Here is a 576716-nt window from a genome sequence, read left to right as displayed (position 1 = left end):
AGACTTGTCTTCCTTACTGGACTAATTCAACACAAAACATGACACTCTATCAATAGCAACGATGGTTGTAGTCAAATTCCAACCCAACCACTGCTGTGCGTCCCAAATACACATCTAAACAACAGTATCACTGATAGAATGTGTAAGGCAAAAAACAGAAATCCATCCACCAGTTCACACTAGAACTTCACTCATATGTGGCAAATTGGGTCTAAATTGAGTCTACCTTGACTTAAAGTTATATATACGTATAGGTCTTTCTGCTAGCGACCACCATCATTAAGCAAAACAGACCAGCATAAACTGCCCCGCCTCCCAAGACACTGCATGCCATGGCGAGCAACAGGCCCGCTAAGAAAGCCATCAAGATTCAATTCCAGGTTCCAATGATCACTACAGAACATTAAACAGAAAGGTGAGTGTGCGCCAAGACAAAACTGTTGCTGTGCATGGTCTCTACCTCCTCCTCGCACTCATATCCACAGGCTCATCATTGATGTTTTCCTTTCCCAACGGCCGGCCTGCAGTCCTACAGTCTGTGTGCGGCCTGAGACTGCCATTCAGTTTTTCCTCATGGGTTTTTACAGGGAGCTCATGCTGCACCTCAATGGTGGCCAGGTCTTTCCTCTTGAGCAGTGCTAGCATTTTGAGGCGCTCCATAGCCTCATGTCCTTCCATCTTTAACCGTTTGGCCAGAACATCATCTCGATCATCAGCCTGATCCAGGGTCCTCTTAAGCAAATTCAGGCGCAGGGCATCCTCTGTCATTCGGTCCATCCTGGAAAGGTATAAAGAAAGGGATAAATGTTAGGCATGGAGATTACAAATCGAAAGTCAGTTAGATCTACCAATGCAGAATAGGATGCTCATTCATAAGCATGTTAACTGGGGAGCAAGCATTCTCACACATGGTGTAATTGAAGGTGACTGTTCACAATGTAATGAAGACCAGAATTTACAAACTGGATCAATAATTCGAATTCTAAAAGGAACGACCCGGGACAGGCTTTCTAATGCATCTGTGAAGTGCTCAACTGCCCCACAACAAAAATGGACCCAATTTATCAGTCAACTAGAGGAACATTTTTAGAACATAGAAATAACATTGTGTCTATTTACATGTTGAGTCTCAAAGAGCCCATATCACAATCCACTACTTTTCCATTAATGTAAAGAACTCTAAGGATTGTGCTTTTTAGGCGAAGCCTGGGCAGCTCATGTGCTGCTCTAAGAGGCAAGCTGTATTGGCGTATTGACTTAAAGCTCCGCCCAAATTTTTCATTGGCCTGCGCATTTTCCTTTGTAAATGATGGCTTCTGATTCGTTAATAGGCTGGTTAGTCGCTCCTTAGTACCGCCTTGTCCTCATTGATAACCTTCCATGAGGACTGGACCTTTTACTTCTGTTGTTATATGGTATGCTTTATTTAGTCTGTAAACGATATAAAAAAATGGGGTAGCCCAGTTTAGTTCAGAACCTGGGGATTAATTTTATAAGCAAAAAGTGGTTCTGCCACTCTTAGAAATCAAAAATATCTTTATACACTTGTGTCTCTCCAACCGGATGAGAACAGTCACTAAATGAAAGAGCGAATTACACCTTATGACCAAACCAAAAAAGTGCAAAGCTTGTACTATTATGCACAATATATTTTTATATCAGTATTTAGAAAGGTGAGTGTACATTCTTTAAAGTACATATATTTATATACACACAGACAGTTCTTCCGCAATAACATTTAAGACTTAAGTGAGCACAAACATTTAAATATATACATGTCAAGACACATTACACAGAATACTTGGACATATACTACAAAGAAAAATTATATCTGAACGCAGTGCAAAGTTTTTGGAAAGAGAATAAATATCAGCCCAGTGAGCGAATAATCAAATTATTTCTTTGTTATCCTGAACGATTATCAACACTTGGCAATAAAGCATAGACGTTTCATGGCACAGTAGTCCTTGTCGCCTGCTACTAGTGATCATGTCACTTCAACTCCGTGTCTGTTTGTGAAGTCAAACTGACTTCACAGACACGGAGGACGAGGGTTGCCCGTCACTCCTAATCTAAAGGAATAATCTAAAGGAATACTTCTAATATCCAGCTTCCAAAGGCGATTAACAGGCCTTGGAAGACGTCAGGAGGGTCGTGTGAGGAGGCGAAGGCCCCTTTGAGCCACCCCCCCCCCCTTTTGCTTCAAATTCCCCATGGAGCCCCGTGCGCCAGATGCCGGAGGAATGACTCACAAGATATATCCTTGTTGAAGTGACATGATCACTAGTAAACATGCGACTACGACTACCGTGCCACGAACATTTGACAGGGTGGAAGCCCTACACAGATCTTATAGTTAGTCCTGAGGAAGACCCCACCAAGACGGTTCTAATATTGCTCATTTCACGGGGGTCGAAACGTCGGCGCTTTATTGCCAAGTGTTGATATTCGTCCAGGATAACAAAGAAATAATTTGATTAATCGCTCACTGGGCTGATATTTCTTCTTTTTTCCAAAAACTTTGCACTGTGTTCAGATATAATTTTTCTTTGTAGTATATGTCCATGTATTGTGTGTAATGTGTCGTGACATGTATATATTTAAATGTTTGTGCTCACTTAAGTATTAAATGTTATTGCAGAATAACTGTTCTGTGTGTATATAAATATATGTACTTTAAAGGATTTACACTCACCTTTCTAAATACTGATATAAAAATATATTGTGCATAATAATACAAGCGTTTTACTTTTTTGGTTTGGTCTTAAGGTGTAATTCGTTCTTTCATTAAGTGACTGTTCTCATTCGGTTGGAGAGACACAAGTGTATAAAGATATTTTTGATTTCTAAGAGTGGCAGAACCACTTTTCTGAGACAACCATAGCACCAAGACCGCCCTCATTGCAGCCACCGACGAAATCAGGACCCTGATGGATAACGGGGATACAACCGCTCTCATCCTCCTAGACCTCTCGGCCGCCTTCGATACCGTCTCCCACCGCACCCTAATAACCCGCCTCCACAACAGTGGGATCCAAGGAAAAGCCCTGGACTGGATCACCTTGTCCCGATAAACCAGAGACTGTGCCACATTTTCTTTTTGAATGCCCTGATTACGGCCGACCAAGATCACGTTGGCTTGGTCCTATCTGCAGAGAATTGGGTACTCGCCAGCACTCTGTCGCCCTTCGGATTCTATTAACTAACACAGCCCCCCCGATTGTTTGTGCCGTTGCCAAGTTTTTAAAATGGGCCTGGTTGATTAGACTTAGAAGACTGTCCATATCAATTTAATCTCCTCTTAACTAATTTATGATGTTTTAATGTGTTTTAATGTTTTCTACTTATTGTACAGTCATACTTTTTTCGACATGCTGTTTTAATCTTTTGTATCGCTTTTATGATATATGCATATCGAAATAAAGCAATCAACCAACCAACCAACCAACCACCTTGTTCCTCTCCGACAGAACCCAGAGAGTCCGCCTCCCTCCCTTCCGCTCCACGGCCACCAAGATCATCTGCGGCGTACCCCAAGGCTCCTCGCTCAGCCCAACCCTCTTCAATATAGACATGAGCCCCCTCGCCGCCATCGCTTGCAATCACAACCTCAACATCATCTCCTACGCCGACGACACCCAGCGGATACTCTTCCTCACCAAAGACCCAGCCACCGCCAAAACCAACCTCCAGGAAGGAATGAAAGACGTCGCGGAATGGATGAAGCTTAGCCGTCTGAAACTCAACTCAGACAAGACGGAGGTCCTCATCCTCGGACAATCCCCATTCGCCTGGGACGACTCCTGGTAGCCCACGGCACTGGGCACCGCACCGACACCCACGGACCACGCTCGCAACCTAGGATTCATCCTGGGCTTCTCCCTCACGATGACCAAACAAGTCAACGCCATCTCATCGTCATGCTTCAACAACCTGCGCATGCTCCGAAAGATCTTCAGGTGGATCACCACCGAAACCAGAAAGACAGTCACCCAGGCCCTCGTCACCAGCCGACTGGACTACGGGAACGCCCTGTTTGCAGGAACCACAGATAAACTTCAGAAACTACTTCAGCGCATACAGAACGCCTCCACACCACTCATCCTCGACATCCCTCGCCGCAGCCACATAACACCCCACCTGAGAAACCTGCACTGGCTCCCTGTCAGCAAGAGGATCACGTTCAGGCTCCTCACCCACGCACACAAAGCACAACACGACATGGGCCCGAATACCTCAACAACCGCCTCTCGTTCTACACTCCCACCCGCCAGCTCCGCTCCACCAGCCTCACACCTCAAGACCTGGCTCTTCGAGCTGTAACAGCACCCCCCTCCCTTCAGCCCCTTGAGATCATCCCAGGTGAGTAGCGCGCTCTATAAATGTATTGATTGATTGATTGATTGACAGAATAGAATAGAGTAGAGTGTCAGAGAGGAATAGAGTCTAATTAAGTAGAGCGTCAAGGTGGAGCATCATAGAGTGGACTGTCACAGAGTATAGTAGCAAAGTGTGAAGTGGCATAATGTACAGTGGTGCAGAGTAGACTGACGTAGAGTGCATTGGTTTAGAGTAAAGTGAGGTAGAGTGCAGTGACGTAGAGTGCAGCAGAGTGGAGTGCAGTGGCAGAGTAGATTGTTTCAGAGTAGAGTGGTTCAGGAGAGAGTGGATTGGTTCAGGGTGGAGTGGCAGAGTGCTGTTGAGTAGGGTGGTATAGAGAGCAGTGGCGTAGAATGCTGTGAAGCTTAATAGATTAGAATGGTGTGGAGTGATAGAGTGTAGAAGCTTAGAGTGCATTGGCTTAGAGAGGCACAGAGTTAAGTGGTGCAGAATAGTGTGTACTGGTGCAGTGTGTGGTGGCGCAAAGAGCAGTGGTGCAGAGTAGAACAGAGTGCAGTGACGTAGAGCACAATGGTGTAGAGTGGCATAATGTGCAGTTGCGTAGAGTGTACTGGTGCAGAGTAAAGTGGTGTTGAGTGCAGTGGCGCAGAGTGCAGACTTTCAGAGTGGAGTGACACAGCAGAGTTGGCAAAGAAAGGACAGTGGGGTACAGTATAGTGGTCCTTAGTAATATATAGTGGGGTAGCGCAGTGGCGTACAGTAGAGTGATGCAGAGTGGTGTTGAGTGCAGTTGCATAAAGTAGATGGTTTCAGAATAGAGTGAAGTGGCTTACACTAGAGTTGTGCAGGGTAGAGTATAGTGGGGCAGGGTACAGTGCAGTTGCATAGAGGGAATTGTCAGAGTGGAGTGGTACAGAATGCAATGTTGAAGAGTGGAGTGTTGCAGAGTAGAGTGGAGTGGCTTACACTGGAGTGGTGTAGAGTACAATGGCAAAGAGTGCAGTAGTACATGTGAAGTGGCATAGAGTGCAGTGTCAGAGTGCAGTGGTGCAAGGTATATTTGGCTGGCTTAGAGTGCAGTAGAGGAGCATGGAGTGGTGCAAAGTAGGGTGCAGTGGTGGGGAGTAGAGTGGTGGAAAGGAATGGTGACAAATGCTGAGATGCAGAGTAGACTGTAATGGTGTAGAGTGATGTAGAGTGCACTGGTGTAGAGGGCAGTGGCTAAGAGTGCTACAGAGTAAAGTGCCATACAAAGAAATTGGTATAGAGTAGAGTGGCGTAGTGCAGAATAGATTGCAGTAGAGTGTGTTGGTTTTGAGTAAAGTGGTGTAGACAGCAGTGGTAGAGAGTGCAGCGACGTAGAGTAGAGTGGCGCAGGGTAGATTACAGTGGAATGTCGTAGAGTGAAGTGTCACAGAGTGGATAGAGTGGTGTAGCGTGCAGTGGAGTAATTTAGAGTGGCTTAGAGTAGAATGGCATGCAGTGCAGAGTGCAGTGGAGTAATGCGGAGCAGAACGGCGTAGTTCAGTGACGTACAGTAAAGTGGCGTAGAGTAGCGTGGCGCAGAGTAGAGTGCAATGACATAAAGCGCAGTGTTGCAGAGTACAGTGGCGTAAAGTAGAATAGGGTAGAGTGGAGTGGTGAAGGGTAAAGTGGAATGATGAAGAGTGCAGTGTTGCAGAGTAAACTGTTGGAGTGCAGTGGTGTATAATAAGAGTGGTGTGGAGTGCAGTGGCGCAGAGTGGCATAGAGTACGTTGGTGCAGAGTAGAATACAGTGGTGTGGTTTTACGTGCTGTAATGTAGAGTATAGTAGTGTAGAGTGCAGTGGCGCAAAGTGGGGTGATACGGAGTGGAGTAGAGTAGATTGGAGTTGTTCACAGTAGAGTGGAGTAGACTACAGAGTAGATTAGAGTGGATCGGCAGAGTGCAGCTGAGTAGAGTACAGTGGTACAGAGTGCACTGGTGCAGAGGAGAGTAGCTTGTAGCTTGGGGAAGAGTGTATCGGCACAGGGTGGTGTGGAGTGGTGCAAAGTAGAGTGCAGTGACGCAGTGTAGAGTGGAGTAGTATGGAGTGGTGCAGAGTAGAGTTGAGTGGGGTAAAGTGGAGTATGCATGGTGTGGTAGTGCACTACCAATACAGACAAGACATCTTCGATTGAAATGACCATTACATTAGCACAGACATACTGTTTTATTGATAAAAGTATAACACGCACAAACAATGTTTGGAAATGTCATCAACTAGTGTATTGATTTGATTTGTTTTGATTATATTACATTTTTGTTTCCACCACACTTTAGAATTACAAAACAATTTGATTCATTTGTGCTTTTCTATATCTCATATATTTTGAAATATCTTGACTGCTCATTTACAGACATTTAAATTGTAAATGTAAATGTACAGGAATTTATATAGCGTAAATCACCAACCGGTCTCTAAGCGCAAATTGTGTTGTGTGCTAGCAAACAAAATAACATCGTACAGCCTTCACCAAGACCTCCCCTCGTAGACAGCATGATTGTCACATAAAGCATATTACTTTGAAGTCAGAGAAAGAAAAGTAAACACTAAGCTACAAGGAAGACAGGACTTGAAATGTGTCCTCTGTCCTAAAATGCACAGCAAATGTAAAATAAGAAAAGGATTTAAAGGCCTGTTTACAGAATTCCAATACTGGTGGAAGAACACAGTAAACAGGGTTTGGGCAACGGAAAGGACAAACTCAAGTTTGACAGCCTAAAAGAAATACAGCCTACATATAGAAAGGAAAGCCAATGGTAAGCTATGGGTTGAATGTATTCCCAAGGAAGCTTTCTGAATGTCCCCAAGATGCTGTTAGTAAACCAGACCGCTGCACTGTCTGGTAGGCTTCAACCTAAAAAGTGGGGTGCAATAAATGTTAATCTGCATTCATTTGCCACACTGAACTTTTACATGCCTGTGAGGAATAGCTGCCTGAATAAGGAAAAGCAAGTTGAAGCCCAAAGGTTCTGATAGTGGGTGGCACTTTATCCATGTACTTCTCGACCATTTTGCCTTAAGATCTAGGCCTCGCAAACATCCCTCAAGAATCTGCAAAAAATCTTGGGGCCAGATTTAAGACCCATTTTTGCATGCGCAAACGTGTCGCAAAAATACCAATGGGCCATGTACAATCTCTATTTAGCAAGTTGCAATTTATTTGCGACTAAACAGGATTTGTGACTCGCTATTAGGAAGAGGCGTTCCAAGGGTGTCCCTTCCTAATAGCGACGCACTACCCTATGTAAGACTGTTTTGCGACCCCAAAACACTCGCAATTTACTGCCCATTTCAAGAGGGTGGTACAGCACTCGCAAAAGGAAAGGGGTTCCAGGGACCCCTTTCCCTTTGTGAATGCAGGGGAAAATATTGTTGGGGGGGCAGGCAGTGGTCCACTACCTGCCCTTAAAAAATTAAACGAAAACATTTCATTTTTAGGTCTCAGCTAGCGTAGGCTGCGCATATGCAGTCTCGCTGGCAAGATCTTATGTCTCAGAGTAGCGAGGCTTAAACCCGCCCCTCTTCTCCATTGGCTGGCTCCATAAACGGCGGCTAGTCATTGGAGAAGAGGTTTCTGTGACGCCATTTTCGGAAGCGAAGCCCCGTCCTTTTCGGATTGAGGGGCGTCTGCAAAGGACGGGGCTTACAGACTCCTGCTGCCTGATGCTGGTTTGTATCCCACTTAAAGCACTAAGCATTAATATTTACCGGGTGCGGAATAAATTACGTGCAACCCAGAACGAGTGACCTTGGATATTGGAGAAGGGGAGCCTGGAGGAAAGAAACTATACAATACGAGCATGGCTACAGAATTCAGGAGGAAAGAAGAGTGATGTAAGTAGGGCGGGGGCACTATAATCAATTCAGAACCAAGTTGGGGGGACACTACGGAAACGCTGGCAGCGAGGATGCGCTGCGGAATTTAGGGGAGAGAAAGTGCTGCAATAGCTTGGAGGGATGGACTGTTGGAGGAGCCTCGGGAGCGAGTATACAAAGTGCAGCAACAACAAATGGATTGCTGCAGGCACCTAGTGGGAAGAAGTGCAAACACCAAATGGAAGGAAAGCTGTAGCAATCTGCAAATCTCGGAAGGAATCTGTGACGAGTAGGGTGCGTGGAATCGCAGAAGCACTGAAAGAAAATTGAATGAAAGTGGCGTTCTAGCGGGGAGACGGCCTGTACCATGGTCGGTTACTACAAGGCAATTGTGTTAAAAACGTCACAGTTAGAGAGAGTATTATTTATACTCGCGGCAAGGAAACAACACATAAGCCCGCCGAAATCTTGGCAGACATGCACGTAGTGACTAGTGATTATATATCTTTCTCCATCCCTTTGACCAAGAACTCCTGAGAATTAAAGAATAACCTGATCACTACTTACATACACTGTACAGGAATTCGGCTGATTGTCCATTACTAATCGTTTAAAGGATGCTATTTGTCCATTAGTAATTTCCGTACTTTCGGGAAGTACGACAGCCAATCCCTTGACTGAGCATATTCTGGCCGTCCATTGGAAGTGACTCATGACGTTGCTTACGACTAAACTTGTTGCTGCATCTCAGCCAATCCTATGCGCTTCTGGGAATTCTGATGTGCTTATTGGCTGTAGAGTCCGAACGTGCCTCTGCAGTGTAAACAGCCACTGTCTGAGCAATTATTTGCTGCATACTGATTCACCTTAGGTTCGTAGCCAGCTGAGTTAATCTCGCCTGCTATTAATTGTGCTATTTAGAGCGCGCTGGACTTGGCTGTTGGCAGAAGTCAAGTAATGCAACCATCCAGGGACCGAAGCATTATACCTGAGTCGGACGGTGATATTAGGTTGTGCTAGTTGACTGCGAAGGCCTTTCTATTGCGTTCTGAATGGATGGGTTGCAGGAAAGCAGTGGTTGGACTGGCCGATATAGGCAGGGCCACTGTAATTATGAGGCACGGGTGTGCTAAATAATGCGGCAGGGTTGATTAAAGCATGCAGATGGCAAAGGCAAATTATGCGACATAGTGGGCAATTTATATAGTATTCGTTGCTTTTTAATTTTTTATACATGGAAATGGTGTGGTCCTAGCAAATATATCACCTGATTAGTACCAGTTTAACAACCAAATACAAAAATAACCTACTGAAAGATGACCATTTAACCTCTGCAAAGGGCCTTTTGTCGTCTCCTCCTTAGCCCGGGAGCATGCAAAAGAACATGTCACACATGGAACTCAATAATAGATGTCTTTATTCTAAAGCGTAAAACACGCATACTGCCATCTCATCACGTCATAACCGCTAATAACTACACTTTAACACCTTCCAGCTGATTAAATAATTCTCCTATTGAGTCCGCCCAGAACCGCAAGGTCCTGGCACACATAGTCTAAAGACACAGCATCTTCCCACTTGTTAAATTAAATTGGTGTAAACAAATACCTTCTCGTGACAACCAGGATCGGGTCCGAGGTAGCGACGGACAGAGCGTTGCCTCACGCCCTGAGTTGTTACCAGGAGCGGAGGGTAGTCCTCCCAATTTAATAAGGGTGTATACCACATATCCCTGTAGTTCCTACCAAAAGTATTACACAGGTATAAGTTGGTTGTATTGTTCCAATTGTTTTGAAACTTTTTATGTGACAGTTTTCACTCACTTATTTCTGCAGTAGTAATTATAACTAGGTCCTGAAAAAAGCCATGATCAATTTGTGATCAAGATTGGCTGAAACATTTTTAGGTCTCGGCTAGCATAGGCTACGCTGGCGAGATCTTATGTCTCAGAGTAGCGAGGCTAAAACCTGCCCCTCTTCTCCATTGCCTGGCTCCCTAACCGGCGGCCAGCCATTGGAGAAGAGGTTTCTGTGACCTCATTTTTGGAAGCTAAGCCCCATCCTTTTCGGATTGAGGGGCGTATTTTTTTTCGTTTCTTTCTATCCTCGAAAAACATGCCCCCCAGTCTGCAAAGGATGGGACTTACAGACTCCTGCTGCCCGATGTTTGTTTGTATTAAAAGAAGCGGCGTGACCATGACGGTAGGAGCGCTCTCCAGCTTGCCTTGCGTTTCCGCCAGACGAGCCTGCACGTGCCGCAGCTCTCCCCCACCGTCAGCCTCCTGCCTCCTCGTGGCCAGATGCTCCCGGGGCCGAGCGGGCCCACAGTGCCTGCGAGTCCGCTGTCCCCACTCGGCGTGTGTGTGTGTGTGTGTGTGTCTCTGTGCCTTTGTGTGTGTGTGTGTGGCTCTGTGTGCGTGGCTCTGTGTGTGTAGCTCTGTCTCAGTGTGTGTGTGGCTCTGTCTGTGTGTATGTGTGGCTCGGTCTGTGTGTATGTGTGGCTCTGTCTGTGTGTATGTGTGGCTCTGTCTGTGTGTGTATGGCTCTGTCTGTGTGTGTGTGGCTCTGTCTGTGTGTGTGTGTGGCTCTGTCTGTGTGCGTGTGGCTCTGTCTGTGTGCGTGTGGCTCTGTCGGTCTGCGTGTGGCTCTGTCTGTGTGTGTGTGGCTCTGTCTGTCTGTGTGTGTGGCTCTGTCTGTGTGTGTGTGTGGCTCTGTCTTTGTGTGTGTGTGGCTGTGTGTGTGTGTGTGTGTGTGTGTGTGTGTGTGTGTGTGTGTGTGTGTGTGTGTGTGTGTGTGTGTGTGTGTGTGTGTGTGTGTGTGTGTGTGTGTGTGTGTGTGTGTGTGTGTGTGTGGCTCTGTCTCTGTGGATGTGGCTCTGTCTCTGTGGATATGACTCTGTGTGGGTGAGTGCGTGTGGCTCTGTGTGTGTGTGTGTGGGTGCAAATGCAATAGGTCTCGCATTTGCGAGAGATTAAGCTATTGGCATTGTAAATGACAATGCCATTTATTTATGTTTTAAAAACAAAAATAATGTCATGAGCAATGCCAATAGCTCTAACTTTAACAAAGACGAGACCATTGCATTGTAAATGCTTGCTTTAAATGCCTCCTGTTTTCCTTTAAGGAAAACGGGATGCACTTTTAAAAAACTGCTTTAGTTAAAAGCAGCCCCAGACATGGAGGTCTGCTGAGCCCAGCAGGCCACCATACCTGGATGGGCCAGCTGTAGGAAAGTAGGATCTGCTTCCATGGTTACCCCACTTGTTGCTTGATGTTGCACTGTTTTGACTGGTCTGACTGGGATCCTGCTAATCATGACCCCAGTCTATCTGCTTTCTCCTTTAAATTGTAATGCATGTACTTTGGTACACTCTAGATTGGAGCCTGGGGTACCCTAATAAGTCCCTAGTATATGGTACCCATGTACCCTGGGCATAGGTACCCCAGAGGCCTCCCTTGGGCTGAAGCATGTATTATGCCAACCATGAGAGGCCATGCAAAATGGGACTACAGGTCTCCTACTGCAACCTGTGTAAACTGGTGCTAGCACCACTTATTTTAGATATAGGTTCACTATATCTATAGGTCACTACACTTAAAATGTGTACGTCACCCCTATAGCAGGCCTTATCAATCCTGAAGGCAGGGTGCTGGGTTTTACGTGAGAGGGTGCCCCTGCATGACCAGAGCCCCTCTGCAGCCTCCGGAGACCATTCTCCTGGGTTGTCTGTGACTCAGCCGGACATATAGGTAGAGGTGCATTATAACCTCGCAGTAAATGCTATCTCGAAAACGGATGCATAGAAACATATCCTGTTTGGTATCAAACACCTTGGAATATTACCTCCACGCCGGTAACCGGTGTGGGAGGTATGATTCCATCCTTCTGAAGCCAGCTTCGTGGGGTCACTGGTCTATCCGGTGCCAGCTTTCTCGACCCGGACAGCACAAAACGGATGCCACTAACCAGAGAACCATTTCTGCCCTCCTGCTGCTGAGCCAAGCTCGAGCAGAGGAAGGCAGCACAAAAGGCATCCTGTCACAGGGAGGTGTGACCACCTACCAGACAGGAATTAGTGTATTGGGGCTGGGTGGGTGGACTCCGAGAGTGCCTGAAAGTCTGCACCTGGGGCACATTTGGTGTCCCTGCGCTTAGTCCAGCTCAAACCAGTTCTGGGAGCTGTTGGCTCCTGCTCTGGCGCGAAACTGGACAAAGGACATGGGTGTAACCACCCCTCTGTCCTGACCCTCACCTAGGAGGGTCCCCAAATCTGTCCAACCCCCTCCTGTGGTTAAATAAGGGCTTACCTGAATGTAGCTAGTTAGATTTTACGTGGACAAGATTCTACGAGAAGGAACCACTGACCTTCAACCTTCTGGACACTCTGGGCTTCGCTGGACTTTGACTGGGCCCGACTTGGTCTCCCTCTCCGTCCAAAGCTTTGTCTGTGCCCTTGCTCCATACAGGCTCCGTGCAGGACCTGTGGTGCACTAATGAACACTGAAGAATCTCCCTTGGGGTAAAGGAGTCACTCCCCTGCATTCGTATGCACCTCAACACAACTGACCGATCTGCTGCTCCTGCGAACTCTGAAGACTCCAGCGACACAGGAGGTAGGTTTCGAAGTTCCCTGAGGTTGATCTGCCTTTTCAGCAAGTTTGAGGCCAGTATCCCTTGTGGGGATTGCATAACCTGAACCCCTGTGCACCGCTTCTATTTGCAAGTGCATATGCTTGTTGGTGATTCCTGAGCTTGTGCATTGGACTCCCTGTGGTCCCAACCCTGAGCAGTATTTCCACCAAAGAACTCAAGCCTCCTCGCACCGAGTGCTCGTGAGCTGGTGCTTTGTAATCTTGCTCGAGGTCCCCTTGCGACTCCTGGTCATTCGGCCTGTGGGTTCTCCTGAAGGTCATCTTGAATTTTGTTGGGCTTTCCTGGTTGGTCCAGACGTGCCCCGACTCCCCACTGCTTGGGGAGTCCCCTGGACCTTCCTTGTCCACACCGCACCCTGCTTGACCTTCCTACGTGGTTTGCTTTTGTCAAGGCTCGTTGGTGCTCTAGCCGGACACGACCCCTCAGCAATCAACATCCTTCGTGGGACAGCTCACATCTGGCTCCTGGTCGTCTATGTTTCCAGGTCCTCGCGGCTGCAGAGTTGAGCATTCCTTCTTCGCACCTGAATCACCCAACATCGGTGGGTGTTCGTCTCCCGAGCCCCTGGTCACTCTGAAGTGATCCTGACTCTGTCCTGTCTGCTTTCAGGTTCCTTTCTTATAGAATTCCGGCTGGGATTCCACCGGACCCTTTTCACCTTTGAGGCAGCAGCACTTCTTCGCAGTCCTCCTTTGAGAACGACAGAGGTTTCTAATACCACTACAGACCTATGCACCCGGCTCCTCTGTGATAGGTAACTCAGGTACTATGGTATCCACGGGTGGGGTGGCTCTCCAACCTCTTAAGTTCCAAAAGGTTTCCTCTACGTCCTCCCAGAAGGGTCCTCAAACTGTAAAATTTTACCTGCAACTTCCCCATAAAATTGTACAGAGCCTGCGGTCGTGTTAGCACACTGCACCCGACCTCCGTGGGGTCCCTATCTACTCACTTTGGGTGGTTCCTTGGGGTCCCAACGATTCTACATGTTCCAGACTTTGTCTTGACCAGAGTCGTGGTTGTTATACCACTATTTTAGTATATGGTTTGGTCTACCCCTGGAGCCCATTTTTTATTGTGCTACTTACAACTATTCTATTGATCTCGTATTCTGTGCTTTGTGTTCTATCCTCGGGTAGAGGATCCTGGAGAGTGTTATATTAATGAATACATATTTTTATATAACTACTGTATGGTTCTCCTTTCATTTAATTAATACAGGAGGTGATATTCTGGTAAAACAAGCTGCTTTACATTTCTTCAAGATTAAGCCTGAAGGCTGCTCTCCGCAGCTACCATAAGGGCCGTTTGTACAAGTGCAAGGTGCCCACTTTAATTAGTGGACAGCATATACCAGGCCAACTTCTCACACCAGCCATTCCCAATGGGGTCGCACATTGCGAGTGCCTCATGCATATTCATGAGGCATGCAATTTGCGACCCCACTAGGAATCGCAAACAGTGTCTCTGACACTGTTGTACATTGGCATTAGCGACTCGCAAATTGCGACTTGCAATTTTTCGCAATTTGCGACTAGCTAATGCCAATGGTCATACATCTGGCCCTTGGTGTCTTCCTTGATTCTGCTAAGGCATTATTTATTTATATTTTTTTTAATGCTTCTAGCAGTTATCATTACATGCAGCCGGGCTACAACATTTTGCATTTCTTTACTTTTGACTATGGTCCTGGCCTTCATTCTTTCATGCCCAGACTATGGGAAATCTAGGTTTCTATATACACCATATCAAACAACTTCAAATTATATAAAACACTGCAGCCTTTGTGCTCTTACAGCTCCCTCGATTTTCATCAACTTCACATCTTCTGTCCGAGTTTCACTGGCTCTCTGTTGAAAGGTGTATCATTTTACAAGTGTATTGGTAAAGTAGCCATCAAGCCTTCTAGGTACAGGTCCTTATATTCAACACAAACTCAGAACCTATATGCCATTCAGCTCCCTGCACTCCTCTTCTGTGAGACTCTTTCCAGTCCCATAGATCAGTAAGTCCCTAGTAGGAGGCTGTGCCCCAAACTTTGGAATGATTTACCAGCCAATCTTCGTGAAGAAAGCTGCTTCCTAGGATTCAGCAAAAATATTTTTTTAACTCTTGCATGATAGTTGATAGCAGAGGGGCAATACTGTTGATAGCAGAGGGGCAATAATATCTAAATAAAGAACGAATTACATATTTGATTTGATATATGAGTAACTATTGCGTATCAAAAGACGAAAAATCTTATGTAGCAACCTTGATGAATGAGGGGGAACACATTAATATAGAACAAACGACAAGAGTCACTTTAGAGGGGATGTGACGGATCTCAATGTTAAACCAACAATCAGTGATACGACTCATTACAGCAATGATCCTTGACTGGAAGGCTGAAATAATTGCAGGTAGGAGTAATGAAGGTTGTTAGTACTGATGCAAATCAAAATACACTACCAATGACAGATTTTACATTTGGCGTGATGGAGGGTGTGTACTAACCGATCCTGAAAACCGATTTTGATGAGCCGAAGCAGATCAGAGCAAAGCACAGATCAAAGATATAATCCTTTGATTTAAGGGAAGTTACAGATCTATATGCAGTCCAGTCACATAAATGATCTAGGCCCCTTGATGTGGGAGGGACTCTGCGGGACAGGCTTTAACTGATCGAACTAATCACAAGTATGGCTCTTTATGCTCGAGCTCCTGGAACAGAACTAAAACCAAATGTAGGAGCATAAATGTGATATCGAACAACTAGCTGTTATTCCAAGTTGTGTTGTCAACTTGACTTAATGAGCCACGCAGCTACAAACCCTGACTTTTGCAGTTAGGCGAGTGAGGGTAAAACTTCATGAACTGTTTATTTGTGTAGCTTCTCTTTTGTTTTCGTAAAGGATGACAAACAGCAGATTTCGAAACCGCACCTGTCCTCAGTACTATAAGAATGTACTCATACTTTGATAAGATTCTTGTTAATGTTTTCTTCAGCTGAACGTACATATTTAGTTTGTGCACACGTCTTACTCATCTATTCCATATATGTCAACGATGTTTAAATGGTAAAAAAGGATTACGTCAGCTTTGTTTAGCAGAGTATACTTGGAAGCTGAATGGTTTGTATCTCTCAGGCTAAGCTTAAATAAATATACCTCGACGACTGTGTTTTAATGCTGTCTCTAATTAACAGACAAGTGTAACTCATTTTTGCATTCATAAACGAGAAGCTCGTTCCGGATCCATCGGGTCAATCCAGATGGACCAGAAGGAGCCACTGTCCAGGTGCTGGTTAGTGAAGCAATTGGCTTGGAACTACGTACCCACAAATGGCATTGCGTTTTCTGCAGCTGCAGTCTGAGGGGGATCACTGATACCCGAGATATGAGGATGACTGGACTGGATCAAAAGAACTCAGAGGCAACACAGTCATCGAGACCTGGAATGTGTACCATGGATGTGTGTACCGACGGCTAAGTGACTTATCTTCAGTAACGCCTTATCTGGTAAGAGACATGATCAAGGCGCAGATTCCTTACCTTAGAAACTTCCAGACATCAGGCTAGATCAGGAATATTTTTTATAGCAGTGCCCCTGCGTACCGATCGGTGGAGTGGGTCGACTCTGTATGACATTGAGGTCTGGTTTGTCGTAGCTGTAACGTCCGTGTCGTCTAGGGCACAGAGAATGGCAAACTTTGCTGCATCTCTCCCATTTACAACAGCTTGGAAGAGGGCAGCCAGAGTCTCCTACGGGTCTTGTGGCAGCACCTGTGCAACCGTTTCCCAGAGCAAATGGAAATAACTGCCCAAGAGGCATGCAGTGTTTACTGACCGCAATGCAAGGCTGGTGGAAGAGAAAATCTTCTCACCACAGCTATCCAGCCTTTTGGATTCGTATCCGAGGGTGCGGAAGGGGACTGTGCCGCATGAAGTAGAGGCTTGGACCACCAAACTGTCAGGGTTGGGTGACTATAGAGAAAATCTTGGGTTGCCCAGGCACAGGTTGATGGCAGCAGGTGATAGTTCTGTTCACATTAGCCCCTGTGCTGAGCTTGGACCAGGTGCCCAGTAGGACAACTGTCAAGGCCTCATTAAATGGCAGCAAGGATTCCGATGTGGAGACATCAGACTGCAGGACCTCCAAGAAGACATTGGTTTTGACTGCTACAGTGGGAAGCTGCAGGTCCAAGACCTTCGCAGCCCTTCGTACCACTACTGCAATGAAGCCCCCTCCTCGGTAGCCAGGTTAGGGAGAGACAGCATGTCAGGCTCTGGGGAGGTGTCCAAGCCACTGGCATCACACAAGTGCTCATACCAGTATATTTCCACCATGAAAAGCGGGATTTCTAAAGGAACCTTAGCCCTACAGACTAGGGAACATGATATGGCATGGAGCCCAACGGATCCATCCGCGCCAGTCTCGACATCCGTGGACGCCCAACCAGCTCCGTATCATCTGGAACAAGGAAGGGGAATCGCTGCCGGTGAGGGTTTTGGCGTCGGGGAAGGTCGAGTGAGTACGACCGGTGCCAGTCCGGATCCAGGAACAGATCCAAACGGAGGCCTGGGGGCCTGAGTCGAAAGTGAAGAACTCCACGGAACTACTCCTTCTGCCGAGCCTGTGGGGCCCGAAGGTACACCTTCAGGGTCAGAAATCCCAAAAATGGAACACATAGCATCATAAATAGATTTCAACTAGGAGGGGGTTGCTCCCGGCCCTGGGAAAGGAGGGAAAAGTGGAGCCAACCTAGGCACCCACTCCACGGAGCGGGCCCTTGAACGCCGAGACTCCTCCATCTTGTCAGGAGACTGATAGGGGGAAATCAAAGCATGCTTTGACTTCTTATGGTTTTTATGATGCTTCTTACATGACCTCAACAACTTTGAGTGAGTGGAAGAAGACGTGGATCTTCCAGAGCAGTGCTCGGACATTCCTCTCGATTGAGACTGTGCCCAGGATCGAGATCTTTGGAGGGAGGCGATCTCCAAGGTGCCTAATGCCGGGCTGCAAGCAGCATCAGGGACCACTCCCTCAAAACTTTCAGTGCCATGGCCCGGCAGTTGGAGCACGAGTTGTGGTTGTGCTCTAGGCACCACAGACATACCAGACTGGGGTCCGTAGCCAACATGGCGCAGTGACAGGCACTGCATGGTCTGAACCCCTTACTGGACATATCTACACACCAAAAACATCGAAAAAGTCTGTGGAAAAAAAAAGACAAGGGGTAGCACTCTTTGACGGATCTGCGCTGACTGGCGTGGAAAGAAAAGAACGGAAGTCAGCGCGGCGAGTACACGCCTATATTGACGACGCTGACATCACAACGACTAAGTACCAGACCGATATGATGTTACATGGAACTAACAATGCCACCTATCGGTGCACAGTGGTACTGCTTTTAAAAAATCTTACAGATCCAGCCTGACGCCTGGAAGTTCTAAGGTAGAAATCTGCGGCTAGATGTCTCTACCAGATATGTAATAAGAGAGACAGCTAATGATATATATGGCCATAGGAACAGCACAGTGTGTTGTCATTTGTTATGTGAAAGTCCCACATGATGATTTTTAGTGGCTAGTACCATGAGAGGAAGTATTTGTACCGTGACAAAGACGATTCACCATTATTGCACTAAAATAATTATCTTATAAAAGTATTGAAATAATGGGGAGTTGGTATAGTAAATTGTGTGGTGTAATTAAACATTATGTAGATGAGCTACAGCCACGTCCAGGGCAGTGCTATGCATTTGCTCTTTTCAGATGCAATAAATGAGACATACACTCAAGAATAAATCCGAGACCAATTTGGAAAAATAAATTGTATTTTCACAGAAATTTTAATACCAAGAACTTAGTTATCAATTAAGTACTTTAGAATTTTTATAGGTAAGTAAAAGCTTTGATATCATGCGTCTTTACACAGCAACGCTTACATATTGGAGAAAACACACTTGTTGAATACAGCTACATGCAATTGGTTTTGGGGGGTCTCCTTTAGGACTTAGGGTCGTAGAGGTCTAAGGTTCAAAGAACCACCAGCAGTTGCTGGTTACCAGCCCTAGGGCATTTGGGTGCAGAGGTACTGGTCAGGTTGGTAGCTGTGCCTGCTACGCTTATGGAAGGAAGGGGGGCCTGCCTAAAAAAAAAAGGCTGCAAAGGGGGACTTGAGGACAAGTTGGGGCTCCTGAGGGCTCAGGTCCCAAGGGTCCTCGACACAAGGGGCACAGCCGGCTTGTTGGTACCTGGGCTGGGGTGTTTGGCGCAGAGTGAACAGGTTGGCTGGGCTCTGTGCGTCATAGGGCCTCGTCGTTGTCGGTCTTCGCCGGTTGAGAGTGCAAAATCAGGACAGCTGGGTCACTCTGGAAGTGAGTCTCTGCGATGCGGACGTACCTCGATGGCTGCTTGACCTCAGGAGGAATCCTGATTGGACTCTCACAGGAGCTGTTGGCTGCAAGAGGTCTGGTACCCCGGGTATTGGTTCTGTGCGGCTCCGGTTGGTCCTGATGTCCTCTTACTTGGTGGGGGACAGATCTGCCAGCAGCACAGGATACTCTTACTGCGTGCTGCTGCATCAGGCTGGTTGGGGACTGGCAACTCTGTATTCCGGACTTTGCGTTTCAGTGCCAGCGGGCTGCAGGGGGAATAGCTCCTCAACTCCAAGAGAGATTGCTTGGCAATTTCTAAAGGCTGGCCAGTCTCCTGGGGGAGTCGCCGGTCACAACTGTCAAGACTTGGTGCGGGCAGGCAGAGTTTGGAGCCAAACATTCACAGCAGTCTTCAGTTCTGGGTTTTCTCGCAGCTCTTTGCCCTAGCTTCTTGATCCATTGATTCTAAATTCCTGGTGTCTGTGGTACCATGTAAATACTCAATTTTGGGGCATTACGGGGAGTGATAGGTAATTGCCAATAGGCTACTTACTTGTAGGGTGAATACACACTCTATATGAACACTTCCTGTGGGAAGTGGGCATAACCCTTACCCAGAGAGCTTAATTCCGCCACAACTAAGATGGTGCAATTCCAAAAGTCATGTTCACTTCAGGTGGCCCACCTATGGGGTGGCAGTAGCCTGAGAGGGGAACATGTGTCCTGACTAGCTCATTTCCCAGCCTGTCTTGGTGCCAAATAAGCCTGGGCAGGAAGTTGCATTTCCCCTGTCTGAGAAAGCCTTGGTCGCTTAGCAAAGGCAGCAGATCATTGCCCTGTTCGTTATTACCCTAAAAGGTGTGGTCATCTACTTGTACGATCTATACTTCCCAAAATGATTGGGTTCAAACAACACCCACAACTGCCATTACAAAGTATACCACCAAATCGTTGCCATACAAATGATGAACGTCTATCAGAAGGAAATAAATGTCTCAGATTGTTGGATTTATCTAAAAACATCCTTCTGTAACACAACATCGGATGCCTTTGAGTTTGGCATTCAATGAATCTTGTTATATTTTATTTAAAGGAAGGATCACCTGGTTTTCTGGCCGAAGAGTACCGATGTCAGATGCAAATACACAGATGAAAAACTGGTACCATAGGATTGTTCCATCAGAGGCAAATCCTCACTCTAAAGGAACCTTCAATGATAGTGTAATGAGTAAAATATATAAACAATTCATCCTGTGGATGAATAATTTGATTCCCAACACCTCCCCTTTATTTAACAATCTCCTGACTTTATGGGTAACGAGGACACGGCAGGTATGCCTTGCACCAAATGGGTCACGACAGATGGGGCGGAGTAACTACACACATATATTCAGTCTGTCCAATGCCTCTTGGCCCTTATTATCAGTAGCGGTACAAAAGGGGGTGGTGATGGACGGAGCATCTGAACCAATCAAACACACACCCAGTCACAGATCTGGGTTTAATCCATCACTGTACTTTAGCCCACTCTGCCACCCCAGTTCAGACATGGCCATATGCAAATCAGTCTGACACTATGCCTCATGGGAACAGTCCAGCCTGAACTGCTAAGCCATGCCTTCCCTGGACCGGAATCAAGCTTCCTAGGATCCTTTTCTGGCATTACAGCCGTCTTCAGCCAGGCTTGCTTGAATCCAGTGGCAAAGTGAGCAAGGAACTCACGTCTGAGCATACCCTGCCAACTTATGGCGAACAAAGCGGTACAAAAGGGGGTTCTTGCTTGAATCCAGTGGCAAAGTGAGCAAGGGACTTGTTATCAGTAGCAGCAGGGTAGTGTATTTACTTTGTCTGTAGACAAAAGACATACCCTTGGCTGCCCAAGGGTTGAGGAGGGTCGTGTTATCTGGGTCTACTCCTTACCCGTAATTGACACCATTCGAAGGAGCATATTAATGAATAACTGCAAGCAAACAGAATGTTTGCCGGCAAGCATGTACTCAACTGTGGCACATCAACAATGGCACCGAAGCACACACATTGCAGTTTTTTTAAATCTCCAATCCTTGATCAGAAAATCCAGTTTCAGCGTGAATGGAATAATGTTCTCTTTTTAATTCGTAGATGATTCAGAGTATATTATTTTTCAACAAGAAGCAGCAGACACGTGTTTCGTCCTCCTGGACTTTTTCAAGGCTATGTTAGTTTGAAGTTGCCCATGAGTCCAGTATACCATGTCAAATTCACGATTTTCAATTCCCAAAGCTGTCAAACCGGTAATCGGTAATAGTCAAAAAAGGGCCTCCCGATGGAAACTCCTTTTTTGGGATGCTTGTATATCATTAATATCCCCTAGGGGCAACCATTGTTCCTTCTCTCACAGAGTTCCAATGGTATAGCCTGTGATAGGTTTAGTTTGCAGGACCTTGATACGCCTGCTGTGATCTGTAGGTTTACCCTGGATGTAAACAACGCACAAAAGCCCTGGCGGTTTGTTAATTGTGCATTCCGCAAGAACTACCTTGTGCGTACCTGGACAGAATGCAGTCACTCACGGTTAAGTCATCCTATGGCTGAAGAGGCTAGCGAAATGTCAAATAATTTATGGAGTATTTCTCTTCGCAACAGCACAGATGGGAGGAAGACAGTCATTAACCAACATGGATATTTAGATCTGGCTTGACACTGCAACTGTCGCCTGCTCTTTTAACCTACCTCAATATTATTCTACAGTTATTTTCTTTCACACAAATACATATCAACCTGCATGCTATTTTCTTGTAATGCTTCACATTGGCACCATTCCAGGTCACCTTTCCAAACGTTAAGATGCCACTTCAGTACAGGTTGAACCTACATTTCATGACATTTCATTTCTCCATCCAAGGAAAGGTCGACATACTACCTCTACATAAACTGAAAAGCTACCTTTTTAGAGGCCTAGATACCAACTCTCTATGGGCTGAGTCACTCTAGAGACACATGTCAAGGCTCTATCCCTGGAGAGTCTAAGATGTTACTACACTGCAGAAAAAGCCTCCACCTCTACAAAGTCTTAGGTGTCATCTCAGTACAGCTCGAAGTCCAACCCCCAGAGGCTGTGATGTCACTGATGTACCGCCAAAAGCCTCACCTCCGCAGACGCTCGGGCCACCCCTGCACAGCCCTAATTCCCACCTCCATAGAGGCGTGATACACTGCTGTAAAGGTGGCAGCTTCACTGCTGATGTTGAGGTGCTGCTTCCGTACAAGGGCAAGGCAATGCTATCAGGGGTGGAAAAACAACATCTTTATAGAAAGATATCCATTTTGTGTGTAACCTCAAAAAACAGGACATCAGGCCTTCAATGGAAATAATGAGCAGCAGAGGTGTAATGATTTAAATCACAGGGGACATAAACTGGAATATTACAAATGTGGGTGCATGCAAAGCAGTTCCAACAGACCCTAAGAGAGAACTAACGTTTACCAATGCAACACTTTCAGCCTCCAGGATAAGGGTCCGTGACCTTAACCATTAAAGTGCACCCCTTAGTATGGCGCTTTGAGGTCAAAGGAGCTTCACTGGAGTAGTGTTTGGAGGGTACCACTCCTGTGAAAGAAGATGTGTGAGCCTGGTACCTTCAACAGCATCTCACTGCACATCCCAGATCAGCAACAGCAGAGTATCACCACGTTAAGCAGAGTGTGCGCAAAATAGCTTCAACAGGCCCTGTGAGACAAGCTCCAACTGGACTGTACCACTACACTGCGACTTATTGAATGGTGAACATAGCTTTGAAAGCCCTTGGGGAGAAGACCCTACAAAGTACCACTGCACCGCAATCTCCTGTTACACTGTGCGAGTGCAGCAGCTTCAACAGAGCCAGGGAGGGTGGCCTGGGTCTTTCACTATGACCCAACCTACACCAAGGTATTCATAGGAACGTGCAAGGGATAAAGGCAAAAGGTCTGTACCACTATGGCATCACCCTCATGTACATCAAGGAAACAAAAAAGTAATGGGTTGAAGCTCAAATGAATCTAATCCACTGGTAATTAACTGACTGCACCCCATTCTAACATTGTTTGCTCACCATGCCATCCTCACCTCAGACAGGAACCAGCCATATGCAAGTTGGCATTCGTCCTGCTTCAATAGGAGCAATCCAAGCCGCAGAACTGAGCAGGCCCCTAAAGCACACTAACATCTCAGTGTAAACCACCTCTCTAGAAGGCTCTCTAGCTAGTATAATTGCAGATCCACCTCTGTGCCAAAGTGTGACAACGCACTGTACACAAGAAGATGGTTGCTGGGACATGCATTATGCAGACAAGAAAGTCAATGGGTGGAACGCCAAAGAAAGAGGAACAAAAGACAGGGTGAAGTAGACCTACGTCATTCAGAGAAAAGGGATATTAACTGCCAGTTTCAAAGCCCAAAATCTAAATTTATAAATCCATGGTATGACTTTATAAACGTTTCCATTGGGCACTGCTGTACTCTCTAGTAGAAGAAAAGGTGAAGCATGTGCGATTTTAAAGAGGTACCATCGAAAATGACTAGGATGTGAAAGGAGGGGGAGGGGCCACCTCCTGTTGTGATCTTAAAAAAATAATGACTAGAGAACAGACGCGCTCTGAGCTGGACAAAAGCGTTCATTTTGAACAGAAAATGTGCTTTGGTGGTCGAAGGATAGGAGGCCGCAGACGAGCGCCCGATTCCATGGGCGACTTCCAGCGTCCCCGCCCGGCGGAGGAAGTGCTTTAAGATGGAGTGTGCAAGAAGTCAGGTGGGAGGAGAGCCGGAGACGATCAACAGAAGGAGCATTATGAGCGCAGACATACTTACAAATGCACGGCGCGCGCTAATCCGCTCTTCCCGGGCGCCGGCTGCGCGCGCGCGCCGCTCTCCTCAGGGCGTCCGCGCGAGGCGGCCCGCGGCCGGCCGCTCCGGTGCCCCCTGGAAGGCGCGAGCCACCATCTTACGGCGGCGGCACATGACAGCGGACGGCACCTTGGGCGATCCTCGCTCCCAACCTTCCCAGCGCCTGCCTGTGTGCACAGGAATCTGTCGCCTCACGTGACCTGGCAGCCAGACAAACGCTGCCACAATGCACGCGGGCTGGCACGGGGGAAACCAGAACTGGATCCCGCGCGACCCCGGCGGCCGCCACGAGGGAGGCGCAGCTGCGGCCGCGGCGTCACCCAGGAGCGGTCCCCGGGCGCGGGTGGCCGGCTCTATAGGGGCAGTGCCCGACGGACAGACCATTGACGGGCCGACTTTCTCTTTTTAGCAGTTTTGGGCCGGGTTTCTTTACTATTGTTTCCCCAATGTTGCCAATTTTTCTAGCTAACGTACGCCACTTCGGTTTGTTATACCGCTCTATTGTTTGTCACAGTACGACCTTGACCCCACGCACAATTAGTGCACATTTTACTCAGCCTGACCTTCTGGGTGATAATATAAAAGTCACGGGCTAGGCCTGCCCACCGAAAAGTGAGGGCCTGCCAGCGCAGCAGGAACCTCGCTGAGGCCCCACAGAAAGGTCCCAGGGTGTTACTGGTACTGAGATTCAGATTTCAGTTTCCTAACCGTCGCGGTTTCTTGTGGGAAAATGGTTATTGTTTTCGGGGTGGACAGGCCATGAACCTTGTCAGCGCCATTGATCATTAGATGGTACAAAAACATAACTCGCATTTCACTTCAGTATGAAAAATTAGAGCTAGCAACACACATCTGAGATTAATTCACGGAGAACCGTGTGATATAGCAAGGTGGGCGATACACGTCTGTGCAAACTAATTCACAGGGTCAAGGATCAGGGCATTCTATCCTTACCAGGTCAGTAAACGAATGAAAGCTATGTGGTAATACGTTCATATTTGGTTTACTCTCTAGCAGGGCTACAGGCATGCTGCAGAACATCTAAAAGTAGTATGGCCTGTTGATTGCAAAACAGTAGGAGCCGGCAAAGATTGTGTGATTGAAAAGTCACACCAGTTGGTTTATCTTCAGCGCATCTACGCATTCCGACCCAAAAGTACAGGATCTTGAACTGGATGACACCGCAGACAACAGATACCGCTACGAGACATTATTTAGATCAGACTGGGGAAATTCCAAACGACACGCAGAATAGGAGTGCATTTTAAGGACAAGGAAACCTCTTTCAAGAAAGTTTATGCACCAAAACATCCCGTGAAACCCCCTAAACAACTTAAATAAGTTAGACCATCACTCCAACCACAGAAACCCGTCAGAAATTCCAAGGCGTCAGTATATGGGCAAGATATCCACCCGTGTCACTCCAATAGAAATGCCACAGATGTTCAGCAATGACAGACGCGTTTCACCTGCTTTATGAGTCGAAACCCTGAGAGCTGACCGCCCTTTGCATTTCTGACCTGCTCTATAGGCGGAGAAGCCGGGCCAATATTAAAGGGGCCTGTTATTAAATGGTGGGGATGTGGCAATTTAGCTTACATTTCTAGAGGTACGTCCACAATGCTGACGTGGCAGCTGATTGGTAGAAGATGCTCTTAGTCAGATGTGCTACTGAAGGCGCTAGATGCACGGACTTGGCCCCTTACAGTGCGAGTCAGAATGGAGGTGCTCTAGCAAAGCTATATGTGCGGAGTGAACCTTGCAATGGACGTGCACGGGGTGCTTCCTGCCAGACCAGTTACCCGAAAAGAGTGGCACGTGGCTGTGGAGGAGTTCTGGTCGACAGTGCAAGTCGGTATAATTGAGGTATATCGGCTGAGCTTCCAATGCCAGGAACTGTCTTTGCAGAGTATGGGCAGGTTTTTTAAAGCAGGGTAAAGACGCAATCACAGGTGTTTAAGTGAGGCCATGCACGGAATTCTTAGGGTTAGCCTGGCACAGCTACTCACAGGGCGAGGGCCCCCTGCAGATGGCGCCGAAAGGCAGGATAAAAGCTCTACGAGTGTGGACGGAGGTGCATCTGCTGAGCTGTCTCGCTCCCCAGCAAGAGCAGATGTGATGGGAATACTCGAGGCCGCCACAGACATGCAGTGGGAATACACTGCGTGCTGTTCAGACCTCCGCATCTATGGAGGTAAGAAGAACAAGAGGTCTCCGTTCCCCACCGGGCAAGCTCCGTGCACAGCGATCTTCAATGCACATATAGGCCTGTCCTGCACCAACGCTGCCCCTGCCAAGTCTGCACGCCGCTCCAGGTGCGCCGCGACAGACACCGGGCTCCAGACGTGATGTCTGAGCCCCGACACAAGAAAGATGGGCGAGAGCGGGCAAGGACGGAGCTGGCGGCCGCCGGGGTGGTAATGAGAGTTTACATTCCGGTTAGGAATCGCCGAGTATGTACTTAGCAAGAGCGTAAATTATGAATTTAAAAATTATCCTATTATCAGCAAACTTCACAACCAGCGGCAGCAAACCGCATCCATGGCTGATTGCAAACCCTTCAGCAGGCAGGTAGTCACATGAAGAGAACAGGGCGATCTCCTGGCAGGTAGTCCACAGGAAGAGTACAGGGCGCGTTCATGGCCGGTAGTAGTCACAGGAAGAGTACAGGGAGTTATCCTACCAGATAACCACAGGAAGAGTACATGGCGCTCTCCTAGAAGATAACCACACAAAGAGTACAGGGCGCACTCCTAGCAGGTAGTCACAGGAAGAGTGCAGGGCGCTCTCCTAGCAGTTAACCACAGGAAAAGTACAGAGGGCTCTCCTGCCAGGTAGTCAGAGGTAGAGTACAGGGCACTCTCCTAGCAGGTAGTCAGTCACAGGAAGAGGTCAGGTTGCTCTCCTAGCAGACAACCACAGGAAGAGTACAGGTTGCTCTCCTAGTTGACAACCACAGGAAGAGTACAGGGCGCTCTCCTAGCAGATAACCACAGGAGGAGTACAGGGCGCTCTCCTGGCAGGTAGTCACAGAAAGAGTACAGGGCGCTCTCCTAGCAGATAATCACAGAAAGAGTACAGGGCGCTCTCCTAGCAGATAACCACAGGAAGGGTGCTCTCCTAGGAGGTAGTCACAGGAAGAGTACAGGGCGCTCTCCTGGCCGGTATGGTCACAGGAAGAGAACAGGGCGCTATCCTAGCAGATAACCACAGAAAGAGTACAGGGAGCTCTCCTAGCAATTACCACAGGAGGAGTACAGATCGCTCTCCTAGCAGATAACTACAGGAGGAGTACAGGGCACTCTCCTAGCAGATAATCCCAGGAAGAGTACAGGGCGCTCTCCTAGCAGTTAACCACAGGAAAAGTACAGAGGGCTCTCCTGCCGGGTAGTAAGAGGAAGAGTACAGGGCACTCTCCTAGTAGGTAGTTAGTCACAGGAAGAGTACAGAGCGCTCTCCTAGCAGATAACCACAGGAAGGGTGCTCTTCTAGGAGGTAGTCACAGGAAGAGTCCAGGGCGCTCTCCTGGCAGGTAGTCACAGAAAGAGTACAGGGCGCTCTCCTAGTAGATAATCACAGGAAGAGTACAGGTTGCTCTCCTAGCTGACAACTACAGGAAGAGTACAGGGCGCTCTCCTTGCAAATACCCACAGGTGGAGTACAGAGCGCTCTCCTAGCAGATTACCTCCTAGGAGAGCACCCTTCCTGTGGTTGTCACAGGAAGAGTCCAGGGCGCTCTCCTGGCAGGTAGTCACAGAAAGAGTACAGGGCGCTCTCCAAGCAGATAACCACAGGAGGAGTACAGGGCGCTCTCCTAGCAGATAACCACAGGAGGAGTACAGGGCGCTCTCCTAGCAGATAACCACAGGAGGAGTACAGGGCGCTCTCCTAGCAGATAACCACAGAAAGAGTACAGGGCGCTCTCCTAGCATTGACCACAGGAGGAGTACAGAGCGCTCTCCTAGCAGATAACTACAGGAGGAGTACAGGGCGCTCTCCTAGCAGATAATCACAGGAAGAGTACAGTAACTGTAAATTGATACTTGTATAGCGCACTACTCACCCACAAGGGTCTCAATGCGCTTGTACGAATACCGCTGTGGAACCCATCCTGGCTTTCCCAGTGAGGCGTCCACTCCTGGGCACCCCCAAGGTGGAGGCTAGGCATCCTTGGCACCCCCAAGGAGGAGGCCAGGCATCCTTGGCACCCCCAAGGAGGAGGCCAGGCATCCTTAGTGTTGTGGGGGCCGCTGTGGAGATTAAGCAAGCTATTGCCCAGAGTTGCAGAGTGGGACTCCATGATTGGAATAGGCACCAAGGCGAGAATTATCAGGTCCGTGGAATTTTGTGAGCCAAAGACCCGCCAAGGCGGGGAATTGAACCCTGGTCCCGGGCTAGACCTCTGCATCAGGGTCTGCCGCTCTAATCATTGAGCCACACTTCTCCACAGGGCGCTCTCCTGGCCGGTAGTAGTTACAGGAAGAGTACAGGGTGCTATCCTAGCAGATAACCACAGAAAGAGTACAAGGCGCTCTCCTGGCAGATAACCACAGGAAGGGTACAGGGCGCTCTCCTGGCAGGTAGTCACAGGAAGAGTACAGGGTGCTCTCCTAGCAGGTAGTCACAGGAAGAGCCCGCTGCGCTCTCCTGGCAGGTAGTCACAGAAAAAGTACAGGGCGCTCTCCTAGCAGATGACCACAGGAGGAGTAAAGAGCGCTCTCCTGACCGGTAGTAGTAACAGGAAGAGTACAGGGCGCTCTCCTATCATATAACCACAGGAAGACTACAGGGTGCTCTCCTGGCAGGTAGAAGTCACAGGAAGAGTACAGGGAGCTCTCCTGGCAGGTAGTAGTCATAGGAAGGCTACAGGGTGCTCTCCTGGCAGGTAGAAGTCACAGGAAGAGTACAGGGAGCTATCCTGGCAGGTAGCTGCAGGAAGAGTACAGGGCGTTCTCCTAGCAGGTAGTAGTCACAGGAAGGCAAGAGGGTGCTCTCCTGGCAGGTAGTAGTCACAGGAAAACTACAAGGAGCTCTCATGGCAGGTAGCCACAGAAAGACTAATGTGCTCTCCTAGCAGATAACCAAAGGTAGACTACAGGGCGCTCTCCTGGCAGGTAGCAACAGAAAGATTGTAAGGTGCTCTCCTGGCAGGTAGCCACAGAAAGATTACAAGGCGCTCTCCTTGCAAATAGCCACAGGAAGAATACAGGGCGGCGCTCTCCTGGCAGGAAGTATCCACGGAGAGTACAGGGTGCCCTCCTAGCCGGTAGTAGTCACAGGAAGACTACAGGGCGCTCTCCTATCAGATAACCACAGGAAAACTACAGGGCGCTCTCCTGGCAGGTTGCCACAGGAAGAGTACAGGGCACTCTCCTAGCAAGTAGTAGTCACAGGAAGACTACAGGGCGCTCTCCTGGTAGGTAGCCACAGGAAGAGTCCAGGGCACTCTCCTGGCAGGTAGACACAGAAAGAGTACAAGGCACTCTCCTGGCAGGTAGCCACAGAAAGAGTACAAGGCACTCTCCTGGCAGGTAGACACAGAAAGAGTATAGGGCACTCTCCTGGCAGGAAGCCACAGGAAGAGTACAGGGTGCTCTCCTACCAGGTAACCACAGAAAGAATACAGGGCGCTCTCCTAGCAGGTAGTAGACACAGGAGGAGTACAGGGCGCTCTCCTAGCAGGTAGACCCAGAGGAGTAGTACAGTGCGCTCTCCAGACAGGTAGTAGTCATAGGAAGACTACAGGGCACTCTCCTAGCAGATAACCACAGAAAGGGTGCATGGCACTCTTATTACAGATAGCCACAGAAAGAGTACAGGGCGCTCTCCTAGCAGGTAGTAATCGTAGGAAGAGTACCGGGCGCTCTCCAAGTAGATAACCACAGAAAGAGTACAAGGCGCTCTCCTGGCCGGTAGTAGCCAAAGGAAGAGTACAGGACGCTCTCCTAACAGGTAGTAGTCACAGGAAGACTGTAGGGCGCTCTCCTGGCTGGTAGTTGTAGGAGGAGTACAAAGACCCTCTCCTGGCAGGTAGCCACAGGAGGAGTAAAGAGTGCTCTCCTGGCCGGTAGTATCAACTGTAAGAGTACAGGGCGGTCTCCTGCAGATAACCACAGGCGGAGTACAGGGCACTCTCCTGCTGTTTCTCACGGTGCAGGCAGGTAGCCACAGGAAGAGTAAAAGGGCGCTCTCCTGGCAGGTAGACACAGGAGGAGTACAAGGGTGTTCTCCTGCTATTTCTCACGGTTCAGGCTGGTTGCCACAGGAAGAGTACAGGGTGCTCTCCTGGCAGGTAGCCACAGAAAGAGTACAGGGCACTCTCCTGGCAGGTAGCCACAGAAAGAGTACAAGGCACTCTCCTGGCAGGTAGCCACAGAAAGAGTACAAGGCACTCTCCTGGCAGGTAGCCACAGAAAGAGTACAAGGCACTCTCCTGGCAGGTAGCCACAGGAAGAGTACAGGGCACTCTCCTGGCAGGTAGCCACAGAAAGAGTACAAGGCACTCTCCTGGCAGGTAGCCACAGAAAGAGTACAAGGCACTCTCCTGGCAGGTAGCTACAGAAAGAGTATAGGGCACTCTTCTGGCAGGTAGCCAAAGTAAGAGTAGAGGGCGCTCTCATAGCAGATAACCACAGAAAGAGTACAAGGCGCTCTCCTGGCCGGTAGTAGCCAAAGGAAGAGTACAAGGGCGCTCTCCTGCTGCTTCTCACGGTGCAGGCAGGTAGCCACAGGAAGAGTACAGGGCGCTCTCCTGGCAGGAACTAGCCACAGGAAGAGTACAGGGCGCTCTTCTGGCAGGTAGCAACAAGAGGAGTAGAAGGGCGCTCTCCTGGCAGGCAGCCACAAGAAGAGTACAGGGCGCTCTCCTGCTGCTTCTCAGACGTGCCGTGCTCTCCACACCACTGGAGTCAAGCTATCCTGGCTGATGATGGCTGATAGCCAGAACCCGGTCCTAGGATGCTTGATTCCGGTCCAGGAAAGACATGGCTTAACAGTTCGGGCTGGACTGTTCCCATGAGGCACAGGGTCAAGACTGATTTGCATATGGCCATGTCTGAACTGGGGTGGTGTGGGTGTGGAGTGCAAAAAAAACGACGGATTTAGGCCCAGATCTCTGTACTGGGGTGAATGTATGACATCGTTCTGCATTCTGTCCATCAACTGTTGTTTTTGCATTTGTCACCCCGAGTGGGACGGGTATGCTCAGACGCGAGTCCCGTGCTCTCCACACCACTGGAGTCAAGCTATCCTGGCGGATGACGGCTGATAGCCAGAAACCGGTCCTAGGATGCTTGATTCCGGTCCAGAAAAGACATGGCTTAGCAGTTCGGGCTGGAATGTTCCCATGAGGCACAGGGTCAAGATTGATTTACATATGGCCATGTCTGAACTGGGGTGGTGTGGAGTGCAAAAAAACGATGGATTTAGGCCCAGATCTCTGTACTGGGGTGAATGTATGACATTGTTCTGCATTCTGTCCATCAACTGTTGTTTTTGCACCTCTCATGGTGCAAGCAGGTAGCCATAGGAGGAATGAAGGACGCTGATAGTAGAGACGAGCCCCGACGCCTTTAACATCCTCCTGTTTCCCGTCCTTAGAAAACTGTGAGGTTACAAGCGAGTCATGATAAGCCCCCGTTTGTGATTGCTGCTTCCTGAACATTCGAAACAAAACACTTTATGCGGATTGTTGTAATGAGTACTATGGTGCTTGTCTTTCACCTTTTCAGTTTTTATGCAGTTTTTTCAAAGGGAGATGGTGCCATAAGCTAAAGGATCCAGTGGACATATTCAGATTATTCCAGATTGTCCCATTTACCTCATTAGAGAGTGCCCATCTTTAACTCCCCTCCCCCCCCCCAAACAACAGTTTCCAGCAATTGGGATCTTTCACAGATTGGCGTGTATATTATTACGGCTCAAGACTGGCGCGCCTAATAAAATACTATACATAGCAGCAATAAAACACACAGAGCATGCAATAGTGTTGTAACCTATCCCTCTCGTCGTTTGGTCTGCAATCCAGCCAATGATATGAATACGCTTAGAACTCTACTTTCAATATGACATAAATTGTGGAGAAAGAGGGGGTGTTGCATATGCAAATTTCAGAGGTACTTCCCATCAACCTTTAAACGCCACTCGGTACTGGATGTTCACAGAGTCATACTTTGTACATTTGTGGTACATCTGCCATACTGCTCAGCACATGTCCAACAGAGGAACCAAGCAAACACAAAGGGATGATGCACGAAGCACTGAAACTTTTCAGACACTCACCTCCAGTCACAGATCTGGGCTCAATCAGTCATCGTTCTTTAGCTCACTTCGCCACCCCAGTTCAGACCCAGCCACATGCATATCAGTCCTGACCCTGTTCCTCATGAGAGCAGTCCAGCCCGAACTGCCGAGCCGGGTCTTCCCTGGACCGGGAAAAAGCACCCAGGGACGGGTAGAGCAGAGCCAAACATTTCAATCTCAAATCCAGTCAATTTAAGTGAATTGTCTATTCTTGAGGTGACTCATGTTCTTTTTATTTATTTATTTATTAATTTATAAAGTTTTATATAGCATGGGTAAAACTTGAAGGTGAATGCCTACATATTTAAGAGAGGAGTCTGTTGTGAAAAGAAACCGTAGCTCGGAGAAAAGAAGAAAAGACTGATGCTAAGATTAGGATCAAAAAGCTACTAATAAAAGGGAGATGTCAGAGTCTTAGTTCCTTCTACTTTATAATCTAATTACCTGCTGTCTGCCACTATTGAATGTGGCAAACAGACTAGCTACGTAGGTGAGTGACGCTATTGGATTAATCGACTAAAGACCCAACAACGGATCAGTAAAGCCATATCTATTAACACTTACCAGTATAAACTTATATTTCATATTTGGATTGTCGGAATCGGACCCCTTCGCCTCAATTCTGCTGTAGCGTGTTCCTCAAAATACCACATCATAGAAGGACATCTTTTCGTTTGGATAGCAAGCCTCATAGTGATAGAAATCGTGGCCATTCTTTTTTGCTTTTCATGCTCCCTATAAAGATGGATAATGCTTTCAGCAGCCAGTCATCCAAATAAAGGAAAACAAAGTGCTTTTAGTGCCATGGGTGTGCTGCAATTGGGGTTTCACACATAATATCTAGTACTAGTGTCAATCTGAGGCCAAAGGGAGGGATTCAAAACTTGTGTTCATTCATCGCATGTGTACTTTCGATGCATCCAGAGTAACTGCCTTTTCAGGAACTTACTATGGGGCAGCGGATCTTAGAGGCCTCACGTTATCAGATTTTACTTCAGCTGAAAGTAACTGGAGTAAAACCTCTATTTCCCCGATTGGTTGATACCTTTCCTGTTTACATTTTCGGGAGCCGGTGCAGAATCTCTTCTTCCAGGGACTTGAGGATCTTGTCCTTTTTGGTAGGTTGGTCAACCCTTTTAGTCAATTTGGCAGAGGCATTTGACCGAGCTAGAGTGATTGGCCAAATGTTGGTTTTCTCCATGCATCTAGACGTTGGACTTAAAAGCTAGATGAACAAAAGAATGATTAACAGAGATATTAAGTGTCTCTTGGAGGAACCCTGGCATCTGGTCTTGCCTGTGTCTGGCCACTTTGCTAGTATCTTTGGCAAGAGTAACTTTCCGGAAAGTATGATTTACTGGAAGGTTGCTCAGTTTGGTTTGGCATCATCTCCTAGGTGCTGCGTGTGCTATAACTTTTGCCTCTCAAAAGGAATAATTTCTTCTGGTGTGCAAAGCCCTCAAAGAAGCTGTCCATTCCCGTCATTATAGATTACAACTTGTTCTCGATGTGCTTACAGTAAAAAATATGCCAACTAAAAAGGTATGTTCGGGATGCAGGATTAGCACTTCATACATGAAAGCTTTAGTGGACACCCACCGATGTCTCTGCAGTTCCGCAGCATTAGACACCTGCTTGGAAACATAGTAGGTGATGTTAATGGCCATTTCGAGAATGAACACAAAGCTATATGGCCATTATGCAAGATGACTTTCATGCATAACTTTGGTCTTCTGGTGAGGTGACTAGTGCTTGCCACATTTGCCTGTTGCATCTGCTAAGAATGGCTGAGGAATTCAAAGCATCATTGCAAGCAAAGGACGAATGGAAACACTTGAATCCATGGTTGTTGAATTTTCTGTGTAATTTTGACTTTTCAAAAAGTCATACAACTGCCGGATAATTTGTACATTTAAAAAATGTCAGTTTCTAGCTCAATCAGATCAAAAGTTATTACAAGACTGGGGCATGGAGAGAAATACAGCTCCCAACACCCTGCAAAAGCCAACTTCCACTCGCTCATTTCTGATAGTAAATAGATAAGGATGTTGCCCAAATGCTGATAATACTACCAGCTGAGACTGGGGTAAATACCCTTGCCACAGTACAAAACAAAAGCCCTACATACCCTAATGTAATTCAAAAAGTGTGGCAAATGATTCCCAGTTGGTTGTAAAAATGTTTCACCGTTCATGTAATTCCATACTTATGTCAGGGTTTCAAAAGTAGGAGTCAGCTCAAGAGGGCACTCCGAATTAGGACGAAACTAAAAGACTTCTTATTTTAAGGACTAAAGCTTTGAATCATAAAATGCCTTCTGAGACAAATATATAATGCACAATTCTTTAATGGAGAGTTATTGGTCGAAAGAGGTGCTTCTAGACACCCAGTAGCATAAACGTAGAGTAAACTCGAAACTAAAGGCAAGCTTTAAAATATATATACAAAATGTAAAAAATAAATTAAAAAAAGAGGCACACCTTTTGCTGTAATAACTGTGGACATGTGGGCTTGTTTTTTGCTGAATGTATCACTGGACATGTTTTCACACAAATTATTTTCCTAAGGGCGGTAAAAAGGACAATTTTAATAAAAAAGTGCGTTCCTGAGTGACTATACAAAATAAAATCATTGACTGATGGTGAATAACATTCTAACCGTCTCTGGGGACAGCTGATCTGACAGAGTCCGGCTTGGTCTTTCCGGTATGACAGGGTGATAACATATCTAGAGGTACTTTATACTACTTTTGAATTCTCGGTACTAGTGTTTAGGATGATGCTGTTTTTTCACATAAAGTCCTTTCTTCACATATGCATTCTAATATGGGACGATTCTGACCGTATCGCAGGACTTTCATTAAAATCTACAGCAATAGTTTCTTTCCATTTTCAGGTTTGGGGATGGCAAATTTTGATGGGGCCCTTTCCATGAAATAATGACATGGAAAGCAGGCGGCTGAAGGAGATATGTTTCTGAACACTCCTTTTCACACACCATAGTCTTTCCATTTATTAATTCATAGAAACTTTATTGCGGCCATTTATAGCCATAAAAGCACATTTAAAATTGACATCATTTTATAAATCCAAGCTGAATTATGGTTAATAAATGAGATCATACTTCAGGATATAGGCATACAATAAAAAGTGGTACATTTCCTTAAAAATATAAAATCGTCATTATGGGAATTTTAAAACGAACCGTAAAAATATAAGTTAGATATAAAATAATCATAAAATTCAAAATACAGTCCCAAGGGCAACATCCAAACCCAGAGTGGTACTGCTGAATCTCAATCAACTATACCCCAAACCACTTCATACTTAAAGTAAGGATTCCCGGATTAATCATAAAACCACAGAGAAAGGGGTGTTATAAATTGCTTGTGGTTTGCTCCACTTTTAACAAGTTCCTTCGTATTGACCACATAGCAAACAAAAATGTAGAGTTTACAACCACATGAACCGGGTCGTTATCTGTTTTTAGGATCCTGAAAAAGTCAAAGTAACTCCTAATACCCAGGTTCCTGCAAAGTTGAATAATCCACTTCTGCCTAGGTTGTTTATATGCCCTGCAGAAAAGCATTACATGGACCATAGTTTATTCCTCTGCATGGCAGCCAGGGACGGCTAGATACTCCCGCCCACTTATTTGCGATGGAAAATAGCGGTAGGGTTCCGTATCTAAATTGTAAAAACAACTTCTTTGCTAAAGTCGGTTGGATAGAATCGAACACCCGCTCAAACTCATAGTGGCACTTAAAATCTAGGAACCCATAGATTAAACTCGCGGAATTTGCGGACTGCATGGTTTTGGTCAGTTTAAACTCTTATAGCGCACTAGCTGCAACCAAAGATTCTCCTTACCAATAGCCCTAAAGGAGTCCCTTATAAATGAGAGCCAAGGTATACTAGCAGCACCTAATGCTGACATTACTGCTTTTAATTCTTCCCTAAAGCATTCCAACTCCAAAGTACTCCACAACCACCGCCAATATTGCAACGGACGCAATTCTATAAGGTCCGCAATGGGAAGGATATTCAAGTCCATCCTCAGAGGGACTAATGGTGTGCTTTTTGGTAGTCAGAATTTGTCTAATGAAGTTATTTTCAATTTTTGTGAGGGGATTGGAGGGCCTATGCCCCCACAATTCCACCCCATATAGGGAAGATGACCTAACTTGAACCTTATAAATTTCAAGTGGTGGGCTTATAGTCTTTAAAACACAATTCTTCTGGACTTTTAGAATCCCCCAAGCAGCCTGAATCAGTTTTAGATTAGCCTTATCCATTAGTGGCCCCACCCCATTATATCATTCAGGGTTAGCCCTAGATAATCAAAAATGGGTACCCTTTCACGGGGGCTGCCCTCCATTACAGGGTGCGGGTAGTTAGTGGAATTAGCATTAAAAACCATATACTTGGTTTTGCTAATATTGACCACAAGATTCCTCTTTTTGCAGAACTCACTAAAAACATTTAGCACAAGCTGCATACCCATTGCAGACTTTGAAAGCCGCAGGGTATCGTCCGCAACCATCAATGCGGGAAATCTACGATGGGCCAATTTCGGGGAGTCTATATCCTTAGTGGCAGATAACTCCTGAATTAAGCCGTTTAGGAAGAGGGAGAAGAGAGTCGGCGCAAGCACACAACCCTGCCTCACCCCCTTACTCAAGGGGACGGAGCCGTCAGTTGGCGTTCTTACCATATCTGACTCTTGCAAAAGTCTCTTCGTGGAGTTGTTTAAACTGAAAGCATAGATATGGTGGAGCTCCCATAGCCAACAGAATACTCCATAGCTGGTTGTGATCCACCATATCAAATGCAGATTTCAGATCCACGAAGGTAAGGTATAAACTCCCGCCATCCAATACTACATGCTTCCAGTGAGTACGCTGAAGCCTAAATAGCTGATCTATAGTACAGGTTTTGGCCCTAAACCCTGCTTGCAATGGGGTCAAAATAGTGTGGTCACGAATCCATTCCTGCAGTCTTTCTAACAGCACCCATGCGTATATTTTTTGATTAACATCGATTAGGCTAATAGGCCTATTATTGGAAGGCTCCTTGGGGGAACCCTTTTTATGGATGGGGATAATCTCGGCCCCTGCCCACGAGCTAGGTGCCTGAAGGCCCTGGAGAATTGCGTTAAAGAGTAATTGAAGATAGGGTACCCACACTAGCAGTTCCTTTTTGTAGAGGTCTCCCGGGATCCTATCTAGTCCTGGAGCTTTATTCAATTGGAGCTTATCCAGAGCTAGTTTAACCTCGGCCTGGGTGCAGGGTGGTACAGAGTTTCCATCCACCGCTTTGCTTACTCCTCTAGCCCGATTTGTCATCAGTGTCATTTGTGCTGTTTTTTGTTCCCCCTCTTTCTTTTTTGTGTTTTTGAATATGTATAGAATAATTTCTGAAATCTCAATATGCATGGTATTGACTTTTTAATGATTGATATGTATCTTTTATAAATGAAATTTACAACAAAAATGAAGAAAATATTTAAATAAATCACAAACTAATTTAGAATATAAAAAGCATGGTCTGCTTCTATCAAATTTGTCTACATGTCACTATAATTATCTAAATTGTTTAGTTGTTTCCTTGGGTTTTTTGGCTTAATTATTAAGCTCACTACTGTTTGTTTTTCCATAAAAAATAGTTCGATTTATTCCCTACTAGTAGTGAAGGCATTAGAAGTAGGGGGTCCCTGTCTTTTCCAAATTGCAGGGTGGTATATTCCACGAGGGATCTGCGATTTGGAGGCAGACCGGCGTCTCACTTACTTCAACTGCCGTAATTGAATATAATTCCTTAAAATAGAGCCACAAGGCTTCCTCAGCAATATATGGTTCAATAGCAGTCTTACCCTCGGGCTTCCCTGTATGAACCAAATTCCAAAAAGACCTTGGATCTTTTGCAACTAGGGCAGTCTTAATTGACAATTTTCTTAAAATGTAGCCTAGCATCCTCTATACATAGTCGATCACCCCCCTTAAGGGCTGATAAAAGGGTTAGCTTTGCCATCCTACAACCCTTACTAAACCAGGGTTTTTTTCCCCAAAACTGTTTGTGGCGAGTTAGCTCCTTGGAAAAAAAGTACTCGCCCAGGGATACAACTAATTCCTGGTGAATTTTACCTAGGTCATTACAGTGGCAAATATTAGTATTATTTCCAGAAACAATCCTTACCCTTTCTAAAATGGGAATAATACTATTATACATTCTTTGTATTCTCCGGAGTTTCAATAACTGTGGCCCAACGGATGCGCCTCCCTCCCTCCTTTCCATTTATGTCCAGCAGAATCATCAGCCTCCAACTACTCTTCATAACCTTCGCTATTATAGCCATGTTCCTTATCCTCTTTATCCTTGGTATCTTGGTCCACGGTCCGTTCTTGTTACTTTTTTGTGAGACTGAGCAATAGATGCAAGAGGCAGCCAATCCTTATGCCTTTCAGCAAGCTTCTTTGGGCTAGGCAACTTGAGATTGCAATGACCACAAGTTGAGTCAAGCTTGTTGGCACAAGGAGTGGTGGTTGCCAAAGAATATTCTGGATCGGGCTAGAAACTCTGGCCCAGAAAGTTGTCCTACATCTCATGCAAGCTAGCAAAAACTCTGCTGGATGATCCCTTGTCTGGGAATCACTCGCCTATGAGGTTACACGTGTTGATCTTGATCCTGGTAAGAGTTCAAGAGGAAGACAAGATCACTGTAATGATCTCCAAGCTCCTTGTGCCTCTCAGCAGGCTTTAAAGCACATGTACAGATGGCCGAGGTGAGAAAGTGTCTCAGAAATTGAATCGTTTCTCGATCTTTCGCATATAAAATTTCCTTCACCTTTCTTCTTTATCCCACCATCAACATATGTTCAAAGGTTGTTTAGGCATTTTTATTTTAGGTAGTCATGAAAACTAAGCGGACCATTGATGGATTTAATGCAAGGATATGGCTCAAAGATATCAACGTCATTCTTAACAAGGGGAACATCTAGCTGGTCTAAGTACTTAGATGTCAAAAAAGCATATGGGGATGAGTGCTTTCCTATTGTTCTAGATGAAGTTTGTTCATTCAGGAGAAGTTAAACAGAGTTTTCACTGACAAGGAGTTTACAGTTTACTTTATGGACTAGAAAAACCAACATAGCTCTTATGAATTTTATGGACTAGCAAGACCAACATAGCTCTTATGAATTATGGTGATATGGTTGACAAGGCCACCATGAAAAAGGGTGTCAATAACAAAGTGGCAGGAGTTGATGGGAAAGTATTGTGGCAGGAGTCGATGGGAAAGGATTTACCCTTCATGTCGACAGTGTCGTCATTGAGGAAGTTGTCGATAAGGACCAGAGTTCGGTGCCAAAACACTTTAGTTGCCATTTTCTTCACTGAGGGGAGCAAGCGGGGACTGATTTCATCAAGAAGCCCCAGGTTCATGTGATACCTTTCCCCCTTTCATCCCCAGAGGAACTGTTCCCACTTTTCCATTTTTTGGTCTTTCCATTAATATCAACCCTCCTGATGGGATTTCTCGCCATAGAAGGGTGTTTCCCGAAGGGAAAAAGCAGCCTTCTCTCTCTTTACGTATTGGTCTTGGATGAGGGAGTCTTCAAATGGACTACGGAACTTGAAAAAATGCAGATAGAACAAGAATTCACATAAAGGATTTCTTTAGCACACTGTGCAATAGAAAACCTGAGGTACGATGTCCACGAAGGGTAAGCAGTGTTCTCTCTCATCCAAACTCATTGGCAACAACCCAGACCAAAGAAGAATGAAGTGATGGACTACAACGCTGCTAGTAATAAATGTTTGTGGTTTTAATTATGATGAACAAAACACATGTACTTTGATTCTATAGCCTGATGCCCAAGAAAAATGCAGTCATTCAATCTACGAAAGACCTGATGCTGCAGAATTAAAACTTTGTAACTATATTCTGTAGAAGAGAGATGTCTGTTTAAGATACTGATGTATTACATTCAAAGATGTAGGACCAGCATCACTGATCAAGATGCAACTGGAATGGATTTCTTAAGATTACGCCTTTTTAAAACCTGAAGACTGTTACCTGGCCAGTGCTTCACACATAGTTGCTCTGACCCAATCTAATGGAAAACACACTTTCTAACCAAAGAGGTGAAGGCTACACTATTTCTCATTAACATCAAAGAGATAGCGAGAAGGGTGAAGGCTTGGCCACTTCCCCCATCAGAATTAGGCCAACATTAAGAGAGGGCCTGCTACCTAAATTCTGTTATACCCCTAGCTCAGGTGAATGGGGAATCCTACTAGGTTTTTAAAAGAACCATCACTGACTAAATTAGTGGCATGTTTCATCACAGGGTTCCCTCCTGAGATGCCTAATGCACCTGGGTGTTCTTTCACACCCGAGTTACAGCAGGGTGTTTTTTTCTGTGGTTTTTCAGGGCTCAAGAACCTTAAGGTTTCCCACCAACAAAGGCATATTTAATAATAGGAACCTTAGGTAAGGTTAAGAACAAAATTGGATGTGAAATAAGACTGTCACGTTCTCCAGCATCCCATGGTCTACATGTTTCTGCCATCATCCTAACTGCCACTCAGGGCGAAATGGCTTTCTTCAGGACCAAAAGATCCTTAGTATCACGTGCTTTTCCTATTTCGGTGTACACATGCATACTCTAACTTGTGATTCTGTACAAGATGTTACGTAACTTACAGTCTTCGTTACGCATGCAGAACTTGGAGGATACCACTACGTAGTATGCGGGCAAGACAACTTTGACGAATGTGTGCCTACAGGATCTGCCCACCTCCAAATATCTATGCCGCAAAGGACTAACTCATTTAAAATATATACACTGAACCGTAACGAAGACTGTAAGTTATGTAAATTCTTGGACGGAATCACGTTGATACAGACAAGAAAATACCAAATTTCTGTGGCCTACAAGCTAAGATATGATGTCCTACATGCCACGAATCAATCTTGCAGACCTAAAGACTCCGTAATTCACACATCATTTCTGAATATAAAAGCTAATATTTTGCGGCTCACTTGCCATGATATGATTAAACATGTGCCAAAATGGGTCGCCTACATGCCATGCTCCACAAGATGACAACCACTAATTACAAAAACCTTTTGCTGGGCACAGCTTTGTTTTCTGCCAAAAGGTGCTAGCAAACAACATATCCAGCCAAAATCAAATCAAGAAGACCAGAGGCATACAGTTTCCTGTGCAACGGGAACAAGTGTGGAGGCGGGCTAGTCACCCACGTCTTATCGTGCTGAACACGCATCTCTCTCAGCTCCTCTGCAAACCCCCAATCTGCTCAGATGTCAAAGAAAAAGGAAACAACTGAAAATGGAGCCTACCGCGTGCAATGGCCTCAAGGTGAGTATTAGCGCGGACTTTGGAAGGGTACCCACCCCAGAGGCCATGAAGCATTTTCCCGATAGAACATTAATGCACTTCAGTATACAAAGTGAGCGATAATTCACCCACCCCAAATTCAACACTATTCGTGTCAGTGCAAGAAAAAAAGGAGCCCTCTCAACAGTACTGAGTCATACTTTAAATACGTGGAAATATTAAAAAGGCTTCTAGAACACAGTCCTAGAGAAGAGAGGGGCAAGAGATACTCACATGGGAAGCTTGCTTCATTGCCATACACCAGTCAAATAGCACACTGTAGCCTTATTGTCACAAGTTCACGTTTAAATGCACAATGGACCAGAGCGTCGAACCCCCATAGCTGGGGTGGAAAGGGGGCGGAGGGGTACGCGCATTGATGTACGAGCAGGGAGCCTTGAGCGGAGGTGGAATTTGAACTCCAAGAAGTGGATGACATGGCGCTGGAACAAAATGGCCCTAGCCGTGATGCAGCGTGTAGGCTGACTTGAACTTCACAGCTCATGAAATACTACACCCAGGCAGACAGGCTGCTCTGCGCCAGCTGACGGGGAATGCACAGGGCGGCATGATTTTGCTGCCACGTGCTGCTCGCCTTCGACAGAGTGCGCCCGTGTCCCAGCGTCGCAGACTCACGGCTAAGGGCCTAAGGCCACACCGGGCTAAGGGACAGTGCATGTTTCCAGCCAGGTATCTGCCAGAGTCGACCTGTGGGTGTGGTGGGTCTGGGTGCCTCTTTTCCAAGCCTCCATCGCAGGCAACAATCATTGTTGGCAGCAAGCGACGATGTAGTCAATAAAAGCACGGGCAAGTCCCAGTGGCCATATTTTGCAAAATATAAAGGTGAGGCGAGTTAATACAAAAAACATTGGCAAAAACATTTCAAGCGGGTAAACAAAACGTATATGGCTGGCCACAATGCCCTCCTGGGGAGGAGGGAGTTTTCGTCACACACAGGTCAAGCACATCATTTAGGCACAGCTGGCTCAGTGGTTCGTCATTCCACACCCCACAGGTCCCGGGGTTTGGCTGCCTAAGATCACATTCCTGACAGCGCCATGAGGCAGGCCGCAGCGGCCCTCTTCCCGCCCGCCCCGTGACGCGTGCTCCCTTATGTAAGAGCCGGCGCTGCCCCAGACTCTGGGCCTTGTCTTTGTGCTCCCTGCGTCGTTCCTCCACACACAGCCACTCGGCGCTGCTGGCACCGTGCCAGCGCTCACCCTCGTCAGCTGCTCGGTCCATTCACAGAGCATGCTTGGAGCTGACATGAAAGAGGAGGGGTGAAGGAAGGAGGGGGCGGGCGGGCGATCGAGCTCTTACATCAAGCCATCAGCGCCACAGACAAAAGAGTGGCTTACCCTAAATAAGCCATTTTAACGAGGCAAAAAGCAAGAAGGGGCATTTACAGGGACCCGCCAACGCAGGCAACCCTGGAGGATGGGGAAAGAGGTCGCATCATGCCAGGAGACACCAGGGCGACGATCTCCCCCTACCTCCCTCCCATTCCCAATAATCGCACCTAAATGCACCGTCTTTTATTCACATTCGAGTGCTTGCTGATTCCCTTGGGGGCAGCTCGCTGTGCCCCTTCGGGGAGCTATTCCGTCGAATACTCACTGGCACATGCATCCGCGCCTGTCTCCTCGGGCTGACAAGAAAATTAAAGAGGGGGTGACAGGGCGAGAGGACAACAAAAACAGGAAGAATGCGAATGAAGACAGAACGACGGTGACGGAGAGAGGACGCTATGGGCGGCCACGCCATCCACTCCCCCCCCCCCCCCCCTCCTCCTCCCCGTCCTCCTCCGGGGACCTGCACAAACTCCGTCTCACGACGGGCACTTCCCTGCCAATCACTGTACACTTTACATGAAACAAAAGGGAAAACAGGGAGGGGGGATCATTACTTTTACCCAGCATGCATAGCAAGGGCAGAAGAAAAAAAAACACATAAGAAACCAGTTGCAGCCGGTTTGTAACCTCAGGACATGGAATTATCTCTTAATTTTCTTTTAAGTTATTTGTGATTTGAAAGACAATTTACCGCTGCTCGCTCGACCAGCCCTTGCAGGAGATCACCCCACTTGGACATAGGTCACTCAAGAATCATGAAAACACTGGATTTTACACCAAAAGGGACTAATGTAATCACAAAACCTATTAACTCCTGAACTGCCAGGGTAAAGGCACACGTCGAAGCAGACCATGTATCTGAAAGGATGGGGCCTCTGAACACAGACTCAACAAGGATCAGGTCTTATGTGGGCCCAAGCAACCTGTTCTCGTCTGCAAAACTAATACCGCATACACCACTATCGCCTCATACACCAGCTAAATTTGCACTGAAAATGAGGACATCAGGAAATTATTAGTCAATGGACCACAGCCGAGCACCCACCTCAAATCTTTACCAGTTACCCGAATGGAAGTGATTAAGAACACCTGCTTGAGTTAAGAACTTTCATGCATTCAACTCCTATAAGATCACCAAACCTGTGCAAGTCGAAGATCCACGATAGAACATAGTGTGAAACAAAGTCCCTCAGTACTCCTCATTCACTCTAGCCGTGACTTGTCAGTAAGAGAGGACTCAATAAAAATAGTATACCTTTCTGCAGTGGTGGTACGGTAATCGACCACTGTAAACTCCACTGATGGCTTCACAAAAGCAGCCAAAAAATCCAATGTTGCAATGTCACAGGACTGGGAACTGGACGGAGGGAGTTCAAAAGAATACGCCAGTATCTACCACTTAAAGTTAAACTATCTTAACATGATTTAACCCAGAAAGGAGGCATGTTCGCATGAATCACACAAGTTCAAAAACATACCCAACTTGACACAAGTCACAAACAAAAACTTTCAAAACTAGAAGTCAATTTCAAGCTACCAACACTGTCATAACCTAAAGAAAAAATTATCCAACCTCACGCCATTCTTTTAGCACCCATCAACAAATTAACCAGGTCAACCTTGACCTAACCCCCTCCACAGATATTCATGGCCCAATTGACAAAAACATATTATAATTGGGTTGGTGTGCTTCTCCCAACCTGGCAAGCCAAGACATTAAAAGCATCAAAAGTCAGGGTCTCATGACATCGCAAGCACCAAAGGTAACAATCAAAACTATGCATCAACTTCAAGACTCACCACTGCCACTAAAAAGTACTATACCAGAGTTTAAAAACTGCACAGTCTTCATCGATTTACACCACAGGCTTTCAAAACCTATAGAATGAGCCACTAAAAAAAATAGATGCCTGTGCAGCAACAACATTTTTGCATTAAATCGGAAATGCTGCCTTCACAACATAATCGATCATCTGAGGCATAATTTACAGATCTTTTACCAAAAATATGTCTGGCTCAGAACAAGCAAACAGTTTTCACTACTGTGAAGTTAACAGAGTGCCTTCAGCTGTAGATTGCTTTAATCAGGTTTTTAAAGAGGTGAACATATTGCCCTGATAGTGTAACAATCCCATTTAATGAACTGAGGGAATGGTTTTTGTCTGCAGCAGGAAATCAAGGTCTTAGGTATTTATAATGAATTAAAAACGGATGGCTAGAATGATCCCTTTACTATGATTTTTTGTTTCACTATCAAGGCAGAGTCATGCTGACATCATATAAACGTCATTCTCAGGGCGGCATTTATTTCAACAAGGCACTCGTACTTTAGAAGAATCACAAATATTTTGCAGCTTTAAAGTCTCCTATCTTGAGCCCTAAAGTGCATGACATACAAATAGGACACATGCTACACTGATCCGCTGAGTTGTATTTAATGGGAAGTTTGCAGGACAAATTCTGTATTAAACTGGCTTTCCCTGCTGCATAATGCAGTCAAACCTGCTGCATAATTTGGTCTCCTGGTGCCAAATACTTCCAGTGGCTCTGCTTGTAACATGCTGATCCCCCTCAGGTTGCACAAAGGTAAAAAAAAAAATCAGCATACAATTATTCAAAGAATATTCAGTGTGAGATTTACAAGGTGTGAACAAAGCTAAAAAAGCAAACGTGTTCTGAATAGTTACAGATGGGTGCAGTGCGGTGGGGAAACTGGGCAGGAAAATTAGGGGGTGGGGTGCGATACGAGTACCTGGGATATCACAGGGATTCAGGAGAGCAAAAAAGCCCATTGGTCTTCCTTCAAACTTTACGACCACAGAGACAGACATCACCAAAACCTTATTGACTATAAAACCTAAAGATCACTACAACGACCCCCCACCTGTTGAATTGCTTGTCATCTATAAACCATACTGTTATCCCCATTTGGACCAAGATAATCAATAAATCGCTTTTGCAAGGATCCATCCCGGATTACCTAAAATCGGCCAAGTCATCCTCATCCTAAAAAAAACCAACAGAGAACCCTTCGGACCCAAACAATTTCCGACCGATAACCAACATTCCCATGCTAGCCAAAGTAATAGAAAAATATGTTCAACAACAGCTTAACCAACACATTATGGAATTCAAGCTACTTGACATCTGCCAACTATGTTTCAGACCTGGGCACAGCACCGAAACAGCAATTCTACATATAGTAGATGACACCCTGCTCGCATTAGACCGTAATGAAACATGTTTGCTTGAGCTGCTTGACCTCTCGTCTGCTTTCGAAACTGTTAACCATGGCAAAATACTCAAGACTTGGGAACAGGATGGGTATATCAGGAATGGTCCTAAAATAGTTTAAATCCTTCTTAGACAACAGAACGCAAAGATTTCTGGTGAATCAAAATCTATCCTCACCATCCCCTAACCTATTAAGAGTACTACAAGGCACAGCACTATCCCCATCACTATTTAATCAATTTCAATTTATAAAGCTTTATTCGACATTTGTCATAAAAGCATTCACCTAACCCTAATACAATAAATACTACATATAAAAATACTTCTAAAAATACATATTAAACATTAAATGTCGGATAATACATAGTAAAAAGTACATCGATATTACAACACATTATTACACTTTAAAAAGTAGAGTTTCTATAAGTTAAAAGACAATAATCCATGTCGCAAAAAGCAAAATTGAGGATATGCGTAATTTCATTATGATGCAATAGCTGTTAATGATCGGGTACGAATTAGCCACGACCAAGCCAAAAATTTTGCTACACCAACCACAAGTAATGTTGAACTGTCTGTTTCAAGTATCCTAAGGGCTTCAGATTGGCTTCGGGTTCCCAACTTTAGGCACACCGGTTTTAACCATTTACGTCTGGGGGACAAGTACAGTGGACAACAAAACAAAAAATGGGAGATGTGTTCAGTTTCTTCAATACAATGGTGACAATGATCATCCCATTCCCGGGACCAATGCTTCTTGAACGCATTCAAAGGAAGTGTACCAATGCGAAATTGAAAATAAAGTTTTCTATCATATGGTTTTTCAATTAAGTCCCAGAAAGGTTCATAAGAGGGGTACATTTTTATATTTATGAAGCGAGATGTTAAATTTGCTCTTGTACTGTCACTAAACATTGCAAAGTATACCATTTCCCAATATAGATCTTTTAGCTTTTCCTTAGTAGGGGAGCAGGCCGGATCTTTGTTGTCCCATAAATAGTCCAATTTCAATTTTGTAAGGAGTCCCCGCAACTCCCTTAGCCATGGGATACTATGGAAACGGTCAAATTTGATGACATCCATCAGTGCTGCTGCATAGTGGCCTAATTCTGGGGTCACCATAACTCGTCTCCAATATAGGAGGGGCCGAAGCCTCGCTATGTCCTCAACAGATTTTCTTCCCAGATCCAATTTTAACGGGATTGTTGGTGTGCTTTGGGGGACCATTACGATCCCTCGTAAAAACCTGTTTTCAGCTCGGCCCAATTCTCTCAAGTTTGAGAACCCCCATAGTTCAGAACCATATAAACAAGCCCCCAAGACTTTCATGGAATAAATTTCCATTACACAGTTTACAGGCTTTGTCAGTGAGGTGCGGTGCTTTAGGGAAATGGCACCTGCTAACTGTCTAAACTTTAGTAGGGTTGTGGTTATGTGTTGTTTCCAGCTCATGTTTTCTTGCAGAGTGATACCTAGGTATGAAAAAGAGTCCACTCTTTCTAGGGGTGTGCCTTTATATTTTATTACACCCTTAAAAGTGGACTGTTGATTGAGGCACATGAATTTTGTTTTGGTAGTGTTCAATTCCAGGCCCTTTTCATCACAATATACACCAAAGGCATCAACCACTTTTTGTAGCCCACTGGGGGTGCGGGAAAGTAATAATGTATCATCCGCAAACATGAGGACTGGTACACGAGAACCAGCTATTACAGGGGCGTCACTAGCAATCTTCTCTAGATGTTCAACGATGCCATTTATATAGATAGAGAAGAGGGTTGGCGCTAGGACACACCCGTGTCTCACCCCACGTTCAACGGGAAAGGGATCAGTTACATCTCCTTGTTTGCCCCATCGTATCCTTGCAAAATTGTTTTCGTGTAGGCGAATAAGGAGTGTGAGCAATTCCTGGCTTAGGCCTGCGTCCGCCAAGGTCTGCCAGAGTTTTTCCCTGGGGACCAAGTCGAAAGCGGCTTTTAAATCTACAACAAGCATTTACAATGCAATGGTTTTGCCTTTGTTAAAGTTAGAGCTATTGGCATTGCTTTTGACACTCTGCACTCTGAAGCTCCACTCTGAAGCTCCACTCTGCACTCTGCATCTGCACTCTGCATCTGCACTCTGCATCTGCACTCTGCATCTGCACTCTGCATCTGCACTCTGTATCTGCACTCTGTATCCCCACTTATTTTTTTAGGATTTGTTCCCTGACTATAACCCACCACCAAGCAATGCACATACCAGTCTGCTCCCAGCCTGCCCGCCTCTCTGAGGGACACATTTCTACACACAACCGCATTCACGCCAGTGAATGGGCGAGCCGGACAGGGCACGCGGATCCTGAAAGGTTGGGATTGTGCGATTCAAGTGCATTTAACGTAACATCATATTCGCATGCAGGGTTTCCGGATTTTTAGAGGTACAAGCTGTCTTCATGACTAATGAATGTTATGCCCTGTACGTTTCCTGTTAACCGGTATCTTGGTCCCGTTTTGTTTAATTGAAACTGGCCAAGACTACATCTCCCACAATACAACAGGTTGATACATGAAAGCTCAACACTGAGGCCGTCTTGAAGCCCTATATTTTAACAAGCCATAACGGTAATGTTTCATTTACTATAGAACTCGAGATGCCTCATCGCACCCCCGGGCAGAGCTGTGGGTGGGACCTGCGATCACAGGCTCGAGTCCCGGTTCTTGCTTCGGTCCTCCCAACCCCAAGGCTGGTGACATTTGCAGCGCTTTGAAACTGCCCTTGCGTTGAACAGGCACTTTACAAGTAGCTAAGATATTTGCAAACTTTCCAAATTCATACATTTCTATGTCAAACATTAAGTAGTCCGTCTCTTCGCTAGTTTGCTCGTCAGGACTTTGCCAATGCTGTGCACTTGAAGGTGGCGCGAGTACTTGTACATTCGGTAACTTGCAATGCGCAGCTTGTCGTAGTGAGAACGAGCGAGAGCGAAGATATTGGCTGCCGGCACAATCATTTAATCTGTAACAAGTGGATAAATACATTTTGTGTGTACTACCTAAAAAGGGTAACAAACGAGAAGGGTTACACAAAAGAAAGGATAATGAAGAGGGGATGAACAGTGAAGAATAAGAGCGAGAAAGTAAACATCGAGCGAGATAAGGACGAAGAGCAACAAGGTCAGGAACCACGGGTGCGGAGAGAAAAATAAGAAAATCGAGAAAAAAGTGATAAAGAAAAAAACTCCCGAAAGATAGATTGAAAAGGGGTGTGTCGTGTTTTTTTGTAGTTTTTAAGTCGTGATCAAGGAGATGGAGGGGCTGAGAGGCAGAAAAGGGGATTAAGGAAAGGAGATGGGCCAGCTGGAGAGTAAACCAGGCAGGAGCAAGTATGTCAGAGACTAAAATATACCAGTGGAGGGACGAGAAAGGATCAGAAAAGGGGCAGATAAAGGAAGTATTCGGGAGTCAGAGGGCAGCAGGACAGGGGCGTATATACCTCAGATTGATGGTGCGTGTAAGGGCAGATGGAGAGGCAAGAGAAGGGCGGTTGGAGGAACAGATATGGGGCAGGAGGGACAGAGAATGTAAAGAAATGACGCTTCATGGAGTGGATGAGGGTTGGCCTCGGCAGGGTCAATGGAGGGCTGGGGCAGGTACAGATGCAAGAGAAGGCGCAGCTAGAGGAACAAATGGGACAGAGAGTGGAGAGACCGAGGTTGGGGTTGATGAGGGCAGGCACTGGAGGGGTCAAGGCCAGAGCGGGGGCTGGGGCAGGTACGGATGCAAGAGAAGGCGCAGTTAGAGGGAACAGATGGGGCAGAAAGTGATGGAGCAGAGATAACGGACACGTATATGGGTAGAAACGGGCAGGCACTGGAGGGGTCCAGGGCAGAGCGGTGTTTGGGGCAGGTACTGATGCATGAGAAGGGGCAGTTAGAAGAAACTTAAGGAAGAGATGGGGCAGAAAGTGGTGGGACAGAATAGAAAGAACTGACACTCACTGGGGTAGATGCGGGCAGGCTCTGGCGGGGTCAAGGGCAGAGCGTGGGCTGGGGCAGGTACGGATGCAAGAGAAGGGGCAGTTAGAGGGAACTTTGGGTAGCAGATGGAAGAGACTGGAGGGAGCCGATACTGGGGTAGATGCGGGCAGACACTGGCGGGATCCAGGGGGGGGGGGGGGGGGTGTTGGGGACACGGAGGGGCAGTTAAAGGGACGCTGGAGTGCAGGGGCGGGCCCAGGGATGCGCTGGCCTCCTCCCCCCTCCCTGCTCACCTCGGGGGGGCCGGAGGCTGGGGCGCCCCCAGGGGGATGGCAGGACCGCCTCAGCCCCGCCGGGGGGCGTCTAGAGGGGGCTCCGGGCCTCGGCCATGGCGTGGATCCTGCAGCACAGGCTCTTCCATAGGGCTCCACGGGGGGGGAGGGGAGCGGGGGAGGGAGGGAGCCTGGCCATGTACAGTGGCCCCGCTGGCCCAAGCCGAGGCAGCATGGCTACAGGACCGGGCATTTATTTTCAGGGCACTCCTCAGGAGACTGAGGCACACATTAATTCACAGCCAGGCCTGCCTGTATATTTTCAAAACCACTAGCCTAGTGTAAGTTTTCGTTTCAACTTTTTAACTAACCTGAATTGATTTCAATGTTAATGAGCTGAGCCCTTACCTGCGATCACACCAGGCCAGCATCATGTTGCCTCGTGTTGGCTGGCCCGAGCTGCCGGCGGTCTGAGTGATCATTTAGCTCCTGAGCCTGCCTCCCCTACATCGCGGGCGGCCCAGCAGGGCAGGTCAGTCTGGTGCGAACAGCAGGGTGCAGTGGGGCCGAGCAACACCATGATTCCCCCCGTCGCCCACAAACAAGTGAGTAACACTCGAGAGATGGGCCAGTCCGCAGCAGAGGGAGTTCTCACAACATGAAATACCTCCCTTCTGCACTTTTTGGAAGCAGGACGTGACGTCCTTATGCGACGCTACACTGAACGGTGGGCCGGGCTATGGCGCCTCTCAGGCTATCTAGTGACTCAGAGCCCCGCTGCGCGCCCCGCAGGAATAAAAAAAAGATACAGTGTAGCAGCACTACGGGTCCGATCACGTGGTGTATGTTGTTCTAGGTGAAAAACTAAAAACTAAGGACGGACTAGCGAGATATCTGACTAAGTCTATGAAAACTCTTGTCTATGAAACTCGTGTTGCAGTTAGTTTATAAATGATAGTAACCTGCTGTTTTAATCTATGGTGAGCCTGTGTTGAATGTACAGGAGCAGAAGACGGGTACCTAAACAAGCGGGAGGGGGAGCAAGGGAGGTGCCGGCAATGCCGGACCAGACTCGGGGGCGTTCCCGGCGTCGCGTGACGTCGGCAAAAGCCAAAGAATGTCGGGAACGCCCCCGTGTCTGGTCCGGCATTGACGGACAGGCCCCTCGTCCAATGGCTAGGCTCCATTTACGGAGCCAGCCAATGAATGACGAGGGCCGACCCAAAGCACACTACAGTTCTCATCAGGTTTTCGCCTGCGCGAAAAAGATGCGCAGAGCGCATCTTTTTGGCGAGGCAAAACCTAAAAACTGCATACAGTGTCCCTTTCTTCAAGGTGACATTTCTCCAATAGATTGTTAGAAAATGGAGGACTTGGTCGACGCTGCTAGTTAGGGGCCGAAACCCAGCTTGGTAAGATGACAAGATGTTGTTTTCGTCGATCCATTGCTGCAATTTGTTTTGGACTAATCGGCCCATTAGTTTCTGTGCTGTATCGATCAAACTAATGGGTCTGTAGTTTTTAGCCAGGGATCGGTCGCCTTTCTTATATATGGGAATTATTTCAGCTCCCTTCCATGAAGCAGGCACTTTCCCTCCCATAGCCACCGCATTAGCCAACATTGTGAAGTAGCTACACCAGGACTTCCGGTCCGATAAAAAAATATCAGCCGGAATTCCATCCATGCCTGGGGCTTTCCCCCCTGCTACACAGTCCAATACAATACTCACATCCCTCTCAACAAATATAGGTGCTTTGTAGTAAACTTGCGGAGGAGGACTAACATTATTAAACATGGGGTTACAAGCATACTGTGGTTGAAAGTATTCTATCCAACTGCTTTTTGCGACATTATTAGTAGGCTGGGGTGCTATGCCACCCTTTGCCCATTTTACTGAAGCCCAGAAGCGCTTAGAGTCCTTGGAGGCACACACCTCCTTAAGTTCTCGCCAACAATCCTCATCCCAACGCTTCTTAGCTAATTTTTGAGCCTGTCTGTACTGGTTTCTCGCCAGCCTTACTGCTTCTGGCTTTCCTGATCTTAGTTCCCTGCTAAGATTATCTCGTGCTGCCCTACAGCTCTTATCATACCACCCTCTAGTTTCTTGGGCTTTCTTCGTTTTATTTGGGGCTATTCTTTTAAGGAAAAAACTTTGGATTTTAGAAAAAAGTATCTCATGGGCAGCCATCATATAGTCAGTAAAATCAGTCTGTCCATAATGAGACTTAATCTTAGCAACCTCGCCCACCACTACTTTCTTTAGAGTCTCTAATTTGGCAATGTCTTCTAGGAGCATACTCCACTTCAAATGTCGGGAGTTGTTTGAACTTACAAGGTCCTGCGTAACCATGTGATCCTCTCTAGGATGCTCGGGTTTATCGTGGTAGGTATGTAGTGTCAGGCACAGAGGATTGTGATCACTTTCAATTTTATCCTTCACTTCCATATCTACCAATTTATCCCAAGCCCTTACATCCAGGAGTATATAATCTATCCTGCTGGCTGATCGGCCATTATCAAAGGTATTTTTCCCCATAGAATCTGACAGTGCCCGACCATTGGCTGCTCTAAGTCCTCTAGAAAGACAAAAACTTTTCAGTTGGATTGCTACTGCGCTCCATTTCCTAATTGCTGGGATATCTAGTTGGGGAATTCCCCACTTGGTATCCTCATCTTCGGCCAGGATCTTATCCTCCTCACCCAAGGGTTCAAAGGTAGTGTTAAAATCCCCGCCTATTATTATATGGGAAGGGTCTGGTAGCAATTCAATATGATTCTCAAGGCACGTTAGGGTCTCTGATGGTTTACCCCTGGCAACTCCCCTTGAATAGAGATTAAACAGGGCTAGTTGTTGACCATTTTGCCAGGTAATATCAAGTGCCAAAATGTCGTTAGAGGATATAGACCTTTGTTTAACCGAACAATTCAAGGTTTGGCGTACCCAAATTAACAGGCCCCCAGAGGGACGTCCCACTCGATTTCTTGTAGCCGGGACGTAAAAGTTCAAATACCCTTGCCTGAAGATTGGTGTGAGCGACCAAGTTTCTTGGAACATGACAATGTCGTAATAGTTGATGAAGTCGACCCAGTCTGGAATGTTTAGCTTATTTGTAATTCCAGCTATGTTCCAAGAAATAATTGATAATTGCGGTTTGGCCTTTTGGAGGTATGTCTGGTCAATATCGGGGATATTTAATGTTTCTACAGGATCTATTCCTAGTGTTGCATTTCTAGTAAATGTTGGTGACTTCTCAATTACCTCCAATGTTCTTTCCTGTTCCATCTGAACTCTATTTACTTCCTCTAGGACGGAAGTACAGAATACATCAGAGGGTAATGAAGGTTCATCTAGCGTGGTAGTCTTAGCATATCCTTGGTCCAACTGCATATCTAGAGGGACGGGAGAGGCACATGCGAGTCAATCACACTCGTTTAGATCAGTTAACACAGAGTATTGGTTGTCCAAGTTTAACCCCCACTCGCATACTGGATTGGACCTGGCCCTTCTATTTCCCACAACTGTCCATTTTGTTCTTAGTATGCTAGGTTTAGCTACTAGACCTCTTCTGCTATAGAAGAAATCCAGTGTCAGTGGAACTATTTCAGCTGTCCTACGTTGTGGAGGGAGGATGTTCCGTAGGACGTCAGGCAGCACTTCAGGGCCCTTGAAATTCAAGACCACACAATCCCCTTGGAATTTCTTCGCCTTGGTACCTATCCACCTAACCCTTCTTGCTGTAAGCAGATCGTCAGATAGTTTTTCCTTGCCCCAGGGAGTTATGTGCATATTACTACTGAGCCACTGGAGAGCCTTGTTTCTTAAGGAATCTGGAGACTCGATCTGTCCAGTTTTCAGCAAAGGTGTGTTTGCTAGTACTAAAATCAGGGGCGAGGCTTCAACAATTAGTTCAACTGGGGCAGTTTCTGGGTTTAGGATCTCGGAAATAGTATTGCCCACTGGTTGGGCTGCATCTGAAATTAGGGCCATGTCAGGGGTATTATCGTGCATAGAGCTGGCTTGTTGGATTTGCTCAGAAGGAACTTGTAAGCCAGTATTCATATTCACCCCGAGTGATTTTCCTGCAGTCTCCATTTGTTCGAATTTAGTTGCTACTAGATTTGAAATTTCCCCCACCCCCTCATTAGTTTTCCTTAAGAGGGTCTCTAGCTTGTTGACCTTATTGGCTAGTTGGTCTACTTTTGATATGAGGGGTTTCATTAATCCTAGTAGTTTGGACTCTAATATACCCATAAGCTTATTTAGGAGAGTGTCCTCCCCTTCTACATTTTCATACTCTTCCTCCCTTATCCCGTCTTCCGCCCTTTTCTTTGTTCGTCTGGGTGGGGTTGCGGGTTTGTTTTTACAAGAGCGTAAGCCGCCTCTTCTAGGTGGTGCCTTAGTGATCCCTTTTTTGGCTCTTGGAGCGGGGACCGGTGTGGGAGGGGTATTGGTCTCTATAACTATCTCCTCAATTGTAACAGATTTGTCTTGTTCTTCTAAGTTAATTAAATCTGCAAAGGGGTCAGGTTGTTGGTCAGTAGAGGCCATGGATACATTAATTGTAGAGCGTTCATTAGGGTCCTCAATAGGGTCGGTGACAATGAAATCATCGGCGACAGACTGGAATACCCCTGATTGGTTAATTTGAGCACAGGGTGGATGTTAGAAATGGGATCCTGGCTGGCCAAGACTCGCGTCGAGGTCAGTCAGGGATCACCATTCCTAAGGTCAGGGCAAGGGAGTTACACGCCAAGATAACCCCAGCTCACCCTCTAGGTAACGTGGCGCGAGCAGCAAGGCTAAACTTGGAGGCGATATGAGTTAAGTATTTGCGCACGCACCCCAGCAACAACACCCAAGGCCCACCACAAAGGAAACTCCACACAAGGTTATATAAAAATAGCCTTTATATTACACCAAAACACATTAGATAAAACACACACTTTACAATGTGCCAGAGGCACGGGCAGAATTTACAGGGGATATTTACAAGACAGGGCCACCTGGACCACTGTCAGGAATCAGAAGTAACCCTTTCAGAAATAGCACTTTTTAGATCATAGAATTATTACTGTAGCGCAAAAATAACATACAACCAGTCACTACTGGTACCAGGTGAGCACCCCCTATGCAACCCTCACTATCTTAGGAGATTACACTAGGGAACCTGGGCTCTGCTAGCACCACCTGTACTAGCAAGAAGGAAACAACCACCTACATATTACACTACCTGTAGGGGTGTAAGAACATAACACATGATGCAATGCATAACATTCATTCAGCGGTGTAAGGAGGAAAACACATGATGCATCAACAATACATTCAGAGGTGCAGAAAATGAACAATTGCGCCAAACTCACGTAGGTCACCACCTGTGACTGTCCCTAGGCCCTCTGGCCTTGTTGGGGCTAGGACGCCCTGTGTCCAATGTCAGGGGGCCTAAACGTGGCAGTTGCCCACAAAGTGCTGGGCAACTGGTGCAACAATGGTTGAGCCTTCCAGGGCTCAAGAACGACAATGGGGCCAATGTGGGAGCCTCGCTGGGCTCTAAACAATGGTGGGGCGAACACGATGTGGGAGCCTCACAGGCTCATGGACAAGGTAAAGGGAATGGCACAAAGAGCCTCAGCGCTCTAACCCATGCAAATGCCCCTAGAGCCTCTCTGGACTCTCTAAGCAAAGGTGCAGCCTCACTGGGCTGTGGGGTCCCTCATGGGGGACTCTGCACTTAAAGGAACTGCCCCCAGACTGGTGGAGCCTCGACAGGCTCAAAAACGATCTAGATGCCCCAGGAGCCTTGTGGGCTCTGTTTCTCAAAGGTCCCCCAAGAGCCTCGCAGGCTCTAAAGAAGAATGCAGCCGCCGTCGGAGCCTCTCCGGGCTCAAAGAAGGAATGCCCCCGGGGCCCCACTCACCGGCTTCCTCCTGGCGGGCGGGGCGCACCTCCTCACACGGGAGCCTCGCTCCCTGCAGCACTTCTCCGGCGGTCGCTCTGGGGCCGCGGGCGGGGCTCCTCTCGCTCTCCTGGGCTCTCCTGCCCTGGGGAACCTCGCGCCCAGCCTCACTCTTCTCGCTGCACGTCCTGGTACCGGAGCGCAGGGTGGGCTCCTGTCGACTTCCGGTTGTCCCACCTGTTCCGCCTGACTTCCGGTTCGGGGCCGCCAATGGCAGCGCGGCCCTGAGGGTGTGGAGGCGGGACTTCCGGGTCGCCGTAGGCAGCGCGGCGGCCCGGCCGGGTTCCTGGGCTGCGGCGGTGATTTCCACACGGGGTGAGCTCCCGATAATTTAAATAAGGCGAGGTGGGCTCTCGCTATGGCCACGAAAATAGCGGCACGGTCCCTGGCGAGGTGGGCACTCGCCAGGGGCTTCAAAATCAGCAAATTAGGCGGGCACACGCCGGGTGGGCACCGGCTGTAGCAGGCAAAGCGCTCTCAAGCGCTACAGCCCGAATAAAGCGCTGTTAGGCGCTAGAAGGAAAACGAAGCACTCTCAAGCGCCAAAAGGCAATCCAAAGTGCTCCCAGGCGCTAGGGGCCAACAAGCCCAGCAAAAGTCCTTCTAGGCAGGTAGGGGGGGCAAGGCTGGGCCCAGAGCCAGCTCACTGGGTCTCCAGGCAGGGAGACAGTCCAAGTGACGGTCCTCTGGCCCAGCAACCGCAGCAGCCCCCTCAGGCAGGATCCTGGCAGAGAACAACATCTGTGGGGACACAGCCCCATTTTTATACACCTCATTCCTTTGTCTAAGGTGCAGGGTGGGGGAGAAACCAGTTGCAGCTGGTTCTGGAGCACTCTTGATGGCCCAACCACCCATTTCATTCACTGGGGAGGCTAGGGTCGTTAGACACACCACAGGGGGGCGGAGCCAGCATTGTGTGGGGAAAACCCAGCCCATCCAGGACACAGGTACACTCCTCCCACACATCACTCATGCTAATCTCCCACTCACCACCGGGCAGACCCATCCAGACTTCCTGGAGCCTGGCATGCCAGCCAGCTCCAGCCAATCACGCTCCAGCACCCTCACTGCACACATATCTCAATGTCCAGAAGTAGCACTTCCCTTCTAGACACATACATGCCGCAGACACCATCTCGCAGCATTCACTCTCACGAGTTTATACATACTAAACTCGAGCCTGTACTCCCCACGCATCAGGAACTACCAGGGACACACACATTCCCCATGCATTCCTATGGGAGGGCAGGCCAGCCATACTTCACGCACGCACTTTCACTCTGGGACCCAGGGAAAAGTGCGCAGAGACCCAAAAATCACTAACACAGGGTCACAAATAAGGCAAAAAGTCTAGGGGTGAACCTGCCCTGCGGGCCAAGTCCAACACAACCCCCTTCCAGCCAACACGCAGGGGAGAACAATCACCACCGTGATGGACTTCCCTGCTTGGGGCGATAGAACACGGACGCAGGCCCGCCACTGCCGGGACACCCTCCTGTTCTATGCCACGGTGAACCCCTAGGGTTCCTTCTAAAGCTACTGTAAGGACCAACTGGGCTACCCCACTGGTACTCCTCAGCTGTCCGCGGCCAGGACCAGGCCCTGGGCCACCCAGGTGCCACCGGTCCTTGCCAATTCGCAGAGCGGGGGGTAGTAACCCCTGGCACATAGTATCCATTCTCCACTCTCCCTGTCTGCAAGACAGGACTAGACTGCCACTGGTTCACCAGCCTTTGGTCTACAACCTCAGGCGGACCAGGAGTCTCAGGGAAGGCTCTCCTCCCCCTACCTCTTCTTCTAGGGTTCCTCCTCCTCCTGCGAGGGGTACCCTTACAACGCCACTCCAACCCAGGGTTTAACCCCTCAGGCTGCACCGGGGTCAGAGGTGGGCTCTCCCACCCTCTGCACCCCCTTCCAGAGGTCTGCCCTCTCCCAACTGGAGAAGTTCCTCTGGAAGAAGAACCGGTCAGGACACTGGTTACAGTCGTCCTACCCTTCAGGTCAGGCTGATCCTGAACCTGGCCTTCCAACCTCTGGTCTAAAACCTTCGGTGGAACAATTGCCTGGCACTCCAGGACTTCTGGGGATTCACACACCATCCCCCTGAGGCTAACAAATGACACATATGTTGTGTGACTGTCTGCCTGGCGCAGATCTCCCGCCTCCTGTCCACCTGACAGTGCGCAAAGATCCCCCAGCACAGAAGTGGTGTCACCATGGTCACTACACGGGATCCTAGCCCAACTGGGTAGTCCCTGACCCACTGGTTCTTCCACTGGGGAACTCCCCCAATCACTCCTCACGCTGGACTCCTGTACCCTCCCTACCGGAGCGGTACTGCCAGACTCTAGAACCACAGGAGCTCTGGTTACAGACGCTCCAGGTCCTCTACTCACTAGGAGATCTTCCTCAAATGGACTAACAGGACAGCCTAGGTCCCCAACCTGGTGTTCCCTACAGAAACCATCCAAGTCCTGAGGCAGGGCTTCGGGCGTCTGGGGAACCTCGGTCTCCCCCTCACTCCTGCTCCACTGAGCCAGGCAGTGAGCCCCTACACTCTCCTCGCTATCCTGGGACCTAGCTGGGCTACACTGAGCCTCCTCCACCACGCTGGGCTGGAGGATACCTGAACCACTACTTTTGGAGTCACTCACCAATGACTCTAGAGAACCTCTAGCACTTTCCCAGCGCTCTGCTTCCTCAGCAAGCGCCCAAGGACTAAAGTGCTCAGACTTCAACAGGTGCTGGCGCAACTCTGGACAAACAACACTGAGCAACTGCTCTTTGAGGAACATATTCAGTACTCCGTCCCTCTCCTCATCCGAGCTAGCCTCCAGCCACTCCCACATTGCATCAGAACAGTCATCCACAAAATACTTCCACTCCTGGTGGGGTGGTTTCCTAAGGTTCCTGAACTTCAACCTGTTCTCCTCCTCTTGGGAACAAGGTACCTTACGTTGGGGACGTGGACTGGGACTTCCTGCACTGAAGTCTATATAGCTGCCACCACTGGACTCAACCCTCCCTGGGGAATCCAGACAATCAACACTGCGCGCATGGGATAGTCTACCCTCCAGAGCTACTTTGCCTCTGGTGGAGGCCCTCTCAGCCTCCTCCATCCTTTCCTGCGCTAAGACCCTCTCAGTCTCTAGCTGTTGCTTCTTAAGCTCCAGCTGCGCCATAGCCTGGGCATGCTCTAACCTGAGCTTCTCTAAGGCCAGCTGGTGCTCCCTTTCTCTCCTCCTATCTTCCAGCTCCTCTGGGGACAGGGAAAGGGATGAGGCGCTGCCTCCTGCGCTGGACCCAGCAAGGGACTCCCTATCTATGGGGTCCTCACTATCTGCTGGCGTCCCTGTGCTATCATTTTCTTCCTCCTCTTCTGAATCTTCAGGGCTCCCCACAGACCCACCACCCTCCTGGTGTGAGGCCCGGGCCCTTTCCTCACTGCGCTCAAGATCCCTTTGTTCCTTACACCATCGGACCAGGTAGCTCCTAAGTTCGTACTTAGTATCTGACCCATCCACCCCTATGTCTCTCTCTCTACAGAACCCTTCCAACTCCTGCGTATTATACCAAACTAGATCACTGAGATCAAACACAAGCTCCATCTTGGCAGGACGTTCTAGAGACAAGATCACACAGCGAACCTAAGGGTCTGAGCTTAAGACAGGAGTACAAAATTCACAAAGGTTCAGCAAGTTCCCTCTCCCAGAGAACTCACACTCACTTGCCTAGTGCCACACACCATTCATTCACACACAACCCCCCCCTCGGACTGGTAAGGCAGTTTCTACCACCCCTGATTCCTCAACCTGACCACACGTGACACAGGTACCAAACTCTGGGCGCGGGGCAGGGGAACAAATGTACTGGACACAATTGCACAATGATACCTTCCGGAGAAGAAAATAATGGAACTTCAAAAACAATAATCCCCTAAATGTGGTCATCTAAAATGCAGAGTTTTGTAGTGTGGCCAGTTGCCACTGTGGTACAACGCAAGCACAAATTCTCATCCTCACCGCTTGCCGCCAATGTTAGAAATGGGATCCTGGCTGGCCAAGACTCGCGTCGAGGTCAGTCAGGGATCACCATTCCTAAGGTCAGGGCAAGGGAGTTACACGCCAAGATAACCCCAGCTCACCCTCTAGGTAACGTGGCGCGAGCAGCAAGGCTAAACTTGGAGGCGATATGAGTTAAGTATTTGCGCACGCACCCCAGCAACAACACCCAAGGCCCACCACAAAGGAAACTCCACACAAGGTTATATAAAAATAGCCTTTATATTACACCAAAACACATTAGATAAAACACACACTTTACAATGTGCCAGAGGCACGGGCAGAATTTACAGGGGATATTTACAAGACAGGGCCACCTGGACCACTGTCAGGAATCAGAAGTAACCCTTTCAGAAATAGCACTTTTTAGATCATAGAATTATTACTGTAGCGCAAAAATAACATACAACCAGTCACTACTGGTACCAGGTGAGCACCCCCTATGCAACCCTCACTATCTTAGGAGATTACACTAGGGAACCTGGGCTCTGCTAGCACCACCTGTACTAGCAAGAAGGAAACAACCACCTACATATTACACTACCTGTAGGGGTGTAAGAACATAACACATGATGCAATGCATAACATTCATTCAGCGGTGTAAGGAGGAAAACACATGATGCATCAACAATACATTCAGAGGTGCAGAAAATGAACAATTGCGCCAAACTCACGTAGGTCACCACCTGTGACTGTCCCTAGGCCCTCTGGCCTTGTTGGGGCTAGGACGCCCTGTGTCCAATGTCAGGGGGCCTAAACGTGGCAGTTGCCCACAAAGTGCTGGGCAACTGGTGCAACAATGGTTGAGCCTTCCAGGGCTCAAGAACGACAATGGGGCCAATGTGGGAGCCTCGCTGGGCTCTAAACAATGGTGGGGCGAACACGATGTGGGAGCCTCACAGGCTCATGGACAAGGTAAAGGGAATGGCACAAAGAGCCTCAGCGCTCTAACCCATGCAAATGCCCCTAGAGCCTCTCTGGACTCTCTAAGCAAAGGTGCAGCCTCACTGGGCTGTGGGGTCCCTCACGGGGGACTCTGCACTTAAAGGAACTGCCCCCAGACTGGTGGAGCCTCGACAGGCTCAAAAACGATCTAGATGCCCCAGGAGCCTCGTGGGCTCTGTTTCTCAAAGGTCCCCCAAGAGCCTCGCAGGCTCTAAAGAAGAATGCAGCCGCCGTCGGAGCCTCTCCGGGCTCAAAGAAGGAATGCCCCCGGGGCCCCACTCACCGGCTTCCTCCTGGCGAGCGGGGCGCACCTCCTCACACGGGAGCCTCGCTCCCTGCAGCACTTCTCCGGCGGTCGCTCTGGGGCCGCAGGCGGGGCTCCTCTCGCTTTCCTGGGCTCTCCTGCCCTGGGGAACCTCGCGCCCAGCCTCACTCTTCTCGCTGCACGTCCTGGTACCGGAGCGCAGGGTGGGCTCCTGTCGACTTCCGGTTGTCCCACCTGTTCCGCCTGACTTCCGGTTCGGGGCCGCCAATGGCAGCGCGGCCCTGAGGGTGTGGAGGCGGGACTTCTGGGTCGCCGTAGGCAGCGCGGCGGCCCGGCCGGGTTCCTGGGCTGCGGCGGTGATTTCCACACGGGGTGAGCTCCCGATAATTTAAATAAGGCGAGGTGGGCTCTCGCTATGGCCACGAAAATAGCGGCACGGTCCCTGGCGAGGTGGGCACTCGCCAGGGGCTTCAAAATCAGCAAATTAGGCGGGCACACGCTGGGTGGGCACCGGCTGTAGCAGGCAAAGCGCTCTCAAGCGCTACAGCCCGAATAAAGCGCTGTTAGGCGCTAGAAGGAAAACGAAGCACTCTCAAGCGCCAAAAGGCAATCCAAAGCGCTCCCAGGCGCTAGGGGCCAACAAGCCCAGCAAAAGTCCTTCTAGGCAGGTAGGGGGGGCAAGGCTGGGCCCAGAGCCAGCTCACTGGGTCTCCAGGCAGGGAGACAGTCCAAGTGGCGGTCCTCTGGCCCAGCAACCGCAGCAGCCCCCTCAGGCAGGATCCTGGCAGAGAACAACATCTGTGGGGACACAGCCCCATTTTTATACACCTCATTCCTTTGTCTAAGGTGCAGGGTGGGGGAGAAACCAGTTGCAGCTGGTTCTGGAGCACTCTTGATGGCCCAACCACCCATTTCATTCACTGGGGAGGCTAGGGTCGTTAGACACACCACAGGGGGGCGGAGCCAGCATTGTGTGGGGAAAACCCAGCCCATCCAGGACACAGGTACACTCCTCCCACACATCACTCATGCTAATCTCCCACTCACCACCGGGCAGACCCATCCAGACTTCCTGGAGCCTGGCATGCCAGCCAGCTCCAGCCAATCACGCTCCAGCACCCTCACTGCACACATATCTCAATGTCCAGAAGTAGCACTTCCCTTCTAGACACATACATGCCGCAGACACCATCTCGCAGCATTCACTCTCACGAGTTTATACATACTAAACTCGAGCCTGTACTCCCCACGCATCAGGAACTACCAGGGACACACACATTCCCCATGCATTCCTATGGGAGGGCAGGCTAGCCATACTTCACGCACGCACTTTCACTCTGGGACCCAGGGAAAAGTGCGCAGAGACCCAAAAATCACTAACACAGGGTCACAAATAAGGCAAAAAGTCTAGGGGTGAACCTGCCCTGCGGGCCAAGTCCAACAGTGGAGAGTCCACAATACCCAGGGAGGACCTCCGATTATTATTGATTTTTGTCACTACCTGGACCAGGTAGTTTAATCTCTATATCGAACACTTAACCGCAATATTACAGCAGGCTAACATCTCCTTCCACATGTATGCGAACGGCACTCAGCTATATATTAAGATCACTTCCCCAGAAGAGATTAAGACACTTAATCTCTATATCGAACACTTAACCGCAATATTACAGCAGGCTAACATCTCCTTCCACATGTATGCGAACGGCACTCAGCTATATATTAAGATCACTTCCCCAGAAGAGATTAAGACAATGAACTAAGCATTAAAAAAGACTGTCAGATGGCTAACAGACAATCACCTTAAGATAAACTCTCCAAAAACTGAATTCCTTGTAATCTCCCCCCAAAAAAACTCCACAGTGTGGAAAGATTGAACCAAGCTGATCACTGCACTAAACTGCACTCCGATCCTGGTTGACTCTATCAAGTTGCTAAGAATCACTCTAGACAAGAACCTTAATATGCAATCGCACATCAACTTGATGGCTAAAAATGACTGTTTTCACCTCAGCTATCTTAGAAAAATGGAACCTTACATCGAACCACCAGAGCTCAAAAATGCAGTTCAGTCATTAGTCATCTCAAGGCTTGAATATGGATGTACTACTTTATCAGGACAACCCAAAGTCTCAACAGTCCTGCTTAAAGCCAGTCATAATCCAACTGCAAGACTCTTAACAGGGTAAAAAGAAACATGACCACATCCCCCCACATCTGACAGCTCTCAACTGGCTGCCTTATGAAGCAAGAATCCAACTAAAGATGGCCTGCATCACTCATAAAGCGATCTTTCACAAAACTCCACTGTACCTAGCACAAAAAAATTCTATTTCTGGATGAAGCAGACTCTCACGCAGCGCTGGTACTCTTCTTCTAAAACCTCCACTCTTCTGTATGAAAAGAAAATAGGCCAGAGACTTCTCTGGAGCTGCACCAAGAATATGGACTCGATCCCACCAAGCATCAGAAAAATCTCACCTATTTCTATATTAAAAAAAGAAGCGAAGTCCTTCCTAATGAGCAAATTCCTCCCTTAATCCGCAGCAGCCCGTTCACATGCTTGTATCTTCCCCGTCGTCATGGTGGGAGTCTCACAGTAACAGAATGACCAAAGCAGTATCATAGAGAAGAAAACTGCATAGAAAAGCCCATAGGGACTGTCCTATTTGGTAACCAGACCTCTCATTATTTGGTCCAAATGTCAGCCAATCAGCATTGCTGCCCTGCCCTCACACTCCCCAGCAGAGTCTTCCTGCCTCAGATTTCCGGCCCCAAGTGAGAGACATGGATAAATACCGAGATAACAGGTTCTGCCTGAGAAACGGGGAGGTGGGCGGGCGCATGTGCATCTATGAAAGATAATACTGGAGAACTATAGTGTACAGGTAAGTAACTAATTCCTTCTCCAGTATTACATCTTTCATAGATTCACATGCTTGTATCAGAGTAGTAAGTAGTACCCACAAAGCCTGCAGCGTTTCCAGGATAGAACCCAGAAGGAAGTTCTGCAGCTGAAATATTATTAGAACATGATCTGAAAATACACAGGGCAGATAGGAATAAAAACCCCAATACCCCTTATCTCATACAGTGCAAGTTCTTGAAAGAAATGTATTAAACCATCTATAACAACAGCAGACTTTATATATATATATATATATATATATATACTGTACAGAGTATTAATGGAGAACAAAAGAATACCTTATTGAAATAGACGCCTCAAAACAGCTTGTCCCACTGCCGTGTCCTCTTTCCACGAAGTGTCAAGACAGTAGTGCTTGGTAAATGAATGCACATTCTTCCACGTCGCCGCTCTGCAGATGTCAGGTAGAGACACTCCTGCAAACAAGGCTATTGATGTTGCCATCTTTCTTGTGGAATGGGCATTCACTCTGGAATGAAGCGGTTTTCCAGCTTTTTCATGACATTTAATGATCGCCGATGATATCCATCTGGCGATACTCAGTCTTGACAGCGGGAGCCCTTTCCTCTGTCCTTCAAATGCAATAAATAACTGTTTAGATTTGCGGAATGTTCCTGTTCGTTCAATGTAGAATTTCAAACATCTAGCGATGTCCAAGGAATGCAAAGCTTTTTCTGCTTCAGACGAGGGTTTGCTGAAGAAAGTAAGCAAAATATTTGGCTCATTAAGGTGGAAAGAAGTAGGAACTTTGGGAATAAATGTAGGATTTGTCCGTAGTATAACTCTGTCCTGTCGAAATTGAAGAAAAGGCTCTTCCACTGAAAAGGCTTGAATTTCGCTAACTCTCCTCGCCGAGGTGAGAGCTAGTGTCTTGTGTATAGGCTCGAATGGTGGCCTCATACGTTGCGCCAAAACTGTATTGAGATGCCAGGGTATTGGCGGCCGTTGAATGGGTGGAAAAGCTCTAAAGAGCGCTCTGACAAACTCCTTTATTAGTCTGTGAGACCAGAGGGACGGCTCATCTGGCATCCTCCTAAATTTTGATATTGCCGCCAAATGCACTTTCAACCAGGCATGTGACAGACCTGCTTTTGATAACGACAACAGATAAGGTAGAACACCTTCTGGAGGTACAGTCAACGGATGTAGACTTTGACTGGCACACCAGTGACAGAAGCGTGTCCATTTTGCTGTGTATGTCTTGTTGGTTGACATAGCCCTAGATTGCGATAGCATTTGTCTACAGTCCTGCGGAATGCTCATGGCTTGGAATTCCCGCTCATGAGGTTCCATGCGGATAATTTTAGCGATGCTATGTCTAGATGCAGAATTTGGCCGTTGCTCATTGATATGAGGCTCTGGAATGTCGGGAATTGCACTTTCTTGCCTTTTGACATCTGCAGCAGATCTGAAAATCATGCTTGCCTCAGCCAAGCTGGAGCTATCAGAATGACATGACATGGTTCTGATCTCATCTTGAGAAGCACTCGCGGTATTAAGGGAATTGGTGGGAACGCGTAGGCGAACATTCTCGTCCAGTCTATGTGAAACGCATTTCCTTTGGAATCCCGCTGAGGGTACCTGGACGCAAACTGATCGCATTTCGAATTGTCCCGGGTTGCGAACAAGTCGAACGTTGGTGTGCCCCATCTTTGAAACACTCTGTGAAGCTGAGTGTCGTGCAGTTCCCACTCGTGCAACACACTAGCCGTGCGACTTAGGACATCTGCCCGTGTGTTGAGGATGCCCTGTATATGCTGCACCTGAATAGAAATGTTGTGGCTTAGAAGCCATTTCCAAATCCTTTGCGCCAGCGCAGAAAGTTGTTTGGATCTTGTTCCTCCTTGCTTTAGAAGATAAAACATAGTCATGGTGCTCTCTGTCTGAATGAGCACCGACGAGCTCTGGATTCTGGGCAGGAAAGCTTGAAGTCCCAGAAACACCGCTTTGAGCTCCAACATATTTATGTGAAGCTGTGCTTCCCACTCTGACCAGTGGCCCTGGATCTCCAGCTCCTGAAGGTGGTTGGCGGCGGAGTAGGTGAAGGGGCCGACGGCAAAATGTTATGTTATGTTATGTTATGCGTTTTTTATTTGGCGCACAGATGCTCCAGCTAAGGAGCGTCCTGACGCCCGACAAGGTAGCTGCACAACACAACTAAACAAAAACAAACGTATATACACAAACTAAGGGAATAAAAAAGTTTTCACCGCGCGGCGGAAGGAAAGCAAATCTCTCATAGCGCGAATCGCCGGGGGCAGGGAGTTCCACAGGGCCGCCGCACGCACTCGGAACGAGCGTCCTCCGGCTCTGCTCCGCTTGAAGCGCGGCACAACCGCCAGTTCTAGGTCCGCAGATCTTAAGAGTCGCGCAGGGGTGTAGTAGTCATTCCTGACCTCCCGTAGAATCTTGTATAAGTTCACCTTCCTCAGGTTGCTCATCATCATCAGTGTCCGTCAGATCGTCCCTGATCGTTATCACTGGTGGTGATCTCACAGACTGCTTGTGAGGAGTAGTTTAGGTCCTCGGAGGCTGTGTTGTAGGCGCCGGCGTAGATGACCGAGGCGCATTCGCCTCTGGAAAACGACGATAATAGTCGTTAATCATGAACCTCAGGTCAGAAACCAGAGATACAGGTATGGAGACTGACTCTTCTCGCAATTCTTCTTGTTGCTCATCTTGCTCACTATAGTCACAAGTCTCCTGGAAAGATTCATACCTTGAAGATTGAGGATGAGCCCTCTCCTTAAAGGAAAACACTTCCTCTTCATCTGTGTCCTGGCTTTTTATCCTAAGTTGTGAAGGTCTATAGGCCACTCTGGACGACTCCTCCCCTTCTGAATCCTGCTCCAGCAAAGAAGATGGGGGTAGAGGCGAAATCTGCGTCCACGACGTGAATTCTGCAGATTTGCTTATGGTCGCCGAACCCCTCGACGACTGAAATGAGCGAATGGAGATCAAAGTCTTCGACTGTGGTGATTTAAATGCCTTTGCCGTTGAAATTACACTCTTCGCCGACGGAGCCGTCATCACCAAAGCCATCGTCGACGGAACCGTCGTCGACGGGGTCTCCGTCTACGGGGTCGTCGACGACTTCGTCACTGATCCTGTCGTTGACAATGTCGTCGTCGACGGTTTCCTCATCGGCGGGATGATCAAACTCGTCGACGTAGTCGTCGTCGACACTGCCTTAGTTCCTGTCGTCGACGCACCTGCCGTCGACGGTGAAGTCGTCAACGGGGCTGAAGTCTTTGCCACAGATTTTACACTAGAAACCAGGGAGCTGGTCGACGGAGCAGACCCTGCCCCTTTCTGACCCGACGGCTTCTTGAGGGGAGTATGAGGGAGAGATGACACCTCCTTCCCCTTTGATTTAACCTTCTTAGGCTCCACCCTTTCCTCAGAATGTGAGGCCTTTCTCTTTTTAGGTGTTAAGTTAGTAGACTCCTCACCAGAATCTGAATCTGATGCGGCCTTCTTCTTTTGAAGCCACAACAGCAAAAGAGCCTCTCTGCCCCTCAGAGTTTTAGCAGGGAAGGTTCTACAATATTTACAATCCTTGGCCACATGCTTTGGATGAAGACAATATAAGCAGTCCTTGTGAGGGTCTTCAGAGAAAAGCCTAGCCTTTCCACAGGATCTGCAAGGCCTGAAAAGCCTCTTTTTAGAGCTTTCAGCCATAATGAAAGAAATAGGTACTCACAATACCTTAATCCAGATGATAAGACAGTTGAAAATAAAAGGTCAATAGTTCACACAGGAACAGCAAACTGAGCAGAGCTCAGGGAGACTCCTTTCTCACACAAAGGCGGTTGGAAATCTGAGGCAGGAAGATTCTGCTGGGGAGTGTGAGAGCAGGGCAGCAATGCCGATTGGCTGACTTTTGGACCAAACAATGAGGAGGTCTGGTTACCAAATAGTACAGTCCCTATGGGCTTTTCTATGCAGTTTTCTTTTCTATGATACTGCTTTGGTCATTCTGTTACCGTGAGACTCCCACCATGACGACGGGGAAGATACAAGCATGTGAATCTATGAAAGATGTATTACTGGAGAATGAAGTTTACAAAACAAACAGGTACAAAAAAACAAGAGGATGAGGGGCGCAACAAACATAAGAGAAAGGGTAACAAGGTCTGTGTCCTGCAATCAAAAGAACTGACACTGTTACAAAATGCTCCATCCAATTTTTCAGAACAGATTACATGTAACACCAATGTATCAGTTATTAAGCTGTCTGACTATGAATTGTCACAAGAACAGACGGATGTCCTATAAAAAAGGTATGAATTTTTGCCAAAAGTCAAAGATTGATTTTGCAGAAGTACATGTAGACGTTTACAAATCTGTGAGACTATTAAAAATATTTTGAAGAGCAATTGAACTATGATCCTCCGATAAGTCCAAACTTACCAGAGTGTAACATGACTATCCAGGACATATATACGATGTCAATCTGATCAGCTCACTAGATGATAATGAACAAAATCCTACAACAATGTTAAACATTCTATCTAAACTAGAGATATCGTCCAACCTCAATGTGGACGGTGGGCTCAAACCTAAAACTTTTCTACCAATACTATCTTCAGATAACCTGATAGATACGTTTCACAAGGCAGTCATTTGTAACTTACACAAATTAGAGGACAATATGCATAAAAAACTCAGACCTAACAAGGGAAATCTGGACAGACCAGAATGCTTTGCACTAGACATGCTCAGAAAAATATCCACTATTGTGATAAAAGAAGCTGACAAAGGGGGCAAAGTGGTGGTAATGAACAACATAGATTACAGTACAGAGAACAACAGACAACTTTCTGACACCACAGCCTATTTGTAGCTGACTACAAATCGAACAAAGGAAACCATGAGGAAGATAGAATTGAAATGTAACCATTGGTGGGACCTATGTCTGATTAATGATCTACAGTATAAATATATGTATAACTTATCCCCTCGTGCACCTTGTAGCTATACCCTACCTAAAATTCATAAAGACAAAAATACCCCACCAGGTAGACCTATAATTTCAGGGATTGGATCCCCTACAGCAGGGGTCTCCAAATCGGTCCTGGAGGGCCGGATCCATGCCAGATTTTTGGGATATCCCCATTGAGATACATGTAGTTATTTTAAAAATCTGGCATGGATCTGGCCCTCCAGGACCGGTTTGGAGACCCCTGCCCTACAGAAAGGATCTCAGAACTCATAGACGTTTTTCTACAGCCTCTTGTACATAGACTACCATCATATATCCGTGGCACAGGTGATCTATTGAGTAAATTGGAGGACATTGTATGGCTAGGGACCTTTCACTTTGTAATACTTGATGTAAACTCCCTATAAACTAGCATTCCACTAGAGAATGCTGTATGTTGTCCCTCCTGAGGAGTTAAGCAGGGAGGTTGTGCTGTGTGCCTGCGTGTCTGAACCTTTTTATTTTTCGCTCTCACCTTCCTCTTTTAAAAATCGCCGCATTTTAGATTTACATAATTTGCACTTTACATAGAGGAAAATATTGCACCTTGCCCTCAGACCTCCTGAAAGTTGTTGGCCCCGTGCCCCGCATTTGCTGCTGATTTTCCGGTGCTCGGCCGATTTTGGCGCGGAGTCACACGGACCCGGAGCATAGCGGCCGCCATCTTGGGGGAAGGTTCAACCTGCAGCGCTCTAGTCCACAGCGCATAAAAGAAACGAGCATGCCTCCGCGTAGTGGACGCATGCAGCGGACGTGCCGGACCTGCGCCTGAGTCGCGCCAGAGTCCTGCCCGTCTGCGCCCGTCCGCGCCTGTTTGTCGCCTCTCGCCAGGGCCCCTGGAGAATCTAGGAAAGGTGAACTTATGTATTCTAGGCATGATTTACTAACTTTCAAATGTCTGAAAGATGGCTGTACTAAATTCGACCTTTCACGGAGCAAAACTCGCCTTACCTGCCCTTGTGGCTTCTCCCTGCCAACACCCTCACTGCCACCGCCTCTCTTCAAAGCCACTAGGCAACAAATTAGGCTGGGCCAACTGAATGTAAGGTCCATTGCAGAAACATCACCTGGAAATTCACGATCTACTTTCCAACCACACCCTAGACATTTTATTCCTAACAGAAACTTGGCTGAAGGATGAAATGGATTCAGTTGTTAACCTAGCTACCCCCAAGGGATACACTACGTACACCCTAAATAGACACACCAGGGGCGGCGGGATAGCGATGATGGTAAAATCCCATCTCACCTGCACTTTCACAAGGTTAGAAATTGAAGACTGTGAATGCGCCCGATACAATATTAAAAGTAATTCCCAACTTACCCTTGTGGGTTTTCTGATCTACAGACCCCCCGGGAGCAGACACGAACTTCATATCATCTCTCCTTGAGAACGTGTGCTCTTTGGCTATCGGAACTGCTAATTTCACTATCATCGGGGATTTAAATATCCATTTTGAAACTATCATCGATAATAAGATCAATACTTTGATAGCTGACTTAGCCGCCCTACAGCTTTGCCAACTTGTGAGGGGACCCACTCACAGCGGCGGGCATCTCCTAGACCCGATCTTCTCCAACCTGTCCAATACGACTGTAGAATCACCTATCCCCATGACTTGGGCAGACCACTGTTGAGTGACTATGACACTGTCCACTGGGGGCGACCCGCACATTAATCCCGCCCAGCAGGTTCGGAAAAGACCATGGAAAAAGCTCCGTCTTGAGGAATTCTACGCTCTCCTCACTACTGACCCCCCTATTCTTAGTGAGGACCCTAATTTAGGGTATGACAGTTTTTGCGACTGGATCAACAGGGCCTTAGATACGTTGATCCCAGCGAAGTGGATCAAGGCACGATCTCATGAATCCAGCCCATGGTTTAATGACGAGCTTACCTTACAAAGAAAGGAATTTAAAAAAGCAGAACGTAGATGGAGAAGGGACTATGATCCTACGCTCAAGACCCTGTATGTCCAGTTACAAAAAAGTTATCACCGTAACATATGTAGGATAGGAGCAGCATACTATGCTACTGAGATTAACAATAGCCAGAATGCATCCAAAACTATTTTTAGAATATTGAAAGAGCTCAGTACCAAAAAACCAGTAGACAACCCGAGTACCTCACCAACATTATGCGACAACTTGGCCTCTTTTTTCATAGACAGAAAATGTAGAACTCCTTCCCGACTACTTCTCAATTCACTCCCACAGCAGACCCAAATAGGCCCAAACTTTCCACCATTCCGGCACTTAGCCAAGAAAACTTTCTGACACTATGTAATAAAATTAAATCAGGCTCGCCTGCAGACCCCCTCAAACCTGAACAATTCAGAGAAGCAGGCGAGATAATACTTGGCCCCCTTAGAGACATTATAAACCTGTCTTTTCTTACGGCCAGTATTCCCGCCAGTTGGAAGCAAGCATGGGTCTCCCCTATCATAAAGAAACCCACGCTTGACTCTAACCTACCCAAACATTTCAGGCCCATTTCTCTACTTCCTTGGCCAGCCAAAGTGGCGGAAGCCCATGTTAATTCCACCTTGACCAACTTTCTGGTGTCTAACTCCATTCTAGACAGTTCCCAACATGGCTTCCGGGCCGGGCACAGCACCGAAACAGCCCTCCTGAGTGTCATTGAACATCTTCGGACTATACTTGACTCAGGAGGAACGGCAGCACTGATCCGTTTAGATCTCAGTGCTGCCTTCGATACTGTCTCACACAAAGTGCTGATGTCCAGACTAGAGGAAGCAGGGGTATCTGGCCAGGCCCTTAGCTGGCTCAAGGCTTTTCTGTCAGATAGATCCTTTAGGGTCTCCATCCCGCCATACCTCTCCAAAGAATGTCCCATTGAACAGGGAGTGCCCCAGGGGTCTGCCCTCAGCCCCACCTTGTTTAATGTATACGTTCAACCTCTGGCAGAGGTAGCCAGGAAGCGCGGGCTGTCACTAGTGTCCTACGCCGACGATACCCAGCTGGTGGTAGCCCTGAAAGACGAGAGCGGCCTAAGGGCGCAGAATTTCAAACAGACCTTCGCCGACATCACCAGCTGGATGACATCAAACTACCTTCAACTCAACGCCGGCAAGACGGAGGTCTTGCTGGTAGGTAAAGACACTACGGCTTGGGGGAACAACTGGTGGCCTGAGACTCTGGGACAACCACCGGTGCCCCAAAATGTTGTAAAAAACTTAGGAGTATGGGTGGACTCTGCCTTGAACTTTACCCATCATACGAAAAAAGTGGCGGCCACATGCTTCGGGATTTTACGTAACCTAAGGCCTATCTTAAAATATTTTGATCACCATACCCGCCAATTGGTGGTACAATCAGCCATTCTCTCACGGCTGGACTACGCTAGTTCCCTGCTGCTAGGAACTAACGTAGCAGAGAAAGCCAGAATGCAGCGAGTCCAAAATGCCGCAGCGAGAGCTTTGACGGGCCTCCCCCGCCAAAGTCCGTCACAAATACCCTCAGGAATCTACACTGGCTTCCGGTAGAAAAGAGGATTCATTTTAAAGCTCTATGCCTCGCTTTTAAAATTCTGAAATCTGCCTACCCCCCATGCTGTGCCCACTCCTCTCATCTTATGTCCCTCGACACACTTTACGGTCGGAGGGACAGAACCTGGCCACTGTACCTCGCATCAAATTAGCTCGGATGGGCGGTCGCTCATTTAGATACTTAGCAGCTAAACTTTGGAATGAACTTCCAGCCCGGACTCGTGGGCTGAAGGATCTCTTATCCTTCAGAAAAGCCATCAAACCTCACCTCTTCCGTTAGTTATGTTATTTCACCTGCAGTTCCATCAGCAGCAGCCTCCTCTGGATACGAACAGCTAGCGCCGGGACGCCCCTTGGCTGGGGCAGCCATGCGCTATACAAGCATATATAACATAACAGAAGGGTCTCATGGTACTAGTGTCTACTCTTGCAACAAGAGATACCACACTTTTCGAACATACTGTGATGATTCTGGACTTGACTAGACTTGCTCTTGAAAACAACTTTTTTCTGCATGGCAAAGACTGGTACAAACAAGCACAGGGAGTGGCCATGGGATCTACATTTTCGCCTCCTTATGCAAATTTGTACATGGGACCCTTCGAAAAGGAACTTCTTTGGTCTAAATGCCCGGTATCGATTACAGATAACATTTTTACTGGGGTAGGTATATAGATGACATATTTGTCATCTGGATAGGAGACATGGAACATCTAAATACACTGTCCAACCATCTGAATAAAAATACAAACAACCTCTCCTTCACAAACAATGTGAATGCCAGACAGATAGAGTTTCTAGACGTTATTCTGTATGCAGAAGGCTCAAAAATAGCAAGCAAACTCTATAGAAAACCAACTGCCGGTAATTCGGACTTGTATGCTGAAAGTGCGCACCCATCATCACAGAACTATGCCATACCAATGGGAGAAATGAAACACATTCGTAGAAATTGCAGTGATGATAGGGTCTTCTTGACAGAATTGGACAGTGTGGAGGACAGATTTAAAGACAGGGGTTATTCTGGCCATACATTGCCAAGGGCACGTAAAAAGATCTTAAACACCAAGAGGGAGACACTGCTCGAAATGCACTTGAAGAAACACAAAACTAAACAACGTTTAGCACTTGTAACCAGATACTGTGACCAAAGCCTGAACATTTAAAACATCATGAAAAAACACGGGCATATCTTGGGCCTAGACAGCTTGTTAAACAAACACATATCAAACAAACCGTTGAGAACGTACAGCAGGGGCAAGACACTAAGAAACCTCCTTTGCCCTAGCTACATAACACCATTGACCGGTACTACTGAGGGCTCTTGGCTTCCGAAAACACCCAAGGGTTTTTTCCATTGCACATAACGCAATGTTTGTCAATTTGCATTAGATAGGACCAAATGCTTTCAATACAACACGAAAATACCTTACCATATACAAAATTTAATGAACTGCAATACTAAGTTTGAGATATACTGTATAATCTGTAACTGCAAACTGATATTTATAGGGAGCACGATAAGATATCTGAAAGAACGTATACAGGAGCATATCAGGGCAATCAGAAACAACAACTGCAACTATCCGCTAGCAACACACTAAAACACTGCACATTTTGGATCTGAATTGATAGACATCAAATTTCATGGACTGGCACATGTGGCCGATTACCCAATGGGGGGTAACAGGACACCGACTCTAAGGAGGGAGGAAACCAAGTGGATAACCAGGTTAAGGGCAGTAGAATTGGGGCTCAACACTGATAAAGAGCTACATGTATTTATGAGGGATTAACTATCAAATACTGTATTGTCCACCTGCAAATGTATTGGGATTTCATGTTGCATAGCTGCATATTGTGTATATAACAAGCATCTTTTCTGTGTTGCTGTTTGAATTTGAACTATATGTGGGATATACAGGATTGGTTACAGGGACCCATGTTATAAGAATGTATAACACCAGTCAACAAACTACCAAATATAGGAGGATTGTTTGTGGTAAATTTTATGGAAGATTATAACATTCTATGTTAGCAACAGGTCTACTCACACCGAGATACGAACGTTCAGTTCTGTAGCTGTAACGATCACATGGGATCCAACACCCTTACCACACTTCTATTTGGATCTCCTCTAGCCCATACACCATACCTAATATCCTCCTTGTTTTATATTCACGTGTGTTCAATGACCAATGTGGCTTTATCCACTATGCTGTTTACATGGTGGCGTTTACACTCATCTAATATATCTTACATAGGCTACCAGTGCTTCGATCACCAACTTTTGAGGGCGCCCATTGCTTACTGGCACCGAGAAGCGGACTATAATAATTAACCCTCTTCTATATCATTGCGTCCTTACATTTTAATACACATATTCTGACAGTTTTCAGATGACAGATGTCTGGTACTCAATGCCATGGGCTACTAATGTAGCTCAGATTTCTTGTGTCCTGTTCTCACTTCCACCTACCTAGCTCGTCTAGAATTGTTATTACCGAATACGCACACTGACCTTAATTACCATCTTTGTTATGATGCTGAAATTTCCGTATTTCGGATACCATACATTTTCCTTTATCCGTCATTGTTTGGTTTGTAAGTCTTATCAACTGATGTGTCCCTCATATGAAGACTTAGTGTTTATTCTATTTGCCTACTTCACTGTGACGAATGGTGAGATTATTTATTTATTTACTCTGCACCATGTCTAATCGTGACATGGTGTATTCGTATTTACACAATATGCGGTCGTTACAAGTCATTACTGAAGTGGCAGATTTGAACTGCTTTCCCGAGATTCACTTCTGGTGTATCTACAAAGCCTTAATGAAGGGGTAGATTACAATTGCTTCTCCAAGATTTACTTCTAGGGTATCTACATCAATTTAGACGGCATATCTTACCACCTACAAGATGGCGGCCGTTTTTACTTGAAAATACGGGCTTCCTCAGCTTCACCAGAACTTTTTCGATCTCCATTCACCAATACTTCACTGTGACTAATGGTGAGATCATTTATCTACTCAGTAACATGTCTAAATCGTGACATGGTATATGCACATCTACACAATATGAGATTGTTACACAGCACTAACGAAGGGGCAGATTATAATTGCTTCCCCGAGATTTACTTCTCGTGTATCTACATCAATTTAGACGGCGCATCTTACTACTTTCAAGATGGCGGACGTTTTCACTTGAGAATACGGGCTTCCTTAGCTGCACCAGTCCTCTTTCAATCTCCATTCACAAATACAGCACAGCGTTTAATGCAGTCCATCGTAGACCAGGGAGTCACTTCTCTTTGATACGTGGTATACTGCGAGACAATACACTTCATCTTCGCAGGTAAGAATCAGCTACGTTGGTCAAGGGTTAACAGACATGTGAGGATATCACGTGCCATACATTGATGTGTTCCAGCACTTCTCCCCTTACTTACTTGTTTTTTTAACCATAATTTGAAATGTAAAGCGTTCAACCACCACCCTCCCTAGACTTTTTTAGGTATTTTACTTATATTGACCTCGTAAAGTAACCAATATAGATACTCTTTTGGTGAGTTACTTCCTTACTAGGTTGGACGTGTCTACAGAGTTTTGTAGACGCATGCCTTATTCAGTCTACTACAATATGTGGGGTGATAATTTTTTTGGATGACATCTCGGTTGGATACTGCACCACACTACCTGTGCACACAACACAAGTATTTACCATTTAACTACAATCGTATGGCCGTAACTAGAGGGGGGATTCACATTTTCCTCCATTTCTTACACCGGGCTCACTAGTACTCCTTTTTCCAGTATTTTAGCCTACGTGGAGCACTACTTACCTGCGTGCGTTCTTTGTGGTCGTGTATACGGCTATTTCTCGAGACTTACATGTAGTATTGAGTGATAGAATTTGTTTCTACCGCATAGGGGGCATATCAAGACTCTTTCCAGTACGCACGACGTCCCCTGGACAGACCTGCAGGAGGACGCACTTTTACGTTGGATATTTCTTCACAGTACTTTACCAATACAGGACATTACTGACGGCATTTGCTATACTTGGTGAGTTACCACATAGGTTATGGATTCATGTTAACTCATCACCTCTATACAAGGGTTGGGAAGTTTGCTTTCAAACATCATGATTTGCTTATAGGGCCTCAGGATGACCACCATTGAAGTTCCACATATTTTACGTATTTTCTCTCCCTCTGTTTCATTCTGTGTTCACCCTCTCAATGGTTTTTGATATATTATTTTTTTATGGTGATAGCAAATGCGCAAAGAATAAGCTACATGATATTAATTATTTCACTAACCATATCACTTCGTGCATGATGTGCACTACGAAAAATCAGCTTTATATACTGGCATATTACTTGAAATGGAAAGTATTTTTCTTCCTTGCCAGATTTCACTATTCACAGGGAACACATTACTGAAGATACTGCAGTTAAACTGCAATCATTGTTGAAGAAAATAATTTATTAAATCAGTATTTGTCCTCTGATATATGTTTGTGTGTATATATATATATATATATATATATATATATATATATATATATATATATATTACAACCTTGAAAAAGTCACTGGTGTGACGAAACACTCGTTATCTGAATCAACTGAAAAATACAAACATCAGTGAAAAACATTTGACTTCGTGTTTTGGAATTTTTGGCGCATACTGAATGAATATAGTAAAATTTTCAATAACTAAGTATAGAGTATTGGCAGGAGGGCGATAGTATCTGCTGTTTCATAACTTCAATACAACTATTGATAGGTTTTAATTGTACTGTTTAAAACTACAATGCTATATATACGTCAAGCACTCTGATACCCATTTCTGAGTCATGTTCGCTATATAAAACACGAAACAAATAAATAAATATAAATAAATAGGGCATGGAGACAGCATGGAATTAGTATTTGGGAGCAAGAGGCAGGAGAGCAGGAGTGAGCAAGGTGCAGGAGCTTGAGGAGAGGGGAGGAAGCAGTACTGACATGTCAATTTTTTTCAGTAGCACAGGATGAAGGATGCTTGACACCTCCAAATAGGATTAGGTTCCACACCCTTGGGGTATAGCAGATGCTGCTGGGTGTCTCACTTAACTTGCAAAAGGTCTTAGTCTTGAATTCATGGCTGTGCTATTTCTGACATATTTGTAGGTGATGCAGAAGATATAGGTCTCCAAATGCTGGAGTGATGCAGATGACGTAGGCCTCCATATGCTGGAGTGATGCTGTCACACTTCCGTGGTCCTTGAAAATGGAGAATACCTGTTTTCCAGGGAGTCAGACAGGTGTCTGATATGCCCACAAATAGTATGCGGTCTCCATTGAGAGGAAAGTTGAACAGGGCTTCAACAACAATTGAGAATATTGTTTGGAAGGAATATCGTCTAATAAAGCAGCAACAGTGGTGCAATACATTCTTGGTCTACTCTGCAATGCAAGTCTTAAAACTGAGGTTAATGTCTATGTGAAACCCCATTGATTGGGCACTGCTGGCAAGCTGTGAAGGTGTCCAAGTGCAACTCATCAAGCTCTTCCAGCACCTAGTCTTGCTTGCTGGTGTTGAAGAGAACAAGCTCAGTCTTGGTCAAGTTACTTTTAAGATGAGCTTGAATAGCCACTTTTAGATTGTAGCAAGGAAAGTCTTCAGAGACAATTTAACAACTTGGCCTGGCTTTGTGGTAAAAGCAAGTGTAGGTACATATTGGTGGATGTTGAGGTTTTTGTCAGCTAATAGGAATCATAGTGTTTCTGATTTAAAAAACACTGGAGATACGATGGAACGTTGGGGGCCCGATCTGTTACTAGAATAGATTATGACCTGCGATATTTCATTTACCCTGCTTCAGTGCTTCAAGTATTACTCCCAAAATCTGTCCATCCTAAATATTTGATTCTGCTGGTTTTGTGACATAGCTCCACTCAAAACGCCTGTCCTCAATGGGTATGAAGGGGCGGTTCGCCTCCAGAAGGCCAGGAGAGGACAGGGATCACTAGACATAGCCAGAGCCTGGGAGTCCTTAGTCGCAGAGTTACAGCACCCCGACCCTTCGTCACCAGACAAGATGCCGAGCACCCCCCGAACAAGCATAATTCTGCAGCTGGGCCAGGCTCCTACACTCGAATACCTGAGGAGGGGATTCAGTAACTAGCCATCTCGAGGCTCGAGATAACACACGGACAGCTCCTAAGATATAAGCACATGAATGATATAGCACACACGATTACATGCTAAAATGAGGCACCGCATAGGGAGGTGGGTGGGATATCTTTGGGACCGGAGGGGAGAAGAAACGTTTGAGTTGGGGGATGTTTGCGATCACCAGCCATTGAGGCCGGCGCTGTCCCTATGATATCACAGGTCCATTATGACTGTTTCTTTATTAGTAGATATGTGTGATTTGCACACTCACATGTCAATAATATATGTGTATGCTAACCATGATCATGAACATAAGAACTCGGAAATGTAACGTAATAAGATAGGTATATGGGTGTGTAGATCATTTTGAAAATGTAATAAAAATCGGTTTACAAAAACTGATTGTCCTCAAACTCTCTCGACCTAGAGCTCATTTAGGATTGTAAAAATGGAGAGCAAAAGAAGTTTCTTGACTTTATTTACAACTTTAATATTATGCCATCAAGGAATTTCTGACCCAACTCGCCATGCCTTCTTACTCACTCTGCCCTTCACCAATAGATAAATGATGTCTATTAACTTTGGTGCTACCATACGTCCCTCCTCGAAGATGTTCTGGCTGCCTCCAATGCCTTAGAACCCTTTCCTTAAGGAAATTTGCAATCTATTGCTAAGCTTTGTGACTGTCCCTACAACTTCAAAATAAGCAATAGTGGTTCTACAACCAGTAAACATGCAAATTACCCACTGCTGTGTTTGCCATTTCCACCCGTTCATAGAAAGCAAAGCCCAACATTATCACTCCATGTTCTTGGAGAACAGAATGCTCCAGACTCAATCCAAGCGGTTTTCAGACCTGTGTATGGCAGTGAAATCTTTATGGAAGCCTCACTATGTGAATGTCATATGTCTCTGAATAATGGCTGCAAAGTGGCCCTTATTCTAACTCTCCACCTCTGTGATACAATGTCACACCCATTCCTCAGCAGAATCGAAATTTGCCTAGCATAGTAACGGTAAGTTTTGGTTCTATTAAAGACACGGAGGCGAGGATTATGCTTTTCTCTCTTCGCTTTATTATCAAACCAATTTTTTCAGCAGTGAGAAAAGCATCAAACTTCTATCATTTCACCCCAAAAAAGGGAAAGAAACACACATTTTACAGAAAAATTCGAACAGGACTACAAATCCCATAGTTCCAAGAGGTATTGTTCCATAAGACTATTAATAGTTTTCATGCCATCTACATAGACCCTTCATCTTGGCTGTCCTTCCTCTTTCTTCGCGCGAAGCACGCAACATCATTATTGGCCCTGTTTTGCGCCATCATTTCCTAAAAGAGACAAAGACAACGTAAGGCTCGGCCCTGTTTTGCGCCATCATTTCCTAAAAGAGACAAAGACAACGTAAGGCTCACCATAAACAACCTTTCTGTGCCAGCACTTAAAGTACAACCAAACCACAAGTCTGTAACACTAGCAATACTATCAGGAACTACTACTATTGCAGATTTTTTTTTACTTACGTACAAACAGGCGGGCTTACGCGAGATCGTGCTACAGGTGGGATAATCCTCGCCTCCGTGTCCTTAATAGAATTGAAACTTACTATTACTATGCTAGGCAAATTTCGATTCTATGTCAGGACCGGAGACTCCGATTATGCTAGTTGAAAGCTTACTTACCACCAACTGATCGACCTCCAAGACTGCCTTGAAATAAAACCTCTTGGGGGCGTGGCCAAGATGGCGGGGTGAGCGGACGCTTCCTCCCGCAGCTCCTTCGGCCCGGCTGAGCTCGAGCCCTTTTTTTACGCTTATCTCCCCCCGCTGATGCTCAGCGTGTGAGAGGAGAGTAGCGGAGCACCAGGCGCACAGATTAATGCCACTCTGGCCCTGATCGCCCCGTGGAAAGTATCTTAAAATCCATCCGAGATCGGAGAGCGACGGAGAGCCTGGGAGGCGGAGCGAGGTGTAGCGCTGTCCGGACGCTTCGGCTGGGCCTGGTGCTGAAAGCTGACGACCGGGAAGGAGCCGGACCCATAGCTCGACGAAGAACAGAAGAGCGCTGCGGGCGGGGCCCCGGCGGCACGGTGGACTTTGGTCGTGTGCCTTGGTGCCCGGACTGGTGTCGGCGGTGCCCCACGCCGTGAAGGTCCAGCCCACGTAGACGAAGCTTTGTGGACGTCTTGCTAAGGAAGGACCATTTGGGCCCCTTTATGTGACTGCACGGACACTGGCTGTGGTACGTCTCCGATAGCTGTGACTCAGAGCGAACCCCAGTGGGGTCGCCGGGCCTGGCCGTTCTGCCCTGCCCCACCCTGCCGCCATTTTGTCCCCGAGGGTTCGGTCTTGCCGGCCTCCACCACGACCCCTTGTTGCTGGGGTCTGAGCCCGCAGCTGAGCTCCCTCTCTGTGTGGCGTCTTGGTGGGGGTCCACCTGCTTTGGCTCCCCGCTGCCGTCTCGGCTGAGGCGCCGCGGCTGCCAGTGCCCGGACTGGTCCGCCATTTTGTCGCTTGTGGCGCAGCGACTTTGCCTGCCAGGAGATACCCGTACTGAGCGCTTGTCGGCGGCTGGGCGCCTCCGGAGCAGCTGACCCTGTGCCCGTTCATCGGTTGCAACGACTGCGATGGCTGGTAAAGGTGGTTCGAGGAAGGGGGACCGCACCCTGCCGGACATGCTTGGCAGGGCCCAACAACTGAGGGACAGGGCACAGCCGTCGCCGGGATCCTCCCGGGCCTCGGCGGATGCGACTGGAGGGGAACCGCCGGTCACGAGGTCCTTTATGGAGGAACTGTTTAGCTCCCTCAAGGAGGACTTCCAAACGCTGAAGCGGGAAGTGGCCAGCGAGGTCCGTGAGGTGCGAAGAGAAGTGGAGGGCCTCGGCGAACGAGTCGACACAGTGGAAACGGCGGCCCAGAGACGGGACGAGGAGATAGTCCATTTGCAGCAGGACGTCCTCCGCCTTCGGGAGCAGTGTGTTGAGCTCCAGGCCCACTCCGAGGACCTTGAGAACAGGGCACGGAGGAATAACATTCGGGTACGGGGCGTGCCACCCGCGGATGAGGGGACCGACTTGGTGGGCTAACTACAGGGCCTGTTCCGGGAGATCCTAGGGGAGGCGGCGGACTTCCCCATTCGCATCGACAGGGCACACAGGGTTGGCCGACAGCGCCAGTCATCGGCGCCCCCAACGGACATTTTGGCTTTCCTGCCCGACTTCCCGTTGAAGGAACGCATTATGACTGAGGCCCGCAGGAAGCAGCCCCTGACTTTCCGGGACCGGCCTGTGGCGCTCTATCAGGACCTCTCCGCCATCACGCTGCAGAAACGCAGGTCCTTCCGGATTGCCACTGACTTTCTGCGTGAACACGAAACGCCATATTCTTGGGGACATCCCTTCCGCCTGATCTTCCGGTGGAATGGGGTGCTGCATCAGCTGCGTTCTCTGCAGGACGTCTGTGGGGTCCTGGGGCTTACGGCGGCGGAGGAAGAAGGAGCAACGCCGTCATGGAGGCGCTCAGAGCGACGGAGCCGGCGGCGGTCGGCGAGGAGGCCATCCGCGGCCAGTGCAGGACGCCCGGACTCCCCTACCATCAGGGCGGACATGGCCGATGCTTTGAGGGCAGCTGCTGGGGGCTTGGCCGGCACCCCCGAGGTGGCCTTGACGGCCTAACACTTACTCCGGGGGGAGATACTCTCAGCTTCTTTGATGCTTGGTTCGGGTCGGGGAGGCCGGGAGGGAGAGGATAGAGGTGAGTGGCTGGACGTCCACTTTGCTTTTTCTTTCTACGGACTTGCCCCCTCTGGGGCGAGACTGAGACAATGGGGTGTTTAAGTTTACATTTGGCTAGCTGCCATGATTGTGTTTGGGGTGGGTGTAAGGGTTGTTTTGTTGTTAAGGGGGTCCCGTCTGATGTTGTCTGTGCCCGCGCTGAGTCTGCCTTAGCTTCGCCTGCGCTGCTGCCCCGCGCGCCCCTCCCGCTGGCCCCTTGCCCTGTGCATAGCGTCCCTGATCCCCGAGAAGAATGTCATCTCTAAAAGTAGTGACCCTTAATGTTAAGGGCCTGAATAACCCTGTGAAACGCAGAGCGATCTTGTCTTTACTGGAGGGGACGCAGGCGGACATCTGCCTCCTACAGGAGACCCACTTATTGTCCCGGGATTGTCATAGGCTGCGCTCGGCCAAGTTCCCCACTCAGTTCTTCTCCTCGGCTGCGAACAAGACTGCGGGGGTGGCCATTCTTCTAGCGAGCTCCTTTAGGGGGGAGGTCTTGTATAAGTACGCTGAACAGAAGGGGAGGCTTCTTGCCTATCGCATGCGCCTGGGAGGCATCTCGTTCACTGTTGGCTCTGTTTACAGCCCAAATGATCACCAAGAACGTTTCTTGGACTCCGTGTTGGTGGACATCACTGCCTCGCCCGACCGCCATATCCTCTTGGGGGGTGACCTTAATATTGTCTTCGACTCGGCAATGGACAGGTCGGCGCAGCGTTTTCCGCAGACGGGGGAACTGTCCCAGGCTGGGAGGGCCCGGATTGCGGAGATGGATTTGCACGACCTTTGGCGCTCCATGCATCCCACTGATAAGGACTACTCCTACTTTTCACACGCACACCGCACTTATGCACGACTGGACTATCTATTGGTGAGTGGCCCAATGCACACTGCCGCTACAGCGTCGGACATTGGGGTCTTGTCCCTGTCTGATCATGCACCAGTCGCAGGCGTCTTCAGGTGGCCGGCGGCCGCTCCCTCTCGGGGGGTCTGGCGCCTTCGAGACACCCTTTTGCACAAAAAGTCTGTAGTGAAGCGCATTGGGGAAGTCATTCAGGACTACCTGCTTCACAACGATAACACCGACACCTCCCGGGCGACACAATGGGCGGCATTGAAGGAAGTTCTCCGAGGGGAATTTATTTCCATCTCCTCGGCCGAGAACAGGGAGCGCCAGCGGAAGAGGGACGAATTGACCGTTCAGGTCCGGGAGCTCGAGCAGGTCCACCGCCGCACGGGGGCTCCGAGGGTGTGGAGACAGTTGAAGGCAGCGAGGAAACTCCTGTCGGCACTGGACCTTGATAGGGCGGAGTACGCCGCCTTGCGCCTGAAACATGCCTTCTATACAGGAGGGGATAGGTGTGGTAAGCTCCTGGCACATCGGCTCCGGGTCGCACAACAGCGTAGCGTCGTGCGGGAGCTGGTGGATGCGGACGGGGTGACCGTTTCTGGGGACGCAGAGGTGGCGGACTCTTTCCGCAGCTTCTATGAGGCGCTGTATGCTGAGGAACCCTCCCCCCGCGAGCCGCCGAAGAATATCTGGAGTCGGTGACCCTTCCGGCGCTGGATCCTGCTCAGGCGGACCATCTAGAGCGGCCTATCCACGTGGAGGAGGTGATTTCCGCTATAGCGCGGCTGAAGCATGGTAAGGCCCCGGGCCCGGATGGGTACACGTCTCTGTTTTACAAAACCTTTTGCACGACGGTGGCCCCCGTCCTTACTCGGCTATTTAATTCCTTCTCCGAGCCGGGAGCCAACCCACTGGATCTCCTGAGCGCGACGGTCTCGGTTATCCCGAAACCTGCGAACCCATCTCGCTCCTGAATGTCGACCTCAAGCTGTATACGGGGATTCTAGCGTCTAGGCTGGGCCAACATCTCCCCGGGCTGGTGGAGGCGGACCAGGCTGGCTTTGTGCCCGGCAGACAGACGGTCGACAATACCAAGCGGGTTGCGCATGTTCTGGAGAAGGCCTCGCGGATCCCGGGGGAGCGGATGCTGCTGTCAGTTGATGCGGAGAAGGCCTTCGATAGAGTGCATTGGCCGTACCTCGAACTGGTTCTCAGGAAACTGGGAATCGGCGATAAGTTCCGCACCATGGTATTCAACTGTTATAGGCATCCTTCAGCATCGGTGCGGGTCAATGGGTGTAGCTCCAAGGGATTTGCCATTGAACGGGGCACGAGGCAGGGTTGCCCCCTCTCGCCGCTTCTGTTCGCCCTCTATATGGAGCCGTTTGCTCAGAGGATTCGTACCAACCCTGACGCTATTGGGGTTAAAATGGGCCAATATATCCATACGGTTAGCCTCTATGCAGACGATGTACTGTTGACTCTGGATGACCCTAGGAGGTCGCTACCTGCATGCATTCACGAGCTGGACACCTTTGCACGTGTGGCCGGCTTCAAAATGAATATGGGCAAATCGGTGGCGCTGGATGTGTCCCTGGCTGCGGCTACTAGAAGGGATCTTCAGCAACTATTCCCCATGCAATGGTCCTCGTCCACGGTGCCATACCTGGGGATTCTGCTGGCGCCCACGTTATCAGAGATGGTCGCGGCTAATTACGCCTCCCTTAGCAGGAAGATCAAGGAGGAGCTTGGCCGCTGGAGCAAAAGCCTGCTGTCATGGCTGGGTAGAATCGCTGCGGTTAAGATGACGGTGTTGCCCCAGATACTATATCTTTTCCGCGCCTTGCCTCTCCAACCCCCAGTGGGCTGGATAAGACAAACGCAGGCCGACATCTCCCGCTTTGTCTGGCAGGGCCGCAAGCCGCGGATGAAGAGGGTACTCTCCACACTTGCCCCGGAGGCCGGAGGTCTTGGTATCCCCGACCTCCGTAAATACTTTCAGGCGGCGCAGCTGCGGTATCTAGTGGAGTGGAGCAAGTGGGAGTCCGATAAGCACTGGCTTTTTCAAGACCAGGCGGTGGCGGGCCGCACTTTGCAGGAGGTGCCATTTCTGCGCCGAGCGCATCGCCCTCCCAACCTTTACGCCTCTTTTATAACACGGGTTCCCCTGAGGGTGTGGGACGCAGTATGCGAGGACCGGGGCCTTACCACCTTCCCTTCGCCGTTCACACCTATAGTGGGTAACCCGGACTTCTCCCCTGGGATGGAGCCGGGGACTTTTTCCCATTGGGTGACTGCGGGCTGCAGGGTGCTCTTCCAGATCTATGGGCCGGAGGGCGTGCTGCCTTTTCAGCAACTTCGTCAGGACTTTGGCCTGACAGAGCGGGACAGATTGCGTTACATGCAGGTTCGGCACTGGGCCCTTCAACCCCAGGTGCGTGACGCTGCTCCTCGTCCAATTACGCCGTATGAGAGGTGGTTGGTGACCCGCACCTCCGATGCCAAGCTGATCACCGATTTGTATAAGTACCTGCAACCCCCGCCGTTTCATTACTATAACCCGGGGAGGGAACGCTGGCACCGGGAGTTGGGCAGGGCGCTGAGCCACAAGGAGTGGGACAAGATTGCATACCGGGCGCGGCACTCTGCATACCACACGGGTCTCACGGAGACCTTTACTAAGGTCTCCACTTATTGGTATTACACTCCGGAGCGACTGTATGAGATGCATAGACATACTGACAAGGGGTGCTGGCGGGTTTGCGGGCGGGAGGGTACCCTCTCGCACATTCTCTGGGATTGTCCCGTGCTGACCGCTTACTGGAAGGAGGTTTTGGACGAGGTGGATAAGCATTTTGGGATAGAGCTGCCGCGCTTCCCTGCGTATGTATTGCTGGGCCTCCCCAATGACCTGATGTACCCCCTGAAGTCCCGCAGGGGCAGGCAGATCGCGATAGCGCTGGGGTCTGCGGTCCAGAATATCCTTATCCACTGGCGCACCACCACTGCCCCCTCAGTCACGGGTTGGTTGCATAGGCTCTGGCACGTGTTGGGTATGGAGAAGCTATCGCTAACGGTGGCAGGGGAGGTAGACCAATTTGAAGAGCTGTGGCAACCCTTCCTAGCGCTGCTGTCCACCGAGTTCCGGGAACTCACATGCCAGAGGTACCTTAGGTTGCTTCGTCTGACGCCGCCGGTGACCCCGGAGGACTAGATTGATTAAGGGGCGGGGTCCTGGGGAGGGGGGAGCGGGCTTTTTTGGGGCGGATAGTCTTAGTGCGGAGCCATCGGACGGGGGAGTTGGGGTGTTGTTCTTCTTTCTTTTTCCTTCTTTAGTGGGAACGGGGGATGGGGAGGGCTGGGTTGTACTCTGTGAGATTGCTATTGGGTTTCCTTGCCAAGCTGTGGAGTGCTGGATAAGCACACGGAAGTTACACTGATTGCATTTTTTCTCTGGTCCACTTCTCATTTGCTGTGTTCTTCCCCTAAACCATTGGACTGCTTTCTGCCATCGCTCCTGAGTTGCATCTCTTTCATTACTGCATTGTATGTAATCCTAACCTCCTATCCCCTTTCCCCATGGTTTTTTTGTCTTAATAAAAAATGCTTTAAACCGAAATAAAACCTCTTGATGGTGGAATCCGTGGACCAATACGCGGCACGCATTAGGTCCTCCAAACGGGCTCCCAGAGAAAAAGCCATATAAGTCATTGCACCTCTGGCTGAATGAGCACTGAACAGTTTTGAGTCGATAGCCGCCTCTTGCATGACCCACCGCACCCACCGAGCTATAGTGGGTGAGGAGACTGCTTTGTGCGGTTTCCTTAAGGCAAGAAGTTGGCGTTCGCCCGGAATTCTTGAGTTAAATCCTCATATGCCTCGAGACAATTCACAACACACAATTTATGCGTATCTGAAAAAGCTGGGTATGAAATTGTCTGTGACAACGATTTAGTACGACGGCCCACCGTAAATGTCACCCCGTCCGGAGAGAAAACTATCGCTGAAATGTCCAATGCGCGAACATCCGAAACCCTCCAACAGGAGACCAGGCACAGGAGCATGGCCAACTTGGCGAGTGTTCCTTCAAAGAAAGATATTTACTGGGCTGTCAAGACAGGAAGAGATTTAAAACCAAATTGACGTCCCACAGGAAGGATTAACGCGGTTCCGGGGACATCGAAAGACGGAAGCCCCGCAGGAGCTTACAAACAAAAGGATGCTCCCCTACCGGAGCCCCTTCCACCGGGCAATAAGCCACCGAAATCGCGGAGCGAATAGTATTAATAGAGCGATACGCTAAACCGGCTGTTGCCAACTCTGCCAGAAAATTTAAGATGGGCTTAACCGAGGAAGGAACCAAGGAAACAGGGGAAGTAGGATTGGGAAATCCCAAGAAAGTTCCAGAAGAATCGGAAACCAAACTTGGGACCTCCAATACGGCGTCACCATCACAACCTCCGCTCTCAGAAGGCGGATCTGGGCGGCCGATTGTACGATCATCGAGAAGGGGGGAAACGCTAACTCTTCTCCAGACTCCAACCTTGAAGGAACGTATTCGTGGCTACTGCGAGAGAGTCCGGCCTCCAGCTGAAGAAGCGCGGGAGCTGATGGCCCCGGCAGGACGCAAAAAGGTCTACTGTAAACGGTCCCCAAAGACCCACCAGCCAACGGAAGATCGGAACATCCAATTTCCATTAACTGGAATAACCTAGATGTCTCGAATGCCAATCCGCCACCCGATTGGCCTGACCCGGGAGACACTCCGTCATCACGGAGATATGATGAGCTAGGCAGTATTCCCAAAAATCCTTTAAAGGCAAACAGATTGGTCGTAGGACAACCCTCTCCGAAGGTGATACGCCTTTAGGCATTGCATGGCCCCATAGTGTAAGGGACCCAGGAAGATTGCCTGGATGGAAGAGGACACAAGGCCCACCACCCGGGCAATCTGCCTGAGCAAGGTGTGAGTCCTGGAGATGGTCTGCCGGAGCTCGTGCCGAATTTTGGCCATCTTCCGGGATGGCAGGCTCAAGGAAGCGCTGACCGAATCCACAATGAACCAGAGAAAAACCACACTCTGAGTCGGACTGAGGACAGACTTGTCTATATTGATCAAAAAGCCCAGGTCCTGCAAAAGTGACAGAGTCTGATGCAGCTGCACCAACAACTTTCTGAGACACTGCGCCATAATCCGGATGTCGTCCAGGTAAACAATCATACGGACACCCTAAGCCCTGAGGAACTCCACCACCAGAGGGAGCACCTTTGTGAAGTACCTGGGTGCAGAAGAAAGACCGAATGGAAGGACGGTGAACTTGTAAATCTGATCCCTCCAGCAAAATTGCAGAAACCGCTGATGCGTGGGTGAATGGATACTATCAAGTACGCGTCCTTGAGGTCCAACCGCACCATCCAATCGGGCGGAAGAAGAAAATCCCGGAGGAGGTGAATCCCTTTCATCTTGAAATGCCGGTACACCAACCACCCATTGAACTCCTTGAGGTTGATGACCGGACGGCGGCGCCGTTGGGGTGCAGAGTGGAACGACAAACAGCCCCTTTGCGAAGCAACGCAGAGACCTTTTCGTCGACCAGCTGCGCATCCACGACAGAAAAAGAGATGGGGCGAGGGCGGCACTGTGGCTCGGGGTTTCATAGAACTCTATATGAAACCCTTGGATGGTCTGCAAGACCTAAGCATCCGTTGTGATATTTGCCCAGGCCCCTTGAAAGAGCGACAAATGACCTCCGAGACAAGCGTGCGCCGCCGGCAAGGAACTTACCATTTGAACCTCCGCCACCGGCGTTGTTCGTAAAGTTTTCGCGGCCTCGGAACCGTTGCCATCTTGTGGGTTGAAAGTTAGAGTAATTGGCGTTGGAACTATATTGTCCCTGCCCGGAGCCTTGTGCCCTATTAATAGCGTGTTGCACACCACGGCTGATCGTGCAGCCCCTGCCATGTCCGGCCCCTTGAGAGACCCGGGGCTGGAAAACTCTCTTCAGACTGGACTGAGCCTTGTCCAGCGAAGTAAACATGGCCACAAATTTGCCTAATTCCTTTACAAAGGGATCTCCAAAGAGACCCCCTTGCGCCACTGCTTCGGCCTCTGAAGAGGCCAAGTTCCCTAAGTTAGGTCCAACTTTATTAACAAGGAACTATGGCGTTCCGTTGAAAGGGCACAGTTAGCCTTGCCCAGGAATATTATAGCATGCTGCGCCCAATTGGAAATGATGTCAGGGGAGAAGGCAGAGCCTGACACCTTCGCCATGTCCAATATCTTGGTCGAAGGCCCTATAGCGTCCAACAGCTTGTCTTGGCAGGAACGCCAAGACTGATCAATACCTTTTCAAGGGTCCTTATATACTTGGCCAAGATGGTGGCCATCTTGGAGTCGAGCTCTGGCGTACAGGCGACCTTCCCTTCTAAAGTGGGCCTTGGGCACTCAGACCTTAAACAGCCCTTAGCCTCCTTCTCTTGTTGTTTGCTGAGGTGGCCAGCCACAAACTTAGCCACCTTATCCCCAGGGGTCCAGGCGCGGACCGAGGATAAATTATTTCACCCAGGTCCAGCATACCCGAATCATCCTGGGGCAGAGAGGTGGAAGAGCCAGCCGGGCGCCAAGTCCGGGAGGACCCTGCATCATCGTCCGAATCCCCCGGGGAATCCCCATCCATGTTCGGGGAAACCGGTGCGGAGGGCAGGACGGGTTATGGGACAGGAGGAGGGGCAAGGGGGGTGGGCCTTAGCTAAAAAGACGCTCTTCAAGCGCTCAAACGCACCCTTGTCCACCCCCTGCGCTTCCACAGGGCCACCCTACGGACAACTCTTCTTGGGGGAGGGGGCCCCTCCCCAGGGGTGGGAGTACCGGCAGGGTCCGGGGCTGGGGCTTATAAACGGCCTTGCGCCAACTTGGCCCACTCCTGTACAATCCACTCAGAGAGGCGCTGTTCCATAGGGCCCACAACCTCATTCACACAGTGGTAAATAGAAGAGTCTACCGCGTTAAAGGAAGCATCATCATAGGGGAGGTACTCCTCTTGGCCCTCCTACTCCACATAGACATCTTGCTCATTTGCACCAACAGACAGGGATAACAAACAACCAAGCTGGAAATGAGCCTAAGTGTCACAGAGGCAAAATCTCGATGTATGGTCCTGGGGAACCCAGAGGTGATTTGGGCAGACCAAAGGATTGCAAAGCTTTTTAACACACAGTTCAAAGTACTGCCTTGTGGCTTGCACTGGCCCCAGGCGCGTGCAGGCCCTCAGTTACCTGACCAGGCCGAAGAAACCGCCTCCCAGCGTGCCTGCACAAGAGTGCACACGAACCTGCCCGCAGGCGATTAAACGCGGTATCACCGCTATACGGACCCGTGTCGGGCGTGAGATAATGGTGCTAAATGCGGGCAATACAGACCCCGCTTGGAGCATAACGTGAGGCAGTGAGAGGACAAGGATCCGGCGTCCGACTATCGCTGCGCGTCTCCTCAACTGAGGGGACCCTGCCGCAGGAGCAATGAGAAGCAAGAGCACCCCAGCAGTCCAAGCGAGCACCGCAAGTCAATAGGCAGCGGCCACGTAAGGAGCGCTCAAGCTCCCGTGGCCGATAGGGAATCTAGCAAAGCAAATAAAGCCAACAAACACCATTAAAATATCACGAAATGTGCAGCACAGCCGCCTGGCGCTTCTCGATTCCAGACAAGCGCCCAGGACAACAAAGTATGCAAGAACAGGAAAAGAGCACTTAACTGGCTGCAAAGCAACAAAGAAAGAGGAAGGACAGCCAAGATGGAGGGTCTATGTAGATGGCATGAACAATGTTGATGGACCTATGGGACAATACCTATTGGAACTATGGGATTTGTAGTCTTGTTCTAGTTTTTCTGTAAAATTGAGGTTTCTTTCCCCTTTTTTTGGGAAATGATTGAAGTTTGATACTTTTCTGGCTGCTGAAAAGATTGGTTTGATAATAAAGTGAAGAGAGAAAAGCATAATCGGAGCCTCCAGTTCTGACATAGAATCTTTTCACAGTGGGCGTGACAAGCATAGTTATCATCATTCCACAAGGTTCAGGTCAAACCGTTTCCATGCACATGTCTGCTCCACCTTCAGGATCCTTTTTCTTGCAGGAAGCCTCAAGGTTCGTCACTGAGCCCTAGCATTAATAAAATAAAAGCAATACGAGGCAAACAGCGTTGGCTGCATCATAGCACTTTTTTTAACCCTCCAGTTGACCATGTTGCTTCTTCCTTTACACCTTGATGATGTCCTTGTTCCTTGTTCCCTCCCACTATAAAGTGTGTTGCCTTCACTGCAACTGCCATAAGAAATAAAAGCACAACTGGCCCTTCCAGACTTCCTTCTTTACTATGGTCCCTCAGGGCCTCAGATAAACACTGGCTCCTTATTGATAGGCTGGTGGTGGGGAGAATCATATGGGACCTTCCTTGGAAACCGAAACAGGACCGACCAAGGAATGTCGATCTTAGCATACCTACAGCTACTACTCTTAAAGACTGGAATATTGTCACCAAATCCTTGCCTTTGATGACTTCCCATCCCCCTACACCCCTCTTCATTTTAATCCTGCCTTCCCCCCTACCTTACTGGAGGCCCCCTTTGATAAATGGAGGGAGGGAGGGTGGCTGCCTAATGCTGTCAGATACGTTTGCTCATGGGCAACTGCACTCTTTTGCGAACTGTGTTCCGCTTTTCGTCTCCCTCCCACAGAGGAATTTCATATCTTCCAGTTGGACCACTGGGGGCAACAGCCTAGGATGGGATTGGATGCAACCAGGGACCTGTGTCCTATAGAGAGATTCGTTCAGGCAAGTGGTACGGCTATAGGATGCATCTCATTTTTCAATTCTCTACTACTGTCAGCGGGTGCCTCTCAACCCCCGCCCCATATAGCTTTTTGGGACGGCATCCTACAGACCCCATATACATCTCTAAATACAATCACTCTATGTTTCTAAGGGAATCCCATTACAAGATCATGTATGACTGGTATCTCTACCCCCAAAAGCTACATACCGTTTTCTCCCAACACGTCAGACCGGTATTGGCGGGGTTGTGGGCTGCTGGGGGACTTCCATCACATATGGAAGGACTGCCCTGCAATCCAGCCCCTTTGGAAGGAGCTCCTCTCCCAAATCAGACAGATTTTTGGCTATCCAATCTCGGACTCTATAGCACGTCCTACTTGGGCTACGGGTACCTAACTTGAAGCACCAAACCATGGGAGATCGTTCCATTATGTGGCTATGTTTGGGGCGGCCAAAATGGCAGTGGCTGCTGCCTGGAATTAAGCAGAGGCCCCCTCCTTGACTCAATGGTATGCGCAGCTGTGGCAGGTGCTGGGCCTGGAACGGATGTCTGACATGACGACGAATTCCTGTAAAGGGTTTAACTATATTTGGAGTCCCTTGGTGGGGTATCTCTTGGAGGGTCTGCCACTTTGTGCCTGTGGTCTTAGACTACATCTCTTCCAAACCTAGAGCACCCAACCCCTGTGGCGCCCCCACACCTCCAGGGTGGTTGCGGGTCTCAGGATGCTGGCCCCTTCTCGCTTGTGTGGGTCTCCCCACCCCCCCATCTCCGGATGGGAGATCTCCCGACCTTCTCCCCGGTTAAGCTTTCCCCACTTCACGCTCTCCCAAGATCAATGCAGCTATTAATTACCACGGAAATGTTTGTTTGTTTTCTTTTTCTTGATTTTGTTGGTTCTCGTCAATATATTCAAAGGTGCTTTGTGTGACATGGGGTCAATATGTGACATATGTAAGCTATTAATGGGGGTGAAGTAGCACCGGATTCTAGTAGAGGTTTTGCCGAGAACTTGGGGAGAAGATGTGTTATAACTCGAACTATCTAATGCTCTCGCATGTGGCAAGACTATGTTGAGCCCCACAAGTTGTATAATTGTCTGTGCTTTTTTTGAAAATGCAATAAAAAGACTTTGACAAAGAAATAAAAGCACTATGACACAGCCAGCATTGGGTGCACCACTGTGATTATTTTTGAACATTTAGCCATTCTCCACAGCCACACTGCTGTACAACCTGGCTAAAAGACACGGTCAAAGTGAACAGCTCTTGCATCAGTGAGATCTATTGGCTCTAGTTGCTTTCTTTGTTACAAAACATACAGGAAACTGCACCCTCTTTTTCTTTTAAGCTGCCACAAAACTGTGATACAGATGAGGACTTATCCCATCTCGATTATAGCAATTCTCGGTACTTGGGTCTCTGCAAGCACAAGATATTTAAACTCCAGCTAATGCAAAATTCTGCTGCAAGTCCGATTCTTGGTTTAAATGATTGGCAGCACATTTTCAACCACTTTTTCGAGTTGCCCATAGAATATCCAAATATCTTGCACCTGCTACCAACTATTAATTGCTCTGGCCCCGTCTTTCAACAGTCTAGGTCAGGGTTCTCCAAAGTCGGTCCTGGAAGGCAAGATCCATGCCAGATTTTCAGCATATCCACATATAAATGTAGGTATCTTAAAAATCAGGCATGGATCCGGCCCTCCAGGACTGACTTCGGAGAACTCTGGTCTAGGGTTATTGACCTACTGACCGTGCGTCATCTTTGAGAAGCCTCTGCTAAAGTATTAACTGTATGGGTTATTTTGCATGCATAGTGCAGTGATCATATCATTTCTATCAAACTCTAAAGATCAAACTTCCCCTTACTCAGATGCCAATCAAATCTCGAATTCCTTAAACATCCGAAGACCAAGCTGTTCACTTAATTTAACTCCTTTTAAATCTGCAGTTCGGTCGAATTCTAGCTTCTAGAACCACAATACCCTGGAGGTTCATGGAACGCATTCATTTATTTCAGTCTGCAATCACTGTCAGGACAAATTCGATAATCTGCTGTGCCAAGCAAGGCTTGATGGTCAATAGTATTGAAGGCTGAAGAGAGGAGGAGTAGGAAAGCAGGGATTAACAATACTTTCCTACTCAAAAACTTAAGGGTGCTGTTAATCTCTAATATAGTCAGCACTTCGTGCTACTCCAGGGTAAGAACAGATGACCAACTATATAATCAAAACCAACAGTTTATGGACAGAATGCAGAACAATGTCATACATTCCCCCCAGTACAGAGATCTGGGCATAAATCCATCGTTTTTTTGCACTCCACACCACCCCAGTTCAGACATGCCCATATGCAAATCAGCCTTGACCCTGTGTCTCATGGGAACAGTCCAGCCCGAACTGCCAAGCCAGGTCTTCCCTGGACCGGTATCAAGCATCCTAGGACCGGTTTCTGGCTATCAGCCGTCTTCAGCCAGGATAGCTTGACTCCAGTGGTGTGGAGAGCACGGGACTCACGTCTGAGCATACCCTTCCCACTCAGGGTGACAAATGCAAAACCAACAGTTGATGGACAGAATGCAGAACAATGTCATAGAGTCACCCCAGTACAGAGATCTGGGCCTAAATCCATCGTTTTTTTGACGGCTGATAGCCAGAAACCGGTCCTAGGATGCTTAATTCCGGTCCAGGGAAGACATGGCTTGGCAGTTCGGGCTGGACTGTTCCCATGAGGCACAGGGTCAAGGCTGATTTGCATATGGCCATGTCTGAACTGGGGTGGTGTGGTGAGCAAATAAACAATGGATTTAGGCCCAGATCTCTGTACCGGGGTGAATGTATGACATTGTTCTGCATCATTCTGTCCATCAACTGTTGTTTTTGCAACTATATAATCAGGCATGGGACTTGATCCTGTCACAGAGGGGAAACATCATTTACTACAAAGGCATTTCCACTAATCACGTTTACCACGGGTCACTTACCACGCAAACGTCTTTTCAACGTGGGTGCCTTCGACAACCGTCTTTACCACGCAAGTACGTTCTGCGTGGGCTGGGGGGGAGACGTGGTATTCCTTCCAGTCGTTCAGCGTGGGCTGGGGGAGTCTCCCCCCCCAAAAAAAACAAAGGAGCGTGTTAATTAAATTTAAAAAAACGCACTTCAGTACCACTGAAGTAAAAGGAAAGTGCCTCCCCCAAAGACGTGCCGTGTACGTCAAACTAGCAGTCCTTTTTTAATTTTGGTAGACGTGTTTTGACGCTTGTTTCCATGGTGGATGGAAGTACGGGCTGCTGGTGAAAGACGGGAAGGTGTCAGGTAAGAAAATAATCTTTATTAAAATTATATATATATTTAAGCGCACAGTAAAAAAAAAGAATTTAAAAATCTAAGGTAATTTGTAGTTTTTGAATGTTGAAAAAAACGATCGATTGGGTTGTTAAGCAGTTACTACATACTCTAGACATACTTTTTTTGCCTATCAGTTTCATTATGTTTATTACAGAGTCATTTGTGCTTAATGGACGTTTCAACGAGTGGTATAATCCTTCGTTGTAAATTCCAGCGTGGTAAAGCCACTTGCGGACTAAAATTCGCGTGGTAATGCCATGCGTGGAACTTGTAATCGTGGTAAAATCATATATTCGTCACAGAGATGGATTACAACTTTCAAACCACATACATCCATGCTTTCATTATCAGATTATTAAATCAACAATAAATCAACAAACATTCTGTTCTGTTTAGTGTTATTAGCATTCAGATAAACCACACACTTAGGGACCGATTCCAATATCGGGCGGACAGGAGTCCGTCAGACATCGGTTTGGAATGGGAAAAGAACGACCTAGTGTCGTTGTTTCCAGCCCAAGAAGTACGATGCGACCGAACCCTGTTTGGTTGCATACCTATTCTTTACAATGGGAGCATGCATTCCGAATGGAATGCATTCTCTCATTGCAAAGAGCAGATGTGCAATTCATCACTGCACCCCTTGGCAGGCACCTCAAAGGACGTATAAAATAACAGAAAACTGCCTTACCTCTATTTATATAGTTAAAGAAAATAAAACAAATTTACTTTGTAATCGCTGTCAATTTAGGAACTGTGGTAAATTATTTTCTGATACTGGTAGGTCTTGCTTAGCTAGAAGATTTTATTGATAATGCTTTAGCCTGCTTGAGATAAAAAGTTAACATTGTTCTCCGACTGTATCAAACTCAACTGCACATATTGCGCTATTTTGCAGTTAGAGAGAGTTCTCCTGATAGCGTTTTGCAGCTCTTCATAAAGGTATTTCTGACACTGATCCACCCAATATAGGATGTTACTAATATTACACTGAATGTCTTCGTGAGGGGACTATTAATATTGTCAATCTCACCCAATGGATTCTTAAGGCTTGCTATGTTTATGGTTGATAGCATTTGCGGAGTAATTTCAGAGGATAAGAAATTATGTAAACAGAATTATGTATGTGCTGAGACAGAAGAATGGGACTTTAGAAGGTCTCAACAGCTCAATGGATAGAAGCAGATTGGTGGGTACTCTACCTTGAAGGAGATGAGAGGGAAGGCAAAGGCTTAAAGACTCGAATCGGTCAACTAGTTGACCATTCACAGGGCCCTCCAAGATCTGAGCAAAAGTGACCACGTGTAAGGGGTTTACTTGGAGAAAACTGTTTGGGTCGTGAGGTTGTAACATTTCACTAGTCCTCTTGGGAACAATAAAGCATGTGAAGCAATACCCCACATTTTCTTTGTTCTCTGAAACTGCTTAGATTGCTTCCAAAAGGTCTTAAATCTTCAAGTATTCTGGGGCTCACTTCCGCATTCTTAAGGCATGAAGGAACGCCTAAAAATGGGTTCAAGGTGTACCCATCCTTGACTAAACTGAGAACTCATTTGATCCAAGTAATTACCATCCATTGACATGCCACCAGTCTTAACTCTAAAAGCTTTGGCTTGGTACATACCGTAGGCTTCTTGAATGATGTATAATCTTTCATTTGAGATAAATGCACACATAGATATCTAACCTGAATGCTTTCACAGCTCATGAAGAACAAAAGAAGGCCTGTCTGCTGGCACACAAATCACATTCAAAGACTTGACCTTCATCACAAGAGCTGTACGCCTCTCCAGGGCTTCATAAAGGGAAGATAAAGATGCCCTATCAAAAGGCCAATCCAACACTTACACCAGAATATCCTGATGAGTTCGGGGGGGGGGGGGGGGTGCACCCAGGTGTGCCAATGTACATAGACAATTTAATTTATGGCTCAGCTGTCATCTACACCAGATCCTTAATAAACTGTAGCTGGTTTTAAAGGTAGTCAGCTTGCCTTATGACAAGATAAAAAAAACTCCTAGTCACATCTAGGGGTAGAAAGACTATAACTCTGTAATAACGTTCACAGTTTTTTCAGGTTAAAAACATGCACTCTGAGGCTGTGACAATCCAAAAAAGTCAATATTTCTGGTAAGCTTTCTTTCCTTGGAATGCACACTATTTTGTCACTTGCTGGAATAGAAGATGGAGGTGGAGCCAGACCCTTCCTACTTTCTTTTTGCCTGTCTTTGTGAGTTTGGTACTTTAAATTGAAAGACTTAATTATTTACTAGAGAAGATGGTCTAGTGACTAGTCCAAAGATTAGAGGACTGCTCCACAAGGGCATTGGCCATATCACAAGTTTAATGGCCTATTTATGGGTCTGATACACTTTCCGAAGACTTAGCTACTGAAAACTGTATTTATTTAATTTTCCATTCTTTTGCTCTTTATTCTGCTTTTAGCCCAAGTAAACTTTGCCCATCAGGAAAAAAAACAGAAGAAGCCTGTTTGCAATAGTCATACAACCCTGGTTTGAAAACTGTTTAAAGATAATATAGTCTAATAATGTGTTCAAGCCTCTATTATTAGTAGAATAACTTTATTCGGTTGTTTTGCTTTAAATCATCAAAAGTATACAAAAGAATCCATCATTTTACAGTCTAAAACAAAAGAATAGAGTTCTTAGATTACATATAAAAATGAACTGTAAAAAAAAAACAGGAATAAAACGTTAAAACAGATGAGCTTCTAATTAAATAACATTCCAATCAGAAGCAACGCCACTTAAAAATGTATTAAAATATAATCATATGGACAAACACAGTTCATTTGTTCCAGTGGCCAACATTTTCACGATCACGAATATTCAATTCTGATGGTAACAGCCTTTGCAACCTAGGTTAAAAACTTCTGACGATTAACCAAAAGAAAAATAAGAAGCGACTAACTGCAAAAACTATTGGCCCTTCGGCTCGGGCCTATAATGCTGGAGCAGGCCTTTAATGGCTAATAGAGCCCGCTAGGTCGGGTTCTAAGACTATATTAAAGCGTAATAAATGAAGAAGCAAAATTTAAAAAGCTAAACTTTCAAAACATCCTGTAAATGTATAGGAATTTGAAATTGGAGACTAAAATTAACTTAGTATCTTCAGATTCATTTGTGGGCATAGTGCAAGTACAAAAATATAGTTTGGTGATAAGTTGCAAAAATTGAATTTAGAAAAACTCCAACCTTCCCATTAAAATTCAGATTGTTTTATATTTATGAATTAAAATATATAATCATTTATGCATTTGTTTGATGGTTTCTGTACTTTTTGTGTGTATTGTTTTGTAGGTAAAATCGTCAAAAAGGCATATGCCGGGGTCCCAGGCTTCCAGTAATGACTCAGTGGGAGGTCTATGGATTCCATTAATAGTTTGGGGGGGGGGGGGGACTTAGGTTTCAGTAATGATTATGCGAAGGCACACAGAAGTTTAAAGGTTAAGAACCACTGCACTAAGAAAGTTTTTGGTCTAGCAGTATGCAGTTATTGTTCTGCAAATAGGCTGCTTTTTAGGAATTTTTAAAGATCAGCCTGAATTCCTGAATTCAGAGAATGAAAGTTGGTGGATTCATCCATAATCTGAAATGTGGCAAGTCACAATTCACCCCTTACACTTCAGGATTTTTGGACCGGGTACCTAGTTATGCTAAAGACCGGAGGTTACGTTGGTATGTAAGGGAATACATTTGTAGAATTCAGAACACACAGCAATTATGTCAAGGGATACAAAAAGGATTATAAATGAGGGCCTGCATCAAGGAGTTCTAGCTTAATTTTAATAACATAATATATAGAACCTGCAGCTATATTTTCCTGATACTGCAGGACTGTAAATGCCAATCTCTGATAGGAATGGTGGTTAATTTATTTATCTTTAAAGCATAAAAGGCTGAAAAAGCCTTACTAGGATCAGAACCAATAATTTGGAGGCTGCAAACAAATCTCTGAAATAAGTGGGGGACACACTGAGCTAGCAAGGGTGGGTAAATGTTGACCAGGAACATCACTGACCTAGTCATCACACCTCCCAACCTACAGAAGCACCTATAGATCTTCCACTATTTCTCAAGCTTCCTTCCCCTGGACAGTCAGTATGTCTTATTGCCTTTTTTGAGATAAAGATAAATGTTTCTTCACAGCACTCCACTGTTTGAATCAATAACTACCATTTCTACACCGAGCACGTTATTTCTTATTTATGAAATTTATTAAGCGCCCGACTACCCCCAACGGGGGTGTCCCGGCGCTGAGGACAGCAGCAACGTAGAACCTAGAAGTTAGCAGCTGGAGAACAGCCATGTCTTCAGTTCACATCTGAACTGAGATTCTGATTCGATCAGTCGAAGATTAAGTGGAAGGGAATTCCATAATTTTGAAGTAACCACTGCAAAAGCTCTACCACCTTTTCAAGCTCATTGGAAGCGGGGGGAGCAGGAGACGGAGGTGGTTGGATCTGAGAGCTCGTGATGAGTGGACTAGCTTCAACCTTCGTCTGAGATACCCCGGACCTTTCCCATTCAGAGCCCTGAAGGTAAGAACCAGGGCTTTGAACTGGATTCGGGAGGATATAGGCAGCCAGTGAAGGTTCTTCAGGTGAGGGGAAATAGAATGGCGGTAGGAAACCTTGCAAATCAACCTGGCCGCAGCCTTCTGAACAATCTGTAATCATTGTAGAAGATATGCAGATGCACCCACATATAGGCTATTGGAGTAATCTAAATAGGAGGTAATGAGGGCATGCACTATAGTCTTCAGAGAGTCCATGGGCAGGTAAGGGGAGATTTTTTTTATCATATGCAATTTGCCAAAGCATGTAGAGGTCACTTTATGAATTTGGGTTTTGTAAGATAGTTCATTAACAATTTGAAAGCCTAGATTGCGAGCAACTTTCACAGGGGATGGGGAAGGGTCCAGCCCGGACGGCCACCACTTGGACGGCTGCAAGGGGGATATTTGGTTGAAGAACAACACCTCAGTTTTATCGGTATTTAGCTTCAAGGTGTTATGAGTCATCCAAGATACAATGTTGGAAAGGCAGGCTTTAAAATTCTCATGTCCGTAGTCAGAGTGGTCTCTAAAAGAGAAAATTAGCTGTGTATCGTCAGCATAAGAGATCACTCTGACTCCATATGCCTCTATAACCTTTGCCAGAGGTGACAGATAGACATTAAAAAAAGGGGGGGCTAAGAGCCGACCCCTGAGGAACTCCACAACAAAGGGGTTTTTTGTCTTTGGACAGAAAGGGTCGACACCACACCTGCTGTGTTCTATCCGTTAGGAATGATTTTATCCAGGACAAAGGAGTGTCACGTATTCCTATGTTATGGAGTCTATGTAGCAGTATGGAGTTGGAGACGGTATCGAAAGCCGCGGATAAATCGAGGAGTACCAACATGGCTACCTCGCCTCTGTCCACGCTCTTCCTTATGGTCTCCGTGACCTCCAATAATGCTGTCTCCGTACTATATCCGGATCTAAATCCGGATTGTGAATCATGGAGAAGATTACTGGACTCCAAATAGTCGGCCAGCTGTTCCTGCATGACTTTTTCTAGTATCTTTGCTGGTTTGGGAAGGAGCAATATGGGTCAATAATTACTGTACACTGCGGGATCAGCCTCTGGCTTTTTTAGAAGAGGGATCAATGTGGCTTGTTACCATCCTGCAGGGAAGTGGCCAGAAAGAAGGGAGGCATTCCAAATTGCGATTAGTGGTTGGATGATTACTGGAGCCAAGGAAGTAAACACGTTGATATCACCACTGGCTCCTGCCAAAAGAAGGACCATTTTTGTGCAACATTCTCCATTCAGAGCACTCTTCATCGATCCTGAGCACTGATTAATTCATCTTGGGAAAATGTATGTGGCATTCCTGCTCTAGTACGGCAGGACTCATAATCGTCAAGTTCACAGGTTACCATAATGGGCAGTAAGCAGTCTTAATGGCCTGGGTACATGACCACATCCTAGCCAATCACTGGGTCCCTGTCCAACGTTCTTATTGGCAGACAAGTCCGGCTTACATCTGCACAGATACTTTCTTCTAGCTTTCTTAGGGAAACCGGGTGGGACCACTCGTAAATGCTCAATAACTTTACTTCCCTCTCACCGGGTGTCAGATTTGGATTAGAAAAGGTATTTCTGGTAGAAGAACCATGACATTTTGAAATGATTGTAGAGAAGCCATAACCTAGTATTGCCAACTGATCTTCAGTACGATCTGTAAAGTTAGTGCTTAGGATGGTTCACGATGATGGGGAGTGAGTGTAAAAGAAAAAGTGGCAAACATGTCTTAACAGCAAATATAGAACATTACAGTCAATATAGTTAATCTAGACAAAAAGCATAGCCAAAAAGAAAGCCAGAGGGGGGTCTTCACATGTTTCCAAATGTTAAGAAAGCCCGCCTTGGATGGAGCCACAAAGGAAGGTAGTTCAAAAGAGGAAGAATGGAGAGTGTAAAGACCGCATGCTAATCCATTAGAAACTCGTCTCAGGGGATGAAGGCTAGAAAGCCAAAATTAGCCATCTGGTTGGGAGGTATGCAATACACGATTTTAAAAGCTACCCAGGACCATTGCCATGCACTGCCTTAGGGTTCAAGCGGAGTAGGTGAGAGTAGAGGGGAAAAGAGGACATTGTTCTTTGTCATTTCCTCCCATCTAGTCCACTCCTTGCTGGTGTACTTTTCAGACACTCCTTTTTAGATCAAAGCCTGCCAGACAGCGCAGCAGTCTGGATTGCTAAATACATTTTGGTGCTTCCATAAGTGCTCACTTCCTGCAAGTAGGGCTTTAAATTTTGTACTGGACATATTTGCTGTGGATTTAAAGCCAGGGGTCAAATGTCAGTCTCTGCCTTTCAATGGAGATTGGTATTTACTTTTCTTTCTCGGACTTCAAAGTGAAAGGCTTTATCTGACAATCTGAGGTGTGTGAAAGGAAAATATTTTTTTTCTAGCACACAACAAAAGTTAAATGGCTGTAAAGGGACTGTGCAAGCATTTCAGAATTTAGCAAAATTAGGAAATCCCAAGTGAAGCACATTTGTTGTAAATCTGAAGTGTGCTGAAAACAAATATTTTAATAGGATCAAAACAAATCAATACACTGTGTGATGCCCTTTCAACACATCATTTGTGCACTGCATTGTTTATTCAGTAAAACTGTATGGACCATTCCAATTAAAAATGTGTTTTCTATAATGGCAGTATACTACCACACCATGCATCCACTCTATGCCACTCCTCTTTACTCCACTCTATGTCACTCTATGCCCCTCCACTCTGTGGCGCTCTACTCCATGACACTCCACTCTACAACACTGCACTCTATCCCACTCCAGTCCTCTCCACTCCAAGACACTTTACACTCCGACATTCTATGCATCTCCACTCTACGTTGCTCCACTCTGTCACTCTATTCCATTTTACGTCACTAAACTCTACACCAATCCACCCTACATAACCCTCTATGCACTTTAATCTAATCCATTTTATTCCACTCTACACCACTCCACGCCCGTTTACTCCACTCTACACCCCTCCGCTCTAGTACACTTTACACCCCTCCACTGTACAACACTTTACTCCACTCCACGCCCATCTACAACCCTTGATGCCACTCAAACTACAGATGGCACTCCACGCCCCTCAACGCTCCTACCCACATCTCTACGACCCTCAATCTCTCCGACCCTCCAATCCACGCCACTCTATGTAAATGTATGTATGTAAATGTATTGGCATTTATATAGCGCACTACTTACCCGTAGGGTCCCAAGGCGCTTCGACTGCTGCGAAACCCTTCCTGGCTTCCCTGAGAGATGGTCCCTTAATGGGTATCTCCAGGGTGAGACCAGGCATCCCCGGCGGTCTGGTGGGGCCGTTAGTGAAGATGAGGCAAGCTAATGCCCAGAGTTGCCGAGTGTGATCGCTGATCAGAGTGGGCACCGAGGCGAGAGAATTATCGAGTCCGCTGACCCTGGTCCAGAAACCTGCCGCGCCGGGAATCGAACCCTGGTCCCGGGCCGTCCTCTGCTCTCGGGTCTGCCGCCTCTAACCAGTGAGCCACCCTACTCCACTCCATGACACTCTACGATCCTCCACCCTATGACACTCTATGATTCTCCAATCTGTGCCACTCTAAACCCCTCCACTTTACTCCATGACACTGTTCTTAACTCTACGCCACTGCACAGCACTGTGCGCCACTCTACTCGACTTCACGCCACTCTTCTGTGTGCCACTAAATGTTAGCCATGCTGAACAGTGGCCAGGGTGTTGTATCAAATTGCTAAAATACTTTCACAAAGCCAAGAGCTTTTTCATAGGAGAGATTTATGGGCTTTGCCAATGCTGGTTACCTAAATGCTTTTAGATGAGGTCAGGGTTGCATTAAAGACGTAAGAAACAATCACTCAATACAGCATTTTTTTCTCCAAAGTTGAGCGTATATTTGTCTATTAAATGTCGGCTTCTTCCTCAAGGCGTAAAGGCCTAGCCCATGCACGTGACACGACCCTCCCTTTCATTCAACCAGTGAAGCTGTGAGGTGATGATCCCCTAAGGGTTTTACCTCTATCTGAGGGCAGCCTTGAATCCAGTATGAGGACGGATCGGAAACGTTGCTGTCCCCCTTCCTCCTGCGGCACTTCCAACTCCCGTTTTAGACTTGCCATCGCAGTTACCTCGGTGAATCCGTGTTAGATTTGACACTTTATAAAGTCTTTTGCGCCCCTCCGGTGGGGGCTAAATAATTCAAACAAAACACCATTTTGCATGTAAAAATCACAGCTTAAGAAGGTTGCTAAAATGCGAGGTTGTCATGGCGACTCCTCGTTTGCTTATTCAGGCGGGCGTTTCCTGGCTGGAAGGCCTACACGTAAGCAAATCACAAGTCGCCATTCTTACCTCCATGTCCCAGAGGGATCGAATTTTCCTTCTTCGGAAGGATGAAAAGGAGCAGATCGTTCTCTTTGTGAAGCTCTCCTTCTCAAAATGGGCTCTCGCCTTCACAAAGGTGGCGACCCGAGCCGGCTTCCAGGGCCAGCAGAGAAAAGGCCACGCATCAACTTTCTCATCTGTGATAAAGGAACGGGTGGCAGCCGAGCAAAGGTGATAACGGGGAACATGATGCGGAAATCACGGCTGCTCCTCGCCTGCTTTTTACACCAGATTATTGACACTCGTTAGCGCGTGTAAGCTTCTGTGTCAAAGTCAATTACTGAAATGAACAGCTCGAGTCTACCAGGCAAGTTCAATTTCTCCCCAACGCCTTCCGTACCGGAGGGGGGAGGGGTCACGCACATCTGCTCTGCCCATACAAGCTCCCAGCGACCCGAACACCATACACACTAAACGGGACTGGGGTTCTTCAGATCCCAGGCAGGAAGTGACGCGAGGTCAGGTAGTGACGCGCAGACTGGGGCTGCTGGACCTAACTGCGATGGTTGAGTTTGTTGGTCACTGGTGTCCTTCGGTCTGTCCGACTCTGGCGCTGCTAAATGGACCATGTACCTCCTTTACCGTACTAAACTCTCAGGGTAGTGAGGGCGGGCAGTCACAGGCGTTTCACAATAACTTCTGTCCAGAGCAGTGCTAATATATGGAACAAGAGAATAGTTTCATATGATGGTAGTACGTAATACTAAATAATGTGATGGTTACGTTGTACAGGGATGTTGTATTCTGTTTTCTAAAAGGGAGGCGCTACACCCTCCCCGGTAAGTACTTTCCTTCTCATTATGATGGAGATCCCGCTATTACAATCTCCAACAATCTAGGGATTCAGAGCAAGATTAGGCTCCAGCACAGAGGGCTCAAAAAGTTTTCACAGGCTCCATGAGCAACTCAATCCAATGTTTGAATCATTCTTTTTGCAAACAGTCTCAAGCAGGCATGTCAGACCAACTTGGGCCTCAAGTTTATTTTCCCCTAGTACAGCCTAAGCCCGGTGGTGTATCTGTTGGTTGTTTGCAGTGGTCCAGGCTGTGCGGAAGACACAGGCTGCACTCCAGCCCTCAAACTTGAATCTTATTTGGCAGGGAAACCATAGCGAGAGTCTCACTCATGACAAGGTTTGCTGGGTAGGTGAGACTACAGCAACTCCAAAGCCATCAGCGTGGCCCACCTTGGCGACTGCAGTCGTGCATTCTGCAGTGGCAGTTGTGGCTTCCAGCTCAAGAACCTTGCAGTGATCTCTTTGGGGAAATTGCTGCCTTCTGGCCAATCAGGGTTGATCTCTTCGGCAATAACGTGGTTTTCCTCTCCTTGCCGGCAGCACCAGTGTCTTTTAGGCCCGCAGTGGATTGCCATACTTAACCAGGATACACACACTGGTACAAGCTTGATACAGTACGTAAACTTACCAAGAGATTGGGTGAATCCCTTTGAAGCATGGTTCACATCTTGGACCGCTCTCTGGGCTAGTCCGCTTTCTCTGGCGCTACTCACTCTGGGAACACGCTATGTTTCTTCTCCAGGGCAGTTTATTCTCCAGCATTACTAGGCACACGCTTTCCCTTTCTCACAAGTCACTCAAACTGGCTTCTAGGCAAACCTGCAGCTGCTCACACAAAACGGTTGGACTTAAGGTGATGCTCCTTCCCCTCTGGGAGACTTGCTGCCAGACAAATAGCAGCGCTGGTTGCAAAGATGCTCTACGAGTACTCTGTAGAGCACCATCTTCCTTGGTCAAGAATGTTGGACTAGAACAGGGTGAGGTGGGATGAATCCCAACTTTTTTGTACACATTTTCAATACAGGGAGTATGGATCCACTGTCCGAGGCTTTCGCTTGCTCTCTTTTAAATTTCATTTTCTGGCTGCTCTCCTGCTTCCACCAACTAGTGTATCACGCCCACATGTCTAGACACCTGAAAGTTATTCAAATTGAAAGACTTAACTTCACGAACATCTGGATTAACAATACGTGCTTATAGCGAATAGTATATATCGTACACACAAATAGGCCTCTGAAAATGATTTGAGGTGAATGATTTAGATTTGATTACATATGATCTGATGTTATTGCTTTTGAAACATACCATATAGCAAATAGTTTCTTGGCACGCTACGATACACAACATATTGAATCAAAAACTGGTGAAAGACTAAATTAGCAGAAAAGTCTTAATATCTATACTGCTTGTAATGTACTGGTCAATCTGCCTAATAGGCATTGGAAGTATTTCAAAGTTAAGAACCAAAAAAATGTAGGTTCATGAACATCTGCATTTGCATAAAGCTTCCTGCTACAAACATATTATACACCAGTACCTAGGCACCTGAAAATGAATCTAAATTTATAGATGTACATGCCTTAACATCAGCATGGATGGCATAACCTACCAGACTACCAAATCGCACCGGTCAGGCCATCCGAAAATTATTGCTATGCGAAAGGCTTAATATAAAATGAACATATGAAGACCAAGCGAGTATCCGGCAACTGACATATCAAACACATAGTGATGCATCTCAAAGTGTTTCTAAAGCAAAAGATTCAAAGTTCAAAATACAGTTCATCTACACTCCACTTATGATTACCAAAGAGCCATCGCAAGTCACACCCATGCATTAAGAAAGAGCAGTTTGAGTAAGAAGTACAATGTAAAGGAGAGTACTGAAGCTACCGCACTGGAGAGGGACCTTGGAGACTGGTTGCTGTCATCTGACCCGCTCTCAGAAGAATCCAAACAGTAGAATAAGCAGGTAGGAAGAACTACACCCACTTATGGTATTTTTATTTTTAAATTCGACTTCCAAATTGAAAAGGTACAGAGATCTAAATTCCAAACCGTACTCACATTTGCAGGTTTACCGCAGACAAAAAAGTTAGCTGTGTTGTATTGTAAATGCCAGTATCCTGTTATGGAGGCCACATCACAGATAGAATAAAGTATCAATCCACAGGAGAATGTGCATGATAAAAGTACATAAATATTTATAATTTGGAAGGAAGAGGGTGATTGATTACCTTCTGGAATAGAACGCTTATTCCCCACTAAGCTGCTGAGCAGTCAGTGACTATTTCAAAGAGATCTATCCTTCTACACATTTGCATGAGGAATACAGTTACCCTCTTGTTTATATTCCAATCAAAAATACTTACACACATCTACAAACTCATCAATATCAAATCTCCATCCCCCAAGAAGGCATAAATACTCTTAAAGTAATAAGAGACACAACCCACTGCTTAGAGGCCCCTGAAGAGGCCCGGCTGGACCATGCGGTTGACAGGGGTCTAATTGAAGAAACGGCCTCGATCCACTATGATTGAATTCTCTTCATCCCATATCACTACAGGGTAACAACCAACTGATGAACTGAACAGTAGTGGTTCCACAGGATTTGATTCATAAACCATACGTATGGAAGCTGGGTGGGAGGGTTTGGGTAGGGGGATTACAGTCTCAGACAAGCCTTTGAATTTGGCTTTGTTGTTTGTTCACTGCAATGATTTTTTTCTTCTTTATTCGAACATGCTAGGACACTTTAGAGGGTAGGTCCTTTTCCCGGATTGGTCAAAATGTGATACCAAATTTTGTATGTTTTACTCTCTCATGTATGTCTTCCTGCAAAATACCAATAACAAATATGGAGAAAAAAAACAAGAGCCACAAACAACTGAATAAAATCTAACCACTACTACCAAAAGTGTGCAAAATGTATCCTATCGTACCTGGCCAAAACCATTTCCCAATATGCGGAGGTAAAATGGCTTTTGCTATTAAACAATTTACAAGGAGGCCTTAGACCCAATACAGCACTAGCTATAAAAGTGGGAACTTATTATATGTCGTGTAACGATAACAAGAAAAAAAGACTTCCTAATTTCCCAAAAGTGAACAAATTCACATAAACAATCGCAAAAGGATGATAGGCACACACTTGTTTCCAAGCAAAAGTACATTTATTGAAATTATTATCATGAAGCAAAGTCCAGGAAAGTGTATGTACACTGTGAAGAATAAAATAAAAAGTGAATAAAGGATTATCAAATAAATTCTGGAATACATCTCCATGACATTTCTTGAACTTTGCTTCATGATAATAGTAATTTCAGTAAATTTACTTTTGCTTGGAAACAAGTGTGTGCTGATCATCCTTTTGCGATGGCTTTTGCTATTAACTATTATCAGAAACAGACCTCCATCTTAAAATATTTAAATGGGGCAATATTGTCACTCAACTCTAGATGGGAGCCCCATTAATAACACACTGTTACACCAGCACAGTCTCACGGTCCAGCCACCTTCAAAAACCTTGCTATCACAGAAAACCAAATCTATGAGACATCCCATGGCGCACCCCAGACACAATCTATCTTTTTATCGAATGTAATTTTACAGCACATGATCTTTTTCAAGACACAACCAAGAGTTTAGCAAAAGACACACATTACAGGACGCCGAAATAGCAGCAATTATCAATTTAAAGAGTTCGGCTACCAAATACTGACTTTTTTTTTTTCTCATTCTGCAATAGTGTGCATTTGGAGTTATCAGCGACCCGCTTCTCTGCTTTCTATTCCTTCACAACCCTTGCATTTGGGGAGTCTCACTATGCGTGTTTTCAGAGTAGGGTCCCCTTACGTCCTTAACACTTTCAATAAATCTTACTCAGACTGGGGGATCTGACCACCCTGGCCACTCACACAAGCATTTTGCTTGTATATTTATTGCCATTGCATAATCATTGGAATTATATGGGCATAGCATGATTGTATACAAAGTAACCAGTTTTTAATTTGCAAACTGGGAGTCCTCCCAAATCTCCCAATAGTTATACTTCCTGCTGGGTTTCCCTTTTCTGTCTCACATGTTTATTCTATTTATAGAGGCCACCCATTCCAAGTATGTGGGGGGAACCGGTCTTATCCACTTAATACAAAGTTCCCTACGTGCAAGCACGATCAACATGAACAAGAGATTCTCTTCCTTTTTTGCTAAATTTGTTGCCCCCTCTTGCCTGCTGATCCCAAAAATGACGAGATCCATACTTCGTTTAATTGGTCTTCTCAGTACCGTTTCTATGATTTTACTCACTTCCTGCCAGAAGCCATCGAGCTGGGGGCACTGGCAAAACATGTGCACATCATCTGCCCTCGAGCTATGGCCTCCAAATGGTATCTTATGCCGATGATACGCAGCTGGTCATCTCCCTGTCGCAGGCGCCCTGTCTTGCTGCAGATGGCTTCCGGTTGTGCATGAAAGATCTGGCCGACTGGATGGCTATGAATTGTCTGAAACTGAACGGCAGCAAGATAGAGGTGCTTGTGGTGGGGAGAGACCAGTCTGCTTGGTCGTCGGCCTGGTGACCACCCTGTTTAGGGCCGACCCCCACCCCCTGTCAGGAGGCAAAAAACCTGGGGGTTTGGTTTGATGCGGGCCTTACCTTCGGCCCCCAAATTAACCGGGTGGTGGGCTTGTGCTTCGGAGTTTTGAAAAAACTGAGGAAAGTCCTGGAACTACTGCCCATGGAGGCCCGAAAAACCCTGGTACACGCATTAGTGACCGCAAGACTAGATTATGCGAACTTGCTGTATCTGGGGGCACCTGGGAAGAGTTTTGGTCGCCTTCAAGTGCTGCAGAACGCGGCAGAACGTTTGATTCTCAGGCTGCCCAAAAGGGCGTCTTCGAGGGAGGCCTTGCAGAAGCTGCACTGGTTCCCAGTGAGGAGCAGAGTAGAGTACAAGGCTCTCTGCACCTGCCATCGGATCTTGAATGGCAGGGCACCTCGACCATTGCAGAGCTTGATTGAATCCTACGAACCCACCCGTGTGTTAAGATCTGCGGGTGGGGGACTGCTGAGAATCCCCAAGGTGAAGAAAGCCCGCATGGGAGGCCGATCGTTCAGGCACCTAGCGGCTAAACATTGGAATAAACTTCCGATGGAGTTACGCCTGGAACCAGTAGAAATTAGATTCCGTGCGAAATTAAAAACTTACCTGTTTGTCAGATGACCGTTTGCTCTCCAGCTACACTCTCAGCTTCTGCCTCTCTCATCCTAGCGCGGGGACACGCCGTTGCGCGTAACTCAGCGCTCTACAAATACCCCTATTATTATTATTATCATTATTATTATTATAAACCACATTTGGGGCACGCTTTCCTGTTTGGTCCACCAAATTTAGATAATCGCTTCGAGTCCAGTAGGCTCTGTGGGTGGTAAAGAGATGATTTCTCCTTAGGGTAGCAGATTTCACAATGGACCAGCATTTGTTCATAGATACTTGCCACAGATTTTGGAGATCCAGTGACGGCAGATCTTTCCCCCAGGTCGCTTCTGGAATCAAGAAATCCTCCTCCCCAGCCTCGATAAGTGCCCAGTACCAGAATGCTATTTCTTTTTTCATAGGGGAATTCTTTATCATGGTTGTTTCTATGGTCTTATTTCTGCTGTTTTTCTCCTTCAATGTTTTTGCCCAACTAGTGAGCTGATAGAATTTGAACTTTGAAAGGGATGCGTTTGTATTTGTAGACAGAATTTCCCAGTTTACTATGGTGTTATCAACCATTAATTGACCCCATACTTGAAAGTCTGATGTTTTCAGTGGTTTTGCCAGCTTATCTTTGAGACATTCTGGGCTCCTGGCGAATCCCATATTGGCGCGAACTCACTGTAATATAGTATATTCAGAATACTCCATATCTGATACCAGAGATTTGCTGCTCATCTCAAAGCCTTCAGTTTCACTTTTTTGAAGTACTTTGGGTGACCAAATTTATACAGGAAGTGACCAGTATTTTCAGTCATCGCTTTAAGGTGTTCCGGGTACAGATCATGGTTACTCAGTAGGATCCTCGTATGCTTGAATTGAAAGGCCCTATAATATTCCAATAGATCCGGACTAGAAATTCCTCCTTCTGGTTTTCATCTTCTCAGTTTCCCCCAGGCTATTCGTGTACTTTTTGACGCCCAGAGAAAGCTTGCTAGTTCTCCTTGAATTTTCTTCAGGGATTGCCTCTTGAATTCTAATGGTATTGCACTAAATATAAATGTAAATTTTGGTAGGATAGACATTTTGATTATATCAGATCTACCGAGAAAGGTCAGAGGGAGGCCTCCCCATGCTTTTAACAGTTTTCTCACTTCAGCAGTTATCCTATCCAGGTTTGTCTTGGTTATCTTATCTAGATTTTTAATCAGGTCTATTCCTAAGTATCTAATTTTTTCCCTGGTATAGCTATTATTTACTTGGGTATTCCAGCTCATAATCTCCGCTTTTGATTGATTAGTTTGATAACCGGATACCCTCCCAAATTTGTCTAGGGTGTCTATCGCTTTGATGGATCCTGCATAATTGTCAGTAAAGATCATCAGATCATCTGCATACAAAGCTATTTTTTTCCCATCCATGATACTTAAAAGAAGTTATTTTGGGGTGAGATTTGAGCCTGTTTGCCAGCGGCTCAATATATAAATTAAAAAGAAGTGGGGTTAAGGGGCATCACTGTAGAGTCCCTCTATATATAAATATGTTCTCTGTTAAATGCCCATTTATTAGGACCTTGGCTTACGGAGCTCGATAAAGTTCTTTAATTGCTCCTTGAAAATTTTCTCCCAGATTATATTTTTTTAATGTTTCATTCAGGAATGCCCAATTCACTCTATCAAACGCTTTGGCCGCGTCCAGTGTTATTATAGTCAGAGGTGTTTTTTCACTAACCGCTAGGTCTATTGACCAAATAAGCTCCTGTGTTAGATCTTGCAATTGCCTGCCCCTTACAAACCCTTTCTGATCTTCTTTTATCAAATTTCCTGCAATTTTCCCTAGCCTTTTTGCTAGAATTTGTGTGAAGATTTTATAATCACAATTGAGTAGGCTTATGGGATGATAAGATTCACATTTCGCAGGGTTTTTACCAGGTTTTAACAAGATGCTTATCGTAGCGTCATTCCAGGAGTCAGGAAGTGTCCCCTTCTCTAAGTAGATTTTGTTTAACAGGTTTGTGAGTGGGAGAGCCAAGACCTCACTTAGTTTGATATATAATTCATTAGGAAGAGCGTCCGGCCCTGCTGCTTTACCTCTCTTTAGGCCTTTCAACGCTTCTTCTACCTCATCTTTGGTATTTAAGGAGTTCAGCTCCTCATTTTCCATACTCGTTAACTCTGGGAGTTCCAGATTTTCAAGGTACTCATTTAAATCCTCACTTGAAGGAATAATATCTTCAGTGTAAAGAAATGAGAAGAAATCTACAAATTCTTCCATCATTACAGCTTCTTCTGAAGTTGGATCTGAGCTATCTTGCGGCTGAATGTTGACTATCTTGTTTCTACTGGCGTCATTCTTTGTTTTCCAAGCCAGCAGCTTGCTGCACCCCTCCCCATACTCATAGTGAGCTAATTTGCTTACTTCCCATCTCTCTCTTACCTTGCGCTCTAATACTCCTGTTAACGTTTCCTCTTGAATCCTCTTATCTACTTCCAACTTCCTTTTTTTTCCGGAGTCTGCCGCAGCTTCTCTTAACAACTCCAAATTTTTGATGTTAGTTTCCAGCATCCCTATTTCTTGTTTTGTTGTTTTTGTTTTGTATGCAACCAGACTGAGTATTTTCCCCCTTATTACTGCCTTGTATGCATCCCATGTGACTTGCGGAGAAGTTCCCTCTTTATTATTCTCGAAGTACTCAGCCAAATCTATTTTAAGTTTAGCAATGTTTTGTGCATCATTAAAATTAGTGCGGTCCACTGAAGGAAGGCTTCCCCAGGGAGGGTTGTTTTACTACACAAGAAAGACAAAAACAAAAATAAGCACAAGGGTGGGGAGCAAATTATGGAGAAAAAAAAAGAAAAAATATCCTCAGAATGCAGAAAAAAAGGAGATATCAGGGCCTGTCAAGCACAGCTAAGGGAAAGTAGGAAAAAACAGCGAGTAAGAGAAAGAGGAAACAATGGGAAAAAACGTTAATATGCTATCTTGGAATGTAAATGGGCTTAGAATACCAGGTAGAAGGCAACGAATTTTAGAGTATTTGAGGGTGGCAGATTGCGAGATCATAATCTTACAAGAAACACACTTGTTAAAGAAGGAATGGGAAGAAATCATAACAAAATTGAACTGGGTGGATTGCTACGTATGCACAAATCAGGAATGTGTTGTAAAGGGAATAGCCATACTTTTTAAAAAATCCTTAAAAGCTAAAATCGAGAAAACAGAACTAGATAAAAAAGGCAGATGGGCAATCACCAGGGTAAGAATTCATAATCTCCCATACACTATAGCGGGTTACTATGGGCCCAATTTAGATCCCCCCACCCCGCTACAAAACTTGTATACCAAGCTATTATCATCTACATCCCCAGTGGTACTAGGGGTGGATTTTAATCTGATTCCGGATCCCAAGGTAGATCGTCTGCCTCCCATGAAACACGTAAATCTCCCTAAAATGAGGGATTGGTTGGGAATCTACAAAAGAGATCTGGGATTGGTGGATATCTGGAAGGAGAAATGGGACAAAAACCACCCGTTTACCTTCAAAAATGAAAAACTGTGCCAACAATCCAGAATTGATTTCTTACTGACAGATAAAACACTAGTGGATAAAATATACAAGGTCGAGCATTTGCCTGCCCTGTTGTCGGACCACTCCGCCGTTTTACTAAAAACGCATCTAGGTAAGGAACAATCAGTACCAAATACTGACTTACAGAAATTATTTTTTTAATTAATAGTGAAGTAATTCCATGGCCCATTGGGCCAAGAAGAGGCAGTAGGGAGTAGCAAGCAGTAACAAACAATGTGGAGGCAGGTTAATAAACCCTGGGCTACGCCAGATGCTTTTGCATGGTGGCAGAGTTGCAAAGGAAGGCCATGTTTAGGGCCTTTGGCTTGGCATTCAAGGGTAGTAAATTACGTTTGCATCTATTAATGGGCCATATCAGTTCCTGCGGTAAAAGGTAGGAAAAGCAGGCAGTCATACTTCACGAGGAAAGCGGTAAAAGGACCAGTAGATAGTTACCTATTTTTTCATGAGGTGCAGGACAGAAAGCAAGGCAGGAAGTCAGCATTTGATACGATTGTTGCGTACTGTACCTAGACAAGACCTGTGTATAACTTTTACTCTTTTTGGGATGTTTGGTAATTTTAAGTGTTTGCCACTTTAGGTTCTGTAGTTTGAATAACGTTCTTTAAGTGACGGTGAGCATTTTAAATTGTCTCCTCACTGGGGGAGGAAGAAAGCGCAGTTCTTTTAAGGTATAAGGTAATTAATTGGTCATATATTTCACTGTCTTGAAAAAACACATTGTTCATGTAAGGACAGGGAAGTATCCCATGCCTTTACTGATGTAGCATCACTTCTCTCACGACTTTGGCAAAGATCAGGGCCACTGTTGTCAGGCTCAAAAACAGAATGTCCATTTAATACCATGAAGACGACATCCTGGTATTTATAGAATTTCTTTGGACGGCCTCAAATTCTTAGAACTCGAACGACTCATGAGAGTAAGTCCTAGATGGCGACTAAATTATCTGCAGCTGAGTAGTCGAAAACTGAGAACATTATTTTTGTGCAGTAAGTGAGAGCGGCCCTATCTCTGTTGTACCCCTAATGCAAATGTTCAATCTCGCAATTGAACCAGAGGAAAAAGTTGAGAACCTCGGTTTTATCTTTGATGTACATGTAAACCTTGTGCCCTAGCACAGATCAACAGTAAACCGCTCCAAATATTCCTCCTCTATTGTCTGCATCATGATAAATTCTCACTTGGACCACTGCAAAGGACACATGTTTCTAAAATACTGTTTGCTAGAACAAATGTGTCATTAAGAGTGAATACTGCCCGCATGAGAAAAAAATATGCTCTTTCAGCTTGCAGAGAATTTTGCTCATAACCAGTGGTAGACCACATGCGTCTGCAAGGTGTGCCTTTTCTTATGAATGCCTTAACCATCAGACCCCCAATGCTATCATGCCTCCAGATTAAATCCCTACTTTTGGAGCTGTAGTAATCGCAACAAAGTGCCTGGTTAGTAGTACTTAAATTCTACCTAGCATCTCGTGCTGCTCAAGCCTTTTCAGAGCAGGCCCGACAGTCTGGAACTCACAATCCCTGGAGGAAGGTTTCGACCCTCACAGACCACCTTCAAGAAAAAACTGAAGACTAGTTCAATCGCATGTCTTTGGAGCAATGTTCATAACTCTTCAAGGTGAGAACGTGTCTGGGGGCTGGAACCTCACAGGCGGTCTGCATAGGAAGCAAAGGGAGTAAGGTCACTGAATTATAAAGCCTGATGATATATCGACTATCTGTGCTTCTCAGGGCACTTCTGTTTCAGGGTTATACACCATCAAAAGGCGTGTCAGTATATCCCAAGAATAATTCAGATCTCATCCAGACACACCACCTTCTCTGTACCTGGTCTTATTGTCCCAAAGTCCAACATGAGCATCATGCATGAATGGACACTTCCATAATTATTGAAAGGCCACCTGTCACTGAGGCGACAGAAGGTCTGTGCCCATTCTTCCCCAATGTATGGGAAAACAGGTTATGGATTTTTATTTGCACAGTTACAAAAACGTATACATTATCCCCAAATAATAAATCCTGCAGTATAGATTCATACAGAGGATACAGCCTTCTAAATACACACATTTGAATTATATTAATCAGGCCTTCCAATAAAAACAGAGTTATAATCCAAATGCTTTCTCAGCAGTTGACTTGACACTTAAAACAACAACCTGGCCAAGAATTATACTTTTTTCAAATGTGAGTGGATGTTCACTTGCAGATGAGGACTTTCAGTTTAAAATCCAACAGTTAGAGGAGCAATGACGTCAATGGTCTCCCAGTAAGAGCTACACATACTTAAAACATGCATTTGCAATGCAATCAGTCTCGCCTTTGGGACCTTATATGCCTTTAGCTATGCAGCACATTAGCCTGGGTGCTAAAACATCTACTGTTCTTTAACATGAAGGGAAAGTAAGCACCAAACTGCTTGACACACCAGTTATGGGAACACATGGAGATAAATATTGCCTTTCAGCGGGAAATTGTATAGTCCAAAGCTCTGTTTTTAATATAAAATCGTGGCCTTCGGTCCTCATATCACTAACAATACAAGATTTGAAAAAAATATTATTGTCTACTGGTGCTCGTGGAAGACAATTTCTATGGACTGGAATCTAGTAAATGCTAAAGTGATTCTGGTATTTTACTGACCTCTGCTGTTTGTTTTCTATCAAGAAAGTTAAATAGAGGCAGTTTCCAGAAAAATTAAAAAAAAGAAAGTCCCTCAGCAGAAAGCAATTCTGGTATTTTACTGACCTCTACTGGTCGTTTTCTATCAAGACAGTTAAATAGAAGCAGACAAGTCCTAAGGCTGATCTCCAGAGCCCACAAAGTACATACCAAGACCACCTCTCATTCAGGAAGAAGCTGAAGACCTGGCTGTTCGAGCAGTAGCGGCACCCCCCCCCCCCCAGCGCCTTGAGACCCTACGGGTATGTAGCGCGCTTTATAAGTGTCAATGATTGATTGATTGATTGATACACATATAAGTATATACTAACGTATACACAGGAGGTCTCAAATGCTCGACCTAAAAAACTAGGCTGGGAGTTGTGGCGTGTCGCCTCTTAGACAAGTACTAATGGCATATCTGCATTTCTGGAGTCCTGGAAGGACAAAGCATACGTCTAAAATTATGCCGGGTGTAAAGAATGTGCACCAAGTAAATGTACTTTGTAACAGAACACACAACACTTGTATTCACATATTCCCTCCACTCACCACATAATTCTTTCAAAAGGAACAACTGAAAGTGAAGACGAAACAATGTACAGTTTTGTTCAAATGTCAGAGGTTTTAAGGTATTCATGAAATGCCTCCTTCGCGTAAAAATACTCATTCAGGCAGGAATGTTTCCAGTGTTTAAACGTAGCACCATCTCCCATGTGCAATGTAAACTTTATCCTGTTCCCTTTGGCTTTTCAAAACTAATATATGGAAGTTTGGTATCCACATTTCCCTAAGTTGTAAGTGCAATAATGCTTTCCTCAAGTAATTTGACTGTCGACTGCTTATGTTGCCCTTTTGTTTACATCCTGCTAACATTAAATTCTTTAGTGTTCTAATTCCAGCAAAGTGGCTGAAGATCGGCCCGAAGTAAACAAACTTCATTCAAAAAAGCAAATTCAATGCGGATATGATCTTGTGGAGTAGCATCAGAACGGCGAACAAACAATATATGGGTGCTGTGCTCTAACTGGCCAAAAAACAACCTATCAGGGACTGCCACACATCCATATGTCCTTGTTGGTAAAAGTTTACCTTCATCACTGAATAATAGACTTAATGAAGGCCCAGAAAGTTATTTACTTAGTTCTAAAAACTCAAAATTTAGTGCGGAAGCCTTTCTGACAAAGGACAGAGGTGTAGACTGTGGCCACCTCTCTCTTAAAACCGAATCCTAAAGCAATTTATATGCAGATACGGGTTAGACTTTGGTTTCACTCAATACCCAATCACAAGATTTACGTAACTTAAGGTTGAATATGACACATTTTGTCATTTCAATATTTATGGTTACATTTTGTGTATGGCAGTAAATATCCAAAGTTCCCGATGCCCTCAGTTGCCCGATCAGGTCTAGCAGGACATAAAATAGGTATTGTTTGGTCATTCAGGTTAGAAGAATAAACATAAGAATTTTGACTGGCAAGGCAAAGGTCTGCAATGTACAGATTAAATAGCATGGGAGCCGGCCAACACACAGCCCTGCTTCAGATCTCTGTCAGTGAAAATGCTATCTGAAAAGATGATGGACACCACTAACTTTACTTTGATCCATGCATCTGATTACAATGCAATAATAGCTTCCAGAAGAGAGCCCTCAATTTGCCAGCTCTGACAACAGAAAACAGCAGTCCACACAGTTACAGTAAAAAAAATTATAAATACTGTGTTTTCTGAAGTGCGAGTAGCCCATATATAAGCAAGATAGAGCAGTAAGACGGTCCTCCGTTCCAGTGAGGTTGGAACCTACTCTGAAAGATTGTAAATAGCCCGTTTTTCTCACCGAACTTTCTAATTCCAGCAATAAAATCTTACCATGTTTTCCATCTGCACACAGAGATTCAACGATAGTTGGAGGGAAGTTGATGAGAACCCTTTTTAGGCCTTGCATTAGCCAAGATCTTTAGATGTTAGTAAATTTATATGCATAGTATACTTACTTATGGAGCTTCCAGCTAGCCTTCTTCATACTTTGGTCTGTTGCAACATTCAAGATTTTCTTCCTCCCACTATAGCATACAACATGGGTCATTGGCTGAGCGCACTTCAGCCATTGGCTAAGTTCACTGTGAGTGATGGATTTCTGCTCTTTCACAAACACTATAAGCACACACAAAGTAGTTGCCTGCAGTGCCAGAGACGGCAGTGGCTTTTAGAGACTAAAAACATGTTTGCTTGTAGTTGTTTAGTTTTAGTTAATTAAAGATTGATGAAGGTCCTGCAGCTTCCCCAACAGAAAGGTTTTGCAAAAAAACATACTAAAACAAGCACAGACAAAGCCAAAAGCTTGCCAACCAACTCTAGCCCTAATGGCTATGACAATGCTTGTTATATATTTGAATTTGAATTTAAAAACACTTATAAAGCGCGCATTTACCTAGCGGTTTCTTGGCGCTGGCGGACTTTTAGAACCCGGGTGGTAGTTGTGAGAAAGCTAGGCTGGGAATGCTTGCAGAAAAAGATGGGTTTTTAAGGCCTTGCGAAAGTCAGGGTTAAGTGGGATGGATCGGATTTTGAGAGGACGGGAGTTCCAGAAGATGGGGCCGAGGACCGCAAACTTAATCCCCCCCATCCTCTTCTTCCTGAAACGAGGAACGGAAAGAAGGGACTGGGAGGAGGAGCGGAGCTCTCTGACTGGTGTATAGCTGGAGATTGCCGAGTTTATGAAGGCTGGGACAGTTCCAGCTCGGGCCTGAAACGCAGTACAGCCCAGTTTGAAAAGGGCCCGCTCCCTAATGGGCAACCTATGCAAGTTCTTCAATACAGAGGTTGCATGATGGAATTTAGGGAGACCATAAATGAGGCGGGCCGCTTGGTTCTGAACCAGCTGTAGGCGTCGGAGAGCATAAGCCGGAACGCCATTGTACAGGATGTTACAATAGTCCAGCCGTGATAAAACCATTGCCATCATGATGAGTTTAAGGGCGGGAAGGGAGAAAAATCTAGAGATTTTCCTAATAGTGCGAAGAGTGAAGAAACAGGAAGACACCACCATACTAATCTGAGAGTGCAAGGTAAGGTTTTGGTTTAACGTTATCCCAAGTGTTTTGACAGAATGAGAAGGTGAGGGGGGAGGGGGGGGGGACCAAGTGAAGGGGGCCAAAACATAGGGGTCCAGGGACTGGATGCACCACCAGTCAAAACCAGCTCAGTTTTATCTGGGTTGAGTTTGAGGTGGTTAAAATTCATCCAGTCCCTGATAAAGATCATGATTGATTGGAAATTAGAGATAGATTCAGGAGAATGTGAGAGGTTGAAGATCAACTGGAGGTCATCTGCATAATTGAAGACAGTGACCTCCAGTTGTTGTAGAGCAAAAATAAGGGGGAAGATATAGAGATTGAATAGAAGAGGAGAGAGGGAGGAACCTTGGGGGACACCACACTGCACCTTGCGTGGGGAAGCAGAAAACCCTTCTAGATGGACGGCCTGGGTGCGGTCCCTCAGGAAGGAGGTGAGCCAAGCCAGGGGAGGCCCCCTGATGCCCGCTGCCCCGACACGGGTGAGAAGGATGGAATGATCAACCGTGTCAAAGGCAGCGGACAAATCTAAGAGGACCAGAGCCTGAGGACGGCCCCCGTCCATTCCCTCCCTGAGGCTGTCCAGGACCGAGACCACGACCCTCTCGGTAGAGTGGCGGGGGCGAAATCCAGCCTGGCAGGAGGCCAAGTAGCCACTGTCCTCCACAAAAGAACTGAGGACAGAGGCGACGTGGCATTCCAGAATTTTTCCCAAATAAGGGAGAAGGGAAATAGGGCTGTAGTTAGTGAGGGAAGCAGGGTCAGCACCGGGTTTTTTCAATAAAGGGATGATTATGGCTGATTTATGAAGGTTAGGGACTGTACCATTCCCGAGAGAATCGTTCAGGAATGCCAAGGGAGGAGAAGGGAACAGTATTTAATCCACCAGTTATTAAATATTCTTTACGTTACAGAGTTCTGGATTACCAGCAAGAACGACGTGTTCAGTATAAAGATTATCGCAGGGCATCCGGAGGGTGTGGGGGCCCAAACAGGTCTGCATCACTCTGGTAGAGTTTATTTCCAGAGGCATATCGTCAGTACACCCAACTCCTCAGAAACCCTTTCAAAAACAAAGATTTAATGTACACAATTCATATGATGTGAGCTTTGTAGTTACATGTTGAGGCCCTGCTGACCTTCCGGACGATATTTACTAGGGACCTGCATACCAATTTTAACAAGTCGCTTGGGATGGTCGTGGGTCCAAAAAATTTGAAAAGTACGACTTTCTCTGTGCAGGGTCATGTTGTGAGCAAGGTTGAAAATTGTATCTATCTAGGTATTTTAATAGATTAAAGATTTCGCTGGAAACCCCTTTTAAAAAAAGGACACTGAAAATGTTATGAGAGCATGTGCTGAATAAAGCAAATGCTTTTTTCACCTGTTTGGGTCAGAAGCCACTCAAAATTATACTGGAGGTTTATAAAGTTAAAGGCATCCCTATTTCTACCTTTGGTAGTGAGATTTGGGGTTATGCGAACCTAGACACTCTTGTGGTGGCAGAGAACTAATATTTAAGGGGGTCTTTTGGGATTTGGGCCATATACCCCATCCGAAATCGTACATGAGGAGTTAGGTAGGAGTTATATTGTAGACTCTATTCAGTTGCGAGCCTTTTGTTATGGTGTGCTGTCTGGTTAAATGATCCTCTAATGCTTAACAAATTAGTTATATTGGACTGCATGAAGCTGGACAATATGTCTAACATCCCCTGGGTGGTATACATTAAAGAGAATTTCAGAGCTCTAGGGAGACCAGAGATATACTTAAATCCTCAAGGTATCATAAAACAAAATGATGCTTGGTCAAAACATTTTCGTACATGAATTGGCAGTGGGGACAGAAGATAAACCTTTATTACGGAACTTTGCAATGAATGAAACAGTTCCTGGGATAGAGCCAGATCTTCTCTTTGAAATGTCGATTCAAAAGCCTTGTCTTTCTTTCTATCTTTATTTAATTTAGAGTGTTTTATAAAGCGCGCACATCACCCAGGGGTATCAGAGCGCTATCTATAGGTTTGAATAAAACAAGATGAAAGGTATAGGCACAGATACCTCTAGAGTAAAGAGCCACATTGGGCTGGTAAAACAAAATCATAATTATAAAACCGTCAGTCCATTAAAATTCCGTTAGACTTCATAGCTCTAGCAGCTTCGTGGTGGGTATTTGCTGCTGCTCTGATGCTATTCAGAACCACGTACCCAGAGGATCAATGTGTTCGAGGGTTCTCCAGTAAGAGACGTGCCTCTTACCAATCTAGAGGTTGCTGGCATTGAGACGTCCCTTGTGCCCTGTCTCTCCAAAAAACTATGCCAGGAATCTATTCATTAGGATCTTTTTTTAACTCTTTTTTGAAGAAGTGTATCAATAAATTTGAGCGTACCTAGGGTGGTAAGGAATTCCAGATCCTTGGTGCTGCTACGGAGAAGGATTGTGTGTATGTTTTTTGCTTTCAGAATCTAGGAGGTTCCAGCCTGAGAGAGTTAGCGATTCTTAGGTAGCGGCTGCCTCCGGATATTCAGACCTTTTTTGCCAGGTAACTTGGTTCTTTAAAATGTAATGCTTTGTGGGTGAGGCAGTTAATTTTCAGTTGAGCTTTTGCTTCAAGGGGACGCCAGTTTAGATACCTAAGTGATGGGGTAATGTGGTCAAAGCGTCTAGTTCCTGTTACCAGTCTTGCTGCCGCATTGAGTCGTTTTGAGTGGGGCGGTTCTCATTTTGGGTAGTCCTGAAAGTGTCGCCGCACCGTATTCTAGTCTGGAGACCAGAAGTGCTTGTACTGCTTATTTGAAGTCTGAAGGTGGTAGAAGTGGTTTCAGTTTTTTCAGTATTCTGAGTTGGAAAGTTGCACTGCATGTGGTCGCACTGATGGGAGCTCTCATATTTAGAATTGTGTCCAGTGTTTTTCCCAGGGATTTCATGGAATCAATGATGGTAGGTGTGCAATTGAGTGAGTCTAGGTGCTTCAGCCAATCATGGACGATTGAGGAGCTGTTTGATGGGGAGAAAAGAAGGGAAAAGAAGGAATTCGGTTTTCAGAGAGTTCAGCTTGAGGTTGTTTTGTGAGAGCCAGGACTGGGTTTTGACTAAAGTGTTATTTAGTTGAATGACGTAGTCTAGAGAGGATATCTTTAAGTATAGTTTGTATTGTCTGCGTACATGTGGTATGCAATGTTCGATTGGCTGAGATTTTCAGTTAGTGGTTCCATATATAGGTTAAAGATTGTGGGTGAAATGGTCGACCCTTGGGGAACTCCACTTCTCACTGGTGAGGAGTCAGACAATGAGTTGCAGAGTTTAATGCACTGTGAGCGATTCTGTAGGAAGGAAGCAAACCAAGAAAGCACTTTCCTAGATAACCGCATTCTGTGTTCTAGTACTGTTAGTAGGATGTTGTGATTGACCGTCTTAAATGCTGAAGAGAGATCTAGGAGCATAGGCACGAGTCGTTGACTAGTATCTTAAGTGTGTCGTCCATTATATGCTCGATGGCTGATTCAGTGCTGTGTCCTGTTCTAAATCCTGATTGAAATTTGTTAAGTAGATCGAATTGGTCATTGTGTTGGCTCAGTTAGTTCTGCATACATTTTTCCAGCAATTTTGCGAGAAAGGGGATATTTGACAGCGGCCGAAAGTTGCTCAGCATTGTAGGGTCAGCACTTGCTTTTTTCAAGAGCAGTGTCACTTGACCGATCTTCAGGCATTCTGGGATCCTGCCTTGTTTTAGTGATGAGTCTCCGTTAGTATAGGTGAGAAGATGTGACTTAGTCTCTTTACTGTTGTGGAGGGGATGGGGTTCGTTGAAATGTGAAGTTGGTTTCATAGATATTAAGACCTTGTCTTTAGACTTTCTTCAGCCTGGGACTGTTCCATCAGTTGCTGTATCCTTTGGGAACATGGTATAAGTATTCTGATCCACCCATTTTGTAAAATTTATTTTATTGTAGAGTGTTTTATAAAGCGCGCACATGACCCATGGGTATCAGAGCGCTGTACATAGGGTTGAAAGAGCAAGATGAAAGGTATTGACAGATACATCAAAGTAAAAGTGTCACAATGGGGTGTTGCAACATATAATTATCAAAAGGGGGGGGGGAGTGATCAATGGATCAACGGACACTAATTACCACTTAAGAAGGTGGAAGGTCCAGTCACAGCATGTGCCCGTATCTAGTACAAGTAATTCAACAACAGGGGTGCTGCACTGTTCCTAAAAGAAGGGGAAAGTTAGGTAAAGCTGGCGTGACCGAAGGTGTGAGTATTACACCTTTGGGCATCCATTTTGTTGGATGTATTTGCCTCACACACCCAAAAGGGTGTCATGCTTCATCATTGGCGGTTGCTCCTCGTCGGGGGGCGGTGCAATCCCCGACGGGCTCACCTCAAAGAGGGGCTCTTTAGCGGAGATCTTTTGTATCCAACTGCCCTATGGTGAAGTGCGGGTGTGTGGGCAGGATAGCAGGTAAGCCTAGTGTAGTGATTAAAATGCAGCAGGGGGTGCCGGAAACCACTTTATTCTGGAGGTCCCCCTACTACAATTAAAACCGTGAAAATGGCTCGCAAGGTGTCACCACGTTAGGTAGAGTGACCCTAGAAAAGCCTTGAAGAACAATTGGTCAACATGTTTCTCGCAATTGGGTTAATCACCTGCGATTCATCAGGACCTTATAGGAGTGAAAAAATAAATAAAAGAACTCAACAACATGCCAGTGTCATGTATGTGGTGTAGGTATATTTTACCTTAGTGGAAAGTCCTATGCCTAGACAATGAGAAAGAAAGGAGATAAACATTAATAGTATATTTCTCATCAATAGCAAGGAGGGTCAGCGCCAGAGTATAGACATAGTGTGGCATGCTTGGGGTGGTGTTGGGGAATAAACACAACCTGTACATGCCGAGTGATTTCAGCGTGCAGTGTAAAACACACACACTCACACTATGTTTGTGGGGAAAGTGATAGTAATACACAGTGGATTAAAAACAGTGATTAAAAGCAGCTGACTTATCAATAATACCATTTATGTCACAAAGTGGCAGGTCGAACCATGATTATGTAAGTGACACCATCTACTTCTCTATGTGGTTTGATAAACAAGGTGTAGAAGTTGACAAGCTCCTGACTCACCTAATGATCAGGGTCTAAGAGCCACATGAGTGGTCGGCGGGTCAGTACATCGGGGTTAAGCCTTCAGGTGTAGCTGCACCCCTATAAGGTCCTGATGAATCGCAGGTGATTAACCCAATTGCGAGAAACATGTTGACCAATTGTTCTTCAAGGCTTTTCTAGGGTCACTCTACCTAACGTGGTGACACCTTGCGAGCCATTTTCACGGTTTTAATTGTAGTAGGGGGACCTCCAGAATAAAGTGGTTTCCGGCACCCCCTGCTGCAGTTTAATCACTACACTAGGCTTACCTGCTATCCTGCCCACACACCCGCACTTCACCATAGGGCAGTTGGATACAAAAGATCTCCGCTAAAGAACCCCTCTTTGAGGTGAGCCCGTCGGGGATTGCACCGCCCCCCGACGAGGAGCAACCGCCAATGATGAAGCATGACACCCTTTTGGGTGTGTGAGGCAAATACATCCAACAAAATGGATGCCCAAAGGTGTAATACTCACACCTTCGGTCACGCCAGCTTTACCTAACTTTCCCCTCCTTTTAGGAACAGTGTTGCAACATATAGCACAATTATACAACAATTGGTCTGTTAATATTCCATTAGTCTTCCTTGTTCTAGCCACTCCATGGTGGGTATTTGCTGCTGCTCTGAGACTCTTCAGATCCAGGTACCCCAAGGAGCAGAGCTTTTGAGGGGTCTCCTGTAAACTAAGTGTTTCTGATCCATCTAAAAGTTACTGCCCTCGATACCATCCTTGTGTCCTACGACTTCGAAGATTATGCAAGGAAACTATTCATTAGTATCTTTTTTACCTCTTTTTTTACCAGACGGTCGATGGGTTAGAGCGTAACTTGGGTGGTAAGGAGTTCCAGATCCTTGGTGCTGCCCCACAGAAGGATCGTGTGTATGTTTTTTGTTTTCGGAATCTAGGAGGTTCAAGATTGAGAGTTAGCACTTCTTAGGTAGCGGCTGCCAACTGAGATTCGAATCTTTTCTGCCAGGTAACTTGGTTCTTTGAAGTGTAGTCCATTTACAGAGCAGTGGAGGAGGCAATGGCCCCCCATGGAGTAGCGCCTGGAGCAACAAATTGTGCGGGAATGCGCTAAGTGGGCTCAGAACCCAGCTGTCGAAGCTCACTACCCCCAGTTATGGACCAGCTTCCAGATAATCAGTCTGCCCCAATCAAACACCCACAGGAAGACAGGGTGGATCACAATGCCTTTGCATGTCTGTGTGAGACATTTCTGGCGCAGAAACAGTCTGTCACGGTGCCTTTCCAGCGCCGCTCCCCAGCCCAAGGCATCTCTACCTTTGGTTCCGGACGATCAGCCCGGGGATGACGCTCAGGGGGACACGAATGAGGAAGCTGGCCCCTCAAGGCATTGGCGCCTGTCCCCTACACCCTTGCCTACTGAGCCCCAAGCCGTAAAAGATGGCTCGAACATGCTGGACCCAGAACAGATCCTCCAACCTAGGTCGTTCAAATGGACACCTTTCTCCAAAGATGGCAAATTATGTTGCAAGTAGAATCAGGGCCCCGATGGGGAAGGAGGCCCTCAGTCATCTCAGGACAGAAATGCTCTTGTCCCTTTCTGGACGGTAAGTTAACGCCAATCCCGAAGTTGGACCCCAGGATGGCCACCATTTTAGCCAAATTTATTAAGGGTCCAAAGAAGGGGATAGACAGATCCTGGAGGGCGTGCCAGAAAAAGCCATTGGGCCCTTGGCCCAATGACTATGATACTGGATATAGCAGAACATGCCAAAGCTTCAGGTGCCCTCATTTCCCAGGATCTTTCTAGTTGGGCTCAGCGTTCAGTGGTCTTCCTGGGTAATGCTAACTCCTCACTCTCCACCAAGCAGAGACGCCTATTTCACATAAAGGTTGATCACAAGTTGGAGGATTTAGCAGATTTAGTAGATGGGGCTATGGCTCAAGTGGGACTTGTTTGTGGCGTCCTTAATAAGGAGCTTGGAAAATTTGTAAATACTTTTACATAATTAAATAAGGCCCAGTTGTCTATTAAGCGGGAGTTCTCCTCCCGGGTTTTCTGAGCAACCGGTCAAGGTAGGGACCACTCAACCAGCCAGTCCTTCCAAAATTCTATAGGGGAAGGCTCCAGGCACAGGGAATTCCAGGATCAAACCCGCTATGGAAACTTCTACTCAACCCGCAGGCAGGTGGTCAAGAGGGCGAGTTTTCAGAGGAGCCGAAGCTGCCTCACATTGCAGTAAGGGTCTCCTCCTCTTCCCTCTTAAGAGTGGGGGCATGTTCGACTGGTAAATTTTGTATATGTTTGGGGGACGCTCACGAGCGATGCTTGGGTCTGAAAAACTGTTCAAGGGTTCTACGTAGAGTTCTGTGGACACCCATCGCAGGAGACACGTCCCAAGTCTATTCAGTTTTCAAGCCATGAGGCATACTTGGTGGACGTAGAGGTTACCTGTCTCCTCGAGAAAGGAGCTATTTGTCTTCCCTCCCTTCACCCACAGGGTTTCGTCAGCAATATGTTCTTAGTCGACAAGGCAGACAGGGATCAGCGTCCAGTGTTGAACCTGCTTGGGTTCACCGAGTGGCTGGTTTACCGCCATTGCAAAATGGAGGGGATTAAGCTCCTTCGGGATGTCTTGCGCACAGCAGACTGGATGGGTACATAGCTATTCCAATCTTTCCTCCCCACAGGTGGTTCCAACAATTTGTCTGGTGTCAGCAAATGTTCCAGTTCACAACTCTTCCTTTCCTCCAGTCCGTGGTGCTTCACGAATGTGCTCAGGCCCGTCGTGGAGTACCTGTGAGAGCACTGGGGCGCCTTATTGTGTACCTAGACCATATGCTTCTTTTGGCTCAAGATCCCTAGCAATTGACTCAGCAATTGCAGAAGGCAGTCGACTTGTTGGAAAGTCTCGGGTATGTGATCAACTGGAAAAGTCACTTCTGGTGCCTTCTCAAAGGCCCACTTTCTTGGGTCCACTCCACTGAAGCCACCCGAGCCATTCTTCTTGGAAGCTATAAGATCAGCCATAAGCTGCACAGAACTTTATCCAACCAGATAGAATCTTCAAGGCAGATCGAACGTCTGGTAGGACTGTTGTCTGCCTCCATCCAGGCCATCTACCAGGGACCACTGAATTACCATGAGCTGGAAAGACTGAAGGCTGTGCACTTAAGGAGAGGTCTCTCTTATTCTCAGTAAGTTCTACTGTCCGACGAAACGAAGAATAAATCTGTTGGTGGGTCTCCCACATTGAGTCGTGAAACGGAGGAGCGATTTTCGGATTGTTTTTCTACCTGGTTAAAGAATCCGACGCCAGCAGGTCAGGCAGGAGCGCTCGGTGTGGAGATTTTTCCACCGGCGGGTCATGGTCTCCGCAGGACCAGGCGTTGCACATCAACTATTTGGAGCTTTTGGCGAGGTAGTTTGCGGTCCTGTTTTGGACAAAGGTCAGGGTTCAGTCATGTGTCCTTCCAGAAACTGACAATATGTCAGCCGTCAGGTACATAAATCACCTGGTCCGGACTAGGACCAAGGTTCTATCCGATTTGACGACAAATTTTAGGCAGTTTTGCTTCGACCACCAGATATTGATGATGGTGGAGTATCTGCCTGGTCTGGAGAACCAGGTAACAGATTGGCACTCTTGTCATTTCCGAAATTCCAGCCAATGGAAGCTACATCTGGAGGTTTGCCACGCTTCAAGCCCATTGGGGCCCCCTTTTCAGTGGATCTTTTTGCCTCCAGCATGGATCACCAGTTACCCAGCTCCTACATTTGGTGGCTGGACCCTCTATCAGCGGCTACAAATGCGTTTCTGCAAGATTGGGGGAAGGAGAGGGCATATGCGTGCCTGCAATTTGCTATGATCACGTTGGCTTTAGCTCAGATCAGAAGGTAGCAAGCGGATGTGGTTTTCATGATCACGATTTGGAAGTAGACGGTATAGTTTATAGTTCTTCTGGAACTTTCTTGGGATTTTCCAGAACGTCTCGCAGTAATTCTTCTCAAGCCGGATCAGAGTCTGCATCAGATGGTCCTGGACGCGTCCCTGCGTCTGATGGCATTGAGTTTACAGAAGTAGATGGTCGATCCCCAAACTTTCTGCGCACGCTGAAGCGTCTTGTCCAAGGCCTGGTTTGACGGTACGGTCAAGCGATAAAGGTTTGCTTGGGTGAGATAGTGTCATTGGTGTGTGCATTGGAGTTGTGATCCCGTGGGTGCCAAGGTAGTTTACTTCCTACATTTTCTGGCTGGCCTGGCCCAACCGGGTTTGACCAATCATTCCATCAATACCTTCCGTTCAGCAATTTTGGCAAGACATTTATAGATTGATGTTTCCCCAGTGGGGGTGTGGGCACACCCTTGTGTGTGCTGATTGCGTCGCGGTATCAGGTTATCCGGTCCCCCAGAGCTACGGTACACAGATCTTTGGGATGTTAATAAGGTGCTTAACCTTTTCTGATCTTGCCATCCAAATAGGTTTTTGTCAATAAAGGGATTTGCAGCAAACCTGGCAATTCTTCTCTGTTTGATATCAGGCAGAAGGGTTTCTGATGTTAGAGGCCTGGATATCACGGGACGAGTTTTTACCCTAAGGTGGTGTCTTTTAAAATTAGTAGGCATACTAAATGCCATACTAGTGTTACGGAGTACCCAGCATTTCCTGAGTTTCCTATGCTCTGTATGGTGCAGTGTTTAAAAGTCTATGAGGAAATGTCAGCGGAGTTTAAGCCTCCAGGAGAGAAACAGCTCCTTATTGCTCTAAGGAAACCTCACGAGGCAGTTTTGTCCACCTTTATCGCCCAGTGGGTGTGCTGGGTCACGGAGGAGGCTGGTATAGACCTTGAGAAGTTTGGGGCCCATTCCGCTAGGGGGGCGAGGGCCTCAAAGGCTTTCAGTCTAGGCGCAAGCCTAGAGAATATTATGAATGCCACCGATTGGTCTCAGAGTATCTTCAATAGGTTCTATTTTAAGCCTTTTATAGATGTGGCTCATTTGGTGGTAAGTAAGCTTTAAACTAGCATAATCAACCTCCATTCTGGACGTAAAATGAAAATGTTTCTAGCGAACTTAACAGAAAGTTTTATTTATATTAAGGACTCAGAGGCGAGGATTAACCAACCAGAGAATACATGATCCGGGACATCCTTCCCGTAACTAGTAAGTAACAAGTTTTTTTGTTTCATTAATGCGTTCCTAATTATATGATATTAGTTGTTACAAGTTCTTTTTCTCTTGGCATATGAAGGTCTCATGCATCTTTGGCTGCTGCTCATTTCTTTGAGTCCACGTCTTGTATTGATCTAATTTCTTTTGTTCCAGGCTTGGCAACTGAAAAGCAGGGTGCGAAGGAAAAGATTAATGGCGTGACTAAAGATTATTTCCAGGACAGGTACTGTATGGAAGGTCCTGACTGGTGGATGGGACTGACTGGACGATGTTGTCCATTCTTCATTTTTACCAACTTCCCTGTGGTTTCGGAGGAAAGTGGTTTGTTAATACTTAAAAAAATGGCTGCTGTGAAAAATAAAGTGATGAAAGTATAGCATAAGAAAACAAGTTACTTACCTGAAACTACAGTTATCCAGTATTGGTATCTTTCATAGATTCACATGCCTGAATCATTCCCCATCGCTGAGGCGGGAGTCCCACTGTAATTATATATACAAAAGCAGTGCCTTATAATAATCTGTAGAAGGCTGACAAGTCTATAGGCCCAAAAAGGCACAAAACTTAGCAGCCTATCTACCTCATTATATGAAAAGGACTGAAAAGTAGTCCCAACCAATTAGCTAACAGCACCCTCTAGAACCTTCCCTGCAGAGGCAGTTCTCCTCAGATTTTCCCAGCACAAGTGAGAAGCATGTATCCCTAATAAAGAACTGTTCTGCTGGGGAGGAGGGTGGGTGCATGTGAATCTATGAAAGATGCCAATACCGGATAACTGTAGTTACAGGTAAGTAACTTGTTTTCTTATCCAGTATTGGGGTATCTTTCATAGATTCATATGCCTGAATCAGAATAGCAAGCAGTAAACCCATATCTGTCGTTTGCGGAAGGTGGGAGACAAAGCGCAATTCTACATATCCCCACTCATCCTGAAGGTTATAGAGCACTAGAAATGTAAATATACATAAATGCAGAAAACCTTCTGAAAGAAAGACTTATATTCAGATAACATTTTCCATATTTAAACAGCATTTGATAAGCAAAATATTACAGTGTATTATGCAAATTCTTATGTCATGAATAGAATATAAGAGACCGTTAAAAGTCTAACCTTAATGAAGAAGATGCTGCAGCACCGCTTGTCCCACTGCTGTATCATCTTGTGATGTCGACTGCAAGCAGTAATGCTTTGTAAAGGTATGGACACTCTACCACGTCGCAGCTAGACATATGTCCGCTAGTGTGACTCCAGCAAATAATGCTGTCGATGCTGCCATCATTCTGGTGGAATGTGCTTTTACCCTTCTGGCCAAAGGCTTGTTAGCCTTGTCGTGACAGAATTGCATTACTGAGGATAACCACCTGGATATCGTTGCTTTCGTCACCGCTTGTCCCAGTGCAACTGGGCCCTAAGCAATAAATAACTGGTTAGATTTTCTTATGACCTTCGTTTTTTGCAGATAGAACTTCAGACAACGTTTCACATCCAAAGAGTGCAGAGCCTTTTCTGCCGGTGTGACAAGATCCGGGAAAAAAGTCTTCAACTTTACTGGCTGGTTTAAGTGAAATTGAGATAGTACTTTAGGAATGAATCTCGGGTTTGTTCTCAATGTGACAATCCTTCGAGAAATGGAGGAAAGGTTCTGAAATGGTGAAAGCCTGAATTTCACTAACCCTCCAGGCTGAAGTGAGAGCTAAGAAAATAGCCACTTTGCAGGTTAAGAATTTCAAATCAGCTCTATGAATAGGCTCGAAGGGTCTCCTCATTAATTGGGACAAGACAATATTGAGGTCCCATTCAGGAGGTGGAAGTCGAATTGGAGGAAATGCTCGAAACAATCCTTTCAGAAATTGCTTTACCAGTGAGGAAGAACATAGTGAAGGCTTGTTCGAACTTCTTCTGAATCGGGATATAGCAGCAAGATGTACCTTAATAGAAGAGAATACCAGACCCGCCTTAGCAAGAGAAAGTAAATAAGGTAGGATATCCTCAGGTGGAGCTTGAAGAGGATGAATATTATTTGCTTCGCACCAACAACAGCGTTTCCATTTGAAACGGTACGTTCTGATAGTACTCTGAGCACAGGCTTGAGAAAGAATTGCTCTACAGTCTTCAGAGATTTGAAGATCTTTAAACTCTAAGAAGTCAGGAGCCAGGCGTGCAAGTGCAGCGATTGTGTGTCCGGGTGCAGAATCTGACCTCCTTCTCTTGACAGCATGGAAAGAGTTGGCTGGAGACGAATTGGAGGTTGTTGAGATAGCAGGAGCAGTTCTTGGAACCAGTACTGCCTCGGCCAGCGAGGAGCAATGAGGAGAAGAGTGCAATGTTCCCTCCTTATCTTCTGCAGAATCCTTGGTATGAACGGTATCGGGGGAAAAGCGTATGCATAGATTCCCGACCATCTCCTGGACAGGGCATTCCCTCTTGACCCCCGTTGAGGAAATCTGCTGGCGTAGTACAGGCATTTGCTGTTCTGTTGTGTCGCACACAGATCCAGAGTTGGTGTGCCCCAAACTCGGAAGATCCTGTTCACCTGTTCCTGTTCCAGCTCCCATTCGTGGCAACCTGCGAGGGATCTGCTGAGGTTGTCGGCTACAGAGTTTTGAACCCCTTTTACATGCTCCGCTCTGAGTGATATGCCGTGTTGTATAATCCACTCCCACATCTCTTGAGCTTCCTGCGATAGGGATAGAGATCTCGTTCCCCCTTGCTTGTTTATGTAAAACATGCTGGTGGTGTTGTCCGTACGCACCAGTACTGAAGAATTTGCAATTCTCGGAAGGAACGCTTGCAGAGAAAGGAAAATGGCTCTTAATTCGAGACTGTTGATGTGTTTCTGCCGATACTGATGAGACCATCGGCACTGAATCTGGAGGTCCTGAAGATGGCCTCCCCATCCCTCCATTCATGCATCCGTAGTCAGAATGAACTCCAGGATAGTTTGAAGAAACGTGAGGCCCGGAGACAGGTTGCTTTCTTTTGACCACCATTGGAGAGCTTGCCTCATTCTGGGTGTCACTTTTATGCGATCGTCGAAAGATCCTCCTATTCGTTGCCATTGTTGTTGCAATCCCTCTTGCAGTGGCCTCATCCTGAGTCTTGCAAAGGGAAGTAGGTTGATCGCTGAAGAGCACATCCCTAGAAGAGACGCATATGTCCGGACAGAAAGTGACGTTTTTTGCTGAGATCTGTCTTGCCAGTCTTCGGAGTCTGTCCTGACGTTCCGGAGACAAGAATGCTTTGCACTTTTGAGTGTCCAGTGAGGATCCCAGAAAGGTTAACACCTGTAGGGTACCTTCCCTATGGCATGGAAGAAGGCCATAGTGAAACCTCTTCTTAAAAAGCCCACCTTGGACCCTGGTCTCCTAAAGAACTTCAGACCAATATCTCTTCTGCCGGCACCTGCTAAGATGTTGGAGGCTCATCTGAACTGTCACCTATCCAACTTCCTGGATTCCTCTGGGTTCTTGGACGGGTCCCAACATGGCTTTAGAAAGCTCCACAGCACGGAGTCTGCCTTGACTAAGGTTGCAGATAACATTCGCCGGAAAGTAGATCTGGGCCAAACCACTGTGCTAGTACTGTTGGACCTCACAGCGGCATTCAACACCCTGTCTCCCTCTACTTTAACATCTAGGCTAAGGGAGGCAGGGGTAACAGGGCCGGCCGAGAGCAGCGTGAGAGCAGCGTGTGATGCTTAGAGATTTCCTCTCCCCTGCTAAGTCTCTGCAATGTGGTGTGCCACAGGGGTCGGCATTGAGTCCGACCCTGTTCAATATCTACGTGCCCCCCCTTGCGAGACTAGTAAGATCTCAGGGCATGGAGGTGGTGTCGTACGCCGACGACACGCAGATTATGGTGTCCCTGACCCACTCTGTGAGTACCACCGCCTTCAACTTTAGGTCCTGCATGCAACTCGTTGCAGAGTGGATGATTCTCAACTCCCTAAAGTTGAACGGTGACAAAACAGAGGTCCTGGTCTTTGGTAAAGACCAGGACATGTGGTCAGGCGAGTGGTGGCCTTCATCCTTAGGCATCTGTCCCACTCCCACACAATCTGCCAGGAATCTAGGTGTCATCTTCGACACCTTGCTCTCTATGGAGCTTCAGGTTAACAGGACTGTGGCCACCTGTTGGGGCGTCATCAGGACCCTTAAAAGAATCCTTCACTATCTTTCCCCAAAGGCACGCAAGCAGATTGTGACTGCTCTTGTTGGCTCAAGCCTTGATTATTGCAACTCACTCTATGCCGGGGCCAACAAGGGGCTTCTGCAGCGTCTACAGGTCGTGCAGAATGCGGCGGCGCGATTTGTGTTGGCCCTGCCATGGCTGTCTTCCGCTACCACGGCAAGGAAGAGTCTCCACTGGCTCCCTATCACCTCCAGAGTGTCTTTTAAACTCCTCTGCCTCACTTATAGTGCCCTTATGGCTGGCCCTGCCGACGCTCTTGGATCCCTGCTCACTCGGTATGTTCCGAGCAGATTTTTACGCTCTCTAGAGCTGAACCAACTGGTAGTCCCGCGCTCTAGGAAGGTTAGATGGGGGAGTAAGGCCTTCACTGTAATGGGGCGTCATCACGCCCCCAACAAGTAGGGTCTTCTCCATTTTGGCACCCCAATTATGGAACACACTTCCCCTGGAGATCAAATCACAGCCCTCATTGGATCTCTTTAGGAAAGCGCTCAAAACCTGGTGCTTCATTAAGGCCTATCAGTAAACTTCTGTCACCTGGTGTTATCAGCTTTATATTGAGTTAGGCGCCTTGACGCCCACTGGGCTAAGTTGCGCATGTATAAATCTCACTTCATTCATTCATTCAATTGTGACTTCCTTGTATATAGAGTGAGCCCTAGACTTGAGAATAGACGAAGGGCGCTTCTGACCGCCTGTCTTGTGATCTGTTTCAATGGTCCTTTGAGCAGCCAATCGTCGAGGTATGGGGAGACCTGTATCCCCGGGACCTCAACGCTGCAGAAACTGGGGACAAGCATTTGATGAATATTCTTGGTGCCGACTTCAGCCCGAATGGAAGCACCTTGAATTGAAAGTGGACGCCAGCCACTGTGAATCTAAGGTATTTGCGATGCTTGGGGTGTATAGGGATATGGAAGTAAGCGTCTTCCAAGTCCAGAGAAGCCATAAAATCTCCTTTGTTGAGACAATTGAGCACATCTGCCAATGTCACCATGCGAAAGCTCTGTTTCTTCAAGAATTTGTTGAGCTTGCGCAAATCCAGAATCGGGAGCCACTCTCCCGACTTTTTCTTTATTAGGAAGAAGCGAAAGCAGAATCCTTTTCCTTCCTACAAGATTGGAACCTTCTCTATCACATTTTTGCGAAACATGTTTAAGGCCTCTTTGAACAATAAGTGAAGACGAGGGGGGGGGAACCTTGGGCGGGGTCGTAGGTGGTTTCCTTAAGAACTCCAAAGTGTGTCCTCTTTCCACTACGTCGAGGACCCACCGGTCCGATGTGATGTTCCGCCATGGATGGTAATAGGCAGAGATCTTCGCGCCCACAGGGAGGAGAGGATACTGGACTGGCGTCCGACCTAGCTCATTGACGTTTGTTTGCATCTCGTCCTTGATTGTTTGATCTTCGTCTCCCTCCCTGACGAGAGAAATTACTGGAGGTAGACTGTCGGTATGATGACTGGTAATACGGTTGCTTGTACTGCGATAGGTATTGCCTGTTCTGTTGATTATGGTAACTTCCTCTGGAAGAAAATCCACGACCGCTTGCTCCTCTAAAAGAGCCTCTCTTGTATTGCAGGTTACCGAGCAATTTTGCGGTGTCAGTATCTGTCTTGATGACGAGCAAGGCATCATCTATGTGCTTACCGAAGAGCGAGTCCCCGTCGTAAGCCATATTGAGGATTTTAGTTTGCACCTCAGGTCTGAAGGAGGTGCTCTGAGCCAGCCCTGGCGTCTGAGCACCGCAGCACCCGCTAACTGACTGAAATTAGTATTTGCGATGTCTAGGGCGCAATCTAATATTTCTGAAGCTGCCCTCTCTCCTTCAAGTAGTATCTTACGTGCCTCTTGTTGACGATCCTCTGGTATAAATTCAATGAATTCAGACAGCTCCGACCACATCTGTCGATCGTAGCGGGCAAGAATCGCTAGAGAATTTGCTGCCTTGATAGAGGATGCAGCATTGATGGAAAATGTCTTGCCTATTAAGTCCAATCGTCTGCCCTCTTTGTCCGGTGGCGGCGAGATTTGAGTGGACGGATTTTTGGACCTCTGTTGAGTGGCTTGGGATATCACAGAGTCCGGACGTGGGTGGCCTACCAAACAGGATGGAGTTTCTGGCGGTGCTCTGTACTTTTTCTCAATACGAGGAAGTACTGCAGGGATGGAAGTGGGTGTCTTCATAATTCTAAGACCTTCCTGCCAAATAAAGTCTAGATTGGGTATGGCCCTGGTAATCCTCCTATATCCCTCTTTAAAATTGTGTAAAAAGCAGTCAGACTGTTAAATGGTAACTGGCAGTTCAAACCTTGTAGCAGCCCTTTGCATGATATTATGAAAGCCGCCAATGTCCTCGGGCGGAGAATCAGAGGCTTGTGGCAAAGGAGGCGAAGGCATGGGTATTACTTAATCATCCCACGGATCCGCAGGTGTGTTGTCTTGAGGCAGCTCACCTTTCTTTCTTCCCTCTTCATCCGAAGAGGAAGCATCCCGATCCTCTTGTGGTGCGGGTTCTGCAGTGTGTCTAGATGACACTGGAGACTGCGGTGGAGGAGGGGCAGGTACGTCCGCAAGTACCGGAGGTACAATTGGCATGGACGTTGTCGGTGGGAACTTTTGGCGATAGTCTGCCAACATGGCTTGCAAATCCTGTATCAACGAAGGAGGGAGATGACTGGTCTCCTCCGAAAGTGGAGGTATGTATGGCTGTCTATAGAAAGGTGTAGACAAATCCTCTTAGTAGTAATTTTCTTGAATATCTTCTTCGTCCTCTTCATCCTGGCATTTTATATGCAATTCGGATGGATGGCGTGCAATCCCAAAGGGACCCTCATCATCTCAGTCATCCTCCTCAGAAGCCTCCTCCTCCACATATGTTTCTAAAATCTGCAATGGTAGCAGTGGAGAAATATTGGAGTAGTCTTGCCTATGATAGGTCTTGATCTGAAAATGAGCATAGGCCAGAGGTGAGGCATGAGACACCTGAGGTAAAACAGGCCAGGCTCTTGTTGGCAGAGTCTTGGAGATAACTGGACTCCTTGTGGATTTAGGTGTCTTAACAAGCTGCGCTGAAGGCGGCTGGCTCATTGGTGGAAGTGCCGGCGACGAGCTCGTCGTCGATGGGATCATAGTCTACAGTGGTACTGTAGATGGACTTTGACGACGGGGCCGTCGTCGACGAGGTCTTCTTCGACGGGGCCGTCGTCGACGAGGTTTTCTTCGACGGGGCCGCCGTCGACGAGGTCTTCTTCGACGGGGCCGTCGTCGATGGGGCCTTCTTCGACGGGGCCGTCGTCGACGAGGTCTTCTTCGACGGGGCCGTCGTCGACGAGGTCTTCATCGATGGGGCCGCCGTCGACTAGGTCTTCTTCGACAGGACCGTCATCGATGGGCTCTTCCTCGACGAGGCCGTCGTTGACGGGGCATCGTCGGCGAGGCTGTCGTCGGCGAGGCGGTCTTCGACGGGGGCATCGTCGATGGGTTCTTCTTAGAAGACCCAGTCGTCGACGGGCTCTTCGTCGACGAGATTTTCGTCGTCGACTGGCTCGTCGTCAACAATGATTTTGACGTCGACAGGGCTTTTGTCGTCGATGACTTCATCGACAAAGGAATCATCGTCGATGCTGTGGTCGTCGACGATGATTTTGCGTCCTTAACCCCTGAAGATTTCTTAGAGGAAATCTTAGCTGATACAATAGGTGAGGTAATGGCAGATGTAGATACCGTCAAAGAAGAGCTTGAGATGGCAGAGGTCACAGAGACTGTGTGAGAGGACACCAGAGAGACAGTCTTTGCCTGGGTCTTACTCACAGATTTAGATGAAGATCCTGAAGGTGGAGAAACTGGAGATTCAATAGGAGGAGAGGATGGCCTCCTTGAGGGTTCAGACACTCTGTGAGAGGATTTGTGTTGTTTTTTCCTCTCAGGAGAAGAGCCATCTCTGGATCTGGCTCTTTTGCTGGATGTTGAAGCTTTGTCCTCATCATCTGTGGAAGATGATTTTAGCCAAAGTAGAACCCTTGCCTCCCTGTCCCTGATAGTTTTGGCAGGGAAGGTGCGGCAAATCCTGCAATCCTTCACAATGTGAGAGGGATGCAGGCAGTAGATGCAGTCCTTGTGCTGATCATCTGCATGGACCCTCTTCTTATCACAGGTCCTGCAGGCCTTAAAAAGAGCTTTCTTCACAGACATTCTGAAGAGAAAAGTAAAAAACTGAGTAGGCACTCAGGGAGACTCTCTTCCACATGACGTGCGGAGAAATGCCTCTGCAGGGAAGGTTCTAGAGGGTGCTGTTAGCTGATTGGTTGGGACTACTTTACAGTCCTTTTCCTATAATAAGGTAGATAGGCTGCTACGTTTTGGGCCTTTTTGGGCCTATAGTCTTGTCAGCCTACTACAGATTATTATAAGGCACTGCTATTGTATATATAATTACTGTGGGACTCCCGCCTCGGCGACGGGGAATGATTCAGGCATGTGAATCTATGAAAGATACCCCAATACTGGATAAACCTCACCTACAAGTCCTTAAAAGATTTGAAACTTTTCATTACGTTAGCTAGGAAATATTTCATTCTTGAGCCGACACCTGGACTGTGTTACCTTAGCGCCAAGAAACCGCTTGGTGCATGGGTGCCCTACAAATTCCAGTAACATAACAACCTTGGATTATGGCAACATAGTTTGGATGCCCTTTCCTTCAGTGCTATGGAGTGCAGATAGTGGCAAGCTCAGACCCACAACAAAGTGCAAAACTCAAACATCTACTGTAGTGGTTAGTCAACAATATGTGGCTCCTACATTTCATGTTTGGTCAGGAGATGGACTAAGGCACCAACATCAGACAGAGGATACAAAAAAAAAAAGAAAAGTCTACCAGAAGTCACAGATAAATATAAAGGGAAAGAAATCACCCTGAAAACAAGACAAACTCTGGGCCCTAATGTCAGTGGTGGATGGGAAAAAGCCAGACATAAAAATCAGGTGGCACCTCTACAGAACTATCTTGTCATGTTTGATGATGCCCTGATAATCCGAAGAACGGAGTCACAGAGACACAGCCAGCAAGTATTCCTTGGAAATTGATTCTACACCAAGTAAGCATCTGGTAGTAATTCAGAAGAAATGGAATATGGTTTAGAAAAGTGTTCAGTACAATTATCTATCTGGCAATCTAAATCAGATTATGTACAGTCCAGAGTAACAGAAATGTGTAGCTCTGTATGAAACTGAGGAGTCATTTTAGGCACATGAGCAATTCATAACAGATACTTTGAGTTAGGTGGAGAAGCAGACACCCTAAAAGCAGTGCTTCCCAAACGTTTTAGAACCACAACCCAGTTTACAGTATAACAAACTTTCGTGACCCACCTAGCTATAATGGACATGAGGTGGGTGGCTTCTTTTATGTAATAAAGCAGCATGTGGTAGGACATTGTTATTTGCACTTAGCACGTTTTCCATTTAAATGAACTCTAAATTTGCACAGACCTACAGTTTTATAGGTAAACCTATTTTTCACACAAATATGTGGAAATTGGGTTGTAAATAATATTATCTGTACAATCCTACAACAAACAAGCACTGGCATAGCCAATAGGTCTCGCCTTTGGGACCTTATAAATTTAGCCATGCAGAAGATTATCCCCTATTAGCATAGCAACGGTGACTAGTTGGAGGGGTACTATAGACTGCCCATGACAATCCTGAAGAAAAGGCAGGCTTGGGGCAATGAAAGTTTGTGCCTAGCACCCTCTCAATAGGCCCACAGAGCAACAAGAGCACCTCCCTGACGCAAATTTATAACATAGAATAGAGGGGCACATCAGTGAATTCAATGGGCCTTGGGCCAACGCTGTACCACTGTTGTGCCCTTGGCGAGGTGAAATGGGTCTCAGCGAGAAGTGAGTAACAGGTGGTGATGCTTGAAATCCTTGTCCTCCTCCCAACATGGTGTCCGGAAGGCTGATGGAACACTTTGGAGATACAAAACAATGACTCTGCAGCTCTAGCTACATCCTGCCAGTGGCTCTGAGCCCCATGGACCTCCTTCAGAGATGAAGGCTGCACTGCTTGATAGTGACCTGTTACCCGCCCTTGCCTGAGATACTGGGGCAAAAGGTACATCTGACTGGTTGTATGCCCAAGTAAGAAGGCAAGGAGTTGGTTATGTATTTTAGGCACCGTATTTTAGGTGTACAGGGGTGCATGAGCCAGGGAGGACGGGAGTGGTGGGGGAGATCAAGGGAAGGTAGTTAACAGGTCAGTGACGTTAATAAGGGACAACATACGACTATGTATTTGCCTTGAACGCTGGTGATGTTAAACGGCTGTCAAAAGAAGGAGGGTGCATCCTATCTAAGGGGAAATGAGTGCATCCAAACAGCATTATTTCACCAATCAATTTTCTATTGATGGAGAGACAATTCCAGGCGTGAGACAGCCACAATTAAGCCATTGTTTGCTTTACAATTTCGGTAAACTGTGTCTGCTGGCATGTAGGATATGTCGTAGTCAACGGAGTGGGGCTCACTGGTGTTCCCTAAAAAAGGCAGGGAGGGGTGATCTCGCTTGTCTCCCCATGATTTTTCACTTGCCCTTTAAAAAAATCAAGATCTCGCAATCTTCAATCTTTGTTTAGCTATGCCCCCCCTGAAAAAATGTCCACGGTGCCGAGGGCTGGGTAGCACACGGGTCTCCTGCAGAACCTGCAAGCTGAGACATCCCAAGCAGCCTTCACCAACGACTCGCAGAAAGGTGAGAGGGCACTGACAGAACTCACCATGGCTATATACATACTCCATAAAACGCTTCCAGGGTCAGCGAGAGGCCACACGTGTTCTACATGACTAAATCATGCGCACATCAGACAATACCGGCAGCGAAGCGTACTGACCGTACAATCACAACTGCATCACAGATGTTATTGGATTACGCAGGAACCGCGTTCAAGTAAATCAGATATAGATTGAATGCAGAGGGGCAACAAACAAAAGAGCTTTCTATGACTCCGATTCAAAAGCTGTTCGCCAATAGATAGGTCTGCTGAACGAATAAAAAAAAGAATGTGTGGACCACAAAACAACAGATTTTACCTCGCTTTAGGGCCGTCAGCGGAATGATTCTCTGACCAGTGACTGCTGAGCGGTTGTTCTCCACAACAGCAAAAACCGGAGGAAAACGAGGTCTTCAAAGTATACCCGAAAGAGAAACTGCTCGTTCCACATCGGGTTCAGTGTGTTGCGGTGGGTGGGCTTGGTGCGGAAGTGGCAGCTGTCCAGGGGTGTTCCGAGGGCATCGATTTCAATGAACAGGTTCCCTGTGCTGTTGCTCGGGCACAAGTTTTGCCCTGAAACAACCTGAAACAAACAAGCAGCCGTAAAAGACTCGCACAGCGTTTACCTTGCGGGAATGAGCAGGGTCGCCATCTGTTTCTAAAGCACGCGCGATAATTGCAAACAGAGGGCGCCGCTGCTAGGTCCCACAAGGTAAACGCTGTCCATGCAGGAGTTCCAAGAAAGTAGGGAGTGATTCCAAAAGGAAGCAGCGCTTGCACGCTGCGTAGGCGAGACCTAAAAAATCTTGTTTTACATCACACTTCAGAATTACAAAAAAACCTGCATCATTTTGCTTTCCTAACTGCTGAATGTGTACAGTTAATTTACAGGTATTTACATTTTTTGTGTGTTAGGAAAACATAAGATCCTCCAGCTTTCCTTTTACACTTCGTGTACACCAGCAGGACTGTCACATAATTCACTTTATTTAAATTTCTCTGACTGCAAAGAGAGAGTAGTTCCTAAACACCAGCCTCGGGTTAAAAAATATATATAAGCAGCAGAAGATAGCGCTGACATTTGACATCTACTTTTGGAGATTCAGAAAAGGGGGTGGTGATGGACTGAGTATCTGAATTAAGCAGAACACTCCTACCCAGTCAACAGATCAGGGCTTGATCCATCACCGTTTTTTAGCTCACTGCACCATCCCAGCTCAGAACCTGGCTACATGCAAATTAGTCTGACCCTGACCCAGTGCATCATGGGAACAGGGCAGACCAAACTACCAAGCCAATTCTTATACTGGAAAGGAAACAAGCTTCCGGGGACCGGTTTCTGGCATTACAGCCGTCTTCGGCCCGGCTTGCTTGAATCCTGATGGTGCAGTGAGCAAGGGACTCATGTCTGAGCATACCCTTCCACGCTTATGGTGGACAAAACGATTCAGAAAAGGGGGTGGTGATGGACAGAGTATCTGAATTAAGCAGAACACTCCTACCCAGTCAACAGATCAGGGCTTGATCCATCACCGTTTTTTAGCTCACTGCACCTTCCCAGCTCAGAACCTGGCTACAGCTTTCCTTTTACACTTCGTGTACACCAGCAGGACTGTCACATAATTCACTTTATTTAAATTTCTCTGACTGCAAAGAGAGAATAGTTCCTAAACACCAGCCTCGGGTTAAAAAATATATATAAGCAGCAGAAGATAGCGCTGACATTTGACATCTATTTTTGGAGAGCAGGAAATATTTCACCATAAATACAGAATTTAAATGTAACTTTATTTATTGCCTGGACTTTGGCATCCCACCAAAAATCAACTTGCGACATCCACAGTTTGGGAAACACGGACTAAGAATGAAATTGTGTGGGTTACAATTTTTCCTGAATCTATGCTCTAATGAGAACGAGTAAGTCGCACACTGAGAATCTGAAGCTTCACCTGTGATGTTTCCTGCTGATAGGTGTCTGGAGGATTTTTCCTGGCGACAGTAACCTTGGGGATAAATGCCGGACCATTTCAACTGGTGGCTCCTTGTAGCAAGGTAGAATTATTATGTGGTGTGGCTGGGAGATCTTACCATGTAATATTAACACAGTACCCAAACGTGGATCTCAGATTTGCACTAGTAATCCTTAGCTCAATCCTGGTAGAGTGGCAGAGAGCAGTTAGGCATACTTAAAGGAACATGTGTTAGGCATTTCAGAGTACCAACATGGACAATAAGTAATTGACATGAAATAAACTAAATGAGACACCAATTTATAAAAATGTAAGCTTATTTTTATATAAGTTTAGACGCCAAAACCAAATCAGTACAAGCAGGATAACCGGAGTTATCGATTAAGTGTTTAGAAAATCAGTACTTCACAGAGCTGTCAAACATTGCGGTCAGTCAATGGAGAAAAAATTAGGTGATACTACTGTTCGGGGTGAGTGCAGAGAGAACCATATGGAGTTACGGTCATTCGGATCCTCATACCAAGCATCAATGGTCAGGATAATTGTGAGAAAATTGCGGCAGCACGTCTAGCGACCTATGAATACTTTCCCTACTGATGAAAGAGGAATCTAGAACCACGTGTCTAGGGATACGCTTGAAGAGAATACTGGCACTGGCCAATGAACTACGAGAACTGTGTATTGAGCGAATAACACTGAACCACATCAACCATGATGCAAAGAGGTAATTCAGCTGTGACGTGTCAAGCGATGTGCTCCAACCCCCTTTGTTGACTGTTTAAAATGGCTCTCGTGAGCCGTGAGCCGACGAGCTCAGGGGCACTTGCTTGCTGAGAGTGGCACTATTCCTGAGAAAATTGCGGCAGCACGTCTAGCAACCTATGAATACTTTCTCTACTGATGAAAGAGGAATCTAGAAACACGTGTCTAGGGATACGCTTGAAGAGAATACTGGCACTGGCCAATGAACTACGAGAACTGTGTATTGAGCGAATAACACTGAACCACATCAACCATGATGCAAAGAGGTAATTTAGCTGTGACATGTCAAGCGATGTGCTCCAACCTCTTTTGTTGACCGGTCAGGATAGTTTTACCTTGCCCAGGGGGTCCAGGTGCAGAGGTGACTTGGCTATCCTTGGTGCTAAAGAACGGGAACCGCAGATGCTGAAAAAGCTGTACTTGTGACACTCTGTCACATGCAGGTTAAGTTTAGGGCAGCCCATTGAAGGTTAAACTTGGAGGGGCCCCTGGACAAGGAATCACCAGGCAGAACAGCTCTACTTAGCTCAGGGGTCTCAAGCGCAGAGGTGTTCCTGGCTATCCGTGGTGCTGAACGGGAGCTGCAAGGACTGATTTACCAGGCATGCCAACACAGGCCAAAAGGGGATGAAAATACTAGACAACTGCGCCACAGAGGTGGGAGGTATAACTTGCAGCATACTTCCCTCCTTGTGGGGTGTCAAGTAAAGTAGTTAGCAAGACCACCAACAAACCTTGGCCACTGCAAATAAAGCAGTGAAGCAAACCACCTTCCAAAAGTCTTGGGATTGCTGTAGAGGGCTGAGACTCACTAGGGGTTACAAGACTATGCTTCCCAGAAGGCACCTGTCCAGTTACTTTCAGGTGGATCCTTGACAGAGCCTGGCAGACAGTCCTTCTTTGGATCTTGGAAGGGCAGTTTGTGCCTTCCAACTACAGAGGACTACTACCTCTAGCCATAGGGAGTTCTGGTGAGGTATTTCGATAGCAGAAGGGTTCACCTTCATTTTGGAACCTGTCTCTGGCCCGGGACGAGTGTTGATCTGGCGCTTGCATGGGGGCTACCACAGGTGCAGAACTTATCACCTTATCTTTCTGGACCCCTGGCATTCCAGATATTGGTCTCTTCTTTATCCTTATTCTTTAGAGCAGATCTGGAGTTGTGGTGTCAGGGGTACACCGTAAATCCTAGATTTAGGGGGTGTTTAGAGGTGTGAGGGTTAGTAGCTAATGGGCTACTAATCCTATGGCTAATCCACCCCTGAGGTGACCACAAAAGGGAAGGTGGGGGGGGTCGTTTTTGGTCACTAATCTGACCAGAACCCACTATTTTGGGGACTTTTTAAGATGGCAGGAGCACTCCTCGACTGAACAGGCCAGATAGCCCACCCTACAGGTGTGGCCAGCCTTTGGGGGTTGTACACCTCATATCTAATTTTCCACCTGCTTGCAAACATGAGAGCATGGGAGGAGGTCTTTGTTTCCACTGGGAGATAAGTCGCTTGCATATTAGAGGCGCTGTGGCCTTTGAGGCTCATCGCCCTGATGTGTCATTCACTAGCCAACCTGGGAGGGCGAAGGTGTGACCTCCTTCCTGCCCAGGCCTTTTGTCTCCTTTCTATGGGAGTGACAGCACTTCCCAGCAGACGGGCAGACTTCTATCTAGGTAGCAACTGTCTCAGAAAGCCCGCCAAGCACAGTGACACCGGGGCAACCCCTGAGGATGCCACCGGGTACATGCAAGCTCACCCTCGACACGAGAATCGTGTTAGGGATGAAAAAGCACAGTGTTGCATACCAAACACAGCTAAATTTGGTGGTTCCATAATGGAACTGGCTAACTCTGGGTCGCCCGGTAGCCAGTCCATATTAACTTATTGAAAGCCTTTCATTTACAGTGATCTTTAAATGGAAGGCTCACTATTGGGACATATATGGTTGCACATACATGTCCACGCTATTAATATAATGCAAAGTGTGTAAGTGTGCAGTGAGGTAACCCTGTCATACATGGTGTATGCAGGGTCAATCTTGAGCACACAAGCTGCTCGCTCAGGCTGCTATGGCAGATCTGCTCACTTTACTTTTACTCAGGTGATTCAGGGTGGCACACATAGTGCAGCCCTGGTCACCTCTTTAATTCAATCAATTACCACAGCACCTAGAGTTAAAAGTGTGTGGGGGGGGGCGAGGTGGGGTACCATCCAAAAAGGGCTCTTTCATCCACTCCTCCACAGTGACTGTCTTCTGGTATAAAAGGTTTACTTCAGGACAAGCATTGGTAATGTGAAGCATTACAAGTAAATAGCATGGGAATAGATATGTAGTTGTATGAAAGCAAAGAACTGTAGAATAATACAGGTAGAGCTTAAAAGGTCAGGTGACAGTTGCACGGTCAAGTCATTCCTAAAAAATCCATGTAGGTTAATGACGGTCTTTTGTCAATCTGTGCTGCAGCCAGAGAAAAACAAACTATCTAGTTATCTAAGACACTTTACTAGCATTCCAATATCATGAGTGTGTCCCTGAAAATTCAAGCTTAGGCAGCTGGATAAACAAAACGATCACTGCTGGGAGAGGGCACGCCTTTTTTGTGGAAAAAAAACTTCTGCCCAATCCAAATATGTACTCCTGGCTCCCAACATGTGGGCAAAGCTAAAGCCCCTTTACAGTGATGCTCATAATATTGTGTGGCATATTATGGTGTGGGGACAGCTGTGTTGTCAAGCCGGACCATAACAAGGGAGGTCTCAAGGCATTACTGGTCGAGGGCAGTACAACGATAACCATAACGGGTAACTAAGGAGGTCCAAAATCAAAACTAGTAAGAGAGGAGTCAGCCCTCATTTTCCAGGGGGTGAAGGCTCAGAATTGCTTCCAGTCGCTATTCCAGGTGAAGTGCAGCCATTAAGAGCTGGCAGAACAATCTATACCCGGGGGAAAAGATCAGCATTGTTTCTCTCTCTATAGGAGTTTGGATTTCCAATAAATTGCAATGCTGGCATTTGAGCTAATTATCCTATCAAAACAAGGCTAAAGTGCATTGTAAGAGAATCCTGCAGTACAAGCTCACAAAAGCAAGTAATAAACCTTCCCAAGACCAGGTCACATGAGGCAGAACTCCCTCAGGACGGGATCAACGAAGGAGCTAACGACTTATCCAGTGGTAGATTAAGAAGGAAGGTAAGATCCCTCCAACAATATGATGCAGCTTCCAAAACATGAGCACTCAGAAAGCAATGAAAGGAGGAGGCAAGAACATACCCAACCCCTCATAAGTGATACCAGTAACATCTCCGGTCTGTGCCTGTTGACAAACTGAAGGGAGTGTCCAAAACAATAAAATAAGGTGGAGGCACAACGGAACTAGATACTAAAGGGAAGGCTCTTGAAAATTAGATTAAAAATGAAAGAACAGCCACTAAGGCACTGATCACTCAAGAAGGAAAGAACCAACACACTTGATCAAAGGATGACGTGGTCTCTACACGTTTACTCACAGAGGTAAGAACCCATTCACAGCCTCATTACTGGAAACGAGAATCTGTCCAGACCAGCTACACAAAGCAGAGAAAAACCACTCAGGTCCCCATCACTGCCAGTAAGGATTCACCCAGGACCAGATTGCAAAACATGGCAACATGACTCTGGCCTCATCACAGAGAGGCCTCAATAGAATTCTGGCATTTGACTACAAAATGCACCTCATAAACACCTACCTCCCAAACTATGGAAAGCATGACAGTTTTCATGTACACAAAATCATAATTACCAAATAGGATTTTTCGTATCAATATATAGGTCAACATTGTGAAATTAAACTCTTAAAATAGAAGGCAAATCCATATCATGTGTAGTTTGGAAATGGTAGGAATATATGTAGTATTACATCTTTTTGATGACCGGCAAACTTGGTTTTGGGATAATACAAGCAAAATTTAGCCTGCAAAACTCTTGAGTTCTATAGCCTTTCTAATTAAAAGTCAATGTAACTAAAAAGGGCAGTTAACAAACTCGCTGGACAATTAGGAAGTTTCCTTACAAATCCACAAATTAGGTAATGTAGCCTCAACAATACACTTAAATATAAACTCTTGATTATCAAACCTACTGGGAAAAGAGGAGTGGAACATAGCCCGCTCACCGCTAAAATGTACACTCCATACAGATGCACAAGAGCCTCATATCTGGAGACTTCCCTTTTAAAGTCACGATAAAAGAGAACAAAGCACGATCAAGGTTTGTGATCTTAAAAGAGTCACATTAGACTAGTCATAAAATGAGACTATATGATCAGCTGTCTTAGTGGCACTGTAAGGCTCAACACTATCAAATGTTTCTCATGTTATATACAGGGATATAACACAGGCCCCTGCAGCACAGGGGGGCCTTCAACCCATCAGAAACCCCATTCAGCCCAATGGCTATGAATATTTGCAAGATATTGGAGACTTGGGACCCATTATCACAATCTGCAGGGGTGCAATCATTTTTCTTTACGCCACAGGTTATATGGATGTAAATTCTTTAAACGAATCTGGCCCGAGGTGTGGTCTGTCACAGTCGAAGCAAGCAGAATAATAATATTCTTTTAAATCAAAAAAGGACATTGTTCTAGTAACCAAAAATTTAATCAGCTGTGAGGTTAAGGAGCAGCCAAGAAAAATACCTACAAAGAGTAGACCCATCATAACCTTCTGCAGGAGTTATTCATACTAGAAAAATGTACAGCAGCTTGGGTCTACATCCATATTCATATGCAAGGTACTGACAACACAGATTTGCAGATAAAAATAAACACAAAAATTCAGTTATATTTCTAAAAAGATTGCCTCCAACCTTTATTTACTCTGACCAATTATTCATTATACTGTAGCAGCGCCAGTTAACTGTTCAGTTAAGTCCTGGGTGGATACTAACCCTGGGCGTAGTACTTCGCTACGCCCATGGAGTGGACGTAGTGTTGCCTACTTCGCCATTTGCGAAGTAGGCGTAGCAGGCAACACTACGCCCACTCCGTGGGCGTAGCGAAGTTGCCCGCCACCCGCCTCCCTCCCGCCCTCCCGAAATACTTAAATAATGTTTTTAAAAAGAATAAACGCCACTTACCTTGTCGGCTGCGTCTCTGGGGCTCCCTCTGGTAACTGCGCCGCCATCTTGGATACTAATGCGCATGCGCGGCCGCCCGCGCATGCGCATTAGTATTCAAGATGGCGGCGCGGTTACCAGAGGGAGCCCCGGAGACGCAGCCGACAAGGTAAGTGGTGTTTATTCTTTTTAAAAACATTATTTAAGTATTTAGGGAGGGCGGTAGGGAGGGCGGGAGGCGGGTAGTGGGGCTACGTGAAGTGCGTGGGTGGACGTAGTTTCTGTCCCACTTCGCGTAGCTTCGCTTAGCCCCACTATGCCTACTACGCCCAGGCTTAGTGGATACCTAAATTATCCTGATGTTGTTCCAGAAGACCAATATAATATAAAATATCCCTTCTATCTTTCTATAAGACTTACCTATACAGATTATTATATATTAACTCTGTACTTGTTTCACTAGTGTAGTGCAATGTTGTGGTTGTGTCAAGTCAAATGTATAAATATTGTGCTAAGGCAGTGGCTACAAATGTATGTAAAATTGTGAACAACAGTATCCCAAAGAGAATAGTAAAATAAAAAACACTCAGGTACTGATTCTGGAGATGCTAACCCTCGCAGTGCTGGTTCATAGAAGAGGAGAACCCACCCATCACCTCATTCAATAATCAAACACCATCATGGTCTCCGCACTGGAGAAGTTGAAAACTCATCCAAGACCCCAAAACACTAGAGAAAACAACTCTCTCAAGACCTAATCAAAGGAGGAAGTTAGAATCTCATCCCTGATATGATCTCAGAAAGAAATGAGAACTGATTCAGGTACAATCAGAAAAAAAGAAATGAAAACATGCCCAGTATCGGATCAGTGAAGGATGCTGCAACTCAACGGACCGATCACAGAAGAAGGGGAGAACCCATTCAAACTAAGGTGAAGGAGGTAAAAACTCACCCAAGACCCAATCACAGAAGGCAATCGCCAACCAGGACCTGGCCACAGGAGGAAACAACCCACCCAATTTTGATTAACTGTGTTGATAAGCCAAAAATTACCTTTACACAGGAGGACGCTGGGAACCAGCCTAGGCCCTCTTGCAGAATGAGTCAAGAATCGACTCCAGAATAAATCACAGTCGCTGAGAAGCAATTAAGAGCTGGCCTGATCTTAGGAGGCGAGAACCATCCTTGAAACTAATTAAAAATTGGCAACTGAACTCTCCTGTTCTCGCTCACACCCGCCATCTTTTAATTCCCCTATTACCATCCTCTTATCCTTCTCTTACTTCTTTGTCTCAGCAACCCATTTGGCACAACAAACTACTTCGCATTAAAAACCGATCTTTTTTCTGGAAATCTTGGAAATCCAAGGGTTTGTCATGGATTTCCCAACTCCTACTCGATAACACTCCCCTAACCTTTGCTGAACTTCAAACTCAATTTCTTCTTCCCAATTCCTTTAAGAAACAATATGATCTTTTAGTTCCGCCTCTTCACCAATATCTTCAATCTCTTCCCTCTTCTTCTAATTTGGCCCACTCTTCCTCTACTATTTTCCCACTTTTAGATACTTCTCCTTCCGCTTCTTCCATTTACAAGTGTCTTATAACCCCCTCTGAACGTCTCAAGACGAAGACTGAATTGGCCTGGGAACAGGATTCAGCAAAATCTTGGCCTGTCTCTTTAGGGGATAGGCTGTGGTTGAAGATTCCTAAAACGTCCAGAGCAGCTAACACTACCCAGACTCTTTACTTTATATACCAGCATTTATTATTATCCCCGAAAAAAAAACTTCATTTTCCCCTGACCTCTCTCCTAAATGTTGGTCCTGCCCTTCCCAGAATGCGGATTTACTCCATATGCTATTCCTTTGTCCCAATATCACTTCTTTTTGGCAATCAGTTTGGTCCCGTATACATGTCATTTTTGACATCAAAATCCCCTTCTCCCCCTCTAATGCCCTTTTAGGGTCCCTATCTCCAGATTTGCCCCGCTCCCCTTCTCATTTTAAGCTGCATGGTTTATTTTTGGCTGTAGCCTTTCATCTAATTACCTCTAATTGGAAGAACTCCACAAAAATCAGCTACTTGGCATGGTGAAATGCTATTTGCTTTCATCATAGACTTGATACCAACTATGTTACCCCCATTTCTCTTGCAATAAAGAGAGATTTATTATGGATTCCACTTACTACTTATTTGTCTAAGCTTTCTTCCCCAGTTTCCACCACTATCGTTTCTCATAGAAATTCATCTGATAATGTTCAGAAACCTCCATGATTATTTTTCGCTTGTCCTTTTCCTGTCGTTTTTTAATATTTTTTCCTGGACTAATTGATACTTATTGTCTGTTTTTACTTTTCATTCCTTTTGCCTATTTAGCATACAATGTTATACTGAACAATTTTGCTTTAGTTAAAGTGTATTCTGTTCTTATTATTTTCCATTTTTCTTTTGCCCCCCCTTCCTTGATTTAGATACAGATGTTTATTGATTGTTTTATTATTCTTCCTCAATATGCTTTTTATTTATCCGATTTCCTGTAACTTATGTTCATTGGATGCATTGTTATTATATCTTCTGTTCTCTGTTTTGATTCAATAAACTCGAACTTAAAAAAAAAAAAAATAGGCAAAAGCCTAAAACTAAGTCAAAAAAGCAAAAGCCCATCTAAGGTTCCTAAAACAGAAGACAAAAATCCCCAGGGGACTAAGTCAGAGAAAGCACCAAGAATCCACCCAGGATATGATCAATGAAACGGTGCACAAGGGTTTCCCAGGCAAACGTGACATTGTGCCCTTGTTTCACACATTTTGCAAAGGTTGCAAAACGTTTTTTTAAAAACTGAAAAATTAAAACGGTAAGTACATTTTACGGGTGAAAAAAAGACTTATCGGGGTAGATTTCTCTCATGAAAAGGCTTTTGCTTTTTGCCTACAGCTACAGTGTTTGTAAAACTCTGCAATCTCACAAACTGCAATGTTTGTAAACTTAAAACTTTAATTTCTCCAAGATATTACTGATTTCACAATGCAAAAACCACCCAAAACCGAGTGGATCAAACTACGATCTGATCAGAGGACGGGAAACCTCATCCTGGACTTTATCACAGAACCAACAAAAGAGCCTGAGCATGTAAAACAAGAACTCACTAATAAAGTACTGGTCTCAGGAGTAGAATAGAATCAATCTGAGATCTAGTTACCTCCCAGCCCTTGATCACAGAAGGTTGAGGGCCCATCCAGAACAAATCAATGAGCAGTGAATAGATCCAGAAACATCCCTATCACAAGAGAAGGTAAAAAATTACAAAAAGAGGTAGCATTAACCCACTAAGGTTCTTCAAGACAGGAAATCCTAGACAGCAGAGACGAGAGCAGAGACGAGACCCATGCAGGAACACATTATAATAGGAATTCTAGAAATACAAAACGCCTGATTAAAGACGAAAGTGAGAATGTTCAAAATTATAGGGGACACAAGATTTCAGACAGAATGTATGCCAGGGTCAAAATCTTGAAGGGTGAGAACATAAGCACGATCTTAACTCGAGCAGAAACAAAAGTGAGAAACCACAGAGTACTTGATCACTGAAGACGGCAAAACAACTGGGGATGCAACCACATGGGCTCAAAGGATTTCTATCTCTCTGAGCTCTGCATTGAAAGACTGACGTTTCGACACCATATGCCTGAACAGAAGACAGGGGTGTTGCTTGTCCCAAGATGGGATTGAAGAAGTTGAGCTGCAGATGTCAACTGTGAAGCACACCAGTGACTGGAGCTATGGGAAACACATAAGAAGTCAAGACCTTCCTTGTTATCTAAAAATGTGGAGGACATTTCCCCCCACTAAACAGCCCGGCCTCCGATGGCACGAGCTTGAGGTCTAAGGTAAATAACAGAGGGAACAACTTGGAAGGCTGCAAGAGGGTTTACTTTACTGCCCAGGTGGAGACAACGATGAATGAGTTTATTTGGCAAGGGGAAAGGTGACTGACAACACCCCCGCTTGCTCCTTTGTTCTACCAAGTTACGACGGTGGCTTACGAACGAAAGAGTTCAATGGTCAAAAGACGGTCCAGCCAACACCTCTGAAGGAACTGACCACAATTTAGCTGTAAAAGGTGGCCACAGATAAAAGTGAGCAGCTGCTTTGAGAGGCTGTGGAAGTGCTGCCTTAGCAAGCAGTATTTTGAGGCAGCTCTCAATTGATGCAACGCTATGAGCATCTTATAGCGGCATTTGCAGTTCTAGTTGGAGCAGCTTTGGTCCGAGCTTCATATGGAGCTTACTGCAAGATGTTTATTTTACCCTCTATAGATTATTGGGGTGTTACGGCACCCTCTCAATTGCTGACTGGTTGGCAAAGGAGTCACCAAGATGGAAGGGCTACAAGTACGTATAGGATGACGTTTACTAAAAAGGCGGAGGCCTGTAGGGGCCCAGGAGGAGTTGATGTGCAGAGCACAGGACCACATTTTTAACAATAATGTTAGTTAAGTAGAAGGTTTATGTCTTAGGGAAGTTATCCTGTTCAACTGTGATAAATGAGGCTGGAGAATTTGAACGGCTAGTAAGGTGATCGCCGCTCAAGGTGGCATTTGATGTAAGATTATTTTCTGTGCCTGCCATTCTGCAACCTACACCACTGTCCACTCTCCCCTACGCAACGAACTTTACTTGCATCATATATCCAACAATACAACAATCGCTCCCCTCCTATTCCTCTCTCCGCCTGGCCCCCGATCTCCCTTACACAACCTTGGTAGCCCCTGGGATGCTTCTCAAACTTTCTGGTCTGTTTTTCTATCACAGATTAATGTAATCACACCCCTCCCTTGCACCCGCAATTGAACTTTTTTGAACTTTTTCTGAATATGATGAAGCATTGATGAGACTTTTCATTTTAGGCAAACTAAATAACACTGGTTGCAAGAGAGAAACTTTGAGGAGAATGTGTTGAGGATTGATATGCAAGCAATACTTTCTTCACATATGTTGACAGTTGAACGGACCTCTAGGAGTATGGTATAATACTTTCATTATGTGGTGTAAAACATATTACCAATAACAATAAAATTACAAAAAGAGAGACAATGACAAAACCCGGATCCGATCAATCAGAGACAGTAAAGGACCATTTAGTAATGGATCACAGGAAAGAATCCACCCAGAACATGATCACGAGACAATAACTCATCCAAGACCAAGTCAAAGAAGCTAAGGATTCACCAAAGCTCCTGATCACAAACAGAATGAGTTCACCTGTGCCGTAATCTCAAGAAGTGAGAACCTACCCAGACCACTATCACATATAAAAGGCACAACCTCACCAAGTTACCCTTACCTAAAAAAAAATCAAATACTCCTATTCAGACCCAAATGTTTTGTTTTATACCTAGATTGATGAAGATGAATAACAGAGCAGGAGTAAGTGCAAGTAAAGCAGGAACACTGCTTAACAAAACTCTTTACGTCTGCAGTGTAACAGCCTAATTCTGGAGGCTAAACACAAGAGAACTCATTTTCTCACAAATGAAATACAGTTAATCACATTATGTTTGCATCAACCAATCCACAATTGATCATAAATGCAACACAATGACAAACGGATATGCAGGTCTGAGTATGGGACACATTTTATCCACATTATGGACCTGGTGTGCAATCGTCCATTCACAAACCAGGAAGCATAATGGGCACATTGACTGGTTTGTGAACACACATGCAATATGTGATGCAACCTATGAATTACTTTGCACCAGGTTGCAAAACGACCTGCTTACTCTATTTTAATTAGTTAGGCCCTAATTTGCAACCCCTGTGATTGGCTACGAATGCAGGAATTGAGACTTGCAAGTGACGTCTGTCCTTTGACCTGAATTTACATTCCCAAATGGGAAATATATATTTTTAAGCTGCTCATGTTCATTAAAGGGATTTAAAATGATTACCGGTTGTGAAGATATCAGGGGAGTAGACAATTTTCCAATGACTGCTCCCCCCAAAGCAGCAGGCAAGTATTAAAAAGGTGAATCAGTTACTTCCACAACAGGGGATTGTAAATGGTTTTCAACAAACCTACAGTCATAAAACCATTGATCGAACAGGAGAGGGGGACACCACGTTCACATCTATTTGTGATGTGGAAAGAGTTGCAAAAGTCATTACATGCGTCAGAAAGATTTTTCAAATCGTGAATGGGTTATGTGGTCACAAACCCAGTATTTTTGTGAATTTCAGGGTTTGCACCCACAAAAGAGTTTATTACATCAGGCACCCCATCTCCTTTACTGACCAACCATCAGGTTACCAGGACAATTCATGTACTTATCTATGATAAGAATAGTAGTATGCAAATGCTTCTTTACTGAACCGTCCTTATAACTGGACATCCAACCACATGCACATTAACTTTGGTGGAATTCGGGGTCAAGATCTTCCCCCCAGTAGGCATCCCATAAAGTTTTCCACATAAAGCACAACACTTTCTTCTAATCTTCCAAAGTGAGCCAAACTACTATCAATACCTGGAAAACACTGAACAGGTTACAGCCATAAAACCTTTCCCCGCTCATTCTGTTCACCACACCGAACTTAGTCATTTCTACAGTTCTGAAGTGTATAGAGTCAGCAAGTGAAAATATGCATTGTTTTCCAAAAGTACATTTTGCTGGCTGCCTGTGTGGAATGTGGAACTCGCACATATAGCAGAAAGACAGGCCATAAATGCATGCTGATACTGACATAATATGGATAATACTTTCACAAAAATAATTTCATCGGCGTTCAGGGTGAAAAAAATGTACCTAATTTTCAAAACGTGCATAAACTTTCTATTGCACATTTCCACCACAGCAGTATTCCATTTAAAGAAAATCTAAAATATTTTTCAATATTATGTATACGGCTTTAGTGCTATTGCTAATTAACAGAAAGCTGATCTTTCCGAGTTGAATTTAAACACATGCAACATCACTGCTAGTCGAACACTGCTGCAAGAACAGGTTTTCATGTGTATTTTGTCATCAGACGATAAGGTCCAGACCCGTTCAGCAGAAACCCTTTGTCTGCCAGTGGGGAAAAGGACTGTTTCCATCTATGACAAGATTTTTATCTAGGTCTATAATATGTTCAAAATCACCTATTCAGGGACGCAATTTCAACTTTATACTAGTAGGATAAGCACTAAAATAAACACAGCTAATGGCAAGCTAAGTTTGAATTACTCACAGTGGTTACAATATAAAAACTCATCCAAATGTTTGCAAATCTTAAAGAGTTTTTAGCCATTTAGAATGCTCCCACAATGCTCCTTGGTGACATGCAAATATTTCCAAAAGAATAAAAGCAAGATTGGTCATTGTTTGCCTTCAAAATAAAATGCTTCTAAAAAATACTTGAACTTAAAAAATAAAAGATGGAGGTTACAGTGTTAAGATATCCTTAAAATTAATTTCAGAATAACATAAAATAAATAGTGATTTGAAAAAAATCTGAAAGATATACGCAGATTTGCTACACTGTAATACAACTTTCAGTTACAACTTTAAATGCTATTTCTCCAAGACATTGTTTAATAAAATGTGTCTGATGTATTCCAATATTTAAAAAATAATAATCGTAATAATCGAAATGTGTAAAACCACCATGGGTAAGATGTAAATAAAAAATAACAGGCCCAAATAGTAAGAACATCACACAAGTGTACATGCAGCACTACAACAATGCATTGATACATATTTATGACTGAGGAAATAATAAAAAGAGTTTACAGAAGTAGGTCTGGAAGCCATACTCAAATATATGTGTGCAGAGGTGCAAGGGGGCGGATTTACAGGGCAACTGCAAATTCATATGACAAACTTTTTATTCAGGGATAAAAAAAATTCTCATACGGACCAACTCCTTTCCCTATTCCACCTCCTTTCTATTTGGAGGGGCAGGGGCCTCTTTCGACCTTGAAAAAAAATACTGACGTAAGCTTATGGATGGGCACATTTTCATGGAGCGTTTCAGCCCCATAACTACGACTTCCCACCTATTTCCAGGTCCTGTGGGTAAAAACATTTTTCTCATTTGATTAAATTCTCATGAAAATCTTCATGCGAGTAAATCCTTTTACGAGTGAAATTCCAAATGTTACAATTGCAAAGCAAACCTACAGATGTGAAGAGCTTTGAGTACTGGTCCATAACATTTTTCACTCCTAGATGACTTTGCAGAGTTCATCTAGGTTTCAAAGATAAACAATGCATTGATCTAATGCTTGCAACACACTCACATTTATGGGAAGTAAGGAACTGAGGCTCAGTTTGATGAAAAAGCCATCTGCCCAAAAACCACACAATGTGGTCAAGTGGAGTAGATCAAACTGTGAGTGGTCATGTTGCTCCTCAGTGGCAAACTAATTTGTGGATAAAAATAACGTAGCTTAAAAGTAAATTAGTGTCATTTGCAAGAGGTTTCCTCAGAAACTAATGTGAGATATGTATACATGTATATATAGGAATGGCACAAGAGCGTTTCCCTAACTGAGGTGTAATTTAAGCTATGGCATAATGCGAGATATCAGAGCGTTGATGCAATGAGAGCGCTGCCATAATCTGGGCACGTGGGCAGATCTACTAAAGCCCAGGCGCCCATCTACCCTTCAGCCCCACACACATACCCTATAGCACTTTCAGCTGGAGGAAAAAGCTCAGGCCCATAGCCAGATCTATATTTGTAGGGGGTATGACCAAACATTAAAACTGTGTTCTATAAGCGCATTCTTTCCCAAATACTGGATGCACTACTAAACATCATTTTTAGTAGGCACGGTGAGACATGGCACCGCACACCTGAACAGAGCCCACAAGGAGGGTCAGTCCGTGAAGAACGATGTAAAGAGGCGAACGCGAAACAGGCAGACTCAACCTGGCACTGCCAGCGAGGCTGAGCAGCCACAATGTCGGGGCTCCTCGGCTCACTTAAACGCCACCGCCCCCCAACTTCAAAGTGCGTGCTCAGACCGAATGACACACGGGCGGAGGCGCTTCATTTTAAACGTTAGTGGGTTTGTGTGTGTGTATGTGTGCTCGAGAGTCACAGGACGGGCAGCGCGAGGCGAACACGTCGTTCAATAATAATCAGGGCCCAAATGAACAGGATAGGATGCACCGAGGGGCAGGCACCCCTGAGCCGGAAACAAAGGCTGCGCCGTTGATGGGGGCAGCCTGGCTCTCTCTCGGGGGGGCGCCGCGAGGGTGGGCATGCGAGGCGCTAAGGTAGGCAGCGGGCGGCGCCACTCATTCAAGCAGTAGGGCGGGGGGGGGGGGGGGGGCGCAATGCCAGTCAGACAGGAGGGAGGGAGTGAGTGTGTGAAGGTGAGGTCGCGTGAAGACGTCTGAGCTCGGGGACCAGACAGGAGTGAGGGGGTGTCTGCGATAGACGGGGAGGAGGGGGTGGCAAGTGCCAGAGATTGCCAGATAGCGTGAACTGAAGTCTGGGAGGGAGATGGCCCGCAGGTGCTGTGAGGTGGTGTGGCGAGACGTGAGATGGGGAGGGTTGCCTGAACTGAGGGGCATCACGAAGGGGGCACTGGGGTGCAATGTGGCCAGACGAAACAAAATGCGTGCGTGTCTGCCCTGCGAGGTGGGAGGGCTTCGCATGTATAAGTGGTGTGGACTGTAGTGAGGGGAAGTCTGCCCTAGTCACGTAGAAGCGGTCCAGACATCAGGAGGAGAGGGATGCCTGAGCTGAGGGGCATAAAAAAAGTCACTGGAAGGATTTGTTGCCAGTGGATGAACGAGGAGCGAGGAGGCAGTGGTTTACACACCGAGCGAGGTGTGCAGACAGAAGTGGGGGGGTGTCTGCTCTAATCCCGTAGAAAGAGTAAGAGACAGGAGGAAAGAGGGGAAGGAGCATCAAACAAGTGACTGGGAGGTATTGCAGCCAATGGATGTCTGAGATGTTAGGAGGACATGCTTTACACATAGAGCGGAAGCGAGGAGGTGTGTGGATTGACGTGAGGGGATATTTGGACTAGTCGGTGGTTGAAGTGCATAACAAAGTATGGTACAATGTGGTCGGGTCAGTGACTGAGGAGAGGCAGTCCCAGACAAGTAGCTAAAAAAAGAACATAGTGATCTGCCACTATTTTTTGGGCCTTTCGACTTCTGGTAGATACATAAAAAGCATTGTGGTTATGCAAATCGTTGTTTTAAAATTCTTTTACAATATAAGATGGGATGCTGAAAAATGGGTAACCAGATTTAGCGTTTAAGATCAAATAAGTGCCTTCAATGCATTTATATTTTCAAGAATATGCAATCAGACTGTACCCAGTGCAAACCTTTTTTATATGTTTCCATTAGAAATACAGCTTTATCACCACAAAGCTTCAAATACCTCCCACCAATTAATGCAACATACTGCTCCCAAGCGGCCTTTAAGTCTGCTGATGAGCCAACTGCACACATTTACATTTATTTGAGGTAATAGGCAACATGACAAGGCTGGTTTTTGTTTTCACTGTGTGCCTCTCCTCTGGCATCACAGTACAGGAGACCCTCATCCCTTTCATCCAGGGGCACCCCTAAGGTAAGATTTAACCATCCAGTGACAGTTGTTTCTTTAACAGAAAGAACAGGGAGCTGATTCAGTGAAAGTAAGAAAGATTAGGAACCTTGTACCCACTAGATCCCGCCCACTTCCACTATAGGGCCTAGTCACACAAAATGGGCTTCGAGGTGGTGTGGAGAGGCATGGGTTGAGAGGGGTGCCAGGGCTGAGGAGCAACAGAAGCATAATAAGCTTGTTCATGGGTGTTCACTTACTCTGCAAACTTCACACAATGATACATTTAACATGGCTTTACTATGCATTTGTTGAAGTAAACTTTACTACATCCTACAACAAATACAGGTAATTATTTTGAGCCTAGAGAAGCAAGTGTAGGGTAGAACCTGTACCACTCCACAAGTGCGCATAATATTTTGAAGTGACGTTCCATCCAAGAAGGTGTTCACGTAGACCCCCATACATGTGAGGTTTCAAAGTAGCACAGAAATGTATTTCATACAAATATATGATGGGAAAAACAAGGTAAAAATGAAAGATAGGAGAAGTTTCCAAATAATATTGTAGACAGAAGACTAGCACACCCGTCTGGAAATAAAAAGAGGAAATCTATATTAGCCTGCGATAGGCCGTGGGAAAATGCTAGGATGGATAGAGGAAACAACACAACAATGTTGGGCTGGTGGCAGAGACTACAATGCAGACATTTGCGATGAACAGGTGAAGCCATGGCCATAAGATGAATGAGGAAGGTGCAGCGCGACACTGAGCTGCTGATAGCAAATAGGCATTTTGGGGCCATGGGAAAATGTTGAGCTGGCATTCAAGAGAGAATGTCATGAAGACGGAGGTTGCCAAGCAAGATAGATAAGATGCAGCACATGGAGGACGTTGGATAGACACAGTAATGGAGCCCAGGGTGGATGATGAGCTGGCAATGGTCGGAATTTTGGTCAGCGATGAAGCAAAGAAATTATGTAGAACGCACGCAATGAGACGCTACATGCATGTTGACAGGGCACGTAATAAAACAATACTGGGGCAAAATCATAGGCTCATGAATCTGAACAATGAAGTCAAGAGATGGTGCAAGTGTGCTCCAGAAAGAAACAAGTTGGATAAACAAATACAGGAAAAACTCAACAGCGAGAAGTTACAGTATGAAAGATGTGTGATCACAGTTAATGATAAAACAATAAGTTAATGAAGATGGCTAATGAGAAAAAGAACAGAGAGACTGCCTGCACTGGACCTATGAATAACCTAGGTAACAGGCTAACAATGGAAGCATCTTTTGAATTGAGTAACTAAGATGGGCGCTAAGAAAAATGAAATTGAGGACTGCAAAAGCGAAAAGTGTTTGGTGCATCACTGGATGACGGACTGAGGATCATGGGGCACAGAGTAATCAAAGTCATTCTGATGAAATAATGACAGAACTTTGGATAGTAGAGCATGTAAACAAGGTAGTGGTACCAGAGAGATTAGATTGAAGTGGACGAGGAGATGATATGAAGTTTCTCAAATTATATAGCAATGATGCAGATACCCACAGTGATACATCAATACCTGGGATGGTAGAGAGTTACAGGAAGTGTTTGTTGAAGACATGGTCCATGAAGACATGTGACTTGTGATAGTGACAACATTTATTAGAAAAGAAATACAGAGGAAGGAGAGCATGGATAGAAGTGTTATTTCTAGAATAATTATATGTTTACCTGTAGATAGACAAATGAGGTTCAAGAAAGCGTAGATAAGGCATTAAAATGTCTAGAGAAGGAGCAGGAGACCTGATTGGGGGAACTGGTTAGGGGGACTAGCCAGGTACAAAAACTTTTGGGAAGAACATCAAGGGTGCAAAATTGAACACTGAGCAGAGTTACGTATTTAAGCTATAACAGTGATTTTGACAATGGTAGTGAATGCCAAAAATTGATCATCAAAAGGTGATGTAATTAGATCGTTAGATAGTTCTACAAAACAGACTCGATAAAAGGGACGGTGATGGCGACTGTACGTTTAGATGGTTTTGACAATTATGATGATGAGAGCAAAATGATGGGGCCACGGGACGACGACAAAGGAGTAGCGAGGATATCAGTGTGGTGGGAAAGATGTTTTAATGAGGGTGGCCCTGTAAAATGGTAACACTGTAGTGAAGGTGATGCTTTAGTGAAGAATCCCGGCTGCAGCGTCAAGATTCTCTTGACAGCACAATCCTCAGTACAGTTTCAAAGTGCATGATGGTAATAAAGCGACTTGGGGGGGGGGGGTGATTAAGTGCTGTGGAAGCGGATGAGGCTGATGCTGTATGTAGCTGGCGATGCTTGCTGTCTGTATGATGCTTGCCGTGAGAAAGGTAAGAAGTGAGGGTGATTCAGTAAAGATCAAAGAGACTTCAGTGATGTTGATGCTGCAGTGAAGAAGTGGATGAAGAGCTGTAGTAAGGGTGTTGTTGTGGTTATAGTGTTGATGATGATGAAGATGATGATGAAAAGCCAATGAGAGGCTAGACTGCGGTCAGGGAGGAGGGCCAAGGAGATGAAGGGCTCATGGTGATTTTGACGAAAGGCTATATGGATGAAGATGGGCAGAGGTGGTGATGAAGAACCGAGGAAGATGATGGTGAGCCGTAGTGATGTTGATGGACTGACGTGATGACGGTGGGTCCAGGCCCGCCCCAATGCCCCCGCAGGCCCCTCCTTCTCCAGGCCCCAACTCATCCCCGGCCTCACCTGGCTGCTGTCCCCGGGGAGGATCCACCGGCCCCGGTCTGACTCCGTGTCCGGGACGCGGAGGAGGGTGTGGGAAGGAGCGTTGCACGGGATAGAACGGCGGCGTGAGGGAGCCGGACTCAGACACTGCGGTACAGACAGCAGCCGGCAACCAGCAGCACCGGCAGCGGCGGCACACAAACAATGACGCTGATTGGGCAAGTGCCAAAGTCTGAGGTCCCGCCCTGCGCCGTGGCCAGGAACCCCATTGGCTGAAGGGGGTGGTACAAAAGAGAGACTGTGTGACTGATCTGAAGTCCTGATTTGATACCCTTATTGTCAGACTATCACAGGCGGTGCCGAAGAACGTTACTCTAACCGATTGTTCACATCGATTGGATTACAGTCATGTCAATCCATTTGTAATGAAAGCGGTCTTTATCACCACCGCCCACTAGATGACTGACAGCAGCGGTACCCTGTCAAAGGGACGATTCAGTCAGTCGGCCCTCACATCCCACGACACTATTACGGGGTAGGCATAATTCCGTGAACCAATAAAGGCAGGAGTTTTCGTTTCGTACTGGATGGATTGGAAGATTGACAGTGGGCGTTTACGTCTAGCAGAACTCGGTAAAGTGAGTGACAGACGTGCTACCCAACTGGAATTCGAGACTGTGGGTTGTTCCTTTTGCCGGTTCTGTTGAAAGACCGAAATTAAGCCAATGTGAAATGTCTGGCCTGGGAATCCCCGGGGGAGGCGGAGACCGTAGGTCCGTGACGGGTCCGAGGGCTGCTCGTTGTGCATAAAGCAACATGGCGCCCCGACCCCTCCTGGTGTTCCCTTCTACACCACATCACCATAGTATATATTTTAGCTGGTATCATTTTATTCGTATTCAAGTTATAATTAAAACAAGTGAGTAGAACTCGAGGCCTATTTTTGCTAGGGGGAAATGAGGGTATTGCAGTCGGTCCCACATAATGATCACGTTCTCGGTGCTTTGCTTCTCATACACTTTATTTTTATTTATTTTTAGACTACACATACACCCAGTCTAGCTCCAAGAATCAGCCGCTCGCTTTAAAGATAACCTTTTTTATTACAGGAATAGACTTTGAACATTAAACCCGTCCTGCAGACCGTCGGCTTTAAATTGAGAGCGAATTCGGATGTTTTAGAGAGGTCCCATTTAAACCAACGGAACTATAGTGAACCTATCGCATTTTGCTTTTTTGTGTTACACAATTATGGTTTAAAAGAGGATGGCACATTGGTAGGTTTTTGTGGGTGAGACCAGAGGGTTGCATTTAATCTAGCATATAGTTCCCTAGTTGGTACTGGTGCCCAAGGAAACATCCCAATATTTTGGACAGTATCAGTTGAAGATCTAAAAACAATAAACAAGGTATGTTAATGTCTTAATTACATTGTTTTGCTTGTTAAAGAGCAAGTTACAAGCAAGAGATATTCGTGCAATAATCACAACCCACTACTTCTTGTTATAGCAAAAAAATGCCACTTTATTAAGACAGTTGCATTTTCAAATCAAATAACTGTAAACAATTTGACATCATAAATACCTTACATTATTTCACAACCCCCCCCCCACAAACATTTTCCCCAACTAACTGAATAAAAAATTAGCTAGCTATCGCGCCAAGAATTTTCAATTCTATTAAGGACACTGAGGCGAGGATTATGCTTCTCTTTCTTTTAATGCTACCCACAGCAGCCAATGAAAATCTTATATGTTAAATAAACTACATTTCCCATAATGCAAACATGCATCACTTCCTGTCATAGCCCATAAGAACTAGGCAACACCGGATATAGTCCTCTTTCTTTGCTACGAACATGAGTCAAAAATTAGCTAGCATTCGCACCAAGAATTTTCAATTCTATTAAGGACACGGAGACTAGGATTATGCTTCTCTCTCTTTACTGTAATTTCACAGCAGCCAATAAACATACAATTTAATAAAAATAAACTACAGAGGCCATGATGCTTAGCCTTAGCCACGCCTCCATGAACCCTATAAGAGTCCTGGTAACATTCCCAGCGTCCTCTTTCTTTGCACGAACTTGCAGAATAAGTCCAACAACCAAAACGTCTATAATATTCTCCAACAGGGAATAACAGGGAACACCGTTCCAACTTCATTCTTCAACGGAAGACTCTTCATTCGGATTTCTTGTCTTTGCCTAGAAAAAAGGAAATATAACAACCCGGAAATATAACAACCCGTAACTCCTGTATAAAACAGCCTTAAACATTATCAAAACGGGTGGGTAAGCATGATCATACATTTGAACATAGCCGGGTGGGATAATCCTCGCCTCCGTGTCTTTAATAGAATTGAAAATTCTTGGCGCGAATGCTAGCTAATTTTTGATTCTATTACAGGACCGGAGGCTTCAGATTATGCTAGTTTAACGCTGTATCAAAAACAACAGATGTAATGTCTCCCACTGGCTTATAATAAAACTGTTTGAATGTCGATTCAGACGACTAATCAGCACAATGCATGATATCCTGAATGTTAGCTCCTAAAAGATATGACTTCGAAGCCATGGCACCACGCACAGAGTGCGCCCCAAACAGTTGAACATCAACACCAGCTTCCTTCATAATAAACTTAAGCCATCTTGCAATAGTAGCGGAGGACACAGGTTTAAATGGCTTTTGAACAGCAATCAAAAGTTGCGTGACACCAGCTGGTCTCAAAGAGCGAGTACATTCCTCGTGAGCTTTCAAGCATTGGACCACACATAATTTGGAATTAGTAGGAAAAGCATTGTAATCTACCTGTCTAGAAAGGGTCTTCGTGAGACCTGTAATGGTAAAAGAAACTCCCTCCGGAGTAAATACTAAACCTGTAACGTCCAAGGCGCGTACATCCGACGATCTCCTGCAAGCTGACAAACATAATAGCATGGCCAGTTTCGCAGATAACTGTTTTCTGGAAAGCGAATCATTAGCGGGCCAACTATCAAGGAGTTTGATGACCAAAGAAACGTCCCATAGCCCGGAATATTTGGGCTTGGGAGAATTCGCGACACGTATGCCCTTGAGGAGTTTGCATACCAGAGGGTGCATACCCACCGGTTTTCTGTCAATGTGGGTGTGCCCCGCGGAAATGGCCGATGGGAAGTTGTTCACGGATCTATAGGCCAACCCGCTAGCCGCTCTGTCCGACAAAAAAATTATGATATGTGTAAGTCCTGCCCCCACGGGATCCAAAGCCCATTCCACGCACCAACATAACCAACCCTTCCAGGCTGAAGAATACCTTTTTCTCGTGGAAGGGGCCCAGGCCTGCTTGATAAAGTCGCTAGCCGTTCCTGAAACTCCAGGCAAATTCCATTGCTGCCTGAAAGCCTCCATGCCATCAGCGATATTCGTTGAGACAGAATCAACGGATGCTGTTCCCGCAGAGGTCACAGGAGGAGATTCTCCGACCACTGGAGCATCCTGGGCAGGTCGCAGCACATCCCCAATAACATCGGGAACCAGGGCTGCGATCTCCACAGAGGCGTCACCAGGACCACCTCCGCTTTCTGTTTGGTAATGTGAGAGGCCACTCGTGGAATCAGAAGAAAGGGAGGGAACGCATAGTTCAACGCCCCCGACCAGTCCTGTAGAAACGCATCCGTTGCTTCCGCTGCTGGATCAGGCCTCCAGCTGAAGAACCTGGGAAGCTGACGGTTCAGCCTGGATGCAAATAAATCGATCTGACACGGACCCCATAGATCCTGAAGCCAGTTGAACACTCTGGGAAGCAGCTGCCAATCGCTGTAATTCCGAAGATGTCCAGTCCGCTATCACGTTGGACTGACCCGGAATATACTCTGCTATAATCGTGATCTGATGATTGAGACAATAATGCCAAAAATCCTTGGCTATCTCCACCAACATGGACGATCTCGTCCCTCCTAGCTTGTTTATGTAACGCACCGCCGGGACGTTGTCCATCCGAAGAAGGATGCAACAAGAGGTCCGTTGCAGAGAGAGGGTCTTGATGGCGAAGGCGCCCGCGAGGAGCTACAGGCAGTTTATATGGAGTTCTAGCTCTTGCGGAGACCACCTCCCGCCTGTGGAAACATCTCCACAGCGTGCCCCCCAGCCCCAACGGCTGGCGTCTGACTCGATGACTATCTCGGGCAGAGAGCCGAAGATGGCTCTGCCGTTCCACTCTTCCACGTGGCTCAACCACCAACGCATCTCTTCTCTCACCTCCTGAGACAGAGGTACCAGGTCTGAATAAGCAAGACCTCTCTGGAGATGCTGAACTTTGAGTCTCTGTAATGCCCTGTAGTGTAGAGGGCCCAGAAATATCGCCTGAACGGACGATGCCAATAGACCCACTACTCTGGCAATCATCCTGAGCGAGATCAACTGTTTGCTGAGAAGGGATACAATTTCCTTCTTCAGATCCTTCAATTTGGACTGCGGCAGACAGAGTTGCGCCGTCTGTGAGTCGATCACAAACCCCAGGAAATCCATCGACTGAGATGGGATCAGGGCCGACTTGGCCTGATTGATCACAAACCCCAGAGATTGGAGCAGTGAAATGGTCATCTGAAGATGTCGCGATACTAGATCTGGGCTTTGGGCCATGATCAGGATGTCGTCGAGATATATTATCATGCGCACTCCCTGCTCCCGCAGGCGCGCAACCACTGGCTTCATTACTTTGGTGAAGCACCAAGGAGCTGAGGAAAGCCCGAAAGGAAGGGCCGAGTATTTGAACCATCGACCGTTCCACTGAAATTGGAGGAAACGGCGATGCGGAGGATAGATGGGAATCGAAAGATAGGCATCTTTGAGATCCAAGCGCACCATCCAATCGTTCGGTTGTAAAAGATCCGTCAATAGATGGATCCCCTCCATCTTGAAATGATTGTAGACCAGAAAATAGTTGAAGTCCCTTAAATTCAACACTAGCCTGTGACCACCACCCCTTTTCTGCACTAGGAAGATATTGCTGCAAAACCCATGTGGGCTGTACTCATACTCGGCTGCGGCCTATTTGCAAAGCAATTCTTCTATCTCTTTGTCTATACAAATCCTCTCTGGTTGGGAAAAATGGAGAAACCTTGGGTGATGTGCCTGTCTCGGTGTCTCGTAAAACTTCAGCCGAAACCCCTGAATAGTTTGAAGGACCCACGCGTCCTGAGTCAGGAGACTCCATGTATGAAGGAAGTGAATGGTGCGACCCCCCAATGGCAAATGGAAACAATCTATTGCGCTCACATGATGAATTCTGGGCATGGAACCCTGCTCTGTTGCCTCCTCCTTGGTATCTGCCTTTGGAGTATGGACGTCGCGTGGGATAGAATGTGCCACCTCTGGTCGAGTCCCAGTCTCCTCGACCTCGTCCGAAGTCACCTCTGGTGGGACCTTGATTGGCGAAGCGGCCAGGCGAGCGTCCCCGACCTCATCCGGCCCTGTTAAAAAGGTGTTGCTGAAGCACACGCTTGATGCCGGATTGAGCCTTATCCAGCGAAGTGAAGGTGCCAACATATTTGGAGACATCCTTCACGAAACGGTCGCCAAAAAGGTTTCCTTCCGCAAGTGGACCAGGCTCCGCTGTCGCAAGCTCCGTCAGATTAGAGTCCATTCTCATCAAGAGGGACTTGCATCGCTCAGTGGACACTGAGCAATTCGCATGACCTAATAAACAAATGGCACGTTGGGTCCATCCCTCCAAAATATCAGGATCCACTGGGACATTGGATTCCTTTGCCTGCAAGGCCATCTCCAGGATTTTCGCAAGCGGTCCTACGACATCCAGCATTTTATCCTGACAACCGCGCCAGGCTCGGTCTAACCCTTTTTTAGGGTCCCAAGCAAACTTTTTCAGAAATGTTAGAAGGCTAGGGTCTATTTCTGGAGTCTCCGCCACCTTATGGGCAAGGTCGGAACGAGGGCATTCTGATCTAAGGCGGTTCCAAACCTCCTTGTCAAACCCTTTCCTAATATTTTGTTGAAGGTACTCTGCCACAGCGGGGGCTGGAACCCAATCTGACGATCGAGGGTGAATAATGTCAGAGGGGTTGAAGGTAAAGGGGGTATTAGAAGAGGGAACTGACGCAGAAGCAGCGTCTTTCTTAGCCTTTTTCTTCGGTGGCTGTTCCTCATCTGTATCCGTAGTGTCAGTTCCTGTAGTAGTAGTGGTGTCGGTGTCCACATAATGCTGCTTACTGGTAGCCTTACCCCCGGTCTAGTAGGCATGATCTTGTCCAGATTCAGACGGGAGGGAACTTAAAGTGCCTGAGTGTGGCCACTGATCAGTAAGAGGTGTCTTGGGAGCTGGTGGAGTCTTTTTAGTGGACTTATCTTTAGTAAACCCATGGCGCTTTGCGAAGCTCTCCAGCTGCTTTGTGATCGGTTTAAGCGCAGCCGCCAATGCTTGATGCACAATTGCAGGAACTGCGCTCTCCACTGCCTTGCTGACCGAGGCCTGGACGGAAGCGTCCAAAGCCTCAACAATTTTGTCCTCCACAGCAGCAGCAGGCTGCTCCTCATAAGTTTCTTCCCCCGCCTCCTCATCAAAATACACCCACTCCTCCATGACCACTACAGTGGGGTAAGAATGAAGGTAAGAATAAAGTTCACAAGAGGTAGGCACTATGGGAGTCAGGGGGGGGTCAGCCCCAATGCACACTGTTCAAAAACCTATTAGCCAGTACCAGACCCCCTCAGCAGGTGCTGTAGTCAAATTATTGCAGCCCAAAAGGACGTCGAAGCCAAGAAAACTGTACAAGTAGCGTGTGCTCACTCCAAAAAAGGCAGAAACTATTCCTGCAACCAGTTCAGGTGTCACACTCCACCAGCTCACTGAAAACGCGGTGAAAACCGGTGGAAATGGCAAAAACGGCGTGTGCAGCCCAACGCGCGCCCAAATCCTACCAAAATATAGCCCAATGGGCGCGCGTCACGCTGCACGGGTCTGCCGTGAGGGTCGCGGCTCCACTGCGCGTTCGGGCGATGAGGGAGAGCCCCTGCGCTGCCTGCCGGTGAATGAAGCAACCGTAGGTAAGGAAAACTGACCGCGACGCGGTCCGGTACTGGCGCGTGAGAAGCGCTTTGCCTAAACGAGTGAAAAAAACTAAATCGGAGCAGAACTCCGTCCTGCGCGTTGCAGCGCTGCCAGCAAGCCGCGTAATCGGCTCCTTCAGACGCAGGAAGCACCGCGAGCCCAATTAACAGAACGAATAAAAGCTAGCAATAGGCATACAAGCTAGAAATTCACAGCGAGCACACTGATAAAACAGGTCATAGACGCTGCATCAGTAGTAAATCAACAAGTAATAACAATTCCAGGTAAAAAGGTAGTATAAGGAGCATAGCACTTATCTCTTGCTGTGTGAGCAGCAAAGAAAGAGGACGCTGGGAATGTTACCAGGACTCTTATAGGGTTCATGGAGGCGTGGCTGTGGCTAAGCATCATGGCCTCTGTAGTTTATTCTTATTAAACTTTATGTTTATTGGCTGCTGTGAAATTACAGTAAAGAAAGAGAAGCATAATCTGAAGCCTCCGGTCCTGTAATAGAATCCATTAACAACATTGATCCAACATGAATCGCCTCCAACGTAGAAGAACAGCCAACTGGAAAGAATTCCATCAAACCGCAAGACATTCAGTCCATCTTCTTTTCAGAACCTGAAAAATGAGAAAAGACGCCCGTAAATTCTGTCAAAACAGATCATATCAGGGTGGGCATAATATTACAATACATGTAATAAACCGGGTGGGATAATCCTTGCCTCCGTGTCCTTAATAGAATTGAAAATTCTTGGCGCGATAGCTAGCTAATTATTTATTCTATTACAGGACCGGAGGCTTCGTATTATGCTAGTTTAACGCTCTAGAAACACCACAGAGGAAATATCACCCACAGGCTTATAGTAAAACTGTTTGAAAGTGGATTTGGAAGACCAATCAGCTGAATGCATTATATCTTGAATAGTACAACCCAGCATAAAACGTTTAGACACCATGGCGCCCCGAACAGAATGTGCTCCAAACACCTGGGTATCAATGCCCGCTTCCTGCATAATACATTTCAACCATCTGGCCATAGTAGCCGCAGTAACAGGTCTGAAAGGCTTCTGTAAAGCAATTAATAATTGCGAAACCCCCTGAGGTCTTACATTTTTTGTACATTCTTCATATGCTTTGAGACATTGAACCACACAAAGTTTGGCATTGGTAGGAAAAGCATAGTAATCAACACATCTAGACATTGTTTTGGTTCTGGCCGTTATATTAAAGGAAACCCCTTCAGGGGTGAATACTCTACCCGTAACATCCAGGGCCTTCTCATCAGAAGAACGTCGGCAAGCCGACAGACACAGCAACATGGCTGAAAGTGGTTTCCTGGACAAAAGATCATTATGGGGCCAGTTTGCGAGAAAATAGAGTACCCTAGAGACATCCCACACGGACGTATATTTTGGCTTAGGTGGATTCGCAACCCGAATCCCCTTTAAGAGTTTACATACCATAGGATGCATACCTACCGGCTTACCATCGATCTGGGAATGGCCCACCGAAATCGCGGAACGGAAGTTATTAACAGAACGATAAGCTAACCATTCCGACGCTTTCGAAGAAAGAAAATTTATAACGCAGGGTAGTCCTGCCCCCACGGGATCCACGTGCTGTTTAACGCACCAACGACCCCAGCCTTTCCAGGCGGAAGTATAAAGTTTTCAGGTGGAGGGAGCCCAGGCTTGATCAATGAAGGCTGAAGCTTGTTCCGAAAACTCAGGCATTTGCCAACGTTTCCTGAAAGTCTCCAGGCCATCAGTGTTAGATGCCCCGACAGTACCATCGGGTGCATCTCCCCCTGAGGGCCCTGGAGCAGCGTCGGAGTATCCGGGATCCTCCTGGGAAGGTCGCAGCACAGCTCCAAGAGGCTCGGGAACCACGGCTGCGACTTCCAAATGGGAGTCACTAAAATCAATTCCGCCTTCTGACGCAGTACCCGAGAGTACAACCGGAGAATCAGAATGAAGGGGGAAACGCATAATTCAGCGACTGAGACCAGTCCTGAGAAAAAGCATCTGTCGCTAGAGCCAACAGATCCAAATGAAGAACAGAGGCATCTTACGATTCAGCCGGGACGCGAACAGGTCGATCTGACATGTTTCCCACATCCTTTGCAACCATTGCACCACCGTTGGGTTGAGTTGCCAATCGCTGTAGTCCTTCAGGTGACGCGAGTGCCAATCCGCCACCACATTTGACTGACCCGGGATATGCTCTGCCGTGACTGAAATCTGATGGGTCAGACAGTAATGCCAGAAATCTTTCGCTATCTCTACTAACATGGAGGATCTTGTGCCCCCCAGTTTGTTGACATAGCGTACCGCCGATACGTTGTCCATCCTGAGGAGGATGCAACAGGACACCTTCCTGGGCGCCAGAGTTCTGACCGCGAACGAACCGGCGAGAAGCTTGAGACAATTTATGTGCAGCTCTAGCTCCTGCAGAGACCACCTGCCGCCGGTGGAAATATTTCCACAACGCGCTCCCCAGCCCCAACGGCTGGTGTCGGACTCTATGATGACCTCTGGAATGGAGCCGAAGACGGCCCGGCCGTTCCAAGCCTCCACGTGACCTAACCACCACTGGAGTTCCTGTCGAACCTCCGATGACAGAGGAACTAGATCCGTATACGAGAGACCCTCCTGTAGATGCCGAATCTTCAACCTCTGAAGGGCCCGATAATGAAGGGGTCCCGGAAATATTGCTTGCACAGAAGATGCCAGGAGACCCACCACCCTGGCAATAGCTCGCAGTGTTACACTCTGTCTGGACAACAGGACGCGCAACTCCTTCTGGATGTCGCGCAGTTTCGACAGAGGGAGGCTCAACTGAGCTTTTTGAGAGTCTATAACAAAACCCAGAAAGTCTATCCTCTGGGTTGGGCAAAGAACTGATTTCTTCTCGTTGACAACAAAACCTAGGTTTTGAAGCGTAGCAATGGTCAAGCGCAGATGTTGGGATGCCACGTCTTGCGCCTGTGCCATGATCAGGATGCCGTCTAAGTACACTATCATACGGAGCCCTTGCTCCCTGAGATACGCAATCACCGGTTTCAACACCTTGGTGAAGCACCAAGGAGCTGATGAGACCGAAAGGCAGGACCAAATATTCATACCATTGGTCCCTCCACTGAAACTGTAGAAACCTCCGATGGGGTGGAAAAATCGGAATAGACAAGTAGGCGTCCTTCAGGTCCAAACGGACCATCCAGTCTTCCTGCTTCAACAGATCCGTCAAAAGATGGATGCCCTCCATCTTGAAATGCTTGTAAACCATGTACTGGTTGAAGGTTTTTAAATTGAGTACTAACCTGTAACCTCCACCTCTCCTTTACTAGAAAAATATTGCTGCAGAAACCGCGAGGGCCCGCGTCGCAGCGTGCTATCGCGCGTTTCCGCAGCAATTCTCCTCTTTCTGAATCGATAAAAGCGCCCTCTGCTTGGGAAAAAAACAGCTGTCTGGGAAACCTGTCTTGCACGGGGACCTGAAAGAAATGCAGATGAAAACCTCGAACAGTCTCCAGGACCCAAACGTCCTGAGACAATTGAACCCAATTGTGAAAGAAGTGACGAGTACGACCCCCCAAAGGCAATGGGTAAATATCCGGAGCACTCACCTCCTGATTCTGAGGCCTGGAAACCACCACGGTAAGATCTCTTGTTGAACCGTCGTTTGTTGAATCGCTGCCTGGTAGGGTAGAAGGTTCCCCCTCTGGTGGAATCCCACTCGCCCCTGCCACGTCCAAAATCACCCCCTATGGGGGCTTGGAACTGCTGGCGGCCAAACGAGCGTCCCGGCCTCGTCCGGCCCTTTGAAAACCACCAGCTTGCAGGGCACGCTTGATACTGGATTGAGCCTTATCCAAAGTGGTGAAAGTCCCCACGTACTTTGCCACATACTTAACAAAGCAGTCGCCAAATAGATTGCCAAGGGCCCTGGTTCCGCGGTGGCAAGCTCAGTAAGATTTGCATCCATCCTCATGAGGAGGGACATGCGTCGTTTAGTGGAAATTGCACAGTTTGCATTGCCCAATAGGTAGATAGCCCTTTGGGTCCAGCCCGCCAATACATGCGGGTCCATAGTCGAACCGGATTCTTGGGCCTCCAAAGCCATCTCTAGGATCTTGGCCAGGGGACCGACCACGTCCAGGAGTTTGTCCTGGCAGCCCCTCCATGCGCGATCTATACTCTTCTTAGGGTCCTTCGCAAACTTTTTAAGGAAAGTTAGCATGCTAGGATCAATATCGGGAGTCTCCGCCACCTTGTCGGTAATGTCCGGATGCGGGCATTCCAAAGGGAGTCTATTTCTGACCTCCTTGTCGAAACTCTTGCGAAGGTTGTCATGAATATAGGCTGCGACCTCTGGTGCCGGGAGCCAATCAGAAGATCGTGGGTGGACAATATCTGCCGGGTCGAAAGTAAAGGGAGTGGACAGAGACTGGGTAGATTCCACATTCTTGGACTTCTTTGCTCGTTTTTTAGGGGGAGATTCATCAGAAGTATCAGTAGTAGTAGCAGTATCCGTGTCGGTATCTGTGTCCTGTACCTGGGATTTCTTACCCGAGTCTGGAGCAGGCAGAGAGGACAAAGAATCGGAATGAGGCCAAGCCTCTGAAGGCGCCTGAGAGGCAGCTGCGCCCTTCTTTGCGGTATCTGCCGAGGTAAAACCATGCATTTTCGCAAACTTCTCCAGCTGTTTAGTGATTGGCTTCAGAGCACTAGCCAGGGCCTGCTGAACAGTTCCTGGAACAGCCTTCTCCAGGGCCTTGTTGACGGAATCTTGGACCGAGGCGTCCAGAGCCTCAAAAATCTTTTGTTCGACAGAAGGGGTAACCACTTCCTCTGTATAGACATTCTCCTCATCATAGGTCACCCAGTCCTCCATGGTGGCACCAAATTTATACATAGACTTGCTCATGGAGCAGCCAAGAGCAGTATCCGAGGAGTAAAGGGGGGAGCCAACCCACAGCACAAGAAAAAGGAAGTGAGATGGGCAACCTGGCACCTAGCTCCTCAGCCAAAGGCTGTATGAAGTTATTGCAGCCCACAGGCGTAAAATGGAGCCAAAATCCTCTTGAAAGAATAAACAATTCCAAAGAGGTGTGCACCCTCTAGGCCCAGCAGTTGTTTCAGCTAGCCAAGCGTCAATGAACCTCCTCCGATGGAAGGCAGCACCAAAATCCCTGAAAACAAACTAAAACTACTAAAAAACGGGCAGTAGCGATGTGCGTAGCCCACTCCTACTAAAAGCCAGCCCAATTGGGCTACGCACGTTGAACTATCGAAAATAAAACTAACTATAGGGTCAGAGCGTCTAAGGCCAATGAGGTGGGCCACGCGCTCTTAATAATAGTACTCGCGCCGTCGGCGAGTCGGTACCGTGCCCAAAACAAAGTTTGTTTCAAAACTGCCCCCGAGAGCAAGCGGCAACAGCCGCGACCGCCGCGCTGCACTGCGCGATCGAAATTACACCAAAGCCTCTCTCGGGAGCGAGCGCGATCATAAGCGCTGCTCCCGAAGCACCCACGCGGCGTCCCGGTGAGTTCGCGGCCCCTGTATGTAAAGCAGGAGAGGCGCGATCTCACCCGGCAGCCGAACGGAGTGTGTCAGCTATTAGACACCAAGTAACAGCGCGCCGCAGCGCGAGCACGAGAAAAACACAGCCCAGAGGGACAAAATTGCCAACAATGCCATACAAGCAATAAAAACTTAAATAAAGTCAATATAATCACCAGTCAAAATAGGAGAGTAAAGGCACTTAACTGGCTGCGTGAGCAGCAAAGAAAGAGGACTATATCCGGTGTTGCCTAGTTCTTATGGGCTATGACAGGAAGTGATGTATGTTTGCATCATGGGAAATGTAGTTTATTTTACATATACAACGATTTTCATTGGCTGCTGTGTGTAGCATTAAAAGAGAGAGAAGCATAATATGAAGCCTCCGGTCCTATGTAATAGAATCAAATCTTCTTTACTACACCCCATGTAATTGTAAACCCAAACTTTTTTCTTCCCTTCCCCTGCGTTCAGTCCTCTCCCCCCCCCCCCCCCCCCACCCGAGGGATGGATAAGGCCACTCCAGACCTACCACCTCCCCAAAAACACACCCCTAAAGGGAAAAAAGTGGGGAAAAAATTCAGTACCTGTCAGAGTGGCAAGAACTTTTTTTTTTTGAGTGGGACAACGAAAACCTCAAAACGACACCCCTGGGCACTGCCGTCGCAAGTGCCTTCCCGCCCAAAAAAAAATATATATATATATATATATATATATGATCAAGCATCGGTTGAGGTGAAACCCGTCATGGCGACTGGTGGGCTGTTATTCTTCACGAATAAAGAGCACTGAAAACGAGAGCACGGAGTCTGTGGCTTTACTCGATTTCCGTTTGCAGCGTGAGCTGTGTTGATTCGGACTTGTCAAAAAAAAAATATATATATATATATATATATATATATATATATATATATATATATATATACATACATTTTTTTCCTATGCGATGCTCCCTTTCTCCGGACCATAAACGAGGCGCACACCAAAGGGAATTTTTAAAATTTTATTCCGCAACAAAAAAGCCAGACAGACGCGTTTCGGCTACACGTCTTTGTCAATGTCAGGGAGGTAATGAAATGTAACATATTTATTTACCAAACAATAAAGTTCATGTCGTGAAAAAATTGGGAACGTTGAAATCAACGAGGGGACAAAAAATAAAACTTTCTCTGTGTTACCGTGGTGGCCATTTTGTAGTGTGTAGCGAATTCATTATGTTCTTAATGTACTGCCACTTTTTAACCAGTAAATATCAATCAATGTGATTATACACATACTATTTACATTATATACATAGGCACAATTCATAGTTGGGTGTGACTACTTTCATTTTAGACTCAATTCAATATTATAGTATTCATTTGTTATACCTTTCAACAATTCATGTCAGAGATCCTCTTTCCTTGTTCAGACAATCTAGCCCTGGATGGGCAATTAGCCTAAGCCATGTGTATAATAATAAATTCAGTTTATTGTTGATAGGAGTCTCCCCTCTCTCATCTTTGCAACTCGGTCCTCTCAGGACCAAACCGGACAAAATAAAGCTATCATAAGGATATGTGAGGTGGCCATTTCTTCAAAAATAGGCAATTCCTTACATTGGCTACCTCCATTCTTATCAGCAACTGGTCATTTGGTGAATGTCTAAATCTCCATTATTACATGCTGCTCCTCCCACCCCTACTTTCCATCTGGTGTTGCGTGCTGCTCTAAATCATTCCTTTTTCTTTCTCCCTGTTTTCAATTCAGGTTTGTCTTGTTTCCAGAATCCTACTACTGGTTTGTTCTAAATGTCACTGCCTTCATATGTGTACCCATAGTTCCTCCTCATTGTTCAATCCTGTGGGACTCTTGGACTGCATCTCTATTATATACTTGGACTCAAGTTTCTGCAGTTTTTTAACTCTGTCCCCTCCTCTCTCATCTTTCGGGATATAATCCATACAGAAGTACCTGAGTAGATTTGAATTGGACTTGTGGTGCTCCTGAAAATGGCGTGCCACCGGATATGCAGTATCCCGGTTTTTAATAGCACGCATGTGGTCGAGCACTCTTTTCTTTGCCGGGTGAATCGTGCTCCCTACATAATTCAATCCGCATGGGCATGTCAGACTGTATATCGCAAATTCAGTATTGCAGTTCATGAGCTTGTTTATTTTCTTTTTAGTTTTCCTGCCTGGAATAGTGTACTCCTTTACTTTTTGCCCATTTCTGCACGCTTTGCAGTTCATGCAAGGAAAGTATCCAGTTATAGTATCTTTCCTTTTTGGATTTTTGGAGAAATGACTCCTCACCAGATGGGAACTAAGTGCTGGCCCTCTTCTGCATGTGATTAGGGGTGCTTCTGGTAAGTGTTTTCCTATGATAGTATCTAATTTCAGCACTTTCCAATTTTTGCAGAAGATTTGTACAATCTCGGACGATTGTGCTGAGTAATCAGTAATCATTCTCAGCTCGTTATTGGGTTTGTTCTCTCTGTCTGTTGTCTCTCCTACGATCAAGTTCTTCCTCTCTAGTTGTTCCCCTTTCTTTTCTGCTCCATTCAGGGTCCTTTTCTTGTACCCTCTCTCTCTGAGTCTTTGGAATGATTCACCCTTTGCTTTTTGAAACTCGCTTTCTCTAGTACAGTTTCTTTTTATTCGGACAAGTTCCCCAAATGGTATCCCTTTGATGACACTATCAGGATGGAAACTAGCCGCATGGAGCGTGCTGTTTCCTGCTGTGGGTTTGCGGTACATGGCTGTCTGTATATTCCCTTCTTCTATGTATACCCTCAGGTCCAAATATGCTACTTCCTTTTCACTGATGCATCTCGTGAATTCCAAATTGCAATCATTGGGGTTGAGGGCCGCTACATAGTTTTCTACATCTGTTCGTGATCCCTTCCAGATGATGAAAAGATCAACTATGTAGCGTGCCCACAACACAATGTTCTCCAACCATCTCTTGTGTTCCCCTGTCCACGCCATGTGCTTCTCCCACCAGCCCATGAACAAATTTGCGTAACTGGGGGAGAAGCACGTTCCCATTGAGGTCCCTTGTTTCTACCGATAGAGCTCCCCTGCGAAAAGAAAGATATTATTTCTAAGGCAGAACGCAATAAGTTCCATCAACATAAGGTTATGCTCATAGTATCTGGCATCACGTTTTTTCAGGAAGAACTCAATTGCTTTAAAAAAATGATATATATATATATATATGTATATATATATATATATACACATACATACACACACATATATATACATCTATACTACTATTATAAAGAGAGAACACAAACCTTTGAGCCAGGTAAACTACAAAAGTAATGCACCAATCACTACACCCAATACACCATTTGAAAGGGGAGATATAGCAGAAGGACATAGGCTATACATGTCTACACCATATACATTATAAAAGCAAAAATGCCAAAAGTGTCAAAGTAGTCCCTTGGGGGCGTGGTCGTGTGTAAGAACGTGGCCGTGGGAGTCTCAAACAACAAATGTGGGCGTTTACAGGGCCAAGCCTTCACAACACACTTGCATTGCACACATAGACTGGAAATGCGCTTTCACTGAATTTGTATGCAGACCGAGAGAGGAAATGCACACTTACATTGCACACATAGACCGGAAATGCGCTTTCACGGAATTTATAACGCATAATATGCAGACCGAGAGAGGAAATGCGCTTTCACTAAATTTATAACAAACAGTTGCAAATCCCAAAACATACATCGGAAATGTACTTTCAATCTATTTATGTACACACATACAGCGCGGAATGACAAATGTAGTAAAACACACACATTCCTTGCAGTTACCCAGACAATATTGACGCCTTCGTCCCATTACATTAAAAATCGGGCGTGCCCTCCATCCATGAAGACTACAATTACATCACACAGGGGGCAGGGTTAATCAGACAGTACACCAATCACAAGGCAGCAAAAAAAACACACACAGGACTTCGGATACAAATTATAACAACTCTTTAACCATTGGCCAATGACGTCATAAGGGGGAGGAAACAGGAAGAAAACAAGCCAACATTGAGTGCACATTCACGAGACATTCCGGACAACATAATACGCTGAAAGCAATACATACAAAAAACGCATTCGCCCCATTACATTAAAAAGCGGCCGTGACTTCCATCGAAGATGACTCCAAAATGACGTCACACAGGGGGCAGGGTTATTTAGACAGTACACCAATCACAACACGGAAATAAAAATACACACACAACTTCTCAGAAAAAAAATAAGAACTATTTAACCATTGCCCAACGACGTGATAAGGGGAGGAAACACGAAGAAAGCAAGGCGACATTTCTTCACGGTCGAAACGCAAACAAGTGCACATTGAACAGACTTTCCTCCCACATTCCGGACAACATTAAACGCTGAAAGCAATACATACGAACAAAAAAAATAACCCAACTGGCCCTGATCACTCGAACAGTGCCACGACTTGCACACACAATTGAAAAACAGAAATGGAAAGTTTATTAAAGGAATACAAAAAGGAAAACAACAGACTTGAAAAGAAAAGCTGATTCATTGAACAGGTCACACAACACTTTCCTCCCATCTTGCGGACAACATCAAACGATACTAGCAATACAGAACTATTACAAAAATAACACAACTGCCCGAAAACACTTGAACAGTGCCAAGGGTTGCCCACACAATTCAACAAAGGAAACAGAAACTTTATTTAAGGCATAAAAAACGTAAAACAAAGAAAGAGACTTCCCAAAAAAACGTTCATCAGAAAACAGGTAAAAATTTTCCATTTTGAAACTGTGGCACTACTCACAGCCATCCTACATTTTTTTTTATTTTTAACGGGATAGAAATACGGAAAAAGAAAAATACACTTTCAGAAACTTAACAATTTAAGTCTGTGTTACCACTACAATAGTCACACTACTTACAAGCACAATAGCAACAAAAACACAATCTATACTACTATTATAAAGAGAGAACTGTGTCCTTTGAGCCAGGTAAACTCGAAAAGTACACCCCCAATCCAAACACCCAAGACATCTTTGAAAACGTCACGGCAAGCAGAAGGACATAGGCTATATAAAAAAAAAAATATACGTTCTTTAAAAAATTTACGAATAAAAAAAAGTAGTCCCTTGGAAGTAGCGCCGGCAGCGACGTGCGTGATGACATTGGGAGCGCGGGGAGGAGCGGCGTTCAGAAGCAAGAGCAAGAGCGGCCGACATGAGCGCGGGGAGGAGCTGCGGACAGGCGGGGAGGAGTGGCGAGCGGACAAGCGGTGAGGAGCGGCGAGAAGCGGAGGAGCAGTGGAGCGGTAAACTCAGCAGCGCGGGGAGGAGTGGCGGATGAGGTAAGTGAAGCAGCCGCGGGTGCGCACCAAGGGACGGGCGGGGGCCATGAACACTGAGTGCTCAGAAAGCCTTTTCCACAAAGTCGGGACGTCGGGGGAAACAAAGCGTAGGCAGAAGCCGCCAGGACCTACGACGGGCGGGGGCCATGAACACTAAGTGCTCAGAAAGCCTTTTCCACAAAGTCGGGACGTCGGGGAAAACAAAGCGTGGCAGAAGCGGACAGGACCAACAAAACGGCCGCTCTGCTGCGCCTCTCCTGCTGCGATGCTGCCCCCAGCCCTTTCTGCCCCGGGCAACGCCGGGGCGGGCTGCTAGTACATACATAAACACATACATATATACCCACATATATACACACACATATATACACACACATATATATATACACATACATATATATATATATACATACACACACATATACACATACATACACATATACACATACATACACATATACACATACATACACATATACACACATCAAATATAGAGCCAGTACATGTGATTGCATCTACTAGCCCACTAGGGCGATATTTGTTACTTATGTGATTAATTGAATACAACATATAACAGCTGATGTTGGGACAGTAGAATTAACTTTGCCCACAAGGGAATGATTTCAGTTTACTCAATTAATTGAATTTATGAATCGCAATGCAGTACAAAATTGATTTGCCCACTGGGGCGTGACTTTATAAGTTTCAGTCAATGTACATATTTCGGGACAGTCCGACGATATAAGAATGTAATGAGTTTTGAGTCCGTCATTTATTTTTATGACCGACAATGTTGAAGTGCAACCCATGAGTTTAACCCTCGTTAATTTACATTGTTTAAAATACGGTTCAAGAGAAAAAGTATGATTTTTCTCTTGTTGTTACCCAATGAAATTTACATCGTCCACTTTGAAAGTTTGTTCGTGCTGGTAGCACGATAAGTATTTTGTTTATTTTTTAAAACCATGCGACTATGACTACATCATGTGTGTCCCAATCAGCATTCACTGACTCGTGACTAAGGGGAGGAGCCCAGAAACGCGTCGAGTGACTAATGTTTTGCTCCTACTAACGCCAAATAAATGAATCTTTAAAATACGCCGGCTGGAGTCCGTACTTCATACTGTCCTTGGATTGTAGGACGTGAGTGTGAACGTTTTTGGATATTTTGGGCTCGCTGCCCAGTACGGACCGCTGTTGTAAGTGGAGGGGTCATAGCGAGGTGCGGCGGCTGCTTGCACAAAGTGAAGGATATACACACACATATACATACATAGACATATATACAGACATATATATATATATACATACAAATATATATACATACATACATTTACTCTATTGTGGCCCGTTCCATTGCACGAAACAGCCCAGGTGGAGACCAGCTCATGCCATGCTCCTCCTGGGTTCCCATCGTGCAATAATCACAACCCACTACTTCTTGTCATAGCAAAAAAGGCCACTTTATTAAGACTGTTGCATTTTCAAATCAAATAACATTGTAAACAATTTTACATCATAAATACTTTACAACATTTCACAAAAAATCCCCACAATTTTTTTTCCCAACCAACTCAATCAAGTCTTCTATAATACACCCCATGTAATTGTAAACCCCAACATTTTTCTTCCCCTCTCCTGCGTTCAGTCCTTCCCCCTGCCCCCGAGGGATGGATAAGGCCACTCCAAACTTACCACCCCCAAAAAACGCCATCCATGAAAACCCGTAGTTTTTTCCTGGCCCCACCCGATACATTGCTGTAAAGGAAAAAACATCATAAACTGTGATTGCACCATTTATTCTCATTCCATTAGCGTACGAGCAAATCCCTCATTTCCAACAAATAATAAGCCTGTCCCATTTGGGATAAGAGAACACCATAGTCTCTAAATAAGTGTCCTTCATTCTTTGTAATGTTGGCATTAGACAGTACTTTAATACCCATGGCTTGACAAAATACCTTCATAGCCCGGTTGAGTTTGCGTCTGCCCTTTTCAACTGCTGCGGGACTCCTGGTGCATCTCCAATGTTTCCTATAAATAAATTCTGTCCAAATTAAACAAGTGCCCACCCAATTGTTCTTGATAACAGCGAGGTCCAGCTTCATTTGTTTAATGAGAGACAAACCGGACAATGACACCAAGTCGTTTCCCCCCAAATGTACGATTAGCATATCAGGAGGACCCTGAGAGGAAAACAAGTCAGTTAACGTGGGAAACAAACCCGCCCACTGCATTCCACTTTTGCCCTTCCATAAAACCTCATGCCTGACACTTGGAAGTCCAAGGGATGTGCCATAAATGTGTTGTTCTGCAAAAATCGGTGCCCACTTTCTGAAAGAATGGCCCACTATTGATGGAGCAAGGATTTGCACATAAGCAACAAGCTGGATTAATCCTCTCGTATAATCATAATAAAGTGCTAATAAATGTTTATTATACTAATTTACACAAAATTCATACACACTGTAGTAGCAGGTGAATTTTGCTATGTGTTTACTAACAAGTAACTGGAATGAGACTAAAATGGCCACTAAAAAACGCGTGGAATGAATTACGCATGCGGCAACTGCATGATGTCACAACCCTTGGAGGGAAAGCTTTGCTTCTGCGCACTAATGTCCAAAATGGCTGCTTCAGCACTCGCATGCTAAGCATCTGCTTTGCTTAAAACTAAACTGTGTTTTATACTAAGTGCTAATGCATAAATAATTATTTTGATTAAATGGGATTAGAGTAGAAATAAGTGGTATACAGTGAAACCATTATATTTGAATCTAACATCTTATCTTTTTGACTATTCTGTTAGTTCGTAATCGGGCCTAAAATTGAAAGACGAGAATAAACCCATGTGGCTAAAGCGCGCTGTCGCAGTAGAAAGCAACCCTGGAGTAGTGATCACAAGTCTTGGAACCTGATCAAGGACGATCGTTTCTCATAGGCAGAAATATGACGGAACATCCTGAAGACTCAATGAACAAATGTATAAATGATATACAATGTTGAAATTAATATGAGAACCGGGTGGGAATAAAGCTTGGGTGAAACAAATTAGATAGGCGGAAACTTAAGACAATGCTCTTAAGAAAAGTAATAAACTTAGTATGGTGTGATGATCATCCCCATGGCTTGTACAATCAGAATTCACAGTTTACACAAGATTGAAATGTTTCGGGGTGGAACATGCCACCAAGAGGTATAATTGGGATAGTTAGAAATGAAGTAGCCTGATTGCTGCCAGAACACTGAGAGATGCTGTCTGATTGCTGATCAATTTACTTGAAATCAAATTTAGGACAGAGATTGCGGAAGAGGAGCGTGGAGGCGAGGGAACTAGGATTGAGATGCTGAAGATAGTCGAGGAGGGAAACTAGTATCAGAGAGGGGTTTGACACTAGCGTTAAATCCAGAAGAGGTGACTGTCCAGTCCTGAACCTGTTACCTGATATTTTGTGGGGTCCAAACTCTTGGCCAGAGAGGTCCGATCTCACACCAGTCTAGGTAAATATAAATGTGTATTGTGTCAATGTGCCTTTTCTCTCTGTCCTCTCTTCCTGAGGTACTCGTCATTAAAATGTATAGTCTAATTTAGGCAACTGAACCTTACTTTTTCAGAATGATGGAGTTAACACTGCAATTTGTACCTGATTCACCAAATATTTCAGATAAAATGTAAACAAACTGAGTCTGTGGTTATTCAATAAAATAAATAGGTAAATGTTTAATGTCGTTAATGACCAACTCTAACTCAACTATATAGATCCATGAGTAAGGAAGTTCGTAGAAATAAATAAGTTCAAATTCTTTAGGCAATACGGTCATATAGTAAAGCCCCAAATTTGATCTCCGGCAGGGTGTTCATTAACCAAATACTTTAAGTGCGAATGTGTGTATTTCAGTGATACTTGTCCGCAAGTTGGTGTCCTGCTGGATCACTATCCAGGTGTTCATTTTCTCTGACAAGGGTCCCTGAACTCAACCTAAATGGAAAAACAAAGATTAGCAAATCTTTGTCTAACATAACGAGCACAATGAAAAGATTTCCACCTCCCAATTCGCCGTATATCAGCAAATGTCCAACCCAACCTTGCAGCCTCGGTAGCAGCTCCAATGCGAATAGAGTTTGTGCCAAACAAAGAAGGATCTTTTCCCAACCTATTGAGAGCCTTCCTTAAATCTGCCAGCAGGTGAGGACTAGTGAGCTTAGAACCGTTCTTATGACAAAATATAGCACCAGATCCGAACCAGACTGCACTGATAAAGTGTTCCCATTCAACCACTGGGCAACAGCACTCTACGCCGCTCCTGTTAAAATATACCCATCAGCCATTGCCTAACTGGTCTGTTTTGGATGCTCTCAACCAAATCCTAAGTTTTGACTGCTGCAAAAAGATCTCATCACTGCAAATGCCAGGTTGACCACGCAATCCCAACAACTCAGAAACCCTAAATATAAGCAAATCATACATAAGCGAAAACTAAAAACTTCCCATTCATCATAGCAACAAAATGGCAACTGCACCAAAAGTTGTTGCAAAAAATCAAGTCACTGGCTCTTGCAAAGGTGCTGTTTGTGTCCGCTCTCTGCTAAAGCCTTTTTAAAACTTTCCTTACCAAAACACCTACAACTGGGTCGTATCCCCACCATAACTGACCATAAAATGAAATCGCTGCTAACTTTCCTGCAATAGTGGTGTGAGATAGGCCCTTGTTAATTTAATGCAGTACAAAACCCAGAATCATATGTTCAGTATTTGCCACCTTCCCATAATGAAAATCAACGTTGCCATAACTTAGGAACTCCGTCCAAGCCTGCCGATAGCTTCTCCTAGTGGTGGGAGCCACAGATTTCTCTACTAGCTCTGCGATCTTAAAATCCCCCAACTCCCAAACGCTCTGTGGGATCGAAGTCTTGGTGAGGTCTGCCCCTGGCACCAAACTGTGGAACTTCTGCCAATGGAAGTGAGACAAAGCTTCTGCTAAGGAGTTATTGGTACTAGGAATGTGTCTAGCTTTAAATACAATGTTCAAGTGTAAACCCTTTAACATAAAAGCCCGTAAGAGACGAAGAACTCTCAAGTCTATTGCTCTTTGTTTGTTGATTTACTCCACAATGGCCATGTTATCAACATGGAATAGGACAGATCGGTCTCTGAAGTCCTCCCCCCAGACAAAAGGAGCCACAATCAGAGGAAAAAGTTCCAGGAAGGCAATACTACGCCCATGATGCAACCATTTGGAAGGCCGACTCTCTGCGAACCACTGCCCCTCCCAGAACAGACCAAAACCATGAGCACCAGACGCATCAGAAAAAAGCTGACCCTGCCAAAACATATTGTCTTCATCAAAATACAGAGACACACCGTTGAAATCCTCTAGAAATTGCAGCCAGATACGGAGATCTTCCCTGACAGCCTTGGAAATCCTGACCTTGTGATGAGGGGGGAAAACGCCAGACATCAACATACCCAACCTCCAGCAAAAAGTCCTGCCAGCCCTGACCACTCTACAGGCAAAATTCAAATAACCCAACAAGCGCTGAACTTGCCGGAGTTCCAATTTTGACTGATCAATGACAGTTAGCAAAAAGGACCTAATTTCCTGCACATTTTCTGCAGGCAATCTGGCAATTATATCCAATGTATCAATCTCAATCCTTAAAAAGGTTAGTCTTGTACTGGGACCCTCAGTTTTCTGTGGGGCTGCCATGTCTCGAAAATTTTGCAGCGCCAAAGTACACCGATTAGTCTGAGCACCAATGAACATGAAATCGTTCAAATAATGGCTAACAAGAGTATGCCTACTAAAATGGGTAAAACACCATTGTAAACAGGCATTTGCAATGCAATAGGCCTCGCATTAGGAAAGTGTGAGCTATTTGTATTGTAAATGACACATTTTTTTAATATGTGTTGGCTTTGAAAATATCTAAATTAATAGCATTGTTATTCACAAAGCCAATAGCTTACACTTTCCTAATGCAAGTCCTATTGGCTATGGCAATGCTTGTTGGTAGCAAACAAGGACAGTGCTGTTATGGTGCTGAGTGATGATATGGTTGGGCTGAGTGATGTGGTGGTGTCCCCGAGTGATGTGGTGGTGTCCCCGAGTGATTTGGTGGTGTCCCCGAGTGATGTGGTGGTGTCCCAGAGTGATTTGGTGGTGTCCCCGAGTGGTGTGGGGGTGTCCCCGAGCCATGTGGTGGTGTCCCAGAGTCGGTGGTGTCCCAGAGTCATGTGGTGGTGTCCCAGAGTCATGTGGTGGTGTCCCAGAGGAGTCAGGTGGTGGTGTCCCAGAGTCATGTGGTGTCCCAGAGTCATGTGGGGTGTCCCAGAGTCATGTGGTGGTGTCCCCGAGTCATGTGGTGGTGTCCCCGAGTGATGTGGTGGTGCCCCCGAGTGATGTGGTGGTGTCCCCGAGTGATGTGGTGGTGCCCCCGAGTGATGTGGTGGTGCCCCCGAGTGATGTGGTGGTGCCCCCGAGTGATGTGGTGGTGCCCCCGAGTGATGTGGTGGTGTCCCCGAGTGATGTGTGATGTGGTGGTGTCCCCGAGTGATGTGATGTCCCCGAGTGATGTGGTGGTGCCCCCGAGTGATGTGGTGGTGTCCCCGAGTGATGTGGTGGTGTCCCTGAGTGATGTGGTGGTGTCCCTGAGGGATGTGGTGGTGTCCCCGAGTGATGTGGTGGTGTCCCCGAGTGATGTGGTGGTGTCCCCGAGTGATGTGGTGGTGATCCTGAGTGATGTGGTGGTGTCCCCGATTGATGTGGTGGTGTCCCCGACTGATGTGGTGGTGTCCCAGAGTGATGTGGTGGTGTCCCTGAGTGATGTGGTGGTGTCCCCGAGTGATGTGGTGGTGTCCCCGAGTGATGTGGTGGTGTCCCCGAGTGAAGTATCCTCTTAATTGACCTGTAAACAAAACCCTCGTTATGGATATAACATTGATTAACAAAGCATGGGATGTGTTATGAAGAGAGACGAGTAGGCACAGATCAATACTGCAAAGATTTTCTTAGCCAAGAATGGAAGTATGTCTGCGAGATGAAGAGAGGGTGGTAAATTGGATGAAGAAGATGAATGAATAGGAGACAGGAACAGTAAGCGCGGAAGAGGCGAGGGAGAGAGGAAAGAGGAGGAGGGGGCCAAGATCAGTGAGGGAGGAGGTTGGAGATAGGCCAAAATTCATAGGAGCAAAAGCAGCGAGCAACAGAAGTGAGCCTGTATGGAAGAGAAGAGCCAGGACAAACAATATGAAACAACAAGGTTGAAAGCGAGAGAGAGGGGAAGAAACAGAGGTAAGGAGAGAGAGAGCTGGACGAAGAACAGACCATGAAAACAAGTAAATAAAGGCTCACGAGAGTGAGGCCAGCAAGTTCGGGAGCGGATGGGGGGGGACGGGGAGCGGCTTCCTTTGAAGTCTGATGTCGAGGCACAGACAAATGGTGGTGCGGGATGTGCACACGGGGGCGGTGGAGCGGCAGCCTTTGAAGTCTGATGCCGAGGCACAGACAAATGGTGGTGCGCGATGTGCACGCGGGGTGGCGGGGGAGCGGCAGCCTTTGAAGTCTGATGCCGAGGCACAGACAAATGGTGGTGTGGTATGTGGCTGGCAATGGTGTGCACGCGCATAGATAACATGAACTGTATGCGATCTGCAGCCATTTTGGTAGACTTTTCTTTTCCGCTTACTATAATCTCGCCGGAGCAATGCGCAAGCGCATTGGCTCAGGCAAGACCTAAAAAAAGGGCACATGAAACAGAACATCCCATGGGAAGGACCTTGTCAATGTAAAAAGCACCATCGAAAAACATGCCCAGTAGCTCAAAATCAGAAGGGTGTATCGGCAACAAGCAAAAAGCTGATTTCATATCACTCTTTGCCAATTCTGCCCCTCCACCCACTGACCTCATCCACTTCAGGGCGTCATCAACGGAAGCGTAAGACACACTGGTGTCAGATGGAGGAATGAAATCATTGATAGACTGACCCTCCTGCCAGGATAAGTGGTGAATCAAACAATACTCCCCCGCTGACTTCTTGGGTACCACTTCCAGAGGCGAGACAATCAAGTTCTCAAAATGACTCTGCAATAAGGGGCCAGCTACTCGGCCCGCTTGTACTTCCAAATTGAGTTTTTGCTGCACTATTGTGGGAAACTCCTTGGCAGATTTGAGATTGTCTTCCCATCTCCTCTGTCTGGGGCCCTGATATCCAATTTCGAAACCCTCTCTGAAACCCCAGTACAATCTAGAAGCAGCCCCTACGTCTGGATAATAGCCCAAGCATTGTTCTAGTACTTCAAATCTAATTGGGGTACGGGCCCTTTGGTGGATATTGAAATGTTGAACCCCTCCCCCTCTGAAATCTGCCTTGATCCCCAAATTTGGAGCCCGCGAAACATTGAGTGATTGGGTGCTTACCCCCACATTGCGAGCATTCGTGTTTGTAACAACAAAATTGTCTGTTACAAAATCCCCTATTAAAGTTCCAGCAGGCCCCTGAAACCGATGGTTGTCCCCTCCCATACCAACCCGCCCCGGCCTGGGCGGGACTTGTTTGAAAGGGCTGATAGGTAACCGGCAAACCACTGGCCGTATGTGTTGTGGCTGGTGGGTGAGTAGAAGACACCCATTGTAGCCACAGCTCAGAATCCACATCCCCCCATGGCTTGTCATGAAAAATACTGAGCCGGGCGCTAAATTCTTCATCGTAGCTTAATCACGCATACCCACCAAAATGCATTTGGGCCTTGCGAATGATATCAATATATTTGAACATTTCCACTACCCTGCCCATGTGACGTTCATAATATATGCTTGCATATATGAGGAAAGCGGACATCCAATTTTCAATGGTTTTGGGAACCCTTAGCGGCTTGGCAAGCTCCTACTCCTCTTCCTTAGATCCCTCCTTAGAACCCTCCTTGGCCTGTATGTCCCTGTGTAATAATTTGAAAACATCTACAAACTCGTGCCTCCAAATCCCATTCCTCATTCTATCAGAAAGGTGGGACCCAAAAGGCATCGCAATACCCATAAAGGAAGCTTCTTATGAATGTTCTGATCTTCCTCCTTTTCGTCTTTCACAGAATGCGATAACTCAACCACTTTCTTTGTCTGTCTATTAGAGGTCGCTTCTATCATGACACTACCAGTAGCCTTGTCTTGCGTAACTAAATTCTGCATAACAACTTCAGGTTGAGGGATCGAGTCAGTAACTAACAGCCCCTCCCCAACACCAATAGAACGCTTACTGTGTGCTTTACGATCAGATTGAATCCACGTTGCATATGGTTGGTTCTAATCTGAGGTGGCATGGTTGGCAAAATAACGATGGGTTGGAATGCTACCCACCCCCATCAATTGTCAATGGCTAGCCAAGCATTCAACCCATCACCTTTTATGTGTTTAACATATCAGAGTTCTGTTTAAATGGATACACACCAACATTTAGGAACCAAAGAGGGATGTTTCCCCTTTACCTTGCATTTGAATGGAGGTAGTTTTAAGTGGTAAGAAGCCAAAATAACACAGTTTATGCTGAGAAATTGCGATTCTAAAGCCTAAATCTGGTGTGTAGGTATGTAAGATAAAGAAAGGTTTAGCAAAAATAGCAGAGAAAGTAGGCCTGGGCGGAGGGGAAGCCTTTAACAATTACTTTAGTAATCAAGGGCCTCTGAATGCAAGATAACTTGCCAAGGGCAGGGGAAAAGGCTAATAGCTTGGAAACAAACTTGGGCAAGAAACAAACAAAAATGTGTGCAGGCATACAAGCAGCAAACACTTAAAATGCAATTCATTAAATTATTTGAAGAGCTGCTTATGATATTATTACACATATATTTTTAATCTTTTGTATAAAAATTATTAGAAATATTCCCTTCTTTAAAAACAGAATACAAAATGTAAATGTCCTGCACAGTAGTCAATACAATAATTGTTATTTTATATTGTGAAACAGTTGTCAATCATTTAATCCTACCTAGCATGCTAATCTTGAGCACATCTAACTTAATGCACAATACGTCTATTCATTACGTTTTAATACAATTTCAATTTAGTTCACAAAATGATAGACTTGAATATCTGAAAAAGTTGACAATATGTAGGCACAAAGGCTGACGGTGTATAGACACTACGTGCGTTTCGGCAGGATTGCCTTCATCAGGGGGCTGTTGCTTTAATCACTACAAAGGACACAAAAAGAGAAGAACACGTAGATAAAGGAAATATTTGCCAACAATTGATAAATATTCTTTAGAAATTCTTGTCGTTTAACTGATTATTCTCCAAATACAGTAGGTAGGTTGAAGCCAATGTGACCACGGATATGTAACTATAAATAAATAGAAAGATACAAAATAGACCCAGTTGTGATAAAATTCTTATAGCCACCAAAGAGATCTAGTACAAAATAGACAAGATAACACCCAATGTGTAAAGATAAAACAAGTGCATGGTTGCTAAAAAGAAAGCAGCATTCTTTAAAGTACAACATAGATATAGTCGTATTTAAGGTCATGCCAATTGCATGCATTAGAGTTCATTGAACACATTGAAAGTTATGTATCTTGTTGTGAACTTATCTAGGACCCTAATTAAATATTCCCGATTTATGCCCTTATGTGATTATAACAAATCATATCCTTATAAAGGCATAAGAATCATATCCATATTTAGTCATAGCCAATGCAGTCCAAATACGGCAAGGCTACTTCCCTAGACTACTAGAAAGTACAACGCGTTCTTTAAAAAAACCAAACCTCCAGCAGCACGGGGATTCCCCATGCTTTTGTTTTGATTTGTCCTAGAACTCCTGAGAGTCCTGAAAGAACTGCCAGTTCTTAGTGACAGTTCTTAGTGACGTTTTATGTCCAACCTTACGTCAAACACGGCACCTTCCAGGTATAAATATACCAGCATTTGCCTTAAGGAAACACACAGTGGTTTGGAGCAGAGCGGCTATCTACTTACCCAAAGCCCAGCTGATGCGAGTGCTGAAGGAAGCCGACCCTCCCATTTGATGCACTGAGTAAGACGCTGTCTTTTCTCCTGCCGAGAAATCCAGCTCCAGTGTTTCCAGTCACCCTTGCGGGTTTCTGGGAGATCGAGTCCTGAGAAAGAGATACAAGATCTCCTTCATTCTAAAACCAAGGTACGGAGCTGATTAGACCCTTAGAGAATTCTTGATTCAGATTCTTGGTAAAACTAACTTAACTTAAACTGCAGCTCACTTACTCCTTCCCACGTACTAGGCTTAGGTTAGGTACACCGGGGTAGGCGTATTTTAGAAGCACCAGTTGAGTACGTTTAGTCATCTTTTATCATTGTATGTATTGTATATATTTTATCCGTTTTAAGTATCATATGGCTCAGAAACCATATAAATGCTTTTACAGTATTATTTCATAATACTCCTTTTACGTACGCACTTTACTTTATGATAAGTATTGCAATTGTGACAATTTATTTCTCTTGCATGAGAAAGAAGACTGCTCAATAAATAACTTTTATTGAAAACGCGCGTCTCTCTATTTCTTTGCACTCTGGTGAAACTAAGCATGCACGATTGACTGAGTGAAATAGCTATCTATTGTTTTCACACGACTCTGGAGATATACGCCTTATTCTGGCGGGAGCAAAGTTGTCTGTCATGTTTATGCGGTTGTCAGAAGCGAATCCCTTCTTGTCTAATCAGGAAAGTTAACTCCTTCCTGTTCATTCGAGAAAGTTTCTAGTGACCTCTGAGCTAGCTGGCATTCATAATTAAGTTTAACATATTCAGTAGAGACCTATTCGACCTCAGTCCTACATCTAAACTACAGTTTATGTTATTCCAATGCGCGGAGCCTATTGGGAATATAGGAACTACACTACATGACGCCCAACGTTTGGTAAGGCGATAATCTAACACAAGATACTAGAGTAACTCAGTCGTGCTTTTCACACAGACCCCTTTTCCCGTAAAAACTCCAATAGACGTCTGGAGTGGGTAAAAGGTTAATATCCGCCAGAACTTAGTAGGAAGAGATTCCTATGTATTAGTTTTTGGTTTAGTCAACGTTGAAGGATACAGTGTTCCAAAATATTGTGCACCTAATCTTTGTTTTCTTGAAACTTGATCTGCAGACTTTCAGTCAGTAAAATGTCAGAAAGTGAAGACGAAAGGGAGAGAGCTAGACTAGCAGCTCAATTCGTAGTGGATGACACAACTATCCAAAATTACGACCCGAATGCTATAATCATCTCGGTCAATATAAGAAAAACTAGAACTATAAAACTTATAGAAAATGGAGTATCATCAAGAGGTGGTACAGTCGTATTTGTGGTAGAGGCCCATGAATATCGGCAGACAGAGGTATTCTATTCCTGGATAACTTTTGCAGAAGCACATGCTGTAACACACGAGTTCCACTACTACAAAATAGAGGAATCTCCAGAGGAATACTCTCCTTTCGAGGAAGTTGAAATTCCACTAACATACCAAGAGCACCTGCTCTGGTTTAATGGCGCCCTAAAACATCAAAATCACATTACCAGGCTCGGTCCACTAGGTAGACCAGGAGCCACATGGCCGGTTCTAGCCAGCTATACACCCCATCCCGACATTGGAAAAATGTCAAGCGAAGAACTCTTAGTTAAAATAAAATAATCAACAAAAGCATATAGCGATTTAGTTCAATTAACAGTTGACAGTACAACCTACCGACTAAAAACACTAACTGAAAATCCTGAAAAGACTTTCATTAAAAATAATCTCAACTCTCAAAAGAAGAAGTGGGAGGGTAATAAACAAACCTCTCCCAGAGAAAAACAATTTCAGTCCAGAGGAAGGTCTCCCCAACGAAGAAATAGATCTCCAGAAGGGGGGGGGGGCAAGTCTCCACAACGGGAGCCCTCTGAAAAAAGATACAACCTTAGAAATAGGGACAATTTGAGAAAACCTGACAGATATCAAGATATTGATACACATCCCTCTCGATCTTTTCAGACTTCCTCACAGAAATCGGAAAGAAGAGGACGGTCAGAGCATAAAGAAGAGCACGTCAAGTCCAAAGACAAGGAACCTGCTCATCAAAGTAAAAAATTACAATTTCCCAGAAAGAAGGTAGCCAGTATTAAAGTAAAACATGCCGAGAATTCTGAGGACACAACTGAAAAACAGAGAGTGGGTCCAGACAATGCTAGACAGCGCAGCAGAAGTGACCATAGCTCGCAAGATCCTGATGAATCTTCTGGAGACAGTGGACACGAATGAATACATTCAAGTGGAAACTGCAGACACCCGAGTTAGCGTGCCCCATAAACTATATGAAACTAGCAGCCCGCCCCGGCGTTGCCCGGGGCAGAAAGGGCTGGGGGCAGCATCGCAGCAGGAGAGGCGCAGTAGAGCGGCCGTTTTGTTGGTCCTGTCCGCTTCTGCCACGCTTTGTTTTCCCCGACGTCCCGACTTTGTGGAAAAGGCTTTCTGAGCACTCAGTGTTCATGGCCCCCGCCCGTCGTAGGTCCTGGCGGCTTCTGCCTACGCTTTGTTTCCCCCGACGTCCCGACTTTGTGGAAAAGGCTTTCTGAGCACTCAGTGTTCATGGCCCCCGTCCGTCCCTTGGTGCGCACCCGCGGCTGCTTCACTTACCTCATCCGCCGCTCCTCCCCGCGCTGCTGAGTTTACCGCTCCACTGCTCCTCCGCTTCTCGCCGCTCCTCACCGCTTGTCCGCTCGCCACTCCTCCCCGCCTGTCCGCAGCTCCTCCCCCGCGCTCATGTCGGCCGCTCTTCCTCTTGCTTCTGAACACCGCTCCTCCCCGCGCTCCCGATGTCATCACGCACGTCGCTGCCGGCGCTACTTCCAAGGGACTACTTTTTTTTATTCGTAAATTTTTTAAAGAACGTATATTTTTTATTTTTATATAGCCTATGTCCTTCTGCTTGCCGTGACGTTTTCAAAGATGTCTTGGGTGTTTGGATTGGTGGTGTACTTTTCGAGTTTACCTGGCTCAAAGGACACAGTTCTCTCTTTATAATAGTAGTATAGATTGTGTTTTTGTTGCTATTGTGCTTGTAAGTAGTGTGACTATTGTAGTGGTAACAATTAATCAATCAGGGGGGGATTAGGGATTTGAATGTCTGTTTCATTCCCCAGGGTAAGTAGGTGATTTATCAAAAGGGAAACAGACACTTGTAACACCTTAGGCCATTGGTTGCAAAAAGTTTTAGAGTAACCTCAAAAACCCTATGCCAATATGGTTGTTGCGGTATATTTGATTCATCCGCCCCGCATACGGGTTGTTGGCCGTTATCATTGGTTACTCCAATTTTGTAGTGTTGCCAGCCTCAACCCGAGGCACCTCTGGCTTTTAGTGCAGTGTCCAGAGAAAGGGAAAAAAGTGTGTAGAAATTAAACTCTCCAAAAAAGGAAAAAAGGTTTAAAAACTGAAGAATCACCCTCGGTCGTTTTAATTTATGGTGTGATTTTCAGGTTAATAAAAATAGTTCGGTACTACCCAAATGGTCGGGTTACTAGACCATGGTAGTTAGGTACAATTATCACACAAACGTCGACATGTTTCTGCTCTCTCGGCCCACAGGGGTCTATAGAGCATTCGTCAGGACTAACAGTTTAACAAACAGAAATACATATTACTCACACCATTTGTGTAGTATTTTCATAATAACCTGTATATATTTCAGGGATATTGACTCCTCCAATTTCTGAAAGATAATAAGGAGAGGACATAGAAAAATACACACTTAGAAAAAACATCCTAATTTAGGCCTAAGCATTATGTAGAATAAAATTATTATTCAATCATTTCCAGAATTTGTCTCAGTGAGGAGGGGAGGACTATTGTGGAAGGGTAGAGTGTTTTGCGCTGCCAACATAGTTTTACTAATTTGGAGATACATTATTACCCTATTATCAGGAGGGACTCGTAAAGGACCCATTGCGTGAAAGGGAAGGGGGTTCTGAACTTATTTGCGTGCTGGTCTCTCGGTGCATAAAGCGAAGAAACATTAAAGCGAAAAAACCCTAGGGTAAGGCAAATGGAATGTTTTATTAAATTTAACGAGAGCAGCGCGTTATCAAAGAATCTTACGCACTGGCTACTCAAGGCGCATGGAAAGAGAGCCCACGGACATAGGAAACATATTGTATTTTCTACGCAGCGCATTGCCATACCTTGTAACTGGGGAGTATACGCTTGCGTCGGGGGAACCCTCTGGATTCAGAGCTGTGTTAAAAAATATTGCGTTACTCTCTAATAGCTGTGGTCACCTTACCGGGAATCTGTTGTTTAGCTGCGCTCCGCCATTACCCGCGTGTAGTTTCAGCCTCGTCTTGTGCTGACTCTGCCCCCGGAAGTGCCTGACTCCGACTGGATGGAAGATTTTTAAAGGGGCAGGAGCTTGAAACAACGTGTGCAGGGCACGTCAGGTGTTCACTTTTTTTAAAATAAGAAAAACTTTATCAATACAGAAAATAAGTGTAGCACCTTTGTCTCTATTCCAAGATTGTTATAGGGAATATATTTTTATCATAATGAAAAGGGATCATTTCGAAAACTGATGCCAAGGAATGCAATCATTGAGTCCATTTTCATGGGTTTTAAGGCGTTCCACCCACCTCTGCTCTTTCTCAAACAGTGTTCTCTCGCATCTCTGGGATTTGTCAGTTAACATTTCAATTACTGACCATTGGATTTCATCACAAGAATGGCCAGCTTGCACAAAGTGGGAGCATAATTTGGTGGTGTTCTTTTTTAATCGAATGTTGCTCCGATGCTCTCCAATTCTTGTTTTTATTTTTCGACACGTCATTCCTATGTAGCGTTTGCCACAAGGGCAGCTTACTGTGTAAATAACGTGTGTAGAGTTACAGTTAGTGTGTTGGCGCTGCTGCCAGAGGATGGTATCAGAAAGTTGTAGTGTTTTGGACGCAGTTGTCGTCTTACATGCTACGCATGACCCGCATGGATAATGTCCAGTTACTGGTGACATGGTTATATCTCTGATTGGGGCAGTTTTCACTTTTCTTATCGGTCGGGTATGTACTAAGACATCCTTGATGTTCTTCGATCTCCGATTGGCGAACCTTGGTCTTGGCCAATTGAACTTACCTGTGTGGAGGATATGCCAGTTCTTATTTATTAGTTTCTTGACTTCGTAAGAAGCTTGGCTGAATGTAGTAACACAGGTCGTCAAATCAGGTATTGGTTCCTTGTGAAATGTTTGGAGGAGACATTCACGAGGTTGATTATTTGCTCTTTTTTTACAGAGTCTGATGGTTTTCTCTGTGTAGTCTCTCTGTCTCAGTCTGTCACTTAGTTCATTGGCTTGCTTTCTGTAATCTGCATTGTTACTACAGTTCCTTTTTAAACGCAAAAACTGGCTGTAGGGTAGATTGTCCCTCAACGGTTTCGGGTGGAAACTTTTATAGGACAAGATGCTGTTTTTTGCCGTCGGTTTTCTGTAAGTTTTTGTGTGTAACTCATTGTCCTTTACAAATATAGTTATATCCAGGAAATCCAGATTGCAATTAGTGGCTGTGTGTGTGAATTTTAGCCATGGGTCTAAGTTATTGAGCCAGTTCATAAAGGACTGTAGATCCAATTTGTTGTCCCAAATCATAATGATATCATCAATGTATCTCTTCCAGTATAATATACTGGAAGAGAACAAGTTGACACCATTGATTATATGTAGTTCTTCAAAGTGGCTGACATAAAGCCCTGCCACCGAGGGAGCGAAGGCGCTCCCCATGGAAGTTCCATGGATTTGGAGATACAAATCATCACCGTAGGCAAAGAAATTCTCTTTTAGCGCTAGTTTACAGCACTCAAGGATGAAGTGTCTTGGTGTTTTAAATTCCCACTCTCTTGAGAATAAAACATCTTCCAAGACTTGTAAGGTATCATTTTGGGGGAGACTTGTGAAAAGGGCCTCCACGTCTAGGCCCACAAGTTGCATAGTTTGAGGATTGAAGGGTTTTCTTTCAATTTGTACCAGAAGGTCCCGTGTATCTTTTAAATATGCCGGTGTTTGTTGGACCAATGGCTTGAGATATTCATCGGCAAATTTTGAGAGCGGTTCTAATATTGAGCCGATGCCCGAAACTATCGGACGACCTGGTGGTGGATCTCTGTTCTTATGAGTTTTTGGCAGAGAATAAAAGTAGGGGGTAATAGGCTCTTTTGTCATCAAGTAGTCTGCCTCCCTAGATGTAATCCATCTTTTTGTCTCTGCTTCATTGACCATAATTGAAATGGTGTTCCGGAGTCTTTCAGTAAAAGATACACGGGACCTTCTGGTACAAATTGAAAGAAAACCCTTCAATCCTCAAACTATGCAACTTGTGGGCCTAGACGTGGAGGCCCTTTTCACAAGTCTCCCCCAAAATGATACCTTACAAGTCTTGGAAGATGTTTTATTCTCAAGAGAGTGGGAATTTAAAACACCAAGACACTTCATCCTTGAGTGCTGTAAACTAGCGCTAAAAGAGAATTTCTTTGCCTACGGTGATGATTTGTATCTCCAAATCCATGGAACTTCCATGGGGAGCGCCTTCGCTCCCTCGGTGGCAGGGCTTTATGTCAGCCACTTTGAAGAACTACATATAATCAATGGTGTCAACTTGTTCTCTTCCAGTATATTATACTGGAAGAGATACATTGATGATATCATTATGATTTGGGACAACAAATTGGATCTACAGTCCTTTATGAACTGGCTCAATAACTTAGACCCATGGCTAAAATTCACACACACAGCCACTAATTGCAATCTGGATTTCCTGGATATAACTATATTTGTAAAGGACAATGAGTTACACACAAAAACTTACAGAAAACCGACGGCAAAAAACAGCATCTTGTCCTATAAAAGTTTCCACCCGAAACCGTTGAGGGACAATCTACCCTACAGCCAGTTTTTGCGTTTAAAAAGGAACTGTAGTAACAATGCAGATTACAGAAAGCAAGCCAATGAACTAAGTGACAGACTGAGGCAGAGAGACTACACAGAGAAAACCATCAGACTCTGTAAAAAAAGAGCAAATAATCAACCTCGTGAATGTCTCCTCCAAACATTTCACAAGGAACCAATACCTGATTTGACGACCTGTGTTACTACATTCAGCCAAGCTTCTTACGAAGTCAAGAAACTAATAAATAAGAACTGGCATATCCTCCACACAGGTAAGTTCAATTGGCCAAGACCAAGGTTCGCCAATCGGAGATCGAAGAACATCAAGGATGTCTTAGTACATACCCGACCGATAAGAAAAGTGAAAACTGCCCCAATCAGAGATATAACCATGTCACCAGTAACTGGACATTATCCATGCGGGTCATGCGTAGCATGTAAGACGACAACTGCGTCCAAAACACTACAACTTTCTGATACCATCCTCTGGCAGCAGCGCCAACACACTAACTGTAACTCTACACACGTTATTTACACAGTAAGCTGCCCTTGTGGCAAACGCTACATAGGAATGACGTGTCGAAAAATAAAAACAAGAATTGGAGAGCATCGGAGCAACATTCGATTAAAAAAGAACACCACCAAATTATGCTCCCACTTTGTGCAAGCTGGCCATTCTTGTGATGAAATCCAATGGTCAGTAATTGAAATGTTAACTGACAAATCCCAGAGATGCGAGAGAACACTGTTTGAGAAAGAGCAGAGGTGGGTGGAACGCCTTAAAACCCATGAAAATGGACTCAATGATTGCATTCCTTGGCATCAGTTTTCGAAATGATCCCTTTTCATTATGATAAAAATATATTCCCTATAACAATCTTGGAATAGAGACAAAGGTGCTACACTTATTTTCTGTATTGATAAAGTTTTTCTTATTTTAAAAAAAGTGAACACCTGACGTGCCCTGCACACGTTGTTTCAAGCTCCTGCCCCTTTAAAAATCTTCCATCCAGTCGGAGTCAGGCACTTCCGGGGGCAGAGTCAGCACAAGACGAGGCTGAAACTACACGCGGGTAATGGCGGAGCGCAGCTAAACAACAGATTCCCGGTAAGGTGACCACAGCTATTAGAGAGTAACGCAATATTTTTTAACACAGCTCTGAATCCAGAGGGTTCCCCCGACGCAAGCGTATACTCCCCAGTTACAAGGTATGGCAATGCGCTGCGTAGAAAATACAATATGTTTCCTATGTCCGTGGGCTCTCTTTCCATGCGCCTTGAGTAGCTAGTGCGTAAGATTCTTTGATAACGCGCTGCTCTCGTTAAATTTAATAAAACATTCCATTTGCCTTACCCTAGGGTTTTTTCGCTTTAATGCTTCTTCGCTTTATGCACCGAGAGACCAGCACGCAAATAAGTTCAGAACCCCCTTCCCTTTCACGCAATGGGTCCTTTACGAGTCCCTCCTGATAATAGGGTAATAATGTATCTCCAAATTAGTAAAACTATGTTGGCAGCGCAAAACACTCTACCCTTCCACAATAGTCCTCCCCTCCTCACTGAGACAAATTCTGGAAATGATTGAATAATAATTTTATTCTACATAATGCTTAGGCCTAAATTAGGATGTTTTTTCTAAGTGTGTATTTTTCTATGTCCTCTCCTTATTATCTTTCAGAAATTGGAGGAGTCAATATCCCTGAAATATATACAGGTTATTATGAAAATACTACACAAATGGTGTGAGTAATATGTATTTCTGTTTGTTAAACTGTTAGTCCTGACGAATGCTCTATAGACCCCTGTGGGCCGAGAGAGCAGAAACATGTCGACGTTTGTGTGATAATTGTACCTAACTACCATGGTCTAGTAACTCGACCATTTGGGTAGTACCGAACTATTTTTATTAACCTGAAAATCACACCATAAATTAAAACGACCGAGGGTGATTCTTCAGTTTTTAAACCTTTTTTCCTTTTTTGGAGAGTTTAATTTCTACACACTTTTTTCCCTTTCTCTGGACACTGCACTAAAAGCCAGAGGTGCCTCGGGTTGAGGCTGGCAACACTACAAAATTGGAGTAACCAATGATAACGGCCAACAACCCGTATGCGGGGCGGATGAATCAAATATACCGCAACAACCATATTGGCATAGGGTTTTTGAGGTTACTCTAAAACTTTTTGCAACCAATGGCCTAAGGTGTTACAAGTGTCTGTTTCCCTTTTGATAAATCACCTATTGTAGTGGTAACACAGACTTAAATTGTTAAGTTGCTGAAAGTGTATTTTTCTTTTTCCGTATTTCTATCCCTTTAAAAAGAAAAAATTATTTAGGATGGCTGTGAGTAGTGCCACAGTTTCAAAATGGAAAAATTTTACCTGTTTTCTGATGAACGTTTTTTTGGGAAGTCTCTTTCTTTGTTTTACGTTTTTTATGCCTTAAATAAAGTTTCCGTTTCCTTTGTTGAATTGTGTGGGCAACCCTTGGCACTGTTCAAGTGTTTTCGGGCAGTTGTGTTATTTTTGTAATAGTTCTGTATTGCTAGTATCGTTTGATGTTGTCCGCAAGATGGGAGGAAAGTGTTGTGTGACCTGTTCAATGAATCAGCTATTCTTTTCAAGTCTGTTGTTTTCCTTTTTGTATTCCTTTAATAAACTTTCCTTTTCTGTTTGTCAATTGTGTGTGCAAGTCGTGGCACTGTTCGAGTGATCAGGGCCAGTTGGGTTATTTTTTTTTGTTCGTATGTATTGCTTTCAGCGTTTAATGTTGTCCGGAATGTGGGAGGAAAGTCTGTTCAATGTGCACTTGTTTGCGTTTCGACCGTGAAGAAATGTCGCCTTGCTTTCTTCGTGTTTCCTCCCCTTATCACGTCGTTGGGCAATGGTTAAATAGTTCTTAATTTTTTTCTGAGAAGTTGTCTGTGTATTTTTATTTCCGTGTTGTGATTGGTGTACTGTCTGAATAACCCTGCCCCCTGTGTGACGTCATTTTGGAGTCATCTTCGATGGAAGTCACGGCCGCTTTTTAATGTAATGGGGCGAATGCGTTTTTTGTATGTATTGCTTTCAGCGTATTATGTTGTCCGGAATGTCTCGTGAATGTGCACTCAATGTTGGCTTGTTTTCTTCCTGTTTCCTCCCCCTTATGACGTCATTGGCCAATGGTTAAAGAGTTGTTATAATTTGTATCCGAAGTCCTGTGTGTGTTTTTTTTTGCTGGCTTGTGATTGGTGTACTGTCTGATTAACCCTGCCCCCTGTGTGATGTAATTGTAGTCTTCATGGATGGAGGGCACGCCCGATTTTTAATGTAATGGGACGAAGGCGTCAATATTGTCTGGGTAACTGCAAGGAATGTGTGTGTTTTACTACATTTGTCATTCCGCGCTGTATGTGTGTACATAAATAGATTGAAAGTACATTTCCGATGTATGTTTTGGGATTTGCAACTGTTTGTTATAAATTTAGTGAAAGCGCATTTCCTCTCTCGGTCTGCATATTATGCGTTATAAATTCTGTGAAAGCGCATTTCCGGTCTATGTGTGCAATGTAAGTGTGCATTTCCTCTCTCGGTCTGCATACAAATTCAGTGAAAGCGCATTTCCAGTCTATGTGTGCAATGTAAGTGTGTTGTGAAGGCATGGCCCTGTAAACGCCCACATTTGTTGTTTGAGACTCCCACGGCCACGTTCTTACACACGACCACGCCCCCAAGGGACTACTTTGACACTTTTGGCATTTTTGCTTTTTTGATGTATATGGTGTAGACATGTATAGCCTATGTCCTTCTGCTATATCTCCCCTTTCAAATGGTGTATTGGGTGTAGTGATTGGTGCATTACTTTTGTAGTTTACCTGGCTCAAAGGTTTGTGTTCTCTCTTTATATTAGTAGTATAGATAAAATTACGTATAGAGGGAGATAAAACTAGGAAAATAAGAGGTCTCTTTTGGGAGAATCTATCTAAAAGCTATGATATCCTTCTAGCAGAGAAAGACTGGCCACCAGAGTTTGTCAGGGAGTGCCCACATGGCTAAGAAATGATTATGCCTGCCTTCTCAAATCACATTCCAATTCATAAAAAATACAAATTTTCTAGAAAATGGGCAGTGGCCCAAGCCCCTGCATTATATAAAAATTATGTAGGATGGGATGAGGATTCTCCTCACCATAAAATCCAGTTAAAAAATCAACCTACTGCACAGAGGCAGTATCCTGTTAAGCAAGAAGCTAAAAAACAAGTCAGAGAAATTTTAGATCAACTTGAATATCAGGGGGTGATTGAAACATGCACCTCACAAATGAACAATCCTTTGTTTCCTGTCTCCAAGCCAGACGATTCATATTGTCTAGTTTTGGACTACAGACACCTAAGATCCTGCTGTAAAACCTTTGCAGTACAAAACTCACACAGTGCAAAACTAATGAAGAACATTGTGCGCAAGAAATATAAAACGACATTAGATATTTCAAATGGTTTCTTCTGTCAAAACATAGCACCTGAAAGCAGATATTTGACCGCTTTCTCCAGCATGGGGACCCAAAAACAATTTTGTCGTCTCCCACAGGGATTTAAGAACAGCCCAGGATTATTTTCAGCCAGGGTAACAGAGTTACTACAAATATATGATGATGAGGCATTATCTTATGTTGATGACATCTATCTTACAGACGATGACCTGGAGACTCACTTGAAAAGAGTGAACACCATCATACTTGGGTTCGCATCTGAAAGGTACAAATTTAAAATCACGAATTGCCCATCTAACTGTCCTATTTTTAGGATATGAATTATCAAGTGAAGGCAAAAGCCTAGCAGACAACTTCTTAGAGAAGTGTGCAGTACTTCAAGCTCCAAAAACACTGAAAAACATACAATCAATTCTAGGTTTCCTGAATTTCAGAAGAACATACATTCTGAATTATGCAGATAGGGTTAAACCTCTCTACAAACTAATAAAACCTGATTTTAAACCAAATAATTGGACTCAAAAACACACAGAAATTTTAAGATCATTACAGACAGACATGTTAACTAAAACAAAACTGCAAACACGCGCAAACGAACGCAACCTTGTAATCCAAGTCATCCCAGGAAGATGTGGATTCACATACCTGACCTCTAATGAGGGAGAAACTGTACCAATAGCTTATAGATCACACTTGTACACACAAGCTGAAATGAAATTCAGTTCTACTGAAAAAATTCTAACTGCGGTTCAAACTGCTGTAGAAAAAGAAAGAGCCCTAGCCCAAGGGAAGAGGATATCTGTTTTGACAGCAGTATCAGCCCTTGAGGCAGTAACAAGACCAGGCATTCTAAATGCTATAGCTCTAGATCCAAAATGGATACAATGGGAAAATTCTCTTGCTACAGAAGACTTGAAACACGCTTTTGATCCAAAAATGAAAAAACTAGAAGATCTGGAATACGAACATGAATGGCCACTGTCAATCAAAATTCTGCCTCTCGTACAGTACACCTGTGTAATCTACACGAACAGATTTGCACAACACTACGTTGTGGAAAAACAAATTTACAATGCTGCATGCGTGATTGTTAAAGGTCGCTGGCGCTTAGGTAAATTCAGACCGATGGTCACTAAAACTGAATCACTCAAAAACTGTACAGCTCAGCGAGCTGAAATAAGATCTCTAAAGATGGCGCTTGAAAATGCCGATCGCAAATTCCCCACACTAATAGTGTGCGATTCGCATTACTGCGTCCGGTCTTACAATAATTCCCATGCAGACCTGGATAAAAAACGGTTACAAAGATGAGACAGGTGCCACAATAAAGCATATAAAACTATGGGAACAAGTAGTTCTTTTGCAGAAAGAACTACAAAATACTCACGTGATACATACGCAGAGTCTTCAACGTGATGGCGTTCACGTTGCAGGGAATTCATTGGCTAACAGAGCCACAGCGGCGGTGGGTCAGCCGGCTTCAGTAGCTACAAAAAAGCGTAAGAAAAAACAAATTGACGGCGAAACGCTACTAGCAGTGAAAGCCGTGCTGGAAGGCAATTATGCAGCGTTACCTCTAAACTATCCACTCGGAAATACATACATAATTGATGCGAACTCCGTTCCGTTTGCTCAAATCCCTGGAGTGGGGGATAGAGTAATTCCAAACACGAACCGGAGAGTCTTCTTGATTGAAGAAGCACACATGGGATTGGGTCTGAGGCACCAAGAGATCCTGAAATCTCTAATAGAATTACAATCAAAATACTGGTGGCCGGGGATGAGCGTGCAAATTTATAACTTTGCAATGAATTGTCAGGACTGCAACAGAGATCGCAATTGTGAACCGGACCAGACACCTCTATTAGACAGCATCAGGCTATCTATACGCAGACATCCAGACAGAAAAATGCGATCCCATAATTATTAAGACGATATTCATTTGGATGTGGCCCCAGCGCTCGGCTGATGCCAGAACTGTTATAAAAGATTTGCGAGTCTTTATCGGAACATATGCAATTGGCATGCTACATTCTGACCAGGGTCCTGCGTTTAGCTCTCGGGCTTACAAGGAGGCCATGGCCAGCATGGGCATTGCATTGCGGCATTCTAGTCCATTCCATCCCGAGGGAAATGCGGTAGGGGAGAGAAAAAAAGTGACATAAAGCAATCTATGACAGCGAGGGTATTAGGTTCGGGTGACAGGTGGGTCAAACATCTAATAAGTGTCCAACGTAGTCTTAGTAACATGCCAAGAAATTCTCTAGGAGGTATCAGTCTGTACAAACTTTTGTTTAGTACTAGAATGATCATCCAGGATCTGGATTGTCAGACTTCAGTGGTGAAACAAAAAACCTTTGATATCAAAGATCGTTTGGCTGTTTTACAGGACTTGAATGAAACAAGAAAAAGTCTAAGTAACGAAAAGCTAAAGCCAACGACCACTGAAGAAAAATCACCTGTCCCAGCAAGACCTGTCTGGATTCCAAAGATTGGGGATCTGGTCAGAGAAAAAATCATGGTGAAGAAGGAATTTGGGCCTTCTTACAGAAAAGCAGTACCTGTCTTAGCTGTCAGCGGAACAAGATCAGTAGTACTACCGCCCCTTGCTGGTAAAAAGAAGAACCGAGTTGTATCAATCGACCTGGTGAAACCACAACCATGTGGCCAATAATAAGTAGTAGGTCCAGCGCACTCCCAAGAATTAGCAGAAGACCAAATTTTGCTACAATCTAAGAGGTTCAAACTGAGAGACTAATCACATTTGATTAACCTGCAGTGAATAAAAAAGGACTATGCAACAAAGCCATGGAACTTGTGCCTCTTGAAACCCAAATTGCAACAGTTCGTCAAAGAAACACCTGTCTACAACTATGTAGCCTCTGCCTATACAAATATAACAAAAGAAAATCCAAAGATCAATGGAAATCCGGAAGCAATTCCACCAATTGACAGAACTGCATCTGGCTACTTTATCAACTTTGATGACCTTTCCGATGATCCAAGTGAACATGGAGACAAGCCAGCAACAAAAACTTTCAACGAAAAAATTACAGAGCTCTTTCATCAACTGAGAGAAACCTATCTAATTTCACCATGGATTCAATTATGGATTGTGTTAGGTGTACTTTTCCTCCTTCTCTGGCTCATCTTGGATTTAAGTTTGGGTAGATTTATTGATGGAAAATATAGTACAATGGACACAGCAAGTCAGAACATCAACTTGGTCCTGAAACCACACAGATCTTCTCACATCGAAAAAAGAGAACTATCATCAGTGAACATCACAGCCATCCCTATACCTGGTGGTATAGCATGGGACAAAACTGACTATGAAATCTATGGCCCGGTTGGGCTCTTGAAATATCCACACCAATTCAGGATCTCCTTAAGTGACTTTGTATCACCCAGTACTTTCTCTGATGATTGGGACTTTGAAAATATTAATAATATGATGTCAGATTTAGAAATTTCAGCAAAATTTACAGATCATGATTATTTACAGGGTTCATCGAATTATGAGGAAATGTATTGCTTCAATCACTTGGAGCATCATTATCTGCATAAATCTGCTAATCCTAGAAATGTTTTCAGTTATAATCAGTGGGAACATTGTCCAACTCCGCCAAAAGGCAGTTCAAAAACATTTTATGAGAAATTTCCATGCTTCTCAGGTTTAATTACACTAACCCAGAAACATTTTATTTTAAAATTAAGAATAAGACAGGAGTGAAAAACATGTTGACAAATACTAAATTGATTTATTCTGAAAAGTTTTATGAAAAAATGTCTACATTTGGTTTTGAATTTTGGAAAAACAACATTGAGACAAAAAACATCTGAGGTACAAAAGAGTGGCAGGTACAAGGTTTAGAATCATTATTTAGAGCCTGCATGATCCCAGAACAAATAATGTTCCTGAATGACACCATTCAACAAACAACCCGTCTTGGTCTAGCCAAGATAAAAGATTTAAACAACCAGTTTATACCAAAGCCTTAGCCTGATAGAAACACCACTACAGATGAGGGGTTAGACGTGTCCTATATTTTAAAACAAAACAGAACAATTCCTGATTGGAACAAATGGTTGATCTGTCCCACAGACACTAATAACTGTCAAAATAGATTCCTGAACAAAATACAGGAGTTCAAACAGAACAGGCCAGACCCAAGATATTCCCAGAGACAACATCCAGGGATATTTACAACATATAGTGTAGGAAAACTATGCCTCGATTGGCTAAAGAGATCCACACTTCCCGAAATTAAGCAACACTTAACCTTACTTAAAGAAGGTGCTGACTTGCGAGAATTCATAAGCGTCAAAAACGTTTCATATACGCCGGTATATACACAGCTTACAATGAAGCTTGGAAAGTAACACAAATTGAAACTGCAGAAAAAATAGGAGAAATTGATCGTATTAATTTGAAAAAATCACTTTCTGTAGTGGACAATGGGTTAACGACTCTGTCCTCCAGAATTTATTCACTGGACAGCGTTGTATCGTCTGCTATTGATATAATAGAACAGAATATGCTAATGTTACAACATGGCCAGTCCCAATTACGTTCTATTGTACAGCTAGGCTGGATGTTACAAAACCTCTGTTCAGGCTACGTGCCATGGCGTATAATCAACACAACGTCATTATTTTCTATCTTTAACCTTACTGATAGACAAATCTCGTTGGCACAAAAAGGAGCAAACTATACGGTGCTGAGCATTGAAAAACTAGAAAGATTACCATTGACAATGTCAGAAAGACATGTCATTGAATGGATAATACATGGCACCATTACAATCCCGATAGCAACTTTTCAGTTTCAATACTGCCAAAAGTATATACCAGCAGGCCTGTATGAAAGGTTGGGTAAAGGATACATCAAGTCAACCTGGAATTTACCTTATACACATAGATGTTATAGTGAAGGGAAAAAAAGAGGTATTTCTTAGTGGTAACAATTGTAAAAAATCACTAAGCGGTACACTTCTGTGTCAAGGTATTAACTTGCATGGAGCCTGCGAAGGTTCATCAAACAACCTTTCATGTCATCTGCACGGCACCCCTGCTACACAGATAGAGCCCTTTTTCAGACAACTTTCCAACGGTAGCTACGTTATAATAAGTGACCACAGCTGTTGTGGCATGATGCCAGGAAAAGCCTATCTCGTGAGCGTTACTTTCAGGGTCATTTGTTGTATGCAAGTATTGTATCCAAACAGCAATCCAGACATGGAGGCAGCAATATGGCCTTCTGTGAATATCTCTTCTATTCGAATTGATAAGCAGAATGAAGTCTATTCTTTTACAGACAACTGTGCCTTTAATCTCGTCCAAAGAGACGTATGATCTGCAAGTTGCAACGACAGTGGCAGAGATACATACCCTATTATCGACAAATTGCCCGTGCATTTCGTAGAAATTTTAAGCCAAATCTTAAACATGTCAGATACCAGTGGCATCGCACATGTATTTAAGACAATTTTTTCGGGACTGTTAGCACCCTTTGAAACAGTTCTGGGCATCTTCCCGAATTTTGTGCATTCTCTATTCGGTGGCCTGCCTCTTATTTTGGGACTCGTAGCAGGAATTTAATTTTTGTTCCTTCTGCTCCGATATGGCAAGCCAAGTCACAGACAAAACTCAGGCTACGATGGAAGAAACGATCCTAGCAATACGATACCGAGAACTTATCACTAAAGTCCTCTGATTGGCCCGGCTAAGAGATCTGAATACTACCTGGTTTCTTTCATTCAGACCAATCTGGCAAGATTCCATCTTACCTGTGCTTCGATGTCTGCTATGCGGAGAATGCGTGTTGGACGTCTGTCTTACACTACCATCAGCAGAACTAACGGATATCGATGCTTTGCTTGGTCCGGTAACGATTAATTCAACGTGTCGTCCCCAGCGGCTACCTATTCTGATGACGGCATTCGTTGAGACTTCACCATTATGATTAGGTGGCGGTGAAGTACGAGATGAAAGCGACACCACACAGGTACAACCTTCCATGACCATTGCTGTTCTAAACACCGATGATGGCAATGCATCGCATATATGCAATATTTCCACTTTTTCGGAGTTGGCCCAACTTTCACCTACTGTTGTAGACACATTTTTTGCTGGCCTATCTGAGGTAATGTTCTCTCCTAACAACGGGAATAATATTTGAAATAGTTAGCACACAGCGTTCCCTGAACTCTGAATTCGGCCTTCAGTTTTTATAAACAACACAACTGAAAACATTTGGAACTATTTTTTCCCATGAAAGCCAAATTATTTTTTCCCAATTTCCAAAATATTTACTTTATTTTGGCACATGGTACTCTGCTTAAAGTAGAACTATTCTTAGAGAACAGGACTTCTATTTTTAGAGACTCTAGAGACAATATTTTGAATCAGCCTCTAGCACATGTACAATCTTGTATAAATGTGATGAAATGGTCTCAACCTTTTGTCTGTATTAAGAGCCATTTCATGAATGTAATTTTCATGATTCATTCAGTCAACATTCTAAATGAACAAAATTGTATCTGAATGATACCACTGCTTGAAAGCGTACAGTATAATACTCATTTTCGTGTATCTATACCATTTCAAATGCATTTGATGTATTTTGGGATGGGCTGGAAAACACATGCATACTTAGATGTTTATATATTGCTTAGTATTTAGTAATGATGGACATTATACGTGGAGTGGGTGTTGTGAACGTATCTAGGACCCTAATTAAATATTCCCGATTTATGCCCTTATGTGGTTATAACAAATCATATCCTTATAAAGGCATAAGAATCATATCCATATTTAGTCATAGCCAATGCAGTCCAAATACGGCAAGGCTACTTCCCTAGACTCCTAGAAAGTACAACGCGTTCTTTAAACAAAACAAACCTCCAGCAGCCCGGGAATTCCCCCTGCTTTTGTTTTGATTTGTCCTAGAACTCCTGAAAGAACTGCCAGTTCTTAGTGACAGTTCTTAGTGACGTCTTATGTCCAAACTTACGTCAAACATGGCACCTTCCAGGTATAAATATACCAGCATTTGCCTTAAGCAAACACACAGTGGTTTGGAGCTGAGCGGCTATCTACTTACCCAAAGCCCAGCTGAAGCGAGTGCCGAAGGAAGCCAACCCTCCCATTTGATGCACTGAAAAATTGTGCCCTATGTCCCACGCGGGTGGAGACGGTTGCTCACATCCTTTTTGAATGTCCAGACTATTGTAACCCAAGGAAGCGTTGGCTCAAACCAGTGTGCAGATCATTTGGCACTCGCCAACATTCAGTGGCCCTACGCATTCTACTAACAGACACTTCCGCCCTTGTAGTTTGTGGCATCTCAAAATTTTTAAAATGGTCTTGGTTGATCCGCTCAAATAGGCTTTCTGTATCAATTTAATTATTTTTTAATTGTACATTTCCCAATGTTTTTATCGTCTTTTTTATCTCCTTGTTATGTCCATTTGGTGAATGCCTTTTTTAAAAAATATTTATTGTATGTACTGCTTTTAAGATATTTTTATGTATCGAAATAAAGCATATAAACCAGCACTGAGAAAGACGCTGTCTTTTCTCCTGCCGAGAAATCCAGCTCCAGTTTTTCCAGTCACCCTTGTGGGTTGCTGGGAGATCGAGTCCTGAGAAAGAGCTACAAGACCTCCTTCATTCTAAAACCAAGGTACGGAGCGGATTAGACCCTTAGAGAATTCTTGATTCAGATTCTTGGCAAAACTAACTTAACTTAAACTGCAGCTCACTTACTCCTTCCCACGTACTAGGCTTAGGTTAGGTACACCGGGGTAGGCGTATTTTAGAAGCACCAGTTGAGTACGTTTAGTCATCTTTTATCATTGTATGTATTGTATATATTTTATCCGTTTCAATTATCATATGGCTCAGAAACCATATAAATGCTTTTACAGTATTATTTCATAATACTCCTTTTACTGTATGCACTTTACTTTATGATAAGTATTGCAATTGTGGCAATTCATTTCTCTTGCATGAGAAAGAAGGCTGCTCAATAAATAACAACTTTTATTGAAAACGCCCGTCTCTCTATTTCTCTGCACTCTGGTGAAACTAAGCATGCACGATTGACTGAGTGAAATAGCTATCTATTGTTTTCACACTACTCTGGAGATATACTCCTTATTCTGGAGGGAGCAAAGTTGTCATGTTTATGCGGTTGTCAGAAGCTAATCCCTTCTTGTCTAATCAGGAAAGTTAACTCCTTCCTGTTCATTCGAGAAAGTTTCTAGTGACCTCTGAGCTAGCTGGCATTCATAATTAAGTCTAACATATTCAGTAGAGACCTAGTCGACCTCAGGCCTACGTCTAAATTACCGTTTATGGTATTCCAATGCGCAGAGCCTATTGGGAATATAGGAACTGCAACTACAATCTGTGGGAGTCAAAAGTGCCTGAATTACCACATAGAATGTAGCTCTAAGGATCATGCAAAAATTTGTCTAGCACAATGAGGGTAAATACCTACAGTTGTGAATCGAATGTCTAATGTCTGGTCGTTAAACAGTTAAATACGATATATTGTATTCGTCATGAAATCAAGGTGGTGCCAAGTTTCAAAGGAATGCTGGACCCTGAATAGGTAAATGATGAAAAAGCATTGCATGACAAGACTGCTTTGTGGTGATTCAAAGGCAGAAAGTATGGACCTCCGTTGTCAGGCTCCACGCTGCAGGATCCGGTTGTAGCACACAGAACTCCACCTCCCGACCTCACCAACACACTGTTGCTTAAAACACAGTGTGTTCGAGGGATAGGGCGAGGGAAAAATTAAACAGAACAAGGAGGGGACGGAAGGGGACTGCAGGGAAGGGACAGCTGAAAGACAAGAAAAAGGTATACACAGGTTAAAGACAATCACAACTTTAACCTACTCTCATTTCATTCTCGCTAATCAATTCACCAATGTTCACCTTTGTGAATGAAGTGTTCTCCACCTCTTCCCTGTAACCTTGGAAGTCGGATATCAAAACCTCTAGTCCCTGAGGGATACAAAGAAGCAGGTTATACTCATGTAACATAAAGAACCCCTCTAGGTATTCTGTGTACTTTCTGCAACGTACCCCTCCTTGTATTAGATGATATCCTTAAGAAGCTTCCGAAACTAATCACAAATCCCAAGTGTATTTAGAATGAAATAATATGTGAAGTGTACAAAGTTCCTCCAAAGAATAAATAACAAGTTCCAACTTAGACACGGCAAGACGTAGCTTCCTACTACCGTCCTCCGCTCTAATCAATTATAATCCACTGGATTCCAAATGAATGCACAACTCCAAACACGGCAAGGTGTAGAGCCCCACTACCTTCCGCTTTGGCACTTAGCTTAATAGCCACTAGTGACTTTCTTCTGAAACTGTAGCGTGTAGACAGGATTCCCCACAACGCTCCGCTCTATTATGGTTTCAGTAAATACACCTACACAGCCGTGCAAGGTAAATAATCGTAGACCCAGTTCCACAAGCTCTTCGGAAAGCATAAACAAAAGGACACCGGAAAACGCGATGTTATCTCGCGCTCTCCGTATATTAAAGAACCTTTGAGTGTATTCACACAAGTAGTTCACTCACGGAATCTTGCTCCAGCCAGAAATAGAAAGGCCCAGAAACGCAGCTTTCCGTCTCCGCTGCAGAGACGCCCAGGAACCGCCTCGCTACCCTGGAGCCTAGGAGTCAGCCGGCAGCCGTTCGAAGGCGTGTTCGAGTAAACAAAAGAATGCGTGTCTTCTTCACACGCTGAAAACAGCTCCGCTAGGCAGACAACGTTACCCAAGGAACCAACTGGAAAACGTTTACGAGTTTAACTTAGACTAAGATACAATACTGTCTGTAGCACAAAATTACAAGCATTGGAGAAAGGTTCCGCCCCTCCTTATATAGTGCCACTCCCACCTTTAGGACTTCTGGGTGATGTAGTCCTTAACAGTTAGGTAGGCGCCTTGGTAAATCCTGACATCCGTTGCTAAGCATTACCTTCTTAGTCTCGCCAAGCTCGAATAAACATCAATGGACAAAGTTAAACTCTGAATCCTCCGTGTTACGCAAAGTTTATTAAGTGGTAAAAATATTGATGTTGTATCCTGGTGAAAGAGTAAGTAAAGTAACATAAAACGGCCACTAAGGAGTATATAAATACACCTTTTATCACAGATGATGTGTAGTACTGCAAGAGTGACTCATCAGGCCAGTATGTAATATGCCAAACTTTGTACTGGTGGCGTTAAGGGCAAGCCTTTAATAGCCAGCTTGCAAGGACCTAGAATTGCCCTGAATAAATAGATCTAAAGCAGTTCTGCAGTTAAGAAGAGTAAATCTCTACTTCCCTTTGTCTGCCTACCTTGACACTATTGACCTCCTTATTTTAACATTCTACCGGTAACTAAAACTAACTAAAACTCCATATTGTTTTTTAAACGGGAGGAATGTAAATATTTTTTGGGTGGTATCCCACTGTGATGTGCTCCTGAAGTACACAATTTTCTTCTTGTCACTGTTCAGCTTCAGACACTTGGTCTTCATCCAGTGGGAGATTTCAATCATCCAGGCATTGAACTTGATCCAGGTATGGGCGTCTTGTCTGTGAGGAAGAGAATGAGAGAGAATGAGCTGTGTCATCAGCGTAGGAGAGGATGTTAAGGTTGTGAGAGCAGATGATGCTGGCTTCAGAGCTCATGCATGTGTTAAAGAGGTTTGGGCGCCGGAAGGATGCTTGCAGGATTCCGCAGACGAGGTCATGGACGTTTGAGGCGTACAGTGCCAGGCTAAATGACTGGGTCCTTCCAGTCAGAAAGGAGCAGATCCATCAGTGTGTCTCCTTGGTTTCCGATGTTGTGTAGGAATTGGATGAGGATGGGGTGGGAAATACTGTCAAATGCTGCACAGTGGTCCAGAAGAATAAGGGCCGCTGTTTCTCCTCCATCCAGAGTCATGCAATGTCGTCAATGGAGGCAATGAGGGCAGTTTCTGTGCTGTGGTTGAGTCTGAAACCAGACTGAGTAGTGTCAAGGAGTTGGTGGTCATGGAGGTATATAGTGAGGTGCTGGCTGATTTTTTCTAAGACCTTGATGGGGAATGGTAGTAGGGAGATGGGTATGTAGTTGGCGAGCATTGAAGGGTCTGATGCAGGTTTCTTTGGCAATGGGAGGCCAGTTGCGTATTTCCAAGCATCTGGGAAGGTTGCACAACAGGTACAGGCATTCAGAATGAGTGTGAGCTTTGCATGGAGCAGGTATGATGATTGGGGCAGGTTGTCTGATGGGGACCCTGAGTATATGAACTTGCAAGTGGATACCATGGGAACAAAAGCTAAAAAGTATTAATGAAGTCTTAAGAATACCAACAAATGTAATGATGGAAAAATTATCCTTAAAACAAATAACACCAAAGTCCACAACCTGGATGGTATTCCTACTTTGGTAAATACATCAAAATTTTACCAATTGGGTCAGATGTTGCAACCTGTATGTCTGTTTAATTTTGAGAGTTAAAATTCCTCCATGTACAAATGGCAGTATAATGTAATGTATCTTAAAAAGGTCTGTAAATGCAAACCTGCAAATAATGTGCTTTTGCCAGTAGATACAACTGATTTACTATATTTTCAAAGCTAGGTGTCAGATAAAATCATTCTGCTTCAGGAGGTAAGATTTCAACAACATCTTCTTAACTTATACAATGCTACATTTTTAAACAATTTAGTACAGCGGTTCTTAACTGTAAAGTTTTCTCATAAATAATCCAATAAATCCAAGTAAAATAAGCAGTTTAATAAACTGGACAGTACTGCTTACTAAGGAATCCAAAACAGAATGAGGTTAAGAATAATTCCATGTGAAGTCACAATTAACAGCATGGCATGTGCACATTTGAAAATATACATGGCAAATTTAAAAGAACAGGGGCATTTAAAGTAACAGGGAATAACATATCAATAATGTAACACATCCTTCCCTTTGGAATGGAAACATTTACCTGGATAAGCTAATACATTTAGAAAATCGTTGTACAATCCATCTTGGGTAACCACACTGTTGCGATTTACGTTAACAATCCTTATTGGTTTTCCAAATTTCATCTCCCCTTTAGAGAGCAAACCTGGTCTCCTAATCCTCACCCTCTCTCCAACTTCAAACCGAGGTACTGTTACTTTCATGCGTACGTCATAATGTACTTTACTTCTATATTGTTTTTTGTTTCACAGTATGAGCAACATCTTCTTGATTAATTTCAACAGAATGAGTTTCCATGACTTTTCTGAACCACTACGGACAGAATTTTGATACAGGTTCTACACCTTTGAGTAAACAGAAAGGAGAAACTTCTGTGGTCGAGTGAGGAGGTATACGATATAACCATAATTTCTCTCTCAATTTATCCTTCCAAGTTGAACAAAAATTCCGTGCCCATAAAATATCTTTTTTAATGCCTCTATTGTACCTTTCAACTCGGCCATTTGCCTTAGGTTCATATAATGCTGTGGTTACATGCTTAATATTACACAACTTAAGAAAATCTGTAATTTTCTGTGATTTCAATTGTACTACATTATCCGAAATTAGTACTTCTGGGAATCCTTCTCTGGCAAAAACTTCCTTTAGAAATGTTCACACTTCCAGTGGTGGCGTGTGGAACTAATTTCACCTCAGACCATTTAGAATGGTAATCTACCATTACTATAGCAAACCTGCAATCTTGAGGTAAAAATGTAAAGGGCCCTGCAATGTCTAAGCCTACCTTCTGCCATGGAAAATCTGGCCATTTGACAGGAATTAGTGGGGCAGGATCACATCTGAGCATATTCTCACTACACACACACACCCAGGGCATTCTCTGACTCTTCTGATCTAAACCTGGCCACCAAAATATTGATCTTATGAGTCTCTTCATGGAGGAAATTCCCAAGTGGCTTTCATGCTCATGGATAAAATTTGATTGCGAAGTGATGAAGGTGGAATACATTTACCATTCCTGAATATACAATCACCTTCTATAACTAGTTCATTTGAATTTTTCCAAAAAGAAAAAAGTTCTGCAGAGATCTCATTTTTAGAGGGCCAACCAATTCTTGTATAATTAACAACTTGAGTTAATAGTATATCATTATCCATCCCTTTTTTCACTCTTCTTGAGAAATGGCACTAAACTTCTCTGAGATAACCTCAGAAATGTCAGCAACAACTTCCTCTAAATCATCGCATACCACATCAGCTTCACATGTAAGTGTAGACTGACAGTCGGCTGTAACATTGGACTTCCCTGGGACATACTCAACAGTGAAAGAATATTCTTGCAGATGAGACAATCTAGAAATATGTGCAGTGGCATTGGAACCACCTCCAGGAGATAAAATCGAGACTTAAGGCTTATGATCCATTCTTAAAACAAATCTCGCTGCCCATATATAGTTTCTAAAATGTTCCACCCCCTACACACATGCCAACAACTCTCTCTCTATTACAGCATACCATCTTTCAGTCAAATTAAGTGTACGGGAGGCAAATGCAACATTCCATTCGTCTTTTCCCACACACTGAGACAACACACATCCCAGACCATATAGACTGGCATACACTGTGAGAACACAAGTTTTTCCTATACCATATGGTTTTAAAGTCGGAGCTGCCAACATCTCCGATTTCATTATATCAAACGCTTCTTGTTGCTTTTTACCCAAGACAAATTCTACATTTTTCTTCATCAACTCTCTCAATGGTTCCATCTTTGAAGCAAAATTCTTAATGAATTAGCTATAGTATTCTCAGAGACCTGAGAATGACAATAACTTTTCCTTAGAATCGGGAGCAGGAGCTTTTAGAATAGCATCAACCAATGATTTTTTTGGAACAACTCCTTCTTTGGTAAGAGTGTGTCCAAGATACTCAACGGAATCTTGAAAGAGTTTACACTTGTTTTTCTTAAGAGTAAGCCCATACTCCTTTAGTTTTGAACAAACTTCCCTTAAATGTTTGGCATGACTACCTTTGTCAGGAGAGTAAATAAGGATATCATCCTGAAAATATTTTACACATGACTGCAGGTTCTTGAACATATGGCACATAGATCTCTGGAAAACAGAGGCTACTGAAGCCAATCCAAAAGGCATCCTTTTGAATTGGAATAAACCTTGTGATGTGATAAATGCAGTCATGTGACGTGACTCTTCAGCTAACTCAATCCGGTGATAAGCTGACCTAAGGTCCAAGGTGGAGCCAACAGTGGCACCACCTAACATGCTCACAACTTCATTTATATTAGGCAAAGGATAGCAATCAATGAAAATATTAGCATTGAGAGCCCTGAGGTCAATGCACAACCTCAAAGACTTGTCAGGTTTCCTTGCCAACACAATCGGAGAAACCTATTCAGACGACTCAACTTCTTCAATTACTTCCTCATTCAACATACCCTTTAAAACGTCACTCAGTTCTTCTCGTACATTGATCAGCACATTTCTAAGTTCCTTATTGACCAGAACTACCCCTTGTTTAAGTTTAATAGCATGTGTAAATCCCTTAAGCTTTCCTAAGTTATCTGAAAACACCTCAGGGAGATCTCTTTCAATGCTACAACTTTGAACATCTTCCACTACCATCACTGGTTCCTTACAACGCAGATTTAGAATGATCCCTAACCTCCACTGGACCCTCCAACCTAAAACATTAACACCTTTTTTTGCTACATACACCTTAATGAATGCCGACCTTCCTTTGAAATGAACATCAGACGCCATGTATCCTAACATCTCAATGGCGGAACCATCAAAACTTTGAGCTATAACATCCGGAGGGTATAGATCCTTCACAGATACAATGTTAGAGAACTTTTTACCAAAGTATTCTTCCGTAATAATGGACCAAGGAGACCCAGAGTCTGCCATCAACTCCAAATCCACATTAAGAAAGTTGACAACACACTTAGGTGAACTGAAAGTTTCTCTGAGAGAATAAACATCTACTACTGAAACAACAATTACTATTTCATTCACAGAAACATCTTCTATTGACTGAACATCCCTTATGGAGGATATTCCACTGGAACTATTCGAAACACTTTTCCCTCTATTAATCGTCCTTTTCCGGTCATCCTTGCAAGCCCTGGCAAAATGTCACACTCCCACACTTCATGCACTCCCTACCAATGGCAGGACAAAATGTAAATGATGCTACATGGTTGCTACTACCACACCTAAAACACACAATCGACTTGTCATTCTTGGTACCTTGATAAGCATTTTTAGGAATATTATTAACAGCACAAACTTCATCAACACACTTATTGCTCCTATCTCCTTTGGCATTAACATCTTCAATAGTTTTCATCCATCTCTCGGATTGTTCAAATGCTTTATGAGTATATAGTGTCATGCAAATTGGAATTCCCTAAAATCCACAATTGTCCTGGTTTTTTTACTTTTAACATTCACAATTATCTGATCTCTTATCATTTTGTCATCCATGACACCAAAATTACAAGAAACAACAAGAGTTCTTAGCGCAGTAAAAAAAAATCAAACGATTCAGAATCTCTTTGAGAGCTAGTGTAAAACTTGTATCTGTTCAATGCTATAATAGTTGTGGGTTTGTAAGATGTCTCCATACGCAACAAAGCTTCATCAAAAGTACCCAATTTCCCAGGTACTACAGGTAAAGTCCTGAAAACAGATTGTCCCTCGGACCCCAAACAATGAAGTAGTATGTTTTTGTTTCTCTCATTGCCCATCCTGTCCCAAGCAATAGCTTTCATGTAAGTCAAGAATTCCTCCTTCTACCTTGAGCAAGGGATAGGAGGTTCACCTTTAGATTGTAAAAATTTAGCAGGAGGTTCAGATTGCATGTTAAAATATTAGTATAACAATATTGGAACAACAGAATCACAATGTTTCTCTTTTCCTAAAACATGAGTCTTGCACAATAATATATCATAAAAACTAATATGAAAAGTATGAAAAAAATAAAAGAAAGAAATTCCACCGTAGTATAGCCTCCTTGTAGTGTTGTTTAATGTAGAGATATAGTCTTGTGAATTGAAGTAATTTCCCTTGAAGAATATGAACTAATGTGCAGAAGATCAGAGAAATAGTCTTGTAAATTGTAATAATTCTTCTCAAAGAATGTGCAGAATTAAGTAATATGCATGGATCTTACCAACTTTTTTTTCAGTTTGCGGTCGTGCGCAGACGAATTGAAGGTAAAGCAGGCAAACACAAGATGGCGGCAAAACGTATGACGTAAGCGCGTAAAGGTCACGTAACACGTGATGACGCGTTGAGGTCAAAATTTGCCGCCACTTGACTCCAACATCCGCTTGGAATACACGTCCAGAAACGCAGTTTCCACGACAACGGATCCCTGTAGCAGCACTGGTGAGCAGGGAGCATGCTCTGTAACACGAGTTACAACTCCGTCATTGCAGTACGAGCGCTGAGAGGAAGATAACAGTAAGATTCAAAGAATGTGAGTCCGTGAACAAAATCTCCAATTTTGTTAAAATTAGTTTTCTTGATATAGGAAGGTGACAAAAAGTTAGCAAAAAGTAGATGATGGAGTATAAACAGTTCACTGCACAAATCACGCAGCAAGATGAATGATAGTAGATTCTAGATGAAATTGAAGAATATCCCTAAGTAGTTGTACCACTCCTGTGTCCTCTGTAGTAGCTGGTACAGGGTCCCTCGTTGCCAATGTAACGTTTTCTCATAAATAATCCAATAAATCCAAGTAAAATAAGCAGTTTAATAAACTGGACACAGTACTGCTTGCTAAGGAATCCAAAGCAGAATGAGGTTAAGAATGATTCCATGTGAAGTCACAACTAACAGCATAGCATGTGCACATTTGGAAATTCACATAGCAAATTTAAAAGAATAGGGGAATTTAAAGTAACAGGGAAAACATATCAATAATGTAACATTAACGTTTTGTCTTCTGTGACCAGTGAAGGAGCCAACTGAATCACCACTGGAAACCAGGGACCCCACCCAAGCAATTTCTATGACCTAAACCTGGAAACAATGCATAACATGCAGAAAATAAAGTGTACATGAAAATCATAGTTCTGGAATATTTTCTTTAATTCACAAACAGAAATCTATGCAATATTAAAATAACATTTTAATTGGAAAGTTACAGTGTTTCAAGTTTTATTTTTACTTCAAAAGATGAAGCAGTATGCTAGACACTCGCATGTCATTTTATGTTTTTTGCTGCAAATACCTGCTTTTTTTGTCGTATAGCAGTGCTTCAACTAAGTCCACCAACCATTCATAGTAGATTCCTTTTGCTATGATTGCTCCCTACAAATCAAGATAAGGATACCAACTTCATTTTTAGCCTCTAATTTCAAATATCTTTTACATTTTCAGAATGGTTTCAAATGTTCAATTCATCTTGTTTATGTATATATACTTTATTATTTAGCTAATATTATTTAATGTTTTGAATGGTTGTGGAGCCCTTGAGAATGCATCTGCAGAACCCAGATTAAGAATCACTGAACTAGTTTATAAGGTAAAGAGAAATCAGACAGTAAATATTAGATTTATTAATTATTCCAGAGTATTTCTCAAATCAGACAGTCCGATATTGTGGAGTAAGATAAGGGACATGACAAGCCAATGAATTGCTCTACATAACTGTGGATCTATATAGGGGCATCTGGAATAAGGTTTTAACTGGTACAAAGAAAAAACTTTTTCCTAGGAGACTAACGTGGCAATGGCTAAAAACAGCGGTGAGCCTTAGCTCTTAGCCAATCACATTTTAGATTAGCTTTGTTGGTCGAAGGAAACCGCTCTTCATTTTGACCACATATAACTACCAAGAAACATTTATGTTTATATATTTCAATGATTTAATCACCCTGCGGCTGGAGCCTATAGATTAGATCAGGACCTTTAAAGATGGTTATAGTCCTCAGCAGTGGCCCATAATGCAACATTAATTTTGAAACTCTTCATTCATGTATTTAAGAACATTATAATATCTAAAAAAAAAACGTTATCCGTTTTTGGTAGTAATCAATCCATTTTTGCCTGATCATATCCATTTTGATAGAAATATATCCAAATTAAATATTAAAAGTACATTTGAAATTCAACTTTTTCCTTTGAGCATGCATATCATTTTCTCAGAATCATTGAAAAAAGAAATCTATGAAATTTCTCAAAACATTCGAAAAATGTCAGACCATAAATGGTAATTTCTTAGACTGAAAGTCATCATCATCATATATTTATTTCCGATGCTTTGCACAGTGCTACAACGTGGCCTCACAACCTCTTATGGGTATATATGGCTTCTGATAGGGCAATGGAGTCTTCTCCAGTTGATGGGGTTCCTGCATTTAAAAAAAAGAGGAGACTTTATCAATGTTTGCTTGGCAAGAGTTCAAAGACTGTATCCAAAGTCCCATGTCTGCAGTAAAGATGAGTTTTTAGAAGCAGGTTAAGTTGCTAGTTTAAAGCTCAGGCCTTTTTCATACATTTAAGACGGAGAAACATGCAGTGTCTCACTTCTCCAATCCAAACACTGCTCTCTTAACCCCTCGAAGACCTCTCATCGGGATTATAACCCAAGAAGCTTGAGTTCTACTCCTCCTAAAATTCACGTGAGGCTTTTGCTCTAGGCTGGTCTTGGAGTACACACCTACTAGTGATGCATGAGTCCAACGCTCATGAGCTCCCCCAGCTTCTCTGGAAAAATTGGCTAGAAGGTCTTCGAGACAAGTTTAGTATTGGGTAGGCTCAGTCTCTTAAGTTGTTGAATGCCAAACCCTGAGCTTGCGATAGCTGCCGGTTTTGATTTCTGTTGGGGACCTTATGGAGATGTTTAAGTACTGTAGGATAAATCAACATGAGTCAAACACTGAACAAAATTGTCCAATAGACTATGTTTATGTTTTCTTGGAACTTTTCTCTCATAAAAAGGTTTAAGATACTCCAAAAGGAAGGTAGCAACCATAACCCCCTGCAGCTAGAGATTCAAGGGGGAATTCCGCAACCCCGAGATAAAGTAATCCCACAACAAATTGAGTATCCTGAAAGAGCAACCACTAGATTAACGGATGAATATATAGAAAAATTGGGGAACCTACAACAGAAGGTAGATTTGGGAGTTATAGCGGGGCAGAATCTAGAATGGTACGAGGAAAAAATAGACCAAGTGGTGCAATGCCTTCGAATTGAATTAAAAAAAGATTAAATAAATCAACATACATTAATGGTAAGACAACACAAATGGTTCTCTGTGGAGTGCTTAAAGAAAAAAAGAGAGATAAGGAAAGTAACTAGGAGCATTAAAGCAAAACATGATTGGACGGGACTAACATATCTTAAAAAATTGAAAAGAGAATATAAAAAGTTAATCACTAAGGCAAAAAGAGTGTATAAAGATAAATGCTGGGAAAACCTTCTGGAAGCTATTGAAATGAAGAATATACGACAGTTCTGGAAGCTGGTACAAGCAGCAGCCGATCATTCGGTGGGGGCAATGAATTGTGTAGTAGATGAGGATGCATGGGAGAAGTATCTGAAGGAATTGTATGGCCCTCGTAGAGAACTAGAAAGAGGAGTGCCCCAACTCTGGCAAGGGCTAATGGAAGAACTAAAACCAGACTTCACAGAAACAAATGTAAAAAATACAATAGCGAAATTAAAGTTAACAAGAGCAGCAGGACAAGACAACCTCCCAGCAATTATAATAAAAACACAGCTGAATTGGTGGGCGACCTTTTTTTCCCCATATGTTTTTGGTAATCCTTGACACAGGGAAAATACCTAAGAATTGGAAAGGTGCAGTAATAAGACCCGTGCATAAAAAGGGCAATATGAACTCACCATAAAACTATAGATTAATTAATCTGCTGGACATAGGAGAAACGGTGTTTGCAAAAATAATACTGAATAGACTAAAGGATTGGGTGGAGCAGTTTTCAATTGTACCAGTTGAACAGGGGGGCTTTAAAGAAGGCCACTCTACAGTTGATCACTGCTTTGTCCTGTGGGCAGTGGCTCGTAAGTCAATAGAACAAAACAGTAAACTGTGCTGCTGTTTCAGTGACTTTCGAGCTGCGTTCGACTCAGTTGACCGGAACTGTCTCTGGCAGACATTAGTAAATAAAAACATCCCCGAAAATTTGTTGACCATAATAAAAGAGCTACATAGTGGAAACTGGGCACAGGTAATTAGAGATACAGGAGGAGCTATGACGGTAAAAATAGCAATTGAGAATGGATAGGGCTGTGTACTGGTCCCCCCTGCTCTTTGCTATATTTTTGGCAGATTTACCAGTTACCCTAGAGGTTTAGAACCGCTAGCCCGAGGATGGATGGCAAGAAAGTGTCTTGTCTATTGTATGCAGACAATCTGGTGATATTGGACCAGACTGAAATTGGCCTCCAAAGGAAGCTAAATGCTTTCAGAGAGTACTGTGATGGGAAATTTTTAACGGTAAATATGGATGAAACAAACATTTATATTTTGGGAAAAAGATACCAGTTTTACTTGGTTTTTAGGAGACTTGAAATTGGAAACAGTGAAAGAATACAGGTACCTTGGGCTGTGGTTTGACAGTACTTTAAAGTGACACACTCATCTAGAAGCACAGAAAGCTAAAGCTTTTGCATCAATCTGTGGGTGAAAAAATGTAACTGAGATTATGGAGACATGTCCCACAGACCGTTATTAAAAGCTTTTAGCGCGATGATACCCCCACAAGTACTCTATGGAGCAGACATCCTTTATCTAAAGTGGTAAACGAGATTGGGATCTAGAGGAAGGGAAGTGTCTGAAAACATTGCTGTCCTTACCACGCTCATCGATGATCCAAGCAATAAGAACCGAGATAGGTACAATTGCCTAGAGCATTCTGTCTCAATGCTTTTAATTAGATTCTGGAAACGACTAGACACAGAGACAGGCCAGAAGGTATCTCAATGGTGCAGAAAGGAGATACAATCTAGTAGCTTAAAATGGGCTAGGGTGGCAAGGAAGAAATTACAACTGGCTAGTGAGAATATAAAGGTGACAATCTGTCAGGTATCATTACACGTAGAATTTACCAAGAGTGATCTTAGAAACCATGGACAAGAAGCTTCCAGAAGGGCTGATATAGAATACCGGAGTAAGAAAAAATCCGTGCAATTTATGAGAGAATTATGGCTAAATGAAATCTGGTTCCCCTACTTGGATATTCTACCTAACCTTTGGTATAGTCAGGAGGTTTTAAGATTAAGAATTGGTATTAATCCTTGGCTGGTAAATGAGGAAGTAAAAACAGAAAGGTTACATCACGATGGATCCTGTAAATGTACACTGGGTACTAAAAGGGACATATTGCACATCTTGTTAGACTGTGTAACAGTATTAGACCAGCGTGAACGATACCTTCGCCCAATATTTCTAAAATATGATACAAGGCTACGGACTCAAGCGGCAGCTTTACTTACAGAAATGCCCAACCTCGAGGTAGCAATTGCACTGGGTAACTATATGAAAGCAATCAAAAGCTTCCCCAGGGAGATTAAGCCGGTATTTTTTAGAGATTTTAAATCTGTTCTAATCTTTGTACTAGGTTTTTTAATAAATTTTAGGTAGAGGAACTGTATCTATTTTTAGAGAATGTATTAATTTAGATATAAATTTTATAATGAGTTGGGCAACTCATTTGGGAAAATCAGTATTTTATTCCACTTTTGATAGTGTATCAATTCCTTTGGTGTGCTGAGAATGTAGAAATTGTGCTGTTTTGCGAATTATAATTGGTTCTACAACTGTTAAAAGATCATGGTCTAAATAAACTTTGCTTTTTGACTTGACTTGAGTCAAACACTGGCCCTCACTCACAGGAAGACCTGTTCTTTGTCGCAACGGTGACATGAATTTCCCCTAATGAAGGGTTTTGAACTGAAATGCATTGGGTTTGAATAACCATTGGGTTAAATCGTATTTCCTCAGAAAGACCTATTGGAAATTCCCAATTACTATGGAATAAAACTTCACTTCCATGTTGATTTGTTGTTCATTTATTATACAGAAGTGAATTAACCTCCTTGTTGGAGACCGGCAGAGCCATCAGGGGACGTTACCCAGCCGGGCAATGCTTCTCATTCATTGTACTGTCACGCTGTTTGATCAGACAGCGATACCCCGGTCGCATGCTAAACAAAGTAAATTGTCGAACTTCAAAATCACAGCAAGGGTGGGCATTTACCTCCCATTGGTAAGTACTGTAGGAGCCATGGATCCCCTCAGGCCAGTCTCACTTTTCAATAAGCATTGACAAAGCCAATATTTATGGCCTCCAAAGCATGCATTTGTAATGATTTTTGTTCTAAAATATGCAAAAATATAAAAATAAAAGACCAGCCCAGCAGCTCAAGTACACCAGCACTGGCACAGATTTTTAAAAAAGGTTGTGCTTTATTCCGTTTTTGAAAATATCAGTACAAGTCATTTAACATTACAAGCTCTGGTTGAACACATCAAGAAACTGAAGATTCAGAAGATTCACAACTTAAACCAGTGCATGCTTTTACTGTAACAATTCTGCAAACCAACCCCCTCATTCCCACAGGTGACACGGTCTACCTTAACCAGTATGACGTCTGACAGACCCATAAGTAACAATCTACACATGCATACATTTAAATGAAAGGAGAAACGTTCATTGACCAGGCACTCCAGAGGATAAACAACAAACCACTGCAACTTCTTCCTCCCTTTCAACTCTGCAAGTCCCACCAACACATCCCACCCAATCCAAATAAGCTTGCAGCATAAATCAAGTTTTATCAAGGATCTTTCATGGAGGTTTATAGTCCAATTTTGCCTCTAAGGTTACCAATACTGTGCCCCAATCCGCCGTAGTACCTGTTCTGTGTCACTGTGTTTTCAGACCCATAATATCTGCCACACTCCGTGTTTCCAAATCTCTCAGTCAATGTCTCGCATTCCATGCCATCTTCCCTTTCCAACCCAAGCACTGGCACTCAAGTTCACACTTTCATTTGGCTAAGCACATGTGACAAGACAAAATGCAGCCATTTATACTACAAGGCAGCCAATTGATGAAGTAGGCTCACCTACTGCTCCATGCTGTGGTTGCTGAAGCAAAATGTGAATGGCACTTTAACAGATGAAGCGAGCTAAAGGGGGCTGATTGAGAGTCCCTGTGTGTGTGTGTGTATGTATATATATATATATATATATATATATATATATATATATATATATATATATATATATATGGTCCCGTAGAAGGCAAGCGCGGAAATGAGTAGACTGGCTGTTAATTTGCACTAAATGGTGGAATAATTAATTGGAAATATATATATATATATATTACGGTATATATAGTTTGAACCTAGCTACCATAGGAAATCCGCAACATTCTATTGGGAATAACTTTAGCGCCGGTTGAGGAATTTGCGTGTCATTTTCCAAAATTTTGGCCAGCTCCGCTCCGCTCCTTCCCTGAAAGTTTCGGGGGGATTCGTGAAGTGGGGGCTGAGAAAAAAGGGGGGTCCCAAAACGTGTTTCCACATGTTCATTTCCATAGGATGTTCTGATGATGGAGCAAGGATTCGCACGTAAAGCGACTTGCTCTGATTCAAGAACCTCGCCTAACTTGTAATCATATTAATTCAACCTGTCCGTCATTTATTTAGCGTTTTCCCCAACACGCGGGTGTCCCCAGGAGGCTTGCCTGTGTGTCTTTTCATCCTAACAATGCTTGCACTACGGAAAAGGCTGCTTAGCAGAAATCCAGTCTGCGCATGCGTCGGTCATATTCACGTGATGTGACGCACTCGCATTTTGGAGGGACTTTATTGCTCATGCGCACTGTTGCAAACATGGCCGCTTGTCTCTCACCACGCTCTCTACTTGCCACCGCTGCTTCTGCCTATCTGTCTTTTTGCACTAAACTTTAATGCTATAGATATTATGAAATAAGGGGTGCAGTAAAGTCTATAACGCTATACAGTGTGATCATTTTTACGTATGATTCTAATTTGTTTTCTCTTACTTTTCATGTACCGTGTATCTGGGGGCCGGGGAAAACGGGAGATGCACCATACTTGAAGCTCTTCTGAACCCGGTCACGTGACATGGGAGAAACCCCACTGCGCAGAAGCTAAAACCAGCCAGCTGGCTCCTGAAGCTCGATGCGCCTCAGAACCCACCTAGAAGACACAGCAGTTTTCCTTGACTGTGCAACAATGTATCTGTAACATGCTCTCTCTCATTGTCTTCTATATTCCTATGCCTGGGAACGTGAACCCAAGGGGCGGGTATGCAAAATTGAATAATAATGATGGGAACACTGAATTCTAGGAGGTGACAATGACCAAATCACCTCTCCTGACCAATCATAATGTGGGAAACTGTCACTTGCAACATTTGTGGGTGGTCTAAGGGTCCCCAAACCGTATAACTGGCCTAGTGTAGCTTAGAGAAATTGTCCGACTTGTCCGAGTAGCAGACCTGTCACTGACCCTACGAACTCTATAGGTGATCACTCTTGAGTGCTGCGGAGCACTCTGTCCATACTTTCCACAAACTCCTAGGGGTGGAAATAGTCCTAAGTACTGGCGGAGCACTTTGCTGGGGAAATTCGAAAACCCAATCGGGGTTACTGGCGGATTACTTGCAGAGAGGGGTAACGCAGGCGTTGCATCCGAAGCTGTGGGTGTTGGTCGTACCTTGGTGAGCCCAGTCCTGACCCAAAATCCTGAGGGGTATCCTGTCCTGACTGTCCGTGAGCTGTACCTGCTCGCATTCTGGTATTCCATTCCTTGAGGGTCCTTGTCCCCGTCTTTCCAAACTGACCCGTGGCCAGGGTTAGTCCTCATTCCTATCTAGGTAATTATTAATCTGTGGGTTTACGTCTTCCTATTTCTCTCTCCTCTTCTTAATAAAGCACACTTGCCTGTGATATTGCTCTATCACCTTTGAATGCAAATTATATACAATGGTTTATTAGAAATGTTCCATTTCTCTCCCTACCTGTAGGATATTATTAAAGTGTCGTATTAAATTAGTGTGTTCCATTTTTCCCTTCCCTTTAGCATGGTTGCAGTGAACTTAGTAAGAATAGCATAAGTAGCCTAGTTTAAGTACACAATTTTAGGTCCTGTTCATGTCCCATGCCCTAGCTTAAACTTATGGTGAATAGCTCTGTTCCTACTTCTCGTACCCTGTAGTGTTCTCACTTACCCTAATGGTACTTGCCCTAATCCATAGTTACATTGTGGTATTAGTTTTAATGATTGATGTGTTAATTTGTATTTGGCTTATCGTCTTGGCATATTCATTCTGAAATTTCTTGATAAATCTTTAAAACTCATCAGGTGTCTGTGGTCATTTACAATATAAGGTGTGGATAAATGTACTTGGTATATAAAAGTTTTTTCTCCCTGTAGGAATCTTGTCACCTATCCACTGCTAGCTCCTGATCCATCAGGAGTAATGTGCCTGTGGTAAATCAGGTACATGAATAGTAAGTGGTGTAAGAGTCACCCCCCGAATTACTCATAGTAGCGTGTAAGAATCACCCGGTTCACGCAAACTAAGTCATCGTATGCACGCCAGGGCCCAGTGCGTGGAAAAATTGGTCAATTCGGTGACCCGGGTGACTTGCGCGCTCACTGACACGGCTACAGCTCGAACCGCTGAACGGAATTACGTCAAACTTTGCAAAATTGTAGGGACTGGTATGCAGATGTGCCTTTGCTATATTTGGTGAAAATTGCTCCAGTGTTTTTTTCCGAAAATTAACTTCAAAAACATATATATATCTGGGCGGAGCCTAACTACACATCTCATTGTGAGATCTGATTGGCTGTCAGTACTTCATCTAAGAAGTGTTGGCAACCATCTTGGGACCAATATACATGATGATTCAGAAAAGGGGGTGGTGAAGGACAGAGTATCTGAATTAAGCAGAACACTCCTACCCAGTCAACAGATCGGGGCTTAATCCATCAACGTTTTTTAGCTCACTGCACCATCCCAGCTCAGAACCTGGCTACATGCAAATTAGTCTGTCCCTGGCCCAGTGCATCATGGGAACAGGGCAGACCAAACTACCAAGCCAATTCTTTTACTGGAAAGGAAACAAGCTTCCGGGGACCGGTTTCTGGCATTACAGCCGTCTTCGGCCCGGCTTGCTTGAATCCTGATGGTGCAGTGAGCAAGGGACTCACATCTGAGCATACCCTTCCACGCTTATGGTGGACAAAACGATTCAGAAAAGGGGGTGGTGATGGACAGAGTATCTGAATTAAGCAGAACACTCCTACCCAGTCAACAGATCAGGGCTTAATCCATCACCATTTTTTAGCTCACTGCACCATCCCAGCTTAGAACCTGGCTACATGCAAATTAGTCTGTCCCTGGCCCAGTGCATCATGGGAACAGGGCAGACCAAACTACCAAGCCAATTCTTTTACTGGAAAGGAAACAAGCTTCCGGGGACAAAAGTAGGTAGGAGTGTTCTGCTTAATTCAGATACTCTGTCCATCACCACAACCCTTTTCTGAATCGTTTTGTCCACCATAAGCGTGGAAGGGTATGCTCAGACATGAGTACCTTGCTCACTGCACCATCAGGATTCAAGCAAGCCGGGCCGAAGACGGCTGTAATGCCAGAAACCGGTCCCCGGAAGCTTGTTTCCTTTCCAGTAAAAGAATTGGCTTGGTAGTTTGGTCTGCCCTGTTCCCATGATGCACTGGGCCAGGGACAGACTAATTTGCATGTAGCCAGGTTCTGAGCTGGGATGGTGCAGTGAGCTAAAAAACGGTGATGGATCAAGCCCTGATCTGTTGACTGGGTAGAAGTGTTCTGCTTAATTCAGATACTCTGTCCATCACCACCCCCTTTTCTGAATCAATATACATGATAGCACCTCATTAAAAAGCATTGTAGTTAATAGAGGGTTTTGGGACTTTAGTTACATTATAAATCATTTGTTGATGGTACCATACTCATTTTAGGAATTGTGGTGTGTTCTAAGGTGATTTTACCATGTGAAAAAGCCTTCTGCTGGGATATCATGAATCATGTTTGAAAGAAAACTATGTTCTCATGCTTTTCCCACAGTGGTTTGGAAGGGCATCTATAAGCTAAACTGAAAGCATATTTTCTGTAAATTCACATTATATTTCTCAGTCATGTGAGAATGAAGTCTGACATTCTCAGTAAAACATGTACATCCAACAAGGACAGAGACTGTCAGTTGATTCCTTTGTGTTCTACTGCAGCCTCCTAGAGTGTTCTAAAGAACAACTAGAGCGCTAACAGTCCTACTTATTACAAAGTTATGGCACACCTGAAGCCATCTTGATTGGAATAAAGTGGTAACTCTTAAAACATTTAATTTAAAAAGGAACAAAATGAGGGGGTATATTTTGCCATAGAAAGTATGATTAGTGCTGCAGAAAGAAAAATTAGGCCACATTTTGAGTAACTTCTCAAATCCTCTTCTATTTCATTAAAAAATTCTGACATGCAGTCTTCCAAGATGGCCACCAGAGACAAGAGCCCAAATGTAGCCAAAATATCACCCAGATGTAGCCCAAGTATAGCCCAATGACAGAATGTCCCAGAGTGTTCTAAAGAACAACTAGAGCGCTAACAGTCTTACTTATGACAAAAGTATGGCACACCAAAAGCCATCTTGATTAGAATGAAGTGGTAAGTCTGAAAACATTTAATTTAAAAAGGAACAAAATGGGGGGGTTCATTTTGCCATAGAAAGTATGATTAGTGCTTCAGAAAGAAAAATTAGGGCACATTTTGAGTGACTTCTCAAATCCTCTTCTATTTCATTAAAAAAATTCTGACATGCAGACTGAAACATGCACTTTGAATACCAGCAGCAGACTTCCCTGGTGAGCAGTAGCTTTACTACAGTGATCTAATGAGCAACTAGAGTGCTAACATTCAGAATTTATGGCAAATGTGTGACACATCTGAATGCCTTCTTGATGGAACCAAAGTAAACAAGCATTGAAAATGCAATAGATCTCGCCCTCGTTTAAGTTAAAGCCATTCTGTTTGTAATGAGGTGGCTTTTTAGATTTGCTTTTATTAGTGTTTTTAAAACTTTCATGTAAATAACATGTATATGTATGCATATATGTATATGTATGCATGCATTTATATTTGTATTTATATAGATATGCAGATTATATATGTATGTATATATATATACACATACATATATATAAATGCATATGCATATATATGCATATATATATGTGTATATGTGTGCGTGTAGAGAGGTAGAGGTAGAGAGGTAGAGGTAGAGAGGTAGAGACTAGTAGAGAGAGAAGTAAAGAGAGGTAGAGAGATAGAGAGTAGAGAGTGAGTAATAGAGTGAGTAGTAGAGAGTAGTAGAGAGCAGTAGAGAGTAGCAGAGAGTGAGTAGTAGAGAGTAGTAGAGTGAGTAGTAGAGAGTAGTAGAGAGTGAGTAGTAGAGAGTAGTAGAGTAAGTAGTAGAGTGAGTAGTAGAGAGCAGTAGAGAGTGAGTAGTAGAGAGTAGTAAAGAGTAAGTAGTAGAGAGTGAGTAGTAGAGAGTGAGTAGTAGAGTGAATAGTAGAGAGTGAGTAGTAGAGAGTAGTAGAGAGAGTAGTAGAGTGAGTAGTAGCGAGTAGTAGAGAGTGAGAAGTAGAGAGTGAGTAGTAGAGAGTAGTAAGGAGTGAGTAGTAGAGAGAGAGTAGTAAAGAGTGAGTAGTAGAGAGAGAGTAGTAGAGAGAGAGTAGTAGAGAGAGAGTAGTAGAGAGAGAGTAGTAGAGAGTGAGTAGTAGAGAGTAGAGAGAGTAGTAGATAGTGAGTAGTAGGGAGTGAGTAGTAGAGAGAGAGTAGTAGAGTAGTAGAGAATGAATAGTAGAGAGTGAGTATTAGAGAGTAGTGGAGTAGTAGAGAGTAAGTAGTAGAGAGTAGTGGAGAATATTCCAAAGTTTGGCACAGCACCACTTGCACAATAAGTCCATCAAATCATATCACTTAGAGTCCTTATTGAAGCGCTGAATCTTGGTGTATATTCAAATGCTTTTATTTTCCTTAAGTTTATGTACCACAGGCATGCCGACGCGTTTCGTTCTGTACAACCGAACTTCTTCAGGGCATTCTTATTTCCTTCAAGTTATGTTGGTATCCTGTTGTCATATAACTAGATATTTCTTCCAAATGTTAGACGAGACGTAAGTACATTCTTATTCAAAGTGACTAGGTATCAATTTTACCCACACAATTCGGGCAGACTTGAGTAATTTATAGCATCCTCAAAGTCAGTCTTTCAAAAATTCCAAAGTATAGGACATGATAATCCAAATCCAAATGTTTCTCAAGAAAATTCATTTTCAATCCTTCGAAATATCGGCGTTTGGGCAGAAATGACCCAGGGACCCCCAGTATGCAAGGGGAATTAGTCCCCCCTCTGCAAACGCGCCAGTGTTCTGCGTTGCTGAGAGGTGTAAAAATGGGCATAGCTTCATTACACCTCTGTGAAATGCAGCCCCCTGGTGCATACTAGAGGTTCCAGGTGGGCTAGTTGGCCCCCAGGGACCCCTAGTATGCAAGGGGAATTAATTCCCCCTCTTCAAACATGCACAGGGGCTGAGTTGCAGAGAGGTGTAAAAAGGGGTGTGGCCTCATTGCACCTCTCTGCAATGCAGACCCCTGGCGCATACTGGAGGCTCCTGGTGGGCCAGTTGGCCCCCCAGGGACCCCCAGTATGCAACAGGAATTAGTTCCCCCTCTGCAAACGCGCCAGGGGGCTGCATTGCAGAAAGGTGTAACAAGGGGCATAGCCTCATTACACCTCTGCAATGCAGCCCCCTGGCGCATACTGGAGGTTCCAGGTGGGCTACTTGGCCCCCAGGGGCCCCCAGTATGCAAGGGGAATTAGTTCCCCCTCTTCAAACATGCACGGGGGCTGCGTTGCAGAGAGGTGTAAAAAGGGGCGTGGCTTCATTGCACCTCTCTGCAATGCAGTCTCCTGGCGCATACTGGAGATTCCTGGTGGGCTTTCAGGTCTTATATAGTTAGGAATTAGCATTAAAAAAACCTTTGAAATTCACTGAAAAAACATAGGTTTCAGGCCTTATATGTTAGGAATTAGCATTTAAAAAACCTTTAAAATCCACTCAAAAAACTATAAGTTTTAGGGGTGTTCGAGTTAGCTGGACATTTCACTCATACAAAACCATTGAAATTGCTCCTATTTAGTTAGTTGTACTAACTATATTTCGCGCACCCGCAATCCACTGCTGCTGTCACATATTACATAATTCATGACATGGTCAGTGACATCACTGATGACATCTCAAATGACATCACTGATGACATCATCCACGTGACAATCACATACACCTTTTCGTACACTAGTAAAATCTTTCATCACTCTTAGTAAAATACAGAGTATCACATTTGAATCCATTGTTCCAGCAATACAAGTATCTAAAAACCCACTCAGTGATTCATACATGTATACATACATCTAATCACTTACCTGTAGATTCACTCATACAGGCTGTCAATGAACAATAGAACACTATCAAAAATACTTATACACCTAAATCGACATTACACACCAGCACACATCCTATTCACATATGAAGTCATCCTATTCACTTATGCAAACAATGGATCATACTTACATATTTACTTAGCTACTCACTTATACAAACACAACTTCATCTATTCATTTAGATAGTAAGTCATACTTAGTGAATTATAAAATCATTATTACAAGTATAAAGTTATCCATACAGTCACTCACACAATCATTGAGTCTTATGTAGACTTATTTATATACACCAACTGACACATACACTGCCTTTTATTTTTCTAGTTTGTTGGACATGTACCATTGAGAAATATATTTGCTCATCACCACACCCATAAAGATATTCACTCACCCAAACAACTGTTAGAACATGTAGTTTTAACTTCATATATCTAGTGAATCAACTATTCACACATCTTTGGGCAGTCACACACCCCCCACCGAACCACACACACATTCACTCTCCCATACAAATACTCAGTTAACTAATCAATAACTAATATAGACTTTCACATAGCTAGTAACTAACTGGAGAACCAGTTTACATAACAACTGACAAAGTGATACAGATATTCAAACAGTTTAGTCACTATCCACTATATTTAGTGAGACACTATAAATTGGTCAAGTAAACAGTCAATTACACTGCTACTAAATCCTCCATCCAAATATTTATTTTTATATATCCACTCATTCTTCAATACAAATTGCTATATATATAATGCATATTTAAATAACGAAGCAAACCACATTCATTGGATGATGTCATCTAACACCTCTAAAACTTATAGTTTTTTGAGTGAATTTTAAAGGTTTTTCAAATGCTAATTCCTAACTATATAAGGCCTGAAACCTATGTTTTTTTCAGTGATTATATAGCTCCAAGGTTCCCACCTGTTGGAGACGCACTCGGACATCCACTGCAACAACCTTCATGAGGTAAAAGCCGGACTGGTGGGCGGATCCAGTTTACAGCATGCCTGTTGATTCACGCCGGACGCGTTTCGTGCTCATTGCACTCTTCAGCGGGGCGACAGTCATTTTTGGCATAGAGGCCACACCTCTCACTTAAAAATATGGGCCCTCCAATCGGCGACTCAAATGAGTGCACGTTGGTTTGTGGGTCTTGTAGTGTGTGCTTCAGTTATGTGCCTCTGTCTGAGATGATTCAAGCCCACCAATGGGCCTCCACTCGCACATCCGGCTTGTCAATCCTCTTTTTTTGTTTTTTTGCGAATGGAGGCCCAATGGAGGGCTCATATTTTTAAGTGGGAGGTGAGGCAGAATCAGTCTTACCGGGGCGGTGTGGAAGACAGCGACACGGTGTCCACAAGCCACAAGATTGCAGGGTGTGCCGCCCTTTGGTCACACACCTTGCTGAGGTGCAGTAGAGCCACCCCGGGATTGTGTGAGACCCACCAAAGGATTCTCAGACTGGGTCTGGTGTGAAAACAATCGCCTGGCAATAGAAGGCGAAGATAGAGGCCATGGTGCAGCATCGGATTGAAGGCTGGGTTGGAAACGGCCAGCACTGCTTCTCTGGGATGCCGGCTTGGCCCTAGCCACCATGCCAGCAGCAATGTCCGCAGTATATGTGACTCCTACACCAACGCTGTGTGACACCAGCCCCTACCAGGCAGCACCACACTACCCACTACGATATATGGTAGGGAAAGTCAGGTTCCAAGGGCCCTGCCAATATATTCTCCCTTGACAGATCATCCTGCGATAGGCAGTGCAGTTCAGTGAAATGCAGCTCTCTTAGGGACCTGTAGTACCACAGCCCACACGCAGAGCCTAGGCCAGCCCGCAATCCGCGCGCCTAGAGCATCAACGGCACCAAAGTCGAGGCAGGGTGTCCAGGAAAACCAGACTACTGCTGCGATGGCCAGTTGAGCGCTCCTGCGCCCACAGACACACCGACCAGACAAGCGCTCCGCTATGTAGCAGCGGACGGGAACCCCCTACAGCGCCCCGCCCGACCAGGCCGCGCAGCAGCGACCTGACCCCACCCGCACCAGTATACCAGGGTGTCCAGGCTCAGCCGAGCGCCCCCAGCCCGCACGGAACACCGTTAAAAGAGCCGCTCCACCTACCACATCTCTATGGGCGTACACGTATCCAGCACTCCTCCGCCCAGCGTCTCGCCGTGTCTCCTCCGCAGGCCTCGCCACACCAGCTATCAGCTTCCGGCCTCCCGAGGTCTCAGCACAGTGACGCTGCACATTGCCCACAGATCTCGCCGCCCGCAATCGGGTGTTGAATCGATGCAGCCCATGGGAGGGGGGGGATCAGATACGACCCCTCGGCAGACCAGTGTCCCAGCGGCTCTCCTCACTTGCACCCTCCCACTACTCCGCCTCCTCAGGTACAAATACGAGCCGCTGCCATCTTCTCCAGAGGCCAGTTCAGAACCCCACTCAGCCAAACACCTTCCAGGGCTCCAGGAACTCTACGAATAGCACTGATCATGCTATAGATGATTCTCCGGTGCTGCGCTTAGTTTCAGGCCATACAGTTGGGGATAAACACTGGGATTTGCTGAGTAAACCAGCACGGCATGCAGAGCACCATCAGCAGGCAGCCACTCCGCTTCGCGCCGTAGCCACGCCCCCTGTGTTATGCGAAGTTATGTTAGCATCTCAGATCAAGTTCTGGAATAAGGCTTTGGAGGCACCCAGAGTTTAAGCATAAAAAAAGGATATGTAGATCATTTGCTTTTTGAGGTGTAACACAATCAGAGAAGTCCCCTTGAGCATAAACTCTAAAGACTTACTTATGCTTGTAGTTTGTTCTTGATCCTCATTAAGCTCACCCCTCCACCTCTAAATACACAAAACCTGATTCCTCCACCTCCCTTGAAACTAATGACTTGTAGAGGATCTGGAAGTTAATACTAGGGCAGCAGTGGGCTGCAGCAACCTTCTGACTCCAAAGGGCATAGAAGAAAAAGCAGTTGTGGCACTGTAGGACATCATCTGGTAGAGTACCATTGTCTGCGTTAGCAGAAGCGTTCTTGCGACACCTAAACTGAGGTAATTTCCTTGCCAGCCCAGATAATGCCTTTGGTTTTCTGACAAACATTATGACCAATGTACTCATTTATTTGGAAGAATACTGCCGACCTTTACCAGGACAAAAAGTGACCATTGAATGTGACAGGCACCTTAGGTTTAATCAAGGAAAGCCATTATTCACAGATAGGCACCTAGTTCCTTTGAGGCGGGTGATCAGTCTTTGCATCCTCTTTAACCTCAAACAAATGTGGAATGTGATTGAAAAACAGCACAATGCAAATGTCAGATTTTAATCTTGCTTCTCCATCCTTAGATGGCACCAACAAGCACTCGTACCTCGTTATGAAGGAGGTTCAGTGTGTTAGCGGACTCTAAAGCGTTTCTACAAGTTCCTGCAGCATTGATCACTAACCCTCCTTCACCTTCTTCGTTTGGTAGCAGCCTGACCGTCTCTAGTTCCATTCTCTTCAACTGCAGTGATGGTCCCTCAAAGGACGGCACTCTTCTTTCCCACATTCGAAGAAGTCTATAGCTCCGCTTCCTGGTGGATATCAGCCGACTATCTGGATTATCCTTCCACATGTACATAGAAGACTCACACACTATGGACTTGCGAAAATGTCACGCTTTCCTTTACTTTCTTGAGCTAGGTCTTCTGGTCAACAAATGTCTGAAGGAAACAATTACCGTTTGACCTTTAATAATTAATTCCCTCCTCTCATGTGCAGTCTCGCCTGATCTGCACTTGGGTTTCCTACAGAACGAAAACCTCTCATACCCCTTTAGGTATTGCATTTATTCCGAATTGTTTCTATTAAATAGAAAAATACTTCAGAGGATATTCCTCTTCCTAGCCTCCACCCAGAAAGTTATCTTCACCGATGCCAAGCTCACCAACCCTTTTTCAACTCCTGTAAAGCCTTCTACATCCCATCAGGTTACTCATTTCAGGTTTCAGAATGCAGCTGCTTGCTTTCTCACCTGCACTGATCCAGAAACCAAATATTGTTGGTCTCCACTGTCTATTCCCAGGCTTCCAAATTAAAAAATAATTAATTTTAATTAATTATCCATCAATCACTAGGCCTACTACAAGTGTCTCCAACCACATGCATTATGTAACTTCATTATACCCCTCTTCCTATAACCTTGATTTTTCTTGATGTTCTGTACATCCAGCTTGAAGAAAGGTGAGGTGCACTACCCTGAAACTCTCTTCCCTTTACCTTACTACTTTTGTTTGTAGCACTTTTTTTTAAATATAGCGCAGACTTAACCCAAAGGTATTGGAGCGCTTTACATGAACACCAGTTACATTACACATCACATGAATTTTTTTAGGCACAAGGAGGTTAAGTAATTTGCCCAGAATCACAATGTTAATCCGACGCAGAGACTCAGTCAGTCAGTCAAAAAGTCTTTATTTCAAATATTTCATCATAAAAGACATACTAAACAGTTCATAATTGCACAATAATTCAATTAATCCATATAGTACAATGTGTAGTTGATAATTCATAGTATGTACAAAATAAAACATATAAATAAATATTATGCTAAAATCGATCTTATAAAGATATTAAATGACAATTTACTAAGACTTGACAGTTTAATGAATCCACAATACCCTAAAACCTTATGGCCATGCCAGTACATCAATTGACCCGGCATTGACCTGTGGGCCCATTTATTGGGAACTGATCTTCCTGGACCGAAGTATCCAGGCCCAACTAATATATTTAGCCACACCAATAACCACTAGCTTTGAGGTGTCAGTTTTCAATATTCTGCTTGCAACCTTCGCAGATCTTGTTCCCATTATCCGACATACTGGGCGTAGCCACATCGGTCTAGGATGGAGATACACAGGGCATACAAAGAGGAAGTGATCAACAGTTTCTATCAAACCCACACAAAAGGGGCAGTGACCACTACCAGATGTGTTCCAAGTCTTCTTTAATCCCCGTAAAGGTAGCGAACCAACTCTAAACTGATGGTAAAGCTTACGATCCTGTGACTTTGTTATAATATCCCAATAATCTTAGAAAAAACAGTCATCCTTGACAGTCACAAATTTTGCTGTCAAGGAACTGCCTGTCAGGGAAGCATGTCTTTTGGTTACAGACCAATTCCAGTACACATCTCTAAATAGCTTTTTCGTGGGAAAGATGGCTGTATCCAGGTTGGTCCATAACTCCCCCTTCCCCATGTTTGTAAAAATGATTTTAATTTCTGACAGCCAGGCGATCCTGTGTGAGCCCCTAAGACTTTTAACTTCTAACAGGGCCTTAGCATATAAGGACAATTCAGATGTAGCCAAAAGGCGTCGCCAAAACGCCAGTGGTCTATACCGCGCCATGTCCTCAACAGGCTGACAACCTAAATCATATAAAAGGGGTATATGTGGAGTTGATTGTGGCAAACCTACAGCAGACCTAAGGAATTTATTTTGGGCCCCCTTTAGGGAGTCCAAGTTACTAAAACCCCATAATTCTGCACCGTACATTACTGCTGGCAGAATTTTGGAGCCATACATTTTAACAAGGGGAGCCATTGGTTTGGTGAGAGAATACCTATGCTCTTTAAGCAACGCTCCACCTAATTGTGTATGCTTTAAGGTTAATAAGTCTAACTGGGTCTTCCAGCTTAAATTATCACTGAAGGTAACGCCAAGATAAGTGAAAATGGGTGTCTGTTCTAAAGTAGCTCCTCCCATATGAACCCTTGCTTTAACTTGTCTGGTTTCACGAAGGACCATAAACTTTGTCTTCCCCACATTGACCTCAAGCTCATGTTCGCAACAGAACAGCTCAAAACGAGACAGTGCTAAATGTAGCCCCTGTCTCGTCTTAGATATTAAAAGGGTGTCGTCCGCGAACATGAGCAAGGGGATTTTCATACCAGCTATGGAGGGAGCATCAGTTGGATAGTTAGAAAAATAATTTATGACCCCATTAATAAAAAAAGAAAACAGGGTGGGGGCCAATACACACCATTGTCCAACCCCTTTGGAAACCTCAAATCTTCCTGTCACCTCCGCTGGCTTGCCCCAGCGAACCTGGGCATATGTATGTTCGTGTATGTTAGCTAGGAACCTCACCAGTTCTAAAGGCATATCCATCTGCTGTAGGACTTCCCATAACTTAGCCCTCGGCATAAGGTCAAACGTGGACCATAGATCCACGAAGGCTGCAAATAACATATCACCCCCTAGGAATACTTCCTTCCAATACAACAGCATAAACCTGAAGGCTTGATCAAGGGTCCCAATATGCGTCCGAAAACCCGCCTGTAGTGGGGTTAAAATGTCAAATTCGGACACCCAGCTCTGAATACGTCCCAATACTAGACGGGCAATGATTTTTTAAACTGCATCTATACGACTAATCGGCCGATAATTGGCCGGGGCAGATCGATCACCTTTCTTATAGATCGGTAATATTTCGGCCCTGAACCAAGAATCGGAGACCGATGAACCACTAGCAATGGCGTTAGCTAGGATAGTTAAATAAGGGACCCACAGATCTTGCTCTTGTTTGAAGAAGTCCGCAGGAATACAGTCCGGACCCGGGGCTTTACCACTCGGGATAGATTTCAAGACAGACTTTACCTCACTGTGGACAAATATAAGAGGTTCTTCACAATTAGGTGTTGGTATTACCACAACTGGCCTAACCTTGGTCTTAAACTGACTTTCAAAAAAGCTTACCCACTGTTGGGGAGCAACATGGGTAGTGGGATTCAACTCCTGCGGACACTTACCCCATTTAAGGAGATGCCAGAATTGGGTCATATTCCTACCCTCACATGCCACAGTTAACTCCCTCCAGTGGTTTTCATCCAAATTTTTCTTTGCATTTTGTTGGGCAGATTTATATGTCGCCCTACAGCTTCGTATGCAATCTGGCACTCTAGATTTAATTGCTGTAAGCAATGCTTTATAGGCCTGACTACAACTTTTATCATACCAAGAGTCGTTCCTCTGCACTTTATTTTTGCCGCAGTTTGGTATGCTTTTAATAAATAGTTTTTTAAGCCCCAAAAATAGTGCGCTATGGATACTCGGGATTCTGTCGTTAACCAATTCCTGGGATCCACAACTACTTAACTTGTCCATAGTTTTAGTAACTAGGTTCCTAATACCAACCCTAGTTGTCTCGTTTGAGGCTTTCTTAGGCCACCGTACCCTTCTCTGGTCATTGGTTAATGTTACTAACGCCTGCACCATAGTAACTTCTTCAGTAGATGAACCAAAAAAACTATCAATTAAGGACAACACATCAGGGGATTATGATCGCTTTCTGGTCTAATATTTACCACCATATCGGCAATTGCCGGCCATATCTCCAAATTGACCAAGATATAATCAATTCGACTCCCTAATCTACCATTATCAAAAGTCATCTTCCCTTCCCTATCTGACTTTGTTCTACCATTGACAGCCCTCATGCCCTTATCGAGACACAGTCCCTTCAAATACATGGCAGCTTGAGTCCACTTTCTTATGGGATTTAATTCTAACTGGGGGACACTCCCCAGAGAATCCTCGACCTCAGATAACTTCCCATCATCAGGGCCGGACTGGGAACCAATACCGGCCCTGGCAAAGTGCTCGGCCGGTTTTCGCCCGATTTTGTTACAGGGCCGCTTTTGCAGCCATGCTGCAAAAGCGGCCCTGTAACAAAAACGGCCCCCAGGGGCCCAAAACAGGCCCCCACCCGTGCGGCCGACCGGGGTATTGCCCGGTGCCCGCTATGGCCAGTCTGGCCCTACCCATCACCCCCATCCAGGGGCTCGAAACACGTGTTAAAATCGCCAGCCACCACCCTATGACCATCATACTGCTCCATACTAAGGAAGTTCTCCAAAAGTAAAACTGTTGGAGAGCACTTCCCACCCGGAAGGCCCCTTACATAAATATTGACAAGGAGGACATTTAAGCCCTTCGTGGAACAAACCCTAATAACCAAGATATCAGGGCTATCAATCGGTACCTCTACCACAGAGATGCCCTCACGCTGGCGAACCCATGTGGTTAGGCCTCCTACTGGACTGCCCCTGTGGCCCTTAACCGCTGGTTTGTAAAAAATTAAATAACCAATGCGGAATAAGGATTCCACCGCCCAGGTTTCCTGAAAAGACCAGATGTCCCCCTGTTCTATAAAATTCACCCAGTCAAGTATATGTAACTTAGATTCTAAGCCAGCTATGTTCCAACTAGAAACCATGGAGTGGCAGCTAGGAGAATTTGGGTTTAATACTTGATCAACCGGGTTGATGTGATTGGCTGAGTATACTCTGCTTGGGCCTTCAGTTATGGGGGATAATACCGTTGAGGATTCGTATCCTTGATGGAATCGATCAGCTTGGACCGGTGCCTCCCTCCATGATGGAGCCATGTTCCCTATAATCACTGGTCGAGAGGAAGCATTGCCAACCCTCAGTCAGTCATTATCCTCGAGGGTGGACAAGGGGGCTTATCAGTTGACAGTCAAAATAGACTGAATACCTGGGGTGTGAGCTCTCAATGGGGCCCAGCGTTCCCTGGTAAACTTAACCCTCCCTGGGGTAAGATCTTAATCTCATTGGCTGTAGGGGCATAGTGAGTGGCCATATCTAAAATATGTTCAACCAATAGCGGGGCCCTAAAACTCAATACTACACAGTCCCCTGCCAGTATTTTATTGGTATGACCTATCCAGTTAATACGCCTTACCATTTTAAATTCCTCGAATAACGCTTGGCTGTTCCCAAATCTCTTCCCTAAGCAATACAGGGCCTTATTTTTTAGGTTAGTCCAATGCTCGTTAGACTCATCGGGTAAAGGGGGTACATTAGCCAAAATTTCTGTGTAGGGGTGGCTTCCGGAGGGAGGTGTAAGCTCGGTAGCATATCTGAACATCCTACTTCATCCCCACAAGCCTTGAACCATTACCCAATGTTTGCTGCTGTAACAATGCCCTGCTACTAATATTAGGGGGCACCATGTTTTGAATTTGATGTTCCCTAGTCACAGTGTGGTACTGGGGGTTTCCTACTATAGCTCGTGGGGGGATTGGACTGTGATTGGCCCCATCAATTACGGGAGTATTTACTAAATCACTATTTAACTGGGGCAAAGAGGCATCAGAAGAATATTTTTTATTAATAAAGCTAGCTTCGGTGCGGTTAAGTCTCTCCACCACTAAATCAATTTTTTCCAAGACTGGATTTATAAGGGCTTTTAGCTGACCCCAAGGGCTGTATTCAATGTCTCGAGGTTGGATTGAACATTAAATTGCTGTGCCCTAATACTATTAGTGGCAGAGGAATTCCCATGTGCTTGCACCCTTGTATGACCAGTCACCTTCGTAGGAGCATTTTGCTTACTGGGACTACGCCCTTTCCTTTTCTTGTTTGGTGGATCACTTACTTTCCCCTCGTTGGCTTTTCTCCCCCTCGTGGTTACCATGGCAGGACTTTGGGGGCTACGTACAATTGGAGAGCGATCAATGATCCCTGACCTTGGAGTTGAATACACAGGGCCAGAAGAAGAATGGTCTTCTAAAGGAGTACCCTTTACATTAGCCTGCACAACAAGAGGTTGTGCACAAGGTAGTGATAGATTTGGTTCCAAAGAGAGCCTACGCTCCACAGCTTGAATCTTCTGATTCAATGCTGTTTCAGATCTGGTCAAGTAATCATCTAGGGTCCCCACCACCCTGTCCCCAACCTTCCTCTTACTCATTTTTTATAAACTGATTACCACAGACAAAACCACTATGCAAGTGAACCAAGTCCACACAATGTTCAATACAATTGACTAAGGAATCAAGAAACAACCTTACAGTTCTTGCAGTCTTAGATTGTTTTTCGAGAGATGTTACAGCTATGGCCAGCTCCGGTCTCTTCAGGGCTCTGACGGGCGCAGACGTGTCCCGCGCTGAGTGAGTCCGCTGTGGTTCTAAAGCGCCTCCTGGCGCTTAACCGGTGACACGTTTCCCTAGCGCCACCGGGGACTCTTGGGGATGTAGTCCCTGTGACAAAATGCACGCGGAAGATGTGGGCAGTTGCGGCGATGTTTGAGGCAGTAGTCCCCCTCTGTGAACCCTATGAGCAGGAGGGTATGCAGCAGCCCATTATCAGCAGGTAAGAAAGAGTGTCTGAGACTCTAATCTGATTCCCCAGCTTCAAAGTCGGCTACTCTGGCTGCACAACCACTTTCTCTCTACTTCGGCGTCCAGAAGCTGTGCCTTGAGAAGCACTACCCCCTCCATAGACCGCGTAAAGCCTGCCTCTCCAATCAAACACGCAATATCTGTTTAGTGAACTTTCTTTGTCTGTTCAATTTCCCCAGGAACTTTTCCAGTTCATTTGGCACCCGTCATGGGCGTCCTGAGGGCCTCCAGACTGCATGCTGTGCAAAAAACAAAATTCATGATATAACTAGTGGTCTGTCACATAGCTTTGGTGGTAATATGCAGGCGCCAAATTTGATTCACAGACAGGGTTATTCAGCCTTTCAGTAATCGGAAGCAGATTGCCTATGTACTACTTAGGTGGATATTAGAGTCACTTGTTATTAAACCACAAATGTGGAGCAAACACTACAGTTACTTGTTGTTATCTTTCAGTATCCTTCAATCCTTGTTGTACCCATTTCAAATGTTGGTTACTTTGGAGGTATTGTATGCCCCGGAACCACAAATCTCTAAGCACTATGATTCGTGGTTTCATTTCAGTGTCTACAGCTGTAGTAAGTTACTTTTGGTGGCCATTACTTGCTGACGCTATTGTCATATTTGCCTCTTTTATCCTTTTTTATTGTATAACCACACATTTGAAGGGCTTGTGTGTTGATCACACCACTTTTCCCCACAACGAAGAGAAATTTAACACGCTGGAAGAAGTAGTCTGTAAAAGTGAAGAAAACACTTTATTTAACAGTTAATCATTGAACAAAAAAACGTTTCCTCTGGACATTGTAAAATATTGCACAGTGTCAGCACTAGGATTATGTAATCTTACATCACATTTCAAGACAGTGACATACTTGCCTCTGCATAAAGCCTAGGCTGAAGAGCACAATCTTTTGGACAGGCTTGCTACAGCAACAAAATAAATTCAGAGCAACTAAAGAAAAAGGGGGGGGGGAATAAAGAGGTCCCGCCATAAGCTTTAACAAGCTTGCATTATGAGGATGCAGATCCATTATGGAAGCACTGGTCTTGAGGACTTGCGCAACTCAGTCACTGAAGAAAGAGGTAGATGCTCATGTAGTTAAAGCAGAACACAAAAACTAACCCTGTAGTTCAATATGATCAAAGTCGTTCTCAAACTCAACAGATGCCTAGAAACAAACCTACTCCCATCATTGCTCGAGTGTGATCGAACATGAATCAAAGGGATATTGGAAAAAGTGGCATAAAGGCAACGTCTTCTTTCTGGTCACTAATACGGTTATACTCTCACATACAACATGCATCATTATCACCTCCCCTTTCAGAAAGGGTCTTTACTTCTTAAAGTGATAACGTGAATGCCAGGGGAGAAGCGTTTAACAAGAGGAGGCAGGTGGCACGCAGACCCATTGCACAGAAGAAAGTTGTTCTAGAATACGACCGGGCTCAAAGATACTTCTAACAGGACGTAAGGACCTGCAAACTGAGTTGTTGAGCCAAGTCCACTACCCACCACAACAGGTCGAAAGACTTTTCCTTTCTGAAATACACACCGCACACACCTGTAATTTAACTGCTGATAACATTATCACATCACAGTGTAGCAAAAGCTAAAACAATCTTCAATAAATATATTTTTTAACTAAAATATATGAACAATAAAAACATTTTTATTATCGTCACATAGTTAACTTTGCAGCAAGGAGGTGAGGGCAAACACATTGAAAAGATAAATACAATTAGAAACCTTTGGACCATGGTGCTTTGCTGGTGCCCTCAGATAATATGGTCAAGAGTTTGAAGATATCTAAGACCCAATTTTCAAACAGTGGTGTGGTATTGAGATATTCTGCCTAAGTGATTCGACTTTCACTTGCTTTTTCAGGGTTGGTGGTAAGCAACGGCAGTGGTGTGACTTGTATCTGTGAACAGGTCTGGTGTTGCAGTTGTAAACATTGTGTCCTTGAGCAAGGTTTAACCTTCCAATTCTTGGAGTCGTCACCTGACAACCACTATGTCCAGTTTGACAGGTACAAGCACAATAGATTCCAGTTACTCCTCAAGTAACACAACGTCAGAGATAACTACGATCAACAAATTGTGCTCAATTTCACAATGCTTTAGGAGACCTCAATCCACAGGTCAACTGAAAGGAAACTTTACCAGTGTTGAAAGAGTCACAATAACAAACCAACTGCAAGTCATCCTTAAATGGAATAGCATCACAATACATGTTGTAGCCTTTAACCCCAGCTTTAATAATGGTTGACACAAACTGAGATTGCTATGCACAACAATGGAAATCCAGATGCAAGACCTTTTTGATAACACCATTCACTGACTGATAGTAAAGTGAAAACAGCCACACGTGTCATATGCCAACCAATGGAATGGCAGTTGTAACAATGCTTAATAGCATGCCGGATTTAACTTGCAGTACAGCTAACAGGCAGCACATAATGTTTCTGTTATACACATACAGAAAAGACAGCACTGAAAAAACATTACAAATTATAAATACTGATAAAGTAAACACCATGCTTTCCTTTCAGCACTTCCTCTAGCATACCGCAGTGCGAGTCACAAGATTTCGCTACATCAGTAGAATGTGGGAAGAGGATGATATGCGGAAGCAGGACACAAAAACAGTCTTTTGGTCAGGGGCACTAGAAACAGGGCACCTGCCAACAACCTTTAACATAATGTCAAGTTTAGTTATTAGTTGTACTACATCACCTAGAGGGCTGCCCAGAAACTTCAAAAAGGATCACAGATCACTTTACTACTGTGAGATCACAGAATAGGGACTTTCTTGGAAAGTACTTAAATACATTCTTGGTTTTGAAGAACAAAATTAGCAATATATATATATTTCGATCTATGTCAATTGTTTTTATGGAATACCTTAAGCAAAGTAGGCTACAGTGGATCTTCAAACATAAGCCACCTACATGTCAAACTCACCAGATATTGCCATCTAACATGACCAAATAAAGTAGTAATTTTTAATGAATTGCTTTCAAATACTGTCAATTCCACTGAAGAAATCGCAGTTCTCTGGTCTGTAATTTTTATATCATGCCAATAGCTCTGAAAAAAATGCAAAGGAGTAGGAGAACCCCACTACCTTTCACAATGCCTTTTTGTGGCAGCACAGGAGTAGTTGGCATAAAAAGGGATCCTTGGTGAAAAGCTTGACAAGTAACAGGAAGTGACAAACAGACAAGTGAACATAAATGGCCAGGCAAGGAATAAATGTTACAGTATTTAACTTGAAGTGACAAGTGAGTACTGTTGGATTCTGTAATAGGAGCAAACTAAATAATTAATGCCTCACTCATATCATGTGACATGAGAACGCGCAAGCACTGGTGAATTATACGTCAACAGTGTCTGACAGGATGTTAACTGTTAGAACATGACAGAAATTAAAGTCAAGATAGTATTAACTGTTCTAATCTAACCTGGCCGTGAATAACACACAGACAAGTCATCCCTCATACCATCCTACAAGTATTAGCTTTTCGGTATGTGTGTGTTAGGTCGTGTCACCATCAGGCAGGTAATGACTGGTACAAAACATGACATTTAGTAAAACTCAAGTGTTGTTCAACTGTGACTGAGCTGGCAGTGAATGACCGTTACACCATGTCCTAAGGAGCAGCATGCATGCAGGTTTCCGTTTGAATTTTTTATGGGAAGCAGCAGGCAGGCAAATCCTAAATACTTAGGGATTCTTTTCTCAACGCAGACTTTGAGAAATACATTATGTGCTGACACACTGCAACGGTGGAGGATCAGAACACGTTCACATAGACCAGGCTCTCTGTACACACATAAGGGCAAATATTCAATCACATTTCAATAGACCTAGGCCTCAGCTAAACAAGCAGACTCGATCCCTAGTGCATATACACAGTAACCAAAACTCCTAAAGTGACATCCAACAACGCCCAGTCAGATGACATCATTTCAGCCACAGGATTGGTGGGTGAAATGGGTGAAACTTGCCTTTCACTGTGCTGGCCGCTTCCTTTATAGCGATCTATGAAGTTACAGTGATATTGTACCCTCAACACTTGCTCATGGTCATCTCTGGCCATCAGTGTCCTAGCCTCTGCCATTAGATGACCTGACTGACATGTAGTGCGATAACGGTATTTCTGAAGCGCCCCACCCTCTCTAGTGATCGTTGAACCCTTACTAGATTGTAGAACATCCAGTGGCATGCTCTAATTTCAGTTCAGTTCACAAGCAACTCATACACATCAGACATGGGCCTTCATAAAGATTAAGGACATTATTTTCACGGTCTTTTTTGGAAAGCCACATAAATGTTCCATATATACTGTTTGCACTGTGTAAGACAGGTGAATTTTTTCATTTTTATACTTCTAAATTGTAGCAGCCTTCTTCCACAGAAAGAAAATGTACATAAACATACACACAGATAAACACACACACAAACAAGGGTGTACCCCATTTCCCCCTTTGGCCAGAGCAGCTGTGTTGTTTTTCTCTTTTCCTATTGGATGTCAGACACTGTAAGCAGCAATCAATAGTAACCTTGTGAGAAGATACAAAATGTCACCTTCCCACTGCACTATGTGGTGTAATGTCAGGTGGGCGGTGCTCATCTTTCACCCTGCTCTCAGCAAACAGCCATTGGCACGGTTTTTCTGGTATACATTATCGATTACCCAATGGTGCTGGAAGGGTCTTGCTGGTACAGTGCCTCCGTAAAGTAATTACATCTAACTTTCCCTTGACTTCCACAAATGTAATGGTCATGTAATGTAGGTGCTTTGGTTCAAAGGGAGGGGATGCCAGTCAGGGCCCATCATAGATTCAAATGTTGCTTAATTTGAAGGATGTCAGGTATCGGTGGTAAGCCTCACTCACTGTCGTGCTGCATTCAGGATTCCTTGGTCACTAGGCTGAAGCAAATCCTGGTGTTGCACAGGTGGTTTCTCCACTGTGGCAGTCTAGCATTGGGATGCTGGTCTCTGGGGAGCTGAATCTTCTCAAGTCTCACATAGAGTCCTGGAATCTCCCCTTTGGTTAGTACCTTGAGCTGAAGGTATTTGAACTTTCTGACCCTGCCGTCTCAACACTCTAGTGTGGCTCCAAAGGATTTGCGACAGTCAATGGCTTTGGGGCTTGGAAGTTGTGCCCGGTTCCTCTTCAGTTCCTCCTTCCCAATGGAGTTTCCCAGTTTGCTGTAGGCTGCCTTGTACTTTTTGTCAAATGCCACTGGAGGAGAAAGAGACAACAACATTAATGTTTTCAAGATTGCTGCAGAGCTTATACAAATCAATATTGTAACCACCAAGGAAGATTTTCCAGCTCACCACGAGCTAAACTAAATATGGAAAATATTACTTACCCGGTAACTATAAGTTAGTAGCTTGTAGAACTATAGATTCACATTCACTCTTCTATGCACATTTTTTTACCTCTTCTATCCCTCCGCTATCCTTCTCAATCAAAATAACTGACTAATATCCACCACTCAAATTACTTTCATATTTTACAATACTAATTCACCACTAATCCTTTATGGATTCCGGAGTAGCTTGCTACTCGCAAAAAAAGCGCTTCAACACCCCATCGGGGTAAGAAGCGCTATATAAATGCAAATCTTTTCCCCTCTTCTATCCCTTCGCTATCCTTCTGAATCCAAATAACGGACTAACCTATCCACCACTCAAATTACTTTCATATTTCACTTTACTAATTCAACACAAATCCTTTATGGGTTCCAGAGTAGCGTGCTACTTGCCGAAAAAGCGATTCAACGCCTCGTCAGGGGTAGTAACCGTTATATAATTACAAAACAATACAATACTCTGCATGCTCGGCCATCTAGTGTTGGGCATGAAAGTTTCCATGTAGTTTTTCTTCAAAGAAATTTTAGATCTTGAGATATCTCCTGATCCCTCATCCCTGAAGTCCACAATGCACCAGGACAATGACTCCATTTCAGATGGTGACCCAACCCCAAAAAATAGGCAAGTGTAGTAATTGGAGTAAGGGAAGCAGGGTAGTAATTGTATAGCATATGGGTACACTGTGAATGAATACATAAGTTGAAAGAAAAACATCTGAAGCTTGGAGCATACATCCATGGAGGTGGGATTAGGCATGCGAATCTACAGCACTAAAAGCCACAAACCGATAGTTGCATTGTAACATTTTCCATTTCTAGCATGTGCTGAATAGACGATAAAACAGTGTACTCCACCTAAAGCGGTGGCTAATGAGCCGTTGTTTGAAATAAAATCATACGTATAGTTTGCATGAAACCCCAGTCAAAAGATCTGGGTTTAATCCATCACCATTCTTTAGCCCACTCTGCCACTCCAGTTCAGACATGGTGATTCAGATGCTCCATCCATCACCACCCACTTTTGTACCGCTTTTGTCCGCCATAAGTGTGGCAGGGTATGCTCAGACGTGAGTCCCTTGCTCACTTTGCCACTGGATTCAAGCAAGCTGGGCTGAAGACGGCTGGAATGCCAGAAACCGGTCCTCGAAAGCTTGTTTCCGGTCCAGGGAAGACATGGCTTGGCAGTTTGGGCTGGACTGTTCCCATGAGGCACAGGGTCAGACTGATTTGCATATAGCCATGTCTGAACTGGGGTGGCAGAGTGGGCTAAAGAACGGCGATGGATTAAACCCAGATCTTTTGACTGGGTGTGAGTGTTTGATTGATTCAGATGCTCCGTACATCACCAGCCCCTTTTGTACCGCTTTTGGCCACCATAAGTGTGGCAGGGTATGCTCAGACGTGAGTCCCTTGCTCACTTTGCCACTGGATTCAAGCAAGCCGGGCTGAAGACGGCTGGAATGCCAGAAACCGGTCCTCGGAAGCTTGTTTCCGGTCCAGGGAAGACATGGCTTGGCAGTTCGGGCAGGACTGTTCCCATGAGGCACAGGGTCAGACTGATTTGCATATTGTCATGTCTGAACCGGGGTGGCAGAGTGGGCTAAAGAACGGTGATGGATTAAACCCAGATCTTTTGACTGGGTGTGAGTGTTTGATTGATTCAGATGCTCCGTCCATCACCACCCCCATTTGTACCGCTTTTGGCCGCCATAAGTGTGGCAGGGTATGCTCAGACGTGAGTCCCTTGCTCGCTTTGCCACTGGATTCAAGCAAGCCGGGCTGAAGACGGCTGGAATGCCAGAAATCGGTCCTCGGAAGCTTGTTGCCGGTCCAGGGAAGACATGGCTTGGCAGTTCGGGCTGGACTGTTCCCACGAGGCACAGGGTCAGACTGATTTGCATATAGCCATGTCTGAACTGGGGTGGCAGAGTGGGCTAAAGAACGGCGATGGATTAAACCCAGATCTTTTGACTGGGTGTGAGTGTTTGATTGATTCAGATGCTCCGTACATCACCAGCCCCTTTTGTACCGCTTTTGGCCACCATAAGTGTGGCAGGGTATGCTCAGACGTGAGTCCCTTGCTCACTTTGCCACTGGATTCAAGCAAGCCGGGCTGAAGACGGCTGGAATGCCAGAAACCGGTCCTCGGAAGCTTGTTTCCGGTCCAGGGAAGACATGGCTTGGCAGTTCGGGCAGGACTGTTCCCATGAGGCACAGGGTCAGACTGATTTGCATATTGTCATGTCTGAACCGGGGTGGCAGAGTGGGCTAAAGAACGGTGATGGATTAAACCCAGATCTTTTGACTGGGTGTGAGTGTTTGATTGATTCAGATGCTCCGTCCATCACCACCCCCATTTGTACCGCTTTTGGCCGCCATAAGTGTGGCAGGGTATGCTCAGACGTGAGTCCCTTGCTCGCTTTGCCACTGGATTCAAGCAAGCCGGGCTGAAGACGGCTGGAATGCCAGAAATCGGTCCTCGGAAGCTTGTTGCCGGTCCAGGGAAGACATGGCTTGGCAGTTCGGGCTGGACTGTTCCCACGAGGCACAGGGTCAGACTGATTTGCATATAGCCATGTCTGAACTGGGGTGGCAGAGTGGGCTAAAGAACGGCGATGGATTAAACCCAGATCTTTTGACTGGGTGTGAGTGTTTGATTGATTCAGATGCTCCGTACATCACCAGCCCCTTTTGTACCGCTTTTGGCCACCATAAGTGTGGCAGGGTATGCTCAGACGTGAGTCCCTTGCTCACTTTGCCACTGGATTCAAGCAAGCCGGGCTGAAGACGGCTGGAATGCCAGAAACCGGTCCTCGGAAGCTTATTTCCGGTCCAGGGAAGACATGGCTTGGCAGTTCGGGCAGGACTGTTCCCATGAGGCACAGGGTCAGACTGATTTGCATATTGTCATGTCTGAACCGGGGTGGCAGAGTGGGCTAAAGAACGGTGATGGATTAAACCCAGATCTTTTGACTGGGTGTGAGTGTTTGATTGATTCAGATGCTCCGTCCATCACCACCCCCATTTGTACCGCTTTTGGCCGCCATAAGTGTGGCAGGGTATGCTCAGACGTGAGTCCCTTGCTCGCTTTGCCACTGGATTCAAGCAAGCCGGGCTGAAGACGGCTGGAATGCCAGAAATCGGTCCTCGGAAGCTTGTTGCCGGTCCAGGGAAGACATGGCTTGGCAGTTCGGGCTGGACTGTTCCCACGAGGCACAGGGTCAGACTGATTTGCATATAGCCATGTCTGAACTGGGGTGGCAGAGTGGGCTAAAGAACGGTGATGGATTAAACCCAGATCTTTTGACTGGGTGTGAGTGTTTGATTGATTCAGATGCTCCGTCCATCACCACCCCCTTTTGTACCTATATGTCTAGTGAGTACAACATTAAGTCCCATGTGGGAATGGTGGTGTTTTCAGAGGAAGTACTCTTTTAAGTCCCTTCATGAATACCTTGATGACTGGAATCCCAAACAGAGAAGTGTGTTGTCTATTTTGTATATAAGCAGCTACTGCTGTTAAATGTGAGCAAATCAATGTATATGCTAACCCTGCCTTCTGAAGGTGCAACAAATATATGATGTCTTGCACCAAGGCCTTTAACAACTCGGACTGTTATTGAGTAATAAACAAAACACTTCAACTTTGTCCATAACATGCATGTGTGGTAGGTAGGCTTACATGTCATATGCAGGATTAGCATACACTCCTCTGCTAGTTTAAAGTACTGATACCTAATGAACTCAAGTGCCAAATCATTAGTTTCATCTGCTTGAGGTTTGATTGCCTCAACGGGTTTCGGTGTGGAGTTTGAAAGCCAGTTCGGAACAGCAGCGCCTCATGCTGTTGGATAGACATTACAAAACACTAAATACTAGAACAGTCTTGCCCACAGCCCACATTGGTGCTACTTGAATAAGAGTCACGCTTTTCTGCTTGAGATTCCAAACTGCAAATGGTAGGAGGTAGTGAGGGGCTGATGTTGCTGGTATGGACGCTGCAGTGGTATGGCAGCTTTCACCCTACCACGCGCCTGACCCTGTAATCCAGACTTTGTAGTTTGAATCTGCAGTGCCTCCATGGCCTTCAAACTATCTGGCTTTCTGAGCTTCTCGAACATCGTGTCAACCTGAGGCCCAAAGAGGCGTTCACCACTGAATTGAAAAATTTATCAGGTGTTGCTGGACCCCTTGGCGAAGTCCTGACACCTTAGCCACACGTCTCCAGTAGATCAATTCTGATGTTGACTTCTGTGGAGGCAGTGTTAGCTGCGCCACTGCACAGCGGATATTTGTATTGGAGATAGTTAGCCCCTTTTGCATGATCTCTCTGCCTCTCTTATGGTATGCCGCCGGAAGATGGATGATGAGCAGTTACATCTCTTCCCAATGGTGCCTTAAGAGCAAACCACCAAACTGGCTGCATGCCAAGGTTTTGCATCCCACCATCAACAGGCTTTCCTGTGATGTCAGTCTTCCAGTTCGCCCTGTCTGATGGGGAGGTGCATCACCAGTGCCTTAGGTAAAAGCATATTTTCAAGCTGTATGTGTTACTAATGAAATCGGAGGCACATTTTGGATCTTCTGGAACAACTTTGGTACTTTTCTTCAGCTGTGGGTGTGGCCTTCCTGGCCATCAATGATTCTTTTAAGTTCATTGCTTCATACCTCATCAAGCTGCTATGCATCTTCTTGAACTGGACAGATTGACAAGGTCTCAACTAAAAAGCCCTCCTCTTCCTCGAAATGTACCTTGACCGTATTATGTTCCACCTTCCTTTGAATGACATCATAGTATGTGATTGTTTAATCTGGAGGTGAGGCATTTACTCAATATGGTTTTAGGTAAGAATCCTCCTGCGGATTCACAGTATTATCCTTCCAGGGACCCCCCCTTGTGAGGTGGAAAGTGTGGATCCTCTGGATCATACTTGCGGTCATGGCCAAAATCTGCATGGATTCCTTTGGTGATGGTAACCTAGGTGGTGATGGTGGTTAAATGGAGTTTGGTGGTTGTGGCTGCGGTGCAGGAATGGTATCTTGATGCCTATGCTTTTTAGGATTGGATATTTGTGTAGCTGCTCAAAGTGAGTTTAGTCTTCTTGAAGGTCGTGGGGTAGGACTCCTGCTGTCTCAGGCTGTGCCAAAGTTTTGCGCAATGTTTGATGGGTATATAATTTCATCTATTTGACATCAGACATCTCTTGGAGCTCCATTGTCGATGTTGAGTCTCTGGATGTCATGGCTGAATTCAAGGATTTTTCAGTGTCTGCTTCGAGGCCGATTTGGGCATCACACGAATCGACTCAATGAATCAGGATTTTTTTTGTTTGGGGGTGGGGGTTATATAGTGCGAACTTGACGGATTAGTTACTTACCTGTAATCCTAGTTCTCTTCTAGGGGTATACTCATTAAAGTCATAAGCACTGAATAATCTCCGCCCATGAGCGGAAACCCGGAACACATAACTAAATACATATATATGTGTAAATATATAACAAAAAGTATATTGTACTAAAGAAAATATACACATATACATGTATACATTAATAATATGCAGCCCGACCATAACCTATAGGCTAATAAAGCCATAATTACATATTTTCTGCAGAATGAAAATAAACCATAGAAACAATGCAAGAAAAAGGCAGGAGCCTAAAATACATTCCACAGACAGAAAAACCTTTTATTTTCATCAAGCAAACCGTAATAAAAGGCAATTAGCCTATGTAGGCTGCATACAGAAATAACATCCCTGTACAGAAAATCAGACTGGCACCTCGCCTTAAAGGCCTCAGAGAATCTGAACCCTTTGCCTTTAAGGCCTCAAGGGGGAACTCTGCTCCCCTCATGCCCCACAGGTGACAATTAGGTCAGTTCTTTTGTACGGTACAGTAAACCTTGCAGGTATCTGCATATATAAGATAAAAAAACAAACATATCAAACCATAATGCTACTGCTCGCCCGGGAAAGGGGGAGGGGGAGCGTGCTTATGAATTTAATGAGTATAACCCTGGGAGAGAACTAGGATTACAGGTAAGTAACTAATTCTTCTCTTCCAGGGGATACTCATTAATAGTCATAAGCACTGAATAGAATAGCAAGCTTATACCCATCCAAAGCGAACGAGCAGAAAATATAAGCAATAACAGTTTGACACACATATTCTAGCTAGAAACAGCAAATATATTTCTGAGCGATGCCTGCCCAACCTGAGCATCAGTCTGTTTGTCTAAGTCAAGACAGTAATGGCGAGTAAAAGTATGCACAGAACACCATGTAGCTGCCTTACAGATTTCCGCCATAGAAACATTTCTAAGGAGAGCCGTAGTGGAAGCTTTCCCTCTTGTAGAATGAGCCTTAGGTCTTTCTGTCAAAGACCTGTTTGACAACTGATACACTAGGACAATACAAGACACAATCCATCTCGATATGGACCTTTTGGAGGCCTCAGAGCCCGTAGTAATAGGACCATCGTTAATGAACAAACGATCTGCCTGCCTCAAAGTCTTTGTTCTGTCCAGATAAAACTTAAGAACTCTTAAGATCTAAAGAGTGCAGAGTTCTTTCAGCAGGAGTGGTAGGATTTGGGAAAAAAGTCGGTAATGTTATGGTCTGATTAATGTGAAAATCTGGCACAACCTTGGGCAAAAAAGAAAGATGCGTCCTGAGTACCACTCTATTAGCATGAAACACAATGAAAGGTTCCTTGCAACACAGAGCCTGGATCTCGTGCACTCTACGAGCAGAAGTAATGGCTACAAGAAACACTACCTTCCAAGTCAAGTGTTGCAAGGATGCCTTATGTATAGGCTCAAAAGGAGCACCCATTAACTTAGTTAATACCACATTAAGCTCCCAAGGTGGAGAAGTGGACCTGACTGGTGGATACAGCTTTCATAAACCTTCCAGAAAATCTTTCACTACAGGCATCCTAAAAAAAGGAAGTCTGAGTAGGAGATTTCCTGTAGGCCGTGATCGCTGCAAGATGGACTTTGATAGAGCTAAACTGAAGACCAGACCTTGGCAAATTTAACAAATAAGGTAGAATCACCTGTTCTTGACCATGTATAGGATCAAGACCATAGTTCTCACAGCACAGAAAGAATTGTTTCCATTTAAAACCATATGATTTCCTTGTAGAAGGACGCTTCGCCTCCTTAAGGATATGCATACACTCTGGATTCAACTGCAAGTGTCCATACTGGATGACTTCAGGAGCCATGCTGCCAGGCGTAGGGAGGACAGATTGGGGTGGAAGGAGTAGTTTCTTTTCTGTAACTCCAGTTCTGTAGTAGGGGTATCTCTGTTATAGTCATAATCTAGTGAATAGTCCCGCCCATGTGCGTGGACCCCGGAGCAATCAAAAATAATCTCTTAAAGTGTCGAAAAAATGCAGAACTGCACAGACACTTAAAGGAGAATTTAAAGACATATAATGCAGCCTATAAAAAGGCCACACTGTCCAGTACTTCAACTAGAAATTCCACCAAAAATCCACAGCAAATCCTGTCCAGATTTCCCTTGCCTTCAGCAAAAACCCTCTGGAATGATAGAGAGGAAGACATGGACAGACAAGCCCCATAGGCTGCCATTATATCGCTCAAAACAGGATACTGTGCCTTTAAGAGAACTTTCCAGAACTTCACAGTATCCCAGAATGCACTGCAGGTCCCTTTTACTTTCAGTTCTTTTTGAAGGCGTAACACGCCAGACCTGTAGCATTCCTTACATGAATATCTCTCCACCGGGGAGGAGGGCGGGCGCTTATGACTATAACAGAGATACCCCTACTACAGAACTGGAGTTACAGAAAAGAAACTACTCCTTCTGTAGTAGGGGATCTCTGTGTATAGTCATAATCTAGTGAATAGAATGGCAAGCCCATCCCCACACCAAAGTGGCGGTGGAGAAAAGAAACCAACACCACTACTGAGCGAACAAATTCCGCAGCGAAGCCTGTCCAACCTAAGCATCTGCCCTGGCATCAGTGTCCAGACAGTAATGCTTAGCAAAGGTATGAACCGACTTCCAAGTGGCGGCCTTGCAAATTTCTGCAATCGTTACATTACGGAGCAAGGCTGTCGTGGCAGCTTTGCCCCTGGTGGAATGAGCCTTAGGCTTACCTCCTAAGGTCTTTTTAGCTTTCTGGTAACACAGCTGTATGCAGGACACAATCCACCTAGAGATGGACTGCTTAGAGGTCACAAGACCCGTCCTGACCGATCCATAATTGATAAACAATTGGTCTGACCTACGAATACCTTTGGTCTTATCCAGATAAAATTTCAACACCCTCCTAACATCCAGGGAATGTAGAGACCTTTCCGCTGGAGATGAAGGGTTCTGAAAAAACATAGGCAAAGTTATAGTCTGGTTGACATGAAAATCAGAAATAACCTTGGGAAGAAATTTAGGGTGAGTACGCATAACAACCGTAGCAGCATGAAACACAGTATAAGGTTCATTGCAACACAACGCCTGAATTTCACTCACCCTGCGGGCCGATGTAATGGCCACGAGGAACGCCGCCTTCCAGGACAGGTGCTGCAACGAAGCCTTATGAATGGGTTCAAAAGGCTCCTTCATCAAACCGGACAGCACCACATTCAATTCCCATGAAGGCGAAGGAAGCCTGACAGGAGGGAACACTTTCTCCAAGCATTCCAAAAAGTCTTTGATCACAGGGATCTGGAAGAAGGAAGTCTGTGAAGGGCTTTTCCTGTAGGCAGTCAATGCAGCGAGATGAACCTTAATGGAATGAACATTAAGGCCAGACCGCGCCAAATGCAGAAGGTAAGGAAGGATGACATCTTCCTTGCACGTCGTTGGGTCAAAGTTCTTGGACACACACCAAATACAAAATCTCTTCCACTTGTAAGCATAAGAAGTCCGAGTGGAAGGTCGCTTAGACTCCTTCAGTATGTCCATGCAATCTTTGGGCAGATTCAAACGGCCATATTGCACTATCTCAGGAGCCATGCTGCCAAACTCAAGGACGAGAGGTTGGGGAGCAACATCTGCCCCCCGAACTTCGTGAGAGGGTCCGGCCTGCACAGCAGCCGTATGTGCGGAAGGACAGTCCGGTGGAGAAGGTCCGTGAACTACCACTACCTGGGCCATTCCGGGACAATCAGGATCATCCGTGCCCTGGACCGGGACAGCTTGATGAGCACCGCTGGAATCAGGGGAATGGGCGGAAAAGCGTAAACAAAGTTGTTCGACCAGTTGATCCAGAGTGCATTCCCCAGTGTCCCTTGCTGGTAGTACCTGGAGGCGAAGTCTCAGCATTTGCTGTTTTTGGCGGTGGCGAACAGATCTACGTCTGGAGTCTCCCACCTTTTGAAGACTTCTCCTAGTACTTAGTCGTTTATGACCCATTCGTGGTTTTCCTGAATCAGTCTGCTCAGCGCGTCTGCCTGAACATTCTGCACACCTGGTAGATGGGTAGCCGTTATCGTCAATCCTCTGGCCAGAAGCCAGTGCCAGATCGTCTGCGCCTCCCGAGACAGGGTGCGCGATCTCGAGACCCCTGCTTGTTGAGGTAGTACATCGTGGTCACATTGTCCGTCTGTACAAGCAGAGAGTTGGTCTGGAAGGACGGATGAAAAGCCTTCAGTGCCAAGAGAACAGCTCTGAGTTCCAGGAAATTGATGTGATATGTGGACTCCATCGGAGACCACGTTCCATGAATCTGTAAGTCTCCCGAATGCGCTCCCCAGCCGTGGAGAGAGGCATCCGTCACGATAGTCTGAGAAGGAATGTCCTTGTGGAAGGGAACTCCCCTGAGGAGATTCTCCGCTGAACACCACTACTTCAGAGACTGAAGAGCATGCAGAGACAGTCGTATCTTGTCGTCCCAAGATCCTCGCCTCTGGTCCCCATGGTCCTCCAAGCACTCCTGCAGAGGTCTCATGTGTAGTCGTGCATGAGGAGTGAGGAAGATACAAGAGGCCATCGACCTCAGTAGAGAAGACACCGTCCTCACTGTTGTAGATGGAGCGGTCATAAGAGCCTGAGCCTTCCGAAGGATCTATCGCCGTCGCTCCTCCGAAGGAGACACGCTTGCTGACAGCGTATTGATAGTGGCTCCCAAGTACTGAAGGCACTTGACTGGGATCGGGACAGACTTGGACATGTTGATGTGCAACCCCAACTTGTTCAAGAGAACGCACGTCTTCTGGAAGTCCGTTTGAGCTTCCGAGAAGGAGGAGGCCTTGATCAACCAATCGTCCAGGTACGGGTAGACAAACACCTTGTTCTTCCTGAGGTGTGCCGCCACCACTGCCATGCACTTGGAGAATGTCCTGGGCGCAGATTTCAGCCCGAATGGCAGCACTGTGTATTGATAATGGTTGGTGCCGACTTGAAATCGCAGAAACTTCCTGTGTTTGTACGCGATGGGTACGTGGAAGTACGCATCCTGTAGGTCTATGGCACAAAGCCAGTCCCCCTGTTGCAACTGAGGAAAAATCTGATGCAACTTCAGCATGCGAAACTTTTCTCTGCAAATCTACTTGTTTGCCTGCCGCAAGTCCAGAATGGGCCTGAACTCGTTCTTGTCCTTCTTGCGAACCAGGAAGAACCGGGAGTACAGACCTCTTCCTCTCTGAGACAGAGGTACGTCTTCTATCACCCTTTTCCTTAACAGGATATCGGCCTCCGCCTGGAGCTCGCAAAGTTGATACAGCGAGCTGACCGGAGGGATCGCTGGAGGAGGGCTGATGAACCGAAGACTGTATCCATTGCAAACAATATTCAACACCCACTTGTCCTGAGTAATTTTTCTCCACTCTGCCATAAAAAATTGAACGCTTCCCCCCACCGGAGCGGGTAACGGGTGAAGGGGAAGTAACCGCTCAGGGTTGAGACCCGGCCGGGCCCTTGTTCGCGGTAGAGGACTGCTGTCCCCCTCTACCCTTCTGACGTTTCTGGAAGGGTCTTCTTGAACTGCTGCTGTTGTTGCTGCTGCTGTCCCGAAGACTGCCCCCGTCCTCTCCCTTGTGCGCCGTAGCGAATCTGGAAAGGCCTGAAGGATTTCTTCTCTTTGGGCTTCTCCAAGCCCACAGCTGTAAGGGTCTCCGCCTCAGCCTTCATGCGGGCCATCTCGTCATCTGCATGTTTTCCGAACAAAGTGTCCCTGGAAAAAGGCAGGTTGGCCACCCACTGCTGGGCCTCCAGCTTGAGTGACGTTAGCCGGAGCCAAGCATGTCGACGTTGATTGATTCCATGGCAGTAACCATGGGCAGCCAACAAGGAGATATCCGCAGCTGCGCTGATGACCTGATTGGACACCAGCATCCCTTCCTTGAGGATCTCCTGGAAGTCCTCCCTCTTGTCTCTCGGTAGCAGTTCCAGGAACTGTTGCAGGGAGTCCCACAGAGCCCGGTCATAACGTCCCAGCAGAGCTGTATCACTGGACGCCTTCATGGCCGTAGACGCGGTCCCACATGCCTTCCGTCCAGCTGAGTCGATCCATCTACTCTCTTTATCTGGAGGCACAGTGGAGGACAGGGAGGTAGAGTGTAGCTTCCTGGCCGCCGTCACTATCACCGAATCCGGTACCGGGTCAACTCTCAGAAAGGCAGGATCCGAATCCGGGGCCCTGTACTTCTTTAGAAGTCGGGACGGAGCAGCCTTCACCACAGGCGGGATGAGGAACAGCTCCTCTGCGGGTTCCTTCAATCCAGGTACTAGCAGAAGCAAAGGGCGAGACAGATGCCTCTTGTGGAGCGTCTCAAATATCACTGAAGTTGAAGGTGTAGGAGCCGTCACAGCGATATCCAACTTCGCAGGCCCCCTCAGGAGGACCTCCTGGAAAGAGGCAATGTCATCCACTGGAGAAACCCTGGTCTCTGGGGAGTCCGACAAGGTCGGGAAGTAGGAACGGGTCCTGGAAGAGTCAGTTCGGGACCTCGACCCCCGCCTCCTATGGCGACGCCTTGATCTGGTAGAGGATCTATGACGACTCCTCGATCGTCCTCTCCGTCCGGAGCGTGAACGTGACCTCCTCGGCCGAGGGCGGTCAACCGGGTCCACCGGTGCGGGTGACTTGGGCCTGGACGGTGCCTTCAGTTTAGGCGTACCCTTGGGAGGTGTAAGAAGAGCAGGCAGCTAAGTAAACCTCGGTGGCACTGGAGGCGGCTTCACTGGCAACCCTTGTCCAGGGTGCGGCGGAGGCAACGGAGGAGGAGTAGGTTTCCTCGGAGGGAGTCCCCTTGGTAACGGAGGAGGGGGAGAAACCTTCCCCGACTGGGTATACACCTCGGAATACACCGAGCCCGGTGATCCTCCACCTCTACCAGCCTGGGACGTTGGCGAACTTCCCACAGCGTCAGGCCTCTTTCCCCCTCTCTTCGACGTCGAGGAACGGCGACCAGACGGCGAGGGCCGGCCTTCCGACGTCGAACGCCTTCTCTTCGGCGACGAACGCTTTCGCCTCGACTGCGATCTTCTACCCCTCGACGGCGACCTTCTGCGCATTGAAGGCAATCGTCGGCACCTCGAAGGCGATCGACGACGCCTCAACGTTGTTCTTCTGCGCCTCGACGGCGACCGTCTGTGCCTCGACGGCGATCTTCCATGCCTCGACGGCGACCTGCCATGCTTCAACGGCGATCGGGGTTTCGACGACGACCTGGGCTTCGACGTCGACCCGTGCTTCGACGGTGACCTGTGCCTCGACGGCGACCTGGACGACGAGGATTCCCTCGACGCCGAACGCCTCCTCTTCGCCTACGGCGAACGGCAGTGTCGCCTCGACGGCGAGCGCCGACGCCGGGCCTGTCGACGTCGAAAGCTCGACGCCGACGAGGACGACGAAGAAACAGTCACTGGGGACTTCGAAGGTCTGGTAACATCCCTCGACACCGAGCATCAATGTCGTTTAGTCTCCGACGACGGGGAGCAGACCGTAGTCATCTCTCTCAACGCCGTAGTGGGCGCAACAGACCCCGGGAGAATGGTGGCGTTTGCTAGCCTTCTTGCCCCTGGGGAGCCCCCCCAGAGGCCTCAGCATGGGCAGAAGAAGCCCCTCCAGACCCACCGTGTGCCTTCAATCTTCTTTCCTCGAGGCCCTGAAGTCTGATCTTCTTCCTGTCCTTCAGGAACCTGCCAGAGAAGCCTTGGCATATCACACACTCCTCAGGGATAGTGAAGAAGGAAGGCAGAAGATACACACCTCATGGGGATCCGACTTGGTCTTCTTCCTGGAGCACTCCGGACATTTATCGAATAAAGCAGGCATATTCGACAAAAAACAGAGTGCAAAAGTCAAGAAGAAAGGCACCAAAGTACAATAAAGCACTTAACTTGTGAAAAGCAGTGAAAAAATCACCAAAAACCCAAAAAAGGGAGAGCTCAATGCTCCAGGGTCCTGCTAGCAGGAGCCGGAAAAAAGAACTGAAAGTAAAAGGGACCTGCAGTGCATTCTGGGATACTGTGAAGTTCTGGAAAGTTCTCTTAAAGGTACAGTATCCTGTTTTGAGCCACATAATGGCAGCCTATGGGGCTTGTCTGTCCATGTCTTCCTCTCTATCATTCCAGAGGGTTTTTGCTGAAGGCAAGGGAAATCTGGACAGGCTTTGCTGTTTTGTGGATTTTTGGTGGAATTTCTAGTTGAAGTACTGGACAGTGTGGCCTTTTTATAGGCTGCATTATATGTCTTTAAATTCTCTCTTAAGTGTCTGTGCAGTTCTGCATTTTTTCGACACTTTAAGAGATTATTTTTGATTGCTCCGGGGTCCACGCACATGGGCAGGACTATTCACTAGATTATGACTAAACACAGAGATCCTCTACTACAGAACACCCCAATCTGCTTGGACAGAAGATCTGGGCGACACGGCAATCTCCTGTGTGGCACTTTCGACAACTGAAGGAGATCTGGAAACCACCTTTGGCGTGACCACTCGGGGCAATCAGAATCATCCTGGATCTGGTTTTGTACATCCTGTTGATTACTGTTGGTATCAAGGGGGGTCGGAGGAAAAGCGTACAGTAAGTTCTGACACCAGTCTATCAAAAAGGGCATTCCCTTGAGACCCGACCTGGGGAAACCTGGACGCGAAGACGGGGCATTTTACGTTTCCCGCGTCTGCGAACAGGTCGATATCTGGAATTCCCCATGCTTGAAAAATACTGTTTGCGACCTCCTCGTTGAGGACCCAATCGTGAGCCTCGACGAAATCCCTGCTGAGGAAATCCGCCTGCGAGTTGAGGGACCCGGGTAGATGCACCGCTGTTATCGACAAGTCTCTCGCCAGTAGCCAATTCCAGATGGTCTGGGCTTCCATGGACAGAGTCCTGGACCTGGTACCCCCCTGCTTGTTTAAATAATACATTGTAGATGTATTGTCTGTTTGCACCAGGAGGGACCGAGACTGGAATGATGAAAACAGGGACTTGAGAGCCAGAGGAACCGCTCTTAGTTCCAGCAGGTTGATGTGATAGCCCTTCTCGGATTCTGACCATAGCCCTTGTACTTGGCAGAGGGCCCATATGAGCACCCCAACCCTGGAGAGAGGCGTCCGTGATCAGAGTTTGAGTCGGAGGGTCTTGCATTAAGTGGGACTTCTTCATCCACCATCGGATGGAATCTTTGGCGGACTGATGAAGGAGTATTCGATCCTCCCAACGCCCCGTCCTCTGTCTCCACTGATCCTCTAAACACTGTTGCAGAGGACGCATGTGCAACCTTGCGTTTGGAACTATGAAGATGCACGACGCCATCGATCCCAGCAGAGAGGATACTTGGCGAACTGTCGGGGAAGTGATTTGAATAAGAAGCTAACATTTCGTCCAGATTGATAACCACCTCTCCTCCGAAGGACACGCGTTTTCTTTTGCCGTGTCCAAAAGAGCTCCCAGATAGTGGATTTGCTGGGTTGGGTTCATTATCGATTTCTTGAAATTGACCTGAAGGCCCAACTTGTGCATGAGCTGAAGGCATATTGAAAGATGATCTTCCAGAAGAGATGGGGATGAACTTTTTAGGAGCCAATCGTCCAAGTAAGGATGTATGAAAATTCTGTCTTCGGAGGAATACAGCTACCACCGCCATACACTTCGAGAATGTTCGGGGAGCTGACTTCAGTCCGAACGGAAGTACTGCATACTGGTAGTGATGAACGGACACTTGAAATCTGAGAAATTTGCAATGCCTCATTGAGATTGGAACATGAAAATATGCATCCTTCAGGTCGATCGAACACATCCAGTCCCCCTGATGTAACGGGAAATATTTGATGGAGCGCTAACATCCGAAATTTCTCCCTTTGAATAAATCTGAGCAACAACCTTAAATCCAGTATAGGTCTGAATTCTGCATTGGGACCTTTCTTTCTCACCAAGAAGAAGCAGGAGTACAGACCTTGGTTTCTCTGTGACAGAGGAACTTCCTCTATGGCTTTTTTACACAACAGGATGTTTACTTCTTTTTTTTTTTGTATAATTTTTATTAGGAAAACCTCAGTTGTAGCATTACAGGAAATTACAGGCACAGGCCAAGAAATCACCGGACAACAAAAGAAAAGAATTCAAGCCTCGCACTGTGAGAGGCGACAATACTGTAAAGTTCGACGTAGCCCTGTAAATCAGGATTGATGAATTAATTTGTCCACAGTGTTCCAGGATGTGAGAGGATTCCAATTTATAATAAGGGTATGAGGATCTTATAGCATGCGATATTGCAAAATCAGAGACTGAGCAAATCTCAGAACAGGATAATAGTCTTCAATGGGGGTTCACAGATTGGGAAACAAAATCAGGATGTAAGGTAACAACCACTATGTACTGGACCGCAGCGTCCTACTCACGAAAACAAAGGGCCGCAGCAAAGTTATATAGGTACACGTTACATAAGACTCCTCAATAAAACCGGTCCCCAATCCCTCATCTAATAGATAAGTATATAGGAAATGGAGAAAAATAATACAGAGAGAAGAAGAAAAAAAGAAGAAGTAGGGCCATAGAAACAAAGAAAAACATAAAGCACACCCCGTCCCCCCAACCCTGTATACCAGCAGAAGGCCACGGCCCACCCCCCCTATAGGCATGCCTGTCGCCCCAGTGAGAACCCCGAAAGTGGGAAAAAGTGGAGGAGGGCCTTAGCTCCAGCCCCAAGCTTACCCCACCCCCTCACCCTAAAGAATAAGCCCACCAAGATGAATAGTGAGCATCAATTTACGTTCATCCCAACCCCCCAAGGTCTCAAGCACAAGCCATGTTCCATTTAGGCACCGGGGTCACGAACAATCAGCGTTCAGCCCTGGCCAGTCCGAGCAGCAGTCGACAATCTCCCCAACACCGAAGCAAACAAACTCAATGGTCCAACAGTATCTGTAGGGGCCGCCCTGGCCCTAGGCAAATACCACAACCATGACTCAGAAGCAATCCTCCATGGTACACTTATCATCATCGATAAGGCAGGACGCTGATGGTCAGGAAGCGACTCAACCGGCAGGGTTGTGAAAATGGCAGCAGACACACAGTCCCAGTCATCGTGTTCACTAATCTCGCAATTCAACACCACGCATCCCTGGGAGTCCTCGGCGTCAACAGCCTGAAGTGGGTCGGGCATCCATTCCTCCGTGCGTCTGTCCGCATTTATCAGTCCTGTGGCAGGAGAAGAGGCCGACTGCGAAGCGTTTATGACCATCCACCGACCTTTCAGGACTGAGTGTAGGTATCTGATAGCCAGCAAGACCTCTCTCACTATAGGTGCCATCCCTCCTCCGCCAACGTGCACAGAACCTCTTCTCCCCAGGGACAGATAGAGAGCCGGCTCGACAGGCAGTCGGGATCCGGTTAGCAACTTTCAGTGTGCGAAGGGGTCATGAGGAAACACACTCGAGCCCACAGACACGCAAAATGTCGCTCTCCGCTTACCGCACTCCGGCAGAAAGTCCGGTCCGGGCACTTCACTCTGCCTCGCAGCCTATTGTCTCCACAATCGCAGGCACCAACAGAAAATCTGTGCCGTGGAGCTCGGAGGTCCAGTGCAGCGACTCGCCTGTTACCCACGGCTATGTGCAGTTTCACTTCCCAACTTGGAGCACCGGACCATCATGGCCGACCGGGGCCGATGTTTATCACTTCCGAGCCGGCTGCAGCGCCACCCGAGGTCCCGGCTCGCTCGCAGGGATGGCCGGAAACTTCACGACGACTGTTCTCGGTCGTCCGGGGTGGTATACGAACCGGAGTTACATGGTCGGGCCCCGCCTTCGTTCATCTGCACGGGGCCACGGCTGGGATGCCGGATCATTAGCAGGATGTTGCGGGAGGCAAGGGCGAGCGGCGGAGCGGGCGTCTCTGCGGCCATGTTGGCTGCCGTCTTGGCTCCTCCTGTTTACTTCTTCTTGTAGAAGTTTTTGACTTTGATGAAAAACTTTTTGGACGTATAGCAGGAGGAGGTGATTTGAATTTGAGGAGATAACCGTTTTGGATTATGTCGATGACCCATCTGTCATTTGTCAATTTTCTCCACTCGTCCAAGTATAGAGCAATGCTTCCTCATACCAGAGTGGACCACAGCTGTGGAGGAAGTTCTTTCTCATTGCTTCTGAGGTTTCTTCCCCGCAGAGGACTGCTGTCTATTTCCTCCTCTGCCTCGCCCAGGCCTGCGCTGATGAAACTGCGACCTTTGCTGAGACTGTCCCTGGTTTTGCGTCGACCAGTTTGACGTTTGCCCACGTTGTTGAAACGACCTCTTGTCGTAGGGGCGAAAACGAGGACGGAACTCCTTTTTCTCTAGGCCAACCGCTTTTAGAGTATCCAGCTCCGTTTTCATCTTGGCCATCTCATTATCCGCATGAGATCCAAATAATGTTGACTCCTTGAAAGGCAAATTAACTATTTTTCTTTGGGCATCTGGCTTAAGGCCCGTGAGGCGCAGCCAAGCCGATCTCCTAGAGCATATGCCGTGGGCATACCCATGCGCTGCAAGATCCGCAGAATCCGCCGCCGCACTGATACTCTGGTTTGCCACCAGACCACCTTCTCCCACAATCTCAAGGAAGTACTTCTGATCTTCCTTAGGTAGCTTCTCCGCGAATCTAGACATTGAGTCCCACAGGAGACTATCACAGCGACCCAGTAAAGCTGCAGCACTGGCCACTCTCATGACTGATCCAGCTGTGTTACACATCCTCCGCCCCAAGGAGTCCATATTTTTACTGTCTTTGTCTGGCTGAGCAGATGAGACAGAAGTTGCTGAGTGTGCCTTCCTGGCCGCCGCCACTATTAGCAAATCCAGAGGTGGATCTGTACGCAGAAACAGAGGATCCTGATCCGGTGCTTTATACTTTTTTGCAATTCTTGAAGGTCCGGAACCTACTGTAGCTGGGGTCAAGAAGGTCTTCATTGCTGGTTCCAACAAACCAGACAACAACGGAAGAAGAGGGCTAGCAGACGATTTATGATGTAACGTTTCAAGTATAACAGAAAAGTTCACCTGAGGCACTGCCATCTATATATTGAACTTGCTAGCCCCACAGCATAATACCTCATTGAAAGTTCCCAGATCGTCCACCGGAGATATCCTGGAAGGTGGCGTAGATGAGATCGTGGGTGAATAGTCTCTATAAGAAGATCTCGATGGAGAAGAAGAGGCAGGAGATCTATGCCTTCTCCTAGGAGTAGGAGATCGATGAGACCTACTGCGGTCTCTAGAATGCGAACTCCTTCGCACCGGAGATCTAGATCTTCTTGGAGTACCACTAGCCGGTGGACCTGAAGCTGCCAAAGTAAGAGGTCTGTCATTAGGCCCTGGTTGCATCTTCCAATGGCGTATGCTTTCCAGCCATCTAGGAGACAAGTTCACAGGAGGTGTTCTACGCACCGGAGAGCCCTCCGGGGTAACCTGCACAATCTGAATTCCCATTGAGGAAGAAGACACTGCAGAAGAACTCCGAATAGACTGCGGAGACCTTGAAGTCGTCTCTCTGGGAACCAATTGTCTGTCCCTTGACGTTGAATTTCTCGACGTCGAGCCAGAATGCGCCACAATAGAGAATTCTTTGTGCGGAGAGGCTCTTACTACTGAAGACTTGTCCACAAAAGTCCTCAATGTCAGGTCTTTCGACGTAGACCTTGGAGGGTCAGCCAAAGCTCTTGACGCCGACTCCGACCTCGACAAAGACCTATGAGAAGTCCGAGAGGCCGATCCAGAGTGTCTCGACGCCGACCACGAGACAGCTTGCGGAGACATCGATGTCGACTTCCTCGACGTTGTTTCGAGGTCGACAGAACCCTCTCAAGTCTCGAGCCCGAGGCATGTCTCGACATCGACCCATGTCTCGACGTCGACCTTGATATTCTCCTTTTTTCAGGTCTCGACGTTGTGGGCTCTATCCCTCGACGTCTATCTCACTTTCTCTCTCGACGTCGATCTCACTCTTCCTCTTGACATCGACCTCACTCTCTCTCTCGACGTCAATCGTCTCACTCTCGACGTCGTCCTCACAGCGACCGACACCAGACGCCTCGACGTCGACAAGCTTCTCGACGGCGACCTCGATCTCCACGTCGACGTCTACCTGTGCCTTAGAGGCGATAACTTAGACGTCAATGTACTTCTTCCCACTGGCTTCGAAGTCAACATACCTGACGGCGATCTACATTTCTACGTTGAACTCACATTTTTCGACGTCAACGCTTCCTGATGTCGTTTTTTCTTGCTTTTACCCTCTGGAGAAGCAGATCTTTGACTTTTTGACGAAGAGGGGGGTCTTCCACATGACAACACACTTCTTGACCCCTTATCCTGATGCCTTTCTCTCTCCAGAAGTCCCAGAAGTCGAATTTTCTCTCTTTCCTTTAAAGTTCTTCTGGAAAGCTTGAGGCAATGATAACATTTTTCCACATCATGTGTGGAAGGTAGACAAATCACACAAACAGAATGGGGATCTGTTTTTGACATCTTCTTCCCACAGGAAGGATATTTGTAGAATAAAGGTGGCATAACTGAATAAAAAATACCAGAAGAATTAGTCAGAAAAGGTAGAATATTGCCACTAGCAACAAATACTGTCGAAAAAGACAGGAAAAAAACAAATTCTGACTGAAAAACAATCAAATTCAGCAGAGCTCAAGTTCCAGGTTCCTCACAGAACAAGCCGGAAGAAAGAACTGACCTAACTGTCACCTTTGGGGCATGATGGGAGCAGAGTTCCCCCTGGAGGCCTTGAAGGCAAAGTGTTCAGATTCTCTGAGGCCTTAAAGACGAGGTGCCAGGCTGATTTTCTGTACAGAGATGTTTTTTCTTTATGCAGCCTACATAGGCTAATTGCCTTTTATTATAGTTTCCCTGATGAAAATAAATGGTTTTTCTGTCTGTGGAATGTATTTTAGGCTCCTGCCTTTTTTTTGCATTTTTTCTATTGTTTATTTCCATTCGGCAGAAAACATGTAATTATGGCTTTATTAGCCTATAGGTTATGATTGGGCTGTATATTATTAGTGTATACATGTATATGTGTATATTTTCTTTAGTACTATGTACTTTTTGTTATATATCTACACATATATATGTATTTAGTTATGTGTTCCGGGTTCCCGCTCATGGACGGAGATTATTCAGTGCTTATGACTATTAATGAGTATCCCCTGGAAGAGAACCAAAGGTATGAGAGCACTTCACATGAGCACCAGTTGCGTTACACAGCGGCCACATTCATTTTTGTTAGGCACAGGGAGATTTGCCCAGAATCACAGGATGTTGAGCATCCCTGCCGAGATTCGAACCCGGTTCCCCAGCTTTGAGGTCGACCGCTATAGCCATTAGGCCTCATCCTCTCCCTAGGCTTGGTATGTGTGGGTTCAAATTTAGGCTCAGAGACTTTGGCTCGAGGCTTCTCTGGCATGGTGGGTGAGGGTAGCTCAGGGAACTGAGTTGGTTTGTGATAGTAGCCAAAGGCGAGTATAGAGGTCTCCTTTCTGGAACCTCAAGGCTTGATGCCTGGCTCTTTCAAGAGTGGTGCTTAGCCTTTGTACTCGGGACACTCTTGATACAATTTGAAGTCGATCCTGCAGGGTGAATCCATGTGTGTTTGAGGAAGTATGATTGTTCTCAGGGTAATCTTTGGCCTAGTTGCAAACTTCCTTTGTGCCCCTAAGTCTGTCACTTGATGTAACGATCTAAGGAACAGTTGTTGGCACTTAAACCTCACAGCATTCCAGGCGACCCTCACGTCTTAAGTTCTGAAGACCGCAACAACTCAACAGGTTCTGTTGCTGCATTCTATAATGTGCCCAGCAGCATTCCAACCTGCAATGGTTGTTCTTTTTATTTCTGAAGGCTACACAGGCTTTACAGCTTTCCTCCTGGCCTCCATGTAGACAGAGGTTAAACACACACGTATCTGACAACTGGAATTTGTAATTACAATAGGGCAGACTGAAAGCATCATCACCCACTGCTGAAGGGTCATTCTATTAACTGGTTCTCGGAATACCCCTTGTCCGTTAAATTTGAAGTAACAATTGTGAAGAGAAGTCTTTTGATGCCTTCAAAGGAAAATCTGGTGCCTGGAGTTGAACTGATTGCTGTTGTAGCTTAACGATCCCTAAACTATTGAGGAATGTCCAAAAACAATAGTGGAAAAAAGATTACCTGAGGTGGAGTCTTTGTAGGCTTCTTTGAGGAATCACAAGATATCTTGAGACTAGAAACTTCTTTGGGAAGGAAAAACATCTTGCAAATGTCCACGCCAGACTGTGGCTGGGAGGAATGTGCATTCATGTGATCTATAGCAACACATGTTACAAACAAATGTTTACACAAGAACATGTGCAAACAAAAGCTGTAACAGTGACATACTATCCATATTCAATTAAATTCTTCCTAGTGCAAGTAATTTCTATTTGCATAGACACTGGGTGAGCTATAGCAGCTGTATTGATCACACTGGTCTAGATACAGACAAGATATATTCAGCCAGATCTTGTACAGCAGGTCTATTTGACGTTTGTCATACAAAACATAGGATTTTATGTATACCAATCCCTTCCAAGCCCATCATATTCTTTACACTAAAATGTCAAGTGAACACATTGCAGAGGTGGTGACAGCTCTCTGCTTCAAGGAACCTAATGAGATGTTCAAGCACCTTTCTCCATCATATTACTTTGTCAACACTTTATTGATAGGTAATCATTACAGTACAACTATTTTCTTAACTCTTAGTTAAAATTGAAGGAGTATTGGTTATGAAATCAAGAAAGGCAATTTTGTACATCATTCATAAATCGGTTTAAATTAATAGTATACTCCATAATCAACCGTAACCCCGAATATCAGGGCATGTAAATATTTTAATGAAAGAAAAGGTGCAGATCGTGGCATAGATTTGGCTCCGTATACACTTGAAGCATGTTGCAGCTGGCTCTCACCTCCAACCAGAAGTAACCCCATTCCAGTTTTGAGTCCCACGGCTGAAAACCACAATGTTGGTTTTCTTCAGGTTAAATTCTCATTGCTTTGTAATTTTGAATGATTCCAGCGCACAAATGGTCCACTGAAGAACTACCCAGGAGCAATCCATCCGCACTGTATCATTTGCATACTGGACCACAGGTACAGAGCCTGGTCATGGTTAATAGTGTCAACAGGCCACCAGTGGGGAGATTTAATAACAAGGGCCCTAAGATACATCCTTGTTTAAGTTCCCAGCGAAGAAAGGTGCTGTTGCCTAACTTGAATCTAACTCACGTATCCATGTACTTACTGGCGTGAATATTTGAAACCGAGAGACACGTTGTTACCGGCCCCTGGTCTGCGCGTTTTGTTTTATGATTCCAAGCACCGCTACATCTTTTTATCGTGAAGATTCATCATTAGAAATCTTAGAAAGAGCTGCATTATCTTTTCATGTCTTATGCACTCGACTATCCCCATATCAGGTGGATGATTTGTCTGACATCAAAGAAATATTCGGTTAACGTAGCTGCAGGTGTGACCAGGAGGCATTTGTTAATACCATCACCTCCAGAATTCAGTTAGTTCTATTTGCATCGATAAAACTATTTTAGACGCCGTTAAACGGTTCCATCGATTTCAAATTCCTATTTCGACGCTCTTAAAAGTCTATTCAGTATTACGAACCTTTTAATCGTGTTCCTCATATATCACGAAGGACTGCTTGAGTTAATATCAACATCTTCGAATTCCAATTACATAAAAAGTTCTGTGGATATTTGAATGAGACACCTCGTATATCACAAAGGATTATCTGAACTATCATCAACGTCTCCGAAATCCATTGAAATAACAAGAAACCCTTCTCTTGATCCTATGGGAAGTGGCTATTAAGGTATCTTGTGATTATTGATTTCCTGTGTTCTAGTAATACGTGGCTACTCCTGAAGAAGGCGCTGGTTGCCGAAACGCGCGTCGATAATTATATTGTGCCACTGTGTGTTTTTTATTTGGAAAAAAAGCATTTTTCCCCTTTGGCTTTTTAAAAAATTAAGTGTTATTGTATTAATTTATGACTTTATGAATTTATGTTGATGTATTAGCTCTTCGCCATGGAGCTATAAACCTTTTTTAATGATGTGTTATTGTGCATGTTTTCTTAAATGAACCAATAAAAAGCAATAATTTTACATGTTATTAGTTTTTTTCTGCCTCTCTATTATATTTGACAAGAAAAAAGTGAATTGCCTAGGTTGTTGTTCTCATATCTTACTGGCGTGAATGTCAGCTATGTTAAGACCACAGAACAGCACTAACTATCTAGTAAATCTGCTTGTGTTTACTTACACTCCAACCTCTCAATGAATTAACATCTCATATCACAGCTATCAAAACTAACACGGGGTACAGACCACAAAGTTTCAACTCAGCTGTACAAAGTGAATGCTTGATCATAGTGCAGAACCACCATAGCAAGTCATTTGCGCTTTCAAACCCATGATCTCATATTCATCCACTGCAGGTTCCAATTTTCTTGTTTACACTCCATTTTATATTGCCTCTTACCAATGTCTGTGTGCTCCTTCCCCAGGGCGGCCAATGTCAGGAAGAGAATCTCTCGATAAATGCTCCTGATGGCAAAAAACAGAGAGCAGAGATGAAGCAAAGATCTGTGTATTCAACAGCTTCTATCTCAAGTAATACAGTTACCACATGAAACCAACATGTGCTCCAGCACAGGACGGCCATTCCCAAACTGTCCAAGTGGAGAATTAAATTAGATAAAGACAGAGCAACAGCAAGAAGAAGCAGGTAGCTTTGGCTTACAAAGTCATCAAGGCCTTTCACCATTGGGAATTCCAGTGGAATAGAGAAACTCACTCGTTTTGGCAACCACTTAACAAATACTAACTCAATAGTACCCGGTTCTGCTTATCTACTCCATGAGAGCCAGCAGCAATGAAGGCCGAGTACTGAACTGGTTGATAACACTTAGACGATAAAGGAAATGGTCCACAATAATATCAGTCAGTGGGACTGATGGCCTTAAAAGGCAGAGACATGGTGGGAAACTAAAAGATGAGAACAGCATATGGGATGAATAATAATGGCGGGCAGCGGAAAAAGTAGCAAAAAAGAATAAACTTAGGCTAGGAATAAAAAGGATTAAAAAAGAAGCAGGAAAAAACATTGATAAAGGCAGACAGCAAATGACATATTAAATGTAACAGACAACATAAGAAGGGAAACTGTCAGACAAAAGCACACAAGGGTCCATCAAGACACTTCAGTCATAGCAATATTAACCAGTAGGAGAAGCAACTATTATTTGGGAGTGTTTTTGTTGCAGCTTTTCATTATTTATTTTAATTGGGTCTCAGCTAGACAGAGCATGCGAAGAGGTGTGTTGTGTTTAATCTATGGGCTTCAGCCCACCCATAAGGTTATCATTTGCTCGCTCCATTGTCGCTCTCATATCCTTAGTCTCCATTTGTCCATGCATGCGTCATGCCGCACTTGTGTTTAGCCCTCCCCCCGAGCATGAACCAACTACTTGTGTCCATCCATTGCTCCAATTTTAGGAGATACTTTTTTATGTGTGTTTGAGCACTCTACATGAGTGCTCGTGTTTTTTTTTACTTCGCTCTACACAAGAGTGCATTTATATTTTTCCAGCTACTACCCCTTGTGTAGCTCTCTGCCCCCTACATTGTGCTTTTTATACCCCTCTGTCGTCCGTTTGATATTATCGCACCTATGCCCCCAGGTGTTGTTTTAGCAGCCTGTTCTTCCTACGCACCCAATCCCCTGTGTTCCTCTGGCCGCTTTGAACATACCATTTGCGTACATGCTACTGGGTCGGCTTTCAGTTTCACCATGGCATGCCACTAAGGGTCAGTCCTTGCAAACAGTGTCTGATGCTATTAAGTGGAGGGCCAGCTGGCAAAAACACTGTTGTGACGGGTGGAAATGGCCAGTAGGAAGCCACAGCAGTAGCACAAGTGTGCACATCTATGCACTTTCAAGCCTTCATCACAGATCCGCTGCCCTTTTGCACTGCACATAGACTCTCCCAAAATGCTTCTGCCACATTCAAGACCTTCAAGATTTTTCAGGATTAATCAGTATTACTGTTCAGCTCATACCCCTGCAAGGTCTATGTTGCACCAGTTTCTGTAATGTGCGAGACAACTTAAGGGCACTTACATGCCATGATGAGCACCCCTTTTGATACGCTTCAATCCCCAATTCCTTCACTTTTTTCCTTTGTAGTTACTGATCCAACTCTGATCGGTAACTAAAAACAAAAAAAAGAGCCTTGTTAAAAGTTTTTTTTTATTTTAAGGCACTGATCATTCACGTTATAGACTCAAGGGGCCGCAAAATGTCATTCTTTAGAGTAGGACCACATAATTCTTGGACTCTTCACTCCAGGAATTTTATTACGGAATAAAGGTGTGTTAAACATTGTGCCTGGAAACACCAGATTACCTCTACAGAAACCGTCTGGCGGCATCGAAAGCTTATTTTTGTTTGATTCTTTAACCATGCTGTGTCAGGGAAGCTGAAAAGTTAAAAACAATTGGCAAAGCCAATAGGCTACAAAGGTGAGACCTGTTGGCTTTGCCAATGCTTTTTAAGTTTTACTTTCAGTGGTGAAAGTTAACAATACCACCTGCAAGCTTTAAAACATATAACTGTCTTAACAGACCCCTTTCCTATCTTCCAAGCATCCGGCCCTCCCAACCCACTGCAGTCTCTACTGCTGTCTGATGTAAGATGTTTAGTACACTCTACCTCCTCGGAACATTAACTTCTAGGAAGTCCGGTGCAAGTAACTAGCACTGGTTTCCTCAGACATTTGAAGAATTTCCCCTTTGGTGTTGTGAAGATGACTTACAAGTGATGTTCCCAAAGAGATTTATTTCCGAAAATAAAATGAAAAGCAAGAATCTACTTGCAAAACATCTATTCTCCTGGCCTCCTCAGCATAAACCTCAAACTGTCAACTCCGTTCTAGAACCCAGAAGGCAAAGGAAAAGTGTACATGGCAGAGCCAGGGCAAGGCAACGAGAGCAGAGAACCTTTACCATAAGTATAATCAGAATCGTTAATCACTGCACAAAAGATATAGGCTTACTGCACTGTCTTACAATCTAAAGAGAAGGGCACCTACACCTAGTGTGTGCCAACCTCTTCTCTAAAAGCCACAAGAGTCTTTCTAGCCCCATTGCTAGGGTGGGATGACTGCTGCCCCCACAGTGCTTATATACCCACACAGCGTCAAGTAACCTCTGATAAACCATGTCCCCAATTTGGAACTATATGGATATAATTCACCACAAAGGGGCATCGCAATAATATCATTTCGGGCATTTTACTAGATCCGAGCACGTCAACCGTTTTATCGCATGTCATACTATCTACAAGAAACCTAATACCTTAGTGAAGGACCACAGTATAGTATGAGGTAAGCTCTGATCCCACAGCCCCTCGAACAAGTGTTATCATAGCTGTGTATATGTTCAGAGTATAGCGCCACGTATAGGGTATTTTGTAGATGGTTTGGCACTCTGATATACTAGGTAGATGTTGGCTTTAATTAATATTTTGCCCCATTGTTCATCACCAAACTTTATTCCTGGGTTGTTCTCTCATGCATACTGGAATGTCACCCTGTGCAGCAGTTTAGATTTAGATTAGATTTTGTTGATGTCTGAGATGGTTTGTGATGGGTTCCTTTGAGTAAGAGGACCTTTTCTAATAGCATGAACGTCCTGGATGCTCTTGTATCTACATAAAGATATTGAACCCAGGATATGATCTAGAAATTATGGAAACTCCATTTTTGATAGCTGAACTGGTCTTAAACCCCTTCCATGCTCATGACAATGTCAGTACACTGGAGCTGTGCTTATGACGAGCTGGCCTTGTCATGAAGAATGGGGATCTGAATATTTCAGCACCCAGCGGGAATTCCCTTAGCACCCAAGGTGTTCATCTTATCAAAATATTTAACAGCATCTTAACAAGTATTACCCTAGCGTGAGGCAACCCACCTTCTTCTATATCACAAAGTCCCCTCTTGTCAAACCCAAGGATGAAGTTTTAATTGTCACCAATGGTATGAAGCTGGAGAGATAAGTTCTATCTGTATGCCAGGCAGGTCCCAAACTGCATGTGATGTCCTGACAACTGGGGAGATAGTTAACCTCTTGCTTCTCTGCGAACCCTGTACCTAGGGCACCTCCCATAAAGGATAATCGTCATGTCCTCTACACTGTGCCTTGCCTTTTCAGTGTCTTTCCTTGTCCATTCCATGCATAACCAGCATGAAATAACATTTAAACAATATTGCAAAAGAGAACCAGACTTTGAAAAAGGCATACAAGGTCCTAATGATGAGTTGGGAAATGTCACTTGAGAAAATAAATCTCACTCGAATTTCACCACCCACAATACTGGAATTATCGGGTTTGCATACTCCAGAACTAATAATTCCAGGCCTGGAAATACCACAGCTCACTTTGCTGCTTTCAGGGCTGTGGGTGTGGGCAGAAGCACAGCCTGGCTCCAGCCTGACTTCTGCAGTAACACAGAAGGAGCAAATGCTTCCACTGAACAGATAGAAGTCTGACCGGACTCCTTGGGCTCCACCACATCCACCTGCACAGTGCAGCAATCACTGACATTTTCTGCCCTGCTTAGAGCAGGTGCAAAATGTCATGGGTTTTCAATGTGAAAATGTGAAAAATGTACGGCAAAGTACCTAATGAACAGTTTACTTACCTTTGGTAACGCTTTTTCTGGTAGAGACTAACTGCAGATTTCTCACCTTAGAAAATTCCTCAAGCATCAGAATGGATCCAGAAAATGTTGAGCAGTAACTGTAGGTGGCGCTGATTGACTCAACAAAGTTTGCGTTGGAAGTGATGTTGCAGTGCCCATATAAGCGCCACCCTTGCGCACTGACATCTGTTTCTTTTATGACTGTGTTCGTGCCAAAGAAGCTGAGCCACATCAGAATAACTGTTTAACCAGTGAGCAGCATCTATTGGGATCTTTTAGGTTAATAGCCCAGTTCGCAGAACAGGGAGGATGGGAGGGTCATTGAGGAATCTGCAGTTAGAGTCTTTACCAGAAAAGGCATTACTGAAAGAAGTAACTTGTTCTGATGGAGACTTCTAAATACAGATTCCTCACTTTAGAGTAAATACTAGCAATACCTCCCAGGAGGTGGATCATCCAACTGGCTCAAACGAAAAAGTCCTGGCGGACCGAATGGACGAAATGCCCACTTCGACAGACTAGACTGTCCAAGCAGTATTGCTTCGGGAACATGTAGAGTGATGCCAGATGGCAGCTTGGCAGATGTCCAGGTCAGGTTCCCCGTGGGAAAGCACTGTAGTGGTGGCCTTGGCCCTGGAAGAACGGGCCAGCACTTGGAGGCTGCTATTTAGCTGAAACATAGCAAATCTTAATGCAGAGTACAATTAGAGTTGCTACTTTTCCAAGAAGAAAAACATACAAGACATTTTATGGTGTTTTAAGAGTCTACAACGGCTGGGACTTGATACTAAATAGAACTTTAAACAAATGTGTATGTGGGGGAAGTGTTGTCCCTGGTGGCCGGGAAGAAGAAGAAGGCACAAGCGGAAATGGTTCGGAAGGAGGCGGAAATTGCGCGCTTGGAAGAGAAAGTGACCGAGACACATGCGCCGGCTGAAGAGTTGCTAGTCAGGTCAGAGATAAGGCGATAGCGAGCCATGCAGTGGTCCAGAGTCGTATTTATGAACATGGAGATAAGGCCGGAAAGTTGATTGCTTGGCTTGAACGTGGGGAGTGGACCTCTGTATTGGTGCCGGAGTTGGAGGGGTCGGAGTCGCGGACGCTTACAGATCCACAGGAAGTGGCGGATGAGTTTGCTGATTATTATCAGAAGGTTTGTACGGCTGTGAGTGCCTTTACGGTGGCTGAAAATTGTGAGATGATCAGAGATATTGTTATGCCTTGTTTGTCGGAGGATGATAGGGGTTTCCTTAATTCCGCGCTGACGGACGATGAGGTTGCTCAAGCGATTAGGCAGATAATATCTGGTAAGGTGAATGGTCCGAACGGGATCCCTATCGAATTGTATAAGTTGAGTGCTAATGAACTAGCTCCATATGTTCGCGCCATGTTTATGGAAAGTAAGGAGTGCGGAGAGCTCCCCTATGATCAGCGTATCGCCAATGTAGTGGTTCTTTATAAAGCGGGCAAACCTAAGATGCAATGCTCCTCCTATAGGCCCATATCACTCCTTAATGCGGAGCCTAAGATATTGGCCAAGCTCCTGGCGACCAGGTTAGTCAATGTGATCACGTCCTTAATTCATTCGGACCAGTCTGGCTTTATGCCACGCCGCAATACGGCGCTGAATCTGCGTCGGTTACAGGGGGTCCTTGGGGAAGCCTCGAAAATACTTGAACCGACTGTGTTGGTCTCCTTGGACGCTTCGATGGCATTTGATCGGGTGGAGTGGCGGTATTTGTTTGCAGTGCTGGAAAAGCTGGGCTTTGGAAGTGAATTCATTAGATGGGTGCGCTTACTGTACACTAAGCCACTGGCTAGAGTGATTTTGATCAGCGTATCGCCAATGTAGTGGTTCTTTATAAAGCGGGCAAACCTAAGATGCAATGCTCCTCCTATAGGCCCATATCACTCCTTAATGCGGAGCCTAAGATATTGGCCAAGCTCCTGGCGACCAGGTTAGTCAATGTGATCACGTCCTTAATTCATTCGGACCAGTCTGGCTGTATATACGGCGCTGAATCTGCGTCGGTTACAGGGGGTCCTTGGGGAAGCCTCGAAAATACTTGAACCGACTGTGTTGGTCACCTTGGACGCTTCGATGGCATTTGATCGGGTGGAGTGGCGGTATTTGTTTGCAGTGCTGGAAAAGCTGGGCTTTGGAAGTGAATTCATTAGATGGGTGCGCTTACTGTACACTAAGCCACTGGCTAGAGTGATTGTTAACAATTGCAAGTCTCGTGATTTTCAGTTGGGAAGGGAAACTAAACAGGGATGCCCTCTGTCCCCTCTCCTTTTTGCGCTCGCTATGGAGCCGTTGGCTGCGTGGGTGTGATGGGACCGGTCGATCCGGGGCCTGCGGTGGACTTCCGACTGGGAAGACAAGATTTTGTTATATGCCGACGATGAGTTGCTCTACCTTACCAGGCCTAAGGAGTCCTTTGGGGCTTTTCTGGATGTATTGGCTATCTTTAGCAGATATTCCGGCTTGGCCATTAATTGGGCCAAGTCGGTGATTTTTGTAGTGGTTGGGGAGCCTCCGGTGGTCCCGCGGTCGTACCCTGTGCGGATTGAAACGACTGGGTTTCCGTATTGGGTATTTATATTATGCTCGATCCGAGGTTGCGCTATGAGAATAACCTGGCTGCTCCGTTGAGTAGGTGTAGGGCGGACATGGAGCGCTGGAGGTCCCTCCCTCTCTCTTTGCTCGGGAGGGCCGTTTTGTTCAAGATGATGGCGCTCCCTCGGTTCTTGTATGTATTACAGAACTCGATGGACCCGGTGCCGGTTGCTTATTTTAAGGAGATGGAGGCCCTCCAGAGGCAGCTCCTCTGGGGTGGCAGTGCGCATATAGCTTTCAGCAAGTTGACCCTCCCTTGGTACGATGGTGGGATTGAGCTTCCGGATATTCGTAGGTACTACTGGGCCTCTCAGTTGGCTGCAGTAAACAATATAGTCTATGGGATTCCAGGGGACCCGGGTTACGCTATGGACCGGGGTCAAGCCCCCGGAGGGATGATTGACAGAGCTTTATACTGACTGGTCCAACTGCCCATGTGATACGGGTGTGGCACGCGGCTAATAAATGTTTAGGATGGGAGGGTAGACTTACATTGGCCACCCCTCTGTTCAATTCTGAGAAGTTGGGTTGTATGTGGAAGACCAAGGGCTTCGATAAGTGGGCTCTCATTGGCATTTCTAGGGTTGGAGACGTCTGGGGGAAGGGCGCTGTTCACACGTTTGAGTCCCTGGTAAAACAATATAACTTGCATCAAAACGAATATTTCCGCTATCTACAGGTGAGGCATGCCCTAACTACACTTGTCCCAAGGGGTGCGGTTCTCCCGGAGGCGTCCGCTCTGGAGGACCGGGTACTAGACGGGCATATCCCTGAGAAGACCATATCGTTGATTTATCGTAAACTGGTAAATCATTCTGAAGACCCACTGCTGAAGATTCGAGCTCAGTGGTGTGCAGATGGGCTAGAGTTGGACGATGAGGACTGGACTGAGGCAGTGGCCTCTCCCAAGGTAGTTGCTATTCCGATGCGGCTCCGATTGGTGCAGCTGAAGATCCTGCATAGATGTTATATCACGGGGGTCAAGCCTGGTACAAATGGGGCGAGCTGAGAATGGTGCCTGTAGGCGGGAGTGTGGAGAGGATGGCACCTTGATGCATACACTGTGGCATTATGATATGGTACAGACATATTGGGCCGGAATACATGCAGAGTTGGGGGAAGTGTTGGGAGTGGAGGTGAAGCCAGAGGCTCGGAGATGTCTGTTGAACGTGTGGGAACCATCTGATTTGAGTGTCTACCAAAAACAGTGGGTTACGTTGACGTACATGGTGGCTAAGCGCAATATAGCACAACTATGGGGAGCTAGTCAGCCGCCCCGGGTCACCAAGTGGGCGGAAGACCTTGATTGGTGTATGTTTGGGAGAAGTCAGTATATGTGGCCCGGGGGTGCCCGCGGAAATGGAATAAGATTTGGGGAGCGTGGAATAGTCACTGAGGTGACATTTGTGATCCGCCTGCGTCAGGCCTCGATACAGCATTGCAAGAATCCGATGGACCCTAACTATTAACTGTGGAATATTTCATTCTGTATGGTATTGTAACCTGTGCATTTGCATTGCTGACGTTTACCTGAGAGTTATTCTATGTAATTTTATTTTATTGTTTAATAAAAAGATTTTTTTTTAAAACAAATGTGTATGTGTTCATTTGTAACTTGACTTTACTGTCCTTGTTTACATTAAATTATGAGTCATGGATCATTAATGCAGCTCTAGAACACATTTAACCACTTGGCTGCTAGGCGTTTCCCCCCCCTGTGCTGGAAAATGCCATTTTAGTGGCACCATGACTAGCTCAGCTCGTCATCAGCACACGACACCCGTGGGTGATGACGAGCTGAGCTCGTCATCAGCATCGAAGGGGTTAAAGCTGCTTTCGGTTTATATTTTCTGTTAGAAGAATGTAGAGATAAGGGCTAAAAATACAGGCTTTAGATTAATCTGCTTATTTTGTAACAGCTGTGATATTAAAATACCGGTGGTGCCGGTAGAATAGTGGCCAGGTGACAGCTCTAAGTACAATGCATCAAGGGATGGTCAGTTTCTGCACCATCTTGCCCTTTTAGGTCGACGCCTACCAGACTGCGCAACTGTCTCGTTTGCTAAAGACATCTTGGGTGAATTCAGAAAGCTGAGCTGACCTAGGAATGCATTCCGCCCATTGCTTACCATTGGCTTTGTAACGCACATGTTCTGGCTATTTGCTGGCTTAATTTGCTTTACGCTTTCCAGCCTGAGTTGGTCTCTCCTGTTGCCAAAACCTTGTTTACTGTATTCTTCCACAAACTTGTTTTCTATAAACAGGCCTTTAAGTCTTGTTCTTATCTTATTACATTTGTTGCACATACAAAGGTCAAATGTCAGGCTCTCTCTTCCGAGGGAGTTTGGTGTTTACTTTTAATTTTCAGACTTCAAATTGAGAGAATTTATGCGACAATCCTGCCGAGTATCCATGTATGAGGAGTGCAGGATATTTTTTTCCCTAGCACACAAAACAAGCATTTACAATGCAACGGTTTCGCCTTTGAAAAAGTTAGAGCTATTGGCATTGTAAATGCCAGGCGAAACTTAAAAAGGACCACATGGAATTCACATGTTATTCACCACATAGAATGCGTGAGCTGCTTGGGGAAGGTGCTAGCCTTCCACTCAGAGAATAATGCTCAGGGCGCCTCTCTGGCTCCAACAACAGGGCAATCCTCGAGACAGGACTATCTCATAGTACTCACGCGCGATCCATGTTTGCTTATGAAAACACAGATCATCATTAGACAACAGTATAGTTGGGAATTCAGGCAGGTCTGCACATCTTTCAGCATGCAGAGTTTTTTGTATTAGACCCTACACATCTGTCTTTGTGAAACCACCCACCCCATCCCAGGTGGTGCACAAGTGTCATCTGCCTAATGACGAGTGAAGCACTGAAAACTGAACTCTGCACAGCCCAGAATGAGTCAACTAGTGAAGCCATTTATGCCTGGCACTATGGAGAGCACTTACTTTGTGTCACAAATCACAATAGGTGTCAAAGGTGAAGGAGGCGCTCTGCGATGGGCTCAGGGAGGTCTGAGTGAATACGTGCCCTCTCTCAGTGCAATGTGCGCAGGACGTCTAATCATTATGATGGCTCCACGTGCCCCATTGTTAATTGTAAACAGGGCCCCTCGGTGCCAAGAATCACACAAAGCGACTGAGACTCGAGGGCCCCCTGGGGACAGGCTCCCAGGATCCGAGATCACACCAGCAGCAGTGGGTGCGCTGGGATCCCTTATATATGGATGGGGCTGTGCTCACAGCACAGAGCTGAGGGGCGGCTCTGCGTGAACCTTGTACTTGCAAGATGTAAACACTATGCTGATGACCGGTGTTTGAGGGGGTGGGAGACTTGGGGGGTCTCTGGGATCAGCCTGGCTGCCACTCTAGGGTCCGTTACCAGAAAGTAAAGTCCTTGCTCCTGAATTGCAGAGTGTGATTCACAGACTGACCCGGCTCCCTCGATGCTCGTCAGGAGGGGAGCAGCGACCCCCGGTGCATCATTACAAGACGGCGGCAGACGGGACCACTCACCCCAGGCGGGAGCCAATCTATGTTCGCCGGGTCACGAGAGTCACCGAGGAGCTCGGGGTGAGTAACAGAGACCAGGCCGCCCATACCCGAAGCCACCACATCAGGGGCGGAGCTTCCATCAGTTCAGCGGGTGCAGTGGCACCGGGGCCCAGAGGCATGAGTGGCCCACAGATCCCTGATATTTTTTGCATGTAACAGTTCACACAGTGGCCTGGGGGGGGGGGTGTCTTTCCTTCCTTGCATCGGGCAGGGTCCGTGACACACTGCATCCACCAGTATTGCAAGCCCCGCCCCCTGTGCAGGTAAGTGCTTTTCAAGCGGACATTGAAACTCTGGGAATCCCTTCACCTGGTTTCTTTGTTGGCAGTGGGGGGGAGGGGGGGGGGGGGGAGGTTGCCCTAGGACCCTGTGTCTGAAAAAGTGTCAGAAACCTGCTGAGTGGCAGGGGCCGCCTGCAGACTGTGCCTCTCGGGATACTGTGCTCGGCTGCAGGAGTCTTCCGTCCAATAATGTTGAGCATTATCGGCCCTTTCACTGATTGATCACCACCCTTAAACTCCCCTGATAAGGCAATAATCAATTTGAACTCCTCTTGCCCAGTGAGTAAAATGTTCGTGTCTGGCGCCCCCTTGCGGTTAACGATGCAAAATGGAATACAAAGCCCTGATGTGAAGTTTGGAGCAGCGCTTCCTAGCGCTCGGCCGCGCGCCTCACCGTGCAGCTTTGCTGCGTCCTTGAAAGATAACTTCCACCAAATGAAACCCGAGAAGAGTTTGTATCAAGATCAGCAGTGATCTCAGACTGGAGGTCAGAAGTGGTAACACACCCCCTACATGGACGGCTCAGCGCCTCATGCAGCATTGCAAGGTGACTGCATCCCTGCACACCCCCGGAACGGGGGAGGTAGCAAAAGGTACATTACATATACGAACTCGAAAGTTTCAAGACGGAGCTTCGCAGTAAGCTACTGCCCGGCCGCCATCTTCGGCGGAATGACAAAAACACGCCTTTGCTGAAAAAAAAAGCAACCGCCCACCGCCGCATGACGCACGAAAATGGGCGGGATGAGTAAAAATCGCTGGAATGCCCGCGAATCTGCTCGGGGAATGAGTGACGCATCTCTGTTGCAATGGCTAGCCTCCATTTATGGAGCTAGCCAATCGAACAATGAGGCGGAACAAAGCCCCAGACTGTTCTCAAAAGATTTCGCCTGCGCAAAACGCTGCTGCGCAGCTGTTCGCCAGACGAAACCTAAAAAGGAACCATGCTGAATATTTCAGGATTATTACACATGTACATTGTTTTGAAACTAAAGTGCGCTGCAAACAGATATTTGATATGATCAAAACAAATCAATACACTAGGTAATGATTTTTTAACACATCTTTTGTGTCCAGTAAAACATTAAGTCAGTACAAACTTCCTGATCATTTCATTTGAAAATTAGTAGTCTGTAATGGCAGTGCACTACCACACCGCATACTCCACTCTATCCCTTCCACTCCATGCCACTCCACTCTACGCCCGTCCACTCCATGCCACCTACCCCAATCCAATCTACCCCATTTCACTCTAATCTATGGCACTCCACTCCAATGTACCCCCATCTACCTCACTGCACTCTTGCTACAATCTACTCCAATCTACCCTACCCGTCTACAATGTACCCTATTTTAATCTACCCCACTCCACTATGATCCAATCTACCCCACCAGAACCAGTCTACCCCCCTCCACTACACAATACCCCCACCCCACTCCAAACTACCCTAATCATATCCAACTCCAGTGTACTCTACCATAATCACAACAAACGACCCCACTCCACGCCTCTCCACTCGTATCTACCCCACTCCAGATCAATCTACCTCAATCCACTGCACTCCACTCCACTCCACTCCACTCCACTCTTCCCCAGTCTACCCTAATATATGTATCAATCAATCAATCTGTAGATGTGCTGAGCGTTACTGGTCACCCGTGAGGGTATCCATATGCCCTACAAGCAGAGGGTATCCACTCTACCACGATCTACCCCAATCTAATCCATTTCACCTCAATCTACCCCACTCCAGTCTACCCCAATCTACTTCACCACACTTGACCCCATACTATTGCACCCCATCGCAATCTACTCCATACTACAATAACTCCACTCTACCCCAATCAACCCCACTCCAAACTTACTTCATATACCCTGCTCCAAACTACCCTTATATATCCCACTACCACACTCCAGCCCCAGTCTACCCACACTCCAGCCCCAGTCTACCCACACTCCAGCCCCGTCTACCCACACTCCAGCCCCGTCTACCCACACTCCAGCCCCCGTCTACCCACACTCCAGCCCCCGTCTACCCACACTCCAGCCCCCGTCTACCCACACTCCAGCCCCCGTCTACCCACACTCCAGCCCCCGTCTACCCACACTCCAGCCCCCGTCTACCCACACTCCAGCCCCCGTCTACCCACACTCCAGCCCCCGTCTACCCACACTCCAGCCCCCGTCTACCCACACTCCAGCCCCCGTCTACCCACACTCCAGCCCCAGTCTACCCACACTCCAGCCCCAGTCTACCCACACTCCAGCCCCAGTCTACCCACACTCCAGCCCCAGTCTACCCACACTCCAGCCCCAGTCTACCCACACTCCAGCCCCAGTCTACCCACACTCCAGCCCCAGTCTACCCACACTCCAGCCCCAGTCTACCCACACTCCAGCCCCAGTCTACCACACCCCAGCCCCAGTCTACCACACTCCAGCCCCAGTCTACCCCCACTGCAGCCCAGTCTACCCCCACTGCAGCCCAGTCTACCCCCACTGCAGCCCAGTCTACCCCCAATGCAGCCCAGTCTACCCCCACTGCAGCCCAGTCTACCCCCACTGCAGCCCAGTCTACCACCACTGCAGCCCAGTCTACCCCCACTGCAGCCCAGTCTACCTCCACTGCAGCCCAGTCTACCTCCACTGCAGCCCAGTCTACCCCCACTGCAGCCCAGTCTACCCCACTCCAAACTGCCATGCTAATCTATCCAACTCCCTCACTCCCATATAACTCAATCTGCTCCAATCCACACCACTTTAACCCCACTCCACGCCAATGTAATGTAATGTAATGGTATATTTATATAGCGCGGCTATCACTCCGAGGAGCATCTTGGCGCTGAGGAACGGAAAACCCACTGGAAAGAGGAGGTGGTTAACTGCAAGATGGTAGGGAAGAGAGATCAGATCAACGTTTTACATAGAGTGTCCGGAGCACTGAAGATCCAGGTTTTTAGTTCCTTCCTAAACAGGGACTTTGATGTAATTTGGCGGAGTTTGTTCCAGACCTTTGAGCCTAAAATCGTGAGCGAATTTCATCCCATTGACACCAAACTCCACTCCACTCTACCCCAATCTATTCTACCCAAAACCCCATTAACTTTTAACAATGCAGAAAAGCAGGCGGCCACACTGGTGAATATAATGGCTAAACACATTATCAAAGCCAATAACTCTTGCGTAAGTAAGACCGAATGGCTTTGCCAATACTTGTGCATACAAGTGAACCGAATGAACAGCTGATCCTCCACCAGAATCAATGTAGAAAGAAAGACCGCTTTCTCCGGGTCCAGGCAGTGGAGTCTCTCCTCCTCCTTACAAGGATAAAGTGGGGCGAAAAATGTTGGTAACTTGATGCTCTGGCCATCATGAAAGGGAGTGACCACCTTTGGCAGAAAAGAGGCACGTGTCCGCAGAACCAGTTTGCCCACAGAAAAAGCTGGTGTACGGAGGGTGGACAGACAGAGCTTCAAGTTCACAAACCCTCCTTGCCATGTAATGGCCACTAGGTAGACTGTCTTGATTGCCAGCAGCCTCAGAGGGCAGCTGTGCAAGGGCTCAAAGGGAGAACACACGGGGCGAGTAAAAACTAAAACAAGTTCCCATTGGAGCAAATCAAATGGGGTAGAAGGGAACAAATGCTGCAAACCCTTGAGCGAAGTGTCACAACCTGTGACTTGAGCAGGGAGGGTTGATCCGCAACTGCAGAAAACTGAACTAGCCAAAAGGTAACCTTTAGTTTGGCAAGGGCTTGCCCTGGGCACTGTTAAAAATGGGAAACAGCGTTTACAATGAGGTAAATACATTGCATGCCTTTGCCTCACATTTTTTAGCACGCATATTTTTACATCGAATATGCATTTACAACGCATGCCAATACCACGTATTTAAGGTAAGTTGGGAAGGGGATGGGAGGTCTCCCCCCACAAATACATTGCTTTTAAATCTAAAAATAATGCATGGTATTGGCATGCGATGTATTTACCAGCGTTGTACCGTCGTACAACCGTTAAAAACACCACAAACAGCAACACATTTGAGCGGGTTGCAGAATGGGAGTCCAACATGATGTGAGGAGCACAAAGCCACAAATTTGTCCCAACAGCAGGTGTATACAGTCTTACTTGAGACTCCTGGCGGCTTTGTTGTATAAAATACTGAAAATGCTTCAGTCCTGAAATGATTAGACTATCAAAGAACTATCAGGAGTCTCTTTGAAGTTACCTTAAAGGCAGTGAAGGCTGGTACTGCTGTAGAGTTCAGATTTCTTTTCTTTTCATCCGGAGGACAAGAATGGAGAGCCCGATAGAGACTCGTTACAGTACCTGCTTTTTAGGACTGCCTGTGCTGAGCACCAGCCGGACCAGGCCCACTTAAAGCCCTGGCTGAAGTGTAGATTTTAGTGCCTCACATGTTTAATGTATAATCAGTTCACTTGTTTATCAGAATTCTCAAACCTGATGGAGTGAGAGGTGGGAATTCCGTATCATAATCATTTACAATTGTCGATGTCTGCCAATTAAGAAGAGAAGAGGAATTAGCTGAGCACGGACTTGCGAAAACAATGGATTTCTCTGGGACCACTGTCTGCTCATGTGAGAGGGAGTGCGTCATAAGTTATCTTATGTCTTAGTTTACTAAATTCAGTGACCTGCAAATGATTCGGTCGATTGTCACAACAAAGCTATCTTTTTGCTGGTATTGCTGAGGCGATTTCAGATGTAGATTACATATTCAAAGGCGCAAACAACTATTTCTTTTAACATTTAATGCAGCACATTGCCAGCGAGAGAGACAAACTTTTCTCAGAGATAACGATCAGCAATGTGATTTTATTTACTCCCACCAGCATTAATATTTAATCAGATTTCCGAAGGGTTACAGTCTACAGATTCATGTAAGCAGGGAATGCAGGTGGCAAGGAGAACCACGCACAGTGACAGGGTAACCCCTCTTCTGAAACACAGCACTTCTCCTGACAGAGGGGAGGGCCAGGAACGGCATGTGCTCCAACATAAAGCGAACAGGTTTGTAGGGCTCATGAGCTCACTGAACAGCTGTCAAGACAATCAGGTATTCTGATTTCAATGAAGAATTCACAGGCAGACAAGGTAAAATAAAAGGTATATGAAGCCCTACGAAAGAGCGTGTCCCGCAAGCAGGCAGGGAAAAGCATTAAACAAAATAGTGCTCGGAGGATGTAATGAAAGCCTACTGAGTAACAACACACGTAACGGGGTGTCGCCATGGGAGGTGACAAATGAAGACAAGACGGTAGTAAGGAGGGACTACCAAGCCAATTTACGAATCAGAAGCTAGGATTTCCCAAGGACAATGACACAAATCAATGAAAAATGTGGGCGGAGCTTCACCTCCATACTCCGAATATAGCATGCCTGGCAGAGCAGCGAATGCGCTGTCTAGGCTCAACCTAAAAAGAAACTGATATTATTAGTGTGCAGGGATGGTGCATATATAGGGCACCGTGACGTCATTTCTGACGTGGATGATGTGGACGCAAAGCTAATAGACGCCAGCCATCGGCAAGCAGGGTACTGCTTAAGGTTTTCAAGATCCAGACGGACGTCAGGGAATATTCGAATGCGAGGAATAGGTGGTTAGAAGTCTTTAACAGAACTTTCCTCGTCTGTGTCGTTATTGTCCCATTCCAGGGACAAAACCCGAAATGGCTGGCATTTGGGGCATGGATACCCAAGTATTTGGAAATTCCCTCCCCAGTATTCACACACCAAATTCCAGCCAACTTGTAATTCGGGTCCTTAGATTTGCAGGGTGAAAAAGGAGCAAGAAAACTACTCACACACACTGGGCAAATACATCTCCTTTTGTGTCATGGAAAACGAACAAGCTAAGGGAAGACACAAAGGACATGAGGTAATTATTCACTCTAGTTTCTATCCTATGACAGTTCAACCTTTATGTTCCAAATTTCCAGTTATTACAGGTTATGTACAAATGACCAACCAAAGCGGCAGAGTGATGCAGTATATTGAGAACTTAAGACGATCCTTACTCATGACCTTCAAGTTAATAATTTAATGGCTGTCTAGCGGTAACTGTTGTTAGTTTGTCTTCTTTTTAAACTTGCAATGATTCCCATTTGTGCTTGATTCGGTGTTCTGTATTAAGGAATGCTTCAGCATTTCTTTGTCATATGAACAAGCCATCTGGGAAAGCTTACTATGCGTTTGTGGGGATAAAAACTACTTACCGCTGCCAACAGACATGGAATACATTGTTCTGTAATGAAGTGGGTATTGCCCATGCATATTAGCTTTCTACCTCTTAGGAAGCTACGGAGTAATTCAATTGTGTTCTCTGGGTTGCTTTTACTAATAGTAGCTGTTTGGTCTTGATATTTATTATGATTTATGCAGTTCGAAAAAACTAAACATGGTATTGTGGCAGTACACGTTGTAGCGTCAACTTCAGGAGAATTTAGTGAATGTAAAGAAATAAGCAGCTGTTGGAAAAAAAAAGCTTGTGATAAAAGAGCAGGGGGCAATGATGGAAGAAGGGGATGTTACTGGTCAGTTGACGGAAGAGGAGAAATAGATTCTGGTGCAACACGAAATAGAAGAGGTGCAATAAAACTGCAACAGTGGTCGATGAGGTAGAAGTAGAGAAGATGGTGATGGATGTGCAGGATAAGCACATTTGAAAGAGGTGGAAGAAGAGACAATGGAAGCAGATAAAGCAGAATAGGTCATAATGGAAGAATATGTAGATACGGTGGTGATGAGGAGGAGGACGTGGAAGTAGAAGTGATGGAAAAAGAGGGGGTAGGCGAGGTGGTGATAAAGGAAGTAGAAGAGGTAGGAATAGAAGTAGTGGTACATGACGTGGTGATGAAGAGTAGGACCTGGATCAGGTGGCGATGGAAAAAGACACTAGAAGAGGTGATAATGGAGAAAGTAGGACAGGTGATGGAGGGAGTAGCAATGGCAGAAACTGTAGCGGAGATGAAAGAGGAGGAGGCAGAAGAAGGGGGTGACAGAAGAGAAGGAAGTATAATAGGTGGAGAAGGAATAGGAGAGTGAAAAAGAAGTGGTTGGGAAGGGGTGCAAGTAGCGGTGTAATATGATATTGTTGTACCTTTGTATTCGTGGAGGAGAAAGCTGGTTGGCTATTGTGTCCATAAATAGAGAAATGGCTTTATGGACTTCGTTGAGTCCCACATGCCGCAGAATCTCTTCGAGGAAAACAAGAGTGAAAGGATGGTTATGACGCCGCCAGCACTGAGCACGAATTGGGATGTTACCTGTAGAATAAAAGCAAAATGTCATCGATCAGTAAACCCTCCCTTATAATTCAAAACTCATCCCTAAAAATTGATACTTACTGTGTAACCTCCAGAGAGCAAAAAGGGGAGGCCACCCATCAGGTTCTGGAGTCAAGCTGTCCCACATCAAATGTACTACAACCTGCGGGCTATCCTGTGGTGAGCAGAGGGGTTCAATCTGGAAAAGACAGAACAGGCTTGTGAAATTCTTGGAACCGAAAGACCAGATGGTAATGATAAATAACCTCAGAAAACGTGATTGTCTCATGACATGAGGGTGGCACTAAAAATTAGAACTACAAAACACATTGGCATCTGGTTTACAACGTTTGTAAATGTCAGCATTGTGATATGTGGAGACTAACAGGGGGGCATGCCGTAACTATGGAGCAGGCATTAAACTACCTGACAGATCATATAACGGAGATTTGTAGACTTTTGCACCACTAGTAGAGACAGTTTAGCAACAATGAAAGCAAGATGTGCAGTCACGGGAACCAGGAGGTAGGATGCTGCAAAAAGGAAATTAATTGCCTTGGAAAGGAGCTTTAATGCCATAAGAAGGAAGATGTGGTACCATTGTAAAATGAGATGTGATGCCACTAGAAAAGTAGATGTGGTGCCACGGAAACAAGAGCTGTGGTGCTATTGGAAGCCACTTGAACAATGGGATGTGGAGGCACAGGAACAGTGTCATTTATAACACAAGATGGGCATCCCTAGAGAACAGGCAAGGTCAAGTCTCTACCAGGAAGATGTGAAACCTCGACACTGAAGATGAGGTACCCATTGGAACGGAGGGATCAGGCACCCTTGCAACAGGGAGATATGGGACCACTTGAACTGAACATGTGTGTCTCCGGGAGCCACAGAACCAGGAGATGTGTTACTGTAGGAACAAGGAGCTGTGGCACAAGTGCATCTTTCAATGATGTACACATATTCTTTTTCCAATGAGTCACATTTAAAGATGCAGTTCTTAAACTACAGCAGCAGATGATAGGCCACAGGAGCAGGCAGACACGAGAAACCCGAAATAGGCAGATAGAACACCTACCACTGGAATAGACTGATATGACCCTACTGAAACTCTTATGTCACTTCTGGAACCTGCGGCTGTGCTGCTATACAGACTGGCACAATTTGAAAAGGAAGACAAGCAAAGGAATAGACAAGATACCACCTTGTCAGACTGTGATAGAAATAATTAAAATAGGAAGATGCAATGGATTTCTACAAGAAGCATCACATACTTGGCAGCAGATACCAATACTTACAATGTCGTTGAGGTCTTCACAACACTGGTAAAGTATTTAAAAATATGAGGGCTCCAGAAAGATATCACATATTAGAACAATGTACACATATTGCCCTATCTATTTAAAAAAAAACTAAAGGTAGATGATTATAACACATTACCTGAAGGCTATGTCTGACGTGTTTGGAAGACATCACAAGCTGAAGCAGATTGCTTGGTAATGCCAAGCGCTGGAAGTACCACACCAGGTTCCAGTAGATAATGGGGTGACTGTTCACCAGCTCAGGCTGAGACAAAAAATCTCCTCCTTCGTTCTCCAATAAGCTCTCCAGTTCTTTCCTTAGCACCAAGGGGCTCAGATAGGGCACAGTAACTAGTTCGGAGTTTGGATTCTGACTACCTGAAACCTGCAGGAAAATACAAAGGTCATGGAATGATGTCTCTGGTCACAAAGGCTCATACCCTTTGAACAGATTTAGGTGCATGGGCACAAGGAGGTACATCTTTTCTTTTTTTACTGTATTACAAGCTTTCTTTGTGTATGTTGACTGCAGTAGCCTGTAATGGCTAAAAAAGAATATACTACAGCTTAGTTATAGGGAAATCATCTGATGTCATTTTTTTATAAAGAAATCTTCACTACATTACATTTAAAACATTATTAAGCAATGCAGGTAACAAGAGCAAATAACACAGATTCTTTTGAATCGCAACGCCCGATTCTGTCCCAACTTTTTAGGTCTCCAACAGGGTCACTTTGGCAACCGAATTCCCCAAAGACAACATAATGAAGATCACCTCAGGTTGGACCCTTAAATGACACATTTCTGCAAACCTCTGGGCCTGACCTGCCAGCCCATTTTTAAGCCAAGATGCTGTTGTTTCTTAACCACTCAATCTTGTGTAGAAGTTATCTCCAACAAACATAGGTTCAGTGCTCCACCACTGCCTTCTGAACCGATGGGCCTCCTACCATGTTGTCACTGCAGCCGTTACACACCCCAGTGCCGATTTCTGACTCTTCTTCATCAAGGGCTAAGCACTGGTATCGGTCACTTAGCACAGGCCCTTGACCTCCAGGAACTGGAGCAGCGCTGCTTTCTTCTGAAGCAGATAGCATTCCAGAGCAACTGAAAACAAATACAATAATCAATCTACCATTTATTATCAAAGCTTCACAAAAGAAAAATATAAGATGAAAAATATACCTGGTAACATTAAATGTAGGTGGTGCAAAGAGGTGAGGTGAACAAAGAAAAGACAAACAGATATAGAACGGGGAGCCCCATATTCTGGGGAGCCAAAAAGACACAACAAGACAGTGAGATGGCCGGACAAACACAACAGACAGTGGCAAACAAAACAATCTGAGAACAACGAAAAGGGGATGGTAGAAGGGGAGGGGCAAACAGATGGGGAAGGGCAAACAGAAAGGTAAGGGGGAAGGGCAAACAGAAAGGTAAGGGCAAAGACAGCTAGAGGCAGACTGGTAAAGAGGACAAAAGTAAAGAGGGGAAAAGGAAAAATCAGTAAAATGGATGGAAAGAAACAAGTTAGGAGTATATAGAAGACAGAGGTTCAAAACAAAATGCTGAACAGTTACACACAGAGTCAAAGGGATTTTAAGATACAGGATCAAACAAAGGGAGTGGTAAAGACAGACAGAAAGAGAGTCAGGTGGAAAAAGACAGCATGGGAGAGGCCTGGAGACTAGAAAGAATGTGTCTGCAGTACCTTCAAGTATTAGCCCACACCTACAGTGTAAAAGCATGCCTTACAGTGGCAAGACATGAATTTCATTCTCTAAGGCTACAATACAAAATTGCAACACGACACAGCTTGGAAAGGTAATGGACAATGAGAACACAACTAATTTACAACAAAACAGAGAAGGTGAAGGGACCGGAGGACCAGCAGGGCAGTACCTTGGTTGGGCCTGGTAATCTGTAATCTCGATGTTAAGGAAGGGTACAAAAGGGTGGTCACAGAAGGGACAGGTGGTCTTGAGGTTGGAGTCGTCTGGTGTCCACCCTGCCATGATCTCCTCGTCATACACTAGAGAGTTACAACTCTGGCACAAGGAGCAGCTTGACAGCAAGATCTAAAGAAAGAATGAGAGGAGCAGTAAGAGAAGGAGATGGAGAGATGTGAATAAGAAGAGCAGATAAGAGAAATTAAAGTGAGTGGGAAGAGGTAAGCTAGTGGCAAAAGAAAATACCAGATGGAGAGTAGCATTAGTAGAGCAAATGATACAAAAAAATAAGAAATATTGTGAATATGAAGATAAACTAGAAGGGCTATAAGAGAGGTGGAAGTGAAAGAGTGGTAAAAGTGAAAAACAGAAAAAAGTAACTGAAGTGAGCCTTTTTGCTGTCATAGCGTTCATTACCCCTTGTCAATAACATCAGTCCCTGCCTCATCTATTGCAAGACGGGACACAGAGGAGGACAGACCATTGTGCATAGTGTCAGGAGAGGGCTCAATAATAACAAAAGCAATAGAGCAGTGGCAGGTACCAGCAAGTAATCATATCAAGAGCGTTCATATCCTCCCTAACTACAGTATTGAACAAAGAAGAAGTAACTCTGGATTTATCGAACATTAAAAGGTGAAGGGGGGGGTGGAGCTAAACGTCAAGCATGGCGGCCGTAAAGTAATGGTGCTCCGAGGCAGGGCCTGTTGATCCTGCTATAAGCACCGGCGCCGGAGGCCATCTGACCCCGATTTCCCCTGATACAGGTACAGAAGTGCGGCGCAGTCGGCCAGCGAGTAGACTGTATTTGGGACGGGAAAATACCGCTCCAAAGTGGAGCCCTGCACTGCGAGGCCTGACAGACTGCCACGGGTGTCAGGCCCTGCGGGCTGCTACGCCGCGGACTGCAGCATGAAGCAACGAGATACCCTAGTGAACTCACCGCAGTGTGGACCCGAGCGACGGCCCCTGGTGCGGTCGGTGCTGTGGGGTGGACCAGCCGCTCCCTGCTGGCCTGGCGACGGACGCTGAGGGGGCTTGGCTGTGCCTGCTGGCCTGGGTGGCAGCGCTCTGGAAGACGACTGAGGCCCTGTTGGGACCTGCCGAATACTGGGGACACCGGTTGCTGGACACCGGAAGCGGGCCCGTGGGACCAGCGCCTTGGAACAGGGAGAACCCCATTGCCGTGATGCTGACTGGAGCAGCCGACGTAACGCCATCCTCCCAGGCGGGGAAGATTTTGAGGCGAACTGACACTGAACAAACTCCTTCTGACTAGAGCTGATACACGAAGGCTGAGGGCTGCTGACCTGGCGGGGATGCCGAACCCTGCGGACCCTGGGTATACTTCCTTTGGACAGAGCCAAACTCCGTCGACGTGCATGGAGTATGGATGAGAGCCCCCTCTCCCGCTGTAACCAACAGAGCTGCCGCAAAGGCACTCCGGTTGCCCTGCACATGCCATGTCTCCTCTGCGCCCCGGCCACTCGGCAGGAGTTGTGATCGGTGTCCCTCCCCCAATACCTCTGGGCAGTGTATGGAAACGGGCCCCGCTCCTGTGTGCATTGTGTGGAGCGCCAAGAAGAGATACTAAGTCCCTTGTGCCAAGCGCTAGAGCACACCATATGAGACACAAGGCTATACTTACCTGCCACCAGGAACCTGCGGGGTCAAGTGTTTCAGTCTTAAGAAGTGCCATCCTTGTTCTACAGGACCCACTAGACAAAGACATGGGGCACGTCTGAGCATAGATTGGGACCCCTTCCCCCGCCTGTAAGAACTTTTCACAGGAGGCATACAAGTTACCTTGGGGTCATTGGAAACTAGGTCTTGGCGTTCATGCAAGGAACAATCGGACTACATTTGTATCACGAGACACTTTGGACTATAAGCTCGAAGAAGTGTACACTTGGGCGGAAATATACAACCAGAAAAAATGGTAACCACAGCAACAAACTCATAAACCCGGTACTACATCTTCACAGGAAAGTGTTGTTTCTGATTCTGAGATCGCACAGTCTAGACCACCTGTTAGCACGATCACTAAACAAACCGCTAAACCTTCTACCAGTCAAGTCATTTCACAACAACCGTCTTTTTTAGACATCAGTCCGGCAGCAAATGCCCCTCCAACAACAAGCAAAGAGCAAGAAGGGCGAAAAGAAACAGAAGAGGAGGTAGCCAAAAGGACCAGGAGCCAGATGCAGAAAACAACCTAGTAATAAACATCTCATCAAAACAATTAACCAAGGCACACATTCAACTTCTGAACAAAGGTACTACATTCGTACCCACATACCGATCCAATTCTGGTGAGACTGAAATCTCACTTTTCAAATTTTTCAGAAACATGAAACTAAGGTATTTCTTTAAGGACAGTGATCAAATGCAAACACCAGAATCATGGGACCAAGATTTCAAACCGCCAACTACATTCTGTGCACTTACGTCGCACAAAACAATCGAAGCATTTGAAAGAACAGTCATGTCGGAAGTTCAGCACATTTCTTTCAATAAACCCAGCAAAAGTAACCTATCACCCAAAGAATGGAATACTCTTAAAAATCTGAGTCAAGACAAGAGCCTTACCTTTCAGAAAGCAGATAAGGGTGGTGCCCTTATTGTCATGGACACTGAATTCTACACTAGGAGCGTCAACAACCATGTTCACAATCAGGACATTTATCTACCATTGGAAGGAGATCCTACACGTGAGTACCAACAAGTGTTGCAACAAATATTGGATCACGCATTGGACATGAAGTGGATCAGTCAGAAAACATTCATGTTTCATCCTGAAATATCCCAGAAGACCGCAACTATATATGTTGCCCAAGATCCACAAGGATCCCACCAATCCTCCATTCAGACCCATCGTCGCCGCGTGTGGGTCCATCTCGGAACCTATCGGAAAATTCATTGATACATTTTTACAACCCATTGTCCAAAATGGTGAGACATACATTAAGGATACCACCGCATTTTTGAACCTGTTGAAAACTGCAGTTTTACAACAAGAGTGTACATACTGGCTATGTACCATCGACGTTACCGCGTTGTATACATCCATCCCTCATAACGAGGGCATTGAAGCTCTGCAATGGTGTTTACTGAACACCGACGTTGAAGAACACCAAAAAGTGTTGATCTTGGAATTAATGCAATTTGCATTATATCACAGTTATTTCGAATGGAAAGGCCAATTTTTAAACCAATGCAATGGTACTTTTATGGGCTTTGGGGGGGGGGCCCTCATACGCCAATATTTTCATGCACAAATTCGAGACTGATCACATCTTAAGCAATCATACTTGGACTGAATGTTTAATCATGTTTAAACCCTATATAGATGACATCTTTTTAATTTGGCGAGGATCAAAAGAACAATTGGAAATGAACATCGAGACACTAAACTCTCACAATGAAAGAATCAAGTTCACACATACTATCGCCAAAGAATCCATTGCATTTTTGGATGTACAAGTAATGCTAGTCAACAATGTTATCAGAACCAAAGTGTTTAATAAACCCACAGACAGAAACGCGAGTCTTTTATTTCAAAGTTTCCATCCAGATCCACTGAAAAAACATCTTCCTACTTCCCAATACATTAGACTCAAAAGGATCACGTCAAGCGATGAAGATTTGCAGACATCATTAAAGGCACAAACAGTTAAGTATGAACGGAGAGGTTATCCGCCAAACATTTTACAAACTGCTTTGGAAAAAGTTCAAAAACTCAACAGAGACATCTTACTAGAACCCAAAGCAAAAAGTGTTAAGCAGAAAACAGTTTGTGTGATGAAAAATGGAAAGGGATGTTAAAATGTTTAAACTACATTCACTGCAATAATGTGATCACAGGCAAAATCTTTATGCATCCTACCAAAGGTTATCCTATTGAATTGTATCACTCTAGCACTTGTGACACCTCTTATTGCATCTATACCATCAAATGCCCATGTGGCAAAATATATGTTGGACAAACTGAACGCAAAATTAAAGTTCACATCACAGAACACAAAAGTAACATCAGACTTGCGAATGTTAAATCCTCTTTAGCATGTCACTGGAAAGAAGCTGGTCACCAAATTTCCCAACTAAAATTCATGGTTCTCTAGACTATCTCACAACGCCAAGACATGGATCCGGTGAAACAAAGATTAAGAGCAGAATTTTACTGGATCAAAAAATTGAATTCCAGCCATCCAGTGGGTTTGAATGATCGGGTGGAACATTCTTGCTTTTTATGACTGAGTATCTATTTAACATTGACTTTTGAGTAACCCTGGTCCCCCTGGCCTGCGAATGCTCATATGTTTCATTGTCTCGTTTATGATTACCACCTGCTAGTGCTTACATTGTTTACATTTATGATGTTGTTCTCTACCCGATCCATGATCATACACTGATATACTGTCCGTACCGTGTTTTATTACCATTGTTTTGTTTACACTTTTCCACCATCTCGGCACGTCCTGCACTTCCTTATCGTGAAGCACTGACACTCACATCACATCGTGGGGGCTGTTACCGTCACCCGTTCAGGCATTGGCCAATGTTCCGATCACATGACTGGCTTCTAGCCTATGATAGTCATCTTTGGTGTACCGCGCACATTCGATAGATTTCTTAGAGACGCGGAGGCGTCCGTTTTCTCGTAAGTACTCGAGTTGGGTGTTTTTCCACTCTTCGCTGTTATCTTCTACTAGACTTTCTGCTATAGCTCTGTATAGTTTGTTTCAGTCACTGAGCACACACTAGGATTATCCGGTCTAATTCACTCGGTTGTATGTAACACACGTTTTTCTTCAGCACTGGGTTGATTCAAACTGGTATTCTCGGCACTGCACCTTTTCATTGTTTACTTCATCACCGCTAAGACACGGTACTTTGGGATCGAATGTGGCAGTATGGTGTGTTTATTGTTTGCCTTAATATTATTCACATATGTAAACGGAGTCACTAATTTGGTCCTGTTTGTCCCTTGTTTCAGACCCCTGACGAAGGGTCACGGTTGCATGACCCGAAATGCATTGGGTGAATTGAATTTGATATGTAATTACCAACATTGCGATATAAGAATGTAATTATTCACGCAAAGAAGTTCTTTTGATACATGATGTCCTAATCCATACTTGAAAAATTCATATGATGAAATTAAAATTTACAGAACTCAGATAAGAAACCTTAATGTTTCTCAGTTGATTTTGCGCTCTGCCTAGAGGATAGGTGATCCTACCCTCAATACTTGACATTGCATCGAAAGGCACGACCTGACTACGTGCGACGACCAGAGCGCATTTCGTATACACGTGTACTCACCACAAAAAACTGTTGAGCATCGAGTGCACAGGGATAACACACCTCTTCATTGTTCACCCAGAGAACAAAAGGCAAGACATCGGAGATGCCACCTGTTAACAAACAGACCCAGGGGGAAACGTACATAACTTTGCAATCATCCTCGATCAGGTGTGTCCCACGACTAACGAGGAGATCCCTCCATACAAACTGGACTTAATCTTACAGGACATACAGGACTCTTGCAAATCTATTGAACAACACATACGTTTCCGGTCCACTGGGTTTACCCTTCTGAAGGCTGATCATGAGAAGTTATCTGCTGAACTCAAAAACAATAAACAGTCTCTGACGGACCTCTTACCGAAACACAAAGAACACTCCGAGAAAATTACCCAAATACAAAACCTGTTGGCTGACTTACAGGACAGAGCAAAGGACGATGAGGGCAGGGCTCGCCGCAACAATATCCGTGTGCTGGGTTTCCCGGAACGCTCGGAGGGTCCAAGTGCAACACTATTCATGGAGCAGTGGCTACGAGAACAGATAGCAAAGGAAGGATTGTCGCCTCTCTTCTGTGTGGAACTGGCACACCGGATCCCACCCAGTCGTCCGACAGTTGGAGCACAACCAAGAACAATAGTTGCCAGTATCCTGAACTACAAGGACCGCGATCTCCTCCTGCTCCAGACGGCCAGATAAAGAGCGCCCATCTAATACGAAAACCACTGGATTTCCCTGTATCCCGATTACACAGTTCTGGTTCAAAGGCAGCGTGCTTATCTCCCTTTGAAAAAAAAACTTCAAGCATTAAACCTTAAATATGCTCTACTGTTCCCAGCTCGTCTGAAAATCCTGCATGAGCAGAATTTCTATTTTGTTGACAGCCCAGAGGCGGCAAACTATTGGCTGGAAATTACCCTCTCCCCCCAATTTCTGGCCAATGTAGACCAGAAGAAACAACAGGGTCAACAACAGAAATTGGGTCAGAGAACACGACAGACCAGATCTTCCTGCAGAATCGCAGCAAAGAACCCGTCCCCGGAGCAGGTTCTGCTGGGTCAGGAGTCGGCGCTGGCCACAGCGGCTGCCATGCGTGAAACCAATCCGCCATCCTCTTCTGAACACTCAGGTGATTTGATACATTCTGACTGACAGTAATGACCCGTTGTTTCCATTGATCACCCCGCAAATAGTGCAGACACTGTTTGGCTGAGAATTTTCGGTCAACGAAGATGATTCATACCACATCCCAACAAGAGTCAACGATGGAGAGAAGTAAGATCTTGTCAATGTGCCTTGTAATGTTTACCTCCCCCCTAGGTGCCCCATATTTTCCTACATGTGACAAGGGCCCTGATAAGCGTGGAGCTCAGTCCAGAACGAAGGTTCTATGCTCTGTCCAGGAAGCAACCCCCCCCCTGCAGTTTCTGCATTAGTTAGCCGATTGGACCTTCAGATTGTTTTGCTTAATGTTTGGACGAGTAAAGCTTTAATGCTAGTCCTAGTATTGGAATTTTTTGTTGCTGTGTACTTTTTGGGGAAATGACTCACTCCAAGTTTTGTAACATATAATAGATGTTGTGTATATCGGGGCTGCTACAGTACTTATGACCAGATGCATATATGGCGGTGTTTGGAAAATATAAAGTGTTAACTTTGAATGTTAGCGGGATGGGCTCAGTGCACAAAGGACACCGGATCCATGCCCAATTAAACAGAAGGAAAATACAGAGCCTTCCTCCAGGAAACCCACTTAACTGACTCGGAGATAATTAAACTATGTAAAAAATGGAGAGGCCAGATATTCACTACATCATACTGTGCATTCACGAGAGGTGCACTCATATGGGTCAGACACAGAGTACCGTTCATGAAAATAGAACAGCGAACAGATGCACAGGGAAGATACACGGTGCTCCATGGGACATTTGACAGGATACACATAGTAAGTGTATATGCTCCGAATTATGAACAGGATAAATTCCTTACCAACTTGAAAACAATACTAGCGGACTGGGCGGATATCCCGTGGGTACTGGGAAGGGACTAGAACTCCACTCTTGATATACATCTAGACTGCTCCCACCCGCCGGTTCGAGGAGCTGTTTCCAATAAAAATACAGAGTTTCTGCGGGCTTGGTCAGAGGGGTGGGCGATCAAAGATGTGTGGCATTTCCAAAACCCTACCTATCGCGAATATTCTTTCTATTCTCCAACACACTAAATGCAGACTAGACTAGATAGAATATCCTGTTCTTCATCTATCACACCTCAAATATCCCAAACTAAGTACTTGGGTAAAACCTTATCTGACCACAATCCACTTGAAATCCTTCCCCAGTCCCGAGCTGGAGTTTATGGCCACAGATGTTGGAAGACACGGTCTTCCGAGATAAATAGGACACGACGATCGCCAATTACTTTAATGAAAATACAAACTCAGCCTCACCTCATTTAATAGAATGGGATGCATTTAAGACTGTTAGGAGGTGCATCCATGGGAGCAACAGTAGGCACCTGACAAGAAATTAACAATAGTCTTACGGCACTCGAAGATTCCCTACAAGAGTTGGAGCGGAAAGCGAATACCGATCCCTCCAATCAAAAACACCTACAGGAGGGGAGAATTCGACATACCGAACTCCTTGAGGATTTACGCCTCGTTGACTACCGAGCTTACACCCAACACACAAACGCTGAAGCAGAAAAATCAGCCACCCTATTGGCCCGTCTGCTACTAGATGAGCCCCACCCTATATCAATACCAGAAGTGGCATTTCAGGATGGCACCAAAGTGTATACACAGACAGAAATCAACACTGCATTTAGTGACTATTATGAGAGGTTATACAGCGCCCCAGTTCATGCACTGCCGGAGCAGATAGACACGTTCTTAGAAGGACGGACATACCCTAAATTGACAGAAAATGCCCAGGAGGACTTGGATGACCCAATTACGGGGGCCGAAATCAAGGCAGCCATCAAGGAACTCCCTTGCAATAACAACCCTGGCCTAGACAGCTTACCGGCGGAATTTTATCATACCTTTGCAGACAATCTAACACTGCAACCTGCCTGTCTATACAATGAGGCACAGGAGGCCCAGTCCCTCCCACTAAACACCATGCATGCCCTAGTCATATCCCCAGGCCAACTAGAGACCTGCGAGACATGTCAGGATATCACCCTCTTTCTTTATGATCCACTGAATATAAGATACTTAGTAAGATTCTGGTCGGCCGGCTTTCCCATACCTTCCTAAACTCATACACGAGAATCCGTGTGGATTAATCCCAGGTCGCAATACCTCCCTGAATATAAGGCGCCCACACTAGGTTATGGAAGCAGCCGTCAAGATCTCCTGTGACACTGGCTGCATCTCTCTTGACCTCCAACAGGCGTTTGATACGCTAAATTGGGAATATATGTTTACACTTATGGACAGATTCGGCATACCTCCTGGTTATATGAAGTGTGTCGAACTGTTATATACTGCACCCACTGCCCGGGCCCATACTGGATACCTCATATCTCGCCCCTACCCGGTGACAAGGGGAACAAGACAGGGCTGTCCTCTGTCACCAATATTATTTGTATTAGCCTTAGAGCCTCTACTCATTAGACTCCGGAGAGATACTGCAAACAAGGGTATTTTACTAGGAGAAACAACACATAGTGTCGGCATACATTGACGACCTTATACTGTATATTAAAGACCTAACAGTAGATCTAGAGCCTATTCCTACTATATTTCAGCAAATTCAATGCGTCTCGGGTCTGGCAATTAACGCTACGAAATCACACGCATTCTTTATGCAATATAGGGAGGATCCAGAACCCCTCCATTTCGGGCCAATTGATTTGTTGGTTGCACCACAAACCTTCAAATATTTGGGTATTCAAATATATAGAACACCTCAGGACCTCCTAGAAGGGCATCCCATGAAAGCAATTAGATCACAACGTGCCCAGATATCCTTCTAGACATCACTACCTCTCTCAGTCATGAAGAGAATAGCCATCTCCAAGATGGTGCTACTCCCAAGACTATTGTATTACTTTATTGACATACCGATTCTGATACCGGCCAGTGTCTTTCGTACACTAGATACTCTCCTCATGGAGCTGATATGGGGTATAGGATGCCGGGGGCTGAGCCTCGTAAAATTACAACTGAGACCAGAAGCGGGGGGACTGGGAGCCCCCGACTTCCAAGCGTACTGCATGGCTAGCCAACTACAATGGCTGTCATATTGGCTAGCAGGCCACAACTTAAACAAAATCAGATATACAACACAACGATTAGAACTGGGAATCCAGCACACACTGCTTTTGCCCAACTCTAAAATGCCACCTGAAACTCCCTTGTTGCTCCTATATTGGAAACGTACATTGAAATACACCAAACAAACTATCCCATACTCGCCTATCGTTTCACTACTTGGTAAACCTACTACAATGGGGCCAATTACGAAACAAAGGATCCTACAATGGACACAAGAGGGAGTGACAACTGTGGGAGCCTTTTCATAGATGGCACACTAGCCAACCACGACAACTTCATCCATACTCAGGGAGTTCTCCACACATTATTCATGATACACGCTACCATTGCTCATTATGTAAAGAAACACTGGTCCCTGAATGGGAACGAATCCCCCACACATGGCCTGGTGCATGCAATCTATCTGATGGGTAAGGGCGGACACCTAACCCACTGGTTATATAGGAGCTTTAGAATGCATGCTGGAGCCTCCTTGGTGCCCTTACGGGAAAAATGGGCAAGAGACCTCAGTAAAGAAATGACGGTTAAAGAATGGGCATATGCACTTGAGTTCCCCAAAAAGGTGTCCTGAAATGGCAAATTAAAATATATCCAATACTTAATTCTCCATAGGGCATACCTTAACCCACACCGCCTCAACTGTATATACCCAGATGCACAAATCAGTTGTCCTAGATGCAATTTGGTGGATGCTGATATTCTACGCATGTTATGGAACTGTCCACGGTTGAGGGGATTCTGGTCGATGGTAGGGTATGTATTTCAGGATACGACAGGCACCTCCGTTTGGGACACGGCCGATAGCTGTATACTAGGTCTACACACTCGCCCGAAAAAACAGAGAACACAGTATACATTTCCAGATATGACTATCCTTATAGCGAAACAAGCTATTACAATGAAGTGGAAGTCGTCTCCCCCATTACACACATGGCACACAGAGATGGTCAGGTGGGGAGGGGTGGAAAGCGCCATCATAAGAAGAGAGGATTTACGTGGGGTGCGCAAAACTCCCATTTCCCTGGACTGGGACCAGATATTGGGAACACTAAAGGCTAAATATCTTGCAGACCCTTTGGGCCCTAGTGAGTGTTGTCCCATCTTCCATGAGTCACTGAGTCCATGCAGTGTGGTGCAGTCCTCCTCAACAACACTACCCATTAAGGAATCAAGCACTAAAAGTATTTGTTAAGACGTGATGACCCAAAAGAGCACGCATGACGGAACACTATGTTGATAAGTACAGGAGTGAGCCGATTGGTAGGGGAGTGGGATAATGGGGTGTTGGGAAAGTTTATACCGGCTATTAAAGGCTCGCTGCAGCGTTAAAGGCAGAAGGCGAGGGACTTTAACAAGGCAGCAGGACTTTGATTGCCGGTATAGCCCTGCTACGAAGGGCTATATGGCATTACAAAATTCTGCCACTAGAGGGCAGAATGTTCTAAGAAATAAAACAAAGCTTTCACGGAGCGCAAGGGGATTGAAATCCCCTCCGGTTCCCTGAAGCCTTTGTTTACAGCCAGAGTATTTTAAAGTGCAACAAGTACTGCAGATACGAGGTGGACAACCCACGGCGGAGACTATAGCTGAGAATACTTCAACATTTACATCCACGTCAACCCCAGGCGAAAGTGGAGGCAAGGATAAAGAACTTACTGGTGAGAACGAAGAAGAAGAGATACCTGCTCTAGAGTACTTGGAAGTAAGCACAGAAGAAGAAGAGGAAGAAAAAGAAGGTATACAACAGAAAGTCTCCCTAACTTCAGTTGAATCACTACAGACACTACACCAACCAATGTTAAAAACAATAATGAGTAATTCAATGACAACACACAGGCAAAGAGACTGAAGCTGAACCCGAAGCAGATATAACCCCACAAGAACAACAAGGGGGAGCAGAAGCGCAACAAGTTAAAAAAGAAAAGGATGCAGACCGGCAAAAATTAAGGCTAGGGGAGCAAGACACAGAGCAGGATATGGATCAGACAGGTGTAAGTAAGATGGAAGAAATAATGGGGGCATGCTTGGACAAAATGATGGACAAAATCTTGGGGGAAATGAGAGAGAAATTAATTCTCTATATCGGAAGGGAATCAATCTAAAATCCAAGAAGTAGTCGAAAACCTTGACCAGAAATTGAACGATTTAGGAGTACGAGTAACGGCTGTGGAAAATGAGATTGGCTCTTTAATCAAAAAAGTAGATGCAAACCAAAGAGAGATACGACAGATAAAAGACAGTGAGAGGGTCATCAAAGAAAAACTTGAATCCCTGGAGAATCAAGGAAGACGCAATAACCTCAGACTATTGAACATTCCTGAAAATTTGGAAGGGTCAGATATAAAATCATATGTTATATCTTTGCTGGAGGAGTTCTTTCCCTGGGCAAAGGACTGTGAGTTATCAACAGACATTCAGCGAGTACATAGGGATCCCTTCAGAAAAAGTAAAGACCGAAAAGCCCCAAGGAAAATTCTAATAAACTTCAGGACTTATTCTCTGAAGGAAAGATTACTCAATGAGGGACTAAAAAGCGGTTCTTTTAATAAAGACAACTGGTCATTTCGCGTCAGGTCTGATATATGCAAGGCTACGCAAGATAGACAGTGGGAGCTGGGGCAATACATGCAAGAATTAAAAAGCCTGGGAGCAAATGTCCAACTGAAATTTCCAGCTGCTTTAAGAATAATGTGGAGAAACAAAATGCACAATCTAAGAGAGCCGAAAGAGGTAGAAAACCTCATCCAGCTAATAAAAGACCAAATTGAAATCGACAAGATGAATCAAGTCTAATGAAATAGTAGGAGAAACTTAAACAACTCTTTGGCAACAAAATTTGAAACTGATCTAAAATGGCAAAAAAATTTAAATGAAAGGGGAATGTGTAGGCATAACAATCACTTAATATGCAATAAAATGGCTGGCGTCGCGGAGCACGAAAAGGGTGGGAAAATACCACCTGAAAAAAGAAGAAGGGAGGCTTCCTCAGGGTGGGATGTTTTGCCTGCACTGTACAGTAAACATGTAAGATACAACTACAAGTGGGTGGGGAGCAAAATAGGGAAAAAAACAAAAAAATAACCTCAAATTTGGTAAACAAAGGTTTTTGATGGGGACAAGGATGGTCCATTTTTCTTTTTATTTCTTTTAATCAAATTTTCTTTCTAAAACGGAATGGCGAAAGAAAAGATGAGAAAAATACTCTCATGGAATGTTAACGGTCTTAGAACTCCCAAAAGAAGAAGAATAATCTTGGAGTATCTGAAAGAGGTAGAAAGTGAGATAATTATCCTTCAAGAAACTCATTTAATAAAATCAGAGTGGTCTCAAATTGTGAAAAACTCACACTGGATTGGCTCAAGCATTCATACATCACAAGATTGCAATATAAAAGGAGTGGCAATTATCATAAAAAAATCTCTGAATGCTAAACTGGAATCAGAAGAGGTTGATAGAAAGGGAAGATGGGCAACGGCCAAAATTAGAATAGAAGGCTCCACACTTATGATAGCAGGATATTATGGCCCAAACATTGATGACCCGGCGACACTTAAGAAATTATACTCAGAATTAATAACATCCACAGTCCCAATAATCATAGGAGGAGACTATAATATAATATTAGACCCGACCGTAGATAGGCAACCTCCTTCTAAACAAAGGAATTCAAAGATGAGGGAATGGTTAGGGATATTTAAAAGAGATCTAAACATGGATGATATGTGGATACAAAAAGGTGAAAAAGCATACCCGTTTACTTTTCACAATAAAAAATTAGGACATAAATCTAGGATAGATTTCTTTTTAATAAGCAACTCACTTCGAGATAAGGTCAAAAGCATTGAACATCAACCAGCTCACTTATCGGATCATTCGGCAGTCCAATTAAAACTCTCACTAACACAAAGTTTAACCCCGACTAGATGGACTCTGGATCGATCAATTCTAACAACGAATGAAAGTGTGGATTTACTGTTAAAATCGACAACGAATTACTTTGCAGACAATGGTGAAGAATCCTCCGAGAGAATTAAATGGGACGCATACAAAGCAGTAATAAGAGGTCATCTACTTAGTTTGGGTGCACATAAAAATAAGCGAAGGAAAACCGACATAAAAAATTTGGAGACAGAAATTAAGGAAACAGAAACACAACTGGGAGCCAGCCCACCACCGATTTCTAAAGAAAAACTAACTGAGAGGATATGTAAGTTAAAAGAGACCGTAACAGATTACTTGGAGAATATAGTGCAAGAGAAATGGGAGAACAGTAAATTGGCTAAACATGAATATGGGGAAGGCTGCGAGAAAATGTTAGCCTGGAAGTTGAAAACAGACCAGACAAGGAATACTATATTATCCGTGTATACCAAAGATCAATCAGCCTTATGTGAAGACGACTCCGCAATAAGACAAACATTTGCAGATTTCTTTTCAACAATATACAAAGAGGATACAAATCCAACAACTGAGATCATTAAGGAATATCTAGAAGGAATAATAATGCCAAAATTAACGGAAGAGGAAGTCGTATTCTTAAATAGTGATATAACATCTGAGGAAGTTAGATCTGCCATAGGTAGTCTAAAGAAGGGTAAAGCGGCAGGACCGGACGCCCTACCTAATGAATTTTATATAGCTTTTAAAGAGCCTTTAATTAATCACTTGACAAAAATCATGAATAAGATTTACGTGGAGCATGAAAAAATCCCTGATTCATGGAACGACGCCACAATAAGTCTTATATTAAAACCGGGGAAAAATCCAAAAACCTGTGAGTCCTACAGACCAATATCTCTACTTAATTGCGACTATAAACTGTTTATGAACATAATAGCGAAAAGACTATCAAAGCTAATGCCGAATCTGATTGATCAGGATCAGAAGGGTTTCATAAAGGGCAGACAAATTCAAGAAATAACACATGAATTACTAGCGGCAATCGACGTAGCCATATCAGAACAACTACCCCTCACGATCATCACCTATGACGCGGCATGACCTGTGGAGTGTGACGAACTCATTGTGGCCCTTTGTTGTGGGGAGATACACACGTGTCAAGATGCATTAGCAATACGTGGGTTAAAAGGGATAACGTTTGCACTGGGCGGGAAACAGGCTGTTAAATCCCATGAACACTATTGGCAACTTTGCATATCAGTCCTAACTTACTTCTGACTTCACTAAGAGCGATATTGCAATAATGTAGCGTTTGATGCAATTCACAGGCTATGAACAGGTATGTGTTGGGCGTAAGAGGCACTGGGGCATCCAGAAGAAACGCGTAGGAGTAACACAAATGTTATTTGAGTCGTCCACATCCATTAAGTTGGATGCTGAGTTGTGCCCCAAGCGGTCCTCTACAAGGGTGTTCCCCAAAAGAGTTCTGTTCAGATGGGAATTGTTGAGGGACTAGCTATGTTAAAGGGTTTAGTTCTGAAGGGTAAATGGCTTCGGCAGGTTTGGGTTGCTGGAGTGGGTGGGGGAGGGAGGGGTTGAGGTATTGTTAATGTTGTGAGACCAAGACAACTGGAATATGTCAATCTATTTCTTGTTATGCGGCAGATGGTTACTCTGACACTTGCGAACACACGCATTGAAATGTCTACTGGTCCTGTTCATGCTTGTACTTTTCTGATGGATTATCTATCTTTGCCCTATCAATGACACAAGGGGTTAGTGGTACGAGTAGAAATCATGTAAATTTCCTCACGTGGAATGTTAGGGGTTTCACACAGCCCAAGAAAATAAGACCGGTATTTGCCTACTTAAACAGATGGGATATAGACGTGGCCTTGTTGCAAAAGACACACATTGCACCTAACACACATCAATCCATAGGCAAGCGCTGGGCGGAATCGTCCTATACAGCCAATTACTCATCATACTCAAGAGGGGTGATAACGCTGATTCGGAAGGGCATGAACTTCACAACAGGTTATACAGGACTCAAATGGTAGATATGTTATTGTGACAGGCACACTGCGTGGGCAAAGATTAACGTTGCTTAATGTGTACGGTCCAAATGTGGATACACCAGAATTTTTTCAAGAGCTGTGGGGGCATATACAGACACTAACAGACACACACATCATATGCGGCGGCGACTGGAATGTGGCTTTCGTGGACAATACAGATCGCTCTTTAACTTCCTCCGAATCACATACACAGGCGAGGGCAAAACTCCTTCAGATGTTGAAAGATGTATCGTTGACGGATCTATGGAGACACAGATACCCTAACATACCGGGTGCAACGCATATCTCTGTTATTCACAAAAGTTGCTCACGTCTCGATTACTGGCTGGGCACGGATAATATTACACTGTGGGCACAGGACTTACATGTCCTCCCTAGAACAATCGCAGACCATAACCCCATATTGTTAAAATTCACAATCCCAAATTACGTACCACCCCCCTTTCAATGGAGATTCAATTCACGTGCCCTGACAGACACAGTTTACGCTGACACCATTCATAAAGCGATCAAGGAATACTTTCAGATAAATGTACCGGTGGTGGAAGACCCGGGTCTCCTGTGGGAAGCCTTTAAGGCAACGATACATGGCGTGTGTATGAGCACCACAGTAGGCATACTCAGGGACATAAGGCAGCAAATAAAGCGCTGTGAAACACGTATGAAGGACTTAGAGATAGCCTTTGAGACCACGCATGATATCACTCTTCTGGGGGAGCTGCGTCAAATCCACACAGAGCATCAAACATTTGTCGACGAGGAGATAAAATATTTAGATAAGAAACACACGGCTAGATCTTATGGCAGACCTGGCAGAGTACTGGCAGCCAAAATATGCAAGGGCAGGAGACATTCGGCCATTCTACGTATCAAATCAAGGGATGGTACGCTACAGACACAAGCATTTGACATTTTTAACAGTTTTGTTGACACTTATGGGGCATTATATAAATCACAACCAATAGCGTCGGCGGAGATCTTTAGCTACTAGGAAGATGTGGCAATAGCGTGGTTATCGGATGGCCAGAGGGAATACCTAGCGTCACCCATAACAGTAGAGGAAGTCACGGATGAAATGCGTTACTTACCTGTAACTGCAGTTATCCAGTATTAGTGTCTTTCATAGATTCACATGCCTGAATCATTCCCCGTCGTCGAGACGGGAGCCTCCGGTATATAGAAAGTAATGTCCTATAGACATATATAAAGGAATAGGCCTAAGGGCCTCACCTTAGTGTCCTTTCTAAGTCCTTATGTAGGAAGGACCAAACAGAGTAGGCCCAAGGGTCCCACCTTGGTAGCCTATCTGTGTCCTTTTGTAAAAAGGACCAAAGTAAAGAGAACCAACCAATCAGCTACTACCTCCTTCTAGAACCTTCCTGTCAGGAGCCTCAGTCTCTCAGATTTTCGTACGCACCAAGCTAGTTAGGCGTAAACTTGTTAGAGAGATAGGTGAGTCCTTCCAGGGGAGGCGGGAGGGTGCATGTGAATCTATGAAAGACACTAATACTGGATAACTGCAGTTACAGGTAAGTAATGCATTTCTTATCCAGTATTTGGGTGTCTTTCATAGATTCACATGCCTGAATCAGAGTAGCAAGCAATACATTATGCACATTCTGTGATGGTACATCATATACGAGTCTGAAGATAATACATATCTGCGACTGCAAATCACCAACATACAATGTCATGTAGTATCTAGGAATAAAGAAATGTGCATACCAGTAAAGGATGGTGGGATGTAAGAAGGCTCACCTCACTGGAATAGATGGCGAAGCACTGCTCTGCCCACTGCTGCATCCCTCGTCAGCTCAGTTTCCAAGCAGTAGTGCCTGGTGAAGGTATGCGGGGACTTCCAGGTCGCCGCTCTACAAATGTCCAGAATTGGCACTCCAGCAAAAAGTGCCGCAGACGTGGACATGGCTCTCGTGGAATGGGCTTTGACTCGTGATTCCAAAGGCCGTCCAGCCTTGTCATGGCAGAAAGTTATCGCTGAAAAGATCCACCTTGATATACTTTGTTTCGTCAGGGGCATGCCTTTCCTTGGTCTGCTAAAGGCAACGAAGAGTTGGGATGACTTTCTGAAGTGTTGTGTTCTGTCGATGTAGAATTTGAGACGTCTCGTCAGATCTAATGAATGCAGTGTTCTTTCAGCTGTAGTAGTTGGGTTTGGAAAGAACGATTTTAGCACCACTGGCTCATTAAGGTGGAAGTCCGAGGGGACTTTTGGTATGAAGCGAGGGTTAGTTCGCAGAATGACTCTGTCCTCTCTGAATTGCAAAAAAGGATCTTGGATGGAGAGAGCCTGCAGTTCACTGACCCTTCTGGCAGAGGTTAGGGCCAGGAGGAGGGCCGTCTTCCATGAAAGGAATTTGATATCCGCTTTGTGGATGGGTTCAAAGGGGTGCTTCATCAGTTGGTGAAGGACCACGTTGAGGTGCCACGACGGAGGGATTGGTCTTGGCCGTGGAAAGGATCTGAATAGGCCTTTTAGGAATTGTTTGACAAGCCTGTCCGCCCACAGGGAAGGGCCCTTGGAAGTTCTTGTGAACCTGGATTTTGCTGCTAGATGTACCTTGATGGACGCATGAGCAAGGCCTGATTGCGCTAGATGCAGTAAATATGGTAGCAGTTGCTGTGGGGTGACATGGAAAGGGTGTAGGCCTTCTGTCACACACCAAACACAGAAGCGCTTCCATTTTAGAGAATAGGTCTTATTAGTGCTGTCGGCTCTAGCTTTAGCGAGGACATCTCTACACTCCTGCGGAATGTTCAGGTGGCTGAATTCGCGGTATTCAGGAGCCAGGCTGACAACTTCAGAGGGCTCAGGTTCGGGTGGAGAACCTGTCCTTGGGACATTGTGAGCAGGGCCGGATGTTTGTGTAGGCGAAGAGGTGGTCGGACAGATAGGCGATGAAGTTCCGTGTACCAATGCTGCCTCGGCCAGGATGGGGCGATGAGGATCAGGGTACAGGGCTCCGAATACATCTTCCTGAGGACCCTGGGTATCAGTGGAAATGGCGGAAAGGCGTAGGCAAACACGTTCCGCCAAGCGATGGAAAATGCATTCCCGAGGGTTCCTGGTTGGTGAAGCCTGCTTGCGAAGCTTGGGCATTTGGCGTTCTCCCTGGTGGCAAAGAGGTCTATCTGCGGGGTTCCCCACTCCGCGAAGATGTAGTTCAGCGCCTCCATATCCAATTCCCATTCGTGGGATAGTTACCTTTCCCTGCTTGTTGCATGTTTATCTAGGTTCCTGATCGATACTGTGACCTTATGCCCCTATTCGGCTATAAATCCATTTATTCCCTATATTGGCATAACCGTTCAAGTGCAATATTCAGAAAGTCATCTCTGGCCTCACACGAACAGAGCCACATTCCAGCATAGTTCTCTGCCACTTCCTTTGCGACCAATTAGTGCAATGACAGAGCAGAAGTCACTATCTGATATTCCTAGATTAACACTCCGAGTTCTTCAACAAGATAAAAACTCAGCAAACCTGGAAATCCCCGCTTGCTGTGTTTTGATTAGTAATGGAACTCTAATGAGCAACTGATAGCTATCACTTCCTAGTGACATCTTTAATTGACGTCTTATGTCCAGCAAACTTGCGTCAAACCCGGCACCTGTCAGGTATAAATATTACCAACGTTGCCTTAAGCAATGAGCTCGTTGCCTGTTGTTAGCTGTCTGCAAGACCCCGTGTTGGTGAAGCTAGCACCCTGTCGCTGCAGCCTGCTGTCCCCTTGGTGGTGAAGCTACTGATACCATTATCGCTGCTAAAGCGCGAACGATGGTGCAGTACGCTTAGGAGCTGAACAGCCGTCCCTCTGCGAAGACATCCAGCAGATTCCAGCTGCCCGCGGACGCTGTCCCCCCTCCTTCCTCGACGCGCTGAAGAGAGCCGCTGCCTTTCTCCTGCAGAGAAATCCAGCTCCAGCGTTTCCAGTCTGCCCTCGCGGGTGACTGGGATATCGAGTGCCCCCTGAAGGAAATACCAGACTTCCATCATTCTATTCAGAGGTATGGTGTTGACTAAACCCTTAGACGAGAATTCTTGAAGCAAACCTTGGCAAAACCAACTTAACTTAAAGCTACTTACTTACTCCCCTTCCACGTGTTAGGCTTAGGTCAGGCACACTGGGGTAGGCTTAGTTAGAAGCACCAGTTGAGTATTTTAGCCTAATGTATATATGACTGTATATATGTTTTATTACTTTTAAACCATTGTATGGCTAAGAAACCATATCAATGCTTTTACAGTTCTATTTCGCAATACTTATCTTACTGTACGTACTTTTTACAATAACAAGTCTTGCAATTGTGGCAATACATTTCTCTTGTACGAGAAGAAAGACTGTTCAATAAATGTTAACCCTTTATTGACAAACGCCCGTCTCTCTATTCTCTACATCTCGTGAAAGTAAACTGCACTAAACTGACTGAGTGAAATACATGTCTATTGTTTCACACGACCCTAGAGATTGACTCTTGATCTGAGGAGCAAAGTTGTCATGTTGCACGGTTGTTGGAAAGCTGAATCCCTTCTTGTCTGTGCCAGGGAAGCTGATCACTTCCCATGCAGAGAAGAAAGTTTCCAGTGACCTCTGAGCTAGTTGGTAACACACCCAATTAAGTTTAGCATAGTCAGTGGAGGCCTGGAATATCCGCAGTTCCACGTCGATACTACTGTTTATGTTATTCCAATGCGCAGGGCCTAGTGGGAAACTAGGAACTACACTACATGGCGCCCAACGTTTGGTAAGGCGATAAACTAACGCAAGACGTTAGAGTAACTCAGTCGTGCATATTTCACACAGACCCCTTTCTCCCGTAAATACTCCAATAGACGTCTGGAGTGGGTGAAAGGTTAAAATCCGCCCGACCTTAGTAGGAAGAGATTCCTATGTAAAGCTCTGGTTTATTCAACGTTGAAGGATACAGTGTTCCAAAATATTGTGCACCTAATCTTTGTCTCCTTGGAGACCTACTCTGCAAACCTTGCATTTTAACAATGCCAGGAGAAAATAACGGAACCACTGGGGCCGCAGTAAATGCAACTCAGCAGGATTCCGACGATACGGTACCGGGTGCAATAATCATCCCGGCACATTTAAGAAAATCTATAACATTAAAACTTATAGAAAACGGACTGACACTTCACGGTGGTACAGTAATTTTCGTGATAGAGGCTCACGAGTATCGGCAGACAGAGGTATTCTATTCATGGATAAACTTTCCAGCGGTAAACGCTATAACAAAAGAGTTTCACTATTACAAAATAGAGAAACCTCCGGAAGAGTACGCTCCTTTCGAGGAGATTGAAATTCCACTTAAATTTCAAGAGCACCTGCTCTGGTTTAATGGCGCCCTAAAACACAATGATCACATAACTAGGCTCGGCCCACCAGGTAGACCAGGAGCCACGTGGCCGGTTCTAGCCAGCTACACACCACATCCTGACATTGTAAAAATGTCTAAGGAAGAGCTGTTAGTACAGCTAAAAACACTAATTAAAATACATAGGCAATTAGTCCAATATGTAATGCGGACTGCGACAGTCCAACCAGCTGTTAATACACCACAGCTGACCCCTCATCAGGGGAACACAAATAAAATTACACCACAGAACATACAGTCATGTCTTGGTAAAACACCCGTAAAACGGGAACAAATTCCTTTCTGGTTAGCACAGAAAATCACTCAAATAGAGGCAGTATTTCCTGATACTACCCCTATGGAGAAACACAGAATCTTGACCATCTGCCTTCCTATGGGAATCGCACCACACGTGGAGGACTGCGACACTTGGGGTACAGTCTTTGCTTCCATTTACACAAAAACACACGGTGTTCCGTCTATGGCGGTAATACCAGAAGTGCTAAAACAGATTCAAAATGAATACGGTCCAGAGCCCGCTTTAAATCTAGGTATGAAATTACTGAAAGACTTCAAGCAGGTCTCGGCTATATTATTAGCCAACATAACAGTGGAGAAGCAGCATCTGTGGCGATCCGCCAGAAGTTGAAGGAAACAGTTATAGAAGATCCTGTTGAGCTTGCAAAAATCATAGAAAAATGCTATGAAGAATTAGGTAGAGACAGCTTAGGTGGGAAACCAGTAAAGCCCCAACTGCTCGAAAATCCTGAAAAATTATTTATTAAAAATAATTCAAACACTCCTAAAAAGAGCTGGGATGGAAATAAACAATCCACTCCCAAGGAAAAAGTTTTCCAGTCCAGAGGAAGGTCTCCTCGACGGAGGGAAAGAACTCCGACTCGAGAACGCCAGTCTCCCCAGAGGGAGCCCTCTGAGAAAAGATATAACCTTAGAAATAGGGATAATCTGAAAAAACCTGATAGATATCAAAGTATTGATACAGGTCCCTCTCGATCTTTTCCACAGAATTCGGAAAGAAGAGGACGGTCAGACACAGGAGAGCACACCAAGTCCAAAGACAAGGAACCTGCTCAGAGTAAAAAATCTCAATTTCAAAAAAAGAAGGTAGCCAGTATTAGAGTAATCAACCATGCCGAGAATACTGAGGACACAGTTGAAAAACGGGGAGTGGGCATTGACAATGTTGGACAGTGCAGCAGAAATCAGTATAGCGCGCAAGATCTTGACAAGTCATCTGGAGACAGTGGACACGAATGAATACATTCAGGTTGAAACTGCCGACACCAGACTTAGCGAGCCCCATAAAATATACGAAATAACATTGCGTATAGAGGGTGATAAGACTAGGAAAATTAGGGGTCTATTTTGGGATAAGCTCTCAAAAGGCTATGATATTCTGTTAGCTGAAAAAGATTGGCCCCCGGAGTTTGTCAGGGAGTGCCCTCGTGGCGAAGAAGTGATTATGCCTGCCTTCTCGAATCACATTCCGATTCACAAAAAATATACATATGCAAGGAAATGGGCAGTAGCCCAGGCACCTGCATTGTATAAAAATCATGTAGGATGGGATGAGGATTCACCTCCTCACAAAATCCAATTAAAAAGTGAACCAACTGCCCAACGGCAGTATCCCATAAAGCAAGAAGCTAAAAAACAGGTCAGGGAGATCTTAGATCAACTTGAATACCAGGGGGTGATTGAAACATGCACCTCTCAAATGAACAATCCTTTGTTTCCTGTCTCCAAGCCAGACAATTCATATCGTCTAGTTTTGGACTACAGACATCTTAATACATGTTGCAAAACTTTTGCAGTACAAAACTCGCATAGTGCAGCCCTAATGAATAATATAGTTAGGAAAAAATACAAAACGACATTAGACATATCTAATGGTTTCTTTTGTCAAAACATTACACCAGAAAGCAGATATTTTACCGCTTTCTCTGCATTTGGGTCGCAGAAAAAATTCTGTCGACTCCCACAGGGGTTCAAGAACAGCCCGGGACTATTCTCAGCTAGGGTAACAGAGTTACTACAAATCTATGATGATGAGGCATTATCTTACGTAGATGATATCTATCTCACAGACGACGACTTGGATACTCACTTGAAAAGAGTGAACACCATTATACTTGGGTTCGCAGCAGAGGGTTACAAATTCAACTTTAAAAAGTCTCGAATTGCCCATCTGACAGTACTATTTTTAGGGTAGGAATTATCAAGTGAAGGGAAAAGCCTAGCGGACAACTTCTTAGAGAAGTGCGCGGTACTCCAAGCTCCAAAAACGCTGAAGAATTTACAATCCATTCTAGGTTTTCTGAATTTCGGAAGAACTTACATTCTAAATTACGCAGAGAGGGTTAAACCTCTCTACGAACTAATTAAACCCGATTTTAAACAAATCAATTGGACTCAAAAACACACAGAAATTTTGAGATCACTGCAAACAGACATGTTAGCAAAAACTAAATTAGATACACGTGACAACACACGTGATCTTGTAATCCGAGTCATCCCGGGAAGATGCGGATTCACGTACCTAACCTCTAATGAGGGAGAAAAGGTACCAATAGCTTACAAATCACATTTGTACACAAAGGCTGAGATAAAATTCAGTTCAACGGAGAAAATTCTAACTGCGGTTCAGACTGCTGTAGCGAAAGAAAGGCCCCTAGCACAAGGTAAACGAATAATAATCGTAACACCTATACCGGCTTTAGAAGCGGTAACTAAAGCAAGCATTCCTAATGCTAAAGCTTTGCATCCGAGATGGATTCAGTGGGTTAATTCTCTTGCTGCAACAGACGTAGTTTACGAATTTGATCCTAACTGAAAAACACAGGAATTTTTACAATATGAATATGAATGTCCTCTGCCAATTGAAATCCTGCCTCTCGAAGAATACGGAAGTATTATATATACTGACGGATCAGCACAACCCGCAGTTGGGGGTAAGCAAGCTTACAGTGCTGCGTGCGCGATTGTAAAAGGTCGCTGGCACAAAGGAAAATTTAGACCACTGGTCACTAAAACACAATCTCTAGGAGATTGCTCGGCTCAACGAGCTGAATTAGTAGCATTTAAGATGGCGCTAGAAAATACCGATCGCGAATTCCCCACACTAATAGTGTGCGATTCTTTTTATTGCGTACAATCTTATAATGAATACTTGCAAAATTGGGTGGAAAATGGTTTCAAAGATGCAAAAGGTGGCACATTAAAGCATAAAATGCTTTGGGAACAGGTAGTTCTTTTACAGAAAGAACTACAAAATACTCACGTGATACATACACTGAGTCATCAACGTGATGGCGTTCACGTTGCAGGGAATTCATTGGCTGATGAAGCCGCGAAGGCAGCTGTGCAAACGGCTTCCGTAGCTGCGATAACTCGGTCACAAACAAAAATAGACAGCGATATTCTACAAGCTGTCAGTGCGTCAGTAAAAAATGATAAGAAAACACTCCCAAAAGGTTTTCCAGAAAAGTACTTATACTTGACGGATACGAATAATGTTCCTTTTGCTCGAATCCCTGGAGTGGGGGATAGAGTAATTCCAAACAGGGAACACAGATTAGGACTGATCAAAGCGGCACACGAAGGGCTTGCTTCTGCACACATGGGCGTTTCCGCAACAATATCACTATTAAAACAGAGATATTGGTGGCCTCGCTTGAGAATACAAACAAAAAAGTATGTATTGGAATGCGACATATGCCAAAGGATAAAAGTATCAACAGTAAAACGACCAGCGCACACACCCCTTCTCATCTCGGATAAACCATTTGCATGTGTTTACCTGGACCACTGTGGTCCCCTACAAAGGGACGGCAACTATAGATATATCATGGTAGCAGTGGATTCCTGTACGAGGTTCATATGGATGTGGCCCCAGCGCTCGGCTGACGCTAGAACGGTTATAAAAGATTTGCGAGTCTTTATCGGCACATACGCAATTACCACGTTCCATTCTGACCAGGGTCCTGCTTTCAGCTCTCGAGCATATAAGGAGGCCATGGCTAGCATGGGAATTGGGTTGCGGTATTCTTGTCCGTCGCACCCCGAAGGGAACAGTGTGGTAGAAAGTAAAAACCGTGACATAAAGCAATCTATAACAGCGAAGGTATTAGGTTCAGGTGCTGGGTGGGTCAAACATTTAATAAGTGTCCAGACTAGTCTTAATAACATGCCAAGAAATTCTCTAAAAGGTTTCAGCCCATACGAACTATTGTTCGGAATTAGAATGCGTATTCAGGACCTCGATAGTCAGATGTCAGTGGTACAAGAAGAAACAACGCACTTTGATGTAAAGGATCGTTTGGCTGTTTTACAGGAACTGAACGAAACAAGAAAATCCTTAAGCAACATAAAGTTAAAGCACCAGCCAAATACCACTGACGAGGCACCACCAGCAACAGCCCCAGCAAGGCCTGTCTGGATTCCAAAGATTGGGGATCTAGTCAGAGAAAAGATCGCGGTTAAGAAGGAATTTGGGCCTTCGTACAGAAAAGCAGTACCTGTCTTGGCAGTCACCGGAACAAGATCAGTTGTACTACCGCCCCTTGCTGGTAAAAAGGAGAACAGAGTCGTGTCCATCGACCTGGTAAAACCACAAGCATGTGGCCTATAATCAACAGTAGGCCCATTGGACTCCCAAGAAACAACAGAATACCCAAACTTGCAACAATCCAAGAGGTTCAAACTGAAAGACTAATCACATTCGATCAGCCTGCAGTGCACAATGAAGGACTATGCAATAATGCCATGGAACTTGTGCCTCTTGAGACACAGATTGAAACAGTTTGTCAAGAAACATCACCAGTCTACACTAATGTGGCATCAGAAAATGCTACCGAAAGACAGATTGAAAGAACAATCCCATCAATTGACAGAACTGCCTCTGGTTATTTCATCAACTTCGACAACTTCTCTGAAGATCAAAACGACCCCGAAGTGATGCCAGAAACAAAAAAGACTTTTAAAGAAAAAGCAACGGAACTCTTTCATCAACTAAAGGAAATCTACCTTATTTCCCCTTGGCTAGAGTTCTGGTTCGGTCTAGGTGTATTTTTCCTCCTGCTTTGGCTCATCATGGTACTGTGTTTGGGAAAATTCATTGAGGGAAAATATATTACAATGGACACAGCAAGTCAGAACATCAACCTAGTCCTGAAACCACACAGATCATCACACGTGAAGAAAAGAGAACTGTCAACAGTAAATGTCACAGCAATTCCAATACCTGGTGGGGTAGTATGGGAGAAAACAGACTATGAGATATATGGTCCGGTCGAAATCCTGAAGTATCCTCATCAACTGAAGGTTTCCTTAAGTGACTTTGTAACACCTAGTGCATTCTCTGATGATTGGGACTTTAACAGTATTAATGACATGATGTCTGATCTAGTAATGTCAGCTAGATTTACAGATCATGATTATTTACAAGGTTCATCTAGTTATGAGCAGTTATTCTGTTACACACACTATGGTGATCATTACTTGCACAAATCTGCACAGCCTAGAATTGTTTTTATGTATAATCAATGGGAACATTGTGCTACACCACCTAAAAGCAGTTCTAAAGCATTTTTTGAGAAATTCAAATACTTCTCAGGGTTTAACACCAGTGATGCAGAAACGTTTTATTACAAACTGTTAGATAAAACAGGAATGAAAACAATGCTGACACATTCTAAATTGATATATTCAGAAGCATTTTATGACAAAATAATGACATTTGGTTTTGATTATTGGAAAAATAATATTGAAACGAAAACAATTTGGGGTACAAAAGATTGGCAGGTGCAAGGCATTGAAGCACTATTTAGAACCTGCATGATACCAGAACAAATGTTGTTTTTAAATGACACAATACACCAAACATCTTGTCTTGGCCTAGCTAAGATCAAAGACCTTAAAACACCGTCTATACCAAAGCCAATACCTGAGAATGCAACTGCAGATATTGAGTTAGACGTGTCACAAATTTTACATTTCAACAGAACACATCCTGATTGGAAAAAGTGGTTAATCTGGCCTACTGACACAAACAGCTGTCAAGATAGATTCCTAAATAAAACACAGGGGTTAAAAATGACCAGATTAGACCCGAGATATTCCCAGAGACAACATCCAGGGATAATAACAACATACAGTGTAGGGAAACTCTGCCTTGAATGGCTAACCACATCCACACTTGCTGAAATTAAGCAACACTTGTCTTTACTAAAAGATGGTGCTGATTTGCGGGATTTCATTCTTGGACCACGCAAACAGCGTCAGAAGCGTTTCATAGCGACCAGTATCTATGCTGCGTACAACGAGGCTTGGAAAGTCAAACAAATTGAAACAGCTGAAAAAATACGAGAAATTGATCGTATTAATTTGGAGAAATCACTTTCTGTAGTAGACAATGGGTTAATGACTCTGTCTTCCAGAATATATTCGTTGGACAATATTGTATCCTCTGCCTTTGATGTGATAGACGAGACTTGCTAATGTTACAACATGGCCAGTCGCAATTGCGTTCTATTATAGAATTAGGCTGGACGCTGCAAAATCTTCGTTCAGGCTATGTGCCTTGGCGTTTAATCAACACAACGTCATTATTTTCCATTTTTAACCTTACTGATAAACAGATCAGTTTGGCACAGAAAGGAGCAGACTATACAATCCTGAGCATCGAAAAAATCGAGAGATTACCATTGACAATGTCAAAAGTCCTGTCATTGAATGGATAATACACGGAATTATCACCATTCCGATAACAACTTTCCGATTTAAAAAGTGCCTTGAGTACATACCTGCTGGCCAGTATGAACAATTGGGTAAAGGATATGTAAAATCAGAATGGAAATTACCATACACACATTCTTGCTATAGTGACAGCGACAAAAACTTATTTCTTAGTGGTGACAACTGTAAACATTCACTAAGCGGTATACTTTTGTGTCAGGGTATTAATTTACACGGCGCATGTGATGGAAATTCTAACAACCTTTCATGCCACCAGCTAGTCACACCTGCAACTCAGATAGAGCCCTTCTTTATGCAACTTGCAAACGGGAGTTACATTCTTAGAACGGATCACAGATGTTGTGGCCTAGTGCCAGGGAAAAGTTATCTAGTAAGCGTAACATCCATGGTCAAATGCTGTATGCAAGCATTGTTCCCGAGTGGGCCTGCAGACACTGTGACTCCCATCTGGCCTCGTCTGAATCTCTATTCTATACGAATTGATACTTTAAGCAAAATGAAATCTGTACTTCTACAGACAACAGTGCCTATAACGTCATCAAAAGAGACGTATGATCTTCTAGTTGCAAGGACTGCTACTGAAGTTCATGACCTTTTATCAACAAATTGCCCCGTGCATTTCGTAGAAATGTTGAGCCAACTCCTTAACATGTCTAGTGCCACAAGCATCCCAGGCATATTTAAGACAGTCTTTACGGGACTGCTAACACCTTTTCAGGCAATTTTGGGAATCGTTCCTAATTTTGTACACTCTGTTTTTGGTGGCATACCATTATTTTTGGGACTCGTCGCAGGGATTTTATTTTTGACCCTCCTGCTTCGTTATGGCAAGCCGAAACTCAGACATAGCTCCCATGGGAATGGAAGAGACAATCCTAGCAATGCGCTACCGGGACAGGATAACTAACGTCCTTGGATTGGCCAGGCTGAGAGATCTAAACATGACCTGGTTCCTTTCATTCAGACTTATATGGCAGAACTGTATCTTACCGGTACTAAGATGTATGCTATGCGGAGATGAATGCGTGTTGGACATCTGTCGTTCACTTCCATCAGCAGTACCAACGGACGTCGATACTTTGCTCAGTCCAATAACGGCTCACGCATTGTGTTGTCCCCAGCGGCTACCAATCCTGATGACGGCATTCGTTGAGACTCCTGTACTACGACTAGGTGGTAACAGTGGAGCGAGTGACAAAAGCAACATCACCCAGGTACGGCCTTCTGTGAGCATTGCTGCTCCTGACTACGATGACAGCAATCATTCTCACACCTGCCAAGTTACAGCACTATCAAATTTGGTTGAACTGTCACCTGATTTTGTAGACCAATTCTTTGAGAGCCTGTCTGATACGATGTTCTCACCCGTACAAAAATAATAACTTTGGAGAAGCTTTCCGACACACAGCGTTCCCATGAACTCTGAATTCGGCCTTCAGTTTTGATCAACAAAAACTGCAAAAAGCTTTGGAACTCTATTTCCCCGTTCAAGCATTAATTCTTTTGAATTGGACATTTTTTAATATTGACCCTTTTTGGCACGGAAAATTCTTTGCTTAACATAAAAACTATTCTTAGAGAACAGAAGCTTCAAACTTCTATTTCTAAACACATCTAGAGACATAACAACATTACATCAGCCTCTAGCACATGCTATTGCAATGCATTTATATGTGATGATTTATCTCGCCCTTCTTCTGTCAGAGATACTTCATGTGTAATTCTTTTTGCATAATCGTTCATTGATTTCATATGCAATAATTTTTGAATGATTTCTATGCTTCAAAAACGTACAGTACCTAAAATTTCACGTATGACAAATACGCCTATTTCGAATGCATTTATGTATTTTGGGGTGGGCAATGTTACACATGCATCTAATTGCTCTAGTTTTAGTAATTTGATGGACATGAAAACGTGGAGTGAGTGTTGCGTGTTTATCTAGGTTCCTGATCGATACTGTGACCTTATGCCCCTATTCGGCTATAAATCCATTTATTCCCTATATTGGCATAACCGTTCAAGTGCGATATTCAGAAAGTCATCTCTGGCCTCACACGAACAGAGCCACATTCCAGCATAGTTCTCTGCCACTTCCTTTGCGACCAATTAGTGCAATGACAGAGCAGAAGTCACTATCTGATATTCCTAGATTAACACTCCGAGTTCTTCAACAAGATAAAAACTCAGCAAACCTGGAAATCCCCGCTTGCTGTGTTTTGATTAGTAATGGAACTCTAATGAGCAACTGATAGCTATCACTTCCTAGTGACATCTTTAATTGACGTCTTATGTCCAGCAAACTTGCGTCAAACCCGGCACCTGTCAGGTATAAATATTACCAACGTTGCCTTAAGCAATGAGCTCGTTGCCTGTTAGCTGTCTGCAAGACCCCGTGTTGGTGAAGCTAGCACCCTGTCGCTGCAGCCTGCTGTCCCCTTGGTGGTGAAGCTACTGATACCATTATCGCTGCTAAAGCGCGAACGATGGTGCAGTACGCTTAGGAGCTGAACAGCCGTCCCTCTGCGAAGACATCCAGCAGATTCCAGCTGCCCGCGGACGCTGTCCCCCCTCCTTCCTCGACGCGCTGAAGAGAGCCGCTGCCTTTCTCCTGCAGAGAAATCCAGCTCCAGCGTTTCCGGTCTGCCCTCGCGGGTGACTGGGATATCGAGTGCCCCCTGAAGGAAATACCAGACTTCCATCATTCTATTCAGAGGTATGGTGTTGACTAAACCCTTAGACGAGAATTCTTGAAGCAAACCTTGGCAAAACCAACTTAACTTAAAGCTACTTACTTACTCCCCTTCCACGTGTTAGGCTTAGGTCAGGCACACTGGGGTAGGCTTAGTTAGAAGCACCAGTGGAGTATTTTAGCCTAATGTATATATGACTGTATATATGTTTTATTACTTTTAAACCATTGTATGGCTAAGAAACCATATCAATGCTTTTACAGTTCTATTTCGCAATACTTATCTTACTGTATGTACTTTTTACAATAACAAGTCTTGCAATTGTGGCAATACATTTCTCTTGTACGAGAAGAAAGACTGTTCAATAAATGTTAACCCTTTATTGACAAACGCCCGTCTCTCTATTCTCTACATCTCGTGAAAGTAAACTGCACTAAACTGACTGAGTGAAATACATGTCTATTGTTTCACACAACCCTAGAGATTGACTCTTGATCTGAGGAGCAAAGTTGTCATGTTGCACGGTTGTTGGAAAGCTGAATCCCTTCTTGTCTGTGCCAGGGAAGCTGATCACTTCCCATGCAGAGAAGAAAGTTTCCAGTGACCTCTGAGCTAGTTGGTAACACACCCAATTAAGTTTAGCATAGTCAGTGGAGGCCTGGAATATCCGCAGTTCCACGTCGATACTACTGTTTATGTTATTCCAATGCGCAGGGCCTAGTGGGAAACTAGGAACTACACTACATGCTTAGGGCGTCCGCCAAGACGTTGTCTTTGCCCGGGACGTATTCGGCTTTGAGCGTTATTTCATGCTCTAGAAGCCAATTCCAGACTCTCTGTGATTCTTGAGAGAGTGAAAGTGATCGCGTCTCTCCCTGTTTGTTCAGGTAGTGCATCGTCGTGGTGTTGTCTGTCCTGACGAGCACTGGGGAGTTTCGGATGCGTGGAAGGAAAGCTTGTAGAGCTAGAAAGACTGCCCTTAGTTACAGTAGGTTGATGTGGAGTTTGGATTCTTGTGGCGTCCATTTGCCATTGATCTGAAGTTCTTGCAGGACCGCTCCCCAGCCTTCTAGGGATGCGTCCGTTGTTATTACGTGTGGTTCCGCCGGAAGCAGGAACGGCAGTCCCTGCGACAGGTGTTTGGGCGACCTCCACCATTGCAAATGATTGACTATAGTTCGTGTGACTTGTATGCGGTCTTCGAAGGATCCCGCAGCTTGTGTCCATTGCCTCGTTAGTTCTTCCTGGAGGGGGCGCATTTTGAGACGGCAGTGTGGAATGAGCATAATGCATGAGGACATCATGCCGAGGAGAGACTTGAAGGTACGGACCGGCAGAGTCTTTCTCGATGCCACTGACGTGGCTAAGGAGATGAGTTTGGTCTTTCTCTCCTGCGAGGGGAAGGCTCTCGCGCGTTCCGTGTCCAGAGTCGCTCCAAGGAAAGTGATGACTTTGTTTGGTTCTAGTGACGATTTCTCTCTGTTGAGGGTCAGGCCTAGGAGGCGGAAAAGATTTAGACAGGCGCTGGAGGATGTGGCTGCGGCTATCGCAGACGGTGCCATCACCAGCCAGTCGTCCAGGTATGGGAAAACCTGGTGGCCCTGTTGACGAAGGAAGGCTGCCACAGGAGAGAGGCATTTTGTAAATATCCGTGGGGCAGATTTGAGGCCAAACGGGAGAACACGGAATTGATAGTGGGTTCCTGCCACTGCGAACCTGAGGTACTTCCTGTGTCCCTTGAGGATAGGGATGTGATAGTAGGCGTCCTGCAGGTCTAGGGACGTCATGTAGTCGCCTTCTTCCAGGAGTCCCAGGATCTCTTGTAGTGTGACCATACGGAACAACTGTTTCTTTAGGAACACATTGAGCGCTCTCAGGTCGAGGATTGGTCTCCATTTCTTGCCTTTTTTGTGAATTAGGAAGAAGTGGGAGTAGAATCCTTTTCCTTTTTGGGTGTGTGGAACTTTCTCTATTGCTCCCTTTTGAAGCATGGAAGCTATTTCCTGAAGAAGCAGCCGTAGGTGTCTGTGGGGCCGCTTGGCTGGTGGTGTCGTTGGGGGGATCGAGAGAAATTCTAGAGAATGTCCGCATTGGATAAGTTGTAAAACCCACCGGTCTATTGTTATTTTTTGCCAGTTCTTCAGGAAGAACGAGAGTTTTCCTCCAAGTCTTAAAAAATGCAATGGTGGATGGTGGGAAGAGTCATTGGCGATTGCCGGCAGGTCTCTTTTGGTTTTTTCCCCTGTAGGTCGATTTGTTGTAGGAAGATTGACGTCCTGTCTGGCTTTGACGCTGTTGGAACTGCGTTTTGCTCTGGGTGTACGGGTAGGAGGACCTGTTTTGATAGGATCCCCTGTATGTAGATTGTCCTCTTCCTCTGTTACCACGAAAGGACTGGTTTCTAAATTGTAGAGTCCCCAGAGCTTTGGCCGTATCTGTGTCCTTTTTGATAGTGGTGAGGGCGTCATCGATCTTTTCGCCAAAGAGATGTTCGCCATCGTAAGGCATATCAATGATTTTAGTTTGCACTTCCTGACGGAAGGAGGTGGCCTTAAGCCAACCTTGTCGTCTTAGAACAGCGGCGCCTGCCAGCTGCCTGAAGCCAGTCATGGCTATGTCTATAGCACAGTCAATTAGTTCAGAAGCCGATGTTTGGCCCTCTAGGAGTAGCGAGTGTGCCTCCTTTCGCAAATCCTCAGGTAGGTTAGCGAGGTAGGGCGCGATGTCTGCCCAGAGTTGACGGTTGTAGCGGCCCAGGAGTGCAATTGAATTTGCGACCTTCACCGTCATTGCAGATGTGGCGGAAAAGCGTTTTCCAATGGCATCTAGCTTCCTGCCTTCCTTGTCGGGTGGCGTTGATAAGGGAGATGCAGGATTGCGCGAGTTTTTCTGCGCCGCTTGAGTAACCACGGAGTCTGCTTTGGGGTGACCCGTGAGGCATGCTGGTGCCGATGATGTGGCTTTGTATTTTTTATAAAGCCTGGGCACTACCACCTGAAGTGAAGCTGGCGTCTGCATTAGTTGTTTGCCTTGTTTCCATAGGTAGTCAATAATCGGGATTGACCTTGTCGTCTTTTTCGTAGGTTCCTTAAAATCGTAGAGGAAACATTCAGTCTCCTGTGTTTCCATAGACATATGGAACCTTTTGGCTGCCCTTTCTATGAGGTTATGGAAACCACCAATGTCCACGGGTGGTGACTCCGAAGACTGTGGCTCTGGAGAGGCCGGAGATTGAGCGACGTAGTCCTGGTCTGCGTCAGGGTCTGAGTCGTCGTCACAGACTTCTCCCTCTTCGTGGTCCCTCTCTTCATCGTCGGACGAGATAATGTCTTGTGCTGGATCTTGGTTTTTAGAAAGTACCAGCGGAGGAGGCTTATGTCGAGGTACAGGAGCAGGTACCTGTGTAACTGGAGGTGCAGTAGCAGTGGTTTTCTCTGGGAACCGCTCTTTATAGTCTTTTATGAGGAATTGTAGGTCCGAAACAATGGATGCTGGTAGGCACACCATTGGTGTTACCTGTGTGTGCACCTGAGTATGGACAGTCTGTTCCATGTGTTCCGCTACTTCTTGTTCCTCATCTGTGCTTTGGCACTAAGCACCAATTCTGAAGGACTAGTGGCCTGAGTTTATAACTCCTCATCCAGCTCTTCATCTTGCAAGAGGCAGGATGGGGTCAGGTGTTGCACCTTACTAGGTGACGTCATGTCCGGTGTGATTGGCTTTTTGGTTATTTTGATCGTGACATGGGACGTCTGGGCATCCATGGCATGTGAAAGTAGTTCAGACTCTTTCCAGGTGCTTGCTGTCGTCGACGCCTGTGTCGGCGGTGCCGCCATAGAAATCTCCGTCGTCGGCGGTAATTTACTCTTCGTCGACGATGTGTCCGTCGACGGTGTGTCCGTCGACGACGCCCTCATCGACGTTGTCCTCGCCGACGAACATTTCTCCGTCGTCGACGTCTTCGTCGTCGTCGATGGGGTGCTCCTCATCGACGAGGGAGGCTTCGTCGACGTTGTGGTTCTCGTCAACGGAGTCGTCGTCGATGTCGATCTCGTCGTCGACAACATAGTCCTAGTCGTCGATGGAACGGTAGACGGCACAGGTCTATTCGTCGACGATGAAGGTGTCGTTCTCGTCGTCGAAGAAGATGCCGACGATGCCGTCGTCGTCGACACTGTTGTCGTCGATGTTGAGACGGTTTTCAGCGCTGAGGAGACCATCGACGTTGTTATTGTCGTCGGAATCAGCGGCTGCTTCCTGGTGTCAGGAAGGTCCTTGTCAGACACTGGTGGCTTGCCCTCTGAAGACTTTCTAGAGGCCTTCTTAGGAGGGGTGTCTGAGGGGCAAGGGGATGAAACCCTTGGCCTCTTCAAGGAGAACTGCGAAGCGCCAGACATGCTCTCACCTTTTGAAACCAGGTCGCTCTCTGGTTTGTTTTTAAGTCTGTTCAGCCATAGCAGAAGACGTCCTTCTCGGTCCTTCTGAGTTTTGTTGGAGAATGTTCTACATATTTTGCAGTCCTTGGCCTGGTGTTGGGGGTAGAGGCAGTATAAACAAGTTTCATGTTTATCGTCCACGTGAAGCCTTTTTTTACCACATGAAGCACAGGTTCGAAAGAGACCTTTTTTTCTGGCTATCAGCCATAGCAAAGAAGTTGAGAAAAATTCGTTTTTTTGATGAAAGAAGCAAGTTTCCTGAGGAGAACTCAGGTGGAGACTCCCTAGCACAACGTGCGGTAGAAAATCTGAGAGACTGAGGCTCCTGACAGGAAGGTTCTAGAAGGAGGTAGTAGCTGATTGGTGGGTTCTCTTTACTTTGGTCCTTTTTACAAAAGGACAAAGATAGGCTACCAAGGTGGGACCCTTGGGCCTACTCTGTTTGGTCCTTCCTACATAAGGACTTAGATAGGACACTAAGGTGAGACCCTTAGGCCTATTCCTTTATATGTATGCCTATAGGACATTACTTTCTATATACCGGAGGCTCCCGTCTCGACGACGGGGAATGATTCAGGCATGTGAATCTATGAAAGACACCCAAATACTGGATAAGTGATAAAATCACTGCCGAATGGGAAGGCACCCGGTCCGGACGGGTACACAAACGAATTTTATAAACAATACATGGATATATTGGCTCCTCACCTGGTGGCAATGTACGGTGCAGCATTTGACCAAGCGGAGTTGCCCCCAACACTTAGGGAAGCAGTCATAATCGCCCTTCTGAAGCCTTCCAAAGACCCAGAATTATGCGACTCCTACAGGCCGCTGTCGCTTATCAATGTTGATTCCAAAATCCTGGTGAAAATTTTGGCGGTTAGACTGACGCCACTGATGACAAACTTGGTGCTCCCTGATCAGGCGGGATTTATACCGACACGGTCCACGTCCCATAACACTAAGACACTATTTGCCCTCTCCCACTATCTTAAGCCTTCTACGAAGGCAGTGGCGGTGATGCTGGATGCCGCCAAGGCATTCGATTCTATAGAGTGGAGCTACCGGATTGCTATTTTGCAGAGAATGGGATTCCCCAAGCGGTTTGTACAGTGGGTGTCCCTGATATACACTAATCCGTGCGCCAGAGTCAGGGTGAACGGGTACGTCTCTGACGCCTTTACCATTGAACGTGGAACCAGGCAGGGATGCCCGCTATCGCCCCTGCTGTTGCCCTGGCCCTTGAACCATTGGCTTGCCGGATCCGTCAGAAATACAAATCGTCTGCCCTGCAATTCCCATCCCACTTAATATTTCTCAATATGCAAATGATATGTTGTTATACGTCCGAGATCCCGCTGAACATCTGAATCAGCTGTTGAGAGAGTATTTTAAATTTGGCGGACACTCAGGCTTGGCCATAAACTGGTCTAAATCCTCGATCCTCCCTCTGACGGATACGACTACTCCCCTAGACACTGAATACTCATTAGAATGGCAAACTGATCCTATACGGTATTTGGGGGTTCTATATCATTGAGACCCTGAGGTGGTGATCCGTTCAAATTATGGGATCACGATCTCCAAGTTGGAAGACAAAGTGCAACGCTGGATACAATTACCATTATCTTTGGCAGATCGCATAGCGATCGTGAAAATGAATATATTACCCAAGTTCCTATACCTTTTTAATAACATACCTATCACGCCTCCCGGGGAAGTCTTCCACCGCATAAAATCACTCGTACTACAGCTCATATGGGCGGGCAAACAAGCTCGAATAGACCTCCAGACACTGACACTTCCATATATTAGGGGAGGTTTCGGGGTGCCGGACTTCCTATTGTATTATTTATGTGCACAGGCCCAATATGCTGCTTATTGGTACCATGAGGTACCGTACCTCACTCACACTGCTATAGAGGAAGGGGACTCAAAACCAATACCGCTGACAGCTATCCTGACACATGTAAGACAGCCCCTACATGCTCAAGACATAAATACGATCAACACCACAGTCAAAGCGTGGCGGAAATTAGGACAACTGGCGCATAAAACCCCCCTATACACACCAGAAATGCCCCTACATCATCATCAGGCGATGTCGGTGACGGGTGAAAGAGTGGGCATGTCACTATTACAACAGGTAGGCATAGAAAAGAAGGGGGACCTATTTCACGATGGCAAATTTATAGACATTGGGGACCTGACATATATCCAAAACAAATCGCAACTGTTCTGCTTTACGCATTACAGATTGAAGCGTGCATTGAAGGAGCTCTATCCCACCTTTCCCAACGAACCAGAAAGTCTTAATGCGCTGCAGATGATCATTACAACTCAAGACCTATCACACCTGGTGTCGAGGCTGTACACCACAGCACAGACAGAAATACCACACACCACGGAGAAGGCTAAAAAAAGATGGGACTCGGTACTAGAGGTTCCACTAACAGAACGGGAATGGCAGCAGAATTGCGCATTAATACAAATTCTCACTCCTAATGGCAATCTGAGAATTATACATTACAAGTTTCTTCACCAGGCATACTACACACCTGCACGTATGTGTAAATATGGTCTGCAAGATGAAGACAGATGTAAACGATGTGGTACAGAGGGTGCGAATTTTACACACTTAGCTTGGTCCTGTCCGCAGATCCAGGAGTACTGGGCAGCTATAACTGCAAAACTATCTATTATGATAGGGGTGGAGGTAGACTGCACGATACGTACCTGCCTGCTAGGTATCACACCACACCTCAAAGCCACCAAACGTAAATTTTGTGTTGTTTCACTGTTGCTTGCCAAGAGACAAATTGCACAATGTTGGCACAGTACAAAGGTACCATTAACATCTAGATGGTTATGAGATATGTCCCGCTGCAGAGATAAGCTTCTGACGTATGAGGAAGAACTTTCGGCGAAATCTAGGCCTAAAGATTTCTGGTGTTACCTCACGGAATCTGTGCGAACATTGGGGATTGCCATGGATGAGTGACCTATGAGAGTGATACTACATGAGTCGGTTGGTGCCGCTGTGGTTGAGTGCCTTATTGTTCTGTCTGCACGAATACACTGTGGTTTATTCGAACTTCATTGATTTGACTGCTAGATTGTAATGGTCTCATTTTCAGGTTCATGAGTTAGTGTTAATCGTTTGTCATTAGACATAACCAAAAACCAGAAAAAGGTAAGACACCATGATATGCATCACGCCGCCGGACCTCAAGTTATCGGCTGAAGGGCTGTGTAATTTCATCATTGAAGTGTGCTATTTCTTGTCTCGTAGCCGGCCCCAGGGTTGTAGGCTTCTAGCTGTGTAAAGATATCTTGTAATAATAAAGGTCTTACAAAAATAAATAAATAATAATAATAATTCAACTCGCAGTAGGAGTGGGCAGTGTTCTACAGTTTGGCTGTAGCTATTGAGAAAAAGCGGCCGCCGTAACTGGCTTTCCTAAGACTTGGAATGGTCACCTTCCTAAGGGAAGATGATCTAAGGTGTTTTTTAGGGGTCTACAAGTGAAAAAAAGCTCTTCTCAGGGGGGACAGATCCCTTGTGATGAAGAGCCTGAAATAACATGCAGAGTGCCTTGAATGTCACACGCTTTAGAACAGGAAATAAGTGAACGGAGGGTTATTTAGGAACATTCAGAAGCAGATGCGCGTCCGCATTCTAAATAACTTGCAGTCTGTTTAGCGAGGACACATTAATGTTTAATATAAGGCGTTGCAATAATCAAAGCGTGATGTTATTAGCGCAATGACCACTGCTACTTTGAGCTCCACCGGAATGAGAGGGAAAATCTTTTTCAGGATTTTAAACATATCAAAACAGGAGCTTACAGTGCCATTGGCATAAGTGTTACAGGTGAGAAAGTTGTTAAAGAGGACTACTACGTTTTTAGCTGAGGCCAACGGAGTAGGTAAAGAACCACACGCCTCAGGCCTCCAGATTTCCGACCACACTGACTGCTGTGCTCCAAAGACCAGGATCTCTGTCTTATTGGCATTTCATTTCAGATAATTCTCCTTCACCAAGTACTGACACTGATCATGCAGATTTTAAACTTGTCAGCTACACTGGGCAAATCATCAGTTAAAGAAACAATGATTTGCATGTCGTCCGTGTAGGACAACACCTGAAAGCCGAAATGACTCACCAGTCTAGCTAGGGGAGGGAAACATACAAGTTAAAAAGGGTAGGACTGAGGGAGGACCCCTGTGGGACTCTGCTGGGAAGATGGAATGGTTCTCCTCTGAATTTGCCACAGCAGATTCTACGAGTCCTATTGGTCAGTAAGGACTCTAAAGGATCCAGTGCCATATCCCTTACCCCTGTCTGATACAATTTTTGCACCAGGCAGGATGGTGATATCATATCAAATGCCGCAAACAGATCCAACATTACTAAAATAGGGACACCTTCCTGATCCACCCAGCAGCGTATAAAATATGCAGCAGGAACCAATGCCGACTCAGTGCTAGGACTGCTGCAAAATCCATGTTGTGAGGGGTCCAATACATCACGGGTAGTTATGAACTCAGCCAGTTCCTGGCTTAAATATACTTGTAAAATAAATTTGAGCTGGTGCAGGCAACGGCGAAACAGGTTGCAGAGTTATAAGATTCTCTGTATCCCTGTTAGATTTTTTTGGGGGAGGGGGGGGGGGTGACAACTGCGTCCTTCCAAGGTTAAGGAAAAACTCCTTTTGACAATATCTGGTTGCAGCCCTTTGCAAGGAAGCTCACAATCCGGTGTGGAGCAAGTTTGAGAATTCTAGAAGGACAGGGATCATCAGACGAGCCTGATTTCAAGCTCACAAGAAGATTTCCTACTTTAAACAAAGAGATGAGAGGAAAACAGACATAATAGAGGAACAATGATGATCGTAAAGGTCTTCCATTGCCAGTGTGAGGTGGAGGGGGGGGGGGGGCTTCATCATGTTAAGACATTAAACTAGGAATAGATCTCAAAGACAAGGAAAACAGCATTTCCTGCGCGGTCTGAACCATGTGTGCTGTTACAAAGAAAGCATTACCATGCTTGCCTTTACCACAAATAAGCCTTTACCATGCATATTCCTTCACAACAGTTGTTGTTGTAAAGGCAAATGCGTGATAAAGGCACTAAGCACTCTAGACACTGAGCGAATGGGTGGGGGGTGGTAGGTATTGGAGACTTGGAGGGACTTCCTGCCTGGAAGAGATTGTGCGGAACGGGAAGGATCGGGACTCGATTGGGGAGTAGTTTTCTGGGCAAGGTTATGGTCGAGGTTGTTTTTAGGGCTAGGAGCAGGTTTAAGGGCCTAGGGAGGGAGGCTGGATGTGTTTTTATGGCGGAGAGGCTGGTTTTAGGGCTCAGGGCTGAGGACGGGGTAGTTTTCAGGGCTCAGACCAGGGGTTAGAGTAGTTTTTAGGACTGGGGGCAGGTGTTACGGTTCACGGCGGGGACCTGGGATGTTTTTAGGGCTGGGGTCGGGGTAGTTTTCAGGGCTGGGTTTTAGGGCTCAGGGCTGGTTGTAACTTTTACCACGCATATGCCTTTACCAATCATGCCTTTACAATGAAATTCGTTGTAAAGGCATGTGTCGTAAAGGTGCGGTCAGGGTAAAGACCGTGTTGTTAAGGCTTTCGATGTAATCGTATACGTTATTCCGTCATACAACCCAAAGACAAGCATAAAGTCAACAAGTGACAGAGATAGCTTTTGTATGCATAGTTAATGCATTGTGCTGTAGTGTTCTTTAAGGAGGGGAGTCTTTCATCATTTTCTAAATTGGAGCAGTGTTGCAGCGCTCCTTATGGATATGGGGACGGTGGTCCAGATCTTGGGTGCACAGATGGAAAAGGCCTGCAACCTTGTTTTTTTCTTCTTTTTTTTTTACACCTCTTAGTCTGTAATCTGATGGTGTCCTGGCAGCAGGTGTTTGAACAACAACCAGAGATGTGAGTTTCTGTCCAAGATAAGCAGGGATGATGATTCCTACACCAGAAAGTCCTGGAGGACAGAACGGCCAAAGAAGCCATCCCTCCGGACTTGACTGTCCAGGCAGTAGTGCCTCGCAAAGGTGTGCAGCGAGGCCCACGTAGCCGTTTGGCAAATGTCTTGCAAAGGGACTCCCCGGCCCAGGGCAGTAGTAGCCGCCGTGGCCCGAGTGGAATGGGCCCTCAGCCCAACAGGGGGCTCCTTCCGAGCCAAAGAGTAGCACGCTTTGATGCACAGAACGACCCACCGAGAGATGGTACGTTTACACACCGCCCGTCCCTTCTTCGCACCCACGTAGCCAACAAACAGTTGGTCATCCACCCGGAACTGGCGTGTGCGATCCATATAAAATGAAAGCGCACGTTTTGGGTCCAGACGGTGGAGCCGCTCTTCATCCTTCGAAGGATGCGGAGGTGGGAAGAAGGAGGGGAGGGTAATGGACTGCCCGATGTGAAAAGCAGAAACTACTTTGGGCAGGAAAGAAGGTCTAGTTCTGAGAACCACCTTGTCTGGATGAATGGACAGGAAAGGAGGTTGGACAGAAAGAGCCTGGAGCTCACTCACTCTCCTGGCAGAGGTGATGGCAACCAGGAAAGCCGTCTTTAAAGTCAGGAGACGGAGAGGACAAGAATGAAGGGGCTCAAAGGGAGCACACATCAAAAAGGTTAGAACCAGGTTCAAGTCCCACTGAGGCATCACAAACGGAACAGGTGGATACATGTGTGTGATGCCCTTCAAGAATCTCGCTACAATTGGGGACTTGAACAAAGAAGGCTGATCAGGAAGCCTTAGAAAGGCCGAAAGGGCCGAAAGGTAGCCCTTGATAGTGCCCAGAGCAGAGCCCTGCTGGGCAAGAGAGAAGAAACAGAAGAACCTCGGAAAGAGGGGCAGAAAGAGGATCCACAGCCTTTGCTGTGCACCATGCCACAAATCTGTTCCACCGACAGGCGTATACCGACTTTGTGGAGGGACGCCTGGCTGCCAGAATTACATCACAGACTTCAGGAGGCAAGTCAAATGGCCTCAACTGCCGCCGCTCAATCTCCAAGCATGGAGGTGGAGACTGGACAGGTTCGGGTGGAGGACCGTCCCCTGCTGCTGCGACAGAAGGTCCTCCTGAAGGGGCAGGCGGATCGGGGGACCGACTGACATGCTGAGTAGCTTGGGATACCAGTACCTTCGAGCCCAGTCCGGAGCCACAAGGATAACTTGGGCCCGGTCGCGCCTGATCTTCTTCAGCACTCTGGGCAGAAGTGGTATAGGCGGAAAGGCGTATAACAGACCGCAACTCCACTCGCGCCAAAAGGCGTCGCCGTGCGAGTGCCGTCTTGGAAACTCCAACGCGCAGAACTGATGACATTGCGCGTTCTCTTCTGTGGCGAATAGATCTAACCAAGGCTCTCCCCATCGCAGAAAGAGGCCTTGCGCCACGTCCGAGTTCAGACGCCATTCGTGATCCATCGAGCACCGACGGCTGAGTTCGTCCGCCCTGGCGTTCAGGGAACCTGCCAGGTGTTGAACCGTCAAGGTCACGCCCTGACGTTCCAGCCACTGCCAGAGGCGCAGAGCCTCCTGGCAAAGGGTCCACGACCCCACTCCGCCCTGTTTGTTGCAGTACCACATGGCGGTGGTGTTGTCGGTGAACACCTGCACTACACTCCCGTTGACAAAGGGGAGGAATGCCTTCAGTGCTAGACGAATCGCCCGCAGCTCCAACAGGTTGATATGGAGCCGGCACTTCGCCGGAGACCAGATGCCTCTGATCTCTGCCTCTCCCAAGTGGCCACCCCAGCCCTGGAGGGACGCGTCCGTCACGACAACGTGCTCCGGTTGGGGAAGGGAGAGGGATCTGCCTCTGACCCAATCGCGGTCCGTAAGCCACCACTGCAGTTGTCTCGCAGTGCCCTCCGAGATCAAGACGTGGTCGGACAAGTTGCCCTGATGCTGGGCCCACTGAAACTTCAGGTCCCACTGCAGAGCCCGCATCCGCCACCGGGCGTGATGCACCAGAAGGATGCAGGAGGCCATCAGCCCCAGCAGCCGCAGCGTCAACCTGACCGAAACCCGGGATAGCGGCTGAAAGATGGGAATTAAAGCCTGTATATCCCGGACTCGCCGTTCCGGAGGATAAACCCGAAACTGCGCCGAGTCCAGAACTGCTCCGATGAAAAGGAGCTTTTGAGAGGGACACAGGTGTGATTTCGGCACATTGATGGAGAACCCCAGGTCGTGCAAGAGGTCTGCCGTCATCTGAAGGTGGTGGACGACTGTCTGGGGCGAGCCCGCCTTCAACAACCAGTCGTCTAGGTAGGGGAAGACTGAAACCCCTAACCTGCGCAGATGGGCTGCGACCACCGCCATCACCTTTGTGAACACCCGTGGGGCGCTGGTAAGGCCGAAGGGGAGCACGATAAACTGAAAGTGCTCCTGGCCTACCGTGAACCGCAGGTAACGCCGGTGGGCCGGCAGGACGGGGATGTGAAAATACGCATCCTGCAAGTCCAACGCTACCATCCAGTCTTGTGGGTCTAGAGCAGCCAAGACCTGAGCCAATGTCAACATCTTGAACTTCTCCTTCCGGAGGAAGCCGTAGACGTTCCGTAGATCCAAGATAGGACATAGGCCCCCCTTGTCCTTCTTGGGTACCAGAAAGTAGTGGGAATAGCAACCACGCCCTACTTCTGGCCCAGGAACGCGCTCGATGGCCCCTTTGGCCAAGAGGGCCGTAACTTCCTCCTGCAGAAGCGTCAAGTGGTCCCCCGACACACGGTGGTTCTGCGGTGGCATGGCTGGAGGAGTGGTCTTGAAGGGGAGGGAGTAGCCCCTTCGGACGATTTGCAGCACCCACCTGTCCGATGTAATTGTGCGCCAGTGAGCGTGGTGATGGCGAACCCTGCCACCCACCGGCGTCACATGGGGCCGAAAGCACGGACTAGGAGGACTTTGAGGCAGATGCTGCGGGGGGAGGTGTGGCCTGACCCCGCCGTTGTCCCCGACCGCCGCCTCGGCGGTTTCCACGGCCGCCACCGCGTTGAAAGGATTGTTGCGGCGCATGGCTGGCAGCACGTGTGGGGACGCCCCTTCCTTGGCCACGAAAGGAGCGAAACGAACCCGTCTGCTGGCGCTGGGTCGAGAGACCCAAGGACTTGGCCGTGACCCTGGAGTCCTTGAAGCGGTCCAGCGCGTGGTCCGCCTTGTCGCCAAACAGGCGACAGCCATCGAACGGCATGTCCATCAATGCAGACTGGACATCTGCCGAGAAGTTGGCGGATCTCAGCCAGGCGTGGCGACGAATCGCCACCGTCGTTGACATAGCTCTGCCTAGCGAGTCGGTCGTATCAAGACCACACCGTATAGAATATTTAGCTGCGTCTCGGCCCTCAGCCACAGCCTTGCCGAGTTTTGCCCTCACCTCCATGGGGCATTCAGGCAGCAGGTCCGCGACCGTATCCCACACAGAGTGGGTGTAGCGGCCCAAGAGGCAAGCGGTGTTGCAAGACCGCAGTCCCAAACTCAGGGACGAGAAGACCTTCTTGCCATACTGGTCATACCTCTTGGATTCCCGATCGGGCGGGGCCGACGGGAATGCGGTCTGGGAGGTAGAGGCCTGGATCACCAGACTCTCGGGGGTGGGATGGGTGGACAGGAATTTGGGGTCGTCCGGACAAGGACGGTGGCGTCTGGCCACGTTCCGATCGACAGGCGAACCTGAAGCGGGCCTGGACCACGTGCCCAACAGAACGTCTGACAAGGCTTCGTTAAACGGCAGCAGTGGCTCCTGTGGGCATGACTGCGGTTTGAAGACCTCGGTGAGGATGTTAGGCCTCACGGCCGCGACGGGGAGCTCAAGGTGTAAGGCCTTGGCAGCCCTCATCAGCACCACTGAATATGCAGCTCCCTCCTCCGACGCCACGGAAGGAGGAGAGACAAAGCCAGGGTTAGGAGAGTCGTCCAGACCACTGGCGTCCCCCAAATCACCTGTCCAGTCCGGGTCATACTGGCACTCACGTGACAGAGGGTCCTCAGACCCCTCCCAACCTTCTCCGTACTCTTCATCATCTCCATACTCGGAGTCAACGATGTAGACCGGCTCCTCGGGGTTCACAGGCCCCATCGGCGTCGAGCCCGGCGTCGAGCGACGTCGGTTCGACTCCGCGTCCGGAGTTGGGGAAGGAATGGGGACGGCGCCGCCCAGAGCCGGCGCCGGCCGGAGCCGGCGCAGGAGTATCGGCGACGCGCGGGGGCGGCGTCGGGGGTAACCCCGATGGGATCGGCGCCGGCAGACCTCCCGGCGTCGACCCCGAAGGCCCTAGCGGCGCCGGGGTCGGAGCCGTCGGCGGCACCGGGGTCGGAGCACCCGATGGCGTCGAGCCAGGGACACCCGAGCCGCCAGGGCCCCCAGACGGGTTCACCGGGCCCGAAGGCGCCGGAAGCCCCGTCGGAGAAGTGAGCGACCTCATGGCCATGAGGAACGCCTCAATCTCCTCAGGCGTCGCACCTTGCCCAGGGACCGGAGGGTATGGAGCAGGCCGCGCCGGCGACTCTCGCGGAGCCGCGGGGTTGGGGTCACCCGAACCCCCGGCCGCGTCGCGTGAGCTTCGGGGGGAGTCGGGGGTACGATGACGTCGCCCCGACTTCTTGTGTTTCTTACCTGAAGAGCCCGACGAGTGGTGACGACTTCCGGAGCGCTCGGCGCGGCTCCGCGACCGCTCCCTCGAACGCTCCCTGGACCCCCGGCCGGACCGGGACCGCTCCCGACGCGGCGCCGACACCCGGAGCTCAAGCAGCTTGCGGGACCGCTCCCGTCTAGCCTTGCTAGTGAGAGCCCGGCAGTCGACGCAGGCGTCCACGTCGTGGTCGGGGCCCAGGCACCGGAGACAGAGTCGGTGATGGTCCGTGACCGACATCGTGCGGTCACAACCGTCACAATTCTTGAAACCGGGCATCCTACCAGGCACCAAAAAGAGATTAGAAGTTAAACAAAGTTGGTCAAAAGACCGGAGTACTGCTCTTCGGATCTGCGCTTACTGGCGCGGAAAAAAGAAGAACTGACGTCAGCGCGCGGAGGCGGCGTCTATATACTCCAGCGACGTCATCACGGCGCACGACGCCAACGACGGACGCGGAGCCGCAGGGGACGCCTGCAGACAACGCCTACCGACGCGCAGGGGTACTGCTACGCAAAAGTTTCCGGATCCAGACTGACGCCTGGGGATATTCTAAGGTAAGGAATCTAACACCAACGTGTTTCTTTCAGATAAATCGTGCAGCTAGTTTTGTAAATGGTGAGGGCCGCCAACAGGAACCCATGAAGTTCCATCACGACGGGTTGGTGTGCGGGTTGGTGTGTACATATTTCTAACAGCCCTGGATGAGACGTGCAGCTATGTGTAAGATGCTCTAAAGCGGTGCCAGTGTGGATCATGAAACAGGGCATTACTGCTATCCAGATGCAAGAGTATGAGGCCTTGATCAGCAGTTCTGAAGTTGCTTTCTGGAAGAAAGGGTTTCACTATTCTATTCTTCTTTTTTTAAGTACCAAGCTTTTTTATTTTTGCAATCTGTTCCTTGAGGAATAGGATTGGGTCAAGGCTAGGGTGAATCCAAGTGACTGGCCACTCTGTGAAAGTTGGGATTCGAAGCCATTAGGGTTCATGTAATTCAGCCAGGTTTGTAATGTTTCTGGTTTATGGTTATTGACAGATGCCAGAAATTCTGTCTTGGTTAGTTTGAGCTTCAAGCAAAGGTTGATTGAGGCTTTAAGTAGAGTGGTGAATCATTGGTAAATTGGTGAATCTTTGTGCTGTTATCTGTAAGTAGCGATAACAAAGGGATGATGGACGGAGCGTTTGAGCAAATCAAACTCTCACCCCCAGTCAACTGATCTGGGTTTAATCCATCACCATACTTTAGCTCACTCCACCACCCCAGTTCAGACATGGCCATATGCAAATCAGTCAGACCCTGTGCCTCATGGCAACAGTCCAGCCCGAACTGCCAAGCCATGTCTTCCCTGGACCGGAAACAAGCGCTCTGGGACCGGATTCGGGTTCATAACCCTCATCAGCCAGGCTATCTTGAATCCAGTGGCAGAGTGAGCAAGGGACCCACGTCTGGGCATACCATGCCAATTTAGGGCGAATAAAGCGATACCAAAGGGTTATCTGTAAGTAGAGCACCAAGTGCATCCATATAGAGGTTGATGATGATAGGAGATAGTATGGAACTACAGGAATTCTGTAGGAGTAGGGATCTTTTGGGATCTGGAAGTGCTCATTTGAACAAAATGGTGTGAGTTGGAAAAGTGGGAGGATAACCACTGAAGGACATTACTGGTGAATCCTATTTAAAACTCCAGAGTGTGTACGACGGTAGGGAGAACTGTGACTCAGTCACATGAGAGGTCTAGCAATAAAGAGGCAGGGGTCGTCTTCATCTGTGGCCACGATGGTATAGTCTAGGATGAGTAAAGTAGTGGTCTCTGTGCCTCAGTGTGATCTGCAGTCACTCTGGTAGGAACGCATTAGATGGTTAGCACCGATATGATCTTGGAATTGAATTAGACTGCACATTCAATGATCTTGCTGACGATTGGTATGTGAGTCATGGCCAGTTGTTGCAAGGTCAGCCATGTCTAATAGGAAGCAAACTTGAGAGAGGGAGGCATCAAAAATCGTATATAAGGGAAGAACATATCCTCAGGAAGAGTTTGATGAAAGAAGAGGATAGATCTTGTCATAAGAAGTTGCTATAAAGGAGCAGAGTATGTCAGCAAGATCTGTGAGAGGTAGAGCTTCGAAGGCTGAGTGTTGCAGAATACTACAGGAAGTGAAGGGCAGAGGAAAGGGAGTGAAATTGGTGTTGTCTACATGCTGTTGGTTCTGCATTTTTTTAACTGAAGAAAAGGTTGATGGGATTGTAGTTTTGATGGAGTGAGGAATAGGTCTGGCAGGAATTGAAGCAGTGCTTGATTGTCTTGAAAAGGATTCTGCTCCAGTTGGTGGCTTCACTGATCGATAATGCATCTAGGTTGTGGATTTTCCTATTTTTATTAGGGAAATGTTAGGAATCAGCTATAGAATACAGTCTAACCATTTTCTAATTGTATATTTGATGTGCTAGTACTTGGCAATTGATAGGAAGGATTTTTACAACTCAACACATCTAGAGCTGTGAGGCTTCAATACTATGAACATAGAAACGAAATGATTAAGACAAAATTGAATTTTCTTTAGAATCAGACTCCTCTGATAAGTCAACAAGGCATTCTTAACAACTGTAATATGCAAACTGTGTCTTGGCATTCCATAGGGGTGTAGATGCAAAGCCAGTAGTTCAAATTCATGATTAACAAGAAAATCAGAAATTACGTTAATCAAATAGAGAGACAGTCAAAGCTTTATGAAAACAGTGAATAGGCCATTGACAGAAAGCATGACTAACTTTTTCATGCAAAAGTAGTAGTCACATTAAAAGTCACTTTCTTTGTGCCTCTCTCAATGAACTCAAAATATTTCAATTTCATTGCAATAATTCAGGTTTCTCCAAAGTCCGTCCTGGAGGGCTGGATTCATGCCAGATTTTTAAGACAGCTACATTTATCTAAAAGGGGATTTGCTAAAAATCTGCCATGGATCTGGCCCTCCCGGACCAACTTTGGAGACCCCAGCAATAATTGGTAGTATATTTATTTTCAAACATTTTAAGAATGTCTGACAGGAATCGGAAACAAGAACTCTTGGTTCGATCACACTCTGTTGAAGTTACATTTTTAGCAAATTACTGTTAATGTCAGATATGCCTGATACAGCTTATAGTTATATACAAAAATAGTCAGTTTGGCATCTAGGTACAATCTCACCTACAGAATGAAGGGCCAGTTGTACGAACCTTTTTTGCATGCGCAAACGGGTTTGCGACCCGTTTGCACATGCAAAAAACAAATGGGCCATGTACTAACCCTATTTAGAGAGTTGCAAATCATCTGCTACTCACAAAATAGGATTAGCGACTCGCTATTAGGAAGGGACGTTCCAAGGGCATCCCATCCTAATAGCGAGTCTGAGCCCTATGTAAGACTGTTTTGCAACAGTAATTGTGGTTGCAAAACAGTTGCAGTTTACCACCCTTTTCAGAAGGGACCCCTTCCCCTTTGTGAATGCAGGGGGAAATATTTTCTAGGGGCAGGCTGTGGTCCCAGGTACCACTACCTGCCCTTAAAAAATGAAACAAAAATGTTACATTTTTTAATTGCATCGCATTTTCCTTTAAGTAAAACGAGCTGCATTTTTTTTTAAAACTGCTTTATTTGAAAGCAGTCCCAGACATGGAGGTCTGCTGAACCCAGCAGGCCACCATACCTGGGAGGGCCAGCCATTCCTATTGGGTCGTAAACTGCAAGTGCCTCATTAATATGTATGAGGCATGCAATTTGCGACCCCATTAGGAATCGCTAACAGTGTCTCTGAAACTGTTGTACATTGATGTTTGCGACTCGCAATTCAATGCAGTTTGCAAGTTAAAAACATCAATGGTCGTACATCTGGCCTGAAATGCTTGTGACAATCCTGGCCCCTTAACTGGCTGAAGAACATGGGGATGTTGGAGGGTCCAAATGTGCATGAGTGAGGCCATTTTGGATTTATAAAACATGCCTTGAATGCCGTCAATGATTTAACATCAAGTACGTATTTAATCATAAGTCGTAAGCAACCAGGACACCTTGCCCAAACAGCAGGATAATAAAATAGGAGAAACATGCTTAGGAAAATATGCAAGACGGAAGAAGTGACAGTGGGGGAAATCGAAGAAATTGGAATAATGTTGAAGGATAGTCAAGCAAGATATGAGGAATGAAGGAGGGCTGGATGAACCAGGAGAGGCTGATTTGGGTATATTGTGGTACTCACCTCAACAGTGGGGGTCTCCTCACTGCTCTCTGTTAGGCGATCTGCTGATCTGTGGAAGTTGTAGCTGCAGACAGAGGTGTCAGACAGGTCATACTCACTGCCCAGAGACACAGAACTCTGAAATGGAGAAATTAAAGTAAAAACTGTAAACGAGAACATCTTAATCAATTCATTGTTTTCTGTTTAGAAAAAAACTTTCTCAATCCCTCTACTAATCCCTTTCTCCCCAGGCAGAGATGACTTCTACCAAACTGCTAAAGAATGTAGATTAAATAACAGATGTAAAGTTATCCTAAAATGATGCATGAAAACAATGTTAGAATTGTAAGAAGAAGCTAACAATAAATCTGTTGAAAAAGAATGTATAAAAAAAAGATAATTGAAATTTGTGAAAGAAATTTAGAGTTGGTTTGAATCTGTTCACGATTGGATGTATTCTCATGTGAAAAGTATTTCAGGTAAAGTATTTCAGGCTAGTAGGACCCCTTCGCATTTAATTTTCTGTGTTTTCCCCAGTCCCAAGCCTGTATTGATAACTTAACAAGTGGAGGGGCAAGGGGGCGGGGGGGGAGGGGGTCCTTTATTTAGATTTTGCAAGGTCACATTAACCCCTGAGGTGGAGAGCATGACTCTGGCTGCTGCTTAAGCCTGTTTCGGGGCACAATCCCCACCTCATGTCTAGCCAGCATTGAGAGGACAGAAGCCAAAACCTGAGCTTTGTGAGCACTGAGCACCTGATCCTTTGTTAGGCTTGACCAGGGCACGCTACCTCTACAATATGACCAGCCCTTCACCCCAGTGGTCCTTCTCCATGTATGGCCTTCCATTGCGGTGAGGGCACCCCTGACTGAATAAGCAGGGCCAAGCAGTGAGTAGTGGTAATGTTGGTCAGTATGGTTACATTTGACCTCAGTGGGTTAGGCAAGCATTTGTTTGCTCTAGGGGCTGTGGGAGTTATGATATTTACTACACTGTAAGCCCAGTACAATCTCATTGTTTATTTGTATCTGTATAAACAGGAGTTTGTGCACCCACCATCACACCTTTTCAACTCTCACTCCTGCTCCCGGGTGGACTCACTGAGTTGCTTGCTTTCCTCCATGTCCAGTGAGTGAAAAGAGGGGACTGGGAGCAGACCAAATGATCGAGCATGGGGAAAAAAAGAGAGCCTGGAGAAATAAGGCATACCTGGCAATCTGTGTACATTTTTAAAGCTCTGAATGCTTTTTGCAAAGAGTCTGTTTTTAGATTAACTTTCAATCACCTCCAAATTCACCTAATGATCTTGACCCTTGGTCTGGGAAAGTGATTTAGGATTTCAAACCGATCCCGTGCATTGATGTTAATGTTATGTTAATGTTAATGATTAATGAGATTTATAAGAGCGCACAAATAACAATAGGTGTCTTGGTACTGAGGACATAGACACGCTGCTGCGGGGCTGACAACTCTTGACGCCATTACTCTCGAAACCCACAGGCCTCGCCCACGGCCGTGAGGCCATGCCCCCCCTCACTAGAAAACAATGTGCCTCCCCCGAACGCGCAGCGGACGCGCGCAGCGGGCGCGCCGCCTGCGCGCCGAAGGCAAGCTCGTCTGCGCCCGTCTGCGCCAGGCCGGGCCTAGGGGCCAGCCATGCCGGCGACCTCATCACTTACTCGGCCGACTCCCTTAGAGAACTGCAACTCCCCCACCTCCTACCCTCTCCCACCACCATCAGACGCATTACCACAGCTGGCCTTGCACGCTCAGACCTACACCCCCCTAGCCGGAGCACTCAACCCACAAAACCGGTCAGGAGTGACACTTCCATCCGGGTATTGTATCTGAACACCCGTTCCTTGGTAAAACACCAAGCCGACATCTATATCCTCCTGTCCAACGAGAAGCCAGACATACTTCTGCTCACAGAAACCTGGCTGACTACAGATTCTCTCCCTGACATTCTGGCGGCCCTCCCCCCAGACTACTACATCCTCCATGCCGACCGCCCTGGAAATCGCCCTGGGGGTGGGGTGGCAGCCATAATAGCAAAATACCTCAACTTTATCTCCACATCTTCCCTTACCCTCCCGGAAGTAGACAACCTAATCATCAGCCTAAAAACTGATGCAGGAGCCCTAACACTCCTTCTGCTATACCAGCCCCCACACCCTATGCCATCCTTCGCTGCGACATTGACCAAACAGCTGGCTGACCTACTTACATCGCATTCCAGACTAGCTCTCTTCGGCGACCTTAACTACTGGTTCAACAACGCCAACGCTGGGCCCCACACCATAGAACTCTTCGAAGCCCTCAATAGCCTTAACATGATCCAACAAATCTCCCTGCCCACCCACATCAAGGGCCACACCCTGGACCAGATCTGGACCAAAAACTTAACACTTTCCCAGCCATCTGTCTCCCCTTGTGTCTGGTCAGACCACCACCTAGTCAAAACCACCTTCACTGTCATTGGCAGAACATCCGCCCCTCTGATGGCTGGCGGCCTCTCACGCAAATGGAACTCTTACAACTCCCAAGGGTTCCTCGCGACCTTAGCCGACAACCGGCCAGCCATCAACTCGCTAACCAATATCGACACGATGGAAAGCGACATTGACACCTGGCTTAAATCGGCCTGCGACAAATTTGCTCCCCTTACCAAATTCCCCCCCCCCCCACCAGACACCACAACTCCCATAGATGGTTCTCTGGCGACCTCAAGAAACACAAACTAAAGGTGCGCCAGATGGAACGGACATGGAGACGCAATTAATCCGAGTCAGACAGACTACAATACACTATTGCTGGCAGAGAATACAAAAATGCAATTTCCTCAGCTAACTCGGAACATTTCTCCAACAGAATCTCGTCCGCTGACAATAAATCAAAGGAGGTCTTCAAAATCATGAACGAACTCAGGTCAGACCCCACCCAAGAGACCTGCGATGCTCTCAATCTTTTCTTTGTTGAGAAAATCAAAAAAATCAAAGACTCCATCCCCCCCTCCCTCAGACATTCCCCTTAGACACTCCTTTGAACAACTCTTCGATCTTCACCCACTTCCCCACCCTCAACCCCAATTCACTAGCTGAACTCGCGACCCGGGTAAAATCAGGCTCTCCGAATGACTGCTGCCCCCCCTCGGTCCTACGGAACGTCTGTCTCGGTCTACCTGACTGCATTTTACCTCTGCTGAATGGCTCCCTCAGCACCGGTATTGTCCCCAGCACCTTCAAAGATTCCATCTTAGTGCCTCTCTTGAAGAAACCTGGTGCGGACCCGGCGGACCTTTCCAACTACCGTCCCATATCGCTCCTACCATACTTCTTCAAACTAATGGAGGCCCACGTCACCCGGTGTCTCTCCAACTTCATCGAGACCTCCTGCCACCTGGAGCCTAACCAGGCAGGCTTTAGGCCAGACCACTCTACCAAGGCCGTCATTCTAGCAGTCCTTGACACACTGAGGAAGAACGCTGACACAGGGACCCCCCAGGCCCGCGTACTCCTGGACCTGTCGGCCGCGTTCGACACGGTTGACCATAACATCCTTCTTCACCGTGTCGAACAGGCTGGCATCCAGGGTTCTGCCCTCAAATGGACTCAGTCCTTTCTGACCGGCAGAACACAAGCTGTCCGCTTGGGCCCCTACACAGCGCCCAAAATTCCCACGACCTGTGGAGTCCCTCAGGGTTCCTCTCTGTCACCCCTACTATTCAACCTCTACCTTCGGCCCCTGATCCACTCGCTTCAAAACTGGGACATCACAGTCTACAACTACGCGAACGATCTGCAGATCATCTTCCCACTCAACTCCTCGAACGCTGTGGACTATTTTCATTCCGCCATGATACACATCCAGGAGTGGATGAACTGCAATCAACTAAAATTAAATCCCGGGAAAACTGAGCTCCTTCTCCCCGGCTCCAGCCCCTCCCACTGGGGCCCGCAGTTCTGGCCTAACAAACTAGGCCCCCCCGATCCCCGCGAAATCTGTAAAAAGGTTCGGTGTGACCATAGACGCCGAACTCTCCCTCAGACCTCAAGTTGGCACCGTGATCTCATCATGTACGTTCCAGCTCCGTAAAATCCGCAAAGTCTGTCATCTACTACCACCAGCCGCTTTAGTCCAGGTCATCATCTCCCTGGTACTATCCCGCCTGGACTTCTCCAATTCTCTGTATTACGGACTCCCAAAATCCCTAACTCATCGCCTTCAGGTCGTACAGAACTAAGCAGCTCGTCTCATATACAAAACTCCCAAATGGCAGTCGGCCAAACCCCTGCTATACAAACTGCACTGGCTGCCCATAGAACAAAGGGCGGCTTTCAAATTGGGATGTCTCACATTCAAATCCCTCCACTGTACCAGCCCCGCCTTCCTGACATCTCTCGCCATCCCACATCGTCCAACCCGCAACCTCCGCTCAGCCCACCTCAATCTGCTTGCTGTCCCCAAAACCAACAAATTCGGTGGCCGTCGGTTCGCTCTCCTGGCCTCCAAACTTTGGAACTCTCTCCCCCTGACCATCAAATCCAGTAGTTCCCTCCTTCATTTCAGGAAACTGCTCAAAACCTTCCTCTTTCCACCACCCAGCTAAACTCCTCTTCCTCCGACCTCAGCCCCACCTCTGTTTTACAGCGCCAGGAAACCCACGGTGTCAGTGCGCTCTACAAATTCCACTTAACATAACATAACAAGTAACCTGCTGTGCACCTAACCCTGGAACAACCATGTTTTAACGTTTCTCCTGAAACTGACAAGTGAATTGGCACTCCTGATCTCTAGTGGAAGAGAATTCCACAATCTCGATGTGCCATAGTAAAAACCACGGCCACCCCAATGAGAGGTCCGAATTCTGGGTACCGACAACAGTCTTGCCCCCATCGAGCGGAGCTGTCTGGTTGGCCGATACCAGACAAAGAGATTCTGGAGAAAAGCAGGCCTTGTATGCGCCAAGGCTTTATAAGCCAGACACAGCGCTTTAAATTTAATACGCTGAGCTATTGGAAGCCAGTGCAGCCTGCGGATCTCATTTGAGATCGGTTTATGCCGTGGAAGATTCAGCAGTAAAAGCGCCACAGAATTTTGAACTACCTGAAGCTTCCTAAGGCATTCCTTCTGGGCATTTAAATAAAGCCCATTACAGTAGTCCAATTTGGATTGCACAAGCGCTGTGACTACTGTTTTTCGGGATTCCACCAGAATATACGGGAGTATCTTTCTTATTTTTTTATAAGAAAGTAAGAAGCTGACACAATGGCATTGGTTTGTTGACAAAAAGTAAGTCTGTTGTCGATCAACACCCCTAAGTTTTTAGCTTTGACCGTTGGTTTAGGAGGTCCACCCATCTCATCTGGCCAACACAGATTGCTCCAGGTAGACTGCAAATTGCTGAATATTAAAACTTCAGTTTTATCGGAATTAAGTTTGAGGCAATGCCTGCTCATCCAGTTGTTAATCGCAATCATGCAGTTTTGGAACTGCAGAGTAGGAGATCTCTGATGTTTATGAGCAACTACCACAATCTGGGTGTCGACAGCATATGACGTCAGCCTGAAGCCAAATTTTCTGATCAGGGGGACCAGTTCGGAGACATAGATATTGAACAAAGAAGGACTCAACGAACTGTCCTGAGGTACGCCACAAGGTAAGTAGTAAGGCTCGGAGTCGAAGCCGTCAAGAGACACCTTAGATCTCCTCTCTTTCAGGAAGGATGACAGAAGGGCCAAGGCTGTTCCATCAAATCCCAGATGTTTTAACCGATTTTGCAAGAGAGTTTGGTCCACCGTGTCAAATGCGGCAGATCGAGGAGCACCAATGCAGCTGTTCCCCCTCCATCCATTACAGCTCTGAGTTCCTCCGTGGCCTTAATGAGCGCTGTTTCTGTGCTATGTTCCTTGCGGAAACCGAACTGGGAGTGATCCAACAGTTCATTTTCATTGATAAAATGTGTCAGTTGAATATTCATAATGTTGTCCACAATTTTTGCTGGTAAGGGTAAGCAGACAATGGAATGATAATTAAGAGTGTTAGTGGCATCTAAAGTCGGCTTTTTTAGCAAGGGAAGAATGGACGTCTCCTTCCAGCTGATAGGAAAGAACCATCATGACCGTCACATAGCTTGGTTATAGTGTTGATGATGCACCAGGCACAACTGTATGCATCACCTTAGTAAACATTTTAAAAGGAGTGTTTCATTAAAAAAATTACTCCTCTATTACTGTGACACACCTGGATAATGCCCATGACAATGATTAATGAATGAACCAATTGGATGCTATTTTTTGCCAGTAACCAAAAAACCTTCAATAATTAGCAAGTAGCCACATCATGAAAGCATCCTCCAGTAGGAAACAATCAGCCATGTAAATACTTTACAAATAGAAACAGTGTAGGTTTCACAGGCCTGGACAGATGGCATTAATTGACAACTAAGACTTTAAATCTTGTGTGATATTTGATTCACATGGTAACGATCGTTTTTCCCCATCTCACTCTCAACAAAGGATTTGTCAGAATCCACTTAAAAACATCTGAATTTGGTCACTAGACTGAAATTCAATAAGGCAATCTGTTGGACAGAGTTGTACTTTCAAGCGAGGCTTGAAGCTCTTTACTTTCAATGATTATTGCGGACTAGAAAATCAAAGTTTCCATTCACCACATGTTCTAAGAGGTCGCTGCTGTGGAGGGTGGCCTCCCTTTAGTTGGATCTCTAAGTACCAACAACATAGTCCCTACTTGTGTATTTTCTTCTCTGTTTCCTACGTGGTCAGTTTAACTGTCTTTTGCTTCAATTTGCAAGTCATATTAATTTGACTTAAAGTTTTGGGAAAGGATTGTATGCACATTTTATAGGTCTCCTATTTCTACAAATGGGATATACCTAAACTCCTTCATTTTACTGCACTGTCCACAGATTTCATAATTCCGCCACCCTGCTCTCCGCCTGATCCATAAATACTGTAGAGTCCCTCTGAAATAAAACACATTTTCCTCCCTTGTAATTGTTAATTCTAACTATATTTGCTGGGGTGCAGCTGTCCAAATCCCTAAGTTTAGTTTCAATGTTAGTGGCCTTGGTATTGATGAGTACATGTCGAGAAGGGACTGGGGTAGAGTGGTCTAGATTGATTTTGGACTGCGCTGGCCCTCCAACATCCTGTTTCTATAGCCTCTCACTGCCTGTGCCATATCAGAGCATAGTTGAAACACCGAATTCTCCAGCAGACTTACATCATCCCAACTGCTGGTGCTGTGACTCAAGGGCTGGGCTAGTTAGAGGTCATTTTAAGGACAATTAAAATAAGATGTTAGCCCTTAAGTCAGGCAAACCAAGAAGTAGAACTTTGAATTTGGAGGTTTACTGATTATTGTTCAGTGTTTCCCACCTAGAATAGCTAAATCCATCAGCCCACATGAGCGGCTGCATTGGAAAACAGTTTCAAACATTCACAAGCCAAGCAAACGAAGAGAAGGTGCAAAGGGGTGAACTAAGAAAATTTGCAAGGTTGAAAGGTAAGCAAAAATACATTGCAAGGGAGCAGAAGCACCAGAGGGGTTCCTGTTGTCTTATATAGGATCTTTATTGCTAAGTGAACAAACCAGTCTTTTTGTAGTGGTCAGTGAACTCCAGTGTGAATCTTTCTTCTGAAGAACCTAATACTTCTAAATCCTCTTTTGTCTGAGGTACAGCATCACATTTCTCTCAATGTAGTTCACACCCGTCATGCATAGATCTGCCTCAAATGGCTAATTCTGATTCCATGTATTGACATACTGCTTGGTATCTCCCATTCACTGGTTAGGCTTGAAACTTAAATGAAACATACTGCCTTATTAATTCAGATGATGATTTATGTTATCATTGCAAGGTCAAGTTCCCCACCCCCAAATTTATATGCAACATTTCTTTTCCATGTCGTTTTACAAAAAAGACCAAAATCCCCCCGACTGGAGTCAGTACAGGCTAACACCACCGAACTACCAACCAACAATAATTTAGTCTTGTAACTTTAGATACTTTGCAGAATCCAAACCATTGTGATTATTTCCATAACTGGCATCCAGCTTTTTAGGTAGTTTTATATAGCCCAAATCTGGTCCGGAGGCACTACAGCGCTTTACATGAGCAACAGATTACATTACACATTTTTTGGGGCACTGGAAGTTAGGTGATTTGCCCAGAATCTTAGAATATTGAGACAGGCCAGGACTCAAGCCTAATTCCTCAGTTCCAAAGTTGACAACTCTGAGCGTTAAGCCGCATCCACTCGCTTTCATCTCCATGCTGGAGAGGCAGCTGTAGTGGTGGAAAATGGTCTTGTTAGATAAACTTTCTACAGGGAAAATGAAGGCGATCTGGTTGACTACCAAAACAATTTAGACAAACCTGGCCCTTAGTCATAAAACACTGCTAATGGACAAGCAATCGCCTATGTTGGCTTGTGCCACATCCTAATGGCCAATCGGAGTCTACATATACTCCAGCTCGGTTTTGCTTCACTCTATTATCTCCCCCAGTCTCTGTTCTACTGCATTTCCTTAACGTCCCCTAGACCTTGCATGGGGCTTTACTGACCTCGTTAGTTGTAGGTACATATGCTTTAATTTAAATGTTTTAGTAGCTGGCTTAAAAATGAAGTCACCTGTTTAAGTGTTTTTTCTTTCACTTCTTCACACCCATCATCAATTTAATTCTATTACTCTGATATCATGTTTGCCAATGGAAATATAATTACGGAGAATTATTCATTAGCATTAAAGCTAAAAATTGCACGTAGTTCACTTCCAGACTTTATCAATTCACTGTGAAGATGCTCTTTTACTTTTCTGCAAAAGCACAGATGTTCTGAATGGAATACAACTTAAACCTAGACCTCCCTTATCAGTACCTTCCAGTTTTACTTGGTTGCCTGGATATTGGGGTTTCTATAAAGGCCATCCAGTGAAGTGATCAGAACTCCACACTCTTTAAACATCTCTGTGGCATCTATGCTGGAAATGCTTCGATGTTTAACGTTGAGACTTTAACTTTGAGATAACTGAATCAGCCATCTCGCTGGAGTAGCTAGATTTTACCCTGCCCAACTCCACTGAGTCTAAACATGTTTGGTTCCCCTTGGCTAGACTTGCATGTGTGAACGAAGTTTTGCAATTAATTTGTTAGCCTTTGGGTTTTATTTCCGGTCTCCCAAAGGGTTTCCTCTTACTTGTGCATTTTCCAACACAATATATGCCTGCAGCTGCTACACATCTACAGAAACCTCCTCACATATTTGAGAGATCCTCTTCTTAAAGGCTGTGTGATTGGTTCACAATCACTACTACCCAGGTCTGGGAAACGCCACCCAGCTGCTGTTGCTCATCTGGAAGATAAGCCTTACTTCCAGGCTCTACTTCTATTGCTGTATCAAAATAAGTACTCCTTCTATAATAGACCCTAATAAGGTACAACTGGGAAGTCCTACGATGAAGAGACCCACTAAGGAGTGGGGAAGGAAACAATTCCTGGGGATAGGAGTTGGCCTAACGGCTAGGGCGTCCGACTTCGAAGCTGGAGAACTGGGTTAGAGTCTCGGGAATGACGCTGAACATCCTGTGATTCTGGGCAAATCACGTAATCGCCCCGTGCCTAACAAAAAGGGATATGTCCACATGTAATGTAACTGGTGCTATGTAAAGCGCTCTGATACCCGATTCGGGTCAAGTTTGCGCTAAATAAAACTCAGTAAAAAAAAATCCTTTTGTTTTAATTACCCTCACACACTCTAGTGGTGGCATGCTTCATTATCGGGCCACCCTGACGCCTAAAAGTCAGGGTGGGCTCGACCGTATTTCAGGGAGCTCTTGGTGATAATGTGACCAGGGGGAGTTAAAGATTAAAAAACCTCAGGCAAATCCCAGTATCCCTTTATTTTTGGATCTGCTAGGGTTATTAAAAAGTTATAAAAGGGGGTCAAATAGGAGTATTTAAGGTCCTATGACACTAAGGACAACATGTTTCAGTCCTGCAAGGGCCGTAAAGGTCCTGGACTTTCTTCAGGGCAACACCCCGCCCTCCCTGGAAACGCAGAAGGAGATTTCCCTATATTCCTGTTTTCATAAGGGAAAATAGCTGCTCCTTATTTTTCTCTCTTAAAAAAGATAATTCATCTCTTTCATCCTCTTATCACTTAATCTGTAAATACAAAGACAAACAAGAAAATCATTATTCATTGAATACATTCAGATACTTCCCAAGTGTGATGTGCTAACCAGGCTACCTGTGTTGTCAACACAGCGTGAAAAACCACATCATTTCTCTACTTATATTGCACCTCAGATCTGTGACACTGTCAGAAAATGCAGTTTGCTGACTGGTTTCTACATTGCACAAGAGCAGAGTGAGCAGCAATGGAAAACACTAGTCGGAGTAGTAAACCTGGCAATACACAGCCACCATGCTCGTCCATGAATCAGACTTCTACTCCATATCACAGGACAAGTTCCCCATCATCTAGTGAACAGAGGCTCTGGATAACTCCACTACATTAAAGAGTCTGGCCATGTTTGAGAACTCGGGTGGAACTACAGAGAAAAGAGGCATTCTCTGAGACTGATTGTCACCACCCTTTTGGCACAATCAGGGCTATTCGGACCATAGGTCTAACAGGTTATATGCCTTTGACATTCCTAAAGGCACCCCAAGCACACCTTCAAGCAGGTCAGAAGCATGTGGCAGAATTTTATTTTTACCTTGTTCTAGTTCCCAAATACCATGAAGTGTCCCTCCGCATAATCATAAAAAGTCCTCATGCACAACACCCTGAAATTAACTGAGCGGATGCACCAATGGTGGCCCCGGCCTGTTGCCAGAGACTAATTCCAACTTGTCATGCTTTTGTGATATTTGCTGAAGTCACCAAGACAGACAAAGAAAAAGTAGATTCACACAGAAATAGTAAAGAAACAGTCAAGCCTTCCTGCCATGGCACTTGTATCTGGAACCTCTCACCTTGTTCCAACACAGCATTTACATTATTATCGTGTCAAGGTTTTTTTGATTTTCTAATTACCTCAATGAAGGCTTAAATGTGCTCTGACTCTGCAAATCAGCACAATGAAGGTCTGAAATGTTGTGACATTCTATCGTTTTTGATCTTTTAACTATTTGTAAGAAAAAGCAGATGCTTCTCCACAAGAACTACCACTGCCCCTTCAATAACCCTTTAGCTTAGTTATGTACACATGTTCAGGTCTTTTCAGATTCTTTTTGTCTGTCCTAAAATCAGTTGCTTAAACATTTAGAATATTTTGCTAGGAGTCATTTAACTCATTTGTGTAAATGTACCCCCACCCAGAATTCATGTTCCTGTGACCTTGGTCACTCAGTCTCCGACTTCCCGAGTTGAGTACAGTTTATAAATGTACAATATTGTGAAGAAAATGTGACATCTTTTGAATTTATTGTGTTGGAGTTACTTGCTGCCCTAGTAAATGTGCGTGATTTCAACCATTTGCTCTGCTTCATACTCAGTTTAAGTGCTGTGTACAAAATCTACAAAAGGGTAACAAGAAGTCACATTTTCATTAAGATAAGGAGAATAACTCAAACTTCTAGGATACTCTAAACTAATTAGATCCAATGACCTTACAGGCAGTTGAGTACTGTCCACCACTGAATACATCTCAGTGATGGTTCAGTATTGGACACCGCACGTGCAAGGTATCTCTGAAGAGGTTGAGTTGTAACACATCTCTAAGAAGGTAGAGTCCATAGTTCCCCCCACAGCATCTCAATAGTGGTCAAGTCTCCCACCTCTTACTCTAGTTTGAAAAAGGTGGCTGGAATTCTGAAGGAGTGGAGTCCAGATCCTAATTCACTATACCACTGATGTAGTGGTTGCCTGATCTCAACATTTGACACTTGAGATGGCCAAAAACCAGCCTCTCTCTTAATTGAACCCTTCAGGCGACACATTTCATCTCCAACTTTTGACCGAGGTGTCGATCTTTCCCCACACAGTGCCATCGGAAGATTTGGCACTGCTACTTTTGTGCCTATTTCATACCTTAAAGAATAGTAAAGCCATCCTGTCCGTCTCTCTGTAGACCAGAGGCCAATAAAGACCCATCCCTCTTCCCATGTACCTCAGACAGGTGAAGTTGCCACCACCCTGTAACTCCCAGCTGGGTGAACCAGTCATTCTTCCTCTCTGTACCTCAGATGCTGTAGATTCCGGCCTCTCCCGTGTCCTCAATAAGTTGTCCATCTGGCTTTTTATGGAGTGCTGCTGCCGCTGTTCTGAAGACCTACGCAAGACTTTCCCATCCTTTATCCCTCCCGTCTGTTCGGCATTGGCTGACTGTCGGCGAGTTGAACGACTTTTTGTTGGTGTCAGTAGTTGCTGCAGCTTGCCTGCCAGGCTAGTCCGAAAGGGGCCAAACTTCCTGCTGTTTCGATCCCCCCGCTTTGAGCCACGCCCGCTGGAAGAGTCTAACCCATCAACGGAGCTCTCAGTCAAATGCAGCTCAGAGCTGTCAGAGGTGAAGCGGTCACTATGAGTCTCCTCGGTGAAGAAACTGACATTAGACATACTTCCACCCTCGGAGTCCGCAAGAGTTGCATCAGTGATCTGGGGCAGATTGGGTTGTTCTGCTGAGTTGTCTACCTTTTGCTTCTCTGTAGTTTTCAGCACTAGTCACAAAAAAACAAAGAGATGAAACATCAGGATCTCAGTAAAGAGTTAATTCATCTTCGCTCAATGCTTTGATTTAAATAAATCACTATGGAGATGCACCTGGGCATATGTAGAATGAACCAGATATACACAATAAGAGTATCTTACATGTCGGTTGTTTTTATAGCAGCAATTACACCATAGGGTTGCTTAAAAGCACTAAGGGGAACAGAAGACGAAAAGAGAACACCTGAAAGATAATGTAGGAACCAAAGCCTAGAGGGTATGCTTGGCAGAGAAAAGCAATTAAAACAAAGGGAGACTCCAAAATAAAAGAAGAGATGCCAAGTACGGCCAGGGACACAAAGTTCCGGTTTAATTTCCCCCCATCCAAGACCCCACCACCACATCCGAAGGACTATCTGCACTTTGTCTCTTTCTCGCACTAAAAAGCATGCGGAGGCCTGTGCATGTATGATAAAGGTAGTGAGATGGGCACCAGCACTTTCTTGATTTCCCTCAGATTACAAGGTTTTAATCACAAGCACTTCCTCTGACGCCAAAGCACAGGCCCAGCACCTCTGTGTACCACGGGCCAGTCAGCACATCTTTCCCTAACATTGTCCAGGGCCATCCCTCTTACTTACAGAAGTGCTAGGCGTGGTAGGTCTGGAGCTAGACAAAACAGGAGACAGGCGTTTGGAAAGAATACAAAAGCTGATCGGGCAAGGGCAAGATCCTCAAGTTTCTGCAAGGATATATTCAAAAGTTGTGAATTTCTCAGTCGCAAAATCAACCGTATCTTACAGCCTGGATAGGAAAGCATGGCACAGGAGTTCAAAAGAACACAAATTACTTTATAAGACAATCTGTTTCCAAATTGCTCTGCTCTGCTAACAATTTTCCCAATCAGGACTGCTTCTGTACTACTCATTTTCACTGTGATTTAAAGAACCGCTTTATACAATTGTTTAGCACATGCTGTGGTTAGATATTAGTGATTTACTGTCTATGGTAGATGTTGCAATGGACTTAGCTCTACCCAACCTTACTACTGTAACCTTGGCGTATTTGTTAAACTACCTTTATAAAGAGTGAACTAAGAATGCATAGCGCCTCAGGTTTGCCTTATGAGGCTCTGGCCACTGCGTTGCCAGTGAACATGGTTACAAATATCTTTGTTCTCTGATCACTACAGACTAGTAAAATCAAGACATTACAGCTTAGTAAAACCAGAGGGTAAGCCACCTCCATACACGAGAAGTGGAATGGCAGCAGAAAATGGTGACATAGCAAGACTAGGGTGTATCGCCTGGAAGAATAGGGGAAGGGGGAATTGAGGTTTCAATAAAAAATGAATACATGTAGAATTTTTAGAGAGAGCGAGACTTAAAAGGCTGGCCACTAATACATTAGCCTCACAGTTTTGTATCAAGACAGTCTTAAAGACTGGTATCACCTGCTTCACTTCCACTTATTATTTGCCTTCTGGCCTCATGGGTAATTGGACAAGAGGTTGCCTTTTCATTGATATGCTTCTGTGAACTGATTTTTCCTTTCCACTTTCTGTTATTCATAAAAGCAACAAGAGTCTGACCAGACAACTGATGGGAGACATTACCAGTACCTGAAAGAGATACTGGAGATCCCCATTGCCAGGTGGTCAGTCAATCTTTTTGGAGAACCTAAAACAAAGGCCTTTTCAATGTTAGGTTGGGGAGAATTGAAAAAAGGTAATAGCTTATACTGAACAAGTAAGATCTATACCTTTTTATGTGATCAGACAATTTTTTTTCCAAGTGAAAGTTATTTATTTGCTTTCCTTCTCACAAATATCTGCAATCTGAAGAAAAACTACTTATTACTTTGCCAAAATAAGTAGCTTATTCACGCCCTAATGACAAACAGGATTTACCAGTAGTTAAGATCTAAAAAAAAAAAAAAAAAGACAATCACATTGGATTAATTAAGTGGAATTACGGTTTGAAGTAGGCATCCGTAGATTAGTGCTTTTGTCAAGAATAACAAACAGGACACCCACCTATCTTATCCTATAGCCAGGCAGTGATGGGACCCCTCGTTTGGTGCCAGTGGCAGACTAATTCTCAGACTGTGACATAGCTAGGCTCCTGAGGCTTTCAATGACCTGGAATCACGAGGTTCATCTGAGAAGCCAAAGGTGAAGATAAAAAAATACACATACTGTCTTGTTTCCCCCTACGTGAGCTGTCACTGGTGCTACATACTTTCATTGTTTACTTGATTCCAGTCTCTTAAGACCTAAATAGAATCACTCCCCTTTTCTTAAATTCCACATACTTCACTGAGTCAGCACACTCTGAACCTGAATAGGATTCACCATTTCCTAAAAGTGTTCCTTTTCAACGGCGAAAGAAAGGTCATTTATTTTCCTAGCTAGTGAGCTTGGAAGTAACCAACCTCCTTGTCCACATCCTGTGCATACACACAAGTGCTCTTGATCTGTGCAGTTGTCAGACCATAAAAGTGTTACCGGTCTGTAACAGTGTCCTTCAAGCCGGATACTCTTCATTCCTGCCAGTATCTTGTAGCGCTGTTCCAGGTAATCGGACAGACCTGATGAGTAAATAATGGTGCAACTCGCCCCCTTAACATACTTACTTGGAGGAACCCAAGAATCCAGACTGTTCTGCTCACTACTTCTACTACAACTCAAGCTCCGACTTTTCACAAGCTTTCCAGGCAGGTCCTCCATGCTTTCCCGCATACTCCTGCCCGCCCAGGTTCTCTGACGGCACAGACCGAGCCTGGGAGGGGTCTCTGATCTAGGCCTTTCCGTAAAGTTATCTGGAAGAAAAAAAAGAATGACAACACACATGCATGAAATGTTACTTATCTGTAACTACACCTCACCAAGGTCTATATCTTTCATGGATTTGCATGCTTTTAAAAAATTTCACATTCCGAGGATGGGAATCCTCAGGACAAAAAGATCATAGCAATACATAAAGTGAATGGGCCCTGAATATCAGCTGAAGGTGCTTGTCAGAATCCTACATTGTTCAGAATGAATCCCTCAACCATATTGGACAACCTGAATCGGTAGGCTTGTATATGAACCGCAAAATCATAACCATGAAGATTTGCAGTTACAGGCAAGGACAAATTTCTTCTCAAACAGTAAGCCTTTTGTAGATTCACTTGAGTTTGAAAACGAATAGCAAGCAGTGCTCCACGGAATGTTGACACAAAAGAAAGAAATTCCTTAGAAGAACAATTGTTACTTATCTGTAAATAGGTGGTTCTCCAGTATTGGTGTCTTTCATTGATTCACATGCTTGGATATTCCCTGTCATCAAAGTGGGAGCCCCACGGTAAATAGCATAGCAATAGGAAACCAATATTATGTATATATAAAAACATATACCAAAAACTTCGAAACCAGAAATACTTTAATAGTACCAGGTTAGCATTAACACGAAGAAATACATAGGAGAAAAGGAAACACCTTTATAACATATCCATGTCATTATGTTAGTCCAAACTACAGCCAATCAGGCGCAAGCACCCCTCTAGAACCTTCTCCTCAGAGGCTCAGGCCCTCAGATTTTCATAGCACAGGAGTGACAAAAGAGTCTAGGAGGAGAAACAAGCCTCTGAGGGGAGGTGGGTGGGTCGCATGTGAATCTATGAAAGACACCAATACTGGAGAACCACCTGTTTACAGGTAAGTAACAATTGTTCTTCTCCAGTATTAGGGAATCTTTCATAGATTCACATGCTTGAATAGAATTGTGAGTAATAACAGCAAAATTAGCAATGCAGAGGCATGAAATGCAAAATAGCATAATGTAGCCAGGTAGGTACCGACAATAGTAACAATATCATCACATAAACCACATAGGTGGAGGGAAGAAAGCAGAGGCCCACCTTAGTTAAAAAGATTGCGAAGCACCGGTTGGCCCACTTTCGTATCGACTTCGTTGATCGTCTCAAGGCAGTAATGTCGCGTCAAAGTGTGCCTGCTGGACCACGTAGCTGCTCGGCGTATTTGGTGAATCGGCACACCAGCAAATAGGATAGTAGAGGATGACATCGCCCTGGTGGAAGGAGCCCTCACTGATGACTGAAGAGGCTTGCCGGCTTTCTGATGGCAGAAAGATATTGATGAAGAGATCCAACGTGCAATAGTTAGCTTGGTAACAGAACGCCCCTTGCGCATTCGTCCGTAAGCAACGAACACTGATCAGATTTGCGAAAGTGTGCAGTCCTGTCGATGTAAAACTTAAGGCATCGTTTAACGTCCAGTGAATGCAAACGTTGCTCCACTGGAGACTGAGGATTGGCATAGAAAGTTTTTAAGAAAACTGGTTAATTGAGGTGAAAGTCAGTGGGCCCCTTAGGCATGAAAGGCGGATTAGTGCGAAGCACCACACAGTCCGATTTGAATTGAAGGAAAGGAGGTTTGGTGGTAAAGGCGTGAATATCACTCACGCGACGTGAAGAGGTCAAAGCAAGGAGAAGGGCCACCTTCCAGGTCAGAAATTTTAAATCCGCTTTGTGGATAGGCTCGAATGGTGCCTACATCAATTGTGCCAAAACAATATTGAGATGCCAGATAGGAGGAGGACGCCTAATGGGTGGGAACTTCCTGAACAGTCCCTTGAAAAATTGACGAATGACTCTGGAAGAGCAGAGAGAGGAAGAGCCATCCTGCCGTAAACGAGACATTGCCGCCAAGAATACTCTCAAAGTGGAGTGGGAAAGGCCTGATTGCGCCAGCTGCAGGAAGAACGGCAGTAACTGAGCCAGAGTGGAATGAACGGGATGGATATTGGTAGCTGCGCACCAATGACAGAATCTTTTCCACTTTAGCTTGTAAGTCTTTACTGTGGACGGAGCTCTGGCCTTGACAAGAATTTCTCTGCATGCTGGCGAAATGTTTAAATGGGAAAACTCAAGGTGCTCAGGTTCTAGGCCGATAATTTGAGAGAGGAGGGGTCCGGATGACAGATCTGACCCCCGTCCATGGTGAGGAGATCCACTCGGGGATGAAGGAGAATGGGTTCGCACTGTGAGAGAAGCAGCAGCTCCGAGAACCACGTTTGACGAGGTCATCTGGGAGCGATCAGGAGAATGTGAAACGGCTCTCTCCGCATCTTCCATAACACTCGAGGAACTAGTGGAATCGGGGGAAAAGCGTAAGCGAATAGATTGCACCAGTCCATCAAAAGGGCATTCCCGGATGATTCTGAATGGGGAAGCCAGCTTGCAAAGGACGGGCATTTCCGGTTCACAGGGCTCGCAAAGAGATCCATGTGTGGATGACCCCACCGCCGAAGGACGAAGTCCAGAGTAGGCTGATGCACCTCCCCCTCGTGAGTCGAGGATGCCGACCTGCTGAGGGAATCCGCCAGGATGTTGGAGATGCCTGGTAGGTGAACTGCTGTCTGGGTAATGTGTTGCCGAAGTGCCCAATCCCAAATACTCTGTGCCAGCCGAGATAGGAGAGGAGATTTGGTGTCACCCTGCTTGTTTACATAGTGCATACTGGTGGTATTGTCTGTCTGGATGAGCACCGATTCTCCCTGGATCAGAAGATGGAACGATTTGAGTGCCAGGAAGATGGCCATTAACTCCAGTCTGTTGATGTGCCAGGAGCTTTGAGACACAGTCCACTTGCCTTTTATGGACAGGCCTTGAAGGTGTGCTCCCCATCCTTCCAAAGGAAGCGTCCGTGGTCAGAATGAGTTCTGGAGCGGTGGTGAGGAAAGAAGTCCCGGCAGCAACGTTGGATGGTTGCACCCACCACTGGAGAGCCGACCGCATCTGAGTGGTCACTAGAACTATATCTTTGAAAGAGCCGGTGACCTGACGCCACTGTTTGTCCAGTTCTTCCTGAATGGGGCCACCCGAGCCTGCAATTTGGGATCAGGGAGATGCAGGAGGACGCCATCTCCAGAAATGACTTCAATAGACGAACTCAAACGGACTCTTTTGAACAAATAAGAGCCACCAAACGTAGTATCCGCAGAAGATGGTCGTGAGTCACGAATGCCTTGGCCAGTGACGTATCAAGATTGGCGCCTAGAAAAATCCTGCAAGGAGCTGGGTCGACCTGAGACTTCTCGGTGTTGATGGAAAGACCGAGGGAGCGAAATAGCGTCTGACAGAATCGAGTGTCCCGGGACAGCTGACTACGAGGCGGCAACTTGAGGAGACAATCAACGAGGTAGGGGAAAATTTGAACCCCCTGTAGACGCTGGTAAGCCACCACTGGAGCAGGGACCTTCGTGAAGACGCGAGGGGCGGAGCGCAGACCGAAAGGCAGCACCTTGAATTAAAAGTCTCTCCGCCCCACTCGGAAGCACAAGTACTTCCGGTGTTGTGGAAGAATTGGCACATGGAAGTAAGCGTCCTGGAGGTCGATGGTCGTCATGAAATCGTCCTTGGAGAGAAGACACAGGATCTCCACTAGCGTGAGCATGCGGAAGGATTGGCACTTTAGATATTTGGTCAGTGCCCGCAAATCTAGGATTGGACGCCAGTCGCCCGTCTTTTTGAGGATGAGGAAGAACTGGGATTAGAATCCCATCCTCTTTAGAGACTTGGGAACCACTTCAATGGCACCTTTTTGAATTATGATGCGAATCTGCTGGAAAAGTTATTTTAGTGCGATGGTGGCGGACCAGTTGGAGGAGTGTGAGGAGGAAACTTTACAAACTCCAAGGCATGGCCCTTTGATACAATGTCCAGCACCCAACGGTCCGAAGTGATTGAGGACCATTGTGAAAAGAACAGGGAGATTCGACCTCCAACTTTGAGCGGGGAAGGAAAGTCATTGGCTCTTGAAAGCGGAGCCTCTATAGGAAGACTTCCCTCAATAGGAATTGGAAGACTACTGGCGAGAGGACTGTTGGGAAGAATATCGTTGATTCCCTTGACCATAGGATCGGTACTGATTTGATCCGCCATGAAAAGAAGAGATGGTGCCGCATCCGCGTGCACCAAGAAAAGGCTGTTTGTGAAACTCCAGAGTGCTTAAAGACCAGGCTGTTTCGGTATCTTTCTTTATCGTCTGCATTGCTTCATCGAAGTGTTAACCAAAGAGCGATTCGCCGTCATAAGGCATGTCCAGGATTTTCGCCTGAACCTCCTAGCGAAACGAGGTAGAACAAAGCCAACCCTGACGTCGTAGGACAGCTGCGCCTGCGAGCTGACGGAATCCAGTGCAGGCGATATCTACAGAGCAGTCTATGATCTCCTCAGACGCTCGCTCTCCCTCCTGAAGAATCTTTAGAGCCTCTGCTCTGGAGGACTCAGGAATGAGGTTAACAAAGGCAGACATGTCAGACCACATTTGACGGTCGTAGCGTCCCAGTATGGCCAGAGAATGTGCTGTCCTGACAGTAGTGGAAGCCATAGTTGAAAAATTCCGCCCAATGGCAGAAAGGCGACGACCCTCACGATCAGGAGGTGCAGTAATTGGGGAAGACTGGTTCCTGGATCGGCGCTGGGCGGCCTGAGTAACCACAGAATCTGGCTTTGGCTGCAAAATCAGGCACGCTGGAGAACCATAGGGCGTCTTATACTTCTTCTCCAAACGAGGTAATTGCGCCGGGATGAAATTCGGCGTTTGCATCAACCTGACACCCTCATTCCATATAAAGTAGATGATGGGGACGGTCCGAACCGGTTTGAAAGGTTGAATTTTAAAGTCATCAAGAAAACAGTCTTTGTCTTTTTGGACCATTCGAAGTTTAAAGCGGAGCACCGCTCTATCCATAAGCTGGTGAAAGCTTGTGATGTCTACAGGAGGGGAATCCCCTGGAGTCGCAAGAGGTGGGGATGGTGTCTGGATCTGATAATCATCCCAATCTGCCATAGTGCGATCATCATCATCATCATCATCCTGAACCTCACCGTCCTCTCGTTCAGAGTGAGTATAATCATCATCCTGATACACTGTAGCATGGACTGGAATGGAGGCCGGAGCCGGGGCAGATTGCACTGCTGGTTGTGGCAGTTGAACAGCAGGAGGAGGTGCTGCAGGTGCGGGCGCTGGAGGCAGAGGAGAGCCGTGGCGAGATGGTGGAAAACGCCTGTTGTAATCCTCCAGCATATATTGTAGATTGGAGATAAGGGAAAGAGGCAATGTCGCTGTTGGAACCTGAGTGGAGGGTTCCTCTTCTTGGACATACAGATCCTCCTGTTCATCATAGTCTTGACACTTCATGACGAGCTCAGAAGGGCTTCGCGCCGCTCGGAAGTGATCGTCCTCATCTTCCTCAGAAACAGAGTCCTGTTCCGAACCGGTGGCATACAGGGGTGACGGAGGCTGCGTGTCGCCTGTAATCGTAAGCTGGTTCAAAGGCACCTGGCGACGTTGGTGTAGAGGGTCAACAGTGGAAGAACCAGACCCGGAGGATCCAAGTGGCACCAGAGGCATTAATGCGAAGGAGGAAGTTACCACCGTCGAAGAACTCATCGTCGAAACCGTCGACAGTACAGCAGTCGACGAAGACGCCGTTGACGGAACCGTCGTCAACGGAGCCACCGTAGACGATGCCGTCGTCGATGGAGCACCCGTTGACGGAGACACCGACGACGAGGAGGTAGTCTTCTTAACCTTCGTCGACAAAGATCTGGACGTCGACGAGTGACCCTTCTTCGACGACGAAGCGATAGGAATCGTCGACGAGACAGTCTTAAAACGGAGGCATACCTTCGTGGACGCAGACGACGTCGACGCAGCCATCGTCGACGAGCCCGAAGCAGAAGTCGTCGTCACTGTTGTCGTCGTCGAGCCGGAGACGGCAGATCTCGTCGTCGGGATGATCGTCGACGCTCCCGTCGACGATTTTGCACGTTTCTTGAGAGAAACCTGCTTTGAAGAGGCCATAGACGCCTGAGAGTCAGATCTCGGGGGCGTGGGCGTAGCAGGAGGAGGTGGAGACACCGCAGGAGCCTTCAAGAGGGAACGTTTTATCTTCTTCAAGAAGGTAGATGGCAATTCCTGCACACTGCTACGCTTTGAAGCAGCCTTTGAAGTACCGGACACAAGGCTGTCTGCGTCAGAGAGAGGTGAATCTTTGTCTTTCAACCTCTGTAACCAAAGGAGGAGACGTCCCTCCCTATCCTTAAGGGTTTTTGTGGGAAAGATCCTGCAAACTTTACATTTGTCTACCTCATGGTCCGGATAGAGGCAGTATATACACTTCTTGTGTGGGTCCTCAGAATAAAGTCTCAACTTTCCACAAGAAGAACAAGGTCTAAATAAAGACTTCTCACTTGAAGACTTTGTAGATAAACACTGGAAAATCAGAAGACAGAAGAAAACTGAGCAGAGCTCAGGAGACTCCCTTCACACGACGTGCAGTCGAAAATCTGAGGGCCTGAGCCTCTGAGGAGAAGGTTCTAGAGGGGTGTTTGCGCCTGATTGGCTGTAGTTTGGACTAATATAATGACATGGATATGTTATAAAGGTGTTTCCTTTTCTTCTATGTATTTCTATGTGTTAATGCTAACCTGGTACTCTTAAAGTATTCTGGTTTCGAAATGTTTGTTATATGTTTTTATATATACATATTATTGGTTTCTGATTGCTATCTTATTTACCGTGGGGCTCCCATTTCGACAACGGGGAATAGTCAAGCATGGGAATCTATGAAAGATACCCTAATACTGAAGAACATGTATGGGTCTTCTCTAGCATCAGAGGCCACATAGTAACATTTCAGATGTGCGAGATGTCCTCCATGTTGCTAACAGGCTGTTTATTTGAAGTAGCCTCTAGTAATGTACTACAAAAGGGGGTGGTGATGGACGGAGCATCTGAACCAATCAAACACTCACACCCAGTCAACAGATCTGGGTTTAATCCATCACCGTTCTTTAGCCCACTCTGTCACCCCAGTTCAGACATGGCCATATGCAAATCAGTCTGACCCTTTGCCTCATGGGAACAGTCCAGCCCGAACTGCCAAGCTATGCCTTCCCTGGACAGGAAACAATCTTCAGAGGACTGATTTCTGGCATTTCAGAGGTCTTCAGTCGGCTTGCTTGAATCCAGTGGCAAAGTGAGCAAGGGACTCACGTCTGAGCATACCCTGCCACCTTATGTCAAACAAAGCGGTACAAAAGAGGGTGGTAATGGACGGAGCATCAGAACCAATCAAACACTCACACCCAGTCAACAGATCTGGGTTTATTCCATCACCGTTCTTTAGCCCACTCTGCCACCCCAGTTCAGACATGGCCATATGCAAATCAGTCTGACCCTGTGCCTCATGGGAACAGTCCAGCCCGAACTGCCAAGCCATGCCTTCCCTGGACCGGAAACAAGCTTCAGAGGACTGGTTTCTGGCATTTCAGCCGTCTTCAGCCCGGCTTGCTTGAATCCAGAGGCAACGTGAGCAAGGGACTCACGTCTCAGCATACCCTGCCAACTTATGGCGAACAAAGTAGTACAAAAGGGGGTGGTGATGGACGGAGCATCTGAACCAATCAAACACTCGCACCCAGTCAACAGATCTGGGTTTAATCCATCACCGTTCTTTAGCCCACTCTGCAACCAAGTTCAGACATGGCCATATGCAAATCAGTCTGACCCTGTGCCTCATGGGAACAGTCCAGCCCGAACTGCCAGCCATGCCTTCCCTGGACCGGAAACAAGCTTCAGAGGACCGAATTCTGGCATTTCAGCCGTCTTCAGCCCCGCTTGCTTCAATCCAGTGGCAAAGTGAGCAAGGTACTCAAGTCTGAGCATACCCTGCCAACTTATGGCGAACAAAGTGGTACAAAAGGGGGTGGTGATGGACGGAGCATCTGAACCAATCAAACACTCACACCCAGTCAACAGATCTGGGTTTAATCCATCACCGTTCTTTAGCCCACTCTGCCACCCCAGTTCAGACATGTCCATATGCAAATCAGTTTGACCTTGTGCCTCATGGGAACAGTTCAGCCCAAACTGCCAAGCCATGCCTTCCCTGGACCGGAAACAAACTTCCGAGGACCGGTTTCTGGGATTTCAGCCGTCTTCAGCCCGGCTTGCTTCAATCCAGTGGCAAAGTGAGCAAGGGACTCACGTCTGAGCATTACCTGCCAACTTATGGCGAACAAAGTAGTACAAAAGGGGGGCTGAAGACGGCTGGAATGCCAGAAACCGGTCCTAGGAAGCTTGTTTCCGGTCCAGGGTTGTAGAGTGGGCTAAAGAACGGTGAAGGATTAAACCCAGATCTTTTGACTGGGTGTGAGTGTTTGATTGGTTCAGATGCTCCGTCCATCACCACCCCCTTTTGTACTGCTTTGTTCACCTTAAGTTGGCAGGGTATGCCTTGCTCACTTTGCCACTGGATTCAAGCAAGCCTGGCTGAAGACGACTGGAATGCCACAAACCGGTCCTAGGAAGCTGGCTTCCGGTCCAGGGAAGGCATGGCTTGGCAGTTCGGGCTGGACTGTTCCCATGAGGCACAGGGTCAGACTGATTTGCATATGGCCATGTCTGAACTTGGGTGGCAGAGTGGGCTAAAGAACGGTGATGGATTAAACCCAGATCTGTTGACTGGGTGTGAGTGTTTGATTGGTTCAGATGCTCCGTCCATCACCACCTCCTTTTGTACTGCTTTGTTCACCTTAAGTTGGCAGGGTGTGCCTTGCTCACTTTGCCACTGGATTCAAGCAAGCCTGGCTGAAGACGACTGGAATGCCACAAACCGGTCCTAGGAAGCTGGTTTTCGGTCCAGGGAAGGCATGGCTTGGCAGTTCGGGCTGGACTGTTCCCATGAGGCACAGGGTCAGACTGATTTGCATATGGCCATGTCTGAACTGGGGTGGCAGAGTGGGCTAAAGAATGGTGATGGATTAAACCCAGATCTGTTGACTGGGTGTGAGTGTTTGATTGGTTCAGATGCTCCGTCCATCACCCCCCCCTTTTGTACCGCTCTAGTAATGTACAACTGATTCTATTGCAACCCTCCGAGAGGAATGAACTATGATTCTGCAAGGCTTAGCTTAACCTTATGGTAAGACAATTTTACTCATGACACTTTCTGTCCATAAACAGCTTGCTTGGACAACGGATATCTTTAGCTGAAGAAAAAGATGCATCGCAAAACTGATTAATAGAACAACTACTCTGCTTTACCTGTAGTTCTACATAAGTTATTTTTTGGCCAATGATTAAGTATTCAGGAACAGCAGTGAAATACCTTCTTAATATGAAAGCATGAGGAAATCTTTGAAAAGCATATATTTATGCTTGTAACTGGTATGTCTCTAGGACAATCTAGAGAATGTTTATCCTGAAGAAAAGGATGAATCTCAAGTATTTGCATTACAGAAGCCATAACTACTTGCAATGTTGAGTTCTATGGCAAGGGTAATACCCTACAGATTCAATGGGTGATATCACATTCCTAGATACAATCATGTTCATGTCCTATTTAGACAGCAGCAAAAGTCTTGTTCAATCTTCACACAATGCTTTCATCATTTGAGCACCCAACATTACCTTTCTACAGCAGATAACTGCTAAGAGAGCAGCCCAGGAGGAAAAGATCTGTAACTCCGCTTTTGCCAGGTCTAGACCATATGGCTGTAACTAGCAAATAAAAGCATGGAAAAGTACTGTGCAACACATGCAGATGTCTTCTTTTTGTAACAAGTTGTTTTTTATATCTTTAGTCTTCAAAAATGTAGTGCTGGCCTCAAACTACCTGGCACCCTCCTTTCTAGAAAGTAGAGACACAAACTCCCTTGTAGCAATGACTTAAGGGGATCTTCTCCACTGCCACTTAAGCTAACACATCCATTTCTTTTCTCAGAGTTGTGGTGGTGGGTTGTGGAAATGTTTTACTGTGAAGTATGAATTGTTTGTGGCCATTCCAGAAAGAAATTAGTACAACGTTTTCAACATTTAGCTCACCAGTCGCTTATAAATGGTACTATTTCTCATTCCATAGAGTAGCGAAGGTTCAGAGGGACATGCAAATGCGTGTCAATCTTTCTTGGCGGAACACAGTTGGAGTATCCCGTCCTTTTAGTATTTCTAATAATTACGATGACGTTAACTATGTCATGTTTGGGGCTGGATGAGGATATGGATGATCGGTACTACTGGCAGTTGACATTGTTGGATTCTGACGTTCTTACTGGAAGGGCTGACAAAACTGTACAGGTTTTTTGACTGTGGTCAGTCATGGCCTTAGATATTTCAGAATCCATGGGGATAGCTCGCAATTCCTCCTACCGCATGATTCCCTAATGTCTTATCTGCACACAGGAAAATGTAGGACTGTCTACTAGATTTCGGTTTTGAATGTACTTGCCTTAAGCCACCAACACCTCATCAACAAAACTCTAATAGACATAGGTCAGAAAGTGTCGCTGGCAAAAATCACAGACATCCAAATGGATCAATTTGCTGACAATTTCCTCTCCAATGGGATAACCATCGCATCTCACTATCGAGTTTTTAGGGCACAAATGTATGAAGGCCCTCATCGTCCGCTGCATTTTCCCTTGATATTTAGAAAGCATCACTGATAAAATTGCCAGTTTCAGCAACAAGTTGAAATGAATTTATTTTCTGACCAAAAACATCTGGTTTTATATCTTCCTAACCAGGAAAAGAAAAGAGGAGGAATTTGAGGGCCTTCTTGTGACCCGCTACATTAACAGAGACCAGTCTGACATGAGAGAAGAATTCTGTGCCACTTTAGGCTTCTGGCCTTACTTAACTTCAATGGTATCCACTAAAAAGATCCAACAATATGAGCTATACTTGGCACAGTAAAAAATGTATTTTTAATTCCTCCAGGAGATCAAAATAAATAAATGTTCCTAGATTCTTTCCACTAAATTATTCCAGAAGATTTCACCACTATGTTCCCAAATCTCAATAAAGACATTGTTCAAGAATTCTAGGTGAAACAAGAGGATTCCTGCAAGGGTACCTGCATTGGAGGTGCTGGCTTTGATGGAATCAGAATCGCTCTTTTTATCAGCAATGTTGTTGTTGAGGACTCCAACGTCATTGATATGAAGGATCTCGTAGACGGTCTGGTCATCAGGAGGATGGTTCAAACAGTCTATGGCGTTGAGGTCCATCTTACGGTCAGGAAGCTGACTACTATGCTTCTTGGTCCCAACAGTATAGCAAGAAGTGGACACCATAGGTGAAGCTTTAGAGTAGAGTGAAATCGCTTGGAAGAGTCCAAATGCACAGTCTATATGGTAACGTCGGAGGCTCTGAGCAAGTAAAGTAATGGCCAGGCCTGGTGGCTCAGTGGACTAATGCATCCACTGCAGGGGCCTGTGTTCGACCTCATGGTCACAGGTTCATATCTCGGCAGGTCCCCTCAGCCTTTCAACCAACCGAGGTCGCTAAAATGAGTACCATTGAGTTGGGTAACAATAACCATCTGTTATTCAGTGCCAAGATGCCCCATTGGGGGTGAACGTGCGCTTTAAAAATACACATGTTATGTTATGTCAGTGCTTATTCTTTCACTCTTTTCAGTCACTTGAAAGACTCATTACAATTTGAAGAGATCTGAAGGGAGTGAGCCGAACACAAAGAAGCAGTGGATGCACCTTGTTCGCATTTAGCATTCTGTCGAGAAATAAAACTGTCTTCTGGAAAAGAATTCCCGACTCAGGCAGAGAAATCCTGGTAATTTAAAAGATATCCTGTTGGATACAAACAGCATGCACAACAGTCATGTGCATCGTCCTGGAAAGCAATACGGTACCCACAATACTGGCACTTCTTGGGTTTCTTGCCACCTTTGGCAAAGGTATAGTTTGGTTCTCAAGGAGACAAAGTAAAAGACACAGACATCCACCTGTTTCAGTGGAAAATCCCCTCATCCTGTCGGAAGCCTTGCAAAAAATAAATGATACAGAAAAAAATTGTACAAGGTAAAAAATGGAAAATAAATGTATTAATAATCAAATTAAAGAGTCGAGCTCTACTGAGGACTCCCCCTCACGGACGCACAGTGAATGACTCAGGCAGGTTCCTTTGGAACAGGCTTTACATTTTATTTACTAGTTGCTGCAGGCATATTGACCCTAGTGATATGAATCCACCGATAACGTGAATACTTTATGTAATACTGTGGCAGTAATGTATCATGGATTCCCAGCCTGATGACCGGGAATAATTCATAAGCATGTTGACCTAGGGAACAGTAAATGCTGGATTAGTGCTTGTGTCCTGAACACAGCACAACATGAGGACTCACATAACATTCAGCTTTGCTTTTACTGTTTGTACATTACACAAACATAAAAGTTCATATTCTAAACAGCACGTGCTCCCATTATCAACTGTACATGAATGAAAAGTGTACCCTACCCTTGCAATAAAAACATTTCATAAAATAATAAGTAGCACACACCTTTCTGCAGCAAACACAGGCAACGTCTTCCTCATGCTCATACAAAGCTGGATAGGTTGAGGTCACATCACATACAGCATGCTTGCATCTACACATAGCAAATACCTGCAAAGCTCACACACTATAAGCAAAGCAAATGTTACACACACACCGGTCAATGGTGACAGCCCTAAAGCACATTCAGAGATCACCAGCACACATGCACACGGACACATCTCATCCAGCAGATGTAGCTCCAATAGCACAAAAGGAGGCCACCTTCCAAAGTGCACACACAAAAGCATCTTTGTGGGCGCACACACAAGTGCACACATGCCTGATCACATCTCACTCAGCACAAACAGAGCTAAATTCATATCACAGACTTTTACAGGGTCTCAATTGCAGGCTTGGGCTCACCTTGCACATTGAACGTGGGGGCTTCTTGACGTTTTCTTTCCTTTAATGGTTGACGAAACTGAGCAGCCCCAAGAACCACGTTTCTTAACTTTGCCCAGCGTAGTCTGCCACCCTTGGTAGCAGACGGCCACTTGCTCTCCAGTACAGCCTGAAAAACAAGCAAAAATAAGCCAACAAAGACAAAGGTTCTCCATTGATGTGCATGCCTCACTCTGCTTACTCAGTCTAATTTCTTTCTCATAAAATATAAAAACTGCTTTCAATCTCATCCTAAATACAGGCTACACAAGAACCTCACAGAGGCACAGTCAGGCAGAAATCTTTATTCGGCACAAATTAAGTGAACCATAACAGCAAGGCATACTCTTTGACGTTTAATCACTGCTTGCAGGCAGCACATTACACACTGCCTGGCTCTCTACTGGGCAAACATTGTATGGTTCTAGGAGTCTTGCTGTACTGTTCTGCAGAAGTTGCACAGTACCTGGAGTCTGACCACACATTGCCACAGCTCCTTCAGCAGAAGTTTGAGTATGACTAGTTAATGGTGTGGATCCATGCTGGTGTAAGGCGCCATTGGGATAGGATTTTATAAAGAATTGATTTGCCTCCGGCATGACAGGCGAAATTATTGGACCAAACAAATATTTTATGCCACTGGTTTGTACCAGGGGAGAGGTTGAGGTATTTTTCCTATTTTAGGAGAAAGTGGAGCTTGCTTAGCTGAGGAGGGCATATATTCTAGAGTCTAGATGTTTAGTGGAGGAAAGATGCTGCAGCAATGTATTATAATACATTAGTTGTCTAGCGGCCCTATCTTGAACTCCAGTCTGGGATACCCAGTGTCTAATTTGTGGGCAGTGGATGCACCCTATATCTGGAATCTCATTTCCTAAATGTATTTCCTCAAATGATTTCAGGGTGCTATTAGAGTAGAAATACCGGACTGTAATGCACCCCTTTCACCTCCAAATCTATAACTTGCACTTTTTGTCGCCAGTGTGAAGTAGTAATTGGCGACTATTGCTGAGGAGTGATGGGAATGTAGTGAGCCCTTCCCTACGGGCACTGAAGTCTTGCATCCCTAGTGTGGCCCTAGTTCTTGGAAAGATGTAGAGGAGTCGGACTTGTCAGTCGGCAGGGACCTAGGTTACTTTTCCAGTTGTCCAGCTGACGGATTCTGATCTACAAAGCACCATCTCTGTCATTTCCTTTTCAAGCCATTAGGTCATACATCATATCAGGGAAGCTTGGACTTAATGCATTAAAGGAGGGACTCCAACTCCCCATCTCTTGGGTGTCTCATGCAGGTCTTGGAAGAAAGTCTTGGTCTCCCATCCACCCAGATCTAGGTTGAGTAGGTCGTTTGTAACCATGTAATATCTTCCCGCGGCTGGGTTTAGAGGATATATAAGATTCACAGTAGCAGTGTCATTTTCAGTGCCGCTATTTTTCCCACTCATGATAGTGCATGGTTTTTGCAGGTGCCAAAGGGAATCTTGGTTTGCGTAGCAGTAATTCAAATTTCAGTTTGGGGCATGCCAGTGGTCTATGCACCAGTGGGATGCCTAGCAATTTAATGCTGTCTTGAGACTAGCGAAATGGTGTTTCATGTACCAGATTCACGACAAAAGCTCATCCTCTAACACAAAACCTTAACATTTAGTCATATTGATTTCGACATCAGGGCTTGATGTATGTATTTTCCATTAGAAAAAAGTGGTTGCAAACATGCACACTGACGTTTTGTGAATGGAAAGGAATTTTGTGAACTAACTTATGTACTCATAGGTCAGATCACAAAATACAGAATTGAAGTGTGTTGCACTTCAACTTACCTCATTAATATGTATGAGGCGGATCACACATTGCGACCCACTACGATTGGCTAGAGTCACAAACATGGACCAGCAGACCACCGTTTCTGTGATTGACTTTAACAAAAGCTATTTTTTTAGCCTGTTTGTCTAAAAAGAAAACAAGACGCATTTAAAAAAAAAAAAGGAAGGACAAGGTAAACAAACCCTTTTTAGGTGAAGGCAGTGGATGGACCACTGACAAAGCCTAAAAACATTTGATCAACATATTCAAAAGGGGAGGGGGTCCCCTTCCTGTTTGTGAATGGATTACCATCAATTTTGAATTGGTAGTGAAATATTAGTGTTTTGCGACTGGATTTTTGTTGCAAAACATTATAACAAACCTTAGGGAAATTTGGATAGTAACGCCCCTTCCAAACAGCGTTTTCCTGATGTTTACTTAACCATTTATTGATTCTGATAACCTTTTCCGTATCATGAATTAGGTTTAGTACATTCCCAAAAAGTATTTTTAGCGGGTGCAAACCCTCATATTTATAGAATCAGAGTGTTTGCACCCAATAAAACACTTTATACATCAGGCCCCAGATACTATCTGTTCCTCAAGGAGAGGATAAGGGCCTGGAGTGACTGTAGGGGTTCAGTGAGGGTAAGGTGGATATTGTCTGCAAGGAGGACAGTTTAATTGTGTCTTGACAAAAGGAGATACCCTAATTCAGGGAGGCCTTCCGATTATCTGCAGGAGGGGTTGAAAAAATAAAAAAGACGGAAAAGACGACGGGACAGAGGACACCACAGATTTATGCTCTTGCTTACGTGTAAGAAGGCGAAGGACTGTCCATTGACTTCGCACCCTGCCTGAGGGTTTCAGTGTAGTACCATGATTCATCCTAGCACACTAGTATGCAGGCCAAATTGCCCAGCAATCCCCAGTCTACCTGGTCATACGCTTTATCAGCATCGGTGACAGGTACTGCCTCCTCCCTTCTTACTAGCAATATCTATAAGATACAAGGCTTTTATGGCGTTATTTGCGGTTCTAAAGTATTTTAAATTAAATTGTTTAAGTGGGCCATGATTTTTGGGATGCATCAGGTTAAAACTTGTGTTCTAAACAAAGACTTGACAGGACCCGCAGTAAGACCGTCATCTGCATATAAAACCCAGCACTCCCTACCTTGTTGTAGTAGCCATAAGTGATAGTGTTGGGGACGACTCCAGCCTTCTTCATTTCCAACATGACTCGCACAGCCAGCACCGGCTCTCCATATAAACCACAGAGCTGCATGAGAATCCGGTAACAAACCTTGATTACAGGAGACAAAAACAAAGTTTCAATAAAGAGCGAAGGCAAAAAACAGAGGGGAGGGGCAGACATATGGCCAAGAGGATAAGAGCAGTAGTTCCTCCTTCCCTATTCGAACTATATCCAACTGCTAACTGTGCGACCATGATCCCAAATGTCAACCAACCTATGAGCTTTAATGGCAGTGCCTAAATGCCATGAAGTGAGGAGTCTACTGGTGCTCGCTTCCTGTACTTCACCTCAGTACCTGAATGGTGCCATGCATCAATTTAGTTCTGTTAGTGATCCAAATGTGCACCAGGCCTCCGGCAATGTCAAACTGTAACCCCCTGGTGCTGTGTCTGAATGATGTCATGCACTTGGCCTCCCAGAGACCCAAAAATCATAGCACTAGCAGTGTTCTTTCATTTAAGGGCTATTGGTGCTCGATTCCTGTACTTCACCGCGGTACCTGAATGGTGCCATGCATCAATTTAGTTCTGTTAGTGATCCAAATGTGCACCAGGCCTCCGGCAATGTCAAACTGTAACCCCCTGGTGCTGTGTCGGAATGCTGCCATGCACTTGGCCTCCCAGAGACCCAAAAATCATAGCACTAGCAGTGTTCTTTCATTAAAGGGCTATTGGTGGTTTCCCATTATTATCTAGAGAAGCTTTTCCTAACCTACTCAGGAGGTCTTGGGACTGGTTAGAAAATTAAATATTAGCAGTTTAATAAAGTATATACACAGGACGTAGCAAAATATAAACTTAAGACATTTTTTAAACACTCTGTAAATGTAAAAGAAGTTAAAACGGCAGGGTACATATTAAGTTGGTATCCTTAGCATGATTTGCTGGAGCGGCACAAGTACAGGATAGAAGCTGGAATGGTCGATTGGTAGTTTCAATTGTTAAACTGGAATGCGCCAGCAAGAAGAAAACATGCATTAGGAGCAAGTACACAGCAAGTGAGATGTTATAGCCTAGTTAGTATATCACATTGTCTTTTAGAAATTAAGACATTTTCAAATGTTCTGATATTCCCACTAAAATGGCTAGTATTATATTTGTTTAGGTTTGTGAAGTAAATTATATATTTGATATTTTTGTTTAAGGTATACTTTTTTCCTTATTTCTGTGAATTGTTTTGAGTCAAATCGTACAAATTACATTAGCTGGTGTCCCTGGCTTCTGGTACGGATTCAGTGGTGTGTAAGCGACGGGGCACCAAAGTTAATTAAAAGGTCAACAACCGCTGATCAAAGGCATTACATGTCTGATGCCACACATAGTGCCAGACGTTAATACCTCACCATAACGCCATAGGAATCTCATGTATGCGCCCCGTAACATTGATGACGTGGTCTTACCAATCAGGGACCTAGCGAAATACAGCAGGCTGGGTCTACTCTCATAAGTGGTAGGCATTAGAAACCCGGATACAGCATGACATAGTAACTAAGAAAGAAACATTAATATCCTGTCAGTACCAATACTTCTATGATGTTAGCTCTTTTCACACATTTAAGTCAGAAAAGGCAGTTAGAACACTGATAAACAAAATAGTCAAGGGAAGCATCTTCGGGTTGAGGCACAACTCAAAATATACTTATAGCGTTTGTTTGTAAGGCACTCTATTTTTCTTAACATTAGCTCTACGGCCAATGTTCACCTATGACACAGCCTTCAGGTATTTGCACTGGCCTTAGGGTCCGCGTGGGCTTACTACAAATGCCTGTTTAGCTAACAAAGTTGATGGAGCAAAGGCTCCAAACAAAAACAAAATACAATGTAGCTCACTTGTTATTTGCCTGACATTATTTCAAAGTCTCTGTGACGCTGTAAGATTGGAAAACACTTTAAGACTATGTGGACGAGTTTCTAGCAAAACAGTCTAAAGAATCCAATAGGCTCTCATTTCTGTGCCTGCATTTCTGTGTTCCCAAATACACCGTAGTTCTGATGCCGAATGACCCTTTGTGTTCATGGCAGGGTGTCGGTGCGCTCACACGTGTTACTATGTCCACACTGTGTACCCTTTGTCAGTGCCCCTATAAGCGTCTATTTGTTGCAGACTCTTCCAGTGCCCAGCCCCCTTCATTGATAAACGTATGCTCACACAACCTTTTACAACAGTGTTCTGTGCTGTGTACGTGCAGAAGAAAGCTGGTAACCCAGGAGCCATTGCACCTACGGTGGCCCTAGCACGCAGTCTGTAGTCCACACCTTCTAACTGGTTCTCACCTCATCAGGGAGCACAACTTTCTTGGTTTCCATCTGTTTCAGGGCACTGTAGGCGGTCTGTAATGCGAGCACCTTTGACTGCATGGCCTGTACGTAGGTGGGAAGGTATATGAACCATAGACCGTAGCAGTGCCCCAAAAGACATTTGGCCCACATGTCGGGCACAGCCGAGTACTTCTGCGCCACACGTTGGGCTGCCCTGATCTCCTGCAAAAACAAAAAGAGTTGGCAGTGGGAGCAGATGAAGCAATTGGGAACAGGGATAAGATGATCACGGCAAGAAGAGGTGACCATGAAATCGGAGAAGTCAATGTAGTAGGAAAGAGGGATGAAGAGTTAAATGTTGGAGTGACAGGATGGCTAGGAACAGAAGGCTGGAAAGAAAGGGGGAATGAAAGGAAGACTAATATATGTGGTGGAATAATCGGTTAGAATCAAAGAGGTGTGTGAGAAAAGAGGGGATTTGAGAGAGAGAAATTGAGTTAAGAATAAATAGAAAGGCAAGGGAGAAAAATGAATGAAAGAGAGAGGAGGCTGAAAACTGAGAGGGGCAGAACACAGTACTAAGTAAAAGAGGGGAGATAAAGTAATTTAGCCAGTATCAAGAGATGGAGGTGAGCCAGATGGGTTCACCTTATAGTAGAGAAAACGATGCAGATAAAAAAGAGTGAGATGGAGAGAAGGGGTAATTGATGAGATAGATGAATAAATGGAAAGGAGAAGAAAGGAAGGGATGGAGGAAGAAAAGTGGTGGCTATAGACTGAACGAGACCAGTAAGGACAGAAGACAGCGAAAAAAGGAAAAGAAAGGTTAGAAATGGAGGGTGAAGGGTGAGAACTGAGGATAGCAGAGGAAGATGCGTGGGAGAAGTAAGAAAAAGAAGGTAGAGGAAAGAGAAGATACATCATGTCATTGCAGAAGCAAGGGGAACATGGATGAAAGGAAAAGATCACAGAAGGAGAAAGGAATGCCGACTGGTGATCTAAGTGGGGGGAGGGGAAAATATATGGGAATGGGAGAATAGGATGAGAAACATACAAAGCAAGAAACCATAGAGAGTAAAACCGGAGAAAACGAGAAGAACAAGAAGAGCATTGGAAAAAGGAGACACAGGGTGGACTGGAAAAAAAGAAGGACCCAGCAAAGATCATGAAAAAGGAGTAACACCAGGATTGATCTCTTAACCCTGAAGTTGAATTATTTATAGCATACCCTCTTTGGAGCAAAGGAGAATTAACAGGTGTCTCCCACTCCTCACTACAATTTATGCTAATTCATGTAAGGAGTGTTAAGAAACAGACAACTCTGTCAGAGTAATTCCAATTTGCAGGGGGGGGTTATTGTATATAGATATGGGCCTGGTCCTGGCCAACACACACAGTGAATTAACGTGTATTCGTAAAGCACACTTTCACCCAGAAGGGTATCTTGGCGCTGAATAACAGAGGTTTATTGTTACCCAGCTCAATGGTACTCATTTTATCGACCTCAGAAGGATGAAAGGCTGTTGGTATTTTAGAATAAAATGTTACTTATTACAAACTTCTCGTGCCTTAATCTTATGAAGATAATAATCTCTGCAGTAAAATAGAATACAAGGTGAATATTAGAATACTTCAAATGCTTATCATAGCGATATTAGAATAGTCTAATCCCTTACCTACTACCTACTATCTACATATATGCTATCACACTCATGATTATGGTTTTGGTGGAATGGCTATTCAAATTTTTTGTTTATTGGCCAAGCCATGTAAGTATCAACACATAACTAAGAATGCTATCAGGTCTGCAGTCGCATTGTAGTCCTTTGGTATTTCCTCTTAGCAATTAGTCATCATTTCTGCCTCACCAAAATCCTCAGTAGTTTTTATATCTTCTATTTCCACGATTTCCTACAGAGATGAGAAGGGGAGCTTCCTCCGGATCACTAGCAATGCATCTTTTACAGAAGCACAAGGAAGGTAGGCAAAAATGTTGCAATTTCTAGTTCCTTCCAAGCCTGATTTGTGTGAGTTGTGATGGCTTTACAGCTCTCACTGCAAAGCAACCATCAGCTTTCAGAAAGCAGGACATTTCAGTTCTCCGTTTCGTTTGCGAGACTAATGTCCACTTACAGTTCTGAATATTATGTCTGAAAATCAATATGGTGATCTCAAACACACTGTGGGCATTATCCTTCATATTATTAGCGATCTAAGCCTTGTGTCACACACATATATTCTCAAAAGAGTACCCGCTCTCTCGTTGGCATACAATCAGGCATGACTTGTATTTAAAAAGTGTGTATGTCCAGGCAATTCCTGCCACACATGACAAAGCAGTCAGTGAATTTTAGGCTAATTGGTTAGAGAGATATTATGAACAATCAGAAAATATTTGCTATTGGGGAGATGTATTTATTAGAATAGTAATTCTTGATTACATGATATGCAGAAGAATAGCATACAACAAATACTAATCATTACAAAAGACAACAGTTTTTCTGTGTACTGGTTCAGGGTGATTCAGCGTGGGCCCCTATATTTTTCCCTTGGAAAGTCAAGTGGTACTTAGACATCATTTCTGAAATCTAAATATTCTATCATTGCTGCAAGTGTAACTCAGCTCATGGTGTGAAACACCGGTTAGTTCCCTTTCTCTTTAGACAAGCCACTGTTTCCTTTGAGGGAATTATACCAGGGCATGGCTCCCAAAAACATTGTTTTCACAACAGGAGATCAGGCAAGGAGAGAAAGAGAGGAGGAAATATCAATACAATGGATAAATAATGAGGGGCCTCTATATGAAGAGTCTTGGGACGGGAAAAGAATGAACAAGAGAAAAAGAGTAAGACAACAAGAGTGTGGAGAAATTGTTTCCTCCACTTTACGGATTATTTAATAAGGGTGGTGCCTGCCATTCAACTTAGCCACATAGGAAATTTAAATACCCTTGAGTGACCCTACTATTCAGTGTTAGAGGGAAGGAACTGATGAATAAAACTAGGCAAGTCTGCCATTGGCTTGAAGGAGATTATGGAAAACCTTTTTCAGACATACTCATCTAGGATTTGCAGATCAGATGCAACATACTATCCAATTATAAATAGGACACAGTGTGCATATGCTACTTTAGAGAAAAAGGTGGAAATCAAAAACAAAGAGGAGAGAGCATGGGGATATGCATAATGCGGAGCTACAAAAACGTGTGTGTGGAGTCAAAGGATGGGTCCCCAGCGAAGGTTTTATTCAATATCTGTAGATTAGTTTCAAGGCAGAGTAGGGTACATATGGAGGTCCATGTAGCAGGACAATGGAGCACAGGTAACCAGAAAGTATGTAAGGGATGTTTACCTGCTTGGTTCTTCGAGGTGCCGGACTACTTGGAGCACTGCTTCGAGCTGGGCACATCTGCACCGTCAATTGGTCGTGTGGCTGCTCAAAGAGCTCAGTCTTCAGCAGTGGGAAGCTATCATACCTGGATTGTGAAAACAACAAATTGTGGTCATCTGCATTTGGGTGGGGTTATGGTACCAGAATATCGCTGTCAAAACGCCAGCATATGTAGTATCCCCTAAAATTCATAATACAAGGCTCCAGCATCCCTCTAAACTCATGGCCTTATTCAAACATGCATCAGCATCTCCCAGAGTTCAACCTTCTGACCATATGCAGAACTAAAATCCCTCTGGAATTCCTCGTCTCTTTGAACATGGATTCCTAAGCCTTTCTAGTCAAAGCTTGGTCATCCCTTTGGGCTTCATCCACTCTCCGATTAATGACTGAGCATCCATCGGACCTCCAAACCCAACTCTAACACAGCTCCCAGCAATGCTAGTCCACCCAAAACCTGGAATACAGAGCTGTAGCTTCTTTCTCCGTTCATATACTTTTTCATATACATCTCCTGCTTCTTCCAGAGCTCGTCATTCTCACTATTTAAAGCCTTTTAGTTACTCTGGACCACTTACTCTATTCAAACAAGGCTGCAGCATTCCTCTGGGATCCTCACTCTCCATGTATACACAGCTCCTGCATCTCTTGAAATCTTTATACTCTCTATACACACCACCAACATTCATTTGCGTTCCCCGTTCTCTCTGTCCAGAAGATCAACATTCATCTGGGATTCTAACCATCACAATATATAACCTCAGAAGACCTATGTGTTCCTCATATGCTCTATACATGGGGGCCCTTTCTCTTCACATTCCCCATACAGAGTCCTATGTATACCCCGGGAGCCTCATCCTCTCAATACAGAACTGCAGTTTTCTTCTCAGATCCGTACATTCTCCCTAATTAAACTGACTCTGGCTCCAATGCCTCACAGTCTGATCATCCGTCTGAGTTATTAATATTTTCCATAGAGTTCCTGAAGCCCACTATGTACTCCACCCTCCCTACCCACAGCTCTGGTACTCCTCTGTCTCACTCTGCATAGCTTCAGTACTTGCTTTGGCTTCTTGTCCTCTCCACACACTCCACTGTCCCTCTTGGTGCTTCCCATCTCCTTATGTTGCCAAGGGTTCCGCACCAGCTGTATGCACAGCTCTAGCATCCAAATGGGAAACACATTCTTTCAACATAAAGCTAAAACATTCTTCTGTGCTACTTCACCATCCCTATACACAGGTCCAGCTTTAAAGTGGGCTGCCTTCTATCTGCATACACAGCTAAGGAATCCCTACAGGCTCAAAACGCTTTCTACAAAAACGCATTAACATTCCAATAGGCTACTTCCCCATCTCAGAACACAGCTATCATCATACTGGGCTGCTTACTGTCTCTATACACACCTACAGCTTCCCTATAGACTCGGCCACATCTCCTAATACAGCTATGCCTTCTCTATGAGCTTGTGACCTTCCTGTATCTCTCTAGGCTCTTTGCTGTCTCCATTCCCCACTCCTCTATCCATATGGCTCTGTACCCTCTAAATCTCCTGCTCCACAGATCTACATGCAGTTCAGCATCACTTGAGGCTCACAGGACTCTTTTCTAGATAATTCCAGCATCTGTTGTCTCCTCACTGCCTGCATACACATATCAAGCATTTTGGTTAAGTCTGTGGGTAGGTTTTGTAAGTGTTCAGAAATTTGGCGCTCAACTTCTTACGGTAAAGTATTAGCTTGTCGTAGCATCAAGGTAGGTGCTTCTTGGTCAGAGGAAAACCTTAACCTCTGTGAAGAGAAGTGGTACAACCACCCCCCTCTTATGTCAATTTGGCAGGGAACCAGAGCACACTATACTTTTTCAAATGATATCTTCTTCATCAAGTGTTCATTCATTCGGGATAGATCATACCAAATGGAGATTTTTCAAAAGGATTTTATTTATAAACAGTGTCCACCTCTCGGGAATCACTGTATCTGTCACTTCAGCCTACACGTGTTTCATCACAGCATGTGGATGTGACTCTTCAGGGCTAAATAAGAAATATATAACGAAATATAATGAAAAACATAAAAGGATATTATAAGCACACGACAAATACGTGTGACCAGAAGGACACCAGTGTAGTGGAAACCAACACAGAAGGGGCGGGAAAAGAAATTAAGTATAATGGTGACTTATGCATTGCAATTGAAGCGAAAATTTTCGAACGTTTGTTGATCATTCTACAACTGTGTAATAGAGTAGAGTGGCGTGACATACGGCGCAAATGCTTTTATCTCTAAAAGACCAAAAGTGTATTGTGAGGTGAGTTACCAAACTTGCTAGTCATAATATGACATATCATTATTAAGAGACACAATTTCTTCCTAAGCGCTACTCAAAGTATGCATAATTCAATCCTAGAATTCCACTTTGGCGCTGGAGAAATTCTGCAGACATTTTAGAGCCTAAAACTGGTTGCATCCTTCGTAAACAACCATCTCTTTAGAACCTGTGCCCAAAGACCTGACTCACCTATAGAGCGCAGGCAGTTCCGTATCATCGGGACCCTGTGGCTCCTCGGGTGGCATTATAAATACAGTGTGCTCACTGCGGTGAGACTCATCCAGCTCAATAAGGTGAACATCCTCCATCTTCTCCAGGTCCACTTGCACCTAAGAAAGCGATGTACAAGAACGTAAGGATGTATTTGTTTTAGCTTTATATAAATATGTTGATAAATCTAGCGTGCAGAACAGGTGCAGTAAAATGAGAGGCGTTCATTGGTTAAGGACGAAAAATGTGATGAGTTGGCAGCAGCGTTTGATTTCTGGAAACCTTTGGGGACCACTAGTACAATTGAAAGAAAGCACAGAATAAAGCACAATGAAAGTTGATCAAGGTTTTAAAGTGACAATGAGGTAAAGCGGGGTGTATGGTGCGTGTTTTTTTAAGGACGAGGAGATTTACCTTGCATTTGATGGTTGGGTGAAATAGCAGTCACAAACCAACCTTAAGGTGAGAGGGGCCTTAGATTCATATTGTATGAGATCTCATCCTGGGCAACTCTAGAGGAGGAGCATTCTGACCTGGCCTTCTAGGCTCTCACTGTGTTGATGTGCGCAAAAACTGGAGTATATTTATTTTTAACATTTGTTAGCATGAGTAGTATCAATGAATGTTTATTAATATTCTTGCAGTCTCCATTTAGAAATGATTACTTAAAACCATGTACGTTGGCCGGTTATGGACGTGGTGCCAGTCAAAGGATTTTCCTTCTATAATGGTAGGTTATATTAGAGAAGTCTTGTATACCAAGAGGTCACCATCAGTGGCCTCTTGATGGTCATACATCTACCCACCACATCATAGCAGTTATACGTACCAGGATTTGTTTATGGTGCGCAAAATATAATGATAATTGAGGTTAAAGAATGCATGATATCAAATCTACAATATGTATAATTTGGGTGAAACTACACTACTCGTTATTCTGAACTGTCCAGATGAGAGAGTTTCCGTGTTTAGGACAGCCGGGTGGTTGAAATGTTGGCCAATCTGGGAAGCCGCTTAACAAACGTTCACTTTTACAACGACCAGACATCCCCATCACCCATACTCTGCAACCACTGGCGGCTAGCCATTACTGAAGTGGTCCAACAGTTAATTCTGCATTTGGTATCCATGGAATTCTATATCCCCAGGGTCTGCCCTGCCTAGGACTTGGCATGTGTAACTAGTAATTGCTCTCCTACAGAGTAAGCCATAATGCTCCTGATCTAGTGTTACCACATATAAATTGTATGCTCTTTGATTGTATTTTAAGTGGACACATATAGCCTGAATGTTAGAAATAAGATTCAACATCGTCATCTAGCTATTGCTATTTCTTATTTTTTCCCAAAGCATGCTCACAGCCTCCGTCCTGATCTTGTTAATATTAATCCTCATCTTCTTATGGACTATATTTGTGTTCATCCTTTCTTGGTGTCATGGTGTCTTAGTGTCATAATGAGACTCCTCTCTGAAAAAAGCCCTTGACTAATAAGAATGATGGATTTCTCTCTCTGGGACTAGTATCTAGTCCACGTGATTGGGCACCATTTAGTTTGTGGGGCTGGCACATTTTTATGTCCCTCTTCATTTGGGAGACTACGTTTTTACGAACAGACAGTTTTTCAGTGTTGAACCGAGAAAAGTATTTTTGGAACTAAGATCAGTCAAAGTTGGATGTGTATTTTTCTGGAATCGAGGATATAACTATGTCAATGGTTTATTTTCAAGTTGGGCTCGTCATGCTTTTTAACTTGGTTTATAATGTTCTTTCAGAGCAAATAGTACAAAACTTCTGATTTCGTAAGGCAGGAAGTTTTGATATCACTTTGGAGTTGATGTGTTCCCAATGTCTCTTATCTTAACTTACTAACCAACCTTCCAAGAATAATTTTTCTGCATTAAAGCCATCACACCATTCTGTTCCAGCCTTCAGGGTCTCTATTATGCGAACAAATGGGTGGCATTTCATATAAATTAAGGGATATATCTGAAAATATCCCCAGCTTCTGAATATGAAATAAAGTTTTAAAAAATGTAGTTTGCAAACTCTGCATCACCTTTGTCCTTAGAGGTGGAGTCGTTAGGTTGTTGGAATGTCTCTGACACTATTGAACCAGCTCAACTCAGCTCAACGCAATGGCAAATTGAGTCAAGCATTTTTCAATCTGCATTTGTCAAGAGGTTTGATGATACAATGTCCACATACTGACAGACTCTTGTTTTGGTCTTGCATAGGCCATGGTTGAAATCCAAATGATAAGTCAATCCAGAGGTAAATATTAATGGAAAATCAGAACACATTGTTTTCATACCCAATAGTGAAACCCGTGAAAAGGCCTGAAATTTAACAACTTTGTGGGTTATTCGTTTTCAACCTTAACCCCCTCTGGTCACATACGGTAGGAGCCTTTGCTGATGCAGTTTCTACCAGGCTGCTGCTGACCCAGATACTGTTAAAAACAAAAGCTCTAATGATGGAGTCCACAGTGTGTGGCATAATGGAATTGAGGTCAACGACATACTGAGTAATTTCAAGACATGCCTATTGAGGACTCCAACATTTGATGTCCAGAAAAAACAGGATACCATTTTGAGTCCAACCACTAGATGGTGAAAACCGCACAGGATGTGGATCTATGATACATTCACTCTGCAAACATGAATGAAAATCAAATTAACTAAATCATTGAGGTATTAAGCATCTCAATTGCAAAATATAATCTGAAAAGTATTTAAAGAAAAATAACACTGCATCAATATGGGTATGCACTGTCCGATATGCTCAAAGAAGCTAAAGCAGCCCTGCAACCATTTCCCCTAGCTATGGGGACCTACATATCATAAATCTAACACAACCATAAAGACCGTTCCACTATTCACACAAAGGGAACCTTCATTACACACCTGCTTCATCAGAATTTCGTACAATGAATACATATGGACTTGTTCGCAAATCAAAGAGCAGCATAACCCTATATATGGTACAATGAACAGAGGTGAGAGAGAACTTACCTTCTCTACACAACTGTCAAAGAACTCCAGGCATGTCTGCTTATTGCTGACAAATGAGCACTCTTCAATGAACTGAGAGAACATCTGGGTCTTTGTTAGCAAAGTATAGAACTTCTGATATGCTCGATCTCTGGATTTTATGAAGCCTGCAGAGATTGAAGGCAAAAAAAACAACAACAAAAAGAAGATGTAGGTTCTGACACTGATTGCGAATGAACATACATTTGTTAACATCAGTCAACCAATCCAGGAGCCCCTTAAAAACACAGGCCTATCAATGTCAACTAATATCTCAACCAAGAAGTTAAAAAGTCTAACCCAATTACAAGCAGCAGGTTTGCAAACCTAACAGCAACATGAATTGCCAACCAAAGTGTCAAATGGGCATTCAATCAAATGACCAAGCAACTGAGAGGGTCAGCGTGCCTTGCCAACGGCATGGACTAGATCGCCTTGTTGAATGACAGGAAAAGAATGCCTTGCCAACGGAGTCGTTCTGCATGCCTTTCCAATCAAGTAGACTGACGTACCTTGCCAATTGACTGTGTCAGCATGCTCTGTCAATCAGGTGTCTGGCATACCGAGTGGGCTTGCGTGCCTGGCATACCCAGTGGGCTTGTGTGCCTGGCATACCCAGTGGGCTTGCACGCCTGGCATACCCAGTGGGCCTGCGTGCCAGGCCAACCGACTGGACCTGCGTGCCTGGCCAACCGAATGGTCCGGCGTGCCTGGCCAACCGAATGGTCCGGCGTGCCTGGCCAACCGAATGGTCCGGCGTGCCTGGCCAACCGAATGGTCCGGCGTGCCTGGCCAACCGAATGGTCCGGCGTGCCTGGCCAACCGAATGGGCCGCGTGCCAGGCCAACCGAATGGGCCGGCGTGCCAGGCCAACCGAATGGGCCGGCGTGCCAGGCCAACCGAATGGGCCGGCGTGCCAGGCCAACCGAATGGGCCGACGTGCCAGGCCAACCGAATGGGCCGGCGTGCCAGGGCACTCGACTAGGCCGGTGTGCCAGGCTACCTGACCGGGCCGGCGTGCCAGCATAGCTGCCAACCGACTGGGCAGGTTTTCAGATGCCCACCCCAGGCAGGTGGTCAGATGCCCACACCAGGCAGGTGATCAGGTGCCCACCCCAGGCAGGTGGTCCGGTGCCCACCCCAGGCAGGTGGTCCGGTGCCCACCCCAGGCAGGTGGTCCGGTGCCCACCCCAGGCAGGTGGTCTGGTGCCCAACACAGGCAGGTGGTCAGGTGCTCACCCTAACCTTGGTAATCAGATTCCCACACCAACCTGGTGGTCAGATGGCCCGTGCTCCAAAGAGGTGGCCGGGAGTTCCCCCAACCACATGGTCATAAAGCCCCCCATCCAGGTAGTCAGAAGGGTCCCCCAACCAGGTGGTCAGATGGCCCCCTTAAAACAGGTGGTCAGATGGCCCCCTTAAAACAGGTGGTCAGATGGCCCCCTTAAAACAGGTGGCCAGATGGCCCCTTAAAACAGGTGGCCAGATGGCCCCCTTTAACCAGGTGGCCAGATGGCCCACTTAAACAAGGTGGCCAGATGGCCCACTTAAACCAGGTGGTTGGATGGCCCACTTAAGCCAGGTGGCTGGATGGCCCACTTAAGCCAGGTGGCCAGATGGCCCCCTTAAGCCAGGTGGCCAGATGGCCCCCTTAAAGCAGGTGGCCAGATGGCCCCCTTAAAGCAGGTGGTCAGATGGCCCTCTTAAACCAGTTGGTCGGATGGCCCCCTTAAACCAGGTGGTCGGATGGCCCCCTTAAACCAGTTGGTCAGATGGCCCCCTTAAACCAGTTGGCAGGATGGCCCCCTTAAACCAGGTGGTCGGATGGCCCCCTTAAACCAGGTGGTCGGATGGCCCCCTTAAACCAGATGGTCAGATGGCCCCCTTAAACCAGATGGTCGGATGGCCCCCTTAAACCAGATGGTCAGAAGGCCCCCCTAAACTAGAGGTCAGAAGGCCCCCCTAAACAATGGGGTCAGATGGCCCCCCCTAAACCATGGGGTCAGATGGCCCCCCTAAACCATGGGGTCAGATGACCCCCCCTAAACCATGGGGTCAGATGGCCCCCCCTAAACCATGGGGTCAGATGGCCCCCCTAAACCAGGGGTCAGATGGCCCCCCTAAACCAGGGGTCAGATGGCCCCCCTAAACCAGGGGTCAGATGGCCCCCCTAAACCAGGGTTCAGATGGACATCTTACACAAGGGGGTCCAATGGCCTCCTTAAACCAGGGGGTCAGATGGCCCCCATAAACCGGGTGGTCATATGCCCCCGTTAAACCTGGTGGTCAGATGGCCCCCTTAAACCGGGTGGTCAGATGGCCCCCTTAAACCGGGTGGTCAGATGGCCCCCTTAAACCGGGTGGTCAGATGGCCCCCTTAAACCGGGTGGTCAGATGGCCCCCTTAAAGCAGGTGCTCAGATGTCCCCTTCACCAAACAGGTGGTCAGATGACGCCACATATTGAGAGGTGGACTGCTGGTCTACTAACAAAGTGGCCAGCACGCCACCCTACCAAGTGGTCAGCCAGGCATCCAAACCAAAGATCAGTCGCCGCCCCACCCTGGCAGATGCCTGGTCACCCAGCGAATCAAGTGGTTACTCAACCCCCCAACAGCAAAAGGTCGCTTCAGCTGCCCCAAAATATAAGATGACTATTAAACTATCTAAATGGTGAGATATCTGTGTTCCTCAATGAAGTGTCAGAGTAGCTAGTGACAAAGTGGTCAGCCAGCCTGCTTACCAAGTAGTCAGCTATCCAGCCAACAACCAATAGGTCTCTTGAACCAACCAAGAGGTCTGGGAAGCTACTAACAGTTTATCCACCAACCAAGGAGTCAGTCAGCACACCACCAAGTGGGTTTGTCAGCTAGTCAGTATAGGGGGTCAAACAGTGTGCCAGTCAAGGGGATCAGCTAGTCCACCAGCCAGCCAAGGGGGGTCTGACTGCCTGCACGAAAAGGAAGACCGACTACCCACAAGCTGGTGAGGTCTGCCATCCACCAGACAAGATGGTCTGCCAGAAAAGGATTAGGCTGACCCACCCTACAAGGGGTCGGCCAGCCTGAGAAGCAGGTGGTTGGCTGATATGCCAATATAACGTGTATTTGTAAGCGCAAGTTCACCCCTAACGGGATATCTTGGCGCCAGATGTTTATTGTTACCCAACTCAATGGTACTCATTTTATCGACCTTAGATGGATGAAAGGCTGAGTGGACCCGCCAGGATTTGAATCTGTGACCATGAGGTCAAACACAGGTCCCTGCAGTGGATGCATTAGTCCACTAAGCCACCAGACCAGCTGACTCACAAGGGATCAACTTCAGTTTAGCAAATGAAGAGGTTAGCCAACCCACCAACATACATAAAATTACATTAGCTGTTCTGATGTTGCAAAAAGACAACGCTGCAGGCATTCTTAAAAACTATGTTGTAAACACAGCGACAAAAGAAAATAAAGTTTTGTTTCTCATTGATGAACTATTGTGTGACTTACCAATGGAATTAGCAAGGGGTTGTTCTTTAATGGTATCATGTTAGTACCTGTGACTAATGCACACTTCAAGACTTAACAATCCATTATTCACTGTAGAACCAGCTAACTACGCTTCAGCACCATTCAACTACCTTAATTAACCCATCTCTGACACAATGAGCTAATTGACCTCAATTTCAATTCAACTAACCCACTCAAGCCTCAACATAATATGCTAATTGGACTAAACTTTATGAGGCACATCAAGTGGTTTGTTGTTACATTTATACAGCATATGATATCAACTGTGTGTGGTAGCCGATACACTTCCCTCCACCACTGGGTCAGTAAATTTCTTCAGAGATGTGGACTTATACAAAGCGCCTAGACCAGGGCCTACCCATTCCAAGGCACATCAACAACTGAGTCCACTGAAGAACTAAGTTAAGTTTTGCAAACTGCTGTAAAAACACCTTGTCTAGACTCCAAACACCATCTGGCTCAGATTTTTGTTCCTGACCTTGTAGGAAGAAGAGATTGCTCAGGTCCCTTGTCTTCTCTGATGGTGCTTGAGTGATGGGAAGCAAGAACGAACGATAGCCCTTTAAGACACATGCCATAAACCGCAGGAAGGAGGCTTGGATCTCCAATTCCAGCTGTTTTCGACGTCCATAGATCAAGTCGTAATCCTTCAGGAGGAATTCCAGGGAGTCCTCTTCCACTGGCTTGTTGTACACTGTCACACACACAAGAGAGAGGACAAGGGTTAGTGTATACTTGGAAAGCGTAAAACATTCCCAATATCTGCATGTTTCGGAGACAAGAGGATCAATATGCTTGGAGCAATGTGCCATTATCTAATGCTTGTATAACATAGTAAAGCATATTCCAGTCCCTGATTGATCTGAAGCCCAAATGAACCTCTGCGGCGCAATCAGATGCTCTGGTGAACTGTGGTACAGAACAAAGAATCCTTTGAGAAAGCAGTCCACATGCCAATATTGAAGAATGGTTTAAGAGGGCTGGTGGTCAGAGCTTAGAGAGGCAGTAAATGGCACAGGTCCCAAAAGAGGCTATTTAGTGAAGCTGTCACATATATCCCACTACTAGGCACATTGATTTACTTTTTGTCATAGCTTAGATGTGCAAGGTGTCTGCTGCATTCAGAACCAGAAGGACCTAGACCAGATTATGGTACAAGACTAGAGTTATTTGTTAACCTCAAGCCTGGAAGATCAAGACAGAGATGCTAAAGCAGAATAGATGTGGGTCTTGCTGACAGAACAGAAGCAAGTGCTGTAGCTAAAAGTTTTGTATCTGCTCTTAACACCCAATACTAGGCAGGTAGCCATTTCTAACAGCACAAAACTTACTTTCGTCCAGCTGCTGATGGAGCATGGTAAGCGAATGGTGCAACACCTTACTTGGCTTCCGAGGCAGAATACGGGAGGAAAGGATCTTCTTTTCTTCCGTTCTGAAAGCAGATAAAAAGACCTGAAACTGTAATTCCACTCCAGCAACGCAACAAGAGCAAACTCACCAGAGCCAGACTTGCTCATTCTTATAACCATTTGTTAGCCATATTCTCTAAAGAAACTTATAATCTACATCCAATATGGTGCTGCCGTTCTTTTTGAAATACCATAATCGCTATTTACAAAGGAATGCTCTAATCTAATTAAATGAAACTAAAAACAAATCACAAGCCTCTACTAAAAGAGAACAGGATACAGACCTGAGTATACAGGCCTTACTGGAAGAAATTAACTTGGGGTATAAATAAATGGCCACAGAGAATCATGAAGCAGGCCCACTCTGAAAAATTATTCTAATGATTAAAACTGCAAAAAGACTTCCAGTTTCCTGTTTGAACAAAGCACTCTCCTCCTGTTTTAATGACCGCATCAAATATATTGATTTCTGATGGACCCTCTAGCCAACTTATGCTTCACACAACCACAGGCCATCGAGAACAATATTATGACCATATCCCACTTGCTCAAGAGCATGGTTTCAGGAGAGGACTCCAACAATGTGTGCCATAAAGAGACACTGACCAAAAAGGAAATGGTAGGTTACTACATTGTACGGTGGGCAGGACATCTGTCATGTTTGGGATGGATTATGCAGGCCGCCAAACTCTAAATAAGGCTCATAGTGTGTTCGTAAAAGGGAGTAAAGTGCGGGTATTAAGGAGTTTGTTTATGGAGGGAGTAGATCTATCTTAGTGACCATCCGTTCCTCTTCCACAGAGAGAGTCATTACTGAAATTTAACACCCATGATTCTCAACTGTAAATGACTATTGCACCTCAGACATATGAATTGGATTTGAGGATGCTCCCATCTTCACATCTGAATTTATAAGCGCAATGAAAAGAAATCTACCAACTGTGGGAACTTTACCAACAGCCATGAAATTGTGCATTTTTTACAATCATTTTGAATTGATTTCTAAGGAAAATCCTTTCCCTACAAAAGGCTTAAGCTCACAGCATTTCTTCTATTCATTCATAGCTCATGCTATCCTAGTCACTTCTTCCTTTTTTTGTTTCCTGCTATTCCCTGAAAGTGTGTGAAGTGCTCTCCTGCTGTACTTTAGGTAACAGATTTGGAGTGGAACTTAGGCTTGGACTTCGGTTTATGGGCACTGCACTGTCTCTTGTGTTTCATACAGAACTACTGTCATAAGCAGAGAGACCCCATTAGCTCAAGTATCTGTATTTCAACTGCCCCTGAGATCTTGCACTACTCCTTACCTGGCCTCTGCAGATCACTCACAAAACAGTGACACGAAAGAGGTACAGAAGTAGCATGGAAGAAGTATATGTGGGGGGAGGAGGATGGGAGTGAGGAAGAAGAGGGGGAAGGGGAAGAAAGGTGGGGTAGGAAGAGAAGGGAAGGAAGGGGAGAAAGGGACAGAGAAAAATAACATGCAGGAGGAATAGGAGAATTAGGGGTAAGAGGTAGGAAGACAGAGGAATGGCTAGTGGAAGAGGATGAAGAGGAGAAAAAAAGAGGAAGAGGCAGTAGAAAAGGAGGAACAAGAGGAGAAGAAGCAGGAAGATAAATAATTTGATGAGGAATTGAAATAGGTAAAAGAGAATGGGAGTGAAGAAGAAAAGGAGGAAGGGCTGAAAGTGGGAGGAAGAGAGTAGGATATGAAAGAGGAGGACGAGAAACTGGAAAAGGAGTGGCAGGATGCAATATGAAGAGCAGAGGGGAGGGAGAAGAAGAGACGACAAAATGAGGAAGGTGTGCAGAAGAGCGAGGGTTGAAGAAAGGGGAAGGGAGTGAGGACAAAGACAAGATGGAGGTGAAAGGAGAAGGAAGCCAATAAGTAAACTGCTCTAGTTGACCTGTGTAGAAGAATGGAAGAGATGTCCTGTTTTAGAAGCAATGTTCATCAGGATGCTGAAGGCCAAGACCCGGCGCTCACTAGCATATCTAAGATAGACTACGCCATATATATATGGAAGAGCCCACCCACTGCCATGCCTGGACAGCTCTACTTATGAAGCCCCTATGCCCTTTACCGGATGTGGGAACCAGCGCATGGGCACATTCAAAATAAGAAAGCATTATCTCCTCCCCATCCTCCATGCGAAAGTGTGTATGAGGTGCAGTGGGGTGAATGGGCAGTGAGAAAATCACAGCACCTGTATGGTTTCCCCCTCCCACTTCACTGCACCACTTTATTTCCCACCCTCTCTACTGTACTTTGTTACTTACTTCAGTTTTTTTTACTCAGCCCTCTTTGTCCTCCTATTTGCCTACTCCTTTTACCTACCTCCCTCTTGCTATTCATTGTCTTTCATCCCCTCATCAGCTCACAAAATAACCTCCATTTCTCTTCCTCATCTCTTATGCAACATTTTACTTACTTCTCTCTTTCTCCTCTTCTCCAGCTTCTACACCTCTCCTCGCCCTTCACCCAATTACCCTCTTATCTCCTTTCCTTCTCTTCAGCTCTCCTTCCCTTAAATATTCATCTTTCACTGTCTTCTACCTCTCCTTCACTCTTTCCCATCCCTTTTTCTGTCTCAATTCCCTGCTCTTTTATTTGTATTTTTTTCTTTCTGATCCATTTCCTCTAATCATGCCCTCCTTTTTCCATTCCTCAACCTTCCCTGTTTCTGACCTCCTCATGTGCTCCTCCCCTCTTCTACTCTACCTAGTCCAACGGTACTGTTTTTTTTGTAAAACGTTTTATTAACATACATCAGCATATTAATTTCAATACAGAGGAAGTAATAAATCTGGCATCATGGAGACAATAGGTAAAATCAATCATGGCAGTATATTGCCGGAAGATCTAGGGGGAAGGGGGATCATCATAACTGACATCGCGGGGCGGTTGACATATATCACCGTAATAGGAATTTCACAAACCCCATATGCGGGTCCACTTTTAAGGGCAACCCGAGCCATATATACACTGTGTTCTCCCTATATATGGACCAATCCAGGTCGTTCTTCCATTTATCCACTGTAGAAGGATGTGATGCTCCCCATAACTGTGCGATGTTTCTCTTAGCTAGCATAAGCCCCAGAGTGACCCACTATGTAAGAGAAGTGTTCAAATCTGTCGGTTCCCAAATATTCAATAGGCATCTACAGGCCTCAGGACCAAGCTGGGAGGTTAGCACTGTGTTGATTGTGTCATGTATCCTATGCCAGGAGGGTTGAATAAGGTCAAATTCCCAAATAGTGTGCATAAATATACTCTCTTGGCCACAACCCTGTCTACATTCCCCCCGTCCACTTTTCCCATCTGCACCAGCTGGGGTCCCGTCACGTATACTCTATGGAGGATTTTAATTGCACTAATCGGAGTCGCGCTGGTATAGCCATGACTCAAGGCGAGGAAAAGGCCTCTTGTCATTCTTCGTCATCCATCTCAATTCCATCCCCTGACCATTTTTCCCCGAGTGAATGAAGAGAGTCTGGCATATTATTTATCAACTTTTTATATATTAAAGAAATAGTTTTATCAGGGAGGTGTCCATCCAATACCCTGTCCTCCAACGGAGAAGACTAAGGAAGGGTGGCACCTCTCAGCAAAAGGGAGCGCAAAGCGTGCCTGATCTGCGTGTAACGAAAGTATTCTGTGTCAGCCAGGTCGAATTGTTGTTGCAAGGTGGGAAATGGTTTAATATCGGACTTTTCCCATAGATCACCTATGCGTGAGATCCCAATAAGGTCCCACTTGTCAAACCCCTTGAATCTCAACAGGCTACCCAGCTGCTCTGAATCACAATGGAGTCGCAAGTGTAGGTCTGCGATCTCAGCCTAGGCTTCTAGTGGTAGTGTGCCAGATATGCACCGACTGTTTAGTGGGGCCTGTTAGTTTGTAGTGTTGAGGTTTGGAATAAAGGGCTCTGTTATAGTTCCCTACAGAGACAAGCCATCTGTCGATGGCATAGCCTGGATATCCCAGTCGAGCATAAGTGCTATGGTTGATGGCAGCTAGATGGGTCGCCCAGTAATATTTTTTTAATATCCGGGAGGCTATTGCCTCCGATGTACCAGTTCAGAGTGAGCTTATTGAGAGCAACACGAGGCTTTCCTTCCCACAGCAGGATCCCCTGAAGGTGCTCTACCTCCCTAAAATAAGACGACTTATCAGGATCTAGGGAATTATGCAGGGCGTACAAAAACCGAGGCAAGGACATCATTTTAAAAAGGGCCACTTCACTCAGCAGGGAAAGGGGGAGAGACTTCCAATTATATATCTTTCCCCAGCCTGGTCAGAGGTGGGAGCTGGTTCAGAGTGTACCAGAGTGATGGATCTAAGGAGAGAAATATCCCTAGATACTTAAAGCCCTCAGTATGTATTTGTATAGGGCATCCCTTCAAAGGGACAGGTGGTTCTCCCACTAGGACAAACAGCAAGGACTTACTCCAATTAATACAATATCCAGAAAATCTACAGAAGATGGCCAGGATATCCAAGACGACAATCAGGGACCATCTCGGGGATCCTACTGTACTGTTGAGTTATGTTCCACTTCTCCCCTCATCACCTTGCCTTATACTCTTAGAAATTGCAACTTCTTCCCTATCTTATTTGCTATCTGGCAAACATGCTTTCTGGAGATACTGTTAAAAGAAACTTGCATATGTCTATGGATATTCACTTCTTCCTCTTAACCCTATAGCTATTGTGTTCTATACAGCAATGAAATATGAATTCTCCTCTCTGCCATATGTTCCCCAGTACAAATGGCTTAGGGTGGGCTAACATTTCATACAGGCCCTCATAAATTGCATGGGAAGCATGTTTGTCAAGTCTGTAAAGAGAAATTTGCCTCTGGCTGCAAGTCTTACAACTGAAATTAAATTCGAATCACAGTCTACTAAAACGGACACAACTTAAATTGTAATATTTGATATAAAAAATCATCATTGTGTATTAAGGTGCACATCATTGCGAGGCTATGCTAGTGCTCATCAATTTATTTTCAGTGAAAATATGACTCCATACGAAAGATAAAAGCAGCGCAAAGATGTGTGAACACAGAAATGGGAAAAGCCACGTGAAACACTGAGACTTGACACCAGAGCCAGAAGATCAGGACCTTAACGCTAGAATGTGCTGACTTTAAGACTTCAGTGTAATATCCTACATCCACCTATATCCAAGGTTCTCAGTTTCGAGGAAGTAAACAGCAGGCCCACAAATCAAGACGGTAGGCTAAATATACATTACAACTGTTGACATTGGGAGCATAGTTTTGTTTAGATTGTTTATCCTTGTTCTCACATGAAATATCCAATTGTTCTGTATTTATATACACCAATACTAAGCAAAGTTTTAAAGGCCATAATGGAGAAATTGAATCACACGTGGAAATTCAGAAAACCAGTGCAGTTCGAACCGCATAAGGGTCATGTTCTGAATGGGAGTGACTAGTCTTTAAATCAGTGAAGCAGCATTTATTCCAAGGTGCGAATTATCAACAAGAACAAAGGAACTTTGCAACGAAGGCATTCAAATATTTCAAACACCAAAATACAAGGTGTGTATTGTTGATTCCAGGTCATCCGTAGTCTGCTTACTTACTGGAATAAGGTGTTGGTGTCCAAATCAATGCAGAGCACATCTTGCGGTGGATCATGAAGGTCGAAGTAGCTGGAGTGAATACCCACTATGAAAGGCACTGGGGCACACAGAACGTCAGCTAGTGTGAGTGGACAGAGGGGGATGTATGGACACTGCCACTGCAGTGGAAAGATTACCTGCGGAAACATTCATGTACTGTTAAAAAATACACCTAAGGAAGCAAGGCAACTACAAACGAAACACGAGTAGCGAGCATGGTTGAGTGCGCTGCATGATCATGGAAACAGGAAAAATAAGACTGCATAGAGAGCAGACAGCAATATAAAGGAGCATAAAAAAGAGCAATGGTAACAACAATGCAGTTAGAGAGCAGTAAAAGGAGGTGGGAGGATGAGAATGCAGCCACAACATTTAGAGAGAGAACAGCAGTTTGATCATTGGAGTAGATGGTATATCTACAGTGGACTGTGAGGGCAGGAAGAATTTTGCAACAGGAATGAACCAGAAGAATATGGAAAGGGATTGTCAAAAGGAAATAATACAGTGGAAGTAACAGAAAGTAGTGTCGGAAAGGGAAGTGTGAATAACTAGATAGCAAAGGGCAGAGGTGAAGAAACCATTAGACTGAAAGAGAATAGTATAGTATAGTATAAACCATTTTATAACGCGCTCCGTTACTGGAGAGTATCCTAGCGCGGGAGAAAAAGTAAGGCAGACAGCAGAACCCAGAGAAAACATCCTAGATTGCACTCTTGAATAAGTGGGTTTTCAGGTGTTTTTGAATGCAGCCACTGTTGGCGTGGAGCGCAGGTGAAGAGGGAGGGCGTTCCAGGCCCGAGCCACAACCACAGATATCGACTGGCCACCAAGTCTAGCACGTTTGAAACGGGGAAGAGACAGTTTAAACAGAGTGGAAGATCTTAGGGTGCGTGCAGGGGTATTGGTGGTGTTGAAGGACCAGTAGCATGAAGGTGATAGTAAGGTGAGAGGAAAAGGCTACACCAACAATATTACAGTGCTAAGGGGCAGGATACAGGAACTGCACAAGAGGGAAGAGGTGACCGTAGTTGATGAGTTCGTAAGGCGGCAAAGAGAATACGGAGACAACAGCATTTTGAACAGTTAAAAAGCTGATTAGTGATGTGGCATCTTTACGAATAAACCCTTCCTCCCATCACAAAGCTAGTTTGTGCCTGTTGGGTCAGTCCTTTCATTCTCTCCCACCAGAGACTCACCGACACCAGGGCCTCGCAGACACTAGTCAGGACGTCTGGACGCAGTGAATGAATCAGCAGCTTCTGCTCTGCCAGGACAGCCAGCAGCACTGTCAGCGTGTTCTCAGGTCCCAGGTTCTGCAGCAGCGTGACAAAGCTCGCCCCACTATAAAACAAGAAAGGGATAACATCAAACATTTCAAAATCTGCAAAACTATAAATCTCACTTTGGTAACTCAAGATAATTTTGGCTCTAGATAAATAACAACACTATGAAGTCAGCCTTATGTGAAGTGAGGTTATTAATATCCTGATTCTGACAATTTGATCCTATTTGTCTCCAAAGGTTGGGCCTGGTTTTGGTGAGTCTATTTCAATTTGCGGCAAATGTGTTTTAACACCATCACCAAAGCACAGAACTGTGATCCAATCCCATATCTGTCTTGTCCACAATGGAACCATGTATGTATCTATACATGTTTTAGAACGCTCATCATGACTGCAGCGATTAAGACCGGTAGCAGCATATCTAAGCTGATTTTTGCTATGTATCGATCTCTAAATAAACCCCAGCACCTTAGCAATGTGCTATCCATTCAGCACTCACCTCTTATGCAACTCACAAAAGATTATACAGCACCGGGGAGAACGTGAAGTTCCTTGAAAGAAAGCTTTTTGTTTAGTTGAAAGAAGATAAAACGACCGACCAAGTTCCACTTAAAATGTTCAGTTTTCTAGTGGGAACAATTGGCAACATTGTTGCATTGAAAAAGAAAGAAAAATACCTATCTGTACCAAACACTGTGATTAATGGAAACTCAGGCTGTACTACTAGTGTAACGACAAAACCGTTCCCAAAAAAGTCAATACCAAAATGTTGTGTTGGACTCAGACTGGTGGAAGTTGCTCATCAAAATGCATTTTCTCCTTACCTGTGAGCATGTCCTTCCATCCTATCAAATTCTTCACCTTAGATCTATTTGTTCCTCCACGGAGCTGGATTTCTCAGGCTTACTATTACTTTATATAGCATCAGTAGTCTCATGTTGTTTAGGTTTTCCAATTACTTGTTCTTAATGTTATGCTGAAAACTCCGTTTTTTCCTGTCAATTATCTCCTGCAACCACTCCACACCCTGTTCTCTTAGGAGTCATGGGCCTGGTCAGCCTACTTGCTTAGATGTGACTGAAAGCTGTTTACATGCTAGAAGCAGTCCATGTCATGGGGTTGTGGAATAATGCACAAGAGGGCTTTTGTTACAAATGGGCACGAATAAATGAGGCACAATATATCAGGCGTTGGGTAGAGGGTGTGACCTCATGGGAACCAGAGAAGAAAATCAGACACAAGACAGATTGTGTGCCACTTTAGGAATTAGGCAATCCCAAATGAAGTAGCAAACTGAAGTACCTGAGAGGAAGTGGAGAGGAGACAGGCTGCGTAAGTAGTACGTTATCGTAAGATGACATCTAGAAGAAAAACAGCAAGACACATTTAGCCTCAGCAGCACTGAAAACATTTAAACCCTAAAACACACACTTGCAAATTCGAAAAGCTGGCGGTCAGGTAACACCAAAAGGAATCTCCATTTAGTTATAATTGTATACAAATCATTCTCGTTCCCGGATCAACAGAGGGGGAGAGATAATCTTACTTTAAATTGTTTTAAACTCTTCTAGTCTCAGACCACAGATTGCTGAACTCCGTGGTCCGAAGAATTATTCTGAGATTAGGTAGGTTACGAAATAGCTTTTATTTACAAATGTAATATACAGCCTATGTAGTCATCACAGTGTGTGTTGAGATCTGGAACAAACTACTGGAAGCGTCCATGCAGAGGGTGGCTGCTCCATACTTCGGCATCCCTCTGTGATGCTCCAACCTACACCTTCCACCTAGGGAAGCTTCTGCTTTAAGTTTCATTGGCAAAGCTGCAGTGTATGACTTTAGTAAAGACTGCTGTGATGTTATGTTTTCGTTAGGATCTCATTAATTTAGGTGTCCTTGCTTCATGCCAAGAAATAGAAAAAAAGGTTCTCCAGAGCCTTACAAATTCCCCTGTCAGAAACAGTGAGGGTAGCAGGGAAATATTCAACACTGTGAATAAAAAAAACACTCCCCTGCGGGAGTAGGGAAAGTTATTTACCTTTAACAGGAGTTCTCCAGCATTATATTAATTTAATATTCGATAGCGATGGATCTCCGAGCTTTCGCTCATTGTGAGTGACTTTTTAAGACTATGAATATGAATGAATGAATTCAGCTTTATTCAGTTTTAATTTTGACACATAGAAACAGCATTAAAGCACAGTTTTACAACAACAACTCGTAATTATTATACAATGGTCATAAAAAGAAGAAGGTTAACATATTAACATAATTTTGTAGTTACATATCGTAGTTATTATACAGTTGACATAGTAAATATTAGTTAAATAGGTTAGAACAACCTTTAAAAGTCTAAGAGATAATTAAAAACTGAGGCCTAGCAACATACTTTAATGTGTAGCATGGTTCAAAGATGCTTCCTACGTCTAAGAATACTTTTCACAAATTGAGCTATGTGTCTCGCAAAGCAGTCAATATCTAGGAATTACAGTGCAAGATAGGCTGGACAACATTGACTCATGCTCCATATTTTCAGTATGGGTTTAATGCACCTTTTCCTTTGTTCCATGTAAAATTTTCAAAACAAGATTACGTGGATTGATGTTTGGGATGAAACTCCATCACAGGGGCAGTTTGGTACAATTTTAGCCCAATCGTTTATGGTCTGAAAGCTTACCAAGCGGTGGAATACTTTAAATCTGAGGAGTGTGAGGACAAATCTATCATACCCGCTTAGGGTGTATGTTAAATATGGTTGGATACTGATGGCGGACCGCATCATTTGGTTACTTTGATGCGTGGGCCTTGAAGCCTGGTTGGCAAATCTATTCAACTCCATGTGAGTCATACATTGCTTTTTTTAAACTTTTCTAGAGATGGAGCCCATCGGTGAATAGGAGTAGGAGGCTTAGATACAGATGTGAAATCTATTTACCAACCACAATGCCTCTCATAAGTAGCCTAACAAGACTCAGTACTTCCATCAACTTGGCATTTTTTCATAACTATTTACTCAAACTTCACTATGAAGAAAGGGAAACAGCAAGGGAAGAAATTTACCTGTACCAAGATGCGAGGTCTCTGAGGAGATGGGAAGGGAACATTATGCATAAAGTGAGAGATGTGCCTGAAAGAAAATAGAAAGTGTACATATATCTTTATACCCAACATGTCATTCATATCATGAAGCAATTAAATGTTAGTCAGGGGCCACTCGTGGCATTGAGGTTATGCTACAATATGCCTTGGTTAAAGGATGTTACTATGGGGTACTCGGATTTCCAATATATTGCTCTCAGTTTCATGCTAATGTGTGGACAATACACCTTGAGCCATGCTACAAGGAGGTAATGAAATACTCACTTCTCAATCGGTAGCACGTGGGGACCTGAGATCGAGTAGCGATAAATGAAAGTGAGGAACTTCTGGAAGACATCAAAGAAGGGCCAGTGGGACAGGACGCAGATGCTCTTCTTGGTTTGGACAGATTTGCTAGTGATGGGCCTTCGATCCACCACACTTAGCAGACCCAAGCGAAGGCTCTGTTTCTCGGTCAGCTCGTCCCGGGGAAAAGACTCGTGGAACTGTATCGCAGCCCCATACACCTATCAGAGGCATAAAGAAAATATCTGACTTGCAGGAAATCCTTGATGTTGCCGCTACATTGAACATAAACTGAAACACCACCCATTAAGGACAACTTAGAGAGAGTCCCCATCACTGGCAAAACCGTAACAGCACCGACAATCAAAATGAACCCTAAGACCACATCAATATCACAATAAAGTCTGAGAAAACATGCATACTGGTATGACGCTTGGGAAAGCAACCCATATGCTATAAACCCCAACACATGAACTACGGAAAGAACATTTTGAGGAAGTACACAACATATAAATCTATAAGACAATGACAAAACCAGATTAACTCCTGAGAGACTATCTATAGAGTGAAACCCTGAGAATACTCAACGTCCTGGGTAATGCCCCCATACGTGTAAAATCCTGAGACAAAAGCCATCCTGGGTAAAATCCCTAAACCGCACCCATGTCACAAGTCACAGAGCCATACTAGACAACACTAAAACAGCACACTTACTGGACACCATATGAAACAGTAGAGCACCCATACTAGGGTGCATGCAGACTTAAAAGATAGCATGTCAAGCAAAAATCTGAGTCAGCTCCCATACTGAGAAAATTCTAGAGACATTACTCGTACCTGGCAACACTAGGAGACGGCACCTATACTATAAAACAATGCAAATGGAGCAACCTTTTCAAGAAAAATCTTGAGGTACAACTTGTACTGGAATAAATGTTCAAACAATACTTACAGAAACATAAAACATGACAACATCCATATCCAGCTTAATTCTAAGACACTGCAAATGTCAGGTAAAAACGAGACAACTTACAGAGCAAAATCCTGAGACATATCTCCACTGTGAAACCCTGAGAAAAAAAGCTATGTCAGGCAAGGCCCAGAAAGAACTACCACCCTAGTTAGAAATGTAAGAGACTGCCTCATACTAGGAACCTCTTAACCCTGCTAAGATGCCATTTCGTACCTGGGCAGCCACTGCAATGGGATCAATGCCTCACACAAAACGTCCTGGAACACCGCCAATGGACAGCATCCATAATCAGCACTTAGGGCCTGATATACAAAGAGTTTCTGCACGCGTAGCAGACGCCCCACAATCCTGGGAGGGGGGGGGGGGAGAGAATGGGGGTTTGAGCCTCTGCACTTAGGGCGGAATCTCCACAATGAGAATTCCAATTGTGGAGAGTCCACCCTGAATGCGGAGACTGTCCAACGACTTGGGGGCCTCCGCCATGACTGCGGAGGACCTTTGTGAATCAGGCCCTTAGACTGTGTGAAAACCTGACAGCACCAATACCAACCAAAAATAAGTGTGTCCAGATCAGAAAACAGGCTTTGGAATTTATAGAGAGGAGCTAATAACACTGCACTCAAAGAGGTGGTCTCATGCAGCATTCAATACCACAAAGTACCCTATCAAGGAACATACAGTGGTAGAGAAACGCCAACAGCCTGCCATAGTCGGGCACTTCAGAAGAGAGCATTTATGAAGTTAATTAGTTTGGCCTATGCCAAAGATAGTGTTCTCAATACAGTACGCTCTCAAACAATCTGCAGTCTTTCACTCAAGTGAAGACAACTACTGCTAAAGCAAAACATGACCCTGGTGAACTCCTTAATTTTCCCTTCCAAACACGGAACCCCTGGCAACAATAAAGTATGGCATAAACTGCAGTTTTAAATAAGCTGAACTTGTGGGGTGTCCTACCTTTTCCCCAGCGGCTCCAGTGAACACAAAAGTGGAGAAGACAGGCAACTGGTACTTGGTGTTCAAGGGCCAGCTCTCAATGGTGGCTCCCATGGGCAAGCAGAAGACAGAGACGGAGTCTGGCAGTGGAAAGGCGTCAATGTCACGCTCGGGGTAGCGATAGATCAGCCCTGAAAATAGAAAACAAGGGAAACAATTAAATGAAGAAGGCAGGCAAAAGGCACAGGAAAAAAGGAGAAAAGGTCTGCAAATCAACAAGAGATCATATGCCCAAACAGTAACAAAAAGCAAATACAGGTGAACCTTAAAGGAGAGATATCTGTTATCAAAATACAAAAGAGAAAAAAAGCATCAACAAGGGACAGTCTGGTAAACTCTGCCCAAACAGAACTCTCTAAGCCACAAGACTGGGAAGGCCGAACAACCTGTTCCCAGTCTCAAATTCAAGGAAGCATAGGCACTCGTACTTTGTAAGTATTCTGTACGTTCACTCCCTTTTCAGCACTGAGCACTTCTACCGCCTACTGAAAGTGACCACTGGGCCCTCTGGAACCTAGAACCCGACATGAACGTTAGCTGAGAACCCATAATGTGATCTTCTGTCTGTGTGCAATGCCTCCTTGTTGATCTTGGAATCTGATCAAAGCCTTGCTAAGGTCCTGGTTTTTCACCCTTCTCTACCATTGTATTCTGGTAACTAAAGTAAAAAACACCACCATAGGGTTCATGCTGCTGGCTCTTGTCGCGCTCTCTTGTGCTGGTGATAAAAAGGGATACTTAAAGCTTTGTTATTAGGAGATCAGATGCATGTGCGTGTCTGGAAGGTGTACTTAAGCTCTTATTTATAGACATTTGCTTCTGGTAACAGCCATACAACTACTTTTCTTCTCTTAATTCCTGTCCTTCTATTGATATTTTTCTCAAACTTCCTTCATGCATGTATGTATGTATGTATGTATGTATGTATGTACTTATGATGTAGTATTTCTGTGGAGTAAACCTAGCCAAAAGGCAGCAGAGTGTAGTACAGGGTAAAAGACCAGCATAACGTTAATGAGTGATAGGAGAGATAGCTCTTTTAGTGAACTGGAGCAGCATTGGAGCATTCCTGATGGATAAAAGGATGTTGTTGCAGATCCTAGTATATTCATGAAAAGGCCTGCTGCCTATTGTTTTCTTTTTGACCCTAATTAGTCTGAAGATTGATGGTGTCCTGGCTGTGGATGTGTTGAGAATCACCAGAGATTATGAGCATGTCTGCAAGATAAGCTGTGGTGCTGATCATGATAAGCTTTGTAAATGATGCAGCTGGGTTTGAAGATGGTGTGAGCGTGAAAGGGAAGCCAATGTAGTTCCATATTTCTTCAAGATCTAGATGAGACTTACTGCAGTGCATTAAATGCGCTTAAGCAGTGCCAGTGTGGAGCCTGGGAGACCATGGAGCACGGCATTACCACTATTAAGATTCAAAACTACAAAGTCGAACATCAATTCTGAAGGCGCTTTCTGGAAGAAAATGTCTCACTTTAGTTTGAAGAGCAAGCTGGTACTTGCCTTATCTTTGTGTTTTTTGTCAATGTGCTTCTTGAGGGAGAGGTTGATGTCAAGTATAAATCCTAGCGACTTGACATTAGGTGAAGGTTTGGGTTTGAATCCGTCACGGTTCATGTAATCAAGTCAGTTTTGTACTGCTTCTTGTTTTTTTTTTTTTTAGCAAAAATAGGATTTCTGTCTTTGTTAGGTTAAGATTCAGATCCGCACTGAATGCCCAAGTCTTCTTGATGTACAAGTAGCATTTGAGATTCTGGATATCTGGAGGAGAGGCGACTTTTAAGAAGAGTTGTGTATCATTGGCATATTGGGGAATCTTGATGCCGTTATCGGTCAGTACAGCAGCAAGAGGTTCTAAATTGAGGCTGAAGATGACAGAGCATAGTTTGGAACTGTGGCTGACTCTGCAGGTGATGGGAATCTTCTGGACCTTAAGATGTCCTTGTGAACAGACATGGGTCAGTTGGAAAGGTGGGAGAAGAATCAATGGAAAACATTGCCAGTGAATCCCTTCATCAAAGCAGCTGAGAAGTGTATCAATATCCGGAGGCATGGGTCATCTTTCTCTTTGGTCAGTGCAGCACGATCTATGATGTGTAAGGGAGCAGGCTCAGTACTGAAGCGAGGCTGATAGACATGCAGGAGATGGTTAGCAATAATGCGATATTAGAGTTGAACACAGGCTGCTTTTTCAATATCTTACCTATGAATGGTAGATGAGTGATAGAATGGTAGCTAGCAACGACATCAGGGTCTAGTATAGGTTTGTTTACGAGTGAGAGGATCTGGACTGTCTGGAGGATCTGGACTGTCTTGAGAGCTTCTGGGAAAATGCCTTGAGTGAGGGAGGAAATGACAGTGGTGAGTAGGTGTGAGAGAGTTCCCAGAGAGCTTTGATGGGGCACAAGTGTAAAACTTCATCTTCTTAAGAAGTGGCTTTGATGGAGTTGAGAATGTCGGCGAGATTTGTGAGAGATAGCGCTCTGAAGGCAGACCATTGCTGGATTCTACAGGAAGGGTTGGGTGGTAAGAGAGGAAGCAGTATGGATATTGTCAATGTGCTGTTAGATCGTCTGCATTTTTTTCTTTGAAGAAGAGGTTGATTGCATTTCACTTTTCTGTGGCGTGAGGAAGTGGCAAGTGTAACATGGGGTTGATTCAGAACTTGTTTTCCTTGAAAAGTCTTCTGTTTCCATTGGTGTCATCATTGTTGGTACAGTACTTTCCTTTGACGGATGTCTTGACGTGTCAGTGTGTTAAAAAGACGGACTGCAGTTAAATGAGGTCATCAGGAGTTACGTTTTTCTTAAATCTCAGTCTCCTGCTCAGGATGAGAAGGGAAGGGCTTGAGAAGGGAGAGTGAAGATTAGAAATATCACTGTAATGAGACTAATGGAGCTCGAGTGGACAGTTATCCTGTGACATCAGACCTGCCCCCACCACCGTAGGAAGCTTATTAGGATTATGTGGAGAATGACATTTAATGCATGGCCAAATGCACAGAGTAAATGACAAGCTGTCAGGTGTGTAAGCACTGATCCAATTTTGCAACCATCTTCTTAGCCAAACTGAACTTCAAGCCTTTGTTATTAATGTTTACACAGACCCAGAAGAAACCAGTACATCCTAATGCTAGGTAGCTAATTGAACACATACCAACACATGCACAGGTTCAGGAGGGACCTCAAGGCCTAGCTCTTTGACTGATCAGGAGCTGCGCCTTGAGACCCTCACGGGTGAGTAGCGCGCTTTATAAACCCCCTGAATGATTTAACAGGTACACAAAGAAAGTAGAGACAGGTAAACATTCTCCAAGAGACTTAAGGTACAACATTAAGCAAGGGGTAGCACAAAGAAGAATGACAAAGACTATGCCTGCCTTAGATGTGGTAGTCAGTAAGCTTCACAAAAATACTAACCCTAAAGGTTTGAACACTGAATACAAACTAGCAGCTACTGGTTTCTCAAGGGTTCCATTAATGCACAGTGTTGCGCTTATGCTACATAGCAGTTTCAGCAAGGGGAATTCACTAGCACATATGAAGCTCTTGAATAAAAAAAAATAAAAAGTAGAAGATCTTTAAAACAGAGTATGTGCATGCGGATAAATTAGGGCACATCTGCCTAGGTTCTGTTGAAAGAGTGGTGTTAATTGTCTACTAGGACTGTTCATTAAAGATTAAGTCTTTTTCGAAAAGGATTGATCATTGGTTTTGAAAGTAGTAATCACAACAAAATAAATTATCAAACTGGGAAGAAGGAAAATTAAGTGAGGAATGTGATGTGACTGGAAGAAGGTAAGCCTTGAGAGATTCTCCTTTAAGAACATGAGCACGACATATGCCTTCAAAAACAAAAAAAGTCCAGCCTTTCTGGAGCTCCAATGTTAACTGGAACCAAGTGCTTATATTCAGACAAATTCAAATGAATCAATCAGTTTCCATCTATTTAGGCAAAATTCCCACTTAGTGCTTTTAGAGAGGACACATGCACATGATGCTCTACCGGAATTGTATTCTCCTACCTAGCATGCATGCTCTGTGTGAATGGAAATCATAATAAAGGTTGTTAGATTCATTTTTTTCTATACAAAAAAATCAACATAAAAAAAGAAGAGTAATGAACTCACCTGCTTCATACACCAGAGTGTGCGCCTTGGCCATGGCTTTCTTGTAGCACAGGAAGAGAGCATTGCCAAACTGTAAAAGAAAATGGTGTGGAGACAAGTTTTACAGGCTGTTTGGGGAAGGAAATGAGAGAAGTAAACAAGGATTACAGTGGATTCATCATGCAGATCAACTGTTTCGAGAGCTGGCACGAAGCAGAACACTTCAATGAGGCCTCACTGAAGATTTGTCGGCACAGGTTAGATGCTTTGAGCAGTCCCTAAAAACAGGGTTGCCAGCTCGATTAATCTCCAGTTGGAATCAGTGACTTAACCGGTCTCAAATACAGGTTGAAATATTCAGTTCATAGGTCCAGCCTTTCCATTAATGCAGATTAGGGGTTTGACAAGTCTAGAGCGCTGTTGGGATTTCAGCCAGTTACGGCCACTAGTAAAGGGGAAACAACCGTTACAACGCAACTATTACAACGGTCTACTTTTACAACGCAACTACTACAACGCAGGATCCTTTACAACGAGTGCCTTTACAACGCATGACATTACATCGCAGATGCTATTACAACGCATGCCATTACAATGTAAGTATAGGTAAGTATATTTAATTAATTAAACATTAATAATGTAATAAATATTAAAAATATAAATAATTATTATTAAAAAAGTACTTTATAATTTAATAAATATTAAAACTAAAAATAATTATTAAAAAAGTACTTCAAATAAATTAATTTAAGTAATTTTAATATTTATTAAAAAAAGTTCTAAAAATAGAAAAATATAAGTAATTTTTACCCCTACACTATCCAGCACTTACCCTACTATTACACCCCCCTGGAGTTAGAATAGTAATTTTTACCCCTACACTATCCAGCACTTACCCTACTATTACACCCCCTGGAGTTAGAATAGTAATTTTTACCCCTACATTATCCAGCACTTACCCTACTATTACTCCCCCCTGGAGTTAGAATATTATTTTTAAACACCTACACTATTTTAAAAAAATATATATATATATACTTACAAATACATTATAAAAAAATATTAATAGGGGGCGTGGCTAGCAGCCGGCGATGGCGGCGGCACCTTAGAGAGGCTCCACTATAAGGCGGCATCCTGCCTAAATCCGTAGGAAATATACGATAATTTTATAACCCAGACGGGGCGGACTGGGTCTGGCGACCGAGCGGCGGCCACAGGGAACATTTGAGGGCAGCGGCGGCTCGGAACAAGACGGAACGGCACGGTGAGAGGTGGGGCGGAAGTGGGACATCGGCGGACTTCTCTCGCCGGAAGTGACGGACCGTCGGCAAGCACACCGGGAAGACTCGGAACGCCCCCACGACCGTCGGACTGACTCGCGAGTAGCTGGGTTACCGGGCGCAAATACTAGCAAAGAAAAGGAGGCTCCGTGGTGACCCCCGCAAACCGAGGGCGGAACCGCCATTTTGGAAGAAAGGATCGTTCTGGGTGGAGCGGCCAGTGCGGACAAACGTTGCATCCCTGAGCCTGGAAGCCCGAGAGGAAGCAACTGGAAGGTCAGTGCCGGGTAGCGGGTGAGGCGGCCCACGCTCCCCCGGCTCCCACCATCAGCGAGGCAGGGAGGGCTCCGGGCTGACTGGATGCAGGTGACTCCCTCCCCACAATACAGAGATCGGGGCAGCACGGGACCGCACGAAGGGGTAAGAAGTGGTCCTGAATCGATGCGCTCCAGGCACACCAACCATCCATACACTGGGAGGCACAAAGTATCGGCGGAGCATGATTCTGTGGGCATAGACATTAGAGGCATCTCCTCCTCTGACCAGAAGACCCACTACCCCAGGACACTGAGGAGAGGCATTGGGACAGGGGCATTACGCTGGACACTTGGAGGGAGAGGTGCGGTGGGCACCCCCGAGGACAGTCGCTTGACAATTGACCCTGGCCGGGCTTGCGCAACTCACAGCGATCTAGCCAGTGATCACGTCCACGTGGGGGAAAAGAAAGTCGCACTCAATAAGGTGGGGTGCACGCAGTCAACCGCAGACACCTCGCAGGAGACACGGGTGGTTCTCCACCCCAGCGCAGGCATCACGAGGAAAGTGGTTACAAGTCACACAAAATAGCGAACAGAGGCCCCAGGCACAGTTCTACGCAGGCCAAACTCGATAAGTTTGCCTACGATAAACAGACTCCCCCCCAGGAACAACGCAAGCCCACGGGAAGAGTGGCGGACGCCGAAGGGACAAAGAGGGCCACACTTGAGGATGTTCTGGCAGCATTGGCTCAGGTACAAGAGACAGTGGGGGCGACAGCGACTAAAGTTACGCTAATACGCGCAGACCTGCAGAAAATGAACGAAAGAGTAAAACAGGTCGAAGTGGTGACCAAATCCTTGGTTGAGGACGTGTCTGAGTTACAAATTGCTATAGGAAAATTACAAGCGGACAACAAAACGCTTAGAGAAAAACTGGATGATCAGGAAGGGCGTTCTCGGAGGAACAACGTCAGAATTTTGGGTGTGCCGGAATCTGAAACCACAGGTGTTATGGACCTCTACGTAGAAGATATGATCAAAAACCAGCTCCAGCCCAAGGGGCTCTCCCATTTCTTCTCTGTGGAGAGGGCTCAGAGTGCCAGGGGGGAAGCCGAAGCCAGGAGGCCCGCCGAGGCCAATACTAGCGAGACTCTTTAACTTTAGAGACCGGGACGCTATTCTACAGGCGGCTAGAGTGGCGCCGGCCATCCAGATCCAAAACTCTAGGGTCTCCTTTTTCCCAGACTACACGGCCGAAGTATCGAGGAGAAGGAGAACGTTTCTCGAGGTAAAAAGGACGCTCAGAGAAAAGGAATTGCCTTATTCAATGCTCTTTCCGGCTCGTCTCCGGGTGGTGGCTGACAAAAAGGTCTGGTTTTTCGATTCCCCTGATGCGGCGAGAGATTGGCTTGAGGGTTGGCGCACCATGGACCAACCGCGAAGACCTCAAAGAACGAACCACGGATGCCGGGATGATAGCCGAACAGGGTCTCAGGCATCAGGCAGGGGAGGAGCGGGAGGCTCCCCGACACATGACCTCACGGAGGCTGACGGAGAAGAATGACCCGGTTTGCATGGACTAACAGTAACCGCTGTCTTTTGTTTATGGAACTAATATTTCGCAGGCGCGACTGGACGCTGGCATGGTTCGCCCCGGATGGGAGCAGGGATGCTGCCTGCTAGGGGAGACACTCTCCCCCAACACGCAAGTACTCTGGTTGTGGGATGGGTTAAGAACTCTGCTCAGTTGGGGAGGCGGGCAGTTGGAAGTCCGTTAAGCAGGGGGCACGGAGGGGAGGTGTGGGGGGGGGATTGTTTTGGATTTGTTCGGAATTCACATGTAAGGTCGAGGAGTAATGGGGCACATCTGGGATGCTCAGCAACAGTTCGATTTCTAAGATTAAGGTCTAACTATTATTTTGTGACTCTACGTCCTCAGGCAAACAGGTGGAAACAAAGCACTCATGACATGATTCACGTCAGGCACACACATGTTCACATAAATACGTATGGCAGACGACCCGACACCTAGAGCGGAAGGAGTCAAACAGGACTCACAGGGCCCGCCCCTGCGAATACTGACGTGGAACGTGAGAGGGCTGGGAGACAAGGTAAAGCGTGGGCTGGTGTTGACAGCCCTGAGGAGGCAGAAACCCACCTTAGCACTCCTGCAAGAGACGCACTTAACGGGGGGCATCCAAAGCTATGGACAGGAGAGGGTACAAAATGGTAGCCCATTCAGAATTTACGTCAGGGTCACGAGGGACTGGCATCCTACTTCAGAAATCCTCGCAATTCATTCCACTGACCACCAAGATTGACGGACAAGGGTGTTTTGCGGCCATACAGGGGCAGTAGGAGGGTAGACTCCTCAATTTGGTTTCAGTGTACATTCCCCAAGCGCTCCACTCAATACAGCTCCCAAAGCTAGCAGAATTTTTACTGACTCTTCCCGAGGGGGATGTTATTATCGGGGGCGACTTTAATGCAATTGTAGACACACGGCTAGACAGGTTCCCGACGATAGCAACCACTGGAGGGCCCTCCCGATTTCAGCGCTTCCTGACAGCTATAGGTCTAATCGATATATGGAGACATACTCACCCCCAGCACGACAATTCACCTTCCACTCCGCTGTGCACGGCAGCATGTCTAGAATTGATCACTTCCTGGCCCTGGGCAACGGAATCCAACACATAGACACTATCGAAATTCACCCACGGGGAATATCAGACCACTCCCCGATCACCCTGGCGATCTCCACCCAGGAGAAGTCTCGCAAACGGATATACCCCATCCACGCCACATACCTTAAGATCCCTCCAATTCGTAAAGCTGTTCAAAAGGTGACGACACAATACTTTGCTGAAAACAGACTCCGTGCGCTCCTCAGAGGTAGTATGGGAAGCATATAAGGCAGTATTAAGAGGACAAGCCTTAAACTCGATAACCAGCTACAAAAGGGAGAAGGCACAAGAACTAACTAGACTGGAGTTAACACTGCGGGAGTTATCAGCAGCACATGAAGCAAACCCCAATCCAGACACGTCCCACACACTTCACCTCCAACAGCAACTCTACGCAGATCATGTTCGGAAGCAAGTGAAGGGACATATTACTGACACACAAAACAAGATTTATGAGGTAGGGGATAAGGCGGGTAAAATGTTGGCATGGCTGGATAAGAGAGGAGGCAGTTCAAGAGGAATACAACAAGTGAGAAACACACTAGGGGGGATACGTACTAACACGGAACAAATAGTTGAGGCCCTTGCGGCCCACTACGAATAAGTATACACCCCGGAACCGGTAGTCACAGTGGAAATGGCTAGGGCAGCACTAGAGCAGATTGGGTTACAGACACTTCCGTCAGAGACTGCGGCGGAATTGGAAGCGGATATAACCGCGGAGGAGATCCAATTGGCCATAGGCACTCTGAATCCAGGCAAGGCGCTTGGCCCAAACGGCATACCTATAGAATGGTACCAAACAGCGCCGGAGAGGCTAAGCAAGCATCTACTGGCGATGTATAACGAGTGTCTAGAGAAGGGAATGCTCCCACCAGATCAGAGACTGGCCACCATAGTGGCGATCCCTAAGCCCGGGAAACCGCCAGAGGAGTGTTCCTCATACCGACCCATCTCGTTAGTTAATGCAGAAGCTAAAATCCTCGCCAAACTTCTGGCGATCCGAATTCTGCCTCATCTACCCAGCCTTCTTCACCCGGACCAATCCGGATTTATGCCTCATAGAAATACGGCACTTAATTTGCGCAGATTGCACGGGGTGCTAGCTGGAGCGGACTCAATCTCTACACAAGCAGTGATCCTAGCTCTAGACGCGAAAATGGCATTTGACCTTGTAGAATGGAACTACTTGTTCGAAGTTTTGACCAGCTTGGGCTTTGGCCCCAAGTTTATTGCATGGATTAGGTTATTGTACGCCGAACCGGTGGCACAGGTTGTCGCAAATGGCCATATCTCGCGAACGTTCTCTCTAGGGAGGGGCACTCGCCAGGGATGTCCCCTCTCGCCGTTGCTATTTGCGATTGCACTGGAGCCCCTAGCCACTTTGCTACGAACAACACCGCTGCTGAAAGGCATATGCTGGGCAGAGGTATGGGAAGACCGACTTTCCCTATATGCGGACGACATGCTGGTCTACCTCACAGACCCGGAAAACGGGGTACCGGCGCTCCTGACTCTCTGCGACAATCACGGTAAGATATCGGGCTAGAAGCTCAACTGGAATAAATCGGAGATGTATGTCCTAAAGGGTCCGGTCCCAGCGCTGAGTACGGAATGCCCACTAAGGGCAGCTGGCTCTTCCTTTAAATACTTGGGCATACACACTACGAGGGACCCAACGGAATTTATGACTAAAAGTTTGGGGCCTCCCATGGAACGACTCAAACAGGATGTTAAGTTCTGGGTGGGGCTGCCTCTAACACTATTGGGAAAGGCAGCACTTTATAAAATGATGTCCCTGCCCCGTTTTTTGTACATACTCGAGAACACTCCATAACCGGTGGCTCCGAGTTTCTTCAGGAAAGTGGCGGCACTGGTGTCAAATCTTTTGTGGGGGAACCTCCCGGCACTTATCGCGCAGACCAAATTACATAGAGGTTGGTACGATGGCAGAATCGCGTTGCCTAATTTAAAACTGTATTATTGGGCGGCACACCTGAAACCCATTAATCAATGGATACATACCCCACAAAATGAGCCGGCATTTCAAGCAGACAGGGCTCAACTAGGCACAAATAGCTTACTGGCTCCGCTATACGACTAAAGTAAAACGCGAAAATTGGAAGGCCCCACCAGACTCACCGCGGCGCTGTGGCATATGGCGACAGCGGTGCTAGGGTGGAAGGGAAGAATAACCAAGCTCACACCACTGTGGGATTCGCGCGCTCTGGGAAACCTTAGAAACAGCAAGGGCTTCTCGCAGTGGGATGCTATAGGGATATCCACCGTGGGAGATCTATGGAAAGGGGGAGCAGTGGTGCCTTTTGACAGATTAAGGGAACAATACGGCCTGGGCGAGAGAGAATCGTACAGATATGTTCAGATACGGCATGCGTTGCTCGCGGCCGTACCCCCTGAAATGGAAGTGCCAGAGTCTTCCCCGCTAGAAGACCGTCTCCTCACAGACTTCATGCCTGAAAGTGCGATATCACTCATATACCGTAAACTACTTAACAACTTACCGGACCCAATGACTCCTCTGAAGGAAAAATGGGAGGGTGATGTCCAAGATATGGACGAACACGAATGGAATGAGGCAATGGCGTCACCTAAGGAAGTGGGCATCTCTGCGAGATTAAGGCTGGTGCAACTAAAAATCCTACATAGGGTATACTACACGAGAACCACACTACACCGCATTCACAGAGCACAACACCCTTACTGCCTTCGGGGATGCATGGAGGAGGGCACGTTCTTCCACACATTATGGGACTGCCCCCGTGTCCAGGAATACTGGAGGCAAATAATGCGAACAATGTCACAGACACTAGAGATCTCCCTACTCCCCGAGCCACGAAAGTGCCTACTAAATGTTTGGGACGCCAATGACCTGTCCAGACATGGTCAACTATGGGTCACGTTAGGCATGATTATAGCTAAGCGAGACATTGCACAACGCTGGGGGGGCGGCGGAAGTACCAACAAAGACACAATGGTGCCTAAACATGGACAGGGTGATGGTGACGGAAAGGTCAGTATACTCCAACCGGGCCGGTCCGGGAAAATGGAACAAAATCTGGACCCCATGGAACGCGTACAGAGGGGAGATCTGTGAACCCTTGCAGGAAGAGGATCAGGCACTGTCAGATGAGGAAGGGGAGGAGGACTGCTAAACTTCACGGACCACGTAGGAGGGGATGTCACGGGTCATTGGGTGAACCTCAGATTAAATGACAGGCCAGTGGGGAAGGAGGGGATGGGGTCTAGGTAGGGAGCACCCAAAGGAATCTGAACACTCACTGCCATGTGTTAGAGTAGTCTAGGAGGGATTCGGATTGAGTCGATACTGGGAGGACGCATCTGCACTCATTTAATGCACCCAACCACTTGAACTACACGACCGAAATTTGATTCCTTAGGTTTTTGTTGTTTAGTTGTTTTTATTTTTTTTTAAAACAGAAAATCCAAAAAAACCTGTACTGATCAGCACAATATTGACTATGTCGTACCTCTCAACTTGCATGCGGTAACAAGGACTGTAAAAAATATTCAACCTCTAGTTTCAAATTACTGCATTATGCATACAAGACTGTGATAGCGGCCAGCCCCCGGGTTGTAGGCCAACAGCTGTGTAAACTTAAAGGTACAATAAAGGTTTTAAAAAATTTATTAATTTAATAAATGATATTAATTATATATTTTTTAATTACATTTTTATTTAAAATTATATACTTACCTATACTTACGTTGTAATGGCATGCGTTGTAATAGCATCTGCGATGTAATGTCATGCGTTGTAAAGGCATTTGTTGTAAAGGATCCGGCGTTGTAAAAATTGCGTTGTAATGGTATGCGTTGTTAAAGTATGTGTCGTAACGTCATACATCCCTAGTAAAGGGTTCTGGGAGTCGCAGGTCGAGGGTTCAGTCAGTTGAAGGTGCATGACAGAGAAAGAACAATTGACAGCGCTCACGTGGAGTTCAGCCTCGGTCTATTGAAAGTATCTGCTCAATCAGTCTTAACTACATATTACATGAATATACCCAATCCCTGTTCAACTGGGGGTTCTGTCAATCCCTATCGCAGAGGATATTATTTTAGTATGTCTCTGGTACATGATCAGGGGTTTAGTCAGCCCATAGTACAAGTCTGGGTTTCAAATCGGCAAACAAAGTAAAAGAAAAGAACTGCAGATAGAACCTTCTCTGGTAAAACAATACACAGGATGTGAGCTTGTTGTTTATGTCTAGGGTTCAGCCAACTGACTACACATCAGAGATCCAGCTTGTTGCCTGTATGGAGCAGGATTCTGACAACTGTATTTATAAGTTGTGGCTTAAACCCACTGCCTATGCAATTACAGGGATCAAACCACTGTCTGCACAGGTCAGGGAATCATTGAGTTGCATGCAAAGATCCTAGGCTGATATGCAATCCACACGAAAACCTTGCCCCAATTATTCGGGAAATGATTCGGTTTGGGGGACTATCCAGAATTAACATCAACTGGAATAAATCTGTGATACTCCCTCTCGCTAATAACACCTCCACCTTCCACACAGATTATCCCTTGGCCTGGGCGACCGGCCCAGTGCACTACTTGGGCATCTGAGTGAGTCGTGACATCCAAGACCTATGGGCTGCGAACTAAGGGCGTACTATAGCCTGGCTCGAGAGCAGGATACCAATGTGGTCTGAATTTCCACTGTCTCTCACCAGGCGCATTGCTATCAACAAGGTGGTCATCCTACCAAAGTTTCTCTACCTATTTCAAAATATGCCATTGCCACTCACTCGTATATTCTTTCAACTACTCCGGTCTAACCTAATCTCTCTGGTCTGAGCTAGCAAACAACCCTGAATCTCCTGGGAGGTTCTGGCCCTGCCCCTGGCACGAGGTGGACTCAGTGCCCTGATTTGGAGCTATATGCCAAATGCACTCAAGCTCAATTCCTACATTTCTGGATAAACCCCACTCCATTCCACCCGCACATGGTGATTGAGCAGGACCGTCCAGCCTCACTACGTCTAAACACAGCCCTCTAGAATTCCTATAAAGCTCCGCACAGTGAAATAAACACCGTAGAATGTGTTAGATGGGCCTGGGAAGGGATTATGAGTAAAGGAGGCCTCTCACATATATATGCCCCATGTATCCCACTTCTCAATAACCCAATGATGCCACTTCTCCAAGAAACTGGCGCCCACAGAAGTGCACAATGACTGCACCTTAGTAAATTCTCAGGCATCTATACTGAGGAGGGGTTTATTTAGACAATCCCCTCACTGACCCAGGCCCGGGGAATGCATCAGACATATTATTGTATGACCAAATTAGAGCCACGTGTTGTGAGAACAACCCCGCCTTTCCAGCCCAGCCCCCAACCTTGCTCTTGCTGGAACAGATAATCAACACACCCTCTGCCAAGAAACTAATCACACAATTATACACGGGTGCTCAACAACATATGCCCAATATAGAACTTCGAGCTAAGACACACTGAGTAAGGCCAGGGCCCGGACTTTACAGACACACACTGGGAATTCTGCTGAAGTTAATTGGACGGCCTCTCTCCCAACTACAGACACAGGTTAATACACTTTAATTATCTATCGTAAACCCAGGCAATTCCATAGAATTGGGCTGTCAGACACCGAGAGTTGCCCCAGATGTGGAGCCCCAGGAGCAGATTTCCTTCACTTTGCATCAGTCCATCCGGGAGTGCGGACATATTGGTCCGCAGTGTTCCGGGCCATTCAAACCATGACTGAGTTCCACATTCCGGATACTCCGTGGGTCTCCTTGGATATGTGAAAGAGGTGCCTACCACAAGACGTAAACTGGTGGCCCTACTTTTGATTCTAGCAAAATGTTGAGTGGCTATGGTGTGGGGTGGTTGCCGCACCCCTAGGGAGCGGGACTGGCTCCTTAATGCCACGTACTGCAGCGATCAACTATCTCACTACTGGGACATAATGCCACCCAAATCTCGCCCTAAAGATATCTGGGACCCCCTATGGGATTACCTAAAGGCTAAGGAAGGCCCCAGTGAATCACCCCCACAAGCCAACTCTTCCAGCCAGGATGGCCAAGATATTCTAGATTAAATCCCCCCTTGCATGTAGACTACCCAGTGTGTGCCCGGTCTGGCTGTGTCAGCCACAGCAGACAAGTTAAAATTATCAGTGCGGGGAAGAATGGATGTCAATACCACTCACATACCCTTAAAGGGAACTATCACAGGGATTGGATTGGTCTCATCTCGTTGGTGACCCCACAGGGAAGTAGAGTATGACCACCTTATGGATACCTTCCAAAGTCTATTTGTCACTGATTAATGCCACTTGTGTTGTCATTGGTCTTTTTTCTCTTTTTCATTTTTCTTTCTAACTGTTAGCTATGTTGCCTTATGGCCATGTATGAAGACTTAACCTAACTATTCTCATATTGTCATTTGCTTACACTTGGCACTTGTTTGTACATGATGATAAATGCAAATAAATAAAGTTAAAATAAAAGATCCTAGGCTGAGCCGGGTACAGCCAGTTACTACACTACAAAGGTTCAGTCAGTCGCTAGAGGGCTGCAACTTTTCTTCACAAGTCAGGAGTGAATCCAGTTCTATGCATATTTTAGTGGTTCAGCCAGTTGCCTGCAGAGCTCTGAGCTTCAGCCTGACATTAGCATATGTGCCAGTGAAGACAGGCATGCAGCCATTCTCTATAATTGTGACGGTTTGGGCAGCCACTGGCAAGGGTCATTGCTTTAAGGAGCAGCCAAAGCAGTTCAGATACCAGCCAATCACTATCACTAATATGTCAGTCAGTCAGTACAACTCGTCTGGATTTCAGTCAGCTGCCATATTGGCTCAAGGTTTCAACCAAGCTCCCATTTCAGCCATTAATCAAATGGTTCCCAGATCTGCCTGCCCTGGATGTAGGTTTGGGATTTAGCGTGTCCTCGTTTATGTTAACTGCTCAGCCAATCTCTGGTTCAGGTCAGAAGTATCAAGTAGTAGCAGTCTCAGATCCCGGGGAGAAAGGTATTTAGTGTTTATGCCACTGGTACTGAGCACAGAAAAGTTGAAATAAAACCAACCTTTCCCAAACACAAGTAAATGCTCTTAAAATGCTCACCATGCCGCTGTTGAGATTTTTAGTTACTCTGCAGAAAGTGTGTGGTGTGCTCTCCCCTTTGCTGGGCATTATAATGCAGAGGTCTGTCACCCCCAGTGTGTTCAAGCCCTGAGATTCTGGAGCCCGCTTGTACATCAGGAACATCCGTTGATGCCCAGGACCCCCAGAGTTCAGGTTGGCAGAATGGCTGTACGGTGTAGCATCGATGACCGTGAATCCAGCCTTCGGTCGCTCCTTTACTTCAGAGTGAATGCTGAAATTGCAAAAGGTAAACTTATAAAATTATATAACAGTGATGTGGCCATTCATACACACAGGTGTGACTGTTCGGGACAGCTGGACTGCCCAATGTGGACAAGATAGTATCATGAAAACCATGAAAAATCTGTGACATACATTTGTGGAGGAGATTTTGAGTTTGTAAAAGGCGGCACACAATAACTTAAAACTGATGTCTTATTGTGACCAGCTACATAAGGGGCGGGGATAGCACAAATTTCCTTCACTGCACTATAGGTAGGCACCTATTGAGAAAAAAAAAGCTCTTTGAGGACCATACGTTTGTAAGACTTTTAAGATCCTTGTTGACTTAGTTATCACTTACTTGGGAGGCCATGTATATATTGTATTGTATTTGCATTTATTTAGGGCCTACTACCCCTGACGAGGTGTTTAAGCGATTTTTCGGTGAGTAGCACGCTACTCCAGAACCCATAAAGAATTAGTGGTGAATTATTATAGTGAAATATGAAATTAAGTCCTTTACCATTTATGCTACAGTGGTCTCCAGTGTACCAATACATCTCGCCATGGTCCTGAACATAGTACAAGAATACAAAATAGCACCCAGGGCAGCATTGCTACACTGGAGTTGGTTAACCACAAAAGTTTACATATAAAGTATGATACCTTTGCACATCTGAGGACAGAACATACAAGCAGTTTCTGTGCAATGTAGAAATGTTTTAATTGTAAACTACCTCCTCTGAAGCTTCTGTAGGTTAGAAGGGCAGGCAGGATTACTCTTCTCAGACAGAATCCTCTAAAGTAAGCCCTATATATATCAGAAAATAAAAGAGTGGAGAGCTCCTGATCGGTGCTGCCCTTGTCACACTGCTGCTTTCTGATGTCAATACCGGTGTTCCAGACAGTATATTTTTGATCTAACTCAATTCCCATTGGCCTCCTACTTCATGTTACACGTCTCCCGAAACCTTCTAGACCCTTTCCAGTAGTTGCATTCTGGTGAATGCCGTTCAGTTTGCCCAGCCCAGTATCCACCATTTCTACAAGTCCTGCTGCAGTGATGTAAATCCTGCTCTTTGAATCACAGCTAAAAGTTGTCTGACTACTATTTTCATAAATCAAGTATCAATTTAGTGACTACTTAAGGGCCTCTAATCCTGGTCCGGTAGCCACTTCCATGTTACTCTTAGGACGTTTGTCTCGATTACTACCTCATACCTTTAACACAGTCACTCCCTCTGCTCTGTTCTATATTGTCACCCTTAGATTACCCACACAGGGCAACACATAAGGTCACTCGCCTCCAAGACCGTGATTTTACATCTTTAAATCTCTCGCTTTTTTCCAGAGGGACAAAAAACCCTATGTCTTTAATTTAGACAAGTGAGGTGTGTCCTGGGTATTACGACTAACTTATGCCGTTAAGAATCAGTCAATCTTCTTCTACATGCAAGACGTCCCCAAACTATGCAAACAGACCAATTGTGACCATGCTGCATGAACTGATGGAGAATGGATAAAGTGTAGGCAGGAAATAAAATCTACTTCTTGGTACTGGGCTGGAATCAGGGACCAGTGTGTGTAGCATACCAGCTAGGGACAATTGTCAGGAGTGGCGTTCAATCTTACTATTGCATCACTGGATATCACTACAATACAAGAACTTTCTACTATCGATAAAAATAAAATTAAAAATAGAAATATGTTATTGTGGTGTTTGTAGAGCACAAGGCAATCCGTCAAAGGGAAGCTTTGGAGCTCCAGGCATTTGTTTCACGTTCTCATTTCCAAGGAAGCTCTCACCCACGCACCCTTCAACTACTCAGTGTATTACCAGTATGAATGTATATTTCAATGAACTACCACAAAACAGTTCAATACAACTCATAAAATGTACAGTGCCTAATGATGGGTGTTTGCAGTAATTTGTTATTTCCAACCAGATGTCCGGAGTTACTGGAGCCAGAGTTAAACACTTGTGCAATTTCTTGATGAGTCACAAGTACCTGCCAGTAATGACCCAGAGAATTACACACATCCTCTAAGATTTCATTGGGCAGACTTCTCAAAATAACTTATTACACTACACTGCGGATTGCAACAAGCAGATTGCAATATGCGGATCACGTGTCCACTATACTTTGTAAGCACTCCTACAACTCATGAAAGCAATTCAGACAGTGTGATTTAAGATGTAGAGAATTTAACTATATAAAGAATGGAATGTGTTACACTGCATACAATGAATGATCACATTCACAGCATCTACATCAAATCTTTAAACTAAACATACATTCTACAGACAAAGGTTCCATTAATGCATGTTTAAACAACTGTGTGACCCATCACAAACCCAAGCTGCACCAAATACACACCGTGGAACATATTCATGATCATTTTCATAGTTCTCTCTCCCAACTGGAAATCACCCAGACTTTGGCTAGGCCTCTATGCTTTCTACACAATATTCATTACATAAAAACATGTATTTTTTGATGGAATGTGTAAGATGGGATAATAGGGATGACTGAGTTGTATGTAAACCTCTCACTGAACGATTAGGAACACTCAGGCAAGCAGAGCTCAACTCTCAGACCTCCAACAAGGGGATTCTAGTCAGGAGGCCACTGCAGCTTCCACCACCTATTTCCACGGCCAGCGTTGCCAATAACAGTACCTATACAACTACTAACCAGCACCCTGCTACAAGTGTGACAATTCAGACTATTCCATGCCCCCCAAAGCTACGGGAATAGCTTGGGCGGCAGGTATTAGTTATTTTAAATGCATATTGAATAAATAAATAATTAACGGTCTGCCCATCTCTAAATATTCCAAACAGCGCCACCACGTGGCAGCCATCATAAGTACCAGTGTCGACACTTAAGTGCAGGTGCCAAGTACTGGAAACCACCATCTCAAATTAAACATTGCTTCTACCCCAAAACACTGATAACAAGAGCTTAAAAATGCCAAATTCTTTGAACCCAGCCAGAGCGTCAAATCGAATTGGCTGCAGATTACTATGCAACAGACTTTGACAGAAATTCCTTAACAAATAAGCACGCTCATCTTTCAAGTGGCACAGCAAAAATAAAAGTCTCCAGAAGTAATAGCACCTTTTATCTCGGTCAGCCCCAAGTAATCTCTGAAGGGAAAGAACATTGATGAAAAATTGATTTTCTGCTCCATTATCTCAAAGCAATGTAATAAATGCAATTTAGATATTCACATTTTCCCTTGTGATCCTCAAAAATGGCTATTCTTTCATATACTGTTTTTCTGCGGTTGTTACAAAATGCAAAGGTTGCAATATATTCTCCCTCTTAAGAACCTGGATCTACTCCCTGTCAGAATCAGATTATAAAGCACTGCTATGATCCTCTTCCTGCACGCTCACCAAAACATCATTACCTCTCATCTCTATTAAACATCTTGGAGTCGAAGCGCCAAGATACTCCTTGGAGTGGTAGTGCGCTATATAAGAACCCAATCACAATCACAATCACAATCACAAAATATAATTTTAACCAATGACGCCCAGCCCTTTATTTTTTTAAGAAAACTTAGTGACCCATATGCTTTGTGATAGCCTCATTTCTTTAGTCTTCTTGGAAAAACAGGAGAGCTCGTTCAGACTGGGAGACTTGAGGGCTAATGAAATGTGATGTGATCAATAATTATACGCCACTTTATACAATATCTATTTATGAGGAGGTCCTCTTTGGGAGTCCTGCGGTCTGATGGAACTAGATTCAACCAAAACGTTCATTGGCACTGGGCACTTTATAATGGTCTTGATTATGATGTTTGGCTGATTGGCATTTTAATGTTTTTTTTCAGTTTTTATTTATGTTCTTGATTTTTATACAAACTGTGTTTACTGTTTATTCTGTGTACTTGATATGCTTTGGAGACATTGCGAAATAAAGAAGTTTTGACTGACTGGCCTATTCTTTCCAAAGTGTGCCACATGAGTCAACAGCGAATGCCACGACTGGCGCACCAATCACCATAAGTATCTGAACCAACGTGTCAGATGCGCCAGCATATACAGCCCAGCTCAGTATCTGAAGATCTTCAAAGCACGATCTACATAAGTCACATTTATGAGACTGGCTGCCCTTTTTGGGCTAAAAATGTTGAGCATTCTTGAGACTGTTGGCCTAAATATTCAACAAACTTCCAAACATATAAAACTTATTTTGCATCCCAAAATATGCTCACCTTGCTCATGGGAATTGCTGTGAACATCTAAACCCTAGGAAAAGCAACACAATCGCTACAGAGAGAAAGCAGTACAAGATCGGCTGCAATGTGATAATTTTCAATAAACGCACGTCAATGTGAAAACATTTTACATTCCTTTCATTTTGGATTCAACCTATAGTTGTAAAAAATGTCAATAGTCATGCCAGCACATTTTTATCATTTAGAAATTAAAGCTAAATTAATTATTCCTCATCACCCCATTAAATAATTATTCAATAGATCTGCTACCAGTTAATAAACAGAGACAACTAAATTTCTCAGCCGTGCAGTTTTTTACTGAAACGTTGATCTATAATAGGAAGTGAAAATGAACATGACTTGTTGGTTGGTGAAAAAAGTCTACTATTGAGACTGAACCTGGTCTTCTGGTTACCTACCCCAGCTCAAGGATCGGAGGCTTGTCTCGACCACGCTTGTAGCAGATGAACATCTGAGGGTTGTTTAGGATGCTGGAATTTAGGTCTGCTGGATATCCCGAGGGCGTGGCCTCAATGCAGGTGAAGCCCTGAGGCACTTCCTCAGCCAGTGAGCGTACAATGACTGCCACATCAGTGATGGGGTCAATAGGCCTAGCCAACCGAAGGCTCTCCTCTTCCAAGGGTTTTGAGGAGCTGGTCAAGCCGGCTACCACAAAGTAGTCCACAAGCTGTGGAGGGGTCTCGTCCGTCATGGCAGAGGTAGCTCACTACATCTAAAGAGGGGGATAGAAAGAGATCATTAGATTTCATACAACAAGACATCACATTTCATTGCTCAACCCTAAATAACTCCTGTACAGCTACATGAAGAACTCTGCAAACCATACTCCCAACTGGGTCAAGAAAATGTCTAGGAGAAAGCGCAAGGGCTTCCTGACTTTGGGGACCAATGGGTTTAAACTTCAATGACCTACAAGTTTCCAAACAGCAGAGATCATTCATTGCCAGAAGTGAAGAAAATATTCGCGAGCAAGGGAAAGATAACTGCTGAACAATTAAGTTATGAGACTATTATCTAGGTCATTCATTAAGTTCACCTAGAGAACAGTTTCCATTTTTGGCTAGGATCTTGCTACTCGGTTCATTATTCAGTTAGCAAGAGTTCAACCTTGGGCAGGAAGGTAGGGGAGTCAAAGTGGTTTCTGTGTATATCTCACCTAATTTGGGGCCAGACTATCCAGATTGTGTTCTCCCAAATGCCTCTTAAAATAGGTAATCACTTTTTATTCCACCCGAGACACTTAAATGGCATTTAGGTCACCAAAATCAGTGAACCATTGCTTTGTGTTCTGCTGTATGCATAAAAAAATTGGAGGTTAGGACACAAGAACCTAATGCTCACCACAGAAAGTATGTGAATGGCAAGGGGCTGTGGTGCTAAGTGACAGGTCATGCTGTGTCCATGCCTAGGCAATTTTAAATTCTGTCCGCTCTTTGTGTCGTGGTAGACAAGAATGGCCAATAATGGGTCACCTAGGGTTTCTCACACTCCTAGAGATTTCGTATAGTTCTGTACTAATTCCCCTTTATACTCTGTGTAAGTTGGATCACCTTGCTCTGTTCAGGCTTCCAGAGAGCCACAAGGGCTCTTGCAAAGCTGCAGTTAGTTCTGGAATGCACAAAGGGGACCGGGATTCCTTAACAGACTGCTTGTCCACACACTTTCTCCTATGAAGAACAGACAGTCTTTTCTAAAACAGATTACTGCAATGCCCTTCTTCTGAATGCCCAGGAAAAAGTCCTTAACAGATTGCAGCTGGTCCAAAATTGCCTCAGCCAGAATCTTACTGGGCATTCCCAAGTTCACTTTCATCTCCCCTTACATTCGACAGCTGCATTGGCTCCCAATCAGGAGCCGGACAAAATTTAAGGCACTGTGCATTGCATACAAAGCCATCAACAACTCAGGCCCACAGTTTCTTAAAAATGCCCTCTGCCCGCTTGAACATTCAAGAACACTACGCTCATCTTCAGCTCATCTGCTGAAAGTCCCAAGTACAAAAAGGCCCACTTGGGGTGACAGATGTTTCACCATTTCCACAGCCAAACTTTGGAACACATTACCCCTCCACATCAAAACCGCCCCCACTCTCATCAGTTTCAGAAAAAAATTAAAAACCTGGTTTTTCTCTGTATAATTTTCCGCCACAGCGATGGTTCTGTATTCTGAGCGCCGAGACACCCCCGGGTAGTTGCGCGCTATAAAAATCGCATAAACATAAACATCTGTTTGCCCATCCCCTAGGAGTAACATGTCAGCTTGCTTGGTCTATAGGAGCAACTCAGATGCATGTTCCACCGCTATTTGAAAACACTAACCACACGTTCTGCAGCTAGTTGTAAGGAAAAAGATATGTAACCTCTATAACATTGGTTCTGGCAGATAGAATCCTTCTGCTGCAGGATCCTTGAAATATCCCAACCATAGCGATGGACAGCTGGAACTTTTTAAAACGCTGCTGCAGCTCCGGACTTATATAATGATTCCTCTGTAGACTGTTTATGCTTGAGGTACCAGAGCTGTAGGGAAGGCAATGCCAATTTCATTAAAACACTGGCACCATGCAGGGTCGCGTTACCTATTTCCCAAATCTCACACAGGCATTGCTTGACGGGAACTGGACATGGCAATACTAGAGTATGTAAATGGCACACTCTGGAAAAACCACTTCTGTTTGGTGAATTTTTCAAGCCAAAATCCATGAGAAGTTCTGTGCAGGAGGTGAGCGGGTGATACAGAATCTGCAAATGGAACATATTTAAACCAACCTCACCTTATCTTAAGTACACCTTCACTTTCCAGTTGATTGATATTAATCTCCCTGCAGATGTTGTATTTATGAAAGAAAGCTCAGCAATACTCAAACAGATTGAAATGGGAGATGTCGGAGTCTTGGCAGACGCAGATAAGAAAAGAATTAACAGGACCACGGAGGATGTGCTACTAGACATCAATCTTGGAAATAAAGCTTCAGCCATAGCATAGCAATCAGAGCAAAGATGTTTTGCTAAAGTAGAAAGAGTAGACCAGGTGTCCACCTTCCAGCTCTCCGCCAAAGGTATCCCACCTTAGAAGGCTGCAGTGGTCGCTCTGTGCCTCGTGAAGTATGCAACTATTCCTACAGGCAGAGTAGTGGTGGCTGAATCATAGTACTCCCTAAAGCATGGCACTAGCCATCTGATTCATTATAGCTAGTTCTCTGTAGCACCTCCACAGGACACAAAACCTGTCTGTTTATCCTCTATTCGCCAGGCCTGGTAATCTAGCAGCAGAGAGCCCATTTAGGATGTAGCCTAAGCAGCCATACCTTAATTTTTCATGATGGTGGAAAGAACAGGTGATGGACATAATGCTGAATGAATCAAAGAATCACCCCAGTCACAGATCTGGGTTAAATCCATTGTTTCTTTGCATGTCACACCATTCTAGTTTAGACCAAGTCATTATGCAGATCAGTCTTGACCCTGCTCCCCATTGGAACGGTCCAGAAAAAAAGCTGGCACCGGAACAGACTGCCTGAGATGGAACTCTGTCACCCCCTTGGAAGGAAGGGCAGATCAACTCTCTATCAAGTATCTAATCCACCAACAACTCACTCACTCACTTGACTGAAGGTAATCCAGAAAACAAAATTTGGAGGCAAAGTATTTCACTACGCAACTGTATACAAGTTTAAAAGCTGGACCCATTATCTGAGCAACCACAAAACGTTGATCTCACAGAGCAGTAAAGCGAGATGCAGGATAAACCTGCTTCCTATGCTCTTTCAGTTTCCATCCAACCACTGCCTCTTCCTCCTTTACCAGGTACCTGTTGTAACTTTATCAGAGCCCGATGACCACAGGGCACTTCTACAAAGAAATAGCGGTCCAAATGTAGCCTTGTTTAGGGCAAAAAGAGAGTCTTCTCATGTAAATTATTAACATTTTCTGTCATCAGCACAAACTGGCAGCACCAAATGTTTTTAGCATTCTTGGCATGTGAATACTTCATAAGGCTTCTCGTTCAGCTGACTGGGCACATTGACCACTTTTTATTTTTCCCTTTTTACTTCTTTTTTGGGACTGAACCAACATCTAAGCATAACAGCTTACCAAGTACTGTCCTCTAAAAAGAAGACGCTGTTTTTTCACAGCTTAGGTCTGAATGCCTGGCTCTGAAGTTTCACACTGCAGCAGTTATAGCTTTGAGTACTTCACCTATCAAATATTCAAATACACCAACGAAGATTCAAACACGCCAACGCCGCATTCTTTGATGTCCCTGCAAAACCTATCTTGACCAACTGTAAATTCTTATTTCTGATCTTTTCTTAGCAGGTGATAGCAAGTGCGCATGATAGAGTGAGTTGCAGAGCAAAAGAAAGTCAGTTATGATGACAGAGAACAAGCGTGATCGCGAGTACAAGAGCGTTGGAGCGAGAAGGAGTTTGCCAGTGAAGGTCTAAATGGAAGTGAGAGAGTAGGAGAATGTGAGAGAGGGAGACGGAAAAATACTAAGTAACAGACACTGTGATACAGTGTGAGACCGAAAATGAAAGTGTGGAGTGAGAGAGACATTTACCTAAAAGGGGCCATGGAAGGAGGGAAAGAAGATGGGAGGATGAGAAAAGAGGGGAGACCGAATCTGAGAGAGAGAGTGCGAGCCGCTGAGGGACAAATAGAGTGGGGACAGATTTTCTGTGGTCAGTAAGTGATCAAGAAGTATTCAGCGACTGGACTTTTTAATGTAGCATATTATAAACATTATACGACCAGAGCAAACTCTGTAAGACCTACGATAGTTTTGAAGAGTAGGCACTCAGTCGTACTTTAGCCTGCAGAACAGGCTTTTTGGCACAGTAGCTTAAGGTTCAGTGCGGTAACTGATTAAGCAAGCCTTTGCAATGCAATAGGTCTCGCATTTACGAGAGTTTGAGAGATGGCATTGTAAATGACAAAATCTTAAACTCTCGCAAATGTAAGATCTATTGCATTGCAAATACTTTTTGTGTAAAATCACCCATGTCGCACAAGCGGAGTCTAAAGAAAGGTCTGCAGCTGCCACAAAAGTAAAAGCGCGGTATGGGGCGTTTTTACAAAAAAAATGTTTTGTTTGTCAAGTTGACAAACAAATGTTTTTTTTGTTAAAGCGCCCCATGCCAAGGTTTTACTTTATTAGCTGTCGAGGACCATTCTTTAGACGCGGCTCACCTGAATAAAAGGATGTGGCCTCTATTCATGGGAAATTGCAGCATGGGGCGCTTCTAAACAAAACAAAGGAACAAAAACATGTGGCTGCGTTTGGCACCGCAAATAAAACAAAGGCGTGGCCGCCACTATGGCGTGCCATACTATTAATAATAAACAGTTAGGAGAGAGCACGTCTTGCCTGCAACAGCAGGCAAGTGAAAACCATTGAAAGAAATAGTGCTCGGATGCTGTAATTAAATGCTACTGAGTAACAACACAAGAGGGCCAGTACTTATGGGAGGTTACAAGATGAGACAAGGCAGTACTAAGGAGGGACTACTAAGCCTATAAACCAAAGAAAAGCCACAGTTTATAAAGGACAATGACACAATCCAATTAAAATTATAGGCGAAGAGTGGGTGGAGCTTCAAGTTCATACCTGAATACAGCATGCCTCGCAGAGCAGCGCATGTGCTGCCCAGGCTCGACCTAAAAAAAGCACTTTGGGCACAGAAACTGAAATTGACAAAGCAATAGCACAGGAATTACTCATTCTGTGGCTTGTAATTCTGATGAACACATTGACCTTGCACAGGAGTTCTAATTCTCTGGGACTGTTCAATTGATAGACATTACATTTCCTCTTGCATAAAATATGGTGGATTCTATTTCTGTCACAGGTCCAAGGTTGTATGTAAAAAAAACGAAATAAAATCAACCTGCAATAATATTGTATCCATGCTATTAAACAGGTCTGAATCGTGTCAACAGCATCTACGTGTCTCAAATCTAGAGCCCAAACATGGATGCTCTTGGAGATTGAACATCTTTGTTCCCTGAACATGTTCAATGAGCCCACTGCCCTGCACGTGTTTACGAAGTTTACTGCAGGGATATACTCCGTCAACAGCAATACCCATCTGCCTTGCATTCGGATAGAAAAAAAAAAGATAACTGACCCAACTTCATGTGCTCTGAGTACCAACAAGTTGCTCTGATAGCGGCTAGGTCTTTCAAATAAACAATAAAGTTGGATTTCATCGATTTCAGCTTGAATTTGAATCGCTCCATCCCCGGGGACAGTATAGCTGCTACATCTTCAGCTGGCTTGAGTCAAAGCGCCAAGATGCTCCTTGGAGCGACAGTGCGCTATATAAATATTGCATCACATCACATCACAATTTTACAGTACAAACGGCAAAACCCTGACCATTCAATTGACCATCCAGCAGCCACCATCCTAGATCTTTTTCAACATTATCCATTTTTCCCCTCTCAGTTTATTTCAAGAAAAATGTCTTAGAAACAAAATCAATAAATATATTCCTGTTCATTAAAAGGTCATCTTTAAGTCACCATTCTGCTACCACAAACGTGTTCGGTAGGGGTATAGAAATAGTCGTTCTGTGAAGGATTCCCTCTTAATGTCCATTTCTGCTCTGGTTAATTGAATCTTCTTGTTGGTGAATTTTATTTTGAAAGTTCTAGGAAAAGCTAAGCTTGTGTAGCAGTGCAATAATCGTCTGTGCTACATTAATCTCCTTTCCGCAAAGACACCTTTAAGGAGTCCGTTAGTTACCCAAGTAAGGAACGATGTGTACTTGCAGTTAACTGCAGTCAAGTACCTTCCATGGCATACAGTTTTAGTAACAAGCAAGGTTCAGACATAGGGCCAATGGCAGAACTTTTAGTTGGAATGGCGTTCACCTTGAAATACAGATATTTTCTATGAACCAGAAAAACTGAAATACAAAATGTCCCTGATGCAGATCAGATGCAACCAGAACTTGTATCACAATGTCCGACTGAAATTTCTCTTTTCATATGTACTTTCGAGAGCCCATGGATCTAGAGTGGGCCTTGATGTCATCACTTCTCTTTTTGGAAGATGAAGGTTCCTTGAGTAAAACCCCTTATTGCATTCTTTATGTGACACTTTATGTTTCGAACGCATTTGTGAAGTCTCTAAAAGCTGGCCTCTGTGTGTTTTTCTAAATAGAAGACTAGTCAGGTTAGTTCTGGCCACTGCAAAAAGCTGATCAATCTTCTTCCCTGAGCACGACAGGCTGTGAGGCAAGTATCAAGGCACGTTTCTATGATATACAGACATTGCTGCAGGTACAGCCTGAGCGTCTGTTCTTTATTTAGTATGTTCTCTGACCTTGGTAGAATTCGTCAGTTAGAGCTGCTTTCTAAAAGATTGATCCCTAGGGGATTGCACGGTTGAAAGCTCCAATCTATATCACAGTGCACAATGAAAGAGTTTGAGCCTCAGAAAGCCAGGCTCATCTTTTAGTGTGTCTGGTCCTCAGCTCCCTCCAAAAGCTGCCACAAGTAATACTTACATCTTGCCACTTAGCTGGCAGTAATAACGCCTTCTCAAAGACAGAGAACAAAATGCAAAGACACTTTTGTAATTGATTCCATTATTTGGTGACACACTTGAGAAGACATTAACCTTTTCCTAGAGGTGGCTACAGGTATCACTAGAGAACCCGTTTTATTTTGAAGTAAAACATATCACCTATCATTAGCGTTTTCTTACATGCACAGTCCTTGAAATTGCAGGAGCAGAGGATGGTTTCTGCCACATCATCCATCAAAGTCCTGAAAGCCTCCGCAAAGAGGAAGAAAAGGAGTCTCAATCCAAGATCCCCTATGTAATATATCGGTAACATTATCATGTACATAAGGTTCATTTGTCAAGGTGGTCTATCACTAAAATGGAAAAATCCCAGTGTAAAATTCAAATTGAAATATTATACTCAATGGCTGGTTCCACCTCATTCACCACACATTCGTGAGAAGCGCCTGGACCTCCTGCTTCCCCTATGTTTTTGAGTATCACATTCACTCCACTACCATCTTTGTACTGTCCCCCATGCTCAGTGTAGAAGGGGTTTGACTCGGCACATGCACATCACACTTGCAATATCACATTGATCTTTTGAACGAGAAGCGTCCTCCCTTATAGCAGGTACAACAACCTTGGAAACACAATTTGGCATAGGTGTAAGAGGGAAAGATGGACATTGGTGTAAGTCTAGATGGCTCCACTTAGTGGTTTTCAGGCACCATTAAGTCCACAGGATAACTGCACCTCAACTTCTCACTCTGAAGCTGGCTCTCTAGCAGTTCTGGTCAGGGGACCTAAGAAGCACCCACAATATCTCAGTTCCTGAATTGTGCTATGGAACAGACACATTTGGTGTTACAGAGAGCGACTGCTTTCTCATTCGAGCTCTCCTTTATTGAACGACTCAAAAAATGGGCAACTGTGGGTGTCACAAACATCGGATTCAGCACATTGGCCACCTCCGATGCATCTGGTGCAGGCCTGAAACATGCTTCCAAAGCAATTCATAATATGATTCCAGTGCAGGATCTAGCTTTTCAAACCAGTGAGTGGAAAAATCTTTTTTTCCAAAGTAATGGCGATGCCAGGAAGACTAGGTTACTTGTTTGGTGCCGGTCACTTCAGAGGACTACTGAGCCCATTACTCACTTTCAGGAAATCCGTAAACAAACATGCCCTATAAGCCATTACTTTCCTCCCTCAAGAACATCAGGCCTTCACGGTCATGCATAAGGAGGCACCTAATTTCCAGCTGCCATGATTGACACCTACGCATTATATGCACAGGCCATCAATACTTAGGACAACTTTGAAACCCCAAATGCCATTCTTTTACTCATGATGACGAAGCTTCAAAAAGAGAGGACAACATCGGCGATATCCGGGTCACGATATATAAAAAAAATATACACACGAGGCCTGAGCTACCTCGATCTTTGTGAATAACACCCTCACACAAACAAAAAAGTAAGTTTAAATACAAGTAAAGATAGGGATAAATACTGTATGTTTGTAACTCGAGTTTAATTTTAAAAAATCATCAATAACGACAAGTGTTTACTTCCGGGTAACGTACGCGGGAATCAGCATAAAAACTAGCACTAAATCCGGGTCTACACTTTCCCGGATGACCTGAACACGGAGGAGCAGGGAGGCTGAATCCACTGATTGAGGTATGGGATAGACAGCCCGAATCGAGCTTTTTTCCACCGGAGAAGAGTGCTAGCTATATCTGCTGCACTAAATTTGAGATATCTCGCTCTGCTCGCTATATCTTCAATCATTCATACTTAATAAAATGTCTGTCCGTCTGGGCTCGTGGTAAACCTGTCCTGCAGTTACTTAATAATAATGTTTGTAAACTAGATAATGTCCCACAGTGACCTTTTAATTATGTTTTTGAGCCAAATATGTCTCGCCCACACTGAATATATGGTAAATGGTGGAAATGATTTTGTAGGACCTTAGATCCCCCGATCTCGAAAATACACGCAAAGAGACTTATATGTAAGATTAATGTCTCTGGGCACAGACTTAAGCGGGTCTTATAAATGAACTCCATAGAGCTTTGAAATTATTAGTGAAGAGCCAATAAGGTAATTAGACTTATGGTACATATTATTTGCCTCAACAGACTTTATAAAGAAAGGAAGTGAATCAAGCCGTCCTGCATCGGATAAGCCATATTTTTATCACAAAGTGCCGAGCAAAAACGAGCATTTAACTCGGTGAGTAAGCTGGTAGAAATACGCAATACAGCTTTAAAATAACGGTAAAATTAGCCAAACTAGGGATAAGACCTCTATATAATGTGTCCTGTTTTATACCTAGTGATTCCGAATTGAAGAAGGGATCTGAGACCTTTATTGAAAACTATTGAAAAGGTTGAAATAGTAAATTACGGTGGCTCCTCTGTGCTGAATCAAAAGCACAGATGTTTTAAAGCAGGTAGCAATAATAGAAAATCTATAACACAAACCTAAGCCTCTCTCGCATAGGAAGATAGGTAATTGCGAATATTCTGTTCTTCTCCTTATATAAAAGGTTTCACATTACCAGAAGAAACAGATCGATACAAAATCTCCTGTCGATCTAGAAGTCGTTTAATTGATAAAAACTTCTTTGAAAGGTATTTGTTCATAACATCCGGGCAACTTAGAAGACACTAATAATCACTTAGTTGACCCCCCCCTTTTTTCTTATTTAAAATAAGAGTGTGTATGGGAGGGATCATAAGGTTTCCCTTACATAGTAAGAGGGTATAGAGGTGACTGGGCAGTAAGAAAACAAGAGTCCAAGCTATGTATGTACTACGGTATATAGATTCTGTAAAAAACAAGACACCTAAAATATTGTTTTTTTTTAAATTTTAGATAACAAGTCTATTGTCAAATGTCCTGATGAAGGTGTGACTATTGTAAACAGACACCGAAACGCCGCGTCGACTCTTCCTTTTGACTTTTTTAACAATTTACATTTTTTTATGATGATAATCGTATGAATGTTTTTAATTAGATTGTAACCCTTATAGGGAGGTACCATAATAAATTGTACTAATTGTTTTTTACATTGCTGGTGGATTTGTTTATTGATTAATGTTTTGGTTTACAGTATGATGAGTGTTATATATGCCTTTGCAACTACACTTTAATTGTAATTAGGGACTCCGCTCAGACCATAACCTCCCCACACATCTCTCTATAGTCAGTATCTCTGACCTCACTCACAAATACAAACCACAGGGTCCGATTCCTTGTACAGTTCACTCCCCTCCCTGTGTATAATACCGGGGGAACCTTCCAATATATTTGTTGTGAAGCTTAAAAAATAACCACTCAGAACTAGGAAAAGCAATTAAAACTGAACATACTTTTTAGATCAGAGTCATGCGAACAATTGTGACATCTTGGACATAAGTGTCACTCAGTAGCGCATTCATAGTTTGATAAAAAGATTTCCTGAGTTGAGTCTGCACTTATTCCAAGACAAGATACACACCTGCCCTATTGAATGAACATATGCCGACTTGCTCCAGTCCTAGAAAACACACATGGCTGCTTACTCTGCCCCTCCTAGGATTACATGTTTAGGTGATATTACCGTAAGCAGTACAATTGATGGCAGGCTCCTTCATAGAAGAATTATATGCACATCATTGTATGTAAGGACATAACCCACCTGTACAACACTATTTACACATCTCCCCAATTTACAGGTCGCTGGCAGATGCCTTACTCATCTGCCTTCTGTCGAAAATATACCAGCGCAAACACCTATAAGAGGGTCACATCTGAATGCTCACCTGACCTTCCACAACAGAAGTACAAGTTTTCACAGTAAGGCCAACCTTAGAAAAAGGCAAATCCCCTTGCTCCATATGTATTAATCAAGTCTCACTCCAGCCAAAGATAGAATACGTCTATTAGCTCTTATACCAGCAAATGTCCCTGAATTCCAGTTAGTCGGAAGTCTTTTTGTGCACTATAGACTGCTTTGAAAGGGGGGGCGGGCGGGGGGCTTGCATGCCTGCAAGATGGCTGCGTAACTGCTAAGCTTCGTGCTGACGGGTCGGACAACCACTCGCTTTTAATGGAGAGCACCGTTCTTTTTTCCTGAAAACGCAGGAACTGCTGTCTCGAGGATGATGGTGAACGTTTCAGTTCTCTACCGTCTGTTTTCAGCTGTTTTTTTCAGATGTTTGCAGCGTCGCAACGTTTCTCCTCATGGCGACTGCCATTTTGTGCTTCTTGTATTGCACGGCATGGAAATTTTTTAAGTTGTGCTGGTGCATCCTAAGGAAGGACTTGGAATGACCTGGCTGGCATCATAACTGAGGCCAGTGAATACCCTGTCTTCCTGGAAAGTGTTTAATCTTCTTCGCTGGTGGAATCCTTGGAGATATAATTTTTCACTCCTGCAAATGGCTGCCATTTTATGTCTTTAATGCTATATTGCACATTACTAAGAAGCTTTATTCAGAGAATACCAGATTTTTAATTCCTGGGTCGGCTAGATAATTTACAGTTTTACTAGTTTCAGATTATTTGTGTTGCCTGCTGCATCATATATCTGTTGAGCGACTATTTTATTACTACCATGCAAAGAATCCTGAATCTTTTGACCTTCCTTTTATGGATACTATGTACTGCATTATCTTTTCTCATACAATATTCTATTATTCCCTTATGTTATCTGAGTGACTTCATGAGAGGAACTTCTTTTTCAAGGAATATTATTTTATTGTGTGCGCTACTGCTATGTTTTTAACATACATATCCTCTCTTACGTCATAATATACTCATATGAGGTGACACCTACTAAAAATTCACTAATTGGATTGCTCAGTCTGAAATAATCATGCTCTATATATAGTGCTATAGGTTATTTAATATTGTATTACGGTTTGCAGTATACTTTTCATTCATAAGTATCTGCCTCCGTAATAACATTCTTAGTGGAACACTTGTACCCAAGTATTGCTTGGCCACCCTTTTTTTTGGGAGAGTACATCACTGAAAACTTCTGCATATCACTTCCAATGCCTTCTCACAAGATCGCTGCCACTTTTTATCTTCAAGAAACAAGCCTACTTTATTCATGGCAGAAGCACAAGTTAGCATGGCAGACCATGCACCCGTGGTAATTCTTAAAACTCAACTCTCTGCCACGTCTTTGCCTTCTCCTTAAAATAAACGTCCAAAGAACGATTCTCCTTCTCCAGTTTCATTTTCTCCCTTGTCTATGGAATTAATTTTAGAAGAAACACAAGTGTTGATATCCTCTATGGAGGAGTCTAAGAAGACACTCCACAACCTTGAGGATAAATGGTCATTTATGGACAAGTGTGGCTCTAACCAGGAACAAAAAGGTCAGCGATATCAAAGAGACTGCTTCCACATGATGCAATTGGAATCAATCTACTTAAAAAGGCATACTGAGGATCTAGAGATTAGAAACCATAGGAATAAACTCTGAATTTCTGGTATAGCAGAAAACGCGGAGGGTAACGACCCTCTACAATTTTTCAAAGCATTCATTCCAAAAGTTCTGGATATTCCTTCTTCTACGTCGCTCGCTCAACATTCAGTGTGCTCATAGACTGGGTCCTAGATCTACCTCTAAGCCAAAAGATGTTATTTCAACTTGTTTCTAAAACAAACAGTCCTCTTAAAAGTTGTCAACGCTGCAAAAATGAAAAAGCACATAGCATGGTCCACACAAACTTTATTTCTCTCAAGATCTTGCAACGGTTACAGCAGACAGACGTAAACAATTTCTAGGTCTTTGCCCACAGCTCAGAGCTATTAACGCTCAATATGGCCTGAATCACCCTTGCTATTTCAAAGAAACCTATAAAGGTAGCAAAACGACATACAATGATCCTGCAAAATTTCAATCTTTCCTTCATCAATGTAGAGAAGATCAATGGAATAGTTAAATGGTTGTCTGTTTTTCTATACTTCTACAGATTGTTTATTCTTATATTGCTATTTATATTTTCTCTGAATAACATGTTCTTTCCTTTTAAACATCTGTCCATACCATGACGTAATTTCCAGATGTTATGAGCGTTCGAAGTTCCCCCATGTTCACCTTTTCTTTCATGGTTTTCCCCACACCCTATGCTCACTTGGATATTCTTCTCCTTGGTAGGTCTAACAGTTGTCAGTTTTATGACTTGTACTGTCTTTTTCTTCTTGTTTGCTATCTGTTTCCCGGTTTCCAAAGCAAGCGCCTTGAGACCTTTCGGTGAAAGGCGCTATACAAGAGCGTATGATTTACGATTTATCTTGCCTTCTTTCTTTTACACTGCATCTCCTTTTTCTTTCTACAGTTTGTATTTTCCAGAATCACCTTCTTTCTTTCTAAGTTATGTACTTCATATGCTAATCCACTGTTTGCTCCTTGTAAGCACTGTTTTATCCTACCAGGCCCATATTGTCATCATTCAGAGTAACTTCCTGGAATCTTTAGGGTTTAAATAACCCAATTAAAAGACAAAGAGTTCTTTCCCATTTATTTAAGCTACAAACGGTTGTTGCACTCCTCCAAGAAACACGTTTAACTGAAACAGAAGTGTTAAGGTTAAAAATAAAATGGGCAGGTCATGTATTCCCTTCTCCTGCGGTACAGAAGAAAATGGTGCTATAATTAATGTTCACAAGAAACTCAGTGTTACTACCATTTCCCAATCCTTGGACACAGAGGGTAGATGGAATGCAGTTGATCTAATTATTGACAAAATTTCCTCTCTACATTTTAGTGTGTATGGTCCCTCAGTAGTAAACAACTCCTTTTGGTTTGATCTTAATGAACAACTCTGGAATATTACTGCTGAAAAGTTTATCATGGGAGAGGATTGCAATCAAATTGTTGATCCAATTTTAGATAGGCATTCCACAGTTAAATTAATTCTTTCCAAAATGAACAACGTTTTTTGTTCAGCCATAAGGCAAAGAGGTTTGATTGACTCATAGAGAATCGCTAATCCAACTACAAGAGAATACAACACCTTCTACCCAGTACATGGCACTGAATCAAGAATTAATTACATTTGTACACCCAAATCACTAGCTCAAAACATAAATGCTGAGATTGGTTCTATTTTGATTTCCGATCACACTCCCACTACTGCCTACTTTGCTTTATTACCAATTCGTCATCACCCAAAACGATGGAGATTCAATCATTTCCTTCTTTTGGCCACTATTTTTAACATGCAATATACCAACTCTATCAGTGACTTTTTCACCCTCAATGATTCTCAGGCTATTCCAATGCATACATTATGGGACTCCTTCAAAGCTTCAGCAAGAGTATTTATTATTCACTATGTTCAAGGTCAAAGGAAAAAGCTGAAAATGCCTCTAAATCCCTATTGACAAAGATCAAAAAGCTGGAACACACATTCTACCATTCCAGATCTTCTGAATTGCTTCAAAACGTTAAAAAGCGAAATTTCAATTTAATAAGTTATCCACTGAGCAGGCTTCTCTATTAGTACTCCGACAAGATGCTAGATATTATGGAGGTCAAAATAAGATGGGTAAACTTTTAGCTAATTATTTAAAAGCCCAAAAACAAGAATGTAAAAAGATTGACTCCATTAGGAACTTACATAGCCAAAATGCTTATTAAAGATGAAGAAATACTGAAAGAATTCTCTACCTTCTATAAATCTTTATATACCCCGGACAATTCCACCTTCAATACTCATATCTCTATGTACCGAAACTCCATTCCTAAACCTACCTTTCACGACCTGGGACTTCTGCTCCTTGGAATCTGATATTACCCTGAGATCTTCACAGCAGTCTCAAAACTGAAGCCCAATACATCTCCAGGACCAGATGGGTTCACGTCTGAATTTTATTCTCAATTCTCTACACTTTTAATTCCATGGCTGATCAAACTTAAGCATTCTTTTGCTCACTCTTTAGCTGCCTCTGAAACTTTTCAAGAAGGTCTTATTTTTTATAATTCCCAAAGAAGGTAAGGACCCCGAACATTGTAAAAACGACCGTCCCATAGTTCTAGTAAATGTGGATTACAAACTTTTTGCACAAATTTTAGTGCTGAGATTGGATCCCTTACTCCCCCATATGATTAGCCCAGAACAAGTTGGCTTTATAAAATGGCATTTTTTCAGATTCCTTTTTAATGTTCTTGGAAAAGCTTCCAAACTTTCTCATGAATTAGCTTAGGCTGTCTTGGACGCGGCTCCCGCTTGAAGCAAGAATTCATCTAAAAATAGCTTGCATGACTTATAAGGCATTGCACCACAAGGCACCTATTTACCTCGCACAGAAATTTTCAATCTCTGGTGGTTCAAGGTCCTCTAGGGGTGCAGATAACCTACTACTTAAACCTCAAAGATTCAATAAAAAGAAAACATATAAACAAACCTTCTCTGGTAAGGCGTCTAGGATTTGGAATACTCTTCCCTCAGAAACCAGACTGAATTCCTCTACTGTATCTTTCAAAAAGGAAGTAAAAGCGATTCTCATGGCAAAATTTACTAGACTACTCTACTCTGCCCTGGTCCTTTTTTCCAATCGAGACGCTCCTGTTATGTTCTTTGACGACTTTTCTGTGTTTTTTGTTCTGTGATCCCATGCTTCTGTACTTTACGACTTTTCCTGTATATTCGTATTTTTGTCCCATGCTTGTTCCTTCCCTCATATTACTGCATGTATAATGTGTCTTGCTATTCATTATATTTGATCAGCTTTGTCCATTGGATAGCGCTCTAATATCTGAAAGGATCTTGTTCACGCTCTACAAAACCTTCAAAATAAATAAATAAAATCGAGCTAGTTAGCAGTTTATTTTTTAAACTTTACAGTGGTTTTGCTTTGATCCCAAAATCTAAAACCCCATTTCTTTATTACATTCCAATCCCAAAGCAGCTATATTTGTCAATGGTATGACCTCTGAGTACTTTTCCCTCCAAAGAGGAGTACGCCAAGGCTGTCCCCTCTTATTTATAATAGCTTTGGAACCGTTTTTGCTATGTATCATACAAAACAAACCTATATGTGTTTTTTCATATAAAAATTCCCACCTCAAATTATCAGTGTATGCTGATGATATCCTCCATTATCTCTTTAACTCATCTAATTCCATTTCTGCCTTGCATCTGTAGTTCACCAATTTGCTAGTGTTTCAGGATATAAACTAAATTTAGATAAATCTGAGCTCTTGCCTTGTTCAACAAAGATTAAATATTTGGATTTGTGGATTGCCAAGTCTATTAAAACAACTCTTACAATACATTTTGAAGAACTAATACCAAAATGAGGGAATTAATGTATTAAATGGAACCCTTTATTTTTCTTGTGATGGGGAAGGCCAAGTTCCATTAAAATAATGCTCTCTCCATGTGGAATGTACCTAAGTTCCATGATCCCTGATCATATTCTAATGAAATTCTGAAAACAAATACACTCAGTTCTTTCTCGTTTCGTATGGAATAATAAACATGCTTGCATGTCCTTGTCACTTTTTCTAAATTCCATGATGTGATGCATGTCCAAGATGGCGACTAAGTAAGTCGCATCTCTCTGAGCGCCCCCGGATTTCCTTGTCACGCTCCACTGCAGCAGCAGAGGGGGACTCTTGCAACTACATCTGAGCCCACCCACCTACGAAACTCTCGTGCTGCCTCCTGGGGGTGTTGAAGGCGGTCAGGGGGGGCGACCCATTGCCCTCTGTAGCCGCGGGACACCCTGGAGCAACGAGGAGGCCGGGCTTGTCGAGACTCAGTGGCGAGGTACTACAAGGTACTGTGTGGCAGAGTGGCACCCCCAGCCCGCAGTAGGTGTTGTGCTCTGGCCACGGTGACCAGTGCCCCCAGGGGTGTAGGAGTTTGTGGTCACGGCCTGGGACTCCCAGATTGCGGGCTACAGTTGGGGCCTGTTACGGGCCTATCTGACTCTGTTGTGCCGTGTCCGTTGTCGGCGTTTTGCCCAGCATGGAGCTGCCGCCTTGTGAACTCCCCCCACCCGCAGCTTCTTACCAGAATGGGGGAGCTCCAATACGGCACACGCGGCCTAGAGAGGTCTGGACGGCCTGCATCGCGGCGTTGTGTGAAAAGCCAGGCCTCATGGCACCATAGAGAAAATTGGGGTACGCACGCAGCGGTAGCGTCAACCACACTGCTACCTACCTTTACTTCTTCGCCTCCATTATGTGTAGCAGGAGGAGGTATGTATGATTCGCAACCTCAAGGATGCCCGGGCACTCCCAGACATGCCAACCCTGTGGGCACCACACGTGCAACTTCGTGGACGCGAGACTAGGGACCCTCGGGCCCGACTCGCGACGCTCCACCAAACTGAAGTAGAAATTGCTGAATAAGCCATCTGAAGCAAATAGCCTTGAAGAATGAGCCAGACTACTCAAGCAGTTACAACGGGAAGGCGATCTTCTGGGTGCGGATGGTGACAACAGATTCTTACCAGATATTGTGCTTGCCCTCACAAGCTAGCGGAACTTCTTCGGCTCCGCCAGGGACTGCAGCCTCTGATTCTTTGATCCCGAATCCCCTCTTCTCCAGGTCCAGCAGAGATCTATTGTGGAGGTACTGCGTTCCAGGTGCGCTCGCCTACGACATGCTCCCTCTCTTTCGGATTCCTGTTGTCCCCAGGCAGGGGGACATTCTTGATTCACTGTTTTCCCTTTCTCTCTCAAGTTATCCCATGCCCATGACATTTCTACGTATACTCTTTTGCTGACTTGGCGCAATGCTGCTGCGAATGTATGGCGTAACGTACTGTCCCCTAGGTCTCAATGGTACTGTCTATACTTAGCCTCAACGTCTGGGGTCTCAATGCACCAGCTAAGCGCTGATCTCTCCTCTCCTTCCTAAGGGATTCTAAATGCAATCTCTGCAAGTTGCAGGAAACCCATCTGGTGTGACTGGTGATGGCTGCACTCTCGCTGGTTCAATTACCAGTACTTCTCATCGGGGACGACTAAGAAGGCCGGGGTGGCAATTCTGTTTGCTACGCATTTTGAGGGGCGGGTGGAGTGGGTATTTCCAGAGATCCCAGGCACACACTTATCGCTGCACATTTTGATACAGGGAACCAGGTACACCCTAGCTACAATCTATGCACCCATTGAACACCAGAAGGTTTTTTCCTGGAACACCCTAGGCCAACTGCTGCCCTCGCCAGACAAGGACATAGTGATAAGTGGGGACTTCAATATAGCAATGGACACCCAGAGGGATAGGTTAAGTCTGAGGGTGGGCCAGGTCGGAGGCCTTACACTAGGCACTAGACAATGGTTGGGAGAAGTGGGGCTGACCAATCTATGGAGACAAATGCATCCTACGATTATACCCAATTCTCAGCGGCCCACCATATGTACGCAAGCATTGACTATGTTTTCACATCCCTTCGTGTGACTTGGAGCACGATCTCTGTAGACATCGGCGCAGCGGCGCTCTCTGACCTCTCCCTCACAGTCCTACGGTTTTACCCGAGTGGGCACTCGCTGGCTTCTCCTGTCTGGCGGCTTGAGGTAAAACTCCTCACCTATGACAACATTCAGTCCGACACCCTGACAGCTATAAATGGCTTTTTTGCGCATCAACAGCACACCTGATAACCCAGTTTCCACCTTGTGAGAAACGCTGAAAGTTTTGGTCAGAGGCCACTTTATTGCCCTTGCCAGGGGCTATAATAGGGATAGATGGACAAAGAGGCTCAGCTGGAGGCATAAGTCAAGGAGTTGGAGGCCACCCACACCTGATCCGGTTCGGTAATGGTCCGCCGCCAGCTGAAGGCGGCGCGGAAACAACTGCGGGCGTTGGACATGGGTAGGGCGGAATATGCTTTACTCACAATCTGACAGAAATATTATGCTGGTGGTAACAGGCTGCTGACCTGAGAATCCCCGAGCTACAGGGGTGGATGGCACCCCGCGATAGTGGGACAAGGACATCACCAGTGACTTTGGGACTTTTTATGCGGCCCCCAATACAGCAAACCCCCTACAGGAATATGACGTGAGGGCGTACTTGTCAGACACCTTCCCCTTTAGCCACCCCAGACACATTCACCGAACTGGATACTGATATAACAACACAGGAGGTCATGGCTGCCATTCAAAAATTGCAGCCTAACAAGGCACCTGGTCCAGAAGACTATAGCGCTGACTTCTACAAGGCCTTTAGTGCACAGTTGGCCCCTGTCCTGCCGCGGATGTTTAACTTGTTTAGTGCAACTAACAAGCTGCCGGACTTCATGCACTTAGTCACTGCCAAGGTGATTCCCAAAGCAGGCACAGACCCCAAATGCTGTTCATCTTACCGCCCAATCTCTCTTTTGAATGTGGACGCAAATATCTTTACAAGTGCCTTGGCCCCATTCATTCAGGAATTGGTTGATCCCGACCAGGACGGGTTTATCCCGGAGAGAGGATGTAGTGACAATACAAAACAACTGTGCCATTTACTGGACAATGCAGCGCTCACGTGTGCCTGCCCTCCTGCGATCAGTCGAAGCAGAAAAAGCCTTCGACCGAGTACAGAGGCCCTATTTACACCTAGTCCTAGAGAACATGGGCATCGGCTTGCGGTTTCGCCGATGGGTCAGCACTTATTGGTCTGTCCCTGGAGCCAGGGTGTGCGTGAATAGAGTGATGTTGGCGCCATTTGCCATTACACAGGGAACCGGGCAGGGTTGTCCCTGTCCCCTTTGCTCTTCGGGCTCTACATTGAGTCTTTTGCAGAGCAGGCCCGGAGCAATCCCTGCATAGCTGGCATCCAAATGGGTGGGAGGGAACACAAGATGATGTTATACGCAGACGATGTCCTCTTGACCCTCACTGACCCAGAAAACACCTTAAAAGTGGTAATGACAGAATGGACGGCATTTAGTGTAGCTTCCAGGTTCAAGACCAACCTGCAGAAATCCTCGATCCTCAGTTTGACTATCCCCAATTCGATGAGGACCCGGCTTAGTACACTATTTCCTTTTCAGTGGGTGGACCACAGGATTCAATATTTGGGGCTAAAGATCCGCTCCACACTGTGGCCACAGTTGCCCACAACAATGGGAACCTTCTTGCGGCCACACGGTCCGATCTTACTAAATGGAAGTCTCATGGCTTCTCATGGCTTGGGCATATAGCATCAGTCAAAATGACGCTCCTACCCAAACTCCTCTATGTCATGCAGACTCTTTCCCTTCAATACCCCCCCCCCCCCCCTCCCCCCTCAGATGCTGGACAAGCTACAATCCTTCATTTGGGACTTCATCTGGGAAGGCAAGAGAGCCAGAATGGCCAGAGCCCGTGCTTACCTCTAGTTGTCGGCGGGCGTCTTGGAATTTCGAATCTGCAATGCTTCTATCAAGCAGCGCAATTACGTTACATCGTGGAATGGTCCCTACTCTACACGGAGAAACACTGTAGCTTTATAGACCAGGCTATCGCAGACATCCATATTTGGAAGGTACCTTGTTTACCGAAGCCACATAGGCTAGCCAGTCTCTAGATCTCGCCAGTAGTGAGGGCTACAGTTGGGGTCTGAGACAGGGTACAATTGAAACACGGCCTCTCTATGCGTTTGTCCCCATAGACACCGTTGATAGGCACCCCTGACTTTCCCCCTGCTTCTAAAGGATCGACATTCACTGAGTGGCAGGAAGCGAACTATAAGCAAGTTGGGGACTTGTTTGTTGCGGAGGGACTCATGGACTTCCTGACATTGTAATCAGCTTATAAACTCCCCAACACTGCACAATGGCAGTACTTGACAGTTACCCACAGGGTGACACAACCCAGGCACCGACCACACGCTAGCAGAGTGCTCATGCCCTTTTAGAAGTGGCTCCTTACACGCTTAATCACCAAAAAACTCTTGTCCATCCTCTATGCATTCCTTTTTATACCTCAGACTCTCCTAAAGTCCCCTGCTCAGGCCAAATGGAAGAGTGAATGTGGTCAACCCTTTACAGATAGAAAGTAGAATGTCATCCTACACCACGCACAAACCTCAGTCCTCAACACTAGTAAAGAGATGTTTCTGAAGATCGCCCACTATTGGTATCTTACTCCAGCCAGGATCGCCACTTGGGACCCCCCCGGGTGTTGGCGGTTGCTTGAGTCATTGTGGGCTACAGGGCACCCTTACCTACCTCTTATGGCAATGCCCAAAATTGGAAACCATGTGGGAGGGGGGGTGGTTCCTTAGCTACGTCCTTTGGGTCTCCCCAATCCATTCACCTACCCGTTGTGGTCTAGTAGAGGCAAAGATATCACATTGGCACTGGAAGCAGCAAAATGGATCATCCTTGCTAGATGGAGTACTGAGACCACACCGACACTATTGGCTACACAAATTATGGGAAATATTGGGGACGGAGAAGTTGATGGCCGTAGTTAAGCACCACCTCCCCCTATTTGATAAGATGTGGCAACCTCGTCTTAAGTACCTATCTGTAGAATACCAGGAACTGTCCTGCCCACTCTATCTGTGGATAGTGCGCTTAACCCCAACTGACAATCCTGACTCACACTAACTCATTTGAGACCTCATTTGCATGCATTGTCGCCAGTGCAGGCCCGGAGCAACACCACTTTCTCGCTCTGCACCTCTCACCCCTCCCCCTGTTTACTCCTTACCCTCTTTTCTACCCTCCTCTCTGATGCATGCATATTCTGCCTATTGCTGACTCACCACCCACCAATGGATGAGAGTGGGTAGATCTGTATCACTTGATTTTCCTAAAAGTTAATAAAATAGATCTTAAGCCTAAATTCCATGATGCTTTTTGTCCTAAGCAATCCTCCCATTGGCTTCAGCATAATAGTGGGTTACCTAAACCATTATAGTTTCTCATCGAGTCCTCATTTATTTCCCCCTTTCCTTCTATGGAACTTTTGTCCTTTTCATTCAAGACGAGTTTACTAACTTATCCCTCTACTGCGCACTCATAAAAAAAATGTAAAACCTCTTCTTTTTCCAAAATCCTTGTCTCGCACTATCTTTTAAATTCCTCTCCTTGGTACAATAAATATCTTAAATAATAGTCCTCTTTTAGAAAACACAGTAGGATATAGTTGTTAAATTTATTAACACAATTAATTTTTAATGATCATTTTCTTCCGTTCTCCAAGGTCCAGACACTTTTTATGTTTCCCCAATCATTTCATCATAAACACACAGAGTTAGTTCAACATATTCAAGCTTCCATATCATCACTACAAGAGGATAACTAGCCATCTCAGTATGAACATATATTTTGTACTTAATTAACACACAATTCTAAACCTGCTTTTATATACAAACATCTGATCTGAACCAAATCTGCTTATATTTCATTGGGAAAATGATTTACATGTGCAATGGTCCACCATATGTTGGGGTAAGATCTGGTCTATGTTGCACACTGTATCAAGAGCAGCAAATGCTACCCAAGCAATGTTTTTTTTTATATATAAACCGATTCTTTGTTACTTCTATCCTCTTACATAAAATGAAGGTCACTACACATGACATTGCAATGCATGCAAAGCAACTCATTGCGATTTGTTGCATATGTTATTTCGTTGCCCCCACATTGCTGATATTTGGCGATGGTTTTGGGATCAGTTTATGAAAATTTTTTAAATCAACATCCCATATACTATACATAATGTATTCTCAGGAAACCTATCCCCAGTTTGGTCTCACCTAACACGTCCACCTCACATACTAGACATGTTGATAGCTATAGTCATTCTGCTAATAACATCTAATTGGAAAAACAATATGCATGTTTCTTATAAAGCCTGGTGGTATGCTGTTTACTTCAATCATCGATTTGACAGGGACTATGTACACCCAATCTCCTTAGCTCTTAAGAATGAACAAATATGGTCACCTTTAACATGGTTTCTCAGTAGTTCAAGCTACAATGGTAAATCAGTTGATATTTTTGCTGCAGAAGTATTCAAACCTCCCTGCATTGTTCCTTGTATTTTGCTTATAGACGTATGCCGTATTTGGATTAGAAATGCTTATTTATAGTGTTCGCAATGTCTTGTTTTAAAAACTTCCATTTCAATCCATTATCCAGTTTTCTGTTGTTCTTCTCCTTTCTCTATCTTTGTTCTTTCTGTCACTTACTGGCAATGTTTCATTGAAACTTTAACCCACTCATTTTACTTCTTTCTTTTTGCTCATACGGATGTAACCTGCAGCATTATTGTATTATCTTTCACAGGTTCAATAGCATTATGTTACCTTATTATTTACAGTTATATTTTCAATAAAACATGCTTAAACTGAAAAAAGCACTGCTTCGCAGAGTTCTTCTCAAGCCCACCATTCCCAACGTACTAGTCACCGTAGAAGGAATACTTGCCCTACTGAACTATGTAAACGCCCTGGCAATTCTGCTGATGTAGATTTCAAGAAAGCAAATTTAGAAAGTTTTCACACTGACAAAGAAACCTATACGATTCTAAAAAATGATAGTGTCCAAAACCACAACACTACATTAAGGATCTGAGGGATACAATCTGCTACCTACTAAAACTCAAACTCAATGGGTCCAGCAAAAAAATTGCTTAATACAGGCCATTAGGTATGAGGCTGACTGCAGCACAGCCAAAGAGGAGGGCTATATCTTCGAGGTGGCTAAAATGCATAGCAAAATCCATCAAAAAAGCAGAAGGTAGTTCCAAACACTGGGAGTTCTTACTTTTATGATTGCCAAAAGGCTGTTTTTTGTGTTGTGATGCCATTGACACAAATCTTTCTGAAAAGGGGGCAACAAGATTGATGTCAGTTTTTCCACAGAGGTGTTTGGCCAAGATCTGGGCCACTGGTTGGATCCATGAGCCAAAAAAATAAAATATTTTTGTTTCGCAACTTTTCACAAAAGAAAACTAGCACTTTGTTATTCGCAGTGATTATGCGCTTATTATAAGCATTACACTTTGCACAGCACAATCACCAAATAATTGCTTTGTTTTGTACTATGGATATATCTCTTGTATGAAACAATATAACATAGTTTATGATACTCGACTTTGTTGAATGGCTCTTTCCCATAGTACTAATAAAAATAGCTATAGTTAGACTTGATCAAATTTTTCTATAAAAAGGCCATTTGAAAAAATCATACACTATGCATTTATCCACCCTGGATATGTCTGAACTAGAATTTTTATTCCACTGCATTCTCATCCCAGAAATCTAGCGCCCATTTAGAAGGTTTAATGTTAGTCCCGAAGTGCCAAGTCATTCCACGCATCTAAATTGGTCTTCGGAACCTTATGGAAAACTAGAGCAATAGTAAATCTGATCTTATGGACCTTGAAAATATACCATAACCAAGCAAAAGCCCCGCTCTTGGGCATGGAGTGTAAGTGATGGGGACCAGATTTGGATTCCATGGATGCCCCAATAGGAGACTTCCTGGTGAAAGCCATCCAATCACGGTCCAGTGGATTCGCAGAAACGTGTTGCGGTGCACCAACACCAAAGGCAAATGGTCTTCTGTCTGAGTGCTAATCCCCCCCAATTTCATGTTTCCTTTAAAATTCCATATTATGCTTCAGGTATTGAGCTGTACTCTACCATAAGTGAATGAAGCATCTCAGCCTGCTCTGTCTATAAACTGTAAACCTCTACCATATGATATGAAGCTACACAAGGACTATAAAGGAATGTACCGTTAACGATCAGTCAAATACCTATGATAGTATTTACCGGGTTTGCACTTCCTAATTTTCAATGAACATACTTCCTTCTCATCGCTGGTTTGCCACCACAATAATATGTGTATTTTTGTTAGTTCCTTGCCAGTCAACCTCTTTCCTTTTACCACACTTTACTGGGTGAAATATCTAGGGCAATGCAGATTCATCTAGGAACCTGCTGATCCAGATTGCCCCTTCCAGAAGTGATCCTGTGTCATAGAAGAAATGTGTGTCTCAAGGAGCGTGGTAGATACAGTATTATGACCCTTGCCCCTTACACATCTGGTAAGGCATCTGACCCACTACCCACCTCATCACAAGATTTCGAGAACAGATCTACCCTTACTCGGGATCCCAGTCCCCCACCCCCAGGTAATCAAATTTAGGCGCACACTACATTAGTGAGTTCCATGGCTCCTCCCCAACTCAATACCTACAGCTTGTTTCCCAACACCTTATGAGAGTGAGGATCTCGGTCTTCATCTGTTGAAGGAGTTTTCTGTTCTGCAACATCCCACATGATTCCAAGATACCTGTTCTTGTACCTTCTGTGACCTCAACGAGTATTCTGTTGCCTAATGCCTTCTCAAGGTACATGGTTGTACCTTCTGCTGCTGGAAGCAGATCCCTCCCCATCCCGGAATGCCTCAAAAGGTTACCAGTCACTCTGTCTAACCTCCCTCCCATCAAAAATAGATCTCTGGCTGTTGTTTTTCCCCGCTCCTGGCATCTCTCAGGTGGTGTGATTATGGAATTCTGCTTGGGGTGGATGTTACACCATGCCAGTTTTACTTTTCCACAACACATCATGGTATACAGGAGCTTGAAAACAAAACAGAAAGATCCGAAACTAAAATGCTCGCCCATACTAGTTTTCGGATCTTTATTATACACATAGTGAAGCTCATAAGAATGAATAGGCAAGGATTGAAAGTCTTGTCAACCACACCTACATCTCTTTGTTCACCTTTAAGAATGGGGATTCGGGAGAGAATGGGCTCATTAGTAACAAGTGTTGGCAAAGCCAAATAGCCTGGCTTTGGAAAGAGTTATTTATTATCATTATTCAACAAGCAAAATAAAATTTGCTAGGAATGTAAAATTAAAAGAGTAGCCCAGAAACCAATGCTTCCTAGCCCAGGCACAGAAGTGCAGATCTTTGCAAGTGGCTATGCACAGGCGATAGAGCAAAAAGCTGTCACTCAGTGTAAGAGAGCTCACTCAGTGTAAGAGAGCCAATGGATGGAGTAGGCTGCCCCATGATGTGTGCTGTGATGGGTGGATGGTAAATGGGATTGACTTGTGAGCAATTGATCAAGAGCTCTAACCCAAAGCTCCTGTACGTACATATTTATTTGTATTATTATGTTTTCTGGAAAGTAGGGTTCTGGAGAGACAGCTAATAGCATCTCTAAGCCAGACCTAAACAAACTTCGGCATAGCCAACAGGTCTAGCTTTAATGCAGGCATTCACAAATGTTGCCAACATGAATCGCATGATGCTGATGAAAGGTATTTGTAGGTTGCAACAGCTACCCGGAAAGGTGTCCAGATGCAGGAGCAGGAAAACATATAAGAGGTTCAACAAAAAAAACATGTTTTCAAGCCCTCACTGAATTTACGAAAGTTGGATTTTTGCCGGGCTTGGAGAGCTAAGGAATTCCAATATTTGGCAGCCAGATAAGAGAAAGCTCTCCCCGATCACGCCACCAAGCTAGGAATGAAAACTGTAGCACACAATGGCCACATCGCTTTCAGCACAACGAAGGGCACGTCTAGTACTGTATCAAATAATTCTTGCACTGATTGGAGGCCGGGCCTCTGTTTTGGTGGGAAAAATGTCAGATACATAAGGTCTTCGCTTTTCTACAGGCAACCAGTGAAGTGTCTGTAACAGACTGACAGTACAGGACGACCCGCATACTTTAAAGAGACATTGCAGGACATTGTTCCCCCTTCAACTCCCCTCTTCTACCCTTCACAGAACGTCGAGTCCACAGACAGCACGCCATAGAGCAAGGAGAGACACTGGCCCTTTAACGAGGAGACAGCAGAGGAATGGGCGGGGCTGTGTGGTGAGGCGGAGACGTCTTATACAGAGGAATGCCAGCACCAGGTGTGCTTGTTCACCCGGAGGGAAGAAGACGTGTGGAGAGAAGCTGCTGAGGAGCGGAGAAGTACGGACGCGGAGGCAGAAAGGAAGGAATACTCGGAGTGTGAAGAAGCTGTGAGCTCAAGAGCGGACGAGAAGCCAGGAGGCCAACGACTTCACGAGTCGCCCGCCACACACCCAGGGGAGGTGTGCGGCTAACTCAGGTAAGCAATACTATCCGGAACAGGGTGGGACGTCAGGGCGGTTCGCCTAGTTTATCCTGATCCCTCCTTGACCAGGTGAACCTTTCCCCGAGCACTATCCTGCACTGCCATTAGTCCGACGCAAAGAGAGTTACACGGGTTAATGTGTCCTCACTCCCTTTCCCCTTCATGTGTATATATGTAAAGCACCCCTCTCACGAAATACTATTTCTGTCTGTTTAATCCGAGAGTGAAAACGGACCCAGACGTAAAGCCTCGACGGAGTCCGGAGGTGTTTCGACGACACGACCCATCTGAACGCCATCACAGGAGGCCGAGTAGAAGTAGATCTCCACAACGGAATACGTATTTAAGGAAGAAGTGTAATGACCACTTGACCAACACAATAAAACTCGTTAAAACCCGCCTGTTGCAGATTCCTCTTGACCCTGTCACAGTGGTGGAGAATGCGGGCAAAGACACCATCTGTATAGAAAAGATGGAAACAGTCGTTCAGCAATTAGTGAAGGGTCAAGAGAAACTTGAGTGGGTAGTAGAAAAACTACTATCATCGGCACAAGCGGATCGAGAGATATGGAAGAAAGCCTTTGAAGCACGAACAGAAGTTCTGCCCCCATGGACTGACCTAGTACAGCGAACGGGGAATGTAGAAAGACCCGTCACACATGGAGCAACCAGCAGTAAGGAAGAAATACTAGATCGTATATACCTTGAACAGTTCCTAGAGGCTCTCCCATATGCAACTCAAAAATGGCTTAGACAACACCATAACCTAACAACCAACCAAGCAGTCGAAATAGCTTCCACATTTTCCCGAGCTCAACCTAAAAATCCGAGTTGGGATTATGAAAATTTTTACAAGACAAATACAAAAACAAGTTGGAATTATGAAAAATCTTACAAGCCAAATCCACAAACTGAAAAATGTGTAACGCGGGCAGTAGACCCTCCGCGCTCTCGCACATGGAGAACGGAACATACCGGACCATCAGACCCACAATGTTTCGACTGCGGTAACTGGGGTCATATCGCCCGGTTATGCCCAAAAAGAAGAAATTCAGAAGAACCGATGGAGGTGGGCTATCTACCCCGAGCTGTACTATATTCCGCCGAAATGGGAGCTACATACAGAGTAAGTGTTAAAGTGAATGGTTCATCTGTACAAGCACTCCTAGATTCAGGCTGTCGGCAGTCAGTTATTCAATCACAGCATGTACCCCTTGATCAGTATATTCCCCAAAAGAAAGTAAACATCAAGTGCGTACATGGGGATATTAAGCCTTACCCTTTGGCCGACGTACCAATCCAACCTACCCTGGGAAAACCTCATACTATTAGGGTAGGAGTCCTCGCAACTCTCCCTGAAGACTTGATTATTGGGACAGACAACCCAAGGTTTTTACAAATGTTTAAAAAAACTTTGGAACAGAATTCATACATTCGACCCCAAGATGTTTTTTGGAAAAAACTGGTATCAAAAGAAAGCAACTACAAAGAAGCGAATGGTGTTGTCTTACGCTTCGTAAAATTGTCTAAAAATGCCACCTCCCCTACAAGAGGATCCCGTAAAGCAGCTGGTTATGATCTATACAGTGCCTATGACTATACAATCCCTCCACAAGAAAAAGCACTCATAAAAACCGACATTCAAATTGCCGTTCCCACAGACTGCTACGGACGAAATGCCCCCCGATCTGGACTAGCGGCGAAACATTTCATTGATGTAGGGGCTGAAGTCATTGACGAAGACTACAGAGGAAATGTGGGAATCATACTTTTTAACTTTGGAAAAAAAGAGTTTCAAGTAAAGAAAGGTGATCGTGTAGCACAACTGATTTGTGAGCGCATATCATACCCCACTTTGGAGGAACTAAACGTGCTAGATGACACTGAACGGGGTGCAGGAGGTTTTGGTTCGACCGACAAGCAAAATGATACATTTCCAGCGTTACTCTCCCCAGATCCATGGGTCTTGGACAAAAGTTTCCGTTTCGCACAAATCAAAGATGCTACCCTCTACAATGCCTGGGAACAGGCTCAAGCAAATCAGGATAAAGATTGCAATGTATATCCTAAATTTGTAATACAAAACGATCTATTGTATAGACAAGGAAAACCAGATGATCCTCTACAACTCCTAGTACCCGTACCTTTTTGGGACCAAGTTCTATTTTTTGGACACAGTCATTTGATTGCAGGACATACAGGTACTGAGAAAACAACACAAAATATCCTAAATAATTTCTTTTGGCCGGGAATATATAAGGACACCTCTGTATACTGCAAGGAATGCGGAATATGTCAAAAGAAAAACATGACCAAACCACCGTCCGTACCGTTGCAGCCTTTACCTATCATTGGTAAACCATTCGAGAGAGTCGGAACGGATCTCATTGGACCCTTGCCCAAGACCAGAAAAGGTTTCCAACACATACTCGTGATAGTCGATTATGCCACACAGTTTCCCGAGGCTTTTCCATTGACAGCCACTACATCTAAACAAGTTGGTGAGAAAATGATTGAATTATTTAGTCGAGTGGGAGTCCCCAAGAGGATCCTAACGGATCAGGGCACGCAGTTTGTGTCGGAATTGATGAAAAAAATTTGCCACAACCTGAATATCCACCAGATTCGCACCTCTGTATACCACCCTCAGACGGACGGTCTGATGGAACGCTACAATCGCACTCTGAAGTCGACCCTCTGGAAGATGATGGAAGTCAGCGGGTCAGACTGGGAACAGAAGCTGCCCCTAGCGTTGTACACGATACGGGGTCAGAAACATAGCAGTATGGGAATGTCACCTTTCGAACTCCTGTATGGTCGTCTTCCACGCTCTCTCCTGGAGATGACCAAAGATGCTTGGGAAAATGAGACTCCGGAAGAAACGGCTGCCACTCTAGACTATGCCAGAAATCTAAGATCCAGACTGGGTAAATTGAGAGAATTGGCTTCGTCTCAACTAGAAGAGAGTCAGAAACGTCAGAAAACAGCCTATGATAAAGGAAAGAAATGGAGGCAACTTAGCGTGGATGATTGGGCTCTGGTTCTCCTTCCTTCTTCCACATAGAAGTTTCGAGCTGAATGGGTCGGACCCTATAAAGTGGTTGAAACGATTGGAAGAACAAGCTATAAATTGCAAGTGACCCCGGCCAAACAACAAACATATCACATCAATTTTCTCAAGAAGTGGTCGGGTCCACTACCTGCAGGAGTACACATGGTGTCAGAGCCGCAACGAAGCTCCTCTACTAGTGATCAATTAATTCATAATGATGAACTTAATGATCAGCAACAAAAATAACTACAGGACATACTCTTGAGACATGACTCCCTGTTTTCAAACACACCAGGTAGAACTACACTGGCTGAACATTGTATTGACACACCTCCTGGTCAGAGAGTGAAGATACGCCCTCATAGAATTCCGGAAGCGAGACGAGCCGCCATCAGTAAGGAAATCAACGAAATGTTGGACATGGGGGTTATCAGTCCCTCCAAGAGCGACTGGTCGAGCCCCATTGTCATGGTTCCGAAGCCCGACGGGAGTCGACGTTTTTGCATGGACTTTTGTGCCCTTAATGAAATTTCGACATTTCATGCATATCCGATTCCTCAGGTAGACGAACTTATTGAGAAACTGGGTGATGCCCAATACATCACCACGCTAGACCTCACGAAGGGGTACTGGCAAGTGCCCCTCAAAGAGGACGACATGAAAAAAACTGCTTTTTCCACTGAAGATGGTCACTTCGAATTTACAGTACTTCCCTTTGGACTGCACGGGGCTCCCGCCACGTTTCAGCGCCTAATAAACGGTTTTGAAAGGTTTGACGGACTTCACTTCAGCATATCTTGACGACATTGTCATCTATAGCCCTGATTGGTCCACTCATGTATCACACTTACACACTGTTTTCAGAGTCTTGGGGAACGCCGGATTAAAAATCAATGCAAAAAAATCCAAAGTGGCCTTTCAGAAAGTAAAGTACTTGGGCTATTTAGTCGGACATGGTGTTATTGAGCCGCAGATAGAAAAAATATGCGCCATTGCTGATACACCATTCCCTACGAACAGAAGAGAAATGAGGGCCTTCCTAGGGTTGGTTGGATACTACCGACGCTTTATACCCCAGTTTGCTCACGTGGCTGCCCCGCTCACTGACTCACTGAAACAACAAGGGAAATCAACAACTCCCATTACCCCCACGACGGAGATGCAGGACGCTTTCCATAGATGGAAGTCAATCATCACATCTACCCCGGTCCTTACATCTCCGGATTTCTCAAAATCTTTTATTTTGCACACCGACGCCTCAGACTATGGCATTGGCGCAGTACTTTCCCAGATGGGATCGGACAATCATGAGCATCCCATATTGTAAATAAGCAGAAAACCTTTTCCCCGTGAGCTAAAGTATGCAACAATAGAAAAAGAATGCCTCGCCATTAAATGGGCGGTGGAGAAACTCGCATACTATCTTGAAGGACACAAGTTTTCTCTGTATACTGACCATGCCCACCTGTTGTGGATGGCTCGCAACAAATCGAACAATGCCAGGGTTCTAAGATGGGGTCTGTCCCTACAGCCCTATAAATTCACTATCCATCATCGTAAAGGTTTGGACAATGTTGGGGCTGACTTTCTATCACGCCACCCACTCCCCGATCGTGAGTGTCTAAGAGGGGAGGTGTGTAACAGAGGGACAGTACAGGACGACCCTGCATACTTTAAAGAGACATTGCAGGACATTGTTCCCCGTTCAACTCCCCTCTTCTACCCTTCACAGAACGTCGAGACCACAGACAGCACGCCAGAGAACGAGGAGAGACACTGGCCCTTTAACGAGGAGACAGCAGAGGAATGGGCGGGGCTGTGTGGTGAGGCGGAGACGTCTTATACGGAGGAACGCCAGCACCAGGTGTGCTTGTTCACCCGGAGGGAAGAAGACGTGTGGAGAGAAGCTGACGAGGAGCGGAGAAGTACGGACGCGGAGGCAGAAAGGAAGGAAGACTCGGAGTGTGAAGAAGCTGTGAGCTCAAGAACGGACGAGAAGCCAGGAGGCCAACGACTTCATGAGTCGCCCCGCCACACACCCAGGGGAGGTGTGTGGCTAATTCAGGTACGCAATACTATCCGGAACTGGGTGGGACGTAAGGGCGGTTCGCCTAGTTTATCCTGATCCCTCCTTGACCCGGTGTACCTTTCCCCGAGCACTATCCTGCACTGCCATTAGTCCGACGCAAAGAGAGTTACACGGGTTAATGTGTCCTCACTCCCTTTCCCCTTCACGTGTATATATGTAAAGCACCCCTCTCACGAAAGACTATTTCTGTCTGTTTAATCCGAGAGTCAAAACGGACCCAGACGTAAAGCCTCGACGGAGTCCGGAGGTGTTTCGACGACTCGACCCATCTGAACGCCATCACAGGAGGCCGAGTAGAAGTAGATCTCCACGACGGAATAAGTCTTTAAGGAAGAAGTGTACTGACCACTTGTACAACACAATAAAACCCGTTAAAACTAAAACCCGCCTGTTGCCGATTCCTCTTGACCCTGTCACAGTGTCCTAAGGTAAAGAGACATGTGGAAGCACACGGGCAGACATAGAAGCAGCCTGGCTGGAAGAGTGTGGATCAGTTGTACACACTGCATCCGTTTTGTTAAGATGTCAATATAAAAATGATTACATTAATAAATGTGCAATAGTATCACAGCTTGGACCACTGAGGGACAGAAGTCCATTGGATGTAGTTTTACTAGCTTACACAACATGAAATTAGATGTTGCAAAAACACAGATTTATTTACAATGTTAAAGACACATCTAAGATAATTCCCATATTCCTGGCAGACTCAGAGGGGAGAAGATTAGCACCTAAGCCATGCGGGCCACCATGTGAGAAATCTAATTAAAGAGACACTTCCAAAAAGTACCCGTTGTATTGAAGTGAGTCCTTTGTCATGCAAGGGGGCCACCTCTGATCACTATCCATGAAGGTTGTCAGCAGTAGCACAGACTTATCTGCAAAAGACACAACGAACGGTGACAAGAGGGAGTGACCAAACCCTTGAATAAGTCTGGCCAATATGAGAAGATTAATGTTGAAGAACATTGGGTTCAACGATGTGTCTTGCGGCATACCAAGTACCAATGACCCAGAAAAACAAAATAAAGTCTGCAAAACAGACAGAGATCTTTAAAAAAAAAAAGAAAACGACAATCAGGCCAGATTTTTATCTCCAACCACTATGTAATAAAACTGATTATATAATGTTGAATGGAAGACCGCGTGAAACGCTGCAGCGAGACCCAAGAGCACTAGCGCTGTCCTGCAAACCTGATCTAAAATCATATGGATGAAAGCAGCACCATCTCTGTGCCATGATGTATGCAGCCGAAAGCCAGTTTGAGAAGTATCTAAAAAAATTGCTATATTCTACAAAAGTGGAAAGATGCATATTAAACTCCCATTCCAAGACGTGAGAGGGGAATGGCAGAAGGGCGATAGGTAGCGTTGAAGAGCATGAAAAAAAAAGTATTGGAACAGTGATTCTAAGTGCAAATGGGTGGGGCGTGTGAGGGGAGTGGCTAAAACGAACAAAATATTTTGGAACTTTTTTGTTGGCCTTTCATCTTCCAGCAAATGCACATAAAATGCAATATATACACACATCTTAAGTGAAAACTAAAAGCAATTTAAATTTCTTAGTGGGAAATGTTTTCTTTCACGTATGGAAGCCCCATTAGCTAATGCGATCACTGCAAATGTTTGTTTGTGTATCAAGTTATAGACGAGATCCCTAGTTGGTGAGGTGGGGAATAGTGACGTATAGTTATAGTGCTACAAGTTCCCAGCCTGTGACCGTAATCATTGTGCAATAGGCAAAGGAATTAGTTTAAAAGTGTATTGCACACAACATATGATAGGCTACTGCAATATGTGCAAAATGTTTAGGGCAGATTTAGAGTTCGGCAGATGGGTTACTCCGGTACAAACAGAATGGATATACCGCCTGCTACATTACAAGCGCCATTGGCTACAATGCACTTGTAATACCGCAGACAGGATATCCACCCCTTTTGTGACAGAGTAACCCATCTACCAAACTCTAAATCAGGTCCCTAGTGTTTAAGATAAAATAAATATTTTGAAAATGCATATTTTGTAAATCAGGTACCTAGTTTTAAAGGTAAATTAACATATTTAAAATGTATATTTTTAGGGGGAGGAGCTACACCAGCAAACAAGATGGCCGCATAAGCTCCCGGCTCCGCCGACCTCTGTCTCCTGCCAGATGATCCGGTTATTTATCCTGTTTTTGCGCCCTGCCCCCGTGTGTATGAACCGGACTGGAGCTTAAAGGTGCGATCCCGAGATTTTCACCAGTTTGGTAGACAAAGATACGTCAAGTGGCAGTTTGCGGCCTAAACCAGCCTGGAAGCCAGGGTCTCGAGTACTGGCCTAGCCAGGTTTTAGTTGAACAACATCGGCTGTAGTTGTGTGACAGGGTCCGGTCTACCGAGGTGGAAAATTTCTTGGACCGAAGTTGACGATGATTGGCTGAATTGGTGAGTATTGAAGGAGGGGTGACGACGCACAATTGGAGCGGTGGACAGGAGTTCCTGGCCCGGTGGCCCGGTTAGGGCCCCGCCGGTGTTTGCTGGGTTTGGATCTCCGCCTGCGGTGGCTGAGTTCGGATTGTTATTGTCCCCAACGATAAGTCCCACTCTGAAGTCGTCCGTTCCGCATCCATCTATTCTCCCCGGGGAGACCGGGCTCTCTGGGGACACGAATATGACCGAAACTGAGAGAGATGTTGTGGAGTGGACTGAGAGTGACCAGTCACTACGATCTGTGTTGGCAGCCATAAGGTCACTTCATGTTTGCGTTGAAGCCCACATCCATAAAATGATAGTGTCTTTGTCTGGAACTGGGCGGATGGGACCGGACCCTGGTCCACTGCAAGAAACGAAACGACTCGAGATACCCAAGATGACCACTTCGATGGAGGAAGCAGACCCCGTACTATGGGATGCGTTGGAACCTCTGACCAGTGTTTTGGGTGCTGCGAGCAATGCCTGTTGCCGCAATTCGATTGTCAGGCCTGCGATTGTTGTCTACTATGGTAGGACTACTTGATGCTCCCTTTCCAGAGACTTTTGATGGGAACTGTTGTTGGTTTGAAACTGCGTCACTCCCCTATACATCGGCACTGCTAAGATGGCGGACGAAACAACCTTGGGAATCCATGACGATGTGGGGAGTCTTTGGACTTAGCAGAGTTCTCAACACTTTCATCTCTCTGCTTCGTCTTGGTTTGAACTTTGCTACAGCTTTTTCGTGCATTGACTATCCTGCGGAAGCGACAGTTTGCCCGGAAGGGGCTCACATGTTCGATCGGAAGGGTCAAGGATGAGACTGTGTGATTGAGTTTGCCATCGGGTATTACTGGACACGGGGTTTGCAACCATGATGCGTTCGGGAGGTTGGACGGTGTTTGGAGTTTCCCCTGTTGCACTACGTATTTGCTTAATAGATTTCGAGACCTTAGTCAGGGGATTCTTGGCTTTGGCGGGGGAGCCGAGACCGGGAGCATGTATGAAGATGCCCTCCTTCATTTTCTACTTTTAGTATTTAGTTAGTAGGGGCGACAGGCACACTTGCTAGTTGGGGTTAGGCGATAGCCATATGCAGGGGTGCAGGGTGGTGGGATGGGTTTATTGTTTTGTCTTCTTTTTTGTTTTTATGGTTTCTTTTTCTTCACACTCTCTTTACTTTCCTTTTATAAGTATAGTTGGTGGAACATCCTGACTTTGTTGGTATTCCAGTATCTGGTGCTCATGCTTCTTCTATTATCCTGATTTTATGGGTGGACAGACTCTGAAAGCTTGCGCTTAATGTGAATCGTATATTGTACATATACAATATATGTACAATATACGAATATGTACATTGTACATATTCTCATACATTGGCGTAGGCGTCTCAGCCATTTCTTCACTGCTTAGTATCTATCCTGTATCTACATCTGTTTGCCTTATTATTATGTCTGAATGTATGGCACCTGATATGTCTATTACTTTCTTTGTTTTGAAACTAATAACAAGATTTACAAAAAAAATGTATATTTTTAGTAATACACAATCAAACTATACCTAGTGCAAATGTGTTTTTTTTATATGTCTCTATTAGCAGGAAGGACTCTGGAACCCATCTGGTACCACCCTTACATTAACTCTCAAAAAGAAAAAAATATTTATCCCTATGAAGCTTCAAAATACTGCATCAATTAAAGCCATATAATAGCTTTCAGGCAGCCTTGAGATTTGCCTAATTTGCATTTTCAGCCAGAAGCACCTTAAGGTTAGCATTAACTGTTCAGGAACGGTTGTTCTTTAACAGAAAATAGGGGGCCTGGTTTTGTACAATTCAAAGGGTTTTGGAATGTTGTTCCAAATGGATCCTGCCCACTTCAACCACTGGCGATAGATTAACAATTATTGAGACTCACGGGGGTCAACCTTTGACTTCTTCAGGGGGGGGGTCACCACTGTTTCTCTCCAAAGGCCAGGTACTGAGGCGTGGATAAAAGATGTGTTGCATAAAGCTTGCAGCACCGATGCTAACACAGCCACAGTAATCCCAAAAATACTTGCAGGACTGGGGAGACCCTGGCTTACTTGCATCATTGTGGTATCAGCCTCTAAGGAGAAAAAAACTGTCAAAAAGGACAGGTTGGGATGTAGTAATGTGCTCTATAATCTCTTCTGATATTGAGCACTCAATGAAAGATATATATAGATATTATGTATTTTATCCTTGAAATATGCGGAGATGGATTCACAAAGAACAGCTGAAGGAGGCAAAGGCAGAGAGGTGGCAGCAGGTGAAAACGGATGTTAACAATGTAAAATATACTGTTTAGCATATTAAAAATAGCCTTGCTGTTTTTTCTCAATGCTGGAAAAACAGTAGTAAAATGGGTGTATTTTAAGAAATAATTACATATAGGAGATAAAGAACTGAATGCGGCAAGTAGCATAACCTATGAGTGTACTTTTCAGATGTAAAAATGGCCCTTGTGCATTCCAATGGAAGTAGTTCCTGGAAGGCAGAATGATACTCTAAATAGTCAATAGCATGAGGTGAGAGGATAGTAATCTTCTGAGTGGAGCCAAAGCCCAATCTGTATGTATATTAAAGACGTGGTAACAATACATCTTGCTGTTAGTTGTGCTGTGAAGCCAGACCTAAAAAGGTATACCAGAAGAATGCCTCTACCCAAGACACTCTAAAGGAGACAAACAAATATATTACCTGGGGTTCAGCGTGAGATTTACTCTGAACTCTTTTCTGTGATTTTGTCCAACCACAATCTTCCAACACCAATCAAGCAGAGCAAAGGATGTGTACTAATCCAAAACTGAACAGATGTCAAACGACTGTCACGAGTTAGTGAAGAAACTCTACAATTATTCCATGCATGTTTTTTTAAGGCTGAGTGAATAAGTCAAGTCAAAAATTAACTTTATTTGGTTTATCATAACCATAAAGTATACATATACAAATTACAACTAGTAATAAAAAGGATTAAAATTCATTTTCTTAAAATATTTTTAGTTCTAAAAAAAATATATATATAACATATTGTTTTCCTGTCCCCAGTCTTAAACTAGTTGGACCTTTGAAAGGAGAGTCTCTACTTTCATCATAAGTTTTACACCACGGCATATCAAAATGTTCGAGCCCGCACCCATCCAGCTAGTAACAGCCTGCCTGCAAGTGCGGAATGAAGTGCATTTAGAACTGATTTCAGCAGGGTTCTTCTCTCATCTTTTATTGACTCGCACGTACACATTAGATGGCATAGAGTTTCCGTGTGGTGCCCACATAGTCTACATCTTGTTTTTTGTTGTATATTTTTCCACGATGGTATCAAATCTTTAGAGCAATGGTCGCCCAGTCTAAATGCCATAAATTTCGTTTTTAAAAATAGCCTAAAGTGTGCCATGAGGTAGGGTTGCGGATTTAATCTTTTATATGAACTTAATACGTTCCATGCGTGTCGACGTTTGGCCAAGATCATTTTGTCTTCTTCCAAGGATAGAGCCTTTGCATTCAATTTACAAATTTTGTTAAATGACGCTTGTTCCAGTTGGCTGTTCCAGATTTCCTCGATATTAAGGGTTTCTAAGGCTATTCGCAAGTCATCACCCCAGGAGTTTGGTTTATGTTGTTCATATTGTTTCTTAATTTCCAGCCAACATAGGTTATTTAGTGATCCTGTTTCTGCTGATCTGAGTTTCCAGCACCATTTCGCAAAGACTGCTCTCCTTTGGTATAATTGGTTTTGCAGGCCAAATTCCAATCGTATTTGCGCTGGAGCGGCTCCTTTGTAAAGATTAAACACTGATTTATATATTTTTGTCTGGAGTTTATTTAAAATCTCGGATTCTTTTCCATGCCATATTTCTAGCCCATAGGACAGAGATGGTAATACTTGGGCTGCCATTACTTTTAGAAGATGATCCTATGACGGGCATTGAAGTTTCTTTTGGAGTATTCTATAGGCGAAAGTAAGTGATTGAGCTTTAGCAGTGATGTCTCTTTTTTGATGCAGTATGGACATATTTTTGCTTAGTGTAACCCCTAAGTATTTATATAATGTTATCTCCTCGATGTGTCTATTCTTTGTATACCATTTAAATGATTGTCTGCTTTGACCCGCCAATCTCACCACTTTTGTTTTTTTGATGTTTAATTCCAGGCCTTCGAAATCAAAGTACTCCGTTAATTTGGTTATGACTCTTTGGAGGCCTATCGGGGTTGGACTTAAAACCACGATATCATCCGCATATTGTAAGAACTGGATGGGTTAGTTGGCCAGTTTTGGTGGGTGTCCGATCACATTCCGCAGGTGACTTTCTAGATCTGCGAGGTATACATTGACTAGGCTTGGAGAGAGCACACAGCCCTGTTTTAGGCCATTTCTTGTTTTTATTTCTGCGGATATTAGTCTCCCATCACCAAGTTTTACTTTTGCCCACGTTCCGCTGTATAAAGCTATTATGATGTCGATTAATTTCTGAGGGAGACCCCATGTTTCGAGTTTTTTCCACAGACGGTCTCTTGGAACTCGGTCGAAGGCGGATTTCAAATCAATATAACACGCCAGTAGTCCTGCCTTCTTTTTTCCTGCTCCTTCGATTAGCAGCGCCAGTGCTGAGAGATTTGTAGTGCAACCCGTGCCTTCCCTGAAACCCGTTTGGAATTTTGGTACTATTTTGTTTTTGTTTATCCATTCCCTAAGATTAATCAGTATGCAAGATGCGAAAAGCTTTACCTCAACATCAATAAGGGCTATCGACCTATAATTCCCAGGTTCCATTCTGCACCCGTTTTTAGGGCTCGTCCCTTTCCTATTCCGCAGGAATAGGAAAAAGAGCCCTAATGCAGCTAAACCACTACTTCAAGCCAAGGGCACTCCTCCAGAGGATTTTGGACAGTTCACGTGAATCACAATCACGTGACCTGCTCTCATGCACGAGCCTTCCCCCTGGCAGCAGCATTTCTCCTTTCACGGTCGCCAGGCCACATCAAAGGGTTCCGCTGCCACGCCCCCTGCTTCACGGCCATCTGTTCCCCAGCTCCAGCACCTCCCCTCTCTCTCCCCGCACACAGCCTTACTCGGATTTCTCCTCCCCCTCTCTTTCATCACTGGTCACCCAGGGGCCTCCCATGATTGTGCGACCTCGACCAGCCCTGCACTTCCCACCTTCAGGTAAAGCAGCCATCGGCAGCAGGCTTCCCCCTCCTTCTCTTACATTGGGGCCGTCGCCAGCAGATTTCCCTGTGCTGCTTGTTGTCCTTTTGCCTCGTTTCTCATAAGCTATTGCTCTTCAGCGATTTATTTTTGTAAACTTTCTGGTCTTTATCAGCACCAACTCTTCCTACTGCATCTATATCTTTCACTACTGTTCTCTCTTGAGTTCGCACCCGAACTGTCAGAGCTCATGCAAGATGTGGGCACAGCACATCTTTAGGGTCATCTGGCGCACTGTTGCCAACTTTCCTAGACACACCCAATTAAGGCTGTGCTGCGGCACACACCGGAACTCAATGTTCATTTCAGACCCTTGCATCTTTAAGGACTGGTTTCCAGCTAGGGATCCTGATAAAAAGATCTGGTAAAAAGAATGTGGGTCAACTTTGTTAGGGAGGGAAAAAGTTATTGTGATCACAAATATACACTGTTAGGTTGAGCCCTAATCGGATCACAGCAGTACGCACATTTATTCCCAGCCCAAATAACTTCATCCCAGGGGGCGAATTCCCAGACAGCTCTGAACACCATTTAGTACGCCAGTCGCCCACCTCCACACGCACATCCACCCCCACCGGTCCCTGGATGATCTGAAGTAATTCTTCAGCCCAGAACCCTCCACCCACACCCCTCGTGGTCTCAGGTGGCATCTGCATTGGCTACATTTGGATTACTTTAATTGCCGCTATTTACTGTGTCGGAAGAAAAATCGATTTGTGGTTTTATGTCTCCAAAGGCACGACGGTAGAGTTGAAAGTCATTGTAGGCACAACTGGCCAGCTATAGAGTTGTGGGATAACAGAAACCCCGCCGATTAGTTGGGAAAGAGCTTAATCTTTGGACAATCTACAGGCAGAATGTACTCCGTCGCAGGAATGGAGCTGTAAAAAATGAAGTGACGCAATTAAATCCCGGCAGTGAATGCTCCACACTTTAAGCATTTAAGGATTGTCTTTTTCAGCCCAGTTGTATTTCATGTCGCCTAAATGCCAAAGCTGCTGGTTTTGGAACTGCGGAAGCAGGTTCGAGTCCCAGCATCTGTTCAAAATCCTGTGATTCTGGGCAAATCTCTATGCAATGTAATCTAGTGCTCATCTAAAGCACCCCAAAGTATTGAGCACAAACAGAGCTATATAAAAATGCAAAAGAAGTTTGGCTAGAAGTACTCTCTAGTACCATTTGTCTTTTTTTGCGCACAATTTGATATCACAAGTTGTGTGTAATTTATACACTGGTGAGATTTTCCGGTCCCTATTTAGGCAGTTGGTACCTGACAAAAAATGCACAGGAAAAATAAGTCAGGAACTGGGAAAATCTGCAGCAACTGGGTGCACAAACCTACAGGCTGCCACGTTTCCTGAGTTCAAGTCTGGCTTCAGTCGGAGGGTTCTTTACATTCTGGGGCCTGCATTCTTGTTTTACATGTAATAAATGTGCACGTGAATGCATGCAGCAGCTTTCTCTGAATATTCTAATTAACAGCACTCTCGTGCCTCTGAGAGGTGGATGTGCATATACATGATACACAGTGGGGCCTATCTACAAAGGCATTTTGGAGCACATACAATAGGACTCCAGTAATTCTCTTTTACATACTATCACATGCTTCTGTGAATTGGCTTCTATCATCTAAAATGGGAACCTTCAGGGAATATTCGTATAGAATATCCTAGAATAGAAAGGACTGTGTTGAATAGGAGCTGCGACTAATAGGAAGTTACATGTTCTGGGGCAGATGAGAGTGCATATCAGAGTACTCCTTACTGTAATTCTAAAAAATGTTGTCCTCAGTGTATCTGAAATAGTAGAACTACTATCCTGGCAAGTAACTACATCATCTGTTACTGTTTCCTATATATCAAGCCCTTAATATAAGCCTCTACCAAGCATGATCAAGAACAGGTTTCGCGTGAAGCCCGTTCACTAGTCTCTGCTTAACATACAAGTAGTAAAAGCCCAGCAAACCTAGGGATCTCTTTTTCGCAGAGGCGCAGAACTTAAGTAATATGGTCCGACGTTTATGAAATACTGCAAGTGGGCGCAATGTTCCAATGGAAGCAGTGGCGGCTCCTCTATAGGGGCGCTTGGGCGCCGTCCCCCTGCTTTCTCGCCGTGCGAGAAGGCAGAAACATAAATGGTAATAACTACCATTTGTTTATGCCTTCTCGCACGGCGAGAAAGCAGAAGTTCCTGGTTAGGGGTGGCGGTCCTGTTCTTGGGCAGGGGGAAGTGGCTTGCCCACTGTGGTTCATACTGACTGTTTGGGCAGCCGGAGGCCGCCCAAACAGGCAATATGGACTACATTGGGCAAGCCACTCCCCCCTGCCCTCGAGCAACACCGCTCACTCTCCCTGTTCTCTATGTATGCTGCAGCTTACAGAGAGAAAATGACCTGGGTGGGACAGCCGCCTCACCAATCACAACGCTGCCATTGCAGCATTGTGATTGGTGGAGGGGAGGGAGGCTGCTTTCCTGATGATGAGCGCTGTAGCCAGGAATTCAACGCAGGACGGCGGGAGTCGGGAGTCTCGTAACAGTAAGTTTTACTTTACATATTATTTTTCCCTTATACCCCTCCCGCCTCCCCCATCCCCTCCGCGGTGCGACAACCCCATTTGCACCCCCCCACCCGCAATGCTAGCCGCGACTTACAGTAAGTCCTATATAAATACTAAAACCAACATAAGGATTATAGCTGTGATCCCAGAGAAAGTTTCTGCCAGGACGGGTGTGTGCAGGCGACAGTCTGCCTTAGCCCTATGCCACAGCCACTCTTCTGCCTCCCCCTACTGCTGGTGTCACCTGAAGCTTCTGTGCATCTGTTTTCTTTGTTTTGGTTATGTTCATAAAATCCTCCTGATCTGAAAGAGTGTTAACCTTATTATTGTAATGACTTTGTATTGCTGGGAAATATTTAATTCTACAAGAAATGTAGTTCTCTTTAATTTTCTTTACTTATTTCAAGTCTTCAGAATTGCTTTATTTGCCTTCTCACTTTTTTTAAACCAACTTCTTTACGAAAATTAGCTTTAAAATGTGACATTGGCCCCTCTTTTTTTCAAACTTTTCTCGAGGGAGGCACTCCAATCCCCCTTTTTGGGCTTGCCTTCTTCACTGGCTTGCTAGGTTAAACTCGCCTGCAACTTTTACGCCTCACCACTTTGAAAAGTCACCAGCCACCACTGCGTGTCCCTCACTTCATTTCTTTTCCCCCTTCTCTTCTCACTGTGTGAACCTTTCCCTTCTGTATATTTCTATTCGCCCCCCTACCCTCCATTTGTGTCCGTGCTGAAATGTAAAATGATTGGCCCCTCTGCAGAGCAGCCGCGGCCCATGCAGGTAAGAGCGGCGGGGTGGAGTAGAGGGTGTGGGGGATTTTGACAGACGAAGGAAAATTAATTTATTAAATTTTTCCTCGTCAGCGTCTGTCGAATCCCCCCCACTCGGCCCCACCACTCTTACTTGCATGGACCGCGGCTGAATGGAAGATTGAAGTGAAATAAAGAAAGCGTTTAAATAACATGTTTAGCATCCAGTGGCCAGAATAGAAAGAAAAAGGGAGTTTTGCGCATTGTTTAATGGAGCACAACGTTGTATGTAATTAAAGTTTTGGTTACACAGAGGTATAAAAATGCTTTAATGAATAAGTTGATAATTTGTGAGCTGCAATGAATGCTTCCATAAAATGGGAATGTGTCCTGCAGAAAAGGAGGAAAAGAGAAACACAACCACACACACAACCACACACACACACAACCACACACAACCACTCAAACACACAACTACAAACACACCCACCCCACACACATACAAACACACCCACACACAAACACACACACCCACACACAAACACACACACACAACCACAAACACACACACACAACCACAAACACACAACCACACCCACACCCAACACACACACATTCACAGAACCCCACACAAGTACACTCACACAACCACACACACATAAAAACACACAACCACACACACTCAACCACACATACAACCACACACACAACCCCACACACAACCGCACACAACCACAACCACACACAACGCAACCACACACACAACCACACACATACACAACCACATACACAACCACACACACAACCACAAGCACACACAACCACAACCACAACCACACCCACAACCACAATCACACACACAACCACAACCACTGACACACACAACCACAACCACACCCACAAGCACACACAAAACCACACCCACAAGCACACACATAACCACACATACATCCACACATACAACCACACACACAACCACACACGGAACCACACCATCAGTGCACACTTTCACCAGGCACAGACACCATCAGTCAGTGCACGCTTTCACCGGGCACAAACACCACCAACCATCAGTGCACGCTTTCACCGGGCACAAACACCACCAGCCGTCAGTGCACGCTTCCCCCAGGCACACACCACCAGACGTCGGTGCATGCTTTCACCAGGCACACACACACCACCAGCCGTCAGTGCACGCATTAACCAGGCACACACCACCAGCCGTCAGTGTATGCTTCCACCAGGCCCACACACCACCAGCCGGAAGTGCACACTTCCACCAGGTGCACACACCACCAGCCATCAGTGCACAATTTCTACAGGCACACACACCACCATCCATCAGTGCACACATGAATTGTTAACGCATCCACAATTAACTTTTGTAGCAATCGCAGTATGGGACAGTTTACTTTTAAACATATTCATCTAAAGCGCAGCATGCCAAGATTGCTGCAAAAATAAATACACATTATTTTGGCCTACAATTTATAAACATTTGTTGCAATTAGTTTCGTAATATTCTGCAATGCCAAATGCTCAAACTTAATTAATGCGAGACCTATTGCATTGCAAATGCTTGTTGTATATTGGGTGGAAGATATTGCCCTGCCAGGACCGGGGTATCTTATTTTCCGTGAACAGTTGAATAAATAGTGTTGTGAGGTACTTTGCCCAGAAGTCGGGGTCGTATTTGAATAATGCATTTGGAAGCCCATTAGGGCCTGGGGCTCCTTCGGCTTTCAATCTTTTTATCATGGTGGTTGTTTGTTTTACTGTTGTCAGCAAGGTTAGGTCTTCTCATTCACCACTGAAGGAATCTTCGTACTGATCGTCTTTTCTGTGTCCAGTTACTGCGTATCCCTGATCTGTTCCTTTTATTATGTCTTTATTTATTTATTTGGTGGGTTGGTACCTGTGTGTGTTATACAGGCTTTCAATATAATGTAGCCATGTGTTTTCACTAATTCCGATGTTTTGCTGTCCGCCCGTTCCTTTTGATAATTTATTCATTAACCTCCTGAATTCACTACTACTAGGTAGTTTGCTCGTCCGTATCAGATCTTCCCAAATTTTCTCCGTGTGCAGCCTTTTCGCTTTTCTACATTCCTCTTTATATTCTTTTCTCATTTTCAGTATTTCGTTATTTTCTACTTCTTTTCCCAACCTGTTATCTGCAGCCTTTATTCTTAGTTTTTTAGCGATTTCTCTTTTTTTAGGTCGGAGCCTGCGTTGCAGCGCATGCGCTGCTGCAGGCAAAGAGATTTTGTGAGCAGGGGATTTCAGTACGGAGTGAAGCCACGCCCCTTTTTTCCATTGGCAGGCCTCTCGAAACGGAGGCCTGCCATTGGCAAAAGCTCCTGTTTAGCAGATTTGTCTGCTCTGGATCCCGCCTCTCGAGTACTACATGGCCTGCCTTACGGTAGCACGACAATATTTCTTGAAATATTGCCTTGGCAACCATGAGGCAGGTTAGGGAGTCCTGGAGGGGCGGGATTCAGTATCCTGTTTCCGCCCCTTTTTTTTCGTTTGTGCCGTCATTCCAGCACGTTCCTCGGCGGTGGAGGAGGTAGGGGAGAGGCGGTGCTGGTTTCCTTAGCATTTTCATTCTTTTTTTGGAGTTCAACAGATAGTTTATTTCGGAAAACCTTAAGGAAGCTAGCTACACAGATGGCCCCTGTGCTGAATTTAAAATGTTGTCCACTTTTCGGAAGTGCACCTATAAACATTGGGTGCCTTTAGAATTCCCTGGATGTTAGGAGAAAACGATGTGAATGTGGAGTGGATAACTTTTTTGTGGGGACAAAAAATATGAATATTTAAATACAAGCTACTCTAACGTCCAAAAAAAGGGCTTAGTACTACGGAGGGAAACGTTCCAGCAGTGAAGAGGCTACGCGTTTTTACTGTTCCAAGATGGCTCCTTTATTGGATCAGAGCATTTAAAATGACGTAAACAGCTTGATCCTACACAGTGAATGACGCATTGGAGTCTATCTTCCTGGTTTGAGATGCTCTGCATATTGCGGTTGGGTGAGTCGCTTAGACCCGCCTTTTCCGAAACCGATCGGATTATTCGGTTATCCTTCAAAATAGCACGCCTCTTTAATGTGCAAGCGTTTCCTGGTTCGGACAGTGCTTTTGCTGAATTTAGGCAGTGATTTACAATTCAGTGACAGTCACTGGCAGCATGTTCTGTCAGTCCTGAACGAACGCGCCTTCAGCCATTGTTCTGTGGCTACACAGAGCACCCGCCTCCTGATATTTGCAGACCTCTGTGGTAATGGACAGTTTCACATAGATTGTATGCTGTACGCGCTGCTGAGCTTTACACAATACGGGGACTCGCGATTCAAACGACTACAATAGCCATTTCGCTCAATTCGCTGTAACAGCATCCCGGAGAGAAGGCTCACATGCTGTTTGAGAATAGAAGCCAGCCCCACCCCGCCATCCCAGCACATAGTTGGAGAGCGGTTCACTGAGTACAATGACCCCTTCCCTCACAGGCTGGTGCAGATCTTCCCAGAGTGAAGGAAACCTTGCTGCTGCTCGGGCTGAAGCAGATCGTCGCAGAGCGGAGACCCACAGAGAAGGCTGAGCATAGAAGCCCCTGTCTACAGACTGAAGCAGCTTTTCCCAGCATAAGAGACACCGGAGGTAAGTGATTAATAAAAGGTGAAATGCCATCCAGACCTGGAAGCTTGACAGCTGTCTTCGGCACTAGGCATACTGCTATAGACTGAGAATGGGATCTCTCGGAATAGTGCAAGGATAGCTGCCAATGTGGTATTTAAAAACCCCCATAATAAATACGCAAAAGTCTGAGATAATCCAGCGCATTTGGTTCATACCGTTTTCGTGGGATCCATCTATATTTTACAAGCGCATCATAAAACTGTGGCAATTCGATTTTATCGGACACGGGTGCTAGACTTTCCTGTAGACTAGCCTTGCAGACTGTCTATAATTATTCTGTAAATATGTTTTTAATAATTCATTTTTTTAAAGTAGAGTGGTTGCTGAGTGTATTACATATTCATGTGCACGAAATAGCCTGTCAAGAAAACAAAGGTTAATAAATAGTCAAATGTATGAGACCAAGCTGTTTAAATATTTTGTGTTACCCTATCAGAATTGCCCAAACTTGCTGGTGCGAATGGACTGAATCTGCACACTGTCCTGGGGTGCAGCGTGTTATGTAAACACTGCTTTACAGCTGTGGACACGGGATAGAAGGGAAGGGAGTTTTCTGGGGCAGCTGACCGATCAATTTGGTTGGTGCCCAGGACATTGCCTCATAATTTATTTGATCTCCGCTCCAAGAATACAGTGTAGGAGAGGACAAGGATTGTGAGCAGAGTAGAAGTTAAACATTGTACTTGTAACAAAATTGCTCATTAACTATGCAAGGAGAATGCCATGTTATGCAAATTAAAAATCAGTTTTAAAACTGGATCCAGCTTTCCTCTCTCTGGCCTGCCCCTCTGTTCCTCTCCTCTGGTCTGGCGGGTGGTGGGGTAGGGCTGGGGTGGCGACCGCTGTCTAGGTGGTGGGAGCGGGATCTTTGGCATCTTCCTTGGGTCTCCTTCTTCTGCGCTGGTGGGAGCAAGGTGTATAGGTGGCCCCTGTTTGACGTTTGCTATGGCTGCAACTATACCTAGTACCCTGATGGTTATATCACTCAATGTCAAGGGCCTGAACTCTCCTAATAAGCGTAAGCAGGTTTGGCGCTATTTCCTCCACCAAAACCCCGACATCATTTATCTCCAGAAAACCCACTTACTACAAGGGGATACGCACCGCATGGCCCACCCCAAATACCCTCTCCAGTTCTGGGCGGCAGCGGACACCAAAACTGCGGGGGTGGCCATACTATGTAGAACTGGCTTCAGGCGGGGAGACTCCCGGCCCTTTAAGAGTGGGGATGGGCTCTTCCTCAGGGTTACGATGTGTGCGGGACGACGCAAGTTCACCTTATGTAATGTGTACGCTCCTAACCAGCTACAAGACCGCTATCTCCAGACACTCTGGCGGGAGCAGGTACCCTGTGGAGATCAGCACACGATAGTGGGGGGAGACTTCAACCTGGTGTGGGAATCTGATCTGGACCGATGCGGTGCTACCTCCAACGCCTCCGGGGTGATGTCATCTGCCCTGTGCAAACAGATTGTGGATCTGGGACTATTCGATGTGTGGCGCTATCACAACCCGGACCTTAGGGACTACTCCTTCTACTCGCACTCCCACAGGTCTTACTCCGGTATAGACTTCCTCTTCGTGCCTCCATCTCGGATATTTCTCTGTCGGACCATGCTCATGTAGAGATGTGTCTCCAGGACCCGGCGGCGCGTCCCACGAGAGCCGTACGTTGGTCCTTCCCACCGAGTATCCTTCGAGACGCGGACGATCTGGATAGCATCCGAGAGGCCATAGAAACCTACTTTGCTTCTAATGATACCCCGGACGTGCCATTCCCGGTGGTTTGGGATGCTTTCAAGGCCACGATCCGGGAACATATCACCTCCCTGGCAATTGCACGCAGGCGAGCCGCATGCAAACTGGAGGCTGAGTTGGCTGCGGATATCAAGAAAGCTGAGCTGCAGGATCGGGAGCTGTCGACTCGAGAGACTAGGAGGAGACTGGCCACACTTAGAGGGCAGATACGATTGCTGCGCACCAACAAGGCGGAAGGTGCCCTGTTGGCCTTGAAGCAAAAGTACTTTGAGGGAGGCGACAAAGTGGGTCGACTGTTGGCGGGACGGCTGCGAGGACGCGCTGCTAAGGCCCACATCACTAGTGTCGAACTGCCGGACGGCTCAACGGTAGTCTCGGAGACCTCCAAGCAGACTGCATTTCTGGACTATTATACAACCTTGTACAGGAGTGATCCTGTGTCGATGGATGCGATAGCAGCCGTCCTGGACAACTATGAGGGGCCTACGCTATCGGCTGGGGACGCGATGGAGCTCGAGCGTCTCATCTCGGAGGACGAGATCGCGACGGCGAGCAAGAACCTGCCTCTGGGGAAAACGCTGGGTCCGGACGGCTTGCCGCTATCCTTCTATCGCACATTTCAGGTCCAGCTTCGGCCTCACCTCCTCAGGCTGTTCAACTCCTTCTCGGAGGAGATGGGCCCCTCTCGTGACATGGGCATGGCAGAGATTGCGCTCATACCGAAGCCTGGAAAGGACCCTGCGCTGTGTGCGTCCTACCGCCCTATTGCCCTGCTTAATACGGATCTCAAAATATACACTAAGCTTCTCGCCCAACGCCTAGACCCGTATATGCAGTGGCTTGTGGACCCCGATCAGGTTGGATTTATCCACGATCGCCAAGGGGCAGACAACGTACGCAGGCTTGCGCACCTTGTGGGGAAGGTGCGACATTGGAAAGTTCCGGCCTGCCTTCTCTCCCTGGACGCGGAGAAGGCGTTTGATCGGGTGGATTGGGTCTTCCACAGGGCGGTGCTTCGCAAACTCAGACTGGGTCTGAAGATCATTGCTAGAACTATGGCTCCGTACATAGGGCCCCACGCTCAACTTCGAATTAATGGGGACCTAACACCGGCCATAGCGATTCACAGGGGCACTAGACAGGGGTGCCCCCTTTCGCCCCTCCTATTTGCTCTTGCAGTGGAGCCCCTCGCGGAGCTCATACGGCGAGATCCGGACATACACGGGATAGTGCACGGAGGGCGGGACAACAAGGTGGCGATGTTCGCGGACGACCTGATTCTTACTCTCACGCGCCCGCGGGACTCCCTACTGGCAGTCCATAGAGCGCTTTGCCTCTTTGAAAGGGCCTCCGGTCTCAAGATTAACCACGACAAGTCCTGGGCCCTGAACTTTACCATACCGACGGGCGAGCTCCCCGCCCTGAGAGAGGTTGTGCCCTATCAGTGGGCCGAGCGACACATTAAGTACCTGGGTCTCACCTTGACCCCCTCCCTTGAAGACTGGAGCTCTGTTAATTGGCGGGTTTGCCGGAAGGAGGTTTTAGAAGAGTTGTGGCGGTGGAAACCCCTAATGCTGTCCTGGTTAGGCCGCCTTCATGCAGTAAAAATGTTGATCCTCCCCAAAATTCTATACGTATTCCAATGCCTCCCCACTCCCATTCCGCTGCACTGCATACGGAGCTTGCAGCGCGACCTCACATCCTTTATCTGGGGAGGCAAGCGCCCCCGTTTCTCCCAGAAAATTCTAATGGCCCCACGCGATAGGGGGGGGCTAGCCTGTCCTCACTTGGTCCACTATTACTGGGCTGCGCACCTCCGATTTGTAATTGAATGGGGAGTACGTGAGAGTGAAAAAGGATGGCTGCACATGGACAGGGCGGTGACGGGACGCACCATTTGGGACCTGCCATGGCTTCATCGGGCGGCCCGCTCCAGAAGTGCGTACCTTGCAGTGCCTACGAAAACAGTGCTGGACATTTGGGAGGCCGTCGCTGTTTCCAGGGGTCTAACAACGTTCCCGTCCCCGCATACCCCCATTGCGGCAAACCCTCACTTCCCGCCGGCCCATCGAACCCGGGCTTTTGAGAACTGGGTGCAGGGGGACTGTAGGGCGCTTTGTGACCTGTTTGATGGGGGCTCCTTTAAGTCATTCGACCACTGTTGTGAGGAATTTCACCTGCAGCCTGCTGCGCGGCTACAATACGTCCAACTGCGACACTGGGCCTCTGGTGATAAAGTGTACTGGGCTGCTACGCGCGCCTTCACCCCTTTCGAGCGCTTGGCACGCACCCTAGGGGGCTTGAAACTGTTGGTCTCCCAGATCTACCACATCCTACAACATCCAACACTCCTTCAAACTCATCCGTATCAGCGTCAATGGCAGAAGGAGGGTGACGCGGATATTACGCCTTCTCAATGGGAGGCGGTGTGGAGAGATATCCCTAAAGTGTATCGGAGCATCCCGCAACGAGAAAATGCCTATAAACTTTTAACTCAATGGTATCGCACTCCCCTGCGACTCCACAAGATGTTCCCCAATGCGTTGCCGCTGTGCTGGAGGTGTCGGGCTGCGACGGGGGACTTCGTGCACATATGGTGGGCGTGTCCGCTTCTCACCGTCTTCTGGAAGGAGGTACTTCGCCACATCAGGGGGGTGCTGGGATTCCCTTTGCCTGAAGCCATAGGTACGATCCTGTTGGGTATTAGGCCAGCAAACCTTAAGGCCCTAACCCGTGGCGACTGGAGTGTAGCACTACAGATGCTCGGTGCGGCCAAGCAACTCATAGCCTTATATTGGAAGAAGACTGACGCTCCTCCAATAGCTTCCTGGTTTGTGCGGCTGTGGCACGTCCTGGCAATGGAGCTCCTAACGGCGCGACTCCAGATGCGCCCCACCCGTTTCGAAACAGTTTGGAAGCCCCTGGTGCGCTATATGTGCTCTGCAGAGCATGCACGACACATGCCCACTAGACTCAGGACCCTACATCTCTTTGAGGATGCCATCGCCCCTACAGACCCTACTAGGTTGCTCCCGTAGGAGACTCCTGTACCAGCTGAGCTCCGGAGGCAGGCCCCTGCTACCTAGTGCTGCTCCCCGACCGCTGGCCTGCCCGCCAACCCTGCTAGCATGCTCCCCTTCTACTCTCTGTCTCTGCCTTACTTCCTTCTCGCTTTCCTCTTCTCTCTCTCTTCTGTAGCTCCCTTATGTTCTTCTGGACCCCTGTTGGGCCCTCAGTAATTATTGGGCTTGTTGCTCTCTCATCTTCTCCCCCTGAACTGTAATTGGGGTTTTCCTAGCGCTGGACAACTTCAACAGCTTTTCTTCACCACGCGGACGGCCCCTCGGGGTTGTAGGCACGGCGCTGTGTTCATTACTCTGACTTAACGAATACTGTTGCACACTCTTCGCGGCCAGCCTCGGATACGAGGTTGTGGGCTTAACGCTGTGTACTTGTGCCCCTCCGGGGGTTTTGTTCCAAAATAAAACAGACTTGTAACAAAAAAAAACTGGATCCAAAAGCTTCAGTACTGGGATTTTGCTTTCATCACATTTCCGATTCCTATCAGGCCGTCAGAAGATACCCGTTTTCGGTATCGCACAAAATTAAAAGCATCGGTATTAGTAAAATCAGCTGTGCTTGCGAGGGTATTCAAGCAGAGGGATAGTTTATTATAAAATTAAAGACACTCTATTCAGTTAGAATCATGATTTCTATTTAAACAAGCATTGGCATAGCCAATAGTTCTCGCTTTTGGGACCTAATAAGTATTTAGTTTTTTAGCACAATATCCTTGGTGTAACAACATCCAGTGTAGCAAGGCTAAACACTTATAAGGTCCCATAGGCAGACCTATTGGCTATGCCAATGCTTGTTATCTCTTAACTCTGCAGTATACCATGGGTTTTTGTTAGAATCTTGTCCATATTTTACTACTGTTTTTACCGGAAATTTTCCTAACACAAGCATGTGTAAATTCTCCCATCTTCTTTCGAGTGATTGATTTCCAAAGGCCTCCGTGTTTTTTACATGTTCGAACACCAAATCCATTATCTCATTAATTATGGGACCTCTCCATTTGAGTTTCCTCAAGTTGTATATTTCCGGAATAAAAGCTAATGACGCGGTCTTCATTTTTTCTCGGGGTTTATGCTTAATATGGTTTCTTGCGGGAGTGGACACTTTCTGGTCGGGTTATTATTGCAAAATGATCGACCATCTGTATAAGATCTTTACTGATTAATGTGATATCTATTATAGAATTTTTCTTTTTTCCACTCGAGAACGTGATTCTTGCGGGTTGATCTCCCTTCATGTTTCCATTTAGGATCGTTAATCCCAGTGATTCCAACTCGTTCCATATTTTTGGGATATTGCTTTTATTACCCATGGCTCTTGTTAAATTACTATTAAAGTCGCCGGAGATGAACATCTCATGGAATTGGTGGGTTTTTTGTAAAGTTTTTATCAGATTGAGTAACGTTAATAGTTTTTGGATTTTTGTAGCCTTTTCTGGATGGATGTATATATTTATGATCAATAACTTCCACCCTACTCTGTCTTTACCTGCTTTATTTTCTAGTTTGGTGACTTGTATCCAATTCACCCCTGGGTCGAGTGATCCTGTTTTCCAATCTAGATCGTTTGTTATAAAAGTAGATAATCCTCCCCTTGGGTGCCCATACTTTGCGATTTTCTCCGCCATTACGTGGTGTTCCTCATATCCCATGATTTGTCTCGGAATTTCGTTCCATGTTTCCTGGAGAAGTATTATTTCGAATTTACTCAGAAAGGCTATTTTCTCTTGATCTTGGGACATTTCTTTAAAACCATGAACATTCCAAGAGCAGATTTTTATTGTCCTCTCTGGTTTCTCACATTCCTTGATGTTTTGCATTTGCTTATTTCGAACGAGGTTACTTCCATCAGGATCGATGCGAATTTAGAGCTTGTGCTATCCAGGACCAATCCTCATCTTCTTTCGACCCGTGGTTCACTTGTCGTCTTTTTGTACTGTTCGACAAGGGTTCCTTTATTGAATTTGCGTGATTGTTTTATTTCTTGCTCCCATTAAGATTGAGTACGTTTTTTCAGTTGTATTTTTAGATTGGGAAGCCGTGCTGTTTAATAAAGGGAATGGATACCTTATGGGCATTGGAAGCTCTAATATTATTCCCCATCCTGCGAAGTATGTTCTTGTTGAAAAGATGAGCTCCACTATTTCTTTTGATGCCCATGTGGTGCTACTTATTTCCTCTTCTTTCTCCTTATGTATTTGGACAAATTCTACTGATATGAGGTCAGTTGTTATTATTCCCCTTAGTTTGGGTATCTCTCCAAACAATCTCAATATATTCCCGCGATTCAGTGTGTCCATTTTTCCTTTTGTTTGGAATTCAGGCCTAAATAGTAATTTGCAGCCTGTCTCTGTGGATGTCGTTTGGAAATTCTGTTTTTGGTTGACTTCACTTCTTCCCTCTGTTGGATCCAGAGGGGTATACGATCTTTGTCACTCCACTGTTGCTATTTCCGGTCGACTGGGCCCTAGTGATGTCACCACTTCTTTATGATGCCTTAATTCTCGCTCAGCTAGTGCATGGCTTATAATTTGCCCCTCCATATCACTATGTGAAGTTCCTAGTAAAGCATTACATGTTCTTCCTTTTTTCCCTACCGTTATGGTTAAGCGTGTGTTTGTTTCTATGGCTTGATCTACTTGTACTTTTTGACTTGTTTCCTTTTCCATTGTCTTCAAACTGTTTACCTCATTTCCTCCTATTAGCCATTTTGAACAATTTTGTGCCGATAGTTCGTGCTGGGGCTTTTGTATTAAAGCATTTACCGACAAGCCAAAGAACAGCAAAAAGTACAGGTAATCGGTTTTTGCTATTTCATCTACTTTATTTATTATTTTATGCGTTGTAAATATTTCAACTTTTTCTTCAGCTTTTGACTTGGCTGAGTGAATAAGTTCTATTCAGCAATAAGCAACTGGGTTTTTTCCCAGTAAACTCCAAAACCTGAACAACTGCTTCTTCAGAAGTTTTCTAAATCTGTATAGTGGGGTGAACAGCTCCCCCTCTGGACCCTACATTCTGATTTCAGAGCATGCCTTTCTCAGCTTTGGGGATTCAGGAAAACCAGTGACTCTTCATCCACCTTCAGAACATAATCTGCAAAAGGGGGCTCCACCTCGACCATTCTGACACAAAAAGAGCCCTTGCTGGACAGGCCTGCAAAGGAGGAAGGGGAGCTCTTGTGCCAGTACTACAGCAGGGTTGGCATGGGCGAGTAAATAATCATAGCACATGGGAACCGGCAACTACTGTATAAAGCCTGTAAATTGGTTATTACAGGCAAATTCTAACATATCTAGTCGCTAGAATAAAGAAATTACATAGATATTCAACTTTAATAACCTATTACAGTTGAGTTCTGATATCAAAATGCTGCTGCCGGAGCCAGCAGCTAAAGTGAAAGGCACGACACGGAGTAAAAGTAAAGCTGTGATCTAAATAACAAAAATTAAACCTGGATTCCATTTGGCTCTGTTTTTCTAAGTGAACAGTGATCCGCTGAAAAATAGATATCTTTGGTAGTATGATTATTTGTGTACCATTTGGACAATAATAGGAATGATAGAAACTTTATGCATGTTTATTTTCACCACATTTTGCACTACAACGTATTTTAACTGTGATTTACATAAAAAATGACTAATATGTTATTGCAATAAATATTTAACAGCTTTGAGCGGTTTAATTTTGCACTACATATTTTGCATTTAGTCTATAAACATCTTATTTCAACTGAAAGAACACCACACCAAGGGTTTAAGCAGTTTAAGGGAAGGGGGATGGTTGATCATTTACTGTTAAAAGGAATCACATGCCCGCTGCAGTGCATTCTAATAATATAGGTTGGGATCGGGAGTTCTATCCATACAATATAATAAAGAGAGAGCCCAAACCTTTGAGGCGGGTAATCTCAGGAACCACAGCACCAATCACAAAACCCAATACAGCGTTGGAAAGGGCAGTTGCAGCAGAAGGACATAGGCTATGCAGACTCCCACCATATACATTTAAAAGGTAAAAGAACCGTACCAGAAAAGTAGTCCCTTGTGGGCGTGTCTGCGTTGTGCTGTGGGCGTGTGCTGGGGCGTGACAAACGCTGGGGGCGTGTGGTACGTTCCGCCCTTCATGCCATGTCTCATATCGTGTGCTACTCCCACCCTGCTCCCTTTAAATACCCCTGCACCCCATAATCATAACCCACCCTTACTCCTTAAAATACCCCAACACCCTTAAACACTAATTATTATTATTGTTATTATTATATTTCTTATATAGCGCCAGAATCGACCCCCGAAGGGGTATCTCTGCGCTTGCCTTGGGAACCCGTCCTAGTTTTTCCCTGTGAGATAGCCCCTACAGGGCATCCCCAAGGTGAAAGCCAGGCATCCCGCCGCGGGGGCCGTTGTGGAGATTAAGCAAGCTTAATGCCCAGAGTTGCAGAGTGTGAACCCATGATTAGGTCAGGCACCGAAGTGAGAATTATCGAGTCCATGGACATTTGAGCTCAAGACCCTGCCGCGTCGGGAATTGAACCCTAGTCCCGGGTCTGACCTCTGCTTCAGGGTCTGCCTGCTCTAACCAGTGAGCCACACTTCTCCACACCAGTGAGTCACACTTCTCCACTAATCCATCTTAACCCTATAAATATACCCTGTACCCCAAAACCCAAACCCAAACCTATCCCTAAACCCTAAAAATACCCCTGTACCCCAAAACCCAAACCTAGCCCTGAACTCTATAAATACCCCTGTACCTCAAAACCCAAACCTACCCCTGAACCCTAAAGATACCCCTGTACCCTAAAACCCAAACCTAGCCCTGAGCCCTAAAAATAACACGGTACCCCAAAACCCAAACCTAGCCCTGAACCCTTAAAATACCCCTGTACCCCCAAACCTAGCCCTGAACCCTTAAAATGCCCCTGTACCCCAAACCTAGCCCTGAACCCTAAAAATAACCCTGTACCCCAAAACCCAAACCTAGCCCTGAACCCTTAAAATACCCATGTACCCCAAAACCTAAACCTACCCCTGATCCCTGAAAATACCCCTAGACCCAAACCTAGCCCTGAACCCTAAAAATACCCCTGTACCCCAAAACCCATACCTATCCCTAAACCCTAAAACTACCCCTGTACCCCATAACCCAAAACTATATCTGAACCCTTAAAATACCCAAACACCCCAAAACATATACCTCAGTACCCCAAAACATATACCCCTATACCCATACTTACCTTATCCAAATATTTTTTTAAAAACATGCTTTTACCATTCATGCATGTACAACGAATTTCGTTGTAAAAGTATGCGTGGCAAAAGCATATAAAATGTAATGCCATGCGTTATAATGGCATTGCGGAGTCATGGTACTTTCATAATGAAAGTATGCGGAGTGATGGTATGCGGAAAGAAAGTTGCGGAATAATGGGTGTTTACCCTCCCCCTGTAAGTACATTGGTGGCATGACGGCCCACATCTCCAGCAACATACTCATATTTTTTCACCACCCATTTGAAAAATGCACAGGTCTCTCTCATTGATGGCCAGCACCAACATACACTTTTAGACACACCTCCTGCCACAATTCTAGAATTGCAAACTTTAGAGCTGGGGAGCTACCTTCGAATCTCGGCATCAGCTCAACATCCTGTGATTCCAGGCAAATCGCTTTGTCTCCCCGTGCCTACCACAAATAAATGTGCTCTTCTGTAATGTAAATTGTGCTCATGCCATGTTGTCGAGTTTGCGCTATGTAATATTGCAAGGAAAAATAAAGTAGGGAAACTCGAGTTCACACACTACTGAAAGCGCACTCTTAAGTGCATCAGCAGTGCACTGTGAATCGGAGCGTTTCACAGGCCTGTCACAGATCAGGAATGCTATCAAAACGAAATCCTACAAAACAATATACTACAGGCCGGCAGCAATTCATACCCGGACAACGTCGGGACGGGCTGCTAGTAACTTTATAAAGGAACGCAATTCGTTGGAGTTGTCCCTCTATATGGTCATGAAACTCTCTGTGACTTGACTGTTCTTATAATGTATGACAGGGGTACTTTATCCCATATATAAACTGCCCTGCAGAAACTAATGCAGGAAGACGACAAACTGGCTGCAGCCAAAGTGGGCTGTTTCTTCTTGGTGGTTAGCACCTTACTACTTACTGACGGTAAGCTAAGAAGATAAAAACACAAAATGCCGAGGATTGGCCCCTGCCATCCCTGGACTGATTCAGCTCGTTTATGTTATGTACTTTAAAATGCATCACATGCCTCTAGTTTACCTTAACTTTCCTTCAGTGCATAGTTCAGGTACACCTCTAAAGACATATCTTCCTGTCAAGTTTTTCACGACGTCACTAGGTTCAGTGTGCAGTAAAATGCACCGCTTGCCTTACATTTACTAGAAGTGCACCACGAACAGCGCTGAATTTAGAATTGCAAAAGTGGGACACTTCATTTTTCTGCCTGCCTGACTCCGAGTACCTCTCGGATGCCGGCGACGCCGCAGACCCCAACGTGACCCTCAAGCACCGCCATTTCCGCTCTCAGGTTTGTAAGGCTCAAATACATGACACCTGACGGCTTCGTGGACGAGTGTCTATCGCACAGGTAATAAAAATCAATTTCAATTCATTTCACAGACACAAGGATTTCTATAAAATGCCCACGATAAATAGAACAGTCAGTAGATCATTCTTTCGATCAAACAACCCTGCTTGTTGTTTATCAGCAAAAGCGAAAGCAGAAATCAAGAGTGGGCAGAAGAGGGCTTCCTGTAGCCGGATAACAACTTTACAGGCCGAAAGCAAGCGTTTGGCAGCAGTGAGACCCATAATTACCCGGGGGCGGCCTCTCTGGGGTTGGCGGGCCAGGCATGGGTCCAAGGTCAGGCGGCGGGGCCTGGTGGGTCCGGAGCGCCGCGCCGGGGCTGCCGGAGAGAGTGGCCGCGGATTGAGGAAGTGCGCGCAGCGAGAGGGGGAGGACCAGCCGCCCTCGGCGTGTGGGAACGAGGGCTCCGGGGTCACTGGAACGGAGCGCGCGCTCTGAGGCAGCAGGGCCACGCAGGCGTGGGTTCACTTCCCTCAGCGCCTCGTCCGCGGCTCCACCCCGCGCGGCCACTTGCACCGTCCTCGCGAGCCGTGGACGCCGCAGCCCCGCCGCGGTCGGTCCTGCACAGTCACACCGAAGGGGGGAACTCCAGGAGTCAATCCACCTCTGCGCTCACATGACCTCTCCTGTCCATGGCTGAGAAAAACCACCCCTGCGCCTCTCTGGAGAACTTCCTCGTCGCCACCTGTCAGGCCCTCGCGCCACCGCCGGTACCTGGACGCAGACAGAGGCTTTATGGAGGCCGCGGCGGTACAGGGGGAGGCATCTTTGGGGCCCCATCCAGCTCAAGGTCTACGAGGGTACGGGAGGCCGAGGGGTCCCTCAGCATATTGTGCAGGGAGCCTCATCATTTTGTAGACAATCCTTGTACGTCTGTGATACTCAGTCCTGACGCTCCCGCACCTTCCGAGGGCTCCCTCCTAAGGTTACCAGATGACGCCATGTCATCCCTGACGCCGCCTTCCAGCCCTGGACTTTCCCTCGACCCCGAATGCCTCCTGGACGCTGCACTCCCTATTTAATTGGACTGAACCGGCTGGAGTAACACACCTGAAGCAGTGATCAGTAAAAGGAAAGCTCGGACCTGGATCAAGGGCCTGTGACGACATGGCATGGGAGTCACCTGGTGACTTCACCCCCACCACATCCTGTGCACATCCTTTCAGACCTACTACATTAAGCAGCTAGATATTCCAGTGACTCTGTGGTAGACACACCCCTCCCCGGAGAGATTTTTGATCACCCCGGGTAACTCTTGTGTGACGCCTCTCAAAGACTCGGTAAACAGCCCGTCAGATCTCTCTCAATAGACCCACTGCCGAGCCCGCCAGACCTGTCCTAACCACCCTGAACGGTTCATTTGACCCTCAGTGCCCAGGAACTCTCATGTGACACGTCCCTCGCCAGACCCATCACACAGCCTGTCAGATCTCCCTCATCAGACCCATCACACAGCCCGTCAGATCTCCCTCATCAGACCCATCACACAGCCCGTCAGATCTCCCTCATCAGACCCATCACACAGCCTGTCAGATCTCGTATGTGAAACATGAATGCATAATTACCCTACCTACCTCTCAGGCTGGAGACATAGATTAAATAAACTGGGCGCTTGATTAAAAAGTGCACGACTTCTAATACCCCAAAAATGATAGTCACGTCCAAACATATGATTTGAAGAAAATGATGGTTCCAGTTTGTAATAATCATGTCCACTCTGCAGGTCCGCGAGCTCGGAGGCTAATGTATGTATCCCCTCCAGGGATCTGAGTCTAACTAACCCCTTTCTCATGGGATAGAACACCTCAGACATTTATCCTCCCGACCCGAGGTCGATATTACGAGGATAGCGGAGTTGGGTAACAAACACCCGTCGGCTGTCCGCTGCTGGCAAGATGGCGAACGTCCCGACAACTCGCAGGGCATTCTGTAAGAAGGGCAGGGTGCATCAGCTCCACAAACTAACCCATACAAGAAGGGGGCGGATTCCCTCTGTGCCCAGGGAAAGGGACGAAACGACCGTAAGCAGAGCGGGTAGGGTGGTCAAACAAAGCCAATGTTCCAAGGCCACGAAAAAGGCTATATTAAGATTGGAGCGCGTGGAGTCAAACTGCAGGTCCCAGAGGAGGCTGGACCTCAAAATATGTAAACACTGTGAACTAAGCAGAGAAAAGAAGAGAAGGGGCCAAGTTAACCAGTTCTAAACTCCATCTTTGTGATCTGTGTGCGGGAGCGCCCAGAGACCCATTTGGGATGAATGTGCGCTCCGCAAATAACATATGTTTTGCTCTCTTATGTTAAATTGTGTCATATGTGTAAACCTGCGGTAGCCCGGGGCCGGGCAGTAACAACATTACTATCATATTTAAACAGCAATTATTGTGACAGGCTTGCATTTTCGAAGTGCTGCTAACAGTCCACAAACTTCGCAGAGCACCGAGAGGGTTCAGTGACTTTGGAATATATATTTGGCCACTGCCGTGACCCTTAGTAGCCGGGTTCACTGGTGGCTGATGTCCTGGCACTGACCACGCGCTCATTCACACGCCCTGGCGCTGGCCCAGTAACCTCACACAAAGATACTCACAGGGTGACCCGCTGGTAAACAACCCGAGCTGCGGAGACTGGCACTGCCAGCTGTCCTCGGCCCCTGGCACATGAGCCGCCGCTCGAGAGCTCGACCGCTCCAGGAATATCCCGGGAAGCCGAGCAGGACATTCCAGCGCGGGCCGCGGCCACTGGACAGCAGGGCCTGCATGTGTGGGGAGGAGGGCCGCTGAGCACTGTGGCAGAGCAGCGCCTGTGTTAGAAACTAGCGCTACGGTGCACTGCCCTGCTGCGCGGGGGGGGGGGGGCAGGGGGGGTGACAGACTGCCCTGCTGCTTGGGGGGGGGGGGGTCACTGGTACATGGTATTGTGCACATACTAGTGCAATAGACGGCAGTGCTGCTAGGCAGGGTTGGGCTTCACTGGTACGTGATACTGTGCGCACATACTCGTGCATTGGTAGGCAGTGCTGCAGGGCAGGACTGGGGCTCACTGCTACACTGGTGTGCAAACACTAGTGCAACAGACTGCGCTGCTGCGAAGCAGTATTAGGGTTCACTGGTACATGGTAGTGTGCACAATGCATATACTAGTGTAAAAGAATGCAGTGCTGCGGGCAGGACGGGGGTTCACTTGTACATCTATGTGTGCACATAGTAGTGCAATAAACTGCCCTTCAGCAGGGCAGGACTGAGGTTCATTGGTACATTGGTGTGTGCAGACAGTAGTGCAATAGACTGCCCTGCAACTGGGCAGGGTTGGGGTTCACAGGTACATTGGTGTGTGCAGACAGTAGTGCAATAGACTGCCCTTCATGTGTGCAGACAGTAGTGCAATAGACTGCCCTGCAACTGGGCAGGGTTGGGGTTCACAGGTACATTGGTGTGTGCAGACAGTAGTGCAATAGACTGCCCTTCAGCGGGGCAGGACGGGTTCATTGGTACATTGGTGTGTGCAGACAGTAGTGTAATAGGCTGCCCTGCTGCGGGGCAAGACTGGGGTTCATTGGTACATTGGTGTGTGCAGACAGTACTGCAATAGGCTGCCCTTCAGCGGGGCAGGACTGGCGTTCATTGGTACATTGGTGTGTGCAGACAGTAGTGTAATAGGCTGCCCTTCAGCGGGGAAGGACTGGGGTTCGTTCATTGGTACATTGGTGTGTGCAGACAGTAGTGCAAGAGGCTGCCCTGCTGCGGGGCAAGACTGGGGTTCATTGGTACATCGGTGTGTGCAGACAGTAGTGTAATAGGCTGCCCTTCAGCGGGGCAGGACTGGGGTTCATTGGTACATTGGTGTGTGCAGACAGTAGTGCAATAGACTGCCCTGCTGCGGGGCAAGACTGGGGTTCATTTGTACATCAGTGTGTGCAGACAGTACTGCAATAGGCTGCCCTTCAGCGGGGCAGGAGTGGGGTTCACTGGTACATCGGTGTGTGCAGACAGTAGTGCAAGAGACTGCCCTTCAGCGGGGCAGGACTGGGGTTCATTGGTACATCGGTGTGTGCAGACAGTAGTGTAATAGACTGCCTTGCTGCGGGGCAGGACTGGGGTTCATTGGTACATCGGTGTGTGCAGACAGTAGTGTAATAGACTGCCCTTCAGCGGGGCAGGACTGGGGTTCATTGGTACATTGGTGTGTGCAGACAGTAGTGCAATAGACTGCCCTTCAGCGGGGCAGGACTGGGGTTCATTGGTACATTTGTGTGTGCAGACAGTAGTGCAATAGGCTGCCCTGATGCGGGGCAAGACTGGGGTTCATTGGTACATCGGTGTGTGCAGACAGTAGTGGAATAGACTGGACTGCTGCGGGACAGGACTGGGGTTCATTGGTACATCGGTGTGTGCAGACAGTAGTGCAATAGACTGGACTGCTGCGGGCAGGACTGGGGTTTATTGGTACTTTGGTGTGTGCAGACAGTAGTGCAATAGACTGCCCTTCAGCGGGGCAGGACTGGGGTTCATTGGTACATTGGTGTGTGCAGACAGTAGTGCAATAGGCTGCCCAGATGCGGGCAAGACTGGGGTTCATTGGTACATCGGTGTGTGCAGACAGTAGTGGAATAGACTGGACTGCTGCGGGACAGGACTGGGGTTCATTGGTACATCGGTGTGTGCAGACAGTAGTGGAATAGACTGAACTGCTACGGGCAGGACTGGGGTTCATTGGTACATTGGTGTGTGCACATAGTAGGGCAATAGGCTACAGTGCTTCGGGCAGGATTAGAGGTACACTGGTGGGTGCAACTACTATTGCTTTAGTCTGCAGTGCTGCGGGGCAGGACTGAGGTTCTTTGGTACATTGGTGCGTGCACCTAGTAGTGCAACAGAAGGCAGTGCTGCACTCACTGAGGTTTATCCTACTTACACTTAAATTGGCTGTGTCCTGCTTCCACACAAAGGGTTGCATACCTCCTGTAGTTAATCTAAAGCCACGACTAGGAAGGCAGGAAACCAGTGCACTTTAAAAGGAAACCTCCAGAAGCTTCTCCCACTGCAAAAGAAGACTCTGGTATAAATATTGTACCCCAAATACCAAATCTTCAGTACACTTCTGGACCCGAGGTGATTCTGCCAGGAAACTGCTGTACTGTTAAATGGACTGCCACTCTGCTGGACTGCCACTCTGCTGCCCTGCTGGACTACTGCCCGAGTTAGAGGAATTGGACCTGCATCTGAACCTAGGACTTCCAGAGTGGCTCAAAGGACTAGTCTGCTGGCCTACTGTTCAGATCCACGGCGATATAACAGGCTCCCAACCACCTGAACCAGCACCCAGAACCAGCTGGAGCAAGCCCCTGACCCACAAGTGGTGCACTGCAGGTCCTGGACCTTTGGTGTGGCCTCAGTGGAGCTGAACTGAAGTTTTCGAGCTCTTTGCAACCACAAACTGGCTGGTTGGCACCACAACCATGTCGCTGGCACTGCCTTCCAACCAAAATTCCTTCAATTCAACCCTTCCCAATACAGCCTCAACCGCACGCAGTGAGCGACATCGTGAAGCTTCGGCTTGACTGCCTGCAACAACAGATCTTCAAGCTACATGTCGCTGGCACTGCCTGCCAACGTGAAATTGTCAATCCAGCCCTTCCCGATACAACATCCACCGCTCGCAGCGAACGACATCATGAAGCTTCCTCCTGACCGCCTGCAACAACAGATCTTCAAGCTACAGTGACGAATGTCCACGGCGAAAGGCCTGCTCTGCGTGCTACATCGACGACCGTCCGTGATCCTAATCTGCTCCTAACGGCCAGCCTCAACCGCAAACACGACTCTTTGCGCTAGAATGACAAAGTATCTTTTCAGCAGGACTAACCTGTTCCCTGTATTTCATCCGCGCTCCACCGTGGTCAGCCTGAACTTGTGACTTTTTCCCGGTCTCGCAAGACCACATAGCCGCGAATGGGTCTTTGGGCTTTTTGGCACCATTTTCACATATACCTTTAAAATTGCATATCTCCTGTTATAATGATTGAATTTTTGTCTTGATTTAATTTAAAAATTTGACTCAATTTTTTTTAATTTGTGTGGGATTTTTCTTGTGTGTTGTTTTACTTTATTACTGTTTGACGTGCTATGTAAATACTTTACACATTACTTCTAAGTTAAGCCTGACTGCTCTATGCCAAGCTACCAGAGGGTTGAGCACAGGTTAATTTAGGATTTGGTTGTGCCTCACCCTGACAAGGATTGTGATTGCAGCTTGAGTAGGATGTCACCCCCCTCCTCTCAACCAGTAACCCAATTTTTCACATTAACATTCTATTACTTCACACTCAACATTTCCAACACCCACTCAAACATACAGGCTAGGTACAAGGCAGGGGTACAGAAGGATAGATGTTGTCCACCCACTATTTCTGGAGCATCTCACCTAGATGCAAATGCAATGGAGGGGAAACAAAGGCAAACAGCTTCTTATTACTCCACAAGTACTTAAGAGAGGCATTGTTTTGGCTTTGGTTAGTCTCTATCTATAAGAGACAGTATGCACTGTAAGAATGTTTGATATGTTGGTCTGTCCCAGTTTTTACACAAATAATTTAAACACCACTATTCACTATTTTGTTTTATTTCTTTTCTACGGCACTTATCCCAATGCAAGGTGTCAGGGTGATTTACATCGCATGTACACATTATACATTGACAATAAATGTTATACGTGTACAAATCAATGTACAGAAGGTGTTACATAAGAGTGAAGGAAACAAGGTATAGGAGTTACATGTTCTTCATAGCTCACTGGGATAGTAGTAGGATGATAATTTATTAACTGCAAGTAACAAAAGCATATCTGTGTTAAATGCAGTAACCCACTTACCTATCTACATTAAACAAAAAATGTCATCTACATGTTACACGATGGGCTTCGAAGGAGACACATTAAACCTCTATGCTACTTTGATTCAGAACTGGTACTAGGCAAAACACAAATCTCTCTAACAAGCGTGTTAATCTCCAGAGTTAATTTATTATTATTACTTGTTGCGATTTACTGGACACACAAAGATCTCTGCAGCAGGGGCCTTAACCCCATAAGATATTTTAAAATACAGACTTTGCAACCAACTGAGTAGAACAGATTTACTGTCACGTTTTTCCTTGTTAATTTCTTTGTGGCAGAGCTTAAAAAAAATATATATATATATATATATGTTGAGACCTAGATTTTGCGTCGAGGTTGCATCACTTTTTTGGTACAATCGCGTAATGTGTTAAATGTACAGACCTGCTGAACATACGTGTGAGGTCTTAAGATCTGTTGTCACTTACTGTGAGGATATGGGCTGTGATGCAACTTCCAGTATCACACACCACGAGGTCACTTGCATACTTGCCTAACTTGGTTAGTTCTCCACTTTTTGCTTTATTTATTAGGACTTGTGCCCTGTATACAGGTATGGAGACACACAGGATACTACAAAAAGTGCGAAAAAAGAACCTTCTGGTGACACGAGCGAAATTGAGAGACAGAGGAAAGAGAGAGGTAGAGATTCACACCACAGTGAAATTAGGAAAATGGAAGTGATTAAATGGGAGAGAGGCTGAAATAAGGAGGCGACTGAGATAACAGGGACAACATAAAAGACTACAGAGCACTCTATACATTAAAGTGTTCGTGGCACAAGGTGGGTACTGTGTGCATTCTAGGCATTACAGTGGGCATGGCAAAAGATTACCTCCTTTGATAAAATGTGAAACGTAAAGGCTCTTTAGAGGCATTAACACAAGGTAGCCCATAGTGGCATTTTGAGGGCATTCCCAGTATTATGCCAGCCCGGCCCCTAAGAGACACTCCTGGCATGGTGTGGGCATCTTAGGCTTCAATCCGAGCATTCCTGGGAAATCTTTGCATTATGGCAGTTCTCAGAGTCACAGTAGTGTCATCCGGAGCAGAAGGTGGGTGCTCGTAGCTTCTGAAAGGCATCTTGACGTTAAGGAGCTATCTATCCCTGACAGTTCTGGCGATGACAAACATATGATGGGTATGCATGACTTGTGCCAGTAGAATATGGACACCTGGGGTACATTCTGTCCATGCAAGTAATTGATGCGTATGGTAGGCAGGTATTTGGAGACCAAATTAATGCATTTCCTACAAATGGACAAAACTGATGTTTGGAGACAAAACAAGATTGTACTTCCAAATATATAAAAAGCTAATTCCAATTCCTGGCACCAATACCAAAAAAGTTGTGCAGGTGAAAACTGAATTATTCTGCAACCGCATCATGAATGCCCTAACAGGCAGAGAGCTCTGGCTTGGCTGATTGACAAAATCACGAGGTTGATTTGTAACTGTTTTAACAAGATCCGCCACTGGTACCCTAGCAAAGTGCTTTGGGAAGCATATATACACATTTCAGCTGAAATTCCATAGTTGTAAGTGTGAGCCTGAGTGGTTGATTTGCAACTAAAAATCGAGCCCCAGTGAATCCACTGGGGCCCTAACTATATGTTTTTACAAGTTCCTGAAAGCAAGTCCCATGGAAGTAATGATTACCCTAGCAAGGCGATTGTGCCAGTGCCTGAAAACGAGTCCGACTGAAACCCTTGCTGCTGTAGTAAAAGGAGTTGAAAACAGCCCTGTTGAAGTTTGAAGTCATTGTTGTGCCAGGAAAGTGCTTTGATTTTCTCCTGGAAAACCAGCCACTAGCCCACTGAAGGCATGGGTGCCCTAGCAAAGAAAATACACACGTTCTTATTTGATAACCTAGATGTAATCCACTAATTCTTTAACTTAATGTAGTAACATTTTCTGGTGGCTTTCCATAGGCTGGACTTTCAATGCTTGGTGTTGGCTACCACACCATATTCAATACGCGATTAACATAGCAACTGGAGCTTGGGTCTCTGTTACCCCACTAGGGTCTTAATTTGGTTGTGTACTGGTGATTTACCAGTGCATTCAGGGTGGACTGTACCCCCTGGATTGACTCCATCCGGGATTCACTGATGGCTTTAGTGGTGCCTCCGGGAACGGGGCACACATCGCTTCTGGAATGTCACTATATTCCAATTCCAGGTGCCTTAACAAACCCCCTCGGGGTACTTTATTAATACTGTAAGAGAGCAAGTGCAGAGGATCGCAAATACCAGCATTTGCTTCCCTCCTAAACTCAAATGGTTTGCTCCTCTGCAGACTCAATGGAATCGGTTACTCCTGGGCATTTCACAGTGCTTCAGGGGGATAGTCAAACATTCCTCCATTGTTTACTCTGTTTAATACCCTGTGCTGTAACAGCGACTCTGATGGTTTGCTCCTCAGTAGCTCCTGAGTAGACTCTCTCTAGTCCAATTAATACCCCGTGGTGCTTTACCAGTGATCCATTGGTTGCTCGCCTGGCATCCCTGTGTGAACTGCATTAAACACCGTGGTGCTTTGCCAGTGATCCGTTGGTTGCTCGCCTGCCATCCCTGTGTAATATCCATTAATACCCATTGGTGCTTTAACATTGATCCATTGGTTGCTCACCTGCCATCCCTGTGTAATATCCATTAATACCCCTTGGTGCTTTAACATTGATCCGATGGTTGCTCACCGCCATCCCTGTGTAATATCCATTAATACCCATTGGTGCTTTAACATTGATCCATTGGTTGCTCACCTGCCATCCCTGTGTAATATCCATTAATACCCCTTGGTGCTTTAACATTGATCCATTGGTTGCTCGCCTGCCATCCCTGTGTATTATCCATTAATACCCCTTGGTGTTTTAACATGGATTCATTGGTTGCTCGCCTGCCATCCCTGTGTAATATCCATTAATACCCCTTGGTGCATTAACATTGATCCATTGGTTGCTCGCCTGCCATCCATGTGTAATATCCATTAATACCCCTTGCTGCTTTAACAATGATCCATTGGTAGCTCGCCTGCCATCCCTGTGTAAACCCCATTAAACATAGTTGTGCTTTGCCAGTGATCCATTGGTTGCTCGCCTGCCATCCCTGTGCAAACTCCATTGCACACAGTGGTGCTTTACCAGGGATCCATTGGTTGCTCGCCTGCCATCCCTGTGTAAATTCCATTAAACATTGTGGTGCTTTACCAGTGATCCATTGGTAGCTCGCCTGCCATCCCTGTGTAAACTCCATTAAACATAGTGGTGCTTTGCCAGTGATCCATTGGTTGCTCGCCTGCCCTCCCTGTGTAAACTCCATCAAACCCCGTGGTGCTTTACCAGTGATCCATTGGTTGCTCACCTGCCATCCCTTTGTGAACTCGATTAAACACAATTTTGTTTTAACATTGATCCATTGGTTGCTCGCCTGCAATCCCTGTGTAATATCCATTAATATCCCTTGGTGCTTTAACAGTGATCCATTGGTTGCTCGCCTGCCATCCCTGTGTAATATCCATTGATACCCCTTGATGCGGGGAGGAGGAGATCCGCGAGCATCCGAGATGGCCGCATGAGCACAGAGCTCCCCGGACCCTCGCCACTCTTCGCAACTTATCCTGACAACATCCTGAATTCTTGGACGGATTATTGAAGAGGAACCTTGGCTGATCTCATAACTCTTTTCAAATTTTAATTCGGACTTTGGGAACCGAAACGACATCGATTCGAACTTTTGAGGCCCACCCTTCGGTAAGCCGGGGACTTGGCAATTTGTGACGCCGGGACGGAGTTGAATAACAACGGCAGAGGGGTCTTCCCCAGTAGCCCTACTTCAACTTTCGGTTTCGCTTTTGGGTCCTGGCATGATCTGACTGCGGGACGGTTCCGCTCGGTCGGGGATCTGTCCAGCCTCTGTTCAGTTAGAGTGAGACTCTATCCTCTACGCAGTTGGGTCAAGTCGTGTCTCTGCCTTGGCCACACAAGCCTGTTTTATGGTCTGTTGGTGACTTGCCCGCAGGCGGCCATTTTCACTAGGTCTCACGGGCCCCTTCGGGGCGCATCTTCCAGCATGGTTGCCAGGAGCGAAGCCGAGAAACGGAAGACTAAGACGCCCCTTCGTGGGGAACCGGTCCAGTCCAACAGTATGGACCGGTACACTCAATCCAAAGGTTCCCCTGGAGTCACCAGCCGTACCCCGGAGGACGCCAAGGAGGACTCAACCGCCCCTACTGATCCGTCTCTGCAAGACATCATGGGCGCCATTGCTAACATGAAGGAGACCATTGGCCAACAGTATGAGGCTCTTGCTCATAAAATCGACACGGTTGCCATCGATGTCACCCTGATCAGTGCCGACCTGTCTAAAACCAACGAGAAGGTGAAATCGCTGGATCTGAAGACTTCTAGCCTCACGGCCGATGTGTCGGAACTTCAAACCGAACTTGGTAACTTGAAATCAGCTAATGATCTTATGTCTCATCGGCTGGAGGATTTTGAGAATAGGGCAAGACTCAACAACATCCGCGTCATAGGTGTTCCGGAAAATCCCGAGAATCACTCGATGGATCTCCTGGTGGAGGATCTTGTCCTGAACCATCTTGCCCCTTCTGGACTGAGCAAGTTCTTTGCAGTGGAGCGCGCCCATCGCGTTCCGGGTGGAAAGCCTAAACCGGGCGCCCCTCCGAGGCCTATCATCGCCAAGCTTTTTCATTTCAGGGACCGTGATGCTATCCTGCAGGCGTCGAGGGTGAGCGGCCCGGTGAAATTCGAGAACTCCACAGTTAACTTTTACCCGGACTTTACTCAGCTCGTCCAGAGGCAAAGGATGGGCTTTCAGGGTGTAAAGCGACGTCTCCGAGACTTAGGACTGAAATACGCAATGCTTTTCCCTACCAGGCTTCATGTAGAGTACGAGGAACGGACATTTTTCTTTGACAGGCCGGAGAATGTGAGTGAGTGACTGGCTGGATTCCTTGCCTGCCCGGAACGACCGAACTGAGCACCCTGGTGGCGCAGAGGGTGGTGAGCCTGAACAGAATTGATGCTTCAGCCCCTGGTCTCCGAATACTAGACATTGTTCAACTGGGTTTTATTCTTTTTGTATGCACATGTTTCACTGGTGTTCCCTTTAGGGTGGCGGGGGGGACGGGCCTCTTTCCTCCTCCAGGGTCTTTTGTGTAGATTGGGAAATGTTAGGACGACAGGCACACTGCATGTTGGGGTGGCTTTTTAGTCTACTGCAGGGGTGAGGGGAGGGGGGAGTTGTAACGGGAGTTGGTTGGGGGGTGGGAAGGGGTGTTTGTGAGTTTGTTTTTCGTTCTCAAGGCGACGTATTGGATTTTTCTATGCTTCGAATGTTCTGCTCTCTGTGGGGTGAATTCTGCATCACTTGTTGGGATGGGGGATAGTGGGTTGAGGATAATATCTTGGAATGTCAATGGATTGGGTGATCGCATAAAACGGGGAGTGGTACTGCAGTATTTGCGTCGCCTGTCCCCTGATGTGGTTATTTTGCAGGAGACGCATCTGGTGGGAAATATGTGTCAGGCCATGAATAGGTGGGGATATCGCTTGGTCGCACACTCCGGGTTCACCACTGGTTCTAGGGGGGTGGGTATTCTGGTTCGGTCCTCTCTCCCCCTGGAGATTGACAAAGTAATCTTCGACGACAGAGGGCGTTATGCCGCCCTCACTGGTAGGTGGGAGGGTAAGACTCTTTCTCTGCTTACTGTATATGTTCCCCCGGGTCTCCAGACCTCCACCTTCTCAGATATCGGCTGTGTGATGCTGGAGCTCCCTGATTGCACTCTCGTTATGGGTGGGGATTTTAATTCTGTGGTTTCTGGTACTGTAGATCGTTACCCCCGCCAGGGATCTTCCTAAGTCCCAGTCATGGCTTGGTGGGTTCTTGGACACTTTTGGTCTTGTAGACTGGTGGAGGTTGATGCATCCGACACAGAGTCAGTACACCTTTCACTCTGGGGCTCATGGGAGTCTCTCCAGACTTGATTACATTCTCATGCGTGCTGCCCAGTCCCCATCTGTTAGGGAGATCAGACACCTAGCCTGGGGCATTTCGGATCATTCCCCACTGTGGCTTTGTATGGACACTGGGGTGAACGCTGCGGGCGGCTTGCCCCCATTAACCCCTGCTATTTGCGTAATCCCAAGATCCGTAATAGTTTGATAAAGTCCCTAGACCACTATTTCCTGGAAAACGAGGGGTCGGTTTCCTCTTCCGTGTCCCTGTGGGAAGCTTTCAAGACTGTTATTCGTGGACAAGCCTTATCCATAATTTCTGAAGCCAAGAAAACTAGGAATCAAGAGGTTGTGCGTCTTGAGGCGGAAATAGTGGAACTAGAGAATGACCTAGAATCAGGCGTTACCCAAGATGGACTCCACGCCCTTGGTTTGAAGCAGCTAGACTATAAGTCCCTTGTCACGGATGCTGCCAAAACAATGTACAGGGAGCAGCAGGGTAGACTGTATAATGTAGGGGATAAGGCGGGTAAATTGATTGCGTGGCTTGACAAGAAAGAAAGGGCGAATCGTGTGGTCCCCGTGATTCAGACTTTGGATGATGAGTGTGTGACTGACCCCAGTGAGCTTGTGGAGTGTTTTGCGGATTATTTTGATACTGTGTATTCCCCTATGTCTGATAGAGAGGAGGAAGACTCCCATTTCTTGCTGCGTGATATTGCGCTGCCCTGCCTATCCGAAGAGGACAGAGAGTGCATGGATGCTCCGTTGTCTGCAGATGAGATTGCGACTGTCATTCGTTCTGTCCGTTCGGGCAAGGCCATGGGCCCGAACGGCTGGCCTATTGAACTGTACAAACTGCGCCCCGATAAAGTCGCACCATATCTGCGCGATATGTTCATAGAGTCACGAGACCTTGGCACCCTCACTTGTGATCAGCGTTTGGCAACGATCGTGGTAATTTCTAAGGAGGGCAAGCCTCGGGATCGCTGCACATCGTATAGGCCCATCTCCCTGTTGAACGCTGAGCCTAAAGTCCTAGCCAAAGTTCTCGCCAATCGTTTGCTTACGGTGATTAGTGACCTGATCCATCCGGATCAATCCAGTTTTATCCCACATCGGAACACAGCACTCAACTTGCGGCGCTTACATGGGGTTCTCGCGAGGGCAGGCTCTCTTCTAGAGCCGGCCATCTTGGCTTCCTTAGCCACCACGATGGCCTTTGATACGATAGAATGGCCTTATCTCTGGGCCGCCCTTGCGAAATTTGGCTTCGGTTCGGAATTAATTGGGTGGGTGAAGCTTTTATATAGGGAACCACTGGCTCAGGTGGTCGTCAACGGTCGAGTGTCCAAGTCCTTCACTCTTGGGAGGGGTACGAGACAGGCGTGCCCGCTATCCCCCCTGCTCTTTGCTCTTGCTTTCGAGCCCCTTGCAGCCTGGCTCCGATGGGAGCCGTCGATAAAGGGCATTCAGTGGGCTCCCGATTTTGAGGACCGAATCTCGCTGTATTCCGACGATATTCTCTTATACCTTACCTCCCCCCGTAAATCCCTTAACGTCTTGTTTGACGTTCTCACTTCGTTCGGCAAGAATTCTGGTCTGGTCATAAATTGGTCTAAGTCTTGTGTGTATGTCATTTCGGGTGACCTCCCTCCCTTGCCAAGTAGATTTCCTATTCAGGTCTCCGAGTCCGGTTTCAAATATTTGGGGATTTGCATATCGCTAGATCCAGTTTCTCGCTACGAGCACAATCTTCTCCCCCCTTGCCAGAGGTTGTAGCTCGACGTGGTTCGGTGGCGTAGATTGCCGTTGTCGCCGCTCGGTCGCGCCGCGCTCTTTAAAATGATGTCCCTGCTTTGGTTTTTATACGCACTCCAGAATTCGTTTGACATCATCCCGGCAAGTTACTTTCGGGAGGTGGAAGGCCTGCTGAGGCGGCTCATTTGGGATGGCCGTGCAAGAATTGCTCTTGCTAAACAAACTCTCCTCTGGTATGACGGGGGCATGGCGCTCCCGGATATCAGGCAGTACTATTGGGCCTCCCAACTGTGCGCGATTAATCACGCAATGTATGCACCCAGCCCAAATCCGGCATTTGAGATGGACAAGCATCAGTTGCCGGGTGGGAACTACAACAGGGCGCTTTACTCTAGGGCAGCAGGGAGGAATTTAACGGGACCCACTAAAATTGCTGTGCGCGTGTGGAGTGATGCAAATGCTGCCCTGGGATAGAAGGATCGATTGACACGAGCGACCCCTTTGTATGCGTCGGAGAGATTGGGATGCCTCTGGACAACGAAAGGTTTTGAGAAATGGGATATGATTGGTATAAGCAGAGTGGGTGACCTTTGGGTGAAGGGTGCGGTTAAGACTTTTGAGGCACTGCAGAATGAGTATGAGTGGAGTGAAAGAGTTTTTCAGGTACGCACAAGTCCGCCATGCCTTGCAATCTGTCTTTGCTGCCGATGCTAATGTTCCCGAGTCCTCCCCACTGGAAGACCGAATACTCGATGGTTATCTGCCTGATATTACGATTTCACTAATATATAAGAAGTTAATCAACAATCGGGCAAATCTCCTCGTGCGTCTCAGGGAGGCCTGGACTGGGGACGGGTTGGAACTAGATGATGAAGACTGGCAGTCCGCACGGTCGTCCCCGAAAGAGGTGGCCATACCCGCCCGTCTCCGTCTTGTCCAACTCAAAATTCTTCATCGGATGTATGTTACCGGTCCTCGTTTGGTCTCCATGGGTTTCTCTTCGGATGAGTTATGTAAGCGTGGATGTGGTTTGAGTGCTACTTTCCTCCATATCATCTGGGAATGCCGGGAGGTGGCTGCGTATTGGACTCGGGTGCATGCTGTAATGGAGTGTGTCACCGGGGTTGCTCTGCTGCCTGAGGCCCGGAATTGTCTGTTGAATGTGTGGGAACCGAATGATTGCAGCGTTGCTCAGGCCCGGTGGGCAGCCCTTGGGAACATGATCGCAAAGAGAGATATAGCGCAGTTGTGGGTTCCCAACGGCCCCCCACCGTGTCAGTATGGAAGGAGAACATGGACTGGTGTATGTTCAGAGAGAAGACTGTATTAAGCTAGGGGCAAGCCTGGGGCGTGGACTAGAATCTGGGGCCAATGGAACGCCTATCGAGGAAACATATGTACCCCCCCGTTTGAGGAGAATCCGGACATTTCCCTATCCCCTGATCCGACATTCCTGGTGTAGTCTACTCTCTTTCCTGATTTTTGACTTCCCCACTGACTCCCCCCCCCCTGACCATCTCTATTGCTCGCTTAGTTGTTCATCTTGTATTGAAGGTCCCCCCGTAGGAGCACGACTTAGTCCATAATGTTTTACGCCTTGAGATTTCTTCGTTTTTTCTCTTTGTTCTTTTCTATAAAAAACAAAAAACAACTATATCCTGATTTCATCCTGTATTGCTGAGAATTGTATCCTGTGTTATTGTCGGACCTCTAGGAGATCGGCTGCAGTCCTGTGATATTCAATGATTGCTTTTCTGTGCTCTAGCGGCCGGCCCCTGTGGTTGTAGGCCCATGGTTGTAATCATATTTAAATTGCACAATAAAGTAAAAAAAAAAAAATACCCCATGCTGCTTTAACAATGATCCATTGGTAGCTCGCCTGCCATCCCTGTGTAATCTCCATTAAGCATAGTGGTGGTTTAACAGTGATCCATTGGTTGCTTGCCTGCCATCCCTGTGTAATATCCATTAAACCCTGTGGTGCTTTACCAGCGATACATTGGTTGATTGCCTGCCATCCCTGTGCAAACTCCATTAAACCCTGTGGTGATTTACCAGCGACACATTGGTTGATTGTCTGCCATCCCTGTGTAAACTCCATTAAACCCTGTGGTGATTTACCAGCGACACATTGGTTGATTGCCTGCCATCCCTGTGTAAACTCCATTAAACCCCGTGGTGCTTTACCAGCGATACATTGGTTGATTGCCTGTCATCCCTGTGTAAACTCCATTAAACCCTGTGTTGCTTTAACAGTGATCCACTGGTTGCTCGCCTGCCATCCCTGTGTAAATTCTGTTAAACACTGTGGTGATTTAACAATATCACCAGTGAGTTTCTGCTATGTTGCATCAGGTTAAACTCAATGGTTTAACATTGCCTCGAATGGGTCACTCATCTGGCGCTACGGGATAGACGCCATGTAACTCCATTGGTGTTTGAACTATGTCTCAGTGGGTTGCTCACCTTCAGTCTTCCAGGTAAACCCTACATAATTACGATTGGTGGTTTATGAGTACTTCCAAGGCCTACTCATCTGTTTTTCCCCACAAAGGCCATATCTGACCCAGGTGGTTTAACACTACCTTTTTGGGGTTACTCACCTACTGCTCCTGGGCAGATCCGGTTTAATAGTACTTGGTGGTTTCATAGGGCCTTCAATGAGTTGCTCATCGGTCGCTCCTAGTGATCCTCCGTGGCAGTTTGACAGTGCCTCCAAAGGCTGCTCGTCTGCTGCTCTTAGTCAACCCTTTCTAAAACCCCAGTGTTTTGAGTGGGTTACTCACCTGTCGCTCCAAGGCAGACTCTACATAATACTTCAAGGTGGGTTAATTGTGTGTCTAGTGCGTTGCTCACCTATTGCTCCTGGGTGAACTCCAAGTAATCCATTTTAACCACTAAGGTGGTTCACCAGTGCCTGCCAAGCCTGCTCCTCTGTTGTTCCTATCTAATGCCATGATGTTTCACTATGATGGGTTGTTAATCTGTTGCTCTCTGGTAAATTACATTTTATATCTCTATTTAACAGTACCTCAAACGAACTGCTGACCTGCTGCTCCTGGTTGGACTTCATTTAATTCTCCTTGGTGGTTTGACCAAACCTCCAAGAGGCTGCTCATCTATCGCTTCTGGTCTGATCCCAATCTATACTGTGGTGGTCTAACTGTGTTCCATAGGTTGCTCATCTGTCACTATTGAGAATGACTTCATGTAATACTCCTAATGCACATCAACAGTACTAAATTATAATACTGCCCACACAAAATAAGGTAAGTACCTGCATGCGCAACTGTGTATGTTCTCACTTTTCTGCAGCATCCATGCTTGTGCGCAGCCGCACACAATGTCAAATGCGCCCATGACCCCATCAAACCTTGTGCACTGCTCTTCCACAGGTTTATCCCACAAAGGACAATCCGTAAACTCTCTTAACTATGCATTCTAAAGGATGTTGAGGAACCCAATGAAAATCAGAGTGCTTCATTACCATGTAAGGGGTGTGAAGCGCTAAATACATAATGCAGACAGACCACCCACACTCGTTTGGCACAAAATGAACATATTCCAATATTTCATCAGTGCCTCTTCAGAAATATGCTTTTAGGTCATTTAAAAAATATTCTTTAAAATACATAATGTGTCCTCCTTTTAAAATGATCCCACGGGAGGCCAGATTCAGCAGGGAGTGCTGCATATTCCAGTTTTATTAGGGCCCTTTAAAACTAAAAACTGCAAATGCTTAGCTTTTTGTCTATCATCTTTAAAAATATCTTTTGCTGTAAAGACCTCTAGGTGGCCGAGTAAAAAATAATTTTTTTTTTAGAGGAGAATTTTTTAGAGGAGAATACCTGACCTGCAAACCCTTCTAGGGAGGTTCTGGCTTCCTAGCTCAGCACCATTAAAATTATGGGACTCCGCTGAGGCCTACAGCCAGCCTAACAATCTCAAAGGGCTAGCTGGGGAATATGAGTGAACATCAATGGTTTCTGATGGCCACCCTAAGATGAGTGGTGTTGTAGGGCCCACTGCTGGTATCAAATAGACAGCTAAAGACTAGGGAAGGTAAATGTTGGGTCCATAACAGCTATCGTGAGATGCCGGAGGGCCAGTTGGGAGTCTCTTGACTTCTCTGATCGCAGACTGGGCCTCTTTGAGTACCAGATGGGAGTATCCAGTTGGTTGTGTCTGAATCTGAGCCAGTGTCTTAAATGCTACCAACTGTTGACCAATGAAATGTGCTGACAAAAGCGGTTTATTACAACAGCACGCCACATGCCCCAGTGCACCAGCCTACCAGGAACCCAAGAATGATTCCAGCACAAAGTAAGGGCCACTATAACAGAAGACAGGTATGACAAACAATTTAAGCCAGAATGAGACAATTACTCCACAACAAACATATTACTCTTATCCACAACAAGGAACATATTTACTTCAACCAATGGAAAGTCATAGAAATAATTTACTCAACAAAAGATGAGCCACATAATGACTCTATCAAGTACAAACACCAATCCTTAATGAATTACAGATTAATTCAAGCCCACTAATGAATGGCAAAATCACCAGACTGCACAACAAGCCACATAACCTCTCCTCTTCTCAAAGAGGTAGGAAATCACAAAGCACAATAAGCCAGTGGCACGTCAAGTCATGATAACCCAAAGATTCACTTCATTTAACTGTTGTTTCATGGACTAAAACAATTCGACAGACGTTCAAATATGGGTGAGGGTCAGGGAAGCAGGTCACACCAGGAAAGAACAGCTAGCCAGCTTAAACAAAATGGCACAGAAAGGCAATCTGGGTACATTTCTGAATGGGCACTGCACATCAACAATCCTTAGAGAGGTAGTCAGCTTGTACTTAATCTTCCAGGACATCACCAGGGAGAGAAGAACATGTTGTGTGTTAAAAACAGTATTTTGACACTCCATTTGCATGTTTATTTTTAAGTCACTAATCTTGTTCACTTGCACTTTGCAAAGCATTTTCTCAGATCAAATATCAGAGGCATAAACCAAAATGGAAAAATGTTTTCAGTCTAGGGGTGCCCTCTACACCAACAGCTTTCCAGTCTTCTTGAAATACATCTGCTGAACCCACACCGGACAACATTGATTCATTCGTTCTTCCTTGAAGATATATATATATCTGCCCATCATCGCCTGGCAGATCAATATTTTGCTGAATTGCGCTGTTTGTGGGCTGTAAAACAGAACAGACGCCTGCAATCCTAAACCGATTGTACAGGTTATATTTTTCAGGCAGACGAAAAAACAAATCTGCTACATTTACCACAGGCCATTTCTAAAGCACTCATTTTGGTAGGCCTATTGAACCTTGCACTAAAACAAGCTAGTTATAGGTTTCATGAAAATTCAAGTAGCGGGTGCTTGTGGGGAACCCCTCAATGGATTCAGAACACGTTGAATGTGCAAATCTACCTCTTGGATTTTTGATGTGCCTCAAGCTATGCATAGAATGTCTACTCCCAAAATTTATTTAGTTAGGATTTTTGTTAAGTGTTTTAAACCTCCAGGCTAGTAGTCCTTCAGCGCTTTGGGTCAGATGCACTGGTACGGAAACAGCCGACAGAATATATAGTTACAAATACCAATGACCTTGTGCACTGTAACAGGAAGGTATAGCCTTGAAAAAGTTACTGAAGTCAGTCTGGTGAATGAACTGGGTAGAAAGAAAGGCTGATTTTAGGTGTCTAACCAGCAAGCAGGACTAGATCAAAGCATTTGCCAGTTAGGAAAGCTCCCAGATAAAGTCTAGCCATATGCCTGCATAAATATGTGGATTTTGAGAAATCTTCAGAATCTGGGAAAGTTAGCTTCCAAAGTAGTGCACCATTTGCGGTCCTAATTGCACGGTCGGAACCGCCCACCTACGGTCGGGCAGTTCTTTCCACAAAACGGCGTAGGTTGGATGCAACTCCAACCAACATTAGAATTAGGCCCATAATTTTAATGGATCCAGAGAAGAATGGACAGAATTTTAGCTGATTTCTAGTTTTGTAAGACGGGGTTATCATTATACACCTGATGGGAGCAGATGTCTATTGAATGTTTCAGACTTCTGAGGTGATCACTGCTACCAAATGCTAGTGAGCTGCTCAACAAAATCATGGCATGGGGTTTATATCCGGGTGTGGGGAGATGGGCAGATCCTTTTTGTTACATCTGTAAGGACAGTTATCGACTAAGCCATATTTAAACTTGGGTGTCAAATGCATGCCTCTGATAGAACTTTGAAAGATTAATTTTCATTCCTGTTGCAAAAAGTAAAAATAATAATAATAATAATTTTTTTTAACCTGATCCGAATTTGTTCTCCTGCATGAAACTAAACAGATTCACACCACCAAAACAGCAAAGACCCTCTTAATTATCACTGTAATGGCTCTGTTCTTACAAATACCTAGGGCGAAGAATACCCAGAAAGCCTGGTAAAGCCCATTCCTTCCTTGTAGCCTAAAACCTTACTTGCCAAATTCAGACTTCAAATCCAGCATACAAGGCCATGTCTGTTATCTACTGAATGGTATCAACATCTTACTCAGAGTCGGAGATTTCGCTCAAGCCACTGTTAGGATTGCTCTGTCCATATTTCTTCTACAGAAAGACATTTACATATTAGGACCTCACTCACACCCTGATCAGACAGCACTAGTTGCCCACGTAGGTTAGCATCACCTTTAAGACTAGATATATAAGGTAGTGACAACCAGCATTCTCCAAGGGGAGGAAAACTGTAAGCAGGATGACAGGACCAAAAAACAGCTAGATTCACAACCAGAAAGTGGACCAGAAAACAAGCCTGCCCTGTCTATACACCTGCCTAGCTTTATAATTCTTGCAATTCAGAGTGGAACCCAAAACACAATGTATCGCATTCAAGAAGGAGCCCCCTTGCGAACTCCTACTCAAAGGCCACCAATGAAAGAATCACTCACGGACGCTCCCCACTTAAATACATCAAATCGAATTGCACACTTTACTTATGTACACAGTCTTTTATCCTTCTATGCCCTGCCAAAAAGTAAAGCATCTCATTACTCCAGGATTAGGTTTTTGAATAGTAAATCACATTCACAAAATCACACTATATGAAAAGCCAATCTGGACTCACCAACTTCCATGATTAGAACGGTGAGCTATGGCTGGGAGTACTAAGCATGCCTTAGGCGGAAACTCAATTTTACTGAAAAACAAATAGCAGCCATGTCGGGCAAGCACCCCAGTTTGCTAGATAATCGTTCCTGCGGTGGTGGAGAGGACATGGGAGGAATCTGATCAGCTGAGCCCCAGAAGGGGGTATTGCTTTAAACAGAAAGACCGTGTGCCCTCCTTATAGAGCTGCCACCTGCCAAGGAACACTTCTTATGCTTTCCTAAAACAAGTTACCCTCTCCAAGTTTGGAGCCTGATAAAACAGTTCAAATGAAGAAGAGAAATACAAAAGAGAACTGAAAGCTACAATGCTTATGTAATATACATCAACTCACATACACTCCTCACATCATAAGACAGCAATTTGAATTGTAAGCATAAGTAGAATGTACTTTGCTCTGCTTAAGAAATGGACAACTATTCTCCCCAATCCAGAAAAAAATGGAAAGTGATTCACAAACCCAGGCACTTAAAACTTTACAAAAATCTTTCCTACAGCAAACGAATTTTACTTTTCACCCACCATTTAAGAACAAATAAATGGAGGGACTCCCTGCTAACTAGAAGCTATCAAACAATTGTTTCTTCAGTTCCACACAAAAGGGCATCCTGTTGAAGCATGTGCTACTGTGGCTTGCTACGGCTTGAAAGTGCTATATTACTAACACAATTTTCATGGTCTGGGAAGTCAGACAATGGCATCTATGCCACTGCATAATGGAGAGGTATGTATGGTGCAACTAGAGGTCTTTGCGAGGAACACTCCCTGTCTGTAGGTTTAAAAGTCGTAGAAAGCCTATAAGGGAGAAATACACATGGACCAACTGCCGGCTACATCTAGTCATGCAACCTAGGGTCAGGCTGCAGGCACCAAATGCTTATGACAAGAAAATGCCAACAATGTTGAAATAGCCGTGTCTGGCTGTTCATCGGTCTTGACATTTCGAGCAAGACACGGATGACATGCGCAGCCGGTCTATTTCTCATTAAAGGTAAATATCTCCTGTGGAGGGCCGAGGGGGATTCTTTGTTGTTTGGGTATTTTTCATGGCAGGCTTGCCTGATTTTAATGGAGGATACTTTTTATTGTGTGTCGCGTGATTTTGGGTGAATTATCCCCACTCACAGAGAAGAGTCATTTCGCCGCCCTGATTTCTACAGTGGTCATACCGCAACTAATGGGCGGGTGAGTTAGTCTTCTATTTCAAGTGCGTATCAGTTTTGTTAATTATGCTGTTTTTTATGGCAGGCTAGCCCGAGTAGAACTTAGGGTACAGTTAGGGTACACTTTGTTGTTATTAGTTTGACTCCGGGGGACATTTCCCCTCCTTGGAGAAGACTGATGTGGTTGGTCACTTACAGCCTTGATTTCATACGGTTGTCATACCGTGGCGTGCTTCATATGCGGGTGAGTTAGCCTTAAAAGAATTTTTAAGATACGCTCTTTGTGGCTAGTTCTACACTGCGGAGGTACATTAGACTCATGTTGCTCATTTTACCTACAGACCACCCACCACTTGGGGGCAGTGAACAGACACTTCTAAACGTAGGTTACTACCTGTGGCGGAATTTTGGCCTTGCATTTTTTGTTGTAATCAATTTAGGCACCTTTTCTGATATTATGATTATTCTTTTTGGTTGTCTCGTCCACCCCCTCTCCTTCCCCTTGTCCTGAGGTAGACCCGTAGCAGAGGAAGTAAATAACACTCTTTGCATCAGGGTCGAAACGACAACATTCTCAATTTAGGCACCTTTTCTGATATTATGATTATTCTTTTTGGTTGTCTCTTCCACCCCCTCTCCTTCCCCTTGTCCTGAGGTAGACCCGTAGCAGAGGAAGTAAATAACACTCTTTGCATCAGGGTCGAAACAACAACATTCTCCCCTAGTGAGCCTGTACCCGGTGGTCAGCCACGGTGGTCGTGTGCGGAGGACAAGCTGAGCTCGTCTATTAACGCGGCTTTTGGAAAAAAGCCGCACAGCGCAAAAATAACCCCCGCACGCATGTGGTTAAAAGACCATTTGAATGTTAATTAGGCCTTGCAGTTGTTTCATCCCTTCTAAGAGCCCCTGCAGCTCCACTCGGACTACTGATTAAAGGTTCAGCCCCCCCCCCCCCGAAATTTGGCTCTAGTTGCGCCTCTGATCCTGCCCATAACCACAAATGATGGTTCTCTGTGCCCCATGTTATAAAACAGTCATTAATCATTTGTAAAAACAATCTGCTTGGGGCAGGCTCGGAGGGAAACTGGCTGGATTGTAAACAATACCCGGTTTAGTTTTGTGAATATTTTCAATCACTTACCTTTTGGATGTTCTTTGATCTTGTCTTTCTCTAATCTATACCACACATGAGCACACACCTTCTCTCCTTTTCTCTACCTCTAGGATCAACCTCTCTATCACATTAGCAATTACTACGATTGTGTTTACACTGATCAAATACTTGAAATGAGAAAAACCAGAAATAAAATAAGTCTCTGTTATTCTGATTAGGTGCCTTTGCCTCTTTTGAAGAATGCGCAAATATATGTTATTGGATAAAGTAGGTTTACATTTATGACCATATGCCAAAGTAAGTTGCATTTTTGATGTGTATTTCGAAATATAAATGTTTAACAACTCAACTGTGATAAATTAGTCCAGGACCAACTGTTGTCTTTACCGATCAATACCCAGGTCCTTGGACAACTATTGGGTTACCCCATTTCTTATAATGGTTAACGCTCTAAATGTGGCTTTTTCAAAATTGTGACTTAAAATCCGACTTTACCATTAAAGTGGGCTTTTAATTTCAATTTTTCGACACACTAAACTCAACCCGTCTACTTGCTATCAACTGAAAGTTATACCTTATTGAATCTAATACGAAACCCAATGTTATCGTATGGGAGTGGTATACCTTGCAGTGGTGAAAAATGAATTTAAGAGATTTTTCCTACCAGGATATACAGGAGACCTTAAAATACATGTCCATGTTATAAATACACTGCACCCTGCCCTCTGGGCTGTTCAGGGCCTACCCCAGGGGTGACATATGTATTAAAAAGTAAGGTTTGGGGCCTGGCAGAAGTTCATTTTGCCGGTCGAAATGGCAGTGTAAAACTGCACAGAGGCTGCAATGGCAGACCCAAGACATTCCTAACGGGTTACTTGAGCGGGTGGCACAATCAGTGCTGCAGGTCCGCGAGCAGCATTCAATTAACAGGCCCTGGATACACAGGGCTTGAAAAATCATTAAAATGTTACTAGATCTGCAAGTTTAGTAACTTTATATTCTGCTTGACCTAACTGTAATGTACTTGACTTGTGAACTGGTCTCAAAATTGTGGTCCTAGGTAAATATTTTGTCCTATGGAGCCCCCTTTTTCTTCATTATCACACAAGAGAGCACCTTCAAATATGCAAGTTCACTATTTCTGCTGTACAAAAAACTCTCCATTTACTAAACTAAACGTTTGCTCCATGTATAATAAGAATAAAATCCACATATAGGGTACACATGATCCCTGCCTTGCGTCTTTTTTTTATTTTTTTATTTTTTTGCGAGTCGCCTGCAGCCCAATAGGGTGGCATTCTTGTACAAAGTAACACTACAAGCGATCAACAACCATATGACACAGCCTGAATGCCGACATCCCGGAGGCTCGGCGGCGAATAATGTAAGCACAATGCATTGTCGATTTAAACTAATTCCATACATCGTTGATGTAAATGCTGTGCACAGCAAGTGTCAACAAAATACTGAGTGTGTATGAATAGGTATCAGTGCTGAACAAGGGAGAAATAGGCACGACTCCACCCCGTATTGTAAGGGAGAAAAAGAAGGAAAGGAAAGAAAAGACTAATTCCTACCCCAACTACCCCCCCACCCAAACATCGCCATCTGTGCTCTTGACCTATGTACAACCTTACTATTACTTGGTTAAACACAGCGCTGCTCAACTAAGAAAGGGGAAGTTTTGTGCGCCGCCTAACGGCATGAGCAGCTCCCAGCCCAAAGCCCCACCGTCCGCCATGATCTCACTACAGTCTCCTGGTGGCATCAGCCGCACACAATCCTACATTCCCTACCCAGGCCCTACTCTATATCCTCAGGTGCAATCAGTACATCAACCTCCCCACCTTGCTCCGGTTCCTCCTCCTCCACAGCACCGCTAACATATGCCCGGTACAATGTCCAAAAGTTCTTGGGCCTACTCATGGGAGGAAGCAATTCGCTATATATCTCAGACTGCGTGCAGCAGTACAACATATCCTTCGCCCATCTTTTCTTTGTGGGCAACGGTCCTCTCATCCAGCAAGCAGCTACCACCCTTCGGGCTGTCAACAGGGCCATATCTGCCAACCGTCTCGGGGCTACAGGCAAGGGCTTTGAATATCCCAGCAATGCCAACGCAGGGTCAGCCTCGATCTCCACCTCTAGGATCAAGCTCAGCTCCGCAAACACTTCCCCCCAGAATTTGCTGACTCCCGGGCAGACCCAGGCCATATGGAAGAAATCGGCTGACAGCGCATGGCAACGTTCACATTCCGGGGATTGCCGCAAGCCGTATCTGTGCAGCCTCTCCGGGGTATAATATACGCGCTGGCGAAATTTGAAATGGACCAATCTATGCAGTCCGTTCAACGACAGCCTCTTCGTACTGAGGCAACAGTATCGCCACATGTCATCCTCTATCTGCATCTGCAGATCGCGCTGCCACTCTATTCTAGCTTTGGAGGGCTGGGGCTGCCTATGCCGGGGTCCCAGTTTATTAATGTTCGTCACCAACGTACGGGCAGACACAGTTTTGATCACATAGGTGAGTTCCGGCACTTCCGTAGGCTCCTGCAAATCCGGGCCCAGGAGCTCCCTCAGTGCCCCCCGGACCCTGTGGTATTGAAAGCGGGACAGCAGTGAAGCATCCGCCTGTGGGGGGGGGGGGGGGGGGGGGGGGGGGGGCAACTGGTCCCACGTCTTCACCACACCGTCCGTGAACAAATCCTCAAGTGTGTTCACTCCCAGCTTCTGCAAAGTTCTCGTGACCCCCTTTTCCCTGAGCAAGGGGATCCAAACCGCCCATTCAATCCTCATAAGCGGGGAATACAGGAGAACGCAGCTCTGTGCCCGTGCCAACTCATGCCATGCGTGATTCGTGGCTTTTATGGAGTCCAGTCTACCTATGTTTCGGTCCACTGGCAGGAATACTGTGGCAGGCAGCAGCAGCGGTTCCGCAAATAGGCGTTCGAGGATAACATGCGGGATCATCGGGGAACCGTGAATCCAGGAATGAAGGTGCGCAGCCTGCGCCCCTCTGTAATATCTCTCCATGTCCGGGGCGCCCAGGCCTCCCATTTCATAGGGTAATGTCAGAGTCTGCCATTGTACCCTGGGGTGCCCCCCCCACGCCAGGCGTGTGAGTGCCTGTGTCATTTGTTTGAAAAAAGCCTTGGAGAGGACGAATGGGATGTTTGTGAATAAGAACAAAAATCTGGGCAGCACCACGATTTTCATAAGAGAGATTCTGCCCATTAGGGAAAGGGGGAGTTTGCACCATCTCTCTATGTCATCTACCAGTCTGGAAAAAGCTGTTCCGTAGTTCTCCCGAATCAAGAGATCAGGGTCCACATGTAACATAATCCCCAGATACCGGACCGGATCCGAGGACCACTGGAGGGGGAACTCCATCTCAAAAGGCGTGGTGACTGGAGTCAATGGGAACGCCACAGATTTGCTCAAGTTGACTTTGAGGCCTGATAGCACCCCAAACCTCACCACCTCTCTGAGTACTGACTGGAGATTCTTCTCCGGGTCGCGGACATATAGCAGAGTGTCGTCCGCATATGTCGATATACCTATTTTATACGTCGGGAAACTGACGCCCTCCGCAGCATGGTATTCCCGAATCGCGCAGGCCAGGGGTTCCGCCACTAGGGCATATAGTAAGGGAGAGAGAGAGGGCAGCCCTGTCTTGTCCCTCTGCTGATTGCGAAGGAGTCAGTGACAGTGTTCCCTATTCGTAATCTGGCTGTGGGTTTATAATACAATGCTCCTAGCATTTGCAGGAAGGGTTCACCCAGACCAAGCTTTCGCAACACTCGCAGCATAAAGGGCCATTCGACTGAATCAAAAGCTTTTTCCATATCAAGAAATATGGCTAGGGCCTTGTTTTCTTGTCGGACATGCTGCATTGTACCCAACACTGTTCTAATGTTATATGTCAGATTCCGTTCCGGGACAAACCCAGCCTGCTCCGGCGCCACTAGATCCGGGACCAGGAGCGCCAACCGCGTAGCTAGAACTTTGGCATACAGTTTAGCATCAACGTTTAAAAGAGACAGCGGCCGTTATGAGCCACAAAGCTCCGGTGGCTTACCCGGCTTCAGTATCGTTATCAACAGGGCCTCACTCATGGTGGGAGACAACGACCCTTCTGCACAAATCTCATCAAAGAGTGTAATTAGGTGGGGCATGAGTATGTCCAGAAATACCTTGTAGAATCCTACAGTAAGACCGTCGGCACCAGGGGCACTACCCGTTCTTATCCCTCCCATCGCTTCCCGTATCTCATCCTCCTGCACCGGTGCCGCAAGGAACTCCCTCATGGTGTCCGGCAGGAAGGGCATCCTTATGTAGCTAAGGTAGTCCTCTATCTCCTCTTCCATGTGAGAGGATTTGGATTGATAAAGGTCCGAGTAATAATTTTTAAGGGACGCAATAATCTCTGTTTCGTCCGTAAGGGAGCGCCCTGTTGGAAAAGTCAGTTCATCTATTACCAAAGGTTTCCGTTCCTGCCTCATGATACGGGCCAGCATTGAGCCGGGCCTATCCCCCTCCCCATATACTCTTGCCGTAGCGTACTTTCCCATGTGTTGAATCTCACGATCAGCCTCCTCATGAAATTCAGCCAGTAGCAATTTTAGACGTTCCGTGGTGTCCGAGTCAGGGCAGGCACTTTGGTTCTCCTCCAGCTCTTTCAGTTGGGATTCTAGAGTCCGCAACCGCTGCCTGATGGCCCTAAGCGTAATGGAATGATTGGCCATGGCCATCCCTCTAATGTAAGCCTTAAAAACATCCCACAGTGTTAGGAAGCTGTCCACAGAGCCCTGGTTCGTTTCGAATAAAGACTCAATGTCATCAGCAAGGTCACCCCTAAATGCCTCATTGAGGAGCGCATAGGGGGGAACCTCCAAGTGAAAGGGGGGGGTTCTTTTAGTCGGGGCGACCAGTCGCAGCAGCAAGGGGGAATGATCCGAGAGCGTGCGGGGCAGCACCTCGCAGCTGCGGACACCCGCGATCAACTGTTGGGAGGCAAGGAAATAATCAATGCGTGTATGTAGGTCATGGTAGGCAGAGTGGTGCGTGAACCCTCCCTGCGTGGGGTGCTTAGTGCACCAGACATCTACCAGGTCTAGTTTCAACATTTCAGTCTGCATGAGAAGGGCCGCGGCCGCCGGCCCCCTGGACCGGTCCTTATCAGGGTCATAGACAAAGTTAAAGTCTCCCCCCCATAACATCCTGGAAGCCTCATAGGGCCGGCTACGTGCTGCTAGCTCCGCATAAAACTCCGGGTGATCATAGTTGGGCCCATAAACATTAACCACCACAAGATCCAACCCTTTGCCTAAACAACGCGCAATCAAAAAGCGCCCTTCTGGGTCTGCCTCAATTAAGGACAGTCGCAGCTGCGAGCGAGGATTAGCCCATGTGAGTACTCCCCTCGAATGTGTGGTGACCCTGCCTTGCCTCTTAGTTCACTAATGGCATTGTATTCTGGGCAGGAGCAGGAATATTTCCCAGTTTATGTTTAAAAACTCACTTTTCATGAAAATATTACTAAAGCATGATATGGTAGGGCACTGTCATTTACAGATAGCACATTTTCCATCGAAATGGCCACAAAACATTCCCACTAACATGACTTTTACCAATAAAACTATTTAGCGCCCTTACAATGTTTGTTTGGAAATCGGGTTTCAGCAAAAAAAAAAAAATTTGCACATCTTCAAGTAAAGAATTCAGATTGGTTTTGATCCTATACAAATCTTTTATCTCACCACAGAATTACAAAAATGTGTCTTTATAACTAGTGAAATATATTTGAAATGTTTGAACAGTCCACTTATAAGCTATTTCAGTGTTGTGTTGGAAAAAAAGTCAGATGTCTTACAGTCTTTCATTTCACATTACTTGCACAGTGCAATTGTCACACCAGTTCCCTTTACAAGATAACTTTAGTCACAAAAAGAAAAGTAAATCTAGAAAGACAAACTGACTTTTGGCATTTGCCCCTTAAAGCCAAGCAAATGTAACAAGATTTAAAGGCACCTTTACTGCTCATTCACTTTGTGAGCAAGCAGAACACCTGTTGTCAACTTGCCAGAACGGGCGAGTAGGCCCTAAAAATAGCTCATCCTGATTAAATCTGGTTCGCCATAGCGAGTGCACAAGTGAATTTTTCAAACCCTGGTACATGTAATACCATTTTACTAGGAACTTTCAAGTAAATTATTTTCAGTCACTATTTTGACAATGGCACTTGTAGAAAGTTGCCATATTCTTGTCCTAACCATTTAATGCCTGTATCCTGGTTCACATTCCTAGGTGTAGCTGGCAGTTTGTGTTTGCATATTGTTACAAGACAGTGAGAAAAAGGGAAATAAGTGTTGCAGGATGGGCCATCTCTGACTTGATGAGGGGGGAGGAGCTGTCACCTACCACACTTGCACATCACAAAGACTTTGCCTGGGAACACTCACTAAGAGTTTGACACTAGTCTTTTGTGACCCCATACAAGCTGGGACTTGGGAAGGAAGGGGGACGGGAGGGAGGAAATTCCAAGTACTAATGGGGTAGAAGCTTCTAGAAACTCTTCCTACTTCAAAGCGGGCACCAGGTATAAATAAGTATCCCTTAGACCAACTCTTCAGTACACCTCTGAACCTGTGGAAGACTTAGAAGGACTGCTGTCCTGCTCTGCAAGAAGGACTGCTACTCTGCTGCCCTGCTACCGGAGTTTGGAGGACTGGACCTACATCTTAAACTCATGATCATCAGAGTGACTCCAAGAGCTAGTTGTCTGTCTTCCTAGTCAGAGCCTCATGGACATAAAAGGCTCCAGCTACCTTAAACCCAGCACCTGGACTCTGTTGTCTGAAAGTCCCACCCGCAAGTGGTGCCACCCCAGTCCTGGACCCTTGGAAGTGGGCCTGAAGGTACTCTACCAAACCAGCTGTGGTCCTGTGAGCAGCACCAAAACAGGGTGGTACATCTCCTAACATCCAATTCTAAACCGCTGTTGTGCTATGCGTCCCTAACATAGGACCTCGCATTGCAGCTAGCAGCTTTCTCAGAACAGTCATGCGCAATGCATAGTCAACGCAGGCCTTTGCATTGCAGGCCCCTCGTTGACAGCATCCTCGGTGACAACGCAGGACTTCCCATCGCAGCCCATCAGCTTCCTCGGAACCGCCCTGGCATGACGCATCCTCGCCGCAGGGCTTCATATTGCAAGTTCCCTGTTGACAACTTCCTTGATGACAATGCAGGACTCCGCATCGCAGCCCCACAGCTTTTTTATGGGAACTGCCGCTGTTCGACGCATCCTCGACACAGGATCTCACAACGCCCCGCAAACCTGGATATAAGGTACTTTTTTCCACGGGCCTCACTTGGTCCTTGTATCCAGCCTACGGTCCATCGCAGTCCGCCTGAACTTGTGACTTTGTCCCGCTCCGATGTGTCCAGATAACCACAGTTGCCGCTTTGTGCTTCTTGGAACCATTTTTACTTAAAACTTTGAAAATCCATATCTCCTGTTCTACTGGTTGAATCTCTGTTGTTTTGGTCTCAACCTATTAAATTGTACTCGGTTTTCCTTCATTGATGTGAAATGTTGCTTGTTTTGTGTTGTCATTTCATTACAGTTTAAAGTGTTAAATAAATACTTTACTCGATGCCTCCAAGTTAAGACTGACTGCTATTGTGTCATGCAACTAGAGGGTTAGCACAGGTTAATTGGGGGGGTTGCTTGGGTCTGACCTGGACAGAGAACATGGTTGCTGCTTGAGTAGGGTTTCGCACCCCTCAACCAGGAACCCAATTTCCTATAAAACTACTGTATTATATTATTCATAACTTACCAATAAACCTTTATGTTATCACTGTCATAATAACATAGGCATTATGAAACCTATTATTTGATTGCCCTATTATTTGCAAATTTTGGTCTCTTATTTTGGAGATAGTTTGCAAAATGGTTAATATTTCTGATCCGATTTCATACTCTTTAGTTATTTGTAAGTCAAATGTCTTTTCTTCTAAAGAAGTATTGGACTTCTTTAATTTCTGCAACCTTTAAATCCACAACCTTTAACTAGAAAGATGCCAAATTCTTATCTCTTCATAAATGGTGGGCCCGGATTACTTTTACAAGACAAGGTGACAATTTATTAGCATTTCATCCCACTAGTTAAGCATGCCAATTTTGGAAACCTCTAGATCGCTATATATCCGTATATGTCATATGATATGTGATTGTTATGTATTAGGGTTGCTAGTCAGCATGTTACACAATCATTTTCATTACTTTGTTTTCTTCTTATTAAGAAGCTCAACTTTATTATATCATTCCCCTTGTTTTCAACTACTGTTTGTAACACTGATAACTAATATCAGTATTCGCCCGTTCATTATACACTTCTCTTTCCAAGTCAATCCTTTAATGTGGTACTTTTTTGTATTTAATGTATTTTTTTATCAAATCTTAAACACCATGCGCGCTAGCGGAATTCCGCTCGCACACTGGGTTTTGCGAAAACGCACTTTACGTGACTAGCAGGGCTCGTCATCAGCGTGCGAGGAGGCTACGCCATGACGAGCCCAGCTCGTCATCAGCGTGGAAGGGGTTAATAATCGTGTTTGAACAGAGGGCAAGGTCTTCATACAAGAGCCTGGAGCAAGTGAGGGAGGAGTTAAGGTCATTATTTCATGGTAGATCCTAATGCTAGTCACAGCAGTTAGGTTCTGTTAGGGTTTCAACCCTCCACCCATCTCCTAGCTTCCTCTCCACAACTCACACCAACATTCTTCTACACCAATCACTCTCAGCATTCCAGATACCTGCGGAGGTATACAGGAAATGGTGGCACACAACAAAATAATGATTAGCCGTTACCTTACATAGAAAACACAGGAACAATCATTCACAATCACTTAAGCTCCAATATGTGTAGCTTACACATTCACTGAACAGCCACTGAATCTCTGTAACCTTTCAAGACATGAGAATCCCCACACCTCATGTCAAACATAGAAATGAGGCAACTAGGTTCGGACTACCACTGCACAACGGTCCAAGACTTACAAGTCTATAGAGATCCTCGTACAGAATACCCTATCACCACGTCTGCACTATCACAGTGACACCATACAACATTTATGCACGCATTACATGTAGTCAAGTCCACTCATTCATGTGACAGCAAGGGCACAGAAACCACCAGCTTCCATTGACAAAGGGTATCCACGGCATCCCCAAGTCAACAAATCTGTTGACGCTATAATTAAAACAATTAAGAGACGAGACATGGCATTAGGACTGTCTAAGTCTTTTGAAGACTATGTCCAATTCCAATAAAAGAAACCTCTTCAAGACAAGAATTCAAGTCAAAACTATAAGTTCATTAGAGATAGTAAAAAAAATTTAAATCATTGGGAACAGCACACTATTGACCAAAATTAAACCAGAATTTAGGTACTGGTGGCACCTCCTCCTTCAGGTTCTTGGTAGAGTAAATTAATTTAAAAGATCGTTTTGCCAAGATTTTTATATGGTCTGCAAAATTTTCCACATTACATCCCAGCGGTATGGTTCTGGGAGCTTACAGCTACTATCAGATACTTCCTCTGGGCAGAGTGCCCCCCTCGAATTGCCTGGGACAAATGTTGCCAATCCACCTTTGAGTATAGCTGACATTTGTCTGTATTACTGGGCTTCACAATTGTTAGGTATTAATGACTGGATGAATGGGAGCTGGGGAGACCAGGCCTATAAACTGGAGTTTTCCTTGCTGGATCTGGACAGTGTTCATCATTTACTTACCAGGTGGTGGTTTCCACATGGCGCTTAAAAAATTAGGATGGGAAAAGACAGTCACCCAACAGACCCCTCTGTGGAGGGGCGAAGCCATGCCCAGGTGTCTCGCCTAGAAAGCTTCCAGAAATGAGAAAGAATTGGTATTACCTAACTGGGTGATGCGTTGAGGGATGTGATGTCCATTACTACATACCAGGTTTTGCAAGCACAGTTCTCACTACACAGTTCAACAAGTACTTAAAGCTGCGACATGTACTCCGCTCCCATCGGAAGGAACGTCGAACCCCGCCACCCATGAATATATAGCCCACACTCCTTCAGAGTGCACTAGGTAAAGGAGGACTTTCACAACTATATACATCACTGATTTAGATGATGCAGGTAGGCGATATGTGAGAATTGTCCCTGAGCTATTGCCATCTCCTCCCCCCCTACAGCTCATCCAGCTCCATTATCTGTATGCTACTTACCTTACACCGATGCATCTCTGGAAGGCGGGCAGGAGACCCACCTCACAGTGTAACCAGTGTGCAGCTCCATACACTGCCTTTTATCATGTTGTGTCATCTTGTCCCATTATTGTCCCAAGTTATTGGTCGTCCAGTGGTGGGTATTGACCAAGGGACTGGAGAGCCCAGTGGAACTTTCTCCCAAACTTACGCTGCTGGGAATTCTGGAGGACCAAAGAGAACGTATGCTAGTGAGCATGGGTATATCGCTCGCTAAACGAGGCATAGCACCCTTCAGGAGCGCCATACACCCTTCTAGGATTGCAGACTGGCATTTGGCAATTGACTGGTGCTCCAAACTGGAGGAGCCTACTGGGCCAGAGGCTACCTGTGTAAGCACGCCAAGATAGGGGGTCGGTGGCGGTCTTATTCAGTAGCAGCCGGAGTGTTGTTAGAGTGGTGGAGTGGGCGGGATGACGGAAGAATGACAGGACAAATACAAAAAAACACTTACTTGCCGCATAGCGCTTCTCTCAACTGAGAAGGCCGGCCAGGCAGTCATGCGCACTAAATAGCAGTGCAACCAAACCGCTACCAGCCTGTCATCCCTCTGACCCCAACCCCTAGCCTCTGCTCTAAGAGCAAAAATAAAACAATAATAAACAAGAGATTACTATCATTTATTTTTTTTGCTGCTGGCAGGTGGGGCGATGCTCCTCCGGCATAGCGGAAGAGTCACCGCTGGTCTTATTCTGGAGTCAGAAGTGCTGCTTTGATTGGGTAAGGCGACAATCTTTGAACTGTTTACCCAAATATGGGACCTGGTGTGTGTGTGTTTGAGAATCGGGATGGAGTACTATTGTTTGTTTAATTGTTACTGCAAAATAACAACTTGGTTATCAAAAATAAATAAATAATTGAGAGCAGCAATCATATTCAAAATTAAATAATGCACATCACTAAAGCAATTAGCAGCCAGACCCAAAGTAAGTATAGATGAACAAGAAACCAGCTCAAAACAAGTACGCACAAGCCTAAGTATAAAGTAAGTAAACAGACTAGTCCAGAGTATATTGCATTTGAAAAGAATAAAGTTTTTGGCACTCCTACCAAAAACATGACATTTTATCGGGTTTAGGGAAAGAAGCTGCACACCCAGCATTGTGAGTTATGACATAATGGGGATGGATTAACACAAAAACATTCACATAAACCAACCATTATTCAAATACACAATATACATCAAATAAGATACACCTAGCAAACACCTACTTTGCTGCATATTAATAAAGAGGTGTGTATAGCAAATGAAGGAGATGACATGACATTTATATAATACAGAAATACAATAGGCAGTTGAGCTAATGAATGGTGCCTAGGAAAGGCTCGAGCAAAGGACCTTAAATGTTACAAAGACGGGAACATCCCGAGCACGGCTTCCTCATAAGGAAGGCACATTAATACAATGTATTAAAACTGTAAACAACACCATGAACAGGGTTTCTATTTTGCTGATTTTAAGAAACAGAAATGCATACAGAGAAACACGAACATGGAGAATGCTCATTCACACAAAAAAAGTTCACTTTCTTTCTGCAAATGTGAATGAATGTCAATGCAAGCTAGTTGAGGCCTAATCAGGCTAACTTATGCAGACCTAAATGAAACATTTTCTTCTTATTAAAAATGCTTTTACACATTCAAGGCACAAAACAAAAACAGAAAGTTTAATCATACATCTCTTTAACAAACTTAATTAAACAGACTCCAACCCAAAATCTGTCCTCAGAATAACAATTATAAGGAGTAGTTTCTTTTCTGTAACTCCAGTTCTGTAGTAGGGGTATCTCTGTTATAGTCATAATCTAGTGAATAGTCCCGACCATGTGCGTGGACCCCGGAGCAATCAAAAATAATCTCTAAAGTGTCGAACAAATGCAGAACTACACAGACACTTGAGAGAATTTAAAGACATATAATGCAGCCTATAAATGGCTACACTGTCCAGTACTTCAGCTAGAAATTCCACCAAAAATCCACAAAAACAGCAAAGCCTGTCCAGATTTCCTTTGTCTTCAGTACAAACCCCTCTGGAAGATAGAGAGGAAGGTATGGACAGACAAGCCCCATAGGCTGCCATTATGTGGCTCAGAATAGGATACTGTGCCTTTAAGAGAACTTTCCAGAACTTCACAGTATCCCAGAATGCCTTGCAGGTCTCTCTTACTTTCAGTTCTTTTTGAAGGCGTAACACGCCCGACCTGTAGCATTCTTTACATGAACATCTCTCCACCGGGGAAGAGGGCGGGCGCTTATGACTATAACAGAGATACCCCTACTACAGAACTGTAGTTACAGAAAAGAAACTACTCCTTCTGTAGTAGGGGATCTCTGTGTATAGTCATAATCTAGTGAATAGAATGGCAAGCCCATCCCCACACCAAAGCGGCGGTGGAGAAAAGAAAACCAACACCACTATTGTGCGAACAAATTCCGCAGCAAAGCCTGTCCAACCTGAGCATCTGCTCTGGCATCAGCGTCCAGACAGTAATGCTTAGCAAAGGTATGAACCGACTTCCAAGTGGCGGCCTTGCAAATTTCTGCAATCGGTACATTACGGAGCAATGCTGTCGTGGCAGCTTTGCTCCTGGTGGAATGAGCCTTAGGCTTACCCCCTAAGGTCTTATTAGCTTTCTGGTAACATAGTTGTATGCAGGACACAATCCACCTAGAAATGGACTGCTTAGAGGTCGCAAGACCCGTCCTGACTGATCCGTAATTGATAAACAATTGGTCTGACCTACGAATATCTTTAGTCTTATCCAGATAAAATTTCAACACCCTCCGAACATCCAGGGAATGTAAGGACCTTTCCGCTGGAGATGAAGGATTCTGAAAAAACGTAGGCAAAGTTATAGTTTGGTTGACATGAAAGTCAGAAACAACCTTGGGAAGAAATTTAGGGTGAGTACGCATAACAACCTTAGCAGCATGAAATACAGTATAAGGTTCATTACAACACAGCGCCTGAATTTCACTCACCCTGCGGGCCGATGTAATGGCCACGAGGAACGCCGCCTTCCAGGACAGGTGCTGCAACGAAGCCTTATGAATGGGTTCAAAAGGCTCCTTCATCAAACCGGACAGCAACACATTCAATTCCCAAGAAGGCGAAGGAAGCCTGACAGGAGGGAACACTTTCTTCAAGCCTTCCAAAAAGTCTTTGATCACAGGGATCTGAAAGAAGGAAGTCTGTGAAGGGCTTTTCCTGTAGGCAGTCAATGCAGCGAGATGAACCCTAATAGAGTGAACATTAAGGCCAGATCGCGCCAAATGTAGAAGGTAGGGAAGGATGACATCTTCCTTGCACGTCGTAGGGTCACAGTTCCTGGACACACACCAGATACAAAACCTCTTCCACTTGTAAGCGTAGGACGTCCGAGTGGAGGGCCTCTTAGACTCCTTCAGTATGTCCATGCAATCTTCTGGTAGATTCAAATGGCCATATTGCACTACCTCAGGAGCCATGCCGCCAAACTCAAGGATGAGAGGTTGGGGTGCACCATCTGCCCCCCGAACTTCGTGAGAAGGTCCGGCCTGCACGGCAACCGAATGTGCGGAAGGAGGGACCGGTGTAGAAGGTCCGTGAACCACCACTGTCTGGGCCATTCCGGGGCAATCAGGATCATCCGTGCCCTGGACCGGGACAGCTTGATGAGCACCGCCGGAATCAGTGGGATGGGCGGAAAAGCGTAAACAAAGCTGTTCGACCAGTTGATCCAGAGTGCATTCCCCAGCGTCCCTTGCTGGTAGTACCTGGAGGCGAAGTCTCGGCATTTGCTGTTTTCGGCGGTGGCGAACAGATCTACGTCTGGAGTCCCCCACCTTGCGAAGACTTCTCCTAGTACGTCGTCGTTTATGACCCACTCGTGGTTTTCCTGAAGCAGCCTGCTCAGTGCGTCCGCCTGAACATTTTGTACACCTGGCAGATGGGTAGCCGTTATCGTCAATCCTCTTGCCAGAAGCCAGTGCCAGATCGTCTGCGCCTCCCGAGACAGGGTGCGCGATCTCGACCCCCCCTGCTTGTTGAGGTAATACATCGTGGTCGTATTGTCCGTCTGTACAAGCAGAGAGTTGGTCCGGAAGGACGGATGAAAGGCCTTCAGTGCCAAGTGAACAGCTCTGAGTTCCAGGAAATTGATGTGATACGTGGACTCCGTCTGAGACCACGTGCCTTGGATCTGTAAGTCCCCCGAATGCGCTCCCCAGCCCTGGAGAGAAGCATCCGTCACAATCGTCTGAGTAGGAATGTCCTTGTGGAAGGGAACTCCTCTGAGGAGATTCTCCGCTGAACACCACCACGTCAGAGACTGAAGGGCATGCAGAGACAGTCGTATCTTGTCGTCCCAAGATCCTCTCCTCTGGTCCCATTGGTCCTCCAAGCACTCCTGCAGAGGTCTCATGTGTAGTCGTGCATGAGGAGTGAGGAAGATACAAGAGGCCATCGACCCCAGTAGAGAAGACACCGTCCTCACTGTTGTAGATGGAGCGGTCATAAGAGCCTGAGCCTTCCGAAGGATCGATCTCCGTCGCTCCTCCGAAGGACACACGCTTGCTGACAGCGTATTGATGGTGGCCCCCAAGTATTGGATACATTGGACCGGGATCGGGACAGACTTGGACATGTTGATGTGCAACCCCAACTTGTTCAAGAGAACGCACGTCTTCCGGAAGTCCGCTTGGGCTTCTGAGAAGGAGGAGGCCTTGATCAACCAATCGTCCAGGTACGGGTAGACAAACACCTTGCCTTTCCTTAGGTGTGCCGCTACCACTGCCATGCACTTCGAGAATGTCCTGGGTGCAGATTTCAGTCCGAAAGGCAGCACCGTGTATTGGTAATGATTGGTGCCGACTTGAAATCGCAGAAACTTCCTGTGCTTGTGCGCGATGGGCACGTGGAAGTACGCATCTTGTAGGTCTATGGCACAAAGCCAGTCCCCTTGTTGCAACTGAGGATAAATCTGATGCAACGACAGCATGCGAAACTTTTCTCTGCGAATCCACTTGTTTGCCTGCCGCAAGTCCAGAATGGGCCTGAACTTGTTCTTGTCCTTTTGCGAACCAGAAAGAACCGGGAGTACAGACCTCTTCCTCTTTGAGGCAGAGGTACGTCTTCTATCGCCCTTTTCCTTAACAGGATATCGGCCTCCGCCTGGAGCTCGCGTAGTTGATACTGCGAGCTGACCGGAGGGATCGCTGGAGGAGGGCTGATGAACCGAAGACTGTATCCATTGCAAACAATATTCAGCACCCACTTGTCCTGAGTAATTTTTCTCCACTCTGCCAGAAAAAATTGAACGCTTCCCCCCACCGGAGTGGGTAACGGATGACGGGGAAGTAACCGCTCAGGGTCGAGACCCGGCCGGGCCCTTGTTCGCGGTAGAGGGCTGCTGTCCACCTCTACCCCTCTGACGCTTTTGGAAAGGTCTTCGGAACTGCTGCTGTTGTCCCGAAGACTGTCCTCTTCCTTTCCCTTGCGAGCCGAACCGCCGTTGGAACTGGCGGTAGGGTTTCTTTTCCTTGGGCTACTCCAAGCCCACCGCCGTCAGGGTTTCTGCCTCGGCCTTCATCCGGGCCATCTCGTCATCTGCGTGTTTACCGAAGAGCGTGTCCCCGGAAAACGGCAGGTTGGCCACTCGCTGTTGCGCCTCAGGCTTGAGAGACGTAAGCCTGAGCCATGCATGGCGGCGCTGGTTGATACCGTGGCAGTAGCCATGTGCAGCTAACAAGGATATATCCGCCGCGGCACTGATGGCCTGGTTCGAGACCAGCATCCCCTCCTTGACAATTTCCATGAAGTCCTCCCTCCTGTCACGCGGCACAAGGTCCGCGAACTGCTCCATGGAATCCCAAAGCGCACGGTCATATCGTCCCAGTAATGCCGAGTCGCTGGAAGCCTTCATGGTGGTGGAAGAAGTCCCACATGCCTTCCTTCCCGCCGAATCAATCCAGCGGCTCTCCTTGTCTGGAGGCACGGTGGAGGACGGGGAGGTAGAATGCTGTTTTCTGGCCGCCGTAACTATCACTGAGTCGGGGACTGGGTCCATCCTCAGGAAGGCAGGGTCTGAGTCCGGTGCACTGTACTTTTTCAAAAGTCTAGACGGGGCGGCCTTCACCACCGCAGGTGTAAGAAATAGTTCCTGTGCCGGTTCAACCAGTCCCGGAACCAAGGGCAGCAGAGGGCGAGACAGGTGCTTCTTGTGCAAAGTCTCGAATATCACGGACGTCGTAGGTGTAGGAGCCGTAACCGTGATACCCAACTTAGCGGCCCCCCTCAGGAGAACCTCCTGGAATGTACCGATGTCATCGATAGGAGACACCCTAGTCTCCGGGGAATCGGACAAAGTAGGGGAATAGGAGCGGGTCCTAGAAGACGTATCGGTCCTGGATCTATGTCTCCTATGGTGCCGTCTGGAATGGGGTGGAGGACCTGTGCCTGCTCCTCGATCGTTCCCTCCGTCTGGAGCGAGACTTCAATCTCCTGGGCCTCGGCCGGTCCACCGGCTTCTCCGGGGTGGCGACTTGGGCTTACGTGGTTCCTTAGATTTAGGAGTCTTCTTGGGAGGGGTCGGGAGATCGGGTCACGAGACCGACCTCGGCGGAACCGGTGGAGGCTTTTCAGGCAGAGGAGGCAAAGGAGGAGGTGTAGGAGTCCTCGGACGCGGGCCTCTAGGTAACGGAGGAGGAGGTGGAACAGACTTCTTTGGAGTATACACCTCCGAGTAAACCGATCCCGGTGACCCACCATCCTTCCCGGGCTGAGGGGAGCCCCCCACAGCCCTAGGCCGCGTAGTACGATCCTTCGACGCCGCTGACCGGTGTTCAGGCGTCGACCGTCGGCCCCTCGACGTCGAGCGACCCTTCGGCGTCGACCGTCTCCTCCTCTTCGGCGTCGAACGGCTGCCGTGTCTCGACGTCGACCCGGACCATCTTGACGACGACCCTCTGCGTCTTGACGGCGACCTTTTGCGCCTCGACGGCGACCGCCTCGACGTCGCCTTGGAGTGTCTCGACGTCGACCTTGACCTCCTACGCCTCAACGGCGAATGCCTCCATCTCGCCGGCGAGTGCTTTTGCGTCGACGGCGGGCTCGACGACGAGGATCCCCTCGACGACGATGAAGCCTTGTGTCTTGACGGTGATCGACGGTATCGCCTCGGCGGCGAGCGTCGACGCCGAACCCGTTGACGCCGAGAGCTCGACGTCGACGCCGAAGACAGCGACGATGACAATGTCTCTGTGTTAGACGGCGGCCTATGCAGGTCCCTCGACGTCGATGGGCGACGTTTTCTCGACCCAGAGCCCTGGGGAGATGGGGAGCCGGCCTTGGACTTCCCCCTCGACGTCTTGGTGGGAGCCACCGACCCAGACGGAGAATGGGGACGTGTGCTGGGCTTCCTGCCCCCGGGGAGCCCCCCAGGGGCCTCAGCATGGGCAGATGAAGCCCCTCCAGACCCACCTTGCGTCTTCTGTCTTCTTTCTTCTAGTCCCTGAAGCCTGATCTTCAGTCTGTCCTTCAGGGTCCTGCCAGAGAAACCTTGGCAGATCTCACACTCCTCAGGGATGTGGGAAGAGGGAAGGCAGAGGATACAGACCTCATGGGGGTCTGTCTTGGCCTTCTTCCTGGAGCACTCCGGGCATTTGTCGAATAATGCAGGCATTATGGACGACCAAGGGGTGCAAGAAACCAAGAAGAAAGCTTTAAAGTACTGAAAAAGTACACAAAATCGAGTTTAGTGCAAAAAACACCAAGAAAACCCTTGAAAAGGGAGAGCTCAATGCTCCAGGGTCCTGCTTGCAGGAGCCGGAAAAAAGAACTGAAAGTAAGAGAGACCTGCAAGGCATTCTGGGATACTGTGAAGTTCTGGAAAGTTCTCTTAAAGGCACAGTATCCTATTCTGAGCCACATAATGGCAGCCTATGGGGCTTGTCTGTCCATACCTTCCTCTCTATCTTCCAGAGGGGTTTGTACTGAAGACAAAGGAAATCTGGACAGGCTTTGCTGTTTTTGTGGATTTTTGGTGGAATTTCCAGCTGAAGTACTGGACAGTGTAGCCTTTTATAGGCTGCATTATATGTCTTTCAATTCTCTCCTAAGTGTCTGTGCAGTTCTGCATTTTTTCGACACTTTAGAGATTATTTTTGATTGCTCCGGGGTCCACGCACATGGGCGGGACTATTCACTAGATTATGACTATACACAGAGATCCCCTACTACAGAAACAAAGTCCCAGGGCTCCACGTCACACTACTTAACCATGCAGGTGACAGACAACACACCATCAAACTTTCTCCATCCTCCACAAGCAACACACACATCCCCACAAGGACAGCATTGAATCATACACACAAAATGTAGCCCAGAACCTCTGATTTATCATGGACTCCAACCTATCAATGAATACCCAAGTGGATAAGTAAGCAAGATCAAGCTTCATTACTATAAAAACTCTGCAACGCATCTTTACCCACCTAGGATTTTCACACACGGTTCAAGCTACTAGCTCTCTTGTACTGTCTAAACTGGATTACACTAATACCCCCTACCACGGATCGTCTTTATCAGCCATGAAAAGACTACAACAAATTCAGCACTCTACTGCCAGATGACTCCTACATGTAAAGACACAAGCCCATATCTCCCCTGCCTTTAGGGCCCTACATTGGTTAAGAATTTCCAGAAGATCCATCTTCAAGCTGCTTTGTATCGCCCACGAAGCAATACATGGAATAGGACAACTTTTCATTGGGAACAAAATATCCAAATACATACGACAAAAGGAACCTTTGCTCCAGATTGGCACCCCTGCTTCAAAAACCCAGCAAACAAGAAGAAAAACATGGATGCTACGTCTTTCTCTGTTCACACAGTCAAAATATGGAATTTATTAACTCCAAACATAAGATCCACGGATAACTATCTATTGTTCGGAGGAAACTCAAGAGTTGGCTCTTTCCAACATGACCACCATACTCAAAAACACAAATGTACAGCATATGCTTGTATATGTAAACATGTATAATTTGACTATATGTATGTATTTAGATATTTGCATTACTTTGTACAAATATATACTACTTGTGGTTTAAAACGATGCATTACTGATGATATATATATATATATATATATATATATATATATATATATATCTGTGTGTCTTTGTGTGCGTGCATGTGTATTGTTTTATGCTTAACATGTATATAAGTTACTGCATAGTTTACATAACAAGTTATTTGTACAGGGACCAATTCAGACTACCATTGTAGACTGCTTGACATGGGGCAAACCATGTTTGAAAACATGACATGGCCCAATCCTGTGTGTCATGCCAGAGACACTGCAAGGGTCATAGGTAAGTCACCCCTAATGCAGGCTTTGGAGCCCTAAAGCAGGGTGCAATATAGCACATTTTAGAACATATCTGCACGAGCAGATACCCCCTGTAATGTTTAGCTCCATTCTTGGATATTACAAGTGAGCTGGGAAGTCATCTTAAGGTATGTACTGAGCACTGGTTAAAACGAGTTTCCCAGCTACATAATGGCTTCACTGGAACCCATAGTGTTTGGAATAAAACACCTCATATTAATAAACCCACACCGATTCCATTGTTGGATTTATTAATACATACATCCAAAGGGTACCTTAGAGGTACCCCCTGAAACCTACCAGCCCACTAGTGTTCTGGACGACTGGTCCGGTCCAGCCTGTCAACACAAATGAGTGGGACGCCTTAGGAGGTGAGAGCCCCACTCTCAGGAGGTCAGAAATAATGTCTGCTCTGCCAAGAGGTATTTACACCTCCTCCAAACAGAAAGGCTAGTAAATGAGCATGTTTAGGCAGGGAGGTTTAAAGAGCCCATCAACTTGGATATGCGAGCCTAGCTTCTCCAACACCTGAAGGCTGCCACCCCCTGAGGCCTATATGGCACCAGGACAGGCGGGAAAATTAGCTATGCAGGAGACGTTTTGCACTGCCAGGCTGGACACACCACTAGGGTGGGCAGCCTGAAGTGAACACAAAGACAGGAATTTCACCATCTTGTGTGTGGCCAAATTAGGTTTCTGGGGCAGAGCGATTCCCACTCCCCAAAGGAAGTGGTCATCTAGTGGGTGTAGTGACCCAAAGAGTAGGTAGCCCATTGGCTTCTACCCTTCACTCCCCTAAACACCCCTAAATTGAGTATTTAGGGGACCCCCTGACATCAGGAAATGAGTTTCAACCACTGGAAAACAAAGGAAGAAAGAAGAAGGACCGAAGAGAGCGGGAACTGAAGACCTGCATGGAAGATTTGCAAAAAACTCTGCCAGACTGCTTGAACTTTGACCATCACTGGACCGAATTTGCCAACCGCTGGACACTGTCTCCAAAACACTTTGAGAACTGCCCAGCTGATCAACAACCAGGAAAGATCTCTCTTGGAGTAGAGGTGCTGCACCCCTGCATCTGCAGGCGTCACAGAGCATCTGCTGGTCCACCGTATTGCCAGCCATCGAGCTCACCAAAAGAGCAGCGGCAACAGAAGAAAGGTCTTCGTGCTCCAGGAGGTCAGATCAGTCTTCTTACCAACTTTGGAGAAGCCAGGGCACTCAGGAGCTGCCCAGCAGCAATACCCAGAGTAACGAAGCAGTGCAGCAACCAAGGCATGTTGGTGGTCCAGTCCGGATTCCAAAAGGACACAAAACAAGACATACTGTCGAGGGACATCAGGTTCCACCTGGCCAGCACCGAGAGTGGCTCTGCTACCCTGTTTTCCCTCTTCATCAGGTCACCAAGACTTGGAGTAAGTCTATGACCGACCACAACCAGATGCCTCAAAGCACCCCTGACCTTGCACTCCTTTGCTCGAGTCCAAGGAAGGAGACTGTGCTAACATGGTCCTGGACCCTCTAAGCTGAGCCCACGCTTGGGTTTGACCAGACTGGGCCATCAGTCGCCGCCTGCAGCCTCCTTGTGCAGGAACCGAGAACCCTGAGTCTTCAGCGAGGCGACCCTGCCGGTCAAAGCCACACTGCACACAAACCCCCCCACCCCGAGTTTGACTGGACAGACTGTGTCCCTGCGTGCCCAAGACCCTCATGGCTTGAGCCGCCCTGTGGGTTCTACCGGACTGACCCCAAGTCCTGCACGAAACCTTTCATCAACAGGATGTTTCCCATTGACTTAAACGGGCACCTGACATCAAAAAGTACCTCTGCACAAAGACGCCACAGAGCCAACCGAGGTGACTTGTTAGTGCTGCTTTGGACCTTGCTCCATACTTACCTTAAGTCCAGAAGAACAGTCCTGTAAGCTGGTGCTAAGTGTCTGAATGCAGTATATGTTTTCACCCCAAAAGATAACATTGTCACTTTAACGATACAATAACAGTGCATTTTCCAAGCCTTGAAAAATAACTATCTTAAAACAGCAATTACCTGATTACGATTAACCTGGTGTCTGAAATGTATTTAAAAATCTATGTTGTTTTTATAAATTGGTGTTGGATTTTTTTATTGAGTGTGTGTCTCACTTACTGACCCTGTGTGTGCAATAAATGTTTAACACCATCCTTTGATAAGCCTAAACTGCTCACCCACACTACCATAAAAGAGAGCATTTGGTGTAATCATTTTTGCCTCTGTAAAGCAATATGGGTTGCCTGGACTCTTTACACAGTGTACCTCGTTTTGGCCACTATAAAAAAAAAGAGCAGCTTCCTACAAAAGGGGACATCCATTTCAAGCCCGCTCATAATTACATTTTTCAATGCTTAGCAAACCCTCTTCAATAATTACAAAAGCCTTTTCCGAATCACAAACGTTTTCAATTCCAAGTTTTGTGAATTGTAGGGTTTACATCCGCATAAACATTTCTTACATCTAACCCTAGTTTACCACAAACCTAGGTTGAATTTCCACTAACGGTTCCAACAATAAAAAAAACAAGAATCTGAAAAATGATGATTCCTTACATGAAAAGTATATGAAAATGTTCATAAAAGTAGATCATATATCCTGGGAGCGGTGTTATTCTTAAATTGCAGTGGTATATGAAAAAGAAAAGAGAACAAACTAAATGTTGCATTCAAATATTCAGTTAGCATGTTATTTGTCAAGTTCTACTTATTTCACATTATCTCAATTGGCACAGGTAAGCCGACATAAGCCCTAAATCACGTTAAGAAAATTGGTCATCAGGCTACCTTCAGCAGTGAAAGTCTCACTATGTTATGAAAGAAAGAAAACCCCCAATACTCACGTTAAAATAATCAGCAGCAATTTGTCAAAACGCATAGCCTGACATGTGACCGCTATGTTTAAAGAACCGGCAAATATGAGAAGATAAACACAGAAGTGAAAGGCATCTTAATTTATTGGTCGGACTTTCCCGACCCACCACAAATCGAGGTACCACTCACAGTTTAGGAGACGTTGTACTAGGGACTTACCCAACGTTTCCGACCTACTTCCTGCCCTCCTGCCCACTTCCTAAATTCGTGATAGAAGCTTTCACTGACCTTACTACACAAGGGGTGCTGATGTCTTCCTTGCTTGTGGCTTCTCGCCGTGGCCTTCTCCATGGATCTCCTACCCGAAGATGTTTCTCTCGTCTCTGAAGTGCGTCCCTTTGTAATTTAACTTTGCCAGTGTCACAATTAATTACCCTGGACGATGTCCAGCTAGGGGATCCTGCTTTAGGGCTGTTTGTGGTCTTGGTGTGCAGATTCTTCCAGTACCGTCCTAATGGTGCAGATTGCGGGTGTATTCCCCGGGGTCTCTGGGGATTCCCCGGGGTGTCGCTCGGCATTTTCTTCCAGTGTTACCCAGGTCTCTCTCTCTCAGGCCATTGTCAGTGCCCTGGGACCAGGTAATTTCTCTGATCAGTGCACTATATCTCTCTGCAGGGTCACAAATGAGGCAGTGCACTCAGAGTTCGGTAAATCTCTCGGCAGTTGATCTCGCTTAATGGGAGCTGCAGTTTTTGACAGTTTCTCCAGTGCAGAACCTAGGGGGGGGGCTTTCCTCTCTCTATTGGAGCGTGGAGGTGGGGATCCCCGCTTAGAATTCTAGGAGGTGGCGGTGTGTTTGTGTTGTGGGGTTCCAGCTGTGGTGGGCAATGGTTATGTCTCTGTAAGGGAGGATCTCTCTGTGCAGCGGAGATTAATGCTTGGGAGGGGGATTTTGCTTGACTGGGGTGTCTTTTATGAGGAATATTTGCTAAGATTTCTTTGCAAGCCTTAGTCTCCGAGCCGTGGGTTGACAAAGTCTGTACTTAGGTGCCTCTTTGTAGGAAGATGACTGTGTCTGGTGGTCTCTCTATGCAGGTGTCTCTTTTCTAAGGGAGCGTGTTATGGTCTCTTTGGAAACCGGGTATCTGAATTGAGAGGTACTCTTTTGGAGGTCTCTGTACGGGAGAGCGCCTCAGTTCTGAGTGACAGAATGTCAGTGTGTGTGCGCTGAGGTCTTCCCTGTCGAAGCCGCTACTCTTCTAGCCCCCTACACTGGCCAGCTGTCTCTTTCAATCCGTTGACTGTCCCTCGTCGGCCACCGTATTCTCAGCTGCTGTATTTGTCATCAGCGAGACGTAGACACACCCCCGTTGCACGGGCAACGAGACTGAACCGGGCGCTAGAGCGCCACCTGTAGCAGTGTAACGAGAATCATTTAAGGCTAGAACGTCCGCCGCACCAAAGAGCAACGAGAGCACGGCCGAGGAAAGAGTGTCAGAGAAGCAATAGCTGGAAGGCTAACATATTTCGACGTTAACAAGAGTGATGTCTAGACCCCGTGGTGCTGAAATTGCCAGTCTCAAACGTTAACAAAATAAAAGCTGTAAATGTATTTTGTACTGTAGGTTTGGAACCTGATACTTCGAAAATGAGATGGAAATAAAGTTTAAAGCGTATATAAATCTAAACTGCTAAAACAATTTTGAGATTTTACCTTGTCGTTCCAAAATTCCTTTTCAACAACTTTATTCTCAGACTAGTTTTCGTCTCTGTGATGTGCCGTCATAAAATCTACGTTTCAAAATCTGAAACTTGTGGCAATTTGTAACACAAATAATATATTTTAGCTTTCAATTGCAGATCCCACAAACGTATACATAAAATAAACCTATTTATGGGGGCTTTCTACCAACCCTCTCCATACATTGGTGTATTATCATCAGGGCACAAGTCCTATAAAAAGAAGTGGGGGTACTGACAATATGCAAATGACGTCATGTGCTGAACGTGTCCGGTGTCTGAAATTTACACGGGGACACGTTCCGCATATTTCTGTGGGGTCCAGCTTCTTGGCAGGGGGTACAGCGTCCACCCTGTGAAAACAGTGCAGGCCGACCGACACGTCCCCGCAGGGGACACTAGTAAGAGGGCGGCCCCCCTAGTGCAACAAGATGGCACACGGGGCAGCCCAGCGCTTTGAGATCCTGGAGGGTCCTGTGCGTCACTTCCGGCCTGGTGTGGGCGGGGGAGAGTATATATTCCTCCCCCGCCCACCTAGCGGCCTCTTTGTCCGCCGTCCCCTCACCCTGACGCCGTTTGCTTTTTCGCCGTCTGGACACGATGTCCATGGTCACGCTGGGGGAGTTGTTGTGCCGTCGGGGTTTCTTAAGGTGAGTCCGGGTCGAGTTGTCGCTCCTGCCTCTTGCTTTGTGCGTCTCCAGCTGTCGTGACTTTAGGCTGTACCACGTATTAGCTGTTAATAGTGTGGCGCGAGAGTTCCCTGTGGTGACCCCGGTGTCACGGTGTGTTCGGGAGCCATTCATTCTCCTAGTTGGCTCGGGACACGGGACTGATTTCTTTGCGTATGGCCAGGGTCTGATTGTAGTCAGAGAGGAGGGGGGGGGCGGTGGCAGCCCGCCCCCCATCCAATGTCGGCGATGGGCACTGTGATGCACCCTGGAGGGGCAGGCGGGCGGCCGTTATCAGCAGCGTATGGGCCCTCTCCCACCCCCTTTTTTATTTTGAACAGCTTGAGAGCAGTTGGTTGATTACGAAGGGCCGGTTGGCTCATATGTCGAGCGCGATGCTAGCTTATACGGGATTTTCTGATTTCATTCTCGGAGCTGCTTCTGGATGGTGAACGCTTCCTTGGTCGCCAGGAGATGTCGGGGCTGGGCGCTGCAGATTACAAAGTGCCAAAAAAGGAGCAGAGACTTTACGATCGGTCTGGGGTCTGTTTAGGTAATTTAGAATTTGCCACACCCCTCGGCCACAGGGCACTGCTTACATATGCCTTTCCTTGGATATTTAATATCATGTATTGCGGCCTTTCCCCTTTGTCTGCTGTAGCGTTTTAGAGCCTTAGGAAGTAAAACGGGGGTTATGTCAACCCTGTCCGTCCGGAGTTGTACAGGACGGCCACACATTGGTGTTTTCGGGTACCATGGAGGGGCTATCCACTTTGGCTGTCGGCGGGCAGAGTTGCGCTGATTTCCGCAGCGCGGTTTTAGTGGTGCCACAGCTGCCAGGGCTGGTCGCCCCGGCCTTGAGGCAGGTTGCGCGGATGACCACATTAGGAGATAGTATGCGGCGCGATGGCCAGAGCTGCAGGCGGGGGGCTGGGCCGACTATTCTCCCTAGCATCTCTTCTGGGGAATGAGGCACCGTGGGAGTTTTGTGGGGTCCCAGTTCCTCTTTCGGTTGCCCTTCATGAAGCTCTTGAGCTCCATTTGTGGCAGCATTGTTATTACATGCTATCCTTAGGCCACTGATTTCTGCACTCCACTACATGCTGTGTCCATGTCTTACAGTTGGGCGTGTTGCGCCCGAATCCGGCAGTGGTCCCAATGCTTCGGGAATTCCGGTGAGCGTGGGTGGTGGCGGCATTTTTCCGGGGGTGCCTCTTTTGTAAGATTATGCCCGGTCGGGTGTCTGGGCGCCTATTCTCCTATTGATAGGCGTATCGGGCCCGAAGGTTCCGGGGAGCGCGAGGTGTGTCGAGGCGCGGCTGGGCAGGTTCCGGTCCAATGAGCAGGAATCCGGACTGTTGCCTGACGTTTGTGCCTCGCCATGCGCTATGTTTCCCATTATTGGGGAGGAGCACTCTAGCCTCAGTAGTCTTCAGCACATGTATATGGGCCAGGAGAGGCCTAAGTTGGACCGATCGCCTCCATGTGGGGGGCGGTCCGGTTGTTTTGGGTACCAGTGGGAGGTGGAACTGAAGCCATGGGTTATTAGGTCTTAGGTGCAGAATTTCGTACAGTGCGGCCATTTTTAGGGGCTGTTGTTTTCTCTTGTCCGACGCACGTGGTTAATGGCGTCTGTGTGCGGCCATTTTAGGGGCACTACTTGTTGATGTCCTGGGCATGTGGTTAAGGGCACCCGGTGCGGCCATTTTCTTGGGCAGTTTCCTTCGAGATGTCCGGAGCATGGGGAATATGGTGCCCGGTGTACGGCCATTATGCTTCTTTTGTTTCATTTTGTGGGAGTCATGCACGTTGGATTCTATTTGTTTCTGACCAGACTTGCGGAGTAGCCTTGTTGGTCTTCTATTAGAGTGGTTAGGCGGGTCAGTATTGCCTTTGGTCACACTCAGAGCATCGCACAGTCATCTTTGGTAGGCACGGTCAGCACCAGCAGCGGAGAGAGTTGCTTTTGCTCTCGTGAGTTAGTGCCACCCTTGTTCACTATGTTTGCTGTTTCCGTGCCGTTTTCTTTTCCTTCGCTCACTGGTCATTATTTCCTCTGGCGGTTCATGGAGCAATGCTTTGCCCTCGTGTCCTATCTTAGGGCCTTGGTTTGTTTGGCAGCAGAGCTCAGTTTTATCGTGCCTGGGGGCACTGCATGCGCTTGCGGCCTTTTGAAGATGGCGCACCCCAGTGCTGTCGACTGTCGCCGCTGGTCAGCCCGGGTGCCCTTCCCTCGCAGTTGTGGGGGCTTCACATGCTTCACGCTTAGGTGCGTGCTCACTTGGGCCGTTGCTAGTTTGTCCAGGTTTCCGAGACTGCTGCACGACGGGGCAAGTGCATTGGTGGAGCCACCGCCATCAGGTTGTGCAGGGTGCATGAGTAGGCTTGGTTGGGACTCGTCGCCAGGTCTGTTTTATGTTCTTTTCTTTATATATTATCAGGATGGGTGGCTAAAGTGTCGTCGCTCAGGCCCCGGTTCTTTAGGCGGCAGAGCAGTGTGTCTCACTTGCAGTTCCCCGCCGTGCATGTATTTTGGTGGTGTTAGACCAGTCTGGCCTTTTGCGTAGCTCCTCCAATTATTTATTTATTTTGTCCCCTTTTTGCCCCTCATACCTTTGTATCTTTTTGAGTCCACTAGGTTTTTATGGTGCTGGCCTGGGGGATAGGTGTTCTTTTACCCTCATGATTTTTCACCTCAGGCCTAGGTGCCCTTCATGACAGGAATTCACTTAGTTCAACAAAATGGTGGTTTTCAACTGACACAACTGTCACACCTGGGCACTGTCCCATAGGGTAGAATAGGGCATTCCAGAACCTTCTGGTCCCTTCTGGACCTCTGAGGGTCAGCCTATATAAGGCGGAATGCTGGTCAGCCATTTTGTCTAGCAGTGTAGGCTGGCTGGAGTTAAGGCTGAAGCATAAGGCGGGGGTAGGATCATCAGAGGGTTGACCTCCCATTGTAGGGACGCTCCTTACTGGTTCACCACCCTTCTCCCCTTATAGTTGCTGACCTAACCCTGCCTGAAGGAAATCCTGAAGAACCTGGGCACCTATTCTCATCCGGTCCCAGAGGAAAGAGTGGGTGAGAGAGGTTGGCCTGGAGTGAAGCTCCTTCCACTGCCCAGTGAGGAAAAGGGGTCCTGGTGCAGACTAAGAGTGAGGGTTTCCTGTGTGCCTTTGTCAGAATCCACAAGAACAGAGTGAAAAGGAGGACTTATTAAGCATCCAACTGAGCCCCCCCTCCCCCTCCCCTTTCTGCTGTTACCTGGGGTGTTGAATCGCCTCGTCAGGGGTAGTGGGATTGACCTGGTTGGGGCTAGAACCGAGTGCCTGGCGCGGTGTCGCCGAGTGAACTGTCCGCCTGGTGAAGTCTGCCCCATCTCCCTGGGTCCGGTGACTGAAGCGGTGAAATTGCATGTGGAGTTTCACCCTTTTCCCCCCCTTTCCCGCATTGCGCAGGCCCTGCTGACTGAACACATTAGTCTGCGTGCGTGGGCGGGACCAGAGGAGGAGGTCCTGCGAAGCCGAGCAGACTCCGGCCTCGAGCCACTACTTCCCCGCGCATGCCCGGTCGAGCCGCTTCCCTCAAGGAAGGCGGAGGTGCTACCGGAGGAGGAAGCGGGCGGAAAGCGAGTATCGGCTCGTGTCTGCTGGTGTGCCCTTCTTTCCCCGCTCTAGCTCCAACAAGGAGGAGCTGGTTTGAGCGGGAGAGGAGAGTCGAGGGGCCAACCAGCCTGAGTGCCATAGTGTGGTCTTGTTCCTTTTTCTTGTCCTCCCTGACGATCGGAGACACCGGCCCGGCGGACTCACCACAAGAAAGTAAGGAGGAGAATGAGAGGGGGAAGTTGGAGACAGTAGGTTGACAGAAACGAGGGCAGAGGAGAAAAGCCTGGTGATTGTTCAAACGAGGATCGAGCCAAATTGAGCAGAACTCTTTAAGACTTCCACAAGGGTCTTCATAGATCGATTGTTTAACGCTGAGTATGTAAATGTTGGCTTACTATCCTCATTGTGACAGTTCTTCAGGAGAGCAAGTACAGGAATAAGTGGAGTGGAAAGTTCTAGCCACCTCTTCTTAGTACCATGGATGGGGAAAAATGATATTAACCTCTATTAGAGAGTCTGAGTCTTGCTGAAATGGTAGAGGTGTAGAAAATACCCCCCCTGAGAACCAATGTAATGTCCTTTTGGGCTGTAAACGTTAAATTGTGCGATTTCTTGGCAGCTTGCAGGAACTTTCCTGTTCGAAAGTATTGTATTGAACTGTGCTAACTGAAGATAAATAATAGACAAGAGAGCAAAGAATATTTTTATAAAACAGCTCGTATTTTTACACAAAGATTGGTGTAGCGTCATTTTTAAGTGAAATTACTCGATGTTACTGCTGGGTTGTATGCAATCTTTACACATGTGCCTCAATTAGAGATTGTCTTACCCTAGGCCAGGCTACCCTAGGTGACCTGACAACATTAGTTTCCAACAAATTGGTGTCTAGCGGTGGGATCTGGACTGTGGTTGCGACTACTCTGCAGTAACTAAGTGTAATCCACTAACCTACACCTGGAGTTTTCTCCTAGCGGCCCTCCTAATTTTTACTTTTGCTTTTTCCAAATTTATTCCTGGTGGTGGGGTGGAGGTAGCTTCAGGTTGGCCCTATAACTCTATTCTTTTTGTGTGTTTAACCTTGAATTGCCTTTTGCAAAATGGAATTTGCACTGAAAGAACTGGACACTTATTCTGTGGCCCAGCTAAAGGATTTTTGCCAACAAATGGGGGTGTTCTTCAAGCGTGGTGCTAAGAAGGGGGAACTCCAGACCAGTTTAAGGGCTTGGGTGGAAGCACGCAGAGAAGGGAAGGAGGAGGATGAGGGGAAAGACTGGGACACGGTCATAGAGGTAGAGCGATTATTCCACCCTGAGGTGGAAAACCTACTCCCAGGACCAATGACCTACTCTAGGAGGGGCAGTAGTGTCTCCAGGGGAAGCTTGACCGAAGCGGAACTCACTGACAGGAGGGAAATGAGGCAATTAAAATGGGAGTTGGCCAGGCTAGAACAGGAGAGGGAAGAGCGGAGGATGGCTCATGAATTCAAACTGAAAGAGTTAGAACTCCAGGCCCTGCAACGGGGACCCTCTCCTACTCCGAATGGTGGCAGCGAATCCTGAGAACCAACCAGGGAGTCCAGACCCTACTTGCCCAAGGACATAATTGCCAGCTATAGTCAGGGAGATGATATAGCCAAATGGCTGGCTGCCTATGAGGGCTCCTTAAGAGCCCATGGGATCCAGGAGAATCACTGGGGGGGTGGGCTGTACAAGTATATGCCTCCTACTGGTCGAGACACCTTGTTAGCCTTGGAACCAGAGGAGCAGACCAACTACCCCACCATGAAGCTAGCATTGATCAGGAAGTTTGGGCTAACCCCAGAAAGGTATCGCCAGAAGTTCAGGGGGAGCCACAAGTTAAGCACCCAGAAATGGGTGGACTTCCTAGATTATGCAAGGAAGGCCTTGGAGGGCTGGGTACAGGGCAGTGAGGTGAAGGATTATGAGGGGTTGTATGATCTTTTTTTGAAAGAGCATCTACTCGAGAAATGTTTTCCCGAGCTGCGCCAGCACCTGGTGGACAGCAAGCTGACCAACCCCCGGAAGCTTGCAGAGGAGGCGGACATCTGGGCAAGTACCCAGGTGTCCTCAAAGGGGACTGGAGGGGATTCTCAAAAGGCCGGACAGGGCGCCCCTCAGAAGAAGGAGGGGGGAGATAAAAAGCGGGAGTTCTCTAAAGGTCCCCAAAACAATTTTCAGGGAAAGGGAACAGGTTTCACCCCTAAGGCTAACCCGCCCAGAAACCCTCATCCTGGCCAAAGCCAGCAGCCAAGGGTTGTCCACTGCTTCGAGTGTGGTGGTGTTGGACATTATAAGGGAGATATCAGATGCCCAAAGAGACCACCTCCTCCCACCGGAGGAAAAGCCCCGGGAGTAGCTAGTGTAGCGCTTGGGGAGGAGTTGCCCTTAGATAAGGGGGGTGAGTGGGCGGGTGTCACCTTAGTGTCCCTGGGAGAACGGGAGATGGTTCCTAAGATCCAGGTGCCCCCAAATACTGTTAAGTATGGGCAATGGATCACCATCAATGGCCAGAGAGGGGAGGCTCTGTGGGATACAGGAGCCAGTATGACTATGGTGAGAAGTCAACTGGTGTCTCCAGAGCAGGTGGTTCCCAATGTACTCCACCCCGCCGCGATGGCTGACGGCAAAATGGGCCACTATCCCGTGGCTGAGGTTCCCTTTGAGTGGGAAGGGGTTGCAGGTTCACTTCGAGTTGCCGTAAGCCCTGCCGTGCCAGTTGATTGTCTGCTGGGGAATGACATGGAGCACAATGCTTGGAGAGAGGTGGAATACCGGACGTACTCTGCGATGCTGGGTACACCTGACTGGGCCTGTGTAAGCACAAGGTCTGCGACTGCCCGGAGAGGGAGTTTGCCTGGGTTGGAGCCTGCAATAATGGCCCAACCCGCTGCCAAAAAGGGACAGACCCGAAGACAGGAGAAGCCTGCTTCGGCTTCCACACCCCATGTGACAGATCGGCCACCTGCGGTGGTGGACCAGGAGTCCGTGGAGGGGGAAGTAGCTTCTCTGGAGGACCTGCCCATCCCTGCTGAGTGGCATGTGGAGGGAGGACCTACCAGAGAGGAGTTCTGTCAGGGCCAGAAGGAGTGCCCTACCCTTGAGGGACTGAGGCGACAGGCTGAAGCCCAGGCAGCAGGGGACGTTGCGGGACACTACAACATTTACTGAGAGGATGGCCTCCTCAACAGTGAACCCAAGGTACCCTTACCTGGTTCATCAAGGGCCTTGGTAGTTCTGCAACGATACCGAGCCTTTCTGCTGGAATTGGCTCATGCAATACCTTTGGCAGGACACTTAGGTCAGGACAAGACCTTTGCTCGGCTTGTCCCCCACTTTTACTGGCCTCAGATAAAAGTGGCGTCCAACACCTACTGTCGGACATGTGTATCCTGCCAGGCCAGTGGGAAAACAGTGGTGAAGCTGAAAGCTCCCCTGGAACCACTTCCAGTCGTTAGCACCCCCTTTGAAAGGGTGGGCATCGACATTGTAGGGCCATTGGATCCACCAACAACAGCTGGTCACAGGTTTATCCTGGTTCTGGTGGATCATGCCACACGGTACCCAGAAGCAATTCCTCTGAGGACGGTCACTGCACCTGTGGTGGCTAGGGCCCTAATGGGGATCTTTACCCGAGTGGGTTTCCCCAAAGAAGTTGTGTCTGACAGGGGGACCAACTTTATGTCAGCGTACATGCGGGCAATGTGGAAGGAGTGTGGAGTGACCTACCGGTTCACCACTCCCTATCACCCCCAGTCAAATGGACTGGTCGAAAGGTTCAACAAGACCTTGAAGGGCATGATCAGAAGTCTGCCTGAAAGCCTGCGGAGGAAATGGGACGTCCTCCTACCCTGTTTGCTATTTTCCTACAGGGAAGTGCCACAGAAGGGAGTGGGCTTCAGCCCCTTCGAGCTTCTGTATGGGCACCCTGTACGCGGTCCTCTCAGCCTGGTGAAGGATGGATGGGAAAAGTCTCCCAGGAAACCCCCCCGGGATGTGGTGAGCTACATGCTGGCCTTCAGGAGCCAAATGGCGAAGTTGTGGAAGCAAGCTTCTGACAACTTGGAGGCCAGCCAGCCAGTGATGAAGGAGTGGTATGACCACAACGCTCACCCGGTGGAGTTGGAGCCTGGCCAGAAAGTGTGGGTGATGGAGCCTGGAGAGCTAAGTGCCCTCTAGGATCGCTGGACAGGCCCCTTTGAGGTGTTGGAAAAGAAGGGTAAGGCCACATACCTGGTGGACCTTAAGACCCCACGACAGCCCCTATGGGTGCTTCATGCCAACCGACTCAAACCCCACCATGAGAGGCCCGAGGTCATCTTAATGATGGTGACTGATGGGGGAGAGGAAGCGGAAAGCGAACCTCTCCCGGACTTGTTCTCATCTCAGGAAAAGGATGGGTCGGTGGAGGGAGTGATTCTCTCCCCATCCCTAAATCCTGAACAGCGGGAGGACTGCCGCCAGATACTGGAGCAGTACTCTACGTTGTTCTCCCTTGTCCCGGGAAGGACTCACCTGTGTACCCATGATGTGGACACAGGGGACAGCCCACCAGTGAAGTCAAAGACCTACCGGCTGTCCGACAAGGTGAAGGCTAGCATCCATGGTGAGGTTGCCAAGATGCTAGAGCTAGGAGTTATAGAACCTTCCAACAACCCCATGTCCAGTCCGGTGGTTCTAGTGCCAAAAGCCGCTCCACCAGGCACCACTCCAGAACTGAGGTTCTGTGTGGATTACCGGGGACTGAACTCAGTTACAAAAACTGATGCTCATCCGATCCCTAGGGCGGATGAATTAATTGACCGGCTGGGAGCTGCCCAATATCTAAGTACCTTTGACCTAACTTCGGGGTACTGGCAGATCTCCCTGACAGATGGAGCAAAGGAAAGGTCAGCCTTCTCCACTCCCGAGGGACACTTCCAATTTTGTGTGATGCCCTTTGGGCTCAAGAATGCCCCTGCCACTTTTCAGCGGCTGGTGAATCAGGTCCTCTCCGGAATGGAGGGTTTCTCCGCTGCTTATCTGGATGACATTGCTGTCTTCAGTAGCAGTTGGGAGGACCATTTGCAACATTTGCAAGCAGTTCTCCAGGCCCTGAAACAAGCTGGATTGACAATCAAGGCCAGCAAATGTCAGATTAGGCAGGGGTCGGTTGTGTACCTTGGACACTTGGTGGGTAGGGGGGCAGTGCAGCCCCTGCAGGCAAAGATTGAGGCAATCATGGCCTGGGAACCCCCGAAGACACAGACTGAGGTCCGAGCTTTCCTGGGCCTCACAGGCTACTACTGTCGCTTTGTGAAGGGGTATGGCACTATTGTAGCGCCTCTCACAGAGCTCACCTCAAAGAAACAACCTCGACGGGTAGTTTGGACGGAGGCTTGTCAGCAAGCTTTTGAAAAACTGAAGCAGGCAATGTGTGCAGCACCGGTCATGAGGGCCCCAGACTTCTCCAAGGAGTTCATTGTCCAGACAGATGCATCAGAACATGGCATTGGGGCAGTGTTATCGCAACTGAATGAAGAGGGCCTGGATCAGCCTGTAGTTTTCCTATCCAGAAGACTGCTTCCCCGGGAACAGAAGTGGAGTGCAATTGAGAGGGAAGCTTTTGCGGTGGTTTGGCTCTGAAGAAGCTGCGGCCATACTTGTTTGGCTCGCACTTCCTGGTTCAGACTGACCACCGACCCCTTCGCTGGCTAATGCAGATGAAGGGGGAGAATCCCAAGTTGCTGAGATGGTCCATCTCCCTACAGGGAATGGACTTCCGGGTGGAACATCGGCCTGGAGTAGACCACGCCAATGCAGACGGTCTTTCTAGGTATTTCCGCCTTAGTGATGAGGACTCCCAAGGGGTTGGGTAGCTCTCCCCACTTTCAGCTGGGGGGGATGCGTGTTAGACCGGTCTGGCCTTTTGCGTAGCTCCTCCAATTATTTATTTATTTTGTCCCCTTTTTGCCACTCATACCTTTGTATCTTTTTGAGTCCACTAGGTGTTTATGGTGCTGGCCTGGGGGATAGGTGTTCTTTTACCCTCATGATTTTTCACCTCAGGCCTAGGTGCCCTTCATGACAGGAATTCACTTAGTTCAACAAAATGGTGGTTTTCAACTGTCACACCTGGGCACTGTCCCATAGGGTAGAATAGGGCATTCCAGAACCTTCTGGTCCCTTCTGGACCTCTGAGGGTCAGCCTATATAAGGCAGAATGCTGGTCAGCCATTTTGTCTTGCAGTGTAGGCTGGCTGGAGTTAAGGCTGAAGCATAAGGCGGGGGTAGGATCATCAGAGGGTTGACCTCCCATTGTAGGGACGCTCCTTACTGGTTCACCACCCTTCTCCCCTTATAGTTGCTGACATGACCCTGCCTGAAGGAAATCCTGAAGAACCTGGGCACCTATTCTCATCCGGTCCCAGAGGAAAGAGTGGGTGAGAGAGGTTGCCCTGGAGTGAAGCTCTTTCCACTGCCCAGTGAGGAAAAGGGGTCCTGGTGCAGACTAAGAGTGAGGGTTTCCTGTGTGCCTTTGTCAGAATCCACAAGAACAGAGTGAAAAGGAGGACTTATTAAGCATCCAACCGAGCCCCCCCCCTCCCCTTTCTGCTGTTACCTGGGGTGTTGAATCGCCTCGTCAGGGGTAGTGGGATTGACCTGGTTGGGGCTAGAACCGAGTGCCTGGCGCGGTGTCGCCGAGTGAACTGTCCGCCTGGTGAAGTCTGCCCCATCTCCCTGGGTCCGGTGACTGAAGCGGTGAAATTGCGTGTGGAGTTTCACCCTTTTCCCCCCCCTTTCCCGCATTGCGCAGGCCCTGCTGACTGAACACATTAGTCTGCATGCGTGGGCCGGACCAGAGGAGGAGGTCCCGCGAAGCCGAGCAGACTCCGGCCTCGAGCCACTACTTCCCCACGCATGCCCGGTCGAGCCGCTTCCCTCAAGGAAGGCGGAGGTGCTACCGGAGGAGGAATCGGGCGGAAAGCGAGTATCGGCTCGTGTCTGCTGGTGTGCCCTTCTTTCCCCGCTCTAGCTCCAACACGGAGTAGCTGGTTTGAGTGGGAGAGGAGAGTCGAGGGGCCAACCAGCCTGAGTGCCATAGTGTGGTCTTGTTCCTTTTTCTTGTCCTCCCTGACGATCGGAGACACCGGCCCGGCGGACTCACCACAAGAAAGTAAGGAGGAGAATGAGAGGGGGAAGTTGGAGACAGTAGGTTGACAGAAACGAGGGCAGAGGAGCAAAGCCTGGTGATTGTTCAAACGAGGATCGAGCCAAATTGAGCAGAACCCTTTAAGACTTCCACAAGGGTCTTCATAGATCGATTGTTTAACGCTGAGTATGTAAATGTTGGCTTACTATCCTCATTGTGACAGTTCTTCAGGAGAGCAAGTACAGGAATAAGTGGAGTGGAAAGTTCTAGCCACCTCTTCTTAGTACCACGGATGGGGAAAAATGATATTAACCTCTATTAGAGAGTCTGAGTCTTGCTGAAATGGTAGAGGTGTAGAAAATACCCCCCCTGAGAACCAATGTAATGTCCTTTTGGGCTGTAAACGTTAAATTGTGAGATTTCTTGGCAGCTTGCAGGAACTTTCCTGTTCGAATGTATTGTATTGAACTGTGCTAACTGAAGATAAATAATAGACAAGAGAGCAAAGAATATTTTTTATAAAACAGCTCGTATTTTTACACAAAGATTGGTGTAGCGTCATTTTTAAGTGGAATTACTCGATGTTACTGCTGGGTTGTATGCAATCTTTACACATGTGCCTCAATTAGAGATTGTCTTACCCTAGGCCAGGCTACCCTAGGTGACCTGACAACATTAGGTTCCAACAGGTGGATTTTAGGGGAACAATGTTCAAGGCTATCCCGCTTCGCAGCCTACTGCAGTTCCCAATTATCGCTATAACACTTTATTGGCATTTATTTTGCTCAGCTGTTATCAAAGGTGTCTGGCGCGCCATATTAGGGACAGATCTGGCACATGGGAGCACTTCCAGTAAGCACCTGCCAATATCCTCAACTAGTCTTGGGAGTAGCGACATACATGGGCTACGGTTACGGGCAGCAGCTATTGGTACTTTTCAGGGGGTATAGATCCAGTAGTGCAATTCTCTTCATAGTTCTTTGGCCACGTAGATGATGTGACTGCGTCACTTGGCAGCAGTCTAACACTAGAACTTAAGTTACGTAGGCATTGGTGGCATTGGTACAAGGACAGGATGCAAGCTTGATTTAGGAGGCAGCACACAGTGTGTCCCCAGTCAGGTGAGGTGTGCTTGTTTCTAAAGATTACCTTTATTAGGTAGTAGGAACTTTTTTTCGTTTCCGGCATCCAGAGGCTGACTCTCTTTTGGCTTGCTACTGGGAAGATTCTTCCTTAGTCAAGGTGATTAGAACTTTGCTTTCTTGGGGTCTTCCTCCTCATCCTAGAAAGAGCATACTAATAGGGAAGGGTCCCTAAGGGAGAGGAACTTTGAGGTCTCCTTGAAGGCCTGATACGAGGAGGTGTCCCTGGGGTAGAATGGTATGGGGACAAGTTAGATGGTATTCGAGATATACACATTAGTGCTAGGGTCATCCGCTGACCTAGCATACCAACATGTCTCGGTTACTAGACACGTATCTCTTTTGACATTGCGCTACGCACGTTTTTGTTCCACCCTTCTCCTCCCTAGAATATTTTATGGACATTCCAGTTCTCTTAATTGTCAATGAGGCTTCTCTTTGGTAGCATGGAGGGTATGGTTGGGCACTGCCTCATTGGAGTGATTCTATATTGGTAGGTGAGGGGGGCAGGGCTGATAATGGATGTTTATTGTCTCACCTGCAGGAGCAGCGCTGGAAATCTGCCCTACTCCCACGGGGGGTCACCTATGCTATCCACCGTTATTTACAGGTTTTCGCACTCTGGGGGCAGTGTACATCCCGCCGCAGCTGTCAAACTTTTTCTCTATCTTTTTTATCCCCGCATAGTGCGGACCTCTCTCGAAGGTGTCTGTGCGCTTCACATTAGGAACAGATCTGTAGCCGGGCTTGCTGACGCAGTGGACGTTTGTATCCACTGCAGGGGGCGGTGTCTGGCCCTTTGGACACAAGTTTTACCCCCGGTGGGCCTTCCCAGCCTTTTCAACCATCTATGGGCGATGATTGAGTAGTGTTGAGTTGGTAACAGGTTCTCCCGTTTTTTCAGTGCCCACAAGGATTCTCATCTCTTTGTCAGACTCCTCTTGGCGGATCTCATTGGCACAACGTTTTGCAGACTCTCTACATTGGAACCACTGGGAAGCACTCCCATAGTTAGTATTTTATTTTGCGTTGGTCAAGCGTTTCTTGGCTTGCGAGTAAGTATCTTCACTTGTGCCTCTACCATTTCCGTCCTAGATTGATCAGGCGGTCAACTAGTTCTCATCTGACAGGCAGGCTTGGACCTTGTATCTCGGCGCATTTCGGCCCCTGCCGCTTTTGGTCTGATTTCACTTTGGTAGTGTTTTGTTTTCAAGGTTGTGTTCTCTAAGTTACATGTACCACGCTGGGGAACGACCATACGCCCTTGGGGTGGTCACCGGAAGCATTTCCAAGTATTGGGCCTTACCCAATGGGGTTGTGGGGCTGTGGGTGCAGCTGACTGGGTATAGGACAACTAGAAGGGGTTTGCCCTGTCCGCCACTAATCTTCTTTATAGGGGCAGTTACTACGGATCACACTTGGCTGCAGTCAGCGCGCAATTGTCAAGCAGGGGTACATAAGGGCAGGGCTACAGCTTTAACTGCTTATTCCATTCGTCCTCCAGTACCTCCATGATACAGGCATGCCTTTTTTCCCTCTCTACGTTGGAGGGATAGCATTCCCAGGGGCTTCCTGGCAAGCGGGACAGAGTTGGTTTCACACTTTGTGCCAATTACGGACAGCAAGTGGGACCACCGGTGTTGGGACCACAGCCTTTTGCTTGCCCGTGTTGTATAGGTCACCTACTTAGATGCAGTGGCTGCCCTGATGTTAACAACATCTGTCTTTGGGGGCTTTAGGAAGGGGGCAGGCGCTGGTTTCCACTAGTGGAAGAATTAACTGTGGGAACTGGTGAGTCCGAGCATAGAGGCATCTCCTGCGGAATATTGGGTGTTTCCCGTCTATATGTCTGAGTCAGGGCAATTTCTGTATTCCCTGGACTGAATTTAGTGTGTTGTTTGGAAACAGTTTCATGTACCCCCTGTGTGATAGTTGACACATGTTTTCCGTTAAACATTGGGGAGGACGGGGCTTATCATGCATCCCCTTGAGAGGTTGGAATGTGTCCCATGGTGCAACAATCCGTGCTCGAGTAAGGGTCTTTATCCTGTCGGGCGAGGTAGCAATTACTTACCTGTTTTGCTGGTTTTCGGTTTTCTTGGCTCGTTTCTCTCTTCCAAGATACTTTTATGTTTCATCCTATGTAGACCATTCCACGTCTCCTGGCTGGCCTGCCAGGGCGCGGAGCAGGACTAGGGAACAAACACACTGGGGCCAGTGTGTGGGGCCCTGGATCAGCACGTCCAAGTTTGGAGTGCAACATTTTCTCTTTTTACGGGACAGGCGTATCTGGTTCTCAGGCACCACTCTGAGAACAACAGTTAGGGCAGTCGGAGCTTGGTAATTAAGGGGCCTACATGTTATACTGTAGTACCAGATGGTAGTACCTCCGGTCTTTACTATGGGTTACTCAGGTTACAAGTGGCGAGTTTTCCTCAGCTCATGTGACTAGCCGGCCAGGTGTATGTATCCACTGGACAGGGTTCGTAGGTGTGTATTCGTTTTAGGCATGCCTGCAGCACGTCTTGTTAGCTAGTACTTTGGTTTTATTAACTATGGTTGGACACCTTCCACTAGCCGTGCATATGTACACCAGGTCACACTATAGTGTTAATATTCTTATCCTTCTGTCAGAGCATTTCACTTGTGCCGCACAGGTGGTCCTTCAGGTTTCCTCTCTTGCCTGGCTTGGGGTAAACACTCGACAAACTAGGAGAGGTTATCTCAGCTAGGTGAAGTAGTATAGGCTGGACTTCCGGAGGGGCGGATAGGGACCGCCTCTACATTTTACAGTAACGAGTTATCTGGTCCTAATTTGCCAGGGTGGTTTGTGTATGGTGCACTGCGACCGTCTCTCGAGTGTCAGCTACGTAACTATGACTAACTTTTGAGGGGGACACTACAACAAGCGCGGAGTAAGGCTAGGATATTGTTGACTTTTCCCTTTGTATTCACGCTATATTTTCTTTCGGGGGCTCAGAGTATATTGTCACGGGGCGTCACGTCCCAGCCAGACAGGTGTTTTTTTTTTTTTTACTTTTCAGGAGGGCCTTAAATTGTTTGGCTGGGTTTTACTCTTTAGGTCCAGATGTAGGCGGGTTTCATCTACAGTCCAATTCTAACAGCAGGCGGTAATCGCGCGGCTTGATATATTTTAGTTTGTGGTTATTCCGTTCTTAGGTGGGGAGAGCTTAGGCAGTTTAGGCATGCAGGGCATGCAGGGAAGTGCGTGCTGGGAACGTTTTAGTGTCCCAAGCTGCACGACCTAGCATAGGCATTTGGATAAGGCGCTTGCTAACAGCCTTCGTGGGTCCACCTTCCCCAGGGTTAGGTAGGCAACTAAACTAAACGGAGGGAGGTTGGCCTCCGGCAGGCCTTGCCAGGTCATGGGTAGCCAATCTTTGGCTAGAGCCTGTGGTGGTGATAGTGGTCGAATCTCAGTCTGGGGGTTCTGGGCCAGTTTTCCCTCGACATGCGCTGCGTGGGGCAGCGGGCTCTAGGTGCCTCTGAGGAACAGGCAAGGGTATTCTGGACTGTGGTGCGTGTCACTGTATTTACACTTTCACAGACTGGTTCCAGCGGATACTCCTTATCCACCAACTAGGGAACCTGTGACACCTATCTTTTATCGACACCACTCTGGTGTATAGGTAAGGGTCTCAAGCGGGTAGCAGGGTCCAGGCATCTGTGACCAGTCTATGGTTCAGCAAGCAGTGTAGGTTGACACCTTGCAAAATTTTTGCAGTGGCTCATGATCAGACTATATGAGTTGAGAAGGAGAAAATAGCAAACCAAATGATAATATTAGTGCCCTTGTTACAACCTCATTTTACATATTCATTACATTGACAATAATAATTTGCTTAGACAGCAACTTATGCAAAATATATGATTATTTTATTTTTCTTATTGTTTGTTTCATCTTTTTATCTTTTTTTCCATTTCAGACAACAGAGTTTTGTGTTTCTATTTTAAAAAAATGTAAATTCACTAAATTCATAGAGTAACCATTGTAGTTCATACTAGTGAAAATAAATAACATTCAATACCTATTGTGAACAAAAACACACAACAATATACAGTTAAATACAAAAAAGGTGCTATACGATATGTTCGGTCGATGGAAAATTATATGAAGGCAAAATGCGGTTGTAACAAGGGCACTAATATTATCATTTGGTTTGCTATTTTCTCCTTCTCAACTCATGTCGTTACATTCCTTACGATTAGCAAGCCACTAGGTTGTAGGGGTCCCCTCTTCCCAATTCATGATCAGACTATATACTCTTATGCCCCAATCCTGAACGTGACACCTGGTGTGTTCACCAAGAATATTTGTCACCATATTTTGTGCTGGTCTTTACGGCATTTATGGCACCTGATAGAACGACCACAATGATATTACAGTGGGTTTTGCCACCAGTGGGGGACAGGTATATTTCAGTGGTCAGACTTGTCTCAAACTCTGTAGGCAAGGCGCTCGTCAGGGGAGGCACTGGAGCCAATGCGCAGGAAGTCCTGCGCGGTGTGTAATTCAAGGGGCAGAGGAGACAGGACGTCATTAGACTTGGGAGACCTTATGCCAAGCGCAAGGGGCCTTGGGAGGACAATTTTGCACTCCTGCCCGATTTAAACTGGACCTGTTCAGGCTGGTTAGGGGAGAGGCCCTAGAAATAACGCGCTAGAAATAGTAGGAGGAATGCCGGCCTTGGTGGGGGGCCCTGGCTGCGACGGTCGCCACACCCAGGGCTGTGGTGGAGTTACAGGGCGATCCAGAGGCCGAAAGGTACCCGGGAGTACCCTCTTCAGGAGCACAAAGGATGCTGAGGCCTAATATCCCCAGGAAGTCTGTGCGGTGGACCCTGGGATGCGACGGCACCCCGCTATCCTACGGGCGGTTGGAAACCTGTACAACCGGGGGTCGCTTGAACGCGCCGCCCATTGTAGGGTGGGGGCGTGAGCAAGAGGGTGGACCAATGGTTCACCGGAAATGGGAGGGGCTATCTCCTCACCACAACCGCTAAGCAACGATTGGCTAAGGCCACGTTGCAAATTGACCCATCAGGTGGTAGGCCGCGAGGTGGGGCTTGCCTTTGGATCGTCTGTAAGATAACCCACCTTGTTGGCATGTGTATATGCTAATAAAACTGCAACTACTTTTCTCCAACAAAAAGTTGTCTTGTCTGCTTATTTCTGCGACATGCATGTTGCTGTGAGCGGGCTGGTGAGTGGGCCGATATTGGCACTATGCAGGCCGACAGACACGTCCCCGCAGGGGACACTAGTAAGAGGGCGGCCCCCCTAGTGCCACAAGATGGCACACGGGGCAGCCCAGTGCTTTGTGATCCCGGAGGATCCCGTGCGTCACTTCCGTACTGGTGTGGGCGGGGGAGAGTATATATTCCTCCCCCGCCCACCTAGCGGCCTCTTTGTCCACCGTCCCCTCACCCTGATGCCGTTTCCCTCCCTACCGCATACCCAGCGTTTTCAGGGTGGGGGGGGAAATGTCTTCTAATGTTTTCTTATTTGTGTTGCAGGCGGAGTTACAGGGCAATCCAGAGGCCGAAAGGTACCCGGGAGTACCCTCTTCAGGAGCACAAAGGATGCTGAGGCCTAATATCCCCAGGAAGTCTGTGCGGTGGACCCTGGGGTGCGACGGCTCCCCGCTATCCTACGGGCGGTTGGAAACCTGTACAACCGTGGGTCGCTTGAACGCTCCGCCCCTCGTAGGGGGGGGCGTGAGCAAGAGGGTGGACCAATGGTTCACCGGAAATGGGAGGGGCTATCTCCTCACCACAACCGCTAAGCAACGATTGGCTAAGGCCACGTTGCAAATTGGCCCATCAGGTGGTAGGCCGCGAGGGGCGGCTTGCCTTTGGATCGTCTGTAAGATAACCCACCTTGTTGGCATGTGTATATGCTAATAAACCTGCAACTACTTTTCTCCAACAAAAAGTTGTCTTGTCTGCTTATTTCTGCGACATGCATGTTGCTGTGAGCGGGCTGGTAAGTGGGCCGATATTGGCACTATGGGGGACGCCGTGTACCTGCGTGTACCCCCGACTAGAGCCCGATTATCATTCATATTTTTGTCCGACCGCTACAGGATAGCACAGGGCAGTGGGTCAACCCACTTCAGCCGTTGGCTAACTTTACTGTGGGCAACAGCGTTCTGCTTCTTCGCCGGTAGCACATCCACACGCAGTAGCTCCCCTCAATGCCAGGGACTATTTATTTATTTATTTAATGCGATTTTATATAGCGCGAACCCTAAGGTGTCAGAGTGCTGTACAAAAGAACCAGTTGCATTACATAAGGACTTTGAATTGCATGAGCTACAAAAGAGATACAAACTGAAGAAAATTGGAAATGTACAAGTTGTAAAGTCACTCAAGGAAGAGATGCAAAAGGAAAAACTCAAAATCACATAGGAATGGTAGTAAGTACAAAGGTCTACTAGATATACTAGTGGTTAGAGTTCTATTTATACAAATAGTAAATTCACACAGGATTACTTTTTAAAAACGATTAGGCTTGGACAATTATATATTACATATATATATATTTATGAGTTACAGAAGCATGGCTCAGGCATAGGGAAAAAGCAGGCAAGGGGAGAGAGGAAAGGAATACGGGAGGTAGAAAGAGAGTGAGGGAAGATATAGGGAAGGGGTGATGAGTGATGGGATCAGGGGCATCAGCAATATTCACAAACGATGAGTAGATCTGTGGAGAATATAGACGATCGAAAGGTCGCCCAGCTAGGTACCGGAGGTACGAAACAAGGTCGCTAAGATGGCCGAGAGGACAAAAGTGTCTTTAGGAGATGGTCCCAAAATAGCAGGGTGCATATGAGTCCTAGTCCAAAAGTTGCACGGAAGGGTGAAAGCGGTGGGCGCCATGTTTAAAGGTTCTCTCCGTTCCCCTGGCTTCCCACGGGTATTGTTGTTAATCCTGGCTGCCCCTTCACTCACCGTCTCCAGGCTCCCACAGAACATCGTGAAGTGCCTCGGAAACACACCACGTCGCCCAAGCGGCTCCCGGGGGCCACCTGCGGAGTTGCCAATAGTCACTCTCTCAGTATCATGGCAACATGTGGTTTTGAGACAAAAAAAATGCTTCTTCTTTTAGCATATGTTTTTTTTAGGTCACCGCTGTCTGGTTTGTTAAAGACATCTTGGGGGCACTCAGAAAGTTGTCCTAAGAATGCATTCTGCTGCCGGTTGCTTACCATTGACTTTGTGGTTTTTAACTCACATTATCTGGTTTTCTTTAGGCTTTCCAGCTCGAGTTCGTCCCTCCCATTACCCGAGCCTTGTTTACTGTATTGTTCCACAAACACACTTTCTGTAAACAGGCTTTTAAATTTTATGTTTATATTGTCACATTTCCTGTGCATTCAATGACTTAGGTCAAATGTCAGGCTGTATCTTCAAGGGAGCTTGGTGTTTACTTTTCTTTCTCAGACTCCAAGTGAGATGATTGATGTGGCAGTCATGCTGACTATTGGGGGCGGCTTGAGGAAGGCCGTATGATGTAATTTTATCGCTACAACACAATTCAAATGTCTGTAAATGAACTGTGCTGACAATCAAATCAATACATTGGGTGATAACATTTTGACACATTATCGTTTGTGCGCTGTAGGCTTTTATTAGTAAAACTGCATGCAAGTGCAACTGTAATGGTCACTTCAATTGAAGATGTATTGTCTGTAATGGCATTATGCTTGCATACTCCACTGTGCAGCACTTCACACTCTGCGCCATAATATTCGACGCTATGATGCGGTACTCCACCCCATGCCACTGCACACAACTCCCTCTATGCCACTTTCCTCCACTCTGTTCTACGACACTATTCCATGCCATGCCACTCCATCCGGACACTCTATGGCACTATATGCCACTCTATTCCATTCTATGCCACTCTAATCCACTATGCCACTACTTCGTCCACTACACTCCATCTCCCTCCATCCCACTAATGTTTAGTTATACTGAACAGCAGCAGCCACTCTGGTGTACAACATTGCTAAAACATATTGGCAAGACCTATTGGCTTTGCCAATGCTTGTTATGCATGTTAATACTAGCCAGGTTAAGGTTTGACTGCATTAGTACCAGTCTGACACCCAACTGCAGCAAAACGTAACAGAAAGATTAGCTTTCCACTGGACAGCAACACGTTGCAGGATTTATTAACCCAATGAGGAAAATGCCATGGCTTTAATTAAGCAAATAAAAATTTTTTAAAAAGTGTCATTCCATTGGTCCTGCCTGCAGCCATCATAGGCTTCTGTGGCTATGAAGCCTGCTTTAAGCAGACCATAAAAACTTCAACAAATGGTCAATTACAAAGTACCATAATCCATGAGACCGACATGGACAACAAATAATCTTATCCAATCTCTACCTTGCCTGTTAACAATTCCAGCCCCCATCAGCCATCCTCTAAACACTGCCTTGTCCAGCATTTTCCCATACCGAACTAAATGCAAACTTACACTACCCACCCAATAGCACTTTCCCCATAACCATTCTAAGGTTGTCGTACAAAATCAACTTCAACTAAGCATTCCCTATAGAATGCATACAGGTCCATCTTTTTGCCTTTTGCTACTGTGCATTGTTAAGGAGAAAATAAAATGTGAAGAAATCACGCTACCCTAGACATTAGTAGAGAGCAATGCAGAGCGATTCATGATTAAAATGAGCAATATATGCATTGGTTTCATAAAGATGCAATGTAGGTTATGGTTTATTAGAATGCATGATCAGCAAGTTTCTGGTAAATGGAAAAATATGTTTACCGAGCCTTGAAGAGACTGCAGTCACAGCCCACAAGCACGTATTTCATTGTCAATAGGGACTTGGCTTAGAAAATGTAGGTCAAAGTTGACTTTAGTCTAAAGCATACAGAGTCAGATAAGAAGTCTTGGGAGCAGAATGATAAATATGCACATACGTTTGAGGGCAATTTAATATTGTACTAAAGTTTTGTCAGACTTACGATAGGAAAATGTAGAGGAAAGGTTACAAGTTTAAAGGACACAGGTGGTGTGATGTTTATATAAAAGTATATGATTTACAAGATGCACTCTTTAACCCGTTATTGGCTTTTGAGATAATTGTAATGTCAGAAGATTTTCATGTATATTAAAGGCTGCCTGTGAGCAGAAAATTGAGACTGCTCATAGCTGCTCTCCCTGCTGCAACAGTAAACCTGCTTTTGCCTTGCCAAGAGAAGTCTTGTCTTTATTTTAGTTTCCCGCAATTGTTGGCAAGCCAGCCAGAAGTCCCTTTTTTCCTCGACCGACTACTGCCACCGTAATACAGCCTACCCCGCTGCATAAACCACTTAGCTTTTTTTGATAAGGTAAGCAGACACCATGTTATCTAAAGTACTGCCTATTCACAGCGATCGTCGTTTTGAAGGTGAGGACAAAGCAGACTTTGTTTCATGTTTTGTATATTCTATGACTTGCTTCTTTGGCAATGGTAAACATGGATGTAATGTACATAAGGTTATTACTTGCAAGATTGTGTACAAGCGCTACACAATATTAAGTTAAGGCACTGCACATTCGGTAGAATGTTTTTCCCAGTATACAGTTGGAAATGGTCAATGTGGGTGATTCAAAGTTGAGAGTCCAATATGTGTTCCAATATTTTGACGGAGGGACAGCTGAAAGGCTGATGTTGCTAAACTTTACTTCCAGTAAGAAGTGAACACTCAAATCACCATCCTAAACCTAATGCCTAGAAGTCATTGCATGGCCTATGAGGCGCATGGTTTGAGGGGTATCCTCTCTTGATTGTGGAGGGAAGTGACCAGTGGCTACCGACTTGGTATAAAGTTTAGAGTAAACAAATATGATTAACATTTAGAAGTAGTTGAAGTGTTTATATTTTAGATATGTTGGTGATATATGTGCATGTACGTAAATAGAAATGTGGCCACAGAGTGATGTTGTATAATGTTGTGATGTATAACATATGACTAAAAAAGACAAATTGACAGATTTTCTTATTTGTGAAGACTCGTGTAAAAACCTTTTGAAGAAAAGAAATATTAAGTAGATAGGTAAAAAGTAAAATTACAACAAGTTGCTAGAAATACAGGGACTATGGAGACTCCCCTAGAAAATATGGAAAATACCTTTTCTTTAGATCAGAAATATTGTATAGAATAGTTTAATGCTGCTCAGAAACACATGTATCCTTGGCCAAAAGAAGGGACATTTACCCCATATGACCCCACAAGTAATTCTCCCAAGGTACCCAGTATTTATCCATTAGCGCAGTTGAAGGAAGTTGATGTGGGATTTGAGAATTTCGAGGTTTTTACCCCTCCACCATCTCCAAAGGAATCCTCTAGTGATGCCCTACCGACATCAAGGTCAAAACACATTAGTACTGCCAAACAACAAATAAAGGGTAGGGGACTCACAGTTCTCAGGACAAGTGGAAGCACAGTTTATATTACATTTAAATTGAGCCTCTCGCCAGGAAGTTAGAAATGAAGGGCAGGGTCAAGGAGATGATGACAGTCCAGTCACAGATTTCCTCAGCAACGTCACACAAAGAGAGACATAACAGTAAGGGTAGTCAAAGAGCCGGTGTCTACCCCACAAGAAAGAGATGCAGATGATGGAACGTGGAATGATTATATAGATAGTGTTGTTGGTATAGCCCGACGGCCAGTACCTGGAGAAAAAGATGAGGATTTAAAAAAAGACTAAGGATGATTTACCACCTTGAAAAACAGGAGAAAGGAACTGTTATTACACCAGAGAACTTTCAGCAATGGTTCTCACAAATAGAAGATAGAAAAGATGAGATAGATGTAGGGAGAGAAGAACATTGTGATAATGTATCAGAACGATTACAGGGAAAATTTGAGAGGATGGCAGACGGAACAGAGTCAGTCCATAGGTACGCAGATGACATGGGTGAAATACTTAAATCTCAGGAGTCCTGACGCCCCACTTACAGCACTACTTCCCAAGAAAGGCTCCCCATCGATTTTTATCATAGGAATAGATAAATGCGGTTGGCCAGCCACACTAATATGTTTATAAAGACAACTAGAGAAGGAGAGGAGGGCACTTTCTCTAATACTAGGAAACGCCTAGCAACAGAGCTTAAGCAGTTACTGTGTCAGGGAATGCATGGTCAGCCATATCAAAAGGATCTTGTGAGGTTACAGGGGAGTTGACGCTACCTAGACTGCGCTCTCCGATCGGCTAATCTGCATTTGATGACCATGCCCAAAGTCAGATACGCAAGATTGGGCGGTCAATCCATTTCTGTTCAAACAGCTCGATCATGGAATTCTCTGCCGTTTTCTTTGAGAGCATCACCCACACTGGCGGGGTTCAAAAAAGGGCTCAAAACCCACTTATTCAATCTCAGCATCGAATCTCCCCCCTGATGTCTCTGGTCAATCTCACATATCGCGCCAGGATACTTTGCAGTAGCAGAGCGCGCTACAAAACATTTTATAACATAACATAACATAACATACCACAACTGAGTGTTCAATCAGTTTCATGTGGCAATGATCTTACCCCAATGAGATAATTGCTCAAGTAGAAAACAGTTGGTATAATGTTGTAACCTATATGGATAATTTAGTCGGGTGGACTGAAGACCTAGCCCCAAAGATGATCCCACGGCCAAGAGAAGGGTCCTTCGATCCCCATGAAATGGCAAATGTTGAGGAATGTATCAGTTATGGTGAGGGAAATCCAGACTGGGTTTATCCCTATATGCAACAGAATCTATGCATATGTCCAAGGCCAAGGAGGTTTTTTTGTGTGGGGCGTGTAATGTTGGCAATGAGGGGGTGCTGCTAGGTCTGTACCATAGCGTGGGGACACACTAGCCTAGTGTAACCAGGCGCTTTATAAACATACTTAATAATAATAATAATAATATCTCTAAGGAATGCCAGACAGCATAATCCACCATAATAAACAAGGGACCTGGAGCACCTCATTATGTTCCTTGGCCACAAATGGAAAAGGAAAACCTAAAAAAAAGTTGTTACCACTGCTTACAGAGGGAGCAGGGAAATGGTTAGGAACTTTGAAAAACAAATTGCAGGCATCACTCTGGCTCTAGGGGCATAAAGGGTCTACTTAGCTCCCTTATGGGAGATGAGGAAGACATTGTCTTCCGGGCTGGAGTGAGAAATATCACTCGTACTGAAACAAGGTGCAATGGGTCCCTATTTAACTCAGTCCAGACAACAGTTTGGGATCAGCCAAGGAAAATGTATACCGATAGGCCAGACATTGGGTCTCTCATGGCTCAATCAATGCAGCCAAATTAGGTACCTGCTCAATTTCTCAGTGGAATGAAAGAGAAATGGATTCAAGAAGTAGGACAATGTTGGGAAGTAGCAGGAGGAAGTGATGTGTTTTATAATCAGTGCCACTGGCATTATGCGTCAGGAGAGGGCCAAATTATGCGACAGGATTGAATAAATTAAGCGGCAAGAAAGGCCAAATTATGCAGCACATTTTGTGATGGTATTACTTTACTATTTCGTCATTTTTTAACTCAGTAAGACTCTCTGGGCATTAGTTGCATCTTATTGGAACCAATTTAACACCCAAATATAGTAATAGGCAACAGAAAGGTGACCAGTCCAGCTTTGCCAAGAGCTTTCCACTGAATGGCAACACGGCATTGCATATTTAGTAACTTTTCAACCGTTTGACCCAGAAATTCTTTTTTTGTTAAAATCTACATATCATGCAGCAGATTATGTAATATGTTGCAAATGGGGCAAAACCATAATTAAGCCAAAATCGCTGCAGCCGCACAATCGCATAATTCCAGTGGCTCTGTTTATAACGTAGTAAAGAAGGGTCTACCCTTTGTTGTGCAGGATAATGTTGACAACCCAGTGGCATTAGAAGTCAAACCTTGGACAGAGATATAGGCACACAATACATTTTTGTAAAAAGAAACAAGAGAAAGAGAGTAATAAGCAAGATGTAATGGAGAAAGCAGCAGCCAAGTTAACGTAGTAGGAACTGGCGAAGAAGGGAGCAACGGAAAGGGCTGTAGTAGCAGCCACCGCTCAGATGACTGCAGTATAATTGTTTGATTATATGGTTATTCTCAGATCGGGATTACAAACTAAACCACCACATCTACTATCTATGATAGATGACAGGGTATGGGTCAAACACTAAAACAAAGTATGCAAAATGCATATTGACCCAGAAATGATTATTTTCAAGCAGAATGTTGCCCAGCCAAAGAACACCACAGTATAAAAACTCATCAGAAGGGTTGTAAAGAAAGAGAAAATTATTCAGAAGGATCTGAATAATCGCCTTTTGGAGCTGGAAACCCCATTAATCAAGTACAAATAGAGAAGTAATACCCAAAGTACTTTCTCTATTCAAATTTAAGGGTTCCTTAGAAAACATAAGCAGTGACCGTTATATTAGTTAAATTAGAAACAATAATAGCATGGTGCCAAATTGATTAGGGCAAAATAAAACACTTCTGATGACACTACACAAAATACTTTTTGTATGTGTATTATTTAAGGTGGAAGGGCCAGTGCAAATCCTGCTCATCACACAAACAGAAAATTAAATGCGCTAACCATCAGGACCAGATATACAATCTCACCTAAAGAGAACATCAACGTCCACAGCAGTATACACCAACAAAACGGAGACATCAGCACAGGTATCCGAGCCCCTTAAGGACTCGAGGAACTTTTGAAAAGATTTCTGTGATTTCTTTGGGTCTGGTGAAGGTAGCATTTTTTTGATTTAGACAAAGTAATTGTAAAGATTGACTGAGCTAGGCAAATGTCTCAACAGTAGGCAAGTGATCAATCGCAGAGATCCCCAAATTAATTATCCATCTTTCTAACAATCAGATTGTCGCCCTCTCCAGCGGGACTGACCCCAGCAGAGCACCAATACCAGCCCCATCTAATAACACATTAATGGGAGAAATCCTCAAACACATAGGTAATCACTGTACATTACTTTATCTCAAGACAACATACATCAACGTATCTGCACCCTCTCAGGATTGTGAGATAGAAGAATTAATACCACAAAACACAGACAAATGAAGAATTATTGAACAGTATAAGCAGGGATATAGATAACTATCTTGAGGGTGATTTTTAAGTAGGACTTTGATACAACTGGGAAAGAGGAGTTCTTAAAATTGATAATGATATTTAGCTTTGATACCACTAGAATAGCGGGGTTTGTTGCAAATTGTACAAAGCCTGTTGTAGTTGTCCAACCAATGGGTAGGTATCCTCTAGAGGATCCATTGGATTAGTAATGGTGAGGAAGAATAAATGTGTTTATTGATCTACCCACCCCTGTGCCACCCGACTTGGAACAGTGGCAATCCTGGGTACTAAGAAATGGTTAAAAAGGACTTTGCGCGGAAAGTTATTGATTATATCAGTACTGACATGGGTACTCTTCCTGATTGTATGTTGGCTCGTGTACATAATTGAGGTGCTTTTAACACATAGACAAGTAGGAAATGATGAAACGGAGATAAATAATACAGAATTAATTCCCTTCACAGTGGGGTTACATGGCACATCCCATGTGGGCCCATGAGAAATATCATGAAAATCACTAAAAAGAAAGGCATGAAAAAGCAGTTGTATGAGTGATGAACGCAAACAGAGATGTTTTGAATGCAACCAATCAATAATTGTATGGTGACCTCTTGTTGAAAGGTATAAAATAATTTAATTTAGAGCACATACATTTTTTTTTTTTCAATCGAGTCCCAAATTTTTCCTATTGACAAAAGTATTGTTGACTCGTACCTGCAAGGACACCTAAGTAAGTGTTGTGGACATCAGATCATGTAATCGGCTTTCCTGCATTTCGTCAAGCACTGTGCGATTCTCCCACTTGGGGTCTACCTAACTATACTAACAATTTTCACCTCTTTGTTAATGAATCTGAAATGTGAGCTCTTGTAGTTCTTATCCAAAAGGAGAGCTGGGACGAACATAATATGTGTGTGTGTGTGTGTGTGTGTGTGTGTGTGTGTGTGTGTGTGTGTGTGTGTGTATATATATATATATATATATATATATATATATATATATATATATTCGTGTAGCATCCACTTTGAAGTTGTTGTGAACAAGGCAGGTTTCCCGCAGAAACGCGTAAAGCCATTATCGTTGGGTGAATAAAGAATTCCTCTTTGTCAAGAATCCCACGGAGTCAGCGCCTTTTTTTGTATCGGTAAAATGAAGGATTGGATGACATCATCCAATCCTTCGTTTTACCGATACGCAGTCAAAACGGGCGCAGACCTCCAAAAATAAACACTCCAGTTGAAAGACGAGCCAGCCACAAGAAGTATATTTCAGCAGTGCATTTAATAAGCAGTAAGTGCAGAGCAAGTGCCCTCCATGACGCGTTTCGCCCCGCGAACGGGGCTTGGTCACATGACGCGTCAGGAGTAGGCGGTGATTTAAATTGTGGATAAAAGCCCAAGCGCCAAAAGAAACAGGTCGCGAGGGTGAAATAACAACGTGAATAAGCAAAACAAATTAATGTGATAAAGTGTCCACAAACAATATCCAATAATGGTGAATATTGCAAACAATTAGAGCATAGTGCTCAAAAACGGCCAAATATAACAATTTATAACAGAAGGAAAAAATTCATAGTAAATACATTGAACCTTCTGAAAAAAAGATGACAGTATAGCATCTCAAAAAAAAAGGAAAAAGAAAAAGAAAGAATTATATGCAAGTGCACATTAAAGTTTCCCTTGGAAAAGAATGGCCTAAATTTGAGGTGGACATCACAGATTGCTTAATATATACAAAATACAAGTTATTAGACCAGGAAAAGTTTCAGATGTTAAATACATGGAATCGAACTAGCAGCAGAGGACTCATACTATGGATTTTGCCAAAAACAATTCAGATATCATAGGTAAATAAACCAGCTGTAAATTCATCATACTATATCTGAAATAATCATCATTATATAGACTTTGAAACATCATGAATCAACAATGCCTCCTCCTATTCCCAGAATTCATGAATCAGAAGAGAGGCATCAAAAAAACCAATGGACATATAGCAAAAGAAACACACACTTGAACAAGACAAAAAGTTCATTAAAGATGACAAATCTGGAAAAACCACTAATATCATAGGTAATGGTGTAATTCATCAAAAGCGTTGAGACCATTAGGGGATCTGGTGTCGAGCAAAATGATGAAAAAAGCCTCTTTTTGACGGAGGAGTCTTTCTCAATCACCACCTCTGCCAGGATTAGCCACTGAGCACAACAGGGTGTATTTGAGATCTTTTAATTTTTTGTCGTGCACAGATTTGAAATGGCGTGCGACAGGGTAGTTCATGTCTGAGTTGACTATGGCCCGTATGTGTTGCAGAATACGTTGGTGTGCTTGCAACTTTGTACTCCCAATATATGACAATGAACAAGTGCAGGTCAGTTTGTATATTACAAAGTCACTGCGACATGTCAAATGTTCCCTGATTGGTATGGCACGATCACTAAATGCAGAGGTGTAATGGGTGCCATTGACTGCAAAAGTGCAGGCACGGCACGAAGTGCATCTGTAAAAGCCAGGTTTGTTAAGCCAAGTAGTTTTAGATTGGATTTCTGGCTGTGTGCGGTCAAGGGAATCCTTCATAGAGGGAGCCCTCCTAAATGTGATAGCTGGAGATTTGGGCAAGAAAGGGGCTAGAATAATATCCGTCAATACAATCGGCCATTCAGATCTGATGATTTTGCTAATTCTGGAGCTTTGTGCGCAAAAAGTGGTGATGAATCTTGCTGTGGTACCACCAGTAACATCAATGTCTGGTTTGGTTTTGGGGGTCAGCAGTGTCTCTCGTGTACGTGTTGATACTGTATTGAGAGCTCTGTCCAGTACCGCTCTTTTGTAGCTCCTTCGTAGGAATCTATCTCTAGATTCTATTAGACATTGTTGAGTTACAACAGGGTCGCTACAGATTCTTTTAATTCTAATGAATTCTCCCAAAGGTATGCTATTGATCGTGTGAGAGGGGTGAGCACTGTGGGCATGCAAGATGGAATTGCCCGCAGTCTATATATATGCACAAATTCTATATTAAAGCACGCATCATTATGTCACACATGAAGAGAAGTGTCTGTGCATGCTAATGTGTCCTATAATATTCATGCAAGCTTATTGGAGAACATGTGGTATCAACACGTCAGGAATATGATGAGAATGCACCAACAAATCATGTTTTGTTTGCTCATTGATACCTCATGCCAAGGGATGCGATAGATGACATTCAACTAGAGAAGTATTTCCGGGAACAGCTTTGCGTCTTTTACCTTTGTATTTTTAAAGCCCAAATGCAGCTGATACGTTAGAGTAGCATCATTTAGAGATAACACCACAAAGTATGACTCCAGTAGAAACACTACACATTCTTAAAGATAGACAAGACATTAAAGATGAAATAGCATGGATGCAGAGAATAGGTTATAACAAGACTACAAAATGGATAGAAAAAGTTCTAGATTTAGTTTTTTTGTGAGACTCAACCACTGGTTGTAACAATTACCTAGTAAACCCGTTACCCCCAGATGATTCTGCTCATAGGCCAGGACTTTGAATTACTGGATCAGTGTGTCTATGGCCAATGGCATTCTGATATCTAGTTTCCTTGTAAAGCCATTTCTGTATGGAATGCCACTGAAATTACTCAGGATACAATGCGGACATGTGTGCGTATTTAGGTTGATAATATGGCACGATATACTGTGATAGATGGTACAGTAAGCCCACGGAAAGTCATGAGACTAATATCCGTTTCTTTATGTTTCAGAGGGAATGGTACCATCAATGTAGGGAGAAATATCAACTGCATCACCACAATTGAGAACACTGATATGCAGGGGGGCACCTACGAAGAACTGCTATATACCCAGCTGCCACCTAATTGGAATGGCCTCTGTTCTTTAGTCACTTTGCACATGCCAGTCTTGGTTATCCCAGGAGTCAATACTTCAACGTTGTATGATCACCCCATGAGCCGTCCAACGACTTGTCACATCACCCGAGAACAGCTGCAGAATATTATGGTACGAACACTTGGAAAGCTGTCCCCCAAGAGCACAGGTTATTTAGTGATGCCCAGTTCTTCTTTGGAAGTGTTCCACTATTTATTCAAGCAAAAACAACTGCTTGGTGGTTACAAATAACTAGATGGGAACTCCTGAAGACGATTAATGCAATTAAAAATGAATTTAATGCCATCAAGGAAAAGCTGCATGCCATGAGAACGATAATGCAGCATTGTCATGTACTTGATCTCATGACCGCCAAGGAAGAGTTTGGCCAAGATAGGAACTGCTTGTTGTGCTTGCATCCCAGCAAATGATGCAGACAATGGAACATTTATTAACACTAAGGAGTGAGAAGCATTGATAAGGTGGCACCCTACGCCTCCCTAACTAGATTGAAAAACGACACAATGCAGAGTTAACCTATCTCTCTCAAACTCCTTCCTATTCACAATGCTAGTTGTGTGGCCCTTATTATATCTCATGTGAATGCGCAGTCTACACCCTGGTAAATTTGTGTGATCCCCACATTTCTTGGACAGTTTTGTTGGGTTCTCACCCACAGATCCCACTGGTGGCCTGCTTCATAATAGGACCCACATCACCTAGCATGAACCGGTGGGCTCTACATGTTTCTAAGCAGATCGCAAAAAATGCAACTGAAGCATTAAGAGGGAGTTAAAATTGCCTCCTGGATCCTAAATTATTTTTACTCAAAATGGTCCTTGGGCAAGGTTAAAAACAGTGAGATGTCCCAGATGTATAATGTCCCTTGACATCAGAAGGTCGATATTAAATGCAGTGGGTGAGTCGGCTTTCTTCAGGACTAAATTTAGTGTGTTGAATCCTTGCGTGGCATGGCTGCTAGTTACAAACTTATCTATATGCATTCATACAAATTCAGTAAAGCATGCTCACAAGTATACAGACCATAATTAAGACTCTTTCCTCAATATGATCTTGGCTAGAAAGAGAAAATATATATCACAAGCATGGATTTATGAGGCATTGCAATTAGAATGTCTTATGACTTTGGCACAATATCCCTATTATGTGCACCAAAGCCTGCAAACACGCGAGTCATCTCTCAATGCATCTCCTGATTTAAAATTTAATTAGTATATACAATTAAAAGGCACATGAGACATAAGGAACATGAATCAAATGAAAACGACAGTGTACAGCATGCACACACAAGAGTGGTGGAGGAATAGATCTCAACTGTCCACCTACATGGACTATATTTTAATTAGGCATCGTAAGGTTTGTCGGGTTAGACGATCCCTGTAGCCAGACACTTTGGAAGGAAACGGGTTAGAATTGTTTTCAATCAATTATCAGCATAGCCTAGCTGAGCGTGAAACAAAGCGGGCTTCCTTCACTTACTTCAAGGGAAATAGTCTGTCCATGTTAGCACTCCTTGTGCTTCATGGCGTTTTTAAGCAAAGTAGCAAGTCACGCGACAGTGTTATAGTCACGTGATAGGTTTGTGCGCATCCACTGGCTATGCAGCTAGGCGCCAATGACTGGCCTAAGTCCTGGTCATGGCCTGTTGGTTACTCAGTCAGACCATCCCCAGGGCTACAAAGTTGGACGTTTTAATCATAATAATGCGACTGAGGGTGCTATTAAACGAATATGCATCATTACTCTATAAATGGTGCAGTGCCGCTCAGGCGTGTCCCTACTACGTGTTGTCTTTGTCAGTCTAAAGACTCTAGAGAGGCTGGGACATGTAGTTCCACCTCTGACCCAAGTGTCCATGCTGTGTGCAATCATTAGCAATTAATTCTCCTGAGGGAGGAGGAAACAGTGTAATGACCTCTCACCTGGGGAAACTACTCTCACCTGGGAAACTAATATTTTTCTGGGGCGGACCTTTAGTGAGGCATGCAGGTGTGTCTATATGAACAGGGTTAACAGGACTTAAAAATGCACCTCACAATTTGGCTAATGCCTCATTCCATTGAGATATGTGAGAATCCAAAGCTCTCTTGTACTATAAGGGGGTGTTTAGCCTTAGTGCAAGAAAGCACCATAGGGGTGTCTGTACTATAAGATGTTCCACCATGAAATGTCATAATTCAGACCCTTGATATGAGTTGACAATCTGTAAATCCACCTTTGTTATTTTTCAAATAGGACTTTCTCCAGATTTCTGGTCTCTGCTGTCATATGTTCAAGAATGAACTATCGGAGGTCTTTCACTATGTGTTTCATGGTTATGTAATGTTCTGCTAGTTGGGTGGTACTGCGCATGCAACGAATATTGCCCCTGTGTTTAATTCTTGTGCTCACTTTCCTTGTTGTCATCCCTATGTACTTTAAGTTGCAGGGACAGTTCATCATGTAAATCACCTGCATAGTATAGCAGTTTGTATGTTTCCTTAATTGCCATGGGGTACACAGGCCCAAGTCAATCTCTTTAGTGTGTGTTGTGAGATGGCATACACTGCATTTGCTCTAAGAACAAAGTTATCCTTTATTATTTAAAGTGGAGGTCTGGGAGAAAAGGGGAAACAGAAGTATATGTGTATACAAGTCCGAGGACACCTCCTACTCGACCAACCCTAAGTCAAATATGGCGAATTAAAGCTCTATAGGGCCATCCCTAGACTCTTGAACATCACAAATATAGTACAAAAGAACATCAATTCATATTAGTTTATTTTTGTTTTTTTTGGACAAAAAAGATTTCACATTTTCATTTGTCTTTTTTTTAAATATTACTTTTTGAGCCCTCTTCTTTTTTCATTTATACAGAATGTGACTTGAATAATGCAACATTTTTTTATATTCCTTATTAAATGTGAAAATTTAAACACATGATACAATAAATACATACAAAATTTCAAAAATGAAACTTGTTCCCATGTCAATTGCCATATACACTTACCTCTCATACTATCATTACATACCAGACATACTCTCACACACTACACAACTCATACAATAAATTCCAGCTACAGAGTTGTTTGCAGTTGGAAAAACTCATGGAGAGATTCCTTTTTTAGTTTCCATAGTTATGCCACCGGCTGGAAAAGGATCTTGGCCGACATACGTTTCAGTGGATACAATTAGATTAATCCACCTTCATCAGGACCACTTGTTTTTTTTTCCCTTTTTAATGCAGCGGAGGTTTAAAAAGGGGATCTCTAGGGCTGTGTGCGGCTATTCTTCTCTATGTCATAAGTTTGATCAAGGTTCCATCACGGGATTCCGTCTCTTAATTACTAGTGTTCCAACATCTCCTGGTCACTAGAATACTTTTATTTTTTGTTTGGTCCCTTCTGACGCATTGGGTTGGCATCACCTAAATGCAAATAGGCGTTTGAGCAGCCGTACGGGATCCTCAAATATATCTCCAATCTTTTTTTTGCAAATTCTTTGTATGTATTGGTATCTTGTTATTATCGTGGTGTACGGCTATCTGGACTCCCGCCCGTCTGCTGACCCGCAAACCAGGAAACTCACTGCATTTGCCACACGGATAATGTGGATGTATGACGTTACAACGCATGCTTTTACCACACATGCTGTTACAACGCAAGTATTACAACGCAAACCTTTACAACGCATTACACTTGGGGGTGCTGGATAGTGAATAGTTTAATTTACTATTCCAACTCCAGTCCCCGTGGACACTAGGGAAGGTGTTGGATAGTAAATTAAAACTATTACCTATCCTAGAGCGCCCCCAGTGTAATGCGTTGTAAAAGTTTTCGTTGTAATACTTGCTTTGTAACAGCACTGCGAGGTAAAAGTTTAGTTGTAAAGGATGTTTCCCGGATAATGTCCTGTAACCTTAGGTAGACCCAGTGCATTGTGTTAGTCGGTTTGGATCTCGTGTGTACCAACTTAGCTTTTAAGCTTCTAGCCCTTTTGTTGTAGAGCAAGGGTTAATCCCATTGTCTAGTGCCTATGTCAAGTACACGGCAATTGCATCTGATAATTTTCATAATGTGGTCAGATGCCATGTTGTATGTGGTTACACATACAAACAGCGGCTCTGTCTTTTGTTTTGTTGGGGTTTCCACTAATTCCTCCAGGTTCTGGTTTCTTGACCTCTGCTTTGTTTTTAGATTATGTGTCCTGAGTACGTTTGTGCTCTTATCTACCAGCATGTCCGCTTGATGTTTAAAGTCATTAATCCAACTACAGTTCTTTCGGTTGATTCTCCCGTAACGGGCGAGGGTGAAAACTATCGAACGGTAGAAGGTTGGTTTGTACATTGGTTTATGGAGTGTCAGCCTTTAGTTTGCCCCTTCATGAAAGATAGTCACGTCTAGAAAGGTTAGAATGTTCTTACTCACTGTAAGGGTGAATATTAGATTCCTGTCTTGGTTATTTACCCATGATGAGAGCTGTGGGTATGTCACCCTTCCATATTACAAATATATGTAGCTTTTCCAGGTGGAAATGGGTGCTCGGCAAAGGGTTGTCATTATGGAGGATAGGTTTTCATTTTGAAGTTGTAAACATCAGCCCAGCCACTGGAGAGTTTGGAGAGAAAGGGTGCCTTAGAATTAAAAACAAGGTTTGTCAGGACTAATCTTGCACATGCCATAACAAAGTGTTTGGGGGTGGGATAGGTCCAGTATTTCCCTTCCAAAATCCCTTATGACCTCGAGTGTGTCCTATTGGGGAAGGCTTGTATATAAACTTTCAACAACTAGACTCATTTGTACATTCTCCTGGTCACCAAATTCTAGATCTTTTACATGAACCAATAAATCTTGTGTCCCTGATTTAGGTCTGTTTTCTGTAGAATCTGTTTCAGAAAAAAGTCACAGAATTGTGCCAATAGCTCTAGTAGTTAGACGATCCCTGATATGACCGGGTTCCCGTGTGGGAGAAATAAAGGGTTTTGAGAGTGTGTCAAAATAAGGGCGTTTTGAATTTTGTTTTCCTTGGGAAATCTCCTTGATTGCTATTCCACCCCTCACATTCTGCCTCTTCGATCATAGAGATTTCTACCCTCAATATTGGAGTTTGATCTTTCTCTAGGATCATGTAGTTCTGTTTATCCCCTACTAATCTTTGTCATTCTGTCCTGTATGCAAGGGTAGTCTGGAAGAGGATGCCCCCGCTTTTATCAGCAGGTTTCATTGTAATGGTGTCATTTTGTAATTCAGTAAGTGCCACCCGTTCTGCGTTGCTTACGTTTTGAAACTTAACTGTGTTTTTCAATTTCTGTGTATACAGCCTTTTTAAAATTGATTAACTCTACGAGGGTGCTGTGGGTAGTATGTCGATTGATTTACGTAGGCCTAGCACTGAGGTTTCTGTTGTACATCTTTGTCTCAAAAATTAGACTTCAGCAGTAATTCGCAAATAAAAGCTTTGTATTCACAATGAAAGTGGAATTTGTCAAAAGCAGGTTTTGGCACAAACCCAAGACCTTTGTTTAGCACCTGTACTTGTGCCTCTGTGACTATGCTTTCTATGCACCTCTTGATCTCCACATATTACAAGCGTTCTCATTTTTCTGCAGCCTCAGTTAAAGCTTTAGCCAAGTTATGTAAAGCAAAACATTGACTTTGAGCAAACTGTTAAATATCCTCATCCCTCCCGGGTGAGATCTTAGCAGGGTGAGATTTCCCTCATCGTATTGGACGGCTTCATAGTCTGGACCATTAAACCCTTCTAGATTCACCTTCCACACCACAATCTATTGCAAAACAGTAGGATCTGCTGGTCACAGGTCCCTTGCTCACTTTGCCACTGGATTCAAGCTAGCCTGGCTGATAACGGCTGATTAGCCAGAAACCGGTCCCAGGATGCTTGCTTCTGGTCCAGGGAAGACTTGGCTTGACAGTTCGGGCTGGACTGTTCCCATGAGGCACAGGGTCAGACTGATTTGCATATGGCCATGTCTGAACTGGGGTGGCGGAGTGAGCTAAAGAATGATGATGGATTAAACCCAGATCAGTTGACTGGAGGTGAGTGCTTTCAATGTTCAACACTCCTTCCATCATCCCCTTTAGTTTTGCTTTGTTCGCCCTAAGTTGGAAGAGTATGCCCAGACGTGGGTCCCTTGCTCACTTTGCCACTGGATTCAAGCTAGCCTGGCTGATGACGGCTGATTAGCCAGAAACCAGTCCCAGGATGCTTGTTTCTGGTCCAGGGAAGACATGCCTTGGCAGTTCAGGCTGGACTGTTTCTATGAGGCACAGGGTCAGACTGATTTGCAAATGGCCATGTCTGAACTGGGGTGGCGGAGTGAACTAAAGAATGATAATGGATTAAACCCACATCAGTTGACTGGGGGTGAGCGCTTGCAATGTTCAACACTTCGTCCATCATCCCCACCTCAGAAGTCAGTGATCCAAACTACGATAACCAATCTAATCACATTGGTAACACACTTTTGTATAGTGCATGGCTAAAACTGTGACTTTTTTAAATGTAGTAATTAAAATATAAGTGACGGTAAGAAAGCAGAATCTAATAAAAGGTGGAACATGAAAAGACAAGAGAATACAGGTTAGAGGGAGGACAAACGCTGGCCAGTCACTATATAAACAAATTACAAAATGTAAAATGATATTTCTCAGTGGGTGGTAATGGCACGGAGCACAAGAGGTGTGTATCCAGAATGTGATGCAAACTGACACCAGCATCTGTCCCCTCATGTAGACTAGCTGGAGGGAGGAAGCACCAGGCACCATTAGTAGCGATGGACATGCGCGAGATCCACCATATTGAGTTGAGACTACGATAGAGATTAGCAGGCACCACTGATCAGAAGAGGTTCTCACCAGGGCACATGTGTAAGCTCCCTCCGGTCCTTACTGCAGCCTCCAATCTTCACCTCCCCACATCCTTCCCAACTCCACTGCTCAACTTCCACCTCAGGCCAATGGAAAGACAAGCACACATTTCACTCTTAAATTGCTACTATATACATGCACACCTTACAGACCCAGTTGTGTTGGGGAAATATTACTGCAGAACTAAATTTTGCAGAGTTAATGGCATTCACTATTTCAGAGCAACCGATCAATAAAATGAATTTTTACCAAACATCAGGTGTAGATTCAATTTGAATCCTGAAAAACAGTTCTATTGTTTTTTTTGCAAGGTTCATTATTTCCTCTCCTCCTAGCCCCATATCTCAAACACCCTTTTCTGGAACATATAAGAATGTAGTCAGGTTCTATAGACAGGCGCTTAATAAAAATGCATTTTCTGGTAATAGTACATTTTCAAATCTTACTCAACTGAGATTTAATATGGGACCACTTTCCCCATTTTTATTTATACTCTATTGCAGATATAAGGCACTCTTCTCAACACAAAATATTGCTTAGTGATTTTTTTTAATGGTAATTTGAATTACATTTCCTTAAAATTGTGTTTCCATGATTTAGTTTCCATTCCTAGTAATTGACGTACAGCGTATAAATAAACCCTTGACTTACCCTTGGTATTGCAGCTTGAAGTTGATAGATTCAACGCAGACATGTAAGCAAAGCAACCATCATCTGTGCTTCAGAATTTGGTGCAGCACTGAGTCACAGAAGGCTGCCTCTAAAGCGGTGGCAAATCTGTAAGAGATAGAAAAGACAAATTGGTACAGAGGTGAAGGGGAGAACCCAATATCTTCAGGTGGGAACGTGACAAATATTTGAGTATACTGTCCCAGTCTTAAGGCCTTCCAGGGTCAAAGGTAGCAGCTAATTCTCCACCGTAAGGGTTTCTCCTTCAGCGATTAGAGTATATGTCACAGCGAGATAACCGAATAGAGGCGTTCTGAGAGGGCCTTGGGTGCCAAAATTCAAGCTATCTTGAGAGAGGCGACAGACCAGAGCCATCTCTGCCACCTCTCGGTTGAAGTCAGCAGTACAGCCGGTTCACCCACCACCGAGTCCACCACCCCTGCGACCACCACCCGCACCAGTCGCCTGACTGCCTGGTCCTACGTCAGCGATGAAGAAACCATCAAAACCATGAACTCCATTCACTCCGGATCCCCATCCGACCCCTGCCCTCACCACGTCTTCAACAAAGCCAGCACAACCATCGCGCTCCACCACCGAAAAACAATCAACAGTTCCTTCGAGGCAGCAACCTTCTCGGAAAGCTGGAAGCACGCCGAGATCAACGCCCTCCTGAAGAAGTCCAAGGCGGACCCCAAGGACCTCAAGAATTTCCGGACCATCTCCCTGCTCCCATTCCTGGCAAAATTAACAGAGAAGATTGTCAACAAACAGCTAACCCGCTACCTTGAAGACAACAACATCCTGGACCCTTCCCAATCCGGTTTCTGCAGCAACCACAGCACCGAGACCGCCCTCATCGCCGCCACTGACGACATCAGGATCCTGATGGACAAAGGAGAAACTGCCGCCCTCATCCTCCTGGACCTATCAGCAGCCTTCGACACAGTCTGCCAGCGCACCCTATCAGCACGCCTCCATGGTGCCGGAATCCAAGAGAAGGCCCTGGCCTGGACCGCATCCGTCCTCTCCAGCAGAACCCAGAGCGTCCGTCTCCCACCCTTCCGCTCCAAAACCATAGAGATCATCTGCAGTGTTCCACAGGGATCCTCTCTCTGCCCAACGCTGTTCAACATCTACATGGCACCGCTCGCCCACGTCGCACGACAACACAACCTCAACATCATCTCCTACGCCGACGACACCTAGCTGATCATATCCCTCACAGAAGACCGCCAAAGCTAACCTCCACAGAGGAATGAAGGCTGTAGCTGACTGGATGCAGGACAGCAGACTGAAGCTGAATTCAGACAAGACGGAGGTCCTCATCCTCGGACCCACCCCATCAGCCTGGGACGACACTTGGTGGCCCACATCGCTGGGGACAGCCCCGTAACCCACAGACCACGCACGCAACCCGGGGGTCATCCTCGACTCTACCCTCTCCATGACCAGGCAAGTCAACGCCGTCTCCGCGTCCTGCTTCAACACCCAACGAATGCTCCGCAGGATCTTCAAATGGATCCCTCCCGACACGAGAAAAACCATCACCCAGGCCCTCGTCACCAGCAGACTCGACTACGGGAACGCCCTCTACTCAGGAACAACAACCAAGCTCCTTGGACGACTACAACAAATCCAGAACACCTCGGCACGACTGATCCTCCACGTCCCCAGACGCAGCCACATCACACCCCACCTGAGAAGCCTGCACTGGCTCCCCGTCAACAAGAGGATCACCTTCAAGCTCCTCATCTACGCACACAAGGCACTACACAACACCGGACCTACATACCTCAACAACCGACTCAGCTTCCACACCCCCACCCGAAGCCTCCGCTCGCCAACCTCGCCCTTGCCACAGTCCCCCGCATCCGGAAAACGACAGCCGGCGGCAGATCATTCTCCTACCTTGCCGCCAAGACCTGGAACGCTCCTCAAGACCTGGCTCTTCGATCTGTAGTGCCCCCCCCCCCCCCCAGCGCCTAGAGACCCTCACGGGTATGTAGCGCGCTTTAGAAATGTATTAATTGATTGATTGATAGCAAAGACAAGAAGCTGGATAATTGCACAAAAAAAAGTACAAATTCTCTTGGTACTCAGTGAGCATCACAGCTACCCTCCTTCATGGTACTTGGAACCAAATATTTTACGTCTAAAGACTGACGCAGACTAGACCTCCACTCGCCATCCCTCGCGGGAGACTAGCAGCTTGAATGCTGGACCATGCACCCGTAACTGGGCCATTGAAAGTATTGCAGACCCCATGTTGCAACAAGACTGAAAGCACTAATGACCACTGCAAATAGAAGTAGTTCATCTGACATTTCTAAGCTCTATATATGGTCATTCGCAGGGAGCCCAGGAAACTGACATTTGAAACTAATGCTTACATAGCCACCATATGAGAGTTTATATCCAGAAACATCCAAGGCTTGGTTAGCGTTGCGCCCACCCCCCCGCCCCCCCATCTACAGTTCTAGCCTCATCCTCTCCATGATGAAAGGACAACCCAAATAAGATGGCCCCCCTCAAATGTTCCAATCCTTGCCAACTGGCTTGTGAAAGGTAGGGCAGTATAGGAACGGTTGTACTAAAAGGGCCCCAAAGTTCAGTTTTTCCTCGAGTAGCTGCTTCACAACACGGGGCCTGGCTTAAATGTACTAGGAAAAAAATATATATCTTTTTAAATATGGTCCTCAAGCATACAAGTCAAACTTTCAGCGCTTCTATCTCCCTAATTCAAGCTTTGAAAAATGTGACGCATGTTCAAGTCTGCTCCATTATCACTCCTTGAAAGATTAAAGGTTACTACCATCTAGCATCTAAAAGCTTACTTTAAAGCCCTATCACAGTGGGATGGGTATTCTACTTACAAGCCCCATTTTCAATGAGCTAGAACATAATTCCTGCACCTTCTCCGAAATTCCCTACCACCCAATTTTCCTAGTAGGTGAAAAGCGGGTGAAAAGCTCCAGATCAGCAGTGTTTCAACTGTTTGTTGCATGCCTTTCAAGGGTTCTCACAGGGGGCAGAGCCTACCAGGGAGCTGCAATGCACAGTCCGGAATAGAGATTTAAGAGTGTTGGGTATGGACGTCAAAGCAGACTCCTAACATACAATATTACACATTGAGTGGGTCTGGCAGGGCCGTTGGAACCATCACATTCCTAATAATGCCCGGGAAGCTATTGCTATAAGACCTACAGGAGCATGGTATGTCAGGATGCTAATGTCTAGCAACCCCTTGCACCCCTATTAAATTGACCAATCACCAAAAGAACTTCCAACTTAAGCCACATTTGTATCCAACAAATTGTAACCACTGGGCAAGACTGGTAGAATGGTTGCTTTTAATAATAATAAAAATTCCACATTTGTAAAGCGCAAACTTATCACTACCAAGGGTGTCCAGGCGCTGGGGGCCGTCGGAGAGATTAAGTGAGCTATTATCCAGAGCCACATGATGCTGAGCTGGTAAACATCGTTTACCACGATGTTTTTACAACGCGGTACCTTTACCACGCGGCCGTGACAACGCAAGTCGTTACCACAACTTGCGCTGGAGGGCGCTAAAGGATTACAAATAGTTAATTTACTATCCCAACACCTTCCCTAGGGTCCACGGGGACTGGTGTTAGAATAGTAAATTATACTATTCGAAATCCGCGCCCCAACGCAAGTCATGGTAACGACTTGCGTTGTCACGGCCGCGTGGTAAAGGTATGCGTTGTGACGGTACGCGTTGTACCGTCATACATCCTGCTGAGCTACAGCCGGAGCCGCTGATCGAACTGGGAGTCCTGCACTTCAGAGTCATCCCTTCTGGCCGCTGCGCCACATCTCTCTCTTTTGGTACGTCACAATCTGCATTCCTAATCAAAGCAACTCAAGGCAGAATGTACAGGGGAGTAGCTGTAGTAGCTGAAGTAGTGTGGCTCACTGGTTAGAGGCGGCAGACCCGAGAGCAGAGGACGGCCCGGGACCAGGGTTCGATTCCCGGCGCGGCAGGTTTCTGGACCAGGGTCAGCGGACTCGATAATTCTCTCGCCTCGGTGCCCACTCTGATCAGTGATCACACTCGGCAACTCTGGGCATTAGCTTGCCTCATCTTCACTAAGGGCCCCACCAGACCGCCGGGGATGCCTGGTCTCACCCTGGAGATACCCATTAAGGGACAATCTCTCAGGGAAGCCAGGAAGGGTTTCGCAGCGGTCGAAGCGCCTTGGGACCCTACGGGTAAGTAGTGCGCTATATAAATGCCAATACATTTAGCTACGGGGTGTGTTACCCCCCCTCCCTAATAAAGTTATTTTTGGTACATATTTGGGTAAAGGTGCTATCAGTCGGGTATGGTGTTGTGTCTGTCAGATTTCACCAGGAATGTTTACATACAGACAAAAGAGCACCCTCTCCCTCTCTCGGTAGTAAAAGTATTAAAAAATGTGGGTGGGTTTACAAAACACTGTTTTCCCCTCACTTAGTTCCCCCTACCAACCTGCCTTCTCCCTTTCCACAGCCCCTTCTCATGAACCCTGCTTGTCATATAATGTATTTTAACCTTATAGGTCACCTTGATTGTTGGAAAATCTGAAGCTCACCCCCCTCTCCCCCGCCCCAGTCTTAGTCTTCGTGACCAAGCAACGCTGCTGGAAATGTATGGATTAGAACATGTCCATCTTGCGCCTGTCCACAATCCTGGTCTTCATAATCTCGGATTCCTTTTATAGCCAAGCTGAAGCATGCTGGCCTTAGTTTCGAAAGTTGATAACAGTAGATAATGCTGCCATTCCTGAAGATATGCGCCCATTGGATAGGCCATGAGGACCTGTCGTTTGTAGTGTGCAATTTGAACCTTTCCCCTGGTTAGGAGGTCAGCTTCAGCCAGTCATGATATTCAGACCCTGCACCCAAGGACAAGGCCAAAGGTACAGTAACAAGAAAGTAATGGCTGGAACACACAGCCTTAAACGCCTACAGTTTAGGGGGAATTACTGTTATCTCATCAGACCCTCAGCTGGTTTTAAGGCTGCAGTTGATCCTGTGCTTTTCTTTGTGAAAGCAACAGCCAGTTGTAGAATTGAATGTTCCAGCTAGCTGTGCGCTCGCTAGCCTTCCCTAGCAGCCACCTGCTGAAGGTGTAAGATGGCCACTGATTACTTTTTTCAACTAGTCTGTGTTAATGGGCAGTCCCCACAATGTTATGTCTGTGGGATGACCTGCTATCTGACTTGCCCGCATGTGCTTTATATGGTCTGACAGATCACCTGTGACATGCTCGCCAGTTACTCCTTTGGTCTACTTGGGGACTCCATTGACCGTTCTGTGTTCCAGTGTTGTGCATACGCTACTTCTCGCTGACTCACACGCCCCTCTGTTCGGACACAACTTGCTCTTCAGCTTGGTTGTAGGATTCTCCGTCAGTCTGGTCCTCTGGCACAAAGGACACAACTGGCTGCTCATTGATGAAATGGGCTTATTCAATGGCATATGTTAGGCGCTCTTCTATGCTTTCATGTGTAGTTTCAGTAACGCCTTTAGTCTTGGAAAGCAGCATTTTTTCACAAGCTGTTGACAGTCGCAATGTTTTCAGGTTCTTAGCCGTCAACCTTGGTGGTGTTGCCTAATCTAATTCCATGTTCCAGCCGTAGCCTGTTACCCTGTCCTGCCATTCATGGGTACTAGCCTTTCGTATGTGCATTTACTGTAACCTCTAAATGTTCATTTGGGCTCTAATGTTGTAGTTCCACAGCATCTTGACAGTGCTGAATGATTAAGGGCATACTGCCTAGTATAATATGCGAACATCACTTTAGCCTAGGGCACTGGTAGTGGTTTGGCTTGAATCGTTTGATGGCTTATCCTGCAGATTTAGGCCCACTATCTTCCAGCAAGGCCAGCTTCTTCCCAAGCTGCAAAGTTAAAGATTTGTGCGATCGTAGAATTACATCTGGATCACGTTTGCGGCAAATATATTTTAGCAGTATCTGAATGTTGGCTTTCATGTGCCCTTCTCCTGTTTGAAGTTCTGTTGATACTGACGGACCATTTTCCGCACATATCCATCTCTTGAAAATGTAATTGGGCATGGGTCTATCTTGTTCTCATCTTGACTTTGAGGTGCTGGTTAGCTGATGGCTGGTCTTGTCCCTGATGGACATTTTTCCAGACTAGACTTAACCCAAACTAGGTATGTCAGATTGTTTTACAATTGGCACAGAATTTTAGCACCTCTGTAAGTCCCTAGTAAATGGTACCCCTGGTACCTAGGGCATGGGTACTAAAGTGGATCCTGGGCTGCAGCATATCTTATGCCATCCTAAGATAGCACCACACAAATTCCGCACGGACTGCCATTGCAGACTGCGTGAGATGTTGCAAACCATGAGTGAAAACATGACATGGCACACTCCTTTGCTAAAAGTCATTGCATTTAATATAAGTAAGTCATCCCTACAGGAGGCCTTTGAGCTCTAAGGCAGGGTGCATTATATTTATATGTGAGGACATAATGGCGCAAGCATCTATGCCCCTGGGATGTCTAGTTCTATTACTAGATAATGCAAGTAAACAGGGAAGCCATTTAAAAGTATGTGCTGGGCACTGGTCACAACGGCTTACTCAGCTACATAATGGCTTCACTGAAACATATGGTGTTTGGTATCAAACACCTTGTATTACTAAACCCACACTTATTCCAGTGGTTGATTTATTAATACCTGCACCCAGAGGGTACCTTAAGGTACCCCCTGAACACAACTAGTCCTCTAGTGTGTTGGCTGATTGGTCTGGTCATCCCCGGAATGGTTGTTTGCAAACTCATAGACAAAGGCACATTTCACTTCTGCAGGGGATTCGATTGTCTAAAAAGATATAATAAACCATGTGTGTGCACCACAATTAGTGAAAGCAACAATTGGATTGTTGAGCACTCGCCCATGCCCCTTTGAACAGACTAGCATTGCCGAGGCTTGCAAGCCATTATGCATTCCTACTCTGCAGGATGCATGTCAGGAGACTCACCCAGGTACGCACCCCGATAAAAAAAAATTAGATATTTTAGTTTCATCCACTTTATGACACTAGAAAAATAATTTTTTAGGTTTCCTTAACAAAGAGTGCTAATCA

General features: G+C 45.5%; 2 protein-coding genes and 1 pseudogene across 14 annotated transcripts in view; 1 reads left to right on the top strand and 2 right to left on the bottom strand.

The window, feature by feature from the left end:
* GATAD2B (GATA zinc finger domain containing 2B) overlaps nucleotides 1-163098 on the bottom strand; it is a 283029-nt gene extending 119931 nt beyond the window's left edge. For 3 of the 12 annotated variants that reach the window (XM_086947557.1, XM_086947560.1, XM_086947553.1), the window contains exons 1-2: nucleotides 162893-163098; nucleotides 461-778 (exon numbers count right to left, since the gene is read on the bottom strand). In XM_086947557.1, the coding sequence (XP_086803683.1) occupies nucleotides 461-777 (317 nt within the window). In that variant the 5' untranslated portion in view covers nucleotide 778; nucleotides 162893-163098. Of the gene's footprint in view, nucleotides 1-460; nucleotides 779-24026; nucleotides 24189-41997; nucleotides 42964-43380; nucleotides 43473-104809; nucleotides 104833-162892 lie in introns of those variants that run through there. The other 9 variants (XM_086947556.1, XM_086947550.1, XM_086947551.1 and 6 more) reach the window with 6 other exon arrangements.
* Nucleotides 163099-244730: 81632 nt separating this feature from the next.
* Nucleotides 244731-531084, bottom strand: DENND4B (DENN domain containing 4B). Of its 2 annotated transcripts, none has more exons than XM_086947548.1 (28): nucleotides 530018-531084; nucleotides 424682-424995; nucleotides 419787-420039; nucleotides 408447-408516; nucleotides 404267-404436; nucleotides 402316-402557; nucleotides 402013-402079; nucleotides 400255-400313; nucleotides 398866-399010; nucleotides 397631-397806; nucleotides 391939-392039; nucleotides 391086-391301; nucleotides 387074-387219; nucleotides 384041-384180; nucleotides 381482-381605; nucleotides 378146-378352; nucleotides 375792-375920; nucleotides 372795-372942; nucleotides 359650-359835; nucleotides 356551-357026; nucleotides 344357-344473; nucleotides 294551-294726; nucleotides 293599-293755; nucleotides 292787-293032; nucleotides 291428-291545; nucleotides 291181-291346; nucleotides 273370-273434; nucleotides 244731-249251 (listed from the first exon to the last, which is right to left on the bottom strand). In XM_086947548.1, exons 2-28 carry the CDS (start codon nucleotides 424972-424974, stop codon nucleotides 249106-249108), a joined length of 4539 nt encoding a protein of 1512 aa, XP_086803674.1. In that variant the 5' UTR covers nucleotides 424975-424995; nucleotides 530018-531084; the 3' UTR covers nucleotides 244731-249105. The 2 variants fall into 2 exon arrangements, with proteins under 2 accessions (XP_086803674.1, XP_086803675.1); XM_086947549.1 differs by lacking the exon at nucleotides 530018-531084 and adding an exon at nucleotides 483346-483471.
* LOC147673629 (large ribosomal subunit protein eL42-like) lies at nucleotides 484039-485319 on the top strand (annotated as a pseudogene).
* Nucleotides 531085-576716: the final 45632 nt, after the last annotated feature.

This window comes from Lissotriton vulgaris, chromosome 12, assembly GCF_964263255.1.
Source record: "Lissotriton vulgaris chromosome 12, aLisVul1.2, whole genome shotgun sequence".
Taxonomy (NCBI): domain Eukaryota; kingdom Metazoa; phylum Chordata; class Amphibia; order Caudata; family Salamandridae; genus Lissotriton; species Lissotriton vulgaris.
Note: the sequence above shows the minus strand (reverse complement) of the source record. Positions and strands in the feature narration are given on the sequence as shown.

Excerpts from the sequence above, each read along its gene's own strand:
- DENND4B (XM_086947548.1), bottom strand. The coding sequence starts at position 424,974 with ATGACGGACGAGACCCCTCCACAGCTTGTGGACTACTTTGTGGTAGCC. Across the intron at positions 402,558-404,266 it reads CTGGAGCCGCTGGGGAAAAG|GTGTATGGGGCTGCGATACA; the intron begins GTAGGACACCCC and ends TGCCTCTGATAG. Across the intron at positions 291,347-291,427 it reads TGCTCTCTGGAGGTTACACA|GTAACATCCCAATTCGTGCT; the intron begins GTAAGTATCAAT and ends TTTATTCTACAG.